Source organism: Miniopterus natalensis, chromosome 14 (assembly GCF_054644295.1).
Source record: "Miniopterus natalensis isolate mMinNat1 chromosome 14, mMinNat1.hap1, whole genome shotgun sequence".
NCBI classification, from domain to species: Eukaryota; Metazoa; Chordata; class Mammalia; order Chiroptera; family Miniopteridae; genus Miniopterus; species Miniopterus natalensis.
Window position 1 is genome coordinate 43,001,580 of NC_142094.1, and position 468,421 is coordinate 43,470,000.

At 45.2% G+C, this 468,421-nt stretch overlaps 6 protein-coding genes and 1 long non-coding RNA gene across 23 annotated transcripts; 4 read left to right on the plus strand and 3 right to left on the minus strand.

Annotated features, from left to right (window-relative positions):
* The first annotated feature begins 42,363 nt into the window (after positions 1-42,363).
* TLX1 (T cell leukemia homeobox 1) lies at positions 42,364-47,729 on the plus strand. Of its 2 annotated transcripts, none has more exons than XM_087824165.1 (3): positions 42,364-42,928; positions 44,914-45,151; positions 47,507-47,729. In XM_087824165.1, exons 1-3 carry the CDS (start codon positions 42,364-42,366, stop codon positions 47,727-47,729), a joined length of 1,026 nt encoding a protein of 341 aa, XP_087680291.1. The 2 variants fall into 2 exon arrangements, with proteins under 2 accessions (XP_087680291.1, XP_087680292.1); XM_087824166.1 differs by having other exon boundaries at positions 44,950-45,151.
* Positions 47,730-94,018: 46,289 nt separating this feature from the next.
* LBX1 (ladybird homeobox 1) lies at positions 94,019-96,619 on the minus strand. The gene is made up of 2 exons (XM_016219863.2): positions 96,295-96,619; positions 94,019-95,605 (listed from the first exon to the last, which is right to left on the minus strand). The coding sequence occupies exons 1-2, from the start codon at positions 96,617-96,619 to the stop codon at positions 95,085-95,087; spliced, it is 846 nt and encodes a 281-aa protein (XP_016075349.2). The 3' UTR covers positions 94,019-95,084.
* Positions 96,620-104,335: 7,716 nt separating this feature from the next.
* Positions 104,336-105,428, plus strand: LOC107542563 (uncharacterized). The gene is made up of 3 exons (XR_001603726.2): positions 104,336-104,623; positions 104,850-104,958; positions 105,152-105,428. It is a non-coding gene; the product is annotated as an uncharacterized LOC107542563 (long non-coding RNA).
* An 89,328-nt stretch (positions 105,429-194,756) lies between these two features.
* On the plus strand, positions 194,757-346,633 carry BTRC (beta-transducin repeat containing E3 ubiquitin protein ligase). Of its 11 annotated transcripts, none has more exons than XM_016219900.2 (16): positions 194,757-194,841; positions 237,588-237,695; positions 242,905-242,943; positions 273,536-273,613; positions 288,990-289,079; positions 320,218-320,449; positions 323,256-323,442; positions 328,100-328,196; positions 328,863-329,000; positions 329,459-329,577; positions 331,263-331,512; positions 331,983-332,101; positions 333,311-333,421; positions 334,841-334,919; positions 340,976-341,168; positions 343,204-346,633. In XM_016219900.2, exons 1-15 carry the CDS (start codon positions 194,794-194,796, stop codon positions 341,135-341,137), a joined length of 1,857 nt encoding a protein of 618 aa, XP_016075386.1. In that variant the 5' UTR covers positions 194,757-194,793; the 3' UTR covers positions 341,138-341,168; positions 343,204-346,633. The 11 variants fall into 11 exon arrangements, with proteins under 11 accessions (XP_016075386.1, XP_016075397.1, XP_016075387.1 ...); XM_016219901.2 differs by lacking the exon at positions 242,905-242,943 and adding an exon at positions 205,926-205,961 and having other exon boundaries at positions 194,779-194,841; XM_087824515.1 differs by lacking the exon at positions 194,757-194,841 and adding an exon at positions 195,220-195,229.
* A 17,066-nt stretch (positions 346,634-363,699) lies between these two features.
* On the minus strand, positions 363,700-376,604 carry POLL (DNA polymerase lambda). 6 transcript variants are annotated; one of them, XM_087824522.1, is made up of 10 exons: positions 376,570-376,600; positions 375,571-375,779; positions 374,558-374,852; positions 374,209-374,368; positions 373,520-373,837; positions 372,542-372,715; positions 371,847-371,975; positions 369,639-369,807; positions 368,968-369,212; positions 365,461-365,557 (listed from the first exon to the last, which is right to left on the minus strand). In XM_087824522.1, the coding sequence occupies exons 2-10, from the start codon at positions 375,740-375,742 to the stop codon at positions 365,546-365,548; spliced, it is 1,674 nt and encodes a 557-aa protein (XP_087680648.1). In that variant the 5' UTR covers positions 375,743-375,779; positions 376,570-376,600; the 3' UTR covers positions 365,461-365,545. The 6 variants fall into 6 exon arrangements, with proteins under 6 accessions (XP_087680649.1, XP_087680648.1, XP_087680646.1 ...); XM_087824520.1 differs by having other exon boundaries at positions 368,944-369,212; XM_087824523.1 differs by lacking the exon at positions 368,968-369,212 and having other exon boundaries at positions 363,700-365,557.
* Positions 376,605-376,710: 106 nt separating this feature from the next.
* Positions 376,711-394,185, plus strand: DPCD (deleted in primary ciliary dyskinesia homolog (mouse)). The gene is made up of 6 exons (XM_016220081.2): positions 376,711-376,774; positions 380,262-380,342; positions 386,061-386,185; positions 386,527-386,660; positions 393,334-393,436; positions 393,868-394,185. Exons 1-6 carry the CDS (start codon positions 376,711-376,713, stop codon positions 393,970-393,972), a joined length of 612 nt encoding a protein of 203 aa, XP_016075567.2. The 3' UTR covers positions 393,973-394,185.
* Positions 394,186-394,876: 691 nt separating this feature from the next.
* On the minus strand, positions 394,877-466,570 carry FBXW4 (F-box and WD repeat domain containing 4). The gene is made up of 9 exons (XM_087824525.1): positions 465,786-466,570; positions 452,417-452,512; positions 449,833-450,018; positions 449,269-449,401; positions 444,258-444,352; positions 407,063-407,128; positions 396,484-396,624; positions 395,840-395,981; positions 394,877-395,637 (listed from the first exon to the last, which is right to left on the minus strand). Exons 1-9 carry the CDS (start codon positions 466,568-466,570, stop codon positions 395,518-395,520), a joined length of 1,764 nt encoding a protein of 587 aa, XP_087680651.1. The 3' UTR covers positions 394,877-395,517.
* Between the last annotated feature and the right edge of the window lie 1,851 nt (positions 466,571-468,421).

Genomic DNA, 468,421 nt, shown 5'->3' on the forward strand with positions numbered 1-468,421 from the left:
GGCAGCAGAGCCAGAGCACACCTCAACCTTCCCAAGTTAGATTAACTGGGAAAGAAGGCTGGGACACTCAGTCACTACAATTGCTGATGTTCATTGAAGGGTATGCCTTCTCCAGCAGCTGCTGCCACTTTTCATAGAGACCTGGAGGAGAGGAGCAAAGGGGGAGGGAGGGGAAGGGAGAGGGTAGGAAGAGAAGAGAGATGAGGGGAAGGCTGTGGAGTTAGAGCCATAGTCATGCTGGGAGTACTTAAATCAGGTAGGCCGACCCCTGGTCCCACTGGAGAAGAGGATAGTTGGCCAGTCTTTCAAACACAATTACTTTGACTGTCCTTCTTGCTAGACACCAGATTTCAGCATGTGTGTGTTCTTGGATGGTGCCGGTGAGAGTCAATCGTGGTGGTAAGGCCTTTAACAGAGGCTGAGTAGGATAGGCTTCTGGAGGTGCTTAAATGACTCTTCTTGAGGGATTCCTGGGGTGAAGTACTTGGTGCCAAGATCTGTCCATGGGGTTAAGAAGGAGAAGGGCCTTGGCCAGGTAGCTCAATTGTTTGGAGTGTCATCCCTTACACCAAAAGGTTGCGAGTTTGATTCCCCATCAGGACACATATCTAGGTTGTGGGTTTGATCTCCATTAGGGGCATGTATGGGAGGCAACCGATCTATATCTCTCTCACCTCAGTGTTTCTCTCCCTCCTCCCTCTAAAAAAATCAATTAAAAACAACACATATCCTCGAGTGAGTATTAAAACAAATAAAAGAAGAGAGAGTGAGAAGAGGAGGAAGAGGAAAGAGAGAGGAGTAAGAGAAAGGGGAGAATAAAATAAAAGGAAAAAGAGCGTTAAAGAATGGAGAAACATGTTTGTCAGAAAAGAGAAAGGAATGGGCAGAGAGGCCTGGAATTTGGAGATCCTTGAAATGGCGAAGGTGCTATCCTTGGTCCTGACTGACAATTGGGCCCAGGAATAGCCAGAGTCCTTGTCCTGGATGGGGCTCCAAACTCCCTGTAATTTCTTTTGAAGAAGACTGGATGATTTCAGAAGAAAACAAAAAGCTCGAGCCTCATATGGTGAGAACTGAATCCACAGGTCTGACTTCTCCCACTATTAGCTCATCTCCCTCCTGCCTTTCCCCAAAGCAAATTCCTATCCAGTCTATGCTCCTTGCAGGGGACAGATAGGTGTGGGCTCTGAGGACCCTCAGCAGGACTCCTAAGTAAGGGTTCAGGCACCTGAACCCTAGAGTATACTTGGCCTGATTGGGGGAAAGTGGGGGTGCCCTAGGGTAGGGAGTGCTGGCCTGGTCAGATTTAAAGCAAATAGACCCTGCCAAAGGTCTGGACAGGCATTTTGCTTCCACTTTTCCTCCTGCTCCTTTGCAAATCTCGAATACCAGATTCATTTTTTTCCTTCTTCAAAATATTATATGTAATGAGCTGTTCTCAGGCAGGCCTTGCACAGATGGAGGTTTAATCAGCTAGAATCTAAGCACACGGCATTCCAGCTTAATCCAATTCCCATCAGTTCATTAGGGGAAATATTCATCACCCAGAGATTATAGCCAGGCCAAAACTCTGAATGGATTCTAAAGAGCTGTCAGTGGAGCAGTAACTGCACCAGCCGAGAAAGGAGGCCAGATTGTGTGGAAGGTGCCTGGCAGCCCCTGGCCATGCTCTGAGACCCCTGGTCCTACTAGGCTATTCACAGGTACCTTTTTTTTTTTTTTTTTGAGAATCATGTTTAGAGTCCTTGAGGCCAGGCACTGAGGGGGAATATAGAAAGGAAATATAAACTGCCCTTGGGAGTCCTTGTTAAGAGAAGAGATATATGGCCCCTTGCTTTTAAGGAAGCCTCAGTCTGATGGGGAAGACATGGTTCCCACCCTCTAGACTGCTCTCTGAAGAGTGCTAACTTGTAAGTGATCAGACATCTTTGTCCTAGAATCTCTAGCAAGAGGCAAGAAATTGCCTCCTCATGAAGGCACAGGCTCCTAGGAGCATGATTGCTATAGTTCCTGCAGCAAATGAGAAGCAGAAGTTGGGAATAGAGGGCCAGGGTTAGACTCCAGACCAAGGGACACCATTACTTTCCTTCTACCCTGGGGGCACTGGGCTAGCTGAAGCCAAGGAGAGGAGTTAAAGGACCTCTCCAGGTTGGCTTCTCCCAAATAGATAAGACCCTCACTGATATAAAGTGATCTTTATCTCCTGGTATTGAGAATCTTGAATATTTCCATGTAGTTCCTGCCCACATCCCCATGTGAAGTTTGGGGAACTTGTTTATCACCTCTGGCTTTCCCAATGCCATCTTTCTTTTGTCCTTCCTGGTAGTGGTGGTGCATGTGTGGGGGGGAACCAGTGCTCAGAACGCACATAGGGGCTGCCGTTCTCAGCCCCACATCCTCAGGAAGGAATCAGAGAGAGCATCTAGATCCTGGGAGAGAGGGCTGGGAGCTAATGGAGGGGACAAGATCTAGATAAGAAATGAAAAGTCAGCAGAACCATAGTGATACTTGGAAGTCATGAGGTGTGGGAATCTATAGGTACTTTCCCACTTAGACACAAGTATGGCCTATCTGGGACTTGGGACCTGGAGCCACATCCTGCTGCTGAATAGGAGGTGGAAACATCATTGGGGGCCCAGCTGTGGATTTTTTGGTCAGCCACTGTTTCGTATCTGATTCCAGTTTCCTTATCTCTAAAAAGGGGTGTATTAGTCAAGCAGAGAACTGAGGACAAAGGTTTATTATAAGGAATTGGCTTATGCAATTGTGGAGATTGGCTAAGCAAGTCCAAAATCTGTAGCTCAGGCTGTCTGGAAGGAAAGATCAGAACCAAGCTGGACCAACTGGCAAAGCTGTTGTCCACCAGCAGTCAGGAAGGAAAGATCTAGTGAGGAAAGAACAATTGTAGACTCAGCTGCTGTTTGTAGCTATCATCAGGAAGAGCTCAGGCCCTTTCAAGGACTTACCTGATTTGGTCAGGCCCACAGAGGATAATCTCTCAGTTTAAAGTCAACTGATTAGGGACTTTAATTACATCTTCAAAATCCCTTTTCAGCAGGACCTAGTGTTTGCTTGAATAACTGGGAGAAGGTGTGTGTTTACTACAAAGTGGCTGCTGCCCTCTCTTCCATTCTCATCGCTTCCATTAGTTGACACACCAAAAAAAATCACATGGTGAAAATAATTTTTATGAAGATTAACAGTTAGATACTCTTTAAGAAAGTTCCTGCCAGCTAGGAGTCTCTCAGTGTAGGTTAGTTAAGCTTACTTAACGGGAATTTACACGCCTAGGAGCTGAGGCTCTGGTTCCCTTAGCAAAAGGAGGCTAGGGAGGGTCCATCCTTAGTTGTTCTTGGTCAGAAGTAAGGGTGTTTCTATGGGGCTACTGGGGTCTGTGGATATGGTGCAGGATGGAGAGGATCTCAAGACCAGTCAATGATCCAGGAATGCCCTGCTCTGGCTGTTGGGGCCACTAAAGCCAGAACCACAGCTGCAGGTGATGGGAAAGGCCCTCAGTGACCAGTGGGGCTTCAGCAGGTAATTACCTGGCAGGAGCTGGGAACTGACAGGGTAATTATTAGCTTCTAATTGCAGGGCAAACCCAGGCCGAGATCCTCCTCTCTAAAGCAGAGGGCATTACTATTTGCATAGCAATTAATTACTTTGGGAGCTACAGAATTTAATTACCCACTAGTCCACAGGAGCCAATAATTAAATTACTCTAAGAAACAGGGTATTTATTTCCCAGTTAGGCTGAGCAGGTAGCTCCTACCTGAGGGAGTGAGCCTGGGTGGTGACCCCTGAACTAATGGTTGGCCCTCTGCCTGAGCAGGCACAAAGTGGCAACCTTGGTGCCCCAGGAAGGAGTGTCTGTACTGTGATGCAGAGGGACACCCAACACATGCAGATGCAGCCCTGGAGGAGCACATGGGCACACGGCACACTCACCTGGGGCTGGTGTTTGGACATGTGGTATAGCCGATGGAGCGAGACACATGTGCCAATGTGGAATCACACACAAAGGGGAAGAAAAAAGGGACTGAATAGGGCATTTTGGCTCAGTCATTTTGCCAGTTATTTGGCCTAACTTGTGTCAGAATATAAAAATGTACTTTTGGTACCATGTACTGATTCTGAGCCCATCCTGGGATCTCTTTTCATCCTTGATTCCTCTCAGGTACTGGCTGAGGTTGTGTGTGTGTGTGGGGGGGGGGGGCTCAGGACAGAGTGGGGTTGGGGAGGGGCTGGGGAGCACATGTTTTGAACATCACTTGATGATAATAAAAAAACTCTGAAAGTTTAATGTTCCTGCACTAAAACAGCCATATCAAATGTCATAGACTCCTAAGAGAAGTGAGCTCATAGAAGACCCTGAGGCATTTGCAATCTTTCAAGTAGAAAGTGGCTTCTTGGAGCAGAGCTGTGTTAGATCCAAAGCTTAGTTTTCTCTCTTCATAGGACACACATAGGTCTGGGGTCATGGAGATGAGAAGGAGCTGAGGGGAAGGGGAAGCCACTGAGGGTGTGTCTGGGTCAGTGTGACCAATGCCTGGGACCCTCCCCATGCCCCAGGCCTAAGAAAACCTAGAGGTTGGGTATATCCCTCTCCCGAGCTCCCCATAGCCCACCCCTAAGCCCACCGCCCTGTTCTCCTTTCATTGCTTCCCACTGGCCACCTGGCAGGTAGCTGGGGCTCATGGCGTTTCCTTCCATCCCACCAGGCAAGTATGGGGTGAGGCATCGGGCTCCTTAGGGCAGACTGTGATGGGTGCCTGTGAAGGGTGCCCCAGTCCTCTGGACCTGGGATCTCTGGGCACCGTCCTCCTCTGGGGAAGGATGGAAGCAATAGGGATCACTTTCCTTGCTTTTCACTCCCTTTCCTGGGAAGGGTCTCAGGCAGATCCAGTGGATCGTGGCCATTCGGTCCTATTAACTTTCTCCCTCCCTTCCCCCAGGGACCTTATCAAGCCCCTGCTGTGTGCAAGTCCAGAGCAGGCCACCTCCCGCCCCAGTGCCTTTGGGTGAGCTCCCAAGTGGTATGTGCACCCAGGCCCTGCCCCCTTGGAATTCCCCCCCAAAGCCGGGAGTGGAGCCTCAGCCCCCAGGCACCCGGCCTGGCCTCAGGGCCTCCCCGGGTGGGATCCTATAGGCGCTTCTAATGAAGTTCTCCCTGACTCTGTTCAGGGCACCCACCGCCCGGGAAAGGAGCAGCCGGGGGCCCTCAGCCCTGGCTGCTGACAGCAGCAATCCGTCTCCATCACAGTAATGGCGTCCCCATTAATCGGCCATAAACTAATAAAGCAAGCACTTTCCACCCCTCACCCCCCGCCTTCATTAAGTCTTTAGTACATTAATATGTCTTACTTAGTGTCAGCTAAGCCTCTTTCTCCACTTGGGGTGGAGCGGGCACCCTGCCCAGCGGGGGTAAGCGTGACCCCCCCTGGCCTGGGCAGAGGGGCTGCTGGCTCCCTCGCCCCCTCCGCAGGCTGCGCCTGCAGGGCCCGGGTGGAGTGGAAGCGGGAGCAGGAGCGACAGGAAACCAGGGAGCAGGAGAAGTGGGGAGAAGGGAGGAAAGGGAAGGAGACAGGATGGACTGAGGTGGACTGCGCGCTGGAGGAAGGAGGGGACAGGATGGGGGAGGAGCTGTGCGCTTCCAAATTAAATTTGTGATTCAGGCATCAGATGGGCCGACAGCCAGAGATTAATTCGACTGATCGAGTTATAAAGAGCGAGAGGCCTGGGTAATCAATCTTGCAGCTGTCAGTCCGACAGGCAGGAGTATTAACCTGGCGAGACGGCACATACCGAGGACTTTTTCATTTCATTCACCCCAACCGCATCCCTGACCACCTCCGGCCCATCTCTCCAAATAATAATAATTGTGTCTGTTAACGATGACAGAGACAGGACGAGGGGACTGGCTCCTCTGCTGGGGTCTTCTCTCCTGGAGTTTCCACCCACTGCTCAGCTGGACCCCTCCTAGGAAGCAGAGAGGGTAGCAGTGATCCTTGGCCCTCTCTGAGAGGGGGGACATTGAGGCAGGGAGTCCAACAAGACCTTCAGACAGGTCAGAGGGCTGGGAAGGTACATTGAGGTAAAGGACAATGTCCTAGATCCCTCTTGCTTCCCGGGAAAAGAGTTGTTCCCCGATCAGTTGGCTCAGGCCCTGACCCTTTCAGCTCTGGCCAGGGCAGCTGGGATCCAGGTTAAGCTGACCCCTCCTCTGGCCTTTCCCACCCTGGCCTTGCATCTGAACACTGGGTGCGTTGGGCAGAGGCGCCCCAGGCCCAGGCCCCTGTGGGCAGCTGCTCTTCCTGGCAGCCACCTCCTCTCCTGCTCACTCTCCTCGCCTGACAGTGTCAGTCCACACCTGCGGGTGGGGTGGGGGTCTCCCTGCAGAGACTTGTGGAAACATCAGCCCTTGGGCAGGGAAGGAATGGAGATGGGGGCCGAGCCTTGAAGTTGACACCTCTCTCAGCTCCAGCTAATTTTCACATCCTTCAAACTCTGGTATCTCTTTCTCCCTCCTTGCTCCAGGGAAAGGAAGGGGGAAGAAGGAACATTGTGCGTGTGTGTGTGTGTTGGGGGGACACGTAAGAAGTGATGAGGGCACCTTTAGGGCTTACTGGGAGTGAGCCAGGACTGAATCAGCCCTGTGAATTAGCAGTGCTAGGTGAGCTATAGCTAGTGGAGGCCTTGGCGGGCCGAGGTGAGGAGACTCGAATCCACTCCTTTCTCAGTAAGAACCAGGCATAGGGTTAGTTGAGGGAGCTATGGTCCCTATAATGCTCTAACAATGTTATCTATTATTATTATTATTATTATTATCATTATTATTATCATTATTATTATCATTATTATTATCATCTAAGGACAATCCATCCCTGTAGACAACAACACAACAACTCTCATTTATTGTTTTATAAGTACCTTCAGATACTTGCTAAGCACTTTATATATGTTACAACTCTAATGTTCACAAAAAGCCCTAAGTAGGTTCTATTTTTTTTTTTAAATATAATTCGAGGATATGCTTTCCATTGCTTTTCAGAGAGAGTGGAAGGGAGAGAGAGAGGGAGAGAGAAGGAAAAAGAGGGAGAGAGAGAGAAACATTGATGTGAGAGAGACACATCAATTGGTTGCCTCCTGCGCATGCCCCAATGGGGATTGAGCCTGCAACCTAGGTATGTGCTCTTGGCCAGAATCAAACCCCAGACCCTTCAGTCCTCGGTCTGACACTCTAACCACTGAGCCAAACTGGCTAGGGCAGTAAGTTCTATTTTAAGCCCCATTTTACAGGTGAAAAATTGAGGTTCAGAGAGGTTGGGAGACTTTCTTAAGCTCACACAACCAGGAAACAGTACAGCCAATACCAGTCCCCTACCCAGAGCCTCAGCACAGGCTAACTTTCCCCCACGGTCCCCAAGTTTTACTCTCCCGCCACCCTAGCCCCATTCCCACACAGTTTTCCCCGTATTCCAGGTTGGCTCGTTCCGGATATCTCAAGCTGAAGTTACCTGGGCACCAGATCCCTCTGAGTGTGAAGAGGGTGGGGAGGGTGGAGAGGGTGGTGCTGTTTATTCAGAGGGTGGGGTGGGGGCTTGGTGTCAGAGCACACTCATCCAGGGCAAAGGGAAGACTAGGGCTTCCACCCAGGGAGGTTCCCCAGTGCCCTGCCCTGGAGTAACCCCAGGGAGTAGGATTTGCCCCCTCCTCAGGTCCCATGGCCTCTTGGGGAAGGGGAGGGTGCTGACTTGCACACATGCCCCGCCCTCCCCAGGGATGGGACAATTGGAGGGCTGCCATGCTGGGCGTGTGTTCGGGGAAGAAGGGATCCTGGCTTGGATGGGTCTAGAGAGAAAGCCCTCCCTCTCACCTCCTGACCCCAGCTGGCTGGGCCCAGGGCGGGTTGGGGAAGTGGGCCTGGCTGGGGCGGCAGGAGTTGGAGGCTGGAGCCAGGCCAGCCCCTCTCCCAGGCTCCCTGGGACCCATTTCAAGTGGCTGCTTCCAGGCCTGGCCAGCCCAAGGGAGGGGGGGGCAGGAATAGGGAGCCTGTTTCCAAGCAAAGGTTCAAGGGTCTCTCTTCCTGAGCCCCTGCCCCCTCGCTCAGGGCAGCCATTGATTCTGTCCTGTCAGTCTCAAGTTTACTCCTTACTGCTTTATCCAGGACCAAAGCCCAGTGGAGGGACCTAAGTCCCTGGACACTTTGTGTGTCACCCCCTCCCATCTTGAGGCACTTTTTGTGCTTGGAATGGGGATGGACGGAGACCCCTAGCAAAGACCCTCAGAGGCCAGAATCTTCAGGTTCAATCAATCATTGGGGTAGCTGAAGATTTTGCTGTTGTGGTTGCTCTCGCACACCCTTCATCCCCTCCCATCAGTCTTCTCATTCATGCCAGATCCTGGGTCTGGGGACTGGTATCTAGTAACTCAGGGGCTTCTTGTGGCTGTAGGGATGGAGCTATTCTCTGGTCTCTAGTCCTTTCACCCTGTCAAGGTTGACATGGAATCATACCCCAAGGACCGTCTTACCGTGGTCACCATGACAGTCCCTCAAGCCTTCGCTATGCCATTGTGCTCCATCTGTAAGGTAACAAAAAAGTTATCTCCACGATCTCTGCCTTTTCTGCCTTAGGACAGGGAAAGGTGCATTGCTGGGGAAGGAGAGAGGAGAGATTTTCAAAGGCAAATCATGTCGAACACCTGTTTCAGAAACTGGCTCTCTTTCTATGCTGGGGGAAAAATAAAGCCTGCTTTCTTGGGTTGTGATGATGCTTGAGTGAGATGGCAGAGAGGGCCTTGCACTGTGCCTGCACATGGCACTGTAAACTGTGGGTGCTGAATAAATATTTGAAACCATCAGCCAGAGCAGGGGAGGAGCCTGGCATGTGGTGAAGGTGCAGGATTCAGGGGAGACACTCCCTCCTTGCCCTCAGCCTCCCTCACCTCCCAACTCCCCATCCCTCACTCTGTGAGAAGCCAGGCAGAGGCCCTTGACTTGGACATCCCAGCTCTGAGGAGCTCTTGGACAAGGCTGGAAGAGTACAAGCTGGACCAGGTTGTGCTTGAGGACTGTGTGTGTGTGTGTGTGTGTGTGTGTGTGTGTGTGTGTAGGCTCAATAGCTGGCATCAAAATACTGGCTGATTAATCTCTGTCTTTGCGCACCCAGCCCTGGTCTCCAGGAATCTCCAGGCCTGAGCTGGTGTCCAATGGGCCTGAGGGGGCAGAATTAGGCCCAGGAAGATAGATTTCCCTGTTCCCTCAGCCCCTATCCAGCAGGGAGGGGGGGCTGCTTAATTATGTTTAATGGGATTATTGGGGGGGACAGTAGTTATAGGGCATTAGTTGCTAATTGGGTCCATAATAAAGTTAATAAAGCTCTTATGGTCTTTGCCATTAAGTGTAATTAAGGGGGTGCTCTGTGGTGGGGGTGGGTGTTGGTGGGGAATGGGTACTGAGCTATCACTGGTAGAAGGAGCCAGAATAGGAGCAGGTGATGGGGAAGCTGGCAGCCATGCCAAGGCCGGGAGCTGCACCAGCTTCTGGAGCCCACCCCTGGCTGGGCTCGCCAGCAGGTCCTCCGGGGGCTGGAGAGGGTGAGGTGGACAGAAATGGAAGGGGGCTCACTATGTGCTGTATGTAGGGGTCCAGGGGGAAATTATTATTATTATTTTAAATATGTCTTTATTGATTTCAGGGAGAGGAAGGGAGAGGGAGAGAGAGAGAAACATCAATGATGAGAGAGTCATTGATCAGCTGCCTCCTGCACGGCCCTTACTGGGGATCGAGCCCGCAACCTGGCGGGAAACAGAACTGCGAACTCCCGGTCATAGGTTGATGCTCAGTCACTGAGCCACGCTGGCTGAGCAGGGGGAAATGATTAACCCCAGCCCAGATGTCCACACCCTTGAAGTCGCTCAGAACACCGCCAGAAGATATGGCACTTCCAAGGAGAGATGGCATGAACAAGTTATGACTTTCGGGGTCCTGACTCTGTGTTGGGTTTGCTGTGTGAACTTGGAGAAGCTGCATAACCCCTCTCAGCCTTGGTTTCTCCTGCTGTGACATGAGGATATAACAGTGTGGTCATGCCAGCTCCGGAGGCTAATGTGGTGGGAAGAAAGTGGGTGGGTGAGTGACTGTGGTGCTGTTGTTGTTTTTCAACCTTTATTTTATTTTGCAATTATACCAAAAATGCTTGAAGTCTGTGGTATATCTAGACACATATAGAGTGAACCTACCTATCCCATTTTCTCCTCCGTCATCAATGTAATGCTTATTTTTCCAGCTTGGGGGATACATTTATGTAATATATATGTACACAGAGAAACAGAGTTTTCTTTTCTTTCTTCTTTTTTTATATAAATGGAATGATATTTTTGTAGCATTTTGCAATTTGCTTTCCCCCTTACATGTGCCTTTGTAGTGTTTCCATTCCAGTACACGTAGATCTATTTCATTTTTGTGTGGCCGCTTGGTAGCCTATAGCCTGAATGCATCATTTACTTAACCAATTACTTACTGATGAACATTTGTTTCCAGTATATGACATTTAAACAATCGACCATCCTTGTATAATCTTGGTTTCTTTGTGTATTTCTATAGGCCAGCTTTCTGTAAATAGAATAGTTGGGGCCCAGGATATATGCATTTTACTTATTTTTGCATGTGTAATAATTTTGTTTATTTTTTGGAAAGGTAAAGTACATACAAAGTTTAAAAAAGTCATAAAGAGTATGACAGTAAACTTCGTCTCCCTCCCACTCCTGCCCTCAGTTCCTCTTCCCATAGGCCATCCTCGTCACTTCTTGAAAATTTTTTAAAAGATATTTTCAAAGATGTGTGAATGCTTGTTTGCATATTTCCCTTCTTCCTTCCCAGATGGTGACATATTCTACATTGTTCTGTACCTTGTTTTTTATCTGCACCTTGCTATCCTTATACTCACCGATCATTCTCGATGGGAACATGCAGATTGTTCTTTTGAATGGCTGTGTAATATTCCGTCATATGGCTTGGCTTCCTCATTTAGCTAGTCCTCTAGGTGGACGCCTGGGATGTCTCTATTCTTTAGCTCTTACAATGCTATGATAAATATGTGATATATTCCTCTGAGCACAATTGCAGGGCACACATAGACAAATTCCTAGAAGTGGAATTATTGGGTCAAAGGATATATTTTCATTGAAGAGTTTTGCTAGCTTTTGCCAGATTGCACTTTGAGATGATGGTACCAATCTACCCCTGCTCCCAAAGTGGGGTAACTGCTGCCCCCCAGCCCTTAGCCACAGCCACATCGGTTGCATAGACACACTCGTGGGTTCTTCTGGAAGCTCCTGGGATCTGGGAGTCCCGAGCAGAGTGCAGCTTTCCCTGAGAGAGCCCAGGCAGGAGGGACAAGGGGCGAGCCCTCTGCTCTGGGCCTGAGAAAGCCACTGGGTAAACACAGTTGTCAGCAGGGAGGAAGAGTTACAGTCAGGGTCAGGGGTTAATGCGGATGGAGCTACCGGACAAGCTGCACAGAGCAAACAAAACAAGTTGAGGGGAGAGGAGCTGGCCCAGGTGTGGGGGGCTGCACCAGCCAGCCTGGACTTGGCTCTTCCTTGGGCAGCTTCTGTCATGGGCATGGGTTCTGGACTGCTAAGGACCTCGTGGTTGGCTGCTGGGCTCTGAGGCCACAGGGGCAGCTTTCCCCTTCCATTAAGCCTCCCCGGCCCAGAGCCAGCAGGGTGGGCCTGCTGAGCAGCCCTGCCCACCTCCAGGGCCCCTCCACAGGGTAATCCTCCTGGAGCCCCGTCTGGGAGGCTTTGAGAGGTATTAGAGGTGAGCCAGGCGGGGGGCCCTGGAGCCAGGCACAGATTTTAGAGCATTCCTGGGCATTAGGCTCCCTGTCCCAGCCCAGCCTTGCCCTCACCCCACTGAGCCCCAGGGCCTTTCTGCCTCAGCCCCTGCTGGCCTAATTACAGGTGTCCATGTCAGGGTCAGCAGTGGGGTTAATTTGGGGCTTGTCCTGGGGCGGCCAGGGCTCATTAATGGAGTCCCAAGGAGTCCAGGGGATGAGCCAGGCAAACAGGGGATTAGGGGCTGAGGAAGACTGCTGTCGCAGAGTGATGGGTTAGACAGGGCTGTGAGCAAGGCAGCTTCTAGTGTGCGTGTGTTCACATACTCACCACACAGGCGCTCATACAGAGACACAACAGGTGCTCAGACACACAGACACATGCAGCCGCAGACCCAGACACTCACAGACGACTCATGGAGGCAGACACGGATTTCATACCCACACAGGCTCACACACAGACACACAGCACTAAGCCAGAGCGCCTTCCCACGAGGCTGCAGGGTGTGCAAGTGGTGGGGGCTTGGGGGAGATGAACCAGAGTCTCTCCAGCCAGAAGCCCTGGCCTGTCCCTGCCAGCCTCCCCTGCCCCCCCCCCCAAGGGGGTGATGATCCCTTCCCCTTTTCTCTCAGCACTTCCTCCCACCCTGGGACTGGAATTCCGAAGCCTTGGCTGTGGGTAGAGTGACTTAGAGCAGGCCCCCAACAGGCTGCGGGAGCTGCCAGCCCAGCTCCCAGAAGAACCCCTGCCCCCACTGTGCCACCTAATAACCCTTGGGTGCTGGGGGGAGCCAGGGACACACTGTACAGAGGTCACTGAAGAGGAGGAGGAGGGGGAGGAAGGAGCTAATAGGAGCCAGGGCTGGGAGAGGCTAGGCAGGGGGAAATCGCTTAACCCCAAAGCTGCCACTGGTCTTTGGAAACCCCGGCCCTGATGGGGGCCAGCTGGAGCCGGCTGAGGACGGGAGGCCCGAGTGTGGGAATCCAGGGAGGGCGCCTTCCAGGGCTTCCTAGGTCAGCTGGGAGGCGGGCACCCAGAGCATTCTTTCCCAGCCTGCCCCGTGGCTTCTGTCCCTGACTGGGATTGGAGATGGGATCTAGCTCCCTGGCTCTGTTGCTGACAAGGAACTTTTTACAGCATTAACCACAGCATTTTACAGCATTTTCCCAAGAATGCCTCCTTCTATGCCCCTGTCCCAGAGCACCCCTCGGCTAGTATTTAGGCAGGACTCCAGAGGCAAAGTGACTCCCATTACAGAAATAGCCACTACTCCATCCCACTAACTTAGCTTTCTCATCAGTAAAGGCGCCCACAGGGATAGGCTGCCACCTGTTGTCACCTCAACCTTGGTCCTAGGCATCAACTATTGCCTTCCTGGGCTCCCTCTCTCCCGTATGCCATCCCCAGGACCCCCCACATACTCCAGGCCCATAATTGAATATAAAGGCCCAGAAGCCAGTGCAAACAGCAGTATTAATCAGCGGCAACCTGGCAGCCTCCTGCCATAGATCTTTCTCACCCGTAAAACAGCTCATGTTAATCATTGCTGCTGATTTATTGTCTTCTCCGCCTTGTACATAAATTATTCACCATCGCCTGTGCGTGGAGGAATCCTGTAATGAGGCTTCCATTCTTCCGCCTCTGAGGTGGACCGTCAGGATTCTGGGTCCCTGCTGGCCTGTGGGTGTTCACTGGTCTGGCCCAGGCATGGAGCCCCAGGCGAGGAGATTGAGGGGATGACAAGGAGAGGAACCCCATTTACGAGTATTTGTGCCTCCCAGGAGCACATGCAGGAACTCTTCAGCTCCAGAAAACAGGCCTTGGGTCTTGGAGACCTCTCTAGTCTGGACAGTAGAAACAGAAGAGAGTAGGGGCTGTTGGGTGGCCCCTGGGCTTCCTAAGGCTGGGTGCTGGGGGCGGAGCAGAAGGAGCCTTTACCTGGAGGTTCCTGACCAACACCTGAGAGCTCCTACAGCCAATGAAGCCCAGCTTTAGGGAGTTTCTCATCCCAGGAAGCAGGATGTGGGCGTGTCCTCGGGGCTTGGAGACTCGCCTTGCCCAGTGCCCTGTCCTACCCTGGAATCTGTGCAGCATTCTCTGGCCACGCCTCTGAGAAGGCCACCACCTCAGAAGGTGGTGGCAGTAGTTATGACAATGTCCACCAGATGGCAGACCTAAGACCCAGCGCAGCAGCTCCAGGAGGCGGGAGAACACACTTGGGTGTCTGTGGAAAGGAGAGTGATGGGGACTAGGTGGAGATGGGGGATTCTTGCTGAGGGAGAGAGCCCCTAGCCTCAGTGAGACCAAAACACAGGACCCATCTCACACATCAAAGCACACATGGTGCCAGCCTCAGATGGGATGGCTGGGAAAGGAGCTGGGGGCCCAGGAAATGTGTGTGGGCAGGGGGACTCTGGTAGGGGAGGGCCCAGCTCCCCTGGAATGCAGCCAGCCAAGGCTCTCCTTCCCATCACTTCCCAATCTCTATCTCTTGGCTGGGAGACCCTCGGAAGCAGCCAAGACAGGAGCTACTGGTGTAATGTGGTCAGTGGGGGCCCAGCAAAGCCCAGCTGTCAGCATCTGGAGCACTCACTGATCCTGCAATCTGAGCATTCAAACCCACAGGGGCCTGTGAGTTGCTTGGACCCATTTACTCAAGGACCTCTATCCACCTCCCCCCCCCCAGCAGACCCATTTCTTCCGTCCTCCACATAGAGCTGCCCAGAGACACAAATGGGTCCTAAGATTCAGAAGGCTTGTGGCTTTAACACTGGGCTTGCCAGAGACTCCCAGCAAGACCCTTCTCCAAGGCTTTCAGCCCCCACAGACACCTTGAAGGTATGGTCCTATGCCATCTACCGAGGCTGGGCAGAGCGCTCCTTGGCATTGTTACCACCTAGCCAAGGAGCTGCTTCCACCTTAGATGCAGGACTCTGCCCCTTTAAATGTCCTGAGTCCCGAGTGTGAAAGTGGCAGAACCGGGCTCTAAAGGACAGCCAAGCCTCCTTTAGCCCCAGCTGCCTCAACTGGAGCCCTAGGAAAACAACGGGAACATCCGTCTCCTTGGCAGTTCTTGCCTAGGTGTCCTCGCTATAAGCCCCTCCCCCTGGCTTTCTGTTGGAATCCTGGCGAGTCCCTCCTGGCTCCAGGACCTTTGTGACCTGCTGGGAACTCCCAGCCCCAGGCTGGGCCCTATCTTCTGCTCTTAGTCTCCTTAAAGGCAATGACAAGACTTCCCCACCAATGAAGACCAGTGTTTCACCAGCGTGACACTTGTGCCTGAAGACCTACTGTGCTGCAGGCTGTGGAGATGGGGTTCAGGGAATGGACCTATAACAAGCTTCCTAGAGTCTGCACAGGAGACTCCCTCAGAGCCAGGGGAATGTCCTATTGGACCTGAAGCTTCCTGAGGGCGGCTGCAGACCAGGGTGGCTGGGTGGGAAGGCTTCCTAGTTGGCATCAGAGTGCTGACTTCCTGGCGGCAGCTGCCTGGAAGCGGGCACACTGTTGGCCTCCCTCTCCTCCCACCTGGCCCCCCTCCCTTCTCCACCAGCCCTTCCACACCCAGCTTGCCTGGCTTCCCCGGGACCCGCTGTCTTCACGTCTGTCTTCACATCAATTCCAGGGCTGTCCCAGCCCAGCTTGTTTATCCTTCAGGGGGTCCGAGTGGGTGTTTCAATCCCAATTATGCTCTGACCACAGTCACCACAGATACCAAAACAAAGGTCCTGGGCGTCAGAGGTGGGGGAAGCTCAGACAGGCTGGTGCCAGGGGGGCTGATAAAGGGGGATCCGATTGGGCCTGGAGGCGATGAGAACTGCTCCTAGTGATGGGGCCCTAGGGAGCAGGGGCTCATGGGTGATTGGCCTCCTCAGCTAAGCCCAGGCCACAGAGAGAGCAGCCTTGGCCTCAGGGTCCACCCCATCTCCCACTTCCCTGTGGTCTCATCTAGGAGGCCTGGGGCTGCCTTGGAAGAGTCTCGTCTCTCCTCAGCTGCTGGCTAAGTCTGGCCTCACCTCCAGGAGATGCAGATCTTGACTCCTCAACCCAGGCCATGGGGACCTTTTTACCCCCTCTCAGACTTGGTGGTCTAGTATTGGAAGTAAAAGTCAGGGATTCCAGCCCCAGCTCTGCTGGACTCACCCTGTGGCTTGGATTGGGGTCCCGTGCCTCAGTTTCCCATTTCAAGGTCAATTAGCAGAAAATGCTTCCCAGTCTGACTACCCACAAGGCAGAAAAATTCCAACCCTCCAGACTTCCCTGGAGTGCTTGGAGAGTGTAGTGGATCCTCAGGGAGCAAGGGTAAGTAGGACCTGGTGCCTGTTTTGGGCACTAGTGACAAGAATAAGGAGGAAAAATGGGGGCAGTGGGTGGGCCCTGATTTCTCTCTGGGGCTTCAGAGGGATGGGGTGTCAAGCATCAAAGACTGGGCCTCCAGCTCCCACCTGCCTCTGTGGCAGGGCAGGAATTGCTCTCTGAACCAGGGACCCTGCAGAAGCCATGCTCAACATTCATTTCCAGGTGTGCCTGCCCCTCTCTGGGAGGAGCCCCTCACTCACTGCTGCCCTCTCTGGCTTCTCACCCAAATACTTGCTTTACCCCCACCCTTGTCCTTCTGCTGTGCCCTGGAAAGGCCACCTCAGCCCATCTGCCCCCTGGCCAATCTCTGCAATGAGCTGCACCTAGGAACATTTTTAATAATAGTGATAATAACAAGGGTAAAAAACAACTCCCACTTATTGAACATGTTCCACGTGTTGTGCCAGATGCTTCTACAATTCTATCTTTATATTAGTCCTGCAAGACAGGCAGATATAGCAGCCCAGCTTTACAGGTGAGAAAGCAGAGACTTACCTAGAGAGGTGAAGTAGTGTCCAAATCACCCCACTAGAAGGTGGTAGAACTGGATTCAAACCCAGTAGGCCTGACTTCTGAGCCCAAGGTTTTTGCACCAGGCTCAGGATGGCCTAAGGAAGGTCTGGATGACAGTGGGCTTCTCTTCTCTCTCTGTTCTGGTCTCTCTTACTCATTCAACCCTGGCTGCTGCCCAAACACAGGCAGCCTCAGCCTCTGGGCTAGAGCCACAATGTGGCAGGTGGAGGGATGGGAGGTGGGCTGAGGGGGTCAGAAATCTGCTTCCCAGCCACTCCTCAGAGGCCCAGACTCACCCCAAAAGACACTTTCAATGAGGTCAAGGTCAAGATTAGAGACCTGGCCTCTGGGAAGAAAGGGGAACCACCACAGACTTATGAGAGTTGTGTCTGTGTGAGTATATGCTGGAGACTGAGTGTGTGTGTCTGTGCCAGTGTGTAGGTGTGTATCTGTGAGGCTGAGTGTAAGCACCAGTGTGAGTGTGAATGTGTGGGTCTTTGAAAGAGCACTAGGCAAGTGTGCTAGTGTAACCATGTGGGGTATGGGTGCTCCCGAGTGTATATGATTGGGCTTGGGTGTGAGAGCACAAACATGCGTGGGAAAGGCAGGAACTGTCTATGTGTGTCTTAGAGGAAAAATCCCAGAAGATCCAGAGTTCGGTCTCTGCTCTGCTATTAACCAGCAATGGTGAGAAAAGCCCTCACAGTGTCATCATGAAGGTCAAATGTGACATGGGGATAGCAGCAGAAGCTACCTCTAAGTTATAATGAGGAAAAAATGAGGAAATGTGCAAGGCGGGATTCTACCAACTGCAGAGGGCTGCCTGATGTGATGACTAGCACCAACCATCACTCAATATTTGTCATGAACTGCTGGGACTGAATCCAGGGGCTGTAGGGACAGCCAGGACCTCCTGGGCCTGGACTTGTCTCTAAGACCACAGATTACAAGTCAAGCAAGAACACAGTCAGCTTGCCACTCTCTGCTTTCTGTTAACCCTTTGTCACCTTTCTATGGCAGCTATGGCTCGGCCATGACCATCTTTCCTTACCTCTGTAAAAAAGAAGGACTCTAGCCAGTCAGTCTGGACAGTTCCCCAATTTTAACATTCCAGGGGTAGAATGGAAGGCAAATCCTTGTGACATTTGCCAAAGCAGAATTATTGACAAAGAGGGGTCCCTCTCTTCACTCAATGGTTAAGGCTCTTGGTGCCTCATCTGTGTATATTGTTTAATTGCTGATGCCTTTATTAATTCGTTCAATGTGCCTTTATTAAAAGTTATTTTAAATTTCAAAAGTAAGCTACGAATACATTTTTGCTGTAAGAAATATAGATGAAGCACTCTTTCCAATTCCAGAATTCTCTCCAGAGGTGACTGCCATGGTCACTGCCTGGGCATCCTTCCTGATCATTTCCTCTGCATTTATATACACGTATATATCATATGTAAACAAATATACTGTGTGGGGATATGTTTTTATCTTTGCACATGTGTTAGTTTTCTGCAATTTGCTTTTCTAATTAAAAATATGGCATGGAAAAAATATATGGCTTGGAGCTTCTCCTGAATGGATACATATAGATCTAGTTCATTATTTTTAACTGCTACATATTAAATATTCATAGCATGGGGTGCCATTGTTTATTTGGCCACCCCCTACCAATGGACTCTTAGGTTGCTTCTAACTTTTCACTGTTTTATAATGCTCAGTGAACACCCTGGATTCACCATGAATATTTTGTTTGGATAATGGATTTCTAGAAACAGAGTTGCTAAGACAAAGATGGGCATTATTAATTTTAATAGAAACTGCCAAGGTACCTCCAGGAAGACTGGATCAATTTGTGCACCTCCAATTGCTGATGAGACAACTCACTTTTCTTTACATTTTTTTATTTGACATACAATATTATATTAGCTTCAGGTGTACAACATTGTGATTAGACATTTACATAACTTGCAAGGTTATCACCCGATAAGTCTAGCGCCCATCTGACAACCGTACAGTTATTACAATAATATTGACTATATTCCCTATGCTGTACTTTACATTTTAATAGCTGCCAATTTGTACTTCTTAACCCTTTTTCACTCTTCTCCCCACCCCACACCCCAATCTGATGACTATCAATTTATTCTCTGTATCTATGAATTGGACAACCCACTTTTTGTACATTCTCTCCAACATTGGACATTGGCAATCTTTTTGAATTTTTGCTAATTTAATGAATCAAGAAAAAATAAATCTTATGTTTGTTTTAATTTGCATTTTACTAATTATGATTGCATTTCTCTAATATTGAGCATATTTTCCTAAGTTTACTGGACAGTTTGTATTTCTATTTCTATAAATTGCCTGTTCACATACTTTGTCTATCTTTCTAATGGCGTTTTAACATTCTTTTTCTTATTGGTATGTTAGAATTCTTTATTCTGGATGTCAATATTTGTCATGTTTTAGTTGCTTGTCTTTCTGTCATTTTCAATCTTTTTTCAGCAGTTTCAAATTTAGATGTAGTACACTGATCAGTATTTTCCTTGATGGTTTTTATAGTTTGGATCTTAATTTAATTTAATTTTATTATGATTATTATATTTTGCATTCAGAGCAAAGATTTATTACAGCAAAGGATATAGTCCAGGGGCAGCGAGGAAAAGATACCCATCGATAAGGAGGTCACGTACAGGCTCCCAAGTAATCCCTCTTTCCCTGGGAGTCACACCAGATGCACTTTTCTCTCTACCTGTGAACTTCAGAGACACATGGGAGATGTACTGGCTTGAACCCAAGGAAACTGGCTTGAGTCTTGGAGTTCATAGTTCTCAAAGAGCTGGTCACATCGGCAGCGCAACCTGCTTTGTGACCGGCCGTGGTGTAGACCCATGACAGATACCAGGAGCACATCAGGAACCTTTGGTCTTATTTTAAACAGCCTTCTCTAATCCAACATTGTTTAATTTTAACTTAATTTGTCTTCTAACGTTTTTAGAGTCAGGTCTTTATTTCCTTTGGGCACAATAAAAATAATCCTTTTGTAAAGTAGTTTGGAGGCCTCCCCAGCACTACCGGGTGTGCAGGCTGACTCTGATTTGTTAGTGTCAAGGCCCTTAGTGTTTTCACAGTTGGGAAGGAGAGACTTTGTGAGCAATGGCGGGTACCTGGTGTGGTGAAGAAAGGTTGGGGAGGAGGTGGGTGTGACGTGAGAGGTCCCCTCACAGGCCTCAGCTGAGTGAAGATAAGTGTGGGACACCCGCCTTGGGCCCCCATTTCCCACCCCTCAGTATGAAAATGGCTCCAGGCAAAGAGAACAGCTGGTGATTCCCAGAGGATCCTGTGTACACCTGGCGTACAACATGTGTCACACCACATGAATGGTCTGTTTCCTTAGCACACCCCCCCCTACAAAAATGTCAGCCTCTTGGGGCAGGAACGTGCCCTCTTCATTTTCATCTCCCCAACACCTAACACGGAGCTGGCATCCTTGGGTGGATGCACATATACATTCTCATTTGCACACGCCCGCATTTCTGTGTGTGAGGGGCGTGTTCCTGGGGGGGCACACACATCCCTTCCCCACGCGCATGGACGCAAGCTGGATGCGCGATGGGCAGTGTGTGTCCTGTCTCAGACCACGTGGGCCTGGGCGTGCAAGCTGGCACACGTGTGTGTGCGGGTGCAGGAACACACCTGTGCTTTCCTTCCCTCCCCCACCAGTTTCTCCACCCTCTGCTTCTCTGGTCCGGGAGATTTTTCTCCTCACACTTGGGAGGTATTATTAATGGGAACATAGTCAAGACATGGCCAACCTTGTAGTTTCTCCCAGGAAAGCTTCTTTCTTTCCTCCCTCCTCCCTCTCTTCTCTCTTCCTCTTCCCATTTCACATCTCTCCCCTCCCCCCTCCGGGAGGACGCTCATCTGAGCTCAGCCTTTGCTGACATGGCCATTTGGACCCATTAGCTGCCTTCTAATGAGTGACTGGCTTCTCTGCCCCTTCCCCCACTCCAGTTGGGAGGGTGGGATCAATTAGCTGCTACACACACACCCCTACACATGTATTCATGCCCTCATGTACATATGTACATATATATATATATACGCTCATAACAAATACATGCATCCTTTTTTCTTAACCAATAATATCCTTTTAAGGGTCCTTACTTTCCATAGTATTCCCCAGGTCCCTAGAGAGAGAGCCTGTTTAATTCAACAAGCAGAACACCCACTGCCAAGCCCACTTACCCCAGCTCATTCCCAGATACCCATGATTCTAAATTGGGTCCAGTTATCATGTTTTACAGATGGGCAAACTGAGGCTCAGAGTGAGGAAGTGACTTGTCCAAGGTCCTTCAGTCAGTTAGAAGCCAAGCGGAGAATTGTCTCATGTCCTCGGACTCCCAGTCCAACACTATTGCTATCAACAGATAGAAATGGGCTTCCAACAAAGGCCTGCCCTGTACTCAACAGAGCTGTGGGATTCAAAAAGAGTAAGTTCACCTTAAGGTGTGTGGACAGGATCCTGGAGGTGACGACGAACTGGAGAGGCTCAGCCCTGTGCAAAGGAGGGAGAGGGTGAGATCTCAGGGAGGCCTGCCTGGTTCAACTTGGCCCAGAAATTGAGGAGAGATGGGTCCAACCTCAGTTCTTCCTCTGGCTCTTGTAAGCCTCACCTTGGCTTTTTCTCCCTCCACTGAGCACTGACCTCAAGGATCCCTGATGCAAGCTCTCTCTCTCTCGCTCTCTCTCTCTCTCTCTCTCTCTCTCTCTCTCTCAGATAAAAAGGGAGCACCTTTGCTCAGCTGGGTGGCTCAGTCAGTTGGAGTGCTCCATACACCAAAAAGGTTGCAGGTTCTATTCCAGGTTGGGGAGCTCGCAGGAGGCAGCTGATCAATGCTTCTCTCCTCTCTCTCTCTCTCTCTCTCTCTCTCAAATCAATGAACATATCCTCGGTGAAGATTAGGGAAAAGGAAGTGAGAACTGGGTCACAGGCCTGAGGCATGCAGGCCAGCCCGGCAGGGACAGCCCAGGCCGCCTAGGTCGGAATGCCCTGGCACCATGGTGCTTAGCCACTTGGAAAAGCCTCAGCAGCTGGGATTATGGCTGAGCCTTGGCAATCCACACCTCCTAAGGTCCCAACCCTACAGGCTATGTATGAAAGAGGAGTCGAAGACAGGTTTGGGGGGGGTCCTTCTGAAAGCTTACCTGGGGGCTTCCACAATTCCCCTCATATCCAGGAACTGGAAATAGCACTTTCCTTGTCTCTGCTCAGCCCGTCTCCCAGAGGCAAGGGATGGAAGAGTGTGAGTTCTTATCTAAATGTCCCTTTTCTCGCAGGAGCCACAGACCCCCTTCCTCCCTGATCTGTGTCCCTGGCCAGAAGGTACTGTGAAGACCGAGGCCTGTCTGTCTGCAGCTCTCCATAACCTCAGGGCCTCAGTGAAACCTGATATGGACTCAAGAGGGGCTCACTGGGACCCATCCCCTGGCTGATGTGGACCCTGATAGAGTCTCGATCAGGTTCGCAGGCTCTCTCCCTGCCCTCCTCCTCAGTGGGCTCAGCCCAGCAAGTTCTCCCTGAAATTGAGTTGCCAGAAGGTATGTCCTTTCCCAGCACAGCTCCTCACCCTGCCCTAAAAGCAGCTGCTCATGTTGGTGAGGAGCCCCTCACCTCAGTTGGGCCAGCCTTGTGGCAGCATGGGATGGAGGAGGCAATGGGCCCTGCAGCAGGGGTTAGAGGACACAGGCTCCAGGTCAGGAAGACTTGGATGGCCCGCTGAGCTTCCCCACTTAATACCTGAGTGGCCTTGGAGAGCTACCCCACTTTTAAGAGTTTTTTCATCTGCAAAAGGAGAAGCAGAGCTTCTTCACAAGGACTTTGCTGCAAGGACTGGAAGCCACCTCTAATCTCTACCATTGTTGCTTATGTGCACACTGACAGTTTCCGGAGGGTAACCAAAGAAACTGCTCATGGCGGTTACCCCTGGAAATGGGAATCACAGGAGGAAGGAGGGGACTTCCACTTCTCACTTTATCCTCTCTTATACTGTTTTAATTTTACTATGAAGCATATTTTACTTTTATTTAAAGAAAGGAAGGAAAGAACACACAAGCCATTTCCAGCCAAGTAGCTGAGCCTCGGCTGAGTCAGCCTTAATTGCTGCCTGTTAACGGGTAGCAATCCCTCTTTCTGTGGGCACTGTGTCTGGGCGTGAAAGTGATTTGTAAATAAATTGCTGTTTAAATGTTAGGTATGATTAACATCTGGGTAATAATATATTTCCATGCACAATTATGTATATGAAATGGTTTGTCTTAAGTCTGAGTAGGTGTGTATATATATCCTTAAGGGTAATTATGCGTATAGTATATAGGTGGTGGCTAACAGAACAGGCTCAGTGGCCACGTTGCATTGGTTTGAATCCTGAACACACTGTTTACTGGAGATATGATCTTGACCAAGTTGCCTAACTGTTCTGTGCCTCATCCTTTCTATCTTTAAATTTAAAATGGGGATAATAAATGTGCCTTCCTCATAGCATTGCTAGGAAGGTTAAATGAGCCAAGTTACGTAAAACTCTAAGAACGGCCCCTGGCACATAGTAAGTGTTCAACAAATGTTTTTTATTTTGTGTATCTGTGTTAGTGTTTCTCATCCCCTTAAAGGGGATGCTGTCTTCCCGTTAGGAGGGGTAGATGGCTAGTGGGGGGCGTTCTGTCTGCCCTTTTGGTCTCTTTGTAGACACCTGCTGTAGAGACTTAGGATGCTTCAGGAAACTGGGATCACTCTTTTTCAAGAGTTCAGAGCCAGGGCCCCATCCTCAAAGGGACACCTAGGAATGAGAGGGGTGACTCACCTCTGGCTCTCATCCCTTTCATGCTTCCAGGACACTCCTGGGGGTGGCATGTCCCATTTGCCCCCTGAGTCACTCAGATAGAATGTCAGCTGAATCAGGACTGTCCTCCTGAGGGTGGAGGTCGGGAGAAGGAGGTCCCTTTCCACTGCAGGCCGGTAGGAAAGTGACCAGGGGCAGTGGGAGCAGAGGCACTGCACGCTGAAGTCTGAGAGAAGCACGTGAGGCAGCTTCTGGCAGCTGCCAACCTAATTTCCCCAACCCCTTCTGAAGGGGTCAGATTGCCCTCTCACCTCTCTGTTTCCAGCTCTGGTCTCCTCTCCTGGTTCTGGTGGGATGGCTGTTCCCCTGAAAAGGGGCATTGGAGGGTCCTCTGGGAGATGTGGGGCTGCCAGGCAGGTTGAGCAGGTTTGGGAAGAGGTGGGAGGGGCCTTGACTTGAGGGAGAGACCTGGCCAGGGGTAGAGCTGACAGCCTGGGGAGAGGAGTGAATGAGCCCAGCCCAGAGGATGATGGGGGAGCTGAGCCAGGCTGACCCTCTTCCCTTGGAGGCATAGCCCCCTTCCCAGTGTAGACCCTGTGTCCTGGAGACCTGGACAAATCAGAGGTTTGGAACCCCAAACTGGGACACATGGTAGGCAAGTGTTTGCAGAAATCACAGGCTTGAATCATTTGGAATGGAATAAGCTTACTTTGCTTCCTCCATGGAGCAGAAGCACGGGTAGCCATGAAGTCACACCCAGGGGCTCGTGTGCATTTCCAATTGCACAGGCACAAGCTCATGCACAGTCACACACATATCCCGCGGGCGCGTGCACACAATCATGTCCACACAGACACACACAGGCGGACAATCACAGGGATAATGCTGGAACCCAGAGTGCTTTCTATCACTTTACAGATTAAGAAACCAGATTCTGGGAGCTTAAATAGTGCGGCCACAGTACACCTTTGGGGGTCTCCAAAAAGAGACCTTTTTTCTCCTAAGAAGTCATCTTCAACTAATGCCCTCCAGCCACTCCCTCCCTCCCAGGCGCGTTTTGCTTCTCTGTAGAGTGGCTTGCCTTCCAGTATTGCCACACTACTGTGCACACCTGAGGCTTCGCCCACTCCAGAACTTTAGCTGGGGGGCTCCTAGAGGGTGAGACCAAGTCTTCCCTTATCTGAGGTCTGTCCTCAGGGGCATTGCCTTAGAAGGGGTCACTGAGTCCAAACAGGAGGCCAGGAAAAGTGAGCTAGAGATGGGGAGGAGGGCTGTGGCGCTGGGAGAAACTTGGAGGTGAGCTGTGATTCTGGCAAACATGTCGCCAGACTCGGCCACTTAGATTCATATGCTGCTCACACAATCACGCACCCCCACCTTTAGGGGGCAGGAGGAGGGAAAAAAGGCAGAGTCCAGGGCCAGCTGGAAAAGGTGAGCAATGTGGGCATATGTGAAGAACATGGTAAGGTATTGGGACAGTCTTCATGTTCAATGTTTGGGAGCAAATGTTTATTGGATTATAACATAAATCCAGACAGTACATGAGTTATATATATACTTTATGGTTCATTATTATATGAGTGTATACTGCGCAGTGAATTTCCACAAAGTAGACACAGCCAAGTAAACAGCATCCTGATTAAAAAAAAAGTAGAATATTATTGGTACTCAGGAAACTCTTATGCCACCTTTTCAGGCACAATACCTTATTCTGACTTCTTATGCCATAGATTAATTTTGTCTGTTTTTATACTTTATATAATTGGAATCCTAGAGTATGTTAACTTCTGGGTCTGGCTCTGTTTCTTAACATTACAGTTCTGAGATCTATCCATATTGTTGTGCAGACACATTTTTTAAAAAATTCTGACCTGAAGATATTTTTCCATTGCTTTTTGGGGGGGTAGAGAGAGAGAGAGAGAGAAACATCGACGTGAGAGAGACACATCAATTGGTTGCCTCCCACAAGTGCCCCAACCAGGGCCGGAGATGGAGCCCACAACCGAGGTATGTGCCCCCCAGCCAGAATCAAACCCAGGACCCCTCAGTCCACAGGTCGATACAATAACCACTGAGCCAAACTGGCCAGGACATGCAGACACATTTTTTATAAATTTTATTTATTTATTTTTTAAATATATCTTTATTGATTTCAGAGAGAGGGAAGGAGAGGGAGAGAGAGACAGAAACATCAATGATGAGAGATTCATTGATCGAGCCCGCAACCTGGGCATGTGCCCTGACCGGGAATCGAACCCCAATCATCTGGATCCTAGGTTGACGCTCAACCATTGAGCCGCACCTGGCTGGGTCAGACACATTTTTAAACAACATTCATACCTGGAGATGTACACAAACAAGAGCTCACACACAGGCAGACTAGTGTGGATATGTTTGTCACAAGTCTACACACTTGAACTGCTTACACAGTCACACACACACAGGTTCTGGTGCACATATGCACATTCTCATTGCATTGACATATGTGACTATTATGCACACATATATGTATATAAATATTCACACCCCAAAACTCATGCTTATATGCACACACAGGCTCTCACACACACAAACATATTTGCAAGACAGACACGTTAAATGGACCTCGGTTTTCAAGCTCAAATGCACACTCTGCCACCATGCACCCTCGGCCTCACACGCTGGTGCCCATTTCTCTCTCTCTCTCTCACACACACACACACACACACACACACACACACACACGTGCCCACTCTTACACACTAGGCAACCCCTGGCCTCTCAGGCTCAGGCTCTAAACAGACAGAGGAATGTGATCAAATCGACAGCTGAGAACTGTCCTGAGAGTAAAGCAGTACTTTGCTGAGAAACCGGAGCCTTTATTGGAGGGATACAAGTGTCTGTGTGTCTGAAGGCCGGGGGAGAAGGGAGGTGGTGGAGTGGTCTCCCAGGGCGCCTGTGGCTATTGGGCTGTTTCCATTATAAAAAATGATGAAAGGACCGGCGCAGTCAGGGCATGGCTGTGAGTAAATAAAGCTGCCACCTTTGACCCTTGGAGGCCAGGGCACATCTCAGAATGAAGGCTTATTGGGGAAGGGATGCTCAGGCCCAGCCCAAGTTCTCCAGCACCAGACTCAAGGCCAGACTCCCAAAGGGTAGGAGGAGGGGAGCTGAGAATCTGTATGATGCTAGGGGAGCGTAAAGGGAAGGGGGCTGGGGGGGGGAAGGAGTAGGGGATAAGGAAGGAGGCTGGGGACATTGGGGAGAGGGTGAGGGTCATGGGGCAGGAGGGGACACGGAGACTCTGACTTCTGTATCCCCCACCCTGTACTTCTCTCTTTGTCTCTCTGTCTCTCATTCTCTTGGTGCCTCTCCAGGTCTCCTCTGCTCCTGGGTCTCTGAAACGAGCGTGCACCCCCCTTCTCGTGTTTAAGGCTTGGTTTGCTTGTTTTCCTAATCACCAGGAACTACAGGCGAACAGGGATTAGCAAAAATAACAAACAGGCGAAGTACAAAGTCACCAGGAATTCCAGAAAGATTGAAAAGTGGTCGGTTCAGGCTTTGACAGAAATGAGAGTGTTGCTGGGCCTTCCCATTCCCCCTGCCCCCCACCACGGGCCCCTCTGAACCTCTTTCCCAGAAGGCCTGTCAGCTCAGCATTCAACAGGCACGGTCCCTGGCTCGGAGCAAAGCTCAACGAAGTTAGCTTCACAGATAAATAAATGGATAAATGGGTGGATGAATGAAAAGTTTCTCGGTAATCAACCTCCCCAACTCTGTTTGGGTTCAAAACTCTTTGAGCACATATGTGGGGTTGGCTTCACTGTGGAGTCAGGAAGGATCCTCAGCTCTTTCCAGGCCTCCCTTTCTCTTCTCTCTGCAGCCCCTCTGAGACCCCTCTCCCCAGGGCTGACATTCACTTTGTCTTATAGGCACCGTGGCTCTTAAAGCTTCACCTGGTCCCATCCCCAAGAGAAGAACGTGCTTTGCAATCTGGCTCTCAAAGAGCCATGCCCTGCATGTCCCTCTATCCCACACAGACCCAGTGTCACTCCCTTTGCTCCTCCTGGGAGCCATTAAGGGGCTATTAAGTAGGTTCTTAGAAGTCTTACCTTGGCTAATTATAATGAGGGTGATAATAATAAAATATAACAATGAGCACAAACGTTTTCCTGTAGGTCTGGGGCCTTGTGCCTGGAGCTGCAGTAGAATTGCAGGGAGTGAAATGGAGGGAGTGACCACTGGAGGAAGCTGAGTGTAGGAACACCCCAAGCAGGACAGAGTGTATCTGGGGCCAGTCCTCTGCCCAGTGAGACATTGCCTGCAGTCAAGTGTCTGGAACCTGGCCACGCTTCTCTTTATCCCCCAGGCACAAAGCCTGTTTTTCCCAAATCCTTAATGGATAGATACTTGGCTTGGTCTTTTTTTCACCGGGGAGAAGGGAAGGCTGAACCCCCATGAGGGAGGAGGCATCTGAGGCAGCTGAGCTCTGTGTGTCAGCACTGGGTTCTTGGTCTACACCAAAGAGACCCCCTCTTGGCCAACTCTCTCTTGCCTTGTCAGCTGAGATGAGGGAGAAAGCCAGGTGGGCTCAGTTCCAAAGCCAACTGGAGACCCAGAAGAGTTAGATATCAAGGAAATCAAACTCTGTTTTCACCTCCACCCTTAGAGTTTCCTCAGCCCCAAACCAAATCATTAACCAATTTTTACTGAGAAATTACTCTGGCCCACACACCATTCTATGGGTTTACATGAATTAACTGATTTAGTTCTCACAACAATTCTATGAATAGGTGCTATCATGATCTTCATTTTACAGATGAGAAGACTGAGATTCAAAAAGGTTAAGTTACTTGTCCAACCAAGGTCACCCAGTTTTTAAGTGGGAAACTGAAATTGGAACCCAGGCAGTCTGGCCTTTAGGGAGCTAGTAGTGGTCTGAGTCTGGTTTGGGGGCAGGGAAGCCCAGGTTCAGGGCCAGGCTCAAGAGTCAAATTAGAAGGTAGCAAGTGTTCACAGGCAGCTGTCTTGCCCGGTTCCCTACTGCTGGGTCCCCCCACCTGACCTGGAGCAGATTTAGTCCCAGCCCTTCCGCTAGCAGCACCGACTTCTTGTCTGCGTTGATGGAAAGGTGGAAGCACTTACATCCCTCTCCTTTCCCCATTTCATTCAACTCCTACCTTCTCAACAACAAAAAATTCCATCAATTTGAAACACCAGCACCTTACATCAATCAATAATGTTTCATCCCTTTATCTTTATCAAGTTAAGACCTGTACTGTTTTGGAGTTGTAATCAGTAAGAACATACAGTTTTTGAATTTTTTAAAGTTAACATTGCATTGTACCTGGGCTTCCATGCATCTACACATTCTCTTCATCGTTTTAATTATTTAATCCATCTTACGTTTAATTTTATGTGATATAAAATAACAGTTTTCAAGTGACAAAGCTTTTCTCAGCACCACTTACTGAGTTATGTCTCCTTCTCCTTGTTCTCTAACTTCCATATTAAATCTTAGGTGGTTGGGTCTATTTCTGGTCTCTTTTCTATCCCACTGATTTAAATGTCGGTTTTGGTGCCTACACCACACCTTTTTCATTTTGTCGCCCTATAACAAAATATTTTAACATCTGGTCAAACTTCCTCTTCTTTAGAAAATTACTTGATATGTTTGTTCATTTATTTACTTTTCACGTGAAACTTAGAATCATCCCCCCCCCCCCCCAGTTCCAAGAAAATGTCTAGTGTGATTTAGATTAGTAGGGCCTTAAGTCTATAAATTTTTTGAGGGATATTAACATTTTTACAATGTTCGGCATCTTGGTATGTCTCATTACTTCATCTGCGTCATATCTAGCAGTTTGAATGGCTGTGTACTACTCCGTGTGTTGCTCTTTCCTACCTGGCTTACCCATTTCCCTAGCGTGGGGTATTTGGGGTGCTTCCAAGGTTGAGCTATTATGAATAGTGCTACTATAAACATCTTTGTACAAATTGCTTTTTTATTTCCTTGGGATATGGTCCCAAAAGTGGGATTATCTGATCAAAGGATATGAACAGTATCATGGTTTTTGTTACATAACCCAGGAAGAATGGGACCAATTTACAGCACCACCAGCAACATATAAAGAAATATCTACTTTTCCCTTAACAAACCCTTGAGTAGTCTAAAGACTTAAAGGCATAACTTGTTTCTAAGGTAAACAAACCACAGCCACTGGAGGAAAAAAGGGAGCTGGAGAGTGCAGGCTTCTGAAGAGTGTTGATTCTGCAGCCAAAGAGGCAGGCTGCTCTTGGCCATGGCTGCCCTGCTTCCTCTGAGTCCTTCTCAGAGCCAGATTCCCCATCGGCATGGGAGCCTGGTTTATTTTTATTTACTTAGCATATGTTTGTATAGCAATTATTATGTGTCAGGTACTATTCTAAGTACTTTACAAATATTAACTCATTTACTTCTCATAATAAGTCCATAAAATAGATCCTATTATTATCATTAGGACCATTTTACAGATGAAAAACCCAAGGCAGAGAAATTTGCTGTAGGTCACATAGCTGGTGGGATTTGAATTCAGGCAGTCTGGCACTAGATTATTAACCACAGTGCACTGCTCTCTTGACTGGAAACAGTCACTTCAGCTTGTAGCTGCCCTTCTTTTTCTGAGTCCTGTCTTGGTCCCAGCAGCCCCAACCCCCTCCAGGGAAGGAAGATCCTAAATCTTCCTGTCCTGGGTTTCAGGCCTTCTGGTTACCTCCTCATACACAGCCACCATCCGTTGGATCCTACCATGTGCCAGCCCTTGGGCTAAGCACCTTTATACCTTTCCATCTCTTTTAATCTTTACCCTAATCATGCAAAATAGGTAGTATATCTTCGTTTTATAGAAGAGGAAACTGAGGATCAGAGAGATTAAGTGTGTTTCCCAAGACTACACAGCTATTAGAGTGGCAGAGGGAGAATTTCAATCCCGTTCAAACATTAGTGCCTTTGGTCTCCCCATTATAGTTGGCTTCTGTCTGGTCCCCTGAAGCCCCACACTTTACTCTAGTTGACTTCTCTTCCTTCTGATGGTTTTTTTGAAGTACACTGAGGTGGAAAGAAAACCTCTCAGTGCAGCTCCACGGCTCTTTCTGGCCATGGCTGGGCCTGGCTTCACCAGGGCTCCAGTAGCCAAGGCAACATGGCCAAGGAAAGTACCATCAGTACTTTGTACTGTTTGGCACTGAGGGCCACCCCCGGAGAGAAGCCCAAATAGCACCTCCCTTTCCTGTTTCAAAATCCACACCCCTCTGGAGCCGGCCCACTGATTCCTGCTTCCTGCCTTAGGCTCTGCAGCTGACTGAGTCCAGATGATGGGCAGGTTCTGGTTCCAATGAGCAGGCCGCACCCCCAGCTCAGATTTGTGCTTTACTTGTCCGGGTCCTCTGGGATGACTCAGAGCTTAGCTACCTTCCGGGGAGTGGTTTTTTTCAATCCTGTTATACAATTTGTACAAACCCCAAACACCCTGGACACACATTATGCTCTGTATACAGAATTCCCACTGAGGAGAAAAGAAGACACTTCTCTGATCCCAGACTCTGGGAGATTTGATGGCAGCATCAGCTTCAGAAACTGTGCTGTACACTTCTCTGCGTGCGTGCTTTTCAGTGGGAGAGAACACAGCTGCATGTCTGCATAGGAGGGCCCAGGACTTCACGGATGGGCTGATGTGCTCAGGAGTATATACGCGTTGGGTTTTTTTCTTGGTGTGTGTGTGTGTGTGTGTGTGTGTTTGAGCATAAGAGTCTGCACGTACCTGTGAGCTGGTGTATGTGTTTGCATGCACCCACTGTACAAGCTGGGTAAAAGGGTTGGTTAGGAAGGTTTCCAATGGCACTCAGGAGGGAGACTGGACAGGAGAGGAAGGGTGGAGAGAAAGGGAAAAGAGGGCCGAGTCTAATGCTTCGTAAATAAGTGAAGGGATGTTGTGCTAAGTCCAAAATGCCCCAGACAGATTCAGGCAGGTTTGCAGCATTCAGTGTCGCTTGTAGCCCAGGGCAGGAATGGCAGGTCGGAGTTGGTAAGTATGTGCTGGCCTGACCAGGCCTAGCCCCAGGTTTAAGGGACAAGGGACTGGAGGATATGGTAAAGCATTGCCCCCCCATCTTCTAATGTCCCTACTGACCCTATGGCCTCTCTGGGGTAAAGATAGTTTGGCTTTGGTAGAGAGGTGGGGGCAGGGGAGAGAGGCTCCAGGAGGCCTATAAAGAGACATTGCCAGTGCCTCCCACCCCTCTGCCTGCTCCAAAGGCAAAGGAACCTCCTTCTTTTAGAAGCTGCTCAAAGGTTTAGGTGACTTCAGAGGGATGGAGGAGGAGGGAGAAAGGAGGAGAGACCTCAGAGGTGGGGAAGTTTTGCTGAGTCTGCAGGCTACCCAGCCCCTCCCTGGTTCCTCATTACTGTGGTCCTTGGGCATGAAATGCCTTTTTATTTGAAGCCAAGAAGAACCCAGGGCTGTGTTAACGACCAGCCAGCACCAGGGTGAGGCCTGAGGCAAGGAAGCTCTCTTGACCTCAAAATCCTATCTGAACTTTTTTCAATTTTTCCAGAACTTGTCTCTACTGCCTTGGCCCTGTCTTCTCAATGGGCCCTCAAGAGGAGGGAAGTTAGGGAGGCCAGGAAAAGGGCATCTAGTATGTCTGAAGAGCTCACCAACTGGATCTGGGAACCTGAGCAGGGCTGGACAACTTTCGGTTTTAAGGACTCCCAGACCAGCAGGAATGCAAACATTTTACATAAATGTTAATGCAATAAAAAAGATGATAAAGCAGAGAAACACCCCATAAATTAGGAAACTTTTACATTGTTTCATCTTATGTTGATTCTGGCTTGATGAAATAGAAGGCAGAGTTCATTGTGCCTGTTTTATTTAAAGAAGAAAAACAAGTGAGGGCCAGAGAAGTTAATCAATCAATCAATCTGTTCCAATTCATATTTGTAAAGCAGTGTGGCTGGGACTCCAATCCATGTCTCTGTGACTCCAAATCTACAACACCACCAAAAAAAAATGCAGTTTTTAAAAGTGTGTTATTGTCACTTGGAGGACTCATGAATTATGCCTGGAGAATGTTGGGGAGGCAGAAATTTGAACTGGGTTTTGAAGTAGGAGTAGGGACTTTTCTTTTCTTTTCTTTTCTTTTCTTTTCTTTTCTTTTCTTTTCTTTTCTTTTCTTTTCTTTTCTTTTCTTTTCTTTCCTTTCCTTTCCTTTCCTTTCCTTTCCTTTCCTTTCCTTTCCTTTCCTTTCTTTTCTTTTCTTTTCTTTTCTTTTTCTTTTCTTTTTTGCAGTGGAGGGTGAGTGTTGTTAGAGCATTGCACCCAAAAGTTGGATGCAAGTGGGAAGGCCTGAGAGTGTTTATCTCAGCTGATACGAAATGGCTAATGGTAGTCAGTGATTGGGGGGAGGAAACTACAGATGAAGCATAAAGTAAGTTGAGTCTTGAATAGTGGGATAAAGGGGTTTGATTTTTCCACAGGCAAGGTGAGCAGTTTCTAAGCCAGGGAAGAATGTGCTCTGTATACCCTTTAGGGAAGCAGAATTGGGCCTCTCCATCAGGGTGGATTCGGAAGAGAGGGGTAGAGCACCAGCTGGGACCAAACTGTTGCCCAAAAAGAAGTGGCAAAAGTGAGGATGTCAATGATGCTCCGCAGCTTGGGGACATATGGTGAGGCTGCCTCTGGGAAAATGGAGCTCTAAGCCAAGAGGCCCAGAGAGGAGGGTGGCCCTGGCAGCCCAGGAAGAGAATGAATGCTAGTGGAGCCCTGGAGCCCAGAGTGGCCATGCTGTGGCCATTCTTACTGAGTGTGCAGTGTGGGCAGCCCCAGGCTCTGCCTTCAGAGCCTCCTGCCTCATTGAGAGGTTATTAATAGGGAGTTTGTCTGGTGTCAGAGCGCAGACATAAACTGCATTAGCATTACCCCATAATCTTATTTAGTAAATGCTCATGCCGCTCCGTCTCCTGTAATTGCATTGGGAAGATGCAATATTTATGAAAGGGGAGAGGGGGATGTCACTGTTCATCTTGGTGATGCAGTAAAAGTCCCGGTAAATATAGTAAGGGCTGCAGAGGCCTGGCCCCTGGCTTGCAAGAATGGGCCCCCAGACCATTGCCACCCACCCCCACTCCCATCCCCCCTTATAAGCCTTGGGCAGTGGGGCAAGGGGGTATGGAGGTAACAGCTACTGCTCCCCTTGACATTACTCCTCCAGAAGGTCCTGGTTCCTGCCAGATGCACTGAACTCTTCTGGAGGGCACAGGCTCCCAGCTTTGGATCACTCTCACCCCTAGCTGGATTTCTAGGGGACTTCACCTTACTGCGCAACAAAGCTCAGCCAGCAGTAGGCAGAAGGTCTGGGGCCAGGGATTTGGGCTGGAGCAGGGTCTCAGTAGCACTGCTGGCCACTGAGTGATCTTCAAAGCCCACTGTAGCCCTAGGTTCTCAGGGTCGTGGCCATCCTCCACCCTCCTGGGATCACATGGCTCACTCTCTAGGACACCCCCTTACGTACACACAGAGGCTTGGGGCCAGTCCTGGGTCTTTTGCTTCTGGGTGGAGGAGGTAAGAGTGTGAAATTGCTCCATTGGACACAGAAGCATGGCTGTGTGCTCAAGCTCCTAAATGCTCTGGATTCAATTGCTGTTGATGGGGATTCAGGTGGGGTCTCTGGTGAGGCCACTGTGGAAATCTAGGCTGAGAGGAAGGCAAGTGCCCAGGCAGTGCCAGACACAGCCCAGCTCCTTGGGCCACTGGCCCCCAAAGAGGGGAACTGGGTCTCCTTACATACCTCACTCACACCTCACACACACAGCCCCACACTCTACACTTAAACCACACTCACACACACACACAGCCCCTCACTCACTGCTCAGGGGCTTATGGCTCTTGGACACTCAGGAAGTTAGTGGCATGCCCCGAACCACTCATTCGCTCCACTCTCCCATTGGCCGCACGGTGTCTGCCCACTTGGGTCACACCTCGCTCACTAGGGAATCCAACCGATCTCATTTCCAGCGGGCTGGTTGCCTCCCTACTCCTCCCGCCCACACTTCCCAGGTGGGGAAAGGGCACCCTAATCAGAGGCAGCTGAGAGCCAGGGAGAGGGTGGGTGAAGGAGGGCCTTATCAGCTCCCTCTCCGCTGTCCCATTAATCACAGCGTCGCAGTCCAGTTGGGGATCCCCGGAGCCCAGGGCCACAAGCAGCCCTCGGGACAATAGGATTATTTTTGGAGGGAGAGGCAGCCTGGGGCAGGGGCTCAGGCGGCGGTGCCTCCTTCCCCCAGCCCGTCCCTCGGCACCCAACAAGCGCCCGCGGCGCGCTGGGACCAGTGGCAAAGCGGCCGCGGGTGGCTCGCGGGTGGCGGGGCCTGACCGGCCTAATTCAATTAGCTGGGCGGCCGCCGCCTCCGCAACTCTGGGCCCGCGGGGGCTGAGCGTCGGGCAGCTGCTCTTTGTGAACGGAGCCCATGCATATGGATACAGTCCCTCCCCTTTGGCACGCCCCCCGAGTCTGGCACCTGCGGCTCGGTTCCCCACCCCCTTAGGAGAGAAGGCGACCTCCGCCTCCCCGGAAAAGTTGGGAAACCCTGTGATTGCTCGGGAGCCAATCAGAGTGAAGGGAGGGAGCGGGCCGGGCGTACGGAAAGGGGGTGCACCTGCAGGTTCGAAGTGTGTGTGTACCTGTGCCCGTGTGACCCGCAGGTTGTGTGTGTGAAGGGAGAGGGTTTTGTTTTGTTTTGCATCTGCGCGGAGGGTGAGTGTGGCTGGGTGTGTCCGTGGGCACCTGTATGCGGATGTGTGAAGGCGGCTTTGTGAATATCCGTGGGGACCGCACTCAGGAGTGTCTGTGTTTTGTGTGCAAGGGTGAGTGTGGGCCTGGGAATGGCTGTGAGAGGGTGTAGCTGCTCCGATGCTGTACCTGGAAAGCCTTGGGTGCTCCGTGTGTCTGCGCGCCACCGTTTGTATATATGAGCGCGGGTGCGTGTGCAAGCAGGATGCGGAGTGAAACACATTACCCCCCCCCCCCCCCCCGCAGCAGCCCTGCAGCAGCTGGGTCTCCCAGGCCGAATTCGTTCCCCTCTTCACACACACCACACCACACCCACACCCACACCCGCGCTTTTCTGATGGAGGAGGAGCTTGGAGAGTTCATTTCCAACCCTAACTCCAGCTCAACTCATTCACTGGCCGAACACTTCCCGAATCCACCAGGCTCTCGGGGCAGCCAGGCCCTCTCATCCGGTGGCGGGGTCCGGGCCGGCCGGGTTAATGGTTCCCCAAACTGCTTGGCCTCGGCTCAGCCGGGGGCAGCTTCCAATCCACCCTCGGCGTCCTTGAAATTACCAGACCTATTCATGCCAAGGCGGCTCGAGCTCTTAGGGGCGACCTCGAGACCTCCAACCCAGCCTCCCCCACCCCGATTGAAGTCCGCTGGGAGTCTCGGTTTCGGGGCTCTAAGATCTCCATCCCACTGCCGCTGAGGCCAAATCCGGGGGGTGAAGAATTGCGGCGAGGAGTCTGGGTAGATATGAGCACTGCAGGCTGGTGGCCCCGGAAAGCTCGCTGCGGGGCGGAGTGGGAGAACCGCACAGCTGCGGAGCTCCAGCCCTGGATCAGGGAGGGAGGCTGGTCAGAACCCCCCACCCCACCCTGCGTGGCAGGCAGTAGGGTGGTTCCTAAAGTCGGAGGCTTGGCCCTCAGCAGGCTAGCGCTCTCTCCACTCCCTCTCCTTACCCCGCACCACGCTCATGGCCTGGCTACTGGGGTGCGCTCTGACACCCGGAATTCCTCGGACTGGGCGCAGACCCACCAGAGGCTGAGTAGGGCCAAGGGTAGAAGCTAAGGATGGGAGGCTGGACCCTGTCCCCGTCCTGGGTCCTAAGCGGAGCTGCTCCTCTGGGACCCACAGGTGAGAGGCCCAACTTAGTGTCCTCCGGGGCGGTGCCCAGGGAACCCTCCTGGAGCTGTGAGGGGATGGCAGGGCTGTGGAGGTCCGTCCCGCCCTGAACCTTCTCTCAGCACACCCGCTGTCCTACCCTTTCCTGGTTTTTGAGCTGGGAGTGGAGACCTAGCATTGAATATACGCTGGGTCAAGGGCTCAGGTGCTGGATGGTGGGACCTGAGGGCCTCGGGTCCTCCCTTGGGAGGGAGTTGGTCAGAGACAGGCCTGAGGTGCTAGCTCAGTGTCCAGGGGTGATGGGGCCAGGCTTTGGGGTGGGGGGAGGAGAATGTACTGGCCCCTAAACCAGGTGACACTAAGATAAATCCTACATCAGAGAAGCTCTGTCCCCTGTCCCTCCATCTTCTGTTCATTCGGGGTCCCTGCACTGATGGGAAACATGAGCCTGTCTTCCATATTGGAGAGGTCCTTGGCCCCTGTTACTGTAAGGATTGGGCGGGGCACCTGGGGCTGGCCCTGTACAACCCCTGCTGCCCCCTCCCAGCCCTGAAGAATCACTGAGTTGTGTGCCTGGAACCAGCTTGACCTGTTCACTCCCTCCTTCCCCAACATAGGCTCCTAGAGACAAGCACCCCCACCCCAGAGCTCCAGGCAGGTGGGGCTCCCTTTATTGGGTCTCTAAGTCCCTGAGTCACCAGCTGTGCCTGCCTCCTTCATGGCAGGGGAAATTGTCTACCCCTTTACTGAGACAGGTAAGCAAGGCAGAAGGGGCACCTTTGGTTTTGGGAATCCAGGCCTCGATGCTCCTACCATGGACCACTTCGTATTACACATCTCCTTACATATTTCTCAGCCTGTTTCACCCTTTTCCTGATAAATACCTACTGGGCAGACCCTGTCTCCCTCTTTCCACACACACAGGTCCACATATGGCCATTTTCCTGACAAGTACACTAGAAAATATGACACTCCTTCCACAGACACACACCATTAGCAGCACACATTATTATTACATTCACACTTTCTCACACTGGCCAAGGGACAGCCTCACACCATCATGTATGTGCCCACTACAGAGGAACAGCTGTAAACACACATAGTCATCCTATTACAGAAAACACACATTTACTTGCATTCTCACTGACACACACATCCTTTACACAGACAAATCCTGTTGTACAGCAGACCCAGACTCCCTCCCACTCTTACCAACATGCCTTTTGTTTGCACTTGTGTCCCAAAAGCCTAACAAGATTACATAATGCACACTCAGTACATATTTGGATAAAAACATAGTTCGGCAAATTTTTGAAATTATTCCTTAAAGACAAGCACAGCTAGTAGCTACCCTCACTGTCATTCACATCCAGCTTCCCCCTCATGGACATACAGTCCCACAAACACAAAGTAATTAAGTTATCATACACACCCCTAAGCTAAAGGACAGCCCCTGGCTCAGGGGTCTCTCCCAGAGGGGGAAGGAAGCAATGTGGGATCCAAAGGGGCCTCTCCCATGGCTGAGCCCTCCCTTTTCTCCTCCCCCCACCACAGCCTCGGCCCCAGCTGCTCCTCTTTTAATTGGAAGCACTTCTTTATTCTGCAGGGTATGTGTGTGGGGGGGAGGGGGCTGGTGCTGGAAGGGTGGTGTTACCAGGTGGCCTCAGGGCTGGACCTCACCTAGATGTGTTCAGAGATACTCCTGCAAGCAAGGACCACATCTGCTAAGTTTGGTGTTGAGGAAGCAGCTTATATGTGTCAGAAAAGCAGCATTTGAGTCCAGTTCTGTCCCTGTTCAGTTTTTAGTGCCTTGGTTTTTTCATCTGCAAAATGGAGACAACAAAAGCCACATCCCAGGATGTTTGGAGGATGGGATGAGAAGGTACCTAGGACATCACTGGTGCTTTGTGAGTCGTTCCTCTTGTCCCTCCCCTCCTCTTTCCTAACAGGGCTACTTTGCAAGGCATGGAACACAAGCTGCACTGAGTATAAGCTTTGAGTCTCCTCCATTTCAGAAAACTTTCTAACCTGCAGCACTGTGCTCAGGAAACACAGCTTCAGAGGGTGGCAGGGGCCAAAACCCAACAAATCCTGGCACTCTTGTCTCATCTTCCTAGCAGAGAAGGGGCTGAGCGGGTAACTCTGCCCTCAGCCACTATCCCATTGAAAGACAAAGGCCGAGGTCAAGGGGGACTCAAAGAATCCCAGCTGGAGGGAAGCCAGCAGCTCAGAACTGGATTGGGATAAAAGTTGACTCTGGTAAGCAGCGGAGGTGGGTGGGAAATCCAAAAGAAATCAGGCAGGCAGGCAGCAATGAGGGCAGGGAAAGGCAGGGTATCCCTGGGTTGCTGAATTTGGTGAGGAGAGCATCCTGACAGTTTTAATGGGCCCCAGGCAGCTGTGGCTTCTGCCAAACTTAGACTAGGACAGCAAGGATGAGGTCTCTTCCCAGGTACCCTGGACAACTGGTGACAAAAGTGAGGAGTTCAAGAGGAAAGTGAGGCAGATGCCCAAAGGGTTGGAACAGGCATGGTTGGAAAGCCATAGGGGCTAGAAAGGTGCATTAGGAGGGGGAGAGGGAGGAAGGGGGAAAGTATTAGGAACACTAGCCATTTCCAGCACGGGCCAGAGAGTGGCAAAGAGAAGTTGTTTTGAGGTTAACCTAGAAAGATAGGGTTTTAATTTGCAGCAGGCAGAACTGTGGTTAGACACAAATGCGGCTTCTTGACTACAAGGAGAAAGGTAGAGCAAGACAACATGGACCCAGCTGCAAGTGATACTGAAGGGACTCTCCCCATAGTTTTCGCCTTCCAGTTCAGATTTGGGGATCCCAGATCAAGCCTCTGCTGTCTGTGTGACTTTGGGCAACTTCATTCATCTCACTGAGCCTAAGCTTTTGTTTTTTTCTTTTAAAAATGAAATATAGCCCTGCTGGCGTGGCTCAGTGGTAGGAGATCCAGGTTCGATTCCCATCAGGGCACATGCCTGGGTCAAGGCTAGATCCCCAGTGGGGGGGCGGTGCAGGAGGCAGCTGATCAATGACTCTCTCATCATTGATGTTTCTATCTCTCTCTCTCCTGTCTCCCTTCCTCTCTCTGAAATCAATAAAGATATATTTTTTAAAAAGAGAGATAATTCGTGTAACATAATTTCAGCTCTTTAAATCACACAACTCAGTGGTTTTTAGTATATTCACAAAGTTGTGCAACCATCACCACCACCTAACTCTAGAATATTTTCATCACTCCAAATAGAAACTTGTATCCATTTGCAGTCAGTTCCCAATCCCCACCTCCTTCCAGCGCCTGGAAACCATGAATATATTTTCTGTCTCTCTAGATTTGCCTATTCTGTGGCCTTTTGTGCCTGGTTTCTTTCACTTAGCATAATGTTTTCTAGGTTCTTCCATGTTGTAGCATGAACCAGGATGTCCTTTTTATTTCTTTTTATGGCTGAATAATATTCAATTGTATGGAGATACCACATTTTATTTATCCATTCATCAAAAATTGCTTCTACTTTTTGGCCATTATGAATTATACCATTATAAAGTCTTTTTTTCCTTAATCATTTTAAAATGGGGATGTTTCTATTAACTTCATAGGGTTGTTGTGAGTCTTAAATGAGAGCAGTGTGGTGTGGTGCCTGGCACATAGTAGTTTTTCAGTAAAACACGTTTATCTCTTCTTCAGTTCTTTCAACATAAGACGCAGGAAAGAGACACATTCAAGTTCAAACAACTTCCAAAGAAAGTTATAGAACCTCTTGGTAGAGGTGTAGTACCTGAATTGGGTGGGTGGAGAGGAGAGAGCTGGCAAGGGAGTGGGGCTCTCTCCTCATGTCTCTGTTTAGTGTTGAAAACAACACACCTGGCTTTATATTGAGTGGGCCCCTGTCCACCTGCCTGGAGCCTAGACAAGGTTTTCCTTATAGAAATACCCTTCTGACCAGCAGCCAGCTTTCCAGGGTAATCCATAAAAGCAAGTAGAATCCAGCTCCTCTATCTTGATCAAGTCACAGCCTCTCTGAGATTTTGTTTCTTTGCACCTGTAAAATAGGGATGGTACTCATCTCAAAGAGTTAATGTAGTTTATAGTGTTCTCCATAACATTTATTATCATCTGGCTGATTGTATTTGCTTCTTTACATCCCCTCTATGGAATGGAAGCTCCATAAGGGCAGGAACTTTGTTTTGTTCACTGCTCTTTTCTCAGTGCCAAGAACCATGCCTGACACATAGTAGGTGCTCAAAAAATTCGTTGAATAAGGAGGTTCATTTATTCATTATTCACTCAAAATGAGTATATTTTATGGGTTGGGGCTATACTTTACAGGGGGGAACAGAGATAGTAAGCCATTTCTTGCCTCCAAGGAGATCTCTTCAAGTGGAAGTGATAGATGTGGCCAAAGCAAACATTACATTGCAATGAGACTTGATAAGCAGAATGTGGGCCTTCACATTCTAGCATCTTGCCTAATAGAGACAGCCCCTCTCTGAAGGCCTGTTGAATCTGGAATAGACCAGAAATAGATCCCAAGTGATCCAACCTGTGCCTTTCCCTAATCTTGGCTTCTGGGAGGAATCAAACATACCCCTGCTGGAGCGGGGAAAGCAGAAAAGGGAGTTTCCTCCTCCTTTCCTGGGCTCTAAGCCAGCCAGCCACAGGCAAAACTTTGAAAAGGCCTAAATTTGTCCTGGATGCACGTCCCTCATCTTGATCCCACCATCCCCAGGCTCCCTCCCCTGCCTTAAGACCCTAGGCTTCCCTCCCAAGATTCCAAAAGTGAAAAAAATAATGCCTTCCCCTTACCACAGTCCAAAGGTTTCTTGCTTGAAATAGCCACCCCTGGCCTAGTTACTAGGTGAAACAATCCAATCGAATCCATACACACACTGTTCGAACTGCTTCTTGAGACATCTGTTTATTTTAAAGGAAAGGGGTATCTTGAAGCATGGCCACCGTGGCAACACCCTTGTCTGTGACTGCCTTTCAGGAAGGCTTCCCTTCCTCAGTTTCTCTACATAAGCTAAGTTGGGTGGTTGTTGATTTTTCCCCACATATAGCCAGTAGTTCATAGGCGCCTGTTTTAAAGATTGACAAGCCTGAATTCACTTTCCCTGGTTCAGGGGCCTGGGCTCCATACCTGCGGAGTAGACAGTCTTCTACTTTCTAACAAGCTGGACTTGAAGTTTGGTGTAAATACTCTGGTTGATGGACAGGTGTTTCCAGCGAGCCCTTGGGAAGATTCTCCAGGAGCACAGGGACACCTCTTCCCCAGAGGCTGGTGGGCTGGACCCTTTTGGCCCGTTTCAAAGTTAGGGGGTGGCCCCTGCCAGGCTGGGAAGAGGGCTCCGACCTTCACCCCCTGGGCTCCGTCTGTCTGTCAGTCTCTGGGAATGGCCGCCTCCTGTTCTTTTTCTTTTTCCTTTTAAGCCTCTGTTTTCCCTCTTCCTGAACTATTTCTCTGAGCCTCAGTCTCTGTCCTTCTGTCTCTGGCTCCTCCGGCATCTGTCTCGGCTCCCGGCCTCCCCCTCCTCGGCCCCGCCCCTCCCCCGCGCCGTCATTCACGCGGCTCTTCTCCGCGCACAGCCAATGGAGAGACCCGGTCCGAACGGCTGGGCTCCCTCGCACCGGGCTCTTTCGCCCCGTGATTGATGTCCCAGAGTCAACAGCGAACGAGCAGCGGGAGAGGGGAAGGAGCAGCCGGAGAGGAGTAGAATACGGCGCCCCCTCTCTCCTTCCCCTCCCCCCTACTTTAGCCTTGCCGCGCACTTCGCCTCCAAGTCTCCACGCAGCCAGGAGCGGCTCCTGCTTTCGCGCCCCTGCGCGCTGCACCCAGAGCGAAAAACAGTGAGCCCCGCCGCCCAGGCCCCCCCGCGGGGCCGGGCCCGGGGGCCAGCATGGAGCACCTGGGTCCACACCATCTCCACCCCGGCCACGCGGAGCCCATCAGCTTCGGCATCGACCAGATCCTCAACAGCCCGGACCAGGGAGGCTGCATGGGGCCAAACTCACGCCTCCAGGACGGAGAATACGGCCTTGGCTGTTTGGTCGGAGGCGCCTACGCTTACGGCGGCGGGGGACCGGTGGCCGGGGCGGGAGCCGGGAACGCGGGGGCCTACGGCGCCGGCGGCCCGGGCGGTCCCGGTGGCCCGGCGGGCGGCGGGGGCGGTGCCTGCAGCATGGGCCCGCTGCCGGGCTCCTACAACGTGAACATGGCCTTGGCTGGCGGCCCGGGTCCCGGCGGCGGCGGTGGCGGCGGCGGAGGGGCGCTGAGCGCTGCGGGGGTGATTCGAGTCCCCGCGCACAGGCCACTAGCTGGAGCGGTGGCCCACCCCCAGCCTCTGGCTACCGGCTTGCCAACGGTGCCCTCGGTGCCTGCCGTGCCTGGTGTCAACAACCTCACCGGCCTCACCTTCCCCTGGATGGAGAGTAACCGCAGATACACAAAGGACAGGTTCACAGGTGAGTCCGGCCCGCGCGCGCCCCGCCTAGCCGCGGCCCGGGCTCTGCGCTCCCCCCACCCCTTCGTGGCTCCCCGCAGCCCCCTTTGCGTACCTGTTCGCTCAGCTGCTCCTGGTGCTTCCCCTAAGTTCAACCGCCTGCCACCCTTCTATGCTCGAGGAATCGCCATGCTGGAAGAGTTCTCCCAGCCTGGCCTTCTGCGTCTCTCCCGCAGGACCCCAGCTCTGAGAAGCGCTCCCCGAGTCCCCTCTCGGGGTCCCTGGGCCCGGTCAGGCGGAGGGAAGGGAAATGTAGCTTCGGGACACTTTGTACCCGCATTTGAGGCTCGGGAATCTCAGAGAAGGGGCGCGATGTGAACGAACTGTTTCTTCCGTCCCGGCCGTTCTCTGGCCGAGGCGGCGAGACCCACAGTCCGACGCAAGGAACGAACAGGTTCCCCAACTCCTGACCCCCCCCCCACCCCGCTCCAGCTCTAGTGTCTGTTGCTCTGCGGGCCAACAGAGGCCAGGAGCCCGCGTAAAGCATCAGAGCTGGTGGGCCCTTCTCTCTGAACTGCGGGCTTCGTCCGGGTCGGTGGCAGCTTGAGGCTGAGCCACCCGCTTCCATTTCGTTCTGTCCGGGCTCGGCGTCCTCCCCGCACCTCCCACCCCTAGGCCCCCGGAGTAAATAATGCACCCGCCAGGCCCACGATCGACTGGCCAGCAAAAGACTCCTCCTGGGACAATTACGCATTCAGCGGCGCCGGCTGCAGCCCCTCCGCCGCCCGCCGCGCCCTCCTCCGCTCGTCGCGTCTCCCTGAGCTCCCCGCTTCCGCTCTCGGCGCTCAGCCCTCGCTCCTTCGCGGGCCCTTTGCCCGGCTTCACTTCCCGCTTCCCGTGGCGTTCCCTGGGTCCGAGAGTATTACCCTCCCGCCCGGCCAGGCCCCTGCGCCCGCTGGGAAGCAGCCGTGAGTTGAGTCTGGGTTCCAGACCCGGCCTCAGAGAGAGGAGGCGGGAGGCGCAGGCCGGGACTCCCGTGGGGCTCCGGCTTCAGGGCCCAACTGTGAGAGGGGGATAGGGAGCTTAGAGCTAGACCATAGGCTGGGAGACCCCAAGGCACCGCAGGCCCCCGCTCATGTTCTAACCTCGGAACCTTGGTTCAGACTCTGGGTCTGTGGCAAAAGTTGGGGGGAAAGGGAATATTCACAGAGGCAGAAGAGCCATTCCACTTTGGGCCTCCGGGAGGGGCCCTGTACTCAAGGGGCCCCACTGTCCCAACCCAAGTTGTCTCAGTCCTGGGGAGTGAAGGCCTGGTGCCCATTCCTCTCCCCCTACCCAGGCCAGGCCAGGCTTGAAGGACTCTGATGGAACCCCAGCCTGGAACCCACTGGCCCCGGGTCTGATGGGAGGTTCTCCACATCGGCCTCCCCAGGGGAGCCACAGCCCATCTAACCTTCCTTCGGGTCTAAAGACGGTTCTGAGGGAATATATGGCTGTTGCCTCGTGTTCCCTTGTGTTGCCCTGTGTCCTGTGTGTCTGTGTTTATCTGCTTGCCGGCTTGTTAGAATGTACAGAGCTGTAATTTGCCACTGTTCTATGTGATGCGTCTGTGTGTATCGCTGTGTGATGGAGGCTTAGGTCAGGACCCAGCCTCTTACTGTGGGGCAGCTTCTCTGCGGCTGGAGGCCTGGGGCTGTGGGAAGCTGTGGGGGGCTGCTGTCTTTAGCTCGCCTCAGGGAGACTGGGGAGGTGACTGTGGCCGTGTCCGGTTGGGCACGTGGGCGCCCAGGACTAGGGAGGCCTTCGTGGTGGCAGCGGCGGCAACTGCGGCTTGGCGGCGGGAGGGAGCCCTTTCCCGCCCGGCTTGGAGTTGGGGGCCGACGGGAGGAACCAGGCCTTGACCGTGGGGTCTAGCCGCTATGCTCGCTGATTCGCGGGGTGTCGGGCCTGGGACGCCTCCTGACGCTCTGCCGCTTGCCTCTGCCGTCTGTCTGTCTCCCGCTCCAGTGGCCCTCTCACCCTTCACTGTAACACGCCGTATAGGTCACCCCTATCAGAACCGGACACCCCCCAAGAAGAAGAAGCCGCGCACGTCCTTCACGCGCCTGCAGATCTGTGAGCTGGAGAAGCGCTTCCACCGCCAGAAGTACCTGGCCTCGGCAGAGCGCGCAGCCCTGGCCAAGGCGCTCAAAATGACTGACGCGCAGGTCAAAACCTGGTTCCAGAACCGGCGGACAAAGTGGAGGTGAGCGCGCGGGGCGGGCGCGGCGCGGCGCGGGCGGCGCAGTGTCTGCCGCTCAAGGCTCCGGGCCTCTCGGGGCGCTCACACTCCCCCCGCTCCCGGTTTCCAGTCTGTCGGGAGGAGTGAGAAGCTCCTGCTAGGCTTACGGAGAGTGGGAGGCAAGCGAGGCCCATGACCGAGATGGGGCTGGAGAGCCCCGGCTCTGTTCTACCGGAGGCTTCCTGGCTTTGTGGCGGGCACACCCAGGGCCGGCGTAAACGCGGCCGACCGCAGCCGCTGCTGGAGGAAACAGCAGGTTAGGGCCGTCTATGCAGCCCGGGCTATCAGGATCAGTGAGTTCCTGCGCGGCTTTTTGTTCGCGCAAACTCGCACTTACAGAGGTACCTCCACTATTCCGGAGGCGGGAGACCGGATAGCCCGCGCCCTGTTTGTGCGCCCCAGCCGGGCTCCCTGCAGAGCGTCGGGGGCCCCAGACCTCCGCCTGGGCTCCGCTCACTCCCTCCTCCCGCGACCCCCAGCCTCCAGCAGCCGGGTCCGCACACTGGAAGGGGAAGATCAATCCGCGCCGGCTGTGGCGGGGCTTTCGAGGGTCCCACTGAACCCGGAATCAATTAGTAACAGATGGTGTGTGTGTGTGTGTGTGTGTGTGTGTGTGTGTGTGTGTGTGAGAGTGTGTGTGTGAGTGTGTGTGAGAGAGAGAGAGAGAGAGAGAGAGACCCCTTTCTCACATCACACACCCGCGGCTACACTAACTTTTCCTATGCCTGCGTACACCTCGACCTCTGTCCTCTCTCTTCCTCCCTCCCTCCCTCTCTTGTGAACAAACGTGTCCTCCCGACTTCTAGGCAGCCTTATTCTCCCACCACCAGCGCTTGCTCCCCTCGGCCCTCGCACCCCTGCACTCTCCGCGCATCCAGCCCGCACCCTCGGTTCCACGCCTGCCAGGAGTTTCTCGCCAGCCCAGCCCTCAAGGGGAGCGCGAGAGTCTGCGCTAAGGCGGCGGCGCCGGGCCGGGCGGGCCTGGGGCGGGAGGAAGGAATTGGAGTTTCCTCTCTTACTGAATGAAGGCGAGGAATCTGCCCGGGATTCCGCCCGTCGTGGCCACAAAGGAAGCCACTGCCCCGAGAGTCTGCTGCCCTCCCCTCCCCACATTCCTGCTGTTGGGGAAGGGGTGGGGGACCAGCTTCAGACCTCTGGAAAGCTAGTTAAAGAGGGAGCCAGGGCTAGCTGGGTAGGGGGGACACTGGTGTTCTCAAGGCCGGCTCAGGGCTGTAGGCTGGGGGGGGAGGGAGCCAGGCGCCCCTCTCCCCCAGGTCGGGGACAGAGAAAGAGTGGCAGGCAAAGAGAGAGACTGAAACGCAAAGCGGGGCAGAGATAGGTACCCCACCCAGGGGAGAAAAGGAAACCAGGCAGCCTAAGGGACTCTTATGTATAAAAAGGGAAAGCAATGGGTGAGGAAATCCTCCATTTTCGTTTCTAACAAATTCCCTTAATTTTGAGAGAGCCAAAGGGGGGTGGGGTAGGGTTGAAAGAAAACAAGAGAGAAAGATACAAAGCCCAAAGGAGGAAAACAGTCCAGCAGCTTAAAGTGCAGGACAGAAGGGGAAGACGAGAGCCAGAGGCGCAGAGGGAAAGGCAAGAAGGGGCGGCGGGAAGGAGGCCGGCGGCCGTCGCGGGGAGAGGCCCTCGCCGGCTTTGCGCGGCTTCATCGATCGCCTACAAATTGCTTCTGGAGGCCCCGGGGACTCCCATTAGATCTGTCCACCTTAGAGACAGACGTTTGATCTCAGTTGACGGGGCGGAGGGGGGGCATTAACTGAGTCAGTGAATCATCGCCTCCCGGCCGCCTCGGAGGAAGCCGGCTGGCCGGGCGGCAGTCCCGGCCGCGCACAGGGCTCGGGCAGCAGGTCGCAGGCCTGGGAGACGTCTGCGGGGGGAGGGAGAAGAGAGGCCCGGCAGTGCAGCTCTATCCGCCCGCCCCTGCCTTTGCCCTGGACTGGTGGGGAAGGTGAGGCCCCTCCGGCTGGGACGGGGGGTCTGCTTTTCCTCAGAGCTGGGGAGAGGTGAGGTGCCATTTTACCCTTGGCTGCGCCCTTCGAGGCTGGTGTGTGGGTGCCGCGCGCAGACGAGGAGCCCCGGCTGCCTGCCTAGGGGACTTTGCCGCAGCTTCCCCGATATGATTACGTTCCATCTACTTTTGGGGTTGCCAGTCGCTGTCGGAGTCAGGACCTTCAAGATGCGGGAATGCGTTAGAGGGGCCCGAGCTGGGCGCCGGGCGCCGCCGAGGGGAGCGGCGCTGGCGCGGGCTACCCCCCGGGATGGCGCGGAAGCGAGGGTAACAGCTTGTCCCCGGTGCAGGCGGCAGACCGCGGAGGAGCGCGAGGCCGAGAGGCAGCAGGCGAACCGCATCCTCCTGCAGCTGCAGCAGGAGGCCTTCCAGAAGAGCCTGGCGCAGCCGCTGCCCGCCGACCCGCTCTGCGTTCACAACTCGTCGCTCTTCGCCCTGCAGAACCTGCAGCCGTGGTCGGACGACTCCACGAAGATCACCAGCGTCACGTCGGTGGCGTCGGCCTGCGAGTGAGCCTGCCCACTCCACCCGGGGAGACCCCGGCCCAGCCAAGGGGTCGCCGCTGAGGCCTGAGGGCAAGGACCCTCTCCCGCCCTGCGGGCCTGCGACTGCAGCCGAGGGGGCCGCTGCGCCCCTCCACAGGGGCCTGCGTGCTCGCCAAAGCTGTTCCTCTTCCTCTCTTCGGTGGAAAAGAAGAAATGATCGATCGCGGAGGACAGGGACCCGCGACCTACTCCCAGATTCCCAAGCGGTCCTGCGCTCTCTAAAACTGTTCAGAGCCGTCTCAGTTTGCGTCTGTTTTATTTTACTCGGAGTTTTAACGTGGGATTGAGAGAGTCGGGGGAAGTGGGGGCTTCCGGGGGGTCCCCAGAGGACAGCATGGGCTGTCATCTGAACCTCCTCTCTGTATCCCACCCCTCATCACACACCGACACCCACAGGCCCACACAGAGGTGATTTCACCGTCCCTCTTGGTGCCACCCCAGAGTCACACTCAGGGGACCTATGGCAGAGTGTCATACACATGCAGGGCCATAGCCTTCTTACCCTGGATTCTCACTATCTGGCCTAGGCCAGGGGTGACCTAGACTCATTCTGAACAGCATGGCACTTCTCATAAACAAAAGGCAGTGACCACACTGTGACACACCATCCCACCCACAACAGCCGTCACAAGGTCACTTGGCCTGCCAGACCTCCATCACACATCCTAGCCACACCCAGGTACTCACAGGCAGGTTTTCACACAAACTCAGCCTATTTCTCCAGATCCTGTTCATAGGGGGGAGGGGGGGTTTAAGTTATGCACTTATAAGGTGTTTTCTGTGTAACCATTTTATAAAGTGCTTGTGTAATTTATGTGAAAAAATAATAAAACCCTCCGGATCCGGAGTTAGGGCTGCCTGCTCCTTGCTGAGCCCAGCACCTTGCAGCTATTTGGGCTTTATGTGAGCTGGTGCTGCGGGGACAGCCACTGGTGCCTGAGCTTGAGGAACATTTCGGGGCCAGGACCTGCAGGCTCTGGAAAGAGGAAGGAAGAAGGGGGACAAACAGAGAAGGCAGAGCTAAGGAAAGGAGGGAGAGAAAGGTGCTCCTGGGACAGCTAGTGCTCAAGAGGATATAGTGTCTTTGAGTGTGAGAGTTGTGTGTATGCATTGTGTTTGTAATGGTGTGGGCAATCAGAATATTATTGATTGTTTGTAATAGCGCATACTTGTGTTTGCAATTATTGTGTGTGCCTGTTTCTGCTTAAGTTGCAAACTGAAATTATCATTATACACTTGAACTTGTGGTATGTGTGTGTAACTATGTGTAAATGGGGCTGTGCTTTGGGGGGTAATTGTATGATTACCCACCTGTATTTGTGATTGTGTATGAATCATGTGCTAATGTTTGTGAGAATATATATTAGTTTCTCTTTGTGGATCTGTTTTTGTGTTAAATGTGTGAATGTTTGTGATTGCATATCATCTGAAATTGTGTAAATGTAATTGTGTGTGAGATGTAATCATGTATGAGATGTGTATTTTACTGTATATTCTTGCGTATGACAGCATGTATATATTTGGGGAAATGAATTAGTGGGGAGTGTGGATCATTGTGGGTGACTGTCCGTGCCTGTGAGTGGGTGTGAGTGGGTGTAATTGTGCACTGTTAGTGTACAAGATGGTGGGGGTCTAAAGTAGGGTGTGCAGATACATTGTGGGGATACCAACATCTGCTAGGAGTTTTGGAGTTCTAGGCCCTTACCCAGTAAGCTGCAGAGATTGGGGCACACTGAGTCAACAAGGGGGCCAGGATCCTCTGTGGTACTCTAACCTGGACTTCACAGCTCCCAGCACTAGCCTGCCCTACTGGGTTCTGAATAAGTGACTTCTCAGGGACCTTCAGAGAGCCCCCAAACCACTCCAGCCAGGATAGTAGCAATAGTGTACACTTTCTTCCATAACATCTAGCCCACACACACTAGACTAATCCAGGTGCATAGAATTGATTTAGTCCTGCTTTTGTGGAAGAAGCTAGGTATTGAAGGGTCTGGGGAACATACCATCTGGGGGAGTAGAGTGGGAAGATAGGAGGCTCTTTCTTTGGGAGTGAGAGAACTTTGTGGCTAGAAACTAGAAGTGTGTGTGGAGATGTTTGTGTGTGCAGAGCTAGGGTTGGGGGAGCCGTGGAAACCATCAGAGAGCCACTGTCCTTCATCCCTGACCAGGCTGCCATCCTGGACATGCTTTATGAAATGGGGACAAAGCACAGCAACCTCCCCCCTGCAAAGGAGGCCCAAGGGGAAATTGGCTGTGTGGGGAATAGGCAGTGCTCCTGCATCCCTCATCTGTGGCCCCCTTGGAGCTGGCTTCTATAAGAGAGAATTCTGGGTTGAAAAATCATAGGCCAGCCACCTGCCCCCAATCCCCTGACAGACTGTGTTGTTGGTCATTGGGAGAAGGTTCTGACCACGAAGTGGGGTCTCTCCTGCCTGCAGTGGAAGCAGCGCCTAGTATGGGGCTGAGCAAAATCCGGAAATGGCCTCCTGGAACGGTGTAGAAACGACTCCTTCTGCCTGGGCAGGTCTGGCTGTCTCCTCCCCTCTCACCAGCCCTGGAGCTTCCCAGCCCGCACTCTTCGTTTGGTGAGGTCGCCTCCATTTTCGTTCTTTAAGACACAACTTCAGTGCTTCCCGGCTGCAGGATCCCAGAGTCTCGGAATCTGGGGGAGACGGGGGCCTTCCTACCACCTCCCAGTCCCTGGAACACCCCCACCCTCCAAGAAGCTCTGAAAATATCCCTGAGGCTCCTGGAAATTTTCTGGCCTCAGACTGTCCAGCTGAGGAGCTGGGGCAGGAATGGGAGCCACTGCCTGGTTCAAACACAAACCTTCAAACCGAGCTCTTCCCCACCAGCCCTCTCCCCCTCTTGCAAGACAAATGCAAGCAAAATTACGCATAAGGCGCCTCCTCCCCAAAATACGTCCCACTTCCCCCTCTTCCCAAACGGCTAAGGGCTCAACCCAAGCCTAGGCTGGCGAATGCCGGCTCAGCCCGCCGCTTTCGGCTCCTGTCCACTTTGTCAGGGATTTGCGGGGAAGTGGGCATCCCGCATGCCAGGATCCGGAGCGCTGCTGTCCCCCACCTCTCGCCTACTGCGGGCGCAGGCGACCGTCCGGCTGCCCCGACCAGCTACCCGGATCCCTGGCGCCTGCTCCCTGAGCTCGCTGGTGACCCGGGTCGCGCGCTCTCCCTGGGCCCCTCCTACGTGCACAAAGTGTAGGGCTAGGCGCCCTAGAGCTGCTAGACCCCGGGGGCACTGAGGCTCTTGGCGTTGGGGAACTGCGCCAGACTCCCCACTCTTTGCCGGGAATTCGTTGGGACCGAATCTCGGTGAATCCCGCCTCGGCCGAGGGCCGCGGAAGCCGGGAGAGGCCAGGCTGGCGGCAGGGCCTGGTCCCTAGCGGGGCGGAGGCAGGAGGGGAGGGGGCTTCCACGGTCACAGGCGGGACCGACTGCCCGCAGCAGAAAGTTCACAACTCCCCCCCTGCCACACACCTGCCGGAAATGGTAGGTCTCTGTTCAAAAATAGAAAAGAAATTATCCGAATAATTATCTGTAGAGGTGCGGGGAAAGAAGAGAAATTAACGAACCTGCCTGGGCAGAAATGCCTGCTTCCTTCCTTGGCTTGAGAGAGCCCTGCGTACTGACCAAATTCCCCGAGGAGTGAGCCCTGAGTACCCAGGGAGCGCCGCAGTGGAGGCCCAGAAACGCATACAGGGCTGGGGTCCTAAAGCCTGCACTGTGCCTCTGGTGGCACACGGAGAATCTGGCTCAACCTGTTGACTATAATAGTGGCTTTGTGTGGCCCGATCTGCACTTGGGGGCTCAGTGGGCATGGCCTCAGCATCGCCTTGTAATGCCCCCTCTGTGGGGGCAGGTCTGGTGTTTGCCCTATGCTCAGGACTCAGATGGACACCCTGTTTGTCCTGTGAGTGACTTGCAGATGGACGAAATAGATCCCAGGTGTATGAGCCAACTAAGCAGGGACCTCCCTCCTGGTTGTGCAGAGCTGGAGCAGCTGGGAATCGGCAGCCATGCTGGGGAGAGGGGAAGTTGTGGCCCCAGGGCTGCCCTGAGGGCCCTTCCAGCCAGATGTGGGAGGAAACCGCCACCCTCATGTTCTGCCCCTCCTGCTCCCCTCACACCCTCTCACTCCCACACAGCCCCCAGAGTCCTGCTCCTAAGCAGTAGCTCCCCGTCCTGGGCACTCCCTAATCAGCTCAGAGTTCGAAGCCCCACAGCCAGGCGTCTCCCTGGGCAACTAACAGGAACTGCCTGGGCTTTTCCCCAAATGGCATGAATCTGCTGCCCAATATGGGCCCAGGGAGGCCTCCGGCACCACTCACCTGCACCCACGCCTGGATTCCTTACCCCAGGGAGTCCGATAGGAACGGACTGAGCAAGGGGGAGGGCTGGAGCCAGTTCAGATTTCCAAGGAGCTCAGAGCAGACTCGGAACACTGAGTGTTCGCTGAATGGGGGATGGGGGAGCGATAGGGATGAGTGGAGGGAGCGATGGGTTTCCCCGCTGAGTGGAGGGGTAGGTCCAAACTCACATCCCCTCATCACAGCCTGCATTGTGTACAACCTCACACACCTCCTTCTGCTTTGCATGGGGTGTGCCATGTTACTCAAGGGGAGCTACAGGTGTGCGGTGCTAGGTACACACAAGCACACACAATCTCCACTGCGGGCATTCTCAGTTACTCTCACAAGCTTACCCCTTCAGGGCCCCACCAAGCTCTAACGTGCGGTTATCCCGATGCCACCCAGCCTCGGGCACCCTCCTCCGCCTTCTCTCCCCTCCTCCCTGAGCCTGGAGAGGAGGGCCTAACTCGACTGCCAGTCGTCCTGGGGGTGGGGATTTTCTAGGCCCGCACATTAACTTCCAGCCCTGCAGCTCCTTTGGCCACACACTCCATGAGCTTGAGACTGGGCCTGGGGGCCACGGACCGCTCTGGATTCTGGCCAAGGACCCTAACAAGACCCAGCAGCCGCCGCTGCCTCCTCAGGTCTACGGAAATCCGGTCTCCTTGTGTCTGCGAGAAGGTAGTGGAGGGCCTGGGGATGCGAGGCCCCCAGTGTCAAGTGTCGCCCTAAGTGGGAGGCGTTGGTGGGAGCTGCTGCTGCCCCCTCACGTTTTCCACCCTGTGGTCCCAGAGCCCACGTATCTTCAGTTTCTGCGGGAGGAGCCTCAAGACCGCAAAGCTGGAGGCAGCGGCAGCGACTAAGCCAGCGGAGGCAACTCAGCCTCCCAAAGTGGGAGGGGGACCTTGGGCCTCAAGGCGGATCCGCAGGACAAGTGAGTTCCGGGCGCCCTCTAGGGGCCGCGCGGGGAGAGGCGCCAGGAACCAAGGCCCTAGGAGCTTGCGGTCGGAGGGACCCTTGGGACAGCTGGGTGGCTACTACCAGCCCTGGTAGAAAACAATAACAATATTAATAAGCAACATTATCAAGCGCTTTCTTTGTTCCAGGCATTGCAGTAGGTTCTAAACCACTCTGTGTGGTAGGCGGTATTTCCATCCCACTTTATAGACAAGGAAAATGGAAGTCCAGAGTGGTTAAGCAACTTGCCTAAGAGCATGCAGCTGACAAAAGGTGGGGATCAGCATTGCAACTCAAAGTCTAGCCCTAGAACCAGGGCCCTTGGGAAAGACGGCCAAGGCCAGAGATGTGGTGGATTTGGGGAGGCTGGAGTTGAGACTCTACCAGCCTCAAGGGAAGTCCGGTTTTGCGGAGGGATCTCTTAGCTCAGAAGTCCACTGGGATTTTTCCACGCTGGAACTCTGGAAAAAATGCTTCCAAGCCACTGGGTCCCTTCTGGCTCTGCCTGCCTGCCCCCCTTCCCCTTCCTCTGATTATCTGAAGCACTGCCAGGCCATGAGATCTCCTCTTCCTCCACACCTATCCAGCACCCACCCTCTGGGCCTTCCCAGCCTGGGCTTCCTCCCTCTGGGATGGAAGGGGGTTCTGTACACTTCCACCCCTCCTTCTCCCTCTTCTGGGTATAGTGGGATGAGAGGACTCAAACAAGCAGAAAGTTTAAAATAGAAGCGATGGATCACACTTTATTCGACAAAGGGATGGACAACCAGGAAGGAAAATCTTTCCCTTCCTTTTCTATCTGCTCTGTGCAAAGCTTGTAGCTAGGGGGGCTCCTCTGGGCTAGAGCATGCGGCTGTGTTGGGGTGGATGGGAGGGTGCAACCTGCAGGATTTTAGATCAACCTTTTTAGGCAGTAAGAATCAGCGAGAATATGAAAAGAGAAGAGAGAACGGCCTTCCTGTCTTCCCTGCCTCCTCCACGGTGGTAGAGGAGGAGTGGTAGTGAGGTGTCCCTGGAGAGGCTCTTTTATATACAAGTATACTCATTTATATACTGTATAAATGTCCCCTGACAATGTTTCAAACTTTAACGTGTGGAAGAAATACTTGTTAAAATGCAGATTCTCATTAATTATATCTGGAGTGGGGCCTGAGGTTCCAGGTTTAGAACAGCTTCCCATGGTGCTGGTAATAGTTCAGGGATCAAGGTCTTAAGCTACCACCCTATGTCTGAGATCTAATCCTGGGTTCTCAAACTTGCCTGTCAAATATGGCTTGCACTCTTATTTTATTTGCCCTAGAGTATTTTTCCATTTTGCTTACAGAGATGAAAAATACAGATGAAAACAATACCCCTTTTCATATGGTTCTGATAATTCACTCTCCAGCATGTCACTCACCCCTCCCTGGTCTCTCATGTCCTGCTCCTTCCCTGTTACCTGCGTGGCCCCTCCAAGCTGCCGTTCCCTCTCCTTACGCACCTATCCCTCCTAAAGTCCTCTTTCACTCCCTGGTGGCTGCTGAGGTGGCTTTGGACATCAGCCTACATTCTGAGCTCAGCTTCTGTGCTTTCTAACCTCCGGAAAGTTAATTAAATTTTAGGAGTCTGCACTTTTATTGCCCAAATTATAGGGCCAATCCTTCCTCAGATTACCGAAGGATTAAGGAGATAAGGCAGGTAAAAGCACTTGGCTCTTTTCAGATGCTCCAGTAAAGGCTGGGGGAGCCCCAGGGTGGCTTGACTTGGTTTTTCCATGTACCAGGTGTGGTGGGGCTGTAGGGGGTGAACCCTACAACTGCAGGGGCCCTGCTCTCCCCACCTCATTCCTAGACCGTGGATTTTCCAGGGAAAGTCAAGTGGCTGCTCTCCTCACTGGGAGTTTTCCCTCCACAGCACTTCAAAGGGAGGCCTATTGTGTATTTAGGTGCCGTGCTTCCCGCCCCTCCTTGGAGCAAGGGGCAGATTAGCAAATCCCCGCGCTCACAGGCGCCCAACTGTCCTTGGGGCTGGCGGGCAGAGTGAGTGCTGGTCGAGGCCCAGCAGGGACTGGTGCGGGCCAAAGGAGGAAACCTCCATGAGGATCCGCCCAGCCCTAAAGGGCTGGAGGCTCCAGGCATCGGGGTGGGGCCTGGGCCACCCGCTCCCACCCCTACTTCACCGTCCCCACACATTCCACACACCTCACGTGCTCACAGGAACTCACAGTTTCTGTCTCTCCCAGGCTCTCCGGCTGGTTCTCAGGCTGACCAGCGCATGTGGGTCCACACAAGGGGATAGTCCTGATGCATATCGGCTCATTTGCCCCCTCTTTCCCTGGACATCCCTTGGCTATACACCAGCTGCTGCCTCCAGAGCTCACCCCATGTTTCCCTCCAGCCCAGGGAAACTCGGGATCACTTGCGTTCACTCACTTGTTCCCAGGTGGCCACATGGCCACACCTGACTGCACACAGACTGGGAGGCCTATCATGCAAGTCCACAGGGAAGTTCCTGGGGGCCTTCGCTAGCATCCTCTCACCCTTCACTTGCTTTCAAGGGAGAACTGGCGTCTGCTCGTTGGCAGCTTGTTTAGGAGCCTGGCTTGTTTAGGAGTTCATAGACACGCGGTCCTACCCTTGAGCACGTTTCCAATCCACAGGCTTCTCTCCCTTTCTGGAACATCTCAGGCCAGAAATTAGGTGCTTTCTGGTCAGCGAACGGGTGGCTGGATGCTGCCCTGTGGTGGACTGTGGGGGGGGGGCAGAAGGAGAGGGAGGGGACAGTTACTAACCCCCACAGCACCCTCATCTGTCCCTGGAGCAGTGAGCTGCCAGCCTTCCTCTGCTCACAGGGCTGCTGGGACCCAAAGGCACAGCGCCAGTGCATGCCAGCCAGCCCAGAGGTGGCTAGCGGGGAGAAAGTGTGTGTGGGGGGTGCTTGAGGGATGTCCCCCAGGCTGGTAGGCTGAAGCAGCCTGTCGTTGGAAGGCCTGGGGCCTTTGGTTGCATCGACTGAGCAGAACCCTCTGTTTAAGTGAGGCCCCTTAGCAATCCCCCAGCCTTCTGGGGTGGGTTCCACTGTCCTCTCCACACAGCAGTCCAGCTTCTTCTCTTGTCATGGGGGTGTCACCGCCAGTTCACAGGAGGTCTCTGGACCCCAGTGAGCCCCCCCCTCCCCCCGTGGTGCGTACAAAGCGGCACCTGCATGGACCTGCCCCTCGGAGACAGCCCAGGGCATGGGACATTCTGAAGCCCAGGAACTGTGTCCAGGTCCACAGTTCAGCTGAAAGCTCTGTAGGGACAGTTAGTGAACGACTCAGAAGCGCCCCATATTCACCCTCCCATGCGCCCACCCCAAGCCGCCGGGACTGTCCCTCCCGACAGCAGCGGACACCCAGAGGCAGGGTATGCCAGGTTGGAATTTGCCAGAAGTGGGAAAAGGGTGAGAAACAGGCTCTCATTTTGAAGGCCGGCCCTGCCAGGATCCAGAATTCATAATATAAATAGGTCCCCGGAGAGAAGGGGCTTCTTGCACCGCCGCCCCCATATCTGGTCCTCTGGGTGTGTCGAGGGGGGCGAGCGGCCTGGAAGAAAACGCAGCCCGCGTCCACCCGCGTGGATCTGACCAGTCTACAAACGAGCCTCCACGCAGCCCGGACCCCGGCTCCAAGGGCCCTGGGTAGCGCGTGGCCCCAGAGGCTGGAGCACACCGCGAACGTGGCTGGTTCGCCCAGGGACCCGCGCGCCCCGCTGCGAGGGACTCCAGCCGCCCGCGCCCCTGGCCCCGCAGAGAGGAGCTTGCCTTTTATTTCTGCGCCCCAGGGACGCGTGCCCGAGGCAGCTGGGGCCTCAGCGAGATCTGCCACCGAATTCTGTGGGCTCCATCTTTTCCTGGGGCCCTACGGGCAGGAAAGCGCGAGGTGGCCCCGCTATTTTTCTGCAGGACCCGGGACTCTCTCGGCCCCCCGATACTGTGGGGAACCAGGGACTATGCAGAGGTCGCCGGGGCGCGGGGTCGTGCCCTGTGCAATCTGGGGAACGCCCACGGCCGCCGATTCGCTCCCGGGGATTTCCGGGCAGACCCGCGAGAGCAGAGCTCAGCCGGCGGGGACCGCACCGCGCTGCGCCTGGGGCCCGGCCTGGCCCCGCAGCAGAAGGTAAGCGCTTGGAAACCCATGGGAGGGGCAGGGCCCTCTGGGTCAGGATTCACCCTGTGTCCGGGAGAAGGAGGGTGCAGGATTGCAAGGCGAGCCCCCCAAAGGAGAGACGCACTTTCGCGCTCTGCGGTGCGGCAGGCTCCACTCTGAGCCGCTCTCCAGTTCTGCCCGCGTCCTGGGCCCTGTGAGGCTCCAGGAGGAGACAGGGAGGAAATTACTCACAGACAGAGAGACGGCACCCCAAGGGGGCATCGCTGCAATCAGCTAGCTTTACTCCCACCCCTCCCATCACACTACCCAGCTTGCGGGCATCCACGAAGGATTTGGCAAGGGCGAGGCTGGGAGGAGAGTTCAGGTGCTGCTCATTGTTGTTGAGGAGAAAGCACTGCGCCTCCTGCGTTGCAGGCAGCTCCCTTGTGGCTGTACCAGGAGGGCAAGAAGCGCCGCTGCCTCCTGTTTACACTCCTTAGAAGGGCAGGAGCCCGGAGAAAAAGAAGAGCTAACCCAGCTCTGACTGCTCCTCCCCAGAGAGCTGAGCCTTCCCTACATCTCTGCCTTTTCCACCCTTGGACCTCTGGGGAGCAGGGGCGGGGTGCTGAGTCCTTTAAGTCTCTGGGCCGCAGGCCTGGCAGTTGTCCGTAGCCACCCCAGTAGTTTTGACAAATGGATCTTCTCAGTGACCAGAATCCACTAAAGGGAGCTGTAGGGAACAGCATCCCTCTCCAACCAATACAGGACGGGGGCCTCCTCACCTACAGAAGGTTCAGAAACTACTTCTCAGCCCTAGACTGCAGAGAAGACTCTCCTTCCCTGAATCCTTGATCTAAGGTAGTTTACAGGATCACTGGGAAAGAGAGAGAATTAAGGAAAAGCGGCTTCAGAAAACACCATGAGGTCACACTACAGGAAAAGCTGGTTAGGGCACTGCTGCTGGCACCCTTGTCGCGAGACTCTTGGCATGAACATAACTATGTGTAATTTTTCAAGTCCGCTTTCATCCTTAGTCACTTTACTCCCTCAGGATCCACAGCTCATGTGGGATCATTTGATTGTCTAAGACATATGTTCAGCCCTAGCTGTCAGAGATGGGGAGGGAGCAAACAAAGTCCCTTAAGTTTCATAGGAAAAGCTAAAACTCCTCCACCAATATTTACCTTGTCTGGGGAAAGTCTTCCCAAACAGAAAGAGTGTTCAGATGGTAGGTTTAAAATAAAAAAAGATGATAAATGCCACTGCAGTCCACCCCTGTGACTGTTCAGCATCCACATACGCCTTTCTTTCTAAATTTACAGCCCCCCCCCCCCCCCAATGCTCCCATCCAGCATCACTCTACAGAATGTATTCAACTTGCCCCCAAGGAAGACAGTCCAAACCCTCATAGCTCCTAGTTCGGGATCTTCATTCTGTTCCTCTTCTAGTCTGTTGGAGTCCTGTCTCAGCCTGTGAACCGGACTAAATTATAAAGTTAAATCATCATCACACAATATAATAGCAAGGGAATAGCAACTGGAACAAAATGCAAATAAGTTAAAATACTTAAATGTCAAATATCATATGATTTCACTTATATGTGGCATCTAATAAACAAAAGAAACAAATTTAAAAAAGACTCACAGATAAAGAGAACAGACTGACAGCTGTCAGAGGGGAGGGGGTTGAGGGGCTAGGAAAATAAGTGAAGGAATTAAGCAAAAAACCAACCAAGCAAGCCCACAAACACAGACGACAGCATGGTGATTACCAGAGGGAAAGGGGGTGGGGGCAGGAAGAGGGGGGTAAAGGGGGTAAGGGGTGACGGAAGAAGGCTTGGCTTTGGGTAGTAAACACACAATACAACGTACAGATATATTATAGAATTGTACACTTGAAATCTATATAATTTTATTAACCAACATCATCCCTATAAATTCAATAAAAATCTTTAAAAAATAAAATATATAAGTGTCTAACATGACAGAAGGTCAGGAGGTAAAAGTCACTCTTTCCACCACCATAGGGGATTCTGTTTTGCATTGATGAGATCCCTGCTCCTTTTGCCATTCTATGCTTTATTTATTTATTCATTCCCTTCAGCCAGCACCTGAGCTGGTTTGCATTCTTGACCCAGGGGAGAAGTAAGCCTTTATTCCTAAGGGTTCTGAGGGTCCTGCGTATGAAGGGTTGTAGTGGTTTTCCATTAACTTTTACCATTGGACAGAACAGCACTAGGAGGAAGCCCAAGGGAGCCCCTTAGTTTCATGAATACTTCTTTTTGTCCATTGTATAAAGACAAAATCCTATTTGACCTTGATATTCAGAATTAATCGCCCTTGCCAATCCCACAATCCTCCTGTCACCTGTTCATCCATTGGCATGGGCAACTGTTGTTTGTTCTGGTGGGGACTTTCTTCCCTGCAGGATTCTCTAACCCTAATCCAGCAGAAACAAGAGTTGCAGGAAGTGAGGGGATCATTGAGTATTTGTAGGAAGTGCCACCCCTCTTTCTAGACACATGTAATTTGTCTATGGGAGAAATAACATCCTATATTAATTGCTAGGTCACAGCGTATATCTCATCCTTGAAGTACTATACCACACCACAATAAAATACTAAATTGTTCTAACAAAGAATCCAAAACCACAATTGCTCAAACATGATACAAGTTTACTTTTCTTTTACATCCAGGGAAGATGAACATATCTGAAAACCCAAGCTAATGAGAAAGCTTTGCCATCTTCAACAGGCTCCCTCCAAAGTTGTCAGTTCTTGCTACCAGGCAGAAAATGGTGCAGTGAGCTCTTTAAGAAAATGAGTTGAAAGCTATGTCTATCCATTCTACTCACATTTCATTGAGAAGCAGCTACAAGGGAGGCTGGGAAATGTAGTTCTTAGGTGGACAATCATGTGCTCAGGAGAAAGGGAGAATAGGTATAATCTTTGCAATTCCCCCAGGATATAGCTTTTGATCTACTATTTTGACAGGAAGTGGGAGCTCCAGGTGCTTCCATTTTGCCTTTCCAATTACTGGATTGCCAGTGTGTATTTTTTGCTAATTGTTGAGGATAGAAAGGATGATAGCTGTTGAATGGGTTTGGAGTCCCACTGGGCCCACTGTAAGGCACATAATGAAATTCAATAAATGATAGCTATAATTATTAAAGAACATTCTTTTGATGCTATTAGAGAGTTCCTCGCTGAAGATGCTCAATTTCCCCTTTACTTAAAGGGCTTTGGGTCTGTGAAATGACTCAGATATGGGAATTGAGGGAGCTGCCTACATTCTTTATCATTGGGACTTACTATCTATCATCATTACTTACTTACCTGTAAGTAACAGAGACCTAAAACAACAGTGACTTAAATAAGATAGAAGTCATTTCTTTCTCATGTGACAGTCCATATGTAGGTTGTCCAGGGATGATATGGTGTCTATTCCACAGGACCATCCAGGGAGCTAGGCTTCCTTTAATATTGTTTTCTCACCATCACTAAAGCATTCCCCTTGTCTATACTCCAAAATGCCTCATAACTGCTTCTGTATTCTGAGTAGCAGGATGGAGAAAGGTGAGAAAGAAGAGAATAACCCCTACCTTTAAGGACACACCTGGAAATTATACATATCACTTCCATTCACATTTTATTGGTTAGAGCTTAGTCACATGGCCATACCTAGCTGCAAGGGAGGCTGGTAAACGTAGTCTTTATTCTGGGTAGCCATGTGTGCAGCTAAAAACCAGAGGTCCTGTTTCTATGAGAGAGAAGGGGAAATGGTACTGGAAACAATTCATAGTCTTTGCCACACTAACTTAACTCAAGGCTCTATTCACCAGTTTTTACTAGTTTTTTTAAAAAAGTACTGATCAAATGGTACCTGAGTGGGATATTTTGACTCCAGGCTCTTAATTAGAAGAAGCAAAAATAATAATGATCAGGGACCTAGAGACTTTTGTCTACAGCGTATCTGTCAGCTCTGCTAATGTGCTCTTTATGTTCATTTGCTTCTACTACTTAACTGTTGCTTAACTGTTGCTACTCGATCTAAAGCACACAGAGATCTTCATTTTCTTTTAAAAAGGGGGTCACACACCTATCTTGGACATCTTTTCATGTCAGTAAAAATAACAACCCTTCAGTGGTTCCTGTCTCGGTCTCTCTGGAGTGCCATCTCTACCAAATAGCGTGCAGTTCCCAAGTGCACTGCACTCTCTCAGACCTCTAGGCTGTGTACATGTCATTTCCTCTGTCTGGAATGCCTTCTTCTCTTTCATGGGTGCCCAATAAACTTTTACCCTCTATGAAGCCTTCCCTGCCTCAGGAAAGAATTGTGTTTTCTCCCTAACTCCCAAAATGTCCTTGGTATTCTTCTCTCATCACACTCATCACAGGGTTTTGTGGGTGCTCATTCACTTGGCTTCTTCTCCTGCTAGACTACAGGCTCTGGAGGCCACCCTCTGAGTTGTGACCAAATCTGTCCCAGTGCCTGCCTCAGGGCTGAGTCAGAAGTGATGTTTCATAAATGGTTGTTACTGAGTTTCTTCTCCCATCTACAGAGGTCAAGGACATCTTAGCACAATAGAGATACAGGGACACTGCCCTCCCCACATCATTCAGTCAGCAAGATACTGGGAGACAAGACTGGAGAGGACCAAAGATAAGCTTCTCCAAGCCTTGTTGGCATCAAGGGGGATTCTCTGAGTGAAAATGAGGGAAGATCCCTTTCCCCTTGGGGCCCTTTTGGGTTCCTCCAAGTTAGGGCCTGAGGAATTAGACAGAAATTTTGATAAGAATAGTTGGGGACATGGATAATAATGGCCCCAAGATTAGCAGCCCGGCTTTGATGTTTCAGGGGTAGGCAGAGTGAGAATTACTGAACGATGGTTCTACCTGGAGAATAAGACTATGTGTGACCAGACAAATAAGACATTGTTAGAGTGGATGGGATAGGGAGGGTCCTTCCTAGCTGAGACAAGCTGGAACTAGAGAAGATGGGGATGGTGGTGAGTGTGAGATAGCAGGGTTGAGACAGTGGGATTTCTTTTTTTTTTTTTTTAAATATATCTTTATTGATTTCAGAGAGAGGAAAGGAGAGGGAGAGAGAGAGATAGAAACATCAATAATGAGAGAGTCATTGATCAGCTGCCTCCTGTGCGCCCCCGACTGGGGATCAAACCCACAACCCGGGTGTGTGCCCTGACCAGGAATCAAACCCTGATCACGTGGATCCTAGGTTGACACTCAACTGCTGAGCCACGCCCGGCCGGGCGAGACAGTGGGATTTCTGGGAGAGAGGATGGAATTCTACCATCAGTTGGAAGGTGTGGTGGATACTGTAAAGTAGCTCATTCTATATCTGCCCAACCTTCTTCCAGTGTGCATTCCTCTTGAAAGTTTGCAGTCAAGGAGTTAACTGGGACTGCAATCCCATATGAAGGCTTGATTGGGGAAGGATGTACTTCCAGGTTCATTTGCATGATTGTTGGCAAGATTCAGTTCCTTGTGGGTTATTGGACTGAGGACCCCAGTTTCTCACTGGCTGTTGGCTGGTACCTCTCCTCAGTTCCTTGCTGTGTGAGCCTCTCTACAAGGAAGCTCACAACCTGACAGCTGGTTTCATCAGAGCAAGTAAGCAAGAGCCTGAGAGAGCAAGCAACAGGGAATTGACAGTCAAGATGGAACCCGTCTAGTTACCTAATCTCGGAAGTAACAACCTCTCAATTTTGCTATATTTCTCATTAGAAGCAAGTCTCTAGGTATAGCCCACATTCAAGGGGAGGTGATTCCACAGGAACCAAGAATCAGTGGGGACCACTGCAAATACTGCCCACCACACTTGTCACTTATAAAAGTCCCCAGTACCAGGACTAACTTCTTTCTCTTTCCCTATGGACTCCCACTCTCTCCCCTATGACCCTGGCCACACAAGCCACAGCCTCCCCATAGCCCTGGCTACCTCGCCCAAGTGAGGATCCAGGACAACTTTAGAAGTACTTTGGTCTCAGAAGATAGAGACCCAGAACTTAGGTGCCCTGGCTCATGGAACTGATAGATGTATTTGGTATGACCATTGTCTTTGGTTAGCAGATAGTCTGGATATGGAGAAGGACCAAGGGCCAGACTCAGTTCTGGAGGCACTGTCTCTCTTGAGGCTGATCAGGTGCACAAGGCCACACCAAGCCATAAGTCCAACTCAGAGTCTTTCCCAAATGCGGAGGGGCTGTAGGGTTGGCTCTCCTCAAGGTCTAGCCCTGCCCAACTTGGCTGGGTTTAGGCCCCACTTGCTGATTTGAGCATCACTGTCTTAGTTGCAGAGGGGTGAGGGGTCTGGGACTCACAGAGGTCTGTGAGGCTGGAGGGTGAAGAAAGTACACTCTTTGTAATTTCTGCCTAGGGGTGATCTCAGCCCATTGTGGTGGACCCATTTTTCCATCTGATTCTCCCTTCATTTGTTTGTTTCCAGATTCCCATTTCTCTGATTCTCTTCTCTTGATTTCACACCCTAAAGCAGCCTAGGGCTCAGGATACTCCTAACATTGAGCTTCCACTCTCTAGAAGGAGGCGGCAGGATTTGGAAGGACACTTCCCCTCTGCCTTTAGCACCTGAGGCAAAGGAAGTCTTGAGACCGCTCTCCTCAAAACTGGTTTTTTCCATACAGTGTCCACAAGAGGGCGCTCTCTGCGCTGCACCTGTTCTGGCGTCTCCAAGGGGTCTTCTAGAATGCTACTCCAGTGAACACTGACGGACCTGGCCGGTTGCCGTTGGCTCAGTGGTTAGAGCCTGTGCCTGTGGACTGAAGGATCACAGGTTTGATTTTCGGTCAAGGGCATGTACCTGGGTTGCAGATTCAATCCCTGGCGGGAGGCAACCAATCAATGTGTCTCTCTCAAGTTGATGTTTCTCTCTCTCTCTCTCTCCCACCCCCTGTTCCCTCCCTTCCACTCTCTATAAGAGGGGTGAGGGTTAAAAACAAGCAAACAAACAAAACAAATGAAGACTGACAAATAAGGCAGAAAACTGCCACCCCAGAAGGGCTTGGGAAGGGTACAGTGCAGTGTAAAGAAGTGTGTGGTTTACGCTGACTTCCAGCATCCATCTAGGACCTTGGAGGTCAGTCCTCAGGCCAGGTGTCAGCCTCAGGGCCCAGAGCCGAGAATGGCCAACACTCCTTCTGTGGCCTCTGCCATCACTTCCAGGGAGGGGACCAGGTACTATTCATCTCTGTGCCCTCTGTGTCCTCAGGGCATGAATGAATGAATGAATGAATGAATGAATGAATGAATGAATGAATGAACAAACGAGTACACAAAGTATACTACTTAAGAGGCTTTGGTCCAGACATACATTCATGTGTGAGAAATGACATGTTTACAAACATATTCATTGGAACATTATTTGTAATCTCAAAAGATTGGAAGGAACTCAAATGTCCCTCAATAGAGGACTGGGAGAGTAAATCATGGCTTATCCTTTAACAGTGTGCAGCCATAAAAGGAACGAGACAGCTCCAGGTACACTGATGTGGGGCAAACGCCAGGATATATATTGTTAGGTGAGAAGGACAAGATGCAGAACAGGGCGCGTGCCAGGCTTCCCTCCACATGTGCGTGTGTGTGGGGAGAGTATGTGGGTCTCAGTACGTATTGAAAAGCTCGAGAAGGACACCCAAGAAAAGTACGGCTCTGATTCTCTGGGCACAGCAACAGGGTGCCTGAGAGAGAGGGTGGGAGGAAGGCGGACTTGTCAGTGCTTTGAACTGTTTGAATTCTGTATTATGCGAGTATATTATTTATTCAAAACAATTTTAAGAACACACTGGACTGCCGTCTCAGCTTCGCCACTTCCCGGCTGCGTGATTGATTGTGAGGGCGTTGTGTTACTCTTTGCGTCTCCATTTCTTCATCTGTAAAAACAGACTGTTAGAAGCCTTTCCAGTGCTCTGACGGTGTCTCAAAGGTGTTTCGGTGGCACATTTGGGGAGCCCGGGGTTCTGCTGGCATTGCTGCCATTCCCACCATTACGTGCAGATGGTGAATGAGGAGAAACCTCTGACCTGGAGAGGCCAAGGTCACTTATGAAAACTTTAGAGATGGACCGTGTGATCCCTGACCCCACTGATATTGGCCTCAATTTTGGGGAGCCAGCTTAAATGTCCTCTTGGGGCTCACCTGCTGGGTGATGTTTTCTGATGGGCCATCTTCCTCCACTTCAACGACCTTGCCCAGGTCCAGTGCTCAGGGACTCTGCCCCAACACCCAATGGTTTTATCATAAAATTCCTTCCTTGCTTTTTTCTCTGGTGCCTTATCAGTGAAGGCATGGTGCAAATACAGAGGAATACGACATGTAGCCGTCTGGGGGTTCCCAAGGGCAAGTGCTCGAGATTTCAAGGTCAACAGTCTTTAGAGATATTCTCCGTAAAGCGAGCCTGAGGCACTGCATACCTCCAGGCTGTGATGTGGACCCTGTGTCCAAGCCAGGCTCGCCAGGAATACTCATTCGTCACTTACTTATTTCACAAAAATTAATTCAGTGCCTTCTCTCTGCCAGGGATGTAATGGAGAGTAAGCTGCCTGAGGAATTATGGCCCATTGGTGAAGGTAAACAGTTAGATAAACTAGTCATAGTAAAGTGTGAGAAGCATCAGAGAGATGAGCTTTCTGGATGTACCCAGCGGAGGTATTGAACCCAGGGACGGGGCAGCCGGCTTCTCGGAGAGGAAGTGAGGCTTCCGCTTGAACCTGAGGGTAGAGGGTGGAGGCCAGGCGCTGGCGCCAGCTGTTGTGAAGGTGAAACGGTGGGTGTAAATGGCTCCTGCGAGGCCCGACACACTGCGAGCGCTTCATCTGTTCTTTTTGACTGTACGGGAGGGCATTTCCCCAGACGCCCAGGCCTGAGTTCAGGGCCGCCATCACTCCCAAATGCCACTAGGGGGAGCTCATCCCCTGTCGTTAGGCGTTCAGGCCCCTGTCCCTCCAGCTGCAACGTAGCCATTCTCTCCAAGGGCGGCGTCTTTACACCTTACAAAGCTGTTACAAAGTGCCCCAGACACGGGTGGCCCCAGCTAAGTCTATTATGTGCCAGAGCCCAAATGGCTCCTGACAGCTTTGTCCTAGTGTTTTTTCTTAAAGTCCAGGATTTGTTCCTCTAAACTCTCATCATCTTAAAATAGCTCCAAATCCCCCAAATAGCCACCAATTGTGTTCTTTTCACCCTTCCTGTTTCTCCCCACCCACACCTGGCATTCACAGGAGCCAGTTCCCTAGACCAGCACCAGTGGGGGTGAGGCACTGGCTGCTGATGCTTCTGGGCCACCTGGGCCCGCAGAGCTTCATTTCTCTGAGCCTCTCAACCCCAGGCAGGCCCTAGGTCCTCTCCACAAGGGACGGAAAGGTATTCATCTCCCCACAGAGCTCCTTCCAGAGTTAGGGATGCACTCTTTGCTTTGAACCCCATGGTCTCTGCCCCAGTGGCTTCTGGAGATTTGATGGCTACATGCTCTGGACTGAGACAGATCTGTTGTCCAAGCCTCATTCTGCTGGTGACCTTGGGCAAGTCACATCACCTCCAGTCATCATCCATGATATAGAGATTTAAAGACCTAACATCTAACTTTATGAACTGGTTGAAAGGACCAGGTTCCCCCAGGAAAAAGTATATTCACAAGCCACTTTATTCCTTTTCTTCCCTCACCCATGGAAGAGCTTTAAACAAACACAGATAGATGTACAGGTAACTCCTGAAAAGGAGAGGGGCCATTTCCTGACAGATGGCTTCAAGCCAAAGAGATAAACCTGGGTCAGGTGGGGGCTGGCAGGAAGTCGGCACACTGGCTTTTTAACTCTCTCCCAAGAAGAGTCTGGCTGAGTTTGAGGACTGACAAGTATAGGACCTGACAAGTTCAGAAAAGGGACAGAAGAAGGATTTCCAGGTGGAGGAAGCAGACATGGATGGACTTCAAGGGTCAGTTCCTGGGTTACTATCTGTCCCTTCCAGAGACCTCAGCCACCTGGGCCCAGATCAGTGCCTGGCACATAGAGGGCAGCTTCCTGAGGTCAAGCATGACTAGGGCCTTAGCCCCTGGGCTGGTCCCATCAGGACCCATTACTGTCATCTTATATTTAGCCACCTTTGGAAAATGACAGAGGCCATCCCATAGGTGTCCCATACGAACTGCAGTTTGCACCTCAGTGAAACTAGAGTTGAACAAGATCGAAGGGTTTGAAACTGTTCCTCGGAAGCCCTCAGAGACCAGGAGGCAGGGGGACGGAGGTAACAAGGTGGGCAACAAATGCTCAGAGTGCCCCCCCATCTCTGCTTCACTAGAGAAGCTCCAGAAGAGCTCCTATGAATGAGAAATAAAGAACAATAAAGAAAAACCCAGACAACCTGTTTGTGCAGTTTAACAATTAGTTATAAAATGAGTAACCTACTATGTTGATCAAGCAAAAGAACATTACCTGCACCCCAGAACCCCCTGAATATCCTGCTTGACAACTTAGAAGCCCCAGGCTTGATTTTAAGGGAGCCCACAGGTCTGGTACAAGACATAGCTCTGTGTGTGTGTGTGTGTGTGGTCTGTGTGGCCTGGGTAGACCTCGAATGCCGAGTTCAGTTAACCATGCTCCCCAGGTCATGCAGCGCAATCCTGCTCTCCTCCAAGGCCACCTCTAGTTTTCTTTTATATGCTTATGTTTCTTCCCTCATCCCATTGCTGCTTGGTAGTTCCCCTTTCCCTCATGGACACTTACTAGATTGTATTTGGCCTATGTCCTTGGGTAGATATGTATCTTTGAAAATTATATTGTGTTTTATATATGTCTGCATTTTAAATCTCTTTCTATTCCTTACCTTTTTCACTGCTTTTAAGATTTATCCATGTTATTTTATATACCTCAAACCTATTGCTTCTAACTGCTACTCCACAGAATGCGCCTGTCTATCGTGTGTTCCTGATCCGTTCTCCTGATGAATGCTCCCATTCTCTGCTGTGGCCAACAGCACTCATACGTGCCCCTCAGGGACCTGAGTTTGGGTAGTTCTGAGGCATATGGCCAGGAGGAGATAAGGCCAGGCAAGGTAAGCAGGCTTAGGATTGGCTAGTTTATTTTTTATTTTAAAATTTTTAAATGTTTTTTATTGATTTTAGAGAGAGAGGAAGGGGGAGGGAGAGAGAGAAACATCCATTGGTTGCCTCCCATACGCACCCTGACTGGGGACCAAACCCACAACCTGGGTGTGTGCCTTGACCGGGAATCAAACCTGTGACCTTTGGTGTATAGGATGGTGCTCAACCAACTGAACCACACCTGCCAGAGCTATTTTTTTTTATTTTTTTGAAGCAAATATTTAAAGCAATTTATTTAAGTTAGCATTTTACTGTATCATCCTGAAATTATTGAACAAGGAATTGGCTAGTTGAAATAATATCAACAGGCTCTTGGGTGTAGGGGCTGTCCCTAGTTGCTGGTACCTGGCGCTGAGGCGATTAGGGCAAGGAGACAGTGGCCAGGTGTGTAAGAGCTGGGGAGAAGAGGTATTGAGGTATGTGGGCCCTGCACTGGTTAGTTTGCTTATGAAAGGTGTGCTTGCAGGTTAAGTCCTTTTCTGTCTCTAACAACTGGCTAGCCCTCTGAGGTCAGTATCTCTGGTATTAGCAAAGCCCCAGATATCAAAGCATCAGAATAAAAAGCATGCTTAATACTACAGGTTTGGTATAACTTAGCTGTAAAGCCAACTGAGCGGGTTTATTTTGCTTAGCACAATAATTTCCAGGTTCATCCATGCTGTTGCAAAGGGTAAGGAGGTCCTCCTTTTTCATAGCTATGTAGTATTCCACTATGAGCTGCTCATTTCTTATTGACTTGTGGGAGTTCATTCTATATAGCCTGTGTTCTAATGCTCTATCAGTTATGTACACAGCAAATTTCGTCTCCCTCTATGGCTTGTCTTTTGACATTGTCTATGTCATTTTTATGTGCAATTTTAAATTTTGAATGTAGGCAAATATGTCAGTATTTCTATTAATAATTTGCGCTTTTATTCCTGTTTAAGGAATCTTAAGCGAGAAATGCCCAAAGATATTAAAAAATAACCTCCTATATTTTTTCCTAAACTTTTTTGGTTTGCCTTTCACGTTTTAACACATCTAAATTTTGTTTTGGATATGGTACGAGGTAAAGATCAGCTGTTATGTTTTTCACACTTGATAGCTTCCTTACATATTCCTATTCCCTTTTTCAAACTCATATTCTCCATGGTCCCTAGGGGAGTTTTATTGTGATTGTTTAAGTTCTTGTTCTCACTGGTCCATTGCTCCTACTTCATCTCACATAAGCTGTTCACGTTTTGGATTTTCTTTCATAGGGATTGCACTTTGCAAAAGTCATGTTGCCCTGAGGTATCTTTCCCTTGGCAGGTGCTGTGTGCCTAGGGAGGGAACTACGACTATCTGGGGCCTTAATTTTGTCTTCACCTCCAAGCCGTTTGCTTAGGCAGGAGAGGATGTGCCTTTGGATGAGCCCATTGTGTTTCAATCTTGGTTCCCAAATGAGTTGAAAATTTATGACCATATAAAAGCCTACACGCAAGTGTCCACAGGAGCTTTATTCATATTTGCCAGCACTTGGAAGTAACCAAGATGTTCTTCAGTGGGTGAGTGGCTAAATGTATACATACAGACAATGGAATATCCTTAGCACCGAAAGGAAATGAACCACAAAGAGACATGGAGGAAACAAATGCATATTACTAATGAAAGAAGCCGATCTGAAAAGGCTACGTACGGCATGATCCCAACTATATGACATTCTGGAAAAGGCAAAACTATGGAGATGGTAAAAAGATCAGTGGTTGCCCAGGGTAAGGGGAAGGGAGGGATAAATAGGCGGAATGCAGAGGATTTCTAGGGCAGTGAAACTATTCTATATGATACTATGATGACGTTATACATTTGTCAAAACTCATTGAATGGAGTGCACACCCTAATTTAGAGTGAACCCTAATTTAAACTATGACCTTTGGGTAATAATAATGTGTCATTGTAACAAATCTACCAGTCTGGTGGGGGTGTTGATCATGGGAAGGCTGTGGGGAGGTAGCAGGTATACAGGAACTCTGTGGTTTCGGTTCAGCTTTGCTGTGAACCTAAAACTGCTCTAAGATTTAAGTGTATTTAATTAATTAATCAGAAAACCACCACCCTAGTCATCTGCATCTTCAACAGGCTGAATGCTCAGTGCCTCCCTTCTCCATGGGGGACAGTCTCTGTCTTCCCCCACCGCAGCTCCTGCGCGGCTTCTGGCACTTGTGTAAGGAAGGCAGGCGGGGGACTTACGATAGACCTTCAGAGATTCATTCTGTCCTATATTTTCTACTTCATGTTTGTTTAAATATCTTGTTTCTCTTCATTAGTGAGATCTCGCCACCTATAATCTTGAGGGTCTCCCACAACTTTAGGTCAGGGGTGGAAGCCTGTACTCGGTCCCAGACCTTTCTGCGCCACCTCATGTAGGGCACTAGGGGCTTACCTTGGGGGGTTTTGGAATCACAATGCCGAAGGACACTATGGCCTGCCTGTTAGTGCCCAGGTTCCTGACTATAGTTGTAGGTGAGATGGCTCTATGGATTGTATCCCACAAACTCTGATGTGCTGGGCATTTGTGTTTCAGAGGTTGGGGTAAAAGAGTAAGTTCTCAGTTCCTTAAGAATGAATCTAGGCCCAGAAAGAGTGCCCACAGCTCCAGCTTCCCTCCCTTCCCTCTGTTTTTGTAGAGAGAAGAATCCCGCCAAGGTCATATCCAGTGTGAGAGGGCTAAATCTCTCTCTTAACTATAATTTCTTATTTTCTTTATGCTCTGGCAGCTGGGCCCTCACTGACTGGGGTTAACTAATTCTTAGAGATAGCAAAATGGAGTGTGTCTTTTGCGTTTGAACTAACCAATCCAGAGCTCAGCCTCCAAACCACTTCCTCTATCTGTTTCTCACACTCCAGGAGAAAATAGTTCTCTGCCCTTATCCACCAGGATCAGACACCAGACAACAGCCCTATAGCCCGGAGCCCACTGAAATTATTCAGGTTTGCCAATTCTAAATCTGCTTACCCTCCCTTGCCTTTCCCACGGAAACCACGATAAAGGCTTGTGCCCATGCTTTCCTCCCTCCTCTGCCTCCTGACTGAGCCTGGTGGTGCCCCATGTGGCTCTGTGTGCACACATGCCCCATCCTCTTGGGAACTATGAGTGACACATCCTTTCAATGACAGTCATCCCCTGATCAGTTGGCCACATCATACCTGAATAAAGACAAAGTCCAGGGTATATTTTTAAATATATATATCTCTTTATTGATTTCAGGGAGAGGAAGGGAGAGAGAGAGAGACAGAAACATCAATGATGAGTCGTTGATCGGCTGCCTCCTGCACACCCCCTACTGGGGATCGAGCCCATAACCCGGGCATGTGCCCTGACCAAGAATCAAACCATGATCTCCTGGATCCTAGGTGACTGCTCAATCACTTGCCTGGCTGGGCCAGGGTACATGTTTAAACACACCTACATAGGAAATGGGGGTGCTATTAGGAAGGGGATATTGATTGCAGAGAGAAGCAGATAAAACCAATCCAGAGAGAGAGAAAAAAAAAAATGGCACACAGCTGGGCTTGCAAGAGACTTGGGGAGAGTAGCCCTAGATACCCTTTCAAGTTCCTGAATCAGGGCCCTTAGAGGGCTCAGCTCCCTCCCTGCAACTTGAAGTCCATGTGCTGCTCTTTCCTTCTAGTAAACACCCTGTTCTGGTTGAGCAAGTTGAGTACATGTCTGCTCCTTGCAGCAGATTCCTCTTTCTAACAAGGAACTTTGTTCCCACATGGATGCATCTCAACCTATAAGGTTTTTGTCCACATGGTGGCCAATGGTATTCTGCCCAGGCACTTCTTGCCTCCCCCACCCCCTCCCCCCTCCTTGCACCCCAAAGCTGCACAGTCCTTCTCTCCACCTCTGTTGCTTGGGCAGCCCTCCCCCCATCCCCACAGTCTTGCTGCCTTAATTTTTAGCCTGAATTCCAGTCCCTACCTTTAGGAACTGTCATGATGTTTAATCCCGCCTCGGGGAGACGCCCTCCACCTCCCTAAATGAAAGGTATTCCATTATGGGTAAAGCGTGGTTTAAGTTGCTGGAGGGAAGTGTGACAGAAAGTCTGTCAGAGTGAAGCTGGACTTGCCAAAACTTGGTGTAATGTGGGGACGCTGCCAGTGAGCCTCCAAAAGAAACCTGAGCTGAGCTGAGGCTAGGGCAAGAGGGGACTTCCAGGTAAGAGGCAGGAAATGGTGTGGGGGAGGGCAGGCAAAGCTCAGGCCCTGGGTGGCCTGAGAAAGAAGGGCTCCCAGGGGTGGGTGTAGGCGCTTCTTTGTCATTGCTGCCAGACCATGGCACAGGGACTATCAGGATGTCCCAACTGCATGAGTGGGGTGGGTGACACCCCACTCATGCTGGGAGTAGGGCGGAAGGCAGGTGGGGGATCAGGTGGGGAGCTGGGGGGAGGACAGGATTTCCTCCAACAAGTGCTTTAGCCTGAAGGCCAGAGGCACCAGGACCTAGACCTGAACCTGGAGAGGAAAGGCCCTCCCTCCAGAGATGAGAAGTTGGCGGTTCCTGGCGGAGAGGCCTGAGCCTTGGGGCAGCTGGAGGGCCCAGGACTGGCCAACAAGAATCTCCAACAGGATGGTCTAAGCCCAAAGACAGCATCTGAGCAAATGGGCCCAGCCAGATACAAAGACTTTGGAGCCCCTTCTCAGTGACCCTCACCCTCACCCCCACCCGCTCCTCCTTCCACATTTCTTTATCCAAAAGGGACACTCCCAGCTTCCAGTCGCTCTGTCCATCTGTCAGGGCCCAGTCTAGCCTTGTCCCTCTTCCTCTCACCCCTGCTGTCCTCCGCCCCTCACACCATGGAAGTTGGCCCTTCTCCACTCCTCAGGTTGAGCGAGCCCAGGACCTGCCAAGCTGTGCCAGCCTCGCCCAAGCCATGCTCCAGCTGGGACATGGTCTTTTCTGTCTCAGCAGGCTGAGGCACCTGAGGCTTTAATTATGAGCTCCTCAAAGCCTTTCCGGAAGCAGGTGAGAGATAAAGTGTAAACAAGTGAGGGAGTGAGTCATCCCAGCCCTCCCAGCCCTCCTAGGCCTGCAAGACAGGAATGTCCTTCCTGCCTCGGTCTGGCCCACCAGCCCCTCCAATAACAAACCACATGTTCTTTCCTAATTCAGACACTGTTCTGAGGCCAGGGCCCTTTGGGACTCCTCTGCCATCCCCCCCCCCTCTTGCATCATCTTCCTCTTCAGCACCCCCCCCCCCCCACCAATGGAGCATCCACTCACCTGAGCAGAGCACTTTCCATGAATGGGTTCATTGAATCCTCACTACGACCTTGAGAAGTAGGTACCATTATGTCCTACAGGTATGTTTTAGGGATGACAAAAGCAAGGCCTAGAGAGGGCAAGTAACTTATCCAAAGTTCCAGAGGTTGCTAGTGAACCCACATTCAAATTCCAGCAGCCTGACTCCAATCAGTACTTGCAGCACTTCCTATACTCCCTCCAGATTCCTGCACCGAGGACGCACAGCATCACTCATGCGGCATCCCTGTCCAAACATGTACACAGACTCTAATCATGAGAAAACTGTTAGACATCCAAACTCTTCAAAAAAGTCAATATGATGCCCTGGCCAGTGTGGCTCACTGGTTAGAGTGTCAGCCTATGGACTGGACCGAAGTGTCTTGGGTTCGATTCCTGGTCAAGGGCAAGTACCTGGGTTGCAGGTTTGATCCCCAGCCCCAGTCGGGGCACGAGCAGGAGGCAACCAATGGATGTGTTTCTCTTTCCCCTGCCCCCTTCCACTCTCTCTGAAAAAGTCAATGGAAAAAACATCCTCTCGTGAGGATTAAAAAAAAAGGCAATATTATGAAAGGCAAAACAGGTTGAAAAGAACTTTTCCAGATTAAAGAAGACTAAAGAGAGATGACAATGAACCGCAACACATCGGATCCTGGGTCAGAAAAAAAAAAATTGAATATGAACCATGTATTAGATAATAGTGTGTATCAATGTTATTTCCTTAATTTGGAAGTTGTCCTAAGGATATGTAAGAAAATGTTCTTGATCTTAAGAAGTACGTGCTGAAATATTTAGGGATGAAGGGTTATAATGTCTGAAACTTATCCACAAATAGTTCAGAAAAAAATAACACTAAGATAGTTACATCTCTGTGTGTATGTGTGAGAAAGAAAAAAATAAAGCAAATGTAGTAAAATATTAGTTATTAGTGAATTTGGTAAAAGGCATTTAGGAGTTTATTTTACTACTCTTTTAACTTTTCTGTAAGTTTGAATTTTTTCCAAAGTAAAAAGGTTGTGAAAAGGGAGTTACTGAATTAACACAGTCTGGCACTAATTTAGACCTTGATAGATGCTAGTTCACACATTTGCAGGACAATGGGTCCCAAAAGCAGTGCTATCTCAGCAGCCCCTGAGACCTAGGGTCAAGGTCCTAACCCATTATCTGTCTTCACTGAGATCCCCAAGCTTCCAGCTTGAATCCACTCTCAGGATCTTTCCCGCCATTGCTGAGAAGTGGGGGATAGGAAGTGATGGCCGAGGGTGTGGAAAAGACTGTCCTTCCTCTTTCCTCACTCCCAAGATTGTACCTTTTTGAGTCTGGACAGATTTGTCCACATGTATTAAGTGGTTTGTGCTGAGGGATTTGCAGACAGAAAAGGTACTGACTGAGAAGCAGGAATGCCCCTCTGGCTCCCTCTCCTGCCTGCGACTCTGAGCCCCAGGAAGGTGCTACGCAGACCCACGGAGGCATCACTCAGCCCTGGAAAGCCAGCCCGAGTGTCAACACTCTGGCAGGAAGAGGTGCTAAAGTGCATATTTGAAGATGTCTGAACAGACTTGTTTGAGAGACAACTGGAGTTGTGAAGTAATCCTGATGTCTCCCCATGTCTCGGTTTTGAAGGCAGGGTTTGCCTGCAGGCCTCTGACCTCTAATGTCTTTCTATTGTTGTTAGCATTTGACAAAACTTTGCTTAAGACTTGAGGATGACAGAAGTCAACACAGAGAGGAGCTTGTTATTGCTGTTAGAACGGCTAGGCTACTTTAAGGCCCTCTATGGGACAGAAGTCAGCTCAACCTGGATTCTCCAGGCCGAATGCCTGGGCCAGTGACGCTTTCCACTCTGTTCGTGTCAGTTCTGTGAGCTAATCCATTCCCTCTTTACCTCTTGGGCTACTTTAAGTTGGACTTCTGTCTCTTTTTAAATAAAAAAGGAGGGTTGGGGGCTCCTGATCAATATACTGTGTGGATGCCTCGTCCCGCAAGCCAAGCAGAATCAATCAATACCTCTCTCCCTCCCCATCTGTCTCATATTTAAACTAGATGCAGGGATTATAGCCCAATGGCTGCAACTGAAAGCTTGTGTGGATTTAGGACTAGGGAGACATTTGGTTGGAAATTCACTTTTGCAAACAAAAAAGAAAACAGGTCTGTTGAAATAAATAGGGAAAGAAAAGACCCAGATGGGCAGATTGAAAGAGAGAATGATTTTTCCAATTCCTGGGCCCCATTGTGCTTCCCACTCCCCCTTTCTGGGACTTTCTCTGAAACTCTCCAATACCCTCTATCTTGGGTTTGTTTTTGTTTTTGTTTTTGTTTTTGAAGTTTCTTTATTGTTGAAAATATTACAGATGTCCCCTTTTTACCCCCATTGATCCTCAGCTTTTTGGGGTATAAGTGACAGAAACTCAGGCTAACAGGCAAAACTGGTAGTTATTATAAAGTATTAGTATTCCATAACGTAGCTTTTGCAAGGGACAGGTGGCACACTGGTTTCACGCATCTTACTGGAAACCAACGTCCTCCAGTTCTCCCTGTGCACCGGGCTGAACGTGGCTGCTTCATAGCCCCGGAGTGGCCACAGAGATGTCCTGATCACTCGCGAGCTCTCATCCAAATCAGGAGAAAGGCTCTGGCAGGCCCAGTCTGGGGCAGTACCCACCCCTGCTCCAATAAGCCATGTCTGGTGGAGTGGGGGTCACATTGTACCCCAGCTTCTGAAGCCCCCCTTTGGGGAAGTGCCAAAAAGGAGTCCTCTCCAGCTATGTTATATCAAGCTGCTTTGGGGGGGTTTCCATTCACTGCCATTAAACGGAGCTGACTGCCAATAGCCTTAGGGGGCCCCTTTGCCCCTCACCTCTCTCCTGGAAGGTGCAGCTGGATCAGAAAGCTGGTTCTTCCTAAATGAGTGCAGAGAGCATTCTTCCACAACGGACCTCATGTGAACAACCAGAATTCATGGTGGTGGCAGCTGACTGTTCCTCCCCTCCACCTCCGCTGACCAGTGACATTATCTGGACCCCTCGTGCATCCTGTGTAGGGTGGCAAAGAATCCTGCAGAACATTCCCATTCCATAGGCAGACTCCTACTTGGCATGGACATGACTATTGTTCACAACTCTCCCTTTTAGGAAGGACAAACACCAATGTTTTACCATCTCTGGACATTCTTGGAACCATATAAATGTAACACTGGATGGAGAATTCTGGAAGTTGAACATGATTCTGCCTACCACTGGGAGTGGTAGGTAGGGCTGCAGGGGCTGAGTCAGGTCACATGACTCTTGGGAACCTCTCCCACCTTAAGACTCTAAAGGCATCAATTCCACCCAGAGGCCAGAGTGTTTTTTCCTGAGCACCAAGTCTGCTTGCTGGAGCCCTGGTAGGATGTCTTTCACTTCTCCTTCTTCCATGATTACCTGGATCTAGGGTGGGGATGGGAACTGTGTCATGCAACACACACGGACTGAAGGCTCAAAGTGGGAAGGATAGTGCGATGTCTTCTGTTCGCTGTTGCTTATTCTAAAGTGAAAATATGACTGGATTGTGTTAAAGCAGAAGCACATAACTGCCTACCATGATTGAGAGGGATCGTTCAGAGTTCAAAATAAAATATAAAGAAATGCACACACTCAGGCATGACTGGATACTTCCCTCCCTCACACACCCAGCATTGCCCTTTTCCTGATCACCTTCTAGTATAGCTCTAATTTTCTCTAACTTGAGTAGAATACACTCTCCTAAATTATCCAGAGCATATCTTAGCTTGTTCAAGGCCCAACCTCCTGTTTGCCTCCAGGCCCCTCTGGGAAGCTTCCATCTAGCTTTTAGGCTTCACGCTGGCAGGAGAACCGTGACTGCCTCAGTGCTTCTGCTGGCAGAGGATGTGTTCCAACAGCACACCTCGTCAGTAAGGGAAGCTTCAGAGCCACAACCTGAGTGGCATGGGCAGGAAGGTGCTGAGAGGGGGTGATGGAGATGTTGCGGTAGAAACACATCACTAACGACAGAAACAATGACAGACTACCAGGAAGGAACTATAGAGAAGTAGGGAAAGAGGAGATGGAAGGTTAGGGAAGGCAGGGCCTCGGCCAGCTGGTCAACTTTAACATCATCGGTGGTGAGTCACGCCGACTGCATGTTCCGCTACGTGATGTGACGAGAAGGGCGCTTCACCTCTGTGGTCTTCTTCCCAAAACCCACAACCCCAGTCTAACCACGAGAAAACCACCAGACAAACCCAAATTGAGAGACATCCTACAAAATACCTGACCGGTACTCCTCCAAACTGCTAAGGGCATTAAAAACAAACAAACAAATGAACAAGGGAATGCCCTGGCCAGGTAGCTCGGTTAGAGTGTCATCCCAATATGCCAAGGTTGTGGGTTCGATCCCCGGTCAGGGCACATACAAGAAGCAACTGATGACTGCATAAATAAGTGAAACAACAAATCGATGTTTCTCTCTCTTTCACACTCTCTCTAAAATAAATAAATAAAAATTTAAAAAACAAACAAACAAACCAAGGGAAGTCTGAGAAACTCATATCATAGACCAGAAGAGATTAAGAAGATGTGATTACTCAATATAACGTGGCTGGAGCCCTGGAACAGAGAAAGCACCTTAGTAGTAAATCTGGTGAAACTGAATAAAGTGGAGTTTAGGTATATTTAGTAGAAATATACCAGTGCTGTTTGCTTAGTTGGGACAAATGGGTCTTGGTAACGTAAGACTGGGTGAGGGGTCTATGGGGACTCTCTGTACTACCTTAGTGACTTTTCTGTAAATTAAAAACTTCTGAAATTAAAAGTTTATTTTTAAATAAAAAGTAATGCAGGGCCCGCCGGTGTGGTTCAGTGGCTGAGTGTTGACCCATGAACCTGGAATTCGAGGTTGGATTCTCAGTCAGGGCACATGACCAGGTTGTGGGCTCGATCCCCATTAGGGGGCGTGCAGGAGGCAGCCGATCAATGATTCTCTCTCATCACTGATGTTTCTATCTCTCTCCCTCTCCTTTCTTCTCTGAAATCAATAAAAACTTTTTTTGGTTTGTTTTTAAAAAATGGTAATGCAGAGATATGGGGAGGACAAGAGAAACTGGCTTTCCGGTTGCAAGGGAGGGAAGGTTTGGAAGGGAGAAGCCCTGGGAAATCTGAGGCAGGACAGAGAGGCTGCAGGTCTTGAATGAAATGGGCATCCCTGCCCCCAGCAGCCCCGAGGAAGTGGCTTCCTACGAATCAGGTTAGCAAGGGTTTTCCTTACCTGCAGATGGCTGAGAGGGATGGAGAGCTGAACTTCTCCAACTCCAATGTGCACACAAATCACTCAGTGAGATCTTGTTAAAATGCAGGTGCTGACTCAGCAGGTCTGGGTGGGGCTTTTCTAACTGGCTCCCAGGTGATGCCGAAGTCTTGGGTTCCAGGACCACAGTTGGAGTTGCAAGAAGCCAGAGAGCTGGACATCACCATTCACCTGAGAGGAGGGAAGGAGATGCTGAAAGGGAAGCTGCAACCCTGAAGACACAATTCCCACCCTCACCTGGGCCTAAGTAGACGGGTGGCTCACAGAGGTGGCCCCGTGAGAACAGCAGAGCGAGGGCTCTGCAGCCTCAGGAAGCAGGTCCGGCTCTGATCTCTTGCACACTGCCACATCGGGCCAGTGCCTTGGCCCCCCAGCCTCATGTCCCCATCTGCACTACCAGTGCCTATGCCTTGAGGTTGTTCCAGGGATCGAGTGAGGTAGTCATAGGGGAAGGTCTCGGCACACAGCACACCTCCTTGCTGAAATGACTGAGGCTCCTGCCGAAAGAGCTTCAGATGACTTTCAAAGACAGGTTTCTTCTCTGTTTTTCATTAACATGGCTGAACCCTCATGAATCCATTTTGCTTTATTTATTTAATCACTCAGTCAAGAGATATACACTGAAAACTACCATGGACTTCTAAAGAATTTGCTGTCTGAAGTCTTCCGTCTCCTGGATCCAGATTTACTGAAGGTGAAAGCTGAAGAGAAGCAACAAGCCAGCTGGATCTTACCTCCGCTTGCCAAGGCAGAGTCCCGTTTGCCTTTCCCTTGCTTCCCCTCTGTTTCCCTTGCCCTGACTTCCCTCTCTGGCTGATGTCCAGAGGAGAGAAAGCTGCACCAAGGGCTGCCTTTGTTTCTCCAGGGAGCCGCCTGCTGGTGAAGGTATGACCTGAACCTCAGCCACATCCTGGCAGCTGGCCGAGGGACAGGAGCTATGGAATTCCCACTTATCATCAAATTTAACTTACACAAGCGCATTTATATGCTCAGTTACAGGAGTTTCAAAAGGAAATCAAGGTGGTTTCCTCACAGCAGATAGGAGGAAAAGAGAAGGAAACCAATGCTACTGACTTTTGTTGGGTCACAGGCCCTTTAGGAATCTAATACAAGCACACAATGCTATCACCACCCAGAAGAACACACCTAAGCACACACACACAACTCTGCCCCCTATTGTAGGGGATTCTGGGCACTGGGTTAAGAGGCTCCTGTAAGTTTAGGGATTCAAAGAGAACACAACCAGACAACAGGGAAAGGTGGTGGATGTGACAAAGGTCCCTAGTTTTTAGTGTGATCACACTCTCCCTGTGTCCTCAAGTCCCCAACTCCATAGGTGGCCACCCACAACCACCTTTTGCACTGTCCCCCAGGTTAGGGTGCAGACTCACCCAGCTGGGGAATCCCTGTCAGCTGCTTCTTCTGGGTCCCTTAGGAAAAAAACCTCAGCACAAGGTTCCCATTGATGTGGAAACCCTGGGTCACTTCTTTCTGGCCTGTGGCTGATTCCACTCTCACTGCCTGGGACTCCCGAGCACCCCCCAGCATTATTCTGTCTTCTTCCTCTTGGGCACAAAAACATAAATAATGCACCTTTCCTCCCAGCACAGAAATCTACAGACCTTAACTTGGAACCCAGAGGGAGTGGAAGGAAATAAACAAGAACATCAGAATGCATAAAAATGGTCCACCATATCCAGGACATGTCCCTGACCCCAGATCTTGGCCACAAGCTTCTACATTAAAGGGAAGATTCTCAAGCCCCGCTCCCTGGATTCCATTTCAGTGGATCTGGAATGGGGCCTGAAATCTGCATTTCCTCAGTCTCAGATTAGCATACAGCCAGGCACATCAGCCACCTCTCCCCTGTTGCATCTCCTCCTAGACCTGAAGGGAGGAGAAGGGAACATAAGGTATCCTGGCTTTAAGAGCAATGACTTGGACCCCAAGATATCCTCACTGGAGAAAGGAGAAAGCACCATACCCCTCATGGGAAACTACTGAAGACCACAAGAGAGAAAGGATGGAAAGGGATAGAAAGGGAAGATACCCCCTTCTCCTGTTTCCCCATTTAAGGCCTAGGTTTAAGGATTCTCATGTTCTTGGGCTACTCAGAGTAACTGGAAATTCCCAATACTAAGAGCTTACTCTGATCTGTGTCCATGTGGGAGTCCTGCTCTTAGGACATGGCAGGTGGGCAGGAGTGGCCTGGATCAGAGCTCTGGGACACCTACACACAATCACAGGGCATCACTTCAAATGAGAAGTTGTCACCAGATCTCATGTCACAGGGGCATCTTCAAAGCCCTGTCTTCCTCCTGTCACATACATGCACACATTCCCCTTCCTCTCAGCCCCCAAATGGAGGGCAAAGACCCAGAGTGACTGCCTCATCCCACACCTGCCAAGGGACTCTGCCCCCTCTGACCTTTTCTCCTAGTTGTCCAGGGCTGGAGAGTGTCCTGCAATGGGGTGGGACAGATCTCAGGAGTGGGTCTCTGGTGAGTGTGGCTGTGCCAGGGTCAGGGGGTTCAGTGTCAATAGGAGACAGCAGCAGCCGGGTTCAGCATGAGGGAGGGAGTAACTGGTGTATCGGGGATTTAGTGTGTGTCAGGCACGTGAGGGCCCTCATGGGCTTCTCTGCCAGGGAGTAGCTGGCTGTCACTCAAAAACGCATGGGGTCTTGGCTCTCCTACAAGTGCCAGACAGTGCCATCACCACCTCTCAGCACTTTTTATATAGTCTCTAAATGGACTGACCCTGCACCTGTTGGCACTCATCCGTCCCCTGGCCTTTCTATCTGTGCTAGCTAGGGGACACAGTCTGTCCCGTCAGTCTTGATATCACACTGTAGAGGAAGTAATTTCTAACTTTCCAGGCACCGTATCAGTTGAGGATCAGCTGGAGCAGCAGCAGAAGAAAAAAGTAAGATTAGCACAGAACTAGCAGTAGGGGTGAAACTCAGTAGCACTGAGTCATTCCTTCTCTGTACAAACCCAGGAAGACCAGAGAAGCCTCTTCGACCCGGTGGGGAAAAGGGCCTCCTTCCTGAAGGCAGAGGGATGGCTACAACGACCACCAGCAGATCAGATCAGGGTCACAGAAGCATGTGTGGCTTCTCCGTTGAATTTTGCAGCCTTTTAGCCCAGCAGCCTGCAGCAGTGCCAACCTCTGGACAGCAGGGGGAGCTCTTGCCTAACCTTTCCCACGCGGAGGTTCGGGCGCCCAAACTTTGCGAGCCGCGAGGGTTCTGGTGATTTCCTTAGATTGTCCCAGTGACGACGGAGGAGGGATTGGCGAGGGTAGAAACAGAGATGACTAGGGGCTCATAATTTCCCCTTAGGCGCTCGTCCAGAAAAGGGAGTGGCCTCCTGCGGGGCCCAAGAAGGGCCCTTTCTCCCCCCCCCCCAAACAAACAGAGACGTGGGGTGATCCTTTTCTCAGCCCCACCCCATACCCAATCCCTGAAAAGAACGTCGTTGGCATCTACGCGTCCCAAGGAGGAGCTCCCCCTACCCTCGCGCGCCCCCCCCCCCCCCCGCAGTCGTTCCTCTGCTCTTCCAGCGGTGGCCCTCAAGTGAAGCGTGCTCGCGTAAGGGCTTGTGGTGAGAGAGCGGGACTGTGTCCCTGTGACATAGGGGTTCCAGGTGGGGTGGGGGGAAACGGGAGGCTGAAGAACGCGCGCTGCTGTTGAGAGTCTTCACAAGTGCCGCTAGGTGGCGCTCGAAGGCCGCATCACAGAGAAGCGCAGGCTTTGGAAGACCCTGGCTCAAGAGGAGGGGGCTGGCTTTGAGACCTAGGGAAGGCGGTAAGAAGTTGCCAGCTGCGGTCCAATGAAACAGAGGGTACTTGGGGGCCTGTGGAGCAGCCACGGTTACCAGGAGGCTTGGAAGCGCCAAGGAGAAGAGGGGGCCAAAGGCATGGCATGCATTTGGAGGGATAGAGGATGGATCGATCCCCTAGACCTCCCCAGGAGCTGGAGAGGGGTGGAGGATCCTTGGTCTTTTAGTATGTCACTGGCCCACCTGCCTCTCCGGATTTATGGGTTCTATTCTGAGGGCACTGGGAGAAGAATTCGGGCTCTTAGAATCCGAATTCGGCCCAGGAATAAAAAATCCAAGAGCGTGCCAATGTCTGTCCATCTGTTCGTTTTTCTCCCAGGATTTGTAGGTCTGGGTATCACCTCCTGCTCTGAGCCTTCCAGACTCCATCTCATTCGATGGGGGAGGGGATCTAGGGAGCAGAGGGTGGGTGTAGATGTCTGGACTTTTGGCTTTCCTTCCTTTGCTCTTCCTTTGGATATCCTCAGTGGCTTCTCCTGACTCTGGGAAATTTGCCCCAATTTTTGCAGAACTGCCCCCACCTCAGGTCCCAGGAGTAAATAGGCAGGGGCTCTAAATGCCTCTGACTCAGACCCATTCCTCAAGTCAGAATATGTCTCAATGGGACACCTCAGTGCCACAAGCCCTTCTCTGCCTAGGCCTTCCCTGAACAGATCCATTGGGCCCCAGCTTGGCTTCTCGCCAACTCCTGCAAATTACTCAGATTCTGATGCCCCAAACTTGTAGGGTCCTCTCTCCAGACCAACCCGGTCCCCTGATACTTGTCTCAGAGGTCCCATCCTTCACCACCCCTCACACTCCGAGTTCAATCGGGAGCCTGTGTAGAGGGAAGACTTGGAGAGGCCGAGGGGCCGCGCTGCCAGCAGCCTCAACATTAATCCCACCCTGCGGTCTAGGAATTCGAGATCTGATGAGGGGCGGTAGAAGCCTCTTGCTGCAGTGAAGCACTGGAGGACTGGAGCTCCTTGGTGAGGACCCAGACCCGCCGACTTCCCCCTCTAAAACAGGGGCGCCACTGGGGAGGTTGTGTTCTCGTGGGAGGGGAAATGGAAATCTGGAATCTGACTGACTGGGGAGGGAAAGGGACCCAGAGAAGTGGTGCTTCCCCGCTGTCCAGGCCTACTCCAGAGGCCTCAGCAGCATCCCCGGAGGTTGCCAAGCTCCTGGGAAAGGGGTAGGTGGGCTTGAAAGGGCGCTGGATCTGCCTTTGGGGCTGCAATGTCCCCTCAACTCCCCAGGCCCTCACCCCCAGTCCACACCAAGCGCCAGCGTGGCGGGGACTCCAAGCCTAGCGGGCTGGGATGAGGGAGAGTGGGGCCTGCCGAGTGGGGGGCCCAGGACGGAACGAATCCAAGGCCCTGGGAAAAATAGGGGGGAAATGGGAGAAGTGGAGGACTGAGCGTCTGCCACCCCAAGGTGCCCCACCCTTCTCTAGCTTGAGCACCACCGGCCTCCGGGCCTCTGGGAAACGGGACCGGCTCCTGAGTGCCCGGCCCCTCCCCGAGACCCGAGGTATTAGTGCTGCTTCATCAGACCTCATTTCCTGCGAAAATGGAAACATATCCAGGGTCCTTAATAAAGTGAATGACGAGGCTTCGAGTGTAACTGGACTTCCGGTCGGTGGCTATATCCTTAAACTGACAGTGGAAAAAATGCAAACCTACAGTGTCCAGGTGGAATTATGTGATTATCAGAAAGAGGTGCAGGTTGGATTTGCAGAGACCCGGAGGCAACAACCTGAGAAATGGACACAAACGGTTACCCAGAGCAAGGGACCTAGGAATCCCGGCCCAAGGCGCGGACCCCACATCCAAATGCGGGCCTCCGCAGGCTCCGGACTCTCCTCCCACCCAGAGACCCGCCCAGCCGCCGCGGAGGGAAAACAAGGGATCCTTATTTAAACGGTTGGGCGGGGTGGGGGTGGGGATGGGGGTGGGGTGTCTTTTCCTTCCTCTGCGAGGAGGAGTGTCCTCTAGCGCAGGGGAGCGGCCTGGCTGAGAGCCCCCGCACCGATCTCGGGATCTCTCCACAGCGCACGCTGCCTGCGTATTTCTGTGCATAATCCAATTTTCTCCGTGACTATCTAGTTAAACTCTTTAACAACAGCTACATAATTAGAATTTGGATTCCCATTAATTTTCCCTGGGCCTCAAACCATTTGCAGCTCACACTGGTAATTAATGCGATACATCACTAACTTTACCCAGCGCCGGCCAGCCGGGCTCAGGTCGCTCGGCCCGCGCCAGGCGCCCCTGCGCGGTGCCCTGACTCCGGACCCCGCTTCCTGAGTGGGGCCATTTCCCTCCCGAAAAAGCCAAATTCCTCGACCCGCGTACCTAAAGCCTTCTTTCCAGGAAATTTCACAATTAAAAAATATTTATCGGGAGCAGATTTACGTTTCTGGGTTTCCAGTCTCGGGGCGTCTGGGTAGGCTATTAAGAGTAATTAGCATCTTTTGTGCATGCAGATTTACTTCGCTCATTGCCACATAACTCATCCCTAAAAGCCAGCGCTGGAGAACACAGGCTCTTCCGCCAAAGCGGTGGCCAGAGCTACCGCCCGCCTGGGTGTGAGTCCCCGGCCCCGAGCGCCCAGGACGCTGCTTGCTCCTAGTTTCTGTGGTCCAGCTGTCCACGATAGGCCAGGAGACTGAATGCCGAGCGAAAATGTTCCTACCCTGGAGACGAATGACGCTAGGGCGACCTCGCGCGGCGGGGGGGAGGCCTAAGCGAGCTCTCCCGCTGCCCAGGAGGCGCAGATTGGACCTGAGGCTTCGCGACCGTGCACTCGTGTGCGCGAGCGAGTGGGCGTGTCTGTATGCACGCTCGCGTGCGCGCCAGTGCTTGTGCTAGTGCGGGTTCCCGAGAGTGAGCGAGGGCGCGCTTGTAAAAAGACGTGATCTCTGCCCGCCCCTTCCCAGGACCGCAGCTCAAATGCCAGCCTCAGGTCACCCAGCTAGGGCACTGAGGTTCTGAGGGAAACTCTGGCCCCTACTTTGCCCCATTTCCCTTCTACAGAGCTGACCCCGTCCAGCTAGAGATTCTGGAATGCGCAGCGCCTGGCGGGAGGGAAACTGGGGGGCCCGACGCCCAGTTGGGGCCCAGTGCAGGTTGCCTGGTGCTGGTGAGAGGCCACTAGCGGGAGGGCAATCGGAGCAAAAGTCCCTGAACAGCGGCTCGCCCGACCGCTGGGTGGGGAGGAGCCGCTGGAGACGGAGGGACCAGACTGGGATAGAGGTGGGGGCGGGAGTGGGGCGGGCAAAGCTACGAAGTGGTGGTGGGGGGACCAGGGCCAGGAAGCGCGACAGTGGCTCCCGCGCTGCAGTCCGAGGAACCCACTCCGGGTTCGTTATTAACGCGCTGGGAAGTCCGCGAGCCTCCCAACTTTCTTCTCTTTAATGAGCCTAGAAGAAGAGGCTGCCCTGAAGGGGTTTGTTCATTAAAGATGTAGCTGGAGGAATATTGTCTCATTAATTATCTGGTTTTAATTACACTCCTACCCTTTGAATCCAGGGATGGGCAAAGTTGATTCCGTGGTGCCGCCCCCTTTAGCTTAGAGTCGGGCGGGCGTAGGGCCTGGAAAGGGTAGTGGGTCTGCGTGTGCCGGGAGGGTGTGAGCAGGCATTTGGGGCGTATCCAGCCGCTAATCCCCGTGCGAGAGAGAGCTTTATGCCTGGGGGATGTATGTGTGTGTAGATGAGGTCTGCCTCTGGGTCTGAAAATGTGCGTGTGTCTGAGTGTGACCACGTGCGCCTGAAAAGGCCTCTGGACGTGACTGGGGTGTCTATGTAAGCTCCCCGCCTATGTGCGGTTCTGCATGTTTGGGTGTTAGTGTGGGTAGCTGAGTGTGTCTACAGACAGACCCAAGAGCGGGTATCTAAGTGAACAGGAGTGTGACTGGGTAGCTGTGTCTACGCGTGTCTAAGAGGATGGCTTCCAGCCCATCAGCTCAAGTGACAGTGTATGACCTGTCTCTAGGTCTGTGCTGTGTGTGCATGTGCCCCTGGGTCTGTGAGTGTTGCGGGGCACTCTGTGGTTAAAGAATTGCAGGAGCTGGGACCTCTCCAAGGACATGGCTCTGTTTTCAAGGGTCCCCAGAGCTGGGGTGCCATCCAGAAACCATGGGTCTTCTGGAAGAGGGTTATTTAAGGGGGTGCTCTCCCTTGTCAGGCAGGCGCGGTGCTAAAGCGGGGGCCGTTTTCCCTTTAAATCGCGGACACTTTGACAGGGGACATTAAGGACCCGGCTGCTCAGGCTGAGCAGATCATAAAACCGGACAGGCAATTTCTGCTCCCGCCAAATAGCCGGGCAAACTCGTTCTGCATCTTTGGTTTTAATGCACTAAACTGGCAGCTAAGCAGGGAGCGAGCAAAGGGGGGTGGGGAGCCCCCACATACACCAGCTCACACACCGGCACAAGCGCAAACACCCTTTCACACCCTCTGGCCCCACGCCCCGCCCCGGACCCCCCCACCGGTGGAATTATCAACTAGAATTTGATTAATATGCAAATCGCAGGCAAACAGCTCCATATAATTCTTTCAGTGGAGAGTAATTAATCACCAGTTAAAGCAAATTAATACATATATCAATTTTGTCAGAAACATGCTTAGTTCAATCGCCCGTAAAATTGAAGTTTGAAGTATTAAGAGGCTCTGCAGAAACGCCAGGACTAAAACTTTCAAATTGATCCTATTTAGTAATCAATCAGGCTCTCCCCTCAGGTTAATCTGCCTAATTTTTCATCTCAAATCATACACTTTACTGACACGCCATCTAGCAAACAGTCGATAAAAAGTTAACAAAAATGATAACGACTCCAGCCAGAGCCATTGTGTAGGGCGGTGGGCGGCGGGTGGCTTTGATTGAATTTCTGGGGTGGTTGGGGGACTTGGTTTTTTCCTCGGCTAAGGGCTGGGAGCTCCCCCAGACAGCCTGAGCCTCCCTGCCTCACCACCCTTGTCTGCTATCCCTGCCCTCTGCTGCTGTTGGACTTCTCTCAGGACATCAGAACATTGGCAGCATTTCCCCCAAAGTCACCTAAACCAGCCAGCTCCCTCCCCACCCTTGTGGTTGCACAGAATGCCTGGAAACATGTGCATTGTATGCTTGTGGTAACTATGGGCTGTGCCTCTGTCAGTGTGTCTGTATTGTGTGTTCAATAGTGAGGATGATATATCTGTTTAACAGCAAGGATTTCTCTGTTTCACTGTTGTGTGTACTACTGGCTGCCTATATTTGCTGGGTGTGCGTATCATATATGACCGCACTGTGTATCTGGGCATCCTGTATGTCTGTGCCACTGTGGGGTGTATTGGGCTTCTGCATTGTAGGTCTGTGTAACTTGGTGCCTGCTTTGTGTGTGTTTGCAGTTTCTGGGATGTCTATGTCATACTGTGTGCCTGTGTCGTGTGTGTGTCCTGGATCAGCGGTAGGCCTACTTGAGCTTACCCTTTATTTACATGTGGGGAGGTGGTCCCAGCAGGGCCTTTGGGCAGCTGAATCCATAGGCCCCATCACAGACATCAGGAGAGAGGGGACAGTCCCTATGGAGACTTAAGCACTTCACTTTGAGCAGCCTCTGAACGATGACAAGGGTCATCTCATCCCAGCTTCTGTGTTGGGGAAGGGGCGGCCAGTTAGGAAAGGAAAAAGAAGGCCCCCATTTCTTGGCTGAGGAGACTCCCAACCCAAGATCCCTCTCCACAGAGCCCTGGTCCCACAGCTTCTGACTTGGGCCCCTGAATATGCCAGGGGTGGGGGTGCAGACACCCAGTTGGGAATGCCTCCATCCCATGTATTCAGATGTAACAATCACAACCAGATGTGGTGACAACTCATCTCAAACCTCTATATACGGGTGCTGATAACTAAACTCACACAGGTCCCAGGATACTCACGGGCAACTAATTTCCTTTCCTGATCATATGCACCCCATCACTGCAAACTAGCTCCCTCCAGCTCTCCATGGGAAAGCCTGCACAGGTCCACATGCACACACCAGTGCGCAGTAATTCCTATGTACACTCACACATACACAAACCAGGCTCCACAGTGGGCAGGACTCATTCACTGTCAGCCCTTAGAGCAGCAGCATCCATTCACCAGCCACACATGTGCATTTTGCCATTTGTCCTCACCCCAGTTTGGGCAGGGCTGAGCAAGCGCCCCCCACCTCCCCAGGAGAGGAACTTCTCTTGAGTGAGCTAAGGGAACTTGGGCCTTTGAGGGTGACCTAGTACTCAGGCAGCCACAAGTGAGTCTGCAGATTATTCTAGAGACAAAGGTTCAGCCTGGGGGTCCACTTGAGTAGGAGGGAGCAGGCAGGGCAGCCTGGTATTACCCAATGGCACAGGAGAGGAAAATCCTCCACCCCAGCCTGTTCTCAAAGAAGCAGAGTGCACACCGACATAGTGTTTATTCACTGGCCTCAGCTGCTTCCAGAGTAGAGGCACGCCCAGGCTGAGATCCTCCATCCCACTTTCTGCCACTCCTCTCATGAGCCCCTTCCCTTCACGCCACATGCTCCCCCCACCCCCACCCCACCCACTGCAAGTGTGAATTTGAGTAGCCAGCTTGGTCAAGCTGTTTGGAGTGAGGAGTCTGGTGTCTGCAGCTTCAGTTCCACATCCATGCTTGTTCTCCTGGTTATCTGCTCACACCAGCTCCCAGCACACATCACACACCCCAGCGGCATCACTCACCCGCTGGTCATACCTACCCCGTGACAGCTTTACTTCTTTCCTCTCCATTGCACAAACTTAGTCACACCTAGTTGCACACACTAGTTCACAACAATTGGTTACACAAACACAACAGCACACCCCCAGTCACCCCCCGGTTGTACATGCTCTGTTTCCATCAATCAGCCACATAGCACAAACCCCGTCTCTCAGTTGCACGACTCTCTGACACACTCAGTGACACACCCCGTGGATGCACTCAAAGCTGGCCACACACACCCTCAGTCCCAGGTCTCTCCCAGGACTGGTATTGGTTAGGAGGAGACAAGCTGACTTGCTCCTGGCAGCCTTGGATCTTGGAGTGCAGGGGTGGGGCCCCCAAGGAAACTTGGGCGGGGATTCTCCTCCCTACAGAGTATTGCCCCCCTCGTGTACATGCGTTAGGCAAAGGTACCTTCACCTTCCTTTGCTCCAGTCCCAGGCTCCTGGGAGACACGCCTGTGAACCAGCTTGGGGGTAGGCTCCCAGCTGCCCCAGGCCTGCCAACCTCTGCCTGAGACCTTCAATCATGCACATGCATCCTCTGAAGATGCACCCATTTCCCACACAATCCAACCACCCACTGTTCTACAGACTAACCCCCACCCACGCACCCACAGTTCTAACCCCACTCACACCACCTTAGAGCCAGCACATGTGCTTCTCCCATTTACAACAGCAACCTCCTACCTGCTGCCCCTCATGACCCCAGTTCACATGCCTTTGGCAGCCCCTGACCCTGTCCACTCTGGGCCTCTTATCTAGTCACTCCCCCTGCCCTTCCAGCACTCACTTATGCCCCTTCACAGGTGTGGGTATGAGGGGAACATCTTTCTTATCAGCACAAACCGCTTTCTGGGCCCCAAGAAAGAGGGGTTGGCTATTGGGGTAAAGAGAAAAGCCAAGGTGCCCCTGGTTTGAGTGGCTGGGGACACGCGAGGCGGGGTGAGTGGGCTTCCCTGTACCTGAAGGCTCAGAAGGGTGGGGAGGAGGGGGGGGTCCCCGCGGCAACCCGCAGGGGCGGAGGGGAGGCGCGCCGCCCCAGCCTGTCTCTTTCAGGGGGGACTCATGCATCAAACTTCAATTTTCCGGACGATTGAATTAGTGATTTTTTTTCTCCTGAACTAAAATACACTTAAGTCTTTGGGATTAATTACCACGTTCTGGTCCCTCAGACTGGAGTATTACTTATCGGAGCTACGTCTGACACCGGCCCGACACCTCGTAAAATAAGGAACTGCGCCTCCCGGCCTCACCCGGCGCAGCCCGCGGGCCCCGGGTCCGGGAAGGCGGAGCGGGCACGGCGCGCCGGCCGGATCGCTCGGTGGGGCCCGGCGGCGAGTCGGCGCGCTGCGGGGTCCCAGGCCCGCAGATCAGAAACGGCCCTTATTCAGGGACGCGGCCAGCCGGGCCCGGGCGCGGGACCCAGCGCGGAAGGAAAAGACAAAGCCGGGCCGCTTCCCCGGGCGGCCGGAACCGAAAGCGGGTCAGCAGAGGGACCGGAGTCCTGGGTTCCCTCGCCTGCAACGGCCCCGGGCGGTGAAGCGATTCCGGGCACGGGGCGCGCGGCCCGAGAGGGTCCTAAACCTTAACGAACTTCACCCGAGAATGGGCCCAGGGCCCAGGGCCCACACACGATCCACGCCGCACTCACACGCGCGAGCGCACACACACTCAGAGAATAACACGCGTAACGCACACACCCCGCTCCCACGGCGCGTCCACAGGCGGTGCACACACCACGCGCGGCCGCTCCTAGGACAGGACAGGCGGGCACCGGCGGAGGTCCAGGCCCGCGCTTGCCTTCGAGGCCCTCTCCCGTCGCAGGTCCCTTGGTAGCGCCCGAGGCTCGGCCAAAGGCAGCCGAGCGCTGTGGCCCCCGCGCGAGGAGTAGATCCCGTCGGAGCCGGGGCTGCGGAGGGGAAGGTGAGCAGGAGCCCAGCCCCGCCCCACCCAGCTCCGCGCTCTCGCTACAGTTAAACCCTCCGGCTTGGCCTGCGTCGCCGACGGGGACAGAAAAGCAGCCCCAAGCGGCGGTGTTCTGTCGGGCAGAGTCGGGCCGCAACGGCCACACGGGCTCCGGAAGCCTACGGGCGACCGGGCAGCCGTACAAAATTAGCGGAGCCGAGGAGACCGCGGGATGGGTCGAATCCGCTCCGCGAACTGTGCGGGACCTAGCGCGCGGCGCGCTTTCCTAGGGCCTCCCGGTTCCGTCTCGGCCCGGAGCCCCTGCGTTAGCCTCTCTTCCCCTCCCTCTGCACCGTCTGGTCCTTCTTTCGCCGGCCCTTCTTTCTGGCCTACAGACGCAACGAATTCCTTCTTGTCTTTCAAGGCCGGGTCCAATGCCACCTCCTCCGGGAAGCCCCCACTCCCCGGAGCCCAAAGCCGTCTCTCCGAGTTCTGCAAAGGCACTTTGCCTGCCCCGCCGCCCAGGTCTCCCGTCACCGCCGGGGGTGCCGCGGGGCTGGTCCGCAGCTAGACTAGGAGCTTCTTGCGGGCAGGCCCTGGGTCGGGTGAATTTCCATTTCCCCAGCCCCCAGCGCGGCCTGGCGCCGGGACGCCACACGATAAACACTTGCTGGAGTCAATGCATCTTTCCCTTTATCTTATTAACCTTCCTCTTCCCTTCTTTCTTTCCCTCCTTCCTTCCTCCCTCGTTATTTTTTATTTCTTGGTTATATTCAATTGTCATGTTTTTCAGGCTCATTAAATCCATTTAGAGACAAAAGAATAAAAGGCAGAAGAGGAAGGAGGGGGAGGAGAAGGAGGGGAGGGGAGGGAGGGGAGGCCGGAGAAGCAAACAAATAACCCGCTTTAACTAGACGGGCGGATAAATGGCCCCGTTTCTCCTCAGCCCCGATGCGCCTGCTTAGCCGCGCGCCCCGCGGGCGCCGCAGCTCGGGTGGGCTCAGCCCCGGGGCCTCCGCCCCCAGCTCGGAGGGATCCAGCAGGGCCCGGCCCCGGGCCGCGGAGCGGGCGGTGGCCGGAGGTGCCGGGGCCGCTTCATTGGGATTCATGGGCGTGTTGGGCGGGCGGCCTGGGGATCCGGGCGCGAGGCGGGGGCCTGGCGAGGGGAGGGGGGGCGCGGCGGGCGCAGATGCCCGGGTGACCGCCGCGCCGCGGTCCCTGCGCCGCCTTTGTGCCGGGGAGACGCGCGCGGGGACCTAATCCATCAAATTGTCTACAAATTGTGAAGAAAATTCAAAAACCATATGGTCGCCAGCGCCGGCGCGCTCTGGGCTGCGGAGGGCCGCGGCCGCGCCCGCACCCGGAGCCGCGGGGGGCTGGGCCGGGCTATTGTCGCTTGTCAGCGGCCGCCCGGGTCCATTCGTCCCGGCCTTCATGGTCCGCGCTCCGAATTACAGACCCATCCATCCTGAGAGAGGGCGATTTATGCCGCCCAGGAGAAACGGCCGTCCGCGGGCCCGGCTGCCCGGCCGCCTCTCCCCTCCTTCCGTTCTCGCCTCTACCTTCTTTTTCTCCCCTCCTTCCTGCTCTCTCTCTCTCTCCCCCTCTCCCCCTCTCCCTCTTTCTCTTTCTCCCCACTGTCTGAGGCTTTCCACTTTCTCGCTTTGCTTTTGGCGTGTCTTTCTGTGCTCCCTCTTTCTGTTTCTCTGTCTCCTAGTTTCCTCCCGGACACGCACGTTCCCGACTCAGGCCCCGGGGCCCCACCGCCTGCCCGAGACCAGATGCGCATTTCTCACATCAATTTTGCGGAGAAAGGGAGCTGAGCGGCCTGGAGGCGGGACCCTCCTCTGGTGACAGCGGCCACTCGCCAGCCCAGCGACAACAAAAGCCCAGAGAGAAACTAGCTCACTCCGGAAAAGTGAAAGCTGCTTGCTCCCCTGCCCCAGCCCCCCGGGGGCGCGGGCACCCCAGAGAGTCCTTGGGAGATTGATGTCTCTGCCCTCAGCCAAGTTCGGTGCCCAGAATTTGTGAATGTCACCAGAAAATTCACCCCAACTTCAGACGCTTTGGGCTCACATATCCCCGTGCCTGTGTGCGCAATTCAGTCTGCCCTTAGTGCCTTCGGCCTCATTTTTCTCCCTCCCCCAAGGGTGAGGCCCTCTGGCAGAACCGAAACTCCCGGAGCCTTCAGGCTCCACCCTGCTGTCCAGCTGAGCTATACCTGCGGGACACCCGAGGCTGAGCCGGGCTCCGGGGAGCGCAGGAAGAATGCCCTTGGGCCCCGGGTGGGATGCACGAACTGCAGGGCTAATACCCCTCCAACCTTTGCCTCAGGCAAATTAATTTCATATCCGTGGCGCCCCCAACCTACGCACGAATTTACTCCCAGGATTGCACGCCCCACTTTTTACCCCGACCTGACGAATGGGGTAGGGGTTGTCTTACTCCCCCAACCCCTACCCCATTTGGAGCCTGCCCTGTGTTTGGGGGGCCAGAAATGCCTCCTCCCACCACTCCCCCGACCCCTCATTCTCACGCCTGCCCTGAAACTTCTCCAAATCTCCAAGGCCGGTGCAGCCGACAAGGAGCAACGGCGAGACACCGAGCTGCCACGGCTTCCCTGAGTAGGGCCCACTCATTTAGACACCGTCACCACCGCTTCTAGTAAAATGGCAAAGACTTTATTTATCGGAGAAAGAGGCCTTGGGTACAGTCCGGGGAGGAAAAGGCAGGGCAGGAGCAGGGAAGGGGCACGTGGGACCCACCCTCATCTGGCCACCCTTGTCTGGCCAAGTCGAGCTAGGAGCAAGGCGTTGGAGACTGCAAGACAGACCCAGAGCTGTGGAGGAGGTGGGGTGAGGGCTTAGGTTGGCCTCCTCTCAGTCTCTGTCACATGCAAAAAATTCTAAAAAGAGTAAAAAATAATTCTAGGGCTTTGGGTTCCTTTTTCGTTGGTTGCTTGGTTGGTTGGATTTCCCCGTTTTGTCCCTAAGACCCGGACCCCAGCAGTCAGTCCGAGGAAACCGAGAGAGGGTGGGGAGGAATCTTAAAAATAGCGTTAGTGGGCATTGGGAGGCAGAAATGGCATCGAAAACTGACTTCTCTCCGCGCGGGGGGGAAGAAAAGATCCATTTGAAACTTGCAAGTCGGGACCTGGCTGCCCACCTCAGCCCCTTCCCACGCGGGAAAAAAATGCAGAAGGAAATAAAAGAAGTCAACTGCAATAGGCCTAGGGAGGCGAGGAGGAAGCGGGCCGGTGCATTCGCCACATGCAGAGAAAAATCAAAACAGTCGGGGCGGCCCCTCCTCCAGACCGCGGGATTCAGTGTCCGTTACCCTCGGTTCTGCCTCGCCCTCAGCAAACCCGGCAGCCTGAGAGCTTTGAAGACATGAAAATCTCCGAGATTTAAAAAAAAAAAAAAAATTCAGGCTGCCGTGGGAAGAACCCGCTATATAGGTTTAAATATTTATACAGAAGCCATACAGAATTGCACGGCGAGGGCTCCCGGGCGGCGGAGGCCGTGCGCAGCGGCCGGCCGGGCCGGCCAGCCGGGTTTATTGCTTCGAGAGGGAAGAGGCGGCTGCTGGGAGCCGAGTCCGGGCCAGGGACGGGGGAGAAGGCGGGAATTGCAGAGGAGGTCCCAGCTCCCCTCAGCGGTCCGGTCCCGGAGGCGCAGGCCTACGGGCTCCAGGGGCCCCGGGCGGCGGAAGATTCTGCGCTCCGCTCAATCGTCCACGTCGATCTCTTCGTCTTCCTCGTCTTCCGAGCAGTCCTGGCTGCTGGCTGGCTGGTCCGTGAGCGGGGAGGCGGGCGAGAGCTGCAGGGGCCCAGCGCCCGGGGCCTGCGCAACGCCTGGAGGCAGCGCCGGAGAGCCAGGCCTCGACTTGGCCCTGCCACAGCCGCCGCCACCACCGCCCGCAGCCTCCGAGTTCTGCTCCAGTTCGGCCAACGCCACGATGTCCATCTGCCCGCTGGGGCCCAGTTTCTTGGCGGACTCCACGTCGGCCTTCATCTCCTCCAGGTCCCGCTTGAGCTTGGCGCGCCGATTCTGAAACCAGGTGATGACCTGAGCGTTGGTGAGGCCCAGCTGCTGCGCGATTTGGTCGCGGTCGGCAGGGGACAGGTACTTCTGGTAGAGGAAGCGCTTCTCCAACTCGTAGATCTGGTGGTTGGTGAAGGCCGTGCGCGACTTTCGCCGCTTCTTGGGGGTCTGCCGTTGCCCAAAGATGGTCATCCCGTCTCGGCCTGCGAGGAAATCATAGCATAGGCTTGCGCGAGGGGAGCAGAGAGCCCACCCGGTCTCTCCCTCACCCCACCTCATCGGGTTTGCGGTTTGCCACTGTTTCCTTCTCGGTCTTGATTAAGCTTCCCGGGCTATTGCAAGCCTCCGCAATGGTAAACCCCCTTCCCCGTCTCTCTTCCACCGGAAGTCCCTAGGAAAAATTGTTTTGTTTTCTCCCCCCTACCCCCCCCCCCCAAGAGTTGGTTTGAAAGACCCAAGGTTGCTAGAGCAGGAGGGAGCCAGATCCTGACCGGTGTGAATGCTGGTGTTCCACCTCTTCCCAATCACCCCAACTCTCCCCTTACTCAAAAGTTCCCGGCAAAAGGCTCGTCATTCCTCATCCTGGGAACACCGCTAAGAGCGCCCGGGCCACTGGGAACGGGAGGGAGTCAGGCGGAGCAGGCCGACTACAGAGAGATCTTGTGTTCCCGCCACCCCCTCCCGGTCACTCCGGCCTATCCAGAGGTCCCTAGGAAATAGGGTTTGGGTCCTGTCCCACCCATCTCCACTCCTAGCGGCAGCGGTTTGGGCTGGAGGGCCCTAACGGCCAGCGCGGGAGGAGGCGTGCCGAGGCACAGGGCACCAAGGGCGTTGGGCACGGGAAGCCGGGCTCTGGGTGCTGGGCGCAGGGGAAGCCAGGGGCAGCACCTACCTTCGGCTGCCTGAAGGACGCTGACCTCCAGCCCCTTAAAGGTCTTGCTGGCAAGCTCCTCCAGCGCGCACAGCGGCGAGGTCTGCGAGAGCAGCGCGCGGCCCGCCAGGGGCAAGCCGCCCGGCGCGTGCTTGTCCGCGGCCGCCAGCAGGTGCGCCGCCCCGCACAGCGAGTAACTTCTCCGCACAGACGGCTTGTTGAGGATGTCCTCGATGCTGAACGGCGTCAGCGGCTTGTTGGAGTTGGCGGGTGGCGGCAGGTGGTCCAGCGGGCTGCGCCGCCGCTCCTCCCCCGGCGCCGCCTTGCCGTCCTCCTTGGAAGTCATCTCGGCCTCGTTTGGGGGCCCGGCCGGGGCGGCTCGGGCCGCGGGGACCCAGCCCGCGGGCAGCTCGGGCGCCCGGTGGCGCGGGAGAGCGGCAGCGGCGGGCGGGAAGGAGGCCGCGCCGGGCAGGGCGCGGGCAGGGCGCTGGCCAAGCGCCGGCCGGGCGCGGGGCCGATTAGCGCGGTGGCAGAGGCGAGCAGAGCCACACGGGGCCCCGGTAGAAGGGCGCTGACGCGGGCGCCGCCGCCGGGGCTTCCAGCAATCCGGGGCCCGAGCCGGGGCGCGCCGCGCGGGGCTCCAGTTTCGCCGGCCCCGGTGCTATTTAAAGGTGTCAGGTGGCTCGGTGGCGGCTCCTGGCCCCGGGTCCTGGAGGCGGCAGTTGGAAGAGCCGAGGCGAGGGCGCCGATTCCGTACTGCGAGGGGAGGCGGAGAGATGGGGCAATTGACTATTGCTAACAAGTTAGCCTTGATCGAGGAGTAATCAATTATCTGCAGCGGCACTTCTGTCCCTCTTTCTCCTTTCTCTCTGCCTCTCTCCTCTCTTCTTTCCCTCTGTCCTCTCTCCTCCAGTTCTCTCCCTCCCTCCCTCTCTCTTCTTTGCTCCCCCCGTCCCTCTCCTTCTCTCCCTCTCCCTCGCCCTCTCTTTCACTCTCTGTCTGTCCAATGCAGGCGGCTCTAAGTTGGGAAGCTCATTAATTAGCGGGCCGGGGGTAGGAGGAGCCGCTGGAATTAGCCTGCCTAATGCGCCTGTCAGTCCGGGCGCCGCGCCGCGCTCGGCCCGAGCTGTTTGTAAATTACATTAGCGGCGCCTTTATTGCACCCGAACCTCAGACGACTGCAAAGCCGCCGCCCCCACCCCAAACTGCGAGCCTCACTCCCGGCGCACCCGCCTCCCGCCGGCCTGGCTGTGAGGGCAGCGCCGGCCCGGAGGTCTCAGGCTCTCCGACCCGGGATTTGACGCCCGAGAAGGGCGGCAAGAGCCCAGCCGGGGAGGTACGCGGCCGCCACGCGGTCCAGGTAAGACAAGGAGCTTGGATGGGACCCGCCGGCGCCCAGCGCGGACTTTGGCGAGCTGTGATCAAGGACCCAGCGCCCCTGCTCCTAGACTCTCTTGCCCCTCACCGTGGCCTTGGGCCACGCACCTGGGGAAGAGGGAACCAGGAGGTTGAAAAGGACTCTGCAGCCCTGCGTGAGGCGACCCGGGACACCGGGGTGTGGGAACCCCAGGGGCTGGGGGAGGGAGCTAGGCAGAGGACTCAACCTTCCCCAGCCGAGAGGAGCGGGAGTTGGTGGTGGCTCTAGGCACCTCTCCTCCAGTCTGATCCCAAAGGGACAGCCTTACGTCCCCAGTCAATCTTGCACACTTACCTCGGGCCGACGCTCTAGAGGCCGCCTGGTGACCGGCGTCCGCCCGGCGGTCGGGCCGGGTTCCGGGGCTAACGGGGCCGGCTCGGGGCCTCCCCGCTGCGCTGCGCTGGCCCGGGCCGTGGCCCCGCTGCCGGCCCCGCCCAGCCCAGAACCGGGCTGGAGTGCACCGCCCGGCCGACTCCAGCTGTTCCGGATGCGGGGCGGGGGCCCAGAGGGGGCCGGCTCAGGCTGGGGCTGCGCTCTTAGGGACCCGGAGAGAGGCCGGTTCGGGTCAGACTAGGGTCTGGGAACCCTATGGCCCCGCATTCTGTGTACATCAGGCAAGCATTTGTGTGCATCGGTGTTTGAATATGTTTATGTTTTTGAATGTGTATGTTTCTGTCGTTCTCCATGTGTATATCTGTGTAAACAAATGTGAACCTGTGGGCATATGGGCGCGTTTGAACCCTTACCTATGTCTTTCATTCCCTTGAGGCATCCAAGGGGGTTGCGCCCCAGGCTCTTTTCTCTCTTGCTTCCCTCATCTGGTATTTGTGAGGCCGCCTGCCCTATCACCCTAATTTAACATTTCTGCGCCTGGAGAAAGGAGGGGAGGTAAAGGGGATTGGAGCCAAGAGAGGAAGAACTGTTCCCTTCCCGCACAGCTCCAGCCCTTTCCCTGGCTTTGTTTGTAAACTCCTGGGCAGGCAGTGCCATCCGGCAGCTCTGCTTGGTAGAGAGAAGGGCCCAGAGAGGCCAGTGCAGAGGACTGTGGCCCAGTCCAGCGGTTGGAATGGGAAGAATAGGACCCTTTGGACTTCTCACCCCCCATACCTGCCCCAGAGAGGGAGGGAGCGAAGCTGGGCTGTGGGCCTGGGTGCAGGTTCTCTCCCTGGATGTCTCCAGCATAGGGACCTTAGTGCATCAGAGATGTGTTGGTTGCTTTATCTCCCTTTTAGTTATTTGTTTGGAACATGGCTTGCAGCTCTCCAGAGTAAAAGGGACAGTTTAGGGAAAAAGGATTATTGTTTGGGGCCCCAGTGTCTGCCCCTGACCTGCTTGGGAGCATTGGGAAGAGCTACTTACCTATCTTTGTCCTGCATTTTGGGGGGAAGACAGGGATTCAGAGGCAGGAATGGTGAGAAGGGGATTCTCAGTTCCCCCAGAGCTGCAGAACTATCCCCAAGGCAGGCCTGTCTCTAGTGCATTGGTGCTGTTCTGGGACCCATGAGGTGATGCTGGGCCTAGCAACCATGGAGTCAGAGTCCAGAGATGGTGGAGAGGCACCTGAGGGAGAGGGCGCCAGGGAGCTGGACTCTGCTGGCTTGGATGCTTTGGGACTGAGAAGGGTCTGCCCTCTCCCCTCACTTCCTGCTCTCAGGATTCTGCTTCAGCCTCTGGCCCCCAGCCCTTTCTGGCCATAACCCCAAAGCCCAGACCCAGGGTCTGAAGCAAGCCACATCCCCCGTGCTAGCAGAGAACAGGGACTCTTGGATCCCTACCTGAGAGGGGCTTCCTCCCATACTCTTCCTCCCACATTCTTCCCCATCTGTTCCTGTATTCACACCTGATATTGGCCTGTAGGACAGTATCTTAAGGACACCCCTGCTGTTGCCCATCTCCCAGTCCCTCAGGACCAGTGAAGTTTAAAGTTATTCTGAGGCTGCCAGGAAGAGGAGGAATGTAATTAGGGTGCAGAGGGGTGGGAGCATAGAATTTCTCCACTGGGGTACTGTTTCCTGGGACCTTTAGTCTTCAATTGCATCATGTCAAAGTGGACAGGACATTCTATAATCATCTGCTTTGTTATCTCTTCCACCTACTATCGCCAAACCTCTTCTTCCTTTCCTGGCTAGCAATACCTGCAGCTCAGTCCTGAGACTTTGTATTTTTGGCCTAATTTGTTCAACTCCTGAGCCAAACAGCTCCAGCCTGGCACAGCGAGGGGTTCAAGGGGCATCTTGGGTTGCCGCCCACCCATTTTGTTGTTTAGGGTCCCCTGCCTGCATCGCTTCTTCCAGGCCATTTTCAAAAAGCAGCCCAACTGCCCCACCAACCTTTTCCATACCCCACAGTTTCCCCCCATTCCAGACACCAGTGGGTGGCTGGAATCTGCTGAACTCCTGGAAACACAAATCCACTGGCCACCCATACCCCTCCTGCAGAGCAAGGAGCTGTGCTTTGGGTTTGTGGTCAGAGTTACCCTTTATCCCACTGGGAGGTCCTTGAGGGCAGGGACCTTTATCTGGGAATTCCATACACCCCAGACCTGTGCAGGCCAGATGAGCACCTGGCAACCTCTGTGTATTGGTTGAATGAGTTTTTATTGAGCAAATGAAGTACAAATCATTGTATATGGTGAAGGGGAAAGTCTCGGGTCTTGACTGCCCCCCCTCAGAGGATTTTTGGAGATTGTGAAAATTGGAAGGAGGAGTAACTCAGGGCCAGAAGGGTGGGGTTTGGTGAGAAGGAACCCTGCCATTGCTCTCTAGGATCTCACCTTCTGCCTGGGATCCCAGTGCAGGTTGGGAAGACACTGTGGGATCCCTAACCCCCAGTAAGCCAAGCCAGCGGCATCTCCTCTAGAGCTGGAAGTAGCTTGTCCCTTGAGTTTGTTCCACAGAGGGAGTGCCTGTCTTTAGAGCCTGGTCTACACTGTATCCTCACTCCTGAATTTGTTTTTGATGCCTGTACCACCAGGGCCCAGCCTTATTCTGTCTCCAGTGGAAGGGGAAGGGATTATTCTGCCAAAAATCTGCTTTCCCCCAGTCTAGTGAATATTCTAGACAAAGAAGAAGGAACGCATATTGCATGAATTGCCAGGATAAGGGGACCCTGTAGACCCAGACAAAATGACTTATTCCTTAGCACAGGAGAATAATTCAGCTAACCTCCAAAGGCTCCATTGGCTTTAATCCAGATTGTTTGGGTAGCCCCATTTATTTCCAGATTATTTGTGTGAGCATCAGCATTGGCCCTCAGGCCAGAGCTCCCCTCAAAAAAAAAAAAAAAAAAAAGGTTCTAACACCACTCGAAATAAGTTGACCACCAATTGGGATAATTTTTGTCCCCTGAGGACCTGCTACTCTGACTCTCCTTGTGGAATTCAGAGAGTGTTTCTTCTGCTATAGAAGTAGGCTCCGATAGATGGCCTCCTGCCACCCTGGCTGAACCGGTACTGCCCACTTGGTTTTTATATTCTGCCCTGGGCCACCATCTGCAGTAACAACAACAATAACCATGACAATAAACACCATAAGCCCTTACTGTGTGTGTCTGGCTTCAGGCTAAGAGTTTTACTCATTTCATATATTACTCACAACCCTGTGAGGTGGCTACTGTTATTACACTGATTTTACATATAAGGAAAATGAGGCCCAGAGAAGTTAAGTAACCTATTCAAAGTCACACAGCCTATTTTGGAGTTATTTAGATTTGAAGACTGGTTTTTCTGACTCAAGTCTTAATCCCAAAACCACAGAGGGTTCTTAACCAGAGGTCCCCAAGGTGCTCTTTGAATGGGCTTCAGGGGCTCTCCAGGTCCCAGAAATTGTGTGTTAAATTATGTATGTGGACCCAAGTGGGCACATTTTTCCAGGAACAATATTATATAACATATTGGATTCTCAAAAGGGGCTGGAGATTAAGAAAAGGTTAAGGCCACAAGCAGGCCAATAAGGGAAGGGGTAGGAGGAGGGAAGTTGCCTCCTTACAGGCCTGGAGAGTAGGGAGCCAGCTGCTCCAAAATTTAGGACAGGCCCCAAGCCTGCTTCTGGATGTGCCCTGCTGTCTCTGGCCAGGCTCAGCTCTCAGGACCTCATCTAGCAAAGGGGGCAGGGTCTATGGCCAGGGCACTCCTTTGGAGAGTACCCCATCTGCCTTTCCCCTCCTCACTTCTGTTGTGAACTGAACTTGTTCAGAGCCTATTGAAAGGGTGTCCAACTTCCATGGAACTTCAGCCCTGCACAGGGAGATTGACTGCTCTTTAGAAGTGTGTGTGCTGGGGGTGGGGGTGGGGGTGAGGGAGCATAGACAGGGCACTGAGTGATACAGTTCCTGGGAGATGCTCAAGGCCCAGGTGACCATACTCTGCAGCCTCCAGAACAGCCCTCTCTTTTGGTCCCAAGTCTTTGCTCCCCTCATCCTGGGGCAGGAAGGGTTTTTATCACTTCCCTTCTTGGCACTTCTTGCTCTGTTTTTAGTGTTCAACTCATTTGGAGAAGACTTCCCTGACCTGTTCAGTTCCTCAGTGCTCCTTAGCACACACCTCCTTGGTGTCATGTCAGATTGCCAGGGATGTGCTTATTTGTCTGCCTGCCCATCTGCCTCTCTCTCCACCTGGCTGTGAACTTGGGGAGGCAGGGACCTGAATCTCCTCTCTACCCCTATGCTAGCCTGGCGTATACCAAAGTCTCCTCATGCATTTGTTGAATGAATAAATGAAATGAATGAGAGACAGAAGAGAGCTAGGCAGGGACCTCAGTCTGCGTCCCAGAGAGAAGACCAGGGGTGTGAGAGAGGGGTGGTAGGTGCATTGTTTTGCCAGCTGTGTGCAGATGTGTGAGGCACCCCCGCTGCTCCAACACACACGGGCAAAAGAGCCTCATTCTTTAATGCTTTATGGCCATGGGGGGAGGGTCCTGGGTTCTGGACCCAGCTGTGGTGTGGCCTGACTTAGGAATGGAGTTTGTTCCCCACCCTCTCTCTTCCTCTCTCTTAAAAAACAGGATTGAGCCCCTATCATGTTTTGAGCCCAGAAGCAGAGAGGAAGAACAAACAGAAGATGGGGGGGATGACGGCAGGCAGGAGTGGTAGGAAACAGACACCCCACCCCCGAAGCCCAGGGCACTGGGAAGAGGGTAAAGATTAGTGGGGGAGTCTGGTTCTGTCCCAGTGGAGGTGGCATTTGAGTTGAGCCTTGAAAAACCAGGAGTATTTGGGTAGGTACATAAGTGGGGGCCACTCTCCAGGCAGGGGGGATGGATAGCCAAGCAGGAGGCCAGAAGTGCCAGCCCAGAGGGAGAGACAGAGTGCCCCGATATTTCTTCCCTCTGTCACTTGAGCAGCATGCTGCTGGGGTTGGGGTGAAATCCTTGGACCCTTGTGCACTCCCATTGGGTCTGCAGCTTGGAGGAGGTGCTAGTGGGCTTCTGGGATGGCTGTTTGGAGCCAAAGGGCTGGGGGAGTTGGGGTGAGTATGCACCCCCAGCTCTGCCACTCCTGGGCCAGGTGGATAGGTGGATGGGCCCAAGCAGGGAGAGGGCAAAGAGAATGAAAAGCAGGCCAGCCCCACTAGGAGGGCCCAGAAAAGGCCTGAGTCGGGCTTCTCATAATAAAAGGCAGGTGAATAATTCAGCAGGGGGGGGTGGGGGGGGTGGGGCTCCTTGCATTAGTGCCGCCCCCACCGCCCCCCAGTTCACGCTGAGGGGAGGGGATCACTAACACTCTCGAGGAGGAGAGTCGGGATAGAAGATCCCCTGCCCTCTCCTATCCTGGATTCTGCCCCGTCAGGGACCAGGATACTCCCTGGTCCCAGATCCTTTCTGGCCCCACCGGTCAGAGGGCCTGCTGAGCAGTGCTGTCCCAGCGAGGCCGCTCTCACGACACCCGAGAGAAGGCAGGTGGCAGGACCAAGGACAGACTAAGGGATGCAGCGGTCTGAGTTGCAGAAACCAACTACCCCAGTGCCCAGCCACACTGAGAACGCGGGCAGTGCGGCTCCGAGCGGAGGCGAGAGGGCAGCTTCGGGCCTGTGCTCGGAGCCCGACGCCCGGGGCCGCCTCCGCAGGGCCGGATGGACGCGGCGCTCGGGGGAAGCCGCAGGACCGCCACTCACTCTGGACCCCCAGGTTCCCCGGCCCCTGTCCCCGCCTTTCCCGGACGGCGGATCCAGTTTTGTCGCGCTAGCAGCCGGTGTCCTGAACCTCGGCGCCCGCCAGGGCGCAGGACGGAGCCCGGGGCTGCCGGGCCGGGAAGAGAGGCGATGCGCGCTGCGCCCTCAGCCTGATTTCGTTTGAGTCGCACCGGTTCCCTTTGGTTTTTCCACTTCCCGCTTGTGCCCGGGGTCCTGACCTTGAATTGCACTGCTCCCATCTCACATTTACCAGCCAGTATTCCTCCATCTTCCCTACGTCCGTTCGCTCCATCAGGTCGGCCCCGCCCTTCCTTTAGCAGCCTGACCCTTCCCCACACAGCCCCTCTGCCCCGACGTGGTGAACCTCAGCCGAGACCCTCGCAGTGGCCCCGCTGGCCCTGCCGGGTGTCCCAGGTCTTCACGGGTGTCCCAGGCGGCCAGACCAGAAGCCCCGCTGAAGGCCGCTCAGAAGCCCTCGCCCCTCGCCGCCCTCCCCCCACCCCCCACTCCCAAAAGTCTTCCTCGTTGCTGCTGCCTCGGCCTCCCCTTCCTCTCCCCTGGGCCCGTGCGCATTGTTTCTCATTCGTTTTTCTACCTTTGGTAAGGGCGGCTGGCGCAGCCGGGGCGGGGAGGCCCGGGCTTGCTCTGCGCCTCCGGAGGCCTCAGCCGGGCTCTGCGCCCGCGGCCGCATTTCGGGGGCTTTCACAGCCCGGCGGCTCGGGTGTCTTCGCAGAGGCAGGTGAGACGGGCTGTGATGGCGCGTCGACCTCAGATGGCCCCACCGCCGCCCGGCTGTGTGATCTTGGGTAAGTCTCTTAATCTTTCTGAACCTCGACGGGGGTAAAAGTCAGGGGATTTAGGGAGAGTGATGGGAGATTACGCCTTTTCATTCGTTTGGGGAGACGGGTTGCCTGCTTTGGGGCCGAAGGAGGAAATGAGGTTCGCGGGAATTGTAGGTCTGAAGTGGCTATTTATTTTAACGAATATTTCGGGAAGCAGCTAGTAGCCGTTTTTAATTTTTATTTTTTACAGCCGACGGGGTGCCAGGCATTAGAAACCTTCTCTCCACTCCTGACAACGTCTCCGTTTTACCCAAGAGGAAACTGAGGTTAACATAACACTGCGCTGGCCAGCGCCGCAGGTGGGGCTTGAACCCAGATCCAGCGGGTAGGCGCCGTTGAGTTGAAGTAGAGCAGCCTCCTCCGGGCCTGGAAAATTGAGCCCTCGCCTCTGGCTGCGACCTAAGCGGGGGAGGGTGGGGGGAAGGGTGGGGCTGAACCTCCTAGGGTTCCCCGTTTTCCGCGCTGGGAAAGCTTTGACATTCTTATTTCCAGGTAAACGATTTGGGCGGCTCCCAGAGAAGGTTAGAAACGAGGCCCAAATAAGGCACTTCTGGCTAGTTCCGCGAGGGCACCTGGGGATGGGCCGGAGGGCAACTTTCCTCAACGCAGAAGCCGTCGCCCTCAGGTTTTTCCTCCTTCGAGCCTGTCCATCTGCTCGTGAGTCTGTCTGTCCGTTGGGGCCTACGTCCGGCAGTCAGTCCTGCACCGAGAAGGAGAATGCGCATGGCTCCACCCAGGGCAGAGGTACGGCCAGACGACCCCTCCTCTTTCACCCTCTCCAGGAGCGCCTCTGAGTTAGTCTTCCTGGCTGCAGAGGTGGGGCTGGCTGTGGGGGCGGGGAGTTGGGCAGGCTGGAAACCGGGGCCTGGGAACCCCTGGTCTGGCGGGGAAGGGCTGGAGTCCGGCTCCTGGGCGACCCCTTCCAGAGCTCCCGCTGCACAGTCGCCCTGTGGCAGCCCCGACAGGCCACGACACAAGTCCCTCGACACAAGTCCCATTATATTGTATTTATGTTTCACTTTATTGTTTTTTCCCTCTCTTATTGTCTCACTCTGGGGGAGGCAAAGGATATAATATATTCATCTTTATTATACCAAATCTGTGTGAAGCATTTAATAAAACGCTGTTTCCACACAGCCAGGGATATTAGTGTGAGCTCTTCTTAAGTTAATGCTCGGGTACTGCGGGCGCCTCCGCCACAGCGCCTGCTGCTGGCGGGCCTGGGGAAGCGCAGGCCCCGGCGGCACGCCCCGCCCTCTCGGAGGCCGGAGTCCTAACCGCTCAGACCTCGGGGTCCCTCGGTGACCCTCGCGCCCCAGCCTGGGAGGAGGGGCCGGGAGGGCTGAGTTCGGTTTCCCCGCCGCCCTCTGCCCTGCGTTTCTAACCCGCTGTGGGCCTCGGCTTGTGCCTGTGAACACGGGGAGAAGAATTCTAGAGCCGCTTTCCGCTGAGGGCTCTTTCTTGGAAGAGGCCGTGGGGGCGGACAGGGCTTTATAAACAGGGAAGGAAAAAGCAAAGATTTGCTGGGATGGGGTCCACGAGGGCCAGAAACAAGGACGCCACCAGAGGGGACCTAGGCAACATAGACCCCCAAGCTGGACCCCAGCCTAGACTGGGGAGCAAAGCGTAACTCCAGCTTGAGCAGAGCCCAGAAGGTTTCAGCAGGCCTGGGCCTCCCCCAGCGGATACGGCGACTGCAGTTTCATAAGGATCTTGGCCTGTCTCCGTAGGCCCTCCTGTGGACCTCCCTGTAGGCAGGCAAACGGTCTTTGTAGTCCTGTTTACAGCCAGCAAATTGAGCCTCAGAAAGGTCAAGTGGCTTGTTTGAAGCGACTCAGCTGGGAAGTAGCACAGCAGATCATAGTGTATCCAGACTGATTCCCTTTCTCCCCCAGCCCTCCTCCCGACCTTCCCCCTCAACACCCACTCCCACCCCCATCCTCCAGGCTTTTCCACGGCCTATAAGCTTTACATTCTGCTTTAAAAAAAAAAGTTTTTATTGATTTTCAGAGAAAAGAAGGGAGAGGGAGAGAGAAAAACATCAATGATGAGAGAGTCATTGATCGACTGCCTCCTGCACAACCCCTACTAGGGATCCAGCCCACAACCTGGGCATGTGTCCTGACCAGAATCGAACTGTGACCTCCTGGTTCATAGGTTGATGCTCAACCACTGAGCTATACTGGCCAGGCTACATTCTGCTTTCTACACACTCAGGTGGGCATGCGGGTACATACACACACACCACACACCTCTACCTGGAGATGCCAGTGAGGAGAGTTACATGACTTTTCATGTCTAGGCCCACTGCCCAATGTCCTTTAGAAAAGCCCACTGCCTGGGTTCTTGCAGGGCCCTGATTTGGGCAAACCAGCCTTACTTTGGCCCTTGTACCACCAGTGCTTTGGGGAGAGTTGGGAGCAACTCCCCCAGGCTAGAAGGAGGTGTACAGGAAAGGATTGGAGAGGACAGGTAAGTCCCCCTAGTTAGAGCTAACACCCTACCATAATTCTCAGTCCTCCTCTGCCCTCACACCCCATCCTTGGGCACTGTACCAGGTCACCCCACAACCTGTAGGCTGCTGGTGTGAGCTTCTTTGGATGCTAAGGATATTTAATAAATCTGAAAGCTCCTACCTGGGGCTGGCTTGGCGAGGAGGGTACAGACTCACTGTGTGGCAGGGCTGGGACTAGGGTGAGGCAAGGGAAGTGCCTAGGACACACAGTTTAAAAAGATACTTGCTCTTAGTGTGGTGTACGACCACTTAAATTTTGTGCTTAGGCATCTATTTCACAGCTCTGCTGTGTGGTCCCAGCGGTGGAATCACCACAGTTGCCAAGCAGGGATAGAGAGGTTGGTTTCAGCTTATCCTTGTGAGTGGCTTTCTGAAGGGCAGAATGTAAACAATGGAAGGAGCTGCCTTGTGTGGGAGTGAGCTCCCCCAACAGGTGGAGTATGCTTAGAGCCTGCTGAGAAGGCTAATAATCAGGGTCTTATTGCCATTATTACCATCTTCATCATTTTACTATCACCTACTTTATGCCAAGTAAGAGCTTTACCCACATTATGTCATGTAAATGTATATAAGTATGTTTGGCAGAGGATGGGATATTAGTTTCTTACTTTCTGAGTCCTTTCCAGCTCTAAGGGTCTATTGTTGCATGAGACAAAGGGCACTTTTGTTGATTTGGGGTGGTTTATTGCACTATAGTTATTATTTGGATTTGTTTAGTGGCCTTTACTTATGGTTAAATCTTTGAGGACAGGAACTGTGTCTAATCTCATTTTTTTACTCTTCCCACTCCTCTTCCACGCCCCACATAGGACTAAGCACATAGCACATGCTTAATAAATGTGTATTAAACAAACACATGAGTAATCAAATACTCTGTCTACCTGGCCATCTGCTTTCCAGGCTGTGACCAGCAGAGCCATTAGGGTGGCCTTTGGGAAAGCCAGTTTCACCTCTGCACATTGACTCCCTTCCCACACAGTTGAGCTAAGTTCAGGCTGACACTTCTAGAGTCTCCTCCCACATGTGCTCTCAGCCCTATTCTAGCCTGTGGGTAAGACAAAGGCCAGCCCAGTTTCCACCTGTGCAGAAGGCGCTCAAGTCTCAGACTGGACATACTCACGAGAAACCATTCAGGAAGGAGCCCTGTAGCCAGAGAAGGCTGCCTTGCAGAGCTGGGACTACAGCTAGGCCTTGAAGGATGGGAAGGACCGAGAGGTTGGAGAAAAGAAATAAGAGTATTCCAGGTTGGAGTGAGAGGGAGCAGCAAGAGCAAAGGGTCAGAGACAAGACTGCTCACACAGTTTTGGGACACAGGTAGGCTGGCCTGGCTAGAGAACCAGAGGAAGATAATTAGGAAAAGACATTTGTGGAATGCCTTGAATGTCCAGGCCTGAGCCAGAGACCAGAAATTTGGATTCAGAAATCAGGTTCCACATCCTAGGGCCCAAAAACCAGAATCTATAACTCAGTACTGAAGGCCAAAGTCCAGAACCCAGCCTTATCCAAAGTTATCCTTTCGGTTGGTGTAAGGTGCTACCATGGGAGCTCCAAACTCAAGGTGCGTGAGCTTATTGGGTAACAAGATGGACTCTTCCGATTGGCTTAGCCCAGGAAATCCAAGGCCTGGCATGAGCCCAGAGCCAACCTAGCCCACCTGAAGCCTGCATCCCAGGACTAGCATGATCAGCTGTCCAGGTATCCCCAAATCAGAACCTGAAGTCTGGCATAATCTGCACCCCAGGCACCCGGAGCTGGGGCAGGAGTTCCCTACCAATATACAACCTCCCCCCAATCCTTTCCTTCACCCTCTGATACAGGTGAGATCTAGGCTTCTAGGCTAGACTCAGCTGGGCTAAACCACAGGGGGGTGGAGCCGTTGTGCCTGTGGTGGTGCCAACCCAGCCAGCGTGTAGGCGTTGCTGTGCCGGCCTGTCGCGGAGTGCAATCCTGCCAAGGAGCCAGAGCGCTGTGCCGCGTGGAGGGTGTCAGGGGTGGTATTGTCGGCGCACAAATGCTCAACTTTATGTACTTTTAACTAGAGGTGTAACAGATGGCCCCGTTTCTGTCCAAGCCAGGGAGACTGGTGCCCATTCTGGCTGCAGCCAATCAATCCCGCCACTCTGGGGGGAGCTACAAGCTGGGCTGGGAGGCCTGGAGCCAGCAATCGCGCAAGGCTGTCTGCTTGGGCTGGCCCAGCACTGCCTCTGCCAGCCGCTCAGCTATGGGCCCAAGGAGGTAGGAGGGCAGGCAAGTGGCAGGCTTGCCCAGCAACCTAGTCAGAGGCCTGTCTGGGAAAGAGAGCCTGGAACTACCCATCAGGACCCAAATGGCCAATGAGGACATTCAAGGCCCTAACCCACCCCACTTTGTCCTTTTTCCTGTGGTTCCTGCTCAGTACCTAAGCCCTAAATCTCTAGCTTCAAAATCCATAACCCTGCAGTGTCCTGCATGGTGGACATCAGATACTGTTCAGGACTGGGGGTGAGTAGTGGTGCCTTTGGGAGAAATAGCCACAGGACCACAGAAGGCTTTTAAAAATGCCTAAGACAGCCAGAGAAGAAGAGAAAAGAGCAAGATCCAAGGATCCCAGAGCTGGGAGAAACAACTAATCTAGTGATACATTCATATAGTCACTCAACAGACACTTAGTGAAAGCCTACTATGTGCCAAGTCCTTTGCCTAGCCCTGGGATCACAGTGATGAATAGGAACTAATTCCTGTCCCTGGGACCTTTTCAGGGAAAGAGACAAATACACAAGTAATTGGTGTGTTGAGCTAGGGCTCATAAAAATCTTCACAAGGGCTGTGGAAGCACAGAGCAAGAGCATTTAACCCTGCCTGGGAGTCCCAGGAAGATTCTAGCAGGGGTTGGCTCTGAGCTGGGTGTTAAAGACCAGTAGAAGTTTTTCATTGGAGGTGATGAAGGGCACCCGAAGGGAAGAGATGGGATGTACAAAGACATAGTAAGACAGAGCACGGTAAAGGTAAGGGCCTGAAAAGATGTGAATATGGCTGAAGTTTTAGATATGCATGAAGGAGTGGAGGGGCGAGACTGGACGGGGGAAGAAGGTGGGCCTGGTAGGTGATGCCTTGGCCCCATTTTAGCATCTGACCCTACAGATCTCTTTCCTCAGTTGTCTCTCCTGTGGCCCTATTGCCCCTCACCCTGGGGTCAGAGGGAGTAAAGAAAAAGAGAGGCAAGGCCTAGCAGTATGTGGGCAAGGCCAGAACTCAGGGAGGGGAGCCTGTAGCATCGGTTCTTCAGAGTGATCCTAGTCCTGGCCTTCCTACTTTCCTGCTTTGAGGGACGAAGCCATGAACCAGGGTCTCACTCTCTCACAATTATGTACCTCATAGATTTCTGAGTCTCCTAAAAACAGCCTTTCCATAGATTCCTTAAAGAGGACTTGGAATCTCATTCATTCATTCATTCATTCATTCATTCATTCATCAAGCATTGAGCATCAGCTGTGTTCAAGGCCCAGGCAGGATGCTGAGGTGTAGACAGAGTATTATGTTGGACTGTGGAGAGCTCAAGTCCAGATCCAAGAGGGAGACAGGAATCTGGGCAGGAATCATTCCATTTGCAAGAAACAGAGGTTCACTTGAGGAAACACACACACACACACACACACACACACACACACACACACACACACAGAGGGCCTTTTTTATTATAACACATGGCTCAGCACAGGAACTGAGCCCAGAAAGCAAGCAGGGGCCGAGGCAGCTCTGGGGACCAACTTCTCTCCCATGGTAAGGTGGAAAGGCAGCCCACAAGGTCTCTTTTTTCTCTGTGTGTCTCTCTCCTCATTAATATTAATGAAATTAATAATAATTATTATAGGAGGAGGAGGACTGATTGCTAACAAGTTCTGAGCACCTACTAAATGCCAGACACATTAGTGTCCATGCTTATCTCAGTTAATCCTCTTAAGAACATTGTGAGTTAGCTGATAACATTATCCCCATTTTCCATATGAGAACACTGAGGCTCGAGGAGGTTAGGTATCCTGGCCCAGGTTCAAGCCAGGAAGTGGAGGAGTCAGGATTCTCCAGGTTGGCCTCCAGAGCCTCAGCTCGTAACTGCTTCTGATCCCCGTGCAGCACATAGAGCTTCCTGGGTTTCCTCATAATTTCTCATAACCGTGACTTGCATTTGACCAGCCGGCCTCTCTGACTGAGTCTCTCTCTATATCACCTCTGCTAACTGCTCTAGTCTCTTTGTATTTCATAGTTCAAATTCCCAGGAGAGGACATCGATTGGCCCAGCTCATCTTTTAATGCCAGGCCACATCGTAAGCAGCTGCCCAGCCAAGGAGCCGACTAGGAGTGGGGCTGAGTGCAGCCACTGATCAGCACTTTTCATAGCGCCAAGTGTAGAAATAATATGCTAAGGAGGAAATGCAAAGTGCTACAAGAGAGGGGCAAGGAAAGGATGAAGGGAGGGGAGTTTGTGGTTTTGGTCTTGAAATAAGAATAAGATTGGGGGAGCAGCGTTGGAGAGAAGGATTTCCTGAAGAAAGGTAGAGCATGAACACAGGCATGGGACTAAGGTAGCATTTGTCATGTTTAAAGGCCAATGAGTAGTTATGCTTATAAGGAGAGTGGGGTGCATGAGCCAAAAACTGGAAGGGTAGGACTTGAATGCTTGTTTGAGTTGGAACTTAATTTAATGGGAGTCATGGAAGGTCTTTGAACAAGAGAGGGATGTGATCAGACGTGTGCTTTAGGTAGGATGACTGTATGCCCAGGGCAGTCCCCTGTAATTATTATTAAAATTTATTATTATTTATATTATTATTATTTTACAGAGCCCCCTTTGCTCTCAAAAGCACCCTGGTTTGGATAATAAAGTATGTGGTTGTCCCAGCTTTAGGGCCTGTGGGCTGTTGCTCTGCTAGGATTAGTGTGAGTGGGCAGGATGAGAGTCAGCATGGTCTCCCATGAGAATAGTCCCGTAGCCCGGGGAAGTCAGGCCAGAACCAGGCGGGGACAGAGAGGACAGAGCACAAAAGGGTGTGGGCAAGAGACAGGGATAATGTAGAATTGACTGGCCTGGTGATGAATAGATTTGGGGGGATAATGAAGAGGGAGAGTAGAGCTCAAGTGCCTCCTAGGTGTTCTGCTTGATTGCTGGAAAGAGTGGTGGAAGTCTGAAGGCAGGGCTTCTTGGGGAGGGGATGGAGATAATGATTGTGGTTACAGTGAGTTTGAGGTGCTCTGGGAGATCCACTCAGAGATGCTCAGCAGAAAGTTGGATGTTCCAGATGGGAATTCAGGAGCTGTCAGTCAGGGATTCTTCTAAAGAGATGGCTAGTGGAAGCCAGGAGAAAGGTGAACTTGTCAGAGTGGGGGAGAGGGCCGAGTAAGACAAGACTGAAAACTGAATCCTGGGAGATCCCTATATTTGGGAAGTTGGAGAAGAGAAAAGAATCGGAGGAGCCTAAAATGGGGTAGTTGGAAAGGTAGGAGGGAAACAAGGGAGCGAGTGGCCTGGAGATGATGGAAGGTTTGGGGAAGGAACTGGCATTAAATCTTGCGGAGAGGCCTATAATGAGGAGAAAGCACAGGGCCAGAGGGTTTGGTTATTTCAGGGTCACGGGCGACTGTAAGGGACTACAGGGTGGGGGGCGTGTTGCACAAACAGTGAATGGCAAAGGGCTAGAGGTGATCGAGGTGATTTCTCATTCATAAAGTCCATCCAGGACAGAGGAAAGAGGGAGAGCCAAGACAGACAAGATGTAGAAAATGCTTGATGGAGAAAATTCTGGGAAGATGCGGGAGAAGTTGGGTTCTTGGTAAGGAGAAAGGATTCTTCTTCCTCAGAGACAGGAGGGAAAAAATGGTGGGTGATGATGCAGGGAAATTCTGGGGTGGACTGGTGGGTTTGGGGACAGGTAGAGAGGACAATATTATTCCAGGAATGGGGTCCAGATACTTGGTCAAGTTAGAGTCAAAGGCTTGCAGAAGTTTGCAATGGTTGTGGAATTGTAATGATGTGTCAATTACAGATGTAGAGAAAGGTTGGTTTGTTTGTTTGTTTAACACATATAGGTGAAGGATGAGTTGAAGCAGCAAGAATGAGCCTTTTCTCCCCCCACCTGCTCCAGCGTGACCAGAAGTAGGAGCTGGAAAAGTGGATGGCAGTGTTGCTTCAGGCTGGAGGATGGCAGGAAGCACAGTGTTGGATTGGCTGACATGGAGCCAGGATGGGAAGGGAGGAAGAAAGGGCAGGGTGGGGTGATGGACTGGGAGAGGTGGAGGGCTTAAGGGACCAGAGAACAAGTGGGCAGGAATGAGGGAACGAGTGAAGTGGGGAGATAGGGGATTGGGATCAAAGAAGAGAATCTCAGATCCTGAAATTTTGGAGTTTCCAGGGGTTAGGGGTGGTCATGCCAATTAGTGGCTGAAGAGAAGTAAAAGAAATTGCAGAATGGCTGGGTTCAAGACCTCAGGGGAATGAAGAGGCTGGGTGGGTGGCTGGGAATTGAGCCGCTCTCAGCGTCCCCAGTGACACTTCAGGTTTGATTTTTTTTTTTAAGTATACTTTCCTTTATTTAAAAAAAAAAAAAAAAAGATCTGAAGATCTACAGCATTGTGATTTTAGTTAATGGTACTGTACTGTGCACTTGAAAATTGCTAAGAGAGTAGATTTTAAATGTGAGAACAAAAAAGAAATGGTAATTATGTGATGTGATGGAGGTGTTAGCTAACATTACAGTGGTAATTTTATTGCAATATATAAGTGTATCAAATCAACATGTTATACACCTTAAGCTTACACAATGTTATATGTCAATACAGCCTCTACAAAGCTGAGAAAAGGAACATTCAAATGATCAAAATTAAATCAAATTAAAATTGCTCAGAATCCCACCGCTCAGATATTGCTAAAGTTAACATGTTGGTGAATATTCTTCCAGACCATGATGTATATATACTGTTAAAAAAATGGGGATCACATCACATATATATATATACACACATATAATTTCTTAAATTAGCTTAATTTTGGAATGATTTTAGATGTACAGAAAGCTTGCAAAGATAGTACAGAGTGTTTCCATGCCCCTGACCCAGTGTCCCCTGATGCTAACATCTCACATGGCCATGGTACATTTGTGAGAACTAGGAAACCAGCATTGGTACATTATTACTAACTCAGCTCCTGATTTTATTTGGCTTCCCCTGGTTTCCCACTGACGTCCGTTCCTTACTCCAGGTTCTCACCCAGGCCCCCACATCGCGTTTAGTACACATACTGTTTTGCAACCTGCTTGCTTTGCTCAACATCATGTGAACACCTTTCAATGATGTTAAACATTCTTCCACACCGTCATTTTAGTGGCTGTGCAGTATCCTGTTGATGATTGTGTCATTGCCAATCCCTACTGTGGACTGCTTAGATTGTTTCCAAATTTTCACTCTTATAAACCAAGCTCCGATGAGCCCCTTGAAGCTAAACTGTCTGGACTATTCCTGCTTATTTCCTTACAACAAATTCCTAAACATGGCATTGCTGTGGCCAAAAGGATGCACCCCACAGAGGCCATGGATACATCTTACTCACTGGGCCTCCTGAAAGGTTGTAACAATTTACTCTCACACCAACATCACTTGGGCTTTTTATTTTTTTTAAGTTTATGATGGGAAGGGTGTGGGTGCAAAAGCCCCTTATGAGGGGCTGTCTCTCAATGTTATAGCCCTCTCTCTACACTCAATTCTTCTCTAGGCCACGGGGTCTGGGTTGACCCAGAATGCAGCCCGCAGCTGGGATGGGGGTGGGGTGTGGCCAGGGCTCTGGGGACACCTCCTGAGCTGGGAGCTGAGGAGGGGGCCTGGGCAGCTGCCTGGGCTTTGTTCTTTTGCCAAGAGGTGAGCTGGTGGGGAGGGAAAGGATGAGGAAAGGCTGTAAGAGGAGAGGGACCCCTCCTCTTGCCCCATGAAAGCTGAGAGGCAGAAGGGCAGCTCCCTGAGCCAATGGGGGAGGGGGCAGCAGACAGATTGGGCAAAAACGTAACCTCCCTGAGATGCATGCTCCAGTTCAAGCAGGAGGCATTAAGGATGAAATATCTCCTGAGCAACAATTCATCTCTAACTGGGAGGAGAGGGACTCGCTGACATTTAGCTGTGATCAGGGGCTGCACACGCCTGTCTCCGAAAGCCTAACAGGAGCTAGCCGCCTGTGTGTGTGAGAAACACGTGTGTGTGTAACAGGGTATGAGGGACTGTGTGTGACTGTCGTGGGGCGGTGTCTGCACATGTGATAGAATCTGCACGTAATTGTGAGGATGCTTTAAGTGTGTGTCAGAGGGATGTCTGTGTGTGATGTTGAATATGTGTGGGCAATTGTGCAAATGTATGTGAGGGTGCTGTACAAGACTATAGGTGACGTTGAAATTGACCCTGAAATTGGCCTTGAGACACCATGAGTTTGGGTGTGAGATAGTAGATGTGAAACTGACCTTCAGGCTAGGCTAGATCTCAGGCTACTGCCAGCCCACGAGATGCCTCTGTGAGAATGAGAAAAGAGGACCCCTCCCTCCACAGTCCCCGTCTCCCAGATGTGCTCTCATGGGGCTTTATTGTGCAGTGTGCAATTTGCATTACTCTAGGTGGAGGCCATGGTGGGCCCCCCACTCTCTTCTTATAGTCCAGTGGAATTTCCTCCCTCGTGGCACTTACTATGATTTTAATGTCTTTAACAACTTTTGTGCAAGTGTTTGTTTGCTATCTCTCTCCCCTGCTAGGATCTAAAGTCCTTAGAGAACAGGACCACTTGTCTAGGTCTGTCTTCATCATCATTGTAGCACCAGCTCCTGGCCCAGTGCCTGGGGCAGAGGAATTGCTTTATAAACACTTGTTGGATGACTGACTGACAGAATAGGGCAGGAGTGCATGTGTTCACGTGCAAGTACATATGCATGTAGAAGTGTGGATGTGTGTGCATGTGAGTGAGTGTTGTTGTCATTCCCAGAAAGCTCTTCTCACCTGTTTGCTAAGCCCTCACCCCCAAATAGGCTAAGAACAGGAGTGGCCTGGAGACAGGAAGACACTGGAAGAGGAGGCGGCCAGCCCCCTTTGCACTGTGCTGGGCAAGGGGTGGAGGGAGCGGTAGGGCTGAGCCTGTTGGCTGGAGGGACAAGCTCAATCCCCCTGCCTCTAGCCTCTGCCCTCTCTCCCAAGGCCCTCCGTGCTTCTTCCTTGGGGGTGGTTTCTAGTCTATGCAGAGACCAGCCCTAGCTTGGAGAAGAGGCAAAATATATTTTCTCTGTTCTGGCCATAGGAGATCATACCCTGCTTCTCCAGGGGCGAGAGATCAGGACAGATTAGGGGTGGAGGGATGGGGCCTGCTCTCCTCTATCACCATCCTCCCCCAATTTTCAAAGCTGCTTGGCTTCATAAATGACTGGAACCAATTGCAGGTAATGTCCCTGTCAGGGCATAGCTGCACTCATCCATTACCTGCTGGAATCTCACCCAGTGGCCTCTCAGGGGGTCTGGCTCAGGCATATGGTTGACCCTTGACCAGCCAGAAAGTCTAGGGTCATTTTTTCCTTTCTCTCTGTTCAGTGATGACTGTGAGCTCTTTAAGGATAAGAAGTCATTCTTATTCATCTTGGTGTTTCCAAGGCCCACTTCAGTGCTCAGCACATAGTAGTTGCTCAATAAAAAGGTAGAAAAAAATGAATGTATCAGAGGGGGAGAAGGAAAGACTTTACCTTTATTCTCTGTTGATGGACATGGGGAGGAGGCTATGTTTATTAACTGATATGACTATCACACAGGGTCTTCTTGTGATGGCAAGGGACAGGTGCTTCTTTCCCTCCCACTGGCCACCTCCCTGAGTCACTTCACAACCTGTTTCCCCAGCATTTGGAGGGGTCACTATTCATGAGCATTTGGGCTATCCCCAAAGTATAGGCAGCCTTGCTCACATATCCTGGAGCCACCAACCCCACCCTCTCTGCTGACAAGCAGTAAATCAATTCCCTTTGCCCTGGGCAGAGAGCCCTGTACCAGGCATTGGGAAGGGGTCTTGCTTCAAAACATAGAGAACAAGGATCCAGTTTCCTCCTTCCTATCTCACCCCAGCCCTCTGATAAATGTTATTCAGATCTAGGGATTGGAGAGCCATTCCTTTTGGGTTATATGATCACATCCAGAGATGCACTTTGGGATCTGATCTCAATTCAGATGCACACCCTTTCCTCCCATGAGCCATGTGTGACTGGAGGGGTCAACTACTTGCAGAAAGCCTAGGTACCTGTGGACCCCTGGGAGGGCAAGAGGAAGCCACCATAGCCAGAGTGCAGGGGTGGGGGGAGGTGAGAGCTCCTGCTGTCTATGACACAGCTACCTTCCATAAAAGAGCAGTGTTCTGTTTTTTCTGGGGACACCAAGGAAATATATGAAGACAATTCTTATTGTGACCTCTATTGGACAAACCAGCAGGGGAGCAAAGAACTTATCCCCTCCCCCCAATCTTTTCTTCTGCCTCTGACACTTTGTATGCACCAGGTTTCTCTGTTGGCAAGTTCTGCCCGGAAATACGCTTTCCCAGTTTCTTCTGGGCTTGGGAGTCACCAAGCTAGCTTTTGGGGCCGAAATATACAAATCCAGCCTGTTTTTGCTCAGCAAAAGTCCAAGAAAAGGTGTTGACAGGGTATTAGTCCCCTGACAGAGCATGGCAATGTCCAATTCCCCAGGCCTAACCAGGCAGACCTCGGTAACTGATGGCAGAATGCCCAGGGTTAAGTGGCCATGAGTTAGAGATAAACCAGGGGTCCAAAATTCATAGCATCCAAGTGAGCAGAAAGGAATTACAAATTTCAATGGACAGGTCAGGGCGAGCAAGAGTCCAGACTCCAAAAGGTCAAACAGAGCAATGGGAACTTGATCCTGAGGCAAGAATGGCTGAGTGAGGGGGATGCCGGAGTACAAAAGGTAAAACAGGTTATTTTGACCAGGTAGAAATTAGGGGTACACTCTAAGCACTTCTAGATAGGAAAAGAAGAGCTGGGGGTGACCTTACAAAATCAGGTGGAGGAGATGTTGAAGATCCTAATATTTATTATGATGATGGTGAACATGGTTGCCATAGTGAGGCTGATAATTACAGGGATTGTATGACTATGATAATAGTAGCAATGGGTGATGAGTGGTCATAGTGCTGTTAAAAATGTGTTAATGATTGCTGCCATGGTGATAAAGGGAGTAAGTGATGATAATTGTTTTCATGATGAAGGAAGTGGTGACATTCAAGCTCATAGTGACAGAAGCAATACTTTTGGGGGTAATGGTAGTATTGGTGGATGATGGTGACAGTAGCTATGGTCACAAGTGAAGGGGACTGTCACAGTGGTAGAGATGTTGAATTGCTATCCAGATGCAGGAGTTGGTGGTAAGGATTATGTTGGTAGGTAAGGACTCTTCATGTGGTATCTTTGCTCTTTCTTTAATCCCAATAAATGTATGAGATAAGTCTGATCCTTTAGGCGAGCTCAGGGGGAATGTGTGATGGCCTTGGGTCTCCCTGAGCAGGAGGGAGGACCCCTTCTCCTAATGCTGCTGTAATCGGACCTGCACTCTTCCCTGCTCCGCTGTGTTCTGATTATAGACAAAATGGAGATTGGAGGGTAAACCACACTCCAACTTTCTCTTCTCTTTCTCTGTCTTCCTAGGGGTCTACTTGCTTCCTAAGATAGCCCTTCTCTAGGGTCCAATATAGGCAACTAAGACATTGAAGGTTTTCCTTATGAGCTGGAGCCTGAGCATGATGGGTACACCAGACATCTGGTTAGAAATAGGATAACTGACAAAAGGCCCTCCTTGTAGCAGTAGGAACAGTGGTTATTGTAGCTGCTATACCTAGCTGAAGAATGGTCCTCAGTCCCTAAGTGGTTCAGCTTCTGGCAGTTCCTGTAGACATGTACTGGCCAGTTCTGTCACTACTAGCCAGATGTAGCTGCTGAGTACTTGAAATATAGCTAGTCTAATTGAGATGGGAGTATAATATATACATTGGATTTTGAAGACTTAGTATGAAAAAAAAGAATTGAAACTATCTCTTTAACAATTTTTATATTGATCATATGCTGAAATAATATTTTGGAAATATTGTTTTAAATAAAATATATTATTTAAAAAACAATTTTTAAAAAATATATCTTTATTGATTTCAGAGAGAGGAAAGGAGAGAGAGAGACAGAAACATCAATGATGAGAGAGTCATTGATAGAGCCCACAACTCGGGCATGTGCCCTGACTGGAAATAGAACCCCGATCGCCTGAATCCCAGGTCTACACTCAACCGCTGAGCCATGCCCAGCTGGGCAATATATTATTAAAATTAACTTTTACCTGTGTCTTTAATTTTTTTAAAAATACGTCTACTAGAAAAATTTCAATAACATTTGTGTTTCACATTATATTGTACAGTGCTGCCTTAGATCATTTGCTTTTCCTTTGTTCAAGGAAGCAAAAGGAAAGAAATGAAGCAAATTACAAAATAACAGTAGGCTAAGCACATAATAAGTTTGTTTCTCTCTCTCATAAAGTCTGAGCAGAAGCATTCTAGGGCAGATATGGCAGCTTCACTCCACAGTGTCAAGGTCCCAGCTTTCTTCTTAATTATTATTCCACTCTCCTCAACACATGGCTTCCAATTTGAGGTCTAAGACGGCTGCTCTAGTTTCCATGTCCATTTGACATCCAGTGAAAAGGAGAAAAAAGGATGTGGAGAATTAGTTCCTTCTTTTTAAGTGAAAATCCTAGAAGGTACAACATTACTTTTGCTTGCAGCTCATTGCCAGAATCTAGTTACCTAGACACATCTAGCTGCAAGGGAGTCTGAGAAATGTAGTCCTAAACTGGGTAGCCAGGTTCCAGCTAACACTGGGGGTTTTATTATGAAAAGAGGAAGGGGAGAATGGATATTTGGGGATACACATCAGCCCAGCAATATCAAAAGTGGGGTAATCCCCTAGGCTCACGCTTTTTACAGATCTGAGGAGTAGCTAGCACCATTTGGGCAGCAGGAGAGTGGAGCAGAAAATCCTGCTCCTTTTACAAAAATGCCTTTAATAAAGGCAGCCCAAGCCTGGCTGGTGTGGCTCAGTTGGTTGGGCATCATCCCCATGCACTGAAAGTTTGCAGGTTTGATTCCCCGTCAGGGCACATGACCAGGTTGTGGACTTGTGGGGCTCAGTCCCTGGTAGGGGCCATGCAGGAGGCAGCTGACTGAGGTATCATTCTCACATCTGTTTCTCTTTGTTTCTCTCCCCCTTCCTCTATCTCTAAAAATCAATTTTTAAAATCTTTAAAAAAGTAAAATAAAAGCAGCCCAAGTCCCAACATATTCCCAGATGTTCCTTGGTCAGGAAGGTTTTAAGAAAGGGAAGAAAGAAGACAGTCTGACAAGAGAAAGAAGGAGAGTGAGCCCCTGTGTGTGGCTGTGTGTGGCTGAGAATGATTATTTGAATTCTAAGCTCTCTTGGTTGGGACAGTGACTATGGTTCCAGTATTTTGGACATTTATATTTAAGGTCTTCACTGGTCAAATGACATAGGAACGATGGCTGCAAACATTTGTTAAGTAGGTTCTATTTATTAAAAACCTGCTTGTCTGCCTTCTTTCTTCCTACCTATGACCATTTGTACTGCTAACAGGTGCCCAGGGCTTCCATGGAGGTGGACCCAGGAGATATATGAGACCTATATTTAAGGGAATGGTCTGACTAGGGAGTCAGGAAACCACCAAGGATGCCTGTCCAAACAACCAAAGAGTTGGGAAGGGACACTGAGCATAGCTCTGACTTTCTCTTTGATCCAGGTCTTCTTAACAAAAAGATACTCAAGAAAAGTAAATTAGGCTTTCATGATGGTAGGGTCTAGGTGTATCATGGTCACTGATGTATTCCTGTTGCCTGTCAAGTAATAAGACCTTGATAAGCATTTGTTGAATGCAATGAAATCTGGGGCTAACTTTACTCTGGAGTTAGGTTTTATATTATTTGGGTTTTGAAGGTGGGGACTCCACAGCTGCCCCTTGCCCTGAACACATACCCCTCTTTCTCAGTGGCCCCTTTTCTAGACCTACAGTGCCATCCTTCCCAGGATCTTCCCTCTAGGACTGCTGAGCTAATTACTCAAGTTCAATGCAGGCTGCTCCCAGGGAATGGGGCAAGTACAGACAGTTCCTAGGAGGCCTGCCTGGGGCCTCAGAACCCACCTTCCTGGCGGACCCACCTTCATTCCTGGACAGAGACAGGGCTTTCCTGGCTGCTGCCTCCTCCATGCAGCCCCTTTCTCACTTAGCAAGGGTCAGATAAGGAGACCACAATCAGCTCTAGGAGAAGGCCTGGAAAGATGGAGGGGCCCACATCCTGGACTTCCTCCTCCTCCCATACATCTTGGTGTCAAACACATTTTATTTCCTCACGTCTGGGGACTCAAGGGGCTTCCCCTCCAGGATTGCTTCCTTCTCCAGTTTGTTTTCCAGCTGGAGACTCTAGGAGCCCCACGGCAGGGGGCGGCTCCTCTGCTGTGGCCCATGAGGCTTCAAAGGGCCCAGAGTGGAATGCCAGCTGGGGAGACTGCCGGCCTGGGAAGGGGGGCCCAAGGTGTGGGGCTCTGGATGGGGTCCCCACTTATTTTCAAGTTCCCCTGAGGAGCTGGATCTATGGGTAGAAGGTAACTTCAAAGGTCAGGAATGGGGGACTCCCTGCCACCCCTTCCCACGGGGCTGAGAGGAGGGCAGGAAATACCCCCCCCCTTCATGATGGATTAGGTGCCTAAGAGCCATGGCGAGCTCATGGCTGGGGAGACCTTCTCCCTTTTCATGGGGCTCAGATTTCACGATTTTGGGAGGGAGGAGGGGGTGAAATAATTAGTAATTTGTGATTAAGTCTTTTCATGGATATTTTGTTTCTTTGTTCTGTGATGTCGCCTGGAGCCATTTAAAAAATGACTTAATGACAAAAAAAAAAAATAATAATTGCTCTTTGTAACTAATGACTGTGTCAGAACTTGGAAATCACCAAAGCCTCAGAAAGTAGAAACCGAGACACACGGGGGTGGGGGTGCCACTCTCCAAGGAATCAAATCAGCAATCGTAAAGTGGTCAGGGATCCGTTTGCACCTGGGCGGCCCCCTGCCCTTCTCTGGAGCCAGCCAGCACCCCACACTCACCCTCAGCCTGAGGGCTTCAGGCCTGGGGTTCCCCTAGGAGCCTTTGCTCCTGGATCAAGAAGGACGAGTCAGAATACCAGAGGACAGCCTAGACCGTGCCAGCTGGTCGAACCTTGCAGTCCCTCCCTTCTCCACAGACTCCTCCTGGAGGGAGACTCCACACCAGGGGGGGAATGAAGAGGCAGTTATGCCCTCTCTCCCCCCCCCCCCCTCCAGCAGCCAAGATGGAGCCTCACAACTGTCCTGGGATTCTGGGCTCTTTGGGGTCTTGTCTATTGACTGGGCATTCCCTGGGGCAGAGAAAAAGCATTTCCCTGGATACTTCTGCCCCTCCTTGGGGCATCAGCCTGCAGAGCTGCTGGCCACAGGGGCAGGGATCTGCAGGGCCTGAGCCCCAAGGACTCAGATCAGCTCATACTTCCTTCGGCCGCCCCCAGCCCCCCAGCTGCTGCGCGGCCTCTGGGGAGTGGGCCGGGAGATGGGGAATTGCTCACACAGCAGATTCGGCTCCTGTTCCCTTCCCGGGCGCTCGCTCTGATCTCTCCCAGGGGGAATTGCTGGGGGGGAAAACCCGTTAACTTGTGCCTTCTATTTGGTTTTCCTCTGGTTATTGTTTAAAATGCAGAGATTATGAGGTCAAACTCTCCCAGCCAATATTTTTCTAATGAAAAATGCAGTAAGGCAGACTGAGTAATCTAATCTATAAGTTAAGCGCTCCACGCAGCAGCGATTTCACCGACAGAACTTCAATAAATCTTGTTTTGAGAAAAATGATATGAGGCTGATGTTCTATTTTTGTCAATTTGAATGGACTCCCCTGCCCCCCAACCCCCAGAAACACTGCATTGCACCCAGCCAATCTCTTCCTTCCCTCCCCCAGAGCTGGCTAGATGAAAGGGGGGGACAAGAACACTGCAGGGGGAGGCCTGAGTTTAGGTCCAGGTGGGCTCTGGGGGTCTGGAGCCAAAGGCATCTGCTTCAGCTCACCTGGCCTCTGTGGTTCTCCTGGTGAGGGGCTGGGGCCCTGTAGGAAAAGGCAGACTGTGGCCTAGGAGAATATGTTTTCCCTAGCCACAGGGACACAGTTGCTCAGGTAAGCCTGTCTCCCTCCAGTTGTCTCAAGGCTGAGCAAAGGGCACACAGCAGGCGTCACACCTTCCCTCAACCCCCAACAAGCCATTGATAGATTTGGCAAGAAAGGCAGAATTATTTAGATCCATCCTTGCTGCCCCCCTATAGTCTGACTGGAACAGAATGGAAGAGGCAGATATAGTGACCCCACCTACACCCCGCCCCCACGTGTGTGTGTGTGTGTGTGTGTACCTGTGTGTAGGGCCCCGGGGAGGCAGGGCTCTCCTGATGAACATTTGGTTCATAAGCCTGTCATGGATGATGGCTGCCAAAAAAAAAATCAGGAAAGATATTTCCAGCCCAGGGAATACGAGGGAGGCTGGGAGAAAGAGTATGGAGAGGCTATTTGAAGAAACTGGAGAAGCTTTAAGGGCAGCCAGAAAGGATTATGGCACCTCATCAGAGAGAAATCAATTAGGAGAGGTTTCAAAATGAGGAGCTCCTCCTTGCCTCCTCGCTACAACAACCCACTGAGGAGATGTATTAAGACAAACAGAAATGCCAGGACAGAGAAAGGTTTTTCTGGGTGGAGACCTAGCAGCATTTAGGTTTGAAAGGGCCAGGCATGGAAATCTGCAGGCATGGAAAGCCAGGACAGAGGGAACTTGATCTCTCAGTGTCTAAGGAAGTGGAATATAGAGGAAGGAGGTCTGAAGGCTCCACAGATCAGAGGGCCTAAGTTCTTACATTACCGGTGGTTGACTTCAGGCCTCAATTGTTTCATCTGTAAATGAGAAAATAAGACCAGTTCTACTTACCTGATAGCAATGTTAGCAGATCGAATGAGAAGATATGTGGAAATATGCACTGATTACTTTAAAGTACTGCACAAAATGAGCTACTGATAGAATTGTTACTGCATTGAGCTGGGGGAGAAGAACAGGAACAACTCTGGAAGCCTTCTTATTTTGCTGGGTTAGCTTAAATCTGGTGATGAGGCTGGGTACCTGTCACTGGCCTAGCTCTAGAGTTTGGGCTTAGAGATTTCCTCATGGAGTAGGAAAGGAGTTTTCATGCTTCCATCAGTGACCTGAGTGTGCCAAGGATCTCTGCTGTGGAGATGCTTTGAGCTGGAGAGGGCGCACAGTTAGGAAGGGACCTGGGGGTTGGGAAGAGGGCCTGGGAGAGGAGGAGTTGATGAGGGGGAAGGGGAGGGCAGGGCCCCTTGTCTCTGCTGAATTAAGTCCAGGCACCAAGGGTGTGCCCATTTCTCCCCAGGCCTCACCAATCCTTCCTCCTCCTTGTGTCACTGCAGGGGCCATTCTGAGGCTCCCGGCAGCTTTCCAAGTGAGGAGGGAAGATGGTTGTTTTTTTAACCCAAAGTGTGAAACATTGGCTCCAGGTCCCCTTTTGTCTTCTGATCCCCATTGACCATTCCCTCCTCTTCAAACTCCCACTGACTGTTCCAAGGCAAAGGAGCCCAAGTCCAAGGCTGCCTGAACCAAGGGTTAGTGGAGATGTAGTCCATGATGACTGAGGCTGTCAAAGTGGCCAGGAATTGCCTGGGAAGCCTCAGCAATGCTAGAAACCTGCTTCCCAGGGAAAATGGGAAGTGAGGGGAGACAGAGTACTGACTTCATGCATGACCAGAGAAAAGAATGAACCCAAAGCAAAGATTTCCCTCCGATTTCTCTGTGCTTGAGGGTGGGAGGTGAGTGAGGCAGGGTCCAGGACTAAAGGGATCTGCCCCCAGGATGAGTCGGAGAGATCATGTGGCCTGGCCTAGTCTTCCTCTTGCCCCCAGAGAGGCTGGAATAGTTGCTACAACTACAACTCCGTAGACCATGTATTAGGAGCCTTTGAAAACTGAAGGATGGATGGAAGAGAATTGTGGTTGGGGAACAGGGGAACTGGTGGACTTTATGCTAATTCATACCCACTAAAAATCAGGCTTTCAAAGAACTTTTAATCACAAAAGAGCATCTTCAGGAAATAATGACAAGGAAAAAAATAAGATACAAAGCACTAGGAATAGATGATCCCATTTATGAAACCAAAAAAAATGTATAGATTAAGCTCAAAGACTAGAATAAAACCTGTAAAATACAGATAGTGATGACTTTTGGGGGGAAGAATATGTATGATTTTGTATTCTTCATACTTCTTTATAGTTTCCAAATTTCTATCATCCACATATACATTTATAATTCAGAAGTTATGAAAAAGATTAAGATTACTCTGGGGTCAAGCTGACTCCCCAAAGGTGACCCAGAACTTTTGTAGACCCCAGGCCCACTGCCTACTCCCACAGGCCACCTTTGGTGATCCTGGGCTGGACCCCTTTTATGGCAGCCCATGGGGGAGAGGCTGGGGCCCGACAGCTGGGAGTCAGCTGTGCCTGGAGACAATCCCGTGTCCAATGGGAGGCAGGGGCCTCATTTCCCAGCTGGACTGAGGCCAGGTTTTAGGGACTGAGTCTGCCAAGCAGCTACCTGAGGCACTGGTGGGCACAGCTCCTCCTCAATCCTGGGCCCCCAAAAGAGGGTAGAGGCCTTCGAGTCAGCCTCTGCCCAGGGGTCTCTGCCCCCTTAGGCCAGTGACTGTTTCTGCCTTTCAAATACAGGAGAGGGGGTGAAGGCAGCCTCATCCCTAGTTCTAAGGTTCAATGAGGACCCGGATTTATGGAGGTACATTCAGACTTATATTTTCCCCCTTCCTGCCCCCTCCCACCCTGGAACTCCCAAGTCCATGGACTGTGTCAGGGGAAGAGAGTGGCTGATCAGGGCTGGGAGGGGGCATCACACGGTCTGGCCAAGGAGTTTTGGACCAAGGATTCTCAATTAATCTCAGCTTGGGGATTAGTAAAAATATGGCTAAGAAATTCTAGCCCACCTTCAAGTATTCAGTTGTATTCAAGAAAAAAACCACACACACATAAAGAAGGCTTTTTAGACCCTTTATTTATGAGCATGTGTCAAAGTTTTATTTCAATCTTGCTGCAAGTAAAGAGAGCTATTAAGAGGCCAAGTCAAGGATTACCTCTTGGTAGAAATATTTAGAAGAAAGAAGAGTGGTTAGAATCATTGTTAAAATGGACATACAAAAGTAATGTCTGGGTAAAATGCATCAATCTCTGACAAATGGCGAGGTACATGGGAAACTGATTTCTGAGAAGAAATCTGAATCCCATGAAAAGTGAAAATTGCCTAAGTGTTTTTTGTTTTGTTTTGTTTTTTAAAATATATTTTTATTGATTTCAGAGAGAGGAAGGGAGAGAGAGAGATAGAAACATCAATGATGAGAGACTCATTGATCAGCTGCCTCCTACACACCCCCTACTGGGGATCGAGCCTGCAAACCCCAGGCTTGTGCCCTGACCGGGAATTGAGCCTCAATCTCCTGGATCCTAGGTCAATGCTCAACCACTGAGCCATGCTGGCTGGGGGCCTAAGTATTTTTATTAAGAATGCTGATTTCGCCCGGCAGGCATGGCTTAGTGGTTGAGCGTCGACCTATGATCCAGGAGATTGCAGTTTGATTCCTGGTCAGGGCACATGCCTGGGGTTGTGGCCTCAATCTCTGGTGGGGGAGCATGCCGATCAGTGACTCTCTCTCATCATTGATGTTTCTATCTCTCTTTCTCCCTCTCCCTTCCTCTCTCTGAAATGAATAAATATATATTTAAATTAAAAAAAGAATGCTGATTTCTTCCCTGAGAGAAATAATGAATTATATTGAGCAGAAATATCTGGGCTCCTTTTGTCTTCCAGTTGGAAACACTGGTGTGGCTCCTGCGCTGGCGCTGGAGGCTCAGGTATGAAGCAATTGGTATGGAAATTCTGGGTTCCCGTGTGCCCAAGTCCGTGCCAGACACCAAAGTGAGAAGGAGACAGTGGGAGGAAGTTGCAGGAAGCTGAACTGAACGGGAATGCAAGGGGAAACTTCCTGACAAAAGGATCTTTCCAGGTAAGTGCTTCCAGAAGTCCCAAGTTCCCTCGCGCTGGGCGTGAGCAAGCGGGCAGAGGAGGCCGCAGCCTCGCGGCAGAGACAGTGTAGAGCTTTCGCCCACGCGCAGAGTCTGACCTCTGGTAGAACGCCAGGTGATTTTTGGTGGTGCGTTGACAAGACATTAAATCACACTGAATCCCACAGTGCGAAAGTTATTTCCTTGTCCATTTCTTTCTTTTCCTCTGTTTTCCATTGGACCTTGGGTTCACAGAACTGAATTAATTATAATCCTCAGTTCACACAATGTAATCTTGGTGTTTGCATGGACCACTTTTATTATATAGTTCGTTTTTTTCTTCGTTGTTTTTAAATAATGCTATAAGTGCCCCATGAATTTATCACCCAAAACAAAATCTTAGATCTTGACAATAACCAACAACTAACTAAATGTTCCTCTATTCCTTGCCTACAACATGAGGCAACTGACATCCTGAATCCCACAGGCATCATTCCTTTGCTTTGCTTTTAATATAGTTAACACAGTTTAATATAGCTGCTCCTATATGTATTCCAGTTTGGCTCAGTGGTTAGAGCATTGGCCAGTGGACTGAAGGGTCCCAGGTTCGATTCCAGTCAAGGGCACTTACCAGGGTTGCAGGCTCAATCCCGGGGCCTCATGTGGAGGCAACCAATCGATGTGTTTCTCTCACACCCATGTTTCTCTCTCTCTCCCCATTCCACTCTCTCTGAAAAGCAATGGAAAAAATATCTTTGGGTAAGGATTAAAAAAAAGAAGTATACAGGGTGGGGCAAAAGTAGGCTTACAGTTGTTCTATGGAAAATAATACAATAATTAACAAATAATAATAATACAAGAATAAAGTTTCGCATACTCACAACTGTAAACCTACTTTTGCCCCACTCTGTCCTTTAAATTTTAACTGTTTTTAATTTTATTGAAAAATGATATCAGGTATATAAAATTTTTGGACTTACCATTTGATATTATATTGCTGAGTGATCCATACGGTTGCTCGTCACTTCAGTCCCTTTGTTTTGACTGCAGCATAATATTCGATTGTGTGAGGATACCACAGGCTATTGCAAACATGTCACTTTTTATAGCCATGTTCATAGCAGCATCATTCACAAGTGCCAAAGGTGGAAGCAACCCAGGTGTCTGTCGACAGATAAATGAACAAATAAAATGAGGTATATACATATAAGGGAATACTATTCAGCCTGTAAAATGAAATAAATTCTGACATGTGCTACAGCATACATGAATCTTGAAGAAATTATGCCAGTTGAAATAAGCCAGATACAAAGAGATAAATAATATATGATTCCACTTGCATGAAGTACCTAGAGTAGTCAACTTCATAGAGACAGAAAGTAGAATGAATGTTGGTCGAATGGGTGGGGTGGGGAGGGAGATGGGGGTTGGTGCTTAATGGGTACAGAATTCCAGTTGGGGAAGATGAAGAGTTCAGGAGATGGAGGGCAATGATGGCTCAAAACAGTGTGAGTGCAATGTACTGCCACTAAACTGCACACTTAAAAATGGTTAAAATGGTAATATCTTATGTTTTGTATATTTTATCATATTGCTTTCCTATCAACAGATATTTGGGTTGTTTGCTTCTTCCAGTTTTGTCAAAAGAAGAGTCTCGCTTTGGAGCTAGTGAATCTTTAACACCTCTCTAACACCTGTTCTCCTCTTCCCCTTTTTACCAAAGAGCAAGGAGGCCTCAGGCTCAAGAGCACTCAGCAGGGACTGGTGTCTAGCTAGAATCAAATATCATTGTTTGTTTTTATTTTACTTATTTTTATAATTACTTTCTATTTTTGGCAAGTAATGGTTGGCTTTCCAGTTATGTAGTGCCATAAAGTTTATTTAGAAATAATAAACATACCACCCATCTGGCATGGCTCAGTGGTTGAGCATTGACCTATGGTCCAGTAGATGGCGGTTCAATTCCCAGTCAGGGCACGTGCCTGGGTTGTGGGTTCAATCCCCAGCAGGGGGTGTGCAGGAGGCAGCCGATCAATGGCTCTTTCTCATCAATGATGTTTCTATCTCTCTCTCTCTCTCCCTTCTTCTCTCTGAAATCAGTAGACATATTTACAAAAATAATAATAAAAATAATAAGCATATTCAAGTAAAAAATAGAAAGTTAATTTAAAGAAAAATATCAAGTGGCATGCGGATGTAGCGCAAATTGTGAAACTGGTACATAAATGCTGAAGCTTAGAAAACATGATTTTAGTGGTTGATCTGACTCTGGTTGAACCAATGCTCTCTGTGGCCCTTTGAAGGTTAATAGTCCCTGATATCCTGGATATATAGAGAGTATAGATCATTAGAGCTCAGCAAGTGCTAGAATGGTCAGGGAAGGTTTTGGGTAAGAACGGGGACGTGACTGTAACCTTAAAGTATGAGTAAGATTTAAGTGAAGATAAAGAGAAAATGAGAGTTTTCCAGGCAGAGAGAATAGTGTGAACAAAGGCATGAAAGTGAGGATAATCAGGGTGTGTTTATGGGTTACTGAATTTGCTTGGTGGCAGCAAGAGTAATGACAGAAAATAAATATGGATTGGGTGGAGGAGGCTAGATTATAAAAGCCTCAACAATCTAGAGAGGATTTTAGATTTAGTTTGTGAGGTAATAGGGAGCCACAGAAAGTTCTTGAGCAGGTAAGTGACATGATAAAGGGACTCAGATCTTCAGTAGGTACCATTTGGTTTTGGTAACATTTTTCTCTTTGTTCAGCCTGAGACGGCCAATTAATTCATTCATTCCTGAAATATTTATCAAAGGCCTCCCATGTACCAGACACTGACCTGTGGATTCAGTGATGCACAAAACATACTCCTCATTCTCCAGAGCTCTAGCGGGTGAACCAGACATTAATGAAATAATCACATAAGTAAATGTAAATTTATAAGTGTAATAAGTCCAAGCAAGCTGGTGTTCCTTGATGCCCTGAGTAGATATAGTAGGGGGAAGGCTTACCTGGTTTAAAAGTTCAGACAAGGCTGTTGTGAGGAAGTGACATCTGAGCTGATATTGAAAGGACCAGAGGAGCTAAATAGCTGAAGAGAAAAGAGAGAAGCATGTCAGACAGGGCAAGCAGCATGCCCAAAGCCCTGTGGCCTGAGAAGAGGCCTGGGTAGCCCAGGAGCAAGAAAACCACGAAGGTCATTGTGGCTGAGTCTCAGGGATGCAGGGAATGTGGTGAGAAAGGAGGCTAGAAGGTCAGCAGAGGCCAGGCTGTGCCAGAACCCAGAGGGCATTAGGAAGGTTTAGGCCTTTATTTTTGAAGAATGGGGAGCCATTGACAGGGTCATGGCATGATCACATCAGTGTTCTAAAAAAACAAAAAACAAACATTAAAAAGAAATCAAACATTCTGTTACCTGTGAGAATGACAGGCTGATTGTGAGTGGCACTCTCCAAGGCAGCCCCAGAACCCTCTAGGTAGGTCATAAGTGATTGGGAATTTTGTCCAAGGGGAGTCACAGGAGGCCGAGGGCTTCTGGGGGGGTATATTGGTGGAGAAGTAGCAAGGAGGAGGGACTGACTTTAAGGATCAGACAGAGGGTAAGTTCAGGAGGGGCCAAAGGGCACCTGCGTGACTGGAAGAGGGGAACGTAGAGAGGACCCATGAGCCAGGTCCCGCAGGTTCGGAGAGAGGCTGAGCTGAAGTCACCGGCAGGCACAAAGCTGTGGCAGTGACTAAGTTTGCCCAGGAGAGGGCTCCACCTTGGGAAAATGGCTAAGTCTCCATGACTCAGAAGATGGCTGAGGTCCCCTAGAGAAAAGACATCTAAGGGCAGGGCACTGGGGTATCCCCTGCCATGGCTGGAGGAAAGGGAGCCGGGGACAGTGGTTGGGGGCAAACCCAATGGTGATGGTTAAGCAAAGGCACCAAGTCAGAAGCAAAAAGGGCACCGGGAAGAGCACAGAGCCCCAGCGGCCAGGGTTTACAGTGGGGGGGAGAGGAAGCCGCAGGCCCTATGGGCAGTCAGCCGCCCCGGGAGGCTCTGAAGGGCCAGGCACGCCAGTCACCAGGGGTGCAAACACTGTTTTGATTTGGCTTTCTTCTAGATGCAAAGGGGATGGGAAGTGGGGGTGCAGGGTAGGTGGAAGCAGGGAGAACATTGACCAGGATGATAGGAGTAGAGCTGACCTGGAAGTGAGAATTCCTCACCTTACCCCCACAGCATCCTCCCATTTATTTCTAAACCTCTCTAGGCTGCAGAAAAATAGAGAAACTGAGGGAAAAGTTTTTCTCTAAAAGGAACCAGACTTTGTAGGGGGGGCGAACAAACCTGAACAAAAACCCCATGATCCTTGTCAATATTTTTAAAATGGGGATTAAAGTAAGTGTGAGGAATATGAGACTTGTGTGCACACACATACATTCACTCACTCAGACACTCACACACACACACACACACACACACAGCACTCACACATACTCACCCACGGTCAAGCAGGTCCCCCCCCCCCCCCCAGGGAATCCCAGGCAGCAGGCAGCTGTTCACAAGAGTCCTGGATCTCTCTGGGGCTGTGTCACGAGCACCCGCTGCTAAAGTGAGTGGCTCCATAGTGTGTGGTGTGTGTTGATGTAAGGAAAAGATGTGATTTAGAGGGGTGATGTGTGGGTAGGTAGGGATGGGGATATGTCAAGGTGCGACATGTTTCTGAGAGGATGAATGTAGTGATGTGTGCATGCATTCATTTCTTCATTCATTCATTCATTCATTCATTCATTCATTCAGTCATTCACTCAACAAGGTTATAGGAGAGCCACCATGTTCCCCAAGCTCTGTGCTTGGCTAACAGTGAACTGCACAGACATGGTTCCTACTCATAATCTAATGGGCCCTCAGGACACAGCTGGAAAATGCCATGATGGGGAGTGTGGAAAGCTGGGAAGAGAAGAGGTAACTCAGAGAATTTCTAGAGAATGGGGTTGTACATTAGTGGGGTGAGTAGAGACACTGCTCTGCAGAGCGTCTCCAGGATATGAGCTGTATATCAGCAGGTTGGGGTGTGTTTTGGTGGGGATGTGGATTGGGAGGTGTGGGGTGTGATATGTGCATGTGTATATGGCAATGTGTGTGCTTGGGAAGGTGTGAGGTGTGTATCATTATCAGAATTATCAGAGCAGACCAGCTCTTTATTACATGTATAATTTCCCTGTGTCCCATAGGGTCCCTCTGTTCAGGGGGAGCTGGAGTGGAACTAAACCAAATAGGGGATTTAGCAACTTGGAGGGGCTGTGGCAGAACTTCAAGTGCCGCTGATGGATGGTGTTGGCAGACAGGGAAGGGGAGGGGGTGTCTACCAGTGATGAAGAGAGAATGGAGGGGAGTCATGGGGGAGGGGTATAGGCTGTTAGAGGAAGTCAGTGTTCTGGGAGGGCAGGAGGGGGGACAGCTTTGGCTGGGCTGGGGACAAGGACCTTCAGGAAGGAGGTCTGGGGACAAGTCAAGGGACTGGCAGTTCCCTGCAATAACCTGGGGGAAGGGTAGAGATGGGAGAGGGAATGCCCAGCCCAGCCCAGTCTTGCCTGGGGTGGGAGGTTCAGGCTTGAGGACCTGGCTGCACAACCTCCCCTCTTTTACTGGTATTTCCTGCATCAAATATGTAGAAAATGGCCTGGAGGGTTAGTGGAAAGAAGTCACCTCAATGTTGGGTTTGAATCTCAGCTTTGCAGTAGGATTTTGGCAAGTTACTTCTTAGAGGGGTGTAATAATTGGGTAATAATATTTAGCTTGCTGGATGTGATGATGATCAGTAGTGATATACAAAAACTCTCCACAAATGATGGTGTGTTTTTGTTTTTTTAATAAAGATGTTGGATTTTTCCATAGAGCTGTATCATCTATGTGCCAATCAGTCTACATCTCTCCCACTCTTTAAGGTTCAAACCCAGCCCCCCTCCATACCTGCTGAGTCAGGCCGGTAGGGCAGCCCCTTCTCCCCAGTTGGGACTAGAAAAGTGCTTCTGAGTAATAGAGCAGTTCTCTGGCTGCCCTTCAAGCATGCTTCCATTTCCTTCCCTCTTCTACTTAGTTTTTCCCCACTTAGCCAAGTAGTGCATGCTCATTGCAAAAAGGAAGTGTCAAGAAGCAGGAGAAAGAAAACTTTAATCCCACCATCACAAGCAATTGTACAAATTGCTCATTTTTCTGGAGTGCTGCTCTATAGCAGGCATTATTCCAGTCACTTTGGATGCTTTATTTCATTTCATTTCATTCTTACAATAACTCTGGGAAACAGGCACCAGCATTATCCCGATTTAACCGGATGGAGCCAAGGCATAGAAGGCAACTTGCCCGAGATCACACAGCTAGTAAGTGGTTATAGGAAGGAAGCAAATTCAGGCAGACTACACTTTCCCTCCAGTCTTTTAACTATTCTGTTTTCTGAGGACTTTCCACTGGCTTCCTGTAGTCACTGCTGTCTTTGTTGAGACAGACCTTTAGTCTTCACTTTACAAGTATTTATTACTCACTTCCTCCATCCCACCCAAGTTCTAGGCTACGCTGGGAGGCAGGAGGCAGGTATAGAGAAGCACTTCCAGCAGCCTTTAGGGCAAGGACCAGAGCACAGCGATGAAGGAAAGGAGAGGGAACAGCACCAGATGCCTCCAGTGTGGGCTTAGGGAGGAACCTGTCTCCCTGAGGACTCCACCTTAGCTGAGCCTAATGTCCACTTCTCCTGACTCCCATCATAGCCCTCTGGCTCCTCTGGGGCATGCATGGCCCTGCCACCCAAAGGGCCTGATGCCCAGGATCCCACAGTCCTGGGGACTGCAAAAGGCCACAGGCTGTCTTACGGGGACAACCTGCCTCTCTCCCCTCCATCCATCCAGCCAGCCTGCTTGCCACCAGATGAATCATTTAAGCACACTCCATTACGTCCCTGTCCTGCTCAAAAACTGCCAGTTAAGTACAAACTTCCTGCCTGGCATTCAGGGATGGTCTTGCTGATCTAATCTCAAACTGCCTTCACAGCCTTCTTTTTTCTGCCCACCCATCGCACAATTACACCCTAACTGGGAAACACCTTCTTTTTAATAGCTCTTTCCTTGTCTGCCTGTCAATGCCCTATCTTTTCTTCAAGTCCTATGATAAATGCCTCTTCTTATAAAACTTTTCCTGATCACCCTTCCTAAGCACAGTGAACGCCAGGTGTACCTCTTCCTTTGAGTCCTATAGTACTTTTTATTCCTCTCAAGACACCAACCTTAGGCTGCCTGCTAGCACAATTATTTTTTTTAATTGAAGTATAACATATACAGTCTAGTGAAATCATCTTAAGTGAATTTTGAATGAATTTTACATACAAACACATAACCTCTAACCAGATCCAGCACATTTCTAGCTCCCCGAAAGGACCCTTTGTGCCCCTTTCCCCAGTACCTTCTATTCTATTCACTACCATCCTAGGTTAATTTTGCTTGTTATTGAACCTTATATAAATAAATCATACACTATATATTCTTTCATGTCCAATTTATTTCATGCAACACATATGGGATATTTACCTCCATTCTTGCCTATTTCAGGGGCCAGTTCTTTTTCCTCGCTTAGTACTATTCCATTGTGTGAGTATACAAAAGTTTACTTACTTGTTCTCCTGTGGATGGACATTTGAGTTGTCCCCGTTTAGGACTATTACAGAACCCACTGCTGAGAACATTCCTGTACATGCCTTCTGCTGGATATAAGCAATCACTTCCCATGGGCTCATATCCCAGAGTGGATTTGCTGAGTTGCAGGATATACATAGCTTCAGTAGGTTCTGCCAGACATTAGTCCCACTTATGCTCCCAGCAATGTATGTGAGATCTAGTCCTTCCACGATTGTCAGTCTTTTTTTTTTTTTTTTTTTTTAATGTATCTTCATTGATTTCAGAGAGAGGAAGGGAGGAAGAGAGAGAGAGAGAGAGAGATTGAAACCTCAGTGATGAGAGAGTGGTCATTGATCGGCTGCCTTCTGCACACCCCTGACCAGGGATCTGGCCCACAACCCAGGCATGTGCCCTGACCAGGAATCGAACCGAGATCTCTTGGATCCTTGGTCAATGCTCAACCGCTGAGCCATGCCCCCTGGGCTTGTCAGTCTTTTTAATTATAGCCATTTCAGCAGGTGTTATAGTTACTTCTTTGTATTTCAAAATAATAATAACATCTACCATCTATTGATCAAATATAGCACTAGGAACAACTCTAGAAAATAGGTATTAGTGCCCAGACGGGTGTGGCTCAGCGGTTGAGCGTCAACCTAGGGTCCAGGCGATCGGGGTTCGATTCCTGGTCAGGGCACATGCCCGGGTTGCAGGCTCCATCTCCAGTCGGGGGCGTGCAGGAGGCAGCTGATCAATGACTCTCTCATCACTGATGTTTCTATCTCTCTCTCTTCCTCTCTCTGAAATCAATAAAGATATATTAAAAAACAAAACAAAACAAATGCAGAACTGTCAGGCATGACCCAAAAGGCTCTGTTTGCCCAAATACTTCACATTGCCTCTCTCCTGCCACATAGTAGAGAGCAAGACCCTTGCCTTATTCCTTCTGCTATGTTCTGCAGTGCCTAAGTGAGAGCTTAATAAAATATTGTTAAATTAAATGAATTGATGTCCACGAAGAGGCTGTGCTTGGAAGCAAATGTTACAAGGAAGAGATTCATCTGGCTGTTCTAAATCCCAGTGACTGACTAGATTCAGGTGGAATCTGTCAGGCTGCCCTTGGAATCAGGGGACCTGGTTCCAAGAAAGAGAGGAAGGAAGAAGGAAGGAAGGAAGGAAGGAAGGAAGGAAGGAAGGAAGGAAGGAAGGAAGGAAGGAAGGAAGGGAGGAAGGAAGGAAAGGAGGGAGGGGGGAGGGAAGGAGGAAGGGAGGAAGGAAGGAAGGGAGGGAGGGAGGGAAGGAAGGAAGGAAGGAAGGAAGGAAGGAAGGAAGGAAGGAAGGAAGGAAGGAAGGGAGAGAGAGAGAAGGAGGGAGGGAGGGAGGGAGGGAGGGAGGGAGGGAGAGGGAGGGAGGGAGGGAGGGAGGGAGGGAGGGAGGGAGGGAGAGAAAGAAAGAAAGAAAGAAAGAAAAGAAAGAAAGAAAGAAAGAAAGAAAGAAAGAAAGAAAGAAAGAAAGGAAGGAAGGAAGGAAGGAAGGAAGGAAGGAAGGAAGGAAGGAAGGAAGGAAGAAAGAAAGAAAGAAAGAAAGAAAGAAAAAGAAAGAAAGAAAGAAAGAAAGAAAGAAAGAAAGAAAGAAAGAAAGAAAGAAAGAAAGAAAGAAAAGAAAGAAAGAGGAAAAGACAGAAGAGAGGGTAGTAGGGAGGAAGGAAGAAAGGACAGTCCACTACCCTTCATTAACTTGGGCCTCAGCTTCCTCATCTGTAAAATGGAGATAATAAGGTTTAACAACAGAATAAAAGGAAGTTCTTTCTCTTTCGTACATTGTGATTTTTTTAATTGACAGAATTTTTTAACCATAGCTATCATCTATGGAGCTTCGTAAAATTATGGATTTCAGGGGCCCACCCTGGAGATGCAGAATGGCTTGATCCTAGGCATGTACATTTTTAAAGAGCTTCTCAAGGTGACTTCAAGGCTCAGCTAGGAATGAGAACTAGTAAAGATATGTATTATTATCATTACTGTTGAAGTATTATCATCATTGTTATCTTCAGGGGAGGGCGGGGGGATTAGAAACGGGGAGACACCTTTCAGGGAAGTCTTCTGTAAAGCGAGTAGATCCACTGTAAGTGCATAGGTAAGGGCCACTGCGGTGTCTTCATACTCTGGCTATCTCTGACCTGGAGGCTCAGAGGGAGGTTCATGATGGGTGAGTGGGTGAGTGTGTGTGTGTGTTCATAAATGTGTGCCTGGAAAGGGCAGGAGAAGAAAGCCAATCATGTGGGGGTTCCATATGGAAAGTGGGGGGACTGAGGGCAGGAAGAACCAGCAGTCTAATTCCTGGGGGTTCAGGCCTATGGAATTATCCTCAAGAAACAAGCAAAAGTGACCCCAGACTTGGTTCTTGGAGGAGCATGGCTGTTCCTGTCACTCTGATTTGGCCACAGCTGGGGTCTGAGTTTACCACAGCATCAGCCTTGCCTGCCCTTGACTATTGAGCTGGGGAGGCCCTGGGATCTGGCCTGAGAATCCAGCAGCCAACCCTCTTCTTCCTGTTAGCCCCACCCCCAACATCCTGGGCACCCTGGGATATTTTCCACCCCTGAGAGATCTGAAAAGGTCACAGCAAGGCAAAAACCACCCCGTCTACCCACTCCTGCCCCACTAGGACACTCTCTGTCCAGGAACAAGAGGCCAAGCTCTGGGTCTCTACCATTGTTTATACTCAAGAGAGGACCCTGGGGATGCTATGGAACTAAACTAGTGCCCCTGCATGTCCTGTGGTGGGAGGGAGTAGAGGCTCTGCCAAGGCTCAGAAAAGGATGTGGGAGAGAAAAGAGGAAATAAAATAGAGGGCAGGATTAATGAAGTGGCTTCAAGAGCTAATAGTGCATTTACCAACATTCTCCTCCTCTGCCTCCCCTCCAGGGGGAACCTGGCCACAGCCCTCAGGCAGCCTAGCCAGCTCCCAGTCCACTTCTTAGGGATCCCCAGGCTGGAGAGAGGCAGAAAGTCTCTCAGATGAGGGAGACAACCGCTCTTCTCTCACACCCCAACCTCTGGACATGAAATCCCAGATCTCAGCCACTCCTGTGAAGTACAGTTCCCTTCTCCAGAGCTACCCAAGTAGCCAGTGGGAGGTGCTTTGGGGATCACCCTCAACCCTGCCATGGGGCCACAGCCCCGGCCACCTTGCACACTTCCTTTCAGCCCGTACGCACCCCACTCCCTTCTTTCTCCCAGGCCTCCTCCCTAGAAGCTCGATTCCCAAATAAACAGTAACTAATTGGATTAAGAGCTGATAATAATTGTTGACCTTTCTTAATGTCTGCTGGCTGTCTTTCCACCACACTGAGGCTTAATTGTATGGGGTTGGGGGGAGGGTAGGGGACTTCCAGGAGTGAAATGTGACCCCTGTTAACCTCAGATAAAATGGGCTCAGCATCTTCCCAACTGCCTGTCATCCCCCATGGAGCAAGAACACACACATGCTCCCACTCTCATAAAATAATTACACAGATGATACACACATGCATAGGCATGCATGTAGAGATGCAAACACACCCAGAGACACATACGCATTCTCACCCAAACCCACACAGGGCACACACATGACTTTGAACATGGATCATGCATGTAAACAAATTCACACATGATGCTACACATGATAGACAAATATATGTATATACACAGAGATACACACTTGCAAAATGCAAATACAGAGATAACATGTAGACAAATGTAACTACATTATATTTGTAGTTATATGCAAATGCATAATAGATGTGCTCATGAATATACAGATACATGCATGTAAAGAAACACTGACATGCACACATATACTCATATACACAATGCTTAAATAAATAAGCATGCATAATACATGACACATGTGCACACACACATATGCATACCACGCACATATCTTTGCACAGCCATGGACATGAGAGCCCCTGCCCCTCTCCACATAGGCAGTCTGTCCCCCCCTCCACACACACACACCTCTCACAATTTCTGCTGCTCCTACTTTCTAGTTGTTCCTGGGTTCCCTGGCTGTGTTTCTGCGGTCCTGAGTTTTGGGAGTTTCTTGAAGCTCTGGCCTGGCCTTTCTGAGTGTCTCCATCTCTTAGTATCTCTGGGGCCCTGTCTCTACGTGGATCTCTCTCAACCTGGAATGCTGAAGTTGAAAAGGGCCTGGCTGGTAGGGTGGTGGGGAGGACATGAAAGAGAAGGGATTAGAAGGGGAGGGGAGGAGAGAGGGGGTCAGAGACGGTGGAGAGAAGGGTTGGGGGAGAGGGCCGGGAAAGAGGGGAGCAGCTAGAAAAGGGGAGCGAGGGGCGGGGGCGGGTGCCTGCCTGCGCACAGCAGATGTTGCCGCTCCTCGCATGGAGCTGTTAATGGAAGTGGAGTTTCTGCAATGGTAATTAGGAGGGCCCTCATTACCCTGGCGGAGCCGGCTGAGAGCCGATAAAGCCGAGGGGGAGAGGGGCCGACATCAGGGTAATGGGGGAGCGGGGCCATTGAGGAGCTGGAGCCGAGCCGGGACCGCTCCGCGCGCAGCTGGAGCACGGTGAGAGGCCGGGGAGGGGGGCGCGGCCCCGAGGAGCCGGGTGCGGACGGCGAGCGGCGCCGAGGGCTGAGCCTGCGCTGGTCTTCGCGCCGCCGCGCGGGACAGAGGGCCCGGGAGGACCACGCACGACCGCGGGCCCTGCCTGCAAGAGGGGGTGTGGGAGAGGCTTCCGGCCCGCCTCGCGGGCAGCCGTGGGTGGGGACGCCCACCAAGGTCCCTGCACCTAAATTCAGGTGGCCTGACAGGGGTGCGGTCGGAGGACCGGGATAGGGAAAGGACACCCCTCTCCTCCAGTGTCCCCCTCCCTTCGTGCCTGGGCATCTAGGACACTTATCCGGAGTGATCAAGACCGTGGACCGTAGAATACAATAGCCAGGACGTCAGGTCGCAGACTCTGGAGGAGACCAACGTTCCGGGGTGGGATTGTAACTCTTGCCTTCTTGGGTTGAAAGTCCAGTCTCCCTTCCTCTCCTCAGGTCCTTTTTCCATTTCTCCTTGCACCCCACCCCCACCCCCTACCCCGGGGGAGGACCCAAGCACTGAGAATGCTGGAAGCTGAGTCCCGAGCGGCTCCAGGCACCTTGCTTCCCTGCAGGGCGGTGCAGGGAGGGGAAGGGAGGCAGGGAGGACGGTGACAGCGGGAGACGCCTGCGGCGCTGCGCCCTAGCCGGGGAGCCAGGAGCCCTCCCAGACCTCCAGAATGGGTCTAGGGTGGGGGGCCCAATTCACTATCCTTCTCACCCCTGGGTATTCCAGGATGAGCCCCCAGTGCTTTTCAGCCTAAGGACTGAGCAAGCCCAGTCTTCTCAGCCAACTGAGAGCCATCTCTATACAACAGACCTGGTTCCCTTCTGCTCCCCCTGCCCCAGGCCAGGCGACCCTGGGAAGACTTCCAGGGGCAAGGAACCTGCCACCAGGACAGGGAGAGAGGAATTTGGGGGACCTTTGCAGCCACATCTCCTCCATTGAAAGGCTCGTCACCCCCTTTTAAAATTGCCTCTTCACGCAGCCCCTCACCTGCAGCTGTTTATGAAACCCAAGGTCATTGACTCCTCCCACTCTGGTTTGCAAACTTCTCAAGGACCACATAAGCCCCTTCATTACGGAAAGGGTGGAACAGAGAGGGGCTTCTTTTCCTTCAGGCTTTGAGGAAGGGAAAGGAAAGTCCTGCCGCTGCTCACCCTGTAAGAACCACATCTCCCAGATGACTAAGGGATGTGGTGTCTTCGAATAGACCAGGGCTGAGGGGTGTTCCTGGGCCTGGGGACAGCCCCAGATGCCCCACCCCTCTTCAGTTGCACGGCAGAACAGGGGTTAACTGGAGAGGCTGTAAGGCTGGAGCAGGCGGTGGCTCCTGCCCCCCCCCCCCCAGAGTTGCTGACTCTTCCTTTTTGTTCGGGCTGACAGCGAGCACCTGGTGTGCTCCTGCAACAATATTGTTCCTGCCTCCCTCCCCTCAGGCCCCAGGCTCCCCTCTCTCCCCCCTCCCCACTTGCCTGCAGCCTTTCCCTCTGCCTCCCCTTCCCCTAGACCCCTCCTGCCTGTGGCCTCCTAGGCAACCCCCCCAACCACCACAAGCACCGACCCTGCGGTGTCAATAAACACAACATATGCTGCCATTAATGTGAAAATCGTGCCCTCTACTCCATTCATCCCCTCAGCCTGCCCGCCTGCTGGGGGTGGGGGTAGGGGGGTGGGGAAAGAAAGGTCAAGTGGGAAACATTACCCTCTTTTTTGATCTGCTTAGCCCCCACCCCCACCTCAGGCCTTGGGAGAGGGAACTGGAGGAGCTTGGATGGGATGAGGGTGGGGGTGTTCTGAGACCCAGGTTCTCTGACATGCCCATCGAGCCTCCCCAGAGGGACCTAGGCGAGCACCTCATCCAGCCCATATGCTTCTTCAGCTCCAGGGGGGTTCAGGGTGAAGCCCGTTGGCCCTCCCACGGACAGCCATGTTTCAGACATGTTTCTCCTCGGGACAGAGGTGGCCTTAGGGGTTCCATTCTCTTACAAGCCCAGCTTTCCTCTCAGCTCCTGGGGACTGTCTGTCTGTCCACCCAGGTTATAAAAGACGAACCAGAAGGGTTCTCCAAGTAGGGTTGAGCTTCAGAAAACCCTTATGAAAGGAGCCAAATACCTGATGGCTAAGGGAGTGGCCTGGACTCAGTCTCCTCAGCTAAATCACCAGTTCCAAGACAGTGGGGAATAATAAAGATAAAAATAATATAATAACAACAGCTAACATGTATTGAGGGCTTATTTATGTACCAGGCATTGTGCTAAGCACTTTATAGGCTTTATCTAATCTGCTCCCCATAAAGCCCCTATGGGGAAGTTACAACTGATATCCCCATTTTACAGCTGAGGAAAACATAGTTAAGAAGGATAGCTAGCATGTACTGAGTGCTAAATGCCAGGCCCTGTGCTGAGTTCTCTACATACAATGTCAATGACCCTATGACATTAGCACCACTATTAGTGCCATTTTACAGTTGAGGAAACAGGCTCAGAGAGGTTCAGTAACTTGCCCAAAGTCACACAGCCAGTAAGCAGAACTTCGCCAGAAATTCAGGTTTGTCTGACAAAGCTTGTGATCTTAACCTCTGCACTTTCCTGCCCTTTTCTCTATTTTCCTCCATCTCTAGTAGCCCCACAGCACCCCTGTCAAACCTACCCCAGTGAGATTGGATGCATGTAGGGCAATGTGAGACAGAGTTGAGACTTGTTCTTTGCCCAGCTCCTCACTTGTTCCACTGTCACTCCTTGCTGCTGGCTGAGCTGTGCCTGCCCAGCCTATATGCTCCTTGTCCCCCTACCTCCATGCCCAGCCCTATTCTGAGGATTCACTGTGGATAGCAAAGTGCCCCTTTAGGCTCCCAGAGCACAAAGACATTGTGCTTGGCTCTGCAGCTTCTCACTTCTGAGACTCCAGTTGCTTTATTGATATTAACTCAATACACACGCCCCCACTTCCCCACCCGCCCCAGCCCAGTCTGCCTGGGCACCACCCTGACCTCTCTTTTCCTCTTTCATTATCCGCTCCAGGCACCAGGGAGCCAGCACCAAAATTAAAACAATAACTAAGCCCGAAGTGGACCCAGCAGCCCCCACTCCCACCCCAAGGGAGGAAAAAATGCCACAAAAACACCTGGAGAGGAGAATAATCAATGGAAAGGGAGGGTTTACCCACTCCCATGCCAGAACCCCCCAGGCCCCCATCCCACCTTAACCCTTTATCCCCCAAATAGTACCGGGACTCCCCTATCCCATCCCTCACGCTTCATTCTATAAAGCAGCAGCAGTTTCTGGCAGCTGCTCAGCCATTTGGTGCTTTGGGATTAAATATGTAAATATGGGATGGTGAGATCCCCATAAGTCCACAATCAAGGGCTAAGACCCTAGAGGACAACAGTGCCATCACAGCAGGAAGTTCCTCCTAGGGCAAATTCCTGAAGAATTCGTTGATCACTTACTTAGTGCTAAACACTTTATAAAGTGCACTACCTTATTTGATCCTCACAACAACCCCACAAAGTAGATATTATTGTTGTTCCCTTTTTTCAGATGAGGAAACTGAGGCTGAACAAGTTAAATGACTTGCTCAAGTTCATATCAGCTAATACGTGGCAGAATCAGGCTTCAAACTCAAATTCAGGACTGTTTGCACAGACTACAACTTAAGCATCTTACACGGATCTCTCCCAAGTGTTACTGGAGTCTGGTTAAATAAGTAGACCCAGTTCAGGGATCTTTTGGCCTACATGGCCCAGACTACAGAATGGGCCTGCTGTGACCTCTCAACTCACCTCACAACTGTCTGGAAGGAAGGGAGATCATCTGAGACAGGGTCCAGTTTTAGTCCTGCTGAGGCCAGCAGAGGGGGCTGCTGTAGCTGAGGTCAAGTGGTGGGGGAGGGAAGTTGGGTGGGCCTGTCACAGAAAAGCAAAGATGGTGATTACCCTGTGGCGTTCGGCAGGTCTGCCCATGCAGCCCCCCCCCCCCCCAGATGTCTATAGGCTAGCAGCCCCAGAAGGGGGTGCCCTTCCAGAGAGAGAGGGGCAATATTTGCAATATTGAACTGTCCTAAGCAGCCTGGGCTTTGCACAGAGGACCTCTCTCCTCACCCTCCCCTTTCTGCCCTGTGCCTCCTCAGCCCCAGCTGAAGAAAGAGTGTAGCCAGGCCCGTGTGGTTCAGCGGTTGAGCATCGGCCTATGATCCAGGAGATTAAGATTCAATTCTGGTCAGGGCACATGCCCAGGTTGAGGGCTCGATCCCCAGTGGGGGACATGCAGAAGGCAGCCGATCAATGACTCTCTCATCATTGATGTTCCCCCCCCCCGCTCCTTTCTCTCTCTGAAATCAATAAAGATATATTTTAAAAAAGAAAGAGAGTGTATCTCAGCTTCCCCATCTGCCCAAGCCAGGATTCCCACATTCCCCAGCAAGCCCCATCACTACCCTACCCCACCCCACTCTCCAGCTTCTCAGGGTCTTCTAATCACCCATTATCTTGTCCTTTTTTATTTTAATTCTGCTGACACAGAATGGGACTTTTCCAAAGGCACTAGAAAACTGAAGGAAAGACTAGAAAAGCCAACACGTATGTTCTTGTGTCCAGGCACTGTTCTAAGGGCTGTGCCTAAAATTTGCACAACAATCCTAAGAAGTAGGTACTCCTATTCTACAGATGGAGGAAAGGAGGACCTAAAAACTCATCAGCTGATAAATGGCACAGCTGGGATCTGAATCCAGCTGTGCCACACTATGCAACACTACTTTTTCCAAGGAAGGAAGGAAGGGAAGGAGGGAAGGAGGAAGGAAGGGGGGGAGAGAGGGTGGCGGAAGAATTTAAAGTCTTCAAATTCTTTATTCTGAATTAGATTGTCAGCTCCCTAAGTGCCCATCATTTCATTTCTATAGGGTAAGGCAGAGTGGGACATCCATAAATGTATACCAGAGGAATTCTAAGACAATTAAAAGCCACAGAGGATTACCTGAGACACCCCATAGTCACAGACAACATGGTGCTTCCCCTTGCCTCAAACCTGGTTTGGGTGTTAGGACCAACCACACTGATTCCTAGCCAGAGATAGGTTCAACTGATACAAGAGCCAGATCTGATGAGATCCTTGGGCCTTTCCAGAACCCCGTCCCATCTTCTCATTGGTTTCCCTTGACCCTGTAGGTACTGACCCAGTCTCGGCTTCTCAGCTGATCATTACAGTCCTCCTCCCCCCCCCCCAATTCCTGCCTCTAGCTTCCTCTAAAAACTAGTCAACCTTTATGAGGGCCCCTCATGGCCCTGCCTTTCAGAGGTCCTGGCTACCCCAGTCCAATTCTCTCTGCTCTGCCTATTATCCCAGAGCATATTTATGGTTAGGGCTGCCTCTGACTTTCAGAAGCTCAGCTCCCTGGCCCCAGGAGTCCCTCGGCTGCACACCTGCCCTCTGCCCACAGCTGACCAAAGACTTTCCTTTGCCACCCCCTCAATACAAGCCCTCTATTGCTCTGTTCCTGACATAAGAGTTTCCTCCAAATCCCCATACTGCCTCCCGTGACCCACTTAGAATCCTAACTCTCCAGACTTAAAATAGAAAACACTCAACACAAGCTTTTACACTTCCTGCTACCAGCTGAATAAAGGTTGCATCTTTAGCAAAAACAAAATAACCACCTACTACTACTAATAGTTGCCCACCAATTCAGAGTGAATGGCTGGCCATTCATTTGCTCAGCTCTCTGAACCCACTTCCTACCTGTCCCCAGGCTGTATAAGTACATGTGGGCCTCCCAGGGGTATGGGACATGTGTGTGGCAGTGTGCTATGAATGGTGTGTACTGTGTGTTTTCCCCTCACTGGGAAAAATTCCAAAGTGACTCCTAGCCCTGGGCTCATTTGTAATCTGGGGCATTGATCAGGGCCCATTGGTAGCTGATTGTTTTCACACGTGACTCAGTCACATTCCTCTAATCTCCATCCTTCTGCTCAGTTTGCATGACAAGAAGCACCGGCCTCAGTGGGGAGAGGTCGCTCACCTCTGACCAGGATATAATTGGAAAAAGAAGGTCATTGCTGCCTTTGCTTCTGGGGCAGATCAGCTTCGTTCCATTTGTGTCATGAGCTCTCGCCAGCACACACTCTCAATGACATGTAGACAATGGCTGTGCCCCACAATGGAGCCCACAGAGATGTGCTCGACATGAGACAAACACACCACGGGACCCACTCTTGCTCTCATCAGGACAGGCATGTACAACAACACACACACAATAGGTGCTCTCAGTAAATGCTGATGATAACACCAATGTCACTTAGGACAATGAGTGTGACAGCTACACACAGGGGACACACACAGAGATGCATAAAACAATGCTTACCCAATGATACAGGTACCCAATGGCATACACACATAATGATACTCACACAGACATATCCATGAGGGCAAAGCCCCCAGGCTGTGCCTCCAAACCCAACATGAAAAAAAGGAGGAAACCTTTCTTCAAGCACTGCCCATGTGGGAATATATCAGAATTACCTGGGGAGCTTTGACAAAATGCATGTTTCCAGGAGATCCTGCAAGCCCACCTTACACTATGAGTGCTTGTGGGTAGACCCCTGTATGTTGAAAAGGCCCCTAAAGAAATTCTGACACGTCCCCCCAGGTTGAGAACCATTGAACTGATACCACCAGTCTCCCCTCTACTCCGTGGCAGAATTTGCCAGCAGGGGTGCTAAGCTGTTTTATTCTCTCACTCAGTTTGGGAAGGGAGAGGCAGGAGCTGATAAAAGGATGTCTGGCCCAGGCCAGTTGGTTGGAGCGTCATCCGGTGGACTGAAGGGTCACGGGTTTGATTCCCCCTCAGGTTGGGGGTACAGATCCTGGTCTGGGCACATATGGGAGGCAACCCACCCACTAATCCATATTTCGCTCTCTCTTTCCTTCTCCCTTCCCCTCTAAGAAAAACAAAAATCAATAAAAACATATCCCCAGGTGAGCATTTAAAAAAAGAAAAGGATCTGTCTGTAGCCGGTAGATTAGGGGTCAGACAGTGGCCTGGAACCGCAAGAGTTAAAACTGGGCATTGATTCCCCCTGCGACTTTGGCTGGCTTAATTAGTTTCCATACAGCACATACACAAGGGCTCTTCTAGTGGGGACTGTCCCGGAAACTCACTTGCGCTCCACCGCCAGGATACACAGGCCCAAATCCCAGGCCACTTCTGAAGCCGCGTCTGCCGCTGCTTAGGTATCTTTGGGAATCACTGGCCAGCCCCAGGCCGGGAAATCCAGTCCCTAGGGCACTACTCCCTTCCCAGGTCCCAGGGTGTCATGCTCAACACTATGAAACCCAGAAGGTTCCTTCTATTCGGGGCGCGGGGGGGAGGGGGGGTGAATTGCCCCACCCCCACCCCGCCACGCGGGGAGACCTCCAGGAGAGGGCAGAGGGAACCGCGCAGGGACCAGGTGTCAGAGGCAACGGGTCACTTGAGCCTCGCCTTGGAGGCGCGGAGATCCTCGGGGACAATACAGGGTCTCGCCGCCCCCTGGCGGCTCAATAGCAGAGTTGAGGCCACAGGGGCGGGCGGCTGCGGGGTCCGGTTGCTCCCGGACAGGTTCCTCCTTCCCAGCGTTGGGGTTGAGGGCTGGAATGGAGGATATTGGAGAGACACCCCCTCAAAGACTGTCGGGTCCTGTCCCTTCCTTTCCGTTCTCCCTCGGTTTCTTTCAGCTTTTCTCTTCCTCCCCATTTCTCCCACTCTTCCTGCCCTTCCCCCATTCCCTGTCCTCACTCCCTCTCCTGCCCCCTCCCTTTCTCTCGTCCTTCGCCCACCCCCCTTCCCGCCCCCGCGGGGCAGCGCCTCGGTGCGCCCGCTTGGCAGTTAGCCCATTAGATCTCGTACTATTGATCCGCTTCTGAGCCGAAGCTGACAGCCCCCCTTCCCGGTCTCCCTCGGCCCGGTTCCCGGCGCCCCCCTCCCATCCCCAGGCAGTCCTGGCCTGAGCCTTCCCCGCACCCCCCATACAGGCCGTGCCGAAGTCTCGCCCTCACGAAGGACAAGAACAAATGTAATTAAAGCGACCGGCGAGGGGGGTGCGCCCCTGCCAGCACCCGCGCGAGCTGGGGTCCCAGCGGCCGGCTCTCTGCCCGCGCTCTCCCTCCCCCTCCCCCGCGCTCCCGCCCCCCAGAGCGGGAGCATTTGGGTTGAGCTGCGCCTGTCCTATAAATCCACATATAATTCTCGCCTTTCCTGTTCAGCTAAGGAAAATAAACGTGTAAGGCTGTTTCTGGGAGCCCAGCTCAGGGACCGCTCTAAATTCTCCTCTTATTGAGTCCAGGCTGGAAATCATTCAGCTCGGCGGCGCGCCCCCGCCCCTAGTCCGCGCCCGCCGCGCACACGCGCGCGCGCTCACGCGAGGCAGGAGCCGGGTATATAAATATCTCCAGCTCTCCCCATAGCCGGGCAGATTTATTCCGCTGCCAAGCCTGCAGAAAATTGACTTGTTCATGGAGGCGGCTATTGACACATCACCGGGGGGAGGGTTAGGGGAGAAAGCAGTGGAGCCGGCGCCCCTCCATTATACGTTAATGTAATCAGCAGTGTGCGAAATGACTGCGCGGAAAATAGCATCACTGACATTTATATTAGAGGATATTGATGGCAGGAGCTGTGACCGCATCACTCTGCCTCCCGTTTCCACGGATTGACACAGGAGCCTCTTGTTGGCTCCATCCACGCTTGCCTCCCCTCCCCCTCTCCCCCTCCCGTCCTCTCTCCACCCACTCTCCCTCTCCAGCTCTCCCCCTCTCTCGGCCTCACTCACACCCTCCCAATTCACTCTTTCACTCATTTTTAAAATAATTCTTGAGCACCTACTGGGTGCCATGTGCAGGGGTCTCTCCCCCATGCCTCTCTCTAGGTTTCTCTCCTTCTCCCCACGGTGCCCTTGCCCTCTTTCTCCCTCCGCCCAGCTCTGCCTGCCCCCTCCCCCTTATCTTGGCTCGGTGGCTGGACCGCTGCTGTCACAGCAGATAGATAATTGAAAAATGGGCCTCACCTTTGCAGCCAGCAGGAGCGGTTCAGGCAGTTACCACCGGGGTTACCTACTCCATCTCAGGCCCAGGCTCCAAGAGAGATTCTGAGGAAATTGGATTTTACATGGATGTTTTATTCGGGCAGAGGCTTTAGTGTATATAAATACAGTGAGGAGGCCTCGGTGCAAGGATGCGCGCCAGGCGCGACAATCCCGCCTGGGGCCTGGAGGCTCAGGGGAGGCAGGCAGGCCATGTGCTCAGCTCTGGGTCTCAGGCCTGGACATCAGTGCATGTTCTCCCTTATCATCTGGCACTAAAGGAGGTTAATGCCTCTGAACAGCTCCTCAAAAGCTGCCTTGGGAATAAAAAAAAGCGTAATTGTTGGCAGGACTGTATACTGAGAAAAGAAGGAAATATACTGGAGCAGTCTGAGGACTGATTCTTTCAATAAATATTTATTGAACTCTTAACTTGTGCAGTCTTGTGTTTGGAGCAGAGGAGTAAGTTAGTCATGGCTTGGATGAAGCAGCAGAAGGGAAATTGGTCAGGTTGGGTGGGTGAGGGTCCTACGAATTCTTCAGGCCCTCCCTCTTGGACCTGGTTACCAGAGCATCCAAGGAATGTGTAGACAGTTGTGGCCATTGAATCTATAGGCAAGTTTACATCCCAAATGGTTGTAAGGAATCTGGGTGAGGGTGTCTGGAGGTTTAGGATGATGGATCATTGAGGACCAAGATGAAGCCTTTCAGAGAGATCAGGTACAAGGTTGAAAAGGATCTGAGTCAGGAACCCTTTGGAGGCCTAAATTTGAAGGCACCAGGGCAAGTAAGGGGCATCAAGAAGACCAGGGAGGTGAGATATAGGTGTGGGAAGGAGGGAGTAGATGCTTGGGGGCTAGGATGAAGAATCTTCCAGTGTCTGAATGGCCCCAGCCTCACAGGAAGACCTCCATTTCAGTCACAAGCAGGGTCTTTTCTGAGCCCTGTCTGATCCCTAATTAGAATCTATGTGGCTGACCGCTGCAGCTCAAGTCATTTTTGTTTCTTGGAAGGAGAGCTCCTCATGAGCTACCCCACGGCTGAAGGGCTGGAATTAAGGTGTGTGTAACCAGGCTTAGACTGTTCACTGTAGGGGCAGGGGCTCCTCCTGAGTTCAGAGCAGGGACAACAGCTGCCTTACCCCAGTCACATCTCTGAAAACTGGACCAGTCCTCCCTTAGATTCCAAAGCCCCCACTTGTCCTCTCTCACATTGTTATACTGTTACATCATCAGCCTGCGGGTGCAGGACAGGTGCTGGATAGATCATAGCCATCTCCCTCACCCCAGGCACTCCCAGATGGCATCTGGGAGCTCCAATCCAGCTGTAAAGTGGAAATATTCTGGGGTAACTGAACTCCCTGTCTGACCTCCATCAGCATCTGCCCTCTCTCCTAAAGATTACATTCATCCTAATAGCCATGAGGGCAGGGATACCCTCCCCAACTATCTGGAATCCAGGACACTCCCACTCACTTTAGTTAACTATGCCTCCTGCTCACCTCTAGCCTCAAAGAACACAGGGACTCCACCCCCCCAAATCTGCTCCTGGATTTGTTTTCTATTTCTTGTGTCTCATTTGACATATGGGCCTGAGATTCTGTTCTCATTCTGGCCTAGAACCCTTGAACAGGTTGGTGATGAGAATATGAGTTTATATGTGTGTGTGCATGCAGTTGTGCTCACTTAGGCATTGCATACCCAGGGCAGAGGGGCTATCATTCATGGAGCCAGACTCAGTCCCACCCTGCCTTCCAAATTAGGAAATTGACATTCAGAAGTAAAATGAAGGACCAGCCAGAGAAGTGACTTCCCACAGTCGGAGGGATGCCTCTCACTCCTCTAGGAGTTATCAAGATGGGATTCTGGAAAGTCATTCCTCCAGGATCATCTGCCCAGTAAGCCATCAGAGAGGACCCAGGGAAATGGTGAGTTGAAGGTATTAGAAACAGAGGACATGTAAGAGGACAGCAGGAGGTGGGGTTCATAGGAGAATGGACCTTTGAAAGACAGAAAGCCTGTTTTAGAGGCGGGCACAAAGACAGCCATTAGGAGCTCGAAGTGGGAGGTCTGGCTGGAGAAGCCAAGCTTCACAGAGGAGCATTTCCAGCATTAGCAACAAAGTCAGTGTGACTATGATGAGAGTCACCTAACTACAGATGAGTCATCTGGGGTTCAAATTCCTCATCTGTAAAATGAAAAAAATTAAGGTCTTTATCAGGTCTAATTTCTGTGATTCTAAACTGGTGGGTGAATATGTTTGGAGAGCCCAACTTGGGATGAAAGAAGGATTATCAGGGTTGAAGTTCCAGAGTCTTTTAAGAAGGATAAAGAAAGGTAATTGTGGGGCCAATGGGACTTGAAATTGCTGAGAGGACTTTTGGAAGGGGCCAGGAAAAGGTCAGAGCAGGAAAGCAGCACAGTCCTGGGGCAGAGGGAAGGTAGGGATAGATCCAGAAAGCAATGCCACCTAAATTGTCCCAAGCTTAGGGTTTCTGCTCAGAGCCCAGCTCCTACAGTCCAAAGATCCTTGGTAGAAACTTTAAGTGGCCAGGACGCTGTTGATCAATCCAAACCACAGAAAATCTATGCTTGAAAATCAGTGTGCTCCTATGTGCTTTTGAAGGGAATGGGTGGGTGGTCGGGCCTTTGCTTTGTTTCTCCAAGGTTAGCATCCCTTGGGCTATTTGCCCGGAGAAGGCATCAGGGCGCCCCTAGTGGCAGAGCCTGATGGTTGGCAGCCACAGCACCTCCTTAAGACTTGCTGGAGTTGTTGGGGACAGAGTATGACGCAGCTGGAGGGGGACAGTGGGGGAGCACTCTGGGTACTGGAGACACCCCGCTCCCATCTTGACTCAGAAGAAACAAGGCAGGTGACCAGGGAAGTCTTTCAGCAGAGAGCCACCTTAGAGGTAATTTCCCCAGAGAAAAGACTAGAAGCCCAGAATACAGACAGCTAGAAGCCAGAGGGCAGGGGAGGAGAAGGGAGGGAAGATATCCCTTTCCACGGTTGTGCCTTGGCCCCTGCCCAGGCAAAGAGGGGCAGATTCTCTGTCTTGTCCCAAGCCCCTGCATCTGCCACCTTGTTTACCTCGTGCCTATTTATAGCTGCAGGCTCCAAACCTGGCATGGGACTCTGAGATTTATATGACTATAAACCTCCAAAGGGCACAGAGGGCTGGCAGGGCATGGATAAAGCCACAGGCAGGCTTCCCAAGGTCAAAATTGCTACCCTCCCACCCCTGCTGACCTCATACCCTACTACAGGACAAGAGTTCATAAGGCCAGGATCAGGCAAAGAAGAGATCTGTGGGAAGCCACAGTGGCTTGGCTCTTCTTAGCCTGAGCTTGTCCAGTTGTCTAACTAGCATTTGCAGCAAGTTAGAGAGGATCTGTTTTGTTTGACTTGGTTTTCTGCTTTGGGAGGGGGTAGGGAAGCTCAGTGTGGGAGGGTGGATCTCATCAGGGGATGACTGAATTTGGAGCAAGTGGGTGAATCCAGCCTTTTGAGGGGGAGGGGAAAAATGGAAGAAGAATCATACCTGGAGCACTCCTGGCCCCTGGCTGCCTCCTTGGAGTGCCTTTGGTGAGCTGGCCCACCTCTCACTCAGGACAGAGTATGCTGGTTACCCAGGGCCTGGGCCCCCAATCAATATGGGATTCTGCTAGAGCAACTCATTGCCCAAATCCTTCCTGTACAAGCAATCCCTCCTCAGCCTCTGGCTGACCCTCTATTTTATGTCACTCTCCATTGTCTCTTGCCTTCCAGCCCTCAATGTGTTCTCACCCCACTGCACCGCACTGTGCCTGCTGTCCCTACTCCCTCTGCTGACTATTCCAGCCTTCTGCTGTCCACTTTCCCCCACCCCAAACTCTCTGCACTGGTCCCTAACCCATGATTTATCACATGAGAATTAAGGCTGGACATATGTCAGCTGTGTGTGTGTGTGTAAGAATATGCTGGGTAGGTAGATCAGAATCACAAGTCATAGGCCAAATGAGTGTGACATGAAAGAGAGGAGAAATCCAGAATGGCCTTCTCCTTGACTGTTTTCTTCTCATCAACCTCTGGTCTGCTGGACTTCGTCTGAGGGCTTACAGAGAGACAGTACCTCTTTTAGAGTCTGTGTGACCCATTGGTCATATCTGGTCCTTTTTTTGGCCCACCCCTCCCCATCACCATCTTGGGTCTCAAGTCTGTTAAGACTGAACTAAACTTGGTGGGAAGCAGGCAGAGCTGGGGATCAGGGTTGGCCAGTTGGGATCAATCTTCTAGTGGGGGGAGGGGCACTGGAGGACCCTGAACTATTATTATTAGTCAACACAGACTCCACTGGGGCTTGACTTTGGTCTTGGCCTTAGAGGGGAATTAGGCTCTGGGTAAAGTATTCTCCAAGGAAAAGAGGAGGTCCCAGGCAGATGGGCTGGTTCTCAGGCTCCCTCCTCCCTCCCCCTTTTCCCAGCCCAGCCTATCCTGGGGTTGGGAGTACAAAGGAGTGAGTCTAATTAGTCCTTTCCTTCTCAGAGAAGGAGAGGGAAGGAGTAGAAGAGATTACTGATTCCAGAGAGTCCCTTTTGCTCACCTACTAGTCCAATTTTTATCTAACACCTTTTATGGGGTGGGGAGTGGGGGATCTAAAATGTAGGTCAGGTGTGTGAGGACCTGGGAGAAATCAGGGACCTGGGCAGGTCTGGAGTACAGTAGAGAGAAGCTGGGAGGGACTGCAAAGGGGGGGGGGAGGACAGAGCTCACCCTCTTGCCCTCCCCCAGAGGGAGGCAGCAGAGGACCATGGGAATTGCCCCATCAGGCGATTAGTAGTTCAGTTTCCTTTGTGTCCACTGTCCGCCATGGAGCCATAGGAGGGACTCACCTGGTTTGAAATTTTTACACTTCCAGCACCGGCCCCTCTGCTGGAGAGAGACCTTGGGGAAGTCAACCTGTTCTTGATTTGGCTCCCACAAGCCCCTCTATTCATTCCTAAGTAGGGGCTCCTCTCCTTCATGTCTAGAGCTTGGAAAACATGCTTTTGTCCACTCTCCCCATCTCCTTACATTCCTTACCCTCAACCTCCCCAATTCCCTACCTCCCACATCTCCTTGGGGGCCATGATCCAGCTGAGTCACCATCCTGAAGAGGCCAGCCTATCTGGGGGAGCTGCTCTGTGCCTGCTGGACCATGACTGTGACAGCTAGGCTTTGTTTGCATCTGATCCCCAATATTCCCTCGGGAGTTTTGAATGAGGGTCAGGTCCACATACTTCTGATATGTACTCCCTCCTACCTCCATTTAGGCACTCACAGGCCACTTACCTGGAGATGAGGACCAGGTGTGGACGTAGAGATGTACAGGAAGACAAGTCTCCATGCTGTGGATCAGGCGGTGGAGGGGCTGCAGCTAGGTGGAGGAGATCTGAGGTGTGGCCTTGTGTGAGATAAAAAATCAATGCCTTCTATTCCTGGCCAGTGTGGCTTGGTTGGAGCATCGTCCCATACACCGAAGGGTTCGATTCCCGGTCAGGACACATGCCCCGGTTGCAGGTTTGATCCCCAGTCAGAGCATGTACAGGGGGCTGCCAAGTGATATCCCTCTTTCTCTCTCTCTTCCTCTCTCTAAAATGAATTTTTGAAAAATCAATGCCTTCTAGCCTCCCTCTAGCCTTCCCCTCTCTGCCAGCATGGCACCTCAGTTGTTTCTCAGCCCGGTTGGAAAGGTGTGGGGGTGGGGGGCCATAGACAGGTGGGGAGGGTGGGTAGTAGAGGGGACTGAAGGGGAGCGCACTGGTCAAGGAAACTCAGTTTCTGGCAGTTCAAAGTTGGGAAACTAGAAGGAACCCAGAGGCTTCAAATTTAGACCCTGGGACAGAGAGAATACCTCCTAAGAGGCCTAGGGGCATAATGGTCTTGGTTGAAGGATGATCTTATCCAAAAGGAAGGTAAGAGTCACCAGGTTTTAGAGAAGAAAGAGAACTAAGGAGTTCCTTTGGAACATTTACCCAAGTATGAGTGACTGAGAACTAAAGACCTGAACCCTGAGAAGCGGCGCTAAGATCCCAACAGGAAGGTGTCCACGTGGCAATAACCTACTGGTTATTAATGGTTTATAGCTACAGAGAAGCAGAGTGGGGGAGCAGCTGGATGGCACTTGTCTCCCTGTTGTTAATTCCAAGAAACTTGGGGCTCAGAGCTTCCAACATGTAAGGCAACAGGCACCTTACAGATCATTTAGCCTAGACCCATTTTATAGGTAGAGAAAGGGAGGCTCAGGGGAGGAAAAGAAGCCCTAGGTCCCAGACTGTACTACCATCTTGGCTATCCTGCTTGGCTCTTCCCCAGCTGAGTTCTCAGACCCCAAACTGGCTTCATCCTGTGGAGTCCCAAGCAGAGCTGCCTGCCCCATAGATTTATTCCCAGATTAAGTGCCTCCCTCTCCGCCTCCGTTGTTGCTCTATGTTCAGAACCCTCAAGATCTATCTGATTGAGGATATCTGACTGGAAAACCTCCCCTCCCTTTCTGATTCCAGATTAGGGCTTCCTAGGGGCTCCCTTTGCAACTTGAGATGTCACTGCCTTCTATTAAAATGTCTTTCCCACTCTGCCTCTGTCTCTCCCTCTTTCTCTCTCCAATTCCTCCCTCCCCCCACCCCCAATCCCTCTTCTAGATAGAGCCTCTGAACTGCTGAGATGAATCTCTCTGAAGCCTGTGGTTCTGGCCTGTGTTCCTGGTAATTGAGTTGTGCTCCCTGGTCGTGATGGGGGAGGGGGACAGTGGCCACCTGTGGTGGTCTTCCTCCCTCTGGCTTACTCCCCCCCCCCCCACTGTGATCTAGCCGAGAGGGTGAGGAGAGAGGTGGGGATGCTTCCTCTTCCCCAGCCTGCCTTCTCTAGCTCTCTGTCTCCCCCTCTCCCCCTCCCGGCTTCATCTCCGGCACAAATCACATGGTGACAGCCCCATCCAACCTTTGGGGAAGGGTTTGTAAATGTGTCTTCCTTAGCTCTGATCTCCAAATTGTTCCTTTTATTGCATTTGTCACGGTGAAGATTAAAGTCCCTGGGTGGCCTGTACCACAAATCACAGAGTCTGCTCAGGGAACGGCTGCAGGTTGGGAACCTATGGAGGGGTCTGGGCCCTGTTTCAGTGCGTGTGTGTGTGTGTGTGTGTGTGTGTGTGTGTGTGTGTGTGTAGAGACTCAAAAGCACACACTCCCATCTGTGGTGTGGGCTTACACCCAGGACAGGAAGATGTGCCCATCATGTTGTGATTCTGAGCTGTTGGCCCTCTTTGTAGCACAGTTTGTGACCTCTTCCTCCAGGCTGTCTTCCAGGACCATTCCATAGTGGGCATCACTGTCTACATTGACCTCTCTTACCTCTTCCATCAGGCTGGAGGGGAAGCTGTGTTCACATCACAGGTATTTCAAGATATCTCTCTGGATCTCTGGCCACATCAATCTCTAGATCTCATCCTGGAAGCACTCTGAATGGGTCAAGGGCAGCTTGGGCCCAAAGCCCTCAAGGGACTCACATCCAGGCCCCAGACCCTGACTTTCTCATCCTGGGTGCAGAGGGAGCACAGCTGAGACAGAGGAGATACAGCTGAGGAACCAAGAGGACAAAAGCTCCCTTGTACACACGCGCTGAAAAACAGTCCCTTTCCTACCCCCTTACGAGGTGGGCTTCCTGCCTGTCCCTCATGCACATTCATAACATTCAAATTTATGCCGTAATCTCTGCCGCTCCATATGTATGAGCCTTTGATGGGTGTTTGGGTTTATGGGATGCACCCAGCCCTCCGTTCCCTCGCCCGCCCACCGCCTCCAACCACTGCAAAGACACTCGTACATAATTGACATCGGCAGATTCTTTCATTATACAAGATTTAGCATCTGCTTGGGGATCGCTCGCTCCTCACTCACTATAGATGACTTTTCCCCGCGTTTCCTATTATCAATTCAAATTAGCCCCATTTCCCCACCCGACCAGTGCAGCGTTTACACTTGACAGTGAGGAAACAGCAAGGCTGTAATGGGCTCCTCAATTATTTAGGCCCAGTTAGGCCAGGACCCAGAAGGCCTCAACAAGGGGGTAGGCTGAGGTGAGGTCATGACCCAAAGGGGTAGGCTGAGGTGAGGTCATGAGGTGAGGTAGGGGGGAGGATAGGGTCACCACTACTTGGTCTCTGCTTGGCCCTCTCACAGCTCTGCACCCTCACTTTCCACCCTTTTCCATATGGGTCTCTAAGTCCCTTCTTATCTCTACCCTCAGTGGCAGCTTCTTTTCCCTACCCACCCTCCTCATCCTGCCCATCTTGTGTTTTCTCCACATGAGTACCTAATGGGCTACCAACATAAACCAAAGATGTCATTAGCACCAGCCAGGCTGTTCCCTTCCCCTTAAGACATCTTTCTATTTTAAAGTGCACCTCTGTGAAGATTTGAGGTGGTGGACTAGGATTTCAGGGATAGTAGCAGAGAGAGAAAGAGAGAGAGAGAGACATCAGTGAAAGAGATTCAAGCTACAGAGCCCTAGGAAGAGAGAGAAACACCCAGAACTGGAGAGGCACATGAGAGACGGGGAGCTGAGGGAGATGCTACTCAGCTGCAGGAGAAGTCATAGGAAAGCAGAGAGGCTTGGACAAGGCCCTTTCTCAGACCACAGTGGCTGTGTAGAACTGTAATTAGGTCAGTGCTGCCCACCCACTGGTTTGACTAGTCCAGGCCCAGCCTCCTGTAATAGCTCTTGGGCCCAGTGGCTATTCAGGAATCACAGGCTCTCCTGAGCCCACTAAACAGCCCAACTACAGGACAGAAGCTCCTAGTCAGCAGGGCAGGCCTAGGCCCTGATTCCAGTCAACCCTTGGCCAGCTTAAACAGGGCCCCTTTCCCCCTCCCCTCTTCTCTCTAGCCCCCAGCCCCTCCTCTTCTCCAGCCCAGATCAGTTTCCAAGGGCAGTAGTGGGGGAGGTGGCAGGCAGGGGTCTGAGAGGCACTGGGATTAGAGGTGTCTTTCCCATGCTCAGCTTCTCCAGAATCAAAGAATTCCTCTGCCTGATTGGATTTACCCTAAGTCACAGGCGTGTGGGACCTTCTTTCCCTCAGCAACAGCTGGAAACAGCCCTAAATATGATTAATTAACGCTGCAAAAAGCCCCAGACACAATTAAGATTTATGTGAGTGCCCGTGTGTGTGTGTGTGTGTGTGTGTGTGTGTGTGAGTGCACATTGGGGGGAGGGTTCAGGAGTGGGGGGAGGTGGGTGGATTGCCAGCTACCTCCAGGGCCCTCCAGGGAAGTGGAGTGACATTTCCTCAGAAACATTCCTTTCCACAGCCATCCCAGGCAGAGGTCATTTTATCCAGCCTCCAGCTTTTGAGCAGATTAGCCCCTTCCTCTGTCCCTGGGACACAGGGTGATTTTCTGCTCTCTCCCCTGCTAAGTGGGGGTTTCTGGGGCAGGTGCCTCATCTCTTTTCCCTCTACCACAAGCAGAATGTTCTCTGCCAAACTTCAGTTCCCCTTGTGGGTCAATCCAGGGATTGGGGACATAGCACAATCCCCCAACAGAGCTGCACAGACACAAGCCCAGAGGGACATAAAATAGGAACTTCAAAGGAATCTGAATAAATGAGCTGCCAGCCAAGCTTCCTGCTCTTGGTGTCATGCTTTCATCTTCAAAGACTCTTAGGTCTTGCCCTAGCCAGTTTTGCTCAGTGGTTAGAGCATTGGCCCTTGAACTGAAGGGTCCCAGGTTTGATTCCAGCCAAGGGCATGTACCTCAGTGGCAGGCTCAATACCCCCGCCCTGGTGGGGGCAAGTGTGGGAGGCAACCAGTTGATGTCTCTCTCATCGATGTTTCGCTCTCTCTCCCTTCCACTCTCTCTGAAAAGCAATGGAAAAAATATCCTCAGGTGAGGATTAAAAAAAAAAAAAAAGACTCTTGTCTCCGAGACTGGACAGAAGTCATCTCCTTGGATTCTTCCCTGTACCTCTAAGAAGACAAACCCTTATTTTATGGGCCCTCTCCTGTCTCCTGTGTGATTTGGGTAGTCATTCCCTAAGCTGTGGACATTGCAGCTTTGATAAGATGCTGATGATAATCGATGCTACTTATGATAATGAAAAGGAAGGGGACAGGAGCATAGACAGCTCCAAACAGCGAATCATCCAAAAATCAGTTCTCAGGAATATTTGAAAAAGCACTGAATTTTAATTTATTTTATTTATGGCAACTGATTTATCTACTTCTGTTTTGTTGAAATGACTGAGCCCAGGAAGAGGCTGCCTAGGTTCTATCACTGAGGGCCAGAATGGAATGAACCAGAAGCAGCATGGAAAGGCCATGTCCCTTCTTGGGATCCTTCTAGGGTCAGTGGCCTGAGTGTCTGGGAATTAATTCTGCTTTATGGCATGTGGAGAAGGGATGCCTGGATGATCCTTGGGAGAGGGTCATCACACATCCTGATGGAGTTCATAACAAACATGAACTTAAAACACTAGAATTGGAGTTCAACGTCCTGATATCAAGGCCAAGAAGTGTGTGGACACTCCTTGTCAATCCCTTGCCCCAATATATAGGCTTGTTGTATAGATCAAAAGGAGGGGCATTCCAGGGGCCCCAGGTGCATATGTGATGGCCCTACCATATAGGTCAACTGTACAGAGCACTCTCCCCCTCATTTCTATCCACACCCTTTGGGCTTTACAGAGTGCCACTCCCAGGGAGAGGGGAGAATGCGGGCTGCAGACTTGGGTCTCACCCGGAGAACAAGGAGGAGGAGGCAGAGGGGTGGTAGGCTGGCAAGAGGTAGACAGGAAGGCAAGCTGTGCATGGGCAGCTCTTCTGTGAGTGTCCTTGTTTTCTTACAGATGCTCTGATTATTTGGGGTCTGATATTTATTGGTGTATATACAGATGGCCCTGTGCATCTTTATGGGTCAGTGTGTCTCTGCACATATTGTACCTCTACTAAGTGTCAATACTTTGTGACCCTATGGTTAAAGATAGGTGATCGCCAGAAAGATCAATAAACTAGGGAGTTACTCAATACTCCAGACCCAGGCCCACCTGGGTCTTTGGTTTGCTGAGCACAGTGTTTATAACAAGCAAACAAACATGATATTGAATGCCTTTGGAGAGGCATGTGCTGTTGAGATACAGCCATAGACTCCACCACTCCCTTTGCATGTCACTGGTTGCTTCACGTTTATATAATCTGTTTGGCATTAAAGTCTTGATTCTGTGACTTGTGAAGTTAAGGAGATATGCTATTTGCCCATAAATTGGTTCCTGAATGATTAGCCTCCTTCAGAGACAAAGGCTGGGGTTCAACGTCCAGATTCTCTGGGACTGAGGGATACTGGGAACCACTTTTGTTCCCAGTCAGTTAGGATCACCTGTACTGAGAAAAGGAAACAAGTCCCATCCTATGTGAGAAAGGTTGAAGATCATACAGGTGACACTGGAATCCTAGCTGCCTCCATGAAACTCAGAACTCTTTGCCCCTTCCCTTTACCAAGTCAGTTCTGAGCTGAGGCTGTTACGAGAGATACAGAACAAACACAGAGACCCTGAAGAATTCACTAATTTCTAGCTGCTGTGTCCTGGACATGGGCCTCTGCAGGAGGATAGACAGGGGTTTGGCCTGAAGCACTGATGAGATGGCTGTTAGGTAGACTGATTGCTCAAACAGCTCATTCTGTGGCCTCACAGATAGGCAAACCCCCCCTTCCTGTCCAGCATCATATCAAGCACCCTCCATCTCCCTGAGAGAAAGGGAAACTTGGGGGCCTGAAGGAAGACTCTATTTTGTTCTGGAAGCTTAGAGGAGGAAGCTGGGAATGTATAGGGCTTGATTTGGGGGTGGGGTTAGGGCTTGCTCTTAGTCCCTTGCAATCAGCTATCTAGAACTCTCAGTCGACCTTGTAGTTTAACAAGTAGTTTTGGTGATTTTTTGTTTTGTTTTGTATAAGTATATCCCATATATTGCATGGGATATAGTTATGCTAAAATAGTTTGATATTGATCTGAAATTCAAATTTAACTGGCATCCTACATTTTGTCTGGCATTTTACTGTGGGCCCCAGCTCTGCCCCATTTCCTCAGAGGGTCCTGAGGGAAATAGGCCTCCAGTAAAAGGTGGTCTGAGTTCACCAGACTGCTCAGGCTGCGCTGACAGCCCTTTTCTCTCTCCTTGATTGTGGCTGACACCTCCAAGAGTTGGGCGGGGCTTGGAGTCTGAGCTGACTGACCTGCCTGCCTCCCCCAGCTCTGGCCTGGGGGTCAAAGATCACACCCATTCACTAATCAGTAGGGGTGGGCCCTGTTTCATCCCAGCATTGGGCTGTTCAACGGGCAGCAGGCAGCGGCAGATCACAAGTGGGGGGGAGGGGGGACCCAGAACACCAGGGGTCCCTGAAAAAGAAGTAAAAGCACAGAAATCAAGAAATTGAAGAGGTCACAAAAACATCGTCATGGCCCTGGCCAGGTAGCTCAGTTGGTTAGAGCATCGTCCCGATATGCCAAGGTTGCGGGTTCCATCTCAGATCAGGGGACTTATAAGAATCAACCAATGAAAGTATAAATTAGTGGAAGAACAAATTGGTCTCTCTCTTTCTCTCCCCTTTTCTCTCTCTCTAAAATCAATTTAAAACAAAAACAAACAAACAAAACATCATCATAGGAAAATTAAAACTTCTTAACATTTATTGTACAGCCTAGCACACTGAATTATATAACGGGGATGGAGTGGATCAACCACATAATGTGTTTAAGGTTTCTGACCTCTGGAGGCCTAGTCCAGCCCCCCCCTTCAGGGCAGGCCTAGCTCTGGGCTGGCCTGGGAGGGGGAGATGGTGGAAGCAGCTCCTTCTTAAGCCCCAGTCTCCAGCTCTCTCCTTGGGCCCTCCTCCCACCTCCCTAAGGCCCTCAGGTCCTCAGCTGGGTCCAGACCCCGGCCCTGTGGGATCTCTCGGTTGGCGGTCCCCCCCCCCCCTCCGCATGCTGAGCTCCACCCCGGGCTCCATCGCCCGCTCCAGCACTGCTTCGGCACCAAGCTTGCGCTCAGGCTCCCGTTCCCACTCCTGCTTGGCTTGCTCAGCTTGCTCGGGGCGTCTCCCTACTGAAGAATTATGTTGCATAAAGCAGCCACCACCATCTTGAACTGGCAGTGAACTTTGCTTTCTACATATAAATACAGATAGCAATCACACCCCAATCAGCACCGAGGCTTCAGGGCATCATCTCAGCAACTCTAACTTTCCCATTACGATAATGTGATTTTCACTCAGTCTATAATATCACCAGCCATGAATAAAGCAACTGGCTCTTTCTGTCTCTCTCCTCCCCCCCTTCCTCTGCCTCTCTCCCACCCTTCTCAGTCTCCTTTCTTTTCCTCCCTCACTCCCTCCTCTTCTGTCTCTCTCTGCAGCCCCTCTTGGTGTCTGTGTCTATTTCTATCTCTGTATCTCTGAGCAACTCAGCCTTCTTCTCCCAGTCACTCCCTTCCTTCCTCATCCTCTGGGACTCACATTTTCTAAATACTAATGACAGGGATTTGCAGTGCCCTGAGCGCTCAGTTAAATTCTGCTTCCCAGCTCTGCCATCATCTGCCTTTGCCTGAAGGTGAGAAACTCTGGGGGTTTGGAGGTGGTGGGGTCAGCCTGCAAGGTTTTGGGGAGGATGGGGAAGGGAGGCTAGGAATTGGCTCCTTCTCTCCTCTCTCCCTCTTTTCTTAGGTGCCAGCATGACTCTCTGCAAGGGGAAGGTCCTGGAGGCTCTGGTTTTCTATATATTGGGTCCCCCAAACCCAACCAGATTCCAAGTGCCAGACTATTGTGAGTAAATATAGCTGGTGAGAGGGTGCTCTGGAGAGGCCTGGAGAAAAAGAGGAACTAGCCCAGCCTTCTAGAGTCACTTCTGAGTACCCTGGGCCCTGAACTTGGCAGAGATGCCCAGGCTGGAACCGCCTTTGCCAGGACATGGGATAATAGCCCACAGAGAGCCTTAATCAAGGTATCAGCCACCTTAGCTGAGCTCCTGGAAAGGCTTTCTCTTGTCTTCAAGGTCATTCTCCAAGATGGTAGTGGTGCTAATGGGGGGTTGTCTGTGCCTCTGGTCATTCATTTTTCCACTCCCCTGGGTTTGCATCCTAGTTCTTTCACCTACAACCTTTGGGACCATCAACAATGCTCTTAACTTTTCTAGGCCTCAGTGTCCTTATTTATAAAGAGGAAATAATACCTATCTAGTGATTAAATAATGTATATAACTTGCTTTAAAGTACTTGGCACAATGTTAAATGTTAGCTATTATTATTACTATTAGAAAATATTGAATGATCACCTACTGTGTGTGTTATGCAGTGCACTGTGGTGGTTAAGAGCCTGGGGTTTTGGAGTCAGACTGTCTGAATTTGAATCTTAGCTTAACCATTTGCCAGCTTTGTTGCCTTGGAAAAGTCACTTAGCCTGGCTGAGATTCAGTTTCCTCACCTGTAACAGGAATAATAATAGTCCCTACTTCAGGAGGTTGTTGTGATGGTTACTCAGGCTAATCTAGTGCTTGGCACAGTGCTGACATATGGCCAGAGCTCTAGGAATATTAGCAAGTAAGGGTTGGGCATGGCAGATTCAGCCATGAATGGGGCCAACTCTGCCCTGGGTACCCTGGGACTGTATTTTGTCTGAGTTCTTCTCTGGGCCCCTGACTTTTTCTGTTGCTCAAGACCATTGATGGTCTTGACCTTTCACTTCAATGGAGGATAAGGGCTTGCTTTAATTTCCCTGGCTTTAAGAATTGCACTTTTTAGCTGCCCACCTGCCTGGGGTGGGACTAGGATTCCTGCCTAGCCCCTTCCCTGGGCAAGGGTGGAGAGTAATTAGGCAGGGGTGACAAATTCGAATCAGACCTCTACATTTCTGTCTGTTTCTGTATTTCTAAGGGTTTATGGGTCTTGTTTGCTTGCCTGCTTGCTTGGTTTCTCTCTGTAGGTTCCTTTGGAGGCATTCCAGCCTGATCTAAGATGAAAGAGGGGAAAGAAGACTCTACTCTCACCTTGGTCGGGCCACAAAGGGGCACCAGGTGGCAATCAGAGCTCCTAGTTCTAGGGCCTGGAGAAGCAGGCCCACAGGAGGAGTCTAGGGGAACAGTGGCTGGCCAGTGGCTTATTTGGGTCTCTTCGCTGACACCTCATCTCTCTGCTTGGCTCCAGGAGGAAGGAAGCTACCCTTCAAAATCCAGAGCCTAAGCCAAAGCATTCTTAGCCAAGCACTTTAGCCACGGAACCCAACGGTCTGTAAACGCCCTACAGGACTTGGAGTCTGATCTCCTCCCTACCCACTCCACTCCTCAGAGACAAATACGACATGGTCCATGTCTTCCAGGTGATCACAGGCCAGTGGGGGAGACAGGCATGAAAATAAAGAAGTAAAATACAGAGGGACAGACATTAATAGAGGTAACTACAGGGTGCAGTAGGGACACAAAGAGAGTGGTCAGTTCCACCTGAGTAGTCAGGTAACACTTCATAGAGGAACTAGTGCTGCAGCTAATTTTTAAATGTGGGTAGAATGGAAGGGGAAAGCAGAAGGGCATTTAAGGCAAGGGAAATAACATATGCAAAAGCCTTGAGGGGTCAAACAGCCTGGCACATTTGGAGAACTGAAGTACAGAGGGTGGGGTAGAGGGATCACTTTTGGAGAGGCCAATGGTAGGGGACAAACAGTAAAAGGCCATGTGAAGTTGTGCTTTTATCCTGAAGGGCTTTAGCAGTGGAATGGTTTGCATTTCAGAAAAATAACTATGAGGTTGATGAAGAGGAAGGGGGAAGGGTGCAGGCAAAAAAGCTAAAGGCTGGTCCACTCTTGCAACTGTACAAACAAGAGACAGAGGATCTGAGTTATGGCAGTGGCGGTGGGGCTACCGAATGAGATTGGAGAGGGCCTTACAAGAGAATTTGACAGGATTTTGTACCTGACTGAATGTGGGAGGTGATGAGGGGAGGATTCCTGGATGACCACCAGATTCTTGCCTTGGGTAAGTGGTTGGAAGTGACAGAGATGGGGGCATAGAAGAGGTGGAATAAGTTTGGGAGAGTGTAAAATATTGACTTCTGTTAGGACATGTACTTGGGGGGGGTGGCGGTGGTGTCTGGACTACATCGCTGTGAAGATATCCAGGAAGTTAAGAGACTATTAAGAACAACTTAATCTCCACACATTTGGAAATTAAGATGTCTGGTAGGGACTTGATAATATGTATGTGACATTTAGGAGTGGTCTTGTCAGGGTATATGGATTTGGGAACCATCAGCATATCGGAAAGAGGTCACTTCCTTGGGAAAGACAGGTAAGGAGAGAAGAGGGCCACGAGTAGAGTAGTAGGGAGTGTCAGCAATTAGAGGAGTGGTTTTCAGCCTTGGCAGCACATTTGGATCAGCCAGGAAATTTGAAAAGCACTAGTGTCTGGGCTCCGCCCCAAGCTAACTAAATCCGAATCTCCGGGAGTGAGCTGCTGTAAGAGTTCCTTGGGTGATTCTAAGAATGGAATAGGAGCCGAGAACCAATAACTCAGAGGGAGGGCAGAGGAATGGGGCTAGCAAAGGAGACTGAGAAGAAATATTTGGGAAGATAGGAAGAGTTTCCAGAAGGGAGAGCTCCGAAGCAGCAAATGATGCAGGATAATAATGGTTAGCCCCTGCCTAGTACTTGAGCTGTGTCAGGGACTTTACATGAACTCCCAGACACCCTTGAGGTCCTATTATTATTATAATTGCCATTTAAAATATAAGAAAACTGAGGCACAGGGATGTTAAGTACTTGCCCAAAGTTACACAACTAGTAAGCAGAAACCAGGAGTCAAGGCCTAGCAGGCCACTGCCGAGTCTGTGCTGCTGAACTCTGTGCTAGCCCTCCCCTGCAGAGGGCCGAGTCAGATGAGCCCTGTCCATGGCTTTAACAGTTAGCTGGTCAGTATAACCTTCAAGGGGGCAGCTCTCCCCTTCTTCTTTCCCTTGTTTCTGTTTCTTTCCCTTTTTCCTTTACTCTGGGTCACTAAGGCAACTAGCTGCACCTTACCTCCTGCCCATCTTCTGGGTGACAGAACTAGGTGGAGCTGGTTCCCCTCCCTTGCTCTTGGTGAGCAACACAGTGTGGCTCTGAAAGGGTGCTCACAACTGTGGGGCACCTGGCCAGTAGCCTCTTTATTTGCCAGGTTGGGCTGAGCATCCTTGTAAGACTCCACAGTCTGGAAGGGGGTGGGGAGTTGGGTTGATGCAGAAGAAAGAAAGTAGACGCAGAGATAGACCTTGAAGAGGAAAGAGACTGGAATTCACATTCACCTGGAAGAGTTGCGATCATAATCAGACACGTAGGACACCCCCATGCACACATAGCTCCTGCCTGACATCTCCAAGCCCTGAAGAGAGCAGTGGTTCTCAACCAGCCTGCATGCTGGAATTACTGTGGGGAGTGAGGGACTTAAAAAATCCCTGACACCGCCAAATCTCTGGGGTTGGGGCCCAGGCATCAGTGGATTTTGAAAGTTTCCCAGCTGATTCTAATGTGTAGTCAGAGTTGAGAACCACAACCTCAAGAAAAGAGCTCCAGATGGGTATAAAAGACCCTGCTGCTAACCTTAGCTTTGTTACTTCCTAGCTAGGTGGTCTCAGGCAACCGATTGGACTTCTTTGAGCCTCAGTTTTCTTAGATCTGTAAAATGGGTGTAGTAATCTTGACCCTGCCTACTTTATTCAAGTTGTTATGATGCTCAGGTAAATCATTGGATGTGCTGTATTTTGTTAATTATATAGGGCAATTATATACAAGTGAGGTGGAATTAACCAATACAGACGCTATAATACAAATAAGCACATGTGTTCACTTGGCATAGATAGGTGCACTTGAGTGAGTACACACACACACACACACACACTCACACGACAGCTGCTGGTTGGGTTTTGAAAGCAGAGTTGTGGTTTTCTAGAGATGGCCTTTTATGTTTTTAGCCTTCAGAATATGCCATTAAAATATGGAGAGATGATCTGGTGTGTGTGCGTGTGTGTGTGTGTGTGTGTGTGTGTGTGTGTGCGTGTGCGTGTATGTGTTTAAATGATTGCTAAAGTGCAGCATCATTTGAGTCTGCCTGTCAGCCTATCAGAAACGTCATCTATAACCTTCACTGTTTGCAGTTTAATCTCCCCTGCCTCCCCGTGGGCCCTGTTCTGACATTTTAAACCCCATAAATGACAGTAGTGCTCTAAGCCATTTTGAAAAAAGCCAAGCATTTGGAAAAAATACACATAGAGACATACCCCTAAAATTCCCCTTCCTCTGAACACATACTCACTCACGCTCATAAGTGGAATCACACACATGTTCACAGCCCTGTACTGGCCAATTTGGGAGAAATCACAGATACTGGCCAATATAAGTGCACATGTGTATCAGCAGGACACAGATGCGTGAAAGCACAGCCTTGTATCCGATGCCCATGCATGAGCTCCAGCAGACACAGGGCAGGCACACCTTCCTGTTCCCATCCTCAAGTCCCACCATTCCTCTGCTCATTGGCCTTGAAAGAGAATGGAAGAATCTTGGGTCCTTGGAGGGCTGGTGCTGGAAGGAATAGGGTAACATGGGAGGCTGAGGGGCCCCAAATCTTGGAGTTTAGTGTCTGGAAAGGATGTATATTAACAGGCTCTTAGAAAGCCCATGGGCAGAAAGGGATAATAGGCACATTGGACTCTACCCTGCCAGCAACCAGATAGCTCACAGCATTTGGGGAACTAGAATTTAAAAAAAGAAAACCCAGAGGTACTTATTAAAGAGATGGACACGTGAGTGTAGAAAGACTTGGTATAAGATGTTTACAGTGAGCTTCATAAATGCAGGGACCTATCAGCTCCTGGCTTCATCCCTAGGGCCTGGCACCGGGTCTACAACATGCCAGAGACTCATAAATACTTGTTGAATTAATGACTGAAAGAATATACCTAGAGTAAGTAAGTGGTAAGGAGGGAGGGAGGGGGAGAGAGAGAAAGAGAGAAAGACCGAGCCTGTGACGGAGAAGGTTGAGAGATTGGCTAGTCAAGGACAGTTTCTTAGAAGAGATGATCCAATTGGTGACTGGCAGAGAGGAGCCCACATCACATCTGATATCCATTTGTTCCAGTAAATGGCTGGCTTTTCCAGCTTTGGACTATCTGTGACTTTGTAGCAAGATCTCCTCACTCAAAGACAAAACAGACTCCCAGATAAAGTGGGAAATGATAGCAATAGCGAAGTAGGATTACCTTTGTGCAGTCCTGGGGCATTTTCCTGAGCTGGCAAACTTTTCTTTTTATGTGCAAGGTGTGTGCACCAGCAGAAGATAGGGACTCTGGGCAGCTCTGCTTGATTCTGAGGGGCTCTTCTCTGTGGTGGGGCTGGCTCCTCTGGCTCTCCCTCCCACCACCTCAAGTCATCACACAATTTAAGGAACTTGTTTCTGTGGCAACCAATTAGTATCAGCAAGTGAGGGCTGTGACTTCAGAATGGGGGGGTGGGGTGAGAAACCTCCATCCCCCACATTTTTGGCACCCCACTCAGGATCTGCAATCTTGCAGGGAAAGCTCCAGAAGAGGTGCAGGAACTGAACCACTGAGGAGCACAGGTTCTGGGTTAAGGCCCAAGAGTAGGGACTGGGTTGTAGATCTGACTCACCTGGCAGTGTCCCTACCTGCCAGTCCACTCCAAAATGCTGACAAGGCTGTGGGCCCAATAGTGGACACTGTGAGCACACATAGAAGGGTATCAATAGTAGGAGATCACTGCCTACGCCCCTCCCTATCCTCTAGGAGAGAGGGATCCTTGGCTTTCTTTATTTGGGGGCCCTATGAACAAGCACAGAAGGAAGCCTTGGCTCAAAGGGGAAGAGACTCTGTTCTCAAGTCTCACTTGAGACCTGCTGCTCCCCCTCCCCCCAAGGCTGGAAGCTTTAGTCTATGGGAAGAAAGTACATGCTTTAAGTAAAGGGATAGGGAGCCCAGCTAGGAATGCATCCTGAGAGAGTAGGAGAGATAATCCAATGGGTACTTAGCTCATTGATTCTTGGAGGAGAGAATGAGATGTGGGTAATAGAATTTAGTAGTGTAAGCCCCTAGCTCAGTGATTTTCAACCTTTTTCATCTCATGGCACACATAAACTAATTACTAAAATTCTGTGGCACACTAAAAAAATATATTGTATTTTTTGCCAATCTGAAAGGTATAATTTTGATTGATTTACAACAACAACAACAATAATAGTAATTATCTACCCTTTTTTCCTCTAAAGTGACTTTAAAAAAAATTAAGTGCCTATACTTGTACATAAGAATTTCTGGTACCAAGAAGTAACCAATCAGATAAAACCTTATTATGCGATGTGACCAATAAGATGCAACACTATTATATGACCTATACAGTTATGGTTCAAGATAGGGCATTCACTCTGGACAGCTATTGTTGTGTTGGCTGTTGTGATTTTTTTACTTGACTATTTAAGGGAGAAGAAGTTAGTACCCCTGACTAAATAGCCTGGTATCACATGTTTTAAAATTTTTTGCATCACACTGGTGTGCTGTGGCACACTGGGTGAAAATTGCTGGCTTAGCCCTGGCCGGGTAACTCAGTTGGTTAGAGCGTCATCCCAATACACCAAAGTTTTGGATTCTGTCCTAGGTCAGGACACATACAAGAATCAACCACTGAATACATAAAGAAGTGGAACAACAAATCAATCTCTCTCAAATCAATAAATAGAAGGAAAGAAAGGAAGGGAGGGAGGGAGGGAGGGAGGGAGGGAGGGAGGGAGGGAGGGAGGGAGGGAGGGAGGGAGGGAGGGAGGGAGGGAGGGAGGGAGGAAAGAAATCGCTGCCCTAGATCCTTGGGACCACGGCTAGACCTCCTGAGGGGCAGTCTGGCCAATTTTGGAAGGTCGTTTTAATCAGAAGATGAAAGGCAAAATGCAAAGGACTTTGTCCTTAGGAGAAAAATAAAGCTGGGCATTCATTTACTGAACTTCCTGGGCGAAGTGTTCTAACCATCTCACCAGCTGGGCAGGCCCCGCTGTGACAACGGTGAGGAGGACAACGATGATGATTACGATGATAAACAGCAGTAGCTGTATTTTTCACTGCATGTTACTTTACAAAACATCCTCGTAGTAGCCCAGTTGGTAGGCAGGGCTGGAACTGTCTGCAGGTTGGGTCTGGAAGCAGACTCTGAAATAAAGAACATTGTGCAAGAGCTATACAGGGGCATGCCCTTGGCATCATCACCAGTGCAAGGGAAGGAACTAGAAAGGACTGGCCAGAGGAAGACATTGGGCTGTGCTGCAGTCTCAAAAAAGGCCTTAGCCAATCACAGGTGGGGCTGTGAGGCTGGGATGGCCCTTTCAAACTGTCTGAGTTGGGGAGAGGTGGCTGAGCCTTCATATGTCCATCATGACCAGGCATTAGATACTGGCTGCCCAGGGAAAGGGGCATGACCCTAGGCGAGGCAGCTCTCTGCAGCAGAGACAAATCCAGGAAAGCCTGACAGATTAGGGCAACAACTGAGGAAGGTCCTTCAGTGGTGAGGGGAGCTCAGCCTTGCATGGAGGCCTCCACCATGCAATTATTACTCTCCTTTTGAATGATTCCTCATTGAAGTTCAGAGAGATGTGATGACCTGCTTCGTCATCCAGCTATCATACAAGCATGATTATAGTTTCAGCATCTTAGACTTAGTTTTGGCTTCACAGAGAAGAGCTTTCAGTGTAAAACTCTTCCAGTGCGACTGCATGAATAAATCATCAAGGGAACCCTTGACCTGGGTTCTGAGGAAGACTGAGCTGAGGTTGCCTGGGTGGAGAGCTGGATGGGGATCTCAGTGCATTATTCCCGTAGGAGAATCAGGCTGCGGAGACCCTGTGGCAGGCCTCTGGAGGGCCTGGCCCTGTTCTACCAGGGTCCGGGGAGCCCCCTCCCCTTCTGGAAAATGGAGACTATGGCTTTAATCCCTTTCAGCTCAGAGGCCTCAAAGCTGGCTGATCCAGGTCATGAGAGAAATTTTCCTGACAGATGTGTAGGATTGACCAAAAGATGAGGGGCCTTGAGATTATCTTGTCTGTTTGATGCCTGGCCCCCAAGCCCCCAAGGAATGGAATACTTGGGGGGCTTCTGGAAGGGGGCAGAGCAGTCAGCAGGGGTCTAGCAATGGTCAAGCTCTCTGGCCAGCCTCAGGGGCAACCATCTGCCTCAGGAACGCCTGGTAGAAGACTTTTACTGAGGGATTGACAGAGGGGAGAGAAGGTGTGAACAAGGTGACAGAAGGTTAGAAATATCAAGGTGGAGACCAAGAGAATAGGGACGGGGTTGGCTCTCTGAGAACCAGCCACGCCCACAGAAACAAACTGAAGTCTAGGCTTGTTTGCAGGCTGCTGGGCTGGGCCATCTGGGTGTCCTATTAAGGATTTTGGAGGTTACTAAAGAGTGCTATGTACATATGGGGTGGGGTGGGTGGGGGCCATAACATGAGCAGATGAGTGTGGGAAATGGAGTAAGGGAAGTAAAGGGAATCCCTGCCCCTCTCTCACCTTCACATTGGAATTGCTAGCTAGGTCCACAGGCTGGGAGTGACAATGGTTCTTGCTTTCCTTTCTCTCGACAATGCCTGGCTAGGAGGTGGGAACAAGCTGAGCTGCCACAGGGAAAGGATCCATAGATGCAAGAGGCAAAGAGATAGGAACCTAATGGGAGCTCAGGAGTCTCTGCCAGGGAGACTCAAGAGGATCTACCAGCCTCTACCCAGTTCTTCTTTTGCCCTGAGGGCAATGGGCACATGGCCCAGGGACCCTGTCCTTCTTGGCCTTTTCTGGGGGGCAAGAGTGAGTGGTCACAGCGTCTATCCAGGAGACTCTGATCAGAAAGGAATTTTGTTGTTTTGCTTTTTAAACTCTGCCACCTTGCCCGTCCCCACATGCACATTTCCCTTTATGACCTTGTGACTCCTCCATTAGGTCTCCTTTCTTGCTTCAAGAAAAAGCCAGGGAGGGAGGCGAGGCGGTGGAGAGGCTGAGCCAATCCCGGGTCTGCAAGGTGCAAAACAATCAGCGGAGCCGCTGGTGAGCGGGGTCACTCAGTAGTGTGCACATCAGGGTGAAATCCTTTCAGCTCTTCGCCAAACCCCTAGTGAAAGACAATCAGGCTCGCTGTCACCGAGCTAATTCTGTCTATATAAAAGCAGTAATGAAATTCACGGCAGGATTACCCTCTCCATCCAATGGGCCAGCGTCGTGGTGACATATCTCTCTTATTGCCCGAATGTAACACACCATCTAATTTACGTCGTGTAGCGAGCAGGAATGAAATGTTCATAAAGAATTGCTGCATCTCGTCACCTTAACTGCGGCCCGGGGCTCTGAGGCATCTGTCAGGGAGAGGAGCAGGAGGAGGGGGGAGGGCGGGGCTCGGGGAGCAGCAGCCAGGGGCAGGGGTTCTGGGGGGTTGTTGTTTCTTAATAGGGTGAAGTGGAGGCAGAGGGAGGCAGGGGCTGAGGCGGGGTAGGGAGAGGAGTGGGAAGGGGGGCATGGAGGGCTTTGGGGAACGCAAGGATAAATAAGGGTAGGTTGAAGTGGTCTGGAGGGAGTATTTGGAAGTCTCTGGAAGTCTGGGGAGCAGAGATTCTGAGAGTATGCATGTCTGGGTTTGAGTCTGGGAGGGTAAATGAGTGCTGAAGGGGAAGGGGATTGGTTGGGAAAACGACCCTGTCAGGGGCCCTGGTAGCCTCTCTCATTCTCTGGAAGTGGAAATCCATCCACATCTAAAAGCTTTCAGAACCAAATTCTCCTGAGGATGAGAAAGGAGACCCATAGAGGTGACAGACTCTAGGAGCAAGTTCTATAAACCTAGGAGCTTTCCGTGGGTCCTTCTGCTCCCTCACCTGAAACTGTAAGACCCGGCCATCGGAGAGCCCTTTCACCTCCACCCTAAAGTGTTTTTCTCATCCACCCTTTTCTGTCCGTCTCCACCACCCCAGTCCAAGGCTGCTCCATGTGTTGCCTGGCTAACTCAACACTCCCCTGACTGGTCTTCCCATGTGCCCTCTTGCCACCTCAACTCAGCCAGGTAGTGGCCATGTCACTATTACCATCCCTCAACTTGAAACCCTGCAATGGTGTCCCTTTGCTCTTAGGATTAAGGCCAGAACCCACATCTCCAACTTCTTCACCCCACTCTCCAGCCATATTGGCCTTTTCCTGTTGTCTGAATATGCCATGTTCTAACAGCCACTGGGCTGTGCACATAGGATTTTCTGTCCTTGGAAGACTCCACCCCAGCATGGCTTCAACTCCTACTCCCACTTCAGATGTCAGCTGAAATGCTGCATCCTGGGGAAAGCCTTCTGTGACTACCCAGGCTTAGCTCTCCTTTGATTTGCTATTTTAGCATCATTTACTTCCTTTTAGAAGACAGGCCACACATTATAAGGATATGTTTCCTTTTGTGACTATGTCATTACAGCGTATATTCTCCCACTGGACTCTGAGCTCCATGAGGGCAGGGGCCATGTCCATTTTGCTCACCATTGTATCTCCAGTACCTAGTACAGTACCCCAGGATGTTGTAGGTGCTTGGTAAATATTCATTGAATGAAGGAGTGAGGGGACTGCACAACCACTAGAAACTCTGATCCTTCTTTCTTTCATTCATTCAGCAAATATTAACTGAATGCCTCCTGTGTGCCAGGACTATCAGAAGCACTGTGGACACAATGCTAAACAAATAAAGACACAGTCCTTGCCCCTGAGGTGTTCACAGCCCAAGGAGAGAGACAGGCAAGCAGATAAGGCCACCATGGTGCTTAGCCTGTTCACTTAAGAGAAGAGCTGCAGCCTAGGTCCACCATCAGGGTCACCCACCAGATGCGGCTGACCTTCTGGGCCCATATAAAATTCTCCCTAAACTTCCCCAGATACAGCTCAGCCACCTTTGGGAGAAAAATCAGCAAAAGAAAGAGACTTTATTAAAGAGCCATCACTGGGATTCTCTTGCTAGTGATCATAACAACAAGAAGCATTAATTGAGACTCAACTATATGTCAAGCACCTAATTTCACATAATCCTAACAACTGTGACATCTCAGTATTATTATCCCTGTTGATAGATGAGGAAACTGAACCAGCTGAATTTAAATAGCTTGCTCAGAAGGTCACATACCTGGCCCACAATGGATTCTCAATAAATATTTATTGAGTGAATGAATAAATGAGAAGCTAATAAGTAGAAAGGACAGGAGTCAAACTTAGACTTTCTGGCTTCAAAGCCCCTGATCTTTCTACTATCTATTTCAGGAAACTATTTTTGGACTCTCAGGGTCTGGTCAGAATTAGAGAAATAACCAGAGGTTTGATTCGGGATCCATGCTTCACCCTGACCCTAGTACTTCCACCTATAACCTTTCCACAGATACGCATGACACCTCAGACATCAGGCCTGGCCAGGGCAGGAAGATTAGGTTTAGAGAAGACCATCTGGGGAGATGCCTGTAAGGCAAACCCTTCTCAGCCCTGCTCTGTCCTTCCTCCAACACCCCAGGCTTGGGTTAGCTTAGCAAGAAGTCTGGGAAGGGGTCTTTGTGGGAGATGGAAAATCATTCCTTTGTGTATAGAATCAACTACATCTTGTAATATGTCCCTTGTGCCTAAGATATGTGGCCCTTTCTCATGAATTCAAGGATATTTACTCACCACATGATATATATCTAGTGTGCATGTGTTGACATGTGTTCAAGCATGTTTACACATGTATCAATAAACCCATCCTTTCATTAGCTCTCTCATATCCCAGTGGTTTATATTCTGCATATGCGGACACCTGAGTCTGCACCCTGAAGTTCCTTCCCCACAGATATCTATGGCTATGTGTCCCTGTAGTGCCTTTTCCTCTTGCTTTTATCTCCCACTCTTAGAAACTCTACATGACCTTGCAGCTAACGCTGGCAAGCCACGGAGTTGGACTGTGTGCCACGCGCTTATTATTTTGAGAAAAGTTCTAGTCCCTGGCAGTGGGTAACTTTCCCTTTATCAAAGAGCTAATGCATAGATATATCATCAAAGAGATAATATATTCCTGGCATACAGTCATCTCTCAATTCATGTTAGCTATTAACATTATTATAGCTCATTCATCCTCCCTGACCAGAGGGTGTCCCCCCTTCTCCCCATAGCCCTTCTAGCGCTGGAAGTACAAGTACCCATATCCACTCCTGCCAGGGAGCTGTGTGAAGCTTGGTGCACTTACAAGGATCTCCTGGGGTTACAGGGCTCCAGGCCATTGTCATCTATATCTCTCAGTAGGACTAAAATCTCACACACCCCTGGCAGGCAGGACTCACTCATATTTTTAAAATCCCATAAAATAAGTCTCAGGAGTCTCTTTAGATACTGCATTCAAAACTTTAAACTTATAAGACACAGATTGTTCCCTAAACCCATCCTTCTGCAGCTGACACCTTTTCTCAGAGGTTAGACCTGAGGCCAGACCCACTGGCCAATGCCCACCAGAGAAGAGTAGTTTCAGTCAGGACACCTGATAATCCTAACACACTCTTTTTGGCCCAAGTGACCTACCCTCCTAGCTAGTGATTGGTTTTGTGGCTCTGCCAGGAGCTGACATTCTAAACCAGACCCACTTCTTCAGGTGAAGCAAGATATCATTGAAGTTGGATGGATAAAGAGCATTCAGTAAGTAGGAGCAGGGGAGGGGGGAAATGAGAGAAGGAAGACACAACAATTGTATCAAAGAGTCAGGATTCTCCGGACAATATCTGTCCTTAAATTGGCATCAGGCATTCTTTTCAGGGTCTGTGGAAACCCAAGAGTCTGTGCCTAGAGGTGTATTAGATTTTAAGCTTTGCTTGATTGTCTTTGGACAGGTAAGAGGGGGATGGAAGATTCTATGGAACAGATAAACTAGAAGAGATAGGTGATGGATTAAAAATTGGAATCCAATTCTCCTGTCAATGTGTTTATTTCCACGTTTTCCTATCGACTTTATTCCCACTCCTCTCTCCCCTTCCCCCAGACTGACATACATGATACCCTGATGGCTATTTCAGCTGCAACCTTATATATCCAGGGAAGCCTGAGCTCCCCAGCTGCTGGTCAGCTCTGATCCCCTAAACCCAGAGGGACCAACTGGTCAGAGTTCTCAGGGATGGCAGATCCTAAGTGCAAATTTGGCTTCTGCTACCAACAGACTCTGATCTTAACTTTTCATGTATTGACCTTAATATTAGCCTCCTGTTTCCCCTCCACATACACCACCCCAGATAATAGTAAGAAACATTCTGAATTTCCTGAAATTCACTATTTTAGAAATTCACCTTTCCATTTCCCATCATAATTGCCACATCAGAATATAGTTTCCAGGAGGATTAGTTTGGCCTTGGGTGGGCCAGTCCTCTTCACTGCTGGCGGGGACAGCTGTTCAGTCATCGGCCAGCAGGGCAGAGTGAGAGTAGATCAGGGTAACTCAGCCCTGCTGCTGAGTGTGTGACCTGTTATGATAACAGCAAAAATAATTTTCCAGCCTCCTGGCTTGTCTGGGGCTTTGTGAGTAACTGCAGATACTACATGGTTTAAAACTGTATCAGCAGAAAGCAACAATCAGCATCCAGCTTGCTTGGAGTTCAGTGTGATGGTGAGGGGGTGTCTAGGGTGTAGATAAAAATGAAAGCCCTCAAAATGGGGACTAATTGATGACTTGAAGAAATGGGCATAAATTCCTGTTAAATATGGCTCAACTCCCTTGCTCTCTAGACCCTTCCAAAGCACGAAATTTGGTTTGGTGGTCATTACCTGCTCGGTGTCATTAAATTCCCTGGTAATCTGCAGGGATGTGTAATTATGCTGTAGTTAGTGATTGTTCACTAAGTAAACCCTTGGTGTAGTTACCATGTAAGTCAACGGTATTTACAGGATATTTTTTCTGCCTGTAACTCAAAGCCTTACCGAAACAAATTGGAATTGCCTTCTGGAGGCCGTTGTTATAAATTACAGACCCAACATCTGTCCACATCTGCAATGTCTAGACAGCCTGTCTCAGCTACAAGAGAGGAGAGAGATGAACGGGGGGAAACGAGGGAGACGTGAGGAGTGGCAGAGGGAAATCTCAGGTTCGCACAATTTTTCTCTTCAGAGGTTTGCCTAAATGAATTTTGTGCTAACCTCTGAAATGGACCTGAATCTTCAGCAGCCCAGTGCCAAGCTCTGAAGAGTTCAGGGCCTGATTGTCACCTGGATGTGTTGGCAATGCAGCCACTTCTGTTGGGCCACATCTCTGCCCTGACAGGCTCTCGGAGGTCACTGTGGGACCTGGAAGATGGAGTTACAAATACAGACACTGGCTACAGCCACATCCGGAGAGTTGGCTGCTTCTCCAAATTCCCTCCATCTCCTCTCCTGCTGCTCCCTGACTCTCACCCCGACCTGGCTCAGCTTTTTGGGGGTGAGGCATTCATTTGCCTGCCTTTCCTGTGGTCCCTTTCCTGCACCCACGATAAGGAGCCTGCCCGTCAGCTGAGTGATTGTATTTTTTTACAGTTCCTAGCACAAACCTTCTCATTTATATGTAAAGCAGCCATTAGTCATAGCTCCGTTCCCACACACTGCCTGATGTACAATCACATTTTGCAGCGGATGAATCTTTCCACACAGCTGCTCTGCTATGAATAATCCGTCTCCAGGCCCATAAATCAGAAAAAAATCATGCACCTCGTTCGCCTGATCCTTACACAAAGTCATATATTTTACATGAGGACGAGCTAAATATTCATGAGTCTTAAAGGCTTTTTTCACAGGCACTTGTTGTGGTTTTCTATTGCGGGGATACTAAGGTCGTATTTAGGAGAGCTAGGGATTTTAGAGAGGAAGAGGAGGGAGGAGAGAATATGTGTGTGTGTGTGTGTGTGTGTGAGAGAGAGAGAGAGAGAGAGAGAGAGAGAGAGAGAGAGAGAGAGATTGAGATTCTAAGCTTTTCTCTTAGTCTAGGAACCATGTGGGACAAAGGATGCTCATGTGAGGTCTTAAAACCGTGATAAATACTTGTTTACCTGAGCTTCTCTCCTGCTCAGAGCCATGGATATTGCCTCCCTGACTTTCAAGGTCATTTCATGAACCTTTGCTCTCTGACATGATCAGCAAGGACTTTGGCCCTTCTCAGTGTAGGGAGGTGCCTGGGAGCCCCACCCTGATCTGATAAAATCCGAATTTGGAGTGAGGGAGCGGAGACAGTGGGAAATTCACAGATATAAAGGAATCCACTCTGATGCTAACAAAGCCTCTGACCTACACACAACTTCAGGCTCCAGCAGCTTCCTGGGATTTTGTTCATGCCCCGTTCTGGTTCCGCAGAGCATTTAAGGTGGCTTTCTTCACCCTCCACTCTATCCCTGTCCCCTGGCCATCTCCTTCCACTCACTCTCTTAGCCTCCCAGGCCCTGATCACAGCACTCCCCTCTGTCTAAGGCTTCTGCTCAGGCGGCCCAAATGCCCTGCCAGGAATACTCCGCCTGCACTGCTCCTCGAACTCTCTCTCCCCTCAAATGCAAAATTGACCCCTCCAAGAAGCCTCATTTCACTAAACAGAGGAGAGGGAGTTACTTGTTTTGCCGCACAAGCCCCTGCCTCCTCCTTCCCTAGCTAAGCACTCATCACACCAACCCCTCTGCTGGCAGGTGCTTCTTCATTTTATTCTGGCACCGGCTCAGCATTTGTCTGTGTGTTCAGCGGCGCTATCTGTCTCACTCATTAATGCCATGGTCTGCAGTGGTGATGATGATGTGCTCTCACTTCCCTTGGAAGAGTAGAAAATTCTTCTTCCTGGATTTCACTGACAAGGTTAAGAACATATTTCTAGGTAGAGATTTCTTGGGTTTAGCTTTATATCTGGAAACACACAGAAGCCCTCCGACCCTTTTAGTCTTTGGTGGATGATAACACCTTGAGTTCCAGTTGCTGTCCTCAGATGAAGAGCTGTATCAAAACTGCAGTCGCATCTCCACGGGGACAATCACTTCTCCCTTTAACAGATGGGCAAACTGAGGCATGACCTTGGCAAATTACTTTCTCAAAGTCAAATCAAGAGGAGCAGAGAGGAAGCTGCAATTACATCTGAGTTAACTTTTGTGATTTTTGACTCAGGGCATCAAATTTTTTTCCATCAACTCCCAGGTCCAAAGGCCGGGGATCAAACTCTTTTCTCATTTCTCTGAGTTCCTCAGGTTGACCTACTCTGCTGCCCCTTGCTTCTCCCACTCTCAACCCCCTCCAGTAAAGTTCAGAAAGAATTAAGTAAAAAAACCCCTGCGAGAGAGGAGGAAAAAGTCCAAACAATCACAGATGGCAGACTCGCAAATTTAATTTAAAATCATTCTTTATTATCCAAAATATTAAAATTAAAGCTATAATGCCCAAAGGAAAACACAGATTAAAACCCCCTATGTTTCACAGCCTCTTCCTCAGGGGGTCCCAAAAACACTGAGTGAGAATGCTTTGAAAAGAAAGCAGGAGTGCAGGAGTAAAGAGCCAGCTGTAGATCATTGAGCCAAACACTTGGTGACTGACCCAATCAGCTTCCCTTAAAGCCAAACACCAACTGTTTCATATGCAATTAATGATTGCCCTGGCAAATGAAAGTGCATCAAGTCATCACAGGCATCTTTGAATGAGAAGACACACAGCAGTCACAGGTAGCTCATCCCTGGCATCTACATAATAATATTACCAGGCTAATCTAGACTCAGAGATTTAATTCTGCAAAACACCATGCACTAAATATTTATATTCATAAAATGGCTAAGGAAAAAAATGTTCACGTGCTGCCTCTAGGCTCCCTATTTGTCTAGAATAGGCTGCTGGCTCATTTGCCAGGGTGTATGGTTGGGGGTCAAGGGCATCAGTCAAGGGTCAGTAGAATCCCAGTGTTTCTAGCCCCCAACTTCGCCCTTCAAAAGGGGCTCATTGCTGGATTGGGTATTTAGAGGTACCAAAGAGAAGGCAAAACCCCTTTGTTCTCTGGAGATGCCAGTGCAAAAAAGGAGGCCCCCTCATATGTCAAATCCAAGAAAGGGCCAGTGGAATGGATGAGAATGTCTGTTCCCCATTCTTTGGTTCAGAAAATCAAAGTCCAGAGAGGACCAGAGACTGTGAAAATCATCCTTTACACGTTTCAAATTCTCAATTTTAGATACAATTCTGATTCCTGATGCTGTCATGCATTAAGTATAAAACTGAAGAAGAGGGACTCTTCAAATAATCATAAAAAATAATCACGATGGAAAGAACATGTGTTTTCTTTGGCTTTTTGGATTTGTCTCTACTGAAGCCTAATTCTGAGCTATGCCCTTACTCAAAGGTTCTCATTGCAGCTCACTCATGGTCCTGAGCACCTCCATCATATAAGGCACAGGCCCTAACTCAGCCTAGCCCCTCTCCCAATGAGGTGGCCGGGATCGCTTCTGTATCTATCCTGGAGACTGCACGCCTCTCCCCACTGGCATCTCAAACCCAGTTCTTTCAGTTCAGCCCCCTCTGCCCTTTTCCTCTCCTTGGCAGATGATGAAGTCTGCCTCTTCCCTGTGTACACAATGACTTGGAAGCTTCAGCAACTTTTTCAGTGCTCTGCATGTTATAATCAAGATGGGATCAGCGAATAAAATTACATTGGTTACAATTCAAGAAGATTAACCAGCCTTAAGGGTTTCATGGCTAAGCATTACACTTTTCAATTTTCCTACAATTAAGCTAACAACAAATAATATTGACAAATAAACTGCCAGATCCGCTAGCTGAAGCCCTGCTATGGGAAGGGAGGGTTGTTCTACAGCTGAGTGATTGTCCAGCCATCGCCTGATCATAAGGTCTATCCTGTGAGTTCTAGCATGCTGGAGCATTGTCAGCCAAGCCTCTTGGGTGGAGGGGTGATGAGGAATGGTTGCTGGCTTTGTTCCCCCCCCAAAATTTTAAAGATGATAATCCTGGCTCTTGCCCTCCTGCCACCTCTGAGGAAGTTTCCTGGTTTCCACTGCTTTCTCAACCTCCTGCTAGAGAAAATCCAGGGTAAGGAGACCTGTATTCTCATGAGGGACAACTATATCAACTCATTAACTAATGTGGAGTCACAAATCCAGAACCTAAAATAAATTAGACCTAGCACTAATAAGATCTGAGGGTGGGTGACACCAAGAGTCTCAGTGGAAAACTTCCACACAGATGCTAACAGAATATGGAGACCAGACTTCTTCCTTCCTGGCTGCCCTGGCACTGGGGAGGGCAGGAGGCTCCAGGATGAGGTTTTTGGTTTTTTTGTTTTGTTTTGTTGTGTTTTGTTTTGTTTAAAAATATGTCTTTATTGATTTCAGAAAGAGGAAGGGAGAGAGAGAGAAAGATAGAAACATCAATGGTGTGAGAGTCATTGATCGGCTGCCTCCTGCACGCCCCCTACTGGTGATGGAGCCCACAACCCGGGCATGTGCCCTAACCAGGAATCGAACCTCGATCTCCTGGATCCTAACTCGATGCTCAGCTGCTGAGGCATGCTGGCTGGGCAGCTCCAGGATGTTTTGGACCCTGTCTGCAAAGCCAAGGCCCAATTCTTTCTCTAGTTATTTCTGTTATTCAGTGTTGGTGATGCAGACAACAGGAGGAAGAGTGAGGAGAGGATGGCTACAAAGGGAAAAAAATCACTTATCATTTAATTAAAGCTTACCATGTCCCAGGCACTGTGGTAAGTGCTTATGCTCAGTAATTTATTTAATCCTCATAATAATCTTATAAAGTAGATACTATTATCTATCCCCATTTTACTTTTACAGCTGAAGGAACTGAGGCTTAGAGAAGTTAAATAACTGAACTCAAGTTTTTGTTCCAGAGTCTTTGCTCTTTACTATAAAATCCATGAAAATTGCCAAATGCTTCTAGGCACAAAAAGTGTCTTTCCATAGCAGGATCTAAATCTGATCCAAGGTAGAAACAGAACACCTAGCCTTAGAGTCATGCCCACTTTGAAACTATATTTGATTTTCACAAAATCAATAAATAATCTGACAAGAACCCAGGATCCTGGACCAAATAAGAGAGTGAGGGACTCTTCTATATTTCTCAAATCACAGCCAGAGGACAATCTTTTAAACTAAATCATCTGGGAAGCTTGTTAGAATGCAGGTTCATGGGCCCCACCCAATCTTCTTGATCAGAAACTCTGAATATGGGGCTCCTGAGTGTGTTGTTTAACAAACTCTCTGGATGATTATTATGAATCCAAACTTGGAACACCATTGTGATAAATTATGAACACTGTCCTCAAATAGTTTCTGTATAAACCCAAGCTCCCCACCGTGGCTTCCAGGCCACTAATCTGACCTTGGCAGCCCTCACCTCCACTCTCCCTGATCTCTTCAGTCTCTCATACATGCCAACTGCATTTCTTCTTCCTGTCTTTGTTCTAATTCACCCTGGTCCCCATCCTCACCTATACTTTCCCTTCCACTCCTCACCTGAATTTGTGCTTCACATACCTGGGCCTGTATAATCTCATTCTTCCTTTCTTTTTTAATGTAATTTTTCTTTAAGCACAACACACATACAGAGAAGGGAACAGAATAATAATTTTGCACATGCAGTTAGGATATTCTGCTTCAGCAACTTGTGGAGTCCTTAGAAGGGAACTATAAACGTAATGAGCAATAGCATTGGCTAAACCTTCCTCAGAAATAGTTCTGAGATGCTCAGAAGAGAATTTTGGCACCTAGAAATACATAAATAACATAAACAGAAAGAATTTAAGATAAAAGGTGAACTGAGAGTCATGAGGGGTCACATGGGTCATGTGGGGTCACGTGGTGCCATGGGGCCTACGTTGGAGTCACGTAGCTTCTTGTCCACGGGAAGCCTTCTACCCCGTCTGTCTCTACTTATACAGAGCAATCTACCACTTTCTCTCGTGCAGCATAAGGAAGGCTCCCCAGCGCAAACCCTGACTGCTTAGGGAGGTAGAGAAGAGGAAAGGAACGTGAACTTGCACTTAGATTTTGTTTTTTGTCGCAGAAATGTCTGAGGAGGACTTATCCACTTTCACTTTGGAAGCAACCCTCAGTCCGTCCTCAGTGGAGGTGTCCCCGAAGTAGGTCTGCAGGAAGCCTCTGGGTTGTCTCCTTTCTCTGGTTTCTCACAGTCACCACTGGGAGAACCACAGAGGAGCTCTGTACAGGGACTCAGAGGTTTAGAATCAAGAAGCCTCATCGCTGGTTTTAGCAGCGACACTGCTTTGTTCCCATGGTAACCCTGTCACCCATACCCCTGGCATTGAAGGGGGGCAGCATATTCTGTGCCCCAAAGGACTTGGCTGTGAGCCATTCAAATTCTCACCTAGTACCGATGACTTGAATAAAAACATTCCAATCACAAAGAAACCTGAGGACTCAAGAGTGGTTATTGGCTCTGTCGTTGGGCTTTCTTCCTGCCCATGTCAATGTGGGGCCTTCATGCCCTGACTCTAGAGGGAGGCTGAGCATGTCCTTCAACTTGCCTCTTCTTTCCCTCTTCCACCTCCACCCACCTGCCCATCCTCAGATCCTCTTTCATTTCTGTCTCCCATGATCTGACCTTTTCTCTGAGGGACCCCTTCAGTCAGATTCCCTGACAGGTGACTGAATTGGAGAGAATGTTGGGAGGTGAGCCCTCAAAACAACATGAACGGATCTTTCCAAAGTCCAGCTTTACAACCCTTCGCACATCTCCAGTATTACATGATAGAGCATCTCATTCTGTTAAATCATCCATATTCTGAAGAAGGTGAATTAAAACAAATAAACAAACAACTACGCTGCTATACTTAGATTCAAGTTAAGGCTTCAAAGCTAAATCTTGGTAAACAAATCTTTGCTATGTCCTCTCTGGTCCCCAGGCCTTGATGAGATTCTGTCAGGCTCTTATCATCATCATCATCGTTGTCATCATTGTCACCACCGTCTAACATTTACTGAGTCCCTAACGTGAGCTGGGGCCCAGGCAGAGTGCTTTATGTGCATCTTTTCTTCTTCAGTGCAGCTAAATCGGGGCTGCTAAGCCTGAGCCAGGGCTTCTGATGGTCAATCTCCAGGGCTCTGCTGTGTATGAGGCAGCCTCTTAGGCCAGCACTTGTACCACGAGGGAGAACCCAGAGGCTGCGGACAAAGTTTACATAGGTTACTCTCTGACAGTTGGGACCTGGATGGAACAGTTCTCTGACAGAGACTAGAGAGTAGCATTCAGCCATGTGTTCATTTAATAACAACGTAGGGGGATACTAGGTTAGGAGAAGGGAATTCTGTGCTCAGGAAAGCTCTAAGATCAGAAATCAGTACAGAGCTTTATGGCCTTATATATTGTGAGCTACTGACATATTCATGGCTGAAATAATATATATGAGATTTGCATCAGTATAATATAGAGGATGGGGGAGAGAAGTGGGTGGGGGTACACCTGAAACAAAAGTGGCTATAAGTCAGTATTTTTGAAGCTGAGTAATCGGCAAAAGGAGGTTCATTACATTTTTCTCTTTACCTTTCTACATATTTGAAAGTTTACACAATTGAAAGTTAAATACACACGCACATAGACACTATGCCTTTTTCCCCTTTGTGTTTTCTTTTTCTTGGTTGTTTTGTTATTGTTTCTGAAGTAAGGTGCCTTTACTTATTTTTAAAATGTCAGCCTATTTTAGCTGTGGCGAGGACAAACCAAGTCAAATGGGTTTCACTTGCATTTGGGCCAGTGAGAAAAGGGCTCTCAGGATCCAGGGGCAGTGGTGGTAGAGGGGACAATTGTGGGAGAACCCCAAGAAGGCAAATTTTCCGAGGCAGGGAACCCAAACCTCTTTGTATAGCTACCCTGGATCCCTCTTCTATGCTGCTGCCCCTCCTCAAAGTTGCTCCCCTAAAAAATTATCTCTTGATAGGTGGAGGAGATTGCATTTAATTTAAGGGGTAATTATCTGACATTAAAGCGCCACCTTTCCCACACCTCCTGCCCAATCTGCTCCCAGACTTGTCTGAGGCTGACAGCCTGGCTGTGAATTCTCTGTTCTCCTACTGGCTAATATGCCTCATATGGAGGCTCTTTCTGGTGAGTGTCCCCCTGGATTTTTCCCTGGGGCCTCCCTAAATAACCTCCCTGCCCTGCAGGGCTGTCCCGATTCCAAATCCCATGCTGAAATCTTCCATTTTCCCTTCCAGAGACCCTGCTTTTCTATCCTATCTGGACCTTGGGAAACAACCCATATCGACTTGACTATATCTTGCCCTCTGGCTTGCGTTTGTTTGGCCAAAAGGAGATATAAGATTAGAGGACAGAAGGAGAGTGATGTTGGGATATAAATTCTTCCAGATCCTTCCCTGTTGAGTTAAAGGGAAAGGGCTCCATCCCTTTTGAAGGAGATAGCTTTTGTCAAGGGGCCCTCTAATAACAGCTACCTTCTCTGGACCTGGTTACCACTCCCTCTCCTCAACCCTTCAGGCCTAGGAGTGGCACGGCTCCCCAATGTTACTAGCCTGCGGTATGCATTATCCCTGTCGGCCCCCCTACACACTGCCCACACCCTTGCAAATAGGCCTTTAATTACACCCTCCTCAAATTAATCAAGTTTACATGTGCCAGGACCCTGACTGATACAGAACCATGCTGTTGCCAAGAGAGCCCTGGTTAGTATACATTTTTATGTTTTCTTTACAAAATACAGTTTCTTGAAGGTAGGGCCATTCTCTTACCTGGCCCTGATCACCTCTTCCTCAAATGGCATCTTAGGGAGGTAAGGGGAATCAAATGAAAAATAGCTTTAGATAATATAAATGTCTGGGAAATGAGAGCAGCCAGATAGATAAAGGAAATCATCAACGTGATGGGATCTGGACAAAGGCAAGTTAGAGAGAAAAGAACCTATATAAAGTCTATAAAATTAAGTGTGGTAAATACTATTGGTCAAATAGTGCCAATAACAAATCGAAGCAAAGAGATCATGGGAAAGATAACACTGTCAGTTCAAAAGGTTGATTAATCTTCTAAACTAAAAAAAATCATGCAGCAAACACATAAAGTATCTTCTTATAGCTAAAATGAATACTATTTTTGTCTATTTGGATAAGGGTTTCTGATTTCAATACTACTGTTAATAAACGAGACACTGTCACTGCACTTAGGTTCTGGGGTTAGACTACCTGTAATAGAATCTGTGTTAGTTATTTATTATTGCTGCATAACAAGTAACCCCAAAACTTAACAGCTTAAAACAACAATAAACACTTATGGGTCAGGAATTCAGGAACAGTTTAGTGTTCTACACAGTGTCTTATGAAATTGTACTCAAGGTGTTGGCTGGGATTTTAGTCACCTGAAGGCTTAACTGGGGTTGTTGGATCTGCTCTAAGATGGCTCACTCATGTCCCTGGCTATTTGGTGCTGACTGTTGGCAGAAGGCTTCAGTTCCTTGCTATGTGGACCTCTCTGTAGGGCTGCTTGAGATTCCTCACAACATAGTAGCTTATTTCCCCCAGAGCAAGTAATCCATGCGAGTAAAGCAGAAACCACAATATCTTTTATGACCTCGCCTTAGGTGTCACTCTCCCTCATTTCTATAATATCTTATTGGTTATACATATCAGCCCTAGTCAATAAAGGAGGGATGTGAACACCTGGAGGCAAGAATTATTGGGTGTCATCTTCGAGGTAGCCACCACAACATCTTTATTCTTCTCATTGCATTCTATCAGGGACACACAATTTCAATTTGCCCCATTCCTGATGACGTTCACTTTGGTCACTTAATTAAAGTTATGTCTATGAGGCTTCTCCCCTGTGAAGTTACTCTTTGTTTTTCAAATCATTAAGTATATTTCCTTGTCCCAGCCCTGGAATCAGCCATTTCTCCAACGAACACTGATTCTTTTCGTGGAGAATGGTACCATATTTAAAAGCTAAGATCTGGTTGCTAACTGTACTCATTGTTATTGGGTTGCTCCAGGCCCTCCCAGTGGGCAGAGCTGGGGAAAGTATGTATGTATATAACCAATCTCCCATGCAAGTTTCTTTCTCTCCCATACAAGTTTCTTTCTCCACATGGATGCCCTTACCACACCACTTGAACTTCAACAACTCATGTCAGACCACCTCTCTGCTGGACATTAACCTTGTTCTGCCCTACATAATGGTTTTAAGGCTAAGTTGTTCAGGAAGGAGGAGATGCAAACTAAGCCCATCTTGATGATATATGCAAATTATGTGAAATTTAGAGCTATTAATTGCTAACATTAATTGAGTACTTACTATGTGCCAGGTAATGTTCTAAGGATTTTCTATGAATTCTCAGAGCAGCCCAATGAGATAGGCGCTATTATGGCCCCCATTTTGCTGATGAGGCATAGAGAGGTTAAGTAATTTGCCCAAGGTCACACTGTTACTAATGAGATATAGCAGAACTGTTTTATTGAACTTCTAGAATATCCTTAAAGAGGAGGAGGTATCCTGTGTCCTTCTGTAGGCCTGGAGCAAAGATATCGCTAAATGTCCTCTGGGGACAAATTGCTTCCACTGAGAACCACTGGTCTAGAACAGCATTAATTTAATTTAAGGAAAACTACTTTTTGATTGTTTGTGCTAATGAATGAAAGGGGATAAACATAATCCAGAAGAGCAGAAAATGCAAAAATCTCATTTGTGTGGCAGAGATGGCTAGTTGTCTATTCTAACATTCATTAGAAGGGGGTTTCCTCAACCTTTCTCTTCCAACTCTGTGCCTTACCTGCTTTTGCATCCTTCCTCTCTTCTCTTCCTATCACTGGCGGCTGGCTAATCCCTCTGTTGGTATTCATTCTGTCTTATCTTCTCAGGACCTGGCTCCATAATCACCCCTTATTTCTTGCTTTTATTTTCAACCTTTCTCTCTCTAATGGATCCTTTCCATCAGCATTTAAATACGCTCGTCTCTCACTTCTTTTTACTCCTCAAATTTTTATTTTGGAAAATTTCAAACCCTCAGAAAAGTTGCAAGAAGGGTATAAAGAAAACTCATAACATTTCCACCAATTACTAACATTTTACCAAATTTACTTCACTTCTCTCTCTCCCTCCCTTTCCCCTGTTTTCCCCCCACAAACACATATCCCACCCCCCTCACCCCTGCCCACCAAGCCATTTGAGAGTTAGTTTCAGGCATCATAGCATTTCACCCTAAATACTTCAGCATGTATCTCCTAAGAACAAGGACATTCTCTAATTCTTTTATTCTCACAATACAATGATCACACTTGGGAACTTTACCATTGATATAATATTATTATCTAATATACAGTCCATATTGATACCCCCCCCCCAGACTTTCCTACGAATATCTTTTATAGCTCTTTTGTCTTCTGTGTGTCAGTGTATGTGTGGGTGTCGTTCCAGGGTCCAATCAGAGATCAGTCATTGCATTTACAGTGGTACCTCGGTTTTCAAATGTCTCTGTGGATGAACATTTCGGGTTACGAACGCCGTAAACCCGGGAGTGAATGCCTCGGTTTTCGAACATGCCTCGGAAGTCGAACATGCCCCATGGCTTTCACTGAGGGCAAGATCCTGAGGCCTAGCTGTTGGCTGTGGATCCCTCAGTTTTTGAATGTTTCAGAACTCGGACAGTCTTCTGGAACAGATCACATTCGAAAACCAAGGTACCACTAATAGTTGTCATGCCTCTTCAGTTTCCTTTGTACTAGAGTCCCCCTGCTTTTAAACATAATGATGAACATTTTCCCTAGACCCCCAACGTCTACCTCTAACCATTGTGCTCTCTCTCCTCTCCTTCCCTTGACAGACACGTTTTGTAAGAAGAGACTCAACAGCTCTTGTTAGTGTGGCTCTGTCGGTTGGAGGCTCATTCGTACACCAGAGGTGGCTGTTCGATTCTTAGTTGGGGCACATACCTGGGTTGCGGGTTAGATTCCCCCATCAGGGCACATAAGGAAAGCAACTGATCGGATTGATGTTTCTCTCTCTCCCTTCATCTCTCTAAATAATCAATAAAAAATGTAGGGAAGAAAAGGAATAATAATTTTAAAAAGGGAGAGAGAGAGGGAGAGGGAGAGAGAGAGGAGAGAGAGATTCAACAGTCTTCATTTCCTTGCCTTCCCTTTTTAACTCATTGCAGTGTGGCTTCTGTCTCCCACCATGAACCACACTTACCAGATTTTCCTCCCACCACCTGTTCCTTCTATCGTGTTCTCTATCTCAAAAAATGGCACTTCAAATTCATCCTGTTTCCTGAGCCAGATACCTAGAAGTCATCTTTGACACATCCCTTTGACATCACCCATGACATACCTAATCAATCACCAAGTCCTACAGATTCCATCCCCCCAGTATCTTGGAATCTATCTACTTTCTGTTTTCATCACCTTTTTTCATCAGGCCTCCATCATCTCTCTCAGGAAGATTTCAGAAAGCTCATAATCCTTTTCCCAGCCACCAGCCATAAGTGATTTTCTAAAAATACAAATCTGACCATGCTGTAGCCCTACTTAAAAATTTTCTGTAGTTTCTTACAGCCCTCAGGATAAAGTCCAAATTCCTTAATTTAGCCTATAAACTGGGGTCAAAGTCATGATATTTTATAGCTGGTAAGGCACAGGCACTGACCCTAGAAGAAAGGATGTCTTGTCAGCTGGTTCACCTGAGCAGCTATGCTGGCTAAACAATGGCTTGCCATTAGAGCCCCATGCTATCGTCCTCTGCAGTCTCCTCTAGTGCCACTATTCCCCTAAAGTCACACTTGCCTTGTTTTGATTCTCAGAATGCATAATCAAAATGCAGTTACCTTTGCCTGGGATGCTCTTTCTGGCAGCCCCACCATCACCCCACCCCATCCCCATTCCACAGAGCTTCCCTGAAGGGGACTGACTGCTCTATTCAGAGAAGGATGGCCTTGGCCTATGTCAGTGTGAGCATCTGTTGAGGGAACCTAATCTGGATCACAGTTAATAATGGATCAATGTTAATAATGACTCCTTCCACTTAGACACAAGAACATAGAGCCCCAATGAGGTCAGCCAATGTCCCTATCCAGAGTAGGGAACTGACTCTTGACCTTTTATGAGGACAAAGAAGTGAGGAAAAGGGGGATACATTCTTTTTTTTTTTTTTTTAATGTGTCTTTATTGATTTCAGAGAGAGGAAGGGAGAGAAGAGATAGAAACATCAATGATGAGAGAGTCATTGATCGGCTGCCTCCTCAACCCCTACTGGTGATCGAGCCCGCAACCCGGGCATGTGCCCTGACCGGGAATCAAACCTCGATCTCCTGGATCCTAGGTCAATGCTCAACCACTGAGCCACGCCTGGCTGGGCATGATAAGTCCTTTATTTAGCCCCCAACTAAAACAGTATCTCTCTTGCTAACTGAAATACAAATAACCTTTCCCACCTCCTTGGGACCTCTTGACCCTAGAGCTAAGCCTATTAGATATTCAAATAGTTGATGGCTTTTAAATCAGTTAATTCTTTTGCTTCCATTCAGCCCTGAGCTTTGATTGGCTGTCCTTGGAAAATAGAGGGGTTTTTTTGGTGGTGGGTGTTGGTGGTGAGGAGTAATTCTTTGGAAGGCAAGTTAGGCTCAGATGGAGGGGACTCTGGATAGCCAGAGGTCAGCAAGAAGGCACTGGGCATTTAAACTCCAAGGCAGTGGTATCAAATCTGGATGCAGATTAGAACTACCTGGGGATCTTTTAGAATTACCATTGCCAAGGGTCAACTTCAGATCTATTAAATCAGAATATCTGGGTGGAGGGGGTGGGGTGGGTAGAGCTTGGGCATAAATATTTTTCATAAAGCTCCTCAAATGGCTCTTCTGTGTAATCAGAGTTGAGAATCCCACCAGGTACAGGAGAAGGAATGGCATGGGATGAGCAAAAAGTGCAGGCATGTGTGGAATATTTCTGACTCCAGCCTGCTATGTGTTATAAGCACACACTACAGAGATGGGGTTAGAAGAGCAGAGTCATGTGCTTAAAGAAGGGCATGATTCTTGTGGGTTGGGTGCTGCCTGGAGAAGGTAAAATGTATAAACTGGCAAAAAAGTGGAAAGCTCAAAAATGCGAAGTGTAGTGGAATAATGTGGTGGAAGTGCAGGCTGCTGTGGTCTTTCTGTACTGCAGTTTGACACTACATAGTCCAATTAAGTATCTTTAATAGCCTATGAATCAGCAAGTATGATTTTAGATATATATGCTCAAAGATAGTCTCACTCAGGGGGCATGTAGGAGATTGATCATTGCAGTGTTATTGGGGGTGATTGGGAACTGAAGGCTTTGCTAGGAGAGTAGAATGTAGGGGGTACACATCATCAGACTATTACTGAGCAGTTAGAAGCAACAGGTTAGATATACACAGAGCAACATAAGTGGGTCTTAAAACCATAGGTACTGAACGCAAAAAGTATGAAACATATTGAGGTATATAAAACTATTATATTTGTGCATACACAAAATGTAGCACACAAAACAATATTTACTTTGCAAGAACCATACAAACAAAAATATAAACATTTCCTATGTGGGGAAGGAAAAAAGAGCAGGCTATAGTGCTAAAAGGCAAATATGGCCCTGGCTTGTGTGGCTCAGTTGGTTGAAGCTTTGTCCCATACACCAAAAGGTGGTGGGTTTGATTCCAGGTCAGGGCACATACCCAGGTTTCAGGTTCGATCTTCAGTCCAATTGATGTTTCTCTCTCGATCGTGCGCGCGCGCCCCCTCCCTTCCTCTCTAAAATTAATTTAAAAATAAAATAAAGGCAAATATATAACTAGATAACTATTTTATAAAAAGTAAGATCTAAATCAGACCTTGAAAGATGAGTAGAAAGGAGGGGGAAAGGGAAGCCTTCTAGAATGGCAAAATGACTCCTACAAGCTAAGGCCAGGAGGCAGAAGTGTGCTGAGCAGGTGGAGTAGGAGAAAGGTCTGATTGGAGCAGAGAGATGTATTAAAGCAAAGTGGGAAGTAAGGCTGGAGGGAGAGGATTGGATAAGATTTTGAAGGTCTGGAAAGCCAGACAAAGGAATTTAAACAATGATAAAGAAGGTAAATAATGATAAAGAGCCATAAAAGGATTGAGCAAGAAAGAATGTGCTGAAAGTGAAGTCATATGAGGTGGATGGAGAGAACTGGATTGGAGGTGAATACTAGAATGGACTAAGCAGAACAGATGTCGTCTGGAACAGGCTAGCACTGGAGGTGGAGGTTGAAAGAGATATTTTGATAGATTACTAGCTGAATACAGTCACTAATAGACAAGGTTAAGTCGGATTGGTCTTAAACCAGACAGGGGAAGAAAGTAAGTCCAGTAGTACCTGTGATTTCTCACACTGGAAATCCAGTTTTCCAGCACTTTAAAGGTTCTAAAGGTTCCGTGATCTCCTGGAGTAAGCACCCACAAGCTGGCTCACAGATGCACGCAGTTTAGAGTTGGCAGAGATCTTTGTTTTCCAAATGACAAAAGAGAGGATCGGAGGTGTTCAGTTAATTGCCCCAAGTCAACTAATTAACTGGAGAAACGATGCGATAGAACCAGGCCTCTTAACTTCTAGTCCAATGAACTCTCCTAAACTGTTGGATATGAGGGGCTTGAAAATCAAGGCAAGCCACATTTGGATATCTCAGTTTGTCTGACCATGAGAGGTCAGTTTTCAAGAAAGAGGATTTACCCTTTCTGTACCCAGCCTCTGCCAGCTCAGTTTCAATCCATATGCATATAAACTGTCTATCTGGTAGGGCTTCTAAACAAAAACTCCTTGTGTTTGCTTTACTAACCCTTATCTCAACATGACTGGACAAAGTGAGGACTGTCAGTGACAGCCAGCCTCATCGGGCAATATTCTCATGCTCCTCTTTGGATGAAAAAGTAAAACAAAAGACTTCTAAAAAGAATAGAATATTAGAGTTTACAAGATACTAACTTCCCACCCAAACTGAAACCCACTAAACAATACCACTGACATGATCATCCTGTCTCTATATGTTTTCAGGGATGGGGCAGTCCATTCCTTTGTCAGGACAGATCTGATTACTAGGAAACTCTGAGGCTGAGTCTGATGTCACTGCAGTGTGATTCAGTGGAAATACAGGGGAGTCAAGCAGACTTGATTCAGAATCTTAACTATGTAATTTGCTGCATGATTTGAGCAAGGTATTTATCTTCTATCAGTTTCATTCACTTCATATGTACATTATGGATAATATCTGTTTTACAGAGTTACTATGAATATTAGAGATTATGAATGTAAAATACTTAGTACAGTGCCTGGCACAAAGAGTTAATAAAGTGACAGCTGTTATCATCATCATCATCACCATCATCATAATTATTATCCCACCCATTGGTCCTAGTTTGCCCTGTGGTGTTACATACATATGCCTTTCAATAGTTTCAAATACTTGAATTTAGTTGTCATGTTATTTCTAAGTGTTCTTTTTTCAGAGTAAGCATCCACCAATATTTTCTCTCTTGGTTATCCTGCCCTTGGCTATGCTCCTGCATGTGATGTTTGTAGAACATGGTGCTCATAAATGAACAAAGTACTCCAGGTGTAGTCTGAGTGTTTCAAAACAGAGTAAGACCATAAGCCTCTGTTCCCCAGACATCATTCTTCAAGCTGCCTAGGGCCTTTTTTAGCTTTTTAGGCAACCGTGTCATATACTGACTTGGTTCTACGGAAACTTCTAGGTTGTTTTCATATGAGTGAGTTTTAAGTTTTCCCCATTTTGCACTTGTGTAGAATTATTTTTTTATTTCAAAACTAAACTTTTTATTAACTGAAAGCTTATTATGTATTAGGTATTGTTCTATGGTCTGTGGACACAGGAATGATGACTAGGACAAAGTATCATGATGCTAGAAATGTAGGCGCCACAAGACTGGGTCTATCACGCTCACTAATGAATCTCATTTCTTGGCATGATGTCTGCACATGGTTATGTGCTTACTGTTGTTGAATGAACAAATAAAATAGCTTACACTACAATTTTTTCTTATAAGTAAAAAGGCATTTCCCCAACTCACTCATTTAAAAAATTCAGCTATTTTATACAAACCTATCACTTTTAGCACAAATCTAGTGTTCTTTTTCCATCTACGGTATAATCAATTTCCAAAATAAATCTGCACTGTCCCTTTCAAGGCCAAACTAAATACATACATGCTTTATTTGCTGGATGGCCATTATATTCCACGATTGCAGGCATGTGATAAGTACTTGTTTGACCCTTAATGCAAGGCTTACAACTCAGGGTTAGCAGTAGCAGGCCAACTTTGTGAATGCTAGACACCCAAGAATTTTCGGAACCAAGTTCTATCGGGCCCTGACTGGCTGTAGGGGGAAATAAGGTCTTCGGGAGAAGTGTGGGGCGATGGCTTAGGAGAACCTTGAAATTCTGCATTGGTCTGTGAAGTGCTGCCAGGCGCTCATAGGCCCAGCGCCTCTGGGTCGAAATTCATCCCGACGACATCAGATATATGAAATTTTGGAGTATCCAGTTCTCTAAAACCACAGTTAGGGAGGTCCTAGAAACTCTGTGTCCTCTCACAGTTTTTTCCACTGTTTGGGCTACAGGTGAGGCGCTGATCGCCATCTTGACATCAAATGCCAGGCAGGCGGCCACTGGCGTCGCTCGGTAACCACGGAGACACCCGTGCCCCTCCCGCCGTGCATCCCGTAGAGGCCGTAAACTACGATTCCCATCAGCTGATTGTCTCTACTCGAAGGCGAGATGTCCGGCCGGGGTCCGCCGGCCGCCGCGACCCTGCCGCAGTGAACCGCGGGAGTTGCAGTTCGCAGGGAGGCCGGGCACTTGGCTGCGGGAAGCTCCAGGACTACAAGTCCAGCGAGCCCGCGGACTCACGCAGGCGCACGGAACAGCCGGCGCTCCCCGCCCTCCTGCGGGTGCCTGAGAGGTAAGAGAGGGCGGGGGAAGGAAGAGGAGGCGGGATCCGGGCGCTGCGTTGGCTGCGGTCTGGCACCAAGGGGGCGGCCCCGGCGGAGTGCAGACCCAGTGGCCCTCGGAGATTATGGACCCGGCCGAGGCGGTGCTGCAGGAAAAAGCGCTCAAGTTTATGGTGAGGGGAAGGTGCAGGCTGGGGAACGGTGGAGGCTGTGGCGTTGGCGGCGGCGCTAAGGCTCGGGCCTGGGCCGCCCGTCCGCCGGAGGAGGGGGCACAGGGACTCTGGGCCGAGGCCGGCTGCGGGGGTTGCTGAAGGGACGGGACGGGAGCTCCAGGGAGGCGGGAGGGGGTGCGGAGAAGACCCGGGGGTGGGGGCAGCAGCTCCGCCATCTTGTGGATGGGAGACCCAGTGACAGCGGGAGCTTAATCAGGGAGGGGGCTCTGGGCGGCGCGCGGGGCCCTGGAGGGAAAGGGGCGTGGGGACAGTTACTGAGGAGCGGAGGAAGCCCGGAGGAGAGACGCGGTGAGGCCGCTGGCAGGGCCTTCCCAGGTCAGGGTTACGGGTAAGGCCGGGGAGAAGAGGTGCATTCAGGAGTGAGGAAGGGAGCACGGGATAGTGAGAGGAAAGATGTTAGAGGGGAGGGGGACCGGCAGGGCTGGATGCAGATGGATCTAAGGGTGGAGGAAAGCCAGGGCTGGTGGGAGACTTGTAGCTTTGTAGAATGAGGGGATGGAGATAGCCTTTGCCTTCAGGGTAAATTCCCAGCTTGGCCAAACTAATGTTGACTAACTCTGTAAAGAAAGAGGCCTTACTTGGGAAGGTATGGACTGGGGATGGGGACCTAGGGTTATGGTGACAGCCTCTGGGAAAGGAAGAGGGTGTTGACTATGAGCCAGAATTACAAATGTCAGAAAAGGGGATACATACTCCACTTTGAAAGGAGAGGCCAGATATTGTAGTAAGGACGAGGTTGAACTGGTCAGGAAAACCTGGTACATGAGATTGGGGACAGAATTAATATCTAATAGGGTACAACAAAACAAAAGTTAGTGCTAATTTGTAGAGAGAGAGGAAGGGAGAGGGAGAGAGAGAGAGAAAAACAGTCCTGAAACCTGGGCATGTGCCCCTACTGGGAATCGAACCGGCAACCTTTTGGCTCACGGGATGATGCCCAATCAACTGAGCCACACCGGTCAGGGCAGTGCTAAGTTGTAGAGATAGTGAAATGTAGGGGCCAGGTACTGTATCACTTTCTGGGAAAGGAAAAGCCATGGAGATTAGAATCACAAGAGCCATAAGAAGTGATGAGATCAGTGGAGAAATTCAGGAGATAAAAGGGGGAATGTAGGTAATGGGAGATGTCAGGATTGGTGGTTACTTACCAGTTTTAGGTTGAAGCACTGTATGGGCTTGGATTGAATTTTGTGGGTGTGTTTAAATCCTTTGGAACTTTGTTAACTCTGTATCATGCTTGTCTTCTGTTTCTGTTTGGCAATTTGGTATAGTCTGATACTTGATGCTTTTAATCTGATGCTTCTTGTATATCCTAGGTGTAAAACCAGACTTTGTGGTTACAGCTAAAGAGTGATGGGTTGCATAGACTTCCATCTTAACAGGTGGCCTTAGGGACACTGACATTATTTGCAGTCCAGTCTTGCTTTTCAGAGGTAATTGTAACCTGTCACTCCAAATTTTATTTCTTTGTTATTTCTTGTTTTGTGTCTGTCTGAAATACCAAAACAAATCTAAATAAACACAGACACTAATCTAATTGAATTTAGGCTTTAAATGGCCCTATTTACAAGAATACATTTTCAGAGTCTGGTCAAATTTACTAAAACTTTATTCATTTTGTATTAGTGCTTTTAAAAACACTTAACTAAAGTTTGAGTGTATCATTAACAAAATTCCATTTTGAAGAAGATTCTTGAATTTCTTCCCAATGTTGAAATTCTGAAATACTAAGACAAGACTTTGAAAATTTTTTGGACTTTAGAAGTAAGAGGAAGGCCCTTTATATCTACAGTGAGCTTCTAGATTTAAAAGAAGTGGCAGCTGCTTATTTTTGTTTTCCTACTTAGAAATTGACTTAATCCTAATCTTGACACTTGTGTCAGATTTATGGAATAGTGTGATTTACAGATCATAAAGAGACATTATGAGATCATCTTCTTTACTCCCCATCAGACCTCAGCCTGGGAACATTTTCAACTACTTGATCTCTGCTTTGTACCAGTGAGTTACGTTTTGATAATGGTCTCCTGATTGAGTTAAAGTGAACCTGGAGATGGCCATGTAGTAGTTTGCACAGCTTTTAGAGCATCACACATTATTAGATGTTGAGTCAGTTACTATAGGGAGAAGCCAGTTTTTTCTTTAATTTTAGTTACTTTCATTTTTGACTTTGCCTGCAATTGTGGCTATTTGCAAAAGGCCAACTGGGAGGGGGTCACCAAGAATGGCCCTTTAATAACTGAAGCAAAGAATGGAGGGTTAGAGACTTGGTATTTTTTTTTCAACTCAGTCACAGTCTTATTATGAATGTGAGTAAGTCACAACTTCCCTGTGGTTCCACTTACCCTGCTATAACATGCCTGTTTACTCAGAGTCAATTTTTTAAAAATTTACTTTTATTGTTGAGAGAATTACAGATGTCTCCCATTTCCCCCCCTTTGCTCTATTCCACCTGACTCCAGCCCCACCCCAGGCTTTGCCTCTCTGTTGTCTGTGTCCAGGGCTATGCATATATGCATATAAGTTCTTTGGTTAATCTCTTCCCACTCTCCCTCTCCCCTACTCAAGAGTCAATTTTGAGATAGGAAGATATTTCATATTTGTGTTTGCACCAAATAACTAGTACACAGTATACATGGAAAGGCTATCTTTTAAATCAAATTGAAAGTTTTGTGTAGTATTTGTCTTTGTTTTGGCTTTACCCTTTCCTCAATTGTAAATTATGAGTGACAATTATTATATGGATGTCCTGATTTCCATAGTTTAAGAAAATGTAATTCGTTTAAAATGCCAACATGAAATGGATATTCTCTTTTAGGAAATTTGCTCATTACCACGTTAATGTAGTGCTTCAGTTAGGAATTCTACAATAAAGTCTTATTAACGAGACTGCTAATCCAGAATTGATCATAATTCACACATGGTCTAGACTTAAAGTTTACCCTTGGATATTTGTGGAGAATAGTTTAACTTCTAGAAACCAATTATATTAAAGCGGTAGTTTAAATAACATCTGTATGCTAATATATCTCATTCAGTGTTAGCAGGTCCTCAAGGATCTTTCCTAATACTTCCTTGGTCAACAAAATTATAATTTCTCAGAAAAGATAAATGGGAACTGGAAGAGGACCTCAGAAGAGAAATGGAAATGATTGAGGGAATGTAGGCACCATTTTATTATTTTATTTTATTTATTTATTTATTTATTTTATTTTATTATTTTATTATTTTTATTTTATCGATTTGAGAGAAACATTGATTTATTCCAATTATTTATGCATTCATTAGTTGCTTCTTGTATGTGCCCTGACTGGAGATCAAACCCATAACCTTGGCGTATGGGAATGGCACTCTAACCAACTGAGCTACCTGGCCAAGGTCAGCACCATTTTATAAGGTATATATATATATATATATATGTGGGCTTAAGGATATATTTTAAGTTGAGGGATGAATTTTAAGTTTATTTAAGGAAATGGATAGGACAAGCTAGTTCCAGAATCTTAGAACTGGAGAAACATTTGAAACTTGGATGACATAATTTTAGGACATAGAAAAGAAATTTTAGGCCTGGCTGGTGTGGCCAAGTGGTTGAGCATTGACCCAGGAACCAAGAGGTCACGGTTCGATTCCTGGTTAGGGCACATGCCTGGGTTTTGGGCTCAGACCCGAGAAGGGGGCTTGCAGGAGGCAACCGATAGATGTTGTTTCTCGTCGATGTTTTTATTTCTCTATCCCTCTCCCTTCCTCTCTCCCTAAAAATCAATAAAAACATATTTTTTAAAAAGGGAATTTTTAATATAATTGATAGATAAGGAAACAGTATAAAAGGTAACTTGCTGTGTAACAAACCACCCCAAAATTTAGTAGCTTTAAAAAACCAAGTTATTATTTTTCTCAAATCTATGGTCCAGTGATGGGTTTTCTGCTTCACTGATGTTGTCTGGGGTGCCAGCATGGCTGACATGTTCAAAATGGCAACCCTAACATGACTGGCCGCTGGCTGAGAGGTCAGCTGGCTCTGAAGGCTTTTAGGCCTCCTCTCTCCACATGGCCTTTGAATTTCCTTAAAGCATGGTGCATGGGTTCTAAGAAGGAGCATTCTTGGACACAGGAGATAGAAGCCAATGGAGCCAGTTCTCTTAAGTCGTAGCTGTGAAAGTCCAAGAATGCCACTATTGGTCAGAGTGAGGGGAAATAATCTCTACATATATAGACATGAAAAGTGACATACATAAACAGAAATTGCTGGCGGGGGGGGGGGCAGGGCAGAGACATCCTTTTTTTTTAAATATATCTTTACTGATTTCAGAGAACGGAAGGGAGAGGGAGAGAGAGAGAAATCAATAATGAGAGAGTTGTCATTGACTGGCTGCCTCCTGCACACCCCTGACAGGGGATTGAGCCCGCAACTGGGTCATGTGCCCTGACAGGGAATCAAACCTTCATCTCCTGGATCCTAGGTTGATGTTCAACTGCTGAGCCACGCCGGGCAGGGCCAGAGACATCCTCTTGAGACTGGCTACTATAGATGCTATTCTAGTTGGATGTTCAGGCTAAAAATACAAATGGGATTAGCCAGATTTGTGGGTTATAACACTAGGAATGCTTTGGAGGCATCTCTTTTTGGAGGTTAACTTCTTAAGGGACTAATGTGATCCTCCTGCATGAGTTGCCTTAATAATATTATTGTAGAGATAATACTGGGTGAATTAATGATTCATTAACTTTTCTTATTTGCTTGAACAGCATATGTATCTAAAAGCAAGAAATTACATTTAAAAATACTCAGATTTTTCACTCTGATAGGCTTTTTTTTTTTCTTTTTCTTTTAATCCACACCTGAGGATATTTTTTCCATAGCTTTTCAGAGAGGGGAAGGGAGAGAGAGAGAAACATTGACGTGAGAGAGAGACATCGATTGGTTGCCTCCTGCACATGCCCCAACCAGGCCTGGGGATCGAGCCTGCAACTGAGGTACGTACCCTTGGCTGGAATCAAACCCGGGACCCTCAGTCCCCAGGCCAGCGCTCTAACCGCTGAGAAAATGGGCTAAGGCTGATGGGCTTTTCTTTAAATTAGTGAGATTGATTACCAGCTATTTGGACGAACATTTGAAACTAGTTCATAGTTTAAGTTTATATATATCCCGTACCTGTTCCCAATTTAAGTTAGTCTTCAGTTTCTTTTCTGGATACTCTTATATTGTATAGGTATTGGGGTATGAAATTACAAATTAATGATTTTTCTTTGTCCTAATTTTCTTGATTTGTGTTTGGGGTAGATGCACATAATGAATTATTGGAAGTGTTATAGATGTGAGTAAAATTTTCTACTTTAAATGACTGTCAGAAATTTTTTATTGCTAAGTTAGAAAATGAACTTTCAAGAGACCACTTGTTATTCTATATTATTTGTATACTGTTTAAATCCTTACAGGAAGCAGATAAGAATTTTTTTCCTTTCCTAAAGGGAGACAGGAGATTATGTAAAGATTTTTTATCTTTTTCACAGTCACTCTGACCCTCAGCAACTCACCTCATCATCTTTTCCTCTGCTGTGCTCTTATCCACTTACCAACATCTGGTGACAGCCCCCAACCAGTCATTCTGACACCAGCCTATCCTCACGGCCTGCCAAGAACCACCCCAGGTCACAGTCCCACAGGCCCCAGAATAAGGACCCTCACAGCCTGATTACCAGCCTTCTCCTGCCCAGCCCTTGGCTCAACTCAGACCACCCCATGCCCTTCAGTGTTCTCCTACTCAAGGCTTCCTCATCACAGCTTTTACCTTGATTACTTCTCATTGACCCAACCACATGTCTTGGTGGCAGGGTAGGTGCAGAATTTATTGGCCTTTGTATCCTCAGAAGCCAACATGATTCCCAGCATGCAGCAGGCACCCAATAAATACTTGCTGAACTTAATAACTCATGCTTCAGAGCAAATTATTGCAGTCTAGGGCACCCTATCACCTCATCTTGCAGTAAGCCTTCATTTCATCTTCACTTTTTGGGTTTTAGTTAGCTGTTTAGAATAGAACTAGGAACTCTTGATATATATTGACCCTAACCAAAATATATTTTTAAAGATTCTCTGAAAACCTTCATAGGAAATGTCTGCCAATGGGGAGTCAATACAGTGGATTCAACCAGGACAGGAAGGGGTAGCTAAGCAGGCAGGGCAATAGAAGCCATTTTTCCCTTTCAGAGGTACTTGGACCAAGATCTTGATCATGTATAGATAAAGTTATATATTATGGTAAGTGGCATTACAATAAAGAAAAGAATGAGAATGAAGAAAGAAAATGAGTTTTTGTGCTATTAAAATATTTTAAAAATCCCGTCTACTAGCAATATTTTAATACAGCACAGAGGTGTCTTCTAAATGTGTACAGTAAGAATTCATTGAGGATGAAATAGAAGTATTTACCAAAGTTTAAAAGCATGGTCACTATACAGAAAATTTCTCAGTTAATCCCAGCATTCTAAAATTGGCAACGGAGGGGGCAAAATCTCTATGGGAACGGTTCACCAGATCTTACAGTTTTGCTAGTATTCCACAAGATTCACCTTGTACTTGGGGAATCTGAATAATTCCCTCTAGTTTCCCAAAGACTGATTGAGACAGAGCTAGAACATTTTACCAGAGACTCAGAAATAACAGTGGACTAGATATTAAGACTAATGTTGATTTGTTCTCTGGGTCACTACCATCCTAATTGCTGGATTGTCTTCATAAGTGACCAAGGTGGGATGTAGAGAGCAAGGGAGCAAAAGCCACAGAACTGGGAGAGAATTTCTTTCTGCCTAAGATAAAACTTTAAGCTGGAATTTCCTTCTGAGGTCTTGCTCTTTCCTGAGATTTGGCTCTCCCTTTGGGTATACTTGCCTTCCTATTGCCAGGCTTCTGACCTGACCTGACTCTGTGTCAATAACAGGATAATCGTAGTAGAAATGAGTTTTTTGTTGTTGTTTTTTAAAAAAATATATCTTTATTGATTTCAGAGAGATAAGGGAGAGGGAGAGAGAGAGAGAAACATCAATGATGAGCGAATCATTGATCGGCTGCCTCCTGCACTCTCCCTGCTGGGGAGGGAACCTGCAACCTGGACATGTGCCCTGACCGAGAATCGAACTGAGATCTCCTGGATCATAGGTCAATGCTCAACTGCTAAGCCATGCTGGCCAGGCTGTTGTTTTTAAAAATATAGTCAACTATAAATAGCTAACAGGTATTATTTATTTATTTATTTATTTATTTATTTATTTATTTTTAAAATTGATTTTTAGAGAGAGAGAGACATTGATGTGAGAGAGAAAGATCAATTGGTTGCCTCCTGTATGCACCCTGACTGGGGATCGAACCTGCAAGTTTTTAGTGTATGGGATGACGCTCCAACTGAACCACACCAGCCAGGGCTATCATTTATTTCATGTTTACTGTGTGCTGTTCTAAATGCACTGTTCTTTTTTATATATATTATTTAGTTTAATCCTCCCAATAATTCTGTAAGATAGATTCAATACTATTGTTACCCCATTTTTCAGAAGTGAAAACTGATTCCAGAGGGGTTAAGTAGCTCACACTAAGGCACACCCTCCTAGCACGAAGCCTGAAATCAAACCCAGGCAGTCTGACTTAAGACCCTGACTGACACTATAGTATTTCATCCTTGAAGAGAAACAATGGAATGTGATGCCATATTTCTTTGCTAGTCAGATAATGGCTGGAGTGGAAGTTACTATCCAGACTTACGTATAGATTTTCTGGTCATTTGAATTACTGAGGAAATGGAATAAGACTTTACGGTTGTCACAGTATCATTGCATCAGGTATCTATTGCTATGTAATAAAGAACCACAAATTATCATGGCATACAATAATAGATATTTATTTGCATGAATGTATGGATTTGCTGAGTATTGGATGATATAAACTGGATTTAGTTGGCTGTCTCTGGACTTGGCTGCTTACTCAGGACTCAGACTAAAGAGGCAGTGACTTCCCTGACAAAACTCTTCCTACGGCTACAGCAAAGGAACAAGAAAGCAAGCCCAATTGTTCAAGTGCCTTTCAATTATTGGTTGTATGATGCCTTCTGATATTCCATTAACCAAGCAAGCCACATGGTCAAGCCCAAAGTCAAGGGACAGGAAAGTATACTTTGCCCATAGAAGGAATGTCTATTGTACTAGGGACACTGTTTTATCAAGATCAGGGGGCACAAACCTACAGAGCCTTTACATGCTAATTGAGGTAGGCCAAGTTCTTGAGTGTGTCTAGGAGTTGAGAGGAAAATTAGACAGTCACATCTACTGGCAACCCAACCAGATTTGTGGAATCAGGGACTTTTATCAAGGGCAGGGTATATTTTCGGGGGGAGATAGTGATAAGGAGTCTGGGTGCACATACTCTAGGGAGATCCAGACGGGCAGACAGCACCAGTGAGTACTAAAAACAGGAGACAAGGCCCATGTTTCAAGTTTGTTCTCATAACTGGAACTGGAATACCCAGCAAGGAACTAAAGAATTCATTCAATTCATTCATTCATCTAACCTGTGTTTATTAATGCTCACTGCAGTAGTCCTATACTTTACTATGCATAAGAATTATTGGAGAGCATGTCAAAACCTAGTGCAGACTCACAGCTCCTCTTCTTCCACTTAGTTTGGTAGGCCTCAAGAATCTATATGTTTAACAAGCATCCCATTGTTTCTGATGCATATATTTCTTTGATCATGCTTTGACAAAATGTCTAGTCCTCTGTGTCCTGGCCAGTGTGCCAACAAAGAGGGAGTGGGGGAAATATTGTGACTAGAACCTTGTACATGGGAAACAGCAAAAAGAAGCTGAGTTAACTGGAATCAGAAGTGAAGGCAGGACCACCTCCCTTTAGTTTTATCTTTTTGAGAATGTCATATAAATGGAATCATACAATATGTAATCTTTTGTTACTGACTTTGACTCATTTTGTAATATGTAAGTATTAAATCAACATGTTGTACACCTTAAACTTGCACAATGTCAGTTTTATCTCCGTAATGCTAGAAAAAAGAGTGAAGGCAGAGTGGATAAACCTTATGCCAGAGGCTTGGAATCCCTTCAAATTCCAACTGATTCGTAATAAGTTGGTTTCTGAAAAGAATTTGCTTCTGGGGGCTAAGTTTTACAGCTAGAGAAATTGGTGAACTGTGAGGGGCAGAAAAATAAGCGAGATATGCCATTTATAAGAGGTATATTTAGTAGAAGAAGAATAGCAACATCCCCAAATGTGGCCACTCTAGGTATTTTATAATTATATCACATTACAACTGGTAGCCCTTCCTGGTCCTATGAAACAGTTGTGGATAGTTCTGACATTTTATTGTTAATATTCTATGACCCTAACATGTGAAAATAAATGACAACAGAGTACCTCAATTGTTTTATAGTTCTCTATAGTTCTCTTAAGTAGAAATGTCAAGGAACAAAGGACGAAGTTTGAGGAATCACTGAAGTGTTCCTTAAAGCAACAAGGCATAACTGGATGGTAGGGAAAGTTATGATGAAAGAGTCTCTTCTACAAATACATGACTGGAGTTGTTTTGAGCAAGGGCCTCATGCTGACCTCAGGGTAGAGACATAACTCTAGGCTCTTTCTGACCTCAAGTGAGAGATTCCATCTAAAAAGGTATTTTTATTTCTATCCCTTTGATCATAATCACCATCAGCCACAGTATCTTTAAAATAGAGGAAGATGTAATTTGATACAATTAAAAAAGGCAAATATGAAGGTGCTTTCTAGGCCACAAATGTGGTGAGTTTTGTTCAACAAAACTTTTACCACAAAATAATTCACACAGACTCCTAAGGCTTATTGAATAGGGGCTTCCACCCCTATTTCATTTTACTGTTTAAACATATATTGATTCATGCCTGCCATATGCGAGGTTTTGGTTTTAGTTCTTTTTTTTAAATTAACATCCAGTAAAATTAACTTTTTTTAGTGTATAGGTCTCAGAATTTTAACACATGTACAGGGGTGGGCAAAAGTAGGTTTATAGTTGTTTGTATGGAAAAAGACGTGGGTTATGATTATTACAATAGCTTTATTAACTCAAAAGAATGACACAGTGCACCTGTAAGCCTACTTTTGCCTGGCTGGGTGGCTCAGTTGGTTGAGCATCGCCCCATACACCAAAAAAGTTGCTGGTCTGATCCTCTGTTGGGTGCGTATGGGAGGCAGCTGAGGGATGTTTCGCACATTGATGTTTCCCTCCCCCACCTTCCTTTCTCTCCCTCCCTCCCTCTCCCTCCCTCCTTCCCTCTCCCTCCCTCCTTCCCTCTCTTTCCCTCTTCCTTGCTCTCTAAAAAAAAATCAGTGAAAATATCCTTGGATGAGGATTAAAAAACGCACACACAAAAAACATTCTTTTGCCCACCCCTGTTACATATAGATTCATATAACCACCACCTTGGTCAGGATATAGGACAGTCTCATCACCCTCCCCCAAACTCCCTTGTACTCTCCCCCCATCCCTAAATTCTAAGAACTGTGATCTCTTCTCCCTCCCTTTAGTTTTATCCTTCTGAGAATGTCATATAAGTGGAATCATACAATGTGTAATCTTTTGCTATTGACTTTGACTCAGCATAATACTTTTAAGATAGCTTTCATCCAAGTTGCATGTATCAGTAGTCCATTTTATTTTACCCCTTAGTTGTATTCTGTTGTATGGATGGTATCACGTATTGCTTATCCATTTGAGTTGTTTCCAGTTTCTGATGATTATAAATAGTACTGCTATAAATATTTGTGTAGCCCGGCCGGGCGTGGCTCAGCGGTTAAGCATCGACCTAGGATCCAGGCGATCAGGGTTCGATTCCCGGTCAGGGCACATGCCCGTGTTGTGGGCTGCAGCCAATCAATGACTCTCTCATCATTGATGTTTCTGTCTCTCTCCCTCTCTGAAATCAATAAAGATATAAAAAAATATTTGTGTATAGGTTTTGTATGAACATAAATTTTCATTTCTCTAGGGTAAATACCCAGGAGGGGAATTGCTGGGTCATATGGTAAGTTTGTTTAACTTTATAAGAAATTGCCAAACTATTTTTCAGAGTGGCTGTACCATTTTGCATTCCCACAAGCAATGTATGACAGTTATAGTTGCTCTGCATCCTTGCTAGCACTTGAGATTATCAGTATTTTTTATTTTAGTCATCCTAATAGGTATATAGTATTACCTTATTGTAGTTTTAATTTGCATTTCCCTACTGCATGCTTCAGTTCTTGATAACTTTGTCTGTTGGGATCAAATGAAAGATAATCAGAAGAATCAGAAGAATGGTCATCAGAATGATATGCCTTATTAACATTTCTATGAAAGACTGAATATTTTTAAAAGGAGGTTGTGCTAATTAATGTTCATGGTTTTTCGGTGAAGTGTGAGGTACTCTGAAACCTATCTACAAAATTTCAAGGAAGTCCTGTGACAGTGAGAATGAAAGAGTGACTTAAGAGTATTTTTTTTCTGGTGGCCTTTGATCTTAGGTAGAACATTTGTGGCTTTTAATAAACTGAGAAGAGAGACAAATGGAAAAGAAAAATATCTAGTTATTCTATAATTTTTAAAAATAAGGCACATTAAGTGAGAAACACTTGTGATCAATCATGATCATGCACAGCATTTACTAATTGCCTATTCCTGGTAGCATAGGTCAGTGGTATGATTTTGAATAACTTGCTTATTCAGGGAAAGAATTTAGATAAGAAAAGGAGGGCATTCCTTTGAATATATGGCATTCAAAGGAATGCCAAACAAATATATGGCATTCCTTTGAATGCCATATATTTGTTTGGCTCCCTTCTACTTCTCTCTTCTTCATAAATTATCCAAGCAGCAGTCTGTATTATGAGAAGCAAACGAAATGATTGCTAAGTAAGTGTTTATTTTAGCTGGTTATTAGCTTGAATAAATATGGAAGAGTTTGTGTGTGTGTGTGTGTGTGTGTGTTTACACTTTCAACACATACTTGTTGATCAGTGGTATGTTATTCCCATTTTATGAAACTGAAATGTAATTTTCTTAGTTTTAATGACTGTAGAGGTTTATAGTTATTGAATCTTTGTTTTGGTGATAGGCATGTTAGTACTTTTTTTTTTCTTTTTTTAAAATATATCTTTATTGATTTCAGAGAGAGGAAGGGAGAGGGAGAGAGAGAGATAGAAACATCAGTGATGAGAGAGCCATTGATTGGCCGCCTCCTGCACGTCCCCGACTGGGGATGGAGCCCACAACCTGGACATGTGCCCTGACCAGGAATCGAACCTCGATCTCCTGGATCCTGGGTCGATGCTCAACTGCTGAGCCACGCCTGGCCGGGCGTCAGTACTTTTTTTGATACCAAGTTCTCAGTTAGGAAATAGCCTCCCAATTATAACTTGTTTCCCGGGGAATTGAGGCCATTTCCAGTAATATATTGCTGTAGAAGTAGACTGTCAAATGATGACTCAGGATTAGTATTCAGTGTAATTTAGAAAAGGTGACTTAAGTAGAAGAACATTGGTGTATCTGTTTTTCAAATTGCAGTTAATTATAACGACAGCTTATAAGATCTACATTGTTGTCCTTTGGGATTTTGTCAAAATTTACATATTTACATGATATGAGTTAAAAATGGACAGTTTAAAACTTAGTCAAATAAATTTATCAAAAAGAATCCTGCCTTATCAAATCATGCTTCTAAAGGTTTTTCACACCTTCTAGTCATATCCAGGTATGGCGTTTATAAAGCAAAATGATTACTTGAGCTTTTATCAGAGTTGAGAAACCCTATTTAGGTATGTGTCATTTTTTATTATATGGTAGTCTTATGGATATAGTCCTTTTACCCAACACATTTCAACTGCATTAAAAAGTATTTCTTAAGTATTCTTAAATCTATTTTACCAATATCTTGTGAAAAAAATATAATCTTTTGAAAGCATTTATGTTAAAAGAATTAGAGACGATGTTTATCTCATTTGGACCTGTTTCTCTTTTAATATATCATTAAAGTGTACATATACTATATAAGAATTCATGCTATAGGATCAACTGAGACTTTGATTTAAATATAAGTTATACATGGAAGCCTGTATAAGATACTACATATTTTTTCCCCCAAAGAAGCTTCTTTAAATGGTTCTGTTAAGTGTAAGAATGTTCTGATGATTATCTTTTTAATTAAAATGAGAAATCTTTGTTTAAAGTGGCATTCTTTTTTTACGGCCTGTTACAGTCTCTGTAACAATCATTTCTTAAGTCTGAACGTTTTATTTCCAGGAATCCATTTATATAAAACTATGTTTAGACTTAATTAAGGAACAGTTCTTACAAAGCTTGTAAATAGCCAGGAAAAAAAGGACCGAAAATAAAACTGACATTCACATTTAACAAAATGATTGTTACAAGGTATGTAATAAGCTATAAAAATACAATAAATCCCTTTTTATAAGAGTTCATATTTTCTGATCCTTGTTTTTAAGGGTATTTAAGAAAAATATCAAAGCTCTGCAAAGTGACATCTGTTTTGCTGAATAGACTAGTGATAACTTCTTTTGTCTGTAAATGACAATACAGGAGTTCTACCTGTCTTCTTAGTGTATTTTCTTTGAAAAACCTTGTAATTATTTAGATTGGAATGTAAATTTTACATCATGCCATAGTGAAAACAAGACCTGGTTCTCTTCCCACTTAGACTACTTTCTAAAAGTCATAAAGCATGGGGCAAGTTCCTTAACTGCTCTGAGTCTCATTTTTCCTCATCTGGGAAGTAGAGATAATAATCTTCTTCCTATTTCAAAGAGCTATTGTGAGGACTAAGTGAAATTATAAGTAATGAAAATATTTTGGAAATTATATAGGACTGTGAGCAGCCAAGCTATGTTTTTGTTGTGTTTTTTTAATCTCTCTGACCTTGGGTGGTGGAAGTAGTAGTAATAAAACAACAATAGTAATAGCAGCAAACACTTATATACCGTGCAGGAGCCTAGGCACACTCTATATATTAACTCATTTGATCTTCTCACCTTATTAGGTATATGTTATTATTCCTGATTTCCAAATGTGGAAACTGAAGCACAGAGAGGTTAAGTTACTTCCTCAAGATCATCAGTTGGTTTTGAAGAGGAATATGGATAATATCCATCTTTTTCCAAATCTACAGAAAAATTATGAGAAAAGCATAATGGTTAGTCATATACCCCTCATCTGGATTGGCCAATTGTTAACATTTTGCTGCATTTGATTTGTTTTCTCTATAGGATTTTAGAAAGTTATACTTCTGTTTCTAAATCATTTGAGAGTTGCAGACATGATATTTCACCTCTGTTTCAGCATGGATTTCCTAAGAACAAGAACATTGTATTTTATAATCACAATGCAAGATCCCATTCAGGAAATTTAACAGTAGCAATATTTTTATTTAATATGTAGTCCATATTCAAATTTCCCCAGTTGTCCCAGTAATATCCTTTACAGCTTTTTAAAAACACATACAATCCAATCACATGTTATATATATGTATATCTAGTCTCCTTTAATTTACACCAATTCCCTAGTCCTTTTATTTATGAAATTGACCTTTTTGAAGGGTCTAGGTTAGTTTTACAGACCGTGTCTCATTTGGATTTGTCTGATTGTTTCTCCATGATTAAATTCAGGTTAAAAAATTTTGGCAGGAATATATGTTATGGTTTCTTTCTCAGTGTGTTACATCAGAAGGTACATCATGTCAGTTTGTTCCTTTTTTGATGATACTGTTTGATTGTTTTATTAAGGTTGTATTCACCACATTTCTCCATTGTAAAGGCATATTTGTAATTAATGAATGCTCAGTGGAGTGAAACTTGGAAACTATAAATATCTTGTTTTTCTTTCTCCTTTGAAATGGTGACTCTTTCTGATTTGAGGAAGACATTGTGTAGACTTTATTATTTTTATTTTCATTTATTTTTTATTTTGAACTTAGACTAATTAAAATGTCTTTTTTATGTTCTAATTGGCAAGCTACATACTTTATAATTTTTATCTTTAGTGGAAAGCGCTGCTAGAGTTGCTTAAAGAATTGAGTTTAGGATTTAAGGGTTTGTAGTAGTAAACTGCATCGGAAGTTCCTGAAGGGGGTCTGTGTTTACCGTTCAGTAAGCCTGGGGTGAGGCCTGAAAATGTGCATTTCTGACTAGTTTCTAGGTGATGCTGCTGGTTCTGAGACCACACTTTGAGAACTACTGTGGCTTCTCTAGGCCTTTCAAGCCAATATCTTGCTTATGTTATTTGGGCCCCTTTTCTACTTGTTTGCTTTCTCTGGTAGACATGAGAGTAGTGTGGATATAGTATAGTAGAATAAGTTGATGTTTGTACTAGTTGATTTTGATAAATGTAACAAATTTGGGAATTGGCTAAATTACTGAATAGGATCTCATTAACCTGGCTAATCCAAAATTGACTGTTGTAATGAAAATGGCTATAGGCTATTTTAAAACTTATCATGGCATTTATAGTTGTTGAATTTTCTTCACTTAATGAAACACTGATCCCTTAATTTTGACCACATTAGATGTCCAGAGTGGTCAGTTGGGCTTTCACTACTTAAGTGATCCCTGCATACATCCCAGCAACTTGATTCTGTTCAATCTGTGCGAGTAGTTAAGCAAGTGGCACATTTGTTATGTCATAGAAATACTTTTGCTTCTACAGAATTTTGCCAGTTAGCCCTCTTCCCTTGCTTCCCCCATTAGAAATACTGTAAGCATCAGAGAGAAAAGGATGACCTTAATATTTGCTTCCCAGACTAAATCATAGCCTTGAAGCAGTTATTTCCTTATGAATAAAAAGCTCAATTTCACGCCTTGATTAGTGCTGGTATGGGCAGGTGGATATTTATTTTATGCAGCTAAACTGATCTGTTTTTGCAAATTACTTGCCAGTCAGCAGAGCTGTAATTTCTTATGAGTAGTTGGTGATAAATTATAGTTCTCATTAGTAAGTCTTGTGTGTGTATTTTTTTAAAGTATGTATTTATGAGGTGAAAGTAGAAATCAGTCACCAAGTTTTGGCTAGACTAGTGGTTGACTAACAGTTTTTTTCAAAGGCTTAGGGATTAATGAATTTGGACTAACAGCCCCAATTAATTATATAAAGCGGTAGGAAAGAGTGATAATCTGGTTTTTAATTGACATGAAAATGTACTCAGAATCTAGAAAGAGTAATGCCTAGCGGAAAGACCAAAGAAGAGATTCTCTCTTTTATTGATAAATAGAATATATTGTAGTTAAAATTTGAGTGTTTATAGAGGCTTAAAAAGTAAGACAATAAACTGAGGGCAAGATACAGAAGATTTTGAAATTGGAGGATACTATTGAACTGAATTTTCAGTTGCTTAATTGAAGACATGAAGTTTAAACTTTTTTATTTTAAAGCAAGACTGACTTATATTAGACTTGGATTAAGAGAAAATGCAGTGAATCAGAAGGAGGCAAAATTCTATTTCCTTCATAGGTGGGTCAGTTTATTTGCCGTAAGTAAAATGTCACCGAATTTGTGTTGAGTTATAGGCTTTAAGAGTCAGGAGGGATCCATCTAATTCAAGGCTTCATAAACTTTTTTATGACTACACTGAAAATATTTTGTATGTCATGGGATACTTTCCCCAAACATGCACGTGCACATATATTTTACACACAATTTCAAGAGGTTCAGAGGTACTTTTATTCTATCCATGGATCCTAGTTTAAGACCTTTATCTAGCCTTATTTTAATGGTGTTACAAAAGGTTATTTTAATTAAAAAGCTTTTGTTTTTTATAATTATCATTCCACTATAACTAGGTATGATTGTTTTAATAAAGGTATGACTGTCAGGTCTGATCTTCATCATAAAATACCATTTTGGGGAGCTAATAAAATTTTGAGTATGTTATTTGTAGTGTCAGGAAAAATGGTACAGAAATGACCTGACTGGTAGTTATCAAAAATCCCACTAGAATGTCCTGCTCTTAATTTTCACATTCCCCTAGCTACCCAGGCAAGCCGCCACAATTTATCTCTGTCTTTGATGATGGAATTTTACTTGTCAGGGATATATGGATGGACACACTTACATCCTTTGATTGCTATTCTGGTATTTCAAGGATCTTTCTACTTTTATCAGTTGTATTAAAGAAATAGTATGACCAAGCAAATGCCCATCAAGGTCAGTTTACCCCAGTGAGTGCACTTTACACCTGAGAGCATTGAGAATATACTGTTTTCTATCAAGGTCGACCTTAAACACTGTCAGCATGTTCAACTATTTATACCTGTTGTTCTGGGAGGACTGGGAAACATTTATCATCTTCTCTTTTTTCTTCATCCTCTTAAGGTATCAAAATTGGGAATGCTGTCCACCTACTTAGCTTGTAAAAGAAATAGTGGTTCATGATCATTTTAGATCAGTAGTATATTTTGGGCAAAAGACCTTGTTTGTATCATAGAATATGACTCCTTCCTTTTAAAAATGAGCAAACTGAGACCAAAGAGATCATGTGACCTGTCCAAGGTTACAGTTGACAGCCTGGATTAGAGACCACGTTTACAAATCCAAGCCTAGTTGGTACCTTTCTGACTTTTTGTTTTGTTTGTGGTTGAGCTTGTGTTTCTTCCACTGGGTGTAATTGATAGGTGAACTGAAGGGTGTGATGTGTGTGTCTGTGTGTGTGTGTGTGTGTTTAATTAGTGCTTCTGTGACTTAGAAAGACTTTTTAACTCTTAAGTCATGAAAATAGTTTATATTTTCTACTAGAAACTTAATAGTTTAGCCTTTTATGTTTATAACTTTAGTTTCTCTAGAATTGATTTTTATGTTTCATGTAAGGTAGGAATTCCATTTCTTTTTTTTTTTTTTTTTTGGTATGGTTTTCCAGTGCCCCGCCCCTAGCATCGTCTGTTGGAAGAATATGTATCCTCCACTGATCTGCAGTGCTACCTCCATCACAAATCATGTCCTTATATTCATTTGGTCTGTTTTTGGACTCATTATTCTGTCCTATTTATCTGTTTAGCTATCCTTATATCAGTACCTTACAACCTTATATAGCTTTATAATAAGCCTTGATATATGGTAGTTAAGTTCTCTTACCTTGTTGTGTTTCTTCCAAGAGTGTCTTGGCCCAGCTGGTGTGACTCAGTGGTTGAGTGTCAACCCATGAACCAGGAGGTCATGGTTCAGTTCCCATTCTGGGCACTGCTTGAGTTTTGGGCTCGATCTCGTGCAGGAAGCAGCTGATCAATGATTCTCTCTCATCATTGATGTTTCTATCTCTTCCTCTCCCTCTCCCTGAAACAAAAAAAGATAGGGGGGAAAAAGTGTGTTTTGACTATTCATGGCCTTTTATACCTTCATAAAAATTTTACAGATAACTTGTCAAGTTCAACAAAAACAACCTAAAGGCAAACAATAATAAACTTATTAGGGTTCAAGTTAATTATTATTATTATTTTTAAACATATCTTTATTGATTTCAGAGAGAGGAAGGGAGAGAGAGAGATAGAAACATCAGTGATGAGAGAGTTGTCATTGATCGGCTGCCTCCTGCATGTCCCCCACTGGGGATGGAGCCCACAACCCAGGCATGTGCCCTGACTGGGAATCGAACAGCGATCTCCTGGATCCTAGGTTGATGCTCAACTGCTGAACCACGTGCGGCTGGGCTCAACTTAATTATTGATAGAAAACAAAATATGGAGTTATTGCAAAAATATTTAGTTTTTGAATATGTAAAACATGCAACACAGTACAAAATTCAAAAAGTAAAAAAGTATATATAGTGAAAAAATATTTCTTTCACTCATCTTAACCATTTAGTTCCCCTTTCCAGAGGCCACCACTTTGTCTTGTTTCTTGATTACTTTAAGTTATATTTGATAAGGAGTTTTCCTAGAAGACACCTACCATGGATTAAGTAGTAAAATTTAAGAGGCAATGGGGTATTTATATAATGAAAGAGCACTCTTTTGAGCCAGATCATTTAATAAGCATTTGACTCTTAGACAAATCTAAGAGCCGATGTGGCTCAGTGGTTAGAGTGGCGGCTGTGCACCAAAGGATTGTGGGTTTGGTTCCCTGTCAAGGGCACGTACCTGAGTTGCAGATTTGATCCCCGTACAGGAGGCAACCGATTGATACGTGTCTCTCACATTGATCTTTCTCTCCCCCCCCCCCTCCACTCTATCAAAAAGCAATGGAAAAATATCCTTGGGTGAGGATTAACAAAAACAAAAAAAAAATCCTTAAAATAGAAATCTTTATTTTTTTTTTCTTTGCTAACCTTCCTGTGCCAATAAATGGTAACACCATTTGCCCAGTTACTGAAGCCTCAAACCTGGGATCATCATTGACTCCTCATTTTCCTTACCCTGATATCCAATTCATCATCAGATTCTATCTTTTACTTCCAAAATATATCTCAAATTCATCCTCTTCTCTCTGCCTCCATTGTCATCAACTTACTATAGGTTATTATAATTTCTTTCATACACTTTTCTAACCATTGGCCCCATTATGAAAATCCAATTTCTGTACAAGAATCAGAGTCATCTTTAAAAAAAAAAATCTAAATTTAAAGCTTTTCAGTATTTTTCCTTTGTACTTATTACATGCACGATAAGACTTTGACTTTTGTTCTGCTAGGCAGACCTCCTTTCCTACCTACCTCTTTCACTATTTAATAATGCTAATACTTTTTAGCTTCCCAGTTATACTTTGATTACCTTTGCCTTTTGTCAAACTCTTGCCAAGACCATGGTAAAGTCTTTATTTGCCATTTTCTCTGACCCTGGCTTCTTACTTGAATCCTTATATATTTTGTATGTCAGTTCAAATGTCACTTTTTTAAAAGACTATCCTATCTAAAGTAAATGCTCCTCCCTTTATCTGTTATTTTCACTAGGAAAATAAACTCCACGAGGGTAAAGTTTTTGTCTATTTTGCCCTCCAGGATGTCCCAGTGCATGGCACATGGTAGGCAGCAAATTAATATGTATGAAATCATTTACCTTCCCTATTTCTCATCCTGTAAATTAGAGGTAATAATAATAAACTGCACATTCTACCTCATGAAGTCACTGTAGGGAGTAAATTTAATAGTATTGTTTGTTAGTTTGGATGTCCTATATGATAATTTTTTTGCCAAAAAAAAGGACATTTTTTCCATATGATAATTTTTGATAAATGAGCTTTTGTGTGTTTTTTAAAGACATTTGAACCAATTTGAGAAAGTAAAACAATAAATAAACTACATAACCACTTTTAACTATTTTGTTTTTATAAAAACTTTTAAAGATTAATATACAATCCAACACTCCTCCTATTTTTTGGCCCCAAGCACCTTCCAAAAATTTTTCAAGTGGTCACATCTATTATAATCCATTAATTTTATATTTTTGAAGTCATGTGGGTAATTCAAATGTTTATTTTGATGCTTGCCTGAAAAGAGGTAAATGTAAGTGGTTCTGTATCATATTTAGAAATCTTACTTTTGGTGAAGTTTTAATAAGAACTTTGCTTAAAGAGCTTTTCCTGAAGCTAGTCTGTATATAATCAGGATTTCTTGATATAGCATACAATCTGATTTTCCTTTTAAAATGACTTGCAGAGATTACTATTTATCCTGTATGGTAACCACAACCCCTGTTCAGATTTCAATATTACAACCCTTGAGGAGTTATACACTAGACATGAAAGTTTCATTTGAAGGCCTTGTAACATATTTTTGGATTAGAAAAATGATTCTCACAAGAAATGTATTCAAATGGGAGAACTGCTTTTTTTGAAATTTATTACTTTGGAATAAAGAGAGCCAATATTCTAGCAAGTGAAGTTTATAATACTAAAGTATAGTCCTTTCTACATGTGCCATTCTTTGTTATTTTTTGTCCTAGGTTAATAAATTGTCCTTGAATCAGTTGTTATGATAAATACCAAATGGAAAATTACCTTTGTTTCTTAGCATGATTTCAGCTTTCGTAGTTCAGGCATCAAGAAGTGCTCCTTCTTGTTCATCAGGTGTGAGATGGAGCTGATTCAGAGATTCTTTACAAAAATGGCAAGGTTGTCATGCCATAATTTTCTAAATTATGTTAAAAATAAATTCAAGTGATCTTAATTGTTCCCACCACTAGAAGAAATGGTAATTATGTGACTTGATTATAAAGGTGTTAGCTAATGCCACAGTGACAATCATATTGCAATATAAATGTATCAAGTCAGTGTTGTACACTTTAAACTTACACAATGTTATATGCCAATTATATCTCAATAATAAAATAAATCCAAGTAATTTGTTATGTAGAACAATGGCCATCAAAAATAATTTTGAGTATCCATCCTGAGTATTTTTATTTGTTAATTTATAAATCACAAATTATATTCATGCATTGCTGTCATTAACTACTATATCAAGGCACAGCATATACACTTAGGGCAAGGCATATATATTGTGTATACTTTGTGAATATAAATTGTGACTAGTGCATATACATGTATGCAAATAGTATATATAAATTCATGTTTCAAATGTTTGATACTGAGTTTGGCTCACTTTTTTCATGTATTGTTTGTTTAATACTGTTTTTATGTTGTAAAGGCTTGTGTAAGGAATTAGAGAAGTATCAGTTGACAGTTTATTTAAAATTAGATTATGTCCTTAAATCCTGGGCACAATATAATCCCCTCCCCCCCCCACAATATAATTTTTTGAAATATGTTAAAAGAGAACATATTGGGCAGGAGGGACACCACTGCCAACCCTTTTGTGTTGTGGAACTCCCAGGCTTCTATTGGATCACTTGGTTCATATTTGACATTTGACCATATAATGTCAAATCAAAGGAGGGAACCAGTGTCAATCTATATCGTAAAATTAGAAAACAATTTCTTTTTTAACTGAAGTAATTTGAATAAAAGTTTATTTCCCCCTCTGCACCCCAAAGGATCATCTTGCCTGCTTCTTGGCATGTGCACACACACCCCACTTTGGAAGGTGCATTGTGGCAGAATTGAGTTCTCTGCCTTTTCTCAGATTCTCTTCAAATTTCATATATCATTGAAAGGTACTCAAAGGAGAAAACAAATACTTAGAACAGATATAGTCAGTGTAATGCAAACATTTTGTACTGTATATCTTGCCCTTCTAAAACTAAGTGTGTGCTCAGAAATCTGTACCTAGGTCTTCCTTCATTTCAAGGCTTGAGTAACTAAATTAAAGACTTTATAGAATGTGGATATTGTTTAGGTGGACAAAGGAGATATTTCCATTTCAATTCTGTTTGGAAGAACAATATTTTTGTAGGACTAGAGATAGAGATCTATGACTAAAAGTATATTAACATTTCTTAGTAAAGAGGAGGACTCTGGTAGGTTTTTGGTTTTTTTTTAAAGTAATGTATTATTTCATTTTGGAAAAGTTATTTAGATTGGTTTAAGTAGCAGTAAAATTGTTTTTAAAATTTAGAATTAAATCTTTTTAGACCTTATTACCAATGACTGATATAATGAATATTTTAAGGTTACTATATTGTATCTTGGAGCATGAGAGTACATATAGCTCTGTCACATACATATGAAATTTTTACCCCTCAAAATCACAAAAAAAGTGCCTTTTGTATTATGCAGCTAGCTTGGCTTGTGGATTTCACTTTGTTTCTATTAGGGACACGTTTATTCTTGAGATAAGGGTTTTTGTTTAAAGACTCAATTATGTAGTACCAAAGAAAAACTAAGAGGAGGTTCTCCCACTCTCCTCCTCTCCACAAAATATGCAGACTCCCTAGTTAGGAATGAAACAAAAGCAAACTACCTGTTACCTTAGGAACAGAGGAAACAGAAGTAAGACCCTAGCCCAGAGAGTAAGGGTTAAAATTCTTACCACTCTGGACAGAGTGTAATACACTCTTGATAAGAGTGGTAAGGGCTTGTCCCAGTAGCTTGCAAGTCCCTATGGAGTATATGGCTAGACATGTTAGATCAGGGCAGGAATAGCAATTCCACCAGTGAGTTTCAGCAGATTTAACAGCAGTAGCACAGAACTGAAGGCATGTTGACTCACAGCTGACTGCCCCTTAGATGAAGTCAGAGGCTCTCTTTTAAGGGGTAATCTGGATGAGTCATAACTGTTACCAAGAATGCTAGGCTACACGTGCACAAATAATCCACCAGTCCTGTCAGAAAGCATCACAGAAATTCAGTCTTGAGACTTGCATGATTCCAACAGCATTAGTATCTAAATTCACATTATTGTGCTGTGATAAAATTGCATCATCTTGCTAGGACCTACTGGCTTCAGCTAATTTAGAAGTCAGTGCAAATTTACCTTACAAAGGGTGATTTTCCTGAGGTCCCCTACCGATACAACGAACTAAGGAAAGGAGAAAGCAGGGTTGGAGAGAGTTGGGCTTTTGAATATGATTTTAGCCCAGTTTGTTGGCTTAATTTTGATATAAGGGTCTAACCATGTTGCCTAGGTTTTGAATCTGTTTTGTCCTAGCCTCTCTCCTTTTCTTTCAGCACCCTCTGTGCTGCTGTTCCCCCTCTCTCAACCCCTTATCTAAGTAGGTAACCACCCTTTTGCTCCAGCTGCTTTATTTTCATTGTCGTCTTGGAGTCCTCATTTTCCTGTTATAGAAAGGATTCTTAAAAAAAGATCTTGATCCAGTCATTATTTTTACTGTTAACATTTGCAGACCCTCTCTTTTTACAGTCCTTTAAAAAAGTGGCAATACAAAATTTAAAATTGTTATTTCAGAGTTTGGAATACTGGTGGATTTTTCTCTCTAAAAAAAATGAACTTAAGAAAATGATTGGGTTTTAAAAGACTTTAAGTTTTCTTTTGATCCTCAGGTTTGGTTAAATAAATCATATTTTTCAGTTCATTGCAGCCACAAAGTTTATTAAATTATTTCAGCTGTGATTAAAATTAAAATGTACCTTGTTGCATTAATATGTGAAAATTAGTTCTATCCTGTAAATACTACAGTACTATAAATAATCTTTTTTATACCTGTAGGGAACTAGGGGAGTTTAGTAATATTTACATACTTTCTCCTCAAATAGTAGTACTTCCATATTTTGTTTATAAGCAATAAATGTGTGTATATATATATATATATATACACACACACACACACACATATAGGTATTTATACTATGGGAGAGGTTTTTGATGTATCTTTATCAGCTGATCAAAGGGCTACAGGATCTGACCTTAGTGATTTAAGCTATTAAATTAAGATAACCTTTTGCATATACAAAGCCCTGTTATATCCAATACTGGTCAAACAAAGGGTTATAAAAACAGAGTTTTGGTGATGTTGTGTTTTTTTTTTAATTTAAATGTCTCAGCATGATGGTCTTACTAATGGATATGGTGATCCAGGAGCTAAAATATTTTTTAGATTTTATACTGCTGATTTACAACAATAAATGCTTTTCTTTTATCTTTTCTATGAATGTGAATTTTTATACTCACTTTATACTGTAAAAAATTTTGAACTGTATAAAGTTCTACTGGATTCTACTACCATGGAAAACGTTGAATAAAAGGTAAAGCTATTTAAATGGAGTTTACCTAGTATAAAGCCCACTACTCTGGGATATGGTATTTCTAACAAACAATGGTGGGGTACCAGAGCAATGTAGGATAGAACTATCTTCATTCTTGAACTACTTTGGACGGGGTATTAATGGACACTTTCCCACAGCTCATAATCATGATGGTATTGCTATCTTTTGCTTGGGGAAATCCGTACAAAAATCAGTTACTACTAATGGTAGACAGTCTTTAGATTTTAGCAGATACCACGTTTTTAAAAAATGTTTTTTTATGATGAAAGACCCTATCAAAATAACTCTTCCCTCAAAATATTTTAAAATTGGGTATCATATTATTTAAATAAACTCATGTATAAATTCTATTATTTACTTTATTCCTGAGGAAATCCACTGTCCTTAAGAATACAATCCTAAAATAAAGTTGTTACATATTAGAGAAAGGCAGAATGATTGTGTTGTTATGGCAACTCAAATGGGGAAAATGAAAACAGCACAGATAAACGGCATCCTGTTGTCATAGCAACCATAGTTGTGAAAATGATTAAAGCTGGTCTAGAAAGGATGTATTGCAGCTTTAGTCCATTGAAAGTAAATAGTGTAAGAAAAGACAGAGAGAATTGGTTTTAGACAAAAGTTAAATCCCTCTGGCACTGCAAGTTGCTAGTACCACTGCATATATGTAGACAGAGCTCTGTCCTTTCTATTATATTTCAACTCAGTTTTATTGCCTCAGATCATAATGATGGAATGAAGGAAAGAAAAATGTAAGAACTATGTGAAAATATTGAGAAAAGATTTTTGGTAACAAATTTAGAAAGAAAGTTACAAATTTTGTCACTGAAAATGACTTTAAAAGAACAGTAGAATGTTTTTCTTCTCTCCTCCCCCCCCCCCCCCCCCCCAATTCTCACCCAGTGCTTTATTTCCACAACCTCTTTCTGTATCACTTCAGTATTAAGTGTTGAATTGCAACAAAAAAACCCCCTAATGTCACGGCAGTTTGTGAAAGCATTAAGTGCAGCATTAAGTTGCAGATGAACAGATGGATTTGATGATACATGATAAGCATTCAGTAGGTGTGAAGAAATTTATTTTAGCCATATCTTTCAAACTTTCTCTGTAATCAAAGCTTCTTAGTTGTTATTTTAAGTGCCATTATTTTTTTTCTCCAATTTCTACTTGCTCACCATAGCAAAATATTTCATCCCAGTGGAGTGGGATATGTTAGGAATAAATCGGATGAAGCTGTGTTCTTTGTTCAGCATCTGGCTGCTTGCACAGGTTTTTGTGGTAATGGAATCAGCATCTCTGTATTAGAGTATTGATCTGTTGCTCGGTAGATACTGTGTAAAAGAAGTATCTCTAACAATGTATTAAAGTGGTTTAAGAGCAGTTTATGTTACAAATGAGGTGGAGGAAGATGGAGTTCTGCAAGACTGGACACATGCTATAAATATCCATAAAAATGAGGAATTTTTTTTCTAAAAACTGTGGTGTTAAAATTCCCATATTTTCTTCCACATTAATTGCAAATACTTGATTGCTACCGGAGTATGAGTACACTAATACCATTACCCTTCTGCCCTTTAGTAAAGGTTTTTATATTTAATGTTCTTGTGCTGTAGTTGAAAACTGTAATGTAAATATGTCAGTTATGAGATAATATTGACTGACCATAAGAACAGTGGTTTAAAGTAATCCTGAATATTTTAAGTCAAAATCCAAATATAAGTTGATTTAAATATAAGTTGGTTTTCATAAATAGGCTCCTAACTTTAAACATTGCCCAATTTTGTTTGACAAATCAAAAACTCTCCTTTCATATAGGCAAAGGGAAGAAACCTCTTTTTAAAATGTTTTTATTGATTTTTTTTTTTTTTTTTTTTTTTTTAGAGAGAGGGGGAGAGAGAGAATAAAAAAACATTGATGTGAGAGAGAAACATCGATTGGCTGCTTCCTGTACGTACCCTGACTGGGGAACCCGTAACCTGGGTATGTGCCCTGACCAGGAATTGAACTGGCTGTCTTTCGGTGCATAGGACAACGCTCAACTAACTGAGCCACACAGGCCAGCATGAAACCTTTTTTAAAAGCAGAAAAATATGGGGGAAGAGAAGGGAAAACTGAAAATTTTAGTTTATTTTAAAAGATTTGTAAAATAGTCATCCCTTTCTGTTGTTATTTAGTAGTAGTAGGTTGTATCTGACTCATGTAACTTATGTCAGAAATACTTGAGCTCCTAAATGGTTCAAATAAATACCCAGCAAACACTTAAAAAATTCTGTCAACAAGTTAGCTAACATTTTGTAAAGGAGTTTGAAAATGAAAGCTGATCATAAGTGCCTAAATCCTGTTCCTGGATGTAGCACCCCTGGGGTATAACAATGCATGGATTTGAATCTCCTTTTTTTCTAACTTTTGTCTCAGAACAGTTTTTAAGGCTAGTTTGTAAATCTGTAAAAACGTTTTACATTAAAATCTGATGCACTGGTTTTTAGACTGGTGTCTAAAAGTGGGCAGCATCGTCAGCTTGTGAGCATTTACTAGTTTGCATCTTGGCTTGTAATAAATTGGATTGTAAGATCGGGTACTTTATTTTCCTGGAAGAAAAAAAATTATTTGGTATACTTATCACTCCCCATTTCACAGTTTCTTGTCACATTTCGCTTGTTTTAGAAATACTAATTTTGGATCCTTCTTGTGAATATGTGACTCTTAATACTGATGTCCTGAGAGAAAGGAGAATTTCTTATCTAACCTAAATAATAACCACACCATCACAGAAAATATCCTCACGACATATCAAGGCATCAAATAACCAATAAACCTATTCTTCTGCTAAATTCCATAAACTGGATGGGGAGGGTAGATAATGTTCATTTTTGTTCCTTACCAGGGAACATGACACTTGATCTTTGAAATAGTTACTTATTTCATATATTGTAGCTGCCAATCAGCCAGCCATTTGCAAATAGTGAAGTAAACACACTGCTGAAAATGAGTTTCTTCTCTGCTGGTCTGTGTTGCCTAAGAAGTCAGATGTAATATGGTTCCATTTATTTATGTAGGCATTTGTTCTCCTTCTAATGAGCAAGTAATTTTCTTTTCTCTACTCCTACACAAAAGTTAAATTAAAGAGTACCCAAGAGGGCTGGGGTACTTGGTTTCCAGTCATTGAAATACTGTTTGATACCAGGGGATCCTTTCATGAGCATAGTTTCCCTCTCAGTTAAGAAGAAAGCTCCAGATATCTCTCACTTTTAAACTCATTGCTAGAGCAAATACTTCTGTAGAGAGGGGGATGATCCAGAAGCCTAAAGTGAGGATTTTACTCTATGGCTTCTTTTGCTCTTTTTGCCTGTGAAGTGAGGGACAAAAACTTGGGTCACTCATATGGCAGCCTGCCTGCTTTAATATGTGGATTCTTAATATGACAGTGGCTTCTGTTGAGTCATACTAACTGATATGAACAAATGTGTAAATCCATACTGGGGGGGAAAAAGTGTTGTAAATGCCTTTAATCAAAATGGAAGACTGCTTCAACTTCTATTTACTCCTCTAGTTACAACCAAGCTTTTCTTTTTCCTTCCTCTCCCTTTCTCTCTCTTTTACTCTCCTCCCTCTTTCAGAAACACATAAAGCCTAATCCTGCCAATGAGCGTGATCATTTGAAATTTGTGTGTAGGCCAGACTGATATCATCAAAAATTGTTGTGTAACCCCACGATTCTCAGGCCTCAGCTGGTGGCCTAGTTATTTCAAATAATATTTAATGCAATAAATTCTAGGGCAATAAAAGAATTTAGACAGTTCCTTAGAGCTTATTGCAATGGGATTTGACTTGATTTTAATAAAGTGAAATTCCAGTATAACCAAATAATTTCTTTGTAGTATGATTTAAAAGGTCTTTTAAGTATAGGTATAGGAGATTGAACCTGTAAAACATAATCTAAGATAATTGCAGTTTTACTCTTCCCGAGTAAATGAGAACCTCAAAAATTCAGGAATTCTCTTTACTTAGCATAAGGTGATTTTTAATAATGGAGCAAAGAAAATGTAAGTGAACATCCTTACTTTTTGTTCTGTTATGGGGAGAATAAAAAGTACCACCTGGCTGTATGCATAAATTTGTTTACTAAGTTGGTTCATTTCCTGTAGATGGGTATTAAAAATGACTTTTTTGGTGCAGAAAACATGTGGCATCTACATATTATTATTATGCCTGCCTGCTAATGTTGAATATTTTATGTGCTGTCTTAAAAAAAGGAAATTGTTCTTTTCATATTCAGTAGTCTTACAATCAATCAGCCATAGACCAAATATTTAGAACTTATTATATTGATACAAATGAAAGAAAAAGAAAACACAAGTATTTGGTAATTAAGAAAACCAGAATGTCAGTTTTAGAAAAATTGGTCATAGTCTTGTACTCTGGAGTTCTTATCTCAAGCCAGTGACTTTTAAGATCTTTTGTTTTCTGTACTGAAGCAGAATAGTGAAAATGTTTTTGTAGAAAGTTATGAAAAAAAGTCTATGTATTAATTTGCTTTGGGTCATTCTAGTCTCTCTGGTAAATTCATAATTAGGAAGGCCTTTTAAAGACTGCTCTAGTCTCACAGGTACGCAGCTACTCCATATCTGGTAAATCTAAATTCATATGTGAGGAGGTTATGTTTTTTTAAAGCATATTATTTACACAATTCACTGGAATGGCTCCTTTGGAAGTTGGGTGGCTCTCTTATGTAATTATATACTTAGTAACCCTGTGCTACACAGCAGTAGAAATTCAAGTAAGAATAATTTACTGCTTATGCATAGTTATTAGAATTTTAAAGCATTTGTTTGTTCAAATTTCTAGTTTATCAGAGTGTTATATTTGACTAATTGCATACTTAATAAATAATAATGAATAAAATTTAGAGAGCAGCCAAATTTGAATTTTAACCATTTTAAATAAGCATCAAGAGCTGCTTCCTTCTCTCTCCTTCACCTTTGTTTAAAGGGATTTCCATCCCTTTAGTTCAGATTTTGTGGTGAAACTGATAATTCTATAGAAAAATCCATATTAGAAGTATTATAGATGGATGTAAATCACAGAATTATGAAATTCTATTGCTGTAAGGTACTATTAGAAATATTTTAATCTCCATTTTACCAGTGAAGAGGCTGAATTGCATAGAATTGCTCAAGATCTTACAATTGGTTTGAGGACAAGTCTGCACGAGAACCTGGTGTCTTTTTTTTTTAATCTTCACCCAAGGATATGTTTAGAGAGAAGGAGAGAGTGGCTGGATGCCTCTCGTAGGCACCACAGCTGGGGATCAAACCTGCAACGTAGATATGTAACCTGACCAGGAATCGAACCTGCTAGCTTTTGGTGTGTGAACAACACTCCAACCCTCAGCCACCCAGCTAGGGCAGGAGAACCTACTGTCTTAACTCCTAGATTAATGTCAGATCTCCTCTCAGTTGTCATAATTCAACAGTTCATTTCACCAGGGATTTCTTGAACTCTTCTGCTATGTGTATAACAGTGGACTAGGCATCTAGAGATTATAAGAATAGTGTTTATATAGTTTAACAATAATGAAATCAAACTAGTGATATTTTACATTTTAATTCTGATTTATCTAGTGTTTCCAATGATTATAAATGTTAACGTGTGGTGGCTAGACCTTTAAGACTAATTTTTCTACTAGATTATAATCTCCTTAAAGGCAGGGGCTCATTTAGTTCTCATAAAGTTAATTCAATTTCTTGTTTTTGAAGGCTTAAGTTATTTTTCCCCCCCCCAAATATTGATGGCATTGTTGAAATAACTGTAGCTTTCTGTTGTGTCTACTCTGGGTATAATACTCATTTTAGAATTACATTTCTGTCTTCATCAAGTACTGTTGGTTTCAAGTAACAGATTGCTTCATTCTTCCCTTAAGCAAGAAGGGGCAACTATTTTAAGAGTTCAGAGATAGCCCATGGAATAAAGGGGACTGTGTGCAGTCAGGCACCTCAAAGACATGGAGTTAGGCATTGGAACACCTTGAGAGAACTCAAGGCAGCCACCCTTGCATTCCTGGGGTAACTCCTACTTGGTCATGGTACACAATCCTTTACTGGATTCTATTTGTTCATATTTTGTTTAGGATTTTTGCCTCTATATTCATAAGGAATATTGGTCTGTCACCTCCTTTCCACTTTTGAGTCCATCCAATGAGTTTTTAAATTTCAGTTACTTTCAGTTGTTTTATTTCCATTTGGTTCTTCCTCTTTATATCTGTTATTTCTTCAGTGAAACTTTCTATCTTTCCATCTCCTTCAAGAGTGTTTGTCCTTAGTTACTGGAACGTTTTATACTAGTTACTTTAAAATCTCTGTAAAGGTAATTCCAACATCTCTGTCAGTTTGGTATGGGCATCTGATGTAAGTTGAGATCCCTCTTCCTTTTTGTATGCTAAGTAATATTTGGGTTGTATCCTGGAAATTTTAATGTTATAGGACTAAATTTTATTTAAATCATATTGAAAATGTTGATGTTTTTGTTTTATCAGGCTCTCAACTCAGTTGCATTCAACCTACAAGTTCAAATAGCCTTCTGTGGGGTTGTGGCTTTATGTCTATTCCATTTTTAAAGCCTTTGCAATGCTATTGAAATCTGTTCCGTGTGTGTGTCACTCAGTGACCAGTCTGGGATCTAGATGGAAGTCTATCGTGTAGTTTATTTCTCAAAGTCTATGGCTTGCTTTTTTGGGTCATATCCACATATGTGAAGCTTGTGGGTGAGCATAGTTCATAAACCACTTTTTGGGCTTGCTTTCCTGAGCTTCTCCCTCTCCACTATCTCCCCAGTACTATCTAGTTTCCTGACACTCCCTTTTTCAGTCTTCCAGCCAGCCAGCTGGGGCTTTATTTAACCTGCTCTACATGAATAGTTACTGCATCTGGGGTTAAGTGATAAGAGGATGGAGAGGGGAAAATAACAGTGAAGTTTTGCCTCAGACTTTTAGGATCACAACTCCTCTGATCAAAGAGAGTTTTCTTACTTAAGGGTTTTGGTTCCTGTGGGCCCCCCTGCTTCTACCATGGCTTTCATCATGGATTCTTAGAATAAAGAGAACTTTAAAAGAAAGAAAAATGGAAGATTTTCACCATTCTCTGAGTATTAGGATACTCCTACATTCCTTGGGCCAGACAGAGCAAGAGGGCTTCTCCTGGATCTCTCTTTGTCTACACTGATACCTACTTTTGGGTTTCATGCTGCAGTGTAGGCTGGTGGATACTGAAAACAATTTTTGAAATATGGTAAATTCATTGTTGGTTCAGTGTTGTGTTGAAGTCTTTGTCTTCAATCTACCCACTGCTGTTAACTTTTCAGAGTACTCAAATAGCCATACCTTGCATTCTGTCCATTTTTAGTAGTTGCATTCAGTGGGAGATAGAGGAGGGAGTATGCTTATTCCTTCTTAACTGGAACCAGAACCCCTTCTGGTTACTTTAAAAAAAAAAAAAAATTATCTTTATTACAGATGTCTCCCCTTTTTTCCCATTTATCCCCTCTACCCTGAATCTGCCCCCTCACCCCACCAACCCCTGGGCTTTCACCACTTAGTTACTTTTTGATACTGATTTATAGCTCATTAAGGACATGCTCTGCAAGTTTAGTCCTTTGACATTTGTTGGTACTCTTAAGCTCTCTTTCGTTAAGTATAGCAAGTATGCTTGAAAACAGCTGCAGTTGTTGGGTACAGTGTTCTAGATAAGTCATTAGGTCAAGTTCATTAATTGTGCTCTTCAGTTATTTTTTGCTTATTCTGTCAAGTAGCTGAGGGAAGGGTGTTAAACCTCAAACTATGATTGTAGATTTGTTCTCCCTTTAGTCCCATTTATTTTGCTTGTTATATTTTGAAATTTTATTAATACATGCACTTTTAAGATTGTTAGTTCTTGATGAATTGACCTCTTTATCATTATGAAAAGGCCCTTTTTATCTCCATTAATATTCCTTGTTCAGAAGTGTACTTTGATGTTAATGTAGCCATTTCAGTTTTCTTATAACATTTTATATCTTTTTTCAAGCTTTTACTTTTATCTGTGTACATTAATATATAGTTTCCTGCTTTTTAATTCAGTCTAACAATCTGTCTTCCAGTGTTTGGACTTGTACTGTCCAACAAAGATGTTAGCCACAGATCCTAACCAAGTATATATTTAAAAATTTTCTTATAGCCACATTAAAAAAGTAAAAAGAAACTTGAAATTTTCATAGTGCTTTTTATTTAATTCAGTACATTTTAAGTATCATTTAAACATGTAATCTATATAAAGTTATTGAGATACCTTATTTGTATTAAGTCTTCAAAATCCAATGTGATTTTACAGTTAAGCATATCTCAGTCTGGACTAGCATAGCATGCTCAGTGTCTACATGTGACTAGTGATCACTATATTAGAAAATGTAGGTTTAGACCATTTATATTTAGATTGTTTATATTTAGTATAGTTAAGTTTAAACCTACCATTTTACTTCTACCATTTTGTTTCTATTTGTCCCAACTGTTTTCTGCTTTTGTTTGAAAATTTCCTGCCCTCTTTTGGATTATTTTTTAGTATTCCATTTTATCTTCTCTGTTGGTTTATTAGGTACCTTTTGTTTTGTTTTGTTTTGTTTTAGTGGTTGCTCTAGAGAGTACAATATGCATTTTAAAATATTTAATGAGGTGAAATTCACATAGCATAAAATCAACAATTCTAAAGTGAACAATTTAGGTCCTACCCTGGAAGCTCAGTTGGTTAGAGAGGTGTCCTGATACACCAAGGTTGTGGGTTTGGTCACTGGTCAGGGAACATACAAGAATCAGCCAATGAATGCATAAATATGTGGAACAACAAATTGATGTTTCTCTCTCTCTCTTCAAAATCAATACATTAAAAAAAAAAATTTTTGATAAAAAATAAAGTTGCTGAACCACTTTACTATATTCCCACTAGCAGTGTATATGGGTTCCATTTTCTCCACATCCTCACTACAACTTATTTTCTGTTTTTGTTATGCTTTTTTAAATTATAGCTTAAAGTGCTTATGAGACTGGATAGGACTTTGATGATAAAGCTCCTTCCAGTGTATCTGGATCTCCTGGCATGCTTCTCTCCTGAAATATCTAGATGACTCTGTGTTTTTGTTTTGTTTTTTAATTACTATCCTAGTGGGTGTGAAGGGCACCTCCTTGTGGTTTTGATTTTTGTTTCCCTAATGACTAATGAAGTTGAGCACCCTTTTTATGTGCTTGTTTGTTGTCCATTTGTTTTTTTTGGAGACATGTCTGTTCAAGTTCTTTGCCCATTTGTTAATTGGGTCATTTTGTTGTTGAGCTATAAAAGTTCTTTATATATTCTGGATAAGATATCCTTATCAGATCTGTGATTTGCAAAACTATGTATCTTTAACTTATCACCACAGTCCTCCTTGAAATAATATTTTACTTCACATACAATGTATTTTCATTTCTTCCTTTCTCTGTTATTTTGATATTTTTTTACAAATATGTTATGAATATTATAATTCATTATCATTTTTACTTAAATTTTTTATTGTTTTAAAAATAAATTTTAAAATGAGAATGATTTTTGAAATATTTACTCACATATTTATATTTTTGGTCCCTTTCATATTTTTGTATAGATTATATTATTATTTTCCAAATGTAGTTAGAAACATCTTTCCGAATAGATTTTATACTTCCAATCCCCATCCCCTTATTTTTCTAATGGAATACCAATTATACATATGTTGGACCACTCTATTATTTCCTGTAGGTCACTGAGGCATTGTTCAGTGTTTTCCAGTCTTTTTTCTCTTAGTGCTTTATTTTGCATATTGTTATTTCTTCAAGTTCTACAGTGTTTAATCAGCTTCTAATCTCTCCTGAGAAAATTATTATTTCAGATTGTATTTTACTTTTCTGGAAGTTTTATTTCATTTTTTTATATTCTATAGTTCTCTTCACTATATATGCTGTTCTAACAGCTATTTTAATGTTTTGGTCTGCTAATTTCATTATCTCTGTCATTTCTGGATCTACTTCTATTGACTGATACTCCTTCTGATTATGGATCACATTTTACTGTTTCTTACCTAGTAATTTTAGATTTAGACATTGTGAATGTTTCATTATTCAATATTTGTATTTTATTGTCTTTTAAAAAGAATGTTGAGTTTATTTTAGCCAGCAGTTAAGAATCTTGCAAATCAGCTTGATGCTGCTGTGGCTTGATTTAAGCTTTACCAGGGTAGGTTTAGTGTGTAACCTTTATACTCGTGTAGTATATCTATACCAGTGAAGTGTGAGTTTTCAGGGGCTCCTACTGAATGTCCCAAGTGTTAAATTAGGCTTCTGCAGTCTGGGTGGTCAGAACAGAAAAGTTCCCCAGCTCTGTGTGGGTTCTAGGAGTTGTTGAGCTTATAGCTCCCTCAAAGTTCTTTGCTTGGCTTTTGTAGAGTTTCACCCTGTGCAAACAGGATTTTGTGTTCAAGAACAGACTTAAGGTCGGGGGGGGGGGGGGGGTGTCTCATGTTCAGATATGAGCTTTTTTCTGCATAATTTATTCTCCATATTTTGTCCAGTTTTTTTGCTGATTGATGGGAGGGCAAGTTTGATAATAGCTACTCTCTTATGGTAGAAGCTGAAGTCTAATGTTTTTCTTTTACTTAGAGTTAGTTTTTATTTTATTTAAATTTAATGTCATGGAATTTCTCATTATTCATGGTTCTGATGTGCCCAAATTTTAATTAGTACGTTTTAGTTAAGTAATACCAGTCCCCCAAAACATGGTTCAAATTTCAGTTACCATCGTATATTAACTGTGAGTAATTTTTGTAAAGTACACTTCATTGCTAGCTCTCCAGTCAACAAATTACTATGTGGAAAACAGATGCACATCATAATCAGTTCTTTCAAAGTCTGTTGGTGATTAGTCACTGCACATTTGTTATTAAGTTTATGCACAGACAACATGGTGTGTAGTTGTGTTGTCTTCTCTCCCAGTGTTAAGTCCATGTGATAAATGAAGCAAAGTAATAAGAGTGATAATACTTTAATTGAAATTTGAGTTCAGAGTAAATGGAGCCTTAGAAGAAAGCTGACCCTAGAAGTGTTAATGTTGACACCATTTGATAGATTCTAGATATAAAGCAGAGAACTTAGTAAAGGTGCATTTGTTAACATAAATGAAGAAAGTGGTTGTGACAAAAAAGATGAACATATCCCAGAGGAAAAACTTCACATTAAACAAAAAAACTTTATAATAAAGGGACTCTAAAGATATTCCATAGCATTGAAAATACAAGGAATGCCCTGGCTAGTTTGGTTCAGTAGTAGGTTCGATTCCTGGCCCCAGTCCTGAAGTGTGTGGGAGGCAACCAATTGATGGGACACATGATGTCTCTCTCTCTCTCTGTGTTTCTTTCCCCCCCTTTCTCTTTCTCCCTCTCTCCCCCCCTTCCCCTCTCTCTAAAAATCAATGGAAAGAATATCCTCAGGTGAGGATTAACAACAACAAAAAAAGAGCAAAGGATAAAGATGATTCAAACTTAGAATGACAGTTTGCCAAGGCATAGAAAAGGTGCTTGCTTTGTGTGTTTGTAGAGATTCTTGACTCTGTGGTTTGATGATTTTCATCAGTTTTTGAAAAATTTAGTGTCTCCTTAAGGGTTACTTTTGCCTCATTTTCTCTGTCTTTTTCCTTTTGTCAATCTAATTACACATGTTTATTTTTCACTGTGTCACTTATATCTCTCAAATTTTTTTCAGTATTTTTCTATCTTTTATTTCTATTTTCAATCAAATGATATTCTGCTGACCTTTCTTCCTGTTCACTAATTCTCACTTGGTCTGTTTCTAAACTACCTTTTTAAAAAAATTTTTTTAATTTTTTAAAATTGTTTTTGATTTTTAGAGAGACAGAGAGAAACATTGATGAGAAACATCATTGATGGGTTGCCTCTTGCACGCCCCCTACTGGGGATTGAGCTTGCAACTGGGGCATGTGCCCTGACCATGAATCGAACCCGTGACCTTTTGGTGCATGGGATGAAGTTCAGTCAACTGAGCAACACTAACCATGGCTCTTGAGTATCTTAAACATGGTTATTTTAAAGCCTGTATCTAGGAATTCTAATACATATCAGTTTGGGGGCTTTTTTATTGTGTTAAAATATATATTAAATAATATTTATCATAATAATTTTTAAGTGTACAGTTCGATAGCTTTACATTAACATTGTTGTGCAACCAGTTTCCAGAACTTTTTCATCTTGCAAACTGAAACTCTATACCCATTATACTCCCCATTCTTCTTGCCCCTACTGCCCCCACCCCCCAGCCATTGGCAACCACCATTCTTTCTGAATTTACTCCGTACCTTATTTACCTTACTAGATTGTTTTACAAATGAGTTCTATAGTGACTTGTGAAAGCTTTATCCAACATATGTACACCTTCCAGTCTGGCAAGATCAGTCACAGTAAAGTAACCATGTTGTTTTATCTGTTTTCCACTATTCCATAAAACAAAAAAATACTTCCTTTCTTCTCTTTGGTATGTGGTTCTCACTGATCTCTCGCCTTTAAGTATACATTTATTGAGCACCTACTGTGACCAGATACTGGAGATTTAAAAAAAGGTAAGATATGACTCATATGTCTGAGGAATAAGGTAGAAGAGGCAAACACATATTTAATTACATACAGTAACAAGTCCTACAATAAAATTAAAGCCTGTGTCTGAACATTTCAAAAAATTTAAACTTTTATATAGCATCTATTGTCTAACACAGTTTAGTGCTTTTCCTTGTAGTTACTTTTTGTTAGTTAATTATTTCCCTAAAATAGAGTATAAACTACTTGGGAGCAGGTCTATAGTGGGGTGTCTATGGATTTGAGAGACAAACACATTGGGGCCTTATTTCTGCCATTGCCGTTTAGTCACTATAACTTTTCTGATCTTGGGTGTACTCTCCTATTAAAGTGAAAATACTAATGACTCTTTGACAGGGTTATAATGATTAAATGAAATGTCTTTAAAGAATCTAGCACAATATCTGGCAAACACTTTTTGTCTGATCACTTTTGGTTCTGTACTTGTACTCTGCCTGTGTCCATTCTGGTAATGAACAATAAATTTGATTGATGAAAGTTGGTGGGTGGAGGTAGAAGAGGGTAAAGGGGCAGTAAATGGTGATAGGAGGAGACTTGACTTTGGGTGGTGAACACACAATACAATATACAGGCAATGTATTATAGGATTGTACACCTGAAACCTATTTTTATTAACCAGTGTCACCCCAGTAAATTCAGTACAATTTTTTAAAGAAGAAAAATTAATTTGATGGATGGATGGATTTATTGATTCCATGGTCTGCAGTTCATAATGGCTTTCCAGAACATTTTGAAATGCAAGTGGCATTCACAGAAGCCTGCTCTTGGTAACCGTGACACTTGACATTTTTTTCTTTTGTACCTGATGTTTTTAGATCCTTGATTTTAACTGTACTACAACCTGTGCAATAAGGCTAGGCAGATATGATGATCCTCTATGACAGGTGGGAGTTTCATTTTTGGAGTGAACTAAATTGGAATTCTTAAGAGGCAATCATTGAATTTGTATAGGTCAAGTCTGAATGAATTACATGGCTTATGTAATACTGAAGTTCTTTTGGCCTGAAATTTTTAGTTGATAGAGTAGTGCAAAGGGAATTCTTCTATTCCATGGCTTAAGGATACATAAACTCTCAATGCAGCAATCTTTTTATTGTTGATTATTATAGCTTCTGTTACTCCTAAAAGTTGACCAACAGGGACCTGAGTTTAGGAGATTTTGTCATTCAGCTTTCATAAAGTAAATGCTGAGGCTAGCCCTTTGCCTGCAGGGCCCTCTATCAGTGAAGAGGAACTGTGACTTCTTTCTAGGCAGCCAAGTTCGGGGAGGAGTCAAGATTTTTAGTGTTCTCTAAAAATGAATTCCTGCTGTTGAACCTGATGGGCATTAGACACTGTGTTCTCCTGGAAGCACTGGAGGACCTTTGTCACAACATTTCAGTCCTTTTCTCATTCTTTTAAGTAGTAGAAAACCAGTTCCAGCATTTCAAAAAATAACTGTGTCTGCTTTTTAAAAACTGGTAAACACATTCAATTGGGTAACATGTCAGTTGTAATGCATTATTATAGTCTTCAGCTTTCTTTGATTTTGCAAAAAAGAGTTAATTGGGGTGAAGTTAAGTAGGAAATGAACTCAAGAAGCCAGTGTGTGCTGTGTATGGATTTGTGTAGGATGGAGGTACATGTATGATCCAAACTTTGTGGTAGCTTTTGAGATTGCATTGGAGAAACATTTTAGGAATTCATAAGTTCTTTAACAATTTATACAAGTTAAGTATTTAAACATGACAGTGTAGTTGCTGGATTGCAGCTTAGTTTAGAACTTGATTTTTTTTTTTTTAAATATATATTGATTTCAGAGAGAGAGAAGGAGAGGGAGAGAGAGAGATAGAAACATCAATGATGAAAGAGTCATTGATCGAGCCCGCAACCTGGGCATGTACCCTGACCAGGAATCGAATCCCGATCTCCTGGATCCTAGGTTGACGCTCAACCGCTGAGCCATGCCCAGCCAGGCTGATTTTTTTTTTAATTAAAATTTTTTTTTAAGTTTATAAAGCCTTAGGAATTTAAATATAATTTGCAAGGAGAAACAAACTTTTGCAGCCCAAACTTTAAGTAGAAAACTGTGTATGATTTTTGGGCATTTTAAAGGGGATAATTTATTAAAATTTAAGGACAGAAAAATTTTACATCTTTGTCAGAAATTGACCAATTAGGATGGCCCTGAAATATAGGGTGGGCAAATGTAGGTTTACAGTTGTTCATGAATTGAAAATAATACAATAATTAATAAGTAATAATACAAGAATAAACCCTGTTTCATGTACTCACAACTATAAACCTACTTTTGCCCCACACTGTATAGAACATATAAGAATAGTAGCCACAATGCCAATACTTTTCACTTTGTTATTTATTGTCCAAATTTCCTTAGATTTTTTTCCCCTTCTGTAGAAAATGCTCCTAGATGTGAAGATTAGAAGGAAAAAAGAAGTAGAAGCTATAGCCTATTCCATTAATTTTGTAATTATATTTTCCCCCTCAATGTTTTTAAGTGCCATTTACCAGTATGGGTAAGATTAATTCTTACAATACAAACCAATTTGAAAATTGGTTATTAAATTGAGCTATAATATATAAAATCTTATGGTAATGTGCAGATCTGACTATATTCAAGTGCAGTTTTCATACCCACACCAATTGTCTTGTAATAATCGGAAATGTATCCTCTGTGTGGTGTTTACAAGTTAATGCTATTTTAGAAATCACACCAGTATATCTAGTGGCTTTCCTGGGTGTATGTGGCTCATTATTGATTATAATTTTAATTTGAAATTTTAGTTTAAGGGGGTGGGTGAGCCCTTTCAAATTCTTAGTTGTTAGGAGTTTTGATGGAAAATAGGGATGAGTTAATGAGGAAGAATATTAGAATGATTTATAGTAAGGAAAGTCAGGTGATAATTAAGCAAATACATACTGCAAAAATAACACAGGATCTAATATAAAATGGAGACAAACATTCAAAAGAGGAATGCCTTAAAAGCTTACAAAGGAACATTCACAAATACAAGTAAATATGCATAATTTAATAAAAAGAGGAGACTTATGCAGATGGCCTCAATATGGCTAAAAGTGTTTGAGCCACCTTCCTCTTGAGAAGGGAATGGGGAGGAGTGACAAGTTATCTTTCGGTGCCTACTCCATTTTCTTACATTATTATTTTTTCTTCTTCTGTATTGCATTCTCCCTTTTTATATACTCTTCTTCCTCTTCCACTTTTCCCAAATTCAGCCCCTCCTTCAAAATGAGACTTTCTTCTCTCCAGGACACACAGAACTAATTGCTTAAGAATGTGTACATTGTCTCTCATGAACAATGAGAGAAACTAACAACAAGCTTCTTTTACATTAAGGAATTTAAAAGAATTTAAGATTGAAAGTGTCACTTGAATGTAAAGGATTTTCATCTCCTTTGTACATTGTTCTATCCCTAATTATCTAGAACAGTGCCTAGAACAAGGAAGATGCTCAATAAATACTTGTTGAATAAATGATTAAAACATTACTTAGAAATATTTAATTTCATTTACTTACAAAAATTACTTCAGTGAAGAACTTGATGATTGTAAGTCAAAGGTAAGGGGGTAAGATGGGTATTTGAAAAAAATATCAAGGTGGTTAATTAGCTAGAGTGCTAGGCCAATTGGAAGGACAGAGAAGATTAATTAATGTAGACAGTGAAGAAAGGTCAGATTAATAGAGTGCTTGGATTTCATACAGTAGATACAGGGAGCTATTATGAATTAATGATGAGAGTGACATGATAACAGTGTGAACACAGTTATTCTATTTAGCTGCTCTTTGTAAAATGGGTTGTAGCTTGAGGTGAAGAAACATTGGAAACAGTGAACAGAGGTAGGAGATTGTTGTAGGAGTTCAAAGCAGTTTAGCTGTTTTGGTTGGTATGTTATCCAGTGATATCTTTAGCACATACCCTTTTTTCAAGTCTGATGTCTCCACTTTATGACCTGTGGATAGATGGAGTCAGGAGGAAGAGTTCTGCACTAAGAAGTGATAGAACAGGATTCTAGTTCCTACTTCCCTACTTTCTAAATTCATGATCATGGATAAATACTTAATTTTTCCTGGGCATCAGTCACTTTAACTATAAAATGAGGAAGTAATGATCTGAAAGACTAGATCATTTTTTGGTGTCCTTACTATTTTCATATTAGTTATAGACTGTGAACAGTGAGTGGTGCTATATTTTGTTACCTAATATTAATTCTTGCAACTAGAGTATTTTAAGAAGAAAAAAGGCCCCATAATGATATTTACTATTTCCAAACTTACAAAGTTTAGTATTATGTGCATTGACTGCTATATTTTAAAACATGTATTCCTGTTTTAATATGTGCTATTATCAGGTATGTAATTTTTTTAGTATTATTAGACTGTAATAGTACCCAAGTTGACAGACAAAACTTCAATCTGGGATACTTTTAGAGAAACTTGAAGAACATAAAACTTCTGAAAGATAATGTGTTTTATAAAGCTAAAGGAGCAATAATACTAACATTGTTTAGTTAACATTACTAGAAATCATAATTTCTACCTTATTTTGCTACTGAATACACTATATGTATATTTACATTCACACATAGGTTTTTGCTTAGAAGGTTTTAATACCAGCGGCATTTGGGGTTCTCTTTTTCTTTTTTTCTTTTTTCTCTCTTTTTTGTTTCTCCTTTCTTTGCTGTTTTCCCTTCTGTTTGGTTATTTCTTGCCCTCCTCCCTCCCCTCTTTTAATCCATCTGGAAAAATGAAGAGGCAACTGCTATGGTAATTGCATTTTGGTTAATGAATAACAGACTAACAAGATACATAAAACATACACATACTGAACAGAGTTAGTTGCCATCAAAGCTGTAGGGGTATAATACTTTTCCTTCTTCCCACCTTCTAAAATAAAACACTTTAATTTTCCTGTGGTATTTTGTTTTCTAATATACCATTCCTAATACTGAAATGCTAACATGAACTATTTCTTTTTTTGTGTAGTCAGCACAATATTTCACCCTGTGGTGAATTTATGGGAGATTAGTTGAGATGCATAGAGGAAAATAATTGATTAATTGGGTTAAGAAGTGGATTTCCTTTATACTCATACATAGAACAGAACAAAAAGTTTTACTAAATATTTAGTTTTTGACCTATAACCTTTTCCCCTTGTTTTTTGGCAATTAGTGCCCCTTTTGAGTCTCTCTCTGGGGTTAGAACTAATATGTAGTATTTTCTTGAAGATGTTTCTATCATAAAGGGCAGCTACAACTGGAATATTGTATTCAGCCAAGCCTTGAAAATTCCTGTAATCTGTACCATCCTGTCTCATACTGTCCCATCTCATAGTTGTCCTCTCTCTGCAGTGCTCTATGCCCAGGTCTCTGTGGCTGGGCTGCTCCAGCCTGGCGGACAGCATGCCTTCGCTGCGATGCCTGTATAACCCTGGGACTGGCGCACTCACAGCTTTCCAGGTACTTTCTCTGTCTCTGTGGGTTATTTGCGGGCTTTAGTGTGTGTGTCTAAGTCATGAGTGTGTCCCTCCTTTTCCATGCTTTATACTTATGTTCACCTTTCTCCTTCATATTGTCTGTATTTCATGTCATTCAGTACTCCTTTAATGATTAATTTCTGATGTAGATCCAGACTGGTCCACTCTTAAGACATTTTTATTATAATGATTGGTTTGTCAAAATTGACATAGCACAACTTGACTATTGGTTTTTATATCTAGTAGAAGTATGATAGTGAGTTTTACAGTAATCTCAACAAATAGCAATCAATATGTAATGTTTGCTCTGGACCTACATAAAGACAATTAATGTAATTAATCACTTACAGCCAGTTTCTCAAATACCTTATGTTTTTCTTATGATTACTAAAAATATAAAGTGCTCTGTCAGAGTGGCTCCTGGCTACTATACTACTGTATATATGTATGCACACACATATTTTTTTTGTAAGAACTGTGTTTATTTATATCTTAGCAGGTCTGGTTTCAAGGTAAAAAGGCCTTTAAGACCTTTGAGTACAGTATTCAGCTTGAGACAGTCAGACTGATTATGCATGGACCAACAGATTCTAGTTCTCTTCAGCTTTTCTTAGAGGCCATTAGGACATTTCTAGGATATGAGAGAAAACTATAGAGAAAGAGATTGGGAAAATTTGTAGAGTAAAAAAGAAGAGCTTGGTGCCCCATTGTTTATAGATTAATGTACCATATTTGGTGATTTTCTTCGCAAAAGTATTATCTGTCTACCTCAAGTATTTGGAATTTTGTTTAGCATTTGATAGTAATCGACAACAAATTAGTTTTTTTGTTTGTTTTTAACCTATGTAGGTTATGTTTTTAGGAGAATTTCAAAGACAAGCTTAAGTAAGCATCAGAATGCTTATGACTAAGTCTTAGTTTAAAAAGGGGAGCATAGGTATTCCACATTCCTGAACAGTGCTAATAGTTGCCAGTCTTTAATGATACTATTTTAGTGGCGATAATGCTGGATGTTTTTAATTGTCCTTTGCAAAATATAATATAAAACTTCCTTTGCTTGTCTTACAAGGTACAATATAGTAAAGTGTATAGACTTTAAAATTAGTTAAATTAGGGCTTACATACTGTCTGTCACTAGTGGTATGATCTTGAGCAAGTCGTTTAATCCTCATGTTCCTCATCTGTAAATGGATACTATAGTAAGGACAAGCAGTAAATTGTTGCTGTTTTTATCTTCATCTTCGTCATCATTAGCATTATTGCTATTATAGTTAGAGAATATTGATAACCTGAGAATATCAATTTGTTTCAAATATCTTATATTTTTTTACATTGTTTTATATTGATAAAGTTTCTGCTCTCAAGGAATTCATAGTCATAGTTTATTAATTTTTATCCTTTTTTTGTTGTTGCAATGACTTTAACCAAATTGCTGTCTGCGAGAATAGTTCCTATAAGACTGCCCTCACTTCAGACACTAGTTGCCAAGTTTAGGAGCCCCCACTACCACCGTTAGGTTTGATAATTCACCAGAAAAGACTCACAGAACTCACTGAAAGCTATTATATTCATGTTTTATTACAGGAAGGAGATACAGGTTAAAATTAGCCAAAGGAGGAGACATATAGGCAGCATCTGGAGGGGTCCAAATGTAGAACTTTCTGTCATCCTCTCACTAGGGAGTCGTGGATGGCATTACTGCTTTCAGGCCACAGTATGTGACAATACATAGGATATTGCCAACCGGGGAAACTCACCCAAGCCTTTGGTGTTCAGTGTTTTTATTTGAACGCAATTACAAACTACCCACATACTGACCTTTAGTCTCTAGCCCCTCCTGTTAGTCCTACTAATGCTTTTTAAAAGTCTCCATTTCCTCTCAGGATTGTAACTACTAAAGTGTGGCACAAAGCCTTCATCATGAATCACCTTTGTCCAGTGGCCAAAGGCCCCAGGCAAACAGAGACATTCCTGTTAGGTAAGAAGTTTAGGGGCCTAGATACCACCTCCCAGTAGCCAAGGTCAAAGGCCAGAACTCTTTTTGGTAAGGTTAATTTTCCACTTACACATAGGTTACAGACTCCTTTGACCATCTGATGATAACTATTGATCTTAGAAAAATACTGCAACACATAGGCAAAATTTTATTTAACAGCTTTATATATAGGATTATTATATTTATATTTTACTATGAGAGAGCTATTAAGTTACATAATCCCAAAAGTAATCTCCCAAACTGAAAAATTTATGAAGGAAATGTGCAGGGAGCCGTAAGAATATATAAAAGAGGAACCTGGTTTAACCTGAGGGTGGGAGTAAGGAGGATCAGGTAATCAATGTTTGAGTAGGAATTAATTAGGCAAAAGGGAGGAGGGAGGGACATTTCAGGCCCAAGGAAGAGGCAGTGCAAAGGCCCTGTGAACAGGTGGAGGTTGGTGCATTTAAGGATGCTACTGAAAAAAGACTGTTGTGTCAGAGAATGAGGAGAATGGAGAATCTTGATCATGCAGGATTAGTCTTGATGCTAAGAAGAGTAGTGAGCTGTTGAAAGGATTTAAACACAAGTTTGACCTGTTACTATGCATTTAGATGCAATAGTCTAGCTATCATAAGCCTAAGCAATGGAAGAGAGTGGTGATGGCAGTTTTGTTTGGTCTCAGGTTTCCTTTGCATTCTTAAAATTATTGAGGACCCCAAAGTGCTTTTGTTTATGTTGGTTGTATCTATTGATAGTGACTATACTAAAAATTACAACTGAGAAAAAAAATTAAATATTAATTTATTAATTTGTTTAAAATAGCTATAATAAACCCATTATATGTTCATGCAAATAAAATATTTTTATGAAAAATAACTTTTTTAAAACAAATTAACATTAGCATTGTATTACAATGCTATTTATAAATCTCTTTAATGTCTGGATTAATAAAAGACAGCTGGATTCTCATTTCTGCTTCTGCATTCAGCCTGTTGTGATGTGGTGTCTTGGTTGAAATATATAAAGAATATCCAGCCTCATACAGATATATAGTTTGAAAAGGGAGAGGTTTAATACCCTTTTCTCGTAGTTGTAATTACTGAAAGATTAGTTGCAGTATAAAATCTGAAATCATCTCACTGAAGTTATTTTGCTCTATACATTAAAACGCATTGTTCTCAGTCTTCTCAACAAATCATGCTGGAACAATTGGTCACCTAAGTGCAAAATAATGACCCTCAACTGTTAGGCTATACCATATACAAAAATTAACTTGAGCTGGATCATAGACCTAAATATGAGCTAAGATTATAAAACTAACAGAAAAAAATGAGGGAGGAAAAAATATCATTGTGGCTTTGGATTAGGCAAAAGATTGCTTCACTAAAACACAGAAAACATGAACCTTAAAGAAATCAATGATAAGTTGGACTTATCACATTTTAAAACTGATTTTCAAAAGACACTATTTAGGAGACAAATAGATAAGGTACTTTTTGGGAGAAGACATTTGTAAAACACATTTCTTATAAAAGACTTGTATTCAGAATATGCATATACGTAACTCTTACAAGACAGCAGTAAGATAAACTACCCAATAAAATAATGGGCAATTAATGGGCAAAAAAAATGGAATGGATACATTACCAAAAAAGATATGCAGATGGAAAATAAGCTTATGAAAGGATGCTCAATATTTTTAGTCATCAAGGAAATGCAAATTAAAACTACAGTGCGATACTACTGCATTACCACCCAATACCTCTTCCAACCCTGGGATGTTGGTATGGGAGTTCAGTACACCCTAGGTAGTTAACACATCCTAGTATAATAATGAGAAATGTGCCAGAACATGCCTTGAAAGCAGAATTCTTACTATTATCCACTCACCTCCACAGTACTCCGCAGAGTGCGTTTTAGTAGTTGGGACTCAATAACTGCTGATGATTTGAACTGTATTAGATAAGTGGTAAAGATAATTTATGCAATTAAAAATTATACAAGTTAACATCATCTAACTTGGAACCAAGAGACCAAGAAAAATCCAAAATTTAATTTGGCCTAAAGCAATCTTGAATCTAAGGTCAGTAGGAAAGAATTCTAAACAAATTCACCATCACTGACAGGGTTGTCTCTGTTTGGTTTTTTATTTTTGTTAATCCTCACCAGAGGATGTTTTTTCCATTGCTTTTTCAGAGAGAGTGGAGGGGTGTGTGTGTAGGGAGAGGGAGAGAGAAACATCAGTGTGAGAGAGACACATCAATTGGTTGCCTCCCTCACCCACCCAGACCTGGGCCGGGGATGGAACCTGCAACCCTTTGCTTTACCCACTGGGCAGCACTGGCCAGGGTGTCTCTATTTGCTCTTAAAAGTCAACAAATGTTTATTTTAGCTCTGGCCAGCTTGGCTCAGTGGTTGGAGCTTTGGCCCTCGGACTGGAAGGTCCTGGGTTCGATTCTGGCCAAGGGCACATACCTCGGTTGCAGGCTCAATCCCGGCCCTGGCTGAGTGCAGGAGGCAACCAGTTGATGTGTCTTTCTCGCATCGATGTTGTGTGTGTTTTTTTCCCTCTCTCTCTTCCCCCCCTTCCACTCTCTCTGAAAGAGCAATGAAAAGTTATCCTCAGGTGAGGATAAAAAAACAAAAAACGAACAAATGTTTACTTTAAAAATTTGTTGAGTCCCCTTATAAGTTGCTACTTCTAGAGTATATTTGAAAAGAGGTTGATTTAGAGATTTTACTGGAAAATTCAGGAATATATTTGAGTGTGTGTTCCTTGAATTTTATTGCAGGAGTGAAATTTGTGTGGTACAGGCAGAAAAGAGATGCTTAAGAAACATCTTAGAAAAGAAGCCCAGAGGTCAGTGTATGGTGCAGTGGTTAAGAGCATGGGCCCTGGTACTAGACTGGTTGAGATTTGAGCCGGGCTCTATCTAGGTATGACCTTGGGCAAATACTTGACCTCTCTATACCTCATTTTCCTTATAAGTAAATTGGGGACGATAATAGGATCTCTTATAGAGTTGTTGTTAGGATTAAATTAGTTGATTTATATTAAGTCCTTAGAACAGTGCCTGGCAGATTATTGGGTTTTATATTATTAGGCAGTTGTGCAGAAGACTAGGTTTGGAAGCTTTCAGCAAATGCTGTTTTTCACTTTGGTGTAAAAACAGTATCTTATTAAATAAAATCTTACATTTTTCATACCTTACAGCCCAATTCTGTATCATCGGGAAGCCTACTCTTGGTTCAGGTATTGATGAAACATTTTGCTTTTCCCAACATTGCTATAAGTACGAATGTTTATTTTTCTTTTCTTATTTTCAGAGAGATTTGTTATGTAGCAAAAATGGAAGAAATAGGCTTATTTGCTATTTTTATTCTATTGTTCCAAAATTTGTTCTGTGTCAGATTCAGTGTGTTCAGGAACTCAATACTGCTGGTTGACTAATTGGCAGACACAGGATTTAAATCTAGTCTTTCCTGTTTCCACTACTAGAATTACAGCAGTCTTAGTACATTTGCATCTTTCTTGTTTGGGTTTTATTTTTTTATTAGATTTTTGTTTATGTAAAATTTATGTATGTGAAGTATGTGGATCTTAAGTGTACTCTGGATGAGTTTGACAAATGTATACATTTGTGTAATCACATTCTCAAGATATAGAACATTTCCATAATCTGAGAAAAGTTCCTTTGTATCTCCATCCAGTGACTACCCAGTCCCCCATATGCAATTACTGTTCTGATTTGTCACCAACAATTAGTTTTGCCTGTTCTTGAACTTCACGTAAATGCACTCGTATAGTACACTTTCTTTTGTGTCTGTATTCTTATGCTCAACATAATGTTTTTGAGATTTATCCATTTTGCAGTGTTTATCAGTAATTCCTTCTTATTGTTGAATACCTCCCATTAATATATCACAATTTATCTCTTCATCTCTTCATAGATATTTGGGTTGTTTCCTTTTTTTTTTTGTCTACTATGGAAAAAGCTCCTTTATACAATTTGTACAAGTCTTTTTGTGGGCATGTGTTTTTATTTCTCTTGAGTAAATACCTAAGAGTGGAATTGCTGGGTCATAGAGTAAGCATGTTTTTAACTTTAAAAGAGACAGTTAAGTAGGTACCCCAGTAGGAATACTCATTTTTACTAATATTACCAAATTTGTTTGAGGAAGTGACTTAGTAATAGTTTCATGGCATTTTACCCCCCTTGAAATTATTGCATTCCTTTAGTAAATTTGAAGCATTTTATGAAGTCAAAATTCTATGACAATAGAAAAGAAAGAGCCATGCAGTTGTTGAATTTGTTGGATTATCCTCAGTAACTCAGATGGAAATGGCAACATTGGGACAGCTTAACTGATTATTGACATTTCAAACCATACACTTTAAACTAGTGACAGAGAATATACTGAAAATATTGTTTAAATAGATTCTATGAGGACATCTTTAGTTTATACATACTTTCATCATTCCATTGGTTTGTCCTGGAAAGCATATGGGGGTTAAGAGGATTTCTGCTGGTTAACAGTAGATGTATTTTGTGGAACCATTTGCTCATCCTTAGCAAATGATAATTTTTAATTTTTATTTATTTATTTATTTATTTATTTATTTATTTATTTATTTATTTATTTATTTTAATATATCTTTATTGATTTCAGAGAGAGGAAAGGAGAGGGGGAGAGAGAGATAGAAACATCAATGATAAGAGATTCACTGATCGAGCCCGCAACCCGGGCATGTGCTCTGACCGGGAATCGAACCCCAATCACCTGGATCCTAGGTCGATGCTCAACCTCTGAGCCACGCCCGGCTGGGCTATTTTTATTTTTAAAATATGTCTTTATTGATTTCAGAGAGAGGGAGAGAGAGGGAGAGAAAGAGATAGAAACATCAATGATGAGAGAGTCATTGATCGGCTGCCTCCTGCACCCCCTGACTGGGGATTGAGCCCACAACCCGGGCATGTGCCCTGACCGGTAATCAAACCATGATCTGCTGGATCCTAGGTCGATGCTCAACCACTGAGCCATGCCCAGCTGGGCGCAAATGGTGATCTTATAATCTATAATATTAAATAACTGATAAGTAGGGAGAAAGTGTTTAAAAATAACTGAGTAATTAAGATCCTTTATTTTCTTTAGACATTGAAAGGAAAGAGAAATTCTAACAATAAGAAGATAAGTAGATTTATATGATCTTAATATATTTTATGTGTCAAGTATAGCTAGTACTTTTAGGGAAATCTTGAGCTAAATGAACCATATAGTATTTTAATATTAATTAGGGTCCCTTGGCAAAGGTTGAAGTTATTGAAGGTACACATCAGGAGACATAATGTGTTTTATTGTTCAAGAACATTTAGAAGTCTACTAAATCTTCAAATCTAAGTAAAATGTTAAAATAGAACAATACTAGGACAAGTAAGTATTATTCAGAATATATGTATGTTTGTACGTAAGGCTTCACTTTATATTTGAGGTTTTAGGGGAATATGGATTATCCAATTGAGTGTAAATTAACATTTAAATCTTATTACAAAACAATACTATAAGGAAAATTACCCCATGACAAAAACACATTTCAAGCCCTAGCTGATAAGCACCCCTGTTGTGTATGAATAATCACCGCACAGCACAATTTCTGCGTAAAAATTCATTTCTTTTTTTATACATATGTTGACATTTGACCTATGTTTATCCCACCTACACCCCTTACATTAGGAGTTTGAATATATTGACAAATCAAAATGTTTTTGTTTTATGGGGGGAAAACCCACATTTTCTCCTGCATATAAAACTGTTTATTATGAAATATGTAAATTTTTTGGTAAATATATAAACAAAAAAAGTATCACCCATAATCCTTTCACTTTAAGGCAATTATCAGTATGTTAGTTTCCTTCGGTCTGGAATGACTTATCCATCCATGCATACACGTACACACAGAGACATACCCAGATAAATATAGTTTTGTTTTAAAATATTTTTGTTATTACCATTTTCTTAAAAAATACAAAAATTAAACATTTAATATTAATTATAGAAAATACAGAAAAGTAGAAAGAAGAAAGGAAATATTTTAAATGTCATTCCAGTCATTACTGCTTTATTGGTACTAATATTTTTTTAATTTCAGCTATAGTAGTGCCCCATTGTCTTTGGTTTTACTTTCCATGGTTTTAGTTACCCTCAGTCAACTGCCATCTGAAAATATTAATGGAAAATTCCAAATATTTTGAGAGACAGACTACATTCACATAACTTTTATTACAGTATATTGTTATAATTGTCCTATTTTATTGTTAGTTATTGTTGTTAATCTCTTACTGTGCCTAACAAACTTTATCACAGTTATGTATGTATAGGGAAAACATAATATATATAGGGTTTGGCACTATCTGCAGTTTCAGGCATCCACTGGGGTTTTGGAACATACGTATCCCCTGTGGATAAGGGAGGACTACTGTATATTCTTGTCCAAATTCATTTGTTGGCTGGTTGCATTGATTTTGGTCACTCTTTATCTCATGGCTAGTTGCTCACATGTTTGTAAATTGAATAAAGTTTGAACTTGGTTTACCACTCATGTAATTGAGTGGCTTACTACCACTCCCCTCTCATGTAATTCTTAGCCATTTCAGATTTACAGTTCTCCTAAGGTGCTGTGTTCTCTCATGCATCTGTGTCTTTGCATATCCTGTTCTTCCTACCTGGAGAACCCTGCTAAAAACATATCCTCCCACCCACTCTGCCTCCCACATTTATCTGCCTGGCTAATTCTTATTATCTCCACGATTCAGCTCAAGTTGTTTTACCTGGAGAATAAAAGTCCTCACTGATCTTTTCACTTTCCTTCTTAACCTATTCAGAGCATCTGTACCCAGGGCATGTAATAGATACCTTTGTAACAGCACTGATAGCTATTGTAATCATTCCCTCACCAGACTGTGCGTTCCTTGAGAGTAGAACTGTATTTTCGTCATTTTATGTTTCCAGTGTCAAGTATAGTGCTTTATACAGAGTATGTGTTTTATGAATTCTTGCTGAGTAAATGAATGGACTTAGATAATTTGAAGAAAACCATAAAATAACATATGGGGTGGGAGGAGAGAAAACATTGGATTGTGGGTGGTACTTGCACATACATACACAAAAATGATCTGTATCAGAGATAAGTCATACTTAAATAATGATTCCAAAATCCACACATTTACATGGAAAAAAGGAAAACATGCTGAGTCTGATTTTATGGGTAGCCTTCAAATTTTATACATTTGGTTTACATGCATTTCACACCATGATGATCCCCTGTGAATTGGATTTTGTATCCTGAATTTGGACTCTTGTTGATGAACAAATGCACATTTCAATCTATTAAATAGTGGTACTGCAAGGCAGCTAACAGTTCAGTTTCAATTATGTCAACCTCTTTATCTTCACAGCAGTGTATGTTTCTGCAATTATTTGACTATTTTTTTGCATTTTTCCCTTATTCCATAAAAGGATAGATACTGGGAATATTAAAATGATGATAGTAGCTTGGCTGGGTGTGGCTCAGCGATTGAGCATTGACCTAGGATCTAGGAGATCGTGGTTCGATTCCCTGTCAATGCACGTACCCAGGTTGTGGGCTGGATCCCCAGTCGGGGGCGTGCAGGAGGCAGCCGATCAATGACAACTCTCTTATCATTGACATTTCTCTCTCTCTCTCCCTCTCCCTTCCTCTCTCTGAAATCAATAAAGACATATTTAAAATTAAAAAATTATGATAGTAGAGATAAACAACACTATAGAGAAAAGACGGAAATCATTGGGCATACTGAAAGTGACCCTTTAGTTTTGATTAGGTGCAAAATTAAAGTATGTGTGCAAAATGTTGGGAACATATTATTGAAGACTGCTTCTTAAAGAAATTATAATTATGGATTTTTAAATGTCTCAACTAACATTGAAATTTATTGTTCAGCTTGTAGCCTTTCAACTTTTATGTATATTTCACCAAGAAAAGTAGAGATGACGTGAATTTGGTAAATTATCCTGGAAATACAATGGTCTGTCTTGGAGAAATGACATCATTTGGACTTATTTGTGTTTTAAGATGCCTACTTGGTTATTTAAATACTCTTTATTTCTTGAGTTTTGTAATAATAGATTCCTCTATTGAGTATTTTGACATGTCTGTGATGCAGGTAATGTTTATTTATAGGCTTAATGTGCAACATTATCTAATGTTAATAGAGTAAACCAAATCATCTTAATGTGAGATGATCATATGTCCTTAAAATTTTTTGTATTTTTCCTGATGAATCTAAAAAATTAAACTCTTCACACTACAAAGAGGGTTTATTGTTTTTGTTTATGTTGAATAATATTGGATTTTCCTAATTGCCCTAACTTTAACATGACCACTAATGGCAGAAGGGAGAGCGTACAGGTACCCCAGGGAGTTGCCCCAGTGTAAGAAACATAGACAGGAAGAATGGAATTGATGAAAACTCTAAGGGTGATGTAGCCTCTGTGGATGCACGGTCCTTACCAGACAAATTCTTGCTGTGGACAGTTAAGATGCACCTGTATCTTCTGGATAGGCACGTATCTCTTTATGGTCTGAGATTACCTCCTTGTTATTGCCACCTTTGTGCTGAGTAGATGCCACAGTACTACAGGAATTCTTTTTGTGCTATTCAGTAATCAATGTTGGTTGTTTGGGGACTGCTACAGCCATTTGTACCTTCTTTCCTATTGTTCTGCTTTATGTGGTGGTGGTTTATTGTCTTGCTGTCCTTCCTTGTGTTAGTTTCTAGACTTGGTATTTTATATGGACTATCAAGTTTTGGAATCTTGGTAGTTAGGCAGCATTAAAGAAACTCTTTTTTGGGCCATTTTTCATGAAGAAAAAACCCAGGTTATTTACGACGACCTCACTGGGGGGGGAAAAAGACTAATTTCTTGTTTAGCTTCATAGATCTCTAAGAATTATAATTCTTTACTGTTGGGAGGTGATACCCATGAGTTTTTTTTCCTGAGAGTGGTATTGAGTAGCTTTTAGCTTTTCTATATTCTCTGGCCCAGTCCTCTGGAGACCAAGTCTGTTATATTTTGAAATAGTTATTTGGGCCTAGGATATAGTACATCATCATGAAACAGTTTTGCTGTGTGTCTTCCTCCTGCAGGGTTATCTGTCATCTGCTTTTTAAAGTTCTCAGGTGTACCATTCAAATCCTCAAGACCTTTGTTGCAGACCTAGTATCTGTGGCTTGGTGTGAATTAAATTGGAATTCTGTGCCCTGTAAAATTGACATAAAAAAAGAGTATATTCATTTTTATATATGGTCCTTTAGCAAAAAGTTCAACTCTTAGCCTGATTTGATCTATTTTGTGTGTGTTAAAGGTCATAAACAGAAAGGAAAGAGTAGAGGGATAAGTATTCATTTTGTTTTCATGTTTCACACACACGCGCACACACACACACAAATATATATTGCACTATTTCAAACTATTAAATACAGAGCTTTTTTATATGAACATGGGAAGCTTCATGTTTGAAAGAAAGTATATGATTAGTTTTACTAAAATATAGCTGCTATTGTTTATTGTAGTTTCTATGCTTGGCATGAGCCATGTTTTGGGGAGTGCCTGTCTTTTCTGGTAATAAAACATAAGGGAACTTTTTAGTAAAATATTAGTATATTTCCCCCAGATTTTTTAATTGGCAGGTCATTAATTTTTTAGCATTTCATTTGCAGCATAGTGCAGTCCTATGGGGGGAATTGGTAAAATGAGGATAAAATGGGTACAGGATTCCAACAGCTTGAAAATAACACCATATTTGACCAAAATCTCTTTTGTATTCCCTACTCTCGTTCTATTCTAGTAGTCCTGGAAATGTGCCTATGGACTATTTACAGTGAGATTATAAAACTGAATCACGATTTTGGTGAATAGAAGCCAGAGCATGTGGCTCCAGCATCCCAGCTGGCAGTAAGCTCTCCCTAGGTTTATGAATGTAGTTAGATGGCCCCCAACTGTTTACAAGACAGCAGAGGTGAGATCTTTGATTGACAAGTCAGAAATGCATTAGATCATTCTCTCTGCCAGTCTCTGGTTCATGCTGTTAAAAATGTCAGCCTCCAAGTTTGAATGGCAGCCTGAGGGCCTTAGAAGCTTTTTGTTTTCTGAGATGGAAACACAAATTGGATGTGTGCCTGAGCGCTTCATCCTGGGCTGTAATTTCATCTTTTAGCTAAGAACCACAAGGTACATGAGCAAAGCACCCTGTAAACAATAATACTGTGGAAAAAAAATAAACAAGGTCGTGTTTCTGGTACGTTGATCCGATGGTGTCCTGACCTCTATCACGTTGAACATCTCCACTCTGATTGCTGTTCCCTTTGGCATTACAATGAGAGAAAGAGAGACTGACATAGGAGGGAAAGATTTAAAGTTGCAGTGTCATTGCACATTCCTTGTATTGGCTATGAAATATTGAACTGTCAGAATGTGACACTTGGTTTTTTAAGCAACCTTTCTTGTTTGAGGTGTTTGCAGTTCATTCCTTTCTCCCCCATTTGTCTGCTTTCATTGATAGGGTTGGAAGTAGTTGCCTTAAATGCATGAAAAGGGACAATGTTAAAGAGAAGTGATACTGATGGAGCCAAATAAACTTAACACTGGAACATAAATGCAGGCTGTGAGGTGCGGGCAAAAGGAGACCAACGTTGGGTTAGTACATTGTTATTGGAGTTTATGGAACACCGTATTGTAAGGAACAATCACCTTAGGCTCTGGTTCTGCTTTTGTGGAGGCAGGAAGTTAGGAAGGCAGTAGTAAGTAAAGATAAGAGATTGAGTGACACAGTTTGTTTAACTGATAGCCTACTATATGGCAGTATTGCCAGTCAAATCAACATTAACCCAGTGATGTTATTCATTTCTCTAATTACCCAGTGTCTTTGGCAAGTGGTTTATTATGAAAGGCTAAAAATTTTGGCAAGAAAATAACTATATAAAATGTGCACAATTTGTATTTATAGTAAGAAGTTTGACGAATAGGTAAGTATGGAAGAATCATTATGCTTGTATTACTACAGCTTAATGGCACATGAATTGAAAATCTTTGTTAAAAAGCCAAACCATTCTTGGGAAATATTTTCTAGTAATAGAATGAATTTTCTATCCCTGTTTACTTTAACTTGCCTTCATCTTAAAACAACAAATATTTTATATTAAAAAATATTTTTTTCTTCATAAAAAGCGCACTATTAGATGTGTGCTTAATCCACTTGGGGCATAGACCTTACAAGTAAAGTTTTAAGTGAAAATGACCTTTTGCAATTCTTCTGGAGTATGAAAAAGTAGGAGTTTGTGTTAAAAGTACTTGAATTAACTCTTATTGATGGTTATAAAGGACAGCTATTTAGCTTATCCCTCTCCCTCTGCAAGTGTGAAATGCAGGAGCTATTCTCTATCATTCATGTGAAAAGCATAGTGAAATGCAGTGGGAAAATCTTGGTAATCATTACTGACATTTCTTAATTCCCTGCTTTGAGGTCATGTTGGAAAGAGAGGAGATGGTATTTGTAAAATAATGTCCTGCTCCCTTGTACCCAGAATTATATCCTCATTTACAAAATACAGTACACAGAAGCAAGACCAAAGGGAAGGATATGGAGAATTAGTTACTGTTGCCTTAAGTATTGCTCTGTATATTGATGCAGATTTGCATTTAAGCTATGAGAACCCAGAGAACCCACTGTCTTGACTCAGTGGGGGAGTTTTCAAAAATCATTCTTCTAGAAATTGATTTTTCATTGCTGATTTTCTGAGAGTGAGTAAAAAACAAACCATTCTTTTCGATCTTGGAAGAATAAAAACGCTTATCTAAAAAATAAGATTAGGCATATGTACATTTATGGAATCTCCTAAATCTTAACACAGAGAAACTACAAAATTTCTTCTTCCCCTGGTGTAGCACTAATGCATCAATTGCTATGAAAATGCCTTACAGCCCATGGTTTTATATAGCCACACCTCCATATAATGATTAGCTTTATTAAAACTCAGGCTTGTCTCATGAGCAAAAATCAGTGCATTCATAGAACCATAGAATTTCATCATTGGAAGGGACATGACAGCCATCTAGTCACATACAGGAACTCTTTATGAAGTGTTCAGTGCAGGGGATCATCTCATCTCTGCCTGATCACTGCCATTATTGGCAAGCTGAACCTCTTGAGTCATCTTGTTTTCTTCACTGTTGGTTCTATTAGAAAGTTTTCCCTCACAAAGGAGTCAAACTTTTTGTTCACCTACTGATTCTAGTTCTGTCTTTTGTAGTAATATAAAATAATTGCCTTTTTCGTATATTTATGTTTGAGGATAGCTATCATGTTGCTTATAAGCATATTTTCTGTTCCCAGGATGAATACTCTTGGTTCTGTTAGTGTTTCTTTGGAAAATCAATAATCATTCCTGCCATTTTCATAATCTTCAATTTTGGTGGAGGGTGTTATCATTCTGGTTGTCCTTCCTTGTGAATGCATTCCACCTTGACAGTGTCCTCATTATGATATGGCATGCATAACTAGAGGCAGTGCTGCAAAAGTGTGTAATAGTTTAGAATACAGTGATACAGTTGTATTGAACATAATTTGGATTATGTAATTTAATTACTGCAGCCTAAAATTGCATATTCTTCTTTGATGTAGATGATGGAAAAATCTCCAGGAACTTAGACTGGGTTTGTTTCTTTACCTTTTCTTTGAAGCCAGGAAAGCATATGTAAGCATCTTGACAAATGACATAATGTAGTGGCATATCCGAGTGGTACAGGTATTTTAAACCTAGCTCCAGTTCCTGAAGATGGTGAACATCTGCTTAGAGGTACTGTAGAGCTCCACAATGCACTAATTGAATTACTCTTTTCTGGAGTTGCAGACTGTACTAATTGAATTAGAATCTCTGTGTGTGTGTGTGTGTGTGTGTAACTGAGACAATTCCAACCTTAACCTGAGAGTGTGGGAGATGTAACTGATGGTGTGTACTGTGCTGCTATCTAATGGCAGCCTATGGAACTACTACATGATCTCCAGGGAAGAAAGAATGCTGTCATCTGACCTAGCCTGACCTCAGTCTAACCCTATCCAGTTTAGTTCAAAAGATTCCAGGATGTATTGTTGTAATTCTAAATTTAAGAGGAAAAAATGTGACTAACTTCTCCATTAAAGATTAAGATCTGCTTTATTAGAAATATTGGTTTTATGAAGTATTAAGTTGCAAATATTAAACTGAATTAAAAACTTCTAATTAATTGGTGAAGACAAATCCAGATGAGTCAGTGGATCATGTTTTTTTCTCATTTTGCATTTCATATGACATAAATGTAAAAGAATTACCTGAGATGTCTTAACATCACAGAAAGAAAGAATGATACAGGGTTTATGTTCTTATTTTTTTTCAACCCTCCCCTCCCCCCGGGGGATCGAGCCTGCAACCTGGGCATGTGTCCTGACCAGGAATCGAACTGCGATCTCCTGGATCATAGGTCGATGCTCAACCGCTGAGCCACGCTGGCTGGGTGGGTTTGTGCTCTTAAGTAAAATTTATTTCTGGTTATCAAAATACTGAGATGAGTCGATTTAAGCGTGTTATCAAATTCTGCTATACATTATTATGCTTACCTAAAATTTAAAATGTTGTTATAGAAAAAAATATTTTAATTATGGAAGTATCAGAGCAAGTTCTACAAATCCAGGTAATCATTTAAAATTTAACATTACCACAAATTTGGGTAAGTCTGAAATCCTCTGATTTACTTAATTTTCTGAAAAAATCCTGTGAGTCACAATTTAATGATTTTTGTAAAACAAAAATATAATTCTTTACAACTTTATTTTTTTTATTTTTTAAATATGTTTTTATGGATTTCAGAGAGAGGAAGGGAGAGGGAGAGAGAGATAGAAACATCAATGATGAGAGTCATCCATTGGCTGCCTCCTGCATGCCCCCTGCTGGGGACTGAGCCTGAAACCCCGGCATGTGCCCTGATCAGGAATTGAACTGTCATCTCCTGGATGTTCAACCTCTGAGCTACACCAGACGGGCAATTCTTTACAACTTTAAAGGCAAGTACACTGAGGAGAACTCAGCATGAACTATATTTTGATTCAGTTTAACTCTAGGCATTCTAACTTGTAAAAGTAGCTCATAACAGAAAAATACATGTGTATAATCACTTGCTTTATAAAACATTTATGTGCACATGTAATACCACTTCAGTAACAGAAAAGTGCTAATGGTTATCTTTTTGAGCATTTAAAATGATGTCTTGTCAGATGAAAAAAACAAATATAAGGTATAGAAAAGTTTTAACCTCTTCTATATGATCTTTATTATTAAAATAAAATGTACATTTGAATATTTCAATGTCTTGTAGGCTAGGTGGTTTTTAAAATTTTTAACCCGCATCTGGGGATAATTTTATTGATTTTAAAGAGCGAGGAGAGAGAGAAACATCAGTGTGGGAAAGAAACATTGATGGGTTGCCTCCCAAACATGCCCTGACTGGGGATCAAATCCTCAACCTAGTATACGTACCCTGATGGGAAATTGACCCTGCAACTTTTTGGCGTATGGGACAACACTTAACTGAGCCATCTGGCTGGGCTAGGCTAGTTTGGTTTTTATTGCAAGATTGAGCTACTTAGAATTCTTGTACAAATAGCTTTGATTAAAATCACTAAAATATATGATATGCACTCTTTAGATGAGCTTTAAGGGCATTTTACTGATTGAAAATGCATTTTGGCATCATGTAGATTTAAAGCCTTACAAATAACATTGCCGTTCATAACTAGCCACAATTCTACTTAATTCATATATAGAGTACCTTTTGTGTTCTAGGTACTGTATAAAGTATTAGACATAAATTAAGATTCAGACCTTGTCCTCAAGGAGCTTATAGTTACTTATTAGATATTTATTGAGAGTCTTTGTACTAGACACTATGCATATACAGGGAACTACTACTGTGAATAACCGTTAGTTTCATGTATTTTCCCCATTCATTTAGCTAGAGTTCTGGCTAATAGTAGCCCTAAGGAAGTAGTATATTTACGTTCATATCAGATATAGCTCATCTCAGCAAGAAGAGTGATACACCTATTTCAGACTAGTCTGTCTCTTAAGTGATTTTCCCTTCTGCCTTTACACACCTTTTAAGGGAGCAGTGTGGATTTTTTTTTTTTTTTTTGATAGCTTTACATTAGCTTAAAAAGAGATGGGTAACATTTATTACAGTGCCTCCTGCCTGGTGATCATAGATTTTTCAATCCTTGTTTTCTCTAGAATTGGTAGTGCCCACTTGTGGTTTGGTAGGTAGTTCAGCGTTTCTTCTAAAGCTATAAATGGGAAAGAGTCCATTGCATACCAGGTATAAAGCACTTCTTTAAATAGTCTATTTCTAGAACCTAAATTGTCCTGAGACCAGCTCTTGATATAAAAATTCATAGGAACCTGTTTTTCACAGAGTGTGGTAACTTCTTGCCATAGTGCTATAGTGTTAAAATTCACATTGGCCAGGTTGTTCTGTAAATTAAACACTGACAGCTACCCTCAGGGGAACAGCCAATGTATTTATGATGATGTGCTGATTACACAAAATACACTGCAAGCAGAAAACAGCTGCAGAGAACAAACCTCTTAAAAAGAATACAATTACAAATAGCACCCTCAGTATTTCTAGTGGTGAACATAGAAACAGCATGCTAATGCAGGTTTCTTAGTCTGCCTGCAAACAAAAAATCTAAAGGAGAGAAGTTAAATTATGTTTGATTGCACATGTGGTGCCAACATAACAGTGAATAAATTTTGTTTCTGAAGAGCCTCTGTGAGTACACAAATTTTAGGCTTGGAGTAATCAACGCTGCCCACCCTGACCCCAACTCCTTTTTGTTAGTAGGTTTTATTACTGCTTTTCTCATGTATAATGATGGCCTTGAGGTGCTAGGGTTCTGGACATTTAAGGGATATTACATAATGAATTGGGCAGGAAAGTATCTAAATTGTATTTTTTAAAATCCAGTAGAAACTCAGTATGTTAATGTTTGGATATCAACATTTCCATTTGAAGATACAGCTTACAGCCCTATATTTTCACTGTTGTTATGGCTTTGAAGATGTTTGCCCTTGGGATTAATAAAAGGAGTCATGATTCTGTATCTATGGTAAGGTATTTCTTATTTTTTAAATTCTCTTTTTTTAAGAATAGAGAATTTTAGGACACTGGAATAGCTGGGTGGTGATATGTTTTTAAGAAATCAACTCTCAAGTATGCCCCCTTTCATCCATGCATGTTCCTGGTCACCTGCAGACAGGTAAAAAAAATTTTTAAAAATTTGTTTTCCTTGTTTGAGATTTTTCTCTGTTACAGTTTAGGGTCAGTATCTATGAAATACTTTAACTGCTAAGCATTTTTAAATCAGTAGAAAATATGTTGATCTTCCAAGACATAAATTTACTCAAGCCAATGTAAGGTACAGTAAGGGGGACAAAGTGACTGGAAACAGTTCACTTCACCTGCCTGAAACTAAGAATCAACTCTTTGGTATATGGATCACTGCTATATAATAATCGACTCTTATTGGTCTGTCTGTTGATCTCTTTTTAAATCAGTTTGGAACCTCCCGGAGTTATTTTCTTGCTCTGCTGACATCAATCCCAGGTGGCAGAGGAGTTGTGTATAACCGCTTTGGTTTAATCAATAGAATAATTGATAAACCAGATAAGATTTAAACTGATTATAGCCCCAACAAAATTCCCCAGAGGCCTTGGACTCTCTTAATTTTGACATGTGTGTTGTGTACCCTGAGGATGAAGTGCAGTTTGAATTATCTGTTTTTATTTGCTTAATGACGGGGAGGGTGTTAAAGTCAAATGTTTAATTAACCCAGCAATGGGCTACGTTGTCACTTATACACAGCTGATTGAGATATCTCATGGAGAATACTGAATAGGAATGATAATGTGGCACTGGGACGGAAGATTGCTTTTTCAATCCATTTGCTGGGTCACTGCTTTGAATGTCTTATTGGATGAAAGGCATTCAGCCTGGAGAAAAAATTCAGCATTTAAGTACATTTTGTTCTCTTCTCTCCCTCTAACCCCCTCCCTGCCCAGAAGTTAACTAAAACAGATATGTTCTAAGTTTAATAAGCCATTCATGTACTAGTAAGATATCAGGGTAGTCAGTAGCCTCAAGCTACATAATTTCCTGTGGAAACGGAAAAATCGTACTAGCCTCCAAGGTATTCTAAATGTGAGCTCTTTTGTCCCTCATATCCCTTGTCCCTTACCATTATTGTAGAGTTGTCTTTGGTTACTTGTGTCTTGCTTCTCTCAGTAGTGTTTGCTTGATGTGCAGCTACCTCTGTGGCCACAGGCAGACCTTTTTTTCCTAAAGAAGCGTATTTTTCATTAATTTTTTTGGTTCCATGCAGCTGGCTTCTATTTGGTTGTATTTCTGATCAAATATTATAGTGAGATTGTTGAACTACTTAGATAGAAATGTGAAGCATATAGATTCTTTTTACTTTTGCTACCGCTATTATGTAAACAATCAGTTTCATGTATATTTCATTTTTTGTTGGGAGGCAGTTTGCTTTCTGTATGGACTGAAAAACTAGGCCAGGAAAGATCTAATAGCCACACCATAAAAAATGCAGTCCAGGCAATTGGAGTTTTAATGACTTGAAGCCCACAAAAAAAATCCCTGACTAGCTTTATAATCAAATGTAAAATTCTTTGGAGGCATATTGAGCAAAATTTCAAAAAATTTTATCATGACTTTCCTTCTTTGTACTTCTTATGTTTCTTCCTTTTATCCCCCAAAGATCTAAACCAGGAATTTACTAAATTTTTTTTTCTTTGCTTTAGTCATTTGTATTCCAGAGAGCACAATGGGGAGAAGGATACAAGATTGATTTTTTATGTGTGTCCTCTTGAAAGCATAGTCTGGGGCATGACTACTTGTGTGTGTGTGTGTGTGTGTGTGTGTGTGTGTGTGTGTGTCGTGCGCGCGCCAGGGGTGGGGAGGTGAGGTGTGTGTGTGTGTGTGTGTGTGTGTGTGTGCGCGCGCGCGCGCGCGCGCGCGCGTGCGCGCGCCAGGGGTGGGGAGGTGAGGGGTTTACAAAGCAATGGAAGCATACAGCTGGTTTTCAGGCACATTTGGACTTTTGAGGGTCAAGGCAGACCAGATGAGTAGCTTATCTTGAGGGACGTAAGTAATAGACCAAATATAGAGCAGCTATTTCAGGAATCATGTAGGTCATTTAATTATCCATTATGATTGAGTGGCTAATGCTCTTTTGGCAATTACATGACCTCTGTTATTCTTGAAACCTTTCCAGGCCCTCATGGGTCGAATGACCCACCAGCCAGTGCTTGCAGACTTCATTCCACCCAGAAGGAAAGGAGATGCTGGAAACTACTGGCATTTAGAAATGGCTATGCCTTCTTTACTAACCACTACCCAGAATGCCCTTTGTATAGCAGTCAGTGATAGGCAACTGGTTTTGAAGTCAACTGTTCCTTCATTGTCTGCAGGAGCAAAAGATACATTGGTTTCCACAAGAGGGACTTGTGGCAAAACAAATTTTAATACCAAAGTTGGCTATTATGGTATTCACAGGTTCTGTACTACAAGAACAAGGATTATGGTATTTAAACTAATGTTTGATATCTGTCAAACTAGTCACCATTACCAAACTCTGAAGTTTGTGAAGCAATTTTTTCCGTAACAAAACAAAATGCTATTGATGGTACTAATAACAGATTTTAAAAGAACATTGATTAAAATTAGCCCAGTTTAAATTGGCTAATCATTATTTATTCAATTAAATAATCATGCTAAAATATTTAAATAAAAAGACCACTTTAAAATTGAGATGATGACCCAGGACAGAATAAATCTAGAATGTTTAATTAACGTTTCTTACTTTTTTCTTTAGTCAATAACAAAACAAAAAAATCATTCCGATTTCCAAAGAAAATTCTTTATTCCTGCTAAATGATAGTAAAATTTGCTTTTTGTAATTATAGTGACTTATCAAGTAATTCTGAGAAAAGAAACTAATATAGATTTTTTGTGATTCTTTCAATTAAGAACAGCTATAGCGGGGAAAGTGAATACACCATAAACTGTTTGTAGGATTTGACAGAAATGTACAAACAAAATTCTGTATACTTAGCAAAATGGAAAATTTAAGGTATATAACCATTCTCTAGCAGTCTAATAATTTAAGATCATAGGCTTAAGAGAAGTAATTTTGTTAGAATAACACACAAACATAACCTTTAAGTAGAAACCATTTTCATTGTTACAGAAAAAACAAACCTACAAGGTTGTCTATCCCTAGGGCAGTAAAATTAATGATCTTTCCAAATTTATTAAAGAATTCCTGGTAGAAATCTAAGTCTGTTTTGGTTTTATTTTTATTTTGTTGTTTGGTAATATTAACAGTTGAAAAACTGAAGACATTAATTGGTGTTTATAACCTTTGACCCTTCAGAAATAGAAGCATTCTCACTTAAATTTTAAATCCTTTAGCCCAATTCTACCTTGGAGTCTGGCTACTTAGAGACCTATGAGAATGCAGTCAGTGAATTATATTAGCTGTTTTCTGTTTGAAAAACGTATTTTCCCTTGTACTTTTTTAAATTTTTGTAGTGGTGATGAGCAGAAAATGAGAAAGCAGAATTTACAATAAAAGCAAAAGTTATATATAGCTTAAACTCAAGTATCCTGAATAAGGGGTATAGTTAGTTTACTTGGAATTTTAAGAGGAAAGCAAAACATGGTGTTTGTTTTTTTATATCTGATAAATTGTTATTATTTACCCTTCAAGAAGTATGTTATACCACAGGGTTTTTTGTTTTTATTTTTTTACCTTTAGGAACCAGAAGTTTATATGAGTCAATGAGAGGATATGGTATTTATAATTTTAAAGACCTGAAACTTCATTAAGATTATATAATTAGTGGAAAAATCCACAGGATAATAATTCCATAGAATATATATTTTTTACTTTGTTGAAATTATTTTTAAAATAATTTTTTTATATTTCAATTATAATTGATATACAATATTATATTGGTTTCAAGTGTAGAGCATAAGTAAAAAAGAAGAAGTAAATAAGAAGAAGAAAAAAAGATTAAATAAGGGACCATTCATAATAGAAATATACACCTAAACACAAATCTTAACCTAGCCAATCTGTTTTTCAGAAATTTACTTATTTACATGGGGTGATTTTATTTTCATTTCAAAATGGGTAGACATTTGGGGAATATTATAGTTTATCATCTTATTGCAACCTTAAATTTCTTTCCCAGTATTGTTGAATTGTAATAAAATGGGAAGACCAAAGCAGGAAGATATCCAAGGTGATGAAAATCATTTAGCAGAAAAATATCAGAAACAAGGATGACAGAAATAACTGTTCTGCAGAGAGAAAGGATTTGGGCATATGTCCTGAGGGTTCTATAGTTCTTGATTTTGAGAAATCAAGAAGATCTACAGAATGCAGATGTCTTTGAGTTACAAAAATAACCAGATGTCTTTATTAGTACAAGCAAATGTTTGCTTCTTAATTTACACAAAACTATATGCAGAGGATCTTGGGATGAAATACTGTGTAAATATGGCAGCAAAGAAAATTGTGGCATGAAAGGATCTGTCCTAAATACCTAATCATAAAGGTTATATCTTGAAAAGGGGAAAAAAACTTTAAGAGTTATGTAGATTTAAAGGTAAAAAAAAAAAATTTTATGTAGATTTAAAAGTTCACGATAGGTGAGTTTTTTAAATTATATATGTCTCTTCCATCCTCCTTATCCCAATTCCCCCTGATGAATTTTTATTCATTTTATTGAGCTTGTTTAACTACTTTGTACACTGTCATTGTATTTTAAACAGTGAAAACATATGCATGAAACTCATTTTTTCCCCCTGAACGAATGATAGTCATCTTAGTTCTGTCAAGAAAAACAACCTACAGTAGTATATAAATGCCCCCTTTGCAAGCCAATTGGGATTTTAAAAATATTAAGCCACATTGTTATAAGTAGATGTAGTTTGGTGACTGTATTGGGATGTTAAGCAGAATAAAATGTTAAAAAATCTACTTGAAAGGGCAAGGTATGAAGTATTTTTGTTTGTTTTTAAATTAAGCCTTTAGAATCAGAAAACCTTTAGAGTTTAAATGGACTATTACTCTTGATATGGAGCATATTAACATACTCATAGTCATTGCTAAGTTGATGTTCATACCTTTGATTGAGAAGTCACAAAGCTGAATGTGTTCAGACAGCTGTGTAATATCTCTCTTATTCACAAAACAAAGATAACTGTTTTACCTTTTTTTTGGTCCCCATGTTTATTGGTAGAAATTTGTCCTCCTTTAGCTATACTTTTTTCTTTTTCCTTTATTGAATTTAATGGAATTTAATGGAGTGACACTGATTAACAAAATTATGTAGGTTTCAGGTGCATAATTCCACAACACATCATCTGTACACTGTATTGTGTGTTCACCACCCCAAATCAAGTCTCCTTCCATCACCATTTATCCCCCCAATATCTCCTCCCCTTCCCCCATCTACAGCTATACTTTTAATGGTGAAATACTAAAATGCTGTATTATGATATATTCTATAACTTGAAAGTTAACAAAAACCATGCTGCTCCCTCATGCCCTTTGCCTTGTCACTCTGGTGCAGCTCGTCTCTTCCATCCTCCTTATCAGAGTATCTCAGTACTTAGTTGAGCTTGTTTATCTTAAAAGAGCAGAAGGCAGGCTTTTAGGGAGTAAGCTACATGTTCCAGTATAACAGGCACCAATGCTGTTTGACTTGAAAAACATTTGATCTCTTACATTAACAGCCCATGTCACTGTAATAGGGACTGCAGCCGGGCTGTTGTTCAGTTTTCTATTATTTTAGCTTTGAAATAACTGTTAGTGCTGCTCCAAAATCTTCGTGTTTAAAATTGTATATTGGCTGTCCCCCCAGGACTCGTAAGTAAACAAGGTGATATGTGTGGCCAGAGGGAGCATATTTTGTTAGCTTTGTTTTAAATAAGAACCTTGCCTATGTAAAGATGGTTTTTGTCTGATCCTGAGACTGTACTGCATGACTTTGCCTGTGTAAATGTGAAGATATTGCAATATCTTAAAGCAGATTTTTGTTACTAATGTGTGTGTTCACTATTAATTATGAGCTTTCATATTTTTTCTTGAATAAGAAAGCATTTAGTTTTCTCATGAAGCTTAATTTCAAATGTCCTGCACCGTTTCCTTAAGTATAGCAGTTTGTACAGCAGTTGTTGAAAATGGCAAGCAAGAATTTAAGGGGTGTGTTTGTTAGACTTAAATGTAGCTTATTTTAAAATATTCAGTTATTGGTAATTTCTGTGTCAGGAACGGTTTGACATTTGGAATCAGGTGGCAGTATTTAAAGGACAGAAAATATAATTTGTAAAAACAAGTTGTTTTCTTCCTTTTTAAGAGTACCTCTTATTTTAATAATGATAGAATAGCAGCTTATTATAGTAGTGGTGGAATGGCAGCAGACAGTTTTACTCCTTCCTTTCTTCCTTCCTCTATTTAATTTCAAGAACCTAGTTTGTTTTCCTATTCTAATTCTTTTCTGATATGAGACATTACCAGGCCACCCAGCACTTTCTTTGAATTTAACCTAAAATACATCAGCCAGCACAAGCATAATTGGTTGAAAGGCAGCCATCTATCTGGGGATTTCTTCTAAATACTGAATGTGTCATGTGCTTTGACATGACATATCTGTAATATCTCTGAATACAGAAAGCACTTTCTGCCCTAGCTGTAGGTGTTGAAGCAGAAGTGTGTTTTAAGAATGTGTGCTGTGCAAATTCTGGCTTGTGAGGTAGTGACAAGTGTTTGCCTGAATAGACAATATATTTTTCCCCCTGAGGTCCCCACACACCTAGTTTCCCTCAAGCTCATCATCTCTGTCAGGTTAATCAATAGGCACCGTATGGCAGAGGGTCAGTAATCAGTGTCATCGTGCCTTTAAATCGTGTTGAAAATTTGCTTAAAGCCTGGGCCAATTAACATCGAGATGATGAATGGATGGGAAGATGGGAAGAGCCTGACGCTCAGGGGCTTTGTGAGGAGGAGATGCTCAGCTGTTGAGCAGCAGACACCAGCGAATAAAATCAGCCATTCATGTGAGCTCAGTCCACCCACTCTTAATGATAATGTCAATCTAGCAAAATATATACACATTGGAGTTGTCATGAGTTCATAAATCAAAGGAGTTTGTCAAAGGCATTCAGATTAACGAGGCAGCAGCAATAACAAGTCAAATTTGCATAGAGAATTGCTCGAATCTCAGTAAATTATGATCCTGTTTTTCATTTGATTATTTGCTAATGTCTCAAGAGGGAGAATGATTATATTAGCATGCAAAACCTACTCCAGAAGTAGAAATCTGAGGTATAGAAGACCAGCACACTATGACAATTAATCAGTTTCTGCATACTAGCATAAATGCACAAGGCCCAGAAATGAACTTCTTTTTTATTATTATTTCTCCTTGCTACTGATCCAAATGGTTCAGCTTGACAGAGACTTTATATTGCTTTAACAGTGTTCTGAATTGTGCCTGCAGGCAAGACATAGTTATGCAGCTATAACCAACCTATCCATCTGCCAACCAGATTGGAATTCTCCTATCCAAGGCTTCCATTAACCCCCACTGACAGCTCCAAACAGGATTAAGAATTTGGAAGCATAAAAAATAGTTGTTCTTTGCAAATATACACAATCCCTTTGCATTTTGAGAAAGACTGCATCTGTAGTGTTTTATAATTAGTGTTGGACAGTGTGTAGCAGGGGGAAAAATCTACTTGGCATGTTTTTTTTACTTCTGTCATATGGAGTAAGGCAGTACTAATGAAAGTCCTGTGTGTTTGATTGTCCCTGAGAGTGCTTGCTTTCTTTTTTTTTAAAAATATATCTTTATTGATTTTGGAGAGAGGAAGGGAGAGGGAAAGAGTTGAAACATCAATGATGAGAGAGTTGTCTTTGATCGACTGCCTCTTGCACACCCCCAACTGGGGATCAGAGCCCATAACCAGGAATTGAACCTCGATCTCTTGGATCCTAGGTCGATTCTTAACCGCTGAGCCACGCCCGGCTGGGCTGGAGTGCTTTCCATTGTATCTGGTTCCTAGTACTGTGCTACAGTTGGCGTATTACTAGAAAATATCACTTCTTGAAAGCTTTAACTTGTGGATCTTGTTGAAGTTTAGCAGTATGGGGAGGCTTTGCTATGTTTGTGGTTTAATAGAGTATGTCAAATGATAAACGTGCTGGAGAAGCAGTGTTCATGAAAACATGCCCAACAACATTATCGTATGAGGCCCTCCCTAAAACTGGTTCTTGAGTAGGATTCTTCACTCAGCTTCTGAACTTAAGTGACCTAAGTTGTCCCTATTATACTCTAGAGGGTTGATTAAAATTTGTTTGAACACACACATATATACGCAGAGTATTTTATTTATGTCACCTTTCATTGAAGAGTTTGAATGATTTTTATGTAGCTAAATTACCTTTTAACCTTGTAGAAGTATAAGTGTTTCTACTTTTGAAAATTGTAAATCATATATTTGGAGGCTATAATTAGCTCCAAATCATATAAGTGAATGGGAAAAATATTAATCCAGTTACTAATTTACCGGTCAAGCCCACTATATGATGTTTACAACCAGCTATTAGAAATCGGTGTCAAGACTTTTTTCTTCATGTGGGTTGTCATTTACATGATAATGAACAAATCATTCCATTTAAAAATGTGTTCATAATCTGAGTTATAATTTACCTGCTTTGCTAAAATGATATAATTTCCCTGGTTACAGAGTCCTTTGAATTCTCTCAAAGAAGATTGTGTGGTATAGGTGGAAAATGTTGCTTTTAGTTTGGGAGCTGGTTATTTTATTTATAATAGATGTCTATTCAAACAGGCTCAGGCTCTGTTGCACCACCCAACCTTGAGCAAGATGCTTACTCAAAGATTATTATAAGTCATTTTGAGTGGCTTGACTTTTCATCATTGTGTAAATTAGTTTAGTTTTTCATTTGATTATATAATCAACTCTTAATTATTCATGTCATCAGGAGAGTGTGTTCGAATAGATAACTGAAAACAGTAAATAAGCCACTTACTAGATCATCGAGAATATTGCCCCATCCATGAAACTGCTGTTTGCTACTTCAAAACCTGTCTAACTTATTGTTTTAGACACTCTGAAAAGTTAAGAATGCTTTGTTTATCCACAGAAGAACTTTTCCTTCTTAATCGAGGGTCTGCATACTTTATCCATAAAAGACCAGATAATAAACATTTGTGGCTTTGTGGGCCATAGGATCTCTGTCATCACCACTCACTTCTGCCATTGTAATGTGAAAGCAGCCATTGACAGAAGGCAAATGAATAGAATGGCTAAGTTTCAATAAAACTTTATTTGCAAAAAAACCCTTTATTTAAAGCACCGTTTGCGAACTCCTAAATTTTCATATTGGCATTGTAAGTGGTGGGATGGTAGGACTGTAGTTGGACTGTCACTTTGAAGTGTCTCTGCTATGAAAATCATTTTTAAAGCTAGCTGGACAGTGTGGGTATAGGGTTTCAATTATTTATTAAGCCCTTATTATCTATCTATTATCCAATGTGTTGGGAGATAGAGGGAGCCACAAAGACTTTGCCCAATAAGCTTTCAGTCTTACTGGGTAGTTGAGCATAACATGCAAACATTTATCTAAGTGTCAATTGTGTGGACCAAGATTAAAATGTTAAGGAATTTCCAGTAGAGTAAAATGGGGTAATTTTATGGTTTTCTAGAGATGACAGTTGAAATTCATTTTAAGAATGGGTAGGGCTTGGATAGATTAAGTAATTTTCTTGTGTTTATAATTGTAGAGTGAACTAGACTAGAATTAAAGGCTCTTCCAGCCTGAAAGTTTTAAGATCATATCACATATTTATGAGATTATGAAGAGACTTGCTTAACTAGGGCAGAAAATGTATGTTGAAGGAAGTAAGGATGTAATGCAGCAGAAAATTCTGTAATGTCTTGAAAACCAGGCCCAGAACTTATTTTATTTTAGAAACCAAGAGCCACTAAAAGATTTTGAGAAAAAAAGACCACCATGACAGTAGTGGTATTTAAGAAAGATTAATCTTCCCAGCCAGCGTAGCTCAGTGGTTGAGCATCTACCTATGATCCAGGAGATCGAGGTTCAATCCCTGGTCAGGGCACATGTCCAGGCTGCGGGCTCTATCCCTGGCGGGGGGCACACATGCAGGAGGCAGCCGATCAATGACTCTCTCATCGATATTTTTATCTCTCCCTCTCTGAAATCAATAAAAACATTAAAAAAATAAAAAAAGAAAGATTAATCTGGCAATAGTATTTAACCCAACAAACATTTAAAACTCACATCATATTCTCAAGCTTTGTGCTAAGACACTGGAAAATGAAGATGAAAAAGAAGCTGGCCCTGCCATGAAAGAAATTACAGTGTAGGTGGGGGATAAGAAACTCATTCATATAGAGATATAACACAGCAAGATAGAATATAAAGATAAGTGCCAAAATATAAATAAAATGCTAATTCAAAGTAATTAATTTCAACTGGGGCTAGAATAGAATGAAGGGGGGCAGGAGATAAGCATAGGCTTCTCAGAGAAGGTATCACATCATTGGACTTTTGAATCAGTATTTTAGTAGATAAAGAGATTAGAAAAGAAGACTATTATAGACTGAGGGAATAGAATTAGCAAAAGCACAGAGATGTTTTTCTTATTTTGGAGAATGATAAATAATGTCATGTAAATGGTGCAAGAGACTTTGATGAAAAGCTGGCCAGATTGTGGATGCTATACTAAGAAGTTTGTTTGGACTTAAAACTGACAGAACCGTAAAAGGTTTTTGAGCAGGGGAATAATGTCTTTTTAGAATGATGATTCTGACAATATTGTATAGAAGAGATCAGATAAAGATTTAGGCAAGGATATCAGAAGGCTATCTTAATAGTAATATCACTGGTAAGAGGTGTTGTTAGTCTAGAGTAGGAGCAGTGGAAATGCAAAACTATTAAAATAGATGATTCACAGGAAAACCGGAGACCTATTCAAAGAAAAAAGAGGGGATGGGGAAGTAAAAATTGACTAAGGATTTAAGTGTGGGATGGAAAGCAAAGTTTGAAGGGTAAGAGCTGGCCTAGAATGGGTGAGAATGATAAAAGAGTGTTTTAAATTTGGGTATGTTGATGTTGAGACAGTTTTAAATTTATCATCTGAGTACTTTTTTGATATGATTCTTTTTTCTTTTCATTCAACTCCAGGTTACTTCTGGAAACATTTTATCCAAAATACACCCCTGAGATCTAATATATGAGCTTTAGCAATATTTCACTTTATTGACTTTTTCCTACCCAAACTTCTGTTACAATGAATGCAGGAGTTACAACCCAAATGCTTTCAGTTTGAAGTTAAATTCATAGTTTTCAGTGAGCTTTTATTCTGCCCCTTTTAATTCTATGCTAGTAAAGTACTGAGCTAAGAGATAAATATTTGAATTAATATTAAAGGTATAACAAGTTCTATAGCTTTTTTTTTAATATATCTTTTTTGATTTCAGAGAGGAAGGGAGAGGGAGAGATAGAAACATCAATGATGAGTCATTGATTGGCTGCCTCCTGCACGCCCTCCACTAGGGATTGAGCCCACAACCCCGACATGTGCCCTGACCAGGAATTGAACCGTGATCTCCTGGATCCTAGGTTGATGCTCAACCTCTGAGCCGGGCCGGCCCGGGCTATTATAGCACCTTTCTTCAGAAATGTTTTAGTATAATGCTACAATAGTGTTATTCCAGGACTATACATATTTTTCAAGTAATTTACCACAATGAAACTTTCCATCTGAATGTTGTAAATGGATTCTGAGCAGTCAGATTTTTCTAGCTGGCTCAGGGTTAAGTGGTAGAATATAACTTATTTACATTTGATGGATTTTTCCTCCCAATACTTATTTTTCACTTATCTGACTTCTATTTTTTTATTTCTTAACATATTTTCTTCTGGGTTTCATCTATTTTGTTAATTTTTATTTTGACATAATTTCGGATTTACAGAAAAGTTAAAGGACTAGTACAAAGAATCCCTTTAGACTTTTTCTACAGATACTCCATGTTAACATGTTACCACATTTGATTTATCTCTTATTTATACATATACATGTATACACTCACATCCACTTATTTTTCTGAACCATTTGAAAGTTACAGATATAATGTCCCTTTACCCCTAAATGTGTTTTTTTTTAATTTATCTTTATTGTTGAAAGTATTACAGATATCCCTCTTTTCTCCCCCATTAATCCCCTCTACCCCACATCCACCCCACCCCTATGCCTTCCCCATAGCAGTGTCTGTGTCAATAGGTTATGCATATAAAACATAAATGTTTAATTGTATTTTTCCAAAAATCAAGGACATTCTTTTTTTCTTTTTTTTAATCCTCACCTGAGGATGTTTTTGATTTTAGAGAGAGAGGAAGGGAGGGGAAAGAGAAAGAGGGAGAGAGAGAGGGGGAGGGGGAGGGAGAGGGAGAGGGAGAGGGAGAGGGAGAGGGAGAGGGAGAGGGAGAGGGAGAGGGAGAGGGAGAGGGAGAGGGAGAGGGAGAGGGAGAGGGAGAGGGAGAGGGAGAGGGAGAGGGAGAGGGAGAGGGAGAGGGAGAGAAACATCAGTTGGCTCTCTCCCATATGCACTCCGAACAGGGATCAAAGCCAAAACCTAGGTATGTGCCCTGACCAGCAATCAAACCCTCAACCTTTCCGTGTACAGGATGACTCTCCAACCAACTGAGCCATACTGGCCAGGACAAGGACACTATTTTAAATAATCAGTACAAATTATCCAAAATCAGGAAATTGAATGTATAAGCAAACTATGGTACATTCATACAATGATACTGGTTGGCAATGAAAATAACTGATATATGCAACAACACAAATGAATCTCAAATATATTATGCTAAGTGAAAAAAGACAGGCTCTAAAAATTACATACTGTATGTTTCCATTTTATGACATTTTGGAAAAGGCAGTTTTGAGACAAAAAATAAAAAGCTGTTATTGGGGAAAGGGGTTGACTATGAAAAGGCAGTGCAAGAGAATTTGGAGAGTGATGGAACTGTTTTACATCTTAGTTGTGGTGGAAGTTATACAACTGTATGCTTCTGTCAAAACTCATAGAACTATACACCAAAAAAAGAATGAATTTTTCTTTATGTAAATTTTAAAAGGGGGGAAACAATCAGGAAATTAATATTGATACCATGTTATTAGCTTATCTAAATACCTTATTCAAATTTTTCCAGTTCCAGTAATGTCATTTATACCATTCTGTCATAATACCTGCCCAGTAGTTAGGCATCAAAATCAAATAAACCAGAGGGTCAGGAAGAAGAGAATTGTGGATATGGGCTAGATGGTTACTATTTATTCTGTTACCCCAGATCACTATTTTTCACTGTATAATTCAGTATAGAGGAATTTACCATCAATTTTGTTATAGCCCCCAAAATCTCAGATCACAAGTTGTATTCATTTGTCATGTCTCTTTAGTTTCCTTTTAACTAGAAACTGTCCCTTAGTCTTTCTTTGTATTTCATGACCTTGACATTTTTTGTTAAGTACAGACTTTATAGGATGTCCCTCAATTTGGTTCAGTCTGATGTTTTCTCATGATCAGATTGAGGTTATGTGTTTCTGGCGAGGTTATCTCAGCAGTAATGATGTGTTCTTCTCAGTTCATCATATCAAGAGGCACATAATGTTAAGATGGTATCTGCCAAATCTCTCCACTGTGAGGTTACTATTTTTCCTTTTGTAATTATTAAATATCTTATGGAAAAATGTTTTGGCATTAGGTAACTATACTGTTATTTGTCTTTCACCTGCTAATTCATGTGATGAGTCTTGCTTGCATTAATTAGTTACCCTTAAATAGAACTTATTGGACATAATTTAGCTTGATGACCCAGCGCAGTTGTGAAGATTGCTTATTAGGATGCATCATAGTTAAATATACAAGGAATAACTGTGCTGCTGAACTCTTCTGGGTGATATTGGAGAGTGCACAGGTTTTGAGAATCAGAGGTGACCACTTAGGTATACATGGCTTAGGTATACATGGCTATTTCATGTATACCTCTACCCTCAAGACTGTAAAGCTATTCCTCTCTTATTCACTGGCTTTTTGGCTTTCCTCTTCACTATTGGGAGGGTACTTTACTCCTTGCTCCTGATACCATGACTGTTTAATGTCACTACCTCTATTTTATATAACAGCATAGTTGAATTTTTTGTATTGATTTGCTTTCTCATGATGGGTGGTCTAGGGTAAAAAATGTTGCATCAGTCTATCCAAAAAGAACTAGTTATAACAAGTTTGTTTTTCTCTTTTTCCTGTTTAAGAGTGTGTGCATGTATAAAATCTCCTTTGCCTTGATGGGAAGGAAAGGAGCTTCTCTACAGCTCCGTGTTCTGCTCTCAGGCAGTAATTATCCTTTAAGCTCCCTTCACCTTTTCATACCTTAGATGCTCTCATAATACCCACTCAATAGTTCCTCTTCTAAATCAGATAAAATAGAGGGTCAGGAAGAAGAAAATTGTGGATATGGGCTAGATAGTTACTATTCATCCTATTAGAGTTCAGATCACTATTTTTCACTGTGTAATTTAGTGTAGAGAATTTACCATAAGTTTTGTTTCATCCCAAGCACCTGTAGAATAAAAATGTAATTTATAATATCTTTAGTATAACAAACTTCCACCGAAAAGTAATTAGGATTCCAAGTTTATTATGATGACATTTTAACAAAACATAATTCATTTTGAAATACAGGATCTTACATTGAATTAAATAGGTTTTGATTATCAGAAAAGGTATTTTATTTAAAGAAAGGCGCAACTTCTGGGGAATAATTACTTGTAAATTATAAGTTTATAATTGAATACTGGCTTAATTGAATACAGTTATAATTGAATACTGGCATAATTGAATAGTTATAATTGAATACTGGCTTAAGTTTTTATTATATAAGACATTTAATTTTAGTATTTAAAACAGTGATTTATACTTTAAAAAAAGAATTTAATACAGGCATACCTTGGAGATATTGCGGGTTTGGTTCCAGACCACCATGATGATGAGTATCGCAGTAAAGCATGCCATAATCTTTTTGCTGGTGGAGTCTCTTGCCTTCAGTTTGTATTAAGATTTTGCCGTCATACAAATTGACCTTTGCCCTCCTTTGATTCTCTTATAATGCCATATATTGCTAGTTTCCTTACTTGGAATGTTTAATAGTCATTAACTATATCTCTTCCTCATTTTTTTGTAGTCAGTCTACATTCCTTTTTTTCAAAACAGGGAAAAAAGCAGTTAGAACTCTTAAGTTATTGAGTCTCTGTCCTTTGCTTGTACCATAGCATGTTTTTTCTTCTTTGTCTTAATTTTAGGGACCTTAACCTTAAAGTGACCATCACAAATGTAAAATATCAAGTTAAACCTCCCAAGAGATTTCTGTCCAACAGGAACACCTTAGTTCCAACAGTGTGCAAAGGAACAGTACTGGCCTGTCAAGCCAACTAAAGGTAATGCATGAAGCACACATAGATGTTAGCCACAGGTGCAAGGGCCTTTAAATGACACTGTATACATATGGTATTTATCCTTTAATAATATAATTGTTACAAACCAAAAAAGTATAACTAATATCTAAATTTAAAATACAGCTATGATCCTATATTGATTTCATCCTACTAATGATTTCATACCTGTATGAAAATTTTCAGGTAAACTCATGTGTATGAAAGAATTTCTGAATCTAAAAATAAAATAACTCACCACTTAGAATATGATGAATATATGTAATATAGTGAATATAGCAGCTGTAAATTTTAAAATATTAACATTACAAATGTAGCTGTGGAAAATAGAACCCAAATAATATGTATCTGTTTGGATTTTCTGTATTTTGCTTTGCAGGTAGTGATTTACATGTGTTGATTACCAGATTTTTCTTCAATTATTTTTTATTGTGGTAAAATACACATAACATAAAATTTACCTTCTTAACCACTTTTAAGTGTACAGTTCAGTGGTATTGAATACATTCATTCACCCCCATCCATCTTCATAACTCATTTTATCTTATAAAATTGAAATTCTCTATCCATTAAATAATAACTGTCCATTCACTCTTCCCAGACCCTGGTAACCACCATTCTACTTTTTGTATCTGTGATTTTGACTATTCTAAGTATTTCATATAAGTCTAATCGTACAATATTTATATTTTTGTGACTGGCTCATTTTGCTTAGCGTAATGTTCTAAAGGTTCATCCATGTTGTAGTATGTGTCAGAATCTCCTTCCTTTTTAAGGCTGAATACTATTCCATCATGTATGTGTACCACATTTGGCTTATCCTCTCATCCATCCTTCAATATGTGGGTTGCTTCCATGTTTTAGCTATTGTGAATAATGCTGCTGTGAACACGATGCACAAATATCTCTTCGAGACCCTGCTTTCAGTTCTTTGGGGTATATAATCAGAAGTAGACTTGTTGGGTCATATGGTAATTCTGCTTTTAATTTTTTGAGGAAACGCCATACTGTATTCTATAGCAATACATTTCCAAAAAAGTATCATTTTATATTCCCACCAACAGTGCAGAAGAGTTCCAGTTTCTCATCATCCCCACCATTCTTTCTTTGATAGTAGCCTTCTTAATGAATGTGAGGTGATATTTCCTTGTAGTTTTGATTTGCATTTCCAGAATAATTAGCGATGTTGGATATCTTTTTAAGTGCTTTTTGGCCACCTGTATATCTTTAGGTATGTGTCTGTTAAAGTCCTTTGCCCATTTTTGAATTGGGTTGTTTATTTGTTATTGTTGGTTGTTGAGTTTTACAATTTCTCTATATATTCAGGATATTAATCCTTTATCATATAGATGATTTGCAAGCATTTTTTCTGTGGGTTGGTTTTTTTCACTCTGTTGACATTTAGAACTCTAAACTTGCTTTCAAGTGGACTTTTATGCCCCTCTTCTTAAGTATTTCAAAATCCCATTGACATTTTAGGGTCTTCTAGCTGCTGTTTGAGGTGATAGTGGCAAGAATGGACTCTAATCCTAAACTACTGGTTAAATGTTGTTTTGAGTTAAATACTATTCTATTTTTAATAAAGAAAAGAAAATCAAATCTGAGAAGAGGAGGAAGAGCAAGAACTACTTTTTAGGATCCAGACTTTGAGAACTTGTACCTACCAAACATTTACTATAGTTTAAAACTATTTACAAATGGAGGTAACAATGATGGTTTAAGTTTTTGTCAGTTAAGTGTAGCCTAGAACTTTCTTGTGCCCAGTGTCAACCTGCACTTTCAAAAAGCAATAAAGCAGACTTCTAATTAATACATGATCTGCTGGGCAGTGCTTAAATATAGATAAAATACTTTCCACCTAGATCCCTACATACATTTATTTATATACATGGGCATATGTTTTCCTTTACATAAGTATATGTCTGTATGTATATAAATCTTTTAATGAATAAATGCATAAGTATACATGGTATTCTAGCTTACAGAATGTAATTCAGTTTACTCCCACAGAATAAGATGGAAGATAATGAGAAGTGAATTAAAGCTTACTTTCTTTCACAGAATTCCTCAGAGAGAGAAGACTGTAATAATGGCGAACCCCCTAGGAAGATAATACCAGAGAAGAATTCACTTAGACAGGTATGAAATTCAGTCTTACTTAAAATAAAAGGCTACCAACAACAAAACAAAAGACAGGAAACCCTTAATTTGCCATTCGGTAAGCATGGGAGCTTAAATTAAGAGTACTTTGAAGTTGGTGTGGCTATAGCCACCAATTTCAATCAGGTAACATTGTTTTCCCAATCTTTAAAAATATCCTAGGTATCCCTACCGGGTGGCTCCATTGGTAGGAGTGTCGTCCCATACACCAAAAAAGGTTGCAGGTTCCATTCCCAGTCAGGATTCTTACCGGAGGCAACCAATTAATGTTTCCTCTCTCCCTCCCTCTCTCCCTTCTTCTCTCTCTAAAATCACTAAATATATCCTTGGGTGAGGATTACACACACACACACACATACACATATATGTATATATAGACACACACACACACACATATAAAATATCTTCTAGGTATACAAGCGAAGGACAGTCAGTTGCTTACCAGTAGTGAAAACAAATTCAAAGAAAAGGATTGTTTAGGAAAAAGAACTTGAAATGCTTCTTAAGTGCAGAAGCAGAATAGTTGACTTTAAACCTTATTTTCCCTTTAAGATTCTCCATACATTTAAAAAAATAATCAGAAGGGATCTTCCTATAGTGAGTTAGCTCCTCTCCTTCTAATCTGAACAATATTTGTTGGCCTTTCCTAGACATAAAGGCCATTATTGATCACACTCTCTACAGATAATACATTTAACTTTGAAAGTTCAATTCCATTAGTGCTTTCTTTTAAAAATTAAAATATTTTTAAAAATTTGCTCTTCTCAACTGCCTGTAGCAGCACCCTCTAACATCTTCCATCTCCCACTGACAACAAAAAATTCTTAGTGTTGTCAGAGAATAGGTATAACACCCAGTCTTTTTTTTTTTTTTTTTTTTTTTTGGTCTTTTTAACATGTGCCATCTTTTTTTAAAACTTTAAAAAATTTTTCAATTACACCACCTATTTATTTTTAATTATCTTAATATTGGACAAGATGACCACCAGCAGTTATAATGAGAATAATTTTTATTTACTTTCATTTATGGCATTGTTCTAGGAAAAAGGAGATCTAATATTTGTTGAGTACCCACCATGAACCTGAAACATATTTCATTGACTCCTCATAATAATTTATAAAGTTGTTAGATATGATAATTCATATATTAAGAAAATGGAGGTTTAGAGAGGGTAGATGGCTTATTTAGCTAGTCAGTGATTTGAAACCCAATGTCTCTACCTCCACCTTCTAACTTTAGTTTGTGTACAGTGTTAATTTAGGGGGAGAGTACTTGAAACTGTGACACTCATTTTTTATTTACTGTATGTTATACCTTTATTTGGAGATAACCACCTGATCTGTAAATGTAAATAAATAGAGCAATATTGAATAAGATTAATTTGGAGGTAGAAACAACTGTCAGAAAACAATGACATGACAAAAAGTTTTGGCAACTTTATTTAAGCTAACAAACGAATTTTCACTCTGCAAAGTTATAAATTAATTTTAATAGGCTGATCCAGATGGTCCATTTGGAAAATGGATAGGCTGATCTGTTGAAAATTAAACTAAATTTATCTCTCTCATACTTCAAACTGAAGCAAGAGAGAGAATCGTGCCTATTAAGTCCAGCACATACAGATGGACCAGCAGGTCACACATGGGACTAATCTGATTCATTTAAAAAATAAATGCATACATTATTAAATCATTTTCTACTTGCAAGATCTGTTGTGTGCAGCATTTGAAAGAAATTTAATGTTTTTTATCGCTTTTTTAGCAGGTTTACTTCACTCTCTCCACCTTAACTTAACCATTTTTGCCTTTTTTCCCCTCATAGTGCTCCAAAATGATTTTTCTGATACTGTCACTGTTGAGATCCAAGCTCTGGAGATTAATTAGGTCATGAGGCTCTCCCCACCCCCTTTCTTTGTAAAGGGTTTTATCTCCATTCTCTTTGTGAAGAGCATGAACTCAGTGTTCTTGGAAAGAGAAATGGCCTTTAGAAACAGGGAAGTAGGAGATCCTCCTGGGGCCCTCAGAGGCTTTTAGCTTCTGGGTGTTTTAACAGCCCCATGAATGCAGATTTGTAAATTTATTACAGTGCCATCTGGTTTTTTGCTCGAACCAGATTACTGTTGGCTTGTGTCTGTCTATTGTGGTGGTCACTCCCTAGGAGCTTGCCCTCTCAATCTTAGGGAAGAGCAATGAGTAACAGGGGTCAATAGAAGTGGATCACAGGGCAGCTGTCCAGGACTGCCCTGAACTTGATTACCCCATTGCTGATTTTTTTAAATATAGGACATAATATATAGGCTGTTTAAACTCTCTTTTTTCTATTGCGTGTGACAATAATGAAGTGTCATTTGCTTGTGTTGCCCCCCACACTCCTGCTTTAGTAAAGTTATGCAGATAAAAAGAAACCAAGGCTTCCTTTTACCTAGTATTGATGTAAGTAAGATTTGCTTATAGGCCAGCCCCTTAACTTGAGATTCTTTTGCAGATATTTCTAATGGGATTTCAGGAACTCTTTCACCATTGGTTTTAAAATGCGCAGTTACGCTCTAACAAGTTTAGTAATATTTTAAACTAATTTTATAGATTACATATATTATTCTAAAACATGATTTTACCATGGTTGATACGATATGGCCACTGTGTGTTAACTTGGAGAGTTATTTAATTATTGGAGGAGCTGAAAAAGGGTTATTACAGTTCTTACAGACATTAAAAGAAGAATGGAATATTATAAACAACTTTAAACCAAAAATTTGGCAACTTAGATGAAATGGACAAATTCCTTAAAAAATACAATTTACTGAAACCAACACAAGGTGAAACAAAAATTGAATAGCCCCATGTCTGAAAGAAATTTCATTTAATTAACTATCAAAAGTCCCATATGGTTTCGCTGGTGAATTCTATCAAACATTTAAGGAATAAATAACACCAATCTTTTACAAATTCTTTCAGAATAGAGAGAAGAAAAGAACACCTCCTGGTTTGTATTATGAGGCCACCATAACCATAATTCTAAAACCTGACAAAGATATTAGCAGAAAAAGAAAAGATTGAAGGAGAAAGCCAGGAGACATTATTTCCTGCATCACCCAGTCATTTTGTATACCCGCTTTTCCATTCAACATCAGAAGACAGGAGAGTTGAGGGGTGGAGGGGCATGGCTGGGAGAAGCAATGTTACCTTTTAATTTTCTAAGTTTCAGAATAATCTTACCTCTTAGCATTTAAGTAAGGTGTGAACTTTTATTTAAAGGATGTACAAAGTAGCCACAATTTTTTCTACTTTTATTCCTAAAATGTGAAGCCAAGGAAACTATAGTAACTGTGTTTATAGCTTTTATTCATATCTGCAAACAAGGGCAAAGGCCTGGGAGGATACATGAAAGTACTCATTACTTTTTTAAAATGTAGCCTTACAACATGCAACTCCTTCTTTGCTTCACGTTGGCGCTAATAGGATCTGTCAGCCCTGCCTTTCTCTGTAATTGAGTAAATTGTGACCTCTGTCTAATCCTTCCCCCATCCCCCATTCCCTTTGTGTATGTGTCCACTTACCATCCTGAGGACGTGGGCAGTGATAAATAAAGCATTGAGTAGAGCTCTCTCAACGCTTTGAAAGCAGCATGATGCCAGCCCTCTAGTTATATTTCTTTAAGTGTTTACGTTTTTCTGTATTCTTTCTCTTGTGTAGCTGGAACCCTGGGGATGCAAAGCCATGAGAGAGGCCAAGAAGCTAACAAAGTAGCTGTCTCCCTTGTTAGCTTGTTCCTTTATTCTTTAAAAACAAGATAAAAACCATCTGGCTCAGGGCATTACATTTTCCTCCCCCATGCACCTCTATAGATGGAGACTTCACCTGCAGTGAGGGTTTACATTGATTAGGGAGGGAGCAGTAATTCAAGCTTCCATCCTCTTCAAGGATACTTTGCAGTCTTTAAAGGTGCTGACCCACTGAGTTAAACTGTCAAGGGAGGATAAAAAAGTATCTTCATCCCAGGAGGTAACAGCTGCCAGGTTTTCAACACCTTGCACACTGCTGGAAAAATGTCACAATTGTCAGCTGAAAGAAAAATGACTCCGTTGTTATCTTCTGTTAATGACTGGGCCTTATAAAAGGAACTACGTAAGTCTTTAAAAGGAATAAAGTAGCTGTTTTCCTTGCCTAGCACCCACCACCCCCCTCCCCCCAGCCAAATTCCTGTGTTGTTCTAAATATTACCTTGGAGGAGATCCACACAAAAACAGCAGTGAAGAACTTAAAGTGAAAACACCCAGCGTAAGCCTGGAAGTGACTGGCATAGCTCCTTTATACAGTTGGATGAGTAGGAGGATAAAGTACATCACTGACATGGAAAACGGCATTATAATGTGTATTAACAAAACAACGGCAACAACGAAAAGTCATTCATAAGCCAGTGAACTGAGAGAAAACATACTGTATTTCTGCTCTTTGGAGGACAATTTGTTTTCAAGCAGCATCCAGATGGGTAAATACCACAACGTTTCTTTTTTCAGGAGAGCCACTTCTTTTCATTCTTTAAAAACAAACTCACTTATTTACTTCCTTTAATAGTTCTGCTATGCTTTATATGATTTCATTTCCTTTTTTCTGATTTGATTGATGAGGGGGAAAGGTTTAATGAAGTCCCTGATATCAGGCAGGCAGGGTATTTTTTCTATTTGTTTTAGGTTAGTCATTTTAATTGTATTGAGTAATTAGAAGGTACACACAGCCAAGGGAGCTTTGTTCTGATAATTGCTCAAGAAAACCCGTTCTCTGTCTGCCAGTTGCTTTGTGTTAAGACATTTCTCCCCCTAGTGGCAGTAGTAAGCACTTTGACTTGGCAGTAGGCAAGGTGTAATTGCAATGTGACAAACTATGCTTAAGGGACTATCTTGTAAATACTTTAGTTTGGGGTTTGGCATTATTTCATTATATATGTGTGGTTTTTTTCCCCTATGAAACTTCCTACCTCCCTTCCCCCCCCCCCCCCCGAAGTGCTTTGGGCTTTGGATGGAAAAAAATTGCCTGAGATGTTTATTAAAAAAAACAACAAAACACGGTGCATCCTGGGTAATGTTTTGCAGCTTGACTTAATTTTAGTCATCTGTTTTAATTACCTATTTATAAAAATGCTTTTGCATTTGTAGACATTATTTAATACTTTGGAAGAAGCACCTCATTTGAAATAAATAAATAAATTGTATTTATTTTAAACAGTACATGGAAAAGACCTTAAAGGTAATTAATGTAGGTCTCTTAAGTAAGACAAAAGTGATCTTTCCAAGTCTGATGAAGTGATTTGTTTATTTAACTTCCCACTTCGGCTGAATCCTTCAGAGTCCAATAACTTTTTTAAAAAAACATGGTTTGGCAGTTTGTGTCTAGCTACAAAAACCCTTCTTCAAAAAGCGGCAATTTAATAACCAGCTTTCTTAAAATTACTTGGAGGAAGGAAGACTATATAGTGGGTTGGTGTTTTCTTTTATTTTTATTTCAGTGTAATCATGCTTTGATAAATTGTGTAATCACTGACTTAGTAGAAAAAATATTATTGAACTCCTGGGTTGCAATGACCATAAAAAGTGTATTTTCATATAGAGACTTGAGGTATTGTGAATAAATTATAAAGGAAACAGCTTATATGCTGGTTGAAGTGCATATGGGCCCAATTCATTTTGTGTTCAGTGCTAAATCTGGATGTACCATTAAAAAAAGAAAAAAAGAAAGAAAATGGGCTGGTGGGGGTAGCCTATTGTGCCCAGTTGTATGAGTGCTTAAAAAACCTGCCCTAAGAGCAATATGGAATGAGATCAGATAGAGCTTTGCATCTATTGAATGAGATTCGGTAGATTTGTGTGACATTTTTAAAGCCCAGTCCCAGCTTTCCTAAATGTCGCTTTGTAGTTTGCCTTTTCTGCCCATATCCTTGCTGGGGACTTGATTTGATGTAACCATATATCTGACGGTCCCTGTCTCCCTCTTCCCCATCCCCCAATCACTAGCCATTTTCATTATACTATATCTTGTTTTGCTATAGGGCTGCTGAACAGATTTCTTAAGCAGCTTTTTGCAAGGTTAAAAGAATGCAGCCTAGTAACAAGTTTGTGTCATTTTAAATATATACCTTCTAGTAAATAAGGAGAAGTCTGGCAATCAATCCCTTTTAGTGTGTTATATGTTTCACCTGACAACTAAACCTTCTATTGATTAGCCATTACTTTGTTAGATAATCCTATGTCATTGAATCCATTGTAAAAAATTAAACTCTTTAAAATGTTTTACCCTAGCAGCAGTGTGAAAATTGAAAACTTGTTCAGAATTACAGCCTGCTTTCACAAAGGTAGTTTTCAGCAAGGCATCTTACTGGTTTACACTTATGTGCTTTATATGCAATATAAAAATGTATTAAAGTACTCCAACGCAAAACTCTGCCTCTGGTTCAGCAGTGAAGCTACCTTTTCAGATGTTGCATGGGGACAGAACCTATCTTGCTTGTGGCTGTTATACTCACTAGTTTAATGATAACCTGGAAGGAGTCTTATAATAGTAATATATTGAATGTAAAATATTGAATTTTTTAGCCTTTTTATCCCAAGGTGATCTAAGAACTGTGACAGGTTTTAGTTTACTAACCTATGTAACTTCCTTGGGAGATAAACAGGATCATTTGCCCATTTTACAGATGGAATGTCTAGAAAATAAAGGCCCATATGTAGCCTTATTCTGGAAACTTCTACAAGCCTAGAATAGGTTTCCTGAATCTGTCTAATGTTCCCCTGAGTGTGTTATATTCATTTCTAAGGGGAAAAGGAATTTTGTAGGAAAATAAATTAGCTTCCTTCCTGCTGTAACTCCCCCCCCCCCAGAAAAATAGCATAATATTTTTATTAATTAACTGTACAAATCTCTGGTATTTTCCCCCTAATATGTTAACTGTATACTTTTATATTTTTATTGAAATAAAATTTTCATTCAGTGAATTATGTAAATGTTAATTGCATAAGTCAGTGAATTTTTGATAAGTCTGTCCACCGTGTAACCACTACTCCAGTCAAGGTATAGAACACTTTCATTACCCAAGAACGTTTCCTTGGTCTCCTTCCCAGACAACTTCCCCAACTCCAATGAATCAAACATGATCAGCTCACTGCCATAGATTAGTTTTGCCTTTTCTAGAATTTCCTGTAATAGAATCATACATTTTGGGGGTCTGACTTACTAAGCGTGTATATGATTCATCTATGCTGTTGTGTATAACAGTAGTTTATTCTCTTATTATATAGTATATTCCATTGAATAAATATACTACAGTTTTTTATTCTTTTGATGGACTCCCAAGCTATTTCCATTTTTATAAATGAAGTTGCTATGAATGTTCTTATATAAAGCTTTTTTGGTGAGCATGTGTTGAATAATTTTTTATGTGCTTATTGGCTATTCGGATATTTTTTTTGGTGATGTATCTAAGTTTTTTGCCATTTGAACAAATTGGTTTGTCTGTCTTCTTACTGAGTTGTAGAACTAAAACTATTGAGTTCTAGATACTGTTCCTTTGTCGGATATGTGTTCTGAATATTCTCTCATAGTCTGTGTCTTGCCAATTTATTCATGGTGTGTTTTGATAAGTCTAATTTTTTAATGAAGCCCCATCTATCAATTCTTAACCTACGACTGTGAATATATTCTTCCAGAAGCTTTACAAGTTTTAGCTTTTACCTTTAAGTCTATGGTCCATCTCAAATTAATTTTGATATGTTGCAAATTAAATTTGGGATTCATTATTTTCCCATGCTTTCTATTTTTCATTTTTCATTTTTGTAATTCATTTTGCTTATAATAACAAAGATAAAAACATCCCCATGCTTTTTTATCCAGTTGTTTTGGCACCATTGTCAGCGGAATATACTATAGCCAACTGTATAGTTGGCTATATACATCTATTTCTGAACTTCTAGAGCAGAGGCTGCTGTTGGATGAAGAGCACAGGGGGTGAGAGGCTGAGGCTCTGACCAACTCCTACTTCAGTTCCCTACATGACACAGAGGATGAATTCAGGATCCTCTGTTTTTGTTTTGTTAAATCTTCACTCGAGGACATACTTATTGATTTTAGAGTGGGGGAGAGGTTGGAAAGAGGGAGAGAGATGGAGAGGGGGGAGAGAGACAGACAGACAGACATCTATGTGAGAAAGAAACATTTATTGGCTGCTTTCCCGCACGTGCCCCAACTGGATCAAGCCTGCAACCCAGGTATGTACCCTGGCTGGAATCGAACTCTCAGTCCTCTGGTGCATGGGATGACTCTCCAACCAACTGAGCCACACCGGTCAGGGCAGGATCCTCTGTTTTTAGAAGTGTCTGTCCTTAACAGGAAATAGAGTCAGCCCTCCATATTCACAGATTCCACATCCACGGATTCAACCAACCGCAGATCAGAAATATTTGGGGAAGAAAGTTACTTGTTGCTGATGGGTGCTATATAGAGTGGAGCCTGCAGTGGTTGGGTCTAGACTGACCATGTACAGACCTTTTTTCCCTTGTCATTATTCCCTAAACAGTACAGTGTAACTGCTAATTATATAGCATTTACATTCTATTGGATACTGTAAGTAATCTGGAGATGATTTAAAGTATGTGGGAGGATATGCATAAGTTATTGCAAATATCATGCTATTTATATAAGGGACTTGAGCATCCAAGGATTTTGGTATCCTTGAGTGTGTGTGTGTGTGTGTGTGTGTGTGTGTGTGTGTGTGTGTGTGTGTGTGTGTTTGGGGGAGAGGGGGGTTAAAACAAAGCCCTGGAGAATACCCAGGGATGAATGTGTAACTGTCTTGACTATTTTAACTTCAGTATGTCTTGAAATAGGGTAGTGTGATTCCTCCATATTTTAATTTTAATATTTTATCTAGTCTAGATACTTTGTATTTGTATTTAAATTTTAGGATCAATTTAGCAAAAGTTTTTCAGTGCTATTGTAATTTTTTAATTTTGTTTGTTGCTTATTATAGATACAGTTGATTTTTGATTGTTGACCTTATCTCCTGTTATTTGTAAATGAAGACAATTTTATTTCTTTTCCAACTTATATGCCTTTTACTTCTTTTCCTTGGTTTATTTGAATGTTGAATAGATGTGGTAAGAGGACATCTTTGCCTTGTTTCCAGTCTTAGAGGAACAGTATTTACTCTTTCATCATTGACTATGATGTTAGTTGAATTTTTTTTCAGATTTCTTTAATGGGATTGAGTTCCCTTTTGAGTACAAGTTCCCTTTTATTTCTACCTTGCTGAGGTGTTTTTTAAAAAAATTATAAATGGGTGTTTAATTTTTTCAAATGCTTTCCCCCCTTTTATTCTGTTAATATGGTGAATTGCATTAATTGGCTTTAATGAGAATTTTTGTGTCTGTGTTCATGAGAAATATGTAGTTTTCTTTCCCCTTTTTTGGGTCAGATTTTGGTGTCAGGGTTATGCTGATCTCATAAAATGGGTTGGGAAGTCTCTTCCTCCATTTTTTAAAAGTGTTTGTGTATGATCTTGGTGTTATTTCTTCCTTAATATTTAATAGAATTCACCAGTGAAACCATCTGGGCCAGTAATTTTTTTCATAGTGGAAAGAATTTAAATATTTTTAATTTATGCAGAATGATTTTCAATAAAAATTTCAATTTTTAAAATAGATATAGAGCTATTAAGATTTTCTGTTTCTTATTATGTCAGTTTGGGTAATTTGTATCTTTTAAGAAATGTGTAACATTGCAGTCTGTTAATATCTTTTATTTTTTTTTAATTTTTTTAAATATATCTTTATTGATTTGAGAAGAAAGGAGAAGGAGAGACAGAGATAGAAACATCAATGATGAGAGTCACTGATCGGCTAGCCCGCAACCCGGGCATGTGCCCTGACCAGGAATCGAACCCTGATCGCCTGGATCCTAGGTCGACGCTCAACCGCTGAGCCAAGCCCAACCGGGCAATATCTTTTATTTTAATACTCAGATTATTCCATATTGGGCTAATAAGTGCCCTCTGACATATCTCTATCATTCCTTGCGTATTTCCAGGTTCATCTTATATTTTCCCTGTTTAATCCTGGAATCAGCCATTTCTCGAGGAAGTGCTACGTATGGTTCCTTTTAGCTCAGAATGGTATTGAGAAGCCACGATTGAAACGTTAACTTTTATTTTACACCTATATTTATATTTTTTGAAAACCATGAGTTCACATTAATTCCTCTAATTCTAATCCAACACCACAGTTTATTCTAAATTTTTTTCTTTTCATATTTGTAATTCTTTTTTTTTAAAATAATTTTTATTTTTGTTTAAAGTATTACAGATGTCCCTTTTTCTCCCCAATGACCCATTCCCCCCCCCCCCCCGTTCCTTCCCCCTCCCCAGTCACTCTCCCCACCATTGTCTGTGTCCTTGGGTTGTGTATATATGCACATAAATTCTTTGGTTACTCTCTCCCCCTCCATCCCCCCGCCCCCCTCCATCCCTCTGACATTTGGTCAGTCTCAACTATGCTTCCATGTCATTGAATCTATTCTGCTCGTCAATTTATTAAGTTATTTAGATTCCACGTATAAGCGAGATCATGTAATTCTTTTTTCTAATAGTAAGAAACTTGGTTTGAGATTTTTTCCCCCTTTCAGCACTTTAAAAATGTTGTTCCTTATCTTCTAACCTTCCTTGTTTATGGTAAAAAGTCTGCCACTATTTATATTGTTGCTTCCATGTATGCAGAGTCCCTTTTTTCCTTTGGCTGCTTCAAAGTTTTGTCTTTGTGGTTTTTCAGCAGTTTTTACTGTGTTGGACCTAAGTTTTGATTTCTTTGTTTTTAATCTCCTTGGGGTTTGCTGATCTTAGATCAGTAAGCCAATGGTTTTCACCAAATTAGAGAAATATTTGGTCACCATTTTTATAATTTTTTTGTGTCCTATTCTCTCTTCTGGGTCTCCAAGTAAACATATGTTGTTAGATCATTGAAAATTGTCCCACGGATGACTGAGATTCTGTTTCTTGTTTTTTCTTTTTCTGTTCTTCAGTTTAGATCATTTCAATTGATCAGTCTTTAATTTCATAGATCTTTTCTTCTGCTATCTCCAATCTGCTTTTCAACCCATCCAGTAAATTTTTAATTTCAGATAATGTACTTTTCAATTCTAGAATTTCTAGTTCATTCATTTTAGGTTTTCATTTTTCTGGTGAAAATTTTCATGTGAAAATTTCCATTGTGATCATATTTTTCACTTAAATTGTTCAACATATTTATTATGGCTTCTGTAGAGCCTTTATGTGCTGACTCCTACAACTAGATCCTCTCATGGTCATATTCTTTTTGTTCCTTTTTCTCTTGACTATAGGTCCCATTTATCTGCTTCTCATATATAGAATTTTTTTTATATATAATTGGCATTATAAATTATACATAGCAGAGACTATGGATTCTTTTATCTCCCACTGATTAACTTTCCAGCTAATTGTGACTGCATAGAGTCTGGTTTTGTGCCCATTAGGGGCAGATGTGTTTTGATTTTGCCCTTTAGTCCTAAAGCAGATCTCTTAGTCCTAAGACTTATTCTTTAGTCTCAGTGCAGGGTTTTTCTGAGTTTTCAGTGGAAAGTTTGAGGTGCTTATTAAGCCCCTCTAACTTAGTAGGAATCAAATTATAAACTGTCTCCCCTCATGGGAAGCAGCTAGAATCTCTGCTCAGATCTTCTAGACTTCCAGCTGTTACTTTCCATTGGAATGCTTGGAGTCTCCCACTCATGTATGTAGCTTGGGAGTTAGCCACGGATTTGAGGGGAATTTATATGCATGTTTTGATGATGCTTCCCTCCCCCATGGCTCTTTCTGTTTTCCATGATTTCCCTTCTCAATTTCCAGCCACTGTGGTAGCCCTGAACTCCATCCTCTGACATCTCAAGCCAATAGACTGTGGCTTTCTAATTGAATTTTAGTTGCCCTGCACCAAGTAGACTGGTGAATAGTAGTACCCTTAGGGAAAAAGCACATAAACATGGATCTCACCCAGAGTGGTTATCCTCTTCCAAGGTCAGTCCACTTCTTCCCCCAGTTTCTGCCTGCTTTAGATCAATCTTCTGCCTTTAAGTAATTTTAAAATATTTTTCTATGGTTTATAATTATTATCTCTAGAGGGTTAATTTAATACAAACATTTCTACCATTATTGGAACAAGAATTTTTTTTGCTTAAAGTTTTATTTGATTCAGTATATACCAATTATTACATAAATGTCTTTTTAAAACACAGTTTATTTTTTAAAAATTGTATGTTGTCTGTACATGAATAGTAAATGTTTGTGGTATTAGTAGTTACAAAAGAAGTACTTAACCCTGAGCCCAGATATAAATGTACCAGAGGCCTATATATACTAATGTCAGATGATCCAATTTATTCTTTTAAAATATGTGATTTGAAATAATTTCAAGTTAAATGATTTAAGAATAAAACTGTTAAGTGGATTTTTTAAAAATTTAACTTGTGCCCGGCCGGGTGTGGCTCAGCGGTTGAGCATCGACCTAGGATCCAGGAGATCGAGGTTCCATTCCTGGTCAGGGCACATGCCCGGGTTGCGGGCTCCATCCCCAATGACTCATCATTGGTGTTTCTATCTCTCTCTCCCTCTGCTGCCCTCTCTCTGAAATCAATAAAGATATAAAAATAAAATTAAAAAATTAAAAAATAAAATAAAAAATTCAACTTGTTTAAATGAAAACCAATTTTATAATATTTTTTCTCGTTTTTTCAATTTTATTTTTGTCTACTTATTCTCTTTTCAAAGAATGATAATTGACCAAAAATGAATTATTTAAAATATTTATGCAACCATTGCTGATATAAATAAACAAATAAGTAAATGGGTGAAGAAATCATAGCTCTTCCTTATAGAAAAATTCCAGTTAATAAATATAGAAGGAAAGGGAGAAATTTAAAAATTACCAATAGAACACTACAATAAAAATTACCATAGGCAAGATCTAGCAATGGATACTAAAATTAGTGGGCAAAGTTGAAGCAGAAAAAGAGTGTTTGCATAATCTCAAAGTGTTTTCCCCAATATAAAAGGAAGAAAAATAAGTTTATAATTCGGAATCTTGGCATACACGATCTTAAGCAAGTGATCAAGGTTAACATGACCAGAAGTATTCATCAACATATATCCTGACTTGATACATTGAGACAGGCACATCACCTCTGTGATATCCTTCCTAATAATGTATAACCTCAACCTGATCGTGAGAAAACATGAGACAAACCCAAACTGAGGGACATTCCATAGATTAATTAATCAGTACTCTTCAGATGTGACAGAGTCATGAAAGATGAGAATTTGTAACAGATTAGAGGAAACTGAAGAGACATGACAACTGAATGAAATGTGGGATCTTGGATTAGATCCTAAACAGAAAAGAGGCAATAGTGGGAAAAGTGGTGAAACTCAAGTTCTTTATATTGTACCATGTTAATTCCTTAGTTTTGATAAATGTTCTGTAGTTATGTAAGACATTCACATAAGGGGAAGCTGCGGGAAGAGTATACAGGAACTCATACCTATTTTTACAACTGTTCCGTATATCTAGAATTTTTAAAAAATGGATTCTTTCCTATTGTTAGTTTTAAGAAATCACTTGTATCTTCAGATTTTTCTCTTTAATTTCAACACACACATTTATACCAGTAGTTCTCAGAGTGTTCCTAGACTAGCAGCATTAACATCAACTGGGGACTTGTTAAAAATGTAAATTCTCAGAACCTCTGGGGATGGGGCCTAGCAATCTGTGTTTTACCAAGCCCTCCAGATGATTCTGATGCATGCTAAACTTTGAGGACCATGATTTGTACCATCAGTAAAAACTCAATTAAAAGGAAACATTTTTATTAACATATTGGCCAGTTAATAATGTTTACCTACCATAAAGTATAACCAGTTTTCTTTGTTTTCATATGTCTATTGATTTCAGAGAGAAGAAGGGAGAGGGAGAGAAAGAGAGAGAGAGAGAGAGAGAGAGAGAGAGAGAGAGAGAGAGAGAGAGAGAGAGAGAGAGAAAGAAAGAAACATCAATGTTGAGAGAGCCATTGATCTGCTGCCTCCTACACGTCCCCTGCTGGGGATCTAGCCCACAGCCGGGGCATGTGCTCTGACCAGGAATTGAACCTTGATCTCCTGGATCATAGGTTGATGCTCAACCACTGAGCCATGCCGGCCGGGCCTAGTTTTCTTTTTAATTGTGGTAAAATACATGTAACATAACACTTACCATGTTAGTCATTTTAAAATGTACAGTTCAGTGGTATTAAATACATTCACATTGTTGTATAACCATCACTACCATCCATCCCCATAACTCTTTCACCTTGTAAAAATGAAACGCTGTACCTGTTAAACAATAACTCTCCATTTCCCTCTTCTCCCAGTGCCTGGCAACCACTGTCTCTATGATTTTGACTATTCTAAATATCTCACATAAGTGGAACTATACAGTATTTACTTTTTTTGTGATGGGTTTATTTCGCTTAGCCTAATGACCTCAAAGTTCATCCATGTTACAGTGTGTGTCATAATTTCCCTTCCTTTTTAAGGCTGCATAGTATTCCATTGTGTGTATATACCACATTTTGCTTATCCCTTAACCCATCAATGTACAGTTGGGTTGCTTCCACATTTTAGCTTTTGTGGATAATGCTGCTATGAACACTACATACAAATATATATTCAGGATTGTTTTTAATTCTTTGGGGTATATACTCAAAAGTGGAATTGTTGGATCATATGGTAATTCTGTTTTTAATTGTTTAACTACCACCGTACTGTCCGGTGGCTATACCATTTTACATTTCCATTAACAGTGAGTGCACAATGGTTCCAATTTCTCCACATCTTTGCCAACACTTGTAATCTGTGTGTATTTTTGTTGTTGGTTTACTAATAGGTGTGAAATGGTATCTTATTATAGTTTTGATTTGCATTGCCCTAGTTATTAGTGATGTTGACCATTTTTCATGTGCTGGCTGTATATCTTCTTTGGAGAAATATCTATTCAAGTCCTTTGCCCATTTTTGAATAACTAACACCCCCACCTTCCATACATACAGTGAACCACGGCTGTTTACGTACTCATTCATGGGCACATCAGTGGCTCTCATGGTCTTTCACTCTTTGTTTTCCCCTGTCTGCCTTGTCCCTCAGCACTCATAAATCTGGAATTTACATATAGGATCCATTTGTTGATTTTGAGAAATAGGGCAGAATTTAAAAACTATATATGATAATATTTAAACCTGTTTAAAAAAAACCCAACCCACCACACCTCTCTTTACAGACTTATAACAGCTGTACCAGACTCTGCTTAAACCAAGAGACAGTATGTCTAGCAAGCACTGCTATGAAGACTGAAAATTGTGTGGCCAAAGTAAGTAATATTACTCAATATATATTATATTACATCATAACAATGCCTTATCTATAGACATCTTCACTCACTGCTGCTATTAAAGACTATTATAGGATTTTATATTTTAAAAATGATATAGCAGGCATCAACAAATTTGATTGTTAGATTACAAGTTGGAATCGCCAGCTCTTTAATTGCAAAAGAGTTTTTCGATTCTGTACTTGATTCTGTACACTTTAGTCTAAATCATATTTGTTGCTTGATACTAATTATGGATTATAACAAAAAAGTAAGGTTTGTGTAAGAAAATAAATAAATTGTAAGTTCATGGTTTTTAAATGTAATTAAGTATAATGTACACCATTGCAAGGGTTGTACATATTAGAGATCTTACAGTCTAATAATCATATTAACTATGACTTAGATTTTCTAAGTATCTCTAATTACTCAAGAGTTTTGACCTAAATTTAGACATCAGCCATTTTGATTATTCCAAGAATAAGTAAAATTCCAGTATGCGCTCTGTTTCTAGATTTTTCGTTGCATATCTGCAAAATTATTGCCTTCAACAACTGTTTTGTCACTGTTACAACATTCTCAATTTTAACTATTGTATTATACACTTAGACTCTCAGTTACTATTATTATTAGAGCCAGGACTGGTATCCTTTGCTACAAAAATCAAAGAACAGCAATATTTTTCGTTATTTTTATCTTATTTCTTAAAACATGCAGTACTTTATCAACTGAAAATATATCATAGAAAATATCAATGGAAATGATCCATATACAAAATGTCAGAATTTATTTAAAATGATAGTTTAAAAAGATAAGAGTCGGTCATTTACGTGTCTCTTAAATTAGAATGTTTTAATGATTTGCTGTAAAATATGAATATTATAAATTATAAATATTTATATATTTCACTTTTCAGTCATTTAGTTACAACTAGCAAGTGCTAATTGACCCTATTTTATAGCTAGCATTTGTACATTGAGATAGGAAACCGATTATTTGGGCCTTTAAAAATAATCTGTCTCCTTTTTGGCCACAGTGCTCTCAGATTTATCACAAGTGGGTGACTTCTGGCTAAACAAGATAAAATCTTAACATGAGCACCGATACAAGGACAGGGTGACGATTTTAATGAGTTTCATTGAGAGCCGGCCAAGTGAGCATCTGTTCCTTTTGTTTTCTCCATACTTTTTAAGCCAGGATCTCTAAAGCTCCGTAGTTATTTTGGTGTGTGTCCTTATAATGTGGCGTGTGTTTTTTTTCTCTTCCACCCTCTACTTCAGTGGTGCATGGTTAGAAATCTTCTGGCATCTGGCACAATGGCATAATTTCTTCTATGCTCTTGGATGAGGAAATAAGTTTGCTGATTGCTGCTCATCAGTCTGTTTCCTTTGCTCCCAGATGGTGACCCTTTCATCCCATTCTTGCTTATTTTAACATTATTCTGACATCTATATCCTTTAATTGATTCCTTAAGTACCCTAATTTAATAATGATTTCTATCATTCTCTGTTGGAAACCACCTAACTTTCTGGTTCCTTTTATTGGTCCTATCTTCTGGTTCGTTTCTTCAGAGTTTAGGCAAATAAACAGTTGATCAATGGCAAGTAAAAGCATATAGCTGAAATCTTTTTTCTTGCAACAGCCTTCAGTGAGATACCAAAAACATGGGAATAGGGGAAGAATTTTTCCATTTTCATTTACATGTGTTATAGTATCTCATGATTCTGTGCTGTTTTTGTTGGCCTCATTTATTGCTTGACCTTTGAAAAATAATGACTTGCTACTATTTTTGTAGGTCTGTAAGCTTGTCCCTATTTCCTGTTCTTCACCTTTAACCCTTAACTGAATAGTTTCATCTGCTACACTTAATATGGCTACAGTGGTTTTTAACTTGGTACAAGTGTCTGTTGATTCAGATTGTACTTCAAAGTCGCCTTGAATGTCCAGCCATCTCCACGTGAGAGCAACTATAATATAGTGATATCAACCATTTCTGGTTCTAGTTCAAAGCAGTCAATTCTGGTAGGAGTGACTTTGTTTTAGGCGGAGATGGTAATTAAAGTCTAAAACCTTACTATTGTTTATATGCATTTTATAGAAAACTGTAATACCAGTTATTCCTTCAAAAACAGCAGTGTTGTTATGTTCAGACCCCTTATAGTGAGTGCATTGTATGTGACTCTTCACTGCCAGAAAAGTCTTACAATAAATGTTTTATAATAGGCCTATGAAAAGGGACCTGTTTGTCCTCTTTAGAATACAAAAAAACAAAGTTGTAAGATAAACTACAGCCATGCTGTTAATAATAATCTGAATCTCTAACTTGAAGAATGATATTCCCCCCCCCCCGAAAATAAAAATAAAAATGGAAGAGGGGTCATTTTATCAGTATAACTCAATCCAGGTAGTATTTGGAGACACTGAAATGTCTTTTATTTTCTTCTAAAGCCTTCCTTCTTACCAATTATAGCCCCATATTTTATGAGATTTGTATTTGAACATGATGAGCTTTGTATTTATTGTAGCTTTAAATGGACAGTCATTATTGACTGCCAACTTAGTCTTTAAAATCAATAGTTACATTGTATCTAATGTCAACCTTCATGATGTTTTTTAATTGATAAAGAAAACTAACTTGAAAAATGAAGAGCATTAATTCTTTATGTTATCTTTTAATTGACTTTATTTAAATATTACTGAAAAGTTTGGTTTCAGGCTTTTCCTTAACTTGCCCTTACACACACACACACACACACACACACACACACACACACACTCAGGCTTTTCCTTAACTTGCCCTTACACACACACACACACACACACACACACACGAGTTAAAATTGAGTCGTTGGAACATATCTACTTAGATTTCTGTCCAGGTAGGAAGAAGTACTGCCTCTATGTTTAGAAAATAAACCACTTCAGTAGTCCTTTGTAGATGTTCTGTATTATAGTTATTGTTGTTTGTTGTTATTGTTTTTTACTTGAGACTAATAATCTGTTTGCAACTGACTGAGGCAGAAAAATGTGATGTTCCTTTCCACTTACTCCAGATTTTGATAGAAGACTTGTTTTATTTATTTCCAAAATTATATCCGCAGGAAACAAGCTGTTTAAATTCAGATTATGCTGAAGCAAAATGGTCCTGGTATGAGAAGCAACGTGCTGTTTTACGAGCACAGAGTCCCTTTTCTCATAACTGATTGATAGTAAATATTTTCCTGAAGAATTATTGCCAACCATGAACAGTGCAACTGTTTCACTTTTTTTCCGTGCTACTTGCTGTACCAGCCATTGTCGGTAATTAAGATCTACAATTCACAATGCAGACGTTTGCACTTCCTCTGGGTCTGTGCTATTTATAAGGCATTTCAGCTGTTCAGAGTTTCTTTTGAGTTTTAAACTCCATGTTAACAGGCTTCTTTAATATACTGTTCCACAAGTAAGACATCAGATGGTCCATTCTTCGCACAGGCTCCTCTGTTGGGTCTAACAGTTAGCTTTGTGGAGAATATATTTATATTTAACCATATCACTGAGGCCAGTGTGGTTGGAAAAACCCTGGAGTGTAACCTGTTATACATTAGGCTTATCGCTAAGGCAGGAATAAAGTTGAGAAGTAATATTTTTCCTTTCATCTTCAAATGTTCATATTAATTTAATGAGTGTTAATATTAGGGGTGGGTTACGGAGAGGTTCTGAGAAATGCTTAGCAGAGTGACTTTTCCAAGTTCACTTTGAAGTAATAATAGAATCAAGGGCCATTGTTATAAACAGGAGTTTGTGTGTTTGTCAGATTAAGGACACAAGAATATATAACCTTCTGGATGTGCATGATATTTAGGAATACAGACAAAGGACACCAAAATGGATCAGCAGATTGACTGCACATGTGTTGTGTAATCAGCTTTAGGAACCCTAAGTAGCCTATGCCATTGGAGAGGAAAGTATAAACAGGAATCCAGGTCTGTGTTAAAATTGGTAAAATTCAGAGTCATTTTCTACCATTTCAAGAGAGTTAATTAAAAAAAAAGTAAAAAATTCCAGACCCCAGTGAGAATCTTCATGAATTATGCCTGAGAGCCAGAGTAACTCCTTGCACAGTCTCCTTGTTACCTGCATTCATTGTTAAACATACAAGAGAAAGAAACAAGAAACTGAAGAGGGGTTGACAAAATATGTTTAAAACTTTGTGCTGAGATCAAACTTGCTGTTTTTAAGCCTGAAGTCAGCTGCATTGATTCTGCACGTTGGTCGCCAGCATCTTTCAGCAGAGCAGATCTGCAGAGAAAGGCAGTACACAGGTTTCAGTGCTGATTTCCTGATGGCCCCTTGAATACAAGAGCTTATAACAAAGCCTTTCCAAGGCAGTTTTATTTGCCAAAAACTTTCTGTAGTCCTTTTTAACTACAACCACAGTGTTCTTGTAAACTTTTTCCCTCCGTGAACTCTTTATGAACCTTTTTTTTTTTTTAAGATAGCAGCAGTGGTTCAACTGTTGGGAACCACTGATATATCTGACAGAGATGCTTCAAGATGCTAGAACCTATTCACATTTCTTTCTAGCCAGGAAGCTAATAAGATTGAGTTTGACTTTGTGGATTGATCTAGATTAGCATGAGATGAGCCCAGTCAGTGCCTTCTTCAGTGAACAAGGAAAGGGTGGGAGAGAGGGGTGAAGGAAGAAAGTTCTTCATCAAGAATTGACTGCAGTATTGCCTGCTGATGCATGTCAGATCACCCGCACGGAGAGATCACATGGCTTCTCCAAAAGTCAAACGATCAATTCGCCTCGTTTTGGCTCTGTACTTAATGCACAAACAGTGCGATCTGCGGGGCTGTAATTGCATTGTTAGGGCCAAGGAACAAGCCTGTGCCTTTTCAGCAGACAGCTGGCAGGGAGAGAGGCATGTTGTTAGGAAAGAGAGAGGCAAGGCAAATAAAATTACTGCTAACGCTCAGAGATCGGCAGGAGTCCTACTTGCCTAATCTTACCGGTGGGAGCAAGCGGCTGTTGTAATCCAATTATAGCAGCATAAGCAATTTGTTAGACACTCCGCATAATGTAACAATTTCCCAATAAACTCTGACTTGTAATAACGTCGGCAAGAGTCCGCATAAATCTGCCCGAATGGTGGGGGCTGGAGCGTTCGGCTGGGGGCTTGTAATTGGCGCCATCAGCACGTTTTGCAGAGTGCAGTATGGTGCAGTCTTTTAGTGCAGGAATTTTAAGGAGAAAGCATGGCACATGTTTCTTAGAAAAAAGAAAAGTGGCCATTAAAAGGGGAGCAGCAAGAAGGGCATACTCTTGTCTTCACATTACCTACGAATCTTAGTGTAGAAAGAAAACAGGAGGAAGCCATGTTTCCTTCTAATACTAAAGGGGGGGAGCGTGTGGATTAAATTCCTATATTTAAAAGGCATCGGTTTCTTTTATTTTACCCTCCTTCTCCAGCCCCCCAAAATGCTGTTCAGGCAGCAGTTAGGTAGCATTTTTATAAGATGTTCATAGCCAAGCAAGCCTAGAAATACAAAGTTTAAGTTTATTTTCTCCTAGAATTTAGCATTTTCTTTATAATAGGAAAATGTAGTTTCTTTGTGCCCAAGACAGATTTTTTAGGGCTATTATCTCATTGAATATCAAACCTTTCTGGGGAGTTCTGTCTTCTGCTTTAAGAAACGTCTCTAACTAAAGAGTTTTAAAACCCAGCTTGTTGTTCACTTAGCTGGCTTTACTACAGTGCTTATTTTCCAGTTCTGAAAAATATTGTGAATATATATGATGCTAGGATCAGTTTCTCTTGTTGGACACTTACATTGTACGAGAATACAGTTTTTTAAATTTAAAACTATACCTGTATGATTATTACAGAAGTAATTTTGATTCCTAAGTTGTAAAATTTTGTTTTGAAAAAAATATTTGTTATTGTGTTGAGAAAATAGAACCTCCATTATTTATTGGTTGATTAGTATTTGTTGTCACAGAATAGAGTTTCTTATTTATATGAGGTATAGGATGTGGAGAGCATTCAATAGATTTTAGTTAATAAACAGGTTTTTATGCAACTGAGTGCATTAAATGTTATCTATCTATTTTCTTATGCCAACCCAACTCTTCATTGTTGTTAATTTATGTCAAAGCCAAGCTTTTGAAATAAGAACAGGATTCTTCAAAATATCATATTGCTGTGGGTATTATTACAATAAATATTTACTTTCAGTATAAACATTTCTTTCTGAAGCAAACACTGCCTTGTTTGACTGGAGCTACATCAATAAACTGCAGTACCTCTAATAAAGCCACTCAGTGTCTGGGTTTAACTAATGGCTGATTTTCATGGCTTTGACAGTGAGCTGTGTGCGTTATTTTCTCCTGATATTGTAAAAATAATGAGAGCAAATTAGAACAATCAGTTTACACAGATAGCTCCTGATTGGAGGCGATGGGCAATATGGCAGCAGATAATCCATCTTCGGGCTCCTGTCACATTAACTTCAGCAGTATGAAAAGATCAGGTGGGGTAAGCAGGGATCCTGCCCAATCAGAACACTGAAATTAATGAGAAGAGCATTGTTCTGTGAGCAACCTTTTAATTAGCAAGACTGGAAACGGAGGGAGTGATGAAGGCAGTACCACAGCTGCACAATACCAGGCACAATTCCTGAAAAGGGGGGAAATCTGTTTTAACATCACACTTTTCTTGCAGTTTGCAGGCATTGTGTTTCTAACTCTAGATTTGGTTCACAGACTAAGAAATACTGCCTACTTCCCAAAGTAGTGTCACAAATATGGTTGACAATCTTTAGACTATAATTCTATCATGGTTCATTCAGGATTTTGATTACTAGCACACTTTTTTTGGCATTGCACTCTGGGTTCTAACTTTTGAATTTTTAAAAACCGGATAACCTAAGAAATTAAATTTTAAAAAGGTCTGCCTTGTCAACCTATCACCACTCCACCCCTCCAGTTTAGTTGCAAGTAGCATGAGAGTTTTCTGATTTGGAGCAACTTCTGTCACGTTTCTAGTTGCATAAAAGAGGAGCAAAATCTAGGCAAGTAAACTATGGCATATTTAAATTGTGTTCCTTTCCTGATACAGTTTATTAGGAAATTTGCTGGGGGGTTTTCCCCCATGCCATTGACTTCTCAGTATTAGGAGCTGTGTTATTTTAATTTATGTAATTGAATATCAATGAATGGTGTTTATAGGAGCAAGAGGGGAAAAAATCTATGCAGTAACTGTGACTAAAGACTGACTTATCCATTTAACATTGTTATACTAAAATTGTAACATTGTTAATCATCCCTGTAATATTGAAAATATGGTATAAGGCTATGGGAGACATTAATGAGCCAAATTTTCTCTACCAAATCCGTTTTCTGGGCCTTCTTTAGCAGGCTGAAACTTTGGGAAAGTATATGAAGCCATCAGGATTTGTGGTATTTTAGCCTTTATACCTTAAGCTTAGCAGCTTACTGTAAAAGCAAGTAATATATTACAGGCTATGTAAATGAATCCAGATGCCTTTCAAAGATATATAAATAATTTTTTTCTTGATATTAAGTGTTAACTGATTTTTATTTATTAATACGTTAAATAAATGTTTATCAGTACCCATCTGAGTACAGAATTAGCAGGAGCAAGCCTAAAGTATAGTATATAGCATTCAGGTTAAGTGTAAGGTGATCTTTTCTCATTATAGTTAATAAGACTTTTTCATAATATATATAGCTAATGGTGATTGTAGCCTTGCAGCCTTAAGATACTGTACAGTATTTTCAGAATGTAAGCCCCTGATATTATACCTCTGTGCAAAACATAAAACAAAGGCACTTGACTTCCCCCTAGTACCCATCTCTCTACCCTTCTTCCCCACAGAATCTTTAGTATAGCTTTTGGAATTCTGTCAGAAACCTGATTTTTTACTGATAGTGAGCTTTTAGTGAAAATATTTAGACTGGTATGTATTTTAGGATCAGTGACTTAATACTAAATAGTCTCTAGGACGTCCCTTTTCCATTCTTTAAGAAAATGGTGCTATTGTGCATATTAATATTTTAAAGGCCACTTGTTAGAATTTTGCATGAACTTTTCTGCATTCAGTCTGGAAGAGAGATTTTTATTCTTACAGTTTTATGGATTTTTGTGGCTTTTCATTCTCCTCTCTTAGTTTGACAGTTTCAGAAGCTTGAGCTCATAAGCTCTCCATGAATAAATATGTTCTTAGTTATGTGGTATAAATAGATCACTTACAAAGCTTGTGAAACCCGAGCTATCCTTTTGAAGCTTTTAGTACCCGTGAGCTCAGGATCCATATATGTTAAATTTTATTCTTGTGTCATGACTTCAGCTTATAAGGCAAACGACCTATGAATTCAAATGACTATTTTACTCTATACCAAGTTTCTACAAAAATAAAATTGTATTTTTCCCTTTTTCCCATGATTCTGGAATTCCACCTGACTTAGTGATCTTCCCAATATTTGTTCTTGTTATAGAATTCTTTTCTAGTAAGATTTGTTTCCTAAGATCAATGTTAAAAGACACCAATTTTTTGAGGGCGTCTTTTTTGGTTTATACTTGTAATTACAGAAATGTATAACTGGTTGACTGACCAAGAAACTCCTTTTTTGATTTCCTGACAGAGCTAGTCACCTTAAATTCCACTAATCCCAAACCTAATCAATAGTTCACTTTAGAGAAATTTTTACTAGTCTAGTCCTTTGGAACTTACCCTTACACCTTTATTTAAAGTTCTTATGTATGGAACCAAGTGAATCTCTGAGGCTATTGTAATCCTTTCTAAGTGCCACCCCCATTTTTAGATTGGGGATATGTTCCTATATAAGGAATTGAAAAAATGTCAGTTTTCTTTTTTGTGTATCTTCAGGATGGAAGACCTTTATCCCCCCCCCCCCCCGGTTTTGTACTACTAAAAGTTTGAGTTGAAGAGATAATACATTTAATATTTACTGCCCCTGTGCTTAGGCACTATAGTGCTAGCTATATGATGTATTTCAATCCTTACATGAACCTGATGAGATGGATATTACCCTTATTTTACAGATAAGGAACCTGAAGCTTAAAGTTAAACCTTTTCCCAAGTTTTTACATCTCTAAGTTGTAGAGTCAAGTTTTGAACTCAGACCTTCACTACTTCAGAGTCCTTGCTCCTCTACTATACCTGGTTGCCTTTCAAATAGTACTTGGAGGCCCTGTGTATCTCTCCTACTGTTATACTTGGTCTTACACTAAGAAGCACCTATAGCTTTTCTCCATTTGATTTTCTATAGCATTTTTTACATCTAGCAAATACCATTTGTATCTTTCCAGACCTACCCCACCTCCCTGCCCCTACTGCTTATAAAATATCTTGTTCTGACCAAACTGAGCCAAGTACTGTATTGAGAAAACTTAATTATCTCTATTCTGGGTTACCTACTCAGTGATTCTACTTTAAATGCTTACTCAATAATAATCACCTACCTTATAAATGGAGGGAGGCTTTAAAGGATCTAAGATGGCTTCATGGCTCCGTGTTCCATTGTTCTACATATAAAATGAGTGGAACAGTATGAATCCAACACTGTTTAAAGTGGTGATTCATACCTTAGTAGTTGTTTTAGAAGTTGTTACGGAATACAGATCTCATCCTACTGTTTGTGTTAGGATTTACAATGTAAGCATACATTGGCAGTCCTTTTATACTAAAAATTTATTTTTCCTGGTTAAGCTTGGTAATTATTTTTGTCAATTTAAAAGAATATCCCTTAAGGCTTCAAATCCCAGGCTCTAATTGAACTTCAGTAGATATTTTTATAGTTACATGCATGTTTTTAGATAGTTTAGTGATTGTGAGGACATGATGAGGGTTAATACTTGGACCTTGAAGCCCTCTGTTTCAGACAGGAGAGAGGAGGCTTGGGACACAGGTGAGTGGTTAAGAAGAAATAGGTTCATCAAAAGCAAATGAAAACAAAAAGCAAACAAACATGAATATTAGATTTTGTGTGTGTGTGTAAAAATCTCCCTGGATATTCTCTAATGGAAAGAATAGAAGTGTTTGATAGTTAAGGTTAACATAAATTTCATGCTCAGGCTTGTAAAAATATGTAAGGAGCACTTGCCCACATAGAGCACTAACACCATGACAAATAGGAATGTTGAAATATTTCTAGAAGAATGAACGTAAATTTAATTATGTTTTATATTTCAAACATTACTTCTTTAACTTTATCCACACTTTATTACAATATCTAATAGCATTAAAAATTTAATTATAAAGTTGTTTTTAAACCTGGGAGCAAGCCAAAAGGGAAATAGAAAGAGAAAACCATGTTTAAAATGAGATGGCTCCTACAGTGTTAACTATGGAGTGTGTAGCGTGACTCTGTAATGGAATATCATGGCAGGGGGTATAATACTGTAAATAAGATGAATATGCCACTTGTGGATTAATGGGCAACCTAAAGAGTGGCTTTATTTACATCTATATGTGAGGTTCATTTTTAGTTTGTATATTTTCTCTTATTCTTGTGATTAGAGTACTTATAAACCTGACAGTTTAATTGGGGAACATTTTTTTAAAAATCAGTTTCCTCAAACGCTGATACACACACACACACACACAGTGTACATATATAATTTTTGGTAGGATTAATATAGTATCATTTTAGACTTTAATATTGATAGGTTAAAGGAGCTTTCTTTAACTTTTTCTCTGGGTAATACTTAAGGGTTCTGAAATTAAGTCCAAGAAATACAGCTTTTTTATATTTTTTATAATTGATAAGGAGCAGGTGTAGACACCACATGTATCCAGACTGCAGTAGATCCTATTTGCAGTGATACAGTTTGGTGGATATGGAATGCTTTTCAAAGGTTTGGTTACTGAGTAATGTAAACTTGAATACATCTAGCCCAGGACACTATTGGAATCACTGTCTCAACATTATCACATGAGAACATGCAATAAGGGTAGATTCTAAGTGAGAGCTTTATATAACTATTATTTTTAGTTAGCTGTTTAGGTTGCTGTTGATTGTCAATTGAATACTATTATTGAGTGCTCTTGAAACTTCAGAAGTTTAAAGTTTAGACTATTATTTACTCCCTGCTTTCCCTCAATTAAAAATGTGTTATAAAACTTACTTATAAAAGGCAAATTGTATACAAAAGTAAATTAAAAGGTAGATCCTCAAATTATATATGTTGAGTCTGATTAACTTATAAACAAAAAGAATTGTGAAATATATGTTTAAAGTATTAAAATTTAGAGATTGTATCATCAAATTTGACAGCCTTTTTGCGCCATTCTTATTAAATATTTACAATGTGCCAGACACTTGACTAAGGGTTTTATATGCACTCTCACTTAAATTCTCACAATCTCATTAAGCTACAACCCTATCTTATATACAAATAAAATAGAACTCTGAGAGATCAAGCAACTTGCCCAAGGTATGTTGCAGAACTGGAATTTGAACCCAGACTGTCTGGCCCCATGGCCTGTGCTTTCAATCACTGTGTTTTGTAAATTTTAGTACATAGAAATGAGGGTGGATGTAGCAAATGGGGGGATTATCTAAAAAGTTCTTTATGGTGCCTATTATATGTTAGCAATTTATTAACACATAGCCAGGATTTGGAAAATACAGAAGTATGCAAATTGGTTATATAAAATCATAATATGGTAATACATTTTAGGTTTATGTTCTTCTCTTGCACTTACAGTATTTTCCTTTGCACCATAAGGATACCTCAGCAACCACAAAAAAGCAAAACTGTTCATTGAACCTTGTACTCTCCACTGCTGTCTATTAGGCTTTTCTTTTCAGGCTTTGATTGTGTGTAATAAAACTGTTGCTTAATTAATGCCAGGGTTCTGAAGCCTTTGGATGCCACAAAAGAGAGTGAGGTAGAGAAACCAAGAGGTAGCATCAAGTAGCTTTTCTGTCATGTTAATTTAGACCTGTCATGCTCATTCTAGTTCTTGATATAGGGCTCCCAACAGATACTAGGTGAATTGAAAGAGAAGCAGTAGTGAATCCTGTCTCAGGAAAAACACAATTCATGATCGAGGCTCTCAGTAGGTTAATGAATAACTGTTTTCAGACAATATTTCACTCCTAGTTTGGACTGCCCTTGGAATGAATGTGGCTGTGTTAATGTGACCAGCAGACATGATGCAAAACCAAACTAAGTGGTAACTTGGCCTCATGGCTTTGTGATATGTGCAGGAAAGATCCAGGACTGACCTTCACTGCGTACTTCTTTCTTTGGCAGAGGGGCACACGTGTGTTACCAGAGCATGAGAGAGGAAGTTGTGCTGATTTGTATTAATCTCCATTTGGAATGCTAAAAAAAAACAGTGGTAAAAATTTCCCTTGGAAACTGATAAAGTTTTCTTTCATTATGGACACACTTTTTGAGGGATCTATATGCTAAAAACAGGATGATAGGAAATGTTTGTTTCGTATTAAAACTCAAAAAAATTATTTCTTAGAATGCAGAATAGCGAATAACACCTCATAGTCTTCACCAAAATGAATTTACTCTTAAGGTGACTACATTCTTTTTCATTCTCTCATTCTCTCTCTTTGATTCAAGGAATTTATTAATTATAGCTAGTTTTATATTTGTATTAATTTTAACAAGACTGTTCAAAAGCGGTGTTTCTTTCAGGGTGGGGAAGAATGAGAATTAAAGCCCCTTTTATTTCTGGCTGCATTCCCAGATGGTTGTATTACAATCATTGAACTTTTAGAGCCTGCTCAAATTCTGCCTGGAGTGCATAGGATTACAACATCATATCTAAATTATACTTTCTGGCTATACCCAAACATGAAATAGACATTGCTAAGTGGAAGCATTGATACCATAATTTCAAATGGTTGAAGTGTCGGTGGAGAAGGGAGTTTTACAAACATGGGAAAAGAATACAAACTTCAGTTTGAATAGATCTCTGTTGTCCAGGGGGTTATTTAATGCTAATAAATACTTGTTTAGAACGGACGGAACTAGGTTAAGTGTTCATAGCCAAACCTTTCCCTTCTCTTCCAATGAAGAGCCAGGTTCTCCTAACACTGACCTACTTTGTTCTTATCCAGTATTGTAGGTACAATGGTTATGAAGCCATGAAGAGAAAAATAGATGAAGACCAGAAGAATTTTTTTTGTAGGAAGCACTTGGTAGCATGTTTCTTTGTTGGTGAGACATAATGTTGCTACAAATCATGAGTAAATATTCTAAATTCTCTAATATTATTACTGTTATAACCATTTTTAAGCCTCCTTTCTAAGTAGATATTTTTCTCCTGGCTTTCTGTATTGTGAACTTTACAAAACTGGCTTAGGCAGCCTATTAATTATTCACATCATAGCAACAATTAAAGCAAATTAAAAATAAAAATCGCCATATTGCATTTAACCATGGGCAGCACCAAAATGTGTCAGCTCTGTAAAGGCCTGTGGTGTTTTCTTAGTTAAAAGTACTAGAGGGAGCTCTAACCTTGTTCAGAGTAAGTGGCATATGGGAACAATTGTCTGTATGTGGCTGTAGGGTCACAATTGAAGACAGAGGCTAGTGCTGTTCTGTGGTAGAAATTTAAATATTTTTTATTAGAACATCCTGTTTCTTTTATATCAGAAAATAAGGGTTAGGACTCTTGGTTACCAAACAGGACTTTATTCACTCTTCTCTCTCTATGAATATAAGCATCTCCTTCTAATATAGTTATTCAGGAGACCCTGAATTTGACTGAATTTTCACAAAGCGAACACACCTATGTAATCACTACCAAGATTCTTTTTAAAAGAAAGAAGGAAGGAAAGTGAAAGAACATTCCAAAAGCCTTCTCCTGCCCTCTTTGTCACTCCCCTTCCAAGGATGGTTTATCCTCACTTCTAGCATCATACATTAGTTTTGCCTGTTTTTGAACCTCATCTAAGTGGAATCATACAGTACGTTATTTACTGTTTGAATTATTTTAACACAATGTTTTTGAGACTCGTTAGCTGTGATTTTTTAAAAATTCTCATTGATGTGCAGTATTTCATTATAGAATATACCAAATTTATGTATTCATTTTACTATAGATCAACATTTGGGTTCCTTTCAGATATTGATAACTACAAAAAAAATTTGTGTGTATCTTGTGATGAACATGTACAATGAATATATGTATTCTATTGGGTATTTCGCATGAACTAGGAAAGGAATCGGAATTTCCAAACTGGTGGTACCAATTTATACTCTCACCAGCAGTGAATGAGAGTTCCATTGTTTCTTTTCCTCACTAACCAACACTTGTCTGGCTTTTTCATTGTAGTATTCTGGTGTTGGGAAGCAGCAGTATCACATTATGGGTTTGTTTTTTAATATATAAAAAAATTTAGAGTCTTAACCATTTTTAAGTGTACAGTTCAGTAGTGTTAATATTCATATTGTTATCGCTTGTTTTTGAATTTAAATTTCACTTAAAATTGAGCATCTTTTTACATATTGATTGACCATTTATTTTTTTTTTAATGTTTTTATTGATTTCAGAGAGAGGAAGGGAGAGGGAGGGGGAGAGAGAGAGAACATCAGTGATGAGAGTCATTGATCAGCTGCCTCCTGCATACCTCCTCCTGGGGATTGAGCCTGCCACCCAGGCATGTGTCCTCACAGAGAATTGAACCGTGATCTCCTGGTACATAGGTCAACACTCAACCACTGAGCCATGCCCATTGGGCTTGATTGACCATTTAAATTTTAACTGCCTGTTCAAGTCTTTTGCCCATTTTTCTACTGGGTTTTATGTATTTTTCTTAATGATTTGTAGTTTTTTAATAAATTCTGGGTACAAGTCCTTTGTCTGATATGTGTGTTGCACATATTTTCTCCTACTCTGTCACTTGTCTTTGCACTTTTTAAATGATGTCTATTGATGAACAGAGGTTCTTAATTTTAATATATTCCAATTTATCAATCTTTGTCTTATATAATTAGTATTTTGACATTCTACTTAAAAAATCTGTGTCTACCCCAGTGTCATAAAGATATTCTCTTACGTTTTCTTCTTAAATTGATATTATTTTTACCTTTCACATTTAGATCTACAATCCATTTGATCTTTATGTTTGATGCTAGGTACAGGTGAAAAGTTCTTTTGTTGTTGTTGTTGCTTTTTTTAAAAAAATATTGATTCAGTTGACCCAGCAGCATTTATTAAAATATGTATTTTCCTCTATACTGGATTGTTTCTTTGTTATAAATTACATGACCATGTATGTATAGATTTTTGTCAGATCTTCACCTCTGGTAGTAAACCTTCCAGATTTTTTGTTATTCTTAATATTACCTTGGTTATTCCTGGCCATTTGTGTTTCCATATAAATTTTAGAGTCAACTTGTCAATTTTTACCACATGTGTGACCTTTGCATTGCCTGGTATAGCACTGGCACATAGAAAGTTCTAATATATTTGTTTAAATGAGATAACTCAGCACACACAAACATTTGTTTGTGTTTTTCTTAAATATGTCTTTATTGATTTCAGAGAGAGGAAAGGAGAGGGAGAGAGAGGGATAGAAACATCAATGATGAGAGAGTCATTGATTGAGCCCGCAACCCGAGCATGTGCCCTGACTGGGAATCGAACCCCAATCGCCTGGATCCTAGGTCGACGCTCAACCGCAGAGCCACTCTCGGCGGGGCAACATTTCTAAATTGTAGTTTCCTCCGATTTTGCCCAGAGCCTTTGAGCCTGGCTCACTGGGCTACTCTTACAATCTAACCACATCTTAAATTATTTTTTTCTTTCCTCATCACTCTATCCCCAGTCACATCAGCTAATGGTGACCAGACAAGTTAGCATATTTTAAAATATTCAAATTAATAATTCCTCTTCTTGGGGAATTTGGTATGAAGTTTCAGTTAAAACTTCAGTTTCAGAGTTTGGTGGGCAGGTCCTGATACAACCTGAATTGCTGTGTTGGTTTCTATGTACAACAAACAATAACGGCTACCTTTATTGAGCATTTATGTGCCAGACTTAACATGCATAGCATTTGATACATAATCTCCTGTTATTTCTTTTAACAACCCTGGGAAATAGGTGATATTATCCCCTTTGCATGTGAAAATGTATTGAGGCTTACAGAGGAGAACTGGCCTATGTAGTGTACATTGCAGACACAGGGCTTGAGCCTCGGCTTGCCTGACACTATATAGTGTGCTACCTTTAAAATAATTCATTTTACTTACTCCATAAGTAATGCCCAGCCTAGCTTTTATCCCTAAGACTACGTTCTCCAAAATATCTTGATTCTGTCTTCTACCTAACCCCACCCCACTTTGTTGCTGCTACTCTCTTAGTCTAAGTCCATTCTGATATCAGCCCACTCTTCCAGCTTTACTTACTTATAGTGTAGTCCCATTAGATTGTTCACTATCGAAAAATACTATCATCATGGAAGTTGATGCCACAAATTCTGTTTGTAACTTTCGGTGAAACTTAATTTTTCAAATGGAAATTGAGCTCTAGTTCTTTCCATATTCATTTATCAATTAAAATAGCTAATGTGCTACCTTGACCTTGAGGACACTTGTTGGCCTTTGGAATCTGAAAAAAAAAAAGGTCTCTAAGATATAGCAAACTATGGGCTATAATGCTGAAAATTAAACTGGCAGAGAACAGCATCCATTTTATCATGACCACTGTAACCTTGATAAAGCATTAACAGGGTCCCAGTAGGCTTTTCATGCCTATTCGCAGACTCTTCACGTAGCCCTACTGCTTTGATTAGACCCTAAAGACAAGTTGGTGTATTAACTTGATATAATTTTTTGTCATCATGTGAAGTAAAGGAATTTTTAATAAAGAGATATATTCAGTTATTGACAGTTTTCTAGAAAACCTGTCGTTAAGTACAGGTTAACTATGAAGGAAGGTGGATGGGGAAACAAGAGTAAATATGAAAGAAATGAGGCAAATTGAGACATAGAAAACTTCAAGAAGACATTATTTGGTCTTCAGATCCTAGTGTCAGCCCCAAGAAAGGTTAACACTTATAAGTTTTAAATTCTTATTTTTTCTGTAAAATTTTTTTTATTGATTTGAGAGAGAAGAGAAACATTGATCTGCTGCTCCACCTATTTATGCATTCACTGGTTGATTCCCGTATGTGCCCCAACTGGGATTGAACCCACAACCTTGGTTGATGCTCAGGATGACGCTCTCTAACCAACTCAGCTTCTTGGCTAGGGCTAAAGTTTTAAGCTCTTAATTATGGAATATTTTTTTAGCATATAGAAATGCAGAATAATGTTACCTGTGTACCTGTCACTCAGAATGATAGCATTTCTTTGCATAAAAAATTCAATTGTTGCAGAAAAGCTTGACTTATTCTTGGAATTTTTGAATATATTGCTTGCCCAAATAATATTATGATAAATATTTCTCTTTTAACTTGAGATATATCTTTAAACTCCATATGTTAGTGTTTTGGTAAGAAAATTTAAAGAAAGAGTCTCTATTTTTAAACTTTTTGCTCAGTTCTTTTAATATGCCATGGAATTGAATCACAGACATAAAATATAAAAACTAAACTGAGCCTAAGGTTATCCCACCCACCCATTCATTTTACAGATGACACCCCGTGACAGTAGAGACCTGCCCAAGATCTCATAGCTAATTAGAGATAAGATTGGGCCATCATGCTACCTCATTTTTGTTGTGGGGCTATTTACCTGTGTTAACTATGAGAAAAAAATTTTTTTTAATAAAGTTATGATTTTTTTTTTTTAACATATCTTATTGATCTCAGAGAGAGGAAAGGAAGCGGGGGGGGGGGGGGGAGAGAGAGAAACATCAATGATGAGAGAGTCATTGATCGGCCGTCTAGCCCTCAACCAGGGCATGTGCCCTGACTGGGAATCGAACCCCGATCTCCTGGATCCTACGTTGATGCTCAACCACTGAGCCACGCCCAGCTGGGCAAGAAAACTTTTTCATAGTGGTTTGTTTCCAAAGCATCAAATTTCAGTCTGTATTCTTTAAACAGAAAATAGAAACAAAGTAACTTCAGAACATTGGACACATAGAAAAATTTCGTGGGGAAAAATTGCTACCCTTGTATAGTGCTTCATGTGAGCTTAAGCCATACCCAAGTGAAGTACAAAGATTGGGTAGTAAATCAGGAAATGTCTTTATGGAAACCCTTTTATGCTTTAAGAAGGCCAAATCCTGCAAAGAAATAATACAATTCCTAGTTCTAAATCAAATGTATTATGGAAGTAACTGTCTTCCTGATTTTCTTTTCTTTTCTTTTTAATCCCACCTTTACTCCCAGTAAATACACACACAAAATTCCTAGTGGGAGTTGGTCCCATTCTGAAAAAGAAAATTTTTCGTCACCCTCAAGATTCCCTCAGAAACACCAAAAATCTTTAGTCTCTGGCCCATGAAACCCCATAAAAATAGTGCCCATATGAGGGAAATGTAAGTAATCTTCAGAAAAAATCACAAGTTAATAGTTTTTCTGCAAAATAACATGTAATACTCTTACTATGTGCCAGGTACTCTTATAAATGCCTTTACATGTATTATCTTATTTTTATCCTAACATTAACCCTTCCAGGTAAGTACTAGAGTAATCACCATTTTACAGATGAGGAAATTGAGGCACAGAGAAGTTAAGTAACTTAGCCAAGATCACACATCAAGTAAGTGGTAGAGCTGAGATAGAACTGGTTCCAAATTACAGTGTTATTTTTCGTGATATTCTATTACATGAACATAACTCCTTCAGAAGGACATTTGAACTGTCTTTATTGTGGCACTTGTGTTCTTGGTGCTCATGTAAAAACTGCTTTTGGCTATAGAAAATGTATGTATCCATCTATGCAAAGCAGTGCTATAGGTCTTCAGCATTTAGTCTTAGTCATTGACTTGGAGCTTCATTGTCGTTAAAAAGAAAGGCCAGAATTTCATTTTAGAAAAAGTGTACACTTTATGTAACAACTGTGTTTTAAAATTTTTTTTGAACACAACTAACTTATGTGAATCTGAGCAAGTTATTTTGATCACCTCTGCTAAAAAAACAGATGCTGCATCCGAACTAAGCTTTTTCCTGGATAAATTAAGAAAACAATTACCCAGCTATTCCAGAGAGAAATGTCTTTAGTCCCTTGATGTTCCAAGGGTTATTAAAGTTTTACCTGCAGATAACCAAGACTTCCAGAAGTTACAAGTCATTTACTTCATTCACTGCAGCTAAGAGAGGTTTGTGCTTCTGCCTCATAGGATTATTTCTTGCTGCATTTAACATGCATTAACAAGCATTTGGAAAGAGTTGAATTTCTTCTAGAAAGCTGAGTTGGCTTCTTGAGATTCTATCCCCCAAACCTTGTATTTTCCTAATCCAGGTTTTAGATATAGCTTCTCAAAGGCTTTCTTCAGGAGTAAGTTTTACCAAGTCATTGAGAACTTTTTATTGAACACAAAAATATAAGGATTAGAGCACAAGAGGAGAATTGTAGTTCTTCCTCTTTATTTAACACTGATGATATTTTTCCCCCATGTACTTTTTAATTGTGCTTTAAGTGCATCTTTCTCTGGCAGCCGATGCCTGCATTTCCTGTTATTTATGGTAGACCTTAACTTTTAGGTGCTAAAACAGAAGGAGGATGCGAGGGGGGAGTCAGGGAGAAGACTCGTAGTTTAAACTTTCTCCATCACAGAAATTTTATTTTGGTAATATTAACATTATTTAACATTTAGATGAGCAACCTCTACCTGAGGAAGTTTTACAGAAAGAACAACCAGATTCCAGACAATTAAACTTTATTACTTTGCCTGAAACACAAAGTAGTGATTTAGTAAAACAGTTCATCATCTCCTCTCCCTTTTGATGTTTATTTCTTTATTGTGTGGGAGAGGACCTGTTTTTCCAACAAGCATGTTGTATTTCTTGGAGCGGGCGAGCTTGTTAATGCTAGGTCCATTTTGCATTTGGTTATACTTTTCCTTTCCCCCTCCTCTCTCCACCTCACCCCTACTCCCCCCCCTTCCCTAGCTGCTCATCTCTCTTCCCTTTCCATCTCTCCCTGCCCCTCCTTTCCCTTCTCATCTCTTTTCCCTCTCTCCTACCCCCGACCGCCAGTCCCCATCTCTCCACCCCATCCCCAGTCACTTTCGTCATTCATTTACCTAGTCTACTCTCCTCCTTCCTCTCCCTCTTCTCTCTGCTTTCCTTCTTTCCTTCCCCCTCCTCTCTGTACCCTCCTCCTCTCTCCTTCTTCCTGTCTCCTCTTCTCTCCCCTCCTTTCCACATCACAATCACCTGTAATTCTGTATCCTCCAGGATCAGATCTTGACTTTTCTAAGGTATTTAGCAAAGGAGATAAATTTTGCCTGCTATGATTAATTCGATGTTACAAAGAATCCTCTAGATGACACAGAAATACCCTCCCCCTGCAAGTCAGATGATTGACTAATGGCTTTTTAAAAACCAGAAAGATATATACCCACCAACATGTGAACATTGTTTATTCTGTTGATGGTGGAAATTATGGTCAATTTTTATGTTTTTTGTGCTTGTGTTTTTTATATTTTCTAAAGTGTCTATTATAAATGCTGTTTTAAAAAATCGTTAGATCTTTCTGTGCCTGACCCAAATAGATCCTCATTTAATGAAAGTAAAAACCAAATAGCCCTAGCTGGCTTGGCTCAGTGGTTAGAGTGTCAGCCCTCAGACTGAAGGGTCCCGGGTTCGATTCCAGCCAAGGGCACGTACCTCGGTTGCAAACTTGATCCTGGCCCCAGTCCTGGCCGTGGTTAGAGCCCATGCAGGAGGCACCCAATCGATGTGTTTCTCTCCCCCCCTCCCCCCTCCCCCCCCCACACTCTCCAAAAAGCAATGGAAAAGCTATTTTTGGGTGAGGACTAAAAATAAAATGAGGAATAAGATTTGGTCCCCCAGTGAATACGAATTTGGTTTCCCATTTTGATACTCAGTTTTCAAATCCTTTCAACTTTCAAAATGATGATCCCTTGGACTTCAGCTATTGGTGCTCTCACAGCACATGATGGATGTTAAATATAGTCTCACAAATTAGGCGTAAACTTGACTTTTTCTGCCTTTCTCTACTCTCACCAAAATTTAGTTCGTATTTTGTCTTTGTTTTTCATAATATTTCCATGCTGTGAGGGTAATCAGTGTGACAGGTGTGGCAGTTTATGTATAGATTTGTTTTTAGCCCTGTTAATCAGTCTTGGGGGGTAGAGGGAAGTAGCATTGGTGAATAGCCATTCTATTGTTACACCTTGTCTATTGTCCTTGGTACCGTTGATTATACAAAGGCATAAAATTCATGCTATCCTAGGGCATGACATAAACTCTTCCACAGTTAAATGTTAAAATTCCAAGTTCAGATTCAAGTTTGACCAAAAGAAGAACTTCTGCTCTATTTTTTTCTCATTTGGCTAGATTAGGTATGGGAGGTGAATATACAACTAGATGACTGTGTGCTAGACAAAGTTATGCATTTCCTAGCTGTAGGGTACTTGGTTCAGAAAGGGTTAAATGGTGTAGTTAGTGAATGGTTTTCTAGCTGCAGGGGTTTTTGAAGAGATCTAGGAATTCTGCAGTTAATTGAATTCTTCAGGCATGAATTTATGGTCATTGAAAAAATTTAAGTGAGCAAAATCCTCTTGCTTTGCTACTAGATACAGTTCATATAGTATCCTAGAAGTCCAGATTTTTTTAAAAAGGATTTTATGCCTGTTTATGCTGGTTGAACATTTTATATGATAAACATAACATTTTAAAACACTTTACACAATATATATGTTCCATTGCTTTGCTCTTCTCCCAGTTTTTTCCCCACCTGCTTTCCTCACCTCCCCAAATCTGCATCACTGGTGCATTTTCCCATTTTTCCCTATCTTGTGAGCAAAGTTTTAACAGTACATAGAAAGTTAACTGCCTGGAGTCTTTTAAATATAAGTAACACGCAACCAGCAATAAGCTGTCGGTTGTTTTTTTGCTGCCTGCAAAGAAACATAAACACAGTGCTCATTTCTGGCAGGTTTTTACTGTCAGACTTTCTCCTATTATATTTATCTTACAATTTGCCAGGGGGTGAAGTTATTAAGTTTTAGCAGCAGCCATCGATCAAGTTCACAAGTTAACACGATAAAGGCTCTGTGCCGCTCCGATCCGGGGAAATGATGATCCTCACTCGGTAATTAACTAAATGAGAAAGTTAAATCTTACTTGAGAGCTGGGAGAGATGAAAGAGAGGTGTTTGTCAGTTTCTCAGTGGAAATTAGAAGCAGTTTTCTGCAATTCCCTAAGCTGCTGCTCTGTCATATTTTACATAAGCACTGGGAAAACGTCTTGTAATTAGTGCTGTCATGGAGGATTTTTTTTTTGCTGAAGGATGTTGGAATAATTCATTAGATTATCAAGAAAGGCTTGTGTCCTGAAATGATTAGCACAGTGAAATTTAAACCATTAACGATAACAAGTTTAGAGCTTGCTGCAGTGCAGAGGCACCCGGGGTATGTCTGTGCCTATTTCAATCATTTCTTATAATTAAACATTATGCCCTCCCCACCCCCCCCCCACCCTTACTAAGACCCATCCAAAAATCCTTTTAAGGTGGCACTGTCTACATCAGTGGGTTTACCAGCCTTGGAGGTGTGTGTAGTTAGTAGCTATAATAATGCAGCAGTAAATTAAACTGCTGTGAGTTTCTTGGTTTAGAACAAAAGAACCTATCGCCCTGGAAGCTATAAAGTCACATGAGGGAACCCACTACAGAAACAGGAGCCCCAGTTTTGAAACCTAAAAATGTTAAGTGACCATTGTATCCCTTTAACTACCCCAAAAATCCAGAAATAATCAAAATGGCTTGGATTTGCTTTTGGTGATTTTTTAAAATATGGCTTTTCCTGTAATTAGTAAGTAGAAAAAAAGATTGGCAAATGTTCAGTCTTCTAATTTTATGTATACTGGTACATTTGTGAGTTCATTTCCTAGTGAGTTTTATTTAAAAGAATTGAAGTGATTGTAAGCTTTTTCATGTTCATTATTAGAAATCAGATTCATAATGTAAACTTTCCTTCTGACAAATCTGCCCCTTCCTGTCTTCCATGTACACTAATCAGATCTGACATATTTATGAGTTCACCTAATATGTAATCATATTTAGTATAAGCTGTTAAAATATTAATGCAGTAATCCCACTGTGAAATGTGATGTTCACTTCTGTTGAAATCTATGTCCCATCTATATGTATAGTCACCATTTTCTTTTCATTTGCACTCTCACCCCAAAAAGATAATGGACTATTTCTTTGATCACTGAAAGTTTTAAAGATTTTTTTTTTAAGAACTGAAAACTAAAATTTTAAAAGTTATGTCTCACTTTTTAAAAAACGTTTTTATTGATTTCAAAGAGAAGAAGGGAGAGGGAGAGAGATAGAAACACTAATGATGAGAGAGAGTCATTGATCTGCTGCCTCCTGCACAGCCCCTACTAGGGATAGAGCCCACAACCCAAGCATGTGCCCTGACCAGGAATTGAACCGTGACCCCCTGGTTCATAGGTTGACGCTCAACCACTGAGCCATGCTGGCTGGGCATGTCTCACTTTTGAGCATTCATTTCCTTTTACTCTGCATGTTCAGTTTATGGCCAGATTACTTCTGTTTCTTTCGAAATCCCCTTGTTAAAAGATGCCAAAGTGCCAGTGGGCTCTATCCCTTCTAGGTCCCGTTTTCTTTTCTACCTTGGCTCTTTGGGAGTTCCAGAGCTGTTCTGGACCTCCCTGCTATCACCATTCCATCATTAGGTGTGCTTGCTTATTTCTTTCAGTCCTAATCAAAATGTAGACAATACTGTTTCCTCTTAATTCAACCAAGACGGTGTTAACTTGTTTAAAGAGATTTTTACAAAGAAATCAAGGAAAAACAATAGAAAAAAACTTCTAGATCATTGTTTTTGGATTCTTACTTAACTAGAGCCTGGCAACAGCCAATAGAGAGTATAGTATAGACCTTTAAAAAATCCTCCCTTCTGCCCTGGCCAGTGTGACTCAATTGGTTTGGCATTGTCCCGTCGTCCTGTGCACCAAGAGGTCACTGGTTTTATTCTTGGTAGGGTGCCTGCCTGAATTGTGGACCTGATCCCTGGTGGGGGGCATACGGGAGGCAGCCGAGCCAATCCATGTTTCTCTCTCATCTATGTGATGTTTTTTTTCTATCTAGAACGAATAAAAACCTATTTTTTAAAAAATCTTCCCTTTCCCCTCAAGACTTTTGAATGTTTTACATTATTTCTACTAGCCGTGGAACAAGAACCCTGGTTCAGTCCCCCATTCAGGTTAATTATCAGACTAAAGATTTGAAGGATCAGCTCTCCTGAAGAAGTAAATCATCATACTGAAATAAATGTATATTATAACCCAGACTTATATTCTCAACAGGCCCTCCCTCTTCCTTCCTCTCTTTTGAGGATAAAATACCTTTCTTCTAATTTTTTAATTTTAGCCGCAATCACCAATCACCTTCTGATTGGTCTTCCTGCCACTGCTCTTACAACTTGCTTTTGTTATCCTCTTACCCTGTTACCCTGTTCCCACCTTCCTAGCCCCCCTCCCCCACCATTTTTTGTGTGGCAACCAGTGTAAATATTTCTAAAGCATAAATCAGGTGATGTCCTATTTGACTACTTCAAAACCTCAGGGGCTCTCCTTTACACTTAAGATGAAATCCATGCTCCTTACTGAGGCCCAGAAGGCCTTATGTGATCTGGCCCCAGGCTACATCCCTAACCTTATTTTCCACCATTGTCCCCCTCATTCACTCTATCCCAGCTATACTAGTTTTCTTTCTGTCTTTCACTGGAATACACCTTTGATTCGCTCTTTTTTCTGCCTGGAAGGCCATTCCCCCAGATCTTCAGAAGACTGACTCTTATCATGTAGATCTCAGCTCATGTTACCTCCAGCATCATTTCATGACCACCTCAGTTAAAGTAGGATGTGCTACTCACTCCCTATTTTATGTTACCTTATTTTGTTTTATTCACAGTAGTACCTCCTGGTTTCTGGAATTAACACATTTATTATATATTCTCCCTTTACCCTTCTCCAGAGAAGGGAAAGAAACTTCGTGTACCTGTTCACTACAGTTTCCCTAGCACCTAGAAAAGTGCTCAGCACTGAGTAGTCACTCAATAAATGATTGTCGGTTGCTTGATAACTCTAAAGTTTCAGCCTTAGTCTAAATTCTTGTCCTGTGCCTCCTAGGCTATATAGCCTTATCCTCAGCACAACCCTTGCCCATTTTATTCTTATATTTATTCATCATCTTAATCATTATATCTCCTTCCCCCTACCACGGGTTTCAATGCCAGTCTTCCTTTAAAGCCCTTCTTAAAGCCAAACAGAATCCTTAAATACCATTTGCATCTCTCTAGTCATAAATATTACTCTTCACCTGGGCCTTGTTCCCCTAATTCCAAATTGTGTCCTATGTCTGGAACATTTCCTACTTACCACACCCTTTCTTAGTGGTTAAATAAAGCAGGTTTTGCGTGCAAATTAGAAACATCTGTCATTATACCATCAAGTTTAGCCAGTTCATGCTGTATCTTACAACCTATACAGTTAGCAAAGTCCGCACACTTAATATTACAGTGGTGTGTTGGTTAGACTGGTTGGTGTCTGCAAGCATGTCTTTTTCCTTCCTGGCCCTTGCGGCAGCTTCAGAGAAAGTCATGGTAATTTTGAAAGTGATGCATGTACTGTGTCTTGGCGAGGGGAGGAAGGGTGAATGTTAGCCCTTAGCCTTTGAGGACTAAGCTGTGGACAGTCGTATAAATACTTTTCTTTCATTTTGTGTGCTTGTCACCTGACAGCTTCTTTCTTCTTTCTTTTGGAGATAACTGTTCATTGTAAACAGAAAAGCAGAAAAGGAGATGTGCAGGGATGGCAGAAAGTTAGTGTTACCATTAAACTGAGGTTGTTTGTCAGCTTTCCTAGACATTTGAACAGTAGTGGTTGAATCATCGGGCTTTTGTTGGGAAAGCCAAATCAATTCTATTGCCACCAGTAACCATTATGCTCTCTCCCATACACTGTAATATACAACCTTTTGGGTTTTTAATAATTGAACTTTTTCACTGTACCCTTGTGGATTTTTAAAGGTTCTCAAATTGAAATTTTGCTGCATTTACTTCATACATTAGTAGAAAAATCTGTATGTGAGAATGATAGAGGGAAGAAAGTTGATAACAAAGGCCTTTATCTCCAGAGTTCTCAACAAATATAATAGTTACAAATGTAATTATTATTACAGTGGCATTTATCCTTAGGAATACTCTATCCTTAGAAGTTTTTAAAATCCATTTTATTAAGGTAACTTACATGTAATAAAATACACCCATTGTAAGTGTACAGTTTGATGAATTTTGGCACATGTATACACCTGTATAACAGTCGAGCCATAGAACATTTCATTGGCCCGTAAACTTCCCTTCTGCCCTTACTCTTTCTGTCCTACTCCCACATTCAGCCCCAGGCTACCACTGATTTTTTTTCTTTAATGTTTTTATTGATTTCAGAGAGAGGAAGGGAGAGGGGGAGAGAGAGAAACATCAATGATGAGAGAGTCATTGATCGGCCGTCTCCTGCACGCCCCCCAACTGGGGATCGAGCCCGCAACCCGGGCATGTGCCCTGACTGGGAATTGAACCCCGATTGCCTGGACCCTAGGTCGACACTCAACCACTGAGCCACACCCTGCTGGGATAGAAAGTGAACATCTTAACGATATTGAGTCCAATTTGTGAATATAATGTATCTCTCCATTTATTTCAGTCTTTTTAAATTTCCCGTAGCAATGTTTATTGTTTCAGTTTATAGGTATTACACATATGTTGTTAAATTTATTCCAAGTATCACAAGTCCTTAGGTCTTTTTTTCTGTTAATAGACTGATAGCCACTGATCAAAGCATGACTCTCCATGATTATAGAAACATCTGGTTTGTTTAACGTATAAACAGAATAATTTCAGCACCCTGCTGATTATTCTTTGTTACTGACATTTCTGTTCTGTAGTCAGAAAACAGTATTCTGGGTAGCACCCAACTCCGGTCCATTTCTACCTTTTACAAGACAAAGGACAAATATATAAACATGGTGGAGTAGGTGGTTTTGGTTGTTGGGATGAGAAGTGGCATTTGGTCAAGCTTATAAAACCCACCCATTTGTTAGCTCTCTAAATCTTCTCCGTATTTCACGAGTTTTCCTTTTCTGAGATGCAAACAAATAACCTACGCAAAAAGCAGCCCTGAAGTCCCCTAAGACCTGTGTCCAATAGGTTCTTATTATTTTTAGTTTATGTCATAGACAACAGTGGCATGTATGCTAGAAAACATGGCTAATGTCGTTCTTGAAAACAGACTTTCAGCCTAGCCGGGTGTGGCTCAGCAGTTGAGCATCGACCTAGGATCCAGGAGATCGGTGTTCTAATCCCGGTCAGGGCACATGCCCGGGTTGCAGGCTGCAGCCGATCAGTGACTCTCTCATCATTGATGTTTCTAGCTCTGTCTCTTCCTCTCCCTTCCTCTCTCTGAAATCAATAAAGATATATTAAAAAGAAGGAAAAAGAAAATAGACTGTCAGCTGTGTATCAGGAATCATTTTTAAAGAAGTCTGCGTGTAGGATTTAACATTTAGAAATTAAGACAAGCCTGTGCCTTAAATAGCAGAAATTACGTATCCAAAATTGATATAGCTTTATGACACATTTAATATATGTCAAGGCAGGTTTGACCTCCATAGTAACATGGGTCTCCTTACCAAAATGGAATTGCCTCAGGCAAATATGCTGAAGATCCATCAAATTACTTTGAAAAGCACCCAGTTGTACCACTTTATGGTTATCCTCTAAAGAAAACAAACTTTCTTCAAAGTAGTAAAAGTTTTGGTTGATTTCTGAATCTTCTCCTAGTGTTCCCCAGCTTCAAACTGGGGTATGATCCTTGTCTCCTTTTTTGTCTCATACCCCACATCCAGCCTATCAGCAAATTCAGTTGATTTTGCCTTCAAAATATATGTTGAATCCCAATTATTTCTCATCACCTCTACAGCTGCCACTCTAGTTCACAAGATTATTGTCTCTTCTATGGACTGTTGTGAAGCGGTGTTCTTAATTAGCCTCCTTATTTTCGTTCATGTCCTCTACAGTCTGTCCTCCAATAGCATAGATCCTTTTAAAAGGTATCAGATCATGCCACTCTTAGGCTTCTAGGTGCTTCTCCATGCGACCTCTGCATATTTTCTTGTCCTCCAGTCTTTCCAGGGGGAGCCAGAATTTTATTTTAATGGTTTTTTTGTTTGTGTATATACACACACACACGCGCACGTACTTTTTGTTTTTATGTATATATATATATGTTTGTTTGTTTTTTAGAGAAGGGGGAAAGAGAGAGAAACATTGGTTGCCTCCAGGTATGCACCTCAACTGGCACCAAACCCACAACCTGGGCATGTTCCCTGACCGGGAGTTGAACTGACGACCTTTCAGTGCATGAGTTGATGCTCAGACAACTGAGTTACACCTGCCAGGGCCTGAATTTCTTTTTTTTTAAAATATGTTTTTATTGACTTTAGAGAGAGGAAGTGGGGAGAGTGTGAGAGAAAGAGACATCAATCAGTTGCCTCCTGTAAGCACCCTAACTGGGAATCTAACCTACAATCTTTTGATGTAGGGACGATGCTCCAGCCAACTGACCAACCCAGCCAGGGTGAGCCTGATGGCTCAAGGCTTTAAGAAGTAGTGAGCAGAAGCTGCCGGGGCTCAGCAGTCCCAGAATGTCATGTTCTCTACATTCTATTAGTCAACACCCATAGATTCAAAGGCTAGGACAAACTTGACCTTCTGATGGAAGAAACAGCATTCGTGTTCAGGGAGGAATGGAATTGTTTGGGACCCTCTTTGGAGATTAGATACCACCACCTAAATGACCCTGATGATCTACCTTGGACTACTCCTCCAACTTTACTTCTCCTTGCTCACTTGGTTCCAGGCACCCTAGGCCCTCTTGTTGTTCATTGAACATGCCAGACAGACTACCACCCAAGACTGTTGCTCCAAAATTCCTATTTCCTAGACCATTCTTCCCCCATGTAATAAAATGTCTAATTCCATTATTTCCTTTATGTTTCAGTTCAAACATCATCTCTTTAGGAAAGCTGTCTCTGACCCCTTAGACTTAAATAACTATATTAGTGTGTGTTTTTTTACTTGCTGCATAACAAATTACCACAAACTTAGCAAGTTAAAACACCACCCATCCATTAACTCACAGTTCTCTAGGTCAGAAGTTTGGCACAGTATGGCTGGGTTCTAGGCTCAGAGTATCCCAAGGCTGAAATCAAGGGTTAGCCAGGCTGAGTTCTCATCCAGAGGCTCTAAGGGAAAATTCTCTTCTCAGCTCATTGTTGTTGGCAGAATTCAGTTCCTTGCCTTTGTAGGATTGAGGTCCCTATTTCCTTACTGGCTTTCAGCTCTTAGAGGCTGACAGCATTCCTTGCCATATGGTCTCCTTCCTCTTCTGCAACCAGTTAGCGAAAACTCTGCTTTCCAGGAATCATTTGATTAGGTCAGACCCACCAGAGTAATCTCCCAATCTTAAGGTCAACTAATTTGGAACCTTAATTAAATCACAGCAGTAGCTGTTTGAAAAACTAAAAGAAGATGTGTATACACCAGGAGCCAAGACTCTTGGGACCGTGGTACAACTTTGTCTATCCCCTTTTCCTGCTTTATTTTTCTTTGTACCTCTTAGACATATTTTCTGTTTAGTTGCTTATGTTTTTAACTTGCTGTACACACTAGAATATAAATTCGCTCAATGATAGAGACTGTTATTTTTGTTCACTGTTGTATTCCTAGCACCTAGAACAGTGTTTGGAACATATAAATGCTTAATTAATATTTATTGACTGAACCAATAATAATAAAAAAAAAAAGACTTTGTGGCATATAATTTTGATAACCGTAGAGATGAGATTTTTTGGTGGGGGGGTAGATGAAGCGTATAAATGTTATTTAAGCTTTAGCTCCAAAGGTACCAGAGTAAGATTATATATTGGCTTTTCTTTGTATGGAGGATTTCTTATTCGACTATTGAAAAATAAGTTTTCAGTAATTGTATAAATGTCTAGTAACTGATGTATACAAGAAAAAGCAAATTATAAATTAATTTTTTTTTAATCCTCACTTGAGGATATTTGTTTTCCATTGCTTTTCAGAGAGAATGGAAGGGAGGGAGGGAGGGCAGGAGAGAGAGAAACATCGATGTACAAGAGGCATATCGACTGGTTGCCTCCTGCACCCCCCCCCCCGAACCTACAACTGAGGTACGTGCCCTTGACCAGAAATCGAACCAGTGACCTTCAGTGCCCAGGCTGACGCTCTAACCACTGAGCAACACTGGCCAGGGCTGAATTAATGTATTTTAAGACTGAGTAAGGGATTTTGTATAAGCCTTAAAGGAGAAAGGAAAAATCCAAGAGTGAAAAGAAGGAGCTAGCCAGCTTACGTGCCCATCAGACGTGAAGACAGCTTGCTCACGGTTCTTTTCGCCACTCTTTCACCCTGAGGCACCTCAATTCAGAATTGCATGCCCCTTCTGCTCTAACCAAAGCCATTTCTTGCATTTTCTACTTATTCTTGTCCAAGAAGCTTTGCTGTTTAGCCATTTTCTACAGAATAAAGTCAAATTCCTTTGCCTGGCAAAAAAGAAAAAGAATTAGCTTTTTTGCTTGCTAGTAATAATAACTGAACATGCTTTCAGCTTTTGGTTTCATTGCTATATCCCCAAACAATGTCTTCCTGTGAACTTTTGGAAATGGATGCCTAGTCATCCAGCAGTATTCCCTATTTACCAACTTACTGTGGTATTTCTGTCTTTCCTTGTAATTACTGTTCACAAATGTTCAATTACTAATAGAGTCACAGAGTGAGCTCCATCATAGAGCATAACATAGCATGCAAGACCAGCAAATTATATGTTTCCCTCATTTTCAGTACTTATTGTTATCTTTTTTTTAATCCACCCCTTCTACAGACAAAACTTGCCAATGGCACTTCCAGTATGATTGTGCCCAAGCAACGGAAACTCTCAGCAAGCTATGAGAAGGAAAAGGAACTGTGTGTCAAATATTTTGAGCAGTGGTCAGAGTCCGATCAAGTGGAATTTGTGGAACATCTTATATCCCAAATGTGTCATTACCAACATGGGCACATAAACTCGTATCTTAAACCTATGCTGCAGAGGGATTTCATAACTGCTCTGCCAGGTATGTCTATGGGTGTTTGTGAGCCATTAATTTGCCTGGAAGATATGTTACAATGGTAATAGTACTGGATCTTCAGCTATACATCTCTCTTTTTAAAAGTCTTTATTGGCTTGATTTTTACAAACTTAGTCCTTTAATTGTACCTTCTTGGCGTATAAATACAAAAACAAACAAAAAATCAAACTCTGGAGGTAGAAACTCCTCTTTTCCCCATCTTCTCCCTATCTCAGGCTCTTTCTATTCACCCTGTTTACCCATGTACCAGTCCAAGTAAAATCTTTTCTGAGGCATTATCTGATTTGTGTCTTAGTTTCAAGATATGTTAACTTATATACTTGGCTTTGGATTCTAAGGGAGTTTATCAACAGAATATTTAAATTGTAGGCATGAATAAGAAACATTGAGTATTTTGAGTATTTTAGAAAAAAGGGTATCTCAGGAGCCTTGTTGTGACATTAAATATGTAAATTCCAGGCTTTATAATCGCACTGTGCACAGTAACCAAGTAGCTATTGTAAAATACACACACACACACACACACACACATTTTTTAAATACATATTATGAACATTTTAAGGCTTTTATTACATGTCCAAACTATGCTCTAAGAAAAATATACCAACTTATACCCTCCCCAACACTGCTTATTACCACTTGCTTAATCTTTGCCAATTACAACTTTTAAAAAAAATTTATTTTTCTAAAATCGCATTTTAAATTGCCCTTTAAAACAAAAGAAATGCCTATTTATAACTTAGAAATAACCATTTTAAAGCTGAATTTGTACCTGTATCTTTTGTTAAATAGATTTCTGCCCCCTCTTCACTCATTGGATTTTGTTTTCGCCACAGGCAAACAGTTTTCTTTGTGCGAACAACCTGTGTGTACCTCATTACTGTGCTCTCTCCATTCACTGAGGCATGTTACTATCTCAAGCATATACCACTAAGAATTGAACAGGAGTTGATTAGACAGTCTGGTGTATCCCTTTGCCTAATACTGATCCCTGGTGTGTATCTGCTGACCATTTTATAAGATATTAAATCATCAGTCTAATGCTTTACGGCCCTTTTAACTTATAAACCTACACCATCTGGCTACATTTAGTAAACCTAACTACTTCAAAAAATGTCTATAATCCATTAATGTAATGGGTTTGTTTGGAGTGTTAGGTGAAATTACTTCCAAAGACTTATTATAGGGACATTGTGAAAGATCAGGAGCAATTTGATGGCAACCATTTAAAAGCACAGAAATGGATTTTGGAAACTTCTGATGGTGTGGAAAGTTTCAGTATAAAGACCTAGGAATTGTACCATCACTGTATTTTGCACAAAGAGCTAAGTATTACATTTTTAATTGGCTTATAATAATGTTCCTTTAATAAGAATGAGGTGATGGATGCCTCCATCTGCTTATGCTTAAATATGAACATGATGGCCCTGGCTCAGTTGGTTAGAGCATTGTCTTGTACACCAAAAGGTTGCTGGTTTGATTCCTGGTCAGGGCACATACCCAGGTTGCAGGTTCGATCCCTGGTTGGGGCTCTTACAGAAGGCAACTGATGCTTCTCTCACACCGATGTCTGTCTGTCTCTCTCTCCCCTGCCCCCCCCGTCCTCTGTCTCTAAAATCAATAAACATACCCTCAGATAAGGATTTAAAATATATATGTGACAATATCCATATAATCTTTATCATTAAAATAATGTTTAAACACATTTGGATTGTTGCTAATGGGGTCCAAGTGCATCTTTGTATGATTCAGGGCAAAGGCACAAAATGAAATGTTTGTTAAGTTTGTGCCTAAAGGAGTCAAAGTTTGAAGGAATCCTATTTAAGTCTTTAGCAAACCTTGGATATGTAACCTATAAAGAAAAATAACTTTGAATGTTTTTGGCTCACTTGTGAATTAGAACAACAGCCAAAAGGTTTATTAGTGTGATCATCCTATTTTATAAGATCTATTCCTCTGAGGCCTCAGTACAAATTTGAGTGGTAGAGAATTTTAATTGGGAAGCCAATCTAGTTTACACAGCCTAAGATCTACTTCCACAGTTTTTCTCTGTATAGCCTACAAAATAGTCTCTGAAATGCTAACCAAGTTATCTATTGGTCTGGGATTTTTTTCATTTTTGGTCAACTGTCATTTAGGTTTTATAGCAGCAACTATTCTCAAATATAGTTTTTTTTAAACATCTGAAATTAAACTCATCCTTGAACTTAAACATTCCTCTCTATCTTTCCTCTCGGGATGTTCCTATACCAATCTGTATTTCCTTCTTCTCTCCTTTCTGCATGGCCAAAATTCTATAACCCAGCACATTCTGACTTAGTGCCTCTCCCCCAGTACATTTAAAGGATATTTCTTTTACTGAACAGCTTTGGAACTGCAGCAGTAATAGAAACAGAATGAGAAATGGACCTAATATAGAGATTTGGGGGGGGTCTGAATCACAGAGTTTGAGATGCCATCCATAGAACATCCCCTAGTGCTGAAATCCATACAGATAGATGTGAATTGTTTTCTGGAATCCTTTTTATTTTTAATGTCTTGGGGGGTTTGCTGGATGTTAGCTTTAACTTCCTTATCTAAAGGAAGATAGAAAATACTGTTCATTTCTGTAACCTTATGGAAAAATTATTGACACTCATTTGACCTAAGACTCTGTTTAAAAAAAACTGGACCACACTGGGGACAGTGATGTGCCTTCATAGCAGAACAAATGCTGTTCTGTTTCAAAGACCTTTTGTAAAAAATCATTCATCTATGTTCTTCTTTGCCTCCTCCCCCCACCCCCCAAAAGCTCGGGGTTTGGATCACATTGCTGAGAACATTCTGTCATACCTGGATGCCAAATCACTATGTGCTGCTGAACTTGTGTGCAAGGAATGGTACCGAGTGACATCTGATGGCATGTTATGGAAAAAGCTCATCGAGAGAATGGTCAGGACAGATTCTCTGTGGAGAGGCCTGGCAGAACGAAGAGGATGGTGAGCCTTTTAACTTTCTTACTATTATAGAGCTTCAGGACCTGACCACTCTGTCATTGGAATATTGTTGGAAACCAGTGAGATCATTTCTCATTTAATACAGTGATTTTGCTAGTTTATAGCAAAAAATGTAAAATAGTTGTTCATGTACTCAGCAGTTTTTCTTCTGACCAGTCATACATAACTGACATAATAATGTGTTAATACTGCTTTGCAAAAAATAACAAAAAACTGACCAGCCCTCCTATTTAAAGCACTCTGTTCTCTGGGCAGAAAAAGTATCCTGAAAAAGGCCTGAGGGGCAGTTTATAAGTAGATGACTTATAAGTAGATGTAGAAACCATCAGATTCAGCTTTCCCCTAAAACAGTCCAGAACAAATCATTATTTTCTCCTTCAGAAGATCCCTTGCCTTTAACCCATGCCTGTGGTGTTTTATCACCTTTAAAAAAATCAAAATTATTTTTTATTTTATCACCATAAAAATCAAAATTATTTTTATGCCCAACTAGAATAAGAAGTATAGCCATCAGAAGAGTGAAAAGTGTAATTAGCTATAAATAATTGTTTCTTTATAAAACATATTTTCGCCAAGATTTTACTGCTTAATCTTGAAATCCTTAAGGCATTATATAGTTAGCAGCCTGAGACTACCAATTTTGTTGTTGTTTTCTTAATGTAATGGTATCATTTTATTAGAACTTCTGGAAGATGTCTTCTGTATATAATTTGCTCTCAGAGGATGTCTCAAGAATGTCACTCTAAGAAAGTAAGGTGTAAATATTTCCATAAAATAAAGGTGACATATTTTAGTTGATAGATATGCATCAGCAGGCATATGTCTGCTAGGTGTAATCCTGAACAATTTTTATCAGTTGTTTATCTTGGATCATAAAGAAATACAAAATAGTTAAAAATGGAGGATCAGTTTTTCTTAGCAATTTTCATAAAAATATAGTTGGCTCCCTTTCTTTTTTATCTTTGAAATTAATTAATGTATAATAAATAAAATGCCCTGTAAATATTATACCAATTGCTGCAAGAGATTTCTTTGATTCTGGCTATTAGGAAGACTTTAATATTTCTCTCAAATTCAGTTAAAGGAAGCAAATGCCAGGCAGTTCTTTGGCTATATAAAAATTGCATAAATGAAAGCATACTGTTATTTCTCCTTCCTCAAATGTTTTTATACTCATTTATTTCTCTATACAGAAAACTAGGAACTTATCTTTCATAACTTATTTCAGAGTTTGGAAATAAATTCTTTATAGCATAAAAAAGCAAAATAGTATGTAGTTGTATGGTATTCAAAGCCTATCATTTTGTTTAGTGTGCCAAGACCAGCCTTAGAAATAGAGCAGGCAGTTGCTTACATGGGAAAATTTGGGGGCAGCTAGGAATATTCCTCTGCCCCGCGGGGGGGGGGGGGGGGGAGAAAAGAAACTCTCCTCCAAATTATTGCTGACCTGAAATTTCCGTTGTAGAGATTCATTCCCATAGCCATAAAGGTTTTGTTCCCTGTTAAGATGCACTTTGTTCCCATTTGGACTGTAAAAAACAGTGAACCTTTATCAGACATTGGGAGTTTACAAAGTCATTTTTTGAAGATAGAACAAGAAATATATGTGCAAATTTGGATAGATGCATGTAAAAATTCCAAAGATAAACACAGGCTTCACAACTTTGCTTAGGGTTGACACTAAACAGCAAGATCTGTTATGTCAGTTATAAAGGGGGGGGAATCATTGAAGAAATGGCTTTTTGGCCTTTTACAAGGGGTATGTGAAGGTATAGCTAAGAAATAATCCAGAATCCAGCTCTAATTATCACTTTCCCCTATCTCTTCAACCACAGGAACCCAGTCCTGCAAAGTAACTTTCAGAGTTCTAACTGTATTCCTTTGTCTTTGGCCACATTTATCATCATAGCTTAATGTAGCCCCATGAAATATTTGTCCACCCCATGAAGACCTCTTCCAGTATCCTCTTGACTTTCTATGGCTGCTTCTGTTTTTATGTTTCCTTTCTTCCTGTGTTAGTGCGCGCCCCACACTTAAAAAAAAATTAGTCTGTGATCAGTTATTCATTTTATTATTTTAAGTTATATTATTGAGCCTACTATGTCAATAAAGTCCCCAAATGCTGTCATTGATAATTTTGTCTACTTCATCCAACCAAAAATAAATAAGTAAATACAGTTTCTAATAAAGCTTTGGGTTTAACTTCTACTTTGCTATTGTAATTTATATCTAGATATTTTTGACAGCCTGATCCTATGACATGAACCCTATCATTTTCTGTCTTGAATAATACTGAATATGCTCTCTGCTCAGTAATGATAACTCTTAAAAGTATAATAAAAGACAACTTGGGAAAAGTCCATTTTCTTAATCAGCAGATCACATTTTATGATAACATTCTCAATTTAATATTTAGCATTTATCATGTGCTGACACTCTCAAAGGTACTAGGCATTTCATATAGAAGTGTTCCCTGTTTCAAAGAGCTTCCATCATAAAAAGTTTTGACTTATAACATACAGACTGAGAAACCAGTTTTCAATACTTAACCACCCTTTTTTGTAGCACCTCTGATTTAAAGAAATTCAGATACTTTAGCAAGCCATAGTAACTACAGTGCAGTAAAAAATGAGATCAGAGGTTTATATGATTTCTCTTTCCTTAGAATATAGAGATAGTTTCATTACTTATGAAGAAAATCCTGGGGTGCCTTTGTATAATTGCCAGAGATTAAATGGAAGACAGGAATCTCTGAGGAATGGTGGACTTTGAGAGATGATAAAGTATTTCAGAGTATGGGATCTGAAGTCAGACTTAGATTCAAACCTCAGCTCTATTCACTAGCTATATGACCTTGGGCAAGTTATTTAACCTTCTTGACGTTTGATTTCTTTATCTTTAAAACTAATGTAGTGATTCCTACCTCATTAAAGGATGTTAGAATTGAAATTAGTAAATTATAATTATTAACCAGATTTAGAATCTCTTCATTCAAAATCTATTGTTTGTGTGCAGTGTGTTGCTAGAATAAGATTGTTTAGAGAAGAGTACCTTAAGCCAGAACTATTTCAGTGTATCTTGTTTGCCCTTTTCTTTATGTTGGTGTATCCTGTTGCTTGCTCCTATTTGTCCCTTTTTAAAAACTATTATTTTAGCTTCTGCATTGCAGAATTCCCTTCCATATTAACACAGAAGTCAGAGCCAGCAGCTACCTTCCTGATAGGAAATTTTCTCAACTAATTTTCAAGGTGTATAATAGGAAGAGGGCAGGGGAGAAGTGCTCCTGGAGACATTGAACAATTAATTATATTGTAATGGAGCTATAGAGGGAGGAGTAGATGACTGGCCCAGAGAAAACATGATTTCTCTGGTGCCAGGATTACACTCAGAGGCATTTCTGCCTATCTCCACTTCGCAAGGCACGGTGCCAGTGAGAACAGCAGTTAGTACACCCATAGTGGGGTTTACTAGCTTCCACACCGTGTTTGGTGGGTTCTTAACTTCAGGATAAGGAATTAAATTTTTTACCCAGCAGGAAGTGATTGCCATTTACCGATTTTTTTTTGTAGCAAAGATCTAGCTTGGGATATGAGTAGTCCAAAGATGTGCTGTCATAAGGAAGGAGATGCTAACAAATGTTGCTCACTGGAATCAAGGAAAGGCAATAAAATGCGTGTGTATGTACATAGCCAGGAACACACCTGTGAAAGTCAATTTCATGCTTTAGACTTGACAGCACAGTGCTTTTAGGCATTTCTTTTCATCTTCTTCCATACCTGCTTCTGAACACTCCTGTGATCCCTTTGTTTTCTGTACAAGTAAACTGAATTGCTCCTTTTAAAGCATAGCTACACTGATCACCAGCAGCCTGGGTGCCTGAGTTGCCAACACACCTTAACCCACATAAATGAAGACCAAAAAAAAGTGTTCATGATGAAGAGGCATTCCTGCTGCACATGATGATAGGCTCCACTGACTAGCACAGCTTTACTCAGTGAAAAAACACACGGCTGTGACGCATGTGCCTAGTAGTTCAAAGGTAGTACATAGCTATCATCATGAACAAAACTTTCAAAAGATAAGGCCAATAAATCTGTCTGTCCAGAGGTCTGATAGACCAATAGATGAATTCTGGTTATATGTATTTCATTTATCTATTGACATAATATTCCTGAAGACCTGATACTCGATGTTCTACACTGGAAATCATCTTGTTTTACCCAAAAGCAAATCAATGTTGGCCTAGTTCCTCAGAGCCCAGAAAGTTACTCCTTTTTTTTTTAAATATATCTTTATTGATTTCAGAGAGAGGAAAGGAGAGGGAGAGAGAGAGATAGAAACATCAATGATGAGAGAGTCATTGATCGAACCCACAACCCGGGCATGTGCCCTGACCGGGAATAGAACCCCAATCGCCTGGATCCTAGGTCAACGCTCAACCGCTGAGCTATGGCTGGCCGGGCCAGAAAGTTACTCCTTGACGTGGGACTCCTGAAACCAGACTTAACTTCACTCCTTTCCAGGCTAGTTATTGAGACTATATGGAATGGTAACTGTGAAAACACTTTGAAGAAGTATGAAGCTCCTTGTGAATGCATAATAGTATGATTTTTATTGTGAAATATTTGTTGTTTTTTAGGGGACAGTATTTATTCAAAAACAAACCTCCTGATGGGAATGCTCCTCCCAACTCTTTTTATAGAGCACTTTATCCTAAAATTATACAAGACATTGAGGTAAGAATCTATGTATATTTGGGTATTTGCCAAATACTAGAGAATCATCAACATTCTGTAGTAACAGCATTGTTACAGCAAACCCGTTAAGGTTTATTGATGTGGGTTAAAAATCAATTTCTTTGTCCGAGAATAAAGTAGGTAAAATATAGTAAGTTGCCAGGCAAAGATTTGTGTTTAAAAGTTGTTTACTGATAAATAGATGAGAGAAAGCAAAAGAGACTATGATGTCTTCATATAATAGCAGTGAGACTGCTAAAGTTACATTATACTCTCAACCTGATATTCAGGTATCTTCTAAATTGAGCCTCCATGGAGGTTCACTGGTAGAAATGGCCACCGTGTATGTAAGAAGAGCACTGAGCACAACCTTGTGTGGTTCGTAGCTTGCTCTCTCTTGGGGAGCAGTGTCTTTCCACCAGGTTTATTATTTAATTGAATGAGTTATATGAAGAATTCTAGAAAATAAATCTTTATTTTACAAATGGAAAAATGTTTTGTAATTTTAAATAGTGTCTTTTAAAAAACATATTTTTTGTTTGCCTTAAGTTCTGTGTGGCCAATAGGGTGAAGCATCAAGCATTTGTCATTGCTTGCCGTGAAAGTCAGATGAGAATTTAGTTCTGTTCCTTTCCTAATCACTGCCTCTTTACCATTCCTTCTCAGACAATAGAATCTAATTGGAGGTGTGGAAGACATAGTTTACAGAGAATCCACTGCCGAAGTGAAACAAGCAAAGGAGTTTACTGTTTACAGTATGATGACCAGAAGATAGTAAGCGGCCTTCGAGACAACACTATCAAGGTGAGGTTTCTTCAGTTGTGGGAAAGTAGCTGAAGAAGCTAGGGTGACTAGTCATAAAACAATTCAAAGCATAAAGTCTAAGTATTATTTCCAGGAAGTGAGCATTTTAGATTGTTTCTAGTCCAAAAGCCAAAATCATTTCCTTAAAGGACAGATACCTGCTTCCCCCCAGAAGAGCACGCAAATGGATTACTAAATTCTCTTCTTGAAGTGCGTTGAGTAGGCTGTTGCTCTTGGCCCTCACATAATGATAGCTCCCCGTTCCTTAATGCAAAGGATAAAGTCTGCATTATACTGAAGCCACATGTGTGTGAATGCTTAGCTATACGTCAAGAAAAGGTGCATTCCACACTACTCTGGCCTTTGATTCTTTTGGAGAATCAAACACAATAGAGCCAGCAAGTCTCTGCAGCACCTCATTATCACAGTGATCAAAAGGATCTTGTTTGCCATCCTAGATCTGGGATAAAAGCACATTGGAATGCAAGCGAATTCTCACAGGCCACACGGGTTCTGTCCTGTGTCTCCAGTATGACGAGAGGGTGATCATAACTGGATCATCGGATTCCACGGTCAGGTAGAAAATTTCAAACGATCTTTTGAACTCTGAAATATCAGATCCACTCTGTCTTTGTCATAGATAGTAATTCTGTATATATCTGCATGAACACAGTTCTGAAACTTCATAACTAAAGAAGAATAAACCATCAGCTCCTCCCATCATTGTGTTAATCTAGAACTAGAAAACTTGAATTAGGAATGATTAAGGTAAGTTTACATTTTTGTACATTTAAGAAACTACACATTCTGTTTTAATTTGTTGGAATCATCCATTATAGGAACTTGGTAAACCTTGCATTCCTTATAAAAACCACCTCACAAGGGAATGAAATGAAGCCTTCCTTTTCAGTGGTTATAACTAGTGCAGGCATGTGTTATCTCCTTTAAAATGTGTACAGGTGAGCAATGCTCTCTTTTTGCCAGCCCCTCCCCTGCTATCCCTGCAGTTTTTAATTGCAAACTTCACTCAAGGAGGGGCCTTCAATTTCCAGAGGCATTAGTGATTTGATGACACAGCCATTATGCTGCTGGAGTCCAGTGTAGCTTGAGTTCTGGGTACCAGAAGCACTGCTGGAAACCTCTGTTAGGAATTTTGCCTTAAGCTAAAGAATCTAGTAAACATAATGCATCAAAAGTAACTTTTTTAAAAATGGGGGGAGGGGAGCAGTTAACTGCATTGTTATATTCTCTGAAGTTAAATGTTTACCATTCCCAGTTATCCTCTTCTATGAATAGAAAAGGCTGTTCTTATTTCTTGTCTTTTGACTTAAAGGCATAGCAAACTCAGTTCTTATAGTTATCGACATTTAACATTTATTGGTGCGTGTGGAGTGCCTCAAGGAAGCTGAAACATTGTAGAGGCTAACATCATTTATAGGATAAGGGAAAAAATGATTTTCTGAAAAAGGGGGTTAAACTGGATAAAAGAAATAACTTGTGTTATAAAAACCAAAGTAAATATGCAATAATAGAGTAATCAAAGTCAAATACTGTATCTCATCACATAAAATTATCAAGCTACCAAGAGTCCCATGCTCTTATTGTAAAACCTGTATTTACAGTGGATGGCTCTTCTTGATCCCAACCCCCATTCAAAGCACAGAAGTAGAGCCTTTGACTTAGGGTCTAAGTAATCTTGGGCCTTGACCTGTGTGGTGAAGTCTAAGATTCAGGGTCATCAAGCTCAAATCCATGGTACTAAATCAGTCTGTTATAGAAGCTTTTTAGCCTTTATCAGTTCTAGTTCCTTAGGGCTACCCATAGGGCCCTAATGCTGCTGTTATTAATCAGATCCCCAGTTTTAAATGTATCTTATTAATGGTATCAGATTGAATGTCTGAAGTTTTATAATCTTGAGATCTGGGTCCAGTTAGTAGGAGGTAGTGGCTGCTACCTCATTCCTTCCCTCCACACATGCCCACATTTCAGGTAGTGTGTCTTAAGCATTTCACACTGGCAGCACCCCATCTCCTTGCTTTTTCCACTCTCCCATTCCAGCCCTCTATTTACTGCTTCCCTGTGGTCCATCAGTACTCTTTACCTCAGTTCAACTTCAAAGCTGAAGAAGAAGAGCAGGGTGTAGTACTAGCTATGAACGTGGGACAGGAGGGATGGGAAGTGCAGTGGTCAAATGCTGTTAATAGATTGTAGCATCAGTACCATCAAAATCTCAGATAGCCTTCTTAATGGTGTTTGTTCCAGGGTGTGGGATGTAAATACAGGTGAAATGCTAAACACGTTGATTCATCATTGTGAAGCAGTTCTGCACTTGCGTTTCAATAATGGCATGATGGTTACCTGCTCCAAAGACCGTTCCATTGCTGTATGGGATATGGCCTCCCCAACTGACATCACCCTGCGGAGGGTGCTAGTCGGACACCGAGCTGCCGTCAATGTTGTAGACTTTGATGACAAGTACATTGTTTCTGCATCTGGAGATAGGACTATAAAGGTAAAAGGCACTTTTCAGTAAGCCTCCAACTTAAGAGTAGGGGAGTACATGTGAAAACCTGATCAAGGGCTATTTCATATTGAAACATCACTGTAGACTAATTTAATCTTTAATTCAGATACTAGTCTAAATGTAAAAGTAATAAATGAGACAAATTATTTGACAATTTTGGTAGGTATTTTATTACTATAAATAATGGTGAGTGTAAGGACAGGGGTAAATTTAGGTTCAAGAAGATTTGTCTGTAAGACCAGACTAACACCATAGAGTCAATCAATTTGAGGAATCCTCATGTGATAGCAGCAAGCTACAAATTAGCCCTATATTACCATGAATCAAACTTGTCATTGGTTTAGCTTGGGAAGTTGGCTTGGTTTAGTCCTATTTTCTGCTTCTCTAGGACTCCGCTAGCCGTAGACTTTACTAGTGAAAACATCAACTCAACTGCCAAATGCCATTTTCTGTTTCAGGTATGGAACACCAGTACTTGTGAATTTGTGAGGACCTTAAATGGACACAAACGTGGCATCGCCTGTTTGCAGTATAGAGACAGGCTGGTTGTTAGTGGTTCATCTGACAACACTATCAGGTGAGCAGCAGGTGCCTTGCCCAGAAGGGATTGATATTATCCTGCCATTCATTGTTTGTGTACAGTTCAAACAAATCTTCACCTGTGTTATGTTTATTATAAAATGTGTTTCCTTTCTGTAGCTTCTTGCAGGTCAAAAGTTTGCCCCAAGCAGAGAGGCAGCACAGCAAAGCCTTTTGTTGATGTGTTTCCTTCCTGTAATAGTTTTATCACCAGATAGACCTGTTTAAAAGGTACTGCTTGAATGAGGAAGTGGGCAAGAGAAAGAAAGTAGATTGAGGTTGAAAGCCCTTCTCTTTAAATTTCACCTGTCTACAGTTGGAAAGTGCTAATAAATAGCTAAAGGCCATATCTCTCTGCCAGTGGTCTAAAAAAAACATTTGTTTCCCTACTAGCAAGATTTGTTTCCCTAGTGCATTTTGTTTTCTTAGCATTGCATAATTGGCCAGGGAGTTACCAGTCTTTGAAATTATGAAGAATCTACAAATTGGAGTATTTTTGATGTTTTCCCTTTACAAAGATGGGACAACACAGATATGGATTGTATGTGGATGATTTATCAATCCTCTCCATTCCTTCAAAGAAGTACTAAGAGGATGAAAGGGCCATTTTAAAAAAACAACAGATAGAGCCGTTACTATATCTAAGGAAATTATCATTCCTAGAAATCATTTGAATTGGCCTGAAAGCATACAGTTTTTGTATATTACTGTCTAAAAGTTTTTGAGAACTTACCTTGTGTTTCCATTAAATGAGAAAACTGTCCTGGACAATGGGTGAAAGCAGAGAGTGTCCTCAGTGAAAGAGATGGACATGCTATTTGAGGACAGATGTCACTGCCATTCTTCATCCGGTTCTTATTGGTGATTTCAGGAAGCATTACCTTTCTTGGCTTGGTCATTTCCTTCACAGGCAACTGTGTGCATTGAAATCATCCTTTTTATGCCTTGGAGACCCTGGTTATAGAATTATATAAAGCATTGTGCTTCGAAAATATATACTATGTTTGAACTTAAGTCATACATTTTTCTACCTGAGTTATATGGCAGAAAAGAAATAAATTACATTGAAAGCAGTACATTTTTGTACGGGTGTTGATTTGTTTTATTTTTGTGGATTTTTTTTAAAGACATTGAAGTATATTATTATAACATTCCAAGCTTAGGAAAGAATACATAAAAATTCACTTCATTCAATTTTCTTTTCCAGATTATGGGACATAGAATGTGGCGCATGTTTACGAGTGTTAGAAGGCCATGAGGAATTGGTGCGCTGTATTCGATTTGATAATAAGAGGATAGTGAGTGGGGCCTATGATGGGTGAGTTTGCATCCACATCTTAATCCCTCCTGCTTTAGAAGGTTAAATATAGCCTCTCCTTGTCTCTAAAAGATTATAGGTTTCACAGAAAGGACCCAATACAATAGTTCTTGTGTCTAATCTATGTATTTACCTCTCCTTTGTTTACTCTTTTCAAAAATACCCTTCCCAATTATTTAATTGCACTTGTTTGCTCATGATTTTTATTGATATTTGAATTTTGGGTTATATATTTTTCTGTTTTTTCCTATAAAGCAAAGTACTGGACAATTCCAGTATAACAGGATATGCATATAAAATAATGACTTACTAATAAAACTAAATCATTGGAGGGCAATATCTATGGGGCTTAGTGTGGTAGGATCTTAAATTTTGATATCTTTGAATGTTTCCAAAAAGTACAGCTCCCTCTTCTCTTCACTTCTAGCATTTCTATTATAGTGAGTTAAGTAATTTTTATTTTATTCACTCTGATTTCCAGTGAGCATAGAATCCATTCATGCTGTGGATGGATCCCGTGCCTAGCAATGCTAAGCACATAGTAAATTCTTACAAAAGTGTATTCTCTTATAAAGGCCTCTTTCTCATTTCTTCTTATCAAGGTACCTGATTTGGGGGGGATACAGAGCTACCGTTCAAATATTGGCAGCTTTTTAAATATCAGAAACTAACAACATTATCTTAGTGTATGAACTGCCTATACTGATATGCTAAGACAATTCAAGTGGCAGGAAGTGTAGCAGACCCATTTTTTCTGCTTTGAGTCAGCCATCACTCTCATATCCTTGGGAGATTGTTCAAGATGTGATAATATGTTCCAGCTGAGCCCAAGGTTATATTTTCTCATTCCCATTGTTTTGATCTGTACCCACCTTTTTTGGGTTTTGTGTGTTATTTATTGTGAGGAAACATGGCCTATAATTAATTTGTTGAAGGGCTAAAATTTTTAAATCAAAATATGAGTTTTTTTAATATAAACTCCAGAACTCTTAAATTGACCCGTCCCCTGTACATGTGACCTGTGCCATTCTTAGAACTGACCAAAAGAAGGTGCCTCAAAGCTATAGGTTTCTAGGTCTAAGTGATCTATTATGTTATTAAGAGGTCTAATGTATAAGATCTCCTCTTAGCCCCAAAGTATAGTGTAACTTTACCATTCACTATCTTCATCAGTTTGGTTAAAGCTAACCTGTTTCTCATTTTTAGATTAATCATGTACATTTTCCCCTGTTAAGACCAAGAATGAATATAAGAACCAAGTCTCCAAAACAAAAAAGTTTTTATATATTCCTGTGAGCTACATTTATCATATAACCTATATTCACCATACATATTTATTGCTATGACATTTTGCTATTCTTCCTGTGCTCCCTTAACTTTGCTTTTAACTAAGATTTTTGTCCCCTTTTTGATCTTTAGGAAAATTAAAGTGTGGGATCTTGTAGCTGCTTTGGACCCCCGTGCTCCTGCAGGGACTCTCTGTCTACGGACCCTTGTGGTAAGAGTCTTATTGTTTAAAGGGAGTTGGGGAGTAGGAAGGAGAAGAAATTAAATTGATGTGTTGTAGAATACAGGTCTGGATTTGATAGTTAGAACCTCACAAAACTTACTACTAAGTGCAAAGGCAACCAATACATGACAATACAATATGTTTATATAGCACCTTTCATCCAAAAGTGCTTTAGAGACTATATATGGAGAGAAATGTGGCAGCTGTTTAACAGCTGCGCAGCAACTCTACACATCAGTGTAGTCGAGGAAGTGAATAAGAATTCTGTATCCACCAGAAACAGTAGGGGGTGCTTAGGGAGAAGGAACATAATTACTCAAATTGGAACCTGTCCAGAATCTGAGGACCTGCACACCTATGCCTACAAAAAGTGCCATGGGAGTCTGCATGAACCCCTGGTCAGCCCCTTAGTTCTATATCCTATTCAAGGCATGCTGCCTCCAGCAACTTGAATCCCATCTTTTTTATGCCTTGTACACCCCCTTGTCTGAACATCTTGACATTTGGGAAAAGAAGTGACTCAAAAGGACTAATGTCACCTTCGAAAGCACTAAATTCTTTATCATGGTGTTTGCCAAAGGCCTGGATTAGAAAATGTTCTAAGGATAAAAGCTGTTTCAATTAGAAAAAGATTAGGTGGGGCACTAGAGAAGACAGTTTTTTGCACAACTCAGAAAAGATGAGAGCAAGCATTTGAAGCCCCAGTATCCTGAATCCTGGCTCAACATTTAGGCAGTCTGCTCTGGAAAAGAGAGAGACACATTTTCTTGTCTTCCTTGGTGGATTTAAAGCTCATTGTTTCACTACCAAACATGTTTTACCTTCATGTGTCACACATGTTTTTTAAAATGTGTACTTTTATTCATTTACAATTAATCTAGGTCTGGTTTTTAAAGCATAATTTACATACAGCAAAATTTGTTTGTTTTTAGTGTACTGCTATGAATTTTGCAGATGTGTAAATACCACAATCAAGTTATAGAAAATTTCCATCATCCCCACAAAATTATGTCCCTTAGAATCACCCCTAGCAACTATTCATTTGATTTCTGTCTCTCTAGTTTCACTGTCTTACGAATGCCATATAAATTAAACCATACAGTGTGTAGCACTGTGCCTTTGGCTCTTTTTGCTTCATTTAAGATTCATCCATGTTGTTACATGTGCTAATACTTAGTTCTTTTTTATTGCTGAGTAATATTCCATTGTGTGGATGAACCAGTTTGTTTATTCATTCACCAGTTTAAGGACATTTGGGATGTTTCCAGGTTTTTGGTGATACTGAAAACATTCCCTTACAGGTTTTTGTATGTACATATTGTTTTCATTTCTCTTGGGTAAATACCTAGAACTTCAATTTATGGGTCCTATGATAAGTGTATGTTTAAATTTAAAACTACTAAGCTATTTTCCAAAGTGGCATTTTGGGAGTTTGCAAATGCATGCCATTTTACATTTCCACTAACAATGTATGGGAATCCTGTTTTTCCACATCCTTGACAGCACTTAGTATTATCAGTTTTGGGTTTTGGGGGTTTTTTTTTAAGATTTTTAATTGACTTTTAGAGAGAGAGGGAGGGAGAGAGAGAGAAATATCAATGAGAAACATTGAGCAGCTGCCTCCTGCATGCCCCCTACCAGGAATCGAGCCTGCAACCCGGGCATGTGCCCTGATCAGGAATCAAACCGGCAACTTTTGTTGCACAAGACAATGCCCAACCAACGGAGCCACACTGGCCAGGGCTAGTATTGTCAAATTTTTAAAGAATGATAGCCATTTGAGTGTGTAGTGGTTATAGTTTTAATTTGCATTTTTGTGATAACTTATGGTGTAGAATATCTTTTCATGTTCTTTTGTGAAATGTCTGTTCAAATCTTATCCTCATTTATTGAGTTGTCTTAAAATTTTTAAAACAGATTTATTGAAATATTGACATACAGTAAAGTAGACATATTTAAAGTATACAACTTAATAAATTTTAACATATGTACACGCCAATGAAACTATCACTTCCACCAGGATAATGAACGTATCCTCATGCCCCCCTGTAATCCCTCCTCCCCCCTCTGCCCGTTTCCCCTGCTCCATTCCCCAAGCAACTACTGATCTGCTTTCTGTCAATATTGATTAGTTTGCATTTTCTATGGTTTAATTACTGGAATCAAAAAAAGAGTATGTACTCTTTTTTGCCTCTTTTCATTAAGCTTAATTATTTTGATATTCTCCCATGTTGTTGATGTAAATTGCTAAGTAGTATTTCATTGTATATACCACAATTTATCCACTTGCCAGTTGATGAAAATTTGGATTGTTTCCAATTTTTGGCTATTACAAATAAAGTTTTTATAAACATTATGTGCAAGTCTTTATGTGACCATATGCTTGCATTTCTCCCAGGTAAATCCTAGGAGCAGAATTGCTAGATCATATGATAAATGTATGTTTAATATTTTTAGAAACTGCCAAACTGTTTTCCAAAGTAGTTGTACCATTTAACATTATAATACAACAGTGCAGTTACTCCACATCCTCACCCATAGTTAGTGTATAGTCTTTTTGAGTCATTCTGATAGGTGTCTGGTGGTACTTCGTTGTGATCTTAATTTGCATACTCCTAATAACGTTGATCCTCGACTCCTGTTTTGTTTGCCATCCATATATCTACTTTGGTGAAGTTTCTGTTTGACTCTTTTGCCTGTTTTTTTAATTGAGTGGTTTTCTTATTATTGAGTTTTGAGATTTCTTTACATATTCAGGATACCCATTTTGGTTTTTCATTCCCTTGAAAGAATCTTTTGAAAAGCAGAAATTTTTAATTTTGATTTAAGTCTAATATATCAACTTTTTCTATTATGGTTTGTGTTATTTGATATTATATCTTAAAATCTTTGCCTAATCCAAAGTCACAAAGATTTTCCCCTGTGTTTTCTTTTAGAAGTTTTATAGTTTTAGGTTTTACATTTTGGTCTATGATTCATTTTGAGTTAATTTTTGTGGATGGTGGGAGGTATGGTTCAAAGTTCACATGGATATTTAGTTGTTTCCAGCACCATTTATTCAAGACTATCCTTTTTCCTCTGAATTGCCTTTGCAGCTTTGTAAAAAACCTGTTAACCATGTGTGTGAGGGTCCACTTATGGACCTATTCAGTTCCATTGGTCTTTTTGTCTGTCTATCTTGATTCCAGTGTCATACTATTTTGGTTACTGCAGCTTTTAAATAACTCATGACTTCAAGTAGTGTAAGTCCTTCAACTTTGTTCTTTTTCAAAGTTTTTTGGGTCTTTGAATTTTCATTGAAAATTTTAATGAATTTTAGAATCTGTTCGCCAGTTTTACCCTCCACCACCACCCCACCCAATAAATCTGCTGAAATTTTCATTGGGATTGATTAAACTCAGATCAATTTGGATTGGAGAGAAGTGACTTCTTAACAATACTGAGTCTTCTGATCCATGAATACAGTATATCTCTCCATTTGTTGAGGTCTTCTAAAAATTTCTCAGCAATGTTTTATAGCTTTCGGTGTAAAGGTCTTATACATCTTTTGTCATATTTATCCCTAAATATTTCATATTTTTAATTATATTGTAAATGGTATTTTGAAATTTCTGGGTGGTTCATTGCAAGTATATACATGTACACTTTTACTTCTTTTTCAACCTGTGTACCTTTGTTTCTCTTTCTTGTTTTATTATACTGACTAAGACCTTCAGTACAATGTTCACAAGAATTCCTAATCTTGGGGAAAGGCATTTGGTCTTTCACCATTTTGTGTGTGTGTGTGTGTGTGTGTGTGTGAGAGAGAGAGAGAGAGAGAGAGAGAGAGAGAGAGAGCTTTAGGTTTTTTGTAGATACACATTATCGGGATTAGGAAGTTCCTTTCTGTTCCTCGATTGCTGAGTTTTTATTAGAAATAGATGCTGGAATTTGTTTAATGCTTTTATCTGCATCCATTGAGATGAACTTATATTTTCACCTTTATTCTGTTAATTGATGTATTACATTGATTTTTCAATGTTAAATACAACTTTGCATCACTGCATATTTCATGAACATTAAAAGGATAATAATAAAGGAATACTGTGAACAACTCTATGCTCCAAACTCAATAACTTAGATGAAATGGACCAATTCCTTGAAAGATATAATCTTCCATAACTCACATCAGAAGAAATAGGCAATCTGAATAGGCCTATACCTATTAAAGAAATTGAAGCAATAATTAATAATCATCCAAGACAGAAAGCACCAGGCCCAAATGGGTTCACTGGTGAATTCTACCAAATGTTTAAGGAAGACATTATACCAGTTCTCTACGATTTCTTCCAGAAGATATAAACAGAGTGAATGCTTCCTTACTCTGTGAGGCCAGAATTACCCTAATACCAAAACCAGACAAAAATATTATAAGAAAATTAATGTAATAAGCAAACACATAATTTCATAACTAATATGAGTTTATTAGGTAGGGGTTTTGGTAATATTTTAAACCATTTGCTTCAGATTTAAGTGTGACCTTGTTACTCTCCTTATGTTTAGTTATTTTACAATAAGGAAAATCTCTGAAACTATTTTAAAGGCAATACCTTCTAAATAATGCCAATAAAATGAAGGAACTTACATTAAGATAAATTTCAACAAAATATTAGCAGATTGAATCCAACAATGTATAGAAAGAATTACACATCATGACTAAGTGGGATTTATTCCAGTTATGCAAAGCAGGTATAATATTCAAAAATCAGTTAACGTAATCCAAAGGGTAAAGAAGAAAAATCACATTATTATATCAATAGATACATTTGACAAAATCCAACATTCATTCATGATAAACTCTCAGCAAACTAGGAATAGAAGGGAACTGTTTCAACTTCATAAAGAAAAATGCAAATTAAAACTCCAATAAAATGCCACTACAAATCTATCAACATAGCTAAAGTTTAAGAGCTTGACAGTATCAATTTGTTGAAGATGTGAAGCAACTGGAGCTCTGATACATGACTGGTGGGAGTATAAATTGGCACAACTTTTAAAAAACTGTTTGGCCATATCTACTAAAGCTAAGCATCTACTTCATGGGCCAGCAGTACTCCTAGGTGAAATGACAGCATGCATCCATAAAAAGACATGTACATAAATGTTCATAGCAACTTTATTTATAATAACCAAAACTACAGTCAACCTATATGTCCACCACAGGAGATGATAAACTGTAGTATGTTCATATAATGAAATATCAACCAGTAATTTTTAAAAAATGAACATCTGTTGCATGCAGTAACAGAGAGGAATTTCATACTGTTGAGTGTAAGAAACCAGGAAAAAAGAATACATGCTGTTATGAGTGTGTTTATAGGAAATCAAAGAACAAGAAAAATGAATTGACACTAGCATTGGGATGAAGATAGTATTAACTTTGTAAGGGGCATGAGCGTGCTTTCTGGGATGCTGAAAGTGATCAGGGTGGTGGTTACTACAATTGTGTGCTAGGTATGCTTATAAGTGCTTATGAGATTTGGATATTAAATTGTCATGAATTTTGCAAGCCCGTTGGCCTCATACAGGTAGCTTGAAATTGGCTAGGGTAGGAATTTTTACAACATGAAAATGTGCAGATACTTTTACAAATTGGGGAGAGTTAATTAATTAATAAATACTTACCAACAGACCACTTTTTATTGTTCATCAATCCTTGGCCTCTAATTATAGAAGAATCCTCGAAGTACAGAGAGAGGATAAGGCCAGGGAGATACTGAGGAATGGTCTTGTTCAGCCTAAGCCTAGGAGAAACTAGCATACTATTTGACATGTCTCAGCTCTAGTAAATATTGTTTTGATTGTGCATGAAATCAACTGCCCAATATTTGACTTTTCCATCCTGCCTTTAATCCAATTTTTTTTTCTGTTTTCTTGAAACAGCTAAATGGTAGAGATAATTATCAGCATAGCATAGCCTTTCCGTAGACTCCTTTTGACATGTTGCTGAATTTGTGTCCTTTTGATTTTGACTAGTTCAGAAGTTTCTGTTTCTGCTTCTTTAGGAGCATTCTGGAAGAGTTTTCCGACTCCAGTTTGACGAATTCCAGATTGTCAGTAGTTCACACGATGACACAATCCTCATCTGGGACTTTCTAAATGATCCAACTGCCCAAGCTGAACCCCCCCGCTCCCCTTCTCGAACATACACCTATATCTCCAGATAAATAATCATACACTGACCTCATATTTGCCCAGGTATGAAAAAGAATTGTGTGCATAGCACTGTGGGTAGGAGATGGAATACTAGCTATGAAGTGTTGCTAGTTCATGGAGCCTTCTCATGTCCTTTATCTTTCCAAATCCTGTAAAGCAGGGGAAGCTGACATCATGAGACAGGGCTGGGGGCTGCGTATTGGATGCTACCTTCATCAAGGTAGCCAGCCTCAGTTCTAGATGATTCTTGAACTAGATCTATATGACCTAACCCTTGTGCAGTAGAACTTATAATTCCTGCCCGTTATCTAATAGGATTGTTATAAGAAAGTAAGAGATTTAGCCCTGGCCAGGCAGCTCATTTGGTTAGAGTGTCATCCAGATATGCCAAGGTTGCAGCTTCAATCCCCAGTCAAGGCACATAACAATCAACCAATGATGCATAAATTAGTGGATCAACAATCGATGTTTCTCTCTCCTCCTCTTCATCTTCTTCCTCCTCTCTCTCTCTCAAAAAATCAATATGTAAAAATTGAAACATTTTTCAAAAAAAAAAAAAAGTAAGGAATTTGAATCAGTTTCAAAACTAAGAGTAATGACTCAAAAGCCTGTGGCTTTGTAGTTCCCAGGTTAAACTAGTACCTGTAATAAAGACCCTTTAAATGAGGTAGGTAATCTAATGTGTGAATGGGAAAATCTCATGGTGAAATATGCTGGCCTCTCAGCTCTGCCTTGTCGTGTCATTTGATTATAAAAGGTAGCTTTTTAAATTCTTATCCCCACTCCCCACCCACTCTAAAAATGACAAGAACTGTCTTCTGACCTTGGAAGTAAGCCCTGGAGTTGGTGAGAACTCTATGTATTCTCCCATTCAAGTCTTCATCCCCCCTCTGAGGCAGGAAAAGATCCTAAAATTCATCTTTATCTATATTGTAGTATATTCGGATCATACCTGATGTCCTAACCAGTTCAAATACATTAAGTGATCATTGTTTTGGGAAAACTGCGCTGCTGCTGGGGAGCATTGCCATCATCGTGATTTCTCATTTCCCACACTTGCCTCAGCGCTTGTGGCAGAAGTACACATTTAGTACACTTCTCTGCACATCTTTTTACAGTGGTTCTGACGGGGGTGGTTTGTGCCCTGCTGGGCTCATTTCAGTGCTTACTTCTCACAGAGGACATGCTGCTTCCTCACCCCTCAGCCTCTTCAACCAAGTGACACAGGCGCACCTTGGTGAGAATCCTAGCTGTGTGCCCTTGGGCAGGTAACTTCCCAGAGCCTTAGTTTCCTTATTAGTAAAATGAGGGTTGCAGTACATACTACACAGAGCTGTTGTGAGGATTGCTTTGAAATGTTATATGTAAAATTCTTAGTGCTTGGCACAATGCCTAGCACCTAACAAGCCCTTAGTAAAAAGTGGTTTATTAGTATTAATATTGTAATTGTCGTGTTACCTGTCCCTCCTTTTGCCAAAATTTTCTGCTTCTGAAATTTCTAAGGCATTTTGCCATATTTAATAGTCTTCCTGGTGCTCTTATGGCTTATGTCTCCTTCCCCTCTCACTCCTAAAACATACACATCCCATAAAGCTCCCTTCTTTGGCTGCCTTATTTCTTCCCAAGGCTTCAACTCTCATCTTAATATAAATAACTCTCAAATTTGTATCTCTAGTCCCAGCCTCTGCCTTAGTTTCCAGGCCACATATCCACACATCTGTCTCTGAAGACCATTCAGGGCCAGAACCTCAGAACTGTCCTCGCTTGCTGTACCTTTATAGGGAGCAGGTAAAAGCTTGATGCTACTCCCACCATAATCACTCTTAATCTCAAGACTTTAGTCACTCTGTGTGAGCACTGTGGCCCTGAACATGTCAGTGAGCCCCCTGCCAAGTCCCCAGATAGGCCATGTAGCCTTTAACAGAAGCTCCTGCTTGGCATGGGCCAAGAGCAGGCATTAAGAAGGACCTCTGAGCCTTTCTCCCAATTGACAACTAAGTTAATATTCTTTTTCTCATAGAGCAAGTGAAAAACACAGGGAAAGGGACTAATGATTATTTGCTCTGTTTTCACACAGGACTCATTAAAGTTGCGGTATTTAACGTATCTGCCAATACCAGGATGAGCAACAACAGTAACAATCAAAATACTACCCACTTTCCCCGGACTAGCCGAGGAGTGGGGCTTTGAGACTCCTGTTGGGACACAGTGGTCTGCAGTCAACTCAGGAGGGTCTACTCAGCACAGCTGACTGCTTCCGTGCTGCTAGCAGAAGATGTCTTTTATCTTTCGTGAATGATTGGAACTTTCAAACCTCACCTCACTTCCCCTCCTCCTTTCCCCTGTGCACCTGTTTTTTCCTCATTTGGTTCCAGACAAAGATGACTTATAAATATATTTAGTGTTTTGCCAGAATCTCTCTTGCTTTGCCGTTAAGCAGAAGAACTAGTTTCCCTATATAGCCTGCTGGGAGAGACCCACTTCTAGGGGAAAGGGGGATACAACTTCAAGCCAGACAGCACCCGGTGTCTCCCTGTGAACTACAGGAATGCCCAGCACCTGGCAAGCTCAGTGCAGCCCCACTATGCTTAGGAGACAGCTGTCTGTGTAGCCCCTGGGGCACGAAAGAGAGAGGACAAGAAGAGCACACTGGAAGGCCTGGGCCTCTTTCCTCCATCTCTTTCCTCTGTTTCTGTCCTTCTTCCCCCTCCCTCCACTCCCCTTCAACCTGTTTCTCTGCTCCACCTGAGAAGAATGAATATGAAGAGAGTCCTCAGTTAGCATGAGGCAAATCAGCTAGAAAATGCAACACTTGGAAGAGATAAATGCTGTTCAAAATTTCAAACAGAGGCTTTTGCTGCAAGTGACCCTATATGACAACAATGGGTTCTCAGACATAGTACTCTCACCATAATTGCAACTCTTCTCTCTTCTCCTTCTAACCCCCCCCGCCCCCCCCAAAAAAGGTGGGGGGAGCAGAAATTTCCTGGGCTCCATCAATGGCCACATCTTTTCTGGACTCAGCAGTCTCCTCGATTCCATGTAGAGTGGGGAAAGGAATTGCTGATTGCATTTCCTCTCATTAACAATTAGATGTGTAATAAAAAGCATTGTACTTCATCTTAAATCACTGGTAAGGCTCAGCCTACAGAAAGGCTTGAAATGGCCAGAGCCAGCAGCTTGGCGCGTTCTGCGTAATGGTTCACATCTCTGATTTCCTTATCAGGGCCTGTGAACACCCAGGCACCTGTATCTTTGCCAATACCGTGATCAGAGTAGCTTAAGAGGTGGTCAGGAGTAAAAGTTGATTTCTTTTTCATTTAGGCCAGTAAATATCATTTCTCAAAAATCAAGCTAATCATCTTAACCTTGCACTGCAGAACCTTCCTTCTGCTTTTCCCAAACCTGGTATTTACAAAGAGCAAAGCTGTCAGAGAAAGCAGATCAGGGTGAAGTTTGGCATACAGGGTTTATTATTGGGGCAGAAACTGCCTTCTCTTTCCTTCCTCCTCCTCATCTTATTTTACTCTCCACTCTCCCCCAACCAATAAAATTTCTCTGGGAATTGGTGAATAACATAAATGGACCTCAGCAAGGGCCAGGCTGACCTGGCCACTTGGAAGGCAGCTGTATGGGGTTCAGGGGCAGGGCAGGTGTGCCACCCAACCTGAGAGCACAGGGAATAGCATCAGTGTGTTCCCACCTTGTTTCCGGCAGCGGGAGTGGAGTGGATGTGCACCAGCCATTTCTGTTGGCTTGGACACACCCATCAAAAGCCCCAAGGCCACAATACAGTCTCAAGTTTCTCTTGGAAGCTGAGCTGTCAGGCCCATTGTTTCCATTCCTGATCAAAGCAGTTAAACAAAAGAAAGCCTTTTTAACGCTGCTGTAAAAATATCAGAATGGGAGCCAGTTGCAAGTAACCTCAAAGCCAGGCCACCTTTAGTTCAGCAACAGAAGGCAAGAGAAGGCCATCTTCACTCTTCCCTCTGATTTGCAAAAAGTTATCCTCTTCCCAAAATGTGCCCAGACTAGAAGTTGTTATTACATATTAAGAGGGAGGTTATGCATATGCATTTATCTTTTCCTGTTTTATGAGTGCTTTTAAGCTTTTAGTTTCAGGTTACATTCAGAAAGTATTTCCCAGTTTAATGATATGTCATTGCCTAGGAAATAGTTTCTGAGTATAATTCTCTTCCCAACTACCCATATGCTACAGAGAAATGTTTTCTGTTAGTCACTTCTCATGGTTCCTTGTCCATTGTATTTACTATTAATGCCTTTTTAATTGGTTGAGGATTTTGCTACAGATGAGGCAGAGGACCATCAGCCTGGAAAAAAACACAGGTCAAGCATTAGAGAGGCATGGATTTTAAGCTGTTTAAAAATATTGTCCAATAGCCATAACTTTACTAGCCCTTCTGTTATATGCTGCTGTTCTAAAGTGAGAGCTGTTGAATATTCATTGGTGCCTGGGGTTTTGCTCTCCCATATAAGGTTCACTTGAAGGTAGATTGTTTCTAAAACTGTTCTGAAGCTTGTCCAGTACATCATAAGTGATAGCGAGCTGGGCCCTGCAGTCTGGAGCTATTAGCTCCATCAAGGAGATTCCCCAAGTTGTCCTCTGCTGCTGATGGAAATGGGAATGAAGTTAAGTAAGTGGTCTGAAAAACTTGAGTCAGTCACATTTCTCAGCTTGGGGGGTCATTTACCAGTTCATTGTAGAAGAAATAATCAGGTAAGTAGAAGTTCATTTCCAGAGAAGGTAAACCCCACTTACCGTCTCTGCATGATTTCAGTGGGAATTATCACTAATCCCCAGCTGGGCTAGAATAAATGTAAAGTTTGACCTTTTAAAAAAGAGAAACAAAGAAAGTCTCAACACATTTAAAGGAATGGTAGTAAAGGAGCTGAAGGTGTCTCTGGGCCCTGAAATGAAATGTCTCCATTGTAGATTAGTCTCTTCTCACTAAAAGTCCAATGTGGACCTGAAAGAAATGTTCCTTAAAGACAGGAGGAAGCCCCTTCAAAGGTGGGCAAGGAGCATGTGCACCTACTGCACGTGGGAGCTCTGTGGGTGCATGCGAGCTCTGTTCACACTGGGGCTGCTTGGACAACACCAGAATGCCTTGCTGCGCATGTATTTCCACTCTGAGAACACCCTGTTACTTTCTTACATGCAGTTTGAAAGTAGATGTGAATTGTAAACAGGAAGCCTTTTACATTTGTCTCTGCAAAATTCTTTCTGGTGGCTCTTCCCCAGAAACTTTAGAGACAGGGACTCTGGAACTCTACTGACAGATACTAAAGTCTGGCCCTCACAACTTGTTTCTGAACTGGAAAAGACCCTGGGACCCCTAAATCATTCTGTGTTCTGCTTGAGTAAGAAAAACCCTTTTTTATTTTTCTTTGGTAAAATCAAAAGCTGAAGAGAAGAAAATATGCACTTGTCTCCTTTGCTGTTTCTTGGTACCCATTGGTCTGAACGCTGGGATTGGTCTCCTTGGCACTTGATCGTGTGTGGAAACAAAGGGTTTGGGGTGGAATATTGGAAGTAATGAGGGGAATTTTTTCTTTCCTAGAATTCAATTAGATATGTTGGTATCGATGACCCACCTTGGTGTCCTCCATTTACCTTCTGGCCCTAAGTCAGAGCAGTCCAACCCAGAATAGTGCCCACCTGAGGGGCTAGGCTGCAAGCTTGGTTATGGAGGAATCCAAGGTACTTTTAGGTAAAAAAAAAAAAAGGATGCTGTGACAGTCACATTCTTTGATGATCAGGTTTACCATTTGACTTTAATCCACATTTCTGATCTTCCCCATTTGGATGAGTTCAGCAGACTTGCCAAGAGCTGAGGAACATGAGAAGGTGCCCTTGCTCCTCCTCACCTTCCTTGCTTCCCTCCCAGAGGACACTTCTAGCATGGGCACCCAGAGCCTGCATGCCGAGCCCTTCTCCCTGGGCTCCATCCACATGGTCATCTCTTAGGGTAGTAAGGCTGAATTTTGCTGCTTATTATTGTTTACCTGTACATTTTTTACTTCAGAATTCTTGGAACTGAGGAGAGAAACCAAAAGAGCATGATACTAGCAACCTGATTTCAGGTGGAACTTAATGCATTGATATCCTGAAACCTCTTCTATTAGAAGTTGAATACCTATGATTAGGTACTGAAGTTTCCTGGAGGCAGGTGACATCTAAACTATGTGTTCTACAGCCCACCCAGCTGGCTCTCTCAGCTCCTGATGGCTGTGTGCGTGTGAGGATGAGTGCAGTAAATAGCATTATAAAGTGTCACCTCCCGTCTATCCATTTCCCTTCTTGAAGGAAAAGACCAATGAGGAGGGTTAGACCTCTGGGTACCAAGGAAACTAACACCTTCCCAAATCAGCGATCACTCAAGCCCGACCCAGACTGTTTTGAGGGATGTTCACTGGACTCTAACCATGGGGCAGGCCTGGCAACAAATATGAGCTTCCCTGAGAGCTTTCAGTTGGTTCAGCCCTTTGTTCTCTAGACTCTTAAGTACTGACTGCTTTAACTTTTGTGATTATGTTTTGGTGATGTGTAGTCAATGTACCAATATGTTCACAACCTAGAATCATGGTAATATAGTGTGTTTTGGTTTTTTTAACTGTTGAGGAAAAAAGTAACTTAAATTACAAATATAAGATTAAAGTGAATTTTCCTTGTGTCTTGTCTCTTTGCCCCAACATCAGTAGGACAGTGAGTTTTTCAATACAAATTGGAGTGCACAAATAACCCTTTAAGATAATCTGACATGAGAAAACAACATTGAGAGAAATCAGGGCCAAATGGTCTGAATAAATATGGGGCCCCTGGCATACAATTAATGTTCCATGTTGAATTAAATTGAAGCCAAGCTGATACCTAATTTGGGAACTGGTCCCCATAGCCTCAGCCTACTACAACCCTACCCAAACCCAGAACTGTTAAGTTCTCTGCTTCCTGACAGGGTAAGAAAACATGTAGACAGATGAGCTCACACTCGGGAGCAGTTTCCAGAGAGAGACTCCAACAAACTATCGAAATGAAGGGAGTGCTGACCATTTAGGGGAAACCCACCCTCCTCTCCTTAAGCCAAATCTGGGGACATGGGTACAAGATGGCATATCATCTCCCACTTCTCCTCTCCTAGAGTCACAAGCAGGACCCTTGTCAAAATTAACCCATCCTTGTTTTACATCTGTGGGCTTTTAGTAGTAATGTCCTCCCCTGCGTGACCAGGCCCGCCGGTGCTGCCAGCCTTGTGGTCTGTGTCTGTCTCACCCAGACCGGCGCTGTGGTCATGAGAGCATCCTCAGACTGTGCCAGCAGGGCCCAGTGCAGAGCCATCCCTGCTGGAGCTGGAGGCACAGCGGAGCATCAAGTACACCCAGCATTTTGAAAATGGGGAACCTGCACAGGAAAAGGGGCTCCCCACACTGCCCAAAACCACACTAGATCCCCTTCCTAACAACTGAGGAAGGGAAGGAGGAGTCAGCAGTGACCACTTGCCAGCTGGGTGGCTGAGCCAGTATTGAGCAGAGGCTGGGCCAGAGCAGTTATGGTCTCACCTTCAGACCCAGGGTCAGCTTCCTCCAGGAAGCCTGTGGTCTAGGGCAAGTTCCTGGAAGGCTCAGCCCTGAAGTTCCTGTTTCCCAAAGCCAGGCTAGGCCTGGAATCCCCCTCCCCTTGAAACCTATAGCTGTGCCACCACCAGCAATGACAAAGGGGAGGAGACCTCTCTTCTTCCTGATTGGCTCTTGCCAATTAAGAGCATTTTATTAGGCTGCTAATTAAAGGCACTTCGTTAGCAGCAGGAGAGGCCGGGTGGGTGCCTGGTGAGATGGAGCTGAAGCCAGGAGGAATCGTTTTCTTCCCCCCATGGAAGCAGAGCCTCTCAGGGAAACCTCTCAGTCCCCCAACCTTTCCCGCTGCGCCTACTACACCCCTTGCTTTCAATTAGCAGCTCTGAGGGGAGTGAGGTCATTACCAAACCCAGGTGGAGAGCCCTCCCCTGCCTCAGGCCACACAGGCCCTGGTGAGGAGGGCTATTCTGTCCCCACACACCTTCTTTGGAGTCTGAGCCGCCCAAGGGATCAAGGAATGGCCCGTGGGTCCCATCTCTGAGCCCATCACTAGCAGCCACTTAGTAAATAAGATGACCTATCAGTCACGTGGTGTGAACCATGTTCCCTTCCGCACCAAAGGCTCACAATGTTATTAAGAAATGTGACCTCCTACCAATCCCTTTGCAAGAGCTGAGCCCTCATAGACTGCAGACCCCAAGTGGGTTTGGGATAAAGAGGGGCCAATGGTTTTACAGTCCCAGTCTCAGGGACCCTGGGACTCCAACGCTCATCCCACATTTGAGGCACTTCTGCCTGGTTCAAATGAGCCCCAGGAAAGTCCCCTTCCTCTAGCAAGAGAGGGAGGCCTGACCATGACTTACCAAGAGGGGGTCAGGGTCAGAGATAACCCCTTTCCAGACCCTCCCTGTCCCATCTTGCCACCCTCCTCACCCTCTCACTTAACTGCAGAATTAGCACCAGCCCAGGCTGGGAGGGCAGATTTATGGCTAGGCCTGCCTCTCTCCATTTAACCTGAGGCCGGCCTGGGCTCCAGACACTAAATTAGATTTTTGACAATTAGAGAGACTAATGGGCACATAGCCATCCCCAGAGTCAGATATCCAGCAAGGCCGTCCTTTAATATCCACCGCTGGCCAGCCAGCCCCTCCCAACCAGCCTCCTCTCTTCTCGGGTGGGCATCTCTCTGCCTAGGCTTCTCTGGTTCCCTCTCCCTTGATTTCTTACCCTCTCCTTCCCACTCTTGCCCAAGGCCAGCTCTGCTCTGGGGCTCTGCCTCTCCTTGCCTTCCTTCCTTGTCCTTCAGTCTCCTCGATCTCCTGTCACTTCTCCATCTCTACTTCCCTGGGGCCTGTCCCTCTGTAACCTTTCCATCTGCCCAAGCAGACTGCAAGCCCCTTGAGGGCAGGGGCTTGTGCCCTATCCCATCCTATAAGTTCAGCAACCAATGGGTACAAAATAAATGTGCTGAGCCTGCCTCCCTTCCTCCTCCCTCTGAGCCTGGATTTCCAAGGCTCGCCCACCCTACCCTCCTGGCACCAGGCGGAGCCCTGGCTCTGACCTTGTTCTGCTCCAGCATGGCCTGGGTCCCCTTCCCTGCAGCCCCTCAACTCTGGTTGGTCTTGGGCTGGGCGGGTAATGAGATTGCAGTAAGTGGTGTTGGGGGGGGAAGCTGCTCACATTCACTCAGGCAGACTCATAGCTCTGTCAGGCTGATTGGTCCTGAGTGGAGGCACAAACGGCCCCCCATGGACACGCTGAGATTGGTTATAAAATTACAAGCATTTGTTCTGCTGTCAGTGGCCTTCCCTCCCTCCCCTCTGCCTGCTGCCTGGGCTCCCCACCACCCCCTACCCAGCCCTCTCTCCCTGGGGGTCAGCCCACACCCAGCCCTGAAGGACCCTGGCCAGGGGCCACCATGGCAGATGGGGCCAAAAGGCTGAGGCCACCAACCTCCCCATCCAGGCAGGTTTTCATGCCTTAGCCTTGGGATGGATACAGCTCAGGCTGGCCTCAGAGTGACCTGACCCCATGCCAGGGTTTCCTATTCCCTGAGCATACGTGGGGATGGCCCAGGGCAAACGCCTTGGAATCCAGATGCACAGATCCCAAGCAGAGGAATGTCCCAAACCCAAGCAACCCTGCAGCAACCAGTGCCCACACCTTTGAGGGGGTCCTGGACAGGGGTTAGGATGGGGGGTAGCACGCGGCTGGTGGCCTTCCCTGCTGAAGAAGGGAACAGCAGCAGATAGGGCAGTGGGAGGAGCCCCCCTCTATTCCCCTTCATATGGCTAGTCCCCTACCCTGTACCTTGAACCCCAGGACAAATCAGACCTTAGGGGAGCCCCACACCACCTAGTCCCCGAAACCTGGGCCAGACTTAAAAGCCAATATGGCCCACCAGGTCCCTGCTGTGGTTACGCTTTAGAGGTTGAGTCCCCTCAGCCTGGCCCTGTACTCACTCTTCAGGCCTGAGGGGCGGTCAGCCCTTCTGGCCTTTGCAGGGGTTCTATTACCCCCCTCCCCCAACCAGGGGCTCTTTGAAAAATTGTTTTGTGTTCTAGTGACACTCTTACAGAGATACCCACTCCTTCCTCGCCCTGCCCTCTTGCCTAACAGACAGACACACCAGCCCAGGCCCTCTTACTCTGTCCTCTGAGCTTCCTTCCCTCCCTCATTTCTCCAACAAGTTCCCCTGCCCCTGGCCCTTGCCTGGACCCTCAGCACCAGCTTCAATTCCCACCTGTCTGTCACCATCCTGTCAGGAGGCACCAGGACACGCTGAAACCAGTTTGGGGGAGGGGAGGAGTGAGTGCTTTGGGGGGCATGAGTGCTGAGGGGTTCCCCTACTAGGAGTGGGGAGCTTCAGGTGGCAGCATCTCCTGGTTGCTGGCTACAAGGTGCCTTCCTGCCATCCGTCATTCATTTTCAGCCCAGAATGTATTTGCTGTAATTACATCTTTAATTAGGGTGGTGACGGCTCATTGTTCACCAACAATGATGGATCAGGTTCTCCCACTTGCCATCCTCCCTCTGTCCCGCACCCTCCAGGTCAGCTCTCCCCCAACTTGGGGCTCTTAGGTTGGGAAGGATACAGTCTCTTCCCACTGAGGCCTGGGCACTGAGGCCTGGAGTAGCCATGAGCTCCATCCCAAGGGTGATTATGTTCTTTTAGACCCCCTGGGGGCTCCCAAGGGACTGGTTGGACCCTGATACCTCCACCCAGGGCTCCCAGCAAAAAGGCTGCAGGTCTCCTAGTGGCCACCAGATGTCTCCTTGGTCCAAACTGACCAGGTTTTGGTGGGGGTGGGGAGGGTGATGTTGCCCCATTCACACACATGGGCATACACTCCTCATCTGAGGAGCTGACAAACTCAGAAAGCCTCACAACTCTGAACTATGGGGTACCTGGGTGGGTGGCCCTATCTCCAAGCTCCCCTGTGCATTAATCAGGGTCTCTGACCAAGGTCCCCATTCCCATACACTGATGCCCACACCAGCCACAGGTTCAGGCCCAAGTTTGCACGTGGTGGGTGTTCTGTGACTCAGCGAATGAACTGAGGTCAGCCTGTGAGAGGAAACTTGCTGGGGAAGGATGGAGGCTATGGGCCGGCTGAGCAGAGGGGCCAGAGCGGGCAACCAAGGCCCAGGGCCCTCAAGGAGGCCTTTTGAGGGTAACAGCCTTAACCTGGATTAAAATCCAAGCCGGGCACCTGCTGGCTGTATGACATTGGGTGAGTTCCCTAACCTAAGTCTCAGTCTCCTCAATTATAAAGTGGAGACGATGGCTGCAGAGTCACTGAGACATGGCTCGGAATATGAAGAGGCCAGGCTAAGGCGGTGGCAGCTGCAGGAAATGGTGGCAGCTGAGCAGCTCTGGGGAACTATCTCTACCTTGGCTGACTAATGGCACCAGGAGCTGGGAAGTAGTCTCCATCTTGGTTTGAGGAAGGCCCTGCCCACTCCAGGCACCACTGGGTACAAAGTGGGGGTGGCAGGGCTGTGACGAAGCTGGTGTAAGATCAGGTGCATAGTAGTTGCACAAGACAAGTTTGCCCATAGGGATTGGCTGACCTTTCAGAGCTGCAGGGGCTCTTCCCCAGTGTGGTCAGGATCTGATCAGACTGGGACCCTGGTGAGGAAGGCCACCATGCCCTGGCCTGGTACAGAGGGAAGGGCTGGGAGGGAGAGCCTGGAGGCCCAGCAGGGAGTTTAGTCTGTACCTTATCTTTAAGGGGGCTGGGCTTCAGGAAGGATGGAGTGGGCAGGGAAGATAGATGGGGTGCATCCTCTGCCCTTACTACTTTCCAGCTCTAAAATTCTGATTCCCCTCTCTCCCTGGGACCCTGTCATCCCCCAGAGAGCCTCCCCACTCCAAGAGGTGGCCACCTCTGCTTTCCCTCTTCCCCAGTGACCCTCTCTACCCTGCAGGGACTCTCCTCCCCAGGGTGACTCCAAGGCCCAGGCTGGAAGGATGAGCTGTACCTAGCGGTAAGTATGCGCAACATTACATATGTATATTGGAGAGTAAATAACCCCAAAAAGCGCCTTGTAAATAGACTCCGAGTTTATCCTTTATTAATGAGGCACCGAGTGCCCCGCTGTTTTAGAGCAGCGAGACTTTCATAATATCAAAACCTAAATTACACTTGCGTCTCTCATCCCAGGGACGCGCATCTTTCGGCTCCGTTTGCAGAGTGAGTAAGCAGGGATCCCTCCTTGCCTGCCTGGGACTTGTTGACACCTTTCTTTTCAGTAGGGGGAGGGTGGAAGGATGCATGTGTATGCCTGTGTCCCAATACACACCCGAGTCCCCAGAGAGCTCCACATCAAGGCCTCAGGGTCCAGTGGGTGACAGACGCCTGGGATGCTGGCTTTCATTCCATGTATGACGTGTACAGGATTAAGGGGTTGCCCCAGGCTCTGGATTTGGAGGTGTGGGATGGGGCAGTGGGTATTTACAAGCTTTGTGACCAAGTTACTTCCTGTCTCTCAACTTCAGTCTCCCCATGTGTAAACCCGGGATAAACATCCTCCGAGGATGCTTGTGAGAACTGTAGGTCAGAAGTGGGGGCTGGTGCGAATGGGTGCTTGTTAGTGCGAGCCGAGATGGCAACGATGTAGATGACGATTAGCTTCCCTCTTTACAATGGGACACCAGTGTCTTCTCTTCCATTCCTGGAACCGGCCACATGTGGGCCACAGCCCCACCTGTCACCAAGGGGCTGAGAGGAGTATACCAGGGCCCATCTACCCCCAACACAACAAGACTTGACCTTCTAGTGTCCCTCAACACTGTTTGGCCAAAGAGCCTGACCCGCTTGGTCCCCTGACTCTCTGCATCCAAGGCCACTCTCAGGCCCTCTGGGGGTTGTGCCCACCTTACCCCAGACCTGGGCCATGTCAGGATAGATGGGCAGGTGGGCAGGTGGCGCCATGTGGGCAGGATTTACAGCCTGGCCCGCCAGGCTCCTGGTGGCTCCGGTGGGCATCATGTCGAATCTGTCCCATTATATGGACAGTTGAGTTTAATAGTCATTGTGTGCTCGCTCAGAGCCCAGCAAACATCTCGGGGCGACACCCCCTCCACGCGAGCCGCCCGCTCCCCAGCCACACGGCCCATCCGTACAGTAAATTAAAAATATGAATCACTTCTCCCCACTGCCTCCCCAAACGCTCATCTTGTCAGCCTCTATGTTGCCTTCATTTGTATTACCTTAATTTAATGTTAATTATGGTCTTCATTTACAAGGAACAAGCAGACCCTGCTCTGCCAGGGGACCTTCCCCCACCCCGCCCCCTCAGCCCAGCAGGGAGAGGCTGGGGGAGAAGGGGAATTTGGGGGGCTACAAAGGAGTGAGGAAGGGAGTTAGGGGGAGGATGGGAGGGACTAGGAAGACACCTCCCACCTCCTCCACACACCCTATCTTCAACCATTTATTCATTCAACAGTTATTTATTGAGCACCTAATATGTGCCAGACGACCAGGGACCAGAGAGGTGGGGTGGGGCACTCCTTCCCTGACAAGGCTAAAGGAGTCCCCTCTGCCACCCTGAGGAGAATGCGTTAGACTGCAGCGCCAGGAAGACGAGTGGGCGGTACCTGACGCGGCCTAGAGGGCACAGGACATGGACAAGACCCCTTCTCTCCCTCCAAGCTCCCCTCTTGGCTACTAGCACCATCCCTACCCCAAACCGCCTCACACCCTTTCCAGGCAGGAAGTTCTTTCTTGAATCTTTCCTGAGTCCCTCGTGCTGCAGACCAGCCTAGGCTCAGAGCCTGAGTGGGGCCAGGAGTGGAAGCGTAACTCCCAGGCCACACTATCTCTGAAGGGTTGAGATGAAGGCACTGGGGGGACCACCACCCGTCCACCACCCCATAACCCCACTACCCAACCCTGCCATCTTGCTCAAAGTCCTTGTTCTGAGAGGCCTGGGCATGACCATTTGGCTGTCCCTGTGCTGCCACACTCTGCCAGTGGGACACAGTCACACACAAGCCTGTAGAGCCTGGGTAGGGGGTTCAATAAATGTTGGTGGCTGATGTCACACGTGTGCACACAGGGAGCTGGCAGAGGGCCACCTGCACTCAAACTGTCATTAACCACGAACACCAGCCCTTCCCCCCAGTGCCTGTCGTCTCCTCAACTGGGGAGAGGACCTCCAGCTGGGAATATCTGCTTGACAGATGAGGCTGTTCTGTGTGTGTGTCTGCATGTGTGTCCATCCCTGGGGAGCCTTGATCCACACACGGGGACATGTGTCCCCCAGGTTCAGCGTGCCCCCCCAGGTTCCGTGTGCCTGTTTATACGGGCATGAGTTTGCGTCCAGCTGGCCCACATGCCTGTGTGCGCGCCTGTGCTCATGCACGCGACACCCCCACCCCAGCCTGTCAGCAGCGCTGATGACATTGGCGCAGAGGAAAGTGATGACAAATGCCCGTTATCAGCGAACGAGGCCGATGACAAATGGGCGGGCGCCCGAGCAGCCCCATTACGCTGTAATAACAGAAGATGGATGGCCTAGCGCCCCCCCACCCCCACCCCTACCCCACTGCGCCGGTAACGGGAGCTGATCCGGCTCCACCCTCCCGGGAGGGAGCCAAGCCACCGCCTGGCCGCCAATCACCGTGGGCCAGGCCGAGATGCCCAGGCCGGAGCCGGGAGCCCACGCGGCCGCCTGCAGCGGAGGAACAAAGCAGCGAGCTCGGCAGGAGCAGGGGGCGCGCTGGGCGTCCTGCTTGCCGGAGGCGAGGACACGCAGCTGTGCACACACATGGCCTGCACACGCGCCAGCCGCCTGTGTCCTTTCACGGTGCACCTGCAGCTCCTGTCCAGGCACAACCCCCACCTCACAGGACACGGACACAAGTTTTTGTGCCATGCATGGGCATACAGCTGCCACCAGATCTGGGTATACACCCACCAACAGAAATCCATGCACGCAGAACCGTGCATACCCCTACACCCGCAAGTCGTGCACATGCCTACAGAAACTACTTCTGTCTGGGCACATGTACCCTCCCAATATGCCTGCACATGCATAGATAATGCGTATAAACATAAGCAGAAATGCTTGTGCATGGACACGAGCCCTTACACACAGCTCTGTGCACACAGTTCAGGGCCTCCACACACAAAAGATACCAACAGCTGCATCAACAAATATTAACTGAGCCCCTACCATGCACATGTCAAATAGGTGCTGTGGAGTTGCAATGATGAATCTGACACCATCCCTGTCATCTAGATTTTAAGTCTACCAGAGGGACCAGACAAATGGCTATGACTGAAGGCAGAAGATTTGTGCTTTGACCCAAGTACATAGTATGTGATGTGAGATTTCCAACCGGAAAATCAGAAAAGTTGGTGGCTAAAGGAAGAGTTTATTTTCAAAAGGAATTGAATGCTGAGGGAAGGGGTATGAAAATGGGAAAGTGTAGGGAGTGTTTGGGGCCCCGCCTAGGAAGCCAGGAGTCCAGGAGAATGGCATTGGGTGAGTGTGGTGGGAATGAGACCTAGACAGGTTGGGGCCAGGAGGCTAAGCAGGGAAGGGGCTGGAGGCTACGGAGTCAGCAAGGAGGCAGGTCCACATGAGAGACGCAGGAGGTAGGAACTAGCACTGGACCTAGAAAAGGAGAGGACTATGCCTGGCCAGTATGGCTCAGTGGACAGAGCGTTGCCCCATGCACCAGCAGGTCACCAGTTTGATTTCCAGTCAGGGCACATGCGGGGGCTGCAGGCTCCGTCCCCAGTAGGGGGCATGCAGGAGGCAGCCGCTCAATGTTCCTCTCACATCGATGTTTCTGTCTCTCCCTCTCCCTTTCTCTCTCTCTCAAATCAATTTTAAAAACCTATTTTAAAAAAGGAAAGGGGAAAGGGAAAAAAAAGGAAAGGAAAGGGGAAAAAAAGGAAAGGAAAGGGGTCCTGCCTTTAGAAGGGCCCTGTACTGAGTTTAATGCTGTCTTGAAATTTTTTATAATAATTTTTTTCATTTGACACTGGGCCTCGAAAATTATGTAGCCAGCCCTGGAGCCAGGGATCTCTCAGGTTTCCAGGTCGATTAAGACGGTGGAGGGGAGACGGTGAGTTTGGCTGGGGCCAGGGCTGTGTGAGAGTCTGGATGAGGGTTGAGGCGATGGGTGAGGATTCAGTGTCTCCATCCCCAGAGTGGGAGCTGGGGTCTCGCATATGCTTCTGCCATGCTCGTTTCCACTCTTCAGTGAGTCTATACAAGACTACACGGCACAGGGGTGCCTGCTAAAACACACCTATCCTATGTACTTCCCTTGCTAGAATATAAGCTCCCCAGTGTTGCCCATTTATCCCCAGGGCAGGGCGCATGCTTACCACTCAATACTTGTTTGTTGAAGGAATAAGTGATACATGAATGAATGGACATACATGAGTCCACACATGTACACACTGGGCATCCAGTCCCCCACCATGAGGGGTACATGCATGCCTAAATATGTTACTCTAGCCCAGCAATTTTCAACTGGTGTGCCACAAGAATTTTTAAAACATGCAATAATTATTTAGTCAGGGGTACTGATCTCTTTTCCCCTAGATTGTCAAATTAAAAAAAATGACAACAGCCAACACAACAATAGCCGTCCAGTATGAATGAATCAAAATGATACCTGTGTAGCCCGGCCGGCATGGCTCAGCTGTTGAGCATCGACCTAGGATCCTGGAGATCACTGCCCGATTCCCGGTCAGGGCGCATGCCTGGGTTGTGGGCTTGATTCCTGGTGGGGGGCTTGCAGGAGGCAGCCGATCAATGACTCTCTCATCATTGATGTTTCTATCTCTCTCTCCCTCTCTCTTCCTCTCTCTGAAATCAATAAAGGTATATATATATTTTAATTATACCTATTTATTTTGTCAAATCAGCAAAAAAAACCCACATTTTTTGGTGTGCCGTGGGGTTTTAGTAATTAGTTTATTTGTGCCATTAGATGGAAAAGGTTGAAAATCGCTGCTCTAGCCCATCGTCACTGCCCTATACTGCCTCTAGGGTGGTTCTGTCACCTGGTGGCCACTTTTAGGTAAGAATGCCCTTGCCTCAGTGGCCCCCACATTGGGCATCTCCTTTGCAGACCAAGCTGGGCATGAGTTAAGGATGAGCCTGCAGAGGGAGGAGAGCCTATGATTTGGAGCCAGAGGATCTGAACTCAAGTCTAAGCTCCTCCCTCTGCCGACTGTCCCTCTTGGAGCCTCAACTTCATCCACAAAATGGGACTATGAGATGGAAACTCATTTACACAGGCACCTTGATGCTAACAGGGATTATTAGAAATATATTTTATCAAGTCAGGTATTATGAGAGCTGCTTCCTTCCCCTCAATTCTGAGTTCCCTGGGGTGGGTGCTGAAAATAGACTAGGGACCTGGAGACTACCCAGGTGATCTCAAACAGAAGAAGGGGAGTTGGCAGACCTGGGGAAAGGAGGCTTTGGTCTGCTCTCAATAGAGCCAGATGATATAGGAGTTGAGACTCAGGGCCCCCACGTCCCACAACTCACCTGCCAGTAGGGACACAGAGCAAATATGAGGTGCCCCACAACTAAACACTCTGACTGCAGGTAGCTTGGGGTAGGTAGGCAGGGGACACCTCCAGAGACGTAGGCTGGCGGAAGGGGCATGAGGCGGGTAGAGCACACCATGGTTCCCCCCTATTTCTCTATTTCTGCCTTCTGCACGAGAGGGACTCCACCTGCTAACTTTGCCTTCCCAACATGTGACCGTCTCCTGTTCCTGTGTACAGAATGGGAGGGAAAATTCCCAGGACCCCACCTTTCTCCCTCACCCTCATGTGACCCACTTTGGGTCTCTCCAGCATGTTCTGCTCTCCGCCCCCTCCCCCAGTGTTTTAGCTGCGGTAACTATCACCTCCCAGACCTGCTAAGAGCCCTCGGGAACCCCCAGCAACCTGCGGTGAGAGGCAGCGGGACTGGAGAGAAGATGCGGGGAGGAGAGGCCGGCGGCTGACGGGCCTCCTCCCGCCTCCCTCGCCAGCTCACTTTTTCTGTGGCGTTATTGACCCGTCATTAGTTATCCGTCCAAGGTCGCCGGGCCTGGCCCAGCCATAAATCACTGAGGCTGGAGGGCGCTCTGGGCAGGGCGATGGTTCCCAGGATACAGCGAGAGCCCCATTCTCAGAAGGGCTTCCTGAGGGTGCTGGGCCCTCGTCTTGCCCCCCGCCCCCCACCCCCTCCTCCCGCTCCCCTCCCTTCGCTTCTCCAGGCCGCCTCTCCCTCCACCACTCACTTTTTCCCCCTCGCCCCGTCTTTTTCTACGAGGCTGACGAGGGAAGAGCAGGGGTGCCGGGAGATCCTGGCTCCCTCTCATTGGGCCGCTTCGCCCCACCTGGTCCCTCAGTTTAGAGCTTCCAGGAGCAAGAACAGAACTCACCCGGGGAAAACTGAAGCAGAGTCCAGACCAGAGGCGAGTCTGGGAAACGGGTCCCGCTCGGTTCAGCATCGACATCGCCAGTCCTGGCTCCGCAGACCCTGCTCCCCTGACGGGTGAGCGCAGGGTCAACCCACCCGGGGCGGGGCCTGCTGGGCCCCATCCCCATCCACCGCCCCCTCCGGGGCTGCGAGGGGCCGCGTAGCCGTTGCGCAGTCGCGACCCTTCCAGCCCCACTCCCCACCCCCGGGCTCGGAGAGAAGCCCCGCTGGACTGTTCCTGCGCCGCCCTTCCCGCGCCTGCACCACTCCCCGCGCCCGGCCCCGGCGCCGCCGGACCTCTTAGCCGGTCCTCGCGCGCCCTCTGCTGGCGCCTTTCGGGAAGCGCGCTCGTCGGCCTCAACACCCGCCCCAATTGGCTGCGCGACACACCTGGCGGCCGCCGCCCACCCCAAGTTTCTGCCCGCCAACCGGATACCCGTTTGCAGCGGCGCCCCTGCCCCGGGGATACCCCCTGGAGCAGTCCCCTGACCCCCTGCTTCGGAGCAACCACTCCCACTCCAGGCCCCAGAGAGGCCCGTTTGTCTTTCCTATGGGGCGGCGGGAGTGAGATCCAGAAAGACACAACTTGAAGCGCGGAGAGAGCGTTTTCTTTAAAATTTTTTTACTTATTAATTTTAGAGAGAGAGAGGAAGAAAGAGAGAGAGACATAGAGACAGAGACATCGATTTGTTGTTCCACCCATCCATGCATTCACTGGTTGTTGTCTGTGCCCTGACTGGAGATCCACCCTGCAGGCAACCTTGGTGTGTCAGGTCGAAGCTCTAACCACCTGAGCTACCCGGCCAGGGTGAGAGACGGTTTTCTTGCCCATGGAGCCAAGTTCTGGAGGAGAATCTGCAGTCGGAGAATATACTTCACACGGCAGCAGGTGGGGTTCCTTCAGGCCATCTCCCTGGGGACCTCCTCCATCACTTGGACCAGGCTTCCGCAAGAACTTGGGTGGGGGAGGCTCAGGGATGCTTTTAAGATGGGGGACATTGGTTCTCAGCTCTGAGGTGGGGACTGCAGTTCTTGGCCCCTGAGGTGGGAACTGGGGCTGCCCAAAGTTCCAGGACTATTCTCTGGCTGGGAGAGGAAGGGCACGGCCCCTGGGCCCTCACTCCGGGACTAGACCCTGAGGGTGCTGGGTTTTCTTCCCATCACACAGCTTGAGAGGAAGGGGGCAGGCAGGGGATAATCTCTTTCCAAGGAGTGTCTGGCCTGGCAGGTAGGTAAGGTGGCCTGAGCAGAGGTCAAACTAGCCCCAAAATGCTCCCATACAGTGCTGAGTTCAAGGTTATGATGATGAGAGATGATTCCTCAGGGGAAGCTTGGAGCTGGGGGGAGGGGATGTCTTAGGCAAGGACCAATGAGACCCTATGTGGAGTCCATGTGGCAACAAGTCAGGCATGTGGGGGTGGTGAGGGAGGGGCCAGGCATATGCAGGGACATGTGTGAGATAATGAAGGGAAAGGGTCAGGTTTGTACAGGGACACATGTGTGGGCCATGGGAGTCAGGAGAAGCATGCATGGGGATATATGTAAGCTACAGAACCAGGACCCATGCCTCCAGTAGGGCTAGAGCTTAGGAACCTGTGCCTCCTCCCCCCAACACCACTAATTCCCTAATAGAGGTGGGCGGTCAGGGCAAGTGGGCATTTGCTGATTCAAAACCCCAGGTTTCAGGGCCAAGGACTGTGTCCCTCAACATCAGCATTAGAGCCCACCATAGACTCTGAAAAGCTTTGGCTACCTGGGAGAATAAGGGAGCTTCCAAGGTTAGGAGAGAAAACCCAGTTAGATCTGTTCTAGAGGCACTCCCAGGGGTGAGCCAAGGAAAACAGCTGGGCTTCCTGGGTCAGAGATCTAAGTTGAAACCCAGCTCTGTTCCTCATGAACTGTGTGATTTAGCACAAGTGAATGAACCTCTCTGGGCCTCACTATCCTCATTTGCAAAATGGAGATAATACAACTGCCCATAAGGCTATTGGGAAGGTTACATGATATAATCCATGTGCAGGACTGGGTTAAGGGTGACTGGCCAGGCTCAGGAGTCAATCAATAAACACTGCTGAAACCTTGCTGAAATAAACCAGAGACCTGGTGCAGCTAGCCCAGGTCTCCTCAGTGGAGACTCTTTCCATAACTTGCAAAATGTCAACTGGTGTTCCTCAGCCTCCAAAGAAGTTGGTGCTTTCCACTGGGAATCAAAACATCTTTGACCAGTACCCACAGAGGCCCCATGAATAATTTTTTTTTAAAAAACCCTGGTTTGGGAGGGGGAGGAGAATTCTGGTTTGAAAGGTACCAAATTATCAGCTGGCCCATAGTGAACACATTCCTAGAAGGCTCTGCCCAACCCAACTCCACAGGAACTCCTCCTGTCAAGGACTCCACCTGGCAGGAGTCATAAATATAAATGCTTTACCAAGATTTGGTCCCAGGGAAAACAACAGAGAGTGGTGAGGACTTTGGCAACTGGGGAGCAGCTCTAGTCACTTGTGGCCATGTGGGAATATGGAGGGAGGGACATGGCATTAAGACAGAGCCCCAGACCTCTCCCAACTTCATCTCCTCCCCTATCACGGGAGCCTCCGAAGACACCCTTTCACTAAGTCTTATGTATTAGTTTTCTGTTGCTGCATAACAAATTATCACAAACTTAGCTCCTTAAAATGAGACCCATTTACTCTCACAGTTCTGTAGGCCAGAAGTCCCAGCAGGCTCAGCTGAATTCTCTTCGTAGTGTCTCACAAGGCTGAAATCAAGGTGTTGGCTGGGCTGAGCTCTTAACTGGAAGCTCTGGGGAAGATCAGCTTCCATGTTCATTCTTGTTGGTGGCAGAATACAGTTCACTGTGGTTGTAGGACTAAAGTCCCCATTTCCTTGCTGGTTGTCAGCTGGAGGCTGCTCTCAGCTCCTTGAGGACTCTCCCTGGTACTTGCATAAGGCCCCCTCCATCTGCAAAGCCAGCAAAGGCGGGGCAAATCTTCCTCATGCTTTGAATCTCCCTGACTGCCCCTTCTGCTACTGGCCAGAGAAAACTCTGCTTTTAAAGGGCTCACATGATTAGACTAGGCTTACCCAGATAACCCCCCTTTTGCCATATAAGGTAACATAACCATGGGAGTAATGCCTTATCATGGTTGAAAGTCTCCACTCTCACTCAAAAGGAAAGGGGGTTCTACAAGAGCAAGGGTCACTGGGGGTCTTTCTGCCAATCTTGCCCACCACACCCAGCCTCCAAGGTGGGTGGAAGTATCCCTCACTCCTAGTCTCAGCCCCCCTGACTTCTGTGAGAGATGTTGGGCCAGTCACCTCCCGTCTCTCGTTGTCAGTTTCCTCATCTTGAAAATGGGCCAAGGGGCTGGATGAAATCTAAAATTCCTTCCAGGTCATACATACTAATTGTGATGCAAGAAGACAGAGAATTTTGACCTTTTGGACTTCAGGGGCCCCCTGCCCAGAGAAGGGCAGGACTGCATTATCCTCCCCAGCAATACCCTCCTGCAGGCCTTCAAAAGGGCCTTACTGAGGAAGAGCGGTAGATGGCACAGTCGCACGGCACAGCCAAGGGACACAGTGTAAGGGGCCCATCCATCCAGCTGGGCTGCGCTGAGGGGAAGCAGAGAGGCTGCTTCTGTTGGTCAGAGATCATTGGTGCCTATGAGGCCCCAGATGAGGATGAGTCCCCCTGGAGTCTGCAGAGGCAAGCTGGCCTGCACTTGGCTGGTGGGGCAGTGGGGCAAAGACCAGGTCAGGTGAGAAACCAACCTCTCAGCTCAAGCTGGCCTTTAAAATTCATCTCGCAAATCCATCCTGTCTGCCCCCAGTCTCAGCCTCTGACTCTCCAAAAGAGCACTTCCTGGCCCTCCCCCCAGGCCCAGCCTGGCACCCTGGACCCTCTGGGTTGACCCTGCCCAGCAAGAAACAGAGACCTCAGGAGCCCCTCATCTGAGAGCCAGAGTTGATCACCCCCACCCCCCAGGGTAACAGACACGGCTTCTTCCAGGCTCCCCCTCAGCCCTCCCCAGGCTACCCTTTCTGTTCTGCATGCAAGCTCCCCTTCGTGTTCCCCGCCCCCCAAGCTCCCACCCCAGGCCTGGCAGAGGGGCTGGAAGGAGACCCTCCCCAACGCCATCCAGGCGCGGGAGCTGGGTAAGAGGTGGGGAAATGAATATTAATTTATCATGATTAGGCAAATCCGGCAGGGAGAGCCGATTCCGGAGGAGGCTAAAAAGATGAATTTCAGCAATAAAATTAAATAAGGACGGACGGGCGGCCCCTCCTCCCTCCCGCTTTGCTGATCTCTCTCTTTCTTACAATTTATGAGGCCAATTATGAAGATGAGGTTGGAAGTTCCTGGAACTTCACTAAATGCAAACGGCGGTCCCTGCTGTTCCCATCAAATTAATTAACCGCACGCTATTGATGGCCGCTCAAGGCTGACGCAGGCCGCCCGCCCTGCGGCCTCCGCGGACACAAGGACCCAGAGTCCAGCGCCCAGCCGGCATCCCACCACCTTCTGCAGTCTCTGCCTGGCACCATGGGGGACTCCAGGGACCCTCCTTCCAGGCCCCGGGCCCTGCCTGAGCCCTTGACAACATAGGGGCATGCACACGGAGCTCTAGAGAGACAGACATACTGACATACAGCCCGTTGCCCACACACATATGCAGATGCAAAATTATGAACATGCAGCGCACACACAGGGCCTGGAAATGCACATTAGGCACATAAGCAAATGAACAGAGTGAACACAGTGACAGCCCAGCTGAGGGAATTGAGCCCACCTGGATGAGGGCAGTGGGGCTGGGGGTCTCCTGTAAAATGATCACTACTTCTGGGACCCTGAGCCTGCTCTGTCAGGGCCAGGCCTGAGTCCAACAGAGCAAAGGGCCAGGTAGAGGTTCCACTGCCACTCAAGCAGCCAGCAGTGACCCCTCCCCTGGTGCCTGTACAGTGCCCCCTCAGTATAGGTGGGGGATTGGTTCCAGGACCCCCATGGATAACAAAATCTTCAGATGTTCATGTCCCTTATAAAATGGTGCAGCATTTGCATATAACCTACACACATCCTCTGGTACACTTTAAATCATCTCTAGATTACTTAGAATACCCAAAGCAATGAAATGCTTTGTGAACAGTTCTTATGCTATATTGTTTAGGGGATAATGACAGGAAAAAAGTCTGTACATGGTCAGTAAGAAGCAACCATCATAGGCCTGACTACATAGTACACATCAGCAACAATGTAACTTAAAAAAATATTTTCCATCTGCAGTTGGTTAAATCTGCAGGTGCAAAACCTGCAGATATGGAGGGTCAACTGTACTGTCCCCCAGTGGCATCCTCAGAGCCTCTCCATAGTCCCATAACCCTTGGTCCTCTCCTCACCTTCCGGCCTTTTTCAGGAATGTTCCCTCTAGATCTTTTCTGGCCTGCACTGACCTCCATTGTGGGGGACCAGGGTGTGCAGAGTCCCCCATTCAGATGATGGAGATGAGGCCTTGCCCAGTCTCAGGCCAGTTTTGGGGCTTCAGCTCAGAAACAGGATTGCCCATGGCTCAAGGGCTCTGGAAAATTAGCTGGCCAGTGCCTTGACTCAAGGCTACAGTGGACATTGAGCTAAAGATCTTGGGGCTGAGCCCATCCTGGGCCTGGGCAGTTCCTGGGTGTCTGCAGAGTCTAGGTAGCATTAGGTACCCCAACAGCTGTAGTTTCCATGTGAGGCTGATCTCTGAGATGGTAGGAGGGTCCTGAAAAAGTGCTCTCCTTTTGGGGAAGTGAAGAGAGTAAAGCCAATGTCTTTTCCAAGTTGCAGTTCCTAGTCCTGGCAAAAGGCATCCCATTCCATTTACAGGGACAGGAATTCATGAATTCTCCTGGAGAAGCAAGACAAAAGGCATGTGTTTTCCATTCCCAGACCTTAGATCCTGGAGGGCAGGACATGGCTGGGCTTGCCCACCTTGCCATGTTCACTCCAGGCCAGGGAGGCCCCTGTCCCTATAGCTGCTCCCCCATGAGCAGCCAGAACCCATGAGTAAACTTTGGCCTTATCTTGCTCCCCTTTCAGTGCAAGTCTTGGGCCAAGGTAAATGTCATCACCCCAGGCCTTGGGAAAAGATGAGGCTCCCAGTTTGGTAGGGTAAGGGCAGAGTAGCCCAGAAAGGATTGTATCTTGGACACAAAGTGTGAGAGGGAAACTGATGTTGAGGGAGGCTCAGATTGGCAGTCAGTCTGAAGGCTGGGCCCCAGGGCTTTACCTACCACCTGACCCTCCCCTATTCTAGGCATATGAGGCTCCCTCCCCTTCCCCACACCCCACCACACTTCAGGGACCTCTTCCACCTCACAGCCGGGCCTGTTCACTTTGTACAGGAGAAACCAAGACACCTGTCTATTTATTAGTCCTTTGTTATTGCAGTAACAAGTCACCACACATTTAGTGGCTTAAAACAACACAAAGTTATTCCCACACAGTTCTATTGTTTTGAAGCCTGATACTGGTCTCACTGGAATAAAATCAAGGTGTTGACAGGGCTGCACTCCATTATAAAGGCACTAGAGTAGAATCTGTTTCCTTGCCTCCTCTAGCTTTGGAAGCAACCCACATTCCTTAGCTGGTGGCCCCTTTCTCTATCATCAAAGCCAGAACATCACCTCTCTGACCTTTTTTCACCTCTCTCCCTGATTCTAGCAGGGGAATGTTCTCCACTCCTAAGGATTCATGATTAGATTGGCCCACTGGATAATCCAGGATAATCTCAACTCAAAATCAGCCTTAAGCACATCTGCAAGGTCCTTTTCATCAGTAACACATTCAGGGTATCAGGGATTAGGACGTAGACACCTATGGGGGACCATTATTCTACTACACGTGTGGTCTGACCAGGGACAGCTCTGGCTCAGGGATAGAGTGACAATGGCTGGACTAGGGGCAGGAAGCAAGCTTGTGGTGCCCATCTCCTTCTCCTCAGGACCAGGTGGTGATTGGGTGGTGATTTGGGGGTGCTCAGTTGCTGGACAAAATGCCAATTCCAACCAGTGCTCTGAATTCAGTCTCCCTTTCCAACAGGATGGGGTGCTGGGCTAAAAACCAGGTCCAGGCTCTGAAGTGGCTGGGGAATCTCCCAACCATTCTGCTCCATTTGGACTCAGAGAACCACCCCTCCCCCAAACCGGGCAGCCTTTCTCCAGACATAGAAACCCCTCTATCAGCTCTTTTCCTGGGCTTGTGTGTCAGATTGCGCAGCCAAGATGATACCACCCTCAGGGTGGATCTCTCTGGAGGACATAGGCACTCTCCCTTTATATCCCATGATTCCGTTGCCCTTGCCAGAAGGCGGAATCAGGAGTTTGTTTGGACTGAAGACAGTCTCTGGAATTGAGTCTCTTGATAGGATGGTGATGGCAGGAATGGGGGCCCCTGGTTTCAGACACAGAAGTCAACACTATCCTTCCCCATGGTTCTGGGAATGCCTTGTGTGTACGAAGGGGTTAACAGGCCACGTTACCCTAAGAGCCACTGGTTCTCTTCTCCTAGCCTTGGCTTTGGGCTTCTGTCAACTCTGACCTTGCTAGGGATGGGGGCAGGACTGAGGGTGCAGTCCAGAGTAGAACTAGCAGACCTGGGGCAAGGACAAAAGCAGCCCTAACACCTGGGGGTCGCAGGATTTCCCAGCTCCTCCTGTCCACTCCAGGCCCTGCACAGCCACACCTCCTTGGGAATAGAAGCTCTGAGGGAGAAGTTCACCCCTCACAGAGGTTTCCGGGCATTTGATGGTGTTCTCTGGGTGGTACTGAGCTGTGAAAGGGGCCCACAGACTCTATGGGCTTTTGGTTCCTTCCCTGCATGGCCCATGCAGATAAAGCCCCATGGCTTAGACTTCAGGGTTCTGAACTAGAGTTGGAGGGCTCACTCTAAGGCTGCTGGGATCCCCTGACTGAAACCAGGCCAACAAAGGCCAGCTCTGGGAATCTGCAAGTTACTGACAGAGACGAAGAACTCAGCAACCTACCCCACCCTGCCTCATGGCCAATGCACTCAGGTTTGAGCCCATCTCTATGTCCTGAGTTCCCCTTACGCTTAGCCTCAAAATCCCCCATATCCCTCTTCTCCCCTCACCAAATTCTCCATTCTGCAAGGTCAAGCCTCTGAAAACAATCTTGATGCCACTAGTTGCACTTGCTCCTATCTGCTCTATCGAACTAAGCCCCTCAGCTTGACTTTCAGTCCTCCACCAGCCCAGCCTTCTCCTGATTCCCAGCACACAGCAGCCCCTCTAAACCGGGTTCCTTAGTTATCTCCAGAACCTGCTTACCTCTCTCAAATAGGCTACTTCCCTGCCAGCCTGCCCCTTCCCTCCTCCAGGCAGCCTTCCTTGACTGCCTTAGCTCCTGTCAGTGGCATACTGATGAGTCTGATGGGTAGACAGCCACTCCTAAATGCCTGACTCCATGAATTTCCCCTTTTAACATCCATCAGTGCCCTTCTGAGTTCAGGAGCTAACTCAGGTCTGGCCTATGTGGAGAGCAGTTAACTTGCCTTTCTAGGCTCCCATCTCCATCCCCACTTAGTTGGAAGAAGGCAGGCAGGGGCTACAGCAGCTCACAGACACTAGGCAAGTTGAATGTCAAATGCACTTTACTGGGCTCCCGGGCCTTCCAATGCTGTCCTCATGGAGCCTGGCGCACCCTCTCCCAACACCTCCAGCTGCACAGAAAGTGGGGTGGGGGGAGGGAGTACACGGAGTGGCTCATTCTCCTACTCCAAAGGGTTTTGGGTAATGCTGGGCCATAGCTGCTTGCCTCTCCCTCGTAGGCCCCATCCCAACCCCAGAAGCTAGGCCATCCTCAGGGTAGAGAAGGGGGATGCCTGGGCCTTCAGCACAGGAAGCTGGCTTCAAACCAGTCACCTGTTCCTGCTTAAAATGGGGCAAGGAGCCATGGGCAAAACTCTACCAAGGGCAGTTGTGTAGTAGAAGGGAGGGCAGCCTGCTCTTGCCGGAGGAGGGCTGGGCAGATCCTGGGAGCCAGGTTGGCCCTTTCCCTCAAGCCCAGGGAGCTGGTGGTCAAAGTGGTGAAGTTTAGCCAGCCAAGGCTAGAGGGGAATACTAGATGGCCAGGTGGGGCAGCTGATCCAGCTAGGTGCCCCCTCTGCCTCAATCATGGGTTACCAGTCCCGCTCAGCTGGTTCTCGGTATGGGAGGCCTAGGAGCCTGAAGACATCCTTCTCAGTGGGGGTGGGAAGCACTTGGCCAGACCCCACCTTGAGCCCTCGGGGGTTCCGCACCACAGCTGTGCTGAGGGCATGCTCTGACAAGCTCATGCCCTTGGTCTTGGCCAGAGCCCGCATGGAGCGGTTGAAGTGGGCAGAACCGGTGAAGTAGAGCAGGGCGCACGCAAACTCGCTGTAAGGCACAATGATGATGTCCAGTCGTCGGTGCCGTCGGCCTGGTCCTGGGAGCTGGCACACACCCAGGTACTTCTGCTGATGACCATTCTCCTCGTGGCTCACCAAGTCATCAGTCAGGAACCCTGGCCCAACACAGGAGGGCTGCTGGGAGGACTAGGAGCCAGGCCCTGACCCATCCCATCCTCCCAGCTCTCTCTTGATCATTGAGGGTCCTCTAGTCCCAGATCACCCGTTTACTTGCTGGGTGACCTTACCTTCTCTGGGCCTGTCCTCTTACCTGTAAAATGTGCATAGAAAGTCCTCCCATCCCCCACAGTGTCACAGAAAGTTCAGATGAGACACTCAACCTGCAAGTGGTACTGAGCACCTGTGTGGTATAGGGCCGTTTTATCTCTTCCCTGCAATGGCTCTGGCCACAAGGTGGGATTCTCATTAAACAACCTTCCCCTGCTTCCTGCCTATAGATTACAACTTTGAGGCTCTTCCTCCTGGGGGCCACCTAGCCCTGCCCCCCTCCCAATCTGCTCACCCAGAGATAGAGCTTATACCTCGCTGCCGAAGGCTGTCAAGCAGGCGACTGAAGATGCCCTGGTGAGATCGGCCATCCGGGTGAGTGAGCAGCACATCCACATCACCACAGGTTGCCTTTCCCCGCCGGTAGGAACCACATGCCACACACAGCAGCCCAGGGTTTAAGGCGTGAGCTGATTCCCGGACCTAGGAAAGAGCAGTGAGGGCTCAGGGGCTGTGGATCTTAAGCCCTTCAAGGAGTTCCTCTCCTATGTCAGCACGAGGTCCTTCCCTGACTCAGGAACCCACCTCCCAGCTTATGCCCAAACCAATCCCTGGAAGAGTGACGGAAGCCTGAGGAAATGGGCCCCAGGGAACAGAGGCTAGAGATCTATGCTGGGGAGCAGCAGTTCTTTGGCTTCACTAGGACAGAAGAGAAGAAAACGTGTGCACACTGCAGGAGGCAGTCTAAGAGATATAAGAAGGTGTCTACTCTCACTCTGAGGGAAAGCACTGATCTTTCCCTCTAGGACCCTTTCAGAGCAAAGACATACCTTCTCTTGGCCCCTGCCCCAACCCATGTGCCAGGTCTGTGAAACTCCACTTAGGATGAAGGGCCAGTGTTTGAAAGCCCTCAGCCAGGTCTCAGAAGCCCTAGTACCTATGGATTTGGTACTCAGGCAGAGTATGAGTTGGGGCTTGAGGCCTGAACAGGTGGCTGGGGGGGCCAGGACTGGGGGGAAATGGAGCCCAGAAACATAGCTGCATCTGTCATGAGAGGAGGAAAGGGGAGGGGAGGGGAGGGGAGGGGAGGGGAGGGGAGGGGAGGGGAGGGGAGGGGAGGGGAGGGGAGGGGAGGGGAGGGGAGGGGAGGGGAGGGGAGGGGAGGGGAGGGGAGGGGAGGGGAGGGGAGGGGAGGGGAGGGGAGGGGAGGGGAGGGGAGGGGAGGGGAGGGGAGGGGAGGGAGGCAAATCTGAGCCATGTCCACATCCTTACTTGGAGGAATGGGGCTGAGCGAGGAAGGAGCTGTAACAGAGGAGACTGTCAGCTGAAGGGTCATCCCTCATTGAGAGGGATAAGCCCATTAGCTCCTACCCCAGGGACACTAAGGCCTTTCATATGCAGATCACCTCCGCTTCCACCCCAGGACACAGATTTCTGGGGCCTTGGATACCCTCAACCATGACACCTCAGTTCTCTGGATAGGCAGCTCTGCTAATCCCCTCACTCTCTTCTTGAGCCCCCCAAGAAGATGGGTGGAGGCCTAGGGTGAGTAATCCCATCAAAAACTCCTAAGGCTGGAGCCCTTCAACGGGGGGAGTGGGCAAGGTAGGAGGGGGGCCCAGAGGCTCACTGAGGCATTCTCCTTGCCTGGACACCGTGGCTGAGTGATGGTGTCATCACTGACACCATGGCCTGGTGACGGGTGAACAAAGGGGCCTGTTCATCCATCCTTCGCTAGCCTCAGATTCCTGTGGCCTGGAGAAGAGCTAGAGACTGATTTCATCTAAGCTGTCCACAGAGTTCCTGTGGAGTCCTACCCTATCAGAATGCTAGACCACAGTGAGCAAACCTTATCCATAGCAACCAGGCCCTAATCCCAACACTAATTATATGAACTTGATCTGTAACCCAATTCTAAACCAAACCCTAATCTTGGCCAAACCTTATTTCTAGGACAACCACGAATCTTAACCAAAAGCATCCAACACTAAGAAAACCCTACTCCTAATTTAGGCCTAACCTTAACTCACCTCTTGATCTAGCTTTCTTCTAACCCCAAACTTAACCTACTGGCACAAACTTAATCCTACTGGCACTGGGCTTCTTCACTAACTCTAACCCAAACAGTGGCCTTCAGAAAGTCCGTATGTCTGGGAAGAGATATAAAACTGTACATCTGTACAACTACTACAGAGAAAGAGTCCATAGTTTTCACCAGGTTCTCAAAGAAGTTTGTGAGTCAAAAAATGTTAAGGACCTCTGCTTTGACCCACTCTAACCAAGCCCAATTCAAACCCCAATATCCTTAAGCAGTTCCCTACCAAAGCTACCCACTCTTCCTCTAGACCCATAGCTTTAGTCTAGACTTGTTCTTCCTTCCCTCGTCCTAACCTCTGGGGACCCACAGCTTCCTCTGTCTGTTAGGCTTCCCAGCAGAGGGATCAGGAGCTCTTGGCTTTGAGCCAGGCCATGACCTTACAGCAGGGCCTGGCTCTCCTCACTGCTCTGAGACACCTACTTACTGTCTGTTCAATCTCTGTAGCTTCCTCCCTGGGCATGCGTTCCAGAAAGTCATCATAATGCTTCAAGCCGATGGCCTGCTGGGTAGTTAGGGAGGCCTGGTTGCTGATGTCTTCTAAGCTCCGGAAACCCTGGAGAAAAGAAGCCAGTTGGGGCACTATGAGGAACCAGGATCAATGAAGAGGCAGTGAATGAACATATACACAAGGCTTTCATCACCCTCAGACTCCAAGGAAGACCTGAGGCAGGACCTACCCCAGGAGCAGTTGGGTCTGTAATCAGTGGAACTTGAGAAAGACAGGGGGAATGGAAGACATGCCCCAGGCCAGCCCTGCCACAATCCAAAAATACTGGTTCATGATTCCATCAGTCTGGGGGTGAATCTGGGCAGGCCAGATTTGGGAACCACTGCTCTGGATACTCAGCCCTGAGGCCTGATCTCTTCTGAATGGCCCTTGCTGGTCTGGGAGGCAGAGAAGCATACTTCTTGTCTCTGCCATAGATTAATGCCTCAAGTATACCAAGCAACAGGGCAGTTCTGGGAGGTAGGAGAGGGGTTTACATGAGCCCTGGACCCTTTGATAAATGGTCTCCCTATAGTCTGGGTCCATTACCATAAGAGGACAGGGTAAGAGAACTGTAGGTCAGGAGCTCTGAGACACAGAAAAACTGAGATGGGGCTGGGACAAGGTATGACCTGATGGTACCACATCTGGGCAGTCTTGATTCCGGCTCCCCAAATATTAGAGAAAAGCTCCAAGACAGGCACATTATCGCTGATGTGGTCTAGCTTCCGGAGGTGTCCACTCTCTAGGATTTCTACAATCTTCTCGGCCATCCGTTTCCCAATCCCAGGGATACTGCAGGCCTCCTAGAGGAAGGGGTTGGCAGAGGCAGGAAAAAACAGTGAGAAGATGGGAGGGGGAGGGCCAGAGGATGGGGAAGCTGACTCCTTTAGCAGATGTATGAGTAAAAGCCAGCCTGGCCAGTTGGCAACTAATGTCTGTGTAAAGCTTGGGCACAACTGAAGATGAGAAGTTTGGATGGAATGGGCTGCTTAACTTGTCTTTTGCTTCCCGGGGGGTGGTGGGGGGGTGTGTGTGGATATCTGCACATGAAGTAGAGAAAAGGCAATAATGGTGATTCTAGTTACCATCACCATCACAACAGTGAGAGCTAACATTTACTGAGGCCTTACTGTATAGCAGGTTGTGCACTACAGAGATCACCTCATTTAGTCCTCAGAGAACACTGACTTTGTTACTATTCTTAGTCCCTTTTTACTGGGTGAGGAAACTGACACTCAAAGGGTTTAAGTAACTTGCCTAAAGTCATACAGGTAGTGAATGATGGAAAACAGAATTCAAACCTTGGTCTGTTGGCCTCCAGAGTCTAAATGTTTTTAAAACTTTATTATGGAAAAAACTCCAAAGTAGAGAGAACAGTGTAATAAACCCTCAAGTAACCATTACTCAGCCTCTATAATAATCAAGATTTTGCCAATCTGCTTTCATCAATCTCCCCATTTTTTCCTTTTGTGCAAGTCCCAGATACCATAAAATCTTAACCACTCCACCTGATCCCCACTTGCGACCGATGCCTCCACCAACCTCTAGCCAGTAAAGAGAAGACCACATCCCACCCCTCTGCATACCGTGCCCTGGGCCCCAGGTACCTGGTAGGAGGTGACAGGCTTGTGGAAGCTCTTGAGGGCATTGATGGCCTTGGCATAGCCCAGGGCCCTCCACTTATCTCCCTGAACACTGTAGGCTTTGGCCAGCACTTCCAGCTTTTCTGTGATGTGGGTGTTGTGGTTAGTCGCCTTCTGACTTGAAGGCTGTGCACAGACCCACTTATCCAAACCCGCAGGAGCTGGGCTAGGCTCACCATCTCCCTCAGGGGGGATGGGGTAGCGGCCACTGATCAGGGCTTCCAAATCAGCTGTGCTAACCTGGGTCTCTTCCCCATCACTGGTTTCATCATTGGAGTCGGGCTTGAGGTAAAGAAGAAGAGACAATAAATTCCTGTCTCCCATGAATGCTTCTCGAAGGTGGGGGTTGAGTCTCCTGGTTAGGCCCAAGAATTAGGCTGGGTCTTCTGCATCAGACTTGGGTCTCCTAAGTGTGGGGCTGTATTCCATTTGATTTCCTTGGTCCCAGCCCTAGAATGCCTAGTGGCATGTGGTAGACATGATCTGGGCAAATACAGGAGTGATGAATGTTGGGAAGAGTTAAATAGGTTCACAATAAAGAGAGCTCTCCTCTCTCAGGGGCACTGGACTTTCTGAACAATCACTAGGCCCTCCCTGTTTCTGTGATCTCGTTGCCAGGGAAAGGGAACTGTGGGGGCTGAAAGGCTCCTTACTTGGGCTTGGGTGCTTGGAGCTTCTTCTGTCCTCTGGGGAGGAGATACAGGTCTAGTGGGAGTAGGGGGAAGAGAGGGGGCTGTCCTGAGCAGAGCCTCACAGGCTCCAGGAGTAGAAGAGTCTTGGTCTGCCTTACTGAGCTGTGGTTGGTCCAGGTACCTGTAGGGATGGTGATGGGAAGTTAAGGCACCAAAGGTCTCACCCTATCTCTGCTCCCAATCCTTCTCTACTCAGAAACCTTGGTTTTCTAATGTGTTCAATTAAGACAATGAATTATTTTTAATAACTCAAGGAAAGAGCTCAAGATGCTGCCCAAAAACATCTGAGGAAAGACTGGGACCAGCCCACCTGTTAGGGATGAAGATGCTGAATCCTGCTGTATCCACCAGCCTTCTCTCCTGCAGGCACAGGCTCAGCCAGGCTGACTTAACCAGCTGAGCACCTGGGGGCAGCCGGGGCAGTCTAAGGAGGCGAAGGGCTCGCTCACAGTCCATGCCATCATCCACCACAATGTGAGTGACCCCTGGGGCCTGGGCAGGGTATATCTGACCACCATGTTGGACAATCTGCTTCTCAAAGAGTTCTGCCCGGGCTCGCCCAATGCCAGTGGGCACAACATGGGCCCGCACGGAGCTCAGCCACTCTGTGGAGGAGATATCCATATGCCTATTGTCTTAACTTACACACATGACCTGAATAATACTGTTATAGTCCCCTACCCCCCAAACAATCATTTTCCTTCCATTCAGATAACCTGCCTTCTGGGAGTTCCATCACAAGCACATAGTTAATTTTCCTCATGGGCTATCATTTGATGTAAGGGGCAAATTAGAGCAGTGTCTGACACATTGTAGGCATCCTGTAAGTCACTTTGTTCATTTATTTGTTCAACAAGTATTAATAGATCCCTACTGTATACCAGGCACAAGGCATACATGTCTTGCTATTATAGGCTGTACAATCTAATAGATCCTTCCCACCCGATGTAAGCTTTTGCCATCTATTTGTCAGTTTGGCTGCAAAGTATCTTATAACTCCAGGGACCTGAGATGGATTTCTGCACTCCCCCCTCCCCACTACAGGCAATCTCCTGGAGAGCAAAGGATTCTGCTGGTCATTTCCTTAGGGACCAGGGAATATTTTCTGATTAATGGAGGTCTCAGGTGGAAGATTAATGGTAGAAGATAACACAGCAAGTGGTCTGTCAAGGACCTGGGACCAAGCTTAGTAAAAAGCAGGTATAAACCAACTTGCAGGTCCTGGGTGGGCAGACTCAGCTCTAATATCTGATTCTGGCCATAAACAATGTAGAAACTCTAAAAGTTTGGGCACATGAGGGTTCTGAGATTGGGTCCGCTTACCTCTTGCTCCTTCTCCGTCTTCCTTCTTGGGAATCTTTGCAAGTGTTTTTGATGATGGACTGGTATGAATTTTCTTCCGCTTGGGAAATGCCTTCAAGATGCCCCTGGGGTCCATTGACATATGGCTAGATCCTGGCCTTTCTATCCGAGGGTTGATGAAGGCAGCTGTCATGTGGACACCCAGAATTGAGGTTCCTCAACCTCTTTGCCTATGGAGGTGGTATCTCTACTGACCAGGCCTTGGCGGCAGCAGCCCAGTTCCCCAGGGCCTCCCAAAACGCATTTGAATTTCATTGGGTTAGCCTAGCTCTCCACTCATCAGCCTTTCCAAGTCAGAGTACTGGAGAAAATAGGGGGATGAATGGAACTATTGGGGGAATTTTTGAGGGGTACTAAACAGTATCATTCCTCAGATGGGCTGCTCTAAAGAGTCAGTGCAGTGTCTGCCCTGCTGCATCCCAAAAGGGTTATCAAAAGGGGATGCCAACTTAGGAAATGGAGCTACATCTTTAGGAAGGACTTGGGCTCCCAAGAGGAGTGGAGATTGGGTGAATCTGCACAAACTCCACATAATCTTTTTCTACTCCCATCACTGACCCGCAGAGAAAAACCTGGGGGTGCGGGTGTAAGGTGGGAAGTTAGGGAGGCAGGCGGAACACCCTGCATCTGCCCTGGTCGCAGGCCTCTCGGCATGGGAGTGCTCAGCCCCGCAGCTGCAGCTGAGGGAAGATGGGGCACGGCCACAGCAGGTGTGCGGCGCCTTCCGGAACTGGGGGAGTCTCGGCCTCACAGCTGGGGGTGGAGAAGATTCTAGCAGGTGTAGGGCACCCGCCGCGGTCGCAGCTGGAGCGTGCTCGCGACTCCCAGCTGGAGGCCAGACGAGGGACCAAGTGTCCGGACCCTGCCCTGAGGACCCCTCCCCACTCCCCGGTCTGGGGCAAGGTCCACTTCAGGCCCAGCAAGTCACCCTGGGGTGGACAAGAGTAAACTACTACTTACTTCGCAGAGCAACCGGTGACAGCGGATGAAGGGGGGGGGGGTGTGGGGAAATGACCAGAACAATTTCCGGGTCAGCCGGAAGTGATCCTAGGTGGGACGGTCGTCATGGTAGCGGTCGGCGCGTGGCTAGGCGGAGGGAAGATGGCGGTGACAGGCTGGTTGGAGAGTCTGCGGGCGGCCGAGAAGACAGCACTGCTGCAGGACGGTAACTCGAGACCCCCCGTGAGCTCCCTCGTTCTTTCCGCAGGGTCCGGCCTCTGCGCTGGCCCCTCCGGGGAGGGCCTCAGGGCCCGGGCCCGCAGAGCTGGAAGGGTCGCGGCCGCCACCCAAGCCAGGTCCTGCTTTTGTAGATGAGGAAACTGAGGCCCAAAGAGATGACGTAACTGGAACACGCATCTCCATACATCCCCTAGTGTCCTATATACCATCTCGCTCCGCTCGGAGTTCTGTTACTAATAAATAACACGTAATTCCTTTTACATTCATGATGGCATTTGTTCCACACCGCTGTCCGGAAAGGCTGTTAATTTTCCGCTCCATTTTACAGAAGAGGAGACTGATCCAAGAAGGTTTTAGAGTATCCCAGATCCCCCAGCCAGTCAGTGGTACAGCTGCATCTTGACCTGGGACCCCGTGACTTCAGTCTTGGGGTTCTATTGCTGAAGGGCAGCCTGGTGTTTTGGAAGAGAGGGAGACCTGGGTTCTAGTTATGACTCTGCTATTTAAATCACCGGGCTCCCCACTGTTCTGTGTACTTGTTTGGACTTCACTTTCCTCATCTGTAAAATGAGCTAGATGGGCTCCCTGCTGTCTCTGAGTTCCTTCCCAGCTGTAATATTGTTTGTAAGTGAACCTCTAAATGTTCCCTGGGTCTTTAGGGGAGACCGTGCAAGGGCCTGGGGCTGTGCCTGGAAGAGATGGGCACAGGGGTATGGAATCCTGACTTTCACTCTAGGATTGGCCAGTGTAACACCTCCCCACCACCACCACCACCACCACCACTTCAAGGTCCCTTCCTGGACCCACTTGGCAGCCAGAATGAATTAGGTCTGAATTCCTGTAGCTTTTAGGATACCAACTGGAGACTCACATCCACAAGCAGAGGCCAATCAAGGAAGCATGGAAATTAAAATAAGTTGCTCATTTGCTCATTCATAAACACAGCATTTAGGGAGGCTTTACTATGTGCCAAGCTGTGTACTAGAGCAGATAGAAAAAGACAACAACAACAACAACAAACAAACCAATATTAAATATATGGATACCCGTTGTCAGACCTGTCCTGTAGATTTACCCTCTTGGTGTGTGTGGGTACGTGGGGGATGTTACCTCCTTCCCACCAAGAACCACTGCTATTGATATTGAGAACCCGACACACTTTACATTTTTTCAGGAATAATTTATGTTCATTGTGGAAAAATAAAAAATAAATTAAAAAGTCACCCATAATCCTACCATCCAGAGATAATCATAATTTACATTTTCATACATACACTATATTTTTTCTATGCGTACACACTCACATATATTTTAAACAAAATATCATACTAATATACTTAAAAATTTTTGTATCTATGTACATATGTACATACCTATATAACAAATATATATTAGAATAAAGTATAAATATTATATAATCTTTGGGTAAAAGAGAATATTCTAAGTACAACTTCTGGGTAGTAACCACAAAGGAAAAAATAGTTTACTATATAAAAATAAACACTTGTTTGGGAAAAACTCACTTTAAAAGTTAAAAGGCAATTGAAACAGAATACAACATATATGACACATGGCTCATATATATGACACATGGTTAATATAGACAAAGCTCAATTAGATTAGTAAGAAAAAGATGAATACCCAAGTAAATAGGCTAAGACCTAAATGGGTAACTCACTAGAAACATAACCAGTAAACCCTTGGAACGGTGTCAACCTTAGGAATATTTAGAGCCATACAAAGTATCCTGGTATGGTTATTAGAGCATGGATTTAGGCCTCAAGTGAGTTTAAGCCCAGGCCCAACATGTCAGCTTTATGACCTTGGACAAGTTGTATAATCTTTAAGCCTTAATTTTCCTCATTTGTGAAATGGAGACACATGGGATTATTGTGGAAATTAAATGCAATAAAATGTGTAAAGTACCTGGCCAATAGTAAGCATTGCATCCTCCCTGGACTCAGGACTGGATTCCAGGCCAGATACCCTCAGCTTATACCCCATTTTTGACAGGAAAACACCTTCCATCTCTTTGAACCATCCAAATGATTAAGGATGGTGTGGCCTAGGGGCCTGCTGAAAGACATGCAAATTTGGGGAGGTGAATTTCCCCAGAATATATTAGGAACAACTCTAGAGAACAGTGTCCCAGAGGAGTGAATTGGACAGGAAAAAGGCTTAGTAGATTGGATACAATTACAAATTTTGGCTAGTGGCACCCTTATCCCTTTGGGTAAGGGCCTTGGGGTTCTTATTCATCAAATGTATGCTGGACCTGCCTAGTGGGCATTAATCCTCTGTTATTACTCTCACTGAGGACCCTACCTATATCTACTTAACTATCTGTAAAAATAGGAGAAACGGCTCGGCCGGGCGTGGCTCAGCGGTTGAGCGTTGACCTAGGATCCAGGCGATCGGGGTTCAATTCCCGGTCAGGGCACATGCTTGGGTTGTGGGCTTGATCAATGACTCTCTCATCATTGATGTTTCTATCTCTCTCTCTCCCTCTCTTTTCCTCTCTCTGAAATCAATAAAGATATATTTAAAAATAAAAAAATAGGGGAAATGGCATAGCCACCTTTACGAAAATACTTATGATTACTCTACATTGACAGAAGAGATGGGCTAGAATATTCCTTTGGGTGCTTTCATTCTTTCAATGAAAGATGAATCAATGTTCATCCATTCTTTCAGTCAATATTTAGTTGAGCTTCTAATATATGCCAGGCACTATGTTTGTTATTAGGGAAACCATAGGCAGGGGAGATAAAACCCCTCTTATCTAGTAAAAGAGGCAGTAATCAGTCACACAGATATAAAATCATAACCAAGGGAAATGCTATGAAGAAAAGACATGGGGACAAACATTGTGTGGCTATGTGATAGGAATGGCCTTAGAGGTGTGCAGAAGAAGGCAGAATGATGGCATGGTTAGAGGGAGTACTTAGCTGGGAAACTCTGTTTAATATCCTGAGAATATAGGCTTGGTTTTAGAAACTGGGGAGAGAAAGAGAAATATGATATCATTCCTAGAGAGATAGATACTTTTAAAAGTGTGATACTATGTGGTAAATGCTCCACTATGGATATGAATAAAGCATTAGAGAGGCACAAACAAGGAAGCAAATTTTGCCAAGGTGGCCGGGGGGTGATAATTTAGGAAGACTTCCCAGTGGAAGTGATATTTGAGCTGGGTTTTGAAGGGTGAGGAGTTCAACAGATGGGAAGACCTATGGAGCTATTATTGCTAGTAGAGGAAAGAGCAGAGCAAAGATATGTTGAAAGAAAGCTGCAGAAAGGAGGAGCTTCCCAGGACATGTCTTAAAGTAATCGTGGGCGATGGTAGGCAAGGAGGCTCTGGGAGGGTTCCTCAATATGTCCAAGGCTGTTGGTGTTTCTCAGGTAGACCCCTCGATCTGCAAGGTACAAGGCAAGAGGAGGCTTGGGGGTAAGGCACTCTGCTTTCTGCGTAGGGAGAAGGAAGGTGCACTATTTGTTCCCAGATGGGAAGGAAATGGCCGAAGAATATGATGAGAAGACGAATGAACTACTTGGTAAGTAATAGGGGCTCCCAGCGGGCCCTTAGGAACACTTGGGATGACCTAAGCACACTCCTAGCCTGATGCTCGAGGGAGGAGCCCCGCACCAAATGTGGAAGCCAGAGGAGCAAGCTTGTTCCTGAGAATAATCTAAGGTCAGGGCTGGATGCCAGAGGCAGAGTGGGAGCTCACTTGACCAGTAAATCTCATTCAACCCCCAAACAAATCAGAGAGTGAGTAATTTTTCTAAGGTGGGAATAGGGATGTAGAGAATCCACTGGGAAAAAAATTTACAGGGAAGATGGAATTGGAAGTGAGCCTTGAAGGCTGAACAGTGGTAAGAGCAGGCTTTCACTGTAGCTTTCATTTGCTTACTTTTTGAAGCCACGCAAGGAACAAGCAAGTATCAGAGGCAAGTCAGAGGCAGCACTATTTTTTGTGTGTGTGTCTTTCAATGAGGACATGCTGAGAGAGAGAGAGAGAAACACTGATGCAGAGAAACAGTGCAGAAGAGAGAAGTATCGATTGGTTGCCCTCCATATCAACCCAGGTGCCTGCCCTAACCGGGAATCAACGGGCAACCCCTCAGTGCATGGGAGGATGCCCAACCAACGGAGTCACTCCAGCCAGGCAGAGGCAGCACTATTAAATCTGACCCTTTTTTTGGAGAATGTCTGAATCAAAGGGAGTAGGGGATAGAAATGGTAATTTTGTAGCATTGTCATTTGTGTTCCTGCAGCTCTTTTCCTTTAAGAATAGGCTCATGAATAGGGGCTCCCGCTCAGATTTCTGAGAATTATTTGATTTGTCCGTTCTCTGTTCCCAGGTCTGCACATCAGCATTAACTGACTTCCCAGAGCTAGGCGGCTGGTTCTTTGACCCAGGGCCTGAGGCTGTCAGCAATGGGAGTTAGCCTCTTTATTAAGTTCTACCTGAACTGCTAAGACCAATGATGGAATCATGGACTGGGTTATTTTCTTGTCATTATTCTTGACTTTAATTTCTTCCTGGGTCTGATCGACAGGTAGTATTGGTGAGGGAATTTCTTTTTCCCTTTTTCTGACAGCTCATAAATGTCCAGAACCGACAACACAGATTACACTGGTTTGCATTCTCTTAGTCTCCAGTCTTAAAATATGTGTCCTGCGCATGTTCAGTCACAGAGTGAAGTGTTGATCCCTCCTTATTATGAGCTGCTTGGGCTCTAGTCCCAATTGGTTTAGTCTGGCGCTATTAAAAATCTTGATGTGTTTAGCATATGACACTGATTTGGTGGAAACCAATACAGTAGTAATATCCTCACAATGCATTGTAATTTATAGCACTCCCAGGGGGTGACAGCCTTGGAATGCCTAACAGGGGCGAGCTTATGAAAGCAGAGGTCACGTGGGCTAACCACCACCATCACTAGAACAGAGACTAGTTGCAGCTCCTCTCCCCCAGCCCCTAGCCTCACCTCTCTTCACACAGAGCAAATCAAACAACTATAGCTGCTGTGGCTATAAAAACAAACAAACAAACAAACAAACAAACAAACAAAACCCAGCCTCTTAGTTGTGCTTGGACATGAAATTAAAATGAAAAAAAGTCCAGGTTCCTTCGTTTGTAGCATCCCACATTAACCCGTCTCGTCTCTTGGAAGGAGGGAGTAGACAGTGGCCTCTAAATTCCTTTTTCTTAAAAGCAGAAATGGAGGTTCATAGGAGAACCTCCATTAGCATAGGCCCCATGCTAAGTGCTTTGTGTGAATTATCTCATGTAATCATCCCATTACAGCCTGCTGAAATAGGTACTGTTGTCCCCATTTTAAAAAAGGAGGTGGGGGGTTAAGAACCTTGTTGAGAATCATGTAGTTGGTTAGCTTCTGAGCTAGGATTTAAACCAGGTCTGATTAAGAGTCCATGCTTTAATCCACAACAACATACTGTTGGGAGTTGAGAATATTTAATCCTGCTTTCTTTTCTTCATACTAAATTTTGCTCTCCTCAGAATGACCCAAGTAGGGGCTGGTGGGAGCAGAGATGGGCAGAGAGAACCACCGGGCCTTTGAGTAGCTAATCCTTTTCTTACCCATTTCTAACCACCCTCACCCCCAACCCTAGCAGCTGCCCTTGCAAAATACTGTTCACTATTAACTTTTAAATATAAATACTCCCAGGGCCTGAGCTGACTTTTACTTGTGCATTCTATGAAGTAAAATATAGACAGGGTTTTTGTGGCCATAAATGGGAATAGTTTCCATTTTTAAGCTAATTATATAAATTTGATAATTGGCGAAACTGGTTTTCTGTTAGGAAAACCCAGAAAATAATTTAGAGGAAGACTTGCCCATAGAGCATCTGCCTAGGACAGAGTTATTCCTGTCAGTATTAATAAGCATAGTAGTGTCATATTTTTTTCTACCCTGTCAATGCTATTCATTCCTACCCCCCACAATGAATGCTGTATGTATTCATAGAGGAAAAAACTGAAGGGCCCCATAACAATGATCGGAACATCAAACCAGCCCCAGAAGAACACAGCATGTCCAGGGGGCCAGAGGCTGAAGGGCAGGCCATCCCCCAGCGATTACATTCGGATTACCAGCCTAATCTGCTTTGGTATTTGACCGCCAGCCTATCCACCCCAGGCTGCATTTGGAGGATATTGAGCACTTTCATCCCCAAGCACTTCACCAGCTTTATAAATGACCCACTCGATTCCCTTCAGCCTCCTCAGGGATGGGACGTGGCAGCTGTTTAATAGCCACATAGCAATGTTGCAGTGTTTTAGGGCAGAAAAGAAGAATCCTGCATCCATTTTAAGCTGCAGGGAGTATTTAGGAAGGGAGAATGTAATTATCCACATTGGAAATGGGCCAGGGCTTGGAGCTTTGGGGAAAGAGGCCTTTAGGACCTCCACTTTGCAGCCCACCTGAAAGATGGGGCCTCTTTTCAGCAAGCAGTCTGGGACATCAGCCTGCTTCCTGCTGACTTAGGAAAAAGCCCCCAGGCACTGCTTCCTTCATATATTCCCCATCAGACTCTTTACAGGGTCATTGAAGGTCTCCTTTCCAAGGACTGGCCCTGGCTCAGCTGGGAAGATATGACAGCATCCCAGGGAGCTGCCTTGCACACACCAGTTTGGGTTTAACATATAATCAAATCAGAGTGACAGCAGGTGGAAACAGTCTTTTGTTGCCGCAGGAGCTGTCCTTGAGTTCAGGAACAAAGATAGGACAAGAAAGACAAAGTCTGGATTTGCACGTGTGCATTTATGCCCACATCCATGGGAAAAAATAACAAGGACTTCACCAGAATCATTTATTGAATCTTATAGGGAATGAGTAGGGAGACTTTCTTCTGCATCTAACAACGAATTTAATGCCAAGATTTATTTATTTTTAATTTTTTAAAGAGGCAAAACAGCCAAGGGTGCTAAGTTCCTGGGGCCTGAGTGGCTTTTAAGGTCAGTGGTAAAGAAATGAGTAGCTGATTTTCTCCTTAGTGTGCTACTTGGGAAGGCTTCTGTGCAAAATCCTGGAGTCAGAATTGCCTGTCCTGGCCACACTGGTATCAAGCTCTAGGACATATGATTTGACAAGGCCCATGAGTAGAGGAGTAGCTCCCTTACCCAGCCCCAGGTAGTTAGGTGCTCATCATTAAAGTATATTTTCAAGTAAGCTTTAAAGGCTAAAATATAAACAGAGAAGTAGAGCTACTTTAAAAAACACAGAAATCTTTTTAAATATCACACATGGTTATTGAATTATCTAAATTATAGAATATAATTTAGCCTTTTATTAATGATTCAAATTTTGGACTTGGAGTTAGGAGACCTGAATTTTAGCAGTGGCTTTACAAGTTGTGAGCTTTGATAATTCCTCCTACTCTGTCCCCTGGAGAGTGGTGGCAAGGGAAGAAATGCAATTTCTCATTTAAAAACCACAGGCATTGGACTAGATGCTTTCTGAGGGAACCTTCACATTTAAGATTTGTGATGACTGTATTTCATTATATAGCGATCCCTTCAGGGTCTAAGGGTGCATATTTGCCCTCACACTAAATGGTCCCATGTGCTTTGTAGTTCTGACACTGCCCCCTGATGTGAGCTGTCCCCTCATGCTGTTGCCAATATGCCTGGGAAAACAATTAATTTCCTGCCCTATTCTACAAATAGCATTTAATATACATAGTCTGAGTGAGAACCCAGGAGTGATCTTTCCTACAGTATAGAGTGAGGTGCGTGGGTCTTGTCACAATAAGCCACTGCTTGGAGGCATTTGTCACTTCTGAGTTTGTGACTGTGACAGAGGCCCCCAGAAGACTGGCTTCCAGTTAAGCGAGGTGCTGTATTACATGAATAGATTGGATATACTCCCGGTCACAGTCCATTCACTTAAAAGAGTAGAAGTATTTGTGGGAGGAAAAAAAGTTGCCTATAAAGCATATCTCCAAGTTTTACTCTTCCATATTAATTTTCATTATAAACTTGGAAATGTGTTTCTAGGGAGAATTTTTTGCCCTAAGACGTAATAAAATCATACTGCAGTATGCAGCAGACCTTGTAAAAGCACACATTCAAGGGAAAATTCTAATTTTACAGCACACTTTTGTGTTCAGCTTGCGTGCCTTACTTAGAGCAGTGAGGGTGTTTGGGTTTGGCACAGCTGCTCAAAGGTCTCAAAGAAACCCACCGCTCCCCTGATTCAGAGAATCAGACTACAGCTCTCCACCCCAGCCTAGAAAAAGCAGCTGACTGGAACAGCTGCAGCACAATCCCTGGCCCTTTCGGAGTTGTTGAACTCCTAACAGCAGCTTTAGGAAGGCTGCCGGCCTGAAGTAGCACCTGGGCTGCCCAGGCTGGAGCACACCCCAGTGCAGCAGGAAGGGAAAGGAAGGCTACAGCTTCAGAGGGTCCCCTGCAGTGATGGGCTGCCCCATGACAGCAGGCTCGATGACACAGCTGAGTGGGGTTCCCGGCAGGGCTTTCCAGGAGATGTCTATTGAACTAGTTTTTTCGCTTACAACTTCCATAATATATGTTTCTTTCTTGGGAAAAAAAAAAAAAAAAGCTTTATGCAAACATCTGGCTTGTAAAACAAGGTAAAATAGAGATAGTTGTTTGCATTATAAAAGGATGGTTGTACTTCACAAAAAAATCACATTAGATCTTCTATAAATAATGAATTTAAAATATGGTGTGTGCCTAAATTTTGTTTAAACACAACTTTGTGGGCTGTTGTTTTAAGCCAGGTATACCTAAAATGAGTGAATTTCTACTTTGGACTTTCTGAATCATGAGACAAATCTGCCTATCAGATTTCACCTCTTAATTTATTTTTCCTTTGCACATTTTTAGAGGAGGGAAAAATGCATGTCAACTCACACATTTTGGGATCCAAATTTTTCCAATTACCAGTAGCTACCCTTTTCCTAACCCTCACATCTTCCCCTCCCTGGGAGCCACAACTGGAGGGTTCTTATCTCCATTTGGCCTCTTGCAGAGCTATGTTCCAGTTCCTTTTGTCTGGGCACTCATGCTACAGGCTTTATAGGCTGTCGAATGTTGAAATGCTCAACTAAGATTTCAGAGTCTGGGAGGTCCCTGCTCAGATGGACAAAAAGTTTGTGTAAAGGGGCCTGTAGCTCACTTTTATCCTGTTCCACTTACCTAATGTGATGTTGATGATTCAGCAGAAAAGAGCAGAGCCCCTTTCTTCCCCATAATCCCATTGCTTCTTTCTCTCCCCAGCAAGAAAGTGGCGAGTAAAAAGTGCCCTGGGAGCCTTGGGCCAGTGGCAGATTGAGGTGGGAGAGCCAGCACCCCATGGAGCAGGAAACCTGGGGCCTGAACTCATCAAGGAAAGCAATGCCAGTGTATGTTTATCAGGTGTCTTGGGGAGGGGGCACTGAGTGGGGAGTGGGCTCCTGGCTCTTGAGGAAAGGGACCATGTCTTGTTCACTTCTTCATCTCCAGTGTGCCCACCTGGACACTGCTCTAGAAATGTTTGCCGGAATGAATACCCAAGGGTTTTTGGCATTATCATCTCAGGGCAAGGGCTTCAGGCCTGGAATGTCACAGCAATAGAAGCATCAGAGGGAACTGAGAAGAACTGAGGGTCTCCCATTGTGCCCGTGGGCAGAGATTTGCGGAGGGAGAGCCATTCCTTCCTACCCCTCCCCAAGAACACTCCTGGAGTTGGATTTTCCTTCCACAGCCCATCTTCATGCGCAAGGACACCAAGATGTGTTTCCAGTGGCGGATTCGAAACCTCCCCTACCCTAAGGATGTCTATAGTGTCTGTGTGGACCAGAAGGAGCGCTGTGTTGTTGTCAGAACAACCAACAAAAAGTAAGCAGTGTGGTTGACAATGGCCTACCTGTGTTTGAGCAGGAGGGTTGGATGGACCTGGGTTAGGACTCAGACTGCTCCCTACCCTGGGTGGGTGGGTGGGAGGGGAGGGCAGAGAAGCCTCCTCCTCCAGCTCTGGGGGAGGGCGGGAGGAAGGAAGGCTTCACTAAAACCCTAGTAGGTGATGAACGATGAAGGTTTCCTCCCTGGAGGACCAGCTGTAATTATGTGATCAGCTCCATCAGAGCAGGGAAATTTGAACAAGTGTTTGGTCCAGTACCAGCATATACTGGGGCTCAAAAAATGCTTTTTGAATGAACGAGGAGATGAGGAAATCACCTGGTTATTAACTTGTGATCTTAGGTGTTTCTGTTGTAAGGTTATTGTAACCTTGACCTCTGGACCCATGGGCTAGATCCAGTCCAGGGTGAACTTGGCCTGGTGATATCACTGTCGGAGCTGCCAGGGAGCTAGGGCCTGGAAGGCACACCCATCTGAGGTGGCAGTTACAGGACTTTCAAGTGCTGGTATAGGAGCATCAAACCTAATCCCTCCCTGGCCTGAGGGGCAGTGGGCAGGTGCTTTGGCCTCTTGAAAGTCTCTTGCATTATGTTTCAAAAGGGGTACTCAACTTCCCTTCAGTCCTCTCTTTGTGGTCTACTGGAAGGAGGCAAAAGGTGGGGTTGAGGGGAAAGAAGCGGCCAAGGTGGAGATTCAGTCCTGGCAGGGCTGTTTCCAGGCTGACCATGTTGGAAATGTATTGATCCCATTTCGGTTTCCGGAGCTCTGACTGATCACAGGAGAAAGAATAGCCCTGTAATGAATTAGTCTTGCCGTGGGCAAGAGGGATTGCAGTGTAGGGCCAATTCCCATGACATAGACTTGGGGAATGGAAATGGAAGGCTTTATGAGTTACTGGTCCACAAGCTGTGAAGCCAGCCAACATGCCTCCTGGGGTGCTAAGCTTAGTTTAGCTAACCTTACTGGTTTACATACAGTAAGGAAGACCCAGCTCTTTGTTCATTTTCTCGGGTGGAATGGTGCCAGCTTCCCCTCCCATATCCCTCAGGTCCACAAGGCCCACACGGAAGCAGTATGGTTCCCAGGTTCCCCCATTGCAGCCCTGGGTCCTGCCCACTTCATATGACCCTTCCCACCCACCCCTACCCTATCACTTTGGCAGGGTTGAGGGGACAGGGAAGGGGTGGAGATGAATGAATTAATTTCAGATTATTGCTGTACATGCAGCCAGTAGCCCCTGCAGTGGGCCTTGTCTATAAATATAAAGTCATAATAATAAGAGTTTGCGTTTATAAAGCACTTTGAAGCCCTCAGACAAAAGGCACTTTATTCCTGTTATTGTTCTCATCATTAACAGGAGTCAGTGCCTAAAGTGGAATTTAGCAATTTCAGACAACAGAGAAATTGCCTTTAGGAAAACAAACTCTGTACTTCAGCAAGCATTCCCTGGTATAAGAGGCCTTGGGTCCAAACTGGGAACAAAAGTGCTTCTGATAGCACTTGAATCTGCAGCCCAGCAGTTTATGGAGCTGGCTGCTGCCTCCCTTTTGTCCCCCAGAGGTCACTGTCGAATACAGATATCAGGCAGAAATGTGATTACCAGGGAGTGAGAGGAGAGAGGCTAGCTAGCTCACCAAAAAATTCATCTGAGAGCAGATCCTCTGGGTCCCATCTCCTGCTCATATGCAGCCATAGGTGGCGCTGTTGGCCAGGAGCTCTTCTGGGCTCAAGGCCGTGGGGAGACATTTTTGAACTGATGGGTGTGGCCAGGTGGGACTGGAGTAGTGCCTTGGGATGAGGCAGGGCCAGGGATTGGAGGGGAGAGGAGTTTGTCAGTGCCCACTTTGGAACCAACACTGACCATCGGGTCCAGTGGCCCAGCCTGGCTCAGCCCAGCCTTCCTCAGATCCCTCTGCTGGAAGGTAGGCGAGAGGGGTTGCTAAACCCTTAATCCTGAGTTTAGTGGCATTTTCAACTTCTATGTGGAGTAGTAATGTGTCCTATACCTTTATTACCACTAATTTAACAGAACTTAATAGCTATTCCTTTGAGCAATGTTTAATTTTCTCAGAATACTTTAAAAATCTGGTTTCTGATTAATACAACATCCAGAGGTGGGCAGGGTACATATTTTTATTCTTGTGTCATGTATTAATGATCATGTAAGTTATCTGTAAAGTCAGCATGATGGGCTGACTTGCCGAAGGTGAAGTTAGTAATGGTCTCAAACTCCAGGCACCTCAGTTTCCACCGCGCCATGGTGTTTCTCTCTGATTTTACTTCTTCACTCACCTGGAGGTTCCATGCCTGCCCCCTTTCTAATATTCTGGAATGTGGTTACTAATAAAAGCCAGGGTTCCTTTGTCCATACCTGCCTTGTTCCTGAAGAACTGGGCTGGCTACTGTTCCTGAAGGAGTTGATTCCAGTGTATCATGTCCTTGGCCTCAGGTATTAGTGAGGGAAGGAAGAAAGTGCTTTTCCAGGATCCCAGTGTGGCACCATCTGTTCCTGTTAAGAGAGTTTGTGCAGAAAGAAGGTTCTTCACCTCAGCCTAGAAGCTGGCAGCTGTAGGTGGAATGAGCCAGGGTGCTGGAATGGGAAGATGTTGGCTTAAATCTGGCTTTTGCCCCGTATTAGTTGTAGTATTTGGGGCAAAGTTTCCTCATCCGTCACAGGAGAATACTCATACCTACCTCACAGATTGGGGAATTTGATGAAATCATATACATACAAATGCTCAACACAATGGCCACCCTTAAGCAGGTCCTCAGCAGTTCTTTGGAATTTGGAATGTGAAGGGAGCTTGGCTGATTTGACATCGGTGATACTAACACTGTAGGAGGTGTTAAAAGACATTGCTAGAAGAAAGGATTCTGCACTTAAATAAGTTTAGGAAACTCTAGATCAAACAAGTTTTTTTTTTGGTAGGACTTCTGAGAGCCTTTAGTATGTGAATGTGTATTGTGACTCTCTAGGAGGGGCTCCTATAGGCAGGGATGAACAATTTGCCCAGAGCCCTGATGTTTAAGAAGAAGGAAGATTTGCCTACTGATTTTCTAAGGGCTGGACTGGTTGGAGGCTTCTCTTGACTACTCTGGCCAACCCTGCATACAGTTGTATAGGGTGCCCCCTGAAGGTATATGGGGCATGGCCCATGCAATAGTCCACAGTGGCTCTGTTTCTACTTCCAACCTGTTCTCCATTGTCTCTCTCTGAAGACCTGACCTGTGCCCTTTCTCAGTTCACTGCAAGGGAGAATGCGTTGGGAAAGGCCTGGGAGTTGGGAAGGCGATACAGTAGGACGAGAGTGATGGGTTGTGGTAGGTCATTTCTGAAATAGCCAAAAAGGAGCTGTCCTTTTGGCTCACACTGAGGAGTGTTGGCCTGTTCCTGCCTGTTGGACTGGCACCTGCAGACTTAAAGTTTATCTAGGACAGCTCCTTTATTTGAGGAAGAAACAGGCTCAAAAGCTAAATGGTCTGCCTGCTTGAGAGCCTTTGCTTGTGAACACTTGAGATTCAGAAAGCAAGATGACCATGTTGTTAGAGTGCCACAGAGACATGCAGGATGGCTGGATCCCTGGGGAGCCCACCTCCCATATCTGCCCCATCCTTGGAAAGATGCAGGGAACTTAGACCAGGTGGCGTGTTACTTGGAAGTGAGAATCTGGAAAGATGGAGGGGTCAGTAGACTTGGGGGATTATCACTTGTTATTAGAGCTTCTTCATTTACCCGTTTTGTGACTTAGGCAAGATACCTAACTTTTCTGTGCCTCAGTTTCCTCTTCTGTAAAAGAGGATAATAGAAGTAGTAACCAACCTGAGAGGATTGTTTTGAGGAGTCAATGTATAGAACAGTGCCTGGCACAGAATAAGCATTAATAAATGTCACCTCTCGTTGTGTGGCCGAGACTGAGAACAGAGAGAGATGAAAATGGGGGAGGAGTGCTGGGCATCTGCAAAAAGCCCAGAAACCACCTGCTATAAGAGTTTAACTTTTTTTTTAAATTTTTTATTTATTTATTGAATTGAGAGAGAGAGAGGTCTATTTGTTGTTCCACTTATTTATGCATTTATTGGTTTTTTTTTTTTTAAGATATCTTTATTGATTTCAGAGAGAGGAAGGCAGAAGAAGAGAGAGAGGAAGAGAGAGAGATAGAAACATCAATGATGAGAAAGTCATTGATCAGCTGCAGCCTGCAACCCAGGCATATGCCCTGACGGGGAATCAAACCCTGATCTCCTGGATCCTAGGTCGATGCTCAACCACTGAGCCACGCCCGGCTGGGCAAGAGTTTAACTTTTAACAGAAATACAACATAGTCTCCTCAGGCAGGGATGTGGCCTTGTCTCTTCATTTTTAAGTCCCGAGGCTCACAGTTCAAGGCCTGGGACACAGTTGATGCTTAAGAAATGTTTGCTGCCTACCTAGGGCTGCCTGAGGCTGAGCATTTTGGCTTCTCCAGAAGCACAGTGGGTCTCTCTCCAGTCCAGGTGCTGGTGAGAAAGTCAAGTGCAGTTCCTCTCAAGGCAAACTCCAAGGTCAGGGAATGGGGGCAAGGGGCTGCTCCCTGAGGAGAGATGCCCCCTACCCTTTTGAACACTGCCTGTCAGGAGCTTCTGAGAAAAATTGTTTGACTTCAACCAATAAACTAAACCTCTTAGAATAGACTCAAAACAAAGCTGAGTCTCTAGACCCACTGCTTCCATTCCCCTAATCTCATGAAAGATGGTGGGTGTAGGACAAAGAAGGAGGCAAGCCATGCACCTCATGCACCTCAAGCTCCCTTTGATCTTGTTGTTGCCATTGCCATGAGGCCCAGCCCTGGGATTCTTTTTCTAGTCCCATTGCCCCAGCCTGGGGAATGTGGCTTGAGAGTACCCCTCTGAGGGTGCACAGGTGTGTCCCTGTCCCCCCAGCACACAAGTCAGGTCAGCAGAAAGGATGTCCCCTTGTTCTACAGGGCAAAGCCTTACACCGGCCCCTTGGGTTCCGCTGGGCTGCATGTGCCTGAACTGCTTCTCGCCCAGTTCTGCTTCTCGTGTATATTTGCAAGGAAGATGTTAACACTTCCTAACGAGCTTTTGTGTTCATCTAATCTTTGCTGTTTAACCTTTGACTCTCCCCTATTATCAGTGTCTGCCACCTTTGCTGGTCAGACCAAGGGCCCCAGGAAAAGACCTCAGCCTGGGCTGGCTGGGAAGGGGATGAGGCCGGCATTCCACTCCAGTTTGCAGGCAGATGGATCACCTTTCCCTGGGGCAGAGCTTTGGAAAATAAAGCAAACCTGTGGTGCCATTAGGATCTCCCTGCCCCCACTCCTTTTGAACTGTCAGCCTTTAAGTAAACATTCTTTTCCTGCCGTGGGTCCCAGCACCTTGGCGGGGAGTGGGGAACCTGGGAGGAGAGGGGCCCTAAGAGCCTCTGCTAAACTAAGGGATTTGGGTAGGGAGAGTGGGGCAAAAGTGCTACATTGATGTCAACTCTCCGAGTCCCCAGGGCATCAGGGCTTTTGAAGTGGACTCGAGGTAGCTGTCACCACAAGGACCAGGCTCCTCTGAAGTATTAAAAGCCCCATCCTCTCCAGGCCCCTCACTTGAGTTTGTTTGTACCTGCCTGCAGCATTTCCCTTCCCAACCCACACATCCTAGGCAGCAGTGATGCTGTGCCTGGGTGACAGGTCTGGCAGCCATTGACCAGAGCCTAGCTACACTTCCACCAAGGAAAATGCCAAACGGGCCTATTGCTAGAGATGAGTAGGCCGTTCTTTGTGCTCTAGTGTGATAAGCACCAGACTAGGAGCAAGGAACTTCAATCCTGACTCCATTGACAACTGGCTGTGAAACCAGGCAGGACATTTCACCTCTCTGAGCCTGAGTTTCCTCTTTGGTAAAGGAGGTCAAATTTCCTGCAAAACAAAGTCCAGTTACACACATGGACTGAGTGGTGCTATCTGGGGGTTTTTTGCTTTGTTTTTTTACTAAAAGGGATCATTAATCTCTGGACTGGCACCAGCAGATGATAGTGGTGTGTATGGTGTGTGAAAACAGAGGAGACCTCAGGGCCAACAAAGTAGTCCAGAGCCCCAGAGATCCAGCTTCCTAGATGACTCACATGGTTTGTCCTCTCAGGGAGCTTTCCGCTGTGGATGTACTTCCCTCTCTGGCCTACAATAGAGTTAGCTAATCAGGCTTGAGAGACCCCAACAGAGGAAAAGGTAGCTGAGGTCTTCAGTGGAATTCCCATGTAAATGGCAACTGTCAGCCCCAGCTTTGGGGGACAGCTCTAGATGTCCTCATTCTGTCCCTTGTTAGCACACACATCCCATTTTCTTGGGGTACAGAGGAGGTCTGGCTGGCTCGAACTATCCACATATTCCATGTTTCTTCTTTATGTCTTTGGTAGTCCTAAGCCTGAAGTATAAGTCAGTCTAACCCCTGGTCTAGTCAAGGAATCAAGACCAGTTCTGCTCTTCTGCTGGACTGGCCATAAGCTCCAAAATACTGGTGTTCCAACTGGCTTCCCTTCTCCCTGTCTGGCTGTTGGAAGGTGTGAGAGAACTGTGTAGAGGCTTGGCAGTACAGGGTCTGATGCCCAATTGTTGGGGTCACCTTGTTGGGTATCCCCATGGCCCCTTTATGTCCCCCACAGGTACTATAAGAAGTTCTCCATTACTGATCTGGACAGATACCAGCTACCTCTGGATGATTCTTTGCTGAGCTTTGCTTATGCCAACCGCACCCTGATCATCTCCGTAAGATTCACCCAGACTTCTTAGCCACTGCATCAGGGAGAGGCCCCCTCTTCCCTACTCACTTCCCATTCCATAGGAGTCCTCAGTTCTAGCCCCAGCCCCTGAGATGTACTTGCTACAGAACAGGCATCTCTGTTTCAGCTTGGGAAGAACAAGGGTGGGGGCTCAGGGAGGAACCTGATCTTATGAATGACAGCTAGAGGATAGAGGGTGATGGGGAGGGGTGAAAATCACAGGACTGAGATTCTGGTTCAAGGCCTGCTCCTACCCAGCCATGTGGCCTTGAGCAAATCATTCAACCCTGTAGTCCTCAGTTTCCTCATCTTTGAATAAAGGGATCAGAAGGAGCCTTAGAGAGAGAGAAGGGAGAGTGAGGTGGATGGAGGTGGTGGTGTGTGACTGGATTGTCCTCTTCCTGGCTTCATCTATAGTACCAGAAGCCAAAGGAGGTCCTGGAGGCCGAGCTGGAGCTGCAGAAGGAGCTGAAGAAAGTAAAGATGGCCCACAGCAGTGATGGGGACTGCAAGACCCAGTAGTGGACCCCCGAGCCTGCACCTCCAGTGTGGAGGTGGGTGAGGCTCTTCCTGTCACCTGTAAGACTTCACAGCTTCAGCCTTTCTGGCACAGGGGCAGCCTCTTCTCTTCCAGGAGCTATCTAGGCTCTGTAAGAACTGGGCCTTGGGGCACTCCCGGCCCCCTGCTTCATGGTCTTATTTCCTGAGTAAAGTCATTCTGAGTCACTGTAGGTAGACTGCCCTCTTATCCACTTCTGTATGCTCCTATCCCCAGGGAGAGTGTTGGTGGCAACATTCCCTTCTCTCTCCTAGGGACCTTCCACATAAAGCTTCCATATAAAGGGAGGTATGGGCCTTAGATGGCAAAGGGGGTGGGAGAACCCTGACCCCAGCTGGGGAGGCCAGTGTCTTCCCAAACCTGTTTGCATAAAATCAGAAGACAACTAGGCTGGAAGGGGCCCTGCACTATCTTAGCTTTCAGACGTGGCCCAGAGGAACTCCCTAACATGAAGGTGGGTGAAGTTTTTATTTAAAAATGCAGAAACCTTGGACATAGAGCCCAGGATGAGAAGACGCTGTGGGTGAAAAGCCAGAATAAGGGTGGTAGCCTTGTGAAGTGTGCGTGTTATGTTCATATGAGGAAGAGTCACTGCAGGTGGACAGCAGTTTAGCTCCTAGAAGCCTAGAGCCCTTTGATGGTCCCTTTTCCATATGCCCCAGGTGACAACTACCCCACTACCAGGGCCAAAGGAATGGGTGGTCAGTGAGAGGGTTTCCTGAAAAAAAAACACACCTTTGTTCTTTGGGACACTGAACCATGAGGCTGGTCTTACACTTTACCCAGCATGCACATCCCCAAATTTGAATCTGTTGTCCCCTCTCCCTGGGGCCTCCCAGGACTCCCCAGCCAGTGAGGAACCAGATCTGTGAACAATTAAGCTTTATTTTTACAAAAATGAACATTGTACCATGTCTCAACAGCTGGCCTAGAACGGGGCTGGCTTAGAACTCACTCAAAACTGCTGGGTTCCCTTTGTCCTTTCTTGGTTTCAAAGGGAAACCAGGCCACAGTGCCCCAGGAATGAGTCCCCAGCTCAAAAAGCTTGGTCAAAGGTGGGGTCTGACTGAGGAGGTAGGGGCTGGTGCCAGCAGTGGTATTGGCAGCCACCCTTCCAGGGAAAGGGCAGAAAGGGACCACTGGAAAGGCCAGCACACACCTCACCTAACTTTAAGCTATAATGGCTCTAAGAAGGGGTGAAGTGCAGTGGGGGCCTCTCCAGGCCAGATCCTTACTCTGGCCAACAGGAAAGGAAGGCCCAGTGGGTTCAGCCTCTCCTAAAGCAGCAGGTCCCTTCTCTCCAACTGGTTCCTGGGAGGAACTGTGCCTTTGGGTAACTCCAGATTCCCACGAGTCAGCAGCCTTTAGCTCAAGTGCCCAAGCACTGTGGTCGCAGGTCTGGGAGCACAGGCACGGGGGTGGGGAGAAGTTATTACTGCACCCTCCAAGCAGGAGAGGTCCCTGAGTAGCTGGCTTCCTGGGCCCACAGGCTGAGGTGGCCTTGACTGTCACGGGTTTTGAAAGTCCAGGACGTGGAGATTGTAAGACAGAGCAGCATACAGATGCTTGGTGGTAAAGCGCAGGCAGTACACAGGACTGCTCAGGGGTGTCGATGTCAGCGGGAAGGCCTGCAAGGGAGGGCACAAGAATGACAAGAGTGTCCTGAGTGAGAGGTGATGGAGCCCGAACCCAGGATTCCCAGGCCCAGTGCAATGGGCTAGGCGCCATTGTACGCTTCCTCCCACCCTCTCCAGGCACACCCACTCTTAGGTGCAGCCCATAAAAATGAGTCCTGGCTTCCTGGAGGCGAGAGGTAGGCAGGATGCTCACGTGTAGGCAGGCCCTTTGGCGCCGGTCCCACAGTCGCACAACGCCATAGTACGAGGAACCTGTAGCCAGCAAGTGGTTCCCATCTGTCTGCAAGCAGTATAGGGTGCTGTCGTGGGGCTCCTCCCACTCCATGACACACTTCCTGTCCAGGAAGAAGAGATGTAGGGGGAGCTTCAGAGTGCCCTCCACCCCCACCCCCACTTCCCCATTCTGGCTGAGAGAGAGAGAAGCTGAATCACCAAATTCTTTAAAAACCAACCTTAATGGGGGAAAGCATCCTTAGTAAAGGTCTCTTTCTCATCAAGCCCCAGGCCACAGCGTAGACTATGCCCTCATTTGTGTTTCACATAACTGACTACATGTCACAGGACTAATAAGGCCTTGGAGAGGTAGAAAGGCCTCAAGAAAGGCTGGGTCAGAATGCTGAGGGATGGCACCCTGACAACTTCCAAGGCTCTTATCAGGGCCTGGTGGCTACAGTCTCCCAGGCCTCAGGGCCAAGACTGCCCAAGGTGGGGAGTCTAAGCTTGACCTGACCTTGCCAGCTGCTCCCTACCAGTCCCTGACATGGGAGTCTCTGTACTTTCTCCCACCAAGACTGGCACAGGCCTCCCACCACCTGTTCTCCTGCCCAGCACACTCACCTGACACTGGCTCGGAGGTCCCAGTATCGAACGTAAGTGTCATAGCCACAGGACAGAAGTGTGAAAGGGGACTCATACATGAGGTCCAGCACCCCAGCACCTGGGGGAAAGTCACTGCCCAGGTGTGTCATCAGCTGCCCACTGGGGAGAGAGGAGGGGCACAGGATGAGCCACTGTCCCATCTTGGCCCACACAGATTCTTTGAACCTCCAAATGGCATCAGTCTCTGAGGAAATGCAGCTCTCCTTCCTGAGCTAGAATTAGACTCCCTTAGGAATGAATGGGGGGGCTGAGGGAGGAGATACCCCAGACTCCCTCCCCTCACATCCTAGTCCCAGGCCCTCCCCCCAGCTAACGGCCTCAATCAGCTGCCATCAGCCCCTCCATCACACCTGCACAGTGGCCACCCGCCACCCAGTCTCTCCTCCTCAGGACGATGAATGGGCCTTGCTGAAGGGGTCGGCCCCCCTCACGCACACACACTTGGTTACTTTATACTCCTTGATCCTGCAGGTCATGCAGTTCTGAGCTGCCTGAGTCCAATGCCTTAATTCCCCCGCCTGTAATCTGGGGCTCAAACCTCATTGGGGATAAAGACCACACAAAGGGAGAAGGGGAGTCCCAGGAGATGTTAAAACAAGTAAACACCTTTGTGTCTGGGGAGAGAAATCGCTGAGAAAGCAGCTTAGCGGGCTGGTCCCTGGTGTTCCCGGCCAGGCTGGCCCCCAGCCTGGGGCGAGCACGCCTCTGTGATCACAGCCCCCAGCCTGCTGGGCTCCAGCTTGCTCCCCCACCCTCACCCCTCCCGGTGGCCAAGAGCAGATTACTGAGAAGAACAATTTCTTTGTGACTGTGTAATTCCCTCCGTGACCGCGGCAGTGGGCAGACCCCTCGCCTGATGCCAGACCCCTAGCAACCATGTAGGGGGGCCTCCTGGCCCTAGCAACTACCCCTCAACATCAAGTGCACCCGCTAATCCCTGTGGCCAGGGGATGGGTGGACAGAGTGAATTTGCAGAATGACTGGGGGAAAGGAAAAGAGGGGCACCCTCCAGACCCCATTCCTTAGCTTCACCCAAGAGATGCTGGGCTCTTCTCCATGATATGACAGGACGAACATGGCCTTGGACACTTCGCAGGGACACACTGGTAAGAGGCCTGGATATGGAGAGGGGAGGACTCATGGTCATACCAGCCCAGCTTTGGCCCAAGCAGTGTTCATCAAAGGGTTTAAGACCGACAAGGATGCCAGTCACATGTGTGAATATGGCCCTCAGCTCTAGTCCTTCCACCTCACACAGATGCTGATCCTCAACCTCCCTTCTTCCCAGTGGAGCCACCATCTTCCCTGAAGGCTTTGCCTTTCCCCTTGAGCCCTAGACAGAGAAGTGATCCTCAGCAAGGAACACTGTTGCTGCCCGGTGGGGGCATTAGACCCTAAGTCAGCACCCCTGCCCGCAGCCTCCTTCCCAGGGCAGTACTCTTTCTATCGGGGTAGAACATAAGCCTATGTGGAGGGGGGGTTGACGGGGGGGGGGTGTTGGGGAGAATCCTGAGAAGGATCAGGCAGAAAGCCACCTCTCCAGATCAGTATCTCCTAGAGATCACTGACCTGGGCTCCCAGGAAGCCCTGCCTTCCTAGATGGGCCACCAGCCATGATTCCCCCACCCTGGAGAGGCCAGAGCGCTGAAAGCAGCTGGTCTCTCTCTTCCTGTCTCTCATGGGTACACGTGCACATTTGTGCACACCGGGTAGGGGCTGTTTTGCTCCATAGTTCTCCCTCTCCTTCCAGATTGGGGGCTCTGCCCCCTCCATTAGTGAGGCCTTCAGGAATGACTGAGGAGTTCTCCCCTTTAATCTATAGAAGTAATTTCATGTTTGTCTGTTTGAAAAAGAAGATGAAAGGCAGTAGGGTTGGGGGCGTGAAGCCCAGCATGGCTCTACCTGCCCACCCCTGGTCCCAGGGTTGAGAGGGAAGGAGAGCTGGGCACCCATGGCTAGGCAGGGTCAGCAGCATAAGGGCCACACCCAGACCAAGTTGCCAACCTGGGCCCCTGCCCCAGCGTCTGAACCGCCACTGGAAAGTGTCATGCCACAACGTCTACAATAAGAAACACAGAACTCTACCCTCTGGGGGAGACCCAAGGGCAAGAGTGAGCATCAGCCCCTGGGGGCCAGGATAAGTCCCAAGGGGATTTCTTGTCTGCCAGCCCAGCCTGGCCAGGGGCTGAGGAGTTTTCTTTCTGCTGCACTGTTCTCTGATTCTCTGAAATGGCCACACACACTTTAAATGGGCCAATAAAAAGATAACAATTTCTCTTGCCTCTGGGCCCGGGGCCTGTGAGGCTCTGTTGTGCAGCGCCCGTGAGGTTAAGTTCAGAGCATAAACTGACACACCATGCTCTGGGAAATGGCTATTCTCTTCCAATAGCAGCCCAGCGGTGCCATAGGAGCCCTGCTGGGGTTTTGATTTGGGAAAACAAACAGAAATGGCACCATGGGCCCTTTGTGGCCCCTACCCCAGGACCAATTTAACTAGAAAACTCTGGCTCAACTGCTGTGGTGGACGAAGAGAGACCAGCCACAATAACCCCAAACTTTGGGGGGGGGAAAGGGGGGACAAAACAAGCTGTCTGTCTCCTCAGCCCCTCCTCCCAAGCTCCTTTTCTTACTGCAAGTGTATTCTTGTAAAAAAAACGATTAGATTGCAATTTGTATAACATGGTGACCCCCAAATTCAGACGTTTCACCCCTTTTCTCTGGAAAGAATGTTAAGAATGCCTCTCGGCCTATCACTGTGGGGGGCGGGAGGGGGTGCACTGGCTTGGCTGTCGAACAACTTGTGTGGGAATAGGGCTGCCGCTCAGAGCCCGGGGCCAAGACTGGAGCAAGGGCCGGGTCTGTCACTATAGAAGACCAGACAAAAAGTCCATTCCCTTCCAACTCCTGTGCACAAAGCCGGGGCCTCCAGAAGCCGCTGAGGGCTGGGGTGGGGGTGGGGGTGGGGGCACTCCACACCCAGCCTCTCCCAAGCATGACTCCAGCAATTCTCTCTCGACCCAGGGAAAGATAAAGACAGATGGGGCTACCCCTGTGAGCCTGATGAATGCACACCCCAGGCCCAGGCCCGCAGGACAGCCTGAATGTGTTCAGCCTGGCTATGTGAGGCCTCATCCCAGGGAACCTGGAAGAGGGAATCAGGTCTCCCTGGCTCAACCCACCTTGCTGCCCAGGCAATTCCACTGGAGGAAAGTGGCAGGACAGAGAGGAACTTCCTGACAGGGAGGAGAAAAATTTAAATAAGACACTGACCACCCCCATGACCATTTTTATGGGGAAAGCTAACGGTAAGTGCTAGCCCTAAAGACTCGGATATCTGACCTGGAAGAGGCCCTGAGTGCCAGGCTAGAGTCGGGCAGGGTGAGGCAGTCCCTGGCAGAAACATCCCCTCAGTCTGGGCTCTGAAGAGCCAGGAAGCCTGGTGCCCTGCACTCATCTCTTCTTTCCTCCCTCTCGCCCTTGAGTACTCTCATCCCAGCCTCTGAACACCTTCCCCAGCCTGGCCTGCCTAAACTTCCACCATAGTCACGGCCCACAGAAAGTCCTTCTGTGCTAAAATGCCCTGAAATACCCCTAAGCTCCCACTTTCCCTGCCCACATCTAAGAATGCCTGTGGCCCACACACCATTTTACAGCCACTGTTAATATACTGGGTTCCTGATGATCCTGGAGGTCCTATGGGTGCTCATTCCTGAATCTGTTTGGGTATAAGGACATGCCATCTTGCATGTGCTACCCCAAAATGCAACAATGGCTTTTGGGGGAGGGAATGGATGGGAGGGTGACAAACAGTTCACCTTTCTACATCTTTTCTGTTCCCAGGAGACAGCCTGATGGTATAAGCTGGATCCAACATGATTGCTAAGAAAGTGGGAGGTTTTCTCTCCCTCCTCCCCCTCCTTCCTTTCTTCCTTTCTTTGACCAACCATTTATTGAGCACCTTCTGTACACAAGGTATTGTGCTTAATGGAAACTTCAGGGAGATAAGAAGTAAGAAGTGAGGGAGAGAAGTTGGTCATGTATCCAACTAACAATACAAGTTGTGACCTGGTGGGCACCAGAAAGAGATGAAAGAAAGTTTTATGAGGGCACAGATAAGAGATCATTTTTGGCTGTATGTAGCAATTCTTCAGCGAGTGACAGGTAATGACAGGAGAGAGGGGATGGCCCAGGTGAAGGACCAGCAACAACAAAAGTACGGAGCTGGGGCACCTGGTTGGCAATCTCGTTTAGTCAGAGACTTGGGTCTGTGAGGGGGGCAAGATGGCATGACCTAGTTTCCAGACCATGGTGGGCACACTGCTCAGTTGGCATAAACTCCACGAGTGACAGAGAGCTGTGAGGCTTTTGAGCAAGGAGTGGTTGTCCTAGTCTAGCCCTCTGGTGGGGGGAGAGAGAGAATCAGGAGGCAGACAGGTCCCAAATGTAACCACAAAGTGTGGAGACAAGAAGTCCACAAAAACTTCGTCTGCCCTGGCCCTACCAGGAAAGAGAGAAGGGCCCTTGCCAAGCACACAGCCTCTCACATGCATGTGTGTACGCGTGCACGGCCCCCAGCACCCACCCGTGCACACGTGTTCAGACACAATGGCTCAAAGGCCAGGCAGTCCACTTTGTACTGCTAACAAGGGGACTGTAATTATAGGAAGGGGCAGCCGGGCAGATAAAAGGATACAAAATTTCAACATCTGTTGCCATAAAGGGATAAGGAGAAGTGAAACGCAAAGTATCAGTTTGGTGTCAGTAGGCAGAGAGCCAATTTCAAAGAGTTCAGGGGGACAGAGGGGACAAGAAAGAAAAAGGAAAGGGGGGGAGAAAGAAAGAGAAAGAAATTACAGGGTTCCTTAAAGAGGTAAAGAAAAAAGAAAATGAAAAAAGCTGTCAGCAATACTTTCAAAGCATAAGGCAGGTACTTTAAAGACGGGCAATTCCCATAATCAGCCTGACTGAGGGCCAGGCCCCCTGCCTGGGTAGAGGAGGAGGGCCTGGGGCAGAGACAAAGCCACACCTGGACGGGATGGGCACTAATGGTGCCCTCAGAGTGGCCCAGCCTGCACTCAGGACACCAGTTCCTCCTGCAGATCGTTAGATAGGCTGCAGCCAGGCACCCTTGCCATTCCAAACTCCAGGAGATGCTTTGATATTTAGCTCCTGTGCTCAGTCCAGGGTCCCAAGATAAAATTTCCAGCCCAAGGGGGAGTTTTACCAGGCCATAGGTGACCCTATGAGTGCTCTAAGGGTTACCAACTCCAGCCACAGGGGTCAGGATCAAGGTGGGCTTTATGATGGAGGTGCTGTTTATACTGAAGTGTGAATAGAGTTTCAGGAGGCAGAGAAGGGTTAATCCAGGCACAGGGGTCAGGTGGAGCAAAGGCTCAGAGGGGAAAAACCGAGGGCCCCTGTCAGAATGTGTGAGAAGCCTATCTACCCAGCTTCATTGAGAAAGGAGATTCAGAGGCTTTAGGATGGAAATGGAGGAGTAATGGGGAACTGGGGATGACCCTGGCCGGAAGGGGAGATGAGGGGAGATGTGCAGGGGCTGTGCCTATGGTCACACACATACAGGGCGGCACAGTGCCTAGCTAAGGACTTGAACCCTTAATGCCCTAGGAGTAGCCAGGTCACCAAAGCCCACGCCTACCCCCTTCCCTATCTGACAGTTCCCAGGCTGGCTTAGAGCTATGGCTGGACCCACTGTGACACTTCCAGGTCTGGGATCACAGGCCTCTTCATCCTGTTGCCCAGCTGCCCATCACCACCAGGGTGACCATTGTGCCCTGCTCTCAAGGCACCAATGCTAGATCCAGCTCAAAAGCTCCTTGGCAGAAAAGTATAACCCACAGCAAGAACAAGCCCTGAGAGGAGGGTAGGTATTATTTCAGGCCAGTCAGATCCACCCCTACCCCCACCTTCCAGCAGGTAGGAGGCAGTCCCCACTTCCCTGGGGCCTGGCCAAGGGCCCTGCTCAAATGTGGACAGAGAACACAAGATGGGCCTTGATTCCTCTAGAACAGGATGGCTTTGGTACAGTACCTTGAGGCCTGATGGGACTCTAGGGCCTAGCTAAGGACACTTTAAGGATGCTTCAGTGGTTGGCTGTTGGCACTGTCTATCAAGATGGCATCCCTGAGGGCTGGGGACTGGGTCTGAAGAACATCTACACTCAGAAGCAGGAACACTGCTGGCACCTCCAGGTTGGATGAAGGACTCCATCTTTCTTTCTGCCTGGTTTAGACAGGTTAGAAATCCTATTATTGGGCCCAGCCCATGGTCCCCAGCTCCAGGAGAGAGAGGCGTCCCCAGGTACTGTAAGTAGGCTAGGCTGCCTGAGGATGATACTGAGAGACACGTGGATGAGAAAGTACTGATACTCAGCAGGGCACCTACTCTTCTGAGCTGTGTCCCAGCCCCCACCATCATCCTGAGGGCAGCTCCTGGAGAGGTGGTGCTCAGAGCAAAACTGCCCCTCAGTACTCCTTCCCCCCAAGTCACTGCACACATAAAAGAGAAAATCCCAGTGCTCCTCAAGTTTCAGCGGTGACAGGTTAAAAGCAAAAGAATCCACCCAGCACCGCACACCACCCCACTGCTGAGTCCTGCCGGCAATGTTGCTCCACCTTCCAGATTGGCTTGTCAGTCAGGCTTTGCGTTATTGAAAGATCAAACTCTGTCCTGCCTGTTCATTACCTTAATCCTATTTTCTACACAGCTTTATTATCTGCTCAGGCTTCTCTGGGAAAGACAGCTACAGAGAGTCATCCTGTCCATGCATTTCCTCCCACCAAAAGCAGATGCCTCCATCAGGGCATCTTTCCCTCAATACCTGCACCACTGGGTCCTCCAAGCTCCCCTGGGGACAGGAGAGAGGTTTAAACAAATCCTGGCTCCTCTCAGTGGTGAGGAGGGCAGTATGGGGGCTAGAGAGAAGGGAATGATACCCAGGGCAGCCCTGCCACAGGCTGGTCAGAGGGTTCAGAGGCTGTTTCTTGTCTGGCTCCAGTGAGAATTGAGGTCGTAACTATCTTGTATCTCATTTGGGTTGTTTTTGGGTTCTGTAAAAAACCGTGTTGTTCAAGGATTGGTGCCTTAGAACTCCATCCTGATCATAAATCTGTGCCCAGGCATATACCCCATCAAGGCAACCACAGGCAAAAGAGGCAACTCAATCTTCAAGACAGAGCTGGGCTATGGGGGTGTATCCCCCACCTTGCTAGCTTGTCCGCCATCTGGGCCCAAGCCAGTGATGATGCCAAAGACCAGGTCCAGTAAAACTGACCTTCAGCAGAAAGGTCCATCTTTGTGACTTACAGCCTTATTATCAAGAGCCTTCTCTATGCCATGACGTCAGCAGGTTCACCACCTCTCCCCTTCCACTGGTCATAGGCCACAAATGTTTAGAGGGTTGAAAGGGTGAGCCTCCACAAACTCCATGGTACCAATGTGGAAGACAGCAGTGGATGGGTAGGAAGAGAGGGAAGGAGACAGCTTAAAGTGGTTGACTGCCCCCAAGGTGACAGGCACTGTGTGAGTACTTTTTGAAAATAATTTTTTTTCATATTGGTTCTATCAGGTAGGGATAATTAAATCCCATTTACAAATGTGGAAACTGAGGCCCAGAAAGGCCCCCTAGATCCTAGAATAAGCAGCTAAGTTAGTTCTAGAACTCAGGTCTATTTGACCACACAGCCTGTGCTCCCTCTGTCACTTCTCACAGCCTCCCCATCACACACCAGAGGAGGGGCTCCTTCTTCCCCAACCCCATTAGATGCAAGAAGTTGCCAGTAGCAGGAGTTTGGCAGAATGAACCATGGGAATAACTTTCACAGCCTGCAGGAACTCCAACATGCCAGGGGCTACAGAACAAAGGAGCCGTTGGAAGTTTTAGCTATGCTGGCAAAAGTGTGATGCGATCAGCTACAGTAACAAAAGTAGAAGATCTGGAATAAGGGCAGTGATAGCACCTGCCACTCATTAGCCCACACCTGCTATGTTCAATACTCAGTTGTGAACACCCCATTTCAAGAGGGATCAAACCAGTTAAGTTAGAGAAATTTTCAGGTGAGGATGGTCCTGAAAACCAGTGTGAGACCAACATGGTAGGTCACCCATCTAGCTATTCCTCACTTTCTTTCTTGCTGACCAAACTCTATGTGCCTACCTCCTCCTCCCCCACTGCCAATGTGCATGGTAGGAAGCTGAGCTCTTCCCAGAAGGTGAATCTTGACTGGTCATCCCATTTCACTTGACAGAGTTTGGCTTAGGGTGAGTACTGGAATACACTTTTGGCTCACTAAATATAACAAGTCTGCATGGGGGTTCCTAGGAAGGGCTTCCTCATCTTAAAAAGGGACCCCAGGCAGGGACCCGTCCTCTTCCTTCCTTCTTCCCTTTGGATAGTGCCTTATGAGCTGGAAGACCTTCTGCAAACAAGCCTGTGGGAAAGGGCAAAAGCCACCATGACTGGGTTGGCAAAGCAGAAAGCTGAGGAGAAAATGGGCCTCATGGTCTCATTGAGCTACTGAACCCATCAATCCTAGAACTAACCAACTATCCAACTTCTGGACTTCTTGCTATGTAAGACAATAATAATCCCTTTATTGTTTGAGCCACTTTGAATTAGGACTTCATTGCTTATAGACTAAAGCACCCTAACTGATCTACTATGTTTATGAGCAACAACTGAAGGCCCCAGACTTTTGGCCCCAGAAAGGAGAGGATCCTAGAGGAGCAGGATCAAAGTTTTCTGAAATCTAAAGGCCTGTCTTCAGAGGAGAGGTTCAACTTGCTTCTTGTTGGGATCGTACCTCCAGGAGGCAGATCAACCCTCAATGACCGGGAGGCATTCTAACTCTCAGAGCTGTCCAAAGATGTAATGTGGTATTTAGTGTAAAGTCGTGAGTTTCCTACCCCTGCAGTCATATGATCATCAAGAAAATGTAGAGAAAACCATATTTAATTAAGCTACCTCATGTGTTATAAAAAAAAAATATTTTGCAAAGACTGACAACACAATGGATATTTCAGAAAAAAAATATAGCTAACATTTTCCTGGGGAGATGGAGAGAAAAGAAGACAAGCTAGAACAACTGAGGCAGGGGAAAGGCAAGATGAGCACACTCTCATTGCTAATTATGGCACTGAAACCAGAATGTAGGTGCCTAGGGTGAGATGAAGAGTTCTTAGACTTGATGCAAAAAAAATAAAGTAGCATCAATACCAAATGCCATTGAGGATGTGAAGAAACTAGATCTTTCATACATTGGAGTCAGAATATAAAATGGTAAAGACTCAAAACAGTCTGGCAGGTAAAAAAACTAAACATACGTTTACCAAATGACCCAGCAATTGTACTCCTGGGCATGAACCCCAAAGTAATTAAATTGTTAAGTCCACACAAAAGCCTACACACAGATGTTCATTACAGCTCTATCTGCAATAGTGAAAAATCTGAAATCAACCCAAATGTCCTTCAATGGGTGAATTGTGTTCAATGGGGAAAGAAACTTTGGTACATCCATACCAAAGAATGTACTACTTAGCAATAAAAAGTAAAGTGCTATTGATATGTGTAACAACTTCTATGAGTCTCAGGAGAATTATGCTGATTTAAAGGGGGGGTGATCTCAAAAGGTTACATACTATATTATTTCATTTACATAATACCTTCAAAGTTGCCAAATTATAGTGACAAAGAACACAAGTGGATGCCAGGGGTTACGGACAACGGAGTGGAGGATGAAGGGTACGACTATGAAGGGTACATGAGGGATCTTTTTGCTGATGGAACAAACAGTTCTGTATCTTGATTGTAGCAGTGGTTACCTGAATCTACACACCTGAATTGCAAAGAACTACACCTACGGACACGCGTATGTGCACACATGCACACAAGTGCAATCTGAATAAAGGTCTGTGGACTGTACCAGTGTCAATTTCCTGGTTTTGATATTATATTATGCAAGATGTTACTTCCTATGAATCTATAATTATTTCAAACTAAAAAGTTTTTTAAAACCATGCAAATAGAATGGCAGATAATCAGATGGGAATATGTCACGCCTGCCAAGGCAAAGAATTGTGACTAAAACCTGTCTATATTGTAACTGTTCTATAGAATTCTTTTTATGGATCTGTAGGCCACTTCCAAAATTTCTTTTTTTTTGAAAAAAATCACCTCTGAGGATAGATGGGCTTTTATGTAGCCACATAGTCAGGCACTCCTCAGAGAAAAAGTATCATAAATCCAAAATGTTGTTATAAATTTTACATGAAATTATTTACCAATTATAAATTACTTCAACAGTCTTCTCAAGCTAACAGAACAATTCCATATGAAAAGTGCCACAACAGAGGCTGTCAGTGGGTTTCGGAGAAGGGTCTTTCCCAGCCTCCTCCTGGACCACTGGGCAACCAACTGAAGCAGGGGCTGGCTCAGCCAGCTCTCTCCACTGCCTCCCTGGCAGCTCCAGCCCCACCCCCACCCCCACCACAAGCCATGGTGGGCTCAGGAATCTCTTACCTGTTGAGGTCCCAGATTCTCAGGGGTGAGAAGTGCCCACAACAAGCCGTCCCTGTCACAAAAGAGCTGCCAAACAAAAGGAGAGCAGAGTCAGGTCTGGCTTGTCAGAACTTGTGGCGGAAATGGCTACAGAATGGAAGGTGCAGTGCTCATTCTCCAGGGGGTTCTGGGGTTAAGCCAGGATGAGAGAAGCAGCCAAGAGAGCCATCAGAGGAGTTGTGGGAAGACAAGTGGAAGTGTGGTGAGGGCTGCAACTTCCCAGAGCTGCCTGGCCAGAGAAGCCACAGGCTCAACAACGGCTGAGCTTGCCACTCTGACCTAGTTGCATGGTCTCTGCTCCCCATAAAAAACAGATCTCTAGGTGCGCTACTCTGAGTCCAAGGGAGAGCAAGCCTGTCAGGCTTAAGTTGTATGAAGTTCACAAAGCCATGGCACAGGAATGGTCTCCTGGGAATAGGCTGTTGGGTGCTGGAAGGCAATGTCCTTCCAGAGCTGAGGGTGGCTGGGGGGCACTCCTGAAGGTTTTCAGAGCTCAGGGAATCTGGTAATATGGTACAAGCACAGGGCAGATGTCAAGGCACCAATCTGAGAGAAAGAAAATGGTGAGAGGTGAGTAACAATATGAAAAGATGAAATAGGTGAAATGCCAGTATATGAAGGTGGGAGAGCAGAGAATGTGAGGGGCCAGGCAGCCAGGGCTGCTGTGGAGTGGGATGGGAGTCAAGCAGAGTCTAGAGGACGATAGACATTGCCAAGAGGCAGGGGAGAAGGAACATTCTGGCCGTCTTTCCCAGAGTGTCTCTTAAATCCCTAAAAAGTTCAACAAATACAATCTGCAGGCACAAGCCCAGTGAGAAGGATCAGTGCAATGAGCTAGGCTGGCTGTAGTGCTAGGACTAGAACTTGAACCTATGTGCCAGGCCACTCCTTTGTTAGAGGATTTGGCAGGGGTGGGGAAGGGAAGCCTACAGGAACCCAGGGCTTGAAAACCTAAACTGCAAGCAGGAGAGCTGAAAGCAGTTGTATCGCTCAGGAGCCTGGGGCAGGGAAGGGCCATGTCCCTACATGTCAGGCCTAGGGGGAGGGGACTGGACATACTAATGACATGTTAGCAATTCAGGGCAGCAGCCCATCCGCCCTGGCCCTGCCCAGCACCTGTGGCTCTCTGATCCCAAGCATGTCAGGGGGGAGATGGATTTCCGCAGAGAGGGCTCTGAAGAAGTCAGAGACTTTGGCTGGGGGCAGGAGGGAGGGGGAGTTGGCCTGCAAGTTACTGACTGGGAAGATGTTAGGGCAGGCATTGGCCAAGGCACTGATTTACAATCCAAATTGCGGGGCAGGTGTCTGCTTTTCAACCCCACACTGACAAAATGGCCTCGTGAGACACCCTGTGGCTTCTATGCCTCGAGCCAAGACTTCCTCTAGGGACATGCTCCATCATCCTAGCTTCGTCTCCACCCATGGGAGTGCTAACAGCCACTAAACTAGAGTGGTGTGCCCAAACAGCCACTCTGTCATGCCCCAAGTGACTCCCAGCCTGAGAAGTGGCCGCTGCACAGTGAAGCCCCAAACTACTAAGCCAGGAGGTATTGTCCTTACCTCCCTCCAACATTTTTCTCTTGAGGGTAATCCATTAATAACTGGTAAAGCCAATTACCTTGGGTTGGAAACATAATAGCCACTTGGAAATCGTTGGAGCAGGCAATTGGGCTCTCCAGATTTTTGAAGATGTGAGGCCAGGTGAGGGGGGCCTGCAGAGACATCTCTTAAGGAGGCCTGTGGCAGGTCTCTGACGTTAGCGTCAGGTAAGTCAAAAGAGAGATGGTAGGCACCTAGAACCTGAATCCCTGTACTCCCACAGCTCTGACCTGCCAGCAGGCTGGGGTAGGGATGGGAACACCTTCACCTGGGACTCCTGTGCTCTATTCTTGTCCGCCCACCCACCCTGGCCCTGTCCATCTGCCACCATGAGAGGTACCTCTCACCTTCATACCCCACAAAGGCCTTTCTCAGTTGCTGGAGTATGACACCCATGCATAATTCTTTCCACAAGCTGTTTTGCCCTCACTTCACCATGTGAAGCACGGAGGAAGTGAAGGAGGGGAAGCAGAGTGTCCCCTTGGCACTTATGAGGACCTAAGAGTTTAATCAGATTTGACACTCAGTAAAAAAACATATAAGCAACAGTCAAGCAGATTTGGAACCAGTTTCCACTGGGGACACTCACCAGGACTCAAACCCAAACCCATGGGGGTTGCCCGGGGACAGGGACAGCAGATCTGTGCCAAATGGGCAGAGGCAGAAGCTGCTGGCGCCCAGGTGGCTTGACCATCCTTCCTCTGAGCCCCTACCACACTTGGATCTCACCTTCTTGGAACAAGTGGTATTTTGGGGGGTTATCTTCCCATGTTTCCTTTGAGATCATGAACTATCTGGTGGCTCTTATGTATTTTAGTGCCCAGCACAGTGCCTGACCCAGAAGAAGCACTCAGGACAATTCCATGGACTTGAACTGAAAGCACCTTCCAGAGCTCACAGCCAACAAGGCTGAGAAACTAGTCACATGGGCTGTGAAAGGGGTCCCTCTGCTTCTTAAAGGAATAATTCCCAAATCAGCAGACTCAGACCTGAATGGCACATGACACAGCCATACTGGGGCAGTGAAGTCCCTTATAAGCAACACAACCAGACAATAGATTAAAAAAATACCAACAGTACCTAAAACTTTCTCTCATCTTACATACACATGTGCACAAGCTCTCTCAGCTTGAGGGTCTAAAAGTCAGTCTGACTCCATAAACTCTACTCTTGTTCGACAAGAAAGCCTTTACCAGAAGCCAGCCTTCTACAGTTTCTGCTTCTGTGCCCAGATCCCCAACCTACCTTACTGGCCCCCTGGCCCCAGCTCGGGCAAACCTGGTCACAGAGATCATTACCAGGCCCAAGAAGTAGACATAGGGGCCCTCACATCAGAGAGAGACACCAGGAAAATTAGGGATTCTGGTACTCATATTGAGGAATAGGAAATAACAAAATATAGAAGAGAGAGGAAAGTAAGAAGGGAAATTAGTTGGGTGTGGGCCTATTTTAGGCCCTCTTAATTATGAGTAATTTACTGAGCACTTATTAGGTGCCAGGTTCTGAGCAAGTGTTTCAAAAGCATCAGTCTATCTAATCTTCATAACCCCGTGCAGTAAGTTCTACTTTCCCTATTTTACAGACAAGAAAATTGAGGCACAGAGCGGTAATGTAAGTTGCTCTAGCTCACACAAGGAGCAACTAGGAGGACTAGAATTTGAGCCCAGTCAGTCTTGATTCCAGAGCCCAAGTGATTTTATACCCCTTACCCCATAAGTTCTCTCCCAGCACCTAGTACAATCCCTAACACATACTGAAAACTCCAATGCTTGTTGAATGAATGAATGAACAAATGACTCCACCTGGAAGAAGAAAGGAGAGACAGAGTGGCTCTGAGGAGGGGCAGCAGAAGTGGCATGCTCAGCAGCTGTGCCCCGTGGCTGGCCCAGAGCCGCCCAGCTGGCCCAGGCCCCAGCCGCCTCTGAGCCGAGGCTGACACACTTTGGCAAGGGAGGCCACCAGAGCTGTCACATCATTCACCAACATGCCCATCAAGTGTATTCAGTTCTCTTCAACCCGCATTGGCATTTTAATTACTGTTGGGTAAACTAATTTGTACAAATGAAGGCTGGGCTGCCTAATAGAATATGCAAGCTCTCTGACCTCTGACAGGCACTGACACAAGATACAAAGGCCGCCGTGGAAGGCTTTTTATCTGAGCCTTATTACTCTCTATTACTCCAATTAGTCAGGCTCTAGTGCTCCTAATTGGAGGAAAAATTGCAATTAAATCAATTTTTGATGGGCTGCAAGTGGGCTCCTAAACTGCCCCGCTTGTGAAACACTGATATTATAGCAGCAAAGGTCACAAGCCTCATCGGCACCTGGGACCCTCCCAAACCTTATTTTCCTTGGCCCCCTCCTAAAATGCTTCAAGGAAACCCCTGCCCCTCCATCAGCTCAGCCAGCAAGGATGGGAAGGAGGGAGTCATTAGAACATGTCAGGTCTCATTGCTGCTGCTGCCATCTGCTAACCTGTGACACTGACATCATCGCAGCAGCTAAGTCCCAAAGCATGAATGCAGTGCGAAGGTCACACAAACTCACTCAGTGAGGAAAGCCAGGAGCAGTAGTGCAGTGGCAGTACTGTGAGGGAGGGACCAGTGGAGTGGGAACAGGAGGTCAACAGAAGTCAGGAAGAAGAGAGACAGGGCAGGTGAAAGTGTAAGGCAGCCAGTTTCCAAGATCCAGCCATCAGGGCCCCCTGAGCCACCCAAGGGGAAGGGAAATAGATGTGCTTGGGAAGGGGAAAAAAAGGAGGCAAAGAAATCTTGTTCTCTCCAACAAAGGTCTCACCTTGAAGCTGGGGAAACAGCCACCTGAATGCCACACACAGGCCAGAAGACTAAGAGTCACATCAGCGATGGGGGCAGGAGCACGCTTGTGGGGCCTGCCACCTACAGTAGCACCTGCCTATAAAGGTGGGGATGGGGAGATACCCAGAACTAAAGACCAGGGAGGGGAAGGTAAACACAATTTTATTCATCAAACTAAAAGATAATAAGACCTTTTTTTTTTTTTTAAACAACATAGGAGGCAAGAATATACAAAGGGGAAAGGACAGTTTCTTCATGGATAGCCACATGCAAAAGAATGAACTAGACTATTATCTAATACCATACACAAAAATTAACTCACAGTGGATTAAAGACTCGAATGTAAGCCCTGAAATCATAAAACTCCTAGAAGAAACATAAATGGTAAGCTCCTTGACATCAATCTTGGCAATAATTTTTTGGCTCTGACTCCAAAAGCAAAGGCAACAGAAGAAAAAATAAACAAGTGAGACTACATCAGACTACAAAGCTTCTGCATAACAAAGGAAACAATCAATAAAAATGAAAAGGCAAGCCACAAAATGGGAAAAATATTTGCAATTATATATCCAATATGGGGTTAATATCCAAAATATATAAAGAACTCTCACAACTCAACAGCAAAAAACAAACAAACAACAACAAACCACAATCATATTAAAAAATGGGCAGAGGACCAGAGTAGACTTTTCAAAAGAAGATACACAGATGGCCAACAGGTGTATAAAAAGATGCTCAACATCACAAATCATCAGGGAAATTCAAATAAGAACCACAATGAGATATCATCTCACCCCTACTAGAATGGCTATACAGTATCAAAAAGACAAGAAATAACAGTTAGTGGAAATGTAAATTAGTGCAGCCACTATGGAAAACAGTATGGAAGTTCTTTAAAAAATTAAAAATAGGACTAACATATGATCTAGCAACTCTACTTCTGGGTATTTTTCTGAAAAAAAAACAAAAACACTTTAAAAAAGATACATGCAACCCCATGTTCATTGCAGCATTATTCACAGTAGCCAAATATGGAAACAACCTAAGTGTCCATCAATGGATGAGTGGGTAAACTAGTTGTAGTTCATATATACAATGGAATACTACTCGGCCATAAAAAGGAATGGAATCTTGCCATTTGTGATAACATGGACGGGCCTTGAGGGCATATGCTAAGTGAAATAAGTTAGAGAAGGACAAATACCATATGATTTCACTTATATGTGAATACAAAAGAAAAAAAGATAAATGTTAGCTATAACTCATATTGTATTAAAATATGAAATGATGGCATTTTAAAATTGAAGAACTAAGATAGGCTTTTAAGTAACTATTATAAGTTTAAAAAACAAACAAACAAACAAATCAAAACAAAACAAAAAAACAAGCTCATAAATACAGAGAACAGATTCATGGCTGCCAGAGGGGAGGGGGTTTGAGGGTGAAGGGTATCAAAAGATACAAACTTTCAGTTATAAAAATAAATAAGTCATAGGGATGTAATGTACAGCATGGTGACTATAGTAAATAATACCACATTGCATATTTACCCCTGAATCCAGCAAGTCTTTTCTAAGTATCTTTCCTAGAAAAATACATTACTATATACACAGGCAAGTACACAGACATGTCCTGAGGCATTGTTTAGAAAGCAAACCACAGGAAACCAAGTGTCCATCAATAGCAGGATGGCTAAGTAAACTACAGTGCACCCACCTTACTAGGAACTAGAATGCAGCGGTTAAGAAAGTGTGGTAGAGATATGTGTTCTGACAGCAAAGGACCTCTGCACCACATAGGTAGAGGGAGAATTCGAGTTCCAGAACAAGTGCATAATGTGAGCCTAAAACAAAGCAAAACCCTACATTTGTGTGTAAATATACATACATACATATTCATGAAGTTATATGTCTGCTATTTGCTTCAAATGAAAAAATCTGGAGTGATACATACCAGACTTCCTACAAAAAGAACAACGTGGAGGGGCCACAGGGAACTGAAGCAGATTTTAGTTTATATTCTATGTATTTTAAACTGTTGGAACTTTTTACAATTAAACATATTTATATATCACTTAGGTACAAAAATATAACAAAATAGAAAATGAGAAATTAAAAGAAAGATGGTAATAACAATATTCACCTTGAATATTGCCTGAAATAAAGGTCACATGTTGGTGGTGCCCTGAATTCTGAATATCTGAATTCAGATTCTGAATATCACACAAACCAAGTAGTTACTTGGCTCCATCTTGAACCTGGCTAACACCCTTGACATAGTCTTTACTTCCGAATGGTTAGGGCCTGGAAAGAGTTGCCTCAGAGAATTCCACAATTTCACCCTGCTCTTACAGTACTCTTCCCCTACACTTCTGCTTCATAACCACCCTCTCTGTAAAGAGGTAAACAATAATCTTCAAACAGGTGAGCTTCTGAACTCCACTGGGAGTCCAACAGAGGCCGAGGTGACGGCTTACCCTACAACAGTGCCTTGTACAAACTGGGTACTCAAATGACTGTTGCTGCTATGCCTACCCCAGCCTGAAGTAAAAAATATTCTTCAAAACAACTTCAAAACAAATCACTTTTTCCTTTTAGGTGGTCAATTTTGGCATTATGGTAGTGGTCAGGCCCAAAGCCTGGGCTACCATGATGCTCACATCTTCTCCTGGGCATGGGTGGCCCGTATGGTCTGATGATTACTGGGGAGACTAGGCCAGACAAGCTTTGGTGTCTTTTCAGGTTTGCTGATGAACATAAGTGGCTGGCATTTGAATAAAGGCATGAGATGGAAGGATGACAAGAACCATTAGGATCAACTGTGGCTCTACAGAGAGAAAAGCAGAGCTAGACTGGCAAGCCACACAGATCATCAGAACACCAACTCAACAAATTTATTTTAAAATTTGATTCTTTTAAACATACCCACATTAACAAACCACAGAGAAGACTCACACTTGATCCAGACTTGGGCAGGAGCAATAGGGAAGAGAGATGAAGACAGGCCAAAGAGAAATCTGTGTGACCTATGATGCTGAGGTCCTATGTCCCTGACCCACTGAAACATTTAGGCCAGCAATGGAGCCCCTAGATATTGGCTTTATTTTTATTCTAAATGTTCCATAAGCACCAACATGAGACAGTCATTTTCATTTCACAAGTATCAAAGTACAATCAAGACCTTATAGAAAGATGTTCTCTCTAAGGAATCAAAGGGCAGAAGAGCCCATCTAGACTACCCACCATATAACTACTGGCCTTTCTCATCAACTGGCCTCCTAACTCTTTCGAGGCTTAAAGAGAGGCCCTGATGACCCACCAATGAAAAGGAGTTCTATGGTGATATCCAGCAAGTTGAAAAAAGGGAGGCAAAGGGCATGAGTGTCAACCTACAGATTCACCACCACCATCTGTATCCCAGAATCACTTCTCTTCCATTAAGACAGAGGAAGGAGAAGGGGAGGGGAAGTTCTACCCTCCTTAACCTAGTCTGATTCTTGCAGCATTTTCCACCATTACCATGAGGCTGTTGCAGGGGGTGAAGGGTACTAAGGAGAGAGAAAGGGGTGTCATGGAGGTTGGTAGACCAATAGGGCCAGCTATGCATCATAAATTATACACAGCAGGGCTATAGATGTACAGGCCATGACAAGAAGAAAAGAGAGGACTGTGTGTCTATATACATAGTAGGTAAAACCTTATCCTCAACAAAAAAGGTCTCCAGTGTAGAGGAGGGCCAACAGCAAACTTTGGTGTACAAATCCAACCAATAACTCTTTTGTCAACTCCTTCCCTGTGATGAGAGACAACAAGGGCTCCAGAGTCCTCACACTGGCCACACAGATGGGGGCTTACATTACAGGGGGGAAGTGGAAAAAATCATAAGGCTGGAGATAGTACAAAAGTGAGGGTACTGAGTAAGGTCCTTTTATAAAGCAAGACTTCCACCACAGGGCTTTTCAGGAAGGTGAAATTCTAAGGAACTTCCTGATTTCCAGATTAGCAGCACCAAGAGTTTTGACCTTGAACTTTGTTCCTCCCCAAGATTTTCAGCCTTCTTGACAATGGCACTAAGGAGGGAAGGGGCAGGAGTGTTTGTCTTCCATCCTATTCTACAAGGTAAACTATACTCCTAGAGTCTAACTCAGGAAGGGCTTGCTAGCCCTTTTCCTCTGGAGGACCAGCCAGGTCAGGACTTGGCTCCAGTCTCTCTCTGCCCCACTGGGAGGGTGCTGGGCCACTGCTCATTTGTCCAACCTCGCATGTCTGCAGTCAGGGTCCTTCCCTGTGCATGTCAAACTAGGAAAGTGACAATTTTGTCTAAGGACACCATCAACAGCTTACAAAGGAGAAATCTCTGATCAGCAAACCAGTAATGAAGGGAGGAAGAGGAGGTTAAATGCAGTGCCATCCACATAGACACTTTGGGACTGGGTGTCATGGAGTAATTTGGCCTTTATGAAAATAATAGAGCCTATTGTTCTGTCTGTCCTACACTATCCCTCCACACATGTGATTCCTGAGAGATTTCCCCTGTTCTTACACACTCTCCTTTCTCTGGCCACAGTTAACTGATCAAGAGGTGGGCAGTTGACCCAAGCTGGGACAATGAGTCTCTTCCCTGAGATTTTTGGAAGCCAGTCACTCTCCATGACTTAAGTGATGAGCTGCCAAACTCAGAAGCTCTTGGCAGTCTTTAGAATAAGCTGGTCAGCTGGGAAAAATGAAGGAGTTAAGATCCAGGAAGAAAGAAAGATGAACACTTCAGAAATATAAAATCCTGGCAGCACGATGGCTTCTGGGTCCAGTTATTCCTGAGACCAGCTGTATTTGGGTTCTTCCTTTGACTTGGTTGCTCAGCTAAACATTTCTGGTTTTATTTAAGTTAATGTGAATTCGGTTTCTGTCACAACCAATTTGTCCTGACCACTACAGTGCCTCATTCAGTAGCTAATGGGTTTCTCACCCATCCAAATGTCCTCACTAAAAGATGAGCAAAGGGCTTTGTCAAGCACCGACTGGACACCTTGAGGCCTGACTAAGAACAGACACCTCAACCATGAAACCAATAGCTGGCGGCCTTCGAAGAGAACAGCTAAAACGGGGCAGCACGGGCGGGCCCGGAACTTCAAAAGGAGGATGAAGGCTCTCTGACACCCAGGCCAGGACCACTCTCGCTCTCCCGGCAGTTGGTGAGGAGATAGTCTGGGCACAGCAAATAACAGGGATGCTGCTAGAGGAGCGACATTATAGTTTCTAAGGCAGAAAGCCCCGGCCTTCAGAGAACTGGCTTCTTGGATCCTTTTTTTACAGACTGATGAGAGGGAAAGTTCTGCTGGCGACCACGAGGCGCACTCTGATGGGAAAGAGTGTAGTCCACTCTCAGACCCTTCTATTTTCAACAACGACAGTGCCTGGCATCTGAGAAATGGGTCTCTTAAAGATACCTTCCAGGTATTTATCTAGTTTGAATTAAGGACAAAATAATTAAGATAGGGATGAAAACACAGAAATTAATTTTACCATTTTCTCTTTGTGTATGTTTAAATATTTTCAGAATTAAAAGTTTAAAAACACACACGCACACTATTGAAAACTTAACCCCAAGCAACTCCTTTGTTACAACTTCTTTTATCCCTTTCCTACCCTGACCCAGTACTAATGGCCCAAAAACCAAGGGAAAAATAAATCTGACCATATGAGCAAACTTGAATATTCCACTGCTGAATCCCTCTGAGTGAATCAGTGACACACAAAAAAAAAATGCAGGAGGAACCAAACAGAAAACTCACACATAGCACGTAAAATTCTGTTTTTCTTAAAAAAAACAACAAAAAAACCCACACAACCTAAAGCAGTCCCAAAAAACCCTCTCACTCTCTCTTTTTAAAAAAAATAAACCTGGCCCCAAGTCAGAAAGACATTTGAAGTCATAAATCAGAAATGAGGTGTGAGGGAACCAAACCCGCCCATACATGGAAAACCACATTCTGGAACTTAAAATAAATGATATCATGTCATATAAAAACTCTATAAATATATCACTATATATTACATAAATAGACACTTATATGTATGTATCTGTATATATATCTACATATAAAATGCACACATATAAAATAATTGAAGCAAAACATGACAAGTATTTGAGCTTCAGGTTCCTCCGAAGACCCATCTCCTTGCAGGTAGCCACCATGTGGAGCCTGCCACAGTGAGCAGCCCATTCCTGCTCCTCTCTGAACTACTCCACACATACCCCAAGATCCCCAAATTCTAACCAGCTCTTGCTCTCCATAAAATCTTACCTCCATGCTCCTGCTCAGGACTTTGTCAACAGCCCTCGCCTCTCCACTGGCAGTCTGTAGGCACCTAATTGTACCTCCTAAGGCCCCTTGGTAGGCAAATAACTTGGCATATTTGTTTTCTGGGAAAAGTCAACCCCTCAATGTTTAATTTCACCTCTTTGGAACATTGAAATAAAGGCCAAACACATCATGAGCCACAGGGAAGCACTGGGGCCAGGGCACTACCTGACTCAATGCCATGCCCGCCATCAGAGCCACCAGGCCCTCCATGAAAGTATCAAGATTTAGGGCAGGATGGGGTGTGGTACTTACGCTACCTGTGATCTGTGGTGTGCACGTGCATGCGCATCTGTAAATGACCAAATTATAGACTTTTGATGTATAAGTCTACCTCCCTCCCCATCACCCTCTCAAGATAAGATAAGATCAACCCTTCTTGCCCGACCGGGCGTGGCTCAGCGGTTGAGCGTCAACCTGGGATCCAGGCGACTGGGGTTCGATTCCCGGTCAGGGCACATGCCCAGGTTGCTGGCTGCAGCCGATCAATGACTCTCTCATCACTGATGTTTCTATATCTCTCTCTCCATCTCCTTTCCTCTCTCTGAAATCAATAAAGATATATTTAAAAAAAAAAAAAAATCAACCCTTCTTTCCATCCTGAACTTCTCAGAAATTTGGGGGTGGGGCAGTGGGTGTCAACTGGAGACTCCCACCATAAGGCCTTTGAGCCAAGTCACATATCAAGAAAACATCCCAGGCCACCGATTTCTTTTCTGCTGAGTCCCCACACCTTACCACCACTCAAGCAACATGAGGAAGAACACTGTGAAGATTAACATGTCCATCCATTACTCCTCCCCCCAGACCATTCCTAGCCCAGGGCCAGGAGGTGGCTGCGAGCCATTCAGCCCTTAGTTGCTGACTATTCCAGGCAGAAAGCTATGCTATGGCTCAACTCCCAGGTACTGGTATTTGGCTCCTGGGAGGTAAGAGAACATGGGCGCAGTCACGGCCTTGGGAAGAGGTGCATGCCCAGCTGGGATCTCTCAGCCTTGCCATCCTTTGCTGAGAAGACACATGTAATCACGCGCGCGCGCGCACACACACACACACACACACGGCTTGTGTTTATTCCTTTTGGTAAGGAGGCACCCAGGATGCTGCACACATATCCACCCAGATGCACCCACTCCTTGGGCAGCAGAGGAAAGCGGGCCTGTGGGCACATGCACATCCCATATATACATGCCCCACAACCTGTGTTGTAAGCACTGCGCCCCACAGAAGTCTCTCTCCCAACCTTCCTGGGCAGTTATCCTTTTTGGTCAGCCCAGGTGTTAAACCCCTGCCATTTTCTCCCCCTTTGGCCTGGCCTGTCTGTCCCTCCCTCTGCCCTCCCACAGTAAGTGCTTTCAGGCCACACAATGAGTGGGAGGAGGAGAAACACTTCTATTGAGGAAGGCGTTTTGTTGTTTCATCCCCAAGGGGGGGCTGAGGTGGAGAAGAAGGGGGGACCTACAAAATTTCTAATAAGCAGTTTCTGTCCTCAAAGCTAAAATGATTTTCTTTAATTGCTTAGTGGGAACAGTTTATTGTTGGGGGTCTCTGCCCTCCCCCCCAGCCTAATTGACTTACTGAAGTTTAACAGGGGCTTTCACCTGGAGAGACTGCAATTACTCCCCCCATCCCACATTCGTACCTGGGCTCTCCCCACAGGGGGCCTTTGTTCCCCCTAAATACAGCAGTGACACAAATGTCCTCAGCAGCAGGGGAACCCATGCAGGGAAGTGGTAATTTTCAGCCCAACGCAATTAGCTGAGGGCTTTTCAGCCTTTCCAGTGAATGGTGGGGAAACTTCGGCATGTGGGAACGGTGAGCTGGGGCTGCTCTGTGCAAGTCAAACAAAAGAGGCCTCTGAATTGGGCCCCGTGGTAAGTCAGACCAAGGCTGGCGGGGGCATCTGGGACTGAGGCCTGGACGAGGGACTTACATCAGCACCCACCCAATCTGTGTCTTCCAGTCAAGGTCAGTGGCCCCAAATTGTTTTCTGGGAGGTAGAGGTAGGCATGACCGTTGACTTGTACCTAGCACCACAGCTCTGCATTTATGAAGCAAAGAATAAGGAAAGGGTAATGGGACTGAGCTGGGGCAGGACAAGGAGGGCAGAGGGCCACAGTCTGTCTGGCTCTCCCCAAAAAGCCTGGGGGTAGAGTTCACATTATACTTTGGACCTTCACAGATATCCTGAGTAAGGAAGCTTTAGGGCAAGAGACTCTCTGGGAGTGCAGAGACAGGGAAACCAGGGCTCTAAACCTACTGTTGCCAACACAGCAGCCTCTACCACCCAGCTAAGCAGAGGAAAGAGTCCTCTGCTTAGGGGTGGCTTTGAGGCAAGGAGTCACAGAATGAAAGCAGCACTTGGCTCATCTGGGGTCAGTGCTGAGGTGTCCAGAGGCCAGAATGTGGATTCCAGCAATGGAAGTAATGTGGTCACTACCAGCCTCCCACAGCTGGCCCCAGGAGAGCCCTGATCCCAGACCCAGGAGAGAAAGAGAAGCAGTGCTCTTGGAAAGAATGCAAAAAATTAAAACCAAAAACAGAGACTGGTTGACAAACAGCTGTGCCTGGTGAGAGAGAGCATGAGTTGAGATCACTGCCAGGGGAGAACACAGGACAGGACAGGCACCAAGGCAGTCAGCACCGGCTACACTGGAACGGTCCCAGAGCTGGGACTCGGCAGGCCAGTGTTCAGTGCCAGATGAGCTGCTCACAAGCTGGCTAACCTTGGGCAAGCAATAACCTCCTGAGGCCTCACATTTCTTGTCTGTAAAATGGGAAACAGTTATACTACATTTTCTAACTTTAACTTAATTTAGTTAATTTATTTATTTATAGAGGAAGGAAGAGGGAGAGAGAAAGAAACATCAATGTGCAAGAGAAGCACTGGTTGGTTGCCTCCCATATGTGCCCTGACCGGGGATCGAATCCACAACTCTTCAGTGGACAAAACAATGCTCCAACCAAACCACACCGGCCAGGGCAATGTTTTCTAATTCTTTAAAACAGCAACAGAAAACTTGTGAGCTAGCATCTCTAACAGATTTATAAAACAAGAACCAGAGAGCTATTTCAGTTGAGTAGAGATGGGGCACAGGGGGTGAGCCCCACCCATGTGGCCTCCAACCCTGCTGCCTTTGACGCAGACCTTCGGAGCTCTGCCTGGCAACCCCAGAGCCAGATACTCTCCAGGGCTACTCCACTACTAACACTCCACTACTAACATGATAGCCCACTAGAACCTGGGGCCGATGAAAAGGAACAGAGCTGAGCTTCCCATACCACAGGCCACTCTAGAGCCCTGCCTCCTAGCCGCCCTCTAGTCACACCAACAGAAGTGGGATCACACCCCCATTTGTCATCAAAAACCTCACCACACACGAAGGTGGAATCTCTGAGAGCCCAGGTGAATTATATTCAGGGGCAACTATGACTGGGGGCAGTTGGAGCAATTTGGCACATGGCTTATGGGTGGTGGTCAGGTCAAACTTTTTGCCTGTTGATACAACACTGAGATCTGGCCATAACAATGACTGCAATATGATGTGCTACCCTACCCTGCTCCTTCAATGGCTGGACTGGTTGCCGAGAAGTTCTGTTCCTGCCCTCACCCCCACCTCAATTCCTGCCAAAAGAGATTCAAAGTGATTCTCTACAGAAGAGTCCACAAAGTAAAGGTAGCTAGTCCAAACACCCACAGTTCAGAGATCTGAAAGCAGACCCTCCTCACTTTACACCCCACTGCTCCTGGAATAGCCTCTTCCTCTGGGAGCAGCGTAGACCAATAACCTGCAGGGGACAAGCAGGCCTGTCCTCTCAAAACAACTGGCTCAGCTCCAGTCACACCTGGCCTGGATTCTGTCTTGCAGTTTCTGCTGCCCCTACGTCAGCCTTGTGTCCTCCCTGAACAGCCACCCTCTCTCCCTCAGACGGAAGTTCCTGTTCTGGGACTAACCACCCCTCTCATAGAATGAGGTCTTGCCTGGGCAATTCCTGAGCTGAGGCAGACAGATATGGGCCTCATTCTTTCAACAAGCACCTCAGGGCTATCCAAGCCAGCCCTATGTTAGGTGCTGGGGTGTTCAGGAAAAACAAAACTCTCATAGGCTTACCTTTAGGCAGCTTAAGGTCCAACCAGAGTCAAGTCTTCAATTCATGTTTTTAAAAAATTGAAAGCCAACGTCGCTAATATTAGAGAGATGCAAATTAAAACCACAATGAGATCACTTCACACCTGTAAGAATGGCTACCATCAACAAATCAACAAATTACTTGTGCTGTCGAAGATGTAGAGAAAGAGGAACCCTAGTACACTGCTGGTGGGAATGCAGACTGGTACAAACACTATGGAAAACAGTATGGAGGTTCCTCAAAAAATTAAAAATGGAGCTGTCTTTTGACCCAGTGATCCCACTTCTAGGAATATACCCTAAGAATCCTGGAACACTAATCAGACAGAATATATGCACCTCTATGTTCATAGCAGCACAGTTTACAATGGCTAAGATCTGGAAACAGCCCAAGTGCCCATCAGTAGATGAGTAGATAAAAAAGTTGTGGGACATTTACACCATGGAATACTATGCAGCTATAAAGAAGGAGCTCTTACCCGTTGAGACAGTATGGAGGGACCTGGAGAAAATTATGCTAAGTGAAATAAGCCAGGCAGCGAAAGACAAACATCACATGATCTCACTTATATGTGGAATCTAAAGAACTTAATAAACTGATGAACAGAATAGATTCAATGACACGGAAGCACAGATCGGACTGACGAATGTCAGAGGGAGGGAGGAAGGCGGTTAGGTGGAGGGGGAGAGATGAACCAAAGAATTTATATGCATATATGCACAACCCAAGGACAAGGACAATGATGGGGAGAGGGACTGGGGAGGGGGATAGGATGGGGTGGAATGGGTCATTGGGGAGAAAAAGGGACATCTGTAATATTTTAAACAAAAATCAATAAATAAAATAAATAAATAAAAATTAAAAATAAAATAAAATAAAATAAATTGAAAGCCATTCAAGACAATCAAGAAGTTCTAATCCCAAATGACAGTGAGATCACCCTGGGCAGAGAAAGCAGAGAGTATAGCATAGTAGTTAAAAAGCATAAGCTCTGTAGTCAGATGCCAGGGTTCAAATTCTGGGTGTTTTGATTACCAGATGTAGCTTTGGGCATGTTAATTAACCTCTTTTAGGCCTCAGTTTCCTTCCTTATAAGTTGAGGACGGTGACAGTGCCCGTCTGGGAAGATTAAATGAGATATAAAGTGTTCAGCATAGTGCTTGGCATTTAGCTGGCACTCCTTAAGTGTCGTCATTCTCATCCTTGACATTATCACCATCATTGGTCAGGCAATAGAAAGGCACTGGGGACTCCTGATCAAGAAGTGGACTAGTGAAAGAAACATATATTGTTCTGCTCCTGAAGCTCCAAGAACTGGGTAAGGAGAGACACCTGGGGTTCCCTGTCCCTATCCTTCAGAAAGCAACTGTCAGTGCTGATGACAGACAGGACAAATTTAACCTGGCCAAGGGCCATAGGAGATCCTGAGCCAACCAGGGGCTTTAAAGGGGCAGACTGGAATTTGCACCCCCTTAAACTGACCACAGCCCCCTTAGCCTTCTCCCACCCCTCACTGTACCATCAGCCTGCTGGTTTGGAATGCAGGGGCCCCTGTGCCCAAAGGCCCAGGCTAGACAGGAGGCCAGGAGGCACAGGTGGTTCTCAGAGGAGACCCCTAGTCTCCAGAAAGCATTTCTCCCACAGGCGTAACAAAACTGGGGCTTGTTGTTGGTCAAGGAGCCTTTGCTTGTTTGGGCTGCAGCCCAGACAGTGAGGCTGCCGGGGCAGGCCAGGGGATGCAGAGCTTGGGGGAGGGGGGGCAGTGGCAAGCCCTTTTGGCACCACCTTTCTCCTTCCCTGGGTTTCTCACTTTGTTCAGCACAGCAACCCAAAGGAGGCTAGTGAAGCACTTTTCACTACCCAGTAAATACAGCCACAGGGAAACAGAGGAGGATGAAAGGTTTGGGGGATAATTTGGTTTGGGGGGTATTTAGGTGGTTTTAAAAAATAATAAAAGTTGTTTCTGCAACCAATTAATTTCAAACCTAGGATTCAGATCATAAACAGCCAACAGTGATCCCACAACACCTAATACCTATTATCCCTCTTTTGAGACCTGAAGTCCCAGTGGAGCCAGAGTTGGTCCCAAGAGGCCTTGTGGGAATTTTTCTACCTCCTGGTGACAGTGGTTAAGGATGGGGTACAGGCATGGCTTCAGTCAGCCTGACCACAAAACTCTTGGGCCTCAAGATCCCCAGGTCCACACAGACCCATGCAGTCCTGCTAGTCATGGGTATACATGGCTTTCCAAACAGAGGCTTGACACCAGAGGCTGCCAGAGCCCACTTCTTCCCAAGAACCATGTTCTCCTGGCTCAGGGCCTGGCCAAGGCCTCCTGCAATGGGCAGAGGGGATGTCAATGATGACTTTAACTTATCTGTTTCCTTCATTATTTTCAGAAAAGAAGCTCCACCCACAGGTCACTCTGCCTCTGTCAGTTCCCTTCTACTGGGCCCCAGAGCACTGACTCCAGACCTTCCATGGTCCTACCACCTTAGAGAGGATGAGGGGAGGGACTCTTCCCAATAGGTATTTGACAAAGAAGAGGTTTTCACATAGGAGTTTAGGGCAATCCTGGGCCTGGGAATCCCTTCCCAAAGCAGCTGCCTCCCATCCCGTCCAATTCCTCAAGTTTAGCCCCACCACTCACACCACACCCTCAGTGCTTGCTTTGGAACAGATTTGTTCTAGTGGCATGTTTTTGTTTGTGTGTGTTTTTTTGTTTTAATTTTTTTTAACTTATTGTTGACAGTATTACAGATGTACCCCATTTGCCCCCCACTTGCCCCCCTCCGCCTAGCCCCCACACTCCCCTCCCAGGCCTTCACCGCACTATTGTCTATGTCCATGGGCTATGCATATATGCATATATGTTCTTTGGTTAATCTCTTCCTGCCCCCTCCCATGCCCCACCCCCACTGAGATCTGTTATTCTGTTCCATGCATCCTTGCCTCTGGACCTGTTTTGTTTGTCAGTTTATTTTGTTCATTAATTCCACAGATAAGTGAGAACATGTGATATTTGTCTTTCTCTGACTGGCTTATTTCTCTTAGCATAATCTCCAGGTCCATTCATGCTGTCTCAAAGGTTAAGAGATCCTTCTCCCTTTTTATAGCTGCATAGTATTCCATTGTGTAAATGTACCACAGCTTTTTTAATCCACTCATCTCCTGATGGGCACTTGAGCTGTTTCCAGATCTTAGCTATTGTAAAGTGTGCTGCTATGAACATAGGGGTGCATATATTCTTTCTGATTAGCGTTCCAGGATTCTTAGGTATATTCCTAGAATTGGGATCGCTGGGTCAAATAGCAGTTCCATTTTTAATTTTTTGAGGAAACTCCATACTGTTTTCACAGTGGCTGCACCAGTCTGCATTCCCCTGGTGGCATGTCTTTGTTATGCATTTTTTGAAATCACAAAAACTATGGGTTTCTCTCAGGAAAAATATTAGTATACCAACAAGGTCATTTGATTGGAAGTTTCCTTTCATTCCCACTAAGCCACTTGGGATGAAATATAAACTTTTCAGAAGAATGAAAAGAAATGACACAAATTTGCACACACTTGACAATGGTGTGGGTTCTTGATTTCCTGGCTGGGTGATGCACCTCGCTTCAGACTTTCATTGCTATACAGTACCTGTGCCAAAGAACAGGGTTAGGCCTCCATTAGAGATTAGGTCTATAACTAAAGAAAGACATCCTTTGTATTTAAAGTCCCAGGAACCTCAGGGAGATTGAGCTAAGCAGAGACTTATGCTAAAAGCAAAGGATGGTCTGGGTGACAGAAAGAAAAAATTCTAGGCCCTTGATGAAGTCACAACAAGCACTGATTCTAAATGAGATTCTGTACCTCTGCTTTTGGGACCCCAGTCATGGGAGAAACTCTCCCATGACAAATCAATACCTTTTCTCAGCTTTCCTGAGAACAATGAACACCACAAACACTCTGAATCAGAGTTTTCCTAGGGACTGACTGGACTCCAGACATAAGCCTAGGATGGCAGCAGCAGGAAAAGGAGTCAGAACTTTAAAGCTGACCTCACCTGACTGACTCAGATAATCTTCCATAGACAGGACCAGGCCTTCCCTGCCTGGACTGAAGTTAGTATGCACTCAACCAGGCCCAGTTAAAGGCCAGCCCATTCCAGCCCTTCCCTGGCCCCAAAGGTGAAAGTCCAGTGCGTGCTGGGAAACAACAGTTGTCAGACCACTGCACTGCATCTGAATCTCACCATTTTGTACTTTTAACATGTAAAAAAAAATTTTTTTTAATTAATTTTAGAGAGGGAGGAAGGGAGAGGGAGAGAGACAGAGAAATATCAATGAGAGAGAAAAACATAGACTGGCTGCCTCCTGCACAGCCCCTACTGGGGATCTAGCCCACAACTCAGGCATGTGTCCTGATGGGAATCAAACCAGTGACCTCTAGGTGCATGGGACAACTCTCAACCAACTGACCCACACCAGCCAGGGGACCATTTTGTACTTCTATTACAAATTTTTTTTTTAATCCTCACCCGAGGAGATAAATATATATATATAATATATATATATATCTCCCCCTTGCTTTTCAGAGAGAGAGAGAGCGAGTGAGCAAGAGAGAGTTCGAGCATCAATGTGAGAGAGACACATTGATTGGATGCCTCCCACACGTGCCCCAACCAGGGCCAAGGATCAAGCCTGCAACCAAGGTAAGTGCCCTTGACCAGGGAATCAAACCCAAGACCCTTCAATCCGAGGGCTGATGCTTTAACCACTGAACAAAACCAGCTAGAGTTACAAAATTTAAAATGATCAAGTAATACCTGAAACCTATATAATTTTATTAACCAATGTCACCTCAATAATTTTTTTTTTTAAAAGGTCAAATATCAAGTCTCCCAGGAAGGCAGGGTTTCTGGCTAACATTTTTATTCTCCAAATTCCTCAATATTATTACAGAAGTGAGGTCCTCACCCCCATCAGGGCTTTTCCACTTTTTTGTTGTCAAGAAATGAGGGAGCACCTTTAAGTACTCTCCCACTGGTCCTTCTCTTCCTTCCTCTACCTTGCTCCAAACTCCCCTTTAAATCCCTGGGTGCTCCACAAAGTTACCAAGAGCAACTCCTGACTGTTCCTCCAACTAAATATAATTATGCTTTTAAAAGAGAAAAAACAGTTCAGGGAATCCCCAAAGAGGCCTGCTGCACTCTTCCCCTTGTAATGAAGCTTAATAATGAAATGCCCTGCACTCCAATTAGTAGGAAATGCTCATTTTCTCCAGCTGAACACCCCCTATAGATATATCTAATTTGTTTCCATGATTCCATCTCTTTCCTTCAACAAGTTTGCATTTAAAGGTTATGATCTGTTGGTGCCCTCCCAGCCCTGGCAGGATCGCCTGGGGGAACGACAGTGTTTTCTTGGAGCCCCAGTGTGACACCCCTTCCCTCCATTATCACATCCATACACATAAGCTCTCTTTCAGGCTCTGTATGAGCTGTCCACAGAATGAAAGAGAACAGTAGAAAGAAAGAGCATTTGGAAAAGTTAAGTGAAAAGAACAGTACAAGGAAAAAGGGAGGGGGTAGGTATTGCTGGGAGTGCCTATTTCTCAATGAGAGAAATGTTCTCTGTCACAGAGTGGCCCAAAGCAGGAGCTGCTCCTTACTGGTGGGCCCCTTTGGGACTCAGGCCCCTCAAAGGCCTTAACTCCAGCTTCTTTCCCCTCGTCAGGCCTGGCAGTGTGACTGGCACCAATTCTTGAGACAGTCTGAAAGGTGCCAAAAGCAGCACAGAGGAGCCGCTGTGCTCCGGGAACCTTGGCGGGATGCCTCTCCAGGGCCACATCTCAGTGGCCAGCCTGCATCTCTGCCTTCTGATCGTATGGAAAGTGAAGACACAGTCCCTTTCTAAAAACCTGATTCCTTAAACGAAGGCCCCCACCCCCAGCACAGCACCAGATGCCGGGACCATGGCCTGACCATGGGTGGGGGGTGGGCAGGTCATCACCAGCAGCTCCTTGACTCAGAGGTACCCCTGGGTTTCCCTCTCCCCAGAAGCAGAGCAGGCTACAACCAGGTTGATGCTCTCAGAGTCTCCCCTCCTCAAGTCACACATATGCATCTTCTCTCTCAGCAAGACTAGGGGCCCAGAATGAGTAAAGGCCCTTTCCCCCAACTCCAAGCACAAGGCTACAGTGTAGCGAGGTGAATGGTAAAGGCAGAAGTCATCCTGTTGGATAGTTCCTAGTGGGTCTACCTGTGATGAGGCCCCAGTTATCCTCACTGGGGAAAATTCCTCCCATTCTGCCCCTAGTTTGTAGGGACTCTCCCCTCAACTGCTAGAGATAAGTGTTTGAGATTTGCCAATCTTTCCCCAGACATTTGCCTCTTTTCTGTCTGGTCCTGTTCTCTCCTGACCCCTACCAACTGCTGGGTAGTCATCTGCAGCAGACTTGTGTGCTCCCAGCACCCCTCCTGTCTGTTCGCACCTCCTCCGAACCCCTGCACATAAGGCCCTGCCCTGGCTCCCTGAAGCTCACAATCTGTGCTCCTGCCAGACTCAGTCACAAGGGGGGTAACTCACTTCAAGCTGGCAGCCCTGTGTGGTAGAACTAACCACCTCCCTCAAGGGGTGGGGGTAGAGGGCCAAGCAAGTGTGTGCCTGTGCATCCCAAGGTGCTCTGTTTTCTGGGCACCCCACATGGTCTGTGACAGACGCATGGATGGGGGAATCCTCTGCCAGCCAGAATTGGCATCTCACCCTACTTCTCAAATCTGCCACTAGCCTCCAGGGCTGAAGACCCTCCAAGAAGAAGAGGCCCTGCAAGACAAAGACCTGAGGCCCCCCCCAGCCTGGCCTCCCAGCCCAACACAGGCCCGCATTAAAATCAACACTCCGTGAACACACAAAACTGACAAGGCAGAGGGGAAGCACACATCAGATACAAAGATCGGGCTCTCAGGAGACGCGGCCTGTTGGTCTCCCATGTTAGCTCCAAGTGACTAAGCGCAGGGTGGGGAAATAACGCTATCGCGGTGGCCAAAGTCCTGTCTGGGCTCCAGGTTCGGCAGCTTTTTCACAGGGAAGATGCCTCTGCCTGGAAAAAAATGCAAGCATTGTGTGGGGACCATTAATGCATGCGCCTCTGCACATTCCTTCAAAAAGCAGGAGCACACTGGTCCCTGAGCCCCCGGCCCTGTGACCCAGCGATTGTGCTGGCCTGTAACACACTGCACATGCCACCTGGTCCTTCCCCCCAGGCCCCCGGCTCTACGAGCGGTGGGAAGGGGCCCCACCAAACACCCTGGCTTCATTGTGCCCCAGAAAGAGGGGACTAATTACTCGCCTACACTCTGAAGCGCCCAGAGAGAAAACAGAGGCCAGTGGGGTGGAGAGGGTGGGAAATGAAGGGGGGGGGGGGGTGAAGAAGGGAGAGAGAAAGCCACAGGATACATTTCAAAGTTTCTCTAGCAATTTGGGGGTGGAGGAAAGAAAGCCTGGTCCTGATGTGAAATCATACAGAGGTCAGGGCTGGGTCTCCCACCCTTGTGAGAAAGTGGTGAATCGGGGACGGTTTATCAAACGATCATTTTTTTCTTTTGAAACTGGGAGGCAGCAGCTTGGACAATTCTGCAGATGTGCTTGATGAGTTAGGGACAAAAATGGCCCTTCTCTGCCCCCCTCCTCCCATCCTTTTATAAGGGCTCCCATCGGGGGTTGCTTCTCCCTCCACTGCCTCCAGGGCCCTCCCCTCCCTTCTTCAGTGGTCAGCTGAGACCCCCACCCACTGCTTGCTTTTGTATTCTTGGCCTTTGGACATACTGACGGGGCCTTTATGAGGCCCCAATCAAGACCCCCATGTCACAGGTACCTAGTAGAGACACCAGACCTTTTCAAACAAGGGACAACAAGGAAAATCGGCTGGCCCATTGTCTCTCCTCTGTGCTAAGTGAGATGAAAGGGGCCCGCGGCCCCCTCCCACAGCCCGCCTGCCAATCACCTCTAGTTATTAAGGTCACAATGTGTAAATTCTTTTGACCTGCACCTAATCAAAGATTCACCGGCCCTTTCAAATCCGAATGGGGAGGAGGGGAGAGATTCCCTCCCATAAACCCAGCAAACTCTCCCTCAATAAAATTTCTCTCTCTGATTCCTTCTCTGCTTCCCATCTCCACCCCCTCACTTCTCCTCACTCCGCCCTCCTTACCACTAGTTTCAAACACAAATGACAAGCCCCATGGAATTACTACCCCAAAAAAACCGAGGAGGATTTTAAAGTTTCTATTTAATTCTCTTTAAAGAAAAAGTCTTCAGACAGGCACAGATGCGCAGGCAAGCTCAGTACCTGGGCAGCCCCTGTGGCTCTGACACCAAATCTCTCCAAATGGCAAAGCGGTCAGTTGGCTTTTTTCTCTCTCCTAAATCGGCCTCTCTTGCTTTCCCCTGATACCACAATACATGGAGAAAACTACTGGGATTAATGAATATTCCCTCACTTAGCATCTCAGTTGCTGACCCTCCACAACTCAGCTCATGCTAAGTGGTTTTGTGAGCTGAGGGGGAAAAAATTACCAAGCCCAAAGTAGGCAACCCTCGACAAAAAAAATAACCAGAGGATAGAACAACAGAGAACAGAACAAGAGCCAGAGGAAAGAACTTGAGAGAAAGCAAAACTTGGGGTTTATTGTAGTTTGAAAAGTACATAATGCTTAAATCAAACGAGAATAAAATGCTTGCAAATCTCCATGCATCACTATCAAGGCTCTGCACCTTGATTTTCTCTCTCATCATCATCACTTAGAATAGGGAGGAGGCCTAACTAGCAAGCTAGTGATAAGTGAATGTATGTAAGTTGCTCAAAGTCTTATCTTACTGGATGCTTTGCTCCCTCTGACAGTACTTTTTGCCTCTTGGTATCTCCTTACCAGGACGTCTTTATTCTTTCCGAGCTTTCCTTTGGTGCTGATCCCTCATGTTATTTCAAGTGTTGTCTCCATGCTGATGCCTTCCACATCTTGACCCTATGGCTGAGCTCCAGGCCACCTTCCTGGCTATCTCTGGCCATCACCTAACTGTACCATTACTGACTCCAATCAACATGTCTAAAACAGAACTCAGCCTTCTCAAAGCCAGGGTCCTCTTTAATCATCAGGCTCATAGAACTCATGAGGGTCTCTTCCCTCTCTCCCTCAAATGCAGTCATGACTGCCTACAGACTGTTTCCTCTGTTTCTCCTGAATCCAGGTTGTCTTACCACTATCTCTAGGAGTCCAGTCCCTTACTGCTAACAAAGTATACTCCCGGAAAAATATATAAACAGCCTCAGTCTATACCCCTCCAAAGTATCCTATATATTGTGCCATCATGTAAATCACTTAATGGCTTCAATCTGGCCAAAACTCTTCTATGGTTCCCTATTATCCTCTGATTAAAGTCACATTCTGCTCTTCAAAGCCCTCCAAAAACAGTCCCCAAACCTCTACTCTAGCCTCATTGCCCACTACATCTTTACCCAAACCACTCCAGGCAGCCAAACTTGTGCACTCTGAACCCCCAAACTTACATTGAGCTTCCCATCCCTTATGTCTTTGTTCATACCAGTCCCCTTGCCTCAACTTCCCTTCTGCAATTTAACGAGAGCCACCCTTAAAGTCCCACTTCAAATTCTATGTCACCCAATAAGCTCCCAATTTAACAAAAAAAGGCCACTGCACCCGGCCGGGTATGACTCAGCAATTGAGCATCGATCCAGGACCCCGGAGATCGTGGTTCGATTCCGAGTCAGGGCACATGCCTGGGTTGAGGGTTCGATCCCCAGTATGGGGCATGCAGGAGGCAGTCGATCAATGATAACTCTCTCATCAATGATGTTTCTATCTCTCTCTCTCCCTTTGCCTTCTTCTCTCTGAAATCAATAAAGATATATTTTTAAAAAGGCCACTGTTTTCCTCTGATTTCCTGTCAATAACCCTGAGAATTGATGGCTCTCACATTGCATATATATTGGAATAAATCTGAGGACGTGCAGATTTGTTGGAATATCAGCCTCTGAGCAGTGAAAACTGCCTCTTCTACCTCATACTTCCCATGGACTTTGCCCATTACAGCATTCTTGATACCTCTGTAAGGCAGGCACTCAGAAACATGCATTACACATAGAAAAACATCTCTGAGTTTACATTGCTTTTTTAAACAAATCCCAATATTTTAACTTATTTCTTTCCCCACAAAAGTTCCTGAGCATGAAACCATGTTTAATGCTGCGAAAGTGAATGTAAGGAGGGATCTTTTCAGGGTGATAGAAATATGCTAAAGTAAATTGTGGTGATGGTTGTACAGCTCTGTAAATTTGCTAAAAATCATGGAATTGTATATTTAAATTGTACACTTAAAATGGGTGAATTTTATGGTATATAAATTATACTTTAATAACACTGTTTAAAATAAAAAAGTAAATGTAGGTCTATGCATCCTTAATTTAAATAACTGTAAAAAAAGAAAAAAAAAAGGAAGGACTCTCTATATAGCTGCCTGATACAAAAATAGACATTTAAATATAATTCATGTTTTTTCTAATTATAAAAATAGGCTCATTATAAAAAATTTAAATACAAAAAAGTAAAAAGGTAAATATCAGCAGAAATCCACCACATAGGAAATAACTCTGATGAGACAGTCAAATAACTATCATGTTTTGTGACTTTTTTCATTTAACAATATGTTATGACATCTTTTAGGATCAATAAATATACACCTATATCATCCTTTTAAAGACTATGTAGTATTCTACTGAATGAATATTTAACTAGACCCCTACTAGTGGATATATGTGTTCTTAATAAAAGCCTTTATAATTACATCCTGCATACTTGTCTGGTAATTGCCTTAGGAATTCCTAGAAACAGAATTTATGTGTCAAAAGGTTTTCACATTTTTATTTTGATACTCACTGCCAAACTAATACAATTTTAAAACACTAACTTTTCCTCTCCTTCTTCCTGGAGATAGCTTACCTTACTCAGCCTGCAAAGAAGGATTTTCCTGGCCACAGACTCCTAACAAGTGGAAGAATCCTTTGAACAACTTATATTTTTGCATTAATTTTTTGTTTTTATTCTCAACCACAGCTCACCTTGGATACTAGTGAGATTCAAACTGGTCAGGAAAGTACAGTGCTTCAAACACATTAACCCATGTGTCCCTCTCTCTTTGCCAAATGTTACAGATCCCACCCTCATGCCCAGCTGACCCTTCTCTCGGGTCATTTAGCATAGGACCCCACTCTAATCACTCACTTGGTCTCCTCCCATTCAGGCCCAAGAGGAAAAGAGGCCCAGTCTTGGCCAGGACAGCTAATGCTACAGCTGCATCAAGGTAGAAAATAACTGGAGAAAGAGAAATATCCTGTAAGAGTAGAGTCCTCAGGAGAGAGGCAAAGGGTCAAGTGCTCTGAACCATATCCTCTCCACAGCCCCTGCAGGCCATAGTGCAGTAAGTTCAAGGTGAGGAGCATGTGCTAAGCGATAGCTGATTAAATCTGGACACCATCCTATAGGGAGACTGTGCTCCTACGACATCAGAGTTCTGACCAAGCACCACAGGACTGACCCAAGGCAAGACTCAAGATAATCTCTCTTTCAAAATTCCCCAATCAATGAAGAAGGGAGGGAGGGACATTCACAGTGGCCATAGGCAGAAAGGGGTTCATTTCAGTTTACCCCCACATCTCAGCCTCTCCTTCCCTATCTGTTCAGCCAGTGCATGTCACGTGTGCAACAGAGCCATGCATAAAGGAAGAGATGCAGCCCCCATAGCTGCTCAGGGCCTCTACTACTGAGGCACATTTATACTTAAAAAGCTCTTCCTTCTATTCTGCCTTCGTGTCTTCCTGTCTAGTTCAGCTCCTAGAAAGAAACCATTCTGAAATTTCTCACCTGACCACTTACTATGCCAGCATAATGAAAGTGGTGGCCATCCCCCACCTATCCCCACCTCCAGCACTACCAGATGCAACACAGACTTAAGTGTCTCCAGCCTGGAAGCAGAAAGACACACCTCTCTGGATGGGACAGATGAAGTATGGGAAATGGAGAAAGGAAAAAGGCCTGCTGGCCCCACATTCTGCTTCATCAAGCCAAGCCATAGTGTAAGAGGACCAGAGAAAGCATAAGAGGAAGAGCCGTGGCTTTAATGCCTTCTATAAAAGCAGGCAAGCTCCTGCCTCAAGATGCGTGCTCTTCAGTCTATACACAGGAGCTCCAACCCCCAGGGCCAGTGTGTGCTTTTTCCAAAGTATACCAACCTTAGATGGAGCCACTGTTTCCACCCTGCTGTAAAAATCAAAACACTACACCATCACCACTATGGCCATTGTTCCAGAAGCTGGATTATGGCTTTGCTGTAAGAAGGAACAGAGGAGGAGACAGAGGGCAAGCTGAACAGGGCCAGAGACAAGAACATGGAAAAAGCACGTGTTGGGGGGTGTCAAGGGGAAGGGTCACAGAAAAATATGATTTATAATTATTTTAACTTTCTAAAAGGTTCTCTCTCATTACTTAAAATTCTCATTTGCAAATTAAGACCCTGCAGATGACTTTGGATGTTTTCACATCCCAAATGGCACTCCACCTGCCCCTCCTATACTTTTTTGTTCCTCATCCATGTTTTAAATTTGCATTGCAAACTGTGAAAAAGGAAAGCTTCTGCAGAAAGCAACTTCCTGGGCCAGCAGCTTTTGGACTAATATTCACTTTGCAATTACCATGGCTTCTGTATGCAAGTACTCCCCTCCCTCCTCCCTCCACTCCTCCCTCCCTTGCCAGCAACTTCTGCCTAAGCCAAGCCTACCTGATAGGCCATGTTACAAACTACCCCCTATGAAAATGCCCTGGCCAGAAAGAAGCAAGAACCGGTTGAGAAAGAGGCAAGGAAATTGGGTAGTCCACTTAATAGGGCACCCCAAAGGCACAGGGGTTTCATCTGTAGCACACAGGCACATAACTCTTACAAAAGATGGCAAGTAAAACCCCCACTCTACAAAGTTCACAATCTGAAACTTCAAGAGTGCTGTTTGAGAAAATGCTAGAGAGACACAAGGATTAGCAGATGTCCGATCCACAAAGCCAGAGATCTTTTAGTACTGCTCTGAAGGAAGTACTGCTCTAAATACATTTGTTGGCTTGCTGAGGCATAAATGCATCCTTTATGGTCATCATATATAGAAACTCTAGTCAGCAGAGCAGAATTCAAAATCAACACAGACGTTTATGATTCATAGCATCTTTACAGCCAGTTTCCCATATCAATGGTGTCAACATAGTCTGTTGGTGGTGGTATACATGGATATCTATTCTCTTTCTTGATGGTGTATGAAAAATCTTCCAGCTCTTGGGTTCCAATCTCCTAACCCCTCAAATGGAACTGCTATAATAAAGAAAATAACTGAGACACACTGAGACACACTGAAAATAACTGATACAGGAAAATAGTCATGGGCAGAATTCCTGTTCTTGAGTCTTAAGCTCATGACCAAGTAGAGCCATGCGTGACTGTCCTGAATTTGGAGAACAAAAAAAATATAGTTGAAACTAAGGACTGCCAGTTGGAGATCCCAGGGACAAGGACTCTGATAGATGAAAAGAGGGAAGCACATTTTCAAAAAATTTGGCTTGAAATGAAAAGGAAAACAAGGAATTTAAGACTTGACTCCAAACTAAAATACTGAAATCTACCTCAAATTGCCTGAGACCCATGTGATTGCAGGAGGATGGGGTGATCCTTCCACCTCTGACATGACCCCCAATACACAAACACACATTAATGCTACTGATCCAGCCACACCCCCATCAGTGCCTTTTCCACTCAGGCCCACCCCAATCCCCAGTCTACCTATAAGAGTAAGCTCCATTGGCTCAAGAAACTAAAAACACAGATATTTCATGAAGATCCCTCTTTTGACTGATCTGAGTGTTACAGCTAACAGGTGGGGAAATCGTCTTAAATATACAAGTATTATCATGACAGGGCCACTGGAACGGATCAGTGCCATAAGTCAGAGAGGACTAGAAGTTTCCGCCCCACCATCAGGTTCCTCTTTAGCCTTGACAGATCAAACTCTAGCCGAAGCAGGCAACAGAGATCAGTTCAGTCTCCGAGCCAAAGGTCTTCACAGTGAGGGACCAAAGCTGCCCTGGCTGGGCCTCTGCAGGCCCGTGTCCCAGATTAATCACCACCAGGCAGGGCCTGGACACCAGGCTGCAATTTGAGCCCAGCAGCACCTGCACAGGGGTCACCCTGGCTCCTCCCGCACTCCCCATAGGCAGGACTCCAGGGCATGAGGGTATCCACCTGTTGACTTGGCTACCTGGAACAGGAGGGCAAGACACTCAGCCATCTTCAATCCTGCAGATATGTCAGAAACTCTTTGAGTGAATAAGTGAAGGAAGGAGGAAAGATGCAGTGACTCAAATAGTGAACTCAAGGCTCCAAGAGAAAGAAAACTCTCAGCTTCTGAACAGAAAGAGGAAAAGGGCCCAAAGCCCCTCTCATTATTGTCTAGAGAGGAAAGCCAGCTTGAGACCAGCAGTGGGCGAACTAAGCCCTCAGGGGTTACGAACTAATGAGATGCTTGGTGAGTGTTCGGTTCACATTCTCATCATCAACAGATCAATAGGATGCTGAAGAGAAGACCAGAGCAGGAATCTTTTCAAAACACCCCCAAATGCTCCCAGATACGCTAGTGCAAAAGGAAGTTTAGAAACAAATTCACTCTGTGAGGTATAGGAGAGCTTCCTGTGAATGCCAAGACCTTGGAAAACAGTTTACTCAATGATCGCCTAAATCAATATGCTGCTTCAAATACTGTGCACACAGAGATCACGACTATGGTGTGTTACACATGTCTATCTATTCTAGAATGTACTTCTTAGGACCAAAGGATGCTATTATATTGCAAATTCTTCTCAGATGGTAATCTCTTTTATATTGTTGCTTTTCTAAGGAGGAAGTATTCTTGAGGCTAAAAAAAAAAAACACAAAAAAATCCAAAGGAGGAAGATAAGCATGAAGATCTGTATCTTAGAACCATCTGTCCCAGGCTCTAACCTGTGATAGAGAGAGAAACCACTCATGGATGCACCCTTTCCCACACGCCCCATGGCCCCAGGGAAGGAAGGGTGGGGAGGGGTCAGAGTCAGATTGAAGCGTGTGTCCCTTAAAAGAGCAGAGAAAAGCACAGGTCAGATGAGAGGAGAAAGAGCTCAGGCACAGTGCCTTCATTTGAGGAGGAACACCCACATCCTGACTGTCACACCTTGTACCTCCAGAGCTCCATCTCCAGGAATTCCCTTTGAACTCCAGCTGCAACCCAGAGTTAGGATAGAGCAGTGGCTACAATTACACACTTGCTGGGGGGGGGGGGGGGGGCGCATGTGACAGGCCATGAAAGGTCCCTGCCTATAAAACAGACTGGAAAACAAACCCTTAATTTAAATGTTAATGAAAGTGCTGTGGAGACATCAGAGGCTTCCCGGCTGCTCAGAGAACAGCTACACCAGCCACAGAATTTATGGCTCCCCTTTACCCTCCCTCCTCCCTCTCTGCCTCATCACCCACTGAAGTTTAAAGAGTAAAAACACCCAACTAATTTTAACATTAACTCCATGCTTCCACCTTGGGATGTGATTGCTAAATTATCTGTCGGCAGAACAGTGATCAAAGGTGGAAAAACACAGGCACATTGCACACACAACCCAGAAAAGTCAGCCACAGCTGTGGCAGGGAAATTACCTTCTTTTTCTTCCCGAACTGGGGAAGAGAAGAAGCAGCGGTGCAGGCAGGGACTGAGCCAGAAGGTGCAGGCAGCGGGAAGAAGAGGAAGAAGATTCTGATCCCTCCAGTGTGCTCTGCTCCCCCATCTGAGAACTCAGCACACAGATTACCCACTGGACTGGTCTGTCTCTCCATCTGACTCTGCTGTCTAGTGCACTGCTGCTTCCCCAGGGTCTAGCACATAGTAATGCTTAAGTATCTGAAGACAGAAAGATAGATTGGGGACGGGCAGCAGGTGGGAGAAAGACAGAGACCAGAGATGGAGAAAGAATTGAAACACTGAGACTGAGGCTGGAAATGTATCCCTGTTAGCAGGGGCAGGGTATCCATGCACAGACTCTGTCTCTGGCCTTTTGCAGGAGCCTCTATTTCTATTTGTGGTATTTTATTTAAGTCAGCTCTTGACAACTGAGCCAACCTTGCTGGCCTGGGAAGGAATCGCTTCCACAAATGGGTTCTGGGCCAGCCAGGACTGGTTGGGTTGCTGGTCTCAGGCCAGCAGCTCAGCAAATGAGCCTCCCTGTGCCCATCCTGCCCTGGCCAGTGGCAGATATTCAGAGTCTTGAGGAAGTGAAACCCACTCCTGTCCCTGTGACATTTCATCCTTGCTACTGATGGATACACCTGCCAGAGAGGCTTGGCTTAGCATAAGCAATGAACTCTAGGATGGCAGGCACTGCTCTGAGACTCAGCAGGACCAGACTCTGATTCAACTGTATCCCAACACTGATCCTTTTCCAATTTTTGGTCATTTCAGGTTGGAATAAGGAGCCCACCTAGCATTTCGTAGAGCCTCCTTTTTTCTCCAGGTGTCATGCCTTCCCTCCCAGCCATGCCAGCCCCTGGCCCCTCCATGGTGCCTTTGTGCCTCTAACTCTCTCATCTGGGGGCGCAACACGCAGAAAGCTCCCTCCTGTGTGCTCTACAGCCTGGCAAAGGGGGTGACTGAGCCACTCCTTGCCTTAGGAAGGTATAGAGGCCCCTCAGGAAGCTTCCCAACCCTGGGAGGGAGAACAGAGAGGTCTTTGAGTTGGCCAGGGGCAAAGCCATCAGGAGAACCAGCCACAATGGGAAGCATGACAAAGTCAACCACCAGAATATTTTTTTAGGTTATCAAGGTTAGGGATCCTCTTCAAGACCCAGCTCTCCATTGCCAACCAGAAAAAGCAAAACTCAGAGGCGCAACCTTTACTTTTGATTCGTCTTCTCCTAAAAGCACTGAGTGAAGCCCAGGGCCAAAGGGTTGCTGAACCACTGGGAACCAAAAGAATCCAAACTGAAAGCTGGCTGCTTCTTTTTCCAATCTTTCAATCCTCTCTGTCAGGGAAAACTCCAGATGCAATTACCTTTCTCTAAAGAAAGGTGCATTTCAACAGGCTAGTGAATATGCATCTACCCCACACACGACACACAGTAAACCCTGTAGCCACTGGAACAAACACCCTGCTCTCCCAAGAAACCCACCCCCTTACCAAACAGTACACAGTGCCTGCTTTCCTTCCAGACTCTCCTTCACCTCTGGGAAAAATGAAGCAAGAAGGGGCAGCTGCTCCATCAAAACCCCCCAGAGGCCACAACTCACTTTACGAATTTGAATCGGTACATTTCATGCAGACTTGGACTAATCCCCCAAAAAACAAACAGGCCACCACAGTGAGCAAAGTAACACAAAATTATATTGTATATTTAATAACACAGCTAAGTCAAGTTTCTACATCTATACCACTCATATATTTCTCTAATAACAGAAATGAGAAAGAAAGGATTAAAACCAAAGTGTCCTAGGAAGCCTTCCTAACCACAGTCACTCGCAAGATAGCAAGTGTTGTTCAGAGACAGGGAAAGGATTCTGTTGAGCACCTCCTTTTTCTCCAAAGGTAATAAATATGGCATGTGTGGGCTCCTCTCTCTCCCCCTCCTAGGCAACCAGGGCAAACAGGCCTACAGATCCATTTCACCACCAGGGCCCCCAGAGCTGGCTTGGAGGGTCCTGCAAACTGAATTTCTTCTTTTTTTTAAAATATATCTCTATTGATTTCAGAGAAAGGAAAGGAGAGGGAGAGAGAGAGAAACATCAATGATGAGAGAATCATTGATCGGCTGCCTCCTGCATGCCTCCGACTGGGGATCGAGCCCGCAACCCGGGCATGTGCCCTGACCGGGAATCGAACCCTGATCGCCTGGATCCTAGGTCGATGCTCAACCGTTGAGCCATGCCCGGCCAGGCGCAAACTGAATTTCTATGAGTATCCACACTCCTGGACTGAGGCAAGCATTTACAGATACCTGAGTGTGCCCAGGCCTTGATTATACACTGCCTTCTACCACCCCTCTCTATCTCAACTGTGGCCTCCAGGAGGAGAGAATGTTCCCCAGTCCCCACAGAGCCCTTCAAGGGCCACAACTGCTATCCAAGATGCTAGTAGTAAAAGCATGACAATGACCTGGGGCCTGCCTCATGGTCCTCCCTCAGACCATAGAGTGTGGCAACAGGCTAGAGACCTGAGCACCAACTCCTGCCTCTTCTGCTCCATTCCACATGTGCCTTACATTGAACTTCCCTAAACCTCGATTTAGGGAATGGCATCCCTCAACAAAGACAGCCTAGTTTGGGGCACTTAGTATTGTCGGGCGACCAGTTATGTACCCATCTTGTCCCCACCACTGAATGGGATCTAGGGGGAGCTGCCTCATAGCAAGTGTTCAGTCAGTACACAGGGAGTAAGGAGGAAAGGAAGTAAGAAAGAAAAAGATGAAAAGTAGAAAGAATGAAATTAAGTCTTTAACAATTTTGCATTTTCTCACTCTTGAATATTTACTAACTTTATTCTGCTGGAAATAATTTTAAATGGCAAAAAAACATAGTTCACAGTTTTAAAACTCTGCTTTCCCATGTTACTCATGGAAAAGTGCTCAAAATCCGATGTGGCCTCAGGAGGTTGTATCTGAGACCAGTTGGACTGAGTGTACTCAGCCCCACAAATACACCCAGACATATGCCCCTACACCCCAGGCATACCTCCGGCATCTCACTTCTACTCCATCTCAACCCACTCTTTTTGCACTCATTCACAGCTCCAGGCTGGGCCTCCTCTACAGGAGGACGGTTTCATCTATAAGTCATGAATCTAAGAAACAGGATTATTGCCATCAGGGCAAGAAGATGGGTAAGAGGATAGAGTAAAAGGTCCTTGTCTGCCACCCTGCTGTGGAGACTACTAGTCTTCCTTCTATGTTTTATGAGTACCTAAACACAGGTCTAAGCACATAACTGGTGTTAAATATCATCTTCTATGACTGTTTACGGATTGAGAACTCCAGGTCATGGAAAGAAGGAAAGGTGACATTTGGACACAGGAAAGAATACTTGCTTTCTTCCAGTCCTGAGCACCTCAAAATAAGCCTAGGGCTTGAGGTTTCATGTTTCATGCTATAAGTATCTAAGTACAAACATAAGGAAAGAAGGCAGAAAAGCCCCAGCATCAGATAAATATGATAAATAGCTCTGACATATTATTTTAAGTAGAAGAAAGAGATTAATTAAGAAAAGGGATGTGCCAGGTCTCCTAACTGTCCAGGTTCCTTCTAACTGTATGAGCGCGCTGTGAGGGAGCAAGAAATTGTCAGGTATACCTGCCCTAGAGGACAGCTGTTCCCCATACCTCCCCACCATGTTCTCATGAGGGGTTGAGGGTCTGATCACATTAGTGACACTGATGACCACATTCAGTGGCGGGGGGGGGGGAACAGAAGGCAGCCATCTAGGGCAGAAACACTATAGGAAGAAAAGAAGAGGAGAGATTCCTGTTGAGTGCTGACTGCAAAGAGCAGTGTCACTCCACCAGGGCAAGCCAAAGCCCTGGGCAAGAGTGGAGCTGTGAGAGCAGGTAAAGCCACTAAACAAGTGCTGTCCCAGAGAGGACAGACTCTGGTTGACATCATGTTATAGCCCTTTCAGCTTTGCAGAGTATTATCTTATTCACTATTTCAGGTCATCTTCACAATAATCTAGAAAGGTCTATAAAGGAAATAGTATTTACATTTAATAGATGAGGTAACTGAGGCTCAGAGAAGGGAATGACTTACTTGAGGCTCCTCTGTTGCCTGGTGGCCAAGCAGAATTTCAATCTTCCAGAACAGACTCCAAGGCTGGGAGGCAGTCTCCCAGGTTGGGATAAACTGATGAGTTTATTGAAAGGTTCAAATTCACGGACACAGAGAAAAGAAATTGATCTAATATTAAGATGAAAAGGCCCCTGTCCCAGTATATCTTTTTCCTTTGGGTAAAAGAAAAAGGAGCAGAGAAAACACCAGCACATACCCTGGTCATCTAGTGTAATCCCAAATGCAAACTATTTTTAAAAAGTCCTAGATACCATCTGTGGAGTTAGGGAAAAGGTCATCTCAAATAGCTGTGGGTCAGGAATTGAACAGCCAGCCAACAGTGAGCGAAAGACTCATCCAGGGCCAAGAAAGTGCACCAAGAGGACAAGAAGAGTCTGAAGGAGTATGTGAAGAAAACATAAGACCCAGGTTTTCACCAAAGATGAGGCACACCAAGGACGTAGCAGAGGGTCTGGCATAGAGTTAATGACTAATAAATGTTAGCTGCTAGTAGTAGTAGCAGTCATACAGCGGTACTAGTAATAGAAAGCTAGGTCTTTCCTCAAAGCCAGTCTCCAGGTTATAGCCAAAAAAACCCCAAACTCAGTTCATTGTAATCTAAACTGCTACTTGATGGTGAGGGCAAACTCTGTCCTCAACCCCTTATTGGCACCATCTTCAACAGTTGCCGTGCTCTATTCTGTTAACAGGTAGCCTATCTCACTCCAGAAGAGGTAGCTAGATTAGAGGAATATGGATGGGGGTGCTGGGAGAGCCTGTCTGTGTACTTTGGCCTAAACCCATGTGCAGGAAGCACGTGGATGGACTGTCTCCAGCCCTGAAGAACTTCCTTCTACCACCATCCCCACTCTACTCCGCCTTAGTCTCCTGAAGCCAACAGAAGGCCATAGGTAACCACCAAGACAAAGTCACCAGCCCACCTGTCATCTCCCACAGGCCATCTTGCCTTCCTTCAATCCTTACACATATCCAGCCCACAGACCCCAAAGCCTGGCAAACTGGCTTAAAAAGGGGCAGCATTAGGAAGAAACTGAGGAGGGGCAAAGCTTCATGGCTCCATTTTCCACCCTCCGCTCCCACACACTTAAGCCTCTACTCCCTGCTAGTCTTTCCTTCCCTCTTTCCTAGGATTGCCAGAATGATTTGTTCGTAACAGCGACAGGTTTATAGGTTAGCCGACACCTCCGCTCTGTGGAATTTTAATTAACTTCTCCCATCGTCAATATGCTAAGGAACGGGGTCTCCATTCTCTGGGGTCAGCAATGTGTTTCAGGTCCTGCTATATCAGCCGTCAAATTGAAGAATTAATGACGTGGCTAATCGGCTCTAATTCTTTAGGAAGAAAAAATTTGAAAGGGAGTTGTGGGAGGGGGCAGGAGAAGGGGAGCAAGCTCCATGGGGTGAAGAGAAAAAAGGGAAGGGAGCTGAGCAAAGGGGGGAATTGACTCTCTCATAAAACAAGTGACTGACTTAAACCCAGTGTTGGACGGTGGCAGCCCTATAGCTTTCCTATTGGTCATCTGGATGGGGAGTGAGGGGTAAAGGGAGTGGGGAAGATCCTAGGTAAACATTGTGACAAAGCATGTGCAGGAGAGGGCATCAATGAACCCTGCTGGGGAGGAGAGAGGCTCTTCCTTAGTCCAAGAGAGCCTAGAAAGCAGAAGCCTGGTTACAAAGCTCACTCATTCATAGGTAAAGCTAGAGAAATACCAGTCAGGTCAAAGGGTATAGAGTAAGGCCACCATCAAAAATCTGGCTCTTCTACTACAATGGTCAATGATTCTACTCTACATACATGTCTTTGGGTGAGAGCCCAATGGCACACAGGCCCCAAGCCTCTCCTGATGACTCAACGCTGTAAGGGATACTCCAGAAGATATTTTCCAAAGGGAACAAACCACTGATGTCAGTTGTGAGAGTGGTTTGGCTGGTGCTGTCACCTCCCAGGGATGCTGAGGGGCCTGTGCTTTAGTAACAACCTGAAAGGGCATCTGTTCCAGAAGGGACACTCTTGTAACAGCTGAACTCAGCTGTTAACATTCTAACATAATATCTTTTCCTTCACATTGCTGGGCTAGATACTTAGGAAGTTGGCTTCTAGAAGGTTATCTCAACCCCATGCATAAATGAAGTAAGAGCTAATACAGCTTCAGATCTCAAGTCTCTGGAGGATCTCCAAAATCTCCAAGAGAGCAGCTCAAAACAACCTAGAATATACAGGCAGAGAATTATCTAGCCTACCTGGCATTATAAAATAAAAGCGTTATTATACGGGACAAAACCATATCCAAAAACATCTCCCTTACCTGAGTAATGGGCTGATAGCAATGGACCAGACTCGGTCTTCAGTCTGGATGGTGTGTAAGCACTGCCCAAGCCGGCCTGAGGCCAAAGACCATACCTGGAAACAGGAGAGAAGATGCTCTCGTTGGCATTGCCTGGGATGGGAACGGGGGTGAAGGAAAGATGCACCAGGTGGGGTGACTGTCTCTGGGCAGGGGGATGAGGGATGGGAATACAGAATCCTCTCTGTCCTGTATACACAGAGTGCAGGGTATCAGCAGAGGGGCCTCTCCAGCTTCTGGATAGCCTACCACCCAAAGAGACCCTGGCTACCAGTCCTAACCAACCTCTTACTTCCACCCGATAGCTCTTACTTCCCAGCCAATTGTATACCAGGGAATCAGAAGTTCCACATTCCTCAACTGAGACTTGACTGAGACAAGTGAGTAGATGGGGCTTGCCTCTCTTAGTAACCTCCCCATGTTTGTGGATTTTCCTTTCTTCTATCTCTCACCAAGATTTTACTTTGGGGAGGTAAGAAGAGGGAGGAAGATCAAGGCACAGTATAAGAGGACAGAGATAGAATTAGAGTAGAACTAGAGAGAGAAGTAAAAAGAAAGATGCAAGGGAAGGAAAGAATGGAAGAAGAAGAGAGACTTCAAAGTAGGAAGGTACGGTGTTGTTGTTTGTTTGTTGATAATGCCCAGGATCCAATGCTATTCATGTCAGCACGGAATTTAGCACCTAGTATCACCAAAAGTAGCAGAAAAGCTTAACTCTTTTAAGCTTCCATATCTCCTACAGGTTAAAAATATTGCTTGGAGCACATTATCTGGTCCCTATCAGTCAGGAATGTACATTAGCAGCCACTCTGGGCTTAACTCTAATCAACACTCACAGAGCCCTCTCAGCAGTCAGTGCATTTAGAAATCTCCCATTAAGCACAAGGCCCCCCTACCTCACCCTACCCCAGATGACACACACAGGGAAATAAGCCTCTAACTAAACAGAAAGGAAACCTCAAATACACAGGGCTGTCCCCAGACAGCAGCCAAGAAGGGATCCTGAGGCGGCCAGATGGATCAATGACCTCTCAAGGTCCCTGCAGTGCTATAAGGGGAACACACAAGTCAGTTAGGACCTTAGATGGAAGAACTTTCAGGAAACATTCCTTGAGTTTAAGGGGTAGGTATTGGAGTGGGGGTGGTCCTGCCTCCTTAGGGTCACATGATATCTCCTCCCCATAAAAAGAGAAAGTGTTTTAGATTTTGTATGCATGATGTGGGGAAGAGGATATGAATTACTTTTCTCAACCTAGGGAAAAGAAAATAAATTTAACAGGAAGATCCTGAATGAGGAGGGGCAGAAAACAAAGGTAAATAGTGCCATGACTCCTGCTTACTCTTCTGGATCTGTAGTCAAGCCACTTTGGTAGTAACTAGATGCACTTCTAATGTCCTCTTTTAGACGGCTCCAGATTGAAAGAGGTTTGCCTTTTCCCTGATGCAAACTCCCTAGAAGGCATGTTCTTGTATGGATGGCGGGAAGACACAAAGGACTCTGATTACAAAAATTTATGGGGACAGTCTAGGCCTAAATTCACCAGTGCTCTCCAGAGAACAGGCTGGTGGATTCCTAGGTTGTGCAAACCACAGAACAAGATTCCTGGTCTCCAGAAGTGGCTAAGGAAGCATGCTGCCAATTCTGAGCATCATCTTGGGAACGTGGCCCTCCTGAGCTGCCCCAGCAGCACACCATCCACCAGAAACATGAGTATGCTGATCACATCTTCACCCTCAGCAGCCAAATCCAAAAAAGATCCATCCCCTGGACAAGATATAACTCAGTGGGAGTGGACATTGATACAGTCCTTTTAAAAAGCAGTTAGCTGTATGTATCAAAACCCTTAAAATGACCAAAGCCTTTGACTCAGTAGCTCTATTGCTGAGACCCTATCCTAAGAAAATAATCCTAAAACGAAGAAAAATCTAAATGATTAAACTATTCCCTGCAGCCTGCAGTAGCAGAAAGGGCATGCATGGACTTTGAAATCAGACAAATCTGGGTTGAATCCTAGTTGTTACTTATTATACCTGATCTTACTGATGTTTCGTAACTTCTTAGTCTCAGTTTCCTCATGTGTAAAATAGGAAATAATACCGACTTTCAGGGTTGCAGTGTGGAAAAGTGAAGATATGTATACATTATCCTGCACAGTACCACAGTATTTGGTAAGTATTAGACATCAATAATAGTGGTTCTTAATACTCTAGGAAAATAACTAGATACAAACATCTACCAATAGGAAAAAGGGATTAAATTATGGTAAGTCCATTATGAAGTCATTAAAGACAACACTAACAGGTAATTTGTAATAATAATGGAAAATCTTATAAAATAAACTAGATACAGCAGTGTACACTGGGAATCTACAATATATTATACGCATAATTATGTAGCAGAAATTACCCTTAAAGATAAAATGAGAAAATAAATGTACAGTGCTTAGCACAGTGCCTAGTTATATTCTATGTTGTTACACATCAAATAAGCAAATGTATGCATTGAAAAAATAACCAAAAGAAAAAAAAACAAGTTCAAATGTTCCCTCTTCATAAAGTCTCCCCTTCCAAGCCAGATAAGATCCCTCTACCCTCTGAACTTTCTGGCCCTTTCCCTAGAGCCTTACACCCAGTCTTTGGCCACTTCTGATCACCTCCGTAGTACACAAATGTCTCAGCTACCCGTAAGAGAGAGGCTGTATCTTCCTCCCTTTGGAAGAGCCCCAATACCTTGTATAGATACCTATCAGAATGAATGAAAAAGTAGAGAAAAAGGAAGACATGAAGGGATAGTCAATGCCAGCCCAGGCCCCCCAAGAACATAAGCCACCATCATGTCACATCTGAGGATGGGGCCAGCCCCACTAAAGCCCAAAGAAGCAACCCAAGCTAAGTCACAGTAAGTTTGAAACTGGGGTTGGAGGAAGGGAAGGAAGAGGGTTTTCTGGGCAGTCCCTTCCTCAGCAGTCTTACAAAGAAAATGTTTTAGTTTCCTTCACCCCAGTAAAACAAACCTCTTTCCTAAGATACAGTACATATTTGGAGAACTCCCTCAAAACAAGCTATAGATGTTTACAGGCAAAGATGATAGTTCTTATGTAGGTTCAGATGTATTAGAAGTCTGAAGAAGCATCTGTACAATTGCAAATGCCACCAAAAGAAAATGGAGAGCCAGTTATAAAAGACTAACTGTAGGTAATGTAGAAATGGGCCAGGAAGACGAAGGTGGAGAAATGCAAAGACAGCAACAGAAAGGAAGAAACTGAAGTAGCATTCCAGAAAGCCAGAAAAGATAAGCTAGTCTGGAGGTCACTGGGGAGCCCCAAACAGTTGCCTAGCTTTCTGAAGTTGAAGAACCAGGAGGGAGAACTCTGTCACTGGCCTAAAAGAAATCCTCAAAAGGAACAGGATATATTGCAGTGACAATTTTAGAATTAAATATTACCTATTTCAATACTTTTTTAAAAACTAAGTCACTAAATTAGGGCTGAGTTGGTACTTAAAACATGAAACTAATCCAATATCCCAGATAAAATCGCTATCATTCCCTGACTATAAGCAGTCCATACCCCTGAATTGCCACCTGTGGTCACAAAGCTTAGTTTTATACTGGCTCAGGGTATCAGAGCAGAGAATAGGATAGAAGAAAGAGATGTCACTGAAAGAGAAGAGCCAGGGGAAGCTTGAAGCTATGACAGGCCATGATGAGATGGGATGATCTAGGTCACACCTGCCACAAAAGGTTTCTAAGCAAATTGACTTCTGAGCAGTACAGCAACTTAAGGCCAGTCTCTTTGCAAGGAGACAAAGACAGTGAACAATCAGAAATCTGAAGTATAGGGTGGAGGAATGGGAAATTCAGTTTCCATATTGGCTGAAAAGATTTTTTGGATTTTTCAGGCTCCCTGTGCTGGTGCGCATGTCTCTGACGGAATACAAAGTGTGAGGAAGAAAACAGCAAAGGGAGGAGAAATTTCCACAAATAGAAAATAACATATTTAGTTCTTCCTTTTATATAAATTAGCAACATTTTTCCATGAAGGAGTAGTCACCAGAGGGTACACAGAGTTAGTGAGTAAAGACTGAAACTTCCCTCCTGAGTCCTCTCTCCTCACGTGTCTTAAGAGGCCTGTTTGCTGACACAAGCAAGCATTTTGCTCCTTCCTGTTAGCACTACAAAGTCTCCAGATGCTGGGAAACAGACAGGCAAGATACTATCAGGCCTCCTGCACCATCAACTGAATTGTCAGCAAAGTTCCCACGGCAGCCCCAAAGGACCAGGCATGTGTGGGCGCTGCCTAGGGCTGCTGGACACAGGAATGGAGAAAGTTCTCTATCTCATGGGTGGGAGCCTATTTGACCCAAACGTGGATGAGCCGAGTCCACGAAGCAGAGGTCACATGACTTATCAGTCCCATTCTGTTAGGTCCTGGCAGATGTCTGAATGTAGACCAGGCAATTTGGCAATGACACAACAAGTAACACCCTTCTCTTGTCATCTTTCTATTGACCTCATCACTCTCCAGAGAAGCAGTAAAAACACATTTTAATTATCAGCTTGATTGCTTATAAACCAGGTGGTGAAAAATTAACCTTCCTAAACAGAAAGTAAAAAGAGGGAGATTTTAAAATAAAATATTGGGGTCAGAACTCAACCCACAAACTTGAGGAAATTCAGCTCAGGGAGGAAAAGCTGGCCGGGCCCTCTGTTTTTGAGTTCATGCCACATTTCAAGTGAGTGGCAAGCTTCCCAGCCACTGTCCACTCCTTTTCCAGGCCAGCTGGCAACGATACAACCTGGCATGGTGAGTTGCATGCCAGAGGCACATAAGTGAGTCCTTTATTGTGTTGTTTCCCCCACCTCCACCCAATGTTCTCAGCCAATCCAGAGTCTCAGGCCCTATCCACCCTCTCCCACCCTACTCCCTATAGACAGAGGGAATAACAGTATGTAAGGGAGTGACCATCTCACCTTGGCCGTCCTGTCCCTGGAGCCACTCACGATGATGCCCCCTTTGCAATCCACACAGTTCACCTCCTGATCATGAGCTGAGTACTTGACAGTGAAGGTACTATGAATCTTATGAACACCAATCTTTCCATCTCTAGGAGAGAAACAAGGAGCCCACCCAAGAGCCAATTATTCTCTCTGTAAGAACAAGTCTACAGAAACAGCCCAAGACTTCAGTGATGTCCAAATTTGCTAAGCTTTAGGCAATTCAGTCCAATAAGGTTCTGAGCTCCTAGATACCTTTACTTCTCCAGTACTCTTGAGGCTGAACAGAGCTGAGAGACAAAACAAATTTCCCCCTTGAGAGTATCAAGATCAGCTTCACTTTCCATGAAAGGCTCTTCCTGTTTTCCTTCCCCAGCTAACCCTATTAAGTAAATCTCTGCTTTAAATGGGGACAAAAACTCACTACTCCTTCTTCTAGTCGCTCTCCTCATCCCTTTGGAGCTAAGACAGAAAAGTCAGAGACAGGCAGATGGCCCCTGAAAAATCCTGAGGCTGGAAGGAGAAACCTGTAGCACTTACCCTCCTGCACTGATAATATGTGAGTTGGCCAACACAAAGTGGCAAACATCCTCATCATGCCCAGCAAAGACTCCCAGGGGCCGACGGTTCAAGCTGGCACCATCTGGACGGAACTGATAGGCCAGGATGAAATTAGCCTGGGATATATACAGAGAATCACCCTCTAGCTGCATCCAGGGCATCTGACTAGAGAGATGAAAAACAAAGTTTAAGGATCATCAAGATACAGAATGAAAACCTAACTCCAGTCTTTGGAGAGTCTGACCCATCCCCAACTTAGCAAGGATGACCTGCAAGGCTAAGTCTATACCTCGCTCTCCCCTTCTTCAAAATTACCTTAGGCAACCCTCAGAAAACTAGAGTGATTGAGCTTTGTGGTAACCTAATAATCTTTGAACTATCTAAAAGAGAGTGAGAATTAAAAGACCAATTAAATACCACTTTTAATTGGAGAATGCTTAAGACTTAAATTACTGGGTAGGCAGAGCTTAGAAAATGCAATGGTTGAAGGGTGAGGAGGGCAAAAAGAAACCTTCCACCCTGATGAAGTAATTTTTTTTTCATTCTGTATCCTCACTGATTTGAAGTGTAAGTGCTAAGTTGCAAGATTCTAAGACTCCCATACATGCCTCTTTCCCAATAGATCGGTTAGGGTATGACAGAGAAAGGAGAAGAGTGATTCCAGGGAAGCTCTATTCCCTTGTCCTACTAGAGCAAAGGGGCCATTTATAAGTGAAAGGAATAAAGCCACTTAGGAAAGGATGCTAGTAATGTGCTGATTAGATACCTAGATCCTCACAGGGGATATCTACATTTCTGTACAAGAGGGTACAGGGTAAGAGCAGCAATGGAAAAACACAGTCCCTAGGGTAATTTACTATAGTTCAGGGGCTACAAAGAAATAGCTCTGGTAGGCAGCTGATAAAAGAAATTCACACATAGTTAAAGATTCCCTCTACAATCTGGATGGAAGAAGAAAGGTAGAAGCCACGGAGCAGTCCCATGGCATGGAGTGAGATTTAAGAAGAAAGAAGACTGTGCCAGACACCAGCTCTCTGTGAGGACTAAGCCCCTTTCCCAAGGTAGACATCCCAGCAGCCTGTCCTACTCTATGTAGGGATTCTAGAGCTACCAGGTCCCAAGCAAAGCATAGGGACAGCTGATTCATCCCCATTTACAGAGACACCATCTCTCACTGCCAAGCCTGTCTGAGCAAACTGGGCTGTGTTTCTTCCCCAGACTCCTTAATACAAGCGTCATGGGAATGTGGAAAAGTTCTGCAAATTGACTTGACGGGCCATTAAATGCAGCTTGGACTTTGTAGTAACTGAGTTTCTGCTCATGAGATTTTTACAAGTGTGTGCATATATTATATGGAACATGCGTACAGTGTGTATAGATGCCTGCATTCTCACTCATTATGCACATTCCTCTTCAACATCCCCTTTAACAAATTTGTGGCACACTCAAGCAGGCAGCAAGCAGAGGGGTTTGAAATTCATGTTAAGAGCCATCTGGTAAACAGCCATTGCCTAGGACAAGAAACCAGGTTCATGCCAGGTGAACAGTGGAGGATCCCAGGGCAGCCTGGTAACTGTTTTGTGTGTTTATTTGCCAAACTGCTTTAAACCAGCCAAAAAAATAATAAAAATAAAAACACTGGGGACAAAACCTTGATAGAGAAATAAACTCTACTTTCCGGTATTAAAAGACAAAAGTTGTAAGCAAAGGGTAAAGTCCTTCATCATAAAAACCCACATTTCTCCCCTGCAGTTTCTTTACCATCTCACTACCACATTAATTCACAGCAACCGATGTCAATAATACCAGCAGAAACTGGACACAAGCAAGAGAGAAAGGGTCATCCGATGAAGAAGACTGCCTATATCTATCAGCACAGGTACAGGTCCACCTTGAATGAGCAATCATGATATTCCCTATCCATTCCAACCAATCAACAATGAGCACCTTTTTGGTACGGAGTCATATAATAACTCTGAAACAATTTAGCATTGATAAAGCATTAAATCTGTGGCATTGGCAGTGCAAAAGCCATTATCTAAATTTCCTGGCACTATTTCTAAGCTCTGCCTCCTGTAGCATATATATTCAAACCTTTAGATTCTATTTTGCTTTTTAATAAAGTAGGAGAGATACCTATAGGAAGCCAGGATGAAGATGTAACTCCCTAGAGTAGAAGATTTAAAGAAAAATAATTGTAAAACAAGATGTGTTGAAATATTTGCTTCATTTATTTCTTTTGATGAGATATATTAATAGTGGTTACCTCTGAGCGGTAGGATTATAAGTTTTCTTTTCTTCTTTAATTTTCAATTTTTTCAAATTTCTACATTTATTATTTTTATAATAAAAATATGGAATTCATTAAAATATAGTTCTGTAATCCTTTTGATAAATGTGGGGGGGAAACTGTCCCTCTGATGCCCCCCTTTGTGGTATTTAAAGGATCACCAGGGCCATACCACCCAAGACAGGCTATTCACACTCTAGCTAGGAGCAGATTTTTCACTTCTCAGCATGCTTTTCTGTCCCTGGTAACTTTACCAGTCAAGAGGCTACTTACCTGCATCTCCACTTCAACAGAATCCCCTCTCGGCAGCGCCCCAACCTCCAGTTTTGAGACACCTTCACTCGTTCCTTCACTGGTATATTGGCCATCCTGTGTCCAGACAGAACAGATAATCCAGTCACTACAACTCATTGCCAACCAGAGAAAATCCCATGGGCTTACAAGTCAGGACTCAGGAACATCCAGAATATATCTGGATATAAGTAAAGGGGCTGGGAGACAAGAAAGGAGTAACTTCTTTCTCCATGCTAAGATAACTAAGAAATCCAAGGAGAATAGCCTTTCCTTTAAAGGGTCTATAGTGATGCTAAAGTGATTTAATAAAGAAAGGATGACAGACAGTGCTGGAACCACAGGCTATCCATAAAGAAAAAATGAACTCTGACCCCTACCTCTCACCATAGAGAAAAATTAATTCAAAATAGACCACAGACCTAAACATAAAATCTGTTGATAAAATTGGATATCAATAGAGCAAAAAACTGATTTAGATTATCATCTCATATCACAATAAACTCCCCAAAAATAAAAGAGTGAATTTAAAATAGCTTTTTAACTAAAAGAGTTTAAAGTATTTAAATTTTAAATATTGCATAGAAGAAAAAAGAGATTACAATGAAAGCAACAGAGTGGGGGAAATTGAGTTAATACCATAGGTACAAGAAGTTTTATACTTAAAAGCTTTAGGGGACTGTAAAAAATCTATCAGAGTAACACCCTGTGTCCAGTACCCTGTCATCCATATCCAACAGCAGATAAGAACAGTCACACAATGTTGACATGATAAAACACTGGGGAAATGTCCCATAACAATAATAGTTCACAGACATGCACATTAAAACAATTATTAAGAATAATTAATAAAATTATTAAACAATTATTAAAGTACCACCTCACATCTATTAAGTGGAAAACCACACTAGCTTTGGTTTGATAGAAGGGTTTGAGTTTGGCTATACATTGCTAGGAGCATGCTGGTACAGCCTTTCAGAGAGGAATTCTGTTGAGAAAAGTTGTTAAATGACAGCTTCTGACCCAGTATTCCCACTTTGGGCACTGCATTACAAAGACATAATTCAAAAGAAATATATATATATTTTACAAAGATATTTATAGTTGCAGTTATATATTAGAGCTAAAATCTGGAAATAGCCCAAATGTTTGTCTGTGGGGGAGAATGGTATACTAATGCAATGGAATATACTGCCACTAGAAATGATAAATGTGAGGACTGCAAAATATTTTAGAAATGACTATAGCAAGGAATGGTAATCTCAAAACTAAGTCAAATTTATAAAGTAGAACCCTGGCTGATTTGGCTCAGTGGTTAGAGCATCAGCCTGCAGACTGAAGAGTCCTAGGTTGAATTCCAGCCAAGGGCAAGTACCCTGGTTGCAGGCTCAATCCCCAGCCCTGGTCTGGGCGAGTGGCGAGGGCGACCAATCGATGTCTCTCTCTCTCTCTCTTTCACTCTCTCTGAAAAGCAATGAAAAAATATCCTCAGGTGAGGATTAAAAAAAAAAAAATTTATAAAGTAGAGTTGAAGAGACACTACATAAAATTATATCTCCATATATAACAGGTCAGAAGAGGTAAATAAATGGTACTTTAGGAAGTGAGCAATTTTAAAAAATATATCACATAGTTATTGAGAGTTATGTCTTACAATTTACCTTTAAATAGTAGATTAAATGCAGTTGTGGGAAAAGCACAAAATGCAGACTTAGGAAACTAGGGTCCAAACCTGGTTATCTAACTTCTCTAATTGTCAATTTCTTCACCTATGAAATAATAGTATTTCACACAATTATGGTGTTTTCAAGATGACAACTAAAACAAAGAATACTATAAGTTATAAATCACTACAAAATAGTTATTTTTACATAAATATAAATATATGTAGTGATTAATATCCATTAATGGTGTCATCCCTAAAGTTAATTCAATAATCATTTGCTTTTCTTCTAATTCAATTATAACTATTAGAAATTTTTCTTCTAATGTCAAACTTAGTCCTCTTTCAGGCTGAATAATTACGATTTGGGTGTACAGATGTTAAAACTAAAATATATTACTGAATTTGTCCACTGGGTGAATATGGTCCTTGGTTTCACATTACTAATAAGCATCCTCTACTACCAGTTAGATAGAGAACTGAAAACAGTAAAAGACAGTCAAAAGGATGGACCAAAAGAACTGAACTCTTTAATGAAAAAGATTAGAATCCCCATCAAATCTTATTTGCATATCCCTCCCAGATATAAAAGAGACCTTTTGTAGCTAACCTCTCCTCTTCAGTTAGGTCTAAGTTCAAAGGTGGAGGTGAAACCCAAATTGAACGTTCTGGATCATAACAGGAAGGAACAAGGGGGAAAGAATCAGTATATTTCCTGAACTGGGATAAGGACAACACTTCTCTCATCTTCCTGGTCACTTAACTGCAATTTGGTGACACTTTACTAAGGGTCAAAGCACTGCCCTGAGGGCCTGATCACAGCAGCAAGAAACTTTCAAAGTTGAACTTTAGAAGCTGCTACCAAACAGCAGGTGCAGGCTTCCTCTCCCACAATGAACACCATAATCAAAATACTGGCTCTGGTCCTTCAAATAAAATTTCAACTTTTTTAAACCATTCCATTTGGCTTTCAGTTGAGAAATAATACCACTTTGTTAGGAGCAATTTAACAACTAGTCTTTTTCATCCCTTTTTCTCCCGTTCAGTCATCTCTGATGGTTTCCTAGCTGATGGACAAACTGTATTCATGTTCTTATTGGCTTCAGCACCTGAAAACACAGAAGGAATAAAAAAATCTTCTTTCTCTGAAAACAGGTATCCCTCCTTCCCTGTGGGGACCTGTCACGGTCCAGTCAAAGGGGGTCAGTAAAACAAGGCAGCAGAAGTGCCTGAGAAGGCAGGAGCAGGTGCCCCTGAGAATTCAATAAGGACCCTTGTTCCCATTCTTGAAATGCTCTCTGGTTAGCTGTTTCTCCAACAGTTATTGGTGTAAAGTGGGGGGTATTCCCTCCAAAAATGATTGCTGCCCTGTAAATAAACCTCTTGTATGGCTGTTAATGCAGAGAAATCTCTAACCTGGCCTGTGGGCCTACTGGAACTTCCATTTTCCCAGCCCTCCTTCTCTTGCCTCAGGCTCATTTTTCCACTTGGGCCCCCCTCCTTCTCAGCTTTCCGGCACTTAGTCACCATTATAGTTTGACTGCATTCCTGGGCACATGACTTATTTTAAACAAAAACAACACAACATGCACCCACAGTAAGCTATTGGGTCCCTTAAAATCTTGGCAACAAGTGAGTCCAGAGGGACAGAAATTAATCTAGGCAGTTATCTAGAGTCCCCTTTCATTTCACCCCTCCTCACTCATACCCCAAACCAAAAGCAAAAAAATAAACCTAGTCTGAAGAAAAATGGCTGGGGGAGGGGATAAAGGAAGGGAAAGTGTGGATATATCATAGTGGTCTTAAACTTGCACAGTCCCTAAAATCAGAAAACTCCCGGATCACAAATCAATTTCCCTCCCTGCTCTATCTTAAAGTTTGATTCCGCTTGATGCCACCCAAGCTGCCTACCTGAGTGACTGGCATGATTACCATAAACATAACTTTCTGCTGACTTGTAAATTCAGAAAAGAAGGTATCTGTCCACAAGTGATGAACAAGACCATCTCACAGGTCACTTGGCTAAGGAGGGGGAACAGGACTGTGCAAAACGCTTGGGGGCTTGGAATTTTAAATTAATTGTCTCTTGATTTCTTTGATCTTCTTGCTCTCCAGAAAGCAGATTTCCCCCCATATTGCCTGTACCCACCAGCTCTTCTACTAAAACTAAGAATTTGGATTTAAATACAAGTATTTAAACAGCCTAAGACAAGAAACTTCTAACTCTTCGTTTATATTTGGCATTAGGCTAAATCCTCCAATGGCCCTCAGAGCAGAGGTCCATAATTAAGGTTAGAAACAAAATCAATGGAAAATCATTATCTTGTGTTAAACTGCTTACTCTTTCGGTCAGAGAACAGGGAATAAGCCAAACATGCAGGGTGAAGTGAGACTATAGGGAACATGCCAGCATGAGGACAGAATCATGCACAAGGAGACCATGGAGCAGACCCATGTCTCCCGTGAACGGCCTAAATACGACAACTCACCTTACTCATTCAACCTCACCTTCCATGGCTCCACACTACGCAAGTGAATTCTAGCCAAGCCCATCTCTTCTACATTTATAACTATACCCATTCCTTCTCCTATGCTGCCAGCACCAGCCTACCTTTTTCCTTGACAAATGCCTCCTTCCCTCTTCTGGGCATTAGTCAAATTCACCCATTCCTCAAGATCCAGCTTAAGCCTCTACTTCCCTGACCCCTCCAACCATTCCTGTCTCTCTCATGTGAACCCATAGACTGAACTTATCATAAACCTAGGCTTGTTAGCTTTTCACGGCTATATGTCTTGTTTGTCCAATGCAGTCATAAATTCCACAGGATAGAGTCTTAAACCTCTTAGTACTTCTAAAAGTAGATCTCAACCAGTGGTATATCAGAATCCCTGAATAAGTGTGACACCAAATTTTAAATAATTTGTAGAATTTATTTTCATTCAACTCATTTATAAAGAGACACACTTTTATAAAGCTTTCTGTCAGACACACCACTGAGCCACAATGTGACTCATGACACAGTTGCTGCAAACAAGAAGCAGATTGCATGTTCAGAGGAATAGATATAAACTTTACCTCAAAGTGTATTATAAGAGAACACGGTCAAGGCAGTAATAGTTTTACTCAAATAGGAACATACCAGATGGTGAACAAGCAAATAGACAAGTTTTTCAACTTTCTAAAACTTGTTTTTAAAAAAAAAAAGACATTCACCTTTTAATCCTTTAATGTACTATCAAAAATTCTAACATCACAAAAAAGTATGTCTTAGACACAAAAGGTGAGAATCATGGTCCTAGCATAATAGAAACTTGATAGAAACTTTGATAGAAACTGCTTACACAAGTTCTCAAAAGTACAGTTCTCCCTTTGGCAAGTCACAGTTTCAGTGGTATCTGTAAATTTCCAGAAGCCAGGACGCACTACCTTTAAGCTCCAAAGGCCCTTCCTAAAAATGTATCACACAGCACATCTTCAGGAATTCAACCAAGGCTTCCAGATTCTTATGCTAGAGAGGCTCCAGGGAAGGAATCTGAGCAGATAAAGTATCTTAATGTGGCACCCACATGTCAAAGCTGTCCAAAGCAGTTTTAGAAGCACTAGGCATGACCCTGATTCCTTACATGAGCTTAGGATTTATGGTCATGTTCACAGTCACATTCATTTCCTCCTGCTGTTGGTGAAGTTCTGTATTTGATCAGTGTGCATGTTCTGCAAGATGTTAAGAGATATTAAGCAGTGAAAAAAAGAATTTTATGATCAAAACATTTTGGACAATGCTGGATGAAACATAATTAAAGGGATTTCTCTATCACAAGATACGTATCTCAGTGCCTTTCATTTACCAATAGAAACTGTGATTCCCCAGGAGAGGGGATGTGGAGCACAGCATTTTCCACACTCATTTGATCACAGAATCAGTTTTTCAAGAATCTCACAATATAAGCCTAATCTAGCACTTTCTGAGAATCAACAACAGCGAGAAAGATGGCACTATTTTTTTAGAACAGGCCATCCTCTAAGTGAGACATGAATTGGGCACTAAAAGACTCAGAAGTGGACTTTGTTCTCAAACCTTCAAAATGACTTTTCCTTGGGCTCCCCATATGAAATGTGAGGAATACACTACTTTGCTTCTCAGGATTATTACATAGTTTTTAATCTTGTAACTGTGTTCCATATTAATCACCAAAGCACATTCTCAGCCCTAGTGGCCAACTTTCAAAATCCCTGGTGCCCTTCTAGCCTGGATGAAGGGATGGAGAGAACAGGAACCAGACGCCACCCAGAAAGTTTTTGAATCTCCAGTTCCTAGGCTATTATGATAGTCAATCTGCAGCCAAGATAAGTGATGAATGAGAGGTTCTCCTTTAGTAACTCACTCCTAGAGGAAGGCCTCTTCAGCACATACACCACCCATATCTGAATCTTGACTCACCTTTTCAATATGGACTTTCTAAAGGAAAATTCAAAGAAACATGGGAGCTACAGGGAAGAAAGTAAAAGAAGTCCTAGAAGAACCCATTACAGAGCTAGTCAGCAGGGGAAACATCATTCCTTTCAGTAAAACAGCTTTTCAGGAACAGTATCTCAACATATTTATTATAAAACAATTTCATTTCCCTGTCCCATCACCTGCCACCCCATTCCCATCCCCCCCAAAAAAGCCCACAGATTGTGGATTTCCTCTCATTCTTGGCAGAGTTACCAGAAGAAATATAATACCCTCTTCGGACTGCTCCCAACAGCTGCTAGAACAAGAGGGGGAGCTGGGAGTAACCTCCCAAAGCTGCCTCTAAAAATGACCATTCTCCCTGCCAAACCATACAGCCAGTAAACATAGGACTTCTCTTTCTCTACTACTTAAAACAAGGGGAGACCCCCCAAAAGCAACAGTGTCCCCTAATCCAAAATACTTGCCTCCAGCCCATCTGTTCTCAACTTGACTCTAAGCTGAAACTTCTGTACAGTAAGCCACCACTCTCTTTCTTCCCTAACATGTATTTCTTGAAACAATCTTCTACTACTTCACAGGACTAGTGTTTTTTAATTTGTTTGTTTAACCCACCCATTTGCAAGGTAGAGTTCTTATCAAACTCCTATTCAGTGTAATTTCCTTATCTCTGTCCATCTCCCCAATACCTTGTACACACACGCACACACACACAAATCTCTTTTCAGGTCAACAGCCTTGAAAAACAAAAGTCTAGGAACAAATTCAGCAATGGCTACACTGTACCCTAGCTCTTTCCCCTTCCCCAACATCATACACTAAATGTGCTTTTCTGTCTAGAAAAGCCCTATCACCAGGCAGCAGAGAGACTTCCAGTTAGCCTTCAGCCTCTCAGCTGAGACCACCAACAAAGAAGTTCACAAATGTCAACTAGGGGCAGAAGCAATATCTCTCTTTGCTGAGGAGAAACTGGATAGAGCCTCCAGCATCATTCCCCAAAGGTGACAGCCGGGGTTGAGTGAAGACCGTGAAAACTGTACAAGAGCTGGAGGAGAAAATATAATGTAAGGGATGATTTGGAATCAGGGGCAGGAGAAGGCGGAGGGATGAACTGGCTGACCCCAAATGTCTTTTCCATCTCTAACTCCTATGATTCTTTGACCTCCAATTTTGTGCTGCGGACAAGGAATGGAAAGTCAACAGACGTGGTGATGTTTTGAAAGAGCCTGGCAGTCTGCTCTTGTCATTTAGTGGCCTTTGCATGTATTTTTTAAGGTGTCTCCAAGCCCTGTCTTCATTTCACAGTTGTCACCTTTCTAAGCAATTTGAACTCATGTCAAATACCAAAACGAAGGAGGAGAAGAAAGAATGTACTGGCAATTAATTGTGGGCTAAAAAGGGGCAGGCACAGGGGCCCGTTGGGTGGCCCAGACTTCCAGGGAGGGCAATGTGGACAGTCTGGACATAATGAAGAACTGACTCAAAGTTGAAACAAGGTGGCCAAACCTCTAACAAGAAATAAATTCTTTCTCCAGACAGTCTCATACTCAGTTTTAGATACAGTTCAAGCATTTACATGATTCCAGATCTATAAACAGATTCTTAATTAGACCAACCATCTTGCTTCTATGAATTACAACTCAAGTTCCATCTGAATCCTTGTCAAACGTGAGCAAGATTGCTGAATAGAAAGAATAAACCAGATCTTTGGATTCTCAACCTTGCCTGATGGTTGACACACCTGAGATAAATTCTGGAGCTTAGCAAAAATCTGTTTCTAAGAATCAATGCCAATTTTCACTGAAAATTCAAAACTCAACTTTCTCATTTTTTCAGACAGTTTATCTCATCTTAAATTTTCAAAATTTACTGGAGTGTGGCCTCAGGAAGATTCTACCTGAACTCCTCCCTATTCCACGGTTATGAGTCAAGACCAGAAACTAATCCAATGCCAGAGTCAATCCAGAGTTAAGGTTATCATACAAAGGTAATTCTTTTCCATGTCAAACACTCAAAAATAGTTCTGTTTTTAAAACCTATATGTTTCTTCAGTAACCTCACTGTCAGTTTGATGTCAGCAGCTCAAGCACAATTTTTAATGGTTCTGTGAGTTAATAAAAGTTGAGTTCAGTTTACATGCTTAAAACTAGGTGTTAGACCCAGAAAATTGAAAGTATGGAGTACTAAAATCTTTTCAGAGATTTCATTCCAATAAGAATTGCTCATGTTGCTCTGGGTTTCTTCATGTTTCTGCCTTGAAAGCTACTAGCATATTCATCCTCTACTAGTCAAGTTTTACAAGACTAGAAAGGATAAAAGCAGCTTCTGTATTCTCACGGTCTCTCAGTTTGCATTTGGAGGTACTGACTGCACTAGACCATTTCCTGCTTCCACAGGTGTATTGTTTTATTTATTTTAAGCATGTAAACTGAACTCAACTTATATTAACTCACAGAACCATTAAAAACAACACCTTTCCAAAATGACTGAAGATAAATAACATCCATACAGGGGTGGGCAAAACTAGGTTTATAGTTGTGAGTATTCCAGAACACAGTTTTCATTCTTGTATTATTTATTAATTATTGTATTATTATTGTATAATTGTATTGTATTAACTATAAACCTACTTTGCCCACCCCTGTATATGAAACCTTGCAATGAGCTGGAGCACAAGTGACACTCCTCCCTAGGGAAGGCAGAAAGGTGAAGGAGAGAGCTGAAGCTACTTTAAGTTGATAATTGTTTTAGGCATTAAATGTAACCAGTCAGCAATGCCTTCTCTGTTCAGAGTAAGGAAAGGAAACTTTATGCTTTCTGGACTAAAAAAATGCTCTTAGGCGCAATCATTTTAAAACAAACAAACACACTCTGCTTATCTGTGTCCATCTCACCACTCTGGACGTTAATCATCACTGAAATAGATACCCTAGTTCCCTAGCCTCAAAGTGCTCCAAGCCTACAAGGCCCTGTCTGAGGAATGAATGTACATGCCAGGGCAAACACCTCAGAGCCTTACTCCCCAAACACCTATTGTTAGTTCTAAGCAAATCTATCACAGGAAAATGCAAGAGCACCCAAGTATTGCTCAAAGGATATTTAACATAAAATTCAAGTTTGAAAACATGTAGGACTTAATTTGGGAAGATGATTAAGATTTCTTTAACATAAGACTGGCAGACATTTTTAAAAAAACAGATTTGCATTCACAGATATACCTTTTCCTTTCCTTTCTCTGCTCTTGTTAATTTTCAGTATCAGAATATCTGCAGATAGCACCTTTGCTGTTCTGCCTGTCATACTAACTACCTGCATTTAGCCTACGCTATAAACTGACAGAGTTAAATTTCACTGTTTTGTTTTTGAACTAAGTTAGCTTTCCCCCTGCTCTAGGGAAAACTTAAAAGATTGCTATATGAAACATTTCCTTGATTTTTATATTAAAGATATTTCTATTCCCCCCGGCATCATAAAACCTTCAAACAAAACTGGTTTTAAACCAGATGACTGACTCAAAGTGTCTCTGTGTCTGCTTAAAAAAAACTCAGGATACCTACCAGCGTTCACTGTTTGGGCAAGAGGCCTAAAGGGAAGCAAATTATTTGTTTGTGGTTTTAAAGTGGCCAAAATGCCTTCAAGCACAAGTATAAGACCATTAACAAATCACAAGGAACCAAAGCAGTTCATCTTACTCAAATCAACAAAGCTATGATCAGTTAGAAACAGCCAAACTGAATGGGACTTGCCCTGGGCCGGAAGGTCAGTAAACCTTAGCAGTTTGTGTTTCTGAGAATCAAGAGGCTCTTCGCAGGGAGCGCAGACCCTAGGCCCACAGGTTTTGCTGTCATGTTTCCAAAAACAATCAGGACAGGTGAGAGAAACTAAGCAGTGTGTGTTTTCCCTCACCTCGTCTTGAGACAGCATCTCCAAATCAAACCATCTCCACTTTTGCTATATACAGACTGACTAGAGGAGAAGACAAGCAATTAAGAAGGTCCACTGTACAACAATTTATTGAGTGCCTACTATGTGCTGAACACTCTGCTAGCATTTACACATTTAAGCCTCATTTTACTAGGTATGTTATTCCCGTTCTTTATAGATGATAAAACTCTGATGCAGTGAGGTTGTGTGGCTTCTGATAAAATGAAGTTTTGTGTCATACTTACAAAAACTTAACCCACTGTCCAGTCTGCAATTAATTAGCCCAAAGCATGAACGACAGCCCTGTCACTATCCAAGCAGCCATATTTTCACTGAACTTTGGGCCCTGGTGCCCTGATGCCCTAAGAGTAATGGAGTGCATGCCATCTCCCTCCAGGGATGACAACCACCTCTCTTGGTGGCTTATCACGTCTCTGCAGCTGTCCAGAAACAGACCACACTGGTAAACACTGGCTCCACCTGCTCTAACACACGTAACTTCTCCCCTCAACTCAAAAAACACAGTGACCTTGCTCTTTATCAAATGCTATGGTAAAATAACTTCCCTAGAAGTTTGGAGATACCTCATCCTAGGACACAGGCAAGAAACCAAAACACACATGGCTAATAAATAATAAAGCCACATCACTTTGCAGTCTCAAAGCACTATAAATAAGTTTATACTATAAACTCATTTTTATTTTATTGTTATTATTGCTTATAGAACACACAATCATTCCCATTATCTCTCTTTTAGAGCATTTGAAAAGAAAAAACAACAACTATTTCACTCAATCATTCAATCTCTATAAGGAGAGAAAGCCAAACTTTGCCTTGGCTGGCTTAGGTTCCAGTCATTTTAGCCAACTTCTCTTATAGGTCAACTGATACATTTCTGAAAGTTTTTCTTATACGAAATAAAGGTAACAAGACTACATCCCCCCATATCCCAGAGAATCATTATCATTGACAACAAATTTGTGCTAGAATTAATAAAAGTTAAACAAAATGAGCAAGTTCAAAATTTACAAGAGATTAATCTTGTACATCATTAGTAATACTCAACTGGAAAATATACTGAAAAAGAGATTATATTCATAATAAAAACAAAATGCATAACATATTTATGAATACTTAGGAATAAGTATAACAACAGGTGTGTGGGGACTTTATAGTGAAAATCACAAATACTTTTGAAAAGGAACAAAATTTATTTTTGCTTGGGTGGTTTTATGGAAGTAGAGAGATCACACACACACATACACACACAATCCAACAAGGATAATCTAACCCTAATAGATATTAGACCTTATCAAAAAACAATATTTAAAATAGTATGGAAATGGAAAAATATATCAGTGGAACAAAATGGAGAATTCAGATATAGGCATGTATGTATGTGTGCATTAATATTTGACAAAATAAGCTTTCAAAAACAAAAGACAAGAATTATTTAACAAAAGGTATAGTGATAACTAGGTAGCCATTTAGAAAATAAAAGAGTTGCACTCTCACTCCTTGCACACAAAAGTTATATTGATAGAAGTTAACTATTTAAAAAAAATCAAATTAGAAGAACCAGTAGCTATTCAAAGGGAAAATTTATCAGGTCTGAGGAGTTAAACATTTCTCAGATTTGGGAGAAAATAGAAAATAAACCACAAAAGACTGACAGATTCTGATGTACAGGGGTGGGCAAAAGTAGGTTTACAGTTGTGAGTAAGCAAAACACAGAGTTTATTCTATTATTATTTATAAATTATTGCATTATTTTCCATACAATAACTGTAACCCTACTTTTGCCCACCCCAGTATTTAAGTGTAAAACTTCTAAAAGCTAAAAACAGTAAAAAGAACTGGGAAAAAATACCTGCATCGAAGATGACAAACTATAGCCTAATAACTATAGCCTAATATCCATGACCCACAGGATTCCAAATTTATAAGAAAAACATCAAAACCCCAGTAATAAATGGGGAAACACCAGGAGCAGATAATCTCACAGGTGAACCAAACACATGGGAAAATATTTATCCTGGTCAGTGGTAAAAGAAATGCAAAATAACAAAACTTTAAGATACCATTATATGCCCCCAAATAGCAAAGATTTTTAAAATTCTCACATGAAATTGGTTTAATCATTCATTACTGGTGCCACTGTGACTTCATATACCTTTATAAACCCATAACCTTTGATCCAATAATGCCAATCTTGAGAATTTACCCTAAGTAACCAATTCAAAGAGAGATATGTATTAGATATGTGACATATCTCAATAAAGCTGTTACCAAAAATACATTATTCATTTCATTGTTATCTAAAATAGCAAAATGCTGGACATAAATAACATAAATGTTTAATATTAGAGGAATGTTTTAAATCTCATTGTGGTACAGCCCACAAACATTTATTTTGTGCCTGTTCTAAGATCAGTAAGATAGCAACTAAGAGGGAGGGAGAAGTGTGCAACTGAAAAGTAGAGGTGGTGGCATTATAGCTTTTCATGTTTTAAAAAACGATTTTCTTTAATGTTGTTATGCTGTATTAGAACTACCTTTCTTTTTTTTAACGCAAACTGGATGGAGTTGGGTGAAATCTGAAAGCTTTTACTCCCCCAATTCTATACATGTTTTTCCCTTCTATTTAATAGTTTAAGTGGTTGAGGGAAATTGTTCATTCAGAGGTCTCAGATCCTACCCAGTGCAAGCCGAATTGCAATACCATGCCTTTATATACAGCCTGAGCCTAAGCCAGCCTCCTGCCAGGAGCAGGCACCCTTTTGTGTGTCTTTCTGCCTGTATCAAGTCATAAACTATTGTTGACACTTGGGCCAAGGGCCTTCTTTTCAGGTCTGAGTCCTGAAGCCTAACAACCTTTAGAAGAGAGTGGAAGAATGAACGTCCACTAAATGTTCTGGTAGACCACACAGTGAACGTTGAGTCCTAGACCTGGACCAGAGGGGGCCTCCAAAGCCACAGACCAGCCGGGCTCCTTGGGACTGAGGAATTCGGGGAGCCAACGTCTGTGAAAAGCCACAATCAAAAGCTGAAGGGAGTGCTTAAGATGGCTAATTGTGGGGAGCCGCCCACGGGGAGGGTGCAGACTGAGGGATGCTCTTGGGAGGCCTCTTCGGGTGGGAGCCTCCGAGAAGACAAGGGTGATCGGGTAGGGGACTCGGCGGAGGCAGGGTCAGGGCCTCGGATTCGGGGTGCGGACACGGCCCCAGGCTGACCAGGCCGCGGCGCCCCGCCCTTTCCCGGGACGCGGGCCGGCCCGGGGTGGGGAGCGGGCGGGCGAGCGGGCGCTTACAGGTCGGTGCCGAGCCGCGTGAAGCCGGAGTTGAGCGAGGCCCGGGCTATCCGGCGCCAGAGCAGGTCGCAGCTGGTGAAGCGCCGCAGCCAGCGGCACACCTGAGCCAGGCGGCCGAGGGCCCGCATGTCCAGGTAGGAACAGATGAGCAGCAGCAGCTCCTCCGGCAGGCGCCAGAGCGCGGGCCCCGCGGCTGGGCGGCCGGCGGGCTCCCGAGCCGCCGCCTCCTCCTCGGCCTCCGCCGCCGTGGCCGCCTCTGCCCCCGCGAGGCGGCCCCACGCTTCAGCCCCTGGTCCCTGTGCGCTCCCGGGCCCTGCGTCCTCCCGCCGCCCAGCGCTGACGCTCCATTCCTCCTTCCCCCCGTCTCTCCCCTCGGCCTCCTTCCCCGCCCCTGCGCTCCCCTCATCTTCCCCTACGAGCCTCCTCGTCCCTGCCTCCACGCTTCCGCCTCCCTCGCCTTCCTCCCCCGGGCCTGCCCTCGCTCCCGCCTCGGCTCCCGGCCCCGCAGCCTCCTTCGCCTCTTGCGGCTCCGGCTTCCCTTCCGCCCCGCTTCCTCTTCCGCCTTGCCCCGCTCCCGCTTTTCCCTTCCCCTTCCTTCGCTTCCCCCTCGCGACCCTCCCTTCCTGCAGTTTCCTTGCCTCCCCGCTCTCGCCCTCGCCCGGCCCGCCGTTCCTGGGGGGCCCCAAGCGGCCCTGGCTGCTCATGAGCGGCCGCGGGGCCGGCCCAACCCGCAGCCGAGCCCGAGCCGCCGCAGCCGCCGCCGCCCCGGGAGGAGGCGACACCATGTCGGACCGGGTCACATGGGGCGGCGCGGGCCGAGACCTGGACCCGCCCCTCACATCCGCAGCCTCGGAGCAGCTCGTAGGTCCGGGCCGGGAAGCAGACCTCCCTCTCCCGGCCCTGGGCCCTGGGCCGCCTGGGAGCGCGTTCGGCGGGAGCACACGCACTCACTCGTCTGGCCGGGGAGGCCCGCCGAGCGCCTGGCCGAGGACCGCCAGGGGCGCTTCCGCCGTCGAGCGGCGCCTGGTTGGAGCGCCTGCCCTCAAGAAGCATCCATTTGGGTGGCCCGAGAGCTCCGGCGGGGCCTCCTTTCCGCAGGCCACGTACCGGGCCCCACGAACTGCAGCCCCTGGAATTTGGCAGATTCCTTAGCCCGGGTCCTGGCAGTGAGCTGGTATTTTAGACATTTGAGAAGGTTTGCCGTTCTCTAGACACTGAATCCGCAACTTCCCAGTCATGGATCAGTTAATGGCATAGCTGGAACTTCGTAGTAGTCACCACCCCAATGCAAGTGGATTCTCCAAGGTCACCCATGAGCCCTTCCCCACACCACCCATTCCATTCACAAGGAAGGGCGAGCTAAGAAAAGCCTACTGAAGTCCAGACGTGCGGGCAGCCTCCCGCCGCTCAGTCACCCGTGGCTTTTGGGCACTTGTAATGTGGCTAATCCAAATTGAGGCGGGCCATAAGTGTGAAATGCACGCCAGATTTCGGAGATTTATACACACACAAAAAAGTGAACTATCTCAGTGATGTTATATGAATTACATGTTGTAGTGATAAGGTTTTTGATACATTGGGCTAAATAAAATACATTTTAATGTAACTACAAGAAAAATTAAAATTATACGTGTGACTTACATTTGTGGCCCACATTTTTCCATTGGCCAGCACTAGGCTAGACAGTAAGATTTGGAGGGGGAGGGAGGAAAATACCCATTCCTGTCTGTGTATCCTGTATCCCAAATTCTGATAGGAAGGATTTGAGGAGTTTATTTTGTATTTACATCTAAAGACCCATTTTTAGGTAGTAAGAATGAATGAGAAATCAACTCTGGAAATTATTCAACACCTTAGCATAGCCAAGGAGAGGCCTAGGGAAGCGATTACATTGCACTATGGTGCCGCAGAAGCATCATGTAACAAGGTCAGACCGGAATCTGGCTTTGCCCTAGAATTACTTTTTGATCTTAGCAAAACAACAACAGAAAACCCCACCTATCTTGGCCTTTTAGTGTTCTCAGTCTGTAGCGGAGATAATGCCTCTGCCTTACTTTCGAGGGATAAATGTGATGATCCCTGTAAAATGCTTTGAACTCCACTAAGAAATTTCTCAATAATAGTTACAGGTCAAATCCTGTTACAAAAAAAATATCCTTACACCCTCCCCCTTTAAAAAAAGGCATTGTGTAGAAAAAGATTTCCAAACTCCAGCTAGTGGTTTACTTATTAGAAGCAATATTTGATATGACATTTCAGTACACCTAAAGAATTTAGACCATCTCTTTGAGATCCTTGTAAAGAAATTATTCATACTGTTAGAAGGCTATTGAGGTGGGAACTCTGCAAATTGAGGTAATATAATCATCAATTCAACATTTATGGATTTTGCTACATGTGTTCTATGAGTGACCCTGAAGACAGAGATGAATACCGCATATTGTTCCTACATTTTGTGTCAGACACATTTTTTATTTTTTACTGTTTGACTATTTTTTAACTGTTCCTTTATGCAGAGTAAAGCTGAGTAGTGCATCCACATTGCACCTAGTTTTTAGTGGAGAACTTGAAGGCACAGAAAATTATTTAACTAATCCAACATAAGTCACTATTAAAATCCACAATCACACAAGTGA

Bases quoted from the DNA above. Each gene is read 5' to 3' on its own strand.
- BTRC (XM_016219900.2), top strand. From the start codon at position 194,794: ATGGACCCGGCCGAGGCGGTGCTGCAGGAAAAAGCGCTCAAGTTTATG. The intron at 329,001-329,458 runs GTGAGGTTTCTT...TTGCCATCCTAG, and splicing joins TTCGAGACAACACTATCAAG to ATCTGGGATAAAAGCACATT. The intron at 332,102-333,310 runs GTGAGCAGCAGG...TTTCTTTTCCAG, and splicing joins TCATCTGACAACACTATCAG to ATTATGGGACATAGAATGTG.
- LBX1 (XM_016219863.2), bottom strand. From the start codon at position 96,619: ATGACTTCCAAGGAGGACGGCAAGGCGGCGCCGGGGGAGGAGCGGCGG. The intron at 95,606-96,294 runs GTAGGTGCTGCC...ATTTCCTCGCAG, and splicing joins CGTCCTTCAGGCAGCCGAAG to GCCGAGACGGGATGACCATC.
- POLL (XM_016220048.2), bottom strand. From the start codon at position 375,742: ATGACAGCTGCCTTCATCAACCCTCGGATAGAAAGGCCAGGATCTAGC. The intron at 374,369-374,557 runs GTGGGCTGGTCC...CCATCCCTACAG, and splicing joins AGCATCTTCATCCCTAACAG to GTACCTGGACCAACCACAGC. The intron at 371,976-372,541 runs GTCATACCTTGT...TCTTTTCTCCAG, and splicing joins CCCAGATGTGGTACCATCAG to GGTTTCCGGAGCTTAGAAGA.
- DPCD (XM_016220081.2), top strand. From the start codon at position 376,711: ATGGCGGTGACAGGCTGGTTGGAGAGTCTGCGGGCGGCCGAGAAGACA. The intron at 376,775-380,261 runs GTAACTCGAGAC...CTTTCTGCGTAG, and splicing joins GACAGCACTGCTGCAGGACG to GGAGAAGGAAGGTGCACTAT. The intron at 386,661-393,333 runs GTAAGCAGTGTG...TGTCCCCCACAG, and splicing joins GTCAGAACAACCAACAAAAA to GTACTATAAGAAGTTCTCCA.
- TLX1 (XM_087824165.1), top strand. From the start codon at position 42,364: ATGGAGCACCTGGGTCCACACCATCTCCACCCCGGCCACGCGGAGCCC. The intron at 42,929-44,913 runs GTGAGTCCGGCC...CTCCCGCTCCAG, and splicing joins CACAAAGGACAGGTTCACAG to TGGCCCTCTCACCCTTCACT. The intron at 45,152-47,506 runs GTGAGCGCGCGG...TCCCCGGTGCAG, and splicing joins AACCGGCGGACAAAGTGGAG to GCGGCAGACCGCGGAGGAGC.
- FBXW4 (XM_087824525.1), bottom strand. From the start codon at position 466,570: ATGGTGTCGCCTCCTCCCGGGGCGGCGGCGGCTGCGGCGGCTCGGGCT. The intron at 452,513-465,785 runs GTAAGCGCCCGC...GTCTGGACACAG, and splicing joins ACGCGGCTCGGCACCGACCT to GATGGCCAATATACCAGTGA. The intron at 396,625-407,062 runs GTAAGAGATTCC...CTCTCTCCCCAG, and splicing joins AGAATCTGGGACCTCAACAG to TGGGCAGCTGATGACACACC.